This window comes from Mesocricetus auratus, unplaced genomic scaffold (genome assembly GCF_017639785.1).
Source record: "Mesocricetus auratus isolate SY011 unplaced genomic scaffold, BCM_Maur_2.0 Super-Scaffold_100041, whole genome shotgun sequence".
Lineage (NCBI taxonomy): Eukaryota > Metazoa > Chordata > Mammalia > Rodentia > Cricetidae > Mesocricetus > Mesocricetus auratus.
Window position 1 is genome coordinate 2,535,902 of NW_024429218.1, and position 576,716 is coordinate 3,112,617.

The following is a 576,716-nucleotide window of genomic DNA, read 5'->3' on the forward strand; positions in this document are numbered from 1 at the left end:
TTCATTGTTTAAATATACCACATTCCCTTTATCCATTCTTCTGTTGAGGGACATCTACATTGTTTCCAGGTTCTGGTTATAATGAACAAAGCTGCTATGCACATAGTTGTTGGAGTGTCGTTATGGTAAAATGAAGCATCCTTTGGATATATACCCAAGAGTGGTACTGAAGCAGAACTTGAGGTAGGGTCTTAAGATAGGGTCTTAAGGTAGATCAATTCCCAATTTTCTGAGGAACCACCATATTCATTTCCAAAGTGGCTGTACAAGTTCACACTTCCACCCTCCATGGAGGAGCGCTCCCCTTGCTCCATATTCTGGAGAGAGTGCACAGTCTTGTCTTATTGCTAATTTTAGTGGGATGGTTTTGAGTTTCTCTCCATTTAAGATGACATTGGCTATAGGCTTGTTTTATAAACTACCTTTATTATGTTTATGTATGTCCCTTGTACCCCTAATCACTCCAGAACTTTTTTCAGATTTTTTAAAAATTAAAATTAGAAACAAGCTTGTTTTACACATCAATGCCAGTTCCCTCTACCTTCCCTCCTCTCCTACCCCCCCCACCAACCCGCTATCTCATCTCCTTTTTGCTCTCCAGCGAGGGTGAGGCCTTGGATGATCCTCAAAGTCTGTCATATCATTTGGAGCATGGCCTAGGCTCTCCCCCATGTGTCTAGGCTGAGAGAGTATCCCTCTATGTAGAATGGGCTCCCAAAATCCATTCGTATACTAAGGATAAAGCCTGATCTACTGCCAGAGGACCCATAGACTGCTCAGATCTCCTAACTGACACCCAAGATCTGGAGGTCTGGGTAGGTCCTATACTGGTTTCCCACCTATCAGTCTGGCGTCCATGAGCTCCCTCTTGTTCAGGTCAGCTGTTTCTGTGGGTTTCTCCAGCCTGGTCTTGACCCCTTCGCTCATCACTCCTCCCTCTCTGCAACTTACTCCAGGACTTTTTATCATGAGTGCGGTGTTGGATTTTGTCAAAGAACTTTTCTGCATCTAATGAGATGGTCATATGGTTTTTGCCTCTGAATTTGTTCATATTATGACTATATTTATTCACTTAGGTATATGGAACCATTCCTGCATCTCTGGGATGAAGCCTACTTGATCATGGTGCATTATCTTTTTTATGTGTTGTTGGATTTGGTTCGTGACCATTTTTATTGAGTATTTTTGTATCTGTGTTCATAAGGGAAGTTAGTCTGTAATTCTTGTTCTTTGTTGAATCTTTGTGTGGTTTGGGTATTGGAGGTGACTGTGGCCTCATAAAAAAGAATTTGACAGTGTTCCTTCTGTTTCAATTTTGTGGAATAATTCAAGGAACATTGTTATTATTTCTTCTTTGAATGTCTGGTAAAATTCTGCAATAAAACAGTTTAGGGCCCTGGACCTTTTAATGACTGCTTAGGGTTATAAATCTATTTGAATTGTTTGTTTGAGCTTGATTTAACTTTGGTAAGTGGCATATATTGGCAAAATTATTCGTTTATATTTTCCAGTTTTGTGGAGTACAAGTTTTTAGACTGATTTGGGGGCTGGGGCATGGCAATGGAGGTGCTGGGGAGGGAAGTGATGGAGGTGGATCAGGTGTGTGGGAACTGAACTCAGGGAGTTGGAGAGTTCTGTGAACAAGGGACCTACTTGTTCTTCTGGCTGGAGTAGCCTCCACTTGAGCAGAGGATGTCTACCTGAGTTGGGAGTGGGACATGGCAATGGGGTGGCTGGTGGGGAAGGAAGGTGTATGGCGGAGGGTTGAGTTTGTGGAAACCAAACTGAGGGAATGTTTGCCCTTGATTTAACTTTAGTAAGTAGTATTTATCAAGAAAATTATCCACTTACTTTAGACTTTTCAGTTTGGTGAAGTAGAGGATTTACATTATGTACTTATGGTTGGGCAGTAGTGGAGCATACCTTTAGTTCCAGAAGTCGGGAGGCAGAGGCAGATCTCTGTGAGTTCAAGGCCAGCTTGGTCTACAGAGTGAGTGAGTTCTAGAATGAAAAGGAATACACACAGAGAAACCCTGTGTCAAAAAACCAACCAACCAACCAAATTATATATTTATGATTCTCTGGATTTCCCTGGTATCTCTTGTTAATTTGTGTATTCTCTCTCTGCCTTTTGGTCTATCTTGTTGATTTTCTCTAAGAACTCTTTGTTTCATTGAACCTTAAATAGGAAAAGAAGAAGTCAAACTTTCACTATTTGCAGATGATATGATAGTTTACATAAGTGACCCAAAAAACTCCGCAAAGTTACTCCTAGAGCTGATAAACACTTTCAGCAATGTGGCAGGATACAAGGTAAACTCAAAAAAATCAGTGGCCCTATTATATACAGATGATGAAGTGACTGAGAAAGAAATCAGAGAAACATCACCCTTTACAATAGCCAAAAACAGCATCAAATATCTGGGGATAATGTTAACCAAGGAAGTGAAAGACCTGTATATCAAGAACTTTGTGTCTTTAAAGAAAGAAATCAAAGAAGATACCAGAAAATGGAAAGATCTCCCATGCTCTTGGATTGGTAGGATCAACATAATAAAAATGGCAATCTTGCCAAAAGCAGTCTACAGATTCAATGCAATCCCTATCAAAATTCCATCACAATTCTTCAAGGACCTGGAAAGAACATTAATCAACTTTATATGGAAAAATAAAAGGCCCAGGATAGCCAAAACATCCCTATACAATAAAGGAACTTCAGGAGGCATAACCATACCTGACTTCAAGCTCTATTATAGAGCTATAGTCCTGAAAACAGCTTGGTATTGGCACAAAAATAGGCAGGTAGACCAATGGAACCGAATCGAAAGCCCTAATTTTAACCCACACACCTACGAACACTTTCTTTAGGTTAGGGAAGTTTTCTTCTATGATTTTGTTGAATATGTTTTCTGTACCTTTGAGTTGTATTTCTTCACCTTCTCCTATATCTATTATTCTCAGGTTTGGCTTCTTCACGGTGTCCCATATTTCCTGGATATGTTGTGTTAAGGATTTGTTGGTTTTGAGATTTTCTTTGGTTGATGACTGTATATCCTCCAATGAGTCTTCAACACCTGAGATTCTCTCTTCTATCTCTTGTATTCTATTGGTGATACTTGCATCTGTAATTCCTGATCATTTACCCAGCTTTTCTATTTCCAGCATCCCTTCATTCTGTGTTTTCTTTATCGTTTCGATTTCAGCTTTCAATCCTTCAACTGTTTGAGTTGTTTCCTTAATTTTTTTGGTTGTTTTTTCTTGGTGCTCTTTAGATTCTTTGAGGGATTTGTTTATTTCTTGAATTTTCCCCCATTTCATGGATTTTGTTTGTTTGTTTTTTCTTCTATTTCTTTAAGGGATTTCCTCATTTCTTCTTTGAGGGTCTCCATCATCTTCATGAAATAATTTCTAAGGTCTGTCTCCTCTTCTTCATTTATGTAGTGCTTTTCGGGTCTTGCTGGTGTTGGATCCCTAGATTCTGGTGGGGTCATGTTGGTGTTTCTATTGCTGAGTGAGCTCTTATTCTGTCTTCTTCCCATCTCTTCTTCCAGTGGGGGCTGGTGGGGTCTTTCTGTCTCCACTGGTCTCCTTCCTTCCTGCAGCTCTCTGCTGTGTGGGCGGGTCTCCTGAAGCTGAAGCTGGACTCGCTGGGGTTGGGGTCTTGGAAGGGCTGATGTCTTTCCTGTGTGGGGCGGTCTTCTGGATGCCAGGAGCAGCCTGGAAGATCAAGGGGATGGGTGTTGGGCGGGCGGTCTCCGCCGGAGACCCAATCTCACCTGAAGCTGGGCTCACTGGGGTTGGGGTCTTGGAAGGTCTCCCTGTTCATATTCTTTATCTCTGTGTTGATCCAGTTTTCAGTCAGTAGAGAGTTGTTCACATTCCATGAGTTTGTAATCTTTCTCTTGTTTCTGTTGTTGTTGAAATCCAGCTTTAATCTGTGGTGGTCTTATAGGATGCAGAGGGCTATTTCAATTTTCTTGTATCTGTTGAGACTTGCTTTGTGACTGTGTATACTGCCAATTTTGGCAAATATTCCATGAGGTGCAGAGAAGAAAGCATATTCTTTTGTGTTTGGGTAGAATGTTCTGTAAATGTCTTTTAGGTTCATTTGCTTTATAACATTAGTTAGCTTCAGTATTTCTCTGTTTAGTTTTAGTCTGGATGACCTGTCCTTTAACAAGAGTTGAGTACTGAAATCTCCCAAAATCGGTGTGTGAGGTCAATATGAGATTTAAGCTGCAGTAGTGTTTCTTTTTATAAACATGGGTGTCTTTGTTTTTAGGACATAGATAGTAGGAATTGAAACACCATCTTGGTGGATGTTTCCTTTGATGAATATGAAGTATCTTTTCCCATTTATTTTTTATTAATTTTGGTTTAAAGTTTATTTTATTAGATATTAAAATGAGTATACCAGCTTGATTTTTAGGTCCATTTTCTTGGAATATCATTTTCTAGCACTTTACTCTGAGATGATGCCTGTCTTTGATGTTGAGGTATGTTTTTTACTTGCAGCAGAAAGATGGATCCTGTTTTGCATCTGTTCTGTTAACCTGTGTCTTTTTATTGGAGAGTTGAGTTCACTGATATTGAGAAATATCAGTGACAAATGACTGGTAATTCCCATTATGCTGTTGTTGTTGTTGTTGTTGGTGGTGGTGGTGGTGTGTGTGTGTGTGTGTGTGTGTGTGTGTGTGTGTTTCCTTTCTTTAGGAGATTATCTCCTGTGTTTTCTTGGATGTAGTTAGCCTCTGTGGGTTGGAGTTTTCCTTCTAGCTCCTTTTGTAGGGCTGGATTTGTAGTGAGATATTGTTTAAATTTGACTTTATCATGGAATATTTTATTTTTTCCATCTATGGTGATTGAAAGTTTTGTTAGGTATAGTAGTCTCGGCTGGCATCTGTGGTCTCTTAGAGTTTATAGCACATCTGTTCAGGCCATTTTGGCTTTTAGAGTCTTCACTGAGAATTAAGGTATAATTCTAATTTGTTATTTGGTCTTTTCCACTTTCAGATGTTAATATTCTTTGTTCTGTATCTTTAGTATTGATTATTATGTGGTTAGGGAATTTTTTTTCTCGTCCAATCTGGTGTTCTGTAAGCTTCTTGTACCCTTATAGACATGTCCTTCTTTAGGTTAGGAAAATTTCCTTCTATGGTTTTGTTAAAAAAATATTTTCTGAGCTGGTATTCTTCTTCTTCCTCTATTCCTACTACTTTTAGGTTTGGTCTTTTCATAGTGTCCCAGATTCCCTGGATGTTCTGTGTGAGGAATTTTTTTTAGTTTCATTATCTTCCATGCCTGAGGTTCTTCCATATCTTGCATTGTGTTAGTGAAGTTTGCCTCCGTTGTTCCTGTTTGCATTCCTAAAATTTTCATTTGCAGAATTCCCTCATTATGTGATTTCTTTGCTTCTGTTTCCATTTTCCAGTCTGGAATAGCTTTATCCATTTCCTGCAATTTTTTTTGGGAGGGGGAGGGCTCTCTTTAATGGATTTATTCCTTTCCTGTAGTTGTTTGTGTTTTCCTGGATTTCCTCTTTAAGGACCTCTATCATCTTCATATATTTGTTCTTAAAGTCTTTTTATTGTGCTTCTGCTACATTGGAATGTTCAGAGCATGCTGTAGTAGGGTAGCTGAGCTCTGGTGGTGACATGTTGCCTTGGCTGTTCTTGATTGTGTTTTTAAACTGGTGTCTAGGTATCTAGATTTGGGGTGATCATGGGCATGATTTCTGGGTTTGTACTTGTTGGGTGGAAAGTATTGTTCCTTGGTTTCCTTTTCCTCTCTGGACTTTCAGAGGGTGTGTTAGTTGTGCGTTGCCTGTTTTACTGCTTGGCTGGTGTGTTCACAGGGAATGATTGCTAGTGGTGGAGGGTGGAGGAAATGGAGGCCAGGGAGAAATGGTCTGTTGTAGTGCTAGGAGGGACCCTGAGTGTTGGATCTGGAGAACAAAGAGAGTGGAGAATGTTGGTGGGCAGCCTGCCTGGTCATCTAACAGGTGTTGAGTAGCGGGTGTCTGCCTAGGTTGGGGCTTGGGATGCATCAGAAAGGCAGGGAGAGAACACCAGGTACTAAGCATTTGCTTTAAAGGATCAAAATGACACAAAAGGTTCTGGTCATTGGGAAGCAGAGCTTCTAAAGTTTGTCCTGAAAGCTAATGTAGCAGCAGAAGCACTGATATAAAAGATGGTAGAATTCTAACAAAGACTGGATTCTATGACCACCTGTCTTTGCATCCAGAGACTACTCTTACTTGTTCAGTGCTGAAATACAGTCACATAATGACTGGCCACATATAGAATGACAGTCCCATATGATTCTACTACATCATGATGTCATTGCCATCTTGGGTTGTGTAAGTACATTCCATCATGTTCACACAAATATGAAATTACCTAAAAATGTACTTTCCAGAACATATCCCTGGTATTAAACAAGGTTGTCCTTGGATATTGTGTGATTCTAATAAAAATGGAGCATATAGGCTCATATATGTGTATGCTTGGTCCCCAATTGATGAGTTATCAGGGAAGAATTAGGAGGTGCTGCTTTGTTGGTGTGGGTGTGGTCTTGTTTGAGGAGGTGTGTAATTGGGTGTGGACTTTTCAGCTTTCAGAAGCCCATACCAGGCCCAGGTTCTTTGAATCTCTGCTTAAGGATCAGGATGTAGCTCTCAGCTACTTCTCCAGCACCATGTCTGCTGAAGTCATGGTTTCTGCCATGCTGATAATGGGCTAAGTCTCAGAAACTGTAAGCAAGCCCCCAATTAAATGGTTTCTTTTATAAGAGTTGCCTTAGTCATGGTATCCTTCATAGAAATAAAACAGTGACTAAGACAGATACCTTTCATTTTGCTAGTATTTTTTCAAAACCAATTTTATTTATCTGAAACCAGGCTTTAAATTGTGCTCCTTACCAGCTTTGTAGCAGACTACTAGTCACAGATGATATTCATTTATATCCTTTATATATAAACCATTTCTGTTTTACAATGGGCATGAGGGAGTGAAATGAAGAGTTTCGGGAAATGTTATTTTCATCTGTGGGAAAGCTTAAGCTTTATAGTTGAAAAGGTCCAGAAATCCATCGACCTAAATACAAGTTTAATAAATTGGGAATAAATGGCTATTTAGAGACAGGAGACCCAGTTGACAAAATGTTAAATATAGTTGGACAGAATGTCATTTATTTTAAGTATTAGGCATTGTGATGTGGAGCTTGGAGTTTCAATGATGGACACTATAATGAGTGCATCTTTCTTGGTGGCTTTATGGGCAGTGGACATAGATCAATTAGAGTTAGAACAGTGACTCCAGTTGCAGAAAGAGTTAAAAAAAACAAAGGCAATAGCTTTTTGGTATATAAAATTACCAAAATCTGGCCTGTAAAGGTAAATAAGGCTTAGAAATGTTTTGATCACTTGTGGGAACTCTGTTTGGAAGGGTTTTTATATTTCTGGGTAGTGTATATCGTGTATATCTGCAGCCACTACATTGCTTATGGACAACATTCATTACATTTTAGCAGATTTTATCCTTAAAAGCATGTTGTGGGAGCTCTTCCACTCTGTGACTCCCTGACAGAGTCTCGGGAGAAGTAGGGTCTACAGTTACTTGTCTAGAACCCCTATTCTTCACAGTAGGCTAACATTTGGTCTCTTGGCACACTTTGAGTAGTCCAAGTTGCCTCTGGCTGTCTTCCACTGCCAGCATGGGCCTTCTGGTGGTTTGAAAGAAAATGGCCCCTATAGGGAGTGGTATTATTAGGAGGTGTGTCTTTGTTGGAATAGATGTATCCTTGTTCAAGGAAGTGTGGCCTGTAGGGATGGGCTCTGAGATTTCCTATGCTCAAGGAACACCTAGTGTGCAACACAGTTCACTTTTTGTTGCCTGTGGATTAAGACGTAGAACTTTCAGATCCTTCTCCCGTACCGTGTCTACCTACATGCTGCTATGATGATAGTAGACTAAACTCCTGAAATCATAAGCTAGTCCCAATTAAATGTTTTCCTTTATAAGAGTTGCCATTGTTATGGTGTCCCTTCACATCCATAGAAACCCTAACTGAGACAGAAGGTGATACCAGGGACTTGAGTATTGCTGTGATAGGCCTGACTCTGCTTTTGTTTGGAGGAATCTGGACTTTAGGGGTTAAGAAAGCAGTGGGATGGGTTAAGTACTGCTTATTGGGCCACATGAGTAGTGACGTGGAAGGCAGTGGTGCCAAAGGTTGTCTGAATTGTGGAGCCCTTGCTCAAGAAATGTCAGAGGGGAAGAATTTTAGTATATTGCCTAGAGATTGTTGTTGTGATATTTTGGTGAAGAATGTGGCTGCTTTTGGCCCCTGTCTGAAGAATCTTCCTGAGACTAAAGTGAAGAGATTTGGGTTAATTCTCTTGGCAGAGAAAAATCTCAAAGCAGCCTAGTGTAGACTCTGTAATGTGGTTTTATTATTTTTAAATCTAATGAAGATTTACAATGAATAAGAGCAAGCTGAGAAAGTAAAAATGCACAATTTGAGGACAAAAGGAGCACAAGAAAGCAGAATGGAGTTAAATCCTGTGTTCAAGGAGATGAACAAATTAAGAAATGGAATAAAGGTGACTTCAAGGCAAGACCCCACCCGGCTAAGCTTCAAACTTGTGAAAAGGAATTAAAGAAAAGCTTAGAGCCAGGTATGGTGGTACATGCCTTTAATCCCAATAATCAGAAAGCAAAGGATGGTAGATCTCTGAGTTTGAGCCAGTCTGGCCTACAAATAGAGTTCCAGGATATCTAATCTTAGGAGGTGAAGGACACCATTGAATCAGAAAACTGGTGAAGGTGTAATTGAATAAGGAGCCATGTTCCAGCCCCAGAAAGCAGCAGAACTTGACACCTTTGGCTACATGACTCTGAGTTTAAGAGTCAAGGACAGAAGAAAGGGGTTATGGAGTCTTCCTCTGTGACTAAGGAAAGTGCCTGGGGTCAGACATGTATAAGGGATGTCCTCGAATGGAGGTTTAGAGAGGCCATTGCATGAGGCTTGAAGTTGAAGCCTGGATTGCTTTGGAGATCCCAAAATGTCAGAGATGCCAGAGCCATGGGACACCTGCTGAGCAAAGTTGCTAATAGGAAGTGTAACCAGCCCAAGAGAAAGAGGTGTGTCGCAGTCAACAAAGCTGAATAAAGGTGGAGATCTAAACAGCACTTTGACATCAGACATGGAGATGTAGTTTGGAGATTGTCTCCTTGGATTTGGTCTTCCTTTGGTCCAGTATTTCCTTACTATGCTCCCTTTCCTCCCATTTAGAATGGTAATGTATATTCTGTGCCATTATATGTTGGAAATATGTGATCTGCTTCTCATTTTGATTTTACAGGGAATTACAGCTAAGAGATTACATGAACCTCAGAAGAGACTTTGAACTTTTGACTTTTAAATATGTTTGAGACTGTTAGAGACTATGGAGACTTTTGAAATTGGACTGAATGTAGTTTTGCATCATGATATTGTTACAGAGTGGCATGTGATAGTTTGAAAGAAAATGGCCTCCATGGGGAATGACAGTATTACGAGGTGCAGCTTTGTTGGAGTAGGTGTGGCCTGGTTTGAAGAAGTGTGTCCCTATGGGGATGGGTTCTGAGGTCTCCTATGCTCAAGCTACTTCCAGTGTGGAATATAGTTCACTTTCTGCTGCCTGTGGATCAAGATGTAGAACTTTCAGCATCTTCTCCAGCACCATGCTTACCTGCATGATGCCGTGCTGATAATGGACTAAACTTCTGAAAGTGTAAGTTAGCCCTAATTCTCTATGGAATGATACCTTGCTCAGCCTAGATACAGGGGGGAGGGCCTTGGTCCTGCCTCAATATGATGTGGCAGACTTTGTTGACTCCCCATGAGAGGCCTCATCCTCTCTGAGGAGTGGATGGGGGGTGGGATAGAGGATGGTGGGGGAATGGGAGAAAGGGAGGGAGAGGGAACTGAGTTGGTATATAAAATTAAAGAGATTGCTTAAAAAAACAAACAAAAAAGTTCATGACAGGGAAACTCACAGAGTCAGCTGACCTGAGCAGTTCACAGGAGTCTGCATGGAACCAAAGTAGGCCCTCTGCATGTGGGTGACAGTTTTGTGGCTTGGTCTGTTTGTAGGGCAACTAGCAGTGGGACCAGGATCTATCCCTGGTACATGAGCTGGGGTTTTGGAGCCCATTCCCTATGGTGGAATGCCTTGCTTAACCTTGATGCAGGGAGCAGTGTCTTAGTCCTTCCTCAACTTAATGTGCTCCCCATGGGAGGCCTTACCCTTTCTGATGAGTGGATAGGGGAATGGGGTAGAGGGGGTACTGGAGGAGGGGAGAGGGAACTGGGGTTGATATGTAAAACAAATTTAAAAATTTTAAAAAGTTTCCATGGTCATGGTGTCTCTTCACAGCATTAGAAACCCTAGCTAAGACAGGCCTCTGTTCCTTGGGTGTACCAATAAACACAATTATTCTGTGTGTGCTTCCCCATGGCCAAATGATGGAGTTATGAATGAAGCTTGGCCATTTTGAATGTGTACATGTATATGTTTGAATCTTATATTGCCAGCAGAACACTTCCCTTTCTGTCTCTTTTCACTTTACTTAAGAATAGAATAATTTTTGAATAATCTTCCAAACTCATCTTGTGTCTTTGATTTTAAATGTTAGAAGTAAAGTAGGATTGGAGTGAATATTTGTTTCATGCTCTTTCTAGCATAGTCTTTCTGAGGGCCAGTGTGAAAAGGTAAGGATGCAAAAATATGATTTCAGAACAAAAATTTTCAGGGCTTAAAGAGAGGGTATAGCCTGGCTATGGTGCTCAGGCCTTTAATCCCAGCTCTTGGGAGGTAGAGGCAGGCAGATCTCTGAGTGTAGCTAGCCTGGTCTAAAGAGTGAGTTCTAGGACAGTCAGAGCTACACAACAAAACCCTGTCTCAAATCCAAAACAAAAAAATAGAGTAACAAAACCAAAACAAAACATAGAGTATACAGTGAGAAGGATCGGATTAGGACAAATTAAACCACATTACATTTTTCTCCAGATAAAAATTGAAAGTAACAATTATGCAATTGGATTACTTGTTGAAAGCATTAGTCAGTACTACAGAGCTGGAGTAATATTGGAATAAATAGAAAAGCAATAATGTTCAAATGAAATTATAAATACAAAGATTTGGTAATCAACCAACAAGTACATCACAGATAGTTTGAAGATATGAGAAGGATTATATATCCTTCAACACAGCTGTATAGCCTTTTCATCTAACACAGTTGTGATTGTTTGGATCAACTCAGAGACAAGAACCAGATCTGTGTGATTTATATGTGCCTTAGCTTTGCACTTGGCACAAATGACCCTCTAGTAAAATATACCTGTTTAATTTACATGTGTTCTGTGCTTCCACAAGGCAGTAATGTTATTTTGGAATGTGTGAATGATCACAGCTTCAAGAGTTATCAAATTATATCCTATGAGTACTCTAAAGTATCTTTCCTTGTAATGCACATGACTTTTGAGGTTAGTCAACTGAACATAAGTCAAGAATATAGTTAATAAATATTCACACTTATTATACTCTCATGGTTTTATACAAAATAATCTACAACAGAATTCTAAATTAGCCTTGCTATTATAAATTGTTTTAATTTGGTAATTAAAATTTGTTAACACAAATGACAAAGCAATATCATAGTCTAGTTATATGCAAGGAATAATTGTGTATAAGGTACATGATGATCTTCCTTAATAGTTTTCTCTTTAAGTAAACAGTAAGATAGTGGAACACAGGAACAAGAAAGCTATGCTTTCATGTAAAGAAATTTCCTGCCTAATGGAGGTTAAAGGTCTCATAGCGAGAAACGGTATTTTATGTCCAGATGTATTGGGCTGGAATGACATCAGCTTATTGTGAGAGTAAAGAAAAGGACCAAGAAATCGATGCGTGTCCTCAAACGTACAAACAGAATTTGAACATGCATAAGCTCTATCGGATAAATTTGTCCACAGTTTCATGTTAACTACAGTTCAGGTGGCAACAGCGAAAAACCAGCTATATGTCCTTACTTGAATGATGAACTGAGGTTATCTCCCACAATGTTTTTGTAAAGTAGTCAGTTAATAAATAGTGGCTGCTTGAAAAATCGGGGAAAATGCTTTGATGGAAGAAAATTAGAGCATCTTTTTACTATTTTTAAAGAAATTCTTTTATAATTTAAAAAGTTTTGATGTTAATATAATTATATTATTTTCCCTCCCCTTTCCTCCTTGCTCTTTCTCAAAATCATGGCCTCTTTTTCTTTAATTGTCATTTTACACACATGAGTGCACGTGCGCGGCAACACACACACACATACACGCACACACGCACGCGCGCGCGCACACACACACACTCTTAAATGTAGCAAGTTTTCTCTTGTTATTATGAAAGCTTAGCCTTAGCTTAGGCTTGTTATTAACTGGCTCTTATAACTTAAATTAACCCATTTCTGTTAATCTATGTTCTGTCACATACTGTCTGACCATTCCTGCTTCCTCCATGTCTTCTCAGTCTCTCTCATGTGACTAGATTTCTCCTCCTCCCCTTTTCTCTCTCTCTACATGGAAGTCCTGCCTATACCTCCTGCCTACCTGTTGGCATTCCTTAATTTACAATACTTGGGTGGTAGAGACATGCAGATCTTTGCAAGGTCAACGCCAACCTTGTCTACATAGCTACACAGGAAGCTCCAGACCAGCCAAGTCTACATAGTGAAAGAGATCCTGTCAAAGAAGGAGACGGAGGAGGAGGAAGAAGAAGAAGAGCAGGAGGAGGAGGAAGGGGAAAAGAGAAGGCCTCTTTTGAGTTGTTGGTTAAGGTTGTCCAAGAGACTCCCAAACATTATAAAACATTACAATTGCCCTTGGTTGCCCTCCAGAGTTGGAAGGTAAGTCCTGATGCTGAAGACACAAAGCATTTGCATTCTGGACACAGGAACCAGAGTATTCAAGGTTGATATGACCTGAATGCCTCCTCCCTGAAGACTGGCTTTCATGATACCAGAAAGTGCCTCGAAACTTCCAAAGGAGGAAAGCAACCAGTAGTCCTTCTCAGATTTAGTCCTTATGAACTAAAGGCACTAAGGGTGCCCTAAGGGTGCAGCAGTGGTACACACACCTTGGCTGTAACCAACAGCTCTCTAATTGGAGACAGACCTGATCAACAGAGGAAAATCATACCTGGTGCTGGAAACTTCGTCAACTACCTGGGATCTGTGAAGTCATGCAGGGGAACCTATAACTTTACCAAACCAGTGTAATACCTATTTTTTCTAAATATTTATTCTCAAAAATTATTTCTTAAAAAGTAAAAGTAAATGCTATTTTGTGCTAAACTAAAATTTTGGTACCATAAAGGTTTGCTGGCTGCGGTCCTTGTGAATGAAAGTAAAATTCTGTACCATCGCTTTCCACTTACTACTGGGGAATATTCTCAACAAAACAAACAAGGTAGGTCAACCACATCTCAGTGAACATACCAGTGAGCATGTGGGTAGTACACATCATACTTAATGGGTTATAAAAAATAATGGCATGAGTTTGGGAGCGGAGACGTGGTGGGCGTAGCATCATGAAGAGGAGAGTGTGGGTGGACATGATCAAAGTACTCTGAATAGATGTAAGAAATTCTCAATATAAATGGTCTGTTATTTTTGTAAAAACTAGAAAACGTGACACACCCCCCCCCGGAGTAGAAATCGGTACGCAGCCTTCACACCACACCCTGCCATTGAAAACCCAAACCACAGAAGGTCCCTCAGAGCAGGAGGTCCTCTTCCACAATCATTGGCTATGACATGTAACTGGACTAGAACTGTTGGTTCTAGGCTAACTATGGAGCAGGAGAGAGAATTCACAGATCTGGTAACATGTGACGCCCCTCAACGTCACAGTGGGAAACATTCATATCTGAGGTAACCTTCTGGTGGTTGCCTGGGAGTCTTTCCAAACCTTGTAGCTCACCGTGCCAGGAGGCCTTGGCCTTCAGGAGTGCTACAGCAAGGGGTGTACAGCCCCTCCAGGAAAGCAGGCCTGTGAGTCCTCAGTGCTGTGAGGAGACAGGAGGGAGCACTAATGGAGCCCGGCAGGGCAACCTTAGCTGGGAGAGAGCTCTAGGGGTGGAGCTAGGGAGACAAGGAGAGGGGGTCAGCCTGAGTGGCTCCACAATCCTCACAGAGGTTTGAAGGTTCTGTAGAGCAGGAGGTGAGCCCGAGTCCGAAGCTAAGGTAAGAAGCATGGTCCTGGGGCTTTGGGCTTCTCTTGGGTGAGGGTAGGAGTGCAGTCGGGAAAAAGCATAGTTACAAATTTCCCAGATAATGACAGGTTACACAGTAGACCGTGCAGTAAGAAGTCAGGACTGCATTTCCACGTGATAGAAAATAGGACAATGTGGGCGTATTTCAGGGTTTTTCTCCTGTGCGCTCTGGTATGTACTAGCTAGACAGGTGGCCGCCCGCTGAGCTAGGTGCTCATACTCACACCCCACAGGTGGATGTGCTTGAAGCTGAGCTAGTAGGTTGTACGCTGCTGTCCCAGGGGATCTCACAGCTTCGTACCCTGCGTGACTGCACCATTGCTAACTGATTCTTAACACGCACTTCCACAGTGTTTCTGTATACAGGCCTGGTCTCCCCTAAGTCTGCAGTCAAGAAGTTTGAACATAGTGAAGAGAACTCTGACATAAAACCCTGTGTAAGGCAGGCAGGTGCGGGATGAGACTCTGTTGCTGTTTTTTTTCGACCAATATCGGTGATTTTTAGTGACCAGAAAGAGATTTTAAAGGGTTTCATCCTAAAACGATCTCATGCTGGCTGTGGAACTCCAGTTTGAGTGCTCTAGTTTCTATTTAGGGGGTTTAATGAGCATTTTTCTCATTTTCACTAAGGCATCTTTATCTCTGGTGTGCACAATAGTCAGCTTCTTGAGGTTACCAGCGCTTTTAGTGTCTAGTCTTCATGTGGTCCATGTGGGATGCCATAGTATAGGTATTATTGCTTCGATCTACCTTGAGCTTACCAGCGCTTTTAGTGTCTAGTCTTCATATGGTACATGTGGGGTGCCATAGTATAGATATTATTGCTTAGATCTACCTTGAGGTTACCAGTGCTTTTAGTGTCTAGTCTTCATATGGTACATGTGGGATGCCATAGTATAGATATTATTGCTTAGATCTACCTTGCAGGTTAGTAAACTGAAGTTCAGAGGTCACACAGCTGCTGATGGCAGAGCCCAGTCTCAATTTTAATTGACCTGTTTACAGTCCAGTGTTTTCCCTCTTAGCTACAACTCAATGTGGCTGCTCAAGAATGGTTTCAAAATAATTTTGTTAGATCTACAGAAGAATTAACGCCATGGCAGTGGCTTCCAATGGTAGCAACCCAGTATGTGAAGAACCATTCTTTCCCCACGACTGTGGGAGGCTTAGCTACTTTGTTTTCTTACCAGTTCACTGCATCCCCTTTAGAATCACAGCCGTGCAGGGAAACAAACCCCGTATTTATGTGGAAGGAACTTGTGCTGACAGTCATCCATGTATTGCCTTTCTTTTTTATCTAAGGCAACAGATCTTTAGAAACAGTGAAGGTATGGATAATAAGTTTTCTAGGCTTTGCAGCCATATGATTTCAGGCACAAGGACTCAACTTTGTTATTTTTGTATCTTTGTTTAGAGATGAACACTTTTTGAAGAAAGAGAGATTTATTTAGTTTAACTATAAATAAATCCATATAGCATGGAGTTGGGGTTTATAGTTAGGTCCTCTTGGCTATATCATAACATTGTAGCAAAGCAAAAAAAGAAAATCGCTAAAGGAACCATAGACATGGTTTGTTTGATGGAACAACACGCGATCTTTAAGTAACTGAGCCCTGTGAGAACTACATCATCCTCCCTTGGGGGCTGCACCCTATTATCTTTTGTGTCCCACCTCATTTCAATACTTGCTCCATCGGGTAGAAGGACTCCATCCTATGAGCCTGTTGGGGACAAGCCATGGCTAAACCATTGTTGACAACCCTAGACAATGAGTGAATGAATGGTGTGTGCCTGATTTGTGGGGGGGAAAAAAGCAAGTCGATTTCACTCATTAACTTGATGCTCATTTACCAATTTCCTGTTCTAGGAGTAATTTCTAGATAATTTTCTTAGTAATGGCCAGTATGTACTAAAGAGCATTCTCTGTGTTAGAGTCTTTGCAAACATAAGCAGACTGGGGCTTTGGAGATCTTGTTAGTAAGTATTATTTTCTACTAGTTGGTTGGAACTAGGTTTGAAGTACGTCTTCGCTATTTGTGTTCATTGCCCACTGAAACACATGGAAACTTATCTCTTACCAGCTCTGTTATCTACAATTGCTTTTTGAATCTTGAGTTTTTTGAAGACCCTATATGTTTAAATTTAAATATAAATCATGATTACTTACATTCCCTGTGATGCTAAGCATGCATAAACTTATATATGATCATAGTTTCTGCTGCCACATCTGTTTATATTAGGAACCCAAAAAGCCTAATGACCCCAAAGAGTACTCAGGAACAATATCCAAGAGTTCACAAGTTAAGGCCATTTTACTGAAAAGGATAAAGATGGCAGGCCACTCTGTGGCTCTAAGAAGCTTTCCATTTTTTCCTTTTCAAGCGTGCAGGTGCCAGCTGAAAGAAGCAGATCACAATGAGGGCTATAATTCCAGGCACACACTGACGTGCTTACAGGGTTCTTTGGTGATCCCTAAAAAGGTTGCTGGATCCAAGTCCTGGTGTTTCTAGTGATAATTATGAAGCAAATATTGGAGAGCATCAGGAGAAACCCTGTAAATAAGAAGATATATATTTTTTGAGTTAGTGTTTTAACTTAATCAGAAAACAAATTTAGCCACATTGTTTAAAAAGTAGCTAGAAGGGACAGTTTTATTATTAGGTTAAAGTTTTTTTTTACAGGATTCTCATAGGAAAGCTGGAATCGTAATTACATGTAAATAATCATTAGTTTGATCATTATGGCAGTTTTACTTTGAAATTTATACAAAATTGTTTTACTTTATTTTCTTTTTTTTTTATATTTTATTTTCCAGTTTAAATTTAGATAAGAAACGAGGTTGCTTCACAAGTCAGTTCCAGGTCCCTCTCCCATTCCCTCCCCTCCCCCGTGCCCTCCCCCAACTCCCCCCCCGTTATCCCCTCATTCCCCCAGGGAGGGTGAGGCCCTCCATGGGGGTGTCCATAGTCTGTCATTTCATATAGGGCAGGGCCTAGACCCTTCCCCAAGAGTTCAGGGTGAGAGTGCACCTCACATTTTTCTATGGGAGTCCAAAGTCCGTGTGTATACTTGGGATGGGTACTGATCTGCTCCCCAAGGCTCAATAGATTCTCTAGGCCTCCTCTCTGACACCCAGATTCAGGGGGTCTTGATCAGTCCCATGCTGGATTCCCAGGCTGATGCCTGGGATTCAAGAGTTAACCTTTGTCTGGTCAGCTGTTTCTGGGGGTTAAACTAGCCCAGTCTTAATCCCTTTGGTCATCAGTCCTCCCTCTCTGTTACTGGCTTTTTTGAGTTCAGCTCAGTACTTAACCGAGGGAGTCTGCCTCTTCTTCGATCAGCCACTAAATTAAGTTTCTGTTTCCCAGACCCTCTGGCCATAGGATTGTAGGCAAAAAGAGAAATATGGCATGTACTTTATTTTCTTATAGGTTGTGTAAGTATTAATGTAGAAGCTGATATTAAAGGAGCCGCTTTTGTGAACATTATTAGCTCACTAAGTTACCATACTTTCTTGTGATCCTAAAAGCATAGGAGCAGAGGATGCTAGAAATGAAGGGGACTTGAGATTATTGACAAGAGGGTTTCTCATCAGCAGCACTATTAATGCTTCCGTGGGAGGCGGTGACGCACGATGGTGATGATGCAGTGAGAGAGCAATCCCGTGTGCTGCAGGACCTTTAGCAGTATCTGTGATCCTTACACACGGAGTTCCGTCGTTGGCTGTCGCTTGCTTATATTGAAGTGTAGCCAATAATATAAATGTCTTTGTAGTTGGAAAAGTGCTACTCAAAGAGGTGGTGGTGGGGGTCACTTTTAGTTAGAAACCTCTGTCTTGTTGCAGCTCGCTTGCTATAAAAGACTGTTAATCCCTTACCTCTGTTTCCAGTAATAAGAAGCTTATTTTTCACTTGGTATCACAGTTAAGTCTAGTATGCTTGAAGTAGGAGAAGACAAAGAATCAAGTTATGAATATAATTCAAAGCTTTTTGCTTTATGGTCCTTTCTATTTTCTTTTTTTAAGACTTTCAGATTGTACCATAGATAAATGACACTAAGAAAAGGACTAAATGTATTGTTTAATTTGACTGACCACACACATACATGCACACCTGCACAAACACACATCACACACACACATTGAATCACACAATTAGATAGGGTCTTGCTGTATAACCAGGCTGGTCTCGAACTCTTGAACTCAAGTACTCTTGCTATATTACCCTGAAACTAAGACTATAGGTGTGTGCCACTCTCTCATGCTAGTTTGTTTACCAGACTTTCGCAATGAAGCAAACTCTGTTGATTCTGATAGAAGCACTTATCTTTCCAATGTCCTGTGACAGAGTTTACTGGTGAACATCACCATCTGGCCCCCTTTTGATACGCCAGTGTAGAGACAGGCTCAGTCTTTCTATGCTTGCTTCTCTACTAGGAACACATTTTCTCCAGGCTCTGTTTTCTATCTGGCATATTCACAAAGCAGGCTATATTACTCCCTTATTTAAATTCATTTTATGTATGTAATTGTATTCAAATGTCTCAAAGTGTATGTTTGGTTCTTTAAAAAATATCCTAGTGAAAAAGGTATTTTGAGACTACTTTTGATGGCAATATAATTCTAGCAGGAGATGATAAATTCCAAGTATTCATGTTGCATGACAGTTTTTCTGAGAGACACAACACATGCACACACTCACAGGTACACATGATGCATACGTACATGCAATGTAAACACACACACACACACACACACACGCACACACACACACCTTCTCACTCCAGAAAGAGATTCCATGACATATCAAAGTAACAATCTCACCAATGTCCGTTTTGGTTAATGAACTGCAATTCCACTGGTCAGCCTTCTCCCCCTGAAGTTGTTTATTCTTTTTCATATTGCTGAGGAGAGGAGCTCTCAAGAATCTTCCAAGTGTTTCTTCTCTCAAACGTGGACCTTTTTATTACCTCCTGAGTCACATGAGCTTCTCCTTCTCTCCTGGAATGAATATTTCAATTTTGGAGAAAATGTCATACAGCAACATGTGTGTGTGTGCGTGTGTGTGTGTGTGTGTGTGTATGTCTATCTATTGGGTAGGGATGGGGATACTTTTAGAGTGTTCGAACAAAGAGAAAGGTAGGCAAAAAAGAACTCCTACAGTGAAAAGAAATTCACTAATTTGGAAGATAGACTTCAGTGGAGAAATAAAGTTTTGGAAGGGTAAAGCAGATGGTGGACCACTGGTACATTAAACTAAGTAATTTTGATTTGTATGCCAAGGACAATTGGAAGCTAGGGTATAAACTTAGCAGACTTTATAGAAATTGCAACCAAGAATTCTATTTTCACAACTATATAGTGTCTACTTTTTTTGTTTCTTAACTGTTCTTCAAAGGGACACATGGTGTTGGTGGTGGGGATAGCATGACAAAAGTACACCAAAACCAAAATAAAAGTGACCTATGGGAGAAGAATTAACTAATAAGGACATCAAGGCATTGTTACTTTCTAAATGCGTTAGTGGAATTATGCTTTTCCAAACATACAGATCAATGTCAAGTGTTAATTTCATACAAGAGAATATTTTGTTGAGACACTTAACAGTCAGGAAGGAATGTAGGAGTATGACCAGATCTTTCAGGCAAGAGAGAAAAGAAAGCTTCTAAATTCAACTTAGCTGGTGACCAAATTAACTTCTATTAGCATTTGAATAAATAACCTTAGCCCTAACTAGATCATGCACATTTGGAAATCAGTCTCAGTTTGGAGAAAGCTGCTGCTGCTTCTGCTGATGGAACAATCTGTCCCTATTATGATGCTCTGCTACCTCGATGAAATAGAAAGATTGCAAGCTGTACGACCGGGAAACCAACCAAGTCGAGCTGTCCTGACTTGTCTAGCTTACTAGCCTTTGAATTGTCACTTACCCAGAAACTGGGATATGTTTGACACGGGAGGAGGTCTGTATTGCTACCCCCCCCCAAATGTAGGATGCTTATTACTTTTTCCAGATTTAATTAAACATATGATTGTTGTGTGCAATGTGAAGAGCTTGTGGCCAATGAATCAGAGGATGACTACAATAACACAGTGGTGTTCTTTGATGGAAAACCAGAGTTTACATGAAAGGGTGAGATCTGACAAGAGTGTCTGTCACTGTCTAACTTTTAGAAAGTAAGTCTTAAGGTTTGGCTTCTTTTCCTGCCCCTTCATACAGAAGAACACTAATTTCAGAAAAATTATTAATAGTAAAATAAACTTAGTACTTCCTGTGAAAATTGCATAAAATTTGTTTCATATTTTGAAGAAATAAAAATCTAGTATTTTGTTCATATTAACTCTCAGACTTTGAAAAATGGGCCATTTTATTGTCAGCTGGAAAATTATTCTTTTCAGAATTGTCTTTGGACATGTATATAGTTAAAGTGTTATTCAAAAGATTTAAAAATAAATGTTAAGTATTTGGCATAATATTTTGAGATGCTCAGTTAAACTCAAAGGACTTCTGTGAATTTCCACATTTAAATATCAAATTCTTTTCAAATGAGACTTTGGAGAAATTATCTTGCTCACATTGGCTTTGGTAATAATTCCTTTCATTCACTATGCTATATTATTTTAAGGTATTAATTTTGACTCTGAGAAAATTAAGAAAAGCAGTGTGGTAAAGGCAATTTTACTTTTATGCAAAAACCAAAGCCTTACTGTTTTTTTGCCTTCCAAGTGTGCTTTTTTTTCTCCCCAAACATTCATATTTTGTTTTCCTGTTTTAGAGAGGAAGGGGCACTCAGCTCACAATTGGAATTTTCAGCAATGTTAGTTCTTTCTACGCTATTTCTTAAAAATAATAGGGTAAATTTCTACATATGAAATAGACCAAAGTGATTGCAAGTATAAACATTGCAAAGAACTGCATTAAAATAAGAGTAGAATAATTGGTCATGGAAGAGGCATGTCTTCCAATGTTGACAAATGTCTAGGAAGACAATACTGAGCATGAAAAGGACTATTTTGGTTGACAGTGGGTGTTTAGAATGAACTGTGATCTTCAGAGAAAGGTATATTCATTGTAGATGAAGATCTCATTCATTGTTTATGCTTTGTCTTAAAAAATTTATACGGAGTAGTTCCTACAAGCTGTTCCTAAATTAAAAATTGCTCTACTTGTTATACACTATATATCATAATATTACATTTTATTATGTACATAAAAATCAAAGGATAGATTTCAGGAGTTGTTTCTTCCTTGCTACTATGTATGTTCCAGGGTTAAAACTCAGGTTTTTGGGCTTGGCAGTAGATGCCTGTACTTGATGAGCTGTTTCCCAGCTACAGTTGCTTGTTTATAAGAGAAAGATTTCCAGTGTTTTCCCCTCTCTATTGCCACCATGAACATTAAATATGAATAATTCAGCATACTAACAGTAGTTAGAGACTCCAGTAGCTTCCCAAACTGGAATATTTTAGTAGTCTTGTTTCTGCTGCCTAGTGGACTGGGATTGTTGATTCTCAGGCTCTATCATTAGTTAACCCTTTTCATATGGTCAGGTCTAAATGTTGCCTTTTTGTCATTCTCATCTGGCTATCTACCTCATGGGTACTTAGGATGTTCAACCACAAATGTCAGAATGGTTCATTCTTTATTTCCCCAACTTCTCACATTTTGTGTAGTGAGTGAGTATTTTGGACATGATTATTACCACTTTTGGGACCATCCTCACTCTTGTTGAATATGAAGGCATAGGAAAAGGAGTATGTCTTGTCGGAGATTGTCCTAGATTGAGTGCAGAAGTTTTACTGGCATGTGCTCACAGGGGACAGTTTTCTAATGACAGGAGAGCCTTCCTTCTGTCAACACAGCAGGAAGCTATGTGTCCAGGAAAGTCCTTCAGGATTGTCTCATTTTGAAGTATGTAAGCCAGGTGTCTGTATCAGCCAGATATCATCATACCTCCTTAGATCCTGGGCAAGACAGTTCTCCATGGCAGTCTTTAATCAGTGATATAACATTAAGCCATCAGTCAGCGATAGTCTCAGAAACTGTGTGAGCGCATTGGCCTTGGAAAGGGCATCTGGACACTGAAGCTGTTTGTTTATTTTTTTTTGAAATTTGTGGGTAACAATAGTATGCAGTGATCTCATCTTCTACCTACTAGGGCTGTCAAACACTGTAACAATTCTAAATAATCCTTTGGGACACTGGTTGAAAACCACTGGTGATCACTGGGTTAGAAGACTGCTTACAATATGCTATGACTTTAATGTTTGTGGACAAATGAATGTAATGTTGGTTAGAATACCACCTGCTTAATGTTTGGAAAGATCTAGTGAGCAAATCTGTTGTGACTCGAACAATACTGGCTGAATAGAAGTAGTTATTTGGAACGACTACTCCAAGGTGCATGAAGGATATTTAGAATGTTGCTATTCACTGCCCTGTAGAGCAGTTGGCAAGTTTATTTTCTCTTTAGCAATTTAACAACCATGTGCTAGGCCAGCATGGGACTGATCCTGACCCCCTGAATGTGAGAGTCAGTGAGGAGGCCTGGGTAACCTATGGGGCCCTGGGCAGTGATCAGTGTTTATCCCTGGAATACAAACAGACATCGTGTGTCCGTAACACAAAGAGGGATGCTCTCTCAGCCTGGACTCTTAGGGGAGTGCCTGGACCCTGCCCTGAGTGAAATGACAGACTCTAGATATCCCCTATGTGGAAGGAAGTGGTGATAGGGTGAGAGGCTGGGGGGGGATGGTGAGGGTGTGCGGGAGGAGGGGAAGGAGAGGGAACTGGGATTGACATGTGAAACAAGCTATTTAAAATTAAAATAATGAAATAATAAAAAAACATGTGCTTTTACTTTAACATCTACTAACTCGGATATCTGCATATTTCACTGATATTGTGGATGTGGCCCAGGAAGACAGGTAAAGAACTGGCCTTGTCTAACTTAGGCTGTGCTCCTGTGTCTGGTTTTAACTGGATTAAACTCTAATGCTTCTACAGAGTGACAACACATAAGCCATCTGGACACTTTATCTACAATTCTCCAAGAAAAACTAGAGCACTTAAAAGACAGAAATGATTATTGAGAAGAACACAGAAATATTTTAAGTTTTGACTGTGCATTTTAAACTCTCTTGAAGTCAACCCCATTATTCCAATGTAAAGAATCTAGATTAGTTCAACACAGTCCTTTTAATATCTACTAACAGTTCAAAATGGAATACCTACTGTTAGCTTAGCCCTGTTCTTCAGACCAGCTGGTATCCCAGGAGAAAGAGTGAGCATGGAAACTAAAATAGCAAACCATTTTTCAGGGTGTGTGCTTCCAGAACAGGATTGGAAATCTGAAAAATTAATTGTAAGGTACCCAGTTCTTCTGTATGCTCCCAAGAACCTGCTGTGGTCCACAGAACTTGTGCTTAATTTCAGGGTCTTTTACCTTGCTTTAGCTTTTTCTTTTATAAATATAATTTGTTCAGTAAATAATGTGTCATCATGTTTTGGTATTTGTAGATGCCATGATGCTTTCTACATTTTCAGAAATGGCTAGCTTAATAGCACATGTTAAATATTGACACTGAGCTACCCATATTTCTTCAAACAGAAATCAACCTATGTAATGATTCCTAATTTATGAGAACAAGGTCATGTATTTTGATAACTTTTGGAACAACAAATTTATTTTAAATATGAAAAAACAATGCTAAAAAGATTTTTGTAACATAAAAATAAAAATCAACATTATTTTATAAAAGACAGTTCCCTTATAGCTAATTTTATAAGATCATTAAAAAGATGGGCATTTTGTATTTTAATACACTGTCTTTTGCTGTTTCATGTGATTGAAACAGGGTTCACTGGCAAAAAACTACAGAAACAAAAGACAAAAAATACGTTAATTTTAATGTATTCTTCCAACTTCTCACTATTTATAAATGTATTTTATTTTCAGTTGTGTGTGGGTGTGTGCATGGGATTGCAGGTATCTCTGAAGGCCAGGGGACCTTAGATTGCCTGGGCTGTAGCTTCAGGCAGTTGTGAGCTATCTGCCCAAAGTGCGTCCTGAGAGAGGAACTCAGATGCTCTGTAAGAGCTGTGTGCACTCTTAACTGTTGAGCAATCTCTCCAACCTTTCTCATGGATTTTGGATGTAGCTCTCTGGTTTTTAAAGACAGCATTAGAAAAATGTGTAAATAAATTTTATTATAAAATTATTTTGTACTCCATTTCAATACAGCATTAATATAGCAAGAACAGTGTTCAAATACTGACAGCACTATTCTTCTAAGTAAGAGAATAGTACTTTATCATACTGAAAGAATACAATTTGATCAAATATAAGTTGCTTAAAACTTGTCATTATTTTAAACAATTTTGAGTAAATAACTACACACAACTCATCGAGTATCACCAAATTAGTTCTTTAGATACATCCCTTGTGCTGGAGTTGCTATGTTGAAAACACACATATTTTAACTTAACACAGATTGCCAGATTATTTTTCAGAAAATTTGTACCAATTTGGATTCCCTAAAAATAATGTGAATGTACCAACTACATCCTCTTAGCTAGGCATCCATCACTATGTTAATGCTTGACAAGCAGGTGAAAATCTGTGTTGCTTTATTATCTTTTGGTCATAAGTGAGATTGAAAATCTTTTAATTAGTGGGCATTATTCTGTAAATATGGGCCTTTGATAGTTTTAAAAACTAGACTGTTGCTTTTTAATAAAAATTGATTCAAAAGTATGTGGTAATGATTAAACATATTAACCTTTAGTCCTATTTATGACAAATAGATTTTCTTGACTTTTTTATTTTTTTAATTTAAATTATAAAAAAGCTTGTTTTACATGTCAAATCCAGTTCCCTCTTCCTCTCTTCCTCCCTTGCCCCCCACCAACTCCCTATCCCATCAACTTTCTGCTCCCCAGAGAGGGTGAGGCATTCCATGGGGGATCTTCAAAGTCTGTCATATCATTTGGAGCAGGGCCTAGGCCCTTGTTTAGGTCAAGAAAGTATTCCTCTATGTGGAGTAGGCTCCCAATGTCCATTCTTTTTTTTTTTTTTTTTTTTTGAGACAGGGTTTGTTTGTGGCTTTGGAGGCTGTCCTGGAACTCACTCTGTAGACCAGGCTGGCCTCGAACTCACAGAGATCCGCCTGCCTCTGCCTCCCGAGTGCTGGGATTAAAGGCGTGCGGCACCAATGCCCAGCCCCAATGTCCATTCTTATATTAGGAATAAACATTGATCCACAACCAGAGGCCCCATAGACTGCCCAGATATCCTAACTGACACCCATGTTTAGGAGGTCTGGATAAGTGTCTTCCTGGCGTCTCAGCCATCAGTCTGGGGTCCATGAGCTCCCTCCTGTTCAGGTCAGCTGTTCCTGTGGGTTTCTCCAGCCTGGTCTTGACCCCTTTGCTCATCACTTCTCCCTCTCTACAACTGGATTCCAGGAGTTCAGTTCAGTGTTTAGCTGGGTGTGTTTGCTTCTGCTTCTGTCAGCTACTAGATAAAGGCTCTAGGATGGCATATAAAGTACTCATCAATCTCATTATCAGGGAAGAGCATTTAAGGTAGCCAGCCTCTCCACTATTTCTTAGATTATTAGTTTCGGTCAACCTTTAGGGCCCTGGACAGTTCCCTAGTGCCAGATTTCTTGTTAAACCTATAATGGCTCCCTCTATTATGGTATCTCTTTTCTTGTTCTCCTTTATTCTTCCCCTGACTCAATCTTCCTGCTCCCTCATGTCCTCCTCTCCCCTCCTTTTCTCCCTTCTCTTTTTCCTAACTCCCTCCCCCACCCCCATGCTCTCAATTTGCTCAGGATATCTTGTCCCTTTCCCCTTCTCCTGGGAACCATGTATGTCTCTCTTAGAGTCCTCCTTGCTTCCTAGCTTCTCTGGCATTGTGGATTGTAGGCTGGTAATCCTTTGTTCTATATCTAAAATCCATATATGAATGACTACATACCATGTTTGTCTTTTTGTGATTGGGTTACCTCACTCAGGATGGTTCTTCTAGTTCCATCCATTTGCTTGTGTAAATGTACCACATTTTCTTTATTTTATTTTTAATTTTAAATAGCTTGTTTTACATGTCAATCCCAGTTCCCTCTCCCTCCCCTCCTCCCGCACTCCCCTTCCCCCCACCCTCCCACCCTATTGCCAAATCCTTCCACATAGGGGATATCTAGAGTCTGTCATTTTACTCTGGGTAGGGTCCAGGCACTCCCCCTAAGAGTCCAGGCTGAGAGAGCATCCCTCTTTGTGCTATAGGCACACGAAGACTGTTTGTATACCAGGGATAGACACTGATCCACAGCTCAGGGCCCCATAGGTTTCCCAGGCCTTCTCGCTGACACTCACATTTGGGGGGGTCCAGATCAGTCCCATGCTGGCCTCCCCACTGTCGGTCTGGGGTCCAAGAGCTCTCCCCTGTTCAGATCAGCTGTCTCTGATGGTTTTGCCAGCCCATTCTTTGCTAATTTGCTCATCACTCCTCTCTCTCTGTCACTGGGTTCCTTAGGTTCAGTTCAGTGATTAATTGTGTGTTTGCCTCTGCTTCCATCAGTCACAGGATGAAGGCTCCCGGATGGTTATAGACATCAAGTTCATTATCAGGAATGGGCATTCGAGGTGGTCTCTCCACTATTGTTAGCTTGCCAATTGGTGTTATCCCTTTAGATCACTCGAGGTCACTCTGGTGCCTGATCTGTATTCGATCCTATGATTCCCTCTTCCCCCTATTCTATCCCCACCTCCTCAACTTCCTGTTCCCCCATGACCAACTCTCTTCCTCTTCACCCCCTCTCTTCTTCCCAGCTCCCACTCCCCCCCACCCCTCGCCGTGTTCCAGATCCATTCAGAGGATCTTGCCTCAATCCTCTTCTCTTGGGTACTATGCATATATGCATATCTTTTAGGTTCTTTCCTGTTTCCCAGACTCTCTATCAGTGGAAGTACAGACTGGCACTATCCTGATCCATGTCTAAAATCCATATATGAGTGAGTACATACCATGTTTGTCTTTTTACGAATGGGTTACCTCACTCAGGATGGTTTCTTCCAGTGCTATCCATTTCCCTGCGAATTTCAAGATTCCATTGTTTTTTTCTGCTGAGTAATACTCCATTGTGTAAATGTACCACATTTTCTCTATCCACTCTTCAGTTGAGGGGCATCTAGGTTGCTTCCAGGTTCTGGCTATTACAAATAATGCTGCTATGAACATAGTGGAGCAGATGCCCTTGTTGTATGAACTTGCCTCATTTGGATATATGCCTAAGAGTGGAATTGCTGGGTCTAGTGGTAGATTTTCCCATTTTCCTGAGGAATCTGCATACTGATTTCCAAAGAGGCTGTATGAGTCAGCACTCCCACCAGCAGTGGAGGAGTCTTCCCCTCTCTCCACATCCTCTCCAGCATAAATTGTCTTCAGTGTTTTTGATTCTAGCCATTCTGACAGGAGTAAGATGGTATCTCAGAGTTATTTTGATTTGCATTTCCCTGATGGCTAAGGATGTTGAGCACTTTCTTAAGTGTCTCTTGGCCATTTTAGCCTCCTCTACTGAGAATTCTCTATTTAGCTCTGTACCTCACCTTTTAATTGGATCCTTTGGTGTTTTGGAGACTTGTTTTTTGAGTTCTTTGTAAATTTTGGAGATTAGCCCTCTGTCAGATGTAGGGTTAGTGAATATCTTTTCCCATTCTGTGGCCTGCCTTTTTGTCTTTTTGACTGTGTCCTTTGCCTTACAGAGGTTTTTAGTTTCAGAAGGTCCCATTTGTTAATTGTCGGTCTCAGTGCCTGTGCCACTGGTGTTATGTTTAGGAAGTGGTCTCCTGTACCAACTCGTTGAAGAGTATCTCCCACTTTCTCTCCTAAAAGTTTCAGTGTGGCTGGATTTATGTTGAGATCTTTGATCCATTTGGACTTAAGTTTTGTACAAGCCAATAAACATGGATCTATCTGCAGTCTTCTGCATACAAGTACCCAGTTATGCCAGCACCATTTGTTGAAGATGCTTTCTTTTTTCCATTGTACAGTTTTAGCTTCTTTGTCAAAAATCAAGTGTTCATAGGTGTGTGGGTTAAAATTAGGGCTTTCAATTCGGTTCCATTGGTCTACCTGCCTATTTTTGTGCCAATACCAAGCTGTTTTCAGGACTATAGCTCTATAATAGAGCTTGAAGTCAGGTATGGTGATGCCTCCTGAAGTTCCTTTATTGTATAGGGATGTTTTGGCTATCCTGGGCCTTTTGTTTTTCCATATAAAGTTTATTAATGTTCTTTCCAGGTCCTTGAAGAATTGTGATGGAATTTTGATAGGGATTGCATTGAATCTATAGACTGCTTTTGGCAAGATTGCCATTTTTATTATGTTGATCCTACCAATCCAAGAGCATGGGAGATCTTTCCATTTTCTGGTATCTTCTTTGATTTCTTTCTTTAAAGACACAAAGTTCTTGATATACAGGTCTTTAATTTCCTTGGTTAACATTATCCCCAGATATTTGATGCTGTTTTTGGCTATTGTAAAGGGTGATGTTTCTCTGATTTCTTTCTCAGTCACTTCATCATCTGTATATAATAGGGCCACTGATTTTTTTGAGTTTACCTTGTATCCTGCCACATTGCTGAAGGTGTTTATCAGCTCTAGGAGTAACCTTGCGGAGTTTTTTGGGTCACTTATGTAAACTATCGTATCATCTGCAAATAGTGAAAGTTTGACTTCTTCTTTTCCTATTTGTATCCCCTTTATCTCCTTTTGTTGTCTTATTGCTGTAGCTAGAACTTCAAGTACAATATTGAAGAGATATGGAGAGAGTGGACAGCCATGTCTTGTTCCTGATTTTAGAGGAATTGCTTTGAGTTTCTCTCCATTTAGTTTGATGTTAGCTGTTGGTTTACTGTATATTGCTTTTATTATATTCAGGTACGTTCCTGTTATCCCTGATCTCTCTAGGACCTTTATCATGAAGGGGCGCTGGGTTTTGTCAAAGGCTTTTTCAGCATCTAGTGAGATGATCATGTGGTTTTTCTTTCGCAGATTGTTAATATGGTGGATTACATTGATAGATTTTCTAATGTTGAACCATCCCTGCATTCCTGGGATGAAGCCTACTTGATCATGGTGGATGATTTTTCTGATGTGTTCTTGAATCCGGTTTGCGAGTATTCTATTGAGTATTTTTGCATCAATGTTCATGAGGGAAATTGGTCTATAGTTCTCTTTCTTAGCTGTGTCTTTGTGTGGCTTGGGTATCAAGGTAATTGTAGCCCCGTAGAAACAGTTTGGCAGTGAGCCTCCTGCTTCTATTGTGTACCACATTTTCTTAATCCATTCTTCAGTTGAGAGGCATCTAGGTTGCTTCCAGGTTCTGGCTATTACAAATAATGCTGCTATGAACATAGTTGAACAGATGTCCTTGTTGTATGAATGTGCTTCTTTTGGGTATATACCTAAGAATGGAATTACTGGATCTTGAGGTAGACTGTTTCTCATTTTCCTGAGGGCTGTATGAGTTGGCATTCCCACCAGCAGTGGAGGAGTGATCCCCTCTCGCCACATCCACTCTAGCATAAACTGTCATTGGTGTTTTTGATTTTAGTCATTCTGACAGGAGGAAGATGGTATTTCAGAGTTGTTTTGATTTGCATTTCCCTGATGGCTAAGGATGTTGAACACTTTCTTAAGTGTCTTTCAGCCATTTTAGACTTCTCTATTGAGAATTCTCTATTTAGTTCTGTACCCCACATTTTAATTGGATTATTTAGTGTCTTGGCGACTAGCTTCTTGAGTTCTTTGTGTATTTTGGAAATCAGCCCTTTGTCAGATGTGGAGTTGGTGAAGATCTTTTTCCATTCTGTGGGCTGTTGGTTTGTCTTGTTTACTGTGTCCTTTGCCTTACAAAAGTTCTTCAGTTTCAGCAGGACCCATTTATTAATTGTCAATCTCAGTGTCTGTGCTACTGGTGCTATGATCAGGAAGTGGTCTACTGTACCAATTCATTCGAGGGTACCTCCCACTTTCTCATCTAAGAGGTTCAGTGTCGCTGGATTTTTGTTGAGGTTTTTGATCCATTTGGACTTAAGTTTTGTGCATGGCAATAGATATGGATCTATCTGCAGTCTTCTACATATCAGTATTCAGCTATGCCAGCACCATTTATTGAAGATGCTTTATTTTTCCATTGTATAATTTTAGCTTTTGTCAAAAATCAGATGTCTGTAGGTGTGTGGGTTGATATCAGGATTTTCTATTTGATTCCATTGGTGTACCTGTCTATTTTTTGTCAATACCAAACTGTTTTCAGAACTATAGCTCTGTAATAGAGTATGAAGTCAGGAATGGTGATGCCTCTGGAAGTTCCTTTATTGTACAGGGTTGTTTTGGCTATCCTGGGTCTTTTGTTTTTCCGTATAATGTTGATTATTGTTTTTTCAGGGTCTGTGAAAAATTGTGCAGGTATTTTGATGGGGATTGTATTGAATCTGTAGATTGTTTTGGCAAGATTGCCATTTTTACTATGTTGATCCTACTTATCCAAGAGCATGGGAGATCTTTCCATTTTCTGGTATCTTCTTTAATTTCTTTCTATAAAGACTCAAAGTTCTTGCTATACAGGTCTTTCATTTGTTTGGTTAGAGTTTCCCCAAGATATTTTATGGTGTTTGTGGCTATTGTAAAGGTTGTTGTTTCTCTGATTTCATTCTCAGCCCATTTATCATCTGTATATAGTAGGGCTACTGATTTTTTTTTGAGTTAATCGTGTAGTCTACCAAATTGCAGAAGGTGTTTATCAGCCATAACAGTTCCCTGGTAGAGTTTTTTGGGTCACTTATGTAAACTATCATATCATCTGCAAATAGTGCAAGTTTGACTTCTTTTCCAATTTGTATCCTTGATCTACTTTTGTTGTTGAATCGCTCTAGCTAGAACTTCCAGTACAATATTGAAGAGATATGGAGAGAGTGGACAGCCTTATCTTGTTTCTGATTTCCTAAGAATCATGTTGAGTTTCTCTCCATTTAGTTTGATGTGGCTGTTGGTTTACTGTATTTTGCTTTTATTATGTTTATATATGTTCCTGTTGTCCCTTATCTCTCCAAGATCTTTATCATGAAGGGGTGTTGGATTCTGTCAAAGGCTTTTTCAGCATCTAGTAAGATGATCATGTGGTTTACTTTTTCAGTTTGTTTATATGGTGGATTATATTGATACATTTTCATATGCTGAACCATCCCTGCCTCACTGGGAGGAATCCTACTGGATCATGGTGGATGATATTTCTGATGCGTTTTTGGATTCTATTTGCCAGTTATTTATTGAGTATTTTTGCATCAGTGTTCATGAGTGATATTGATATGTTGTTGTCTTTCTTAGTTGTGTCTTTGTATGGTTTTGGTATCAAGGTAGTTTTAGCCTGGTAAAAAAGAGTTTGTGAATGACCTTTCTGCTTCTATTGTGTGGAACACTTTCAAGAGAATTGGTATTGGCTGTTATTTGAATTTCTGGTAGAATTCTGCACTGAAACCATCTGACCCTGGGCTTTTTTTTTGTTGGAAGACTTTTGATGACTTGTTCTATTTCATTAGAGGTATAGGTCTATTTAAATTGCTTATCTGTTCTTTATTTAATTTTGGTAATTTATATCTATCCAGAAAATTATTCATTTCCTTTTAATTTTCTAATTTCCTGGAGTACAGGTTTTCAAAGTATGACCTGAATATTATCTTGATTTCCTGAATGTTTTTTTATGTTCCCTGTTTTATTTCTGATTTTGTTAATTTGCATGTTCACTCTTTACCTTTTGGTTAGTTTGGATAAAGTTTTGTTTATGTTGATTTTCTCGAAGAACCATCTCTTTGTTACCTTGATTCTTTTTATTGTTTTCCTGGTTTCTAGTTCATTGATTTCATTCCTCAATTTGATTATTTCCTGCAGTCTACTCCTCCAGGGCGAGTTTGCTTCTTTTTGTTCTAGAGCTTTCAGTTGTGCTGTTAATTCTTTAATGTGAATATTCTATAGTTTATTCATGTAGGCACTTAATGCTATGAACTTTCCTCTTAGCACTGCTTTCAAAGTGTCCCATAAGTTTGGGTATGTTGTGTCTTCATTCTCATTGAATTCTAGGAAGTCTTTAATTACTCTTTTTATTTCTTCCTTGACCCAGGAAAGCTGCAATTGTACATTGTTCAATTTCCATGAGTTTGTAGGGTTTCTGAAATTCGTGTTGTTGTTGAATTCTAACTTTAAAGCCTGGTGTTCTGATAAGATGCAGGGGGTTATTCCAATTTTTTGTATCTATCCAGGTTTGCTATGTTGCTGATTATGTGGTCTAATTTAGAGAAGTTTCCATGTGGCACTGAAAAGAAGGTATATTCTTTTGTGTTTGGATGGAATGTTCTACAGATGTCTGTCAAATCCATTTGGGTCAGAGCTACTATTAGTTCCTTTGTTTCTTTGTTAAGTTTCTGTCTGGTAGTCCTGTCTAGTGGTGAGAGTGGAGTGTTGGAAGTCTCCAACTTTAAGTGTTTGAGGTTGTATGTGTGATTTGAGTTTTAGTAATGTTTCTTTTATGAATGTGGATGTCTTTGTATTTGGGGTATAGATGTTCAGAATTGAGACTTCATCTTGATTGATTTCTCCTGGGATAAATATGAAATGACCTTCTTCATCTCTTTTGATTGATTTTAGTTTAAAGTCTAATGTGTTAGATATTAGGATTGCTACACCAACTTGTGTCTTGGATCCATTTGATTGGAAAATCTTTTCTGATCCCTTAACTTTGAGGTAATGTCTGTCTTTGAAGTTGAGGTGTGTTTCTTGTATACAGCAGAAGGATGGATTCTGTCTTTGTATCCATTCTGTTAGCCTGTGTCTTTTTGTAGGCAAGTTAAGAACATTGATATTGAGGCATATTATTGACCACTGATTTTTAATTTTTGTTTTTGTTTTTTTGATTTGTTGTTGGTGATATTGCAAGTGGATTTTCACCACCCCCTTTTTTTGGCTGTTGGTAAAGTGGGATTATGTATTGCCTATAATTTTGTGGGTGTAGTTAACTTCCTTGGATAGGAGTGTTCCTTTCAAAACTTTCTGTCGGGCTGGATTAGTGAATCTGTATCATTTAAGCCTGGTTTCATCATGGAATGTCTTGTTTTGTCCATCTGTAGTGGTTGAAAGCTTTGCTGGGCATAGTAATCTGGGCTGTCATCCATAGTCTTTAGTGTTGGAAGAATATCTATGCAGGACCTTCTGGCTTTCAGAGTTTCCATGGAGAAATCAGGTGTGATTCTGATAGGATTGCCTTTGTATGCTACTTGCCCTTTATTCACTACTGCTCTTACCATTCTTTCTTTATTCTGTATGTTTTATGTTTTTATTATGTGGGGAAGTGAATTTTTTGTGGTTCACTCTATTTGGTAGTCTGTAAGCTTCTTGTACTTTCATTAGCATGTCTTTCTTTAGATTTGGGAAAGTTTTCTTCTATGATTTTTTAATATGTTTTCTGTACCTTTGAGGTGGGTTTCTTCACCTTCTATACCACTTATTCTTAGGTTTGTTCTTTTCACATTGTCCCATATTTCCTGAATATTTTATATTAGTGATTTGTTGTATTTAAGATTTTCTTTGGTCAATGAATCTGTTTCTCCTGGTGTATCTTTAACGCCTGAGATTCTCTCTTGTATCTCTTGTATTCTGTTGGTTATGCTTGCATCTGTATGATCATTTACCCAGCTTTTCTTTTGTCAGCATTTCCTCAGACTGTGTGGTTTTTGTTTTTTGTTTTTGTTTTTGTTTTATATTGTCTTTATTTCAGCTTTCAAACCTTGCAGTGTTTGAATTATTTCTTACAATTTTTGGTTTGTCTTTTCCTCCATTTCTTTAATTTTTCATTTGTTTTTTTCTTCCATTTCTTTTTTTTAAAAACTTTATTATATATTTAAATTAGAAACAAGTTTGCTTCCCATGTCAGTCCCAGCTCCCTCTTCCTTCCCTCAACACCCACCCCCCCACATCAGCCCCACTGCCCCCCACCCAATCCCCACTCCATTCCGCCAGGGAGGGTAAGGCCCTCCATGGGGGATCTCTAGAGTCTGTCATTTTGTTCTGGGGGAGGGCACAGTTCCTTCTCCAAATTTCCAGATTGAGACAGCATTCCTCATTGTGGGATGGGCACCCAAAGACCATTTGTGTTCCAGGGATAAATACTGATCTACTACCCAAAGCCCCATCAATTGCCTAGGTCTCCTCACTGACACCCACATTCAGGGGCTCTGGATCAGTACCATGATGGCCTCTAAGCCATCAGCCTGGGGTCCAAGATCTCCCCCTTGTTCAGGTCAGCTGTTTCTCTGGGTTACACCAGCCCAGCCTTGACCCCTTTCCTCATCACTCCTCACTCTCTGTCACTGAGTTCCATGAGTTCAGTTCAGTGTTTAGCTGTGGGTATCTGCCTCTGCTTCTGTCTGTCACTGGATGGAGGTTCTAGGATGGCATATAAAACAGTGGTCAAAATCATTGTCAGGGAGGGGTATTTAAGGTAGTCTCTCAACTATTGCTTGGTTTGCCAGTTGGTGCCATCCTTATAGATCTTTGGAAATCTCACTAGTGGCAGATCTCTCCTCAAACCTATAATGACTCCCTCTATTATGGTATCTCTCATCCTGCTCTTCTCTATTCATCCCCCAACACAACCTTTCTGCTCCGCCATGTCCTCCTCTCCTCTCCTCTTCTCCCCCTCTCTTTTTCCTGGCTCCCTCTCTCCTCCCCCAGATGCTCCCAATCGGCTCAGGAGATCTTGCCTCATCCTTCTTCTCTCGGGTATCATGCATATCTTTCTTAGGGTCCTTCCTGTTTCCCAGACTCTCTGGCAGTGGGATTGTAGGCTGGCATTCCCCTGATCTATGTCTAAAATCCACATACGAGTGAGTACATGCCATGTTTGTCTTTTTGCGACTGGGTTATGTCACTCAGGATGGTTTCTTCTAGTACCATCCATTTGCCTGCAAATTTCAGGATTCCATTTTTTTCCCGATGAGTAGTACTCCATTGTGTAAATGCACCACATTTTCTCTTCCACTCTTCAGGTGAGGGGTATCTAGATTGCTTCCAAGTTCTAGCTATTACTAATAATGCTGCTATGCACATAGTGGAACAGACATCCTTGTTGTATGAATGTGCATCTTTTGGGTATATGCCTAAGAGTGGAATTGCAGGGTCTTGTGGTAGACTGAGTCCCATTTTCCTGAGGACTCTTCATACTGATTTCCAAAGTGACTGTATAAGTTGGCACTCCCACCAGCACTCCCCTTTCTCCACATCCTCTGCAGCATAAACTGTGATTGGTATTTTTGATTTTAGCCATTCTGACAGGAGTAAGATGGTATCTAAGAGTTGTTTTGATTTGCATTTCCCTGATGGCTAAGGATGTTGAGCACTTTCTTAAGTGTCTCTCAGTCATTTAGATTCCTCTATTGAGAATTCTCTATTTAGTTCAGTACCCCACTGTTTAATTGGCTCCTTTGGTGGTTTGGAGACTTGCTTCTTGAGTTCTTTGCAAATTTTGGAGATCAGCCCTCTGTCAGATGTGGGGTTAGTGAATATATTTTCCCAATCTGTGGACTGCCTTTTTGTCTTGTTGACTGTGTCCTTTGCCTTACCAAAGCTTCTCAGTTTCAGGAGGTTTAATTTATTAATTGTCGATCTCAGTGTCTGTTCTAGTGGTGTTATGGTCAGGAAGCAGTTTTCTGTACCAATTTGTTCAAGGGTACCTCCCACTTTCTCTTCTAACAGGTTCAGTGTGGCTGATTTTATGTTGAGGTCTTTGATCCATTTGGACTTGAGTTTTGTGCATAACAATAGACATGGATTTTTCTGCAGTCTTCTACATGCCAATACTCAGTTATGCCAGCACCATTTGTTGAAGATGCTATCTTTCTTCCACTGTATCATTTTCGCTTCTTTGTCAAAAATCAGGTGTTCATAGGTTTGTGGATTAATCTCAGGTTTTTCAGTTTGATTCCATTGGTCTATCTGTCTATTTTTGTGCTGATACCAAACTGTTTTCAGGACTATAGCTCTATAATAGAGCTTGAAGTCAGGGATGGTGATGCCTCCAGATGTTGCTTTGTTGAGCAGGATTGTCTTGGCTATCCTGGGTTTTTTGTTTTTCCATATACAGTTGAGAATTATTCTTTGAAGGTCTGTGAAGAATTGTGCTGGGATTTTGATGGGGATTGCATTGAGTCTGTAGATTGCTTTTGGCAAGATTGCCATTTTTACTACATTGATCGTACCTATCCAAGAGCATGGGAGATTTTCCATTTTCTGGTGTCTTCCTTAATTTCTTTCTTTAAAGACTCAAAGTTCTTGCAATACAGGTCTTTCACTTGTTAGTTAGTGTTACCCTAAGGTATTTTATGTTATTTGTGGCAATTGTAAAGGGTGATGTTTCTCCGATTTCTTTCTCAGGCTTTTATTATCTGTATATAGTAAGGCTACTTATGTTTTTGAGTTGATCTTGTATCCTGACACTGTAGACAGCCTTGTCTTGTTCCTGATTTTAGAGGAATTGCTTTGAGTTTCTCCTACTTTAGTTTGATGTTGGCTGTTAGTTAGCTGTATATAGCTTTTGTTATGTTTAGGTATGTTCCTGTTATCCCTGATTTCTCCAAGACCTTTATCATGAAGGGATGTTGAATTTTGTCAGAGGCTTTTTCAGCATCCAGTGAGGAGATCATGTGATTTTTGTTTCTCAGCTGTTTTATATGGTGGATTACATTGATGGATTTTTGTTTGTTTAACCATCCCTGAATCCTTTGGATGAAACCTACTTCATCATGGTGGGTGATTTTTCTGATGTGTTCTTGGATCCAATTTGCAGTATTTTATTGACTATTTTTGCATCAATGTTCATGAGTGAAATTGGTCTGAATTCTCTTTCTTAATTGTGTCTTTGTGTGGCTTGGGTATCAAGGTTATTGAAGCCTAGTAAAAAATAGTTTGGCAAAGGCACTTCTTCTTCTACTGCATGGAATACTTTGAGGAGAACTGGACCTGGGCTTTTGTTTTTTTTGGTTGCGAGACTTTTGATGACTCTTTCTATATCTTTAGGGATTTCAAGTCTATTTAAATTGCTTATCTGCTCTTGATTTAATTTTGGCAGGTTATATCTATTCAGAAAATTTTCCATTTCCTTTAAATTTTCTAATTTTGTGGAGTACAGGTTTTCTTTTTTTTTATTTTCCAGTTTAAATTTAGATAAGAAACAAGGTTGCTTCACAAGTCAGTTCCAGGTCCCTCTCCCTTTCCCTCCTCTCCTCCCGTGCCCTCCCCCCCTTATCCCCTCATTCCCCCAGGGAGGGTGAGGCCCTCCATGGGGGTGTCCATAGTCTGTCATTTCATATAGGGCAGGGCCTAGACCCTTCCCCAAGAGTTCAGGGTGAGAGTGCACTTCACATTGTTGGAAGGGAACCAAAGTCCGTGTGTATACTCGGGATGGGTACTGATCTGCTACCCAAGGCTCAATAGATTCCCTAGGCCTCTTCACTGACACCCAGATTCAGGGGGTCTTGATCAGTCCCATGCTGGATTCCCAGGCTGATGCCTGGGATTCAAGAGTTAACCTTTGTCTGGTCAGCTGCTTCTGGGGGTTAAACCAGCCCAGTCTTAATCCCTTTGATCATCAGTCCTACCTCTCTGTTACTGGCTTTCTTGAGTTCAGCTCAGTACTTAACCAAGGGAGTCTGCCTCTTCTTCGATCAGCCACTAAATGAAGTTTCTGTTTCCCAGACCCTCTGGCCATAGGATTGTAGGCTGGCACTCCCCAGATCTATGTCTAAAATCCATATATGAGATAGTACATGCTATGTTTCTCTTTTTGTGACTGGGTTACCTCACTCAGGATGGTTTCTTCTAGTGTCATCCATTTGCCTGCGAATTTCATGATTCCATTGTTTTTTTCTGCTGAATAGTACTCCATTGTGTAAATGTACCACATTTTCTCTATCCACTCTTCGGTTGAGGGACATCTACGTTGCTTCCAAGTTCTGGCTATTACAAATAAAGCTGCTATGAACATAGTGGAATAGACATCTTTGTTGTATGAATGGGCATCTTTTGGATATATGCCTAAGAGTGGAGTTGCTGGGTCTTGTGGTAGGTTTATTCCCATTTTTCTGAGGAATCTCCATACTGATTTCCAAAGTGGCTGAACCAGTTGGCACTCCCACCAGCAATGGAGGAGTGTCCCCCTTTCACCACATCCTCTCCAGCATAAAGGAGTGAGATGGTATCTCAGAGTTGTTTTAATTTGCATTTCCCGGATGGCTAAGGATGTTGAACACTTTCTCAAGTGCCTCTCAGCCATTTTAGACTCCTCTATTGAAAACTCTCTATTTAGTTCTGCAGCCCACTTTTTAATTGGGTCCTTTGATGTTTTGGAGACTTGCTTCTTGAGTTCTTTGTAAATTTTGGAGCTCAACCCTCTGTCAGATGTGGGATTAGTGAATATTTTTTCCCATTCTGTGGGCTGTCATTTTGTCTTGCTGACTGTGTCCTTTGCCTTACAGAAGCTTCTCAGTTTCAGTAGGCCCCATTTATTAATTGTTGATCTCACTGTCTGTGCTACGGGTGTTATATTCAGGAAGCTGTCTCCTGTACCAATTCGTTCAAGGGTACCACCCACTTTCTCTTCTAAGAGGTTCAGTGTGGCTGGATTTATGTTGAGGTCTTTGATCCATTTGGACTTAAGTTTTGTGTATGGCGATAAACATGGATCGATCCGCATTCTTCTACATGCCAGTCTCCAGTTATACCAGCACCATTTGTTGAAGATGCTTTCTTTATTCCATTGTATATTTTTAGCTTCTTTGTCAAAGATCAGATGTTCGTACATGTGTGGGTGAATACCCGGGTTTTCAATTTGATTCCATTGGTCTACCTGTTTATTTTTGTGCCAATACCAAGCTGTTTTCAGGACTGTAGCTCTATAATAGAGCTTGAGGTCAGGGATGGTGATGCCTCTGGATGTTGCCTTGTTGAACAGGGTTGTTTTGGCTATCCTGGGTCTTTTGTTTTTCCATACAAAATTGATTATTGTTCTTTCAAGGTCTGTGAAGAATTGTGCTGGGATTTTAATGGGGATTGCATTGAATCTGTAGATTGCTTTTGGCAGGATTGCCATTTTTACTACATTGATCCTACCCATCCAAGAGCATGGGAGATCTTTCCATTTTCTGAGGGTTTCTTTAATTTCTTTTTTTAAAGATTCAAAGTCTTACGATACAGGTCTTTCACTTGTTTGGTTAGCGTTATGTTGTTTCTGGCAATTGTAAAGGGTGATGTTTCTCTGATTTCTTTTTCAGCCCTTTTAGCATCTGTATAAAGTAGGGCTACTGATTTTCTTGAGTTAATCTTGTAGCCTGCCACTTTGCTGAAGGTGTTAATCAGCTGTAAGAGTTCCCTGGTAGAGTTCTTTGGGTCATTGATGTAAACTATCATATTGTCTGCAAACAGTGAAAGTTTGACCTCTTCCTTCCCAATTTGTATCCCCTTGATCCCCCTTTGTTGTCGTATGGCAATAGCTAGAACTTCAAGTACTATGTTGAAAAGGTATGGTGAGAGTGGACAGCCTTGTTTTGTTCCTGATTTTAGAGGAATTGCGTTGACTTTCTGTCCATTTAGTTTGATGTTGGCTGTTGGTTTACTGTATATAGCTTTTATTATGTTTAAGTATGTCCCTGTTATCCCAGATCTCTCCAAGACCTTTATCATGAAGGGGTGTTGGATTTTGTCAAAGGCTTTTTCAGCATCTAGTAAGATGATCATGTGATTTTTGTTTTTCAGCTTGTTTATATGGTGGATTACGTTGATGGATTTTCGTATGTTGAACCATCCCTGCATCCCTGGGATGAAACCTACTTGATCGTGGTGAATGATTGTTTTGATGTGTTCTTGGATCTGATTTGCCAGTATTTTATTGAGTATTTTTGCATCAATGTTCATGAGGGATATTGGTCTGAAGTTCTCTTTCTTAGTTGTATCTTTGTGTGGCTTGGGGATCAAGGTTATTGAAGTCTCATAGAAAGAGTTTGGCAAAGACCCTTCTGCTTCTATTGTGTGGAACACTTTGAGAAGAATTGGTATAAGCTGTTCTTTGAATTTCTGGTAGAATTCTGCAGTGAGGCCATCTGGACCTGGACTTTTTATGGTTGGGAAACTTTTGATGACTGCTTCTATTTCCATAGGTTTTATAGGTCTATTTAAATTGCTTATCTGTTCTTGATTTAGTTTTGGCAAGTGATAGCTATCCAGGAAGTCATCCATTTCCTTTAAATTTTCGAATTTTGTGGAGTACAGGTTTTCAAAGTATGACCTAATGATTCTCTGGATTTCCTCAGAGTCTGTGTTATGTCCTCCTTTTCATTTCTGATTTTGTTAATTTATGTGTTCACTCTCTGCTGTTTGGTACGTTTGGACAAAGGTTTGTCTATCTTGTTGATTTTCTCAAAGAACCAACTCTTCGTTGCATTGATTCTTTGTATTGTTTTCCTGGTTTCTACTTTATTGATTTCAGCCCTCAATTTGATTATTTCCTGGCGTCTACTCCTCCTGGGGGAGTTTGCTTCTTTGTGTTCTAGAGCTTTCAGCTGTGATGTTAATTCTGTTCAATAGCTTTTCTCCTGTTTCTTCATGTGAGCACTTAGTGCTATGAACTTCCCCCATAGCACTGCTTTCAAAGTGTCCCATAGGTTTGGGTATGTTTTGTCTTCATTCTCATTGAATTTGAGGAAATCTTTAAGTTCTTTTTTTTATTTCCTCTTTGACCCAGGGATGGTGCAGTTGAGCATTATTCAATTTCCATGAGTTTGTAGGTTTTCTGCAATTTGTGTTGTTGTTGAATTCTAATTTTAAAGCATCTTGGTCTGATGAGATGCATGGAGTTATTCCAATTTTTTGTAGCTGCTGAGGTTTATATGTTGCCAAGTATGTGGTCGATTTTTTAGAAGGTTTCATGTGGTGCTGAGAAGAAGGTATATTCTTTTTTATGTGGATGAAATGTTCTATAGATATCTGTTAATCCAAGTTGGGTCATTACTTCTATTAGACCCTTTGCTTCTTTGTTGAATTTCTGTCTGGTATTCCTGTCTAGTGGTGAGAGTGGTGTGTTGAAATCTCCCACTATAACTGTGTGGGGCTTTAGATGAGATTTAAGTTCTAATAATGTTTCTTTAATGAATGTGGATGCCTTTGTATTTGGGGCATAGATGTTCAGGATAGACACTTCATCTTGGTGTGTTTCATCTGTGATGAGTATGTAATGACCTCCTTCATCTTTTTTGGTTGATTTTATTTTAAAGTCCAGTTTGTTAGATATTAGGATTGCTACCCCTGCTTGTTTCTTGGGTCCATTTGATTGAAAAATTTTTTCTCAACCTTTAACTCTCAGGTAATGTCTGTCTTTGAGGGTGAGGTGTGTTTCTTGTATGCAGCAGAAGGAAGGGTTCTGTCTTCGAATCCATTCTGCTAGTCTGTGTCTTTTTTTGGGGTGAGTTAAGGCCATTAATATTGAGGGATATTAATGACCATTGATTGCTCATCCTTCTTTGATTTGCAATGGTTGTTGTTGGTGGAATTATGTGTAGAATTTCACCCCTTTGTTCTTTTGGCTGTTGGTAGAGAGGGATTCTCTAATGCCTATGTTTTTCTGGTTGTAGTTAGCTTCCTGGGGTTGGAGTTTTCCTTCCAAAATTTTCTGTAGGGCTGGGTTAGTGGACACATATTGCTTGAATCTAGTTTTGTCATGGAATATCTTGTTTTCTCTGTCTATAGTGATTGAGAGCTTTGCCAGGTATAGTAGTCTGGGCTGGCATCCATGGTCTCTTAGTGTAGGTAGAATATCTATCCAGGACCTTCTGGCTTTCAGAGTTTCCATGGAGAAATCAGGTGTAATTCTGATAGGTCTGCCTTTATATGTTACTTGACCTTTTTCCTTAGCTGCTCTTAATATTCTTTCTTTATTCTGTATGTTTGGGGTCTTGATTATTATGTGGCGAGGGGATTTTTTTTTGTGGTCCACTCTATTTGGTGTTCTGTAGGCTTCTTGTACCTTCATTGGCATGTCTTTCTTAAGGTTGGGAAAGTTTTCTTCTATGATTTTGTTGAATATGCCTTCTGCCCCTTTGAGGTGGATTTCTTCTCCTTCTTCTATACCTATTATTCTTCGGTTTGGTCTTTTCATAGTGTCCCATATTTCCTGGATGTTTTGTGTTAAGGGTTTGTTGGATTTAAGGTTTTCTTTGGTTGATAAATCCATTTCTCCTAGTGTATCTTCAACACTTGAGATTCTCTCTTCCATCTCTTCTATTCTGTTGGTAATGCTTGTATCGGTAGTGCCTGACTGTTTGTCTAACTTTTCTATTTTCTGCCTTTCTTCAGATTGTGTTTCTTTTAATGTCTCTATTTCAGTTTTCAACCCTTGCAGTGTTTGCATTGCTTCTTTCAATTTTCTGTTTATCTTTTCGTTCATTTGACACCTTTTATGAATTTTTTGGTTTGTTCTTTCTTCCATTTCCTGCCTTTTTTGGTTTGTTTCTTCTTCCATTTTTTTCATTTTTTGCTTTGTTTTTTCTTCCATTTCTTGCATTTTTGCTTCGTTTCTTCTTCCATTTCCTGCCTTTTTTGGTTTGTTTTTTCTTCCAATTCTTGCATTTTTTGGTTTGTTTTTTCTTCCATTTCTTTGAGGGATTTTCCTATATCCTCTTTTAGGGCCTCTATCATTTTCATCAAAGTGCTTTTAAGGTCGTTCTCTTCTGCTTCGTTCGCATTGGAATGTTGGGGCCTTGCTGGTGTGGAGTCTCTAGAATCTGGCGGTGTCATATTTGTTTTTCTGTTGCTGAGTGTGTTTTTGTATTGTGTCTTTCCCATCTCTTCTTCTAGTGGGTGCAGAAAGAGCCCCTTACTGGTCTGGGGACCAGAGTTCCCTTTTGGTGGGTGCTAGCAAGTCTGATCATCTGGTGGTTCTTCTATTCCTTGTCCAAGTGCTGGTCCCGTGGGTGGAGAAGAAGAACAGGAATCTGGGGTGCTTAACCTCCTACCTGATCCCCTATACCCTATGCTGGGTCCTGTTGTACCTGATCCGGAACCGCTACTCCCCTGGTCTCCCTGGCTCCTCTGGTTTCCTGGTCTCGTTGGCGGGAGAGAAGACCTGGAATCTGGGGTGCTTGGCCCCCGCCAGGATTGGGAGCTCTGTGCAGTTCCCAGGCAATCTGCACGCACTGGACCACAGGACGGGAAGCAGGCCTGTTTACCTGATGCTGCTGGAGGAACAGCTGCTTCCCTGGACTCCCAGCCTCCTCTGGTTTCCTGGTCTCGTTGGTGGGAGATAAGACCTGGGGTCTGGGGTGCTTGGCTCCCGCCGGGATTGGGAGCTCTGTGCAGTTCCCAGGCAATCTGCAGTCACTGGAGCACAGGCCGGGAAGCCGGCCTGTTTACCTGATGCTGCCGGAGGAACAGCTGCTTTGGAGTACAGGTTTTCAAAGTATGACCTGTCGATTCTCTGTATTTCCTCAGTGTCCATTGTTATGTCCCTCTTTTCATTTCTGATTTTGTTAATTTTCGTGTTCACATTTTCCATATGGCGAGTTTGGATAAAGATTTTTCTATCTTGTTGATTTTCTCAAAGAACCAACTCTTCGTTACATTGATTATTTGTATTGTTTTCCTACTTTCTACTTTATTCAGTCAGCCCTCAATTGGTTATTTCCTGGGGTGTATTCTTCCGTGGTGAGTTTGCTTCTTTTTGTTCTAGAGCTTTTATTTGTGCAGTTAATTCTCTAGTGTGACTATTCTCCAATTTCTTCATGTGGACATTTAGTGCTATGAGCTTTCCTCTTAGCACTGCTTTCAAAGTGTCCCATAGGTTTGGCTATGTTGTGTCTTCATTCTCTTTGAATTGTAGGAAGTCTTTAACTTCGTTTTTGGTTTCTTTTTTGACCCATGAGTGATGCAATTGTTCATTATTCAATTTTCATGTGTTTGTAGGGTTTCTGCAATTTGTGTTGTTGTTGAATTCTAATTTTAAAGCATGGTAGTCTGATAAGATACATGGAGTTATTCCAATTTTTTGTACGTGTTGAGTTTTGTTATGTTGCCAAGTATGTGGTCGATTTTTGAGAAGGTTCCATGTGTCCCTGAGAAGAAGGTTTGTTCTTTTGTGTCTGGATGGTATTTTCTATCAAACCCATTTGGGTCATAACTTCTGTTAGCTCCTTTGTTAAGTTTCTCTCTGGTAGTCCTGTCTAGTGGTGAGAGTGGGGTGTTGTATTCTCCCATGATTAGTGTGTGAGGTTTTATGTGTTGTTTGAATTTTATTTATGTTTCTTTTATGAACGTGGGTGCCTTTGTATTTGTGGCATAGATGTTCAGAATCGAGACTTCATCTTGGTGGATTTCTCCTGTGATGAATATGAAATGACCTCCTTCATCTCTTTGGATTGATTTCAGTTTAAAGTCTAGTTTGTTAGATATTAGGATTGCTACCCCTGCTTGTTTCTTTGGTCCATTTAATTGGAAAATGTTTTCCCAACTCTGAGGTAACTTTTGTCTTTGAAGCTGAGGTATGATTCTTGTATGCATCAGAAGGATGGATTGTTTTTTGCATCCATTCTGTTAGCCTGTGTCTTTTTATGGGCAAGTTAAGACCATTAATATTGAGGTATATTAATGACCTTTGATTTCTCATTCTTGTTTGTTTTGGAATGGTTGTTGTTGTTGGAATTGTATGTGGATTTCCACCCCCTTTCTGTTTTGGCTGTTGGTTAAGTGGGATTATCTATTGCCTATGTTTTTTCTGATTGTAGTTAACTTCCTGGGACTGGAGTTTTCCTTCCAGAACTTTCTGTAGGACTGGGTTAGTGGGGATGTATTGTTTAAATCTGGTTTTGTCATGGAATATCTTGTTTTCTCCATCTACATTGATTGAAAGCTTTGCTGTGTAAAGTAATCTGGGCTGGCCTCCATAGTCTTTTAGAGTTGGTAGAATATCTATCCAGGAACTTCTGGCTTTCAGATTTTCCATGGAGAAGTCAGGTGTAATTCTGATAGGTTTGTCTTTATATGTTATTTGTTCTTTTTCCTTATTTCTAAGTGTTCTTTCTTTATTCTGTATGCTTGGGGTTTTGATTATTATGTAGCGAGGGGACTTTTTTTGTGATCCACTCTATTTGGTGTTCTGTAAGCTTCTTGCACCTTCATTGGCATGCCTTTCTTTAGATAAGGAAAGGTTTCTTCTATGATTTTGTTGAATATGTTTTCTGCCCTTTTGAGGTTGGTTTCTTCACCTTCTTCTATACCTATTATTTCTAGGTTTTGTCTTTTCCCAGTGTACCATATGTCCTGGATATTTTGTGTTAGTGATTTGTTGGACTTAAGATTTTCTTTGGTTGATGAATCTCTTTCTCCTAATGTGTCTTCAAGACCTGAGATTCTCTTTTCCATCTCTTATATTCTGTTGGTTAGGCTTGCATCTGTAATACCTGACCATTTCCCCAGTTTTTTTTATTTCCCTTATTCCTTCAACTGTGTTTTTTTAAATATCTTCACATCAGCTTTCAACGCTTGCACTGTTTGAATTGTTTCTTGTAATTTTTACTTTGTGTTTTCCTCCTTGTCTTGCATTTGTTGGATTTTTTGGTTTGTGTTTTCTTCCATTTTCTCATATCCTCTTTGAGGGCCTCTGCCATTTTCATGAAAGTGTTTTTAAGGTCATTCCCTTCTGCTTCATCTTCATTGGGGTGTTCAGGTCTTGCTGGTGTAGAATCTCTAGACTATTGTGGTGTCATATTTGTTTTTTTCTGTTGCTGAGTGTGTTCTTATATTGTAGAAAGAGCCTCTTCCTCTCCTGGTGGGTAGGTGACCAGGGTTCCCTTTCGGTGGGTGCAAGCAAATCCAATAGTCTCTGGACTCCGCTCTCTGTTCCAGGCCCTCTGCCCTGAGTGTGGGTGGGAGTAGATAGGCTCTCTCTACAGGCTCCTGGTTGCTTCGTTGTCTGGGGTCCAGTCGACCTGGTTTCAGTCCCCAGGACAGGAGATCCGAGAGCAGGCTAGCGGGAAGAATTTGGGTCTAACATGGGGACCCGGAGCTCACTGCTGCCTCTGCCCTGAGTGTGGACAGAAGTGGACTGGCTCTCTCTGCAGGCTCATGTTCGCTTGTTTTTCTTGGGGTGACTCGACCTGACTTCGGTCCCCAGGCCAGGATATCCGAGAGAGGGCAAGCTGGAGAAATTCCCCCGAATTGTCTGGTCCCGAATTGCTTGGTCCCGCACAGCGTGGAGAAGAAGACCAGGAATCTAGGGTGCGTAGGATCCCGCTCGGAGGGGATCCTCAGTGGTTGTCCCCAGGCACTGGAATGCAGGCCCAGAAACAGACCCCGAATTCCTGGTCCCATGAGTGGAAAAGAAGACCAAGAAATTTGGGTGTGTAGGCTCCTGCTGGGAGGGGAGGCTCAGTGGCAATCCCCAGGCACTGGAAAGCAGGACCAGATACAGACCCCGAATTGCCTGGTCCCTCGGATGGAAAAGAAGACTAGGAATCTGGGGTACATAGGCTCCTGCAGGGAGGGGAGACTCAGTGATGGTCCCCAGGCACTAGACCCTTCTTCCATTTCTTTAAGGGATTTTTCTCATTACCTCTTTGAGGATCTCTATCATATTTATTGTTTTTAGGGTCATTCCCTTCTGCTGCTTCTGTGTTGGGTTGTTCAGGTATTGCTGGTATGGAGTCCCTAGACTATGATGGTGTCAAACTGATCTTTCTCTTGTTGACTGTGTTCTTACACTCTCATCTTCCCACCCCTTCTAACAGTAGGTACCAGTGGGGCCTCTCCATCTCCTATTGGGTACAGTTCCAAGGTTCTCTTCTGGTCGATCCAAGCCATTTCAATACTCTGTTGGCTCTCTTCTTCTTGTGTGTGGAGGCGGGTCTAGTAGGGCAGCATTGGCAGAGTCTGTATGGGCTGTTCCACTAGGATGGGTTCCCCTGTGTGCATTCCCCAAGCCTCTGGTGGCTCCAAGCAGTGCACCGGAGGTTGGGTTGGAAACAAGTCCATGCTTACCTTCTCCCATGGGTGGAGGCGTGACTAGGATGCTGGCATACTCTGGATAGCCTGGTCTGCCTGGATAGGTTCCCCCATGCCTGTGCAGTCAACAGGCCTCATCAGGCTCCGAGCAGGGCACCAAGGTGGGCTGGAAACAGGCCTATGTTTACCTCCCGGACTAGCACCTTGATGCTGGCAGACTCTGGATGGGCTGGTTTGCTAGGACAAGTTCCCAGTGGTGCAGTCCCCAGGGTTCAGAAGATTCCAAGCAGAACTCTGGAAGGTTGGCTGGAAACAGACCCATGCCTACCTCTTCCCGTGGATGGATGCGAGACTAGTACCTCAGGACGCTACTAGCAGGGCACTGGAAGGCAGACCATTTTCCTGACTTTTATTTACTTTATTTCTGATATGTTTTCTAGAGTAAAAGTTGTAATTGAAAATATCAAAATTTTAAATATTTTCTTGTATGATTTCTGAGCTTTAGGTCAACCTTAGACTAATCCCAATAAAGAAATATTCTGATTAAAATTGCTATCTTTTTTTCTTTTCCTTTTCTCAAATAGGAAGTCTCTCATATGATGCTTTCTCTCTCTAACTCTCCCAAAGGGAAGAAGAACGATCGCCAATGGCAGAAGGTTGTTGCAGCATAGCCACAGGAAGAACTTGCTTCGTGCTCAGGAGAAAACAGCACACTTCAGCCTCCTGCTTTTAGGTACTCTACATGTTCATAGGAGCTTCTCTACTAGTGAACGATAGGGGTGGTCCCTCAAAGTACAGTCTTTGGAATCATAAATGGTACCATTTCTGTGGAGTGAGCTTCTTGTGCAGGATAATAGGAAAGCTGGTTTGTGTGTTGGCTAGTTTTTTCTACTTGATACCTGGCTACCTCAGTTGAGGAATTGCCTTTATGAAGTTGGTCTGTGGGGTGCTTTTTGTTTTGATTGATGATTGGTATGGTATTGCCTAGATCATTGTGGGTGGTGTCACCAACCAGTGCAGGCGGTGTCTTGAGTTTGTATAAGAAAGAAAACTGAACAAATCACGGGAAGCAAGCCAGTAAGCAGCATTCTTCCATTGGTCCCTGCTTCAAGTCCTACCTTGGCTTTCGTTAGTAATGGCTTATAGCCTGTAGACCAAATCAACCCATCACTATTCAGATTATTTTGGCACATGGTGCTTATCATAGCAAGAGGGGCTGGCCTGCTCTGACTCTCCTCTTCATCTTCTGATATGGAACCCTTATCTGTTTTACTAGAGAGTTAGCAACCAGTGCCATAATTTTTCTTGCATTATTATATGCATCTTGAATTCTTTTCACACATTAACACAAACCATAATCAGAAGGAAGATTTAAACACAAAACCAAAACAGGAACAAACAAGAACAAAACCAGAGACTTTGAGTCCTACAGCCAGCCTAAAGCTCTACACTCAGAGAGGCTCTTTTTGTTTGGATAGATTTGTTTCTCATATTTTTTTTGTGAGCCTAGCCTTTAATGGCTGAGCCGTCTCTCTAGCTCTAGATTTGTTTCTTAAAGGCAGGATATGAACTATGTAGCTCAGGCTAAACTTGAACTTTTGATTTTCCTGCCCTTTTAATCAATGTTGAGTATACAATTGTGTGTTACTCTTGTCCACTCTCCAGAAGAGATCAGGATTCCAAGTCAGGCATTTTATTTTATGTAACTTTTAAACTATTGAAAAATTTCAATTCTAATCTTCTATGTCATTGACCTTTTGTTCTAAGGAATATATATATATATATTTAAATATTTAAAAGGTAGTTTCTTTCCACTTTTATTCAAGTCTCAATAGCCGAGATACAAGTTTGGTAAATAGACCCTGACATCATTGGATCGCCTTACTAACTTTGTGTTCTTTGAGAGTTTGTAGTATTCCCGGTTCAGCTCTGAGATGTTTTCGCCATCTTGCATCACTTTTTCTCTCTTGGAAAGCTTTGTGGCAACCAGACATTTCCCCCTGGTGAGATCAATGCAGAAGTTAGGGGCATCTCTAGCTTCATTTCAACCTGATAACCTTCATTCTTGCTTTGTTACCTCTTTGACAAGGAGAATCCAGCAAGATTTAAGAGAGAAAGTAATTACTAAAAAGGAGAATAGCTGGGGGCTTCATTGGGATCCACCCAGATTTCTAGCCACTTTTCATGTCTAGAAAATCTCTAAGACTTCGAAACCCTGCATTCTTCAGTTTTCTTTCTACTAGTCTACTTTTGAGGCATTAGATGTTACAGCTTTTGTATCAAGTTCTAGTATCTAGAAAAACCATCAGATTTTACAGACAGACAGACAGACAGACAGACAGACAGACACACACACACACACACACACACACACACACACACACACACACACACACACACCACATATTCACAGGTCCAAGCTTCTGAAATCAGTTTCGAGGGTGATACAGTATTGAAAAGTTGCCTTGTAAGTATTGGTGAATTATGATTAAGGTCATGGAAAACACATTGCTTTTTCTTATCTTGTGATTTTGGTTTATTTGTCTTGCAACGGACAAGGTTGCCCATTTGTTAGTGTGTGTTTTCTACCTCAGTGTCTGGGAGCTTGTACATTGTTGGTACAAAGTTGGTTTAACTGTGTTATATTTCACAGGAAGTATCTGGTCAGAGATGTATTTTCTGACATTTCTATGTGACATTATATTGTCTTTAATATAGAGAAGATTCCTAGTTTTAATTTAAGAATACTTACCTTCATGAACAATGTTGTGGTTTCAAAGGACTCCCAGGAATACAATAGAAATATGAAAATTAATAGTGATCAATCAGCTTCATTTAGGGGAACAGAAGTTAAATAGTTTAGGTAAAGCGCAGTGGATAAATAGTGATTGAAAAGATGTACTCTGTTTACCTTCTTTTTGAGCTTTTTTTCAAGGTAAGCCAACGATTCTAATGAATTTTATTAAAAATTATTCTTAATTTTAATTATACAGAGGAATCCTTCAACATTTATCTGAATAGCACAAAGAAAATCCTTGAAAGACTCTAGCTAGAATGAGAGCCAAATGAACATGGGCTTCAAGTGCCGAGATTTAGAATAAATGCCAGGGTTAAGCTGACCACTGAAGTAGTCATGTGTTCACCCCAGCTGTCCTTTTTTTCTGTCTCAGAGTAACTGGAAACTTCATGCGTTAGTAGGGCCTCTGAGCTTGGGTCCTAGTAGCACTGTCTTCAGCTTCCACATCGTTGCCATCTTAGACTGGACAATTCTTGGCTATTCTGTGTGTTTTAGTGTGGTTATGGTCATCTCTGGCCTGTGTCCACTCTGTGATAGTTGTGCTACCCCAATTGGGAACTATTTCCAGGAGCTGGGGAGATGGTTCCTCAATTGTAATTGCTAACAACTATGCAAGCATGAGGACAGCTGTTTGTATTGCCAGAATTCGTGCAACAGTCAGATGGACACAGTGTCTGTAATGCTGGTATGCTGGAGGGTTTGCAGGGAATCCCTGGAACAAGACTGATTAATCAAACTAGCTGAAGTTCAAGCTTTCGGTTAACTAAGAGGCTCTACCCTAATATATAAGGAATAGAAGGATTGAGGAAGACACCAGTGCCTTCCTTGGATACATGAGTGTGCACACAGACAGACAGACAGACAGACACACACACACACATACTCACAGACACACAGATAGACACACACACATACACACACTAGTGTTTTCATACTGTAAGATATGAGAATGTTATCAATTGGTGTGGAGTTGTGTGCTTCACAAGAAAGGAATAAGCTCAGAGTGAAAACTCTTACAGTGCAGGATTCTAATATACTCCATTGTCTACATGAGTTAAAGGCTGCTGCCCTATTTTAAGTAGCATTGCATATTCATCACCCTGAATTATAACTACCTCCATGAAGTTTGGCAAGTTCATTTACTTATTTGAGCCTCTTAAAACTTTACTTCTAAAAGTTGAGGGCTTTTTCTGTATTCAAAACCTTCAATGTTTGTGCTGAACCATTATGACTGGTGTCAGCACAGATGAATCCTGCTTTGAGAGACATCTTCTAAAGAGAATAAATAAGCTCATATTAATTTCAAAGAACTAGACTTTTTCCTTTTAAAGTCAACTCTATTGTGCTTAAATACAGCTTTTTAGAGTTTCCTTAAACACAGAGATAGTAAATAACTTGAGATAGGACTGGAGGTTAAATATGCCATCAGAAAAAAACCCTTGATTTTAATTGTATGTGATTCACATTCCAGTATAATAATAGATAGGATCTTTGTCAGCATTATATATTTCTTACTCTTGATTACCTTTATTCTTTGGGTCAAATGCTAATTGTGGACTCAAGGGATAGATCAAATAAATTATTCTGTGAAATTATTCTTAAGGGTTTTTGGAATAGAGGTGAATGGTTACTTTTGGAATGATCACTCTAATCTAATCACCCTGGGAACCTGGTTGATATTTGCCATTTATTATGAAAAAAGCTGTTATGAATTCTAAAATCATACAAAAATGATCAGCTTATTGTTTTGGAATAATACAGTGTAAAGACAGCATTGTATCCACCTTAAGGTAACTGCCCTGCCCCTTAAATTGAGATAACTATCCTGGTATAAAGACTGGATTGTTTTTTTTCAGAACACACTGAAAACAGTTCTGGTGATGAGAGATCATTTTCTAGAGCTGCTTCTAACATAACATGACTAACTTCAAGGGGAGAATGTTAGCTACAGACTTCCAGCATGATTCTTAGTATGGCAATACCAGCATAAATTGTCATTTACAATGACATTATTTGACCAATATCTGATGGGAATCTGTGCTTTAATATTTTGTTTTGGAATGTCTTTAATTTTAAAACAAATTTCTTCATGTCTGACAAGTTTGGGTACTGAGCATAAAATTTTATTTTTATTAGTATCAAAGAACCTGGCTTTGAAAAATGTGGGTGATAGGAATTCACACGGAGGATCCTATGGTTCTGTGGCAAACAAGCACTTTGCCTGATGAATCATTTTCCCTGCTCAATAATAATTCATTCATTTATCCCTCCCTTCCTTCCTCCCTCCCTCCCTTCCTCCCTCCCTTCCTCCCTCCTTCCCTCCCTCGCTCCCTTCTTCCCCCCCCTTTCTGGGTTCATTTACAGAACCTACATGGCAACTTAAAACCATCTGTAACTCTGGTTCCTGGGGATCCTATGCCCTCCTCTGGCCTCTTCAGGCTCCTGCACACATGTGGTGAATGTACATACACTTACACACATACACATAAAAATAAATATATTAAAAATAAAGGCAAACAATAAATCACTTCTCATCTCCTTAATACATGATACCAGGCAGGGAAAATTACACAAAAAAGTAGTTGTAACTACTTCTAATCAATTTTACCAACAGTGCTATTTCAACCATTTAATTATAAACCTTATAAAATGTTTAGATGATATGTAGCTATGTTTTATGAAGACACTCTGAAAATATTTCAAGGAATAGGTGTTTTAGAAAAGAGAGAGGGGGAGGGGCAGTATCTCGAAGGCAGAATTGCTGAGAGACTGAATCCTAGTGTGACTCTTGTAGAGGTTCCTTTAAGTCTGTGTCTTATACGCATCTTCGAGATAGAGAACTATATCATGCATTTTTGGTGATCTTTCTCATGTTCCAATTGTTAAAAACATGTAGTTAATCTTAAAAGACTACCTGTACCACTTCGACGTGACAAAGGATTTAGCCCTGTCATAGTGATATTTGATGTGTAAGGGTGGCTCTTGGGAATTTGGCACCAAGTTAAAGGTGGCATTTGAATTTATCGGTTCACCCAGAGGAGTATTAAACCATACCCTGACTTCTGAAGTCTGCTTCAAAGTCGAACGCTTCCCTTTGAGATCACTTTGCTGCTCACTTACAAAACTGGAAAAGGGCATTCAGTCTCTGCTGTACTGTAGTACAGACTGCCAACAGGGATAATTTAAGGGCCCCTCAGAAGGACCTTCTATCAAAACATCTTCCTCAATGAAGCCTATATGTTTCTTTTTTCTTTCTTGAACTATTGAAATTCTGCCCATTGCACATTCACTTATATTAGTGTCCTCTTTAAAAATATGTATTCCAGGGAGGGTTAGTCCATTAATCAATCATTCACTGTCCAGTGTGACTTAGTTTAATTAAATTGCTTTTCTCCAGGTAATGGAAGTTCTGATGAGGGTCAAAATGAGAGAAAAGAGAAGTAATTCTGTCCCTGGGGCAAGCCTTAGCAGAGTGTCAAAGTGGCTTGCTTCAGTCATCTGAAGGGCAGTGTGAGGCCATCAGACACCTGGGGTCAGGAAGAGAAGATACAGAGCTACAAAAGAAAGGAATAAAAGGGGAGAATGTTCAGATTCAAGACTCCCTGTTAATATTACTGAACACTCTGCTTAAACAGTTTTTTAAATTTAGGTTATATTACTGACTCTGATCAATCTGCAGTAGCACTCAAAACTACATATAGATGTTTTCAGCTTGTATTCATGTGCTGCTTTGAGCATTTGTGGTGCACATTTGTTTTCTTTAAGATTGACTTCATTCTAATGGATGCTTTTGGCAACTGACCCCCATATGTGCACAAGTGCACACTCACAGACACACAGACACACACACACACGAGTGTGCACACACATGCACACACTCCCTCCTCGTACACACATGCGTGTGCATGCACTTGCACACACTCCCTCCTCCCCCACACACATATACACACGTGTGTGCATGCACTTGCACACATACATGCACACACTCCCTCCTCCTACATACACATACACACACGTGCTGCATGCACTCGCACACATACATGCACATACACTCCCCCCTCTCTCACACACACACACTCCTCTCACACACATACACACACATGCACACACATTCCCCCCTCACACACAGACATGAACACTCACTCCCCCTATTACACACACACACACACATGCACACACACTCCCCCCTCTCTACACACACACACACACACACACACATGCACAATACTCCCCCCTACACACACACATGCACACACACTTGGGGTATGGCTGTGGAGGAATATGTAACTTAAGATTAAATCTGTGTGCTCAGCTTAGTTTGTAAAGCTGATTTTGTGGAGGAACCCAAAACATAGTAAAGTGGTTGGTTACAATGTTCTCTTAAAGACAGGTTACATTTAAATATGCTGGCACAGAGCAAGACCCCAGATTTAGTACGTAAGTCCCACATGATCTCAAGGCATATTACTGTATTATTGACTAGACAGTGAGGTCCAGCAGAAGTTTAGGCTCTTTGAAGGCAGGAGGTATTTTCAAAAGAAGACATCACTACACTGTCCCCAACCCTCACCTGCCACTCCACATTGTCTGCTCCATCCACTTGCCGCTCCAGGTCCACTAGACACTTGAGAATGCTCATGGTTTCCTGGTCTTTTGTAGCTTATCCACTTTTTCAGTTCTGTGTTTTCTTTCTTTACCTTTAGGTCCAGTTGAGTGTGATTCGTGAGAGGGAAATGTAAGTGTGCTGATTCTGACATTCTCACCCAGGAATAGCATGCATTTAAAATGTTATATCACTGAAACTTATCCTTTGTTTTAAAGAAATTCTGGCGGCACAAATTTAGGTTTAAGTGTCTGATTAGTTTATTGTTTCTTCCTCATTATCCCTTATGGGGTCTGTCATGAGAGGAACACTAGACATATCCAGTAAATTCTTAAAGAAAATTCTTAATGAATGGGTAATTTTGAAGCCTACAAACATGAACCATAGCTGAATGTGGTACAGCTGAATGTGTGCAAGTTTTGTTGTGGCAGATTTGTGTTCTGGCAAAAGGAAAACAACTACAACCAAACCCATCCTTATTTAAAAGAAAGCATAGTGGTTTGAATAAAGCGGCCCTCATAGGCATGTAGGGAACGGCACTATTAATCAATGTGGCTTGTTGGAGGAAGTGTGTCATGAGAGGGGGAGCTTTGAGGTCTCAAATGCTTAAGCCACATCTAGTGCAGCGTTCACTTCCTGCTGCCTGCGGACTCAGTCGTAGAACTCGCAGCCTCTTCTCCAGAACCATGTCTGCCTGCATACCACCGTGTGTCCTGCCATGAAGATGATGGACTAAACTGAAACCATACGCCAGTCACAATTAAGTTTTCCTTTATAGAGTTGCTGTGGTCATGGTGTCTCTTCACAGCAATAGATACCCCAAATAAGACAGAAAGCATGTTTGAAATAAATATTCCTTAAAGCAGTCCTTGTTTCTTGCCTGATCTTGTAGTTACAAAGCAGGAAAGGACATAGGGAGTAAAGAGAAGCTGGTGACATTAGAAGAGGGGACAATAGATGGGGCAAACTAAAGACCTAACAAAAGGGGAGAAGAGTACCTAAGGATAGTCAAAAGCAAGCTTCCCCATCACCTTCCTCTTGCTGCCTTTAACAGAAGATCTGAGATGGATCTGACACTTAGAACTGCAGACTGACAAAGACAAACAAATCCCAGATCTTGTTTATACATTTGGTAGATGTCTTAGTTTCCTCTGTATAGATAATTCAAGAAGGTAGCTTGCATTATATTATCTAAACCAGTGGAATGTTATGTAAAGCAGCAAGTGAATGCACGCTTCTCTTAATATTTCTTAGTTAGGTAATCAAAAATATGCCACCAAGGGATTTGTGCTAACTCTGTATATATAATCACTGTGAAATTTGATGTTTTGATGTCGTTGATACCTAGTTGAGGACATAGGCAAGTTTTGCCTCTTTTCAAGGTCGTTTAGTGAGCGTGGTGTTGCTCCAGCACTGAAGCACATGGAGCTCTGGCATCAGGATGGAAAAGCCCTGAAAGCCTGTGGCTCCTCTACACACTTTGGACACCAGTTGGGAGCATCGTTCTAATGTTGCAGCATCACTTGTATCTTCCATGACTGCATTTGAGTGTTTATACAGTTATGGCCACTATGTATAAATACTCCAAGTAACAAAAAGATAGCTAGAGATGGGTCAAAGAGACAAGTATAGATCACTTATGTATTAAAATGTTCTGTTGTTTGAAGATTATCAGTAATGTACTTCAGGGAAAATTGAACAGAAAAATTATTTTTAAAAATCCACATCTTTTGCTCATGAATTGGTATCTAAATTTGTAGTGATGAGCTTGGCTAAACATGTGACTTTATGAATATTATAATTTTTAATTATAACGCCTTTCAAATTAACATCATATAATATGTGCTCCTGCCTGAAATATTTGTATTTGATTTTAATCATGCTGAATTGCACTGTAATTGTATAAATAGTCTAACACCATCAAAAATAGATTTCAAATGCATATTCCATTTATACATATGGTAAAATTTCTCAAGTGAAATAAAATGCTGCTAATCTTTTCATTGACTCTAAATATGGGCTCCCTTCTGATATAACTAATGTAACCCACACTGTTCAGTAGAGAACAGAAATGTTAAATCAAACATGAAAAAAAGTGGCTGAAAGTATTTCATTACCAAACCAGTTCTGCAATTTCCACAGACTTGTGGAAAATGTTATTCACCTCCCAGGAAAAGCTTTGGCAGAGAGCTGGGTTTTGCTTGGCACCCTCTCTGCCTGAGTTTGGTCCCTGGTTCTCTTGTTCTGTGTTGGCTGTGTCCCCCACACTTACTTCATGTGCTGAAGAAGAGCGATTAAATCTCCCAGCCCTGTGTATTTATTTGCTTACTGGCATTTGATCTCTGTGTTGGCTTAAATTTAGAATTCGTGTGTGATAGCTTAAATGTGTGCTGTTTGCTGTCGTATGGTATTTGGCGTTTTGCTGCTCATTCTGTGATAGGCTCTCCATCAGTGCTTCACTGTAGTACAAAATAAGGACATACGCACAGGAAGGTTATAGTTTTATACCGTGAACCTTTTAGAATTCTCAATCATTTACAAGTATAACTGTAGAATAATACATTAAAATAACTTCAGGTTAAGATGGTAAGGAGGTCCAGTGAAAGGAAGATGGAAAAAGCAGCAAAAGGGCATCATAAAATTTATCACTAAGCAGCATCACCTACAGTGATTTATTTGTCATGAAATATGAAGAATGCATGATGTTGTTGGCACTTATATTGGAATTTTGTACATAAATAAAATTAATTGCACTTTATATTACTTTTCTTCTTAGTGACTTAAGGTTTAAATTTTCTGAAATAAACATTGCTGTAAAATTAGGTCAATGATCTAATATATAACAGGGTATTTGTGTAAACTAATATTTGCTTTATGTTAATATTGAGGATAATATAAACACTAAAATTAAGTGATTGAATTAACTGCCTCAGCCCTAGACTTCATTTCCACAAATATAATCTATCTTAGGTGTCTATTAATTTGATACCAGATGGAAATGAGTTGCATGTGGGTGTATGTTTACCTTGATATGAGGCCTGACCCCAAGTTGTCTCCAAATAGAATTTAGAGTTAATGAGCAGTTCTATTTCATTATCACCTTTGTTATTAAGACTTTGGCTTATGTTCTAGGGAGAATTTCATCTTTAATTATGCAAGAATTCTCTGTTTAGCCTTTAACTCTTAATTTAAGGACCAGGTCATCATTGCTTAATTACCATCTCAAACTATCTCATAGAGTTGTTAAACTCACCAGGCACTTCAAGATTTTTTATATCAGAGAACATGTTATGAATTTGTCCTCTTATTGTACTGGATTCATGGTAGAAGTTGTATGTAAGTGATTTTATTGTTAAGACTGTAATTAAAGAAACATTTATTTTTTGTATTCTCTGGGTTTCTCAGGGAAACAGACCCAGTGAAACACCCACATATATGTACAGATATAAAACAGTTGTTCAGGAATTGATTTTCACTATTCTGGAGGTTAGCTAAAAGAAGAGACCTAAGAATGCCAAAGATGTAAGTGTCTTTTAATTTGAGGTCATGAGGACTGGGCAGGGGAACAGACTGTTGAAAACCTGAGAACTTAGGTGTGGGCAGACTCAGGGTGGTCCTTTTGGGCAAGGCAGATCCTCTCTAGGTACAAAAAATGCCAAGAGAGATGGAGCAATGGGGTGTAGAGAGTTGGGGCTCAGAGCAGGACCCCCACTCACCTTAAACACTGGGAAAGGACCAGAAAGCACTGAAGACTGAGGTGTGGGCAGACTCAGGATGCACCTGCCAGGATGGGCAGGTCCTCTCTAGGCACAGAAAACGCCCAGGGGGGGGGGGGAAAACATTCTGAGTCAGCCCACACCTCAGTCTTCAGTGCCTTCTGGTCCTTGCCCTGTGCTTAAGGTGAGTTGGGGCTCTGCTCTGAGCCCCAACTCCCTTCATCCCCCCTGCTTCTGTATCCCTGGGCATTTTCTGTGTCTAGAGAGGACTTGCCCCACCTGGAAGGATCACCCTGAGTCTGCCCACACCTCAGTCTTCAGTGCATTCCGGACCTTGCCCTGTGCTTAAGGAGAGGAAGAGACCCCACAAGCTCCCACTGAGAGAAAGGATGGAAAGAAGGCAATATAAAAACACAGCTGACAACAGAGGAACCAGTATGACACCACCAGAGTCTAGAAACTCTACACCAGCAAGACCTGAACATACTGACACAGATGAAACAGAAAAGAATGACTTTCAAAACAACCTCCTGAAAGTGATAGAGGCCCTCAAAGAGGATATGAGAAAATCCCTTAAAGAAATGAAAGAAAACACAAACCAAAAATGCAAGAAATCAACAAATCTCTTAAAGAAGCAAGGAAAGCCAAGAAAAATAATCAAACAGATGAAGGAAACAATTCAAACCTGAAAACTGAAATGGAGACAATAAAAAAACATAAACCGAGGTAACGCTAGAAATCAAAAGGCTGAATAAACAATCAGGAACTACAGATGCAAGCATAACTAACAGAATACAAGAGATGGAAGACGGAATCTCATGCACTGAAGATAAACTAGAGGAAATAGATTCATCGACAAAAGAAAGCCTTAAATCCAACAAATCCTTAATACAAAATATCCAGGAACTATGGATCACCATAAAAAGACCAAATCTAAACATAATAGGTATAGAAGAAGTTTAAGAAGCCCAGCTCAATGGTGCAGAAAACATATTAAATAAAATCATAGAAGAAAACTTTTTCAATCTGAAGAAGGAGATGCCTATGAAACTACAAGAAGCTTACCGAACACCAAATAGACTGGACCAAAAAAAGTTCCCTCATCACATAATAATCAAAACACCAAATATACAGAATATAGAACGAATATTAAAAGCAGCAAAGGAAAAAGGCCAAGTAACATATAAAGGCAAACCTATCAGAATTAAACACGACTTCTCCATGGAAACTATGGAAGCCAGAAGGTCCTGGATAGATGTTCTACAAGCACTAAGAGACCACAGATTCAGGCCCAGACTACTATTCCCAGCAAAACTTTTAATCACTATACATGGAGAAAACAAAGTATAACATGACAAAACCAGATTTGTGCAATATGTATCCACAAATCCAGCCCTACATAAAGTTCTAGAAGGAAAACTCTGCCCCAAGGAATTTAACTACACTCAAAATAACATGGGAAATAGATAATCTAACTTTATCAGAAATAAGAAATAGGAGGAAAAACTCACACACAAAACCACCACCAGAAACAGATCCAAAGCAAACAAGAATCAACAATCAATGGTCATTAATATCCCTGAATATCAATGGTCTTAACTCACCTATAAAAGACACAGGCTAACAGAATGGATACAAAGATAGAATCCATCCTTCTGCTGCATACAAGAAACATACCTCAATTTCAAAGACAGACGCTACCTCAAGGTTAAGGGTTGGGAAAAAACTTTCCAATCAAATGGACATAAGAAGCAAGTGGGTGTAGCTATCCAAGTATCTAACAAAATAGACTTCAAACTAAAATTAATCAAAAGAGATGAAGAAGGTCATTTCATATTTATCATAGGAAAAATCCATCAGGAAGAAGTCTCAATTCTGAACATATATGCCATAAATATAAAGGCACCCATGTTCATAAAAAACATTATTATAATACAAATCACACATTAAACCTCATACAATTATAGTGGGAGACTTCAACACCCCACTCTCACTACTGGACAGGTTCATCAGAACGAAACTTAACAAAGAAACAATGGAATAACAGAGATTATCACCCAATTGGGTTTAACAGATCTATAGAACATTCCACACATACAAAAAAGAACATACCTTCTTCTCAGCAACACACAGAACCTTCTCTAAAATCTACCACATACATGGCAGTAAAGCAAACCTCAACAGACACAAAAAGATTGGAATAACCCCCTGTATCCTTTCAAACCACCACGGATTAAAATTAGAATTCAGTGTCAACACAAATCACAGAAACCTCACAAACTCATTGAAATTGAACAATGCTCAATTGCATCACCACTGGGTAAAGGAAGAAATAAAGAAATAAAAGACTGCCCAGAATTCAATGAAAATGAAGGCACAACATACCCAAACCTTTGGGATACTTTGAAAGCAGTTCTAAGAGGAAAATTCACAGCACTAAATGCCCACATGAAGAAACTGGAGAATGGCCACTCTAGAGAATTTACAGAACACCTGAAAGCTCTAGAACAAAAAGAAGCAAACTCACCCAGGAGGAGTAGACTCCAGGAAATAATCAAATTGAGAGCTGGAATCAATAAAGTAGAAACAAAGAAAACAATTTAAAGAATCAATGAAACGAAGAGTTGGTTCTTTGAGAAAATAAAACAAGATAGACAAACCTTTATCAAACTTAACCAAAAGACAGAAAGAGAACATGCTTATTAACAAAATCAGAAATGCAAAAGGGGACATAACAACAGACACTGGGGAAATTCAAAGAATCATCAGGTCATACTTTGAAAATCTGTACTCCACTAAATTGGAAAATCTAAAGGAAATGGATGATTTTCTGGCTAGATATCACTTGCCAAAATTAAGTCAAGAAGAGATAAACAATTCAAACAGATCTATAACCCCTAAAGAAATAGAAACAGCCATAAAAAGTCTTCCAACCAAAAAAAGTCCAGGGCCAGATGGTTTCAGTGCGCAATTCTACCAAAAATTCAAGGAAGAGCTAATACCAATACTCTTCAAATTGTTCCACATAATAGAAGCAGAAGGATCACTGCCAAATTCTTTTTACGAGGCTACAATTACACTAGTACCCAAACCATACAAAGACACAACCAAGATAGGGAATTACAGACCAATCTCCCTCATGAACATTGATGCAAAAATACTCAATAAAATACTGGCAAATCAATTCCAAGAACACATCAGAAAAAACATACACTAAGGTCAAGTAGGCTTCATCCCAGGGATGTAGGGATGGTTCAACGTACGAAAATCCATCAGTGTAGTCCACCATATAAACAATCTGAGAAAGAAAAACCATATAATCATCTCACTAGATATTGAAAAAGCCTTTGACAAAATCCAACACCCCTTCATGATAAAGGTCTTGGAGAGATCAGTAATAACAGGAACATACCTAAATATCATAAAAGCTATATACAGCAAACCAACAGCCAGCATCAAACTAAATGGGTGTGAAACTAAAAGCAATTCCTTTAAAATCAGGAACAAGACAAGGATGTTAACTTTCTCCACATCTCTTCAATATTGTACTTGAAATTCTAGCTAGAACAGTAAGACAACAAAAGGAGATCAAGGGGATACAAATTGGACAGGAAGAAGTCAAGCTTTCACTATTTGCAGACCATATGATAGTCTACGTAAGCGACCCAAAGAATTCTACCAGGAAACTCCTACAGCTGATAAACACCTTCAGCAAAGTGGCAGGCTACAAAATTAACTAAAAAAATCAGTAGCCCTACTATATATAGACAATAAAGGGGATGAGAAAGAAATCAGAGAAACATCACCCTTTACAATAGCCACAAACACCACAAAATATCTTGGGGAAACTCTAACCAAACAAGTGAAAGACCTGTATAACAAGAACTTTGAGTCTTTAAAGAAAGAAATTAAAGAAGAAACCAGAAAATGGAAAGATCTCCCATACTCTTGGATAGGTAGGATCAACAGAGTAAAAATGGTCATCTTACCAAAAGCAATCTACAGATTCAATGCAATCCCTATCAAAGTACCAATGCAATTTTTAACAGACCTCGAAAGGACAATCCTCAACTTTATATGGAAAAACAAAAGACCCAGGATAGCCAAGGCAGCCCTGTACAATAAAGGAACTTCCGGAGGCATCACCATCCCTGACTTCAAGCTCTATTACAGAGCCATAGTCCTGAAAACAGCTTGGTACTGGCACAAAAACAGACAAGTAGACCAATGAAATTGAATCGAATACCCTGATATCAACCCACACACCTTTGAACACCTGATCTTTGACAAAGAAGCTAAATCTATACAATGGAAAAAAGAAAGCATCTTCAACAAATGGTGCTCGAGTAACTGGATGCTGGCATGTAAAAGACAGCAGATAGATCCATATCTATCATCATGCACAAAACTTAAGTCCAAATGGATCAAAGACCTCAACATAAATCAGCCACATTGAATCTCTTAGAGGACAAAGTGGGTGGTACCCTTGAACAAATTGGTACAGGAGACTGCTTCCTGAACATAACACCAGTAGCACAGACGCTGAGGTCGACAATAAATGGGACTTCCTGAAACTGACTAGCTTCTGCAGCACAAAGGACACAGTCAACAAGACAAAACCACAGCCCACAGAATGGGAAAAGATATTCACAAACCCCACATCTGCCAGATCCCTAAAGTTACAAAGAACTTAAGAAGCAAGTGGAGTACAGAACTAAATAGAGAATTCTCAATAGAGGAGTCCAAATGGCCAAGAGACACTTGAGAAATTGCTAACATCCTTAGCTGTCCCGCGCTACCGTCTCGCCAGCAAGAACGACGCAGAACACTCGGATCCTTCTGCAGTAAAGCTTTAATGCATCTTGAGAGATAGATGATCAGCTTCTTAGAGGGAGACCCCAAGCTAAGAAACCCAGCCCCTGACAGCAGATGTCAGCGCCATCTTCTAACGGTTAACTCCAACTGACAGCAGATGTCAGCGCCATCTTCTAACGGCAATAGCGATAGCGAGGGCGGCTCCTCACACTTAGCCACCAGGGAAATGCGAATCAAAACAACTCTGAGACATAATTTCACTCCCATCAGAATGCCTAAAATCAAAAACTCTAATGACAGTTTATGCTGGAGATGATGTGGAGAAAGGAGTACACTTCTCTACTGCTGTTGTGAGTGCCAACTTGTGAAGCTACTTTGGAGATCGGTATGAAGATTCCTCAGGAAAATGGAAATCCGTCTACCTCAAGATCCAGCAATTCCACTCTTAGGCATATACCCAAAAGATATACAATAAGGTCAACTTTTCAACTATGTTCATAGCAGCACTATTTGTAATAGCCAGAACCTGGAAAGGACCTAGATGCCCCTCACCTGAAGAGTGAATAGAGAAAATGTGGTACATTTACACAATGGAGTACTACTCAGCAGAAAAAAATGAAATCTTGACATTTGCAGGCAAATAGATGGCACTAGAAGAAACCATCCTGAGTGAGGTAACCCAGTTACAAAAAGACAAGTATTGTATGTACTCACTCATATATGGATTTTAGACATGGTGCAGAGCATTGCCAGCCCACAATCCCACACCAGTGAGTCTGGGGTACAGGGAGTACCCTAAAAGAGATATGCATTTTAACCTAGAGAAAGGTTACGGGATGAGATCTCCTAACTGGATTGGGGGGGAAGGGGAGGGCAGAAGGAGATGGGAGAAAGAGATGGAGAAAAGAGAAGGGGAGAGGAGAACATGAAGAGCAGGAAGGTTGAGCCTGGGTAAGAATAGAGGAGGAAAGGATGGGAGATACCATAAAAGAGGGAGTCAGTATAAGTTGGAGGAGAGATCTGGAACTAGTGAGATCTTCACAGATCTACAAGAATGACACCAACTGGCATTAAGGCTACCTTAAATGCCCTCCCATGATAATGAGAATGATGACAACCTTATATGCTATCCTAGAACTCTCATCCAGTGCTGATGGAGGGAGAGATGACACCCATAGCTGTGAATTGAATTTAACTTCTAGAACCCAGTTGCAAAGAGGAGTGATGACCAAAGGAATCAAGATCAGGCTGGTGAAACCCACAGCGGCAGCTGACCTAAACAAGGTGGAACACATGGACCTCGGACTGATGACTGAGTGTCCAGACATCCCTTCTACCAAACCTGGGTGACAGAGAGGAGGCCTTGGCAATCTGTGGTACCTTGGAGAGTAGAACATTATTTATTCCTAGCATACAGATGGACTCTGGGAACCCATTCCACGTTGAGGGATGCTCTCTCAGCCTGGACACATGGAGAAGAACCTAGGCCCCTCCCGGGATGATGTGACAGACTCTGAAAATCCCTCATAGAAGCCCTTGCCCTCCCTGGGGAGTGCTGGGTACTGGAGTGGGGTGAGGGGTTGGGAGGATTGGGAGGTGGAGGAGGAGGGGAGGAAGAGGGACCTGAGAGTGACATGTGTAAAAAGTTAAATAAAAATATGAAAAAAACCCCTGAGAACTTGCTAAGAGAGGGGCTGCTGTCGAAGTTCAGAGTCCACAGACCTATGAACTCAGAGGTCTGCTGTCTGAAGGCAGGAACAATGCATAGCCCTTTCAAGAAGAGGAGTAATGGAAAGGAACATGTATGAACAATGTATAGTGATGTGTATGAGAATGCCATAGTGATACTCATTTGAATGCTAAATTTAAAATGTTGAAAAATTAGGAAACAACATTGCTTTTCCTCCCCACCCTTTTTGTTCTATTTGAGCTCTCTACAGATCGAATAACACCTGCTTACTTTAATGAACACAGTCTTCTTTACTAGATTTATTGATCCACAGTCTCATGTCTTTTGGAAACACCCTATCCTACCATTTCATTGTATAACTTGCTTCCTGGAAGCCCTTTCAAGATGATGCATGTATTTAAATCATTGCACCTTCCTTCCAAATATAAAATATATTGGAGATGGTGGTAGACACTTGGAAAGGACTGTGTATTTGCATTTGACTTCTATGTGGTTTAAAAAATAACTACAGTTGCTTTATGGTCTGATTAGATCAATATTATTTTTATTGAAAAAACCTACAAATATTTAAAAGATTAGGTGATCAGTCTAAAATTATGAGTGGGAAAATGTAGAGACTAGATTTGAATATAAATATTTCTGATTCCAAATTCTTGCTGCTAGACTAGTAACATATACCAACTCTTTGAAAACTGGTGGATCCCAAGTTATTATAAATAAATAGTGCTTTGGTCTGTAGACTCAGTGATAACCAAAAACAAACACAGTTCCTCCTCTTGTTATATTTATAGCCACACTGGTGATAACTGATGGTTTAAAAATATTCAGAATACTGAAAATACAGCTATAGTAAATTCACTCAAGGATAGACTGTAGCTCTGTGTCCAAGTAATGTTAACTGAAGAAACCTCAATAGAGACAGGAAGGACATGCAGGAATTAACTAATGGGACATGATGGAAGAGTACTTCTGGGGGAAAAGCAAGAGCAAAGATCTTCTGGAAGGAGAAAGCATGATGTTTTGGAGATTAAAATTGAAGACAGTAGAAATGAAGTATAAATCAGAGAGATGAAGTATAAATCAAGCCAGTTTGAAGAGTTGGGAAGACATGTCATCTACAGCGGTGTAACACTATAATAATCAAATATTCATGATTGACCTTTCAAAGTTTTTGAAAGAACAGTGATAATATGAAAGGAGTTTAAACTTTGCCATGATTAAATTCATGATCAATAGAGATGTGACTTTTTAAAGGTACTTCATCTCTTGAATGGCCATCAAAGATGGCATAGATATTTTCATTATGGACTTCTGTTGAACATGCTTACCAAAGACCCACAGTTGGCTTGATTCTCCCCATAGTTGAAATTTGCTAAAACTTTTGTGATGTTTTCAGATTTGTAGCTGAAAAATGTGTGCAAATATCCTTTGTAGAACTGTAAAATGCTACAGGTTAGGTAGCTTTATCAGCTGTAGCTTACTATTTAGTGTCAACCCAATATAATTATTCTTAACACAGTCTTATGGAACACACACACACACACACACCATTTTTCTGACATCTCAAATTCTTCACTGACAAAGAACACATTACTTCTTGGTGGTTGAACCCAAAAGGTAATAATAATGAGGGCCATAAGCTTTGTAATAAAATAATGCCTTTTATTCTTTGATCATGGGATTAAGGCCTATGCCTGAAAGATTACGAAGATGTATGATTTACTAGAAAAAAGATGTGTAAATATAAGGAACATACTAGAGGAAGTAAGAAGCAACCGTGTTTTGCTAGTATTATTCAAAACTATCCCTGAAACTTTGGTTTGGACTACGGATTTAGTACAGGCTAAGGCCATTGGGTTGATAATCTTTGTTTTGGCTTGCCATGGAATGTTAGATTAGCAGTGCATGAATACATGCGTATTGATTTCTGTATGGATCCTATTCTAGTGCATAGGGATGACACAGACATGGGGTGTTGTTCTTGACTGCTGTTGATGTTTCCTATACCACTGATAAAGCAGGCCTTCGGGTGATGGGTGTCAGGAGGGATACCAGTAAGTCACTGTCATCCCAGTGTTCAATAAAGTATGTGGCTAAAAGAAGTTGGGGACAGACAGTAGCTGTAGTGATGGCATCCACCTCTATGATGCCTAGCACAATGTCTAGGTACAATAAACAGATATTTGAAGAACAAATGGATGATGATTCAGGGCCTAGGGTTATTGAAAAGAATTAAAATGCAAAGGAGGTTTATACCTGCAGTGCCAGTGGAGATTTTACTTTGTGGAATGCACCAAGAGTTTATTAGACTCCAGAGCAAAGTCAACAAGGGGCCAGTAGCCTGGTTGATTCAGTATAGAATTGCTGATCTGGGGTTCTTAGTTCTTCAAGGTTGGAAGTTGTTATTCAGGGGTGGACTTGTAGTTGGGTGATAAGTGGATGAGGGTTTAAGGATCAGAAGAGTCAAGAATTTTCTGACTGAATTAGTGCTTTGTTCCTCCCTCTTTTCCTTTTCTTCCTCTCCTTCCCCTCTTACCTCATCCACTTTAAGCTCTACTGGATGCTGATGGGGCAATGTCCTTCTGTATATATGTTTCTCTTATTGGTTGGTGAATAAAACACTGTTTAGCCAATAGAGGCAGAAAGATAGGTGGGGCTGGGAGGTGAGGAAAATTCTGGAAGAAAGGCACCACAAGGGGATGCCAAGTAGAGACCAGGAAGAGTTTTCCGGTAAGACGAGGTCATGTAGAAATACATATATTAGTAGTAATGGGTTGATAATTAAGACAGAGCTATCCAATAAGAAGCCCTAGCTATCGACCAACAATTTTATAATTAATATAGTATCTCTGTGTGTTCATTTGGGGATGAATTGGTGGGACCTGACAGGAAAGGAATTACAGCAACAGGGTGCAGTAAGTAGCATTGAGTCTAAGCAAAAGTTCTATCATTTTACTTGTGTTTTATTCACTTGATAGTGTGTTACATAGAATGTTAACACCTGTTGTTTGAGAGGGTGGTTTTTTCTTTCTGATAGGTTTTATCAGTGGGAAACAGTAGTTTCTAAAAGAAACAGGATGTATTTTGGACACATAGGATCCAGACAGTCCAACAGGAATTAATATTATTGCAGTGGCTTTGCGAAGCATATATCTTTGTATTTGTATTTGTACACAAATGTGGCTACCATTCTGGGGTGGTTTCTGATGAGCCATCTTGCATGCAATATTAGTGCTTATTGAATGATTCATGGCTTTCAAAGTGTCTTTCCATCTAACATGTATCCTTAAAAGTCTATCCTTACAAGTGATACAAGTCTATAATACTCACACTCAAGACACAGAAGAAGTAGGCTATGTTGTGAAACCTTGTCGCACAAGTCCAAAGTGGAGAAAAACAACTATGGGAAGTAGGTAGTATGGCTCACATTTGATAGCTAAGGAAAGTACGGCAGGAAGACCACAAATTTTGTACAAGCTGTAAGGAAGTTATCTAGAGTTTGATAACATAATTTTATAATATACTATCTTCTCTCATTAAAATATGTGCAGATTTTCATACGCTTTCCCAGAAGAAGTCTAAAACTCACATCCTACTGATGTGGGCTTACTTTTTCTTGTACTGAGTTTTCCTGATCAGCACCTGTCCTTATAATATACTGTCTGTAATACTAGATAAAGAATCACATGCCAACCACTTTTTAGTCCATGTGGTTTGGATATGTCTCCAGTGTGTGTGAAACCCAAGTATAATTAAGGAGAACATTCTTCTTTTTTTGTCCAAAGTGATTGGTTCATAGGTTTACTCTTCTCCAAGCCAAGGCTACCTGAGTTAATGTTTGTAGAGCTTTGTTAAAAGCAAAGCTATGAGAACAAACCCAGAAGTGTGGGAAGTCATCGTTCTATCATTCATAGGAATCTTCCAGGGTGATGGCAATGTAAAGGTAACAGGTGCTGACAGGGAAAAAGAGAAACTGATTGCTAATGAATTACTTAGGCCCTCAGATCTATATGCACTTGGAGCAAGTTGTACCATGAACTTTAAATTATGTGAGCCTATTAATCTTCCTGTTCATAAAACATCACATTTTGAGGCATGTTGTGGGGAGAGATCTCAGTGCAACAATATGGACTTAGTAAGTGGTGACTGTTAAACAGTAACAAAAGATGGGAGCTCAATGTCACCAACTGCCAAATCATGTATCTTCAGAATGATTGGAATGATTCTGACAGCATATGCGTAAGAGTGGTATAAAAATAACCAATACAATGGATTCATAAAGGTTTCTTTTGCAGGCAATGTGTTTGTTCATTCATTCCTTCCTTTCTCTCTCTCTTGTGGTAGTGTATTCTACTTTTTAATAAAAATACTTTCTAACATTTGCCTGTTGTGAGGCATAAATATAGTCTGAATTTTTATCCATTTCTGTGTCACATCATTGATAAATTATTTGAACAGATTGTTGCCTGAGACGTGTCAGTTATCCAAAAGCCATACATCTTGACAGACAGATGCTCATCACCACAGCTCATCCTTCCTTCCTTCCTTCTTTCCTTTTTACTTCTTCCTTCCTTCCTTTCTCTCTCTTCTTTCTTTCTTTCTTTCTTTCTTTCTTTCTTTCTTTCTCTCTCTCTCTCTCTCTCTCTCTCTCTCTCTCTTTCTTTCTTTTTCTTCCTTCCTCTCTCTCTTCCTCCCTCCCTCTCTCTCTCTCTTTTTTGAGAAGGGGTTTCTCTGTGTAGCCTTGGTTGTCCTGGAACCAGGCTGGTCTTGAACTCACAGATCTGCTTGCCTCTGCCTCCTGAGTGCTGGAATTAAAGGTGTGTGTGACACCACTGCCTGGCAAACGAATTCTTTAATGAGCAAGAGCTGAGAAGAAGGCAACATGCCTAATATCTGTTCTAAAATTTATTTCATTAAGCACACTGGCTGAGTGTACAGAGGACGCTCCTGCTGGGTGTGATAGGAGCCTGTGGGGTGCACAGAATGCTTGTCAGCAGCAGTTTAAAGGAGAGTTCCCAGATGTGTCTTCCATTTTCATTCCTTTCCCCACAGAGAAGCCGGAGAGACAAAAACTCCAAGCATTCAAATGGTCTTTCCTAACCAGCTCTTTCCTAACCATCTAGGTGGTGGTAGTCACTCTTTTCAAGTCATTTAATTATATTTGAAATCTTTGTGATAAACTCATTGAAGAGTACAGGGAGAGTTTTGTTTTCAGTCTGATCCACTGTGAAATGTCATCAGGAAGATGTCTTTCTACATATGTGCCCACAAGTCTAACGTCCAATATTTGAGCAGCTTTTTGCCTTTGACAACATGGGTTCCTTTTCTTTAGAGCTGTGCATAATTATGACATTTCTAGTTCTTTTATTTCTTGTGAGGAACACTATTTAACAACGGCTTTTTTCCCTTTAGTGTTTTATGCTGTCATATTTAATTTTGTCTCTTCCTTATCACTCTCACACAGAATTAATGTCTTAAAGCCAACAAATATCTTGTTCAAGATAAGGATTTTATATTTTGGATGCACAACGTTTTTCATCTCTCTCTCAAATTTATTTTGGTTTTTGTGTGTCTTATATCTCTTGCTGCCAGAAACAGCAATTACATTTTTTAATTTTTCCCTCATGTGCAGTAATGAGGTGAAATTAAATACAAATTCAATTATCCACACAAACAGCATACTGTAAAGGCTTGACCAAAACTGATCTGTTGTCTGATAGGTAGTTACAACTCAGTGCTGAAAAGTTACTATAAGTCAGTACACACGTGCAGCATGTTCAATATCAAATGCATATTTGGAAATTCTATACCAAGGCGTTTAAAAAACTATGAAGTATAGGTACTATAATTCATCTGTTCTTAAGTCAACCAATTGAATAGCTGTACAACTTCTTTCTCTGAGTGAGTTACCTGCTCATTTGTATTGGTTACACCTGATTCATTTCCTACTTGAGTTTCCAAACTATACTAATTTCATGTATAAATTCATTCATTTTAGTAACTTTCTGCAAAATTATTGAGGGACAATTGCTCTGTAGTTATTTAGTCATTTTAGCATGATTTTTGAAGAGGGTTGACATTTATTGAACTTACTTGTATTCTTGTCAAAACCGAGTTGCGAATATTTTTGTATTTCTGTGATATCCATTTTCTTCCATTGGTATTTATGTCTAGAGCAATACCATATAGTGATGGTCATAATAGCTATATAATATCTTGAAATTTGGGTAGATTCTTTCTTCAAATTTCTTCATGCAGTATATTTTTTCATATAGTGCATCCTGATTTTGGTTTCCTCTCCCCCTACTCCTCCCAGTCCCCCCACATCCAGATCCATCCCCTTTCTGTTTCTCTTTAGAAAACAAATAGGCATCTAAGGGATAACAATATCATCAGATACAACAAAATAAAATAAGATAAAACAAAACTAACACATTGGAATTGGACGAAACTCACACACAGAAGAGCCAGAGAAAAGGCACAAAAATAAGACAGATATAGACGCAGAGACTCATTGCACATTCAGGAATCCCATAAAAACACAAGACCAGGAGGCGTAATATTTAAGCAAGGAGTCAGTAGGATAAAGAGAAAAAAGAAAAAGCAAAAAATGCTAAAATGAAGGATACTCGAAGGATGCTGATGAGTTCGTTTTCTGTGACCATCTACCCTTAAGAGCGGTTTCTTTCCCCAGTGAGACTGCCTTGGAGAAAACAAAATTTTCATTTTCAAGTAGTGATCAATAGCAGCTAGCTTCTGGGATACACATGGGCCATGCGTTCACTTCCCCTTTCAGCTCTAGGACCCACCTAGGACAGACTGGGGCAGCCCCTGTGCATGCTGCCACAGTATCTGTGAGCTCAGTGTACTTTGGTCCTGTTGACTTAGAAGGCCTTGTTTCCTTGGTGTTCGCAATTTCCTCTGGCTTTTTTTGCTTTCTCTCCCCTGAACTCTGGGGGGAGGTATTTGGTGGTGACAACCCTTTTAGGGTTGAGTGTTCTGAGGCCTCTTACCTGCTGCATATAGTGTGGCTGCAGGAGGAAGCTTCTCTGATGATGGCTGAGCAAAGCATTGATCTATGAGTCTAGCAGACTGTCAATAAGAGTCATTTTATTGCTACCTACTTTTAGCAACAAAGTAGTATTTGGTTTTACCCTTCGTCCCTGGGCTGTATATTCTCAGGTTCTAGACCACTCAAACAGTGTTGGGTATGGGATGTTTTTTTGTGAAGTAGGCCTTCAGATACATCAGACATTAGTTGTTTGCTCCAACAGGCCTTGTGTTGCCATCCAACTAACGTGTATGGCAGGCAGGGCACCATTGTAGATTGAAGGATTTGTGGCTGTGTGGGTGTTTGTTTCTTCTTTGGTGTAGTATGCAAAATATCTTCTGGAATCGAAAACATTAGCCCATAGGGGCTGAAGGCTTTAGGTAGGCATCATCTTGACTTATTTATATTGTAATGGGCCCTTGCTGTTGTTTGTGGAGAGCAACCTATAGTCTTGGAAACAGCCTGGATTGTTCAGGGATTCCCATGGGATCCCTTTGACCAACAACTCAATTAGAGGTAACTCATTACCAGTACTGTAATCTTCATTTAGTTACAAGAGATTTATTGTTTAGGCTCTGTCTCCTCAGTTATTTGGCATTATTTTTAAGTCAACATAATATAAGTATATATTTTAGGAAGTTTGTGAAGTACTAGGTTTCCACAGTAGCCCTTAAATGCTTTCTAATTTTAGTTGTCTCTCTGTGTATTTCCTGTAGTATCCTTCTCTTCATTCTCCTACTCACTTTATATTCCTGTTCTAGCTTCCCTAGCCAATCTATTAGTAGCTATCTATTCTATTTTTTCCTTCCTAGGGAGATCTGTCTCCCCTAGTTCTTTACACTGTACCCAACATCTGTAATCCTATGGATTGTAGCTTGTTTATCATTGATTTAACAACTAGTATCCACATGTGAGTGAATACATACCATATTTATCTTTCTAGGTATGGGTTACCTCACTCAGAATGAATGATTTCTTTCTCTAGTTCCACCCATCCAACTGAAATTTTCATCATTTAATTTTTAATAATATTCTGAGTAATATTGTATTATGTACCACATTTTATTTATCTAGTCAGCTGTTGAGGTATATCTTTGTTGTTTCCAATTTCTTGCTATTATGAATAGAAAAGCAATGATCATGGCTGAATATGTCTGTTTGTGGTAGGATAGAGTGTCCTTTGTGTCTTTGTGATGGTTTGAATATAATTGACCCCAATAAGCTCATAGGGAGTGGCACTGTTGGGAAGTGTGGCCTTGTTGAAGTAGATGTGGCCTGCTTGAAGGATGTGTGTTGCCATGGGGCCAGGCTTTGAGGTCTCTTTTGTGTAAGCTGCACTCGGTATGATAGTCAACTTCCATTCTGCCTGCACAGTGCCATGCTCCCTGCCATAATGATAATGAACTGAACCTGTGAAATTGTGAGCCACCCCAATTAAAGTTCTCCTTTGTAAGAGTTGTCGTGGTCATGGTGTCTCTTCACAGCAATAGAAATCCTAAGATAATATATATCAAAGATTGATATAGCTGGCTCTTGAGGTAGACTGATTCCAACTTCCTGAGCAAACACCACACTTTCCATAGTAGATGTGCAAGTTTTTTGTCCCACTGACAATAGATAAGTGTCCCCCTTACTCCATATCCTTGTCAGCATGAGCCATCACTTGTTTAATTAATCTTAACTATTCTGGTAGGGATAAGGTGAAATATCAAATCAATTTTGGTTTGCATTTCCCTGATATATTTTCTTGATATCTAGCATTTTGAATTCTTTATATGTTTTGAATATTCACCCTCTATTGGATGTATAGTTGATAAAAATGTTTTCCCATTCTGTAGGTGGCCACCTTGTTCAAATGATGGTGTCCATTGACTTATTTATTTAAATAACATTTTTCTTTTATTTTAGAAACCAAACAGTTTCCCCTCCCTCCTTTCTTCTTATTCTCTCCCCTTTTCTGTCAGCCCCTCTCCTCATCTACTCCTCCATCTCCTTTCAGAAAGGGGCAGGCCTCCCATAGGCTTGCACAAAGAAAGGTACATCAAATTGAAGCAGGACCAAGCTCCTCTCCTTACACTGAAGCAGGGCCAGGTAATGTAGCATGGGGAACAGGTTACTAAAAGTCAAGCTTCTCGGTTTTACCAGGTTCTGTTTCATAATTGTTTGTCTTAGTGCCACTGTTAATGGTTTTCTGTTCAGAAAGTCATCTCATGTGCCAGTGAATTCTAGGCCATTCCCCTCTTTGTCTTCTATCACTTTTATTGTATCTTGCTTTATGTTAAACTTTTTGATCTATTTAGAGTTGAGTTTTGTGCAAGATGATAAGTATGGGTCTATTTGAATTCTTCTTCATGTAGGTATCCAGTTTGACCAGCACCATTTGTTGAAGATGTTGTCTTTGCCCCAATGTATGTTTCTGGCTTCTGTATAAAAAAATCATGTGTACATAATTGTGGGGATTTACGTCTTGGTCTTCAGTTTGATTCTGCTGATTGACATATCTTTTTGTGCCAATATCATGATGTTTTTATTACTCTCTCTCTCTGTGTAGTATAATTTGAAATTAGAGATGATGATATCTCTTGTAGGTTTTTACTTTTCTGGATTGTTTTAACTATTGTATTTAATTAATTAAATTTTTGGTGTGTATTTCCATATGAAGTTGAAAAGTGTTCTTCCAATATCTATGAAAAATTGTGTTTGGGAGTCTATCCAGACTCCACCCTCAAGTATCCCCAGTTTCAGCTTCAGGAGAGAAGGAGAACAGTGGAGACAGAAAGACCCCACCTGCACCCACTGGAAGAAGAGATGGGAAGAAGACAGAATAAGAGCTCACTCAGCAATAGAAAGACAAACATGACTCCAACTACATCAAGACTTGAAAAGTACAACATAGATGAAGCAGAAGAGACAGACCTTAAAAATTATTTTATGAAGATGATAGAGACCCTCAAAGAAGAGACAAGGAAATCACTTAAAGAAATAGAAGAAAAAACAAACAAAAATACATGAAATGGAGGAAAAGATGAACCAAAAATTTCAAGAAATAAACAAATTTCTTAAAGAATCTAAAGAGTACCAAGAAAAAACAACCAAGGAAATAAAGGAAACAACTCAAACAATTGAAGGATTGAAAGCTGAAACAATAAAGAAAACACAGAATGAGGGGATGTTGGAAATAGAAAAGCTGGGTAAATGATCAGGAACTACAGATGCAAGTATCACCAATAGATTAAAAGAGATAGAAGAGAGAATCTCAGGTATTGAAGACACATTAGAGGATGTATAGTCATCAACCAAAGGAGATCTCAAAACCAATAAATCCCTAACACAAAATATTCAGGAAATATGGGACACCATGAAGAAGTTAAACCTGAGAATAATAGGTATAGAAAAAGGCAAAGAAATACAGCTCAAAGGTATAGAAAGCATATTCAACAAAATCATAGAAGAAAACTTCCCTAACCTAAAGAAGGATATGCATATGAAGACACTCAGAGAACACCAAATAGACTGGACCAGAAAAAGAAGTTACCTTGCCATATAATAATCAAAACATGAAACCTACAGAATAACAGAAAATATTAAGAGCAGCTGAAGAAAAAGTCCAAGTAACATCTAAAGGCAGATCTATCCGAATTATACATGACTTAATGGAAACTGCGAAAGCCAGAAGATCCTGGACAGATGTCCTACAAACGTTAAGAGAACAAGGATGCCAGCCCAGACTACTATATCCAACAAAGATTTCAATTACCATAGATGGATAAAACAAAATATTCCATGACAAAGCCAGATTTAAACAATGTATATTCATGAATCCAGCTCTACAGAAAGTGCTGGAAAACCTACTCACAAAGACATAGGCAACAGATAATTCCACTTTACCAAACACTAAAAGAAAAAGGGAGAAGAAACTACACACAATAACACCACTACCAATAAATCAAACACAAACAAGAATCATCAATCAATGGTCATTAATATCCCTCAACATCAACGGTCTCAACTTGCCTGTACAAAGGCACAGACTAGCAGAATGGGTTCAAGGGCATAACCCATCCTTCTGCTGCATACAAGAAACACATCTCAACCTCAAAGAGAGACCTTACCTCAGAGTAAAGGGTTAGGAAAAGATTTTCCAATCAAACGGACCCAAGAAACAAGCTGGCATAGCAATCCTAATATCTAACAAATGAAACTTCAAATTAAAATCAATCAAAATGATGAAGAAGGACATTTCATATTCATTAAAGGAAAAGTGCATCAAGATGAAGTCTCAATTTTGAAAATCTATGCCCCAAATGCAAAGACACCCACATTCATGAAAGAAATACTACTAAAGCTCAAATCGGACATACAATCTCACACACCAGTAGTAGGAGACTTCAACACTTTGCTCTCACTGTTAGACAGTACCTCAAGACAGAAACTTAACAAAGAAACAAAAGAACTAAAAGAAGTTATTACCCAACTGAGTTTAACAGATATCTATACAACATTCTACCCAAACACAAAGGAATATACCTTCTTCTCGGCACCACATGGAACCTTCTCTAAAATCCACCACATAATAGGAAACATAGCAAACCTCCACAGATAAAAAAAATGGAATAACCCCCTGTATCTTATCAAACCACTATGCATTAAAATTAGAATTCAACAATAACACTAATCACAGAAACCCTACAAACTCATGGAAATTGAACAATGCACAATTGTTTCATCCCTGGGTAAAGCAAGAAATGAAACAAAAAAATTAAAGACTTCCTGGAATTCAATGAGAATGAAGACACAACATATCCAAACTTATGGGACACTCTGAAAGCCGTGCTGAGAAGAAAATTCATAGCACTAAGTGCCCACATGAAGAAACTGGAGAACAGTCACACTAGAGAATTAATAGCACAACTGAATGCTTTGGAACAAAATGAAGCAAACTCACCCAGGAGGAGTAGATGCCAGGAAATAATCAAATTGAGGTCTGAAATCAATCAAGTAGAAACCAGGAAAACATTGCAAAGAATCAATGAAACGAAGAGTTGGTTCTTTGCGAAAGTCAACAAGATAGATAAACCTTTGTCCAAACTAACCAAAAGACAGAGAGAGATCATGCTAATTAACAAAATAAGAAATGAAAAGGGGGACATAACAATGGACATCGAGGAAATCCAGAGAATCATCAGGGCATACTTTGAAAACCTGTACTCCACAAAATTTGAAAATTTAAAGGAAATGGACAATTTCCTGGATAGATATCACTTGCTAAAACTAAATCAAGAACAGATAAACAATCTAAACAGACCTGTAACTGTTAACGAAATAGAAGCAGTCATCAAAAGTCTCCCAACCAAAAAAAGTCCAGGCCCAGATGGCTTCAGTGCAGAATTCTACCAGAAATTCAAAGAAGATCTAATTCCAATACTCCTCATAAAATAGAAGCGGGAGTCTCACTGCCAAACTCTTTTTATGAGGCTACAATTACCTTGGTACCCAAGCCACACAAAGTCACAACTAAGAAAGAGAACTATCGACCAATTTCCCTCATGAACATTGATGCAAAAATACTCAATAAAATACTAGCAAATCAGATTCAAGAACACATCAGAAAAATCATCCACCATGATCAAGTAGGCTTCATCCCAGGAATGCAGGGATGGTTCAACATTAGAAAATCTATCAATGTAATCCACCATGATCATCTCACTAGATGCTGAAAAAACCTTTGACAAATTCCAGCATCCCTTCATGATAATGGTCCTAGAGAGATCAGGGATAACAGGAACATACCTGAAAATAATAAAAGCAATATACAATAAACCAACAGGTAACATCAAACTAAATGGAGAGAAACTCAACCCAATTCCACTAATATCAAGAACAAGACAAGGCTGTCCACTCTCTCCATATCTCTTCAATATTGAACTTGAAGTTCTAGCTAGAGCCATATGACAACAAAAGGAAATCAAGGATACAAATTGGAAAAGAAGTCAAACTTGCACTATTTGTAGATGATACGATAGTTTACATAAGTGACCCGAAAAACTCTGCAAGGGAACTCCTAGAGCTGATAAATGCCTTCAGCAAAGTTGCAGGAGACAAGTTTAACTCAAAAAAATCAGTAGTCCTATTATATACAGATTATAAAGTGGCTGAGAAAGAAATCAGAGAAACATCACCCTTTACATTAACCATGAACAGCATCAAATATCTGGGAATAATGTTAACCAAAGAAGTGAAAGATCTGTATATCAAGAACTTTGAGTCTCTAAAGAAAGAAATCAAAGAGTATACCAGAAAATGGAAAGATCTCCCATGCTCTTGGATTGGTAGGATCAACATAGTAAAAATGGCAATCATGCCAAAAGTAATCCCCATCAAAATGCTGGCACAATTCTTCCCAGACCTTGAAATAACAATAATCAACTTTATATGAAAAAAAAGACCCAGGATAGCCAAAACAACCCTATACAATAAAGGAACTTCAGGAGGCATCACCATACCTGACTTTAAGCTCTATTACAGAGCTATAGTCCTGAAAACAGCTTGGTATTGGTACAAAAATAGACAGGTAAACCAATGGAACCTAATTTAAAACTCTGATTTTAACCCACACACCTATGAACACTTGATTTTTGACAAAGAGGCTAAAATTATACAATAGAAAAAAGAAAGCATCTTCAACAAATGGTGCAGATAGATCCATGACTTAAGGTTGCACAAACCTTAAGTCCAAATGGATCAAAGACCTCAACTCAAATCCAACCACACTGAAACTCTTAAAAGAGAAAGTGGGAGATGCTCTTCAATGAATTGGTACAGGAGACAGCTTCCTCAACATAACATCAGTAGCACAGACACTGAACTCGACAATTAACAAATGGGACCTCCTGAAACTAAGAAACTTCTGTAAGGCAAAGGACACAGTCAACAAGACAAAAAGGCAGTCCACAGAATGGGAAAAGATATTCACTAACCCCACATCTGACAGAGGGCTGATCTCCAAAATTTACAAAGAACTCAAGAAGCAAATCTCCAAAACACCAAAGTATTCAATTAAAAATGGGGCTCAGTACTAAATAGTGAATTCTCAATAGGGGAGTCTAATAAAATGGCTGAAAGACACTTAAGAAAGTCCTGAACATTCTTAATCATCAGGGAAATGCAAATAAAAACAGCTCTGAGATACCATCTTACTCCTGTCAGAATGGCTAAAATCAAAAACACCGAAGACAATTTATGCTGGAAAGGATGTGGAGAGAGGGGAACACTCCTTCACCGCTGGTGGCAGTGCCAACTCTGTACAGCCACTTTGGAAATCAGTATGGAGATTCCTCAGGAAAATGGGAATCAGTCTACACAAGACCCAGCAATTCCACTCTAAGCATATATCCAAAAGATGCAAATTCGTTCAACAGGGTTATCTGTTCCACTATGTTCATAGCAGCATTATTTGTAATAGCCAGAACCTGGAAGCAACCTAGATGCCCCTCAACTGAAGATTGGATAGGGAAAATGTGGTACATTTACACAGTGGAGTACTACCCAGTGGAAAAAAAACAAAGGAATCTTGAAATTCGCAGGCAAATGGATGGCACTAGAAGAAACCATCTATCTGAATGAGATAACCCAGTCACAAAAAGACAAACATGGTATGTACTCACTCATATACGGATTTTAGACATGGATGAGGATAGTTCCAGTATGTAATTCCACTGACAGAGTGTCTTGGAAACAGGAAAGAACCTAAGAGAGAGATGCATGGTACCCCAGAGAAGAGGAATGAGGCAGGATCTCCTGAGCAGATTGGGAACATGGCAGGAGGTGTTTGTGGGGGGAGTGGGAGCTGGGAAGAAGAGGGGGAGAAGAGGAGGAGAGAGTAGGTCATTGGGGAACAGGAAGGTTAAGTGGGGGGTAGAATAGGGGGATAACAGGATGAGAAATACCTGAGGGAGTCATAGAAGAGAGATCTGGCACCAGTGAGACCTCAAGTGATCTAAAGGGATGACTCCAACTGGCAAGCTAAGCAATAGTGGAGAGACCACCTTGACTGCCCATTCCTAATAATGAACTTGATGTGTACCTTATATGCCATCCTAGAACCTTCATCCAGTGACTGATGGAAGCAGAGGCAAACACCCACAATTAAACACTGAACTGAACCCAAGGAACCCAGTGACACAGAGAGAGCAGCAATGAGCAAATTGGCAAAGAATGGGCTGGCAAAACCAGCAGAGACAGCTGATCTGAACAGGGGGGAAGCTCTTGGACCCCAGACCAGCAGCTGGGAGCCCAGCATGGGACTGATCCTGACCCCCTGAGTGTGAGAGTCAGTGAGGAGACCTGGGCAACCTATGGGGCCCTGGGCAGTAGATCAGTGTTTATCCCTGGTATACAAATGGACTTCGTGTGTCCATAACACAAAGAGGGATGCTCTCTCAGCCTGGACTCGTAGGGGAGTGTCTGGACCCTACCCTGAGCGAAATGACAGACTCTGGATATCCCCTATGTGGAAGGAAGTGTGGATAGAGTGGGAGGATGGCGGGATGGTGGGGGGGGTGCGGGAGGAGGGGAGGGAGAGGGAACTGGGATTGACATGTGAAGCAAGCTATTTAAAATTAAAATAATAATTTTTTAAAAAAAGATTAACTTCATTTATAGTTTCTGATTGTAAGGAGAATAAGAACGTGAAGAAATTCATAGATATTGTCTACATACACTTGAAAATCTCCTGTTTGGGACATAACAATAGACACTGAAGAAATCCAGAGAATTGTCAGGCCATACTTTAAAAACCTGTGCTTTACAAAATTGGAAAAATCTAAAAGAAATAGACAATTTTCTTGATAGGTACCACATACCAAAATTAAATCAAGGCCAGATAAACAACTTAAACCCATAAGGAAATAGAAGCATTCATTAAGTTTCCCCACCAAAAAAAAAAAAAAAAGGCCAGGGCCAGATTGCTTCAGACTGGGAAGATAGTTGATTGAGATGTGAGGAAGATAAGAGAGAACAAGGAGTGGGAGCTTCAAAGTACTTTATATACATTATGAAATTATCAATAATAAACTTAAAAACAATTTTTAAAACTTAAAAAAAAACCCAAAAAATTGTGTTGGGATTTTGATGGGTATTGCATTCAATCTGTAGATTCCTTTCTGGTAGCATCTCCATTTTTACTATATTAATCCTATCAATTCATGAGCATGGGTGATCTTTCCATCTTCTGATATCTTCTTCAATTTCTTTCTTGAAACTTGAAGTTTTTTTATCATACATGTCTTTCACTTGCTTGATTAGAGTTAAACCAAGATATTTTATATTCTTTGAGGCAATTGGGAAGGGTAGTGTTTCCCTGATTTCTTTCTAAGTCTGTCATTTGTATATAGGAGTAATTGTTTTAATCTGGTTGTTTTGCTGAAAGTATTTATCAGCTGAAGGAGTTTCCTGGTGGTATTTTTCAGGTTACATATATTATGCATATTATCATATCACCTACAAATACAGATATTTTGACTTCTTCTATTCCTACTTGTGTCCTCTTGATCTCTTTTAATTGTCTTATCCTCTAAGTAGGAATTCAAATACCATATCAAATAGATATGGGGAGAATGGACAACATTATCTTCTTCCTGATTTTAGTGGAATTGTTTTGAGGGTTTCTCGTTTCAGTTGATGTTTGCTATGGGCTTTCTCTAAATTGCATTTATTATGTTGAGGTAGATTCCTTGTTTTCATAACATCTCTAAAACTTTTAGCATGAAGGGGATTTGGGATTTTGTTAAAGATGATTGTGTTTTTTTTATTTTGTCTTTCAGTTTGTTTATATGGTGGATTACATTTATCTACTTACATATGTTGAACCATCCTTGAATTTCTGGGATAAAGGCTATTTAATCATGGTTGATAGATTTCTTTTTGATGTATTCTTGCATTTGGTTTGCAATTATTATTTGAAATTTTTTGCATTTGTGTTTACAAGGGAAATTTGTCTGCAATTTTCTTTTTTATTGGGTCTTTTTGTGGTTTGGGCATCAGAGTAACAGTAGTTTCAAAAATCAATTGTGCAATGTTCTGTTCCTTCTGTTTCTATTTTGTGGAATAATTTGAGGAGTATTGGTATTAACTTTTCTTTGAAATTCTGGTATAATTCTGCCCTAATATCATCTGATAATTTTTTTATTGGTAAGAGTTTCATTATTGCATCTATTTCAGTAGGGGTTCTAGGCCTGCTTAAATTGCTTATCTGGACTTGATTTAACTTAGCAAGTGGTATGTATAGAGAAAATTATCCATTTCTTCTAGATTTTCCAATTTGGTGGAACACAGGTTTTTAAAGTATGTCCTATGATTCTCTGGATTTCTTCAATGTCTCTAATTTTGTTAGTTTGAATCTTTTTCCTCACCTTTTAATTAGTTTGGATAGTAATTTGTCAATGTTATTGATTTTCTCAAAAAAAGCCAACTCTGTTTTGTTTATTCTTTTTATTGTTTCTTAATTACTATTTTATTCATAACAGCACTGAGTTTATTTCTTGTCATCTACTCCTTTGGGTGTTATTTCTTCTTTTAAAGAGCTTTCAGGTGTACTGTCAAGTTACTAGTGTGAGATCTCTAATTTTTATGTAGGCACTTAGAACTGTGAATTTACCTCTAGAATCATCCTTATTGTTTTGCCCAAGTTTAGGTATGTGTATTTGTTTTCATTGAAAAGTCTCTAATTTCTGTCTTGTCCCATTTTTCATTCAGTAGAGAGTTGTCAAGGTCCCATGAGTTTGTGAGCTCTCTGTTGTTGATATCCAGCTTCAATCAGTGGTGGTCAAATAGGATGCAGGGTGTTATTTCAATTTTCTTTTATTTGTTGAGACTTGCTTTGTGTCTGTGTATGTAGTAAATTTTGGAGTTGAGAAGAAAGTATACACTTTTTGTTTAGGTGAAATGTTCTGTAAATAACTGTTAAGACCATTTGGTTTATAACATCAGTTTGCTCCAGCATTTGTCTGTTTATTTTTGACAAGGTGACCTGTGTATTGGCAGCAGTTGGGTATTGAAGTCTCCCACTGTTACTGTGTGAGGATCAATATGTTATTGAAGCTTAGTAATGTTTCTTTTATGAACTTGGATGTCCCTGTGTTTGGTGCATAGATGTTAAGAATTGCAATGTCCTCTTGGTGAATTTTTTTCCTTTGATAAGTATACAGTATCTGTATTTATATCTTCTGATTAGTCTTGGTTTGAAGTCTATTTTGTCATATATTAAAATGGCTGCATCAGTTTGTTTCTTATGTCTATTTGATTAGAATATCTTTTTTCCTGCTTTATCCTGATGTGATGGCTATCCTTGCTGTTAAGATGTGTTTCTTGGATGCAGCAGAAGGACGGATCCTGTTTTCTCATCCATTCTGTTAGTCTGTGTCCTTTATTGGGTAATTGAGTCCATTGACGTGAGAGACATCAATGAGCAGTGTTCGTTGATTTTTGTTATTTTGTTGTTGTTGTGGTGTGTGTGTGTGTGTGTGTGTGTGTGTGTGTGTGTGTGCACTATTTTGATTTGCTGTTCTGGGATTATTTATTCACTGTATTTCCTATATATGATTAACCTCTCTAGCTTGGAATTTTCATTCCAGAAACTTCTGTGGAGCTGGATTTATAGATAGCATTGCTTAATTTGACTTTATCCTGGAATGTCATATTTTTGCTATCTATTTTGATTGATAGTTTTGTTGGGTATAGTAGTGTGGGCTGATATCTCTGGTCCTTTAGAGTCTGCAGGTGTTCTGTGCAGGCCCTTCTGGCTTTTGGAGTCTCTGTTGAGAAGTTGGGTATTATTCTGATATGTCTGCCTTTATATATTACTTGTTCTTTTTCCCTTGCAGCTTTTAATGTCTTATTTTGTTGTTGTTGCTGTTGCTCTGTACATTTAGTATTTTGATTATTTTGTACCAATGAGAATTTCTTTTCTGGTGTTTAAACACCATATGTGTTAAAACTCTTTGGTGTTTGAACACCACCCAGCTTTTGGTGTTCTCTATGCTTCCTGTACACTGATGAGCATGCCCTTCCACAGGTTAAGGACATTTTCTGTAATTTTGTTGATAATATGTTCAATACTTTTTGAGTTCAGCTTCTTCATGTATTCCCAATATTCTTAGATGTTGTCTTTTCACAGTGTGCCAATTTTCCTGGAAATTTTGTCCTAGGACTTTTTTAGATTTAAAGTTTCTTTGATCAAGATGCCCATTTCTTCGACTGTGTTTTCAATGTGTGAGAATCTCTCTTCCTTCTCTTGTATTCTGCTGATGAGGTTTGCCTCTGAGGTTCTTGTTCAAATTTCTAACTTTTTTATTTCTGGAAGGAGGGTTGGAGAACTGGAGATTGAGGCAGGGAGGGAGGGAGCCACAGCAAATAGTCTGCCACAGAACTGGTCATGAGATAGATGGGGTGACAGGTTGGATTTGGAGGAGCAGAAGAGCTTCTCCAATTTTCCACAAAATTTCCTTCAGTGATTCTAAAGTTTTTCTCTTTTCATGTAAATCTCAGCAGAATTTCATCTGTTCGTGCAGGAAACCTTAACAAGTAATTTCATAACAATTGGGCTAAGTTTGGGATGTACTAGTTTGAATAACATTTGCCCCCATAGGTTCATATATTTGAATCTTAATTATCAGGGAGTGTCACTCCTTGAGAAGGATTAGGAGATGTGGCTTTGCTGGAGTAGGCATGCCCTTGCTTGAGGAATTGTGTCACTGTGGTGGATAGGGATTTGAGGTTTTGAAAACCCAAGCTAGGCCTAGTACTGCTCTCTTCCTGTGGATCCAGATCTAGGTCAGCTACCTCTGCACACAATGTCTGCTTCTGTGTTATCATGCTTCCTGCTGTAGCGATAACAGACTGGCCCTCTGGAACTGAGCAAACCCCAATTAAGTGCTTTCTTTTATAAGAATTACCAGGGTCATGGTGTCTCACATTCCCTAGGACAGGTTTACTGCATCAACCTTCTACTACACGATGGTGGTCTGCCCCTCACTTCCTCAGATCCACCGTGTTTTCTTTCATTGACCCTGTGTAATCAGGTCTGTCTTTTGTTATATGTCTGTTTGTTTAGCTTGTCTTTTGGGTGATTATACATCTTGTTACATTTTAAGTTTCAGTGTTTGCAGTTTCCTCATTCTGTTACAGACAGATAATCATTTCTTCATCATGCATAATGTGATCTTCCCAGTTAAGTCCATAGCTTTAGGAAAGTTTTGTAGCTGTGTTAGCATAGTTCTCTGGACTTAGTTCTTCAGTTACAGGTAGTGAGTTTCATATCTTCCTTCTTTATTACATATTTTTCATATATGCCCTCTATCACATTTATAAATCTCCTCTATTCCTACATTTTTCATTTTTCTTTACTGTGGATATGTATTGAATTTTGTCATTTTTGTGCGTCACTTGATAAGAACATGGATTTTCTACTTTAGTTTGTAAATATAGTGAATCTAGTTGCTTGATTTTTGAATATTAATTCATCACTGGATATCTGGAGAAAGTCTCATTGGTCATGGCATACATATAGTCTGAAAATACTTCCTATAAATGGAGTTCTTAATTGGTCTAAATAATGAAAACCCAGACTCAGATATAGAGGAAAATGCTGAGAGATCAGAGAGAAGGAGCAAGCCAAAGCCACCTTTACCTCATTAGCTCCCCAGTGGAAAAGAGAGCGAGTTCCTGTTTCTTCTGGCTTACATGCTCACCCCCTAGACGTCTCACTTCCTGTCTGTCTGTACAGACCTCCTGACCTCTGTGTGTAGTCTATTTTGACATTGTTGTTTGTTATTACAGTTGACTGTTTTCTGATTTGGTAAAATAAATGTTACATACACATGCTAATTCTTCTTTGATTTGGTAAAATAAATGTTACATACTCATGCTAATTCTTCTTTAAGTACTCATTAGCATTTTTTCAATGAAACCATTGAGTCTGGTGATTTCTTCTCCCTGATAGTTATACAGATATTCAAGTGATTGGTTTATAGAGGAATATTCTTATAACTGATAATATCCTAGGAATTGTCTTTTTTGTTTATGATTTCATATCTCTGTATATAATTTTTATTTTATTATTTTTTTATTTGTTTTTATGAGACAGTGTTTCTCTGTGTAGCCCTAGCTGTCTTAAAACTCATTCTGTCAACCAGGCTAGCCTCAAACTCATAGTGGTCCACCTGCTTCTGCCTCCTAAACTGCTGGAATTAAAGGCATGCACCCCAACACTTGACTGTCCCTGTTTTGTTTTGGTATTAATAATATCCTCTCTCTTTTTAAGATAATGTTTTATACTTGTCAGTTGGATAAATCTTAGAGAACAAGCACTTTGCTTTTGACTTTGTTTTTTTCTAAAGTTTGTAGTAGAAAAACAAATTCTTATTACGTGTTGTTGGCTGTTTTTTCTCCTCACTTCCTTTGGGATGGATTCTAGTTTTGGGGGTCAGGTTCTGCTCCCTCCCTGGAGTGCTGGGACCATAGATAGGCAGCAGTAAGGAGGTCTTCTCCCTCCCAGGTTTCTCTCGTGAGTCAGATACAACTTCTTGGGGAGGGGGTTAAATATCTTAATTGTTTGATAATTTCAAAATAAATATAATATATTTTGGTCAAATCCTCCCACCATCCTCTCCATTCTGATTTTTCCCATATCCTCCCCTCTGATTTCCCACCCCCAACATCATGTACTCTTTTTAAAAACTCAGTGAGTACACCTTGTGCTATCAGTATGTACTTGAGTATAGGGCCATCCAAGGGAAGAGTTTGAAAAATTAATAACCTTACTATCCCTCCCAGCAACCATCAACTTCCTGTAATAGCTCTCCAGCTAGGGGTGGGGCTTTGTGATCCATTCCTGATTAGTGCTGTAGTTTTACCTGGTTGAAACTTGTCATGCAGTCGCAGTGACAGAGCTTGTGTGTGCAATGACACAGCAAGTCCAGAGAACACTACTCTGAAGTAGCCCTCTACAATCTTGGTTCTTACATTCTTTCTGTCCCCTCTCCTGTGATAATGATCCCTGAGCCTTGAGGGCAGTGGGTGTGATATGGATGGCCTATTTAGGGTTGAACAGTCTTCAGTCTCTTATTCTCTGCTCACTAGTTTCTGTGTTAATCTCCATCCCCTGTAAAAAGAAGCTTCTCTGCTGCAAGTTGAGAGATGCGCTAACCTATGGCTGTAAAGATCAGTATTTAAAAGGCAGTTTAATACTAGGCCCGTTTAGCAACCAGAAAGTGGTTAGCTGCTCCCATGATAATTCATCCCACTCTTAGCCTACTGGGTATATCTTGCCAGACTGGTTGTTACTGTGAAACATTTTTTTCTTAAATTCTTCCCTCATACATTACATCACAAGTGGAATTTCACTTCCCTCTGTGCCTTCCAGGCCCCCTCAAATCCTCTTCCATTTCCCTTCAAAATTAGACCAGGCCTCTCAGGGACATAAACTGAACTAGAAGCAGCTGGATACGAGATTGACTCAGAACTATCAGTAGCCCTCCTGATGAACAGAAAGAAAGCAGGGAAGACGCACCTTCCACAACACCCTCAAACCATGTCAGATATCCTGGGGTAACTCTAACCAAACAAGGGAAAGATTTGTATGGCAAAATTTCAGGTCTTTGAGGAAAGAAATTGAAGAAGATATCAGAAGACAGAAAGATCTTCCATGCTTATGGATTGGTAAGATTAACATAGTAAAAATGGCCATCATTCCAACACAAGTTACATATTCAATGCAATCCCCATCAAAATTCCCACACAATACTTTTCAGACCTTGAAAGGACAATACTCAGCTTCATATGGAAAAGTAAAGCAAAACAAAACAAAACCCAGTGTAGCTAAAACAATCCTGTACTGTAAAAGAACTTCTGGAGGTAGCACCATTCTTTATTTCAAACTCTACTACAGAGCTACAGTAATAAAAAAACACCTGGTATTAGCATAAACACAGACAGGTTCATCAGTGGAATCAAACTGGCAGGGGAACCAGTATTTATCCCTAGTGCATGAACTGGCTCTTTGTAGCCCATTCCCTATGGAAAGATACTCTCTCAGCCTAGATATAGGTGAGAGGGCCTCAGTTGTACCTCAAATGATGTTACAGACTTTAATGATCCCCCATGGGAGGCCTCACCCTCTCTGAGGAGTGAATGGGGGTTATTGGGAAGGTGGTGGGAGGAGTGGGAGGGTGGGAGAGATAGGAAACTGGGTATTGTATGTAAAATAAGATTATTTTTAATTTAAATTTTAAAATTAATCTAAAAATAGATGGTGCTAAGGGATTAAGTCTTTTGTTCTAATCAGGAATTGTACTACAAAATTTTGATTTAAAGGGAAAGACTGTACATCTTTAGCATGATGGATACTGTGTTTTTCATTTCGATTGCTTATATCTTTGTGCCTAGGAACCACATTCCATCTGTCTGAGCATTTGGTCTGTTTAAGTGTATGATTAAATATACAGTCTCCTGACCTTTTAAAGAGACATTCAGAGCCTTAGCAAATAATCATATCTTTTTATCCATTAACCTTTCAAGAAATGTATACAAGAATATAAGCACAGATTCAAATATGTATATTTGTATGGTAATACATCCATTATGAGTTTATTTATAATCATATGTCTATAAACATCTTAAATATAGTATTCAGCAGGAGTTGAATGTTTTTTTAAAAATGCTCAGTGTCTAGGGAATGTTGAAAACCTAATATTGATGGAAAAGGTAGCATTCTTGATAGTCTTTGCTAGTTCATATGTACATATATACATATCTACATCTGACCTGTAGGGCAGGGGATTCAGGTTCCTTAAAACTGTCCACACCTCTGGCTCTTACCATCTCTCCAGCCTCCTCTCCTGAAAAGGTCCCTGAGTCTTGAGAGAGGGTATGAAGAGGACATCCTATTCAGGGCTGGTCACTCCAAAGTCTCTCTTTGAACATTGTCCAGTTATAGGTCTCTATATTAATTACCATCTACTGAAAGAAGAAGCTGTCGATGGTTGAGTGATGCACTACTCAAGCTAGACGAAAACCCAACCCCAAACCAAGAAGCTATTCACAAATGATAGATTCCGGGAGAAGGAAGATTACTTTTCTTCATTGAGTAATACTGGGTATATCAATCACCCTTTAGGAAAGGCCTGAGTGCCCCTTTCTTTTGATGTTTGGTTTTTTGTTTTGTTTTATTATTATCATCTTTTTATTTAAATTAGAAACAAGCTTGCTTAATGTGTCAATCCCAGCTCCCACTTCCTCCCCTCCTCCCCCAGCCCCCCACCAGTTCTTCCAGCCCCCCACCCAATCACCACTCAGCTCCCCAGGGAGGGTGAGGCCCTCCAAGGGAGATTTCCTTGATTTTTTTAAGAGAAGAAAGAACATAAAGTTGGGTAGAGAGGGAGAGGAGAAGGATCTGGAAGGAGTTAGAGGACAGAAAAAATTATAATGAACATACTGCATGAAATTCTCAAAGGATAAATTTTTGAAGTAAAAGATAATAATACCCACAGATGGGAGGGGGAAGGATAACATACAAAATATGCTTATGTTTCTCTTCAATTTAATATATTTTGTATGCTAACATACACTCTTCATCCACACTCATCATTCTAAAGAAATACATATATGCAAAATAATGAAAACTATTTGTAGAGAGAAACCTTGCCACCAGCCTGGTTCCAGAGCCACATCAGTCCCAAATGAACACACAGGAGGCTATATTAATTATGAAGCTGTTGGCCTTGCTTGTTTCTTACTGGCTAGCTCTGACTTAAGTATTGACTCCATAATTGTTAATCTAAGCATTTCTCTTACTGGACAAAAGGGTCCGGACTTCTTACACCTATGGCAACTACATGATAACTCCCTGTGTTTCTCCTTCCCAGAATCCTGCTTGACTCCTAGTCCCACCTATCTTACTTCCCTATTGGCCAACAGTGCTTTATTCAACAACCAATAAGAGACAGATTTACAGAATGGCATCTCCCATCACTATTGCAAGGACATAAGAACAAAGCATAAGAAAAACGGGCTCTACCTCAGAATTTTGATAGGAGGGGGACAAAGCAAAGTCTGAGAAACAAAAAGGAAAAACCACATTGTTGGGGAAGTCCTGCGTATATGTCAATAAAGCACTGTTGGCCAATAGGGAAGCAAGATAGGTGAGACTAGGAGTCCAGGAGAATTCTGGGTAGGAGAAACACAGGGAGTCAAGATGTAGCTGTGATAGGGGTAAGAAGTTCAGAACTATTCTCTGGTGAGAGAAATACTTAGGTAAACAATTATGGGGTAAATACTTAAGTCAGAGCTAGCCAGTAAGAAACAAGCAAAGCCAACAGCTTCATAATTAATACAGCATCTTGTGTGTTATTTGGGGACTACAACCTGGCGGAGCCCAGGTGACTGGCGGGGCGGGGGGGGGACCAAAGGGGCAGACAAGGAAAGGCTTCTCTCAACACCACATAACATCAGTTAACATTGGTCTTTTTCTATGCTGTCATCTTATTTTAGTCACTATTTCAAACCAAATAATATCTAAAACTTATTCTTATATTCTGGGTGTTTGAAAAATAAACATCTTTCTTAATCAAACTTGCTTAAAGTACAACAGGTAAGATCTTCAAAAGACTTTTTAAATACATACTATATGGGGAACTAAGACACTGGGAATGTTTATCCTAAGAAGGGAAACTTTAAGTGGGTATAGGGTTTACAACCCCTGGTGGGAAAGTAGCTAGAGGGCATGGCTAAGTGAGAGTGACATGAGATGTCCCACAGGCAACAAGCTCACTCTTCAAACTGACTTCGCTAATGGCCCCTGCAAATCTGGCACAATGGGATGCTAATGTGACTGAGACCTAATCCCTGCCTTTCCTGCTATACCCATCTTAAGGATAAAACTGCTAGCCCATCATTTAATAGCCACTTAATGATTCTTCTCAGCTACTTCACTGATCATTAACACTCCCACCAGAGGTGGGAGGTGCAGAGAAGAGTTCCTTCAAATGGCTGAGGCTGGGCATATTAAAAGTTAGACTGATGATTCAGGCATAAGCTTAACATCACTGACCAACATAGCTAATTGGTACTACATGCACACTCCCTCAACCCTATTCCTGGTACCTATTTCCCTTTACATGGGGATTTTGCTAGTTATCTACCCATGTAATTAAGGATTTGGAATGCAGTTATCATCCCAACTTCCTTAAGTGTCAATTTGCAGCAATATTAATATGACAATCTGAGGTCACCAGCACTAACTCAGAATTCAGACTTTATCAAGACTGAACACATAATATACAAATACTGAATCATTCATTCCACTTTGCCGTGACTCCTAAAGTAAATGCTGTTCACTCTAACAAGCCTGCATATTAAGATCTGTAGACTTCATTATTCTAGAGTTCTGGCTAGGTTCCTCATTCAAATACTTTACCTTGCAGAACAGAAGATTTATACAAACTAAATAACAATTTTCTATTTTCTTTTGGCCTATGATTAATACCTGATAAATAATATTCTTTCTGTTTTTATGATTGTTTTCGGCGTGCCTTGCATTTTCAATTTTCTCATATTCTTAGTATGTGCTAAAAATAGGAAGAAATGCAAACTACTATCTCATCTCATGTTTTTTTAAAGTATCTAGTCCGTATTGAAAAGACCCCTCTAATGCCACAGTGCATGTTTTACTACAACCATGTGAGCAATGTAAACACAGACACCTGTTTCCCTTTTCCAGTGTTTTTGTTATTTTAAAAGGATTTCTAATGATTTATTCGTTTTTACTTTAGGTATATGAGTGTTTTCACCTGCATGCAGGTTTGTGCCTGACACCCATGGCAGCCAAAAGCGGGCTCCAGATCCCCTGGAACTGGAGTTAATGGGCCGTTGTGAGTCACCATGCAAGCACCAGTAACCAAATCTGTGTCCCCTGCAGGAGTGGGAAATGCTTTCGACTGCTGAACTGTTGCTCTGGTCCCTTTTTGTTTATGGGAAAACTATTCCACAGTGAGGTTCATTACTTTTTCCCTGATAATCTCACTATGGAATATTCAGACACACTTTGTACCTACTGACCCTCAATCTGCTGTTGCCTGTCCCCGTACTCCTCTCTCATGCCACATGGCCTGATTATCCTCTCCTCTCTCTCTCTCTCTGCCCTGAAACTCTCTTCTTCCCAATGGTCCCTTGCTCTGAGTTGTGCTCTGAGCATCTGGTAGCGGCTGGGCACTCAGCCACTTACTCTCGGCATTTGGAACAGTTCTGAGTCTCTGAATTGGCCACTCCCTCAGTGGTGATTCAGAACAGCACAGATCTATGTCTCCAGGCCACATAGGACAGTTCAAGGTCCTGGCAGGCAACTAATGGATCTTCAGGGTACCATATACATACATACATACACATATATACACATGCAGAGATACACACACATACACATGCAGAGATACACACAGACACACATATGCAAAATGTACTGTTAGAACGTGGAGGCTGTCTCAAATTTCCCAGTATACTTAGAAAAGTGACTGAAAAAAATACTATGAGATATTAAAGTAGGTTTTTTTCTCACTTTGTTCAAATATAGTCAGAACATAATTAGCTGAACAAGTTGGCTAACTGTATATGTCACCTCCTCAACTTTCAAACCTGAAGCAGTGACAAGCTTTGAAGTAAAATAAGAAGCTTTCACCTCCTTCAGAAAACTATGCTCAGAAAGATGAAGCAAAATGTTTGCAATTTTCTCTCTTTCCAAGGCAGAATGCATACATTTAAAGAGGTTCTGACACACACATATATGAGTATTTTTAATGAAGCAATTTAAGATGCTCTGACGAAAGAGGTTTGCATTGGCTTCATTGCCAGCCAATTGCTGTGGGAATGAACTGGAAAGTCTGGTTTGTGTTCTGACTCATGCAGTCACCCTTGGCAAAAGCTCGAGGCAGCTGCTCTCATGGCCTCCATTACCAGGAGGTAAAAAGAGATCAATACTGGTGATCAGCTCACTCTCTGTTTTTCATTCACTCCAGAACTTTATCCACTAAAATGACGCAACCCACGTGTAGGGTAAGTCCTCCTACTTTGATCAACTCCATCTAGAGACTTCATCAGGTATGCCCAGTCATTTGTTTCCATGTTGACTATAAAGCCATCAAACTGGCAATCAATATTAAGTACTACAGCTCCCGAATAACCAGAACAATCTTAAACAAAAAAAAAATCAAAGATGGAAACATCACCATAACTGACTTCAAAAATTCTACAAAGCTGTAAGAATAAAAGTAGCATGGCCTTGGCATTTAAAAAAATGGACACACAGACTAAAAGGACAACAAAGAGAACCCATAGGTAAGAGTGGCTATAATTAATAAAAACTAATTGCGTATTTCAATGAGCTAGGAGATTTTTGAATGTTCCCAGCACAAAACAAACAAAACAGTAAAAGTTTAAGGAACTAAGTGCAAATCATCTCAATTATCAACCCATATCCCACAAACATGTACAACTATCACGCACTAAGTTAGTTATAGATAATGCCAAATGCACATATTAAGATGCATGGGGTCTTTGATCCATTTGGACTTGAGTTCTGTGAAGGATGGTAGACATGGACCTATTTACAATTCTACATGTGACATCCCATTAGACCAGCACCATTTGTTGAAGATGCTATCTATTTTCCATTGTGGATTTCTGGTTTCTTTATCAAAAATCACGGGTGTGTAGATTTATGTCTGCTCAAGCCCCTAGCTGACACCCACATCCAGGGAGCCTGCTTTGGTCTTATGCAGGTTCCCCATCTGTCAGTCTGGAATCAGTAAGCTCTCACTTGCTGTGGTCAGCTTTTCTGTGGGTTTCCCCAATATGGTCTTGACTCCTTTGCTCATCACTTCTCCCTCTCTACAACTGGATTCCAGGAGTTCGGCTCAGTTCTTAGCTGTGAATCTCTGCTTTTGCTTCCATCAGCTGCTGGATGAAAGCTCTATAGTGGTGTTTAAGGTAGTCACCAACCTGATTATAAGGGAGGGGTATTCAAGGTAGCCTCTCCACTATTGCTTAGATTGTTAGTTGGGGTCATCCTTGTGGATTCCTTGGAATTTCCTTAGTTCAAGGATTCTTGTTAAACTGATAATGGCTCCCTCTATCAAGGTATCTCTTTCCTTGCTCTCCTTTTCTGTCCTTCCCTCAACTTGACCTTCCTGATCCCTCATGTTCTCCTCCCTCTCCCCTTTGCCCCTTAATTTTCTCCTCTCTCTCCTACCTCCCTCACCTCTTCCCCCATGCTCCCAATTTACTCAGGAGACCTAGTCCTTTTCCCATTCTCAGGGGAGGGGGACATGTATGTCTCTCCTAGGGTCCACCTTGTTTCCTGGCTTCTCTGGGGTTGTGGACAGTAGGATTGTGGATTATCTTTTGTTCTATGTCTAACATCCACTTATGAGTGAGTGCATTCCATGTGTCTGGGTTACCTTACTCAGAATAGTTTCTTATACTTCCATCCATTTGCCTGTGAATTTCAAGATGTTATTATTTTTTACTGCTGAGTAGTACTCCATTGTGTAAATGTACCATATTTTCTTTATCCTTTCTTTGGCGGAGGGACATCTAGATTGCTTCCAGGTTCTGGCTATTACAAATAATGCTGTTATGAACATAGTTGAACAGATGTCTTTGTGCTATGATTGTGCATCCTTCAAGTATGTGCCCAAGAGTGGAATTGCTGGGTCTTGAGGTAGACTGATTCCCATTTTCCTGAGAAATTGCCATACTGATTTCCAAAGTGGCTGTACAAGTTTGCACTCCCACCATCAGTGGAGGAGTGTTCCCCTTTCTCCACATCCTCTCCATCATAAAGTGTCATTGGTGTTTTTTATTTTAGCCATTCTGACAGGTGTATGATGGTATTTCAGAAGTTGTTTTGATTTGCATTTCCCTGACGACTAAGGATGTTGAGTAATTTCTTAGGTGCCTTTAAGCCTTTTGAGATTCCTCTATTGAGAATTCTCTATTTAGTTCTGTACCCCATTTTTTCTTACTGGATTATTTGATGTTTTGGTGGCTAGTTTCTTGACTTTCTTGTATATGTTGGAGATCAGCCTTCTGACAGATGTGGGGTTGCTGAAGATCTTTTCCCCATTCTGTAGGTTGCCATTTTTTCTTGTTGACTGCGTCCTTTGCCTTACAGAGGCTTCCCAGTTTCAGGAGGTCCCATTTATTAGTTGTAGATCTCAGTGTCTATGCTCAGGTGTTATGTTCAGGAAGTGGTCTCTTGTGACAATTTGTTCAAGGGTACTTCTCTCTTTCTCTTCTAGCAGGTTCAGTATAGCTGGATTTATGTTGAGATCTTTGATCCATTTGAACTTAGGCTTTGTGCATGGTGATAGATATGGATCTATCTGCAATTTGTCATGATCCAGTTAAGCCAGCACTATTTGCTGAAGATGATTTCTTTTTTCATTGTATAATTTTAGCCTCTTTGTCAAAGCTCAGGTGTTCATAGGTGCGTGGATTAATATCAGGGTCTTCGATTCCATTGACCAATATATTTTTGTGCCAATACCAAGATGTTTTCAGGACTATAGCTCTATAGTAGAGTTTGAGTTTGAAGTCAAGCATGGTGATGCTTCCAGAAGTTCCTTTATTGTACAGGATTATTTTAGATATCCTGGGTTTTTTGTTTTTCCATATAAAGTAAATTATTTTTCCTTCAAGGTCTGTGAAGAATTGTTCTGGGATTTTGGATGGGGATTGATTTGAATCTGTAGATTGCTTTTGGTAAGATTGCCATTTTTACTATGTTGATCCTACCTATCCAAAAGCATGAGAGATCTTTCAATTTTCTGATACCTTCTTAAAGACTTTCTTTAAAGACTTAAAGTTCTTGTCATACAGGTCTTTCACTTGTTTGGTTAGAGTTACCCCAAGATATTTTATGTTGTTTCTGATTATTATGAAGGGTAATGTTTCTCTGATTTCTTTCTCGACCCATTTATCATCTATATATAGCAGGGCTACTGATTTTTTTTAAGTTAATCTTGTATCCTGACACTTTAATGAAGGTGTTTATCATTTGAGGAGTTCCCATGTAGAGTTTTTGGGGTCATTTATGTATACTATCTTATCTGCAAATAGTGAAAGTTTGACTTCTTCCTTTCCAATCTGTATCTCCTTGATCTCCTTTTGTTGTCTTATTGCTCTACCTAGAATTTCAAGTACAATACTGTAGTGAGCCGGTAGTGGTCACAGCTACAGGGCTACAAGGATCCAAAGCAATGGGGTAAGGATGTAAATGAAGACAAAGATGGCGGCTCATTCTTACAAATGATGTTTATTTTAACAGAGATGGAGCCTTATATACCAAAGGCAGGCAGGAAAAACACCAAGGTCAGAAGCTTACATTCCCAGGGCCCTCCAGCAAAGGGTGGGCCAAAAACAGGAATTAGCATAAGAATGGACAGAAAACAGGAACTTGCACACAGGCCTTACTGGGAGAAGTGTTTTGCTAAAAGCTCCTAGTCACAAGCAGGTCAACAGACCCCTGTGGGGAAAGGGTACAACACAATATTTAAGAGATGTGGACAAAGTGGACAGCCTTGCCTTGTTCCTGAATTTAGAGGAATCACATTGAGTTTCTCTCCATTTGGTTTGATATTGGCTGTTGGCTTGCTGTATATTGTCTTTATTATGTTTAGGTATGTGCCTTTTATACCTCATCTCTCCAAGACCTTTATCATGAAGGGGTGTTGGATTTGTCAAAGGCTTTTTAAGCATTGTGTGGTTTTTCTTTTTTAGTTTGTTTATATGGTGGATTACATTGTCAGGTTTTCATGTGTTGAACCATTCTTGCATCTCTGAGATTAATCCTACTTGATCATGGTGATGTGTTCTTGGATTTGGTTTGTTAGTATTTTATTGAATATGGTTGCATCATTGTTCATGTGGGAGATTGGTATGTAATAGTCTTTCTCAGTTGTGTCTTTGTGTGGTATGCTTACCAAGGCAATTGTAGTCTGGTAAAAAGATTTTGGCAATGACCCTTCTGTTCCTATTGTGTGAAACATTTTGAGGAGTATTGGTATTAACTCTTCTTTGGATTTCTGGTAGAATGCTATACTAAAACCATCTGGCCCTAGACTGTTTTTGGTTGGGAGACTTTTGATGACTGCTATTTCATTGGGAATTATAGTTCTATTTATCTGTTTTTGATTAATTTTGGTATGTGACACTTATGCAGAAAATTGTCCATTTCCTTTAAATTTTCTAATTTTTCTAATTTAGTGGAGTTCAGGTTTTCAAAGTATGACCTGATGATTCTCTGGATTTCCTCAGTGTCCATTGATATGTCCCCATTTTCATTTCTGTTTTGTTAATTTGGATATTCTCTTCTGTCTTTTGGTTAGTTTGGATAAAGGTTTCTCTATCTTGTTGATTTTCTCAAAGAACCAACTCTTTGTTTCATTGATTCTCTTTGTTGTTTTCTTTGTTTCTACTTTATTGATTTCAGCCCTCAATTTGATTATTTATTGGCATCTACTTCTCCAGGGTGAGTTTGCTTCTTTTTGTTTTAGAGCTTTCAGGTGTGTTGATAATTAATTCTGTAGTATAACTTTATTCTCCAGTTTCTTTATCTAGGCACCTAGTGCTGTGAACTTCCCTCTTAGCACTGCTTTTAAAGTGTCCCATAAGTTTGGGTATTCTGTACTTTCACTTTCATTGAATTCTAGGAAGTCTTTAATTTCTTTTTTTATTTCTTCCTTGACCCAGGGGTGACACAACTGAGCATTGTTCAATTTCTATGAGTTTGTAGGTTTTCTGCAATTTGTGTTGTTGTTGAATTCTAACTTTAAACCATGGTGATCCAATAAGATGCAGGAGGTTATTCTAATTTTTTTGTATCTGTTGAGGTTTGCTTTGTTGCCTAGCATGTGGTCTATTTTAGAGAAGGTTCCAAGTGGCACTGAGAAGAAGGTATATTCTTTTGTGTTTGGGTCAAATGTTCGATAGATATCTGTTAAGCCCAATTGGATCATAACTTTATCTCTCTGTTGAGTTTCTGTCTGGTAGTCCTGTCTAGTGGTGAGAGTGGGGTGTTGAAGTCTCCAACTATAAGTGTATGGAGTGTTTGAGGTTTTTTTGTATGATTTAGCTTTTAGTAATGCTTCATTTACAAATGTGGTTGCCTTTGTATTTGGGGCATAGATGTTCAGGATGTAGACGTCATCTTAATGGATTTTTCCTGTCATGAATTTGAAATGCCCTTCTTCATCTCTTTTGATTAATTTTAGTTTGAAATCTAATTTGTTAGATGTTAGGATAGCTACACCAGCTTATTTCTTATGCCCATTTGATTGGAAATCCTTTTCCCAACCCTTTACTCCGAGGTAATATCTCTCTGTGAAGTTGAAGTGTGTTTCTTGTATGCAGTAGAAGGATGGATTCTGTCTTTGTATCCATTCTGTTAGCCTGTGTTTTTATATGTGAAATGTGATCATGGGTATCAAGAGATATTAATAACTGTTTATGTTAATCTTTTTATTTTGGAATTTGGTGGTAGTGGTGGTAGTGTGTGTATGTGTCTGTGTGTGTGTTTCTCTTTTGGGGAGGTTGGTAATGTGGGATTATCTATTGCCTTATTTTGTGAGTGTAGTTAACTTCCTTGGTTGGAGTTTTCCTTCCAGTACTTTATGTAGGACTGTTTTTGAGGATATATATTGTTTAAATCTGGTTTTGTCATGGAATATCTTGATTTATCCATCGATAGTGATTGAAACCTTTGCTAGGTAAAGTAGTTGGGATAACATCCATGGTTCCTCAGTGTCTGTAGAACATTTTTCTATGGCCTGCTGGCTTTCAGAGCTTCTATTGAGAAGTCAGTGTAATTCTGATAGGTCTGCCTTTATATGTTATTGGCCTTTTTCCTTTGAAGCTCTTAATATTCTTTCTTTATTCTGTATGCTTGGTGTTTTGATTATTATGTGGTGCTGCGCCCGCTGCATAGCCTGTATCTGAGAATGTGAGGAGGGTATCGGGATTGAAGACACAGAGACCAGGCGGTGGTGCAAAGAAAACTTTAAACAGGCCCCAAGAAGGCTCAAGAAAGGCTTCCCAAGAAAGGCTTCCCTCAAGAAAAGCTTCTGCTTCCTTTCTATCCCTGGCTGCTTATATGCCCTGACACCAGAGGCAGCAGTGGGGAGTCAGGAAGGGGCAGTTAGTCTTTGGAAAAGGTCGAGGTCAGGGAGTTCCTGTGGGGGAGACTTTATCAGGAACTTATTGTTCTGGTAAACATTTTTAGGGCACTGGAATGTTTTCAGTAAACATGCTTTTAGTAAACATGTTTTTAGTAAACATTGTCTTACAGCTGCCTGCTCCCAGGCTGATGGGGGAAGTGGGCCTCCAGCCAAGGTCTTTTGTTCCCACAATTTCCCCTTTTTTATTTTCTAATGAGGCACTGCTGTCTTAGGTCAAGTAGGGTCATCTGTCTTTGGGGGACCTGGCGACCCCTGTCTTAGGTGTGAGGTTTCTTCCCCACAGGTTGTCCGTCATCAGAGAACCTCATCCTTGAATCATCTGTAACCAGACTTCATGGATACCAGAATTGCCATGGGTTAAGCTGGTGATGGATCTGTTGCCTATGGAACAAGGCACGTTTGAACTTGGCATAAAGCCAGAATGCCTACCGCCACTGCCACCATTCCCAGGATCCCCCTTGATGTAGTGCCTCTCCATCACCGTACCCATCCCCTGATCTGGGTCATAGCATTCTACCAGCCTTCCTCTCTTACAAGGGTAATCCACATGTGATTTACAGTTACAATTTGATGGTCAAAACAGTGATAAAGTTTACAGTCATTCCAAGATCCACTCAGGAAAGTATTTAGAAAGTGCACTTGCACAGATACATTAGGTACACACATGTATCATGATAAAAAATATGAACAAGAGGCTTGTTGCACTATTCACAGAGCACCAATTTGTTCCTGTGGTGATGCAGTTTGTTGATTTATCATCAGCAGCCTCAACTGAATATGCGAATTGAGCCAAAGTCTCCTGTTTGTCACATTAGGACAAGTCGCATTTCTCCAGAAAAATACACTGGCATAGGCACGATTCCAGAAACAGGATACCCCAAGGCTGATAATTTAAGTGGCCGAGTCCTGTTCAAATACTGAAAAGGAGCTTTTGCCACTCATCACGGTCCATTCCAGTGTCCAATTGTTTTAAATGGGTCCCTTTTTCCCCAAAGGGAAAAACTGGCAACATGCATTCTGTTGTTTCAAGGTATGTCAAGGACAGACTTTTAATCTTCCAGTTCTCTGTTGGCTTCCGGATGAAAATTCACAGGTCCGGGAGGTTGATGCAGCAGGAGGCCTGTTGAGAAAATGGAAATCTCGAACCAACCATTTTCTTTCTTTCTTGGGCTATAGATTCAATGACATCAAGGGTCAGGAACACTGATTTAGGAGATCTCACTCAAACTGGCTTAGGTAGGCTCCCACAGTCTCAGGTCCAGTTTTTCTCTGCTCCATGCATCTCACCAAATGTTCTGACAGCTGCCGAATTTATTCTTTTCCTGCAAGAAAACACAAACACACTCTTCACCCAAATTAGGGCAGAATCAGGTCTTTTCCACTGTCTAGTGTATGGATGTCTCCATTTGACCTGAGCAATAGTCGCTCAAGTTCCATCATGCCAGAATCTGTCTGAAGCAGATTGCTCACTGACATTCACATTTAAAAAATTTTTAAATGATGAGTGTATTACTTGATGAGTCATGTAGGAACTGGGGACATTACAACCCCATTTTAATTTTGTTTAAACTGTTTGCAAACATCTGTTGATGCTGGACTATAACAGTAGAAGGATTGTCTACCCTCCTTAGTTAACTATCTAGGTGAATTGGGATCACTATGTAGATTATTAGTAGATGCCCTTTAAAAAGGACATATCCATTAGGTATTTCCCAAAAACTTCTGAAAATCACTCAAAGATTGTAAACTATACTGTGTCCCAAATAACTTTTGAAAATTATTTGAAGTCTGTGAGCAGTCTTTCCCAATCTAACCGGTAGAGCTCTCACTAGCTGACAAGGCCTCATTTGCATCTACACAGACACCTTTGGGGGGTGGGGCCTGACCAAGTGGCAGTTGCCTGAAAAAATCAACTGGCTCTGAAGACTTAAATCTTTTAACTTTTCTGTTAAGACATTAACCAACTGGCTGGATGTTGCTTTTGGCTGTATCTAAAGCAACTTACGTTGCTTTTTAACTATTTTTGAAGGGATTTAAGTATCCTTTTAATCATATAAGGAGTTCACATTCACACATTCATAATCACATTTCATATATACCAGTGTGGCCACCCCATACATTCAGAACATACATACATCTTTTGGTCATCCTTTTTCCCTAGGTCATGATTAGTCCGTTGAAATGAAACTTCCTTAATTGAAATCTCTGTAACAGAACAACTCCAGCCAATCCTTGAACTAAAAAGGTTAAAAAAAAAGTCCTGTATGCCCCTTACCATTCCTCCATTTGAGCTACAGTCAGGGGTTACAGCCATACCTATTCCTTGTAATGAAAGACCCCTACCCAGGGTCCCCTAGGAAAAGAAAAACAAGGCCAAGCTGTTGCCTAATGGAAAAACCCAGACCAGGTGCCTCGCCCAGCTGGCGCCTCAAACAGGATGTCAAACAGGATGTCTGTGGTCACCAGAGCAGTCATGGGACCTGGATAGTAATTGTTGAAGCATGCTGGGGTCTTTCATGTTTAAATATTGTGCTCCCTGCAAGCCCGGTATGCTCTGCACCCATGTTGCAGTAGCATCCGCAGGCGCCTGTGTACTTAATAAATCACCTCTTGCATTTGCATCCAGTGATCTGGCCCCAGTTCTTGGGCAGAGGGTTTGGTTCGGTGCCTGGCGCTTTGATGCCGAGGTCTTTCAGTAATTCTGTAGATGCAAGGTAGAGAGGCCAGGCTTTTGGCCAAAAGATTTTAGAGATGACTCACAAAATTGATGTTAAATGCAAACAAACTTTTTCCATTCCATATACCTTTGTCATTTCCTTTTCTTTACTTAATACCAGTACCTCGTTTACTGTTACCAATTGTTTTTTGATTCACCCATTTTCAATCCATCCTCCAACTGAGAATGTTCCCTCAGGCCTTAAGATTTATTCAATCCACCCTCCAACTGACGGCGACCTCTCAGGTTCCCCTTTCTTTCCTGATCTTGATCAGGTGAAGGCCTAGAGATTTAATCCAATCCACCCTCCAACTGAGGGTGACCTCTCATATTCCCTTTCTTTCCTGACCTTTGTCGGGTGAAGGCCTGGAGATTTAATCTGGTACCCCTAGCTTGGTACCCCTTTTTAATACACCCTCATAGCCTTACTTTCTGGCCAGCCTTTTAGGTCTCTCAGTTCCCCTTTACTTTCCTGACCTCAGTGGATCAGTGAAAGGCTGGAGATTTATTTTATTTTTTATTTTTATTTTAACTTTTTTTTTTGAGACAGGGTTTCTCTCTATCATTTTGGAGGCTGTCCTGGAACTTGCTCTATAGACCAGGATGGCCTCGATCCTACCTACCTCTGCCTCCTGAGTACTGGGATTAAAGGCATGTGCCACCAACACCTGACTCTCTGAAGATCATGGCGAACCTCCTCCCAATCTGGGACATTTAAACCTCCCCCAGTAATGAACCATGAACTTGCTCATTCAAACCATTTTAGAAAGCCTTCCATGGTTTTAGCCTTGACTGTAGTCCCCTGTTCTTCAAGTAACTTTTTTACTTGATACTGTAATGTAAACTTCCAGGGAGTACTCCCCATTGTTTCTTTTCCTTTTTTCCCCAATCCATCCCTGTCCGGCAAAAGGGACTACCCCGTCCACTTACCTCACTTTCACATCTCGGTGGGACCTCTAAATGCTGCACCCGCTGCGCAGCCTGTATCCGAGAATGTGAGGAGGGTGTCAGGATTGATAACACAGAGACCAGTCGGTGGTGCAAAGAAAACTTTAAACAAGCCCCAAGAAGGCTCAAGAAAGGCTTCCCAAGAAAGGCTTCCCTCAAGAAAATCTTCTGCTCCTTTCCTAACCCCTGGATGCTTATGCCCTGACACCAGAGGCAGCGGTGGGTGGGTCAGGAAGAGGCTGTTAGTCTTTGGAAAAGGTCGAGGTCAGGGTGTTCCTGTGGGCAAGACCTTATCAGGAACTTATTGCTCCGGTAAACATTTCTTAGGGCACCAGATTGTTTTCAGTGAACATGCTTTTAGTAAACATGTTTTTAGTAAACATCCCAGGCTGATGGGGAAGTGGGCCTCCGGCCAAGGTCTTTTGTTCCCACAATGTGGTAAGGGGGCTTTTTTTGTCCAGTTTATTTGGTGTTCTGTAAGCTTCTTGTACTTTCATATGCATGTCCTTTTTTAGGTTGGTACAGTTTTCTTCTATCATTTTTGTTGAATATATTTTCTGTGTCTTTGTCTGGACTTCTTTGCCTTCTTCTATACCTATTACTCTTAGGTTTGGTCTTCTCATGATGTCTCAGATTTTCTGGATATTTAGTGTTAAGAATTTGTTAAATTTAACATTTTCTTTGGTTTATATATATATTTCTTCTGTCATATCTTCAACACCTGATATGGTCCCTTCCATCTCTTGTATTCTGTTGGTTAAGCTTGCATTTGTAGTTCCTGATCATTTACCCAGATTTTTCCATTTCCAGGATATCCTCAGCTTGCCTTATTTAATTTTATTGCCTCTATTTAATTTTTCAAGTGTTGAAATGTTTGAATTGTTTACTTCATCTGTTTGATTGCTTTTTCTTGGATTTCCTGCTTTCTTGAAGATATTTGTTTATTTCTTGAATTTTTTTGGTTTGGTTTTTCCTCCATTTCTTTGTTTGTCTTTTCCTCCATTTCCTTAAATGGAGTTTCTCATTTCCTCTTTAAGGGCCTCTATCATCTTCATAAACATATTTTTAAGGTCATTTTCTTTCTGCTTCATCTGTGTTGGGATGTTCAGTGTTTCTGGCATAGAAGCCTTAGTCTCTGGTGGTATCATATTACCTTTTATGTTGTTGAATATGTTCTTATATAATTAGTGATGAGAAGATAGTCTTTAAGATGCATCCTTGAAATGGATCAAGATACAGGAATATCATCCCCTAGGGCTGGTGACCAGCAGCATCCACAGGTGAAATTTTCTATTTACAGTGTATTCTGGAATTGGATTTTTAGTAATGGGATGACTATGAGAAGGATAAGCCAAATAAAATGTACTCACATACTCCTACACACACACACACTCCTAGGTTTTGCAGATAAGGATTATATAACATACACTGATTAATTCTTAACCTTGGATCTCATCTCCAATATTTCTTATGTATTTACAAATCTTCCAGAATCTACAAAGAATCTAAAATTCTTTTTGTTCCAAACATTTGGGATGCCAGCTCCTCAGCCTATAAGAAGCAATACAGAGTCCAGAGTGCACAGTTAAACACTGAACTGAACTCCTGGACCTCATTGCAGAGAGGGAGGAGTGATGAGAAAAGGGATCAAGACTGTCCTGGTGAAACCCACAAAGACAGCTGACCTGAACAAAGTGGGAGCTCACGAACCCCAGACTGATGGCTGAGAGGCCAGTATGGGACTGATCCAGACTCCCTGAATGTCGGTGCCAATAAGGAGGCCTCAGCAATCTAGGGGCTTCAGCTAGTAGATCAGTATTTATCCCTGGCATACAAATGAACTTTGGGAGCCCATTCCACATGAAGGGAAGCTCTCTCAGCCTGGACACATGGGGAAGGGCCTAGGCCCTGCCCTGGATGAAATGACAGACTTTGGAGATCCCCCATGGAGGACCTCACCCTCCCTAGGGAGGGGAGAGGGTTGGGGTGGAGAGCTGGTGGGGCTGGTGGGGGTATGGGGGAGGAAGGGAGGGAGAGGGAGCTGGGATTGACATGTGAAGCAAGCTTGTTTCTAATTTAAATTAAAAAAGAAGCAATACAGATCTCGGTGCTTTCTTTCATCTCATCTTCAAAATGACTTCATTTCTGATTTAGTTTCACATAGACTCAATGTTGGTCTGTGTCTGCCTCCTGTCTCTTACCATCACTACTATTGCTTCTGGAGAATGCTTCATCCTAGAGCTGGACTATTCTAGAGGCTCTGGCCTTTGCACCTGCTCTTCTGTTCTAGGGTTACCTTGGCCATAAGATGCATGTGTGCTAGTCACATGTTAGATTTTGCAAAGATATCTCCTGAAGAAGTAGGGGTTTGGTATGTTTACTACATTTTAAGTGACTTTGACATGATTTCAGAGAAAACAAACTGTGTGTGCTGCAGCTGTAGTGCAGGTCTGTTCAGGGGTTTTGCTATTGCGGACCAACCCAAGTATTCCCTCTGGGCCTGCCTACCAATCCTTCCTGACTCTTGTCTTCTGCAACATTAGATTTGAAGTGAGTGTTGCAACAGTTTCTTTTGAGCTCACCAGTAGGTACAGTAATACAGACTTCAGTGAAATTTTTGAGGTAAACCAGTGTTTATCACTCATGTATGAATGGCTTTTTGGAGCTATTACACATGGAGGGATACTCTTTCAGCCTAGATACATGGGGGAGGGCCTCAGTCCTGCCTCAAATGATGTGACAGACTTTGATGAGCCACTATGGGAGACCTCACCCTCTCTGAGGAGTGGATTGGGGAGTGGGATATGGAGATGGTGGGACTGAGTGGGAGGTTGGGAGCGAAAGGGGAACTGGGATTGGTATGTAAAGTACGATTGTCTTTAATTCAAATAAAAAATTAATTAGAAACAAAACAAAAACCTTATTTTTCACTAAAATGAAAAATTCATACTAAGAAAAAATTAAAAAACAATCAAAATCATATATATGCATATATATGTGCGTGCGTGCGTGCGTGCGTGCGTGCGTGTGTGTGTGTGTGTGTGTGTGTGTATGATTTGACGTTTGTTATTCTGGGTTACAAAACCACTAACCAGTGTGATGCCTGTAGTTCAGGTTCCCATTATAGCGGATGTCACAGCATCCTAAACTCAATTCGAATTTATCATTTTGTGACTCCAGCCCTGGATTCCAACATTGTTTATATGGTAAATTTGACTATCAAATAACTTCCTATTCCCCTTGCATTTTAACCTCAGAAGATCCCTTATTTTTCAGGCACTTGTATCTTTCTGTGGTAATTTCTGTCCACTTGCCCTTTGATGAGAAGCAGAAGGCTCAGTGGTTATTTGAGGTTTGGTAAGAAGGCTCTGGGATGTTTCCTGCCAATGCCACATACGCTCTTTGGTTTGGGCAAATAAATCCTAATATTTTTGAAAAATTGAGATGATCCATTACTACAAAATGAGGAACTTCAATGGAAGAATAAAAGGTTTAGCACAGTGAGAGTCATACCCGAGGACTTCATAGTAACATATTCTTATTTTACACGCATTTATGAGTTTGTTTCTGATGGAATGGTGGAATGGTATAGAGCAGAACCCTAACCCTAATCCCAACTTCAGCAATTTGTACTTCTGCTAGCATCTTTGTCTCAGTTAGGAACCTGACTGAAAATTCTACTCTTTGCATATTTGTGTACATTTTCAACTTAGTATGCAAATTTAACAACCAAGTTATTTAGATGAATAGATAAAGAAAATATGACACATAAATATATACATATCAATGGCATATTTTCAGCCATAAAACTATGTCATTTGTAGGAAAATGAAACTAGAGAACAACATACTAAGTTAATCTAACCAGACTCAGATGACAAATAGCACACTTCTGATGAAGACAGTGATGATGGTGAAGTGTACAAACAAGAAGCCATATGTTTGTAGGATGAAGTCCAATATCAGATGGAATACATTTTGATTTTAATCACATTTGCTGCATATCTGCCTTAGCCTTTAACTTCTTCAGAGTCATAGAAGATAGTCTTGTTGTCTGAGTGCTTCATATATAAGCACATATTTAAGTGTAACTTGCTTTTGCCATTTCTGTTACTACAAAATGCTTGTGTAGAGGGACTGATGTCTCTAGAAACATCTATTGAGAGTGATTTAAGTAAGTATTTAGGGATTTTTTTCATTTAAGGTGGTAAAAGTCTGTGGAGAGCCCCATCCCTGATTTACGTGTACAGGAAGAGTTTTGAGTTGCGTCCTGTTACTATTTGGTTTGATACTTTATTTGCTTCACATTGTGGCCTAGATCACAGCAGTCCTAGGTCCAGAGAGTATGGACTAGTAGTAGTTCTCATACATTTTGGAAGTTTTAGGGACAGTATATTACTTTCCTGTTGCTATGATCAGAGAAGGACATATTTGACCCAGGGTGGAGAAGTCATGGCAACAGGCTGCTTTCTTCCATCTGGTTAGGTCAGGAAGCAGAGAAGAGAAACAATGTAGGCATTCAGTGGGCTCTCTGCTTTCTCAATTTTCATAAAGTTCTGGCATCCAAGTTATGAGTTGGTATTACCAACATTCAAGGCAGGCCTGGCTTCTGAGTTTATCCTGTGTGGTGATACTTTGTTTGTGATCTAACAAATAAAGCTTACCTGAAGATCAGAGTGTGGAGGTAGCCACACTAGTTAGCCATAGAGGCCAAGCAGTGTTGGCACACACCTTTAATCCCAGAACTCAGGAGGCAGAGGCAGGCAGATCTCTGTGAGTTCAAGGCCACTCTGGGCTAATGAGATTGATCCAATCTAAAACAGAAACAGAGCCAGGTGGTGGTAGCTCACACCTTTAATTCCAGTACTTGGGAGTCACACACTTTTAATCCCAGCACTAGGGAGGTGGAGACAGGAGTGATATGGCTGGGGGGAGAGATGAATATAAGATGGAGGAGACAGGAGCTAATGATATTCAGTCTGAGAATTCCTAGAGATAGGATCGCCCATTTGATTTGAGGATTCCATAGAAGAAGTCTTCTCTAGTGACTAGCTTCTTTGCTTCTCCAATCTTTCAGCATGTACCCTGAAATCTGACTGCACGTTTTTATTATTAAGACCTATCAGAACTCATGCTACAGTCCTATCTGGAAATGTCTTTAAAGCAACACTCAAAGTTTTACCTCTTTGATTTCTTAATCCAACTAAGGAATGTTGAGAGCAAGAGAAATACTCTTCTCTGGGTAAGAGCTCACCAATACCAGATGATCAGTCCTCAAAACATACATAAGTAACATATACAGACTGAGCAAGCTGTATTTATGTACATAAATTTATATCCATAGAATAGGTATATTTATAATAACAATTAGTGAAAAAAAGAGGCCATGACTTTGAGAGTAAGTAGGGTTATAAAGGGAGGGTTTGAAGAGAGCAAAGGTGAAAATACGTTGTTAATTATAATCTCAAAAAATTAAAATACTTAAAAACTTTGCTGATACATGTTCTTTTTGTACTGCATACTTTCATGTCTGTGTCAGTGTGTGTGTGCTCATTCTAATAAAACATGTCAATGTTGTGATATATTTTCCTTCATTAAAATATAAAATCACTGAACATAATTTGAAAGTCCTGTTGGAGAAGACAACTCTAAGGAAAAGTGTTGGGAAAAGACTAGACCCAAGTTGTTATTTATTTATTGAGTGCTCAGGTTCTCATGAATGCTGTGCACATACTCTGCCACTGAGCTATATTCCCAGTCCTTCAAATTGGCATTATTCATTATTTTTGTGCTGAGAATTGAACCCCAGTCCTGTGCATGCTATGCAAGTGCTCCTCCATTAAGCTACACTCACAGCTGTGCTAGGAATATATTTAAACTGATTTCACAGTATTTATTAATGTTTTGGCATATCTCAGAGATATGTCAAATTTCAGTAAGCATATGTATATAAAACATAAACTTACTAGATAGTTTATTGGTAGCTCTTATATACATCTATTTAGTAAAAATTAAATAAACTAACGCATAGTTCATTCCTGAAAATTGTCTCTTTCTAGTTGAAGCCAGGAACCAGGGTAGCTGGATGTAGGATTCTTCTCTGGAGGATGTCTGGGTCTGCTCTTTGAATGATTATCTTGATTTCTGTTAATGAGCTATTTAAATGTAAAAAGAACAATCAATCCACTCTCAGCCTTCTACTATATTATTTTAATTTATCGTAAGTTGATTTTCGTTGAGCTTTTTACTTAGGAAAATACTTGAAGAGCTAGCATACCTAATTGCCTTTTGCTGCTGTTCATTCGCCTCTCCCATGCTTTTTGTCCCCTCATTCTCTGTTATTTCTTCTTCCATGGAGGCCTCACAAAGCCTTCACGCTCTCTTTGGGTGTTGGGGCCTTCATCACTACCCAGCCTTACCTGTGTCTATTTGCATTCAACTTGCGGTTGCTTATTTGTTCCATCCCCTTTCTGTCCCTTCCTTCTTGTCTTCCTTCCTTTCTTTTAGCCCATAGAACTTAGAAGGCTGTGTTGCTTGTCACTATTGATGAAGAACCAGATTTTGCTTCTGTTACTGCCTCTGCTGTGCTATTTAATCGAGTTGTTTTCAACTCTGAGCAGTTTTGTTTATTAGGTTTTTTTCTATTTTCTCAGAATTAATAACTTTTTTTGCTTTGTACTCATCAGAGTTATTAGAGTTGTTTTTATAAATACACTCAAGGCAGTCAGTTTGCTGTTTGGTATTGCTTTTTGTGTATTCTACAGGTATGATGTCCTTATACATGTTTGCCTAACTCCCAGATCTAAATGTTTAAGATTTTCCATTATGGACTACATTGTTAAATTTAAATTTTATTCTTTTTAGAATTTTATACATAGTACTTACATTATCTCCACCTTTCTCTTTCCCTCCAATTCCTTATGTTCCCAACTCCCTTTCAAATCCATATCTATTTTTAATTCTTATTACACACAGAGACAGACAGACAGACAGACAGACAGACACACACACACACACGCAATATACACACATATTCATACATATGTGTCTTGCTGAATCCATTTAGTTGTATGTATTTAGGGCTAAACTTGTGGGTTGGATAAGCTATCAGGGGCTTCATCCATGGAGAAAACCAATCCCCCTCTCTTAGCAGTTTTTAATTGCTCAAGCTCTTCATCTAGAGTTGAGGCCTTAAGGGATTTCCCCATCCACACTGGCAGTGAAGCTGATATTGTCATTGTTCAGGTCTTATTTAAACTACCATATTGTTGAGATCTCGTGAGTGCAGCTTTCCTGTTATGTATAGAAGACACTCTCCCACAGCGGACATCTCGATCTCTGTTCCTACAGTCTCTCCACCCCTCTTCTACAGTGCTCCTTGAGCCTTAAATGTAGGGGTTGTGCTGTAGATGCATCAGCTGGGGTTGGATTCTCCACGATCTGTTGTTCACTGCAGTTTGACCAGTTGTGGGTTTCTAATGGTCTCATCCACTACAAAGAGAAGCCTCTGTGACGAGGGTAAGAGCTACATTAACTTTGGGTAAAGGACAGGTTTCAGAACGCAGTTAGAAATTGCACTGCTTTAGACACCATGGGTTATAGCTGGATATCAACAACAGAATCAACAGAAAGCTTACAAACTCATGGAAGATCAACAACTCACTAATGAATGAAAAGTGGAACAAGACAGAAATGAAGAAAGAAATTAAAGACTATAGAATTAAATGAAAACAAATACATGACATGTACAATTAAGGTAGTTCTAAGAGGCAAGTTCATAGTACTAAGTGCCTCCCTAAAAAAATTTGAAGAGATCTCATATTAGTAACTTAAGCATACCTGAAAGTTCTAGAACAAAAAGAAGAAATCATATGCAAAAAAGTAAATAGCAGGAAATACTCAAATTTAGGACTTAAACCAATAAAACAGAAACAAGCAAAGAATCAGTGAAACAAAGGGTTGGTTCTTTGAAAATATCAACAGGACTAATAAACTCTTATCCAAATTAAAAGACATAGCTATAAGAGCTAAACCAATAAAATCAGAAATAAAAAGGGGCATAACAACAGATACTCAGGAAATACAGAGAATTTTAAGGACATACTTTAAAACCCCCTACTCCACAAAATTGGAAAATCTGGAAGAAATTAAAAGTTTTTGTAAAACATACCACTTACCAAAGTTAAACCAAGGTCAGATAAATCAGTTTAAACAAGCATAACTATTAGTAAAATAAAAGTAGTCATTTAAAGTCTCCCATCACAAACAAAAACAACACACACACACACACACACACACACACACACACACACACACACAAAATAACCTCAGGGCCAGATGGTTTTAGTATAAAATTCTACCAGAATTTTCAAAAGAAGAGTTAATGCCAATACTCCTTAGATTATTCCACAAAATAGAAACAGAAAGAATATTACCCAATTCATTTCATGAGACCGCAGTCACCTTGATACCTAAACTGCATAAAGACCTAACAAAGAAGGAATTGCAGACCTATTTCCCTCATGAACAATTATGCAATCATTCTCAGCACTTGTACTGAAGAAGGTACGTTTCTTACATTTCATGTCTCTGAGCTCTGCCTACTAGCTCCTACCATCTTCTTACCTTGGCAGCCAATGATCTTTTTACTGTTGATAAACATTTACCTTTTCTAGACTGTTACACTATGGGGATTGTAATGGCCTTTCTAGACTGGCTTCTTAAATTGTTTGTATAATTTCATGTCTTGATAGTTTATTTCTCTTTAAAACCTAATATTCCATCATACGAGAGACATCTTGTTTGTTTCTATGCTAATAATCAAGAATGAAACTACTGTAAAGATTTTTGTGCAAGTTTTGGGGTAAATACTGGGTGTGTTCCTTGGACTATGTGCTAAGAGTATGTCTAGTTCTGTGAAAATCTGCACAACTGTCTTCCAAAGCATCTGTACCATTTTGCATTTGCAGCAGTTGCAAAAGGGTGTTGTCACCAGTCCATGTAGTTTCTCACTATTTGATGCCACCAAGGTTCTAGATTTTCACTATTCCAATAGATTCGTAGTAGGATTTTATCATATTAATTTGTACTTCCATGGTGACATTTGAATATGAAGCATCTTTTCATATGCCCATTTTTCATTTGTGTTCATTGAGATTAATGTTAAAAGTTACTCATCTTTAATTAAAATAAATTTATTTTTCATTTTGTTTACTGCCCCTGCCTGCGGGGTCAGTCAACGGGGACCCTAGGGGAGGGAGTGAGACTGGGGGACAAGAGACTAGAGAGATGGAGACAAGACAGGATTCTGATCAAGTCTCGTTTATTGAAAGTACCAACAGGGCTTAAGTAAGGCAGGTAGCAGAAGGGTGGGAGAGCAGAAGTTCTCCTTGGTAGGGTGTGTTCCAAGGACACAAGTCTGCAGCTGGGGGAGCCTGGAGTGCAGGCCAGGTGACAGAAGGGCATGAGAGCCTGGACTGCAGGCCTTGAAAGTTATGCTGTACAGGAAGATAAGCAGACACAGAGAAATAGGAACTTAACTAAGCGTTAGTCTCTAAGAATACAGTATGAATATTAAGATGGCTTCTACTATGCTATCCTTTTTAGGGCCCTCCACAGTTTACATGGGCATTTTGCCTATAGGTTCCATGTGTGTACACTACCCAGAAAGGTCAGAAGAGGGCGTTGGATCCCTGGAACTCCAGTTGTAGATGGTTTTGCGCTGCTAAGTGGTCAATGGGAATTAAACCTGGGTCCTCAGGAAGAGCAATCAGTGGTCTTAACCACTGAACCATCTCTCCAGCCTTCTCATCAATATTCAATTGACATGCTTTTTAAATATTGTTTTTTAATATTTTGCATGACAGACGTTTATCAGAGAGACATTTTGAAATATTTTTTTCAGTCTGTTCCTTGTCTCCTCATTCTCTTGAAAATGCTTTTTTTTTCCTACAGAAAAATTTAATTTTAATGAAGACCAGTTTCTTAGTTATTCCTTTTCATAGATAATGCTTTTGGTGTTATTATCCAGAAGATGTGATTTGGGTTTCATCTTATCCAGAAGGCATTTGGGATTTGCATACTGTGGATGCTGTAAAGTCTTTATGCAGACGCTTTTTCTTTTGCATCTGCCCAGTTGTGCAGCACACTTGTTGAAAGGCTGTTTTATTTTCCACTGTAATGATTTTCTTACATGGTTGAAATTAGTAGATTATATTCATGAGGACTGTTTTTCTATTGATATATATGCATATATTAATCAATGTATATTTAAGAAAGTATAATCTCATCTATATTATATATCCCTTGTGTTTATAAAACTGACTTTGCCAAATGCATCTTGTTGTGGATTGCCTTTCTCTTTTCCCTATGAGAATTCAAATCATTTATTTATTCATTATTCTTCAAAGACAGTGATTTCCAGTGATTGTCAAAGTATTGGAGATGTGTCAGTGAAAATGGAATCCCTAAATCCCAGAGTTTATAGATTTTATAATCTGTAGTGTGAGTATATAAGCTAAGATAAAAGTAGTAGTAAATTAAATCCCTAATTATCACTAACTTTCTATCTTGTGATTTTTATTCACTGAGCTGTCCCAATGAGACGGATTCTCTTCTAAATAATTATTAATTTTCATTTAACTAAGAAGTTAAATGTGTGTCTGTGTGTGGATATGTGTACATTAGCACATGTCTGTAGAGGTGAGAGAGGGTGTCTGTCCCCTGGGGACTGGAGTTAGAGGTGGTTTTGAACTGCTTGGTGTAGGTTTAGCAACAGAAACCATGTCCTCTGAAAGAACAATATGGACTCTTACCCGCTGAGTCATCTCTCTAGTCCCCCAAGCAATCACTAAGCAAACAAACAAACAAAACTTCTTTGTATCTCCACTATCTTCCATCCCCAGAGTCAGAGTCATCGTAGTGTCACCTGCATTTCTGCAGGCTAAGAAGGAAGGGAGCATAGAGTATTACCTGTATATTCATATGGACCATCTGGCACCTGATACTTTCTTTGACCCAAGATCTTATAGCTAGAAGAGTGTGATTCTGAAGAATGTCACAGCTGAAGGCTGTACATTGTGCATTTCCAGAAGCAGTGACCAGATTCTCTGGGACTTGTATCATGCTGCTCAGTGTCCACTAGGAGTGTAGACATTAGGTTTACACAAAGACAAAATCCCGAAATGAGAATGGCAAGCCAGTTCATGAGAGACAAGCAGCATCTGTGAGTTTCTCTTCATATCTGATGCTTACTTCCAAGTGTGGTATGGATTTGCTTTTTTATTCTTATTGCTTGGCATCTGGAGTGTCCTTTCAGCTTTTGATACTGACAGGCCAGCTATTGATTTTCTCCTATTTCTCCAGTTCCCAAAACTTCATTGGCTGTTGGTAACTCCTCAGTACTATCTTCTAATTCTTATTCCACTCCAATCTAGACTTTATTTTGTATATTGAGTTTATATTTTTCAAATAAAATCTGCCACTGGTGGTGATATTTGATTCTTAGGGATATACAGCTGGGATAACCAGATAACTAGGGAGGAAGTATCTTGACACAATTGGCTAGATATGTGGCAGAGAGTCAGGGGGTCTGTTGCAGATTTGGTGGAGAATTTCAAGGAAAGAAGATGCAGGTGAAGAGCTGTAGGAGGCTCCCTGCTTCTCTGACTGGAGTAGCCTGTGGGTTCTCAGGGAGCACCTGCTGGAGTTGAGGGTTGGAATAATAGAGTAGAGGAGGGCTGGTGGGGCTGGCAATTTAGAGGGGAAGAACTGTGTGATCCCCTGGGGTAGGGGCAGAGGGGAGGCTGAAGCAAGTGGTCTGCTCCAGAGCTGGGCATGAGAATGGGAAACTGGATTTGGAGGAGTGGCGGGAGAGGTGAAGATCTGTAGCTAGCCTACCTGCTTCCTTGGCTGGAATCCAATTTCTTTTAATGGTTTTAGTAAGGCATGGGCTAAAAAGGGATTATAATCTAATCAAACAGAATGCTGCAAATAATTATAAACTACAATGTGAGGGGTTTAAAAGTTCTCAGTATTTAACATCTCCTTTGAAATGCTTTCAGAACTTAAATAAAACCAATAATAATAATAAATAATAAATCACTTTCTTGTGTGCTTTAAAGATTTAAATACTTTGTATACAAATGGAAATAGTAGAAACATTTCAATGTGTTATTGCTTGACCATCATCAAAGTGACTACAACAACCATCTTATGAAAACAGTTTAGCTGAGCTTCTCTGGGCCTTGGAGCACTGTGGTAAGGGTAGAGGAGGTACATCCTGGGGAGGCTCCGGGCTCCTCTGGTATCAGAAGAGCCAGGCAATCATCTGTTGTCTCCATTGCCCTCTGAGGATTAACTTAAATATAGATGAAATCCCTGTTTGTCACATTGGTCTATTTAAAATCTTCTTTTTTTTTTATATGAGGAAGTAGAGCTCAGGTAGGCTAAGTGGCTTGGCAAAGTTCATATACTTTGGCGTTGGAAGGATGTGGTTGGGATAGGTAACCTAACTACCCAAACACTTTTCCTTCCTACCTCCTGGTTCTCCATAACCTACTCACCTGAGTTAGCAAATCAGAGAGCAATGTCTGCATCAGAAAATTAGTGTTATTCTATGTGTTTGCCATGTGGTACCTAGGCTGCTTGGGCTCCCATCCGACCTGACATGCGGGGTCAGAAGTTTATATAATATCTTCTTTCTGTGTCATTTTGATCCTCTGGCAAATTCGGCTCCTGGTGTTTAGTTCTCCTATCATCTAGTGTACTTTTGTCTACTTTATGAGCCTGATATTTGCCAGTAATATTGGCTCCATCTAGAAGTTGTCCAGCTTCCTTTGCTTGTCTTTTCTTTGCTTAGCCCTGTACTTTGTTGCTATCAGAGAGTTATTATTCAGATACTTGGCAGTGAACTCAGGGAACAACCTAAGGTTCTTTCTTGCCCTGGCCAGCAGGGTACAACGAAGGTCTAGCCCGCGGGAACCTGGAATGACAGGACAGGAGACAAGAGAAGCTGACAGCAAGACAACATGGCTGATCAAGCTGCATTTAATGAGAATTAAATAGGGGAAATGAGGGAAGGGGATGGGGCAGAGGAATGCAGGACAGTGAGGGAGGGGTCGTTGCCTAGTAACCAGGCCACTGAAGGTGAGCAGGTAACAGGGGTTGGCAAGGTTAAAGGGACACAGAAGGAGGGGTTAAGTGATCTAATTGTGGAATGTTTCCTTTTTGCCATTGCCTATTCCTATGAGCCCAAGTTCTATTCACTAGGAAGCTGGGAAGGGGACGGACTATTCTTAAAGACTGACTATACTTACAAGAGGTTCTAAATAACAATGACCTGGTATTAGTTACTGTTCTGTGTGTAGTGAGAAGATACTTGCCAGAGGCACTTAGGAAAGAAAGGGTTTATCTTTGCTTGCAGTCTAAGTCACAATTGCATAGAAGGAATACTGGAGATAATAATTCCAGCAGTGGCAGCTGGTCACACTGTACCCAGTCAGCAAGCACAGCGGTGACGGCTAGGTCTCCTTCATCCTTTCCGTTCTGTCTGGTGTCCCAGTCCATGGTATGGTGACACTGACATGCAGAGTGGATCTCACATCTCAAAATTCCCTTGTGAAGGTCTCAAAGACTTTCCCAGAAGTGTGTCCTCTGAGAAATTCCAGATCTAGTCCAGGGACAAGGAGGTTGGACCGCTACACTTGCTAATTTAGAAAAGAAAATGTAGCAGAGAATGGAAACAGTGGCCAGGACAGGTGGTGGGAGAGATTCCTCAGGGGCTATGGCAAGAGGTGTTGTGGGGAGGACTATGGGTAGGCGTAGGACTCAGGAGGCCTGGCCTGCTCTGCCTCCTTCATGTCACACTCCAGAGCTTCTGAGAACACTGGAAGTGTACAAGGAGAGCCAGGCATTCTTGGCCACACAGCTGATTTCTGGTATTTGGAGCCAACTGTTTATTTTTAATTCCAAAATACATAAAAGCAATGCACTAGTAGTTTTGGAATCTGAAGGGCCCTTAGAAGTATTCCACCCTGATAACTTATCACTTACATGAGGAAATAAAGCTGAAGCAAGTCAAAGTCTCACACTGACTTCGTTCCAGAGCTCTGGAGTTGTGGGCTTGCAGCCCCAAGCTTCTTTTATCCACATTTACTTAGTCTTATGAGATGAATAACAAGTCTCTAGTTGAAATCAGAGGCTGTGGCAAGGAGATCATCTGGGCCACATTTTGGAAGACGAACACTGCTATGTGAATCTGAGTTAGGAAGCTGTTGCAGGAGCAAAGTGCTTGTGTTTGAGACAGGGAAGATGATGGGATACAGCTGTCTTTTGAGGTTAGCCATATGCACGGCTTGATGCATTGAATGTAGCAAACAGAAACATAAGATGATATGGACGTATGATTCCAGGACACGTAGGCAAATTTCCTGAGAGCTAAGTGTCGAGGTGAAAGTGGGACTGAAGGTTTAGAGACTTGGGATGGAGGGACAGCGGGGAGAAAGTTAGGGCTGGAATGAAGATGTCTGCCATTTCTTCTTGTATCAATTGCTCAACTGCTTTCTTCAAGTTCCTCAAGTGTGATCCACATCCCTGCATCCTACTGCATACCTCACAGCAGTTCTTGGCCAAAATACATCCTAGTAAATGATACTTTTACTAGTTATCTTTCTATTGCCTTGCCAAGATTTCCAAGATACTAATGGTCAATTTGTAAAGAGGTTTATTTTAACTCATGGCTTCAAAGTTTTGTTACCATAGTTGCTTGACTCCATCTTTTTTGTCTGTGGTGTCACAGCACATTAAGCTAGGAATATATGATGTAGGATATGTTTGCTCGCTCATGGTAAGTGGGAGGAGGGTGCCTATTGTTCCAGTATTCTCTATGCCTCAGTGCCCAAATATCCTCCCACGTACATGTTTCCCTAAGGCCTATGTACTAAATGTTTGGTCTACAGCCTAGGAAAGTGCCAGAAGATTGTATTTTCTGTGCTGTGTCTTTCATGCAGCCATATTCACTGACTCTCTTGGGTTACATAGTCTGCCATCTCAGGACTAATTCCAGAGCAGGACTGTGCCAGCCCGTGCCCTAGTTTTATATGTATATATATATTTTCCCCCCCCAGGGAGGGTGAGGCCCTCCATGGGGGTGTCCATAGTCTATCATTTCATCCAGGGCAGGGCCTAGAACCTTCCCCAAGAGTTCAGGGTGAGAGTGAATCTCTCATTGTTGGGTGGGAGTCCATTTGTATACCCGGGATAAATACTGATCTACTATCCAGGGCTCAATAGATTACCTAGGCCTCCTCATTGACACCCACATTCAGGGGGTCTTGATCAGTCCCATGCTGGATTCCCAGGCATCAGTCTGGGATTTAAGAGCTAACCCTTGTCAGGTCAGCTGTTTCTGGGGGTTAAACCAGCCCAGTCTTAATCCCTTTGGTCATCATTCCTCCCTCTCTGTCACTGGATTCCTTGAGTTCAGCTCAGTGCTTAGCCGTGGGAGTCTGCCTCTGCCACCATCAGCCACTGAATGAAGGTTCTGTTTCCCAGACTCTCTGGCCATGGGATTGTAGGCTGGCACTCCCCAGATCTATGTCTAAAATCTATATAAGAGAGAGTACATGCCATGTTTCTCTTTTTGTGACTGTGTTACCTCACTCGGGATGGTTTCTTCTAGTGTCATCCATTTGCCTGCAAATCTCAGGATTCCATTGTTTTTTTCTGCTGAATAGTACTCCATTGTGTAAATGTACCACATTTTCTCTATCCACTCTTCGGTTGAGGGACATCTACGTTGCTTCCAAGTTCTGGCTATTACAAATAATGCTGCTATGAACATAGTGGAACAGACATCCTTGTTGTATAAATGGGCATCTTTTGAATATATGCCTAAGAGTGGAGTTGCTGGGTCTTGTGGTAGGATTATTCCCATTTTCCTGAGGAATCTCCATACTGATTTCCAAAGTGGCTGTACAAGTTGGCACTCCCACCAACAGTGGAGGAGTGTTCCCCTTTCACCACATCCTCTCCAGCATAAATTGTCATTGGTGTTTTTGATTTTAGCCATTCTGACAGGAGTGAGATGGTATCTCAGAGTTGCTTTGATTTGCATTTCCCGGATGGCTAAGGATTTTGAGCACTTTCTCAAGTGCCTCTCAGCCATTTTAGACTCCTTTATTGATAATTCTCTATTTAGTTCTGTAGCCCACTTTTTAATTGGATACTTTGGTGTTTAGAAGACTTGCTTCTTGAGTTCTTTGTAAATTTTGGAGATCAGCACTCTGTCAGATGTGGGGTTGGTGAATATTTTTTCCCATTCTGTGGGCTGCATTTTTGTCTTGTTGACTGTGTCCTTTGCCTTACAGAAACTTCTCAGTTTCAGGAGGTCCCATTTATTAATTGTTGATTTCACTGTCTGTGATACTGGTGTTATGTTCAGGAAGCTGTCTCCTGTACCAGTTCGTTCAAGGGTACCAGTGTGGCTGGATTTATGTTGAGGTCTTTGATCCATTTGGACTTAAGTTTTGTGCATGGCGATAGACATGGATTGATCCGCATTCTTCTACATGCCAGCATCCAGTTATGCCAGAACCATTTGTTGAAGATACTTTCTTTTTTCCATTGTATATTTTTAGCTTCTTTGTCAAAGATCAGACGTTCATACGTGTATGGGTTTTCAATTCAATTCCATTGGTCTACCTGTTTACTTCTGTGCCAATACCAAGCTATTTTCAGGACTATAACTCTATAATAAAGCTTGAAGTCAAAGGCTTCTAGTGAGATGATCATGTGATTTTTGTTTTTCAGCTTGTTTATATGGTGGATTACATTGATGAATTTTCGTATGTTGAACCATCCCTGCATTCCTGGGATGAAACCTACTTGATCTTGGTGAATGATAGTTTGATTGTTCTTGGATGTGATTTGCCAGTATTTTATTGAGTATTTTTGCATCAATGTTCATGAGGGATATTGGTCTGAAGTTCTCTTTCTTAGTTGTATCTTTGTGTTGCTTGGGTATCAAGGTTACTGAAGCCTGGTAGAAAGAGTGTGGCAAAGACCCTTCTGCTTCTGCGTGGAATACTTTGAGAAGAATTGGTATAAGCTATTCTTTGAATTTCTGGTAGAATTCTGCACTGAGGCCATCTGGACCTGGGCTTTTTTTGGTTGGGAGACTTTTGATGACTGCTTCTATTTCCATAGGGGTTATAGGTCTATTTAAATTGCTTATCTGTTATTGATTTAATTTTGATAAATGATAGCTATCCAGAAAGTCGTCCATTTCCTTTAAATTTTGGAATTTTGTGGAGTACAGGTTTTCAAAGTATGCCCTGATGATTCTCTGAATTTCCTCAGAGTCTGTTATGTCCCCCTTTTCATTTCTGATTTTCTTAATTTGCATGTTCACGCTCTGCTGTTTGGTAAGTTTGGACAAAGGTTTGTCTATCTTGTTGATCTTCTCAAAGAACCAACTCTTCGTTGCTTTGATTCTTTGTATTGTTTTCCTAGTTGCTACTTTATTGATTTCAGCCCTCAATTTGATTATTTCCTGGCGTCTACTCCTCCTGGGGGAGTTTGCTTCTTTGTGTTCTAGAGCTTTCAGCTGTGATGTTAATTCTCTAGTATAACTGTTCTCCAGTTTCTTCATGTGGACACTTAGTGCTATGAACTTCCCCTGTAGCACTGCTTTCAAAGTGCCCCATAGGTTTGAGTATGTTGTGTCTTCATTCTCATTGAATTCGAGGAAGTCTTTAATTTCTTTTTTTATTTCTTCTTTGACCCAGGAATGGTGCAGTTGTGCATTATTCAATTTCCATGAGTTTGTAGGGTTTCTGCAATTTGTGTTGTTGAATTCTAGTTTTAACACATGGTGGTCTGATAAGATGCATGGAGTTATTCCAAATTTTTGTAGTTGCTGAGGTTTGATAAGTTGCTAAGTATGTGGTCGATTTTTGAGAAGGTTCCATGTGGTGGTAAGAAGAAAGTATATTCTTTTTTATGTGGATGAAATGTTCTATAGATGTCTGTTAATCACAGTTGGGTCATTACTTCTATTAGACCCTTCGCTTCTTTGTTGAGTTTCTGTCTGGTATTCTGTCTAGTGCTGAGAGTGGGGTGTTGAAATCTCCCACTATAAGAGTGTGGGGCTTTATATGTGATTTAAGTTTTAGTAATGTTTCTTTTATGAACATGGATGCCTTTGTATTTGGGGCATAGATGTTCAGGATAGAAAATTCATCTTGGTGGATTTCGCCTGTGATGAGTATGTAATGACTTCCTTCATCTATTTTGATTGATTTTATTTTAAAGTCTATTTTGCTAGATAGTAGGATTGCTATGTCTGCTTGTTTCTTGGGTCCATTTGATTGGAAAATCTTTTCCCAACCTTTAACTCTCAGGTAATGTCTGTCTTTGAGGGTGAGGTGTGTTTCTTGTATGCAGCAGAAGGATGGGTTCTGTCTTCGAATCCATTCTGTTAGCCTGTGTCTTTTTATGGGTGAGTTAAGGTCATTAATATTGAGAGATATTAATGACCATTGATTGCTCATTCTTTGATTTGGAATGGTTGTTGTTAGTGGAATTATGTGTGTAATTCTACCCCTTTGTTCTTTTGGCTGTTGGTAAAGTGGGATTCTCTAATGCCTATGTTTTTTCTGGTTGTATTTCCTTGGGTTGGAGTTTTCCTTCCAGAACTTTCTGTAGTTTTGGGTTAGTGGATACATATTGCTTGAATCTACTTTTGTTATGGAATATCTTGTTCTCCATCTATATTGACTGAGAGCTTTGCCGGGTATAGTAGTCTGGGCTGGCATCCATGGTCTCTTAGTGTTGGTAGAAATCTATCCAGGACCTTCTGGCTTTCAGAGTTTCCATGGAGAAGTCAGATATAATTCTGATAGGTTTGCCTTTATATGTTACTTGGCCTTTTTCTTAGCTACTCAATATTCTTTCTTTGTTCTGTGTATTTGGGGTCTTGATTATAATGTGGCGAGGGGACTTTTTTGTGATCCATTCTATTTGGTAAGCTTCTTGTACCTTTATTGGCATGTCTTTCTTTAGGCTGGGAAAGTTTTCTTCTATGATTTTGTTGAATATGTTTTCTGCCCCTCTGAGGTGGTTTTCTTCACTTTCTTCTATACCTATTATTCTTAGGTTTGGTCTTTTCATGGTGCCATATTTCCTGGATGTTTTTGTTAGGGATTTGTTGGACTTAAGATTTTCTTTGGTTGATGAATCCATTTCTCCTGAGATTCTCTCTTCCATCTCTTGTATTCTGTTGGTAATGCTTGTATCTGTAGTACCTGAACGTTTGCCCAGCTTTTCTATTTCCAGCCTTTCTTCAGATTCTGTTTTTTTTATTGTCTCTACTTCATTTTTCAACCCTTGCACTGTTTGAATTGTTTCTTGCAATTTTCAGTTCATCTTTTCGTTCATTTGTTGCATTTTATGAATTTTTTGGTTTGTTCTTTCTTCCATTTCTTGCATTTTTTGGTTTGCTTTTTCTTCCATTTCTTGCATTTTTTGGTTTGCTTTTTCTTCCATTTCCTTCCTTTTTTGGTTTGTTTTTTTCTTCCATTTCTTGCATTTTTGGTTTGTTTTTTCTTCCATTTCTTTGAGGTATTTTCCTATATCTTCTTTTAGGGCCTCTATCCTTTTTAATGAAGTTGTTTTTAATGTCATTCTCTTCTGCTTCATTTGCATTGGAATGTTGGAGTCTTGCTGGTGTGCAGTCTCTAGTATCTGGCAGTGTCATATTTGTTTTTCTGTTGCTAAGTGTGTTTTTTTATTGTCTTTTTCCCATCTCTTCCTCTAGTGGGTGCAGAAAGAGCCCCTTACTGGACTGATGGTTAGGGGCCCAGAGTTGCCTTTCAGTGGGTGCTAGCAAGTCCAATACTCTGGTAGTTCTTCTCTTCTTTGTTCTAGTTCTGGTCCCATGGGTGGAGAAGAAGACCAGGAATCTGAGTTGCTTAGCCTCTCACCTGGTCCCCTGGTCCCTTTAGTGGAAGAGAAGACTTGGTATCTGGGGTGCTCCGACTGGGATGGGAAGCTCTGTGGCTGTTCCCAATCACTGGAAGGCATGCCCAGGATGTGAGGGCTTGTTTACCTGGATCTGCTGGTTCCCTGGTCTCGTTGGTGGAAGAGAAGACCTGGGATCTGGTGTGTTTGGCTCCCGCCGGGAATGGAAGCTCTGTGGCCATCCCTAGTCACTGGAAGTCATGCCAGGATGCGGCCTGTGCCCTGTTTTGATAGGCTATTCTACCATCCTGCCCTCAGAATGTCTCTTAAACCTTCCTCTTTCTCATCCTCAGTCCTTGATGCTGTCGTTTATTTTAAGGCTAACCGCCCTCTCAGGCTTATAGCACTGCTTCTTTATGACAAATGCTTCTGTGGGTTTCAATGTATTTTTTCATTTTCTTCCAAAACTGATGATAGCAAGCCTCATGCACAGGAAGGTAACAAATGCACACCTAGGGAATCTTGGATTCTCATAGCTATCTGGACTGTACTTCAAGTGGACAGGGATATGTTTCCTGTTGCGTTGTGCCATTGTGTGTGTCTCTCAAAAGTTCTGCCATCCGTGGCTTACTCCCACCCATCTCCTGCCTCAGTTCCTCCCATATTCTTTGGTTTTGTGGGGGCTTTGCCATGGAAGCACCCAGTGGAAAGCTTAGTGAGTTTCTGCACCAAAAGGACAGTGGCACATCTTGCTAGCCAGCCCATTTGGTATAGGATGGCATTCCTGACACACGGAATTAAGGAAGAGCACCAAGCAACACTAGAGAAGTCCATGTCTACAGAGGTAAAAATGAGGAAATGACCGAGATGTCCATTTCTCTAGAGATGATAGAAGTAAGGAAATCACAGAGCACAAACCAACTTAATTTTTCTCTTAAATTGAAATACAAGATGACAACAGTTGGTCAAAGAAGAAGACAAGTGCTGATGTTGATTGCTGAGGGCAGGACTCTCTTCTGTTCACTAAGTTTTGCTTTTAGACCTAGGCAGATCTGTAGCATGCTCTGTGCTCTTACCAGCAGTGTAATGCTGAGAAATTGAGAAACTCTTCCCCTAGATGTTTAGGATTTTAAAGATGCTATGGTTTCTTCCTCTGGGTAGAAGCGAAGGACAATTTTTATACCTCTTTATTTGAGAGCCATGACTTTCATAGGGCAAAGTTTATGCTTATTCCAATAATCGCTAAAGTGTTTAGCAAGTTTTGAGCACTTCTTCACAGCATGTTGGTTGTATCAGCCAACTGAACAATTATATTTAGAGTTTAGAACAACATCTCTGTGAGGCCCTGCAAAGCATTTAGTATTCTTGTTTATAATCATGAAGCCACTGAGTGCACAGTCATTTGCATCAGTGGAAGTGATTCTGCAGATGTAGAGACATTTGTTGCATTGTGCATAATGCTTCGGAAGAAACGTAATGCTAAATGTAGGAGGGAGGGCTCACACCTCAGTCCATGCATGGGTCAGTCTGTTCTTAAGCAGCTCCAGAATCTACAACACTGACTAGGAATTACTGGGTCAGGATTCAAGGCAGGGTCACTTCCAACTAACAAACATTTAGGCACAACTTCTAAAAGGAGTTCCTAGATTCTGTTCTAGACGGGCATGTATCTCTGCGAATTTTTAACAATATGACGAGAAGGTACAGTTTGACTGGCATGTTTTTTTATACCTTCCTAGGTGACTTTGACAGTCATTCAGAGTTGAAGACTAGCTGAGTAAAGTGTAATGTCCAGTATTTTGAGTATAGTTTTGCTTTTAGGGGCTGTGCAGTCTGTTTGATGATGTAGAACTTTTAGAAATACCACTCCTGTTTTTAATCCCCATGCACAGCAAAGACAGCATAAGTACCATAATGCAGAGGTAAGGGGCAGAGACTAGACAAATCATGAAGGAGAGGGGAAGAAAACAGGCATTTTAATTTGAAGATTAACAGAAATCTAGACTCAGAGCTGGGATATCTAAGGTATATGCCATGTAAGCATTGGTAGTAATAAGAAAGTACTGAAATTAGGTGAGCTCTCACAGGATCTTAGGCTCAGATATTTGAATTTGAACTCTTTTATATCACAAAACAGCTGTTTGCCTAGGCAATTTATTTCATTTCTCTGCATCTTTATTTTCTGATCTGCCAAATGTGGGACAGTAGTTCTAGCAGGGATGTAGTTCAGTTTTATTACTATAAATAAAATGTTTGAGGCAAGCTTAAGTAATAAAGAAAAGTAGTTCCTTTAACTCACAGTTTCAGAGATGCAAGATCTTGGTGCTAGCTTTGTCCCAGGCTTGGGGGGATACTCTTGGCTGAACTTCTCATGGGGAGAATGCACGAGAAAGTAAGATCATGTCTCAGAAGCAGGAAGTCAGTGAGGCAAGAGCAGTGCGGTGGTCTCTTCGGATTGCTTACTCCAGTTGACTCAAAGACTTGCTTCCCTTAAGTCTTTCACATGATCATTGCTTCCAACACAGGAACCTTTGGGAATAGATTTAAAGATGTCTAAACCCTTGAACATGTTGTTTGGAACCAGTAAGGTAGGATGTATACAGACACTCCATATATACCTACCCATCCAAGAGGGGACACGGAAAGTTCTAGATCAGAGTAATGAAATATCTAAGTGTTATGTATTGATTGTATTTATTTATGGGTGAGAGAAATAGCTAAAGTAAATAATCATCATGTCTTTATCATTCATGTAACAGCAGAATCCACCATTCATAGCGATCAACCTACCTGTCCATCATGTCAACTGTGGAAACCATAACTGAAGAAGCAGAAGGTGAGGACCCATGTCTCCCTACTTCATGTGTAGAGCAAGACACTTTTGATGTTTTGAAGAGTCTTTCCTTCTGATTTAATTACCCCCAGAAGAAGCCATGTGTTGGCATGACTTGTGACAATGCGCCCACTCTCCATCCACCAGAAAAGGCTCAACGTGTTATCCACTGGAGCTGTGAGGACATTTACTACTTGGAACATGTCTAGTGAAACTAAGTGTGCCATGACTAACAACTGATCATTTTTATCTATTTAGAAAGTGACTTTTTCTACATGTACATTGGTTTTTACCTATTAAATATATGTTTATTATAGCCAAAGATTATGTCTTTTAAAATAAAATTTAGCAGGAGCTTAAATGTAGAGAACCAGAGTTTGCACTACTCTGGCTGAAAGAGTTGGGGCTCCCATGACTCATGAAATAATGAAGTACAAATTTAAAGCCATTGCTTGAATTGGGATCCAGCTCATTGTGTTATTTCTCTGGAGACATTTCTGTTTTAAACTTTTTCTACAGCAATGCAATAGAAAGCTTTAACTCCTTGAAGGGAAATTTTTGCATGATAAGTTGATTAGTGGTAGTTTGTGCTGTTCACTACTATAGTATATTTTTTACTAGATGTCATGGAGTTTGTTTATAAATTCTTTATAGAAAAGGCCCCCTAAGTTCTATAGTAGCTAGAAAACAGGTATGGCTAGCATCCCATTTGAGCAATTTAGCACTGAACAGGGCATAGTACTTAGTAGATACTTTACAAGTATATGCAGAATCAAGTCTCATTGTGCCTAAGGGTTTTATACATTTTTGTTTTTTACTTTTTGAGACAGCATCTTGCTATGTAGTGCAGGCTGGCCTCAAACCTTTGTTTGCCTCAGCTTCCCAAATGCTGGGATTACAGTCATGTGACAACATGCTTAGCTTGAGAGTGCCTTTTCCAAATCCTGTATTTACTTGGAGTGTACATGCAGTTAATCTTTAATTAGCTTCTTAGCAAATTTTTGCAAAGCTTTTCTGGAAAAGGAAGTTTTTGACTGGGAAGGAATGAAACCTTCTGAATGCAGCAAGTTGCATTCTATGGTTTTGATAAATAAATGTTTGCAAGGCCCCAGGGCCTTTCAGATGCTTAAGAGGCTTATTCTGTGATTGTAATTGAGAGATTACATCCCTTCACAGTTTCCATGACTAGATTTTCTTCTTGTGGCTCAGTTTAGAGGCTTACTGGTGTAGCCCAGCAGAACCACTAAAGCAGTCAGAGAACCATCACACTTTAAGCATTCAACCCAGCCTATACGAAGAATGAGACTTTTTACAGACTGATGTATGAAACTGTTTTATGTGACTTCAAACCTTTGGAATTCAAAGTGTGCATATCTTCCTTTCTTTGGAAATACCATTTGCATTCATGTTCCATGTCAGCTTATTATGACCATTCCAACCTCCAAAACTTAGTTTATTATAAAATATTGTTATTGCTTTTAGTAATTTGTTATTTAGTTTTGAGTTTTTAGTAACAAAGAGGATCTCAAAGATGACATTTTAATGCCTGTGGACATATTAATGCATTAATTTTAGATGAAATATCTATCACCAAGCAGCTGATTTAAACTAAGTTAGAAGGTTGTTCATCTTTTTGCTATTGAAAAAAAAACAAGAATTGATTAATGAAATTAACTATGCAAACTTGGGCAGGAAAAAAATTAGTACAATGACAGCAATACAGTAATAACAGCAATAATAATCCCCCAATGGGAACACTTACATTCTAGCTAAACGTTCTGTGATAAGCTCTAAATCAACGCCCTTAACAGTTTTCTGGGACATCGTCTTGTTTTACCAATGAGAAAGCCAAGGCTTGAGAAAATAAGGTTCATGAGCAAAGTGAATTAAAACATAGCAGGATTGTGGCTTCTTCAGAATTACTCTGTATGTTATGGGTCTGTGTTTTCAGATGTGATTAATTATAGATGTCTGAATATAGAAGGAACAGCAGTGACAATGTCATGATATCAGTTATTATGTGCACTTAGATTCACAAGAACTTCATGTTTATACCCTCACCCTTTAGTGCCAAAGAAGTAGGAAGCTCAGACGTTAACTGGATAGACCCTTCCTATCAGAGTTGTTTAATTGTTCAAATCTTTAAACTCACTTGTTGAACATAGACCTACTTTTGGAGCCGATAAGAATAAAAAATAACTCTAGCGCAACCTTTCCCATTGTGTAGCACAGTCACATGGGGATCCGCGCAAAACTGGTCCGTCGTGGCTGCTTTAGGATCAGATGTAGGCCTTGCTCCATTCCGCTGTCTCAAGGCCTAACCATAAGGGTGTGCAGTGGCAGGACATCCGGGTCCAGATCTGCTTGCTCGCCCCAAGAGGCCATTAGGGTGGCCAGAGTGCACGGTTCAAGGGAGATATGTGGCACTATTGAGCATGGAACGATCAGGTATGTGGAGGTCAACAAAGGCACAGCTAGGAAGGAAAGGGCAGATGTGGCCCAGGAGGCCATGCAGGCCCCCAGCAGAGAGACCTTTGTGTTTTCAGCACCCCCAGGCCGCGGTAGCTCAGAGATTTCTCTGTGACTGGGTCACCTCTAGAGTGTTGGCTGAAACGAACATGTTATAGTTTATACAGGGCCATGTTTACAACAACAACAACAAAAGTGACTCATTTATGTTGTTTGTCATGCAACTGTCAGGTGACAGTTTTTATTATGAGTAGTTGTAAAGGAATACCACCATCTCGTGGGTCAGTTTCTCTGTCCTTTTATTGATACAAGTGTGGACCCTTACGGTTTGAGTAAGTTGCTAGGAACATTCTTATTCAAATCTCTATTGGAGATGTTCATCTTCAGTAAATGACTGGAAGTAAAATCTCCAGGTCACTAGGTAAATGTATTTTAATTTTACAGAAGTTTTCATCCTCTTGCATGTTGTTTATTCCACTTACCCATAGCTTTGGAAACTGTGGAAACGTAGCTAGACTGTGGTAGAATGACAAAAGGACACGCCTTGGAGCCACACAGCAGCCCAGTGCCATTCCCTCAGGAAGAAAGTGCTTGGCTGGAGACCCCAGCAAAGCAGAGTTTTATCTTAGCTGCAATCTCATGAAACTGACACATGCTCTGAAGTCGTTGTGAGGACAGCGCTCTTAGGACTCTGGATTGGGACATCAGCGTTTGCTGTGTCTGCACCAGACACACCTGGAACATGTGCACGAATCTCACCAAGTATCTTTCTCTCTTTAATTGAAAAGAGGATAATGCCACAAGCAATGGTCTTTAGATGCACACAGACACCCTTGGGTATGGGAGGAAGGGGTCTGAGCCTGGTCACTTCACAGCATCTCCACGTATAGCAGAGAGGGAGGAAGAATGGGAACAGGAAGCAGGTGGTGTTCCTAAGGATTGCAGGGACAGCTGTGCTGTTTACCCAACAGAAAAGCTTTAGTGTCTTCCTTTCCTAACCCAGTACTTTGAAGGGAAACTACTGTCTGCTTGTCCTTTCCTGTAGTTCTAAGGTCTCCCTGGGCTCCTCTCTTCGGAACTTGATTATAAGAGTTCTTGGTAGGCCATGACTGCATGTAATAATAGCATCACAGTGTTTGGGGCATGCATGCAAGGACAGTTTTGTCTTTTCTCTAACTCTAAACCCCATTGTTGTTAATGTAACATGTACATGCGATGAAATGCAGGAATCTTAGGTATACATTCATGAGTCAGCACATGAGGGTGTGAATGGTATAATCATCTCAGATATGTCTTTCAGCACATGAGGGTGTGAATGGTATAATCATCATCTCAGATGTCTTTCAGCACATGAGGGTGTGAATGGTATAATCATCATCTCAGATATGTCTTTCAGCACATGAGGGTGTGAATGGTTTAATCATCATCTCAGATGTCTTTCAGCACATGAGGGTGTGAATGGCATAATCATCTCAGATATGTCTTTCAGCACATGAGGGTGTGAATGGTATAATCATCTCAGATATGTCTTTCAGCACATGAGGGTGTGAATGGTATAATCATCTCAGATGTGTCTTTCAGCACATGAGGGTGTGAATGGTATAATCATCATCTCAGATATGTCTTTCAGCACATGAGGGTGTGAATGGTTTAATCATCATCTCAGATGTCTTTCAGCACATGAGGGTGTGAATGGTATAATCATCTCAGATATGTCTTTCAGCACATGAGGGTGTGAATGGCATAATCATCTCAGATATGTCTTTCAGCACATGAGGGTGTGAATGGCATAATCATCTCAGATATGTCTTTCAGCACATGATGGTGTGAATGGTATAATCATCTCAGATATGTCTTTAAGCACATGAGGGTGTGAATGGTATAATCATCTCAGATATGTCTTTCACATCCCCCTCAGGGTCCCCTCACTCAGTCTGCCCCAGCAGAAGATTCTTTGTTGTTTCGTTCCTACCATAGGTTATACTATCTGTCCTACACCTTATAGGGGAACCATGTGGTGTGTCCTTCCGAGTAGGTTACTCTAACTAGGCATGCTGTTTTTGAGACCCACCCCCATTGTTTTGTTTTTATGGCTAACAGCTTCATTGCATGAGTATAAGACAATTTGTTTCTCAGTTTTGTTATTGATACATATGTGGACCTTTTCCAAATTGACTTTGAGCAAGTTTCTGTAAGCAGTCTTATTAAGATCTCTTATGAAGATGTTTTCATTTTCTGTAGTGCATATTTGGAAGTAAAAGTTGCTAGATCTCATTTTTAATTTTATAAAAATTCCCATACCTTTTCTGAGCTGCTTATTCCTTTTTGTATTTGTGTTTCCACCAGCAGCAGGGGAGGGTCCCAGTGTTTTCACAGCCTCCCCGCCACTCCACGCTGCCAGTCTTCAATTTTACTAACTCAACTGGTGTGAAGGCATTTCATATGTTTTCATTTGGAATAGAGAAAATTCTTTAAAATGACTTAAAAATCTGAGTGTATGTGAAGAAGAGAGAGGAAACCTTGATTTTAAGCCACGTGAAGGTGCTGTGCCAGGTTCGTGGGGCCACAGACCAATCCTAGGAGCTGACACCTCAAATGTAAAAGTAAAGGTTTCTTTTTATTGTCCAAACTGTCCAGCTTGGATCTCACTCCATGGCGGGGAAATGAGATGCCAACCGGCCATAAAGAGAAGCTTTTAAAGGAGCAGACCATAAGGTTGAAGGCCACAAATTTCAGTTTCCATGGTAACTTAAGGTCATACAAAGTATAGAGCAAAGCAGTAACTATATATTTTAAGCAAGATACATTTGAGCAAGATAAGACAGGACATGAGGTTGCAGGGTTGCAGAGTCACAGGATCTGTCAGGTATCCCCTGGGCCGAGGGATCTTTACAACCTTACCACCAGCAATTAGCAGACATGGGAATTTTGACCCAAGATGTAGAGTGTCACCTCCCCTTCTCTGAGAGCGGGGCTTGGGTGCCAACCCTGGCATTCCCAGCTGTTAGAAGTTCCCTTTTAAGGGCCCAAGTTTTTAAACTTTTATTAATTTTAATTGTTGGTATTTCAAAGGAGATGGAATTATACACTGGACAGATGGAAAGCTAATTTGGATGGATACTACTTTTAAATTGTATGGAGTCCAGGCTAAGAGGAGGAAGCTGGGGAAATGCTTATTAATATCATAATCAGCTAATTTTAGAGGGTATACTTAAGAATGGACTCTTGGACTAGAATACATGAGATGGTGTACATGCCAGAGAGTTTGTATATATCTCTGGTTAAAGAAAATTATGAAATTTAGAAAAATGGAAATGGGAGAGGCCATTAGGTATGAATTTTTCCTATTCCCATGCTAGCCCTACATATTTATTGAGGCATTTTATTTTGTTACTTTATTGACAACTTATTATTTAAATACACTCAGAGAAATGTATAGTCATAAGCATTAGTCAACAGGTTAAAAGTTAATACACTTTATGCCACAAATATAATTTACTAATTTTTGTAAGATGATATTCAAGTAATTTTTAAGGCAGGTGAATAGTTCATTACCCTGACCAGTATAAGTTAGGTTTTCTTTTTAAATAGCAGATATTATATAAAAGGACATTATATTAATTTGTTTTGAATAAAATTGTGCAAACCACTTAAAACACTTATAGAGTCCTGCAAAACTCACAACTATGTAACCATCTTATTTACCTTCACCACCTTGATTAAAGAAGTATAAGTAATTACTTTAACCAGAGCCTGAGAGCCTGAGGCAGGAGGATTGCAAATTCCAAGCCTGCCTGAGACCTTGTTTCAGAAACCAAACAAATAAGACAAAGATTTCTATATAAAAATTTATTTTTGTTTCTATTTTAGGTCCTGCATTAGAAACTATCCAGCAAGACTTTTTGCAAGAAGCAAAATCTCTTATTGCCCAACATTACAAGAGAATAAATGAGGTAGTGCTTTGCATAACTTAACGTGTTTTATTAAGAAAAAAAATGAATAAGTACTTTTGAATACTGCACTGGCTGTCACAAAGGAGTTCATGGACACCAGTATGTGACAGGCTCTGAGTCAGGAAGAGAATGACACTTTCCTTTTGAAGTGGACTTTAACAGGTCACTCTTGGGAATGGCTTTAGAGTATGGGCTTAACTGATATCTGCCATGCATATTGCAGTAAATGTCTTCCACTGAAAACGTAATCAGTGAAGACAAGACTTTATCTTGACAGAATTTACTATGCAATTATATTAAATAATGAATATTAAAACTTTTTTGGTTTATTTCCAGAATAAGACTCAAGGTACGTCTATAAATGTTTTTAAAAATAAACACCAAAACCCGAAAACTCGCAAATTCATACCTTTTGAGATTAAGAGAAGTGAAATCCTTAATGTAGTTCAAGAGCATCGCAAGGTCTTGAGAAACATTAACTATCCCAAGGAGACTTCCAAATGCTCACCTTTAAAGGATGACTCACAGCTGACAGCCTTCATGGAGCCCTACGTTCCCAATATAAAAGAGAAGTACCAGCCTGTAGATTTTTTCAGTAAAGGTAAGCTTTCGATGGAGACAAGAAACTCAGAAACCAACACTGGAACTATTTACTTTTTGTGAACTTGAAATGAGAGTTCCTGGTTCAGATAATACCTAGAACTTTAAATTTTAGCAGTGAAAACAAAAGAGGATGACTGGTGGTGCTTCCAACCTCCCGTCCCCTGGAAACTGTGTCAGGAGCATCCTGATGGGGAAGGGGAACGTGGGATCCAGAACTGTCTCATGTGTTTTCTATCCAGCAGCAATTATTTTTCTAGTACGGATGGCCCAAATAATGTTTATTTCCCTGGTGCTAATCAGCTTGGGTTCCATTGAGAGAGATGCTAGGGCAGATAGCCTCTTCCGAAGGATGTCCCCCAGCTCCTAAACAGAATTCCCAGGTGGTAGAGGTTTTTATAAGGCAAACGTTAGTAAAGTTGTATTCTCTACGAGAGGCACAGTAGGGTGGAAGGCTCAGTTCCTTTTAAGCAACGTTAATATTGTTTTCTTCATAATAACAGTTTAAATTAATAACCTCACAACACATTTCTAATTGCAGGAGTGAAAGCCTGTTAACTTATTTCTAAACAATTTTCTAAGTCATTCATGTTTGTAGCTTTTTATTAAAAAATAGTCTTTTCTTTTTAAAAAATTGTTTATGTTTTATTTCTATATATTTTATTTTATTTAATAACTTTTTTCATTTATTGTACATACCGACCACCCAGATTCCCTTCCCTCCTTTCCTCTCACGGCCCCCCTCCCTTCCCATCTACCCTTTTTGGTTCCACTCCTCTCCTGTCTCCATTCAGAAAGGGACCTCTCACGGGCTTGAATAAAACATGACACATCAAATTGAGGCAGGACTGAGCCGCAAGCCTGGGGTAGGTAATCCAGCATGGAGAGCAGGTTCCTAAAAGCCAGTGGTGGTGTCTTTTCTTACCCCGATGCTTGATAATTGCAGCATGACAATTGCTGGACTGGAGCTAAAAGCAAAGTGTGTAGAGACACTAAGGAGTAACAAATTAAGGACAAAATGAAAGCTTACCCGTGGAGCCCTCCCTAGAAATAGGTTTTAAGGTGTTTCTTTAGAGGTTGATTGGGAACAGAGGGAAGCCACACTGAAGAATGTGGGGAAAATGTTATCAATCCCCAGGAGGGTGAAACATCATGATACATGTTAAAAATGAAGTTTTGAGGAGAGACGGGGCTATATTTTGAGATGCATAAGCAGCGTAGGGTTTGAACCTATGCTTCATAAAAGCTACTCGTGATTCTAAAGTCATGGTGACACATAGCTAGATGTATCTGTTAAAAAATAAAACTGGAAGCAGAAAACCTATGGAGAAAATGACAGCGGAGATGCCTGAGGAGGCTGCCTGAGAATTAGTCCTAGTATCAGACCTACATTAGGGCAGTGAAGCGTATTGTGTGCTAATGCTGCATCTAATTGTATTCTTACGAACATTATTCCTGAGTGATTTGCTGTAATAAAAGTGGTCTTTAGCAGATGAGAGCAGATGAAAACAAACTCTGTATATTACACTCCTTTCTTGGGTATTCATCAATCATTACTATATTAAAATCTCAGAAAAGCATTGCAGTAATCTGTTTATTTTTATTCTTAATTCAGCTGACCAAGAATATCCCCGTCTTAGTTCCTTTTCAATTGCTGGGGCAAACCACCATGACCAATGCAACGTGTAGAAGAAAGCATTTGATTTGGACATATGGTTTCAGAGACTTTGAGCCCATGACCATCATATCATATTGGAGAGCGTGGCAGCAGGCAGACAGGAATACTACTGAAATAGCTTATAACTTGATCTATAAACATGAGGGAGAGAGAGCGTGAGGCACTGGAAATGGATCTGGGCCTTTGAAATCTCAAACCTTACTCCCAGTGACATGTCTATTCCACCAGGGCACACTTCCTAATCCTTTCTGAACAGTTTAACCAGCTGGGAACCAAATATTCAACCACGTGAGCCTAATGCACCATTGTTCTCATGCAAACCACCACACCACTCACCTCTTTCCCATGTATAGTGCCTGTCAGTCCTTGAAGCTATTGTTTATTTAAATATATGCCAGTAAATTCAAATTAGAGGACTACAAGATGAATAAATAGTTTCTAAAAACTAGGGTAATGTGGAGACATGAAGATTTTAAGGTTTGTAAACCAGAAAACTGAGCAGATATCACTGAGTTGAGAAAAGAATTCAGAGTATTTTGTAATATGTTTCTGTTGCTATAGAAGAATACCTCTGCGTGTGTGTGTGTGTATGTATGATATAAATTTATTTCGTACAGTTATGAAGGCTTCAAAAACAGAAATATAATGTTTAATTAAGGCTTTAGCCCTGCTTCCTGGGTAGTAATCCAAATGTTGCATTATCTGGAGGGGATGAAAGCTATGTCCTCATGTGGTAGACGCCTGTAAGACATTGTCATGCCTCAAAAACCCTTTACCTTGAGAATTTCATATCAGGTTCAAATGTAAATTTTGGAGGGACACAAGCATTCAAAGCATATTAGGGGAAATTTAGATATTAGGCGGGTGAGGAAATAAATGGAGGAAGCTAAACACACTATATGTTTAGATCTGTTTAGTAGGCGTGCATAGTGAGATAGCCATTAGGAAGTTGGGAAAGGAAGTATGGTATTTAAGAGAGCAGTAGATGGAGACCGAATATTAAAAATCTCTCTCTCTCTTTGGGTCCTTAATGTATTGAAATTGTGTGATTCATGCATTTGTTCAAAACACCCATTTATTTATCATTTAAGGTAGAAGGAGGCAAAAGCTGTATTAGTTCTTATCTAGAACTTCATACTTGATGTATACAATTTGTATGATTTTCACTGAAGTTGGGTAAATAAAACATGTGGCTATAGTATGGATGATAGTATAAATATAAGCAGGCTCTGATGCTTTGAAATCAGTAGAAGAATAATTATCACATCAGATTGGACAGACAAGAATGCATTCCAAGAACTTTAAAGTATTTGGTAAACCTTGAAAGAAGGAACACTCTATTTAGTCAGAGGGCCTGATGTGGACCTGATGCTAGGTAGCATGCAAATGAGCCTTCAGTCTTCGAGGGGCTGGAATCCGATGATCAGGGCGTCTTAGAAATGGTGTCCCCAAGGTCAGACTGGAAGAGACTGGCAGGGGATATTGATGAACATTGAACCTTAACCTGAAAGTAGAGGAATAATTCAAACACATTTAAGAAAAACCACACTTGGAATGCTTACAGGGAGCAGAAAAGGGGATGAGGTGCGTTTTGTGGGCATGAAGACCAGTAAGGAGACATTACTCAGTTACGATAGGATGGCTTCAATTAAGATGGTGGCGCCTTAGAAATTCGAGGATGATGCTGCAACAATAAACGGCACACTTGTTGAGGGTATAGGTAAGTGTTTATTGTAGAAGTTACTCACAAGAGAAAAACGAGCAACCCAGATGAGTCAAGTAGTTTTCTGCCACCGAATTGGAAGCCGAAAGAGAGTGAGCGCTCTGCTGTTCAGTCTTTTATTCCTTCCTCCTGAGCCTGGCTAGTGGGGTAGTTCTGCCTGTCACTAGTCATGACCAAAGTGGGTGTGGTTAGTGGTGCGGTTCGGCCCTTTCATTACCACATCCCTGTGTGTCTTTAGAGCGCCACATGGCTAATGGCGGAGTCCTAAGTTTCCCCCTACAAGAGGGAAGATTCTTCAGCTATCAGGAGGTAGAGTGATCTATCATCAGTCAACAAAATAGTGAGAGAGAGGGCAAGTGCTGAGTCTCTTGTTATTTCTCCTAAGAAGCAACATGAAGCCATTTATGTAAGTGAAGTGTGTAGTAATTTAGAAGGCCAGGAGCACATCGTAAGCACGGTAGACCCACTACCAGGGATAAGTAGATCATGTACTACTGAGTGTTGTAGCTCCAGGTAAAGAAACTCAGAATAATTCAAATATGTTAGTGGTTCTAAGAAAAGTTTGAAGAAATATGAAATAAGAAATATGCTGCTTCATTTGCAATGAGAAATCAAAGGTTCGAGCCTTTTTTTTTATCTAAATCTCCAACAAGGATTATCATTGCAGCAAAAAAGTCTATTAAGGCCCTGTCTTTCACAACCTATCCTATTATGTTAGATAATTCCGGGGGGCAGTCACCACCAAGAGCCTAAAACAATGGGTAAAAAAGTGATGTACGCTTTAGAACTATGAATAGAAAGAGACTTTGAGTGTAGTTATTGGCATGTAGAATTAACTGGAAGCAAATAGATCAGAAATACCAGTTTTAAAAGAAAAGTCCTTCCTGAAGAAATTATGAGCCTAGGTTTAACTGAGTATTAAAAAGTAAAATACCCTGAAGGAAGTGAACTGAACAACTTGTGTAGCCTCCATCCAGGACAATAATAGCAAGAGGTGACTGGGGAGCCACTCAAAAACTTCCCAGGGAACAGTAAGAAGAGTGACCCCTAGAAAGAACTTCCCACCCACAGGCTAGAGGAGCCTGTGTGGCCACTCCACAGCAGGTTCCGAACCTTGTGTGGACCGGTGGCCACTGCGTCTTCTCTCCTCTTTTGCTGATGGAGGTTTCCCTGTGGTTCTGCTACCTGATGTGTGCTCTGTGGGGAAGAGGGTGATAACTTTTGCACTTGGCTCTTACATCACTAGACCACCGGGAGCCACAACTTGATCCGATAGAAACGATAAGGCATCAGACAGAGGTGGATTCAGAGCTGGATGGCACACCACAGAGAACTCCAGGTTGTTTCCTTGTGGAGAGAAAGTATTTTCTTTCAGGCACCAAGAATTAAGTGGATATTTGGTGTCCAGAAGGTCAGACTAGAAGAGACTGGCAGGCACTCACGAGATATTATCTTTTTCTTCCTTGATACTGGTCTGAAATAAATTTGTTCAATTTCTTGTAGTTAGATGGTGCTGTTTGACAGTTGGAATTGAAGGGAACTCAAGCTAGAGATGATGAATATTCATAAGATACTCTGTTCTCCCAGTGGGGCTCCCTACATTTTCAAGCATGAGAACTCCTTCTAAATTTTCTTACAATTGTTTGACTTCTGTGAGGATGGTAATTGGAATGTAAATATCTGTTGATTATCAACATTTTGTTCAGAGATTCAGCATATGTACAAAGGCAGAGACTATATAGGTGAGAAAAACTGGACCTGAATTACATTCTTATAACACAATTACACCAGGTAGATAATCAGTTAAATTATCACAGGTGCAGAGTGATAGAGTTCAATAATTGAGTTAGACTGGACAGAGGGTGACATTTGAGCTAAGGTGTCAGAAATGAGCACGAGCCAGGAGTTGGTGGTGCACGCCTTTCATCCCAGCACTCGAGAGGCAGAGGCAGGCGGATCTCTGTGAGTTAGAGGCCAGCCTGGTCTACAGAGCAAGTTCCCGGACAGCTTCCAAAACAATACAGAGAAACCTTGTCTCGAAAAACCAAAAAAAGAAAAAGAAAAAAGAAAGAAAGAAAAATAAAAATAAAAATAAATGAGCATGAATAATTCAGATCAGCAGTAGGATGTTCTAGGTAACGGAGCACAGACACGAGGGCTTTTGACACGGAAAACAAGACCGAGTCTAAACCAACCAACCCAAACTAGCAAAGCTACAGTTCCAACGGTGAGCTGGAGAAGTGAGCTGGCTTTTATTGACACCGGATCTTGCATCAGAGAGGAGCTGGCTTCAGCCTATCTCTGCACATAGGCTGTTGTGTCAAACACTTCAACACGCCACTTGAAGTCTGATTGCCCCACTTCTTACTCCAGTCATTCCAGATGCTGGTGTGGTGACTGGATTCTCTTCCAGGCTTCCAGAATCCTACCTGTCTTAGGATACCCATGAGCTCAGTTTAGCAACCACATTTGGCAACCAGGGAGGGGGACTGCTGTTGATGGGATAATGTTTTCTTCTTTCTTCTCTAGAGCAGAGGGATGCCACTAATATTCCACAAGCTTCTCAGATGCTAAGCACCATATTCTCTTGGGATGGCTAACTCATGAAAGACTCATAAACTCTCTCACTGAGCTTAATACCCCCTCTTTGTTCCTGTTTCTAAAGACCACTGCATTAAAATGTTGTCCTAAAATTATCTTAATGGCAGAGTTGTCAGTGATGTAGGTGTGTGAGGGAAAAAGACATTCAAGGATGAATTTTTGGCTTTTGTCATGGGGAACTGGAAGAAGAGAATTTCTGTTTTCTTGAGATACAGGTAGATGGGCATTTTTTAAAAAAAATTATGAGATTTTAATAAAATTGCATTATTTCTTCCTTCTCTTTCCTCCTTCCAAGGTTGACCATGTAAACCATTCTCTGTTTTCTTCAAATTCCTCTTTTCAAATTGTGGTTAAGTGCATACATGTGTGCTTGTGTGTGTGTGTGTATCCTGAAATATACAAATACAGTATGCTCTGTTATCTGTGTGTATGTTTTGGGGACTGACCATTCAGTATTAGATAACCAATTACTGTGCTTTTCCTTGGAGTCTACTTCCCCCACCCTCAGCATTCCTTAGTTGCCTTAGCTTTCTCCCTCCCATGTGAGCAAGTCTACTGCTGTCCTTCACATCATGTTCACACAGTCATGCTGGTGGGACTGTATGTGTACAGCTTCCAACATTACATGAAAACACAGTCATACAGAAAACTCCCTGTTCCTCTGGCTTTTCCAATCTTTCTGTCCATATTCTGCAATGATCACTAAGGCTAAGGTGTAGGAGTTGTGTTTCAGATGTATCAGCTGAGATTGGGCTACACAACTTGGTATTTTGATTGGTTATAGTTTTTCTGTAATGATCTCCTTCTGTTGTAAAGAGAAGTTTCCTCCACACATTTCTTGCAAAGAGCTATGGAGTATCTGGACAGCTAAGTAGCTGGATGGATCATCAAGGTGGCAGGTCTATTTAGTGGGTGCAAGATGGTACTTAGAATCTGGTGTTCTCTAATAGAAGTTATGAACCAACTGGGTTTAACAGACATCTATAGAACATTCCACCCAAATACAAAGGGATATACCTTCTTCTCAGCACCACATGGAACCTTCTCTAAAACTGACCACATAATAGGAAACATAGCAAATCTCCACAGATACAAAAAAAATTGGAATAACCCCCTGCATCTTATCAGACCACCATGCGTTAACATTAGAATTCAACAATACCACAAATCGCAGAAACCCTACAAACTCATGGAGATTGAACAATGCACAATTGCACCATCCCTGGGTAAAGGAACAAATAAAAAAAGAAATTAAAGACTTCCTCGATTTCAATGAGAATGAAGACACAACATACACAAACTTATGGGACACTTTGAAAGCAGTGCTGAGAGGAAAGTTTATAGCACTAAGTGCCCACATGAAAAAACTGGAGAACAGTCATACTAGAGAATTAATAGCACGGCTGAATGTTCTAGAACAAAAAGAAGCAAACTGCCCCAGGAGGAGCAGACGCCAGGAAATAATCAAATTGAGGGCTGAAATCAATCAAGTAGAAACCAGGAAAACACTGAGAAGAATCAATGAAACAAAGAGTTGGTTCTTTGAGAAAATCAATAAAATAGACAAACCTCTGTCCAAACTAACCAAAAGACAGAGAGAGAGCATGCTAATTAACAAAATCAGGGATGAAAAAGGGGATATAACAATGGACTCTGAGGAAATCCAGAGAATCATCAGGGCATACTTTGAAAATCTGTACTCCACAAAATTTGAAAATTTAAAGGAAATGGACAATTTCCTGGATAGATATCACTTGCCAAAACTAAACTAAATCAAGAACAGATAAACAATCTAAACAGACCTATAACCCCTAATGAAATAGAAGCAGTCATCAAAAGTCTCCCAAACAAAAAAAGCCCAGGCCCAGATGGCTTCAGTGCAGAATTCTACCAGAAATTTAAAGAAGAGGTAATTCCAATACTCCTCAAAGTATTCCACACAATAGAAGCAGGAGGCTCACTGCCAAAGTCTTTCTACGAGGCTACAGTTACCTTGATACCCAAGCCACACAAAGACACAACTAAGAAAGAGAACTATAGACCAATTTCCCTCATGAACATTGATGCAAAAATAATAAAATACTCGCAAACCGGATTCAAGAACACATCAGAAAAATCATCCACCATGATCAAGTAGGCTTCATCCCAGGAATGCAGGGAATGTTCAACATTAGAAAATCTATCAATGTAATCCACCATATTAACAAACTGCGAAAGAAAAACCACATGATCATCTCACTAGATGCTGAAAAAGCCTTTGACAAAATCCAGGACCCCTTCATGATAAAGATCCTAGAGAGATCAGGATAACAGGAATGTACCTGAATATAATAAAAGCAATATACAGTAAACCAACAGCTAACATCAAACTAAATGGAGAGAAACTCAAAGCAATTCCTAAAATCAGGAACAAGAAAAGGCTGTCCACTTTCTCCATATCTCTTCAATATTGTACTTGAAGTTCTAGCTACAGCAATAAGACAACAAAAGGAGATAAAGGGGATACAAATAGGAAAAGAAGTCAAACTTTCACTATTTGCAGATGATATGATAGTTTACATAAGTGACCCCAAAAACTCTGCAAGGTTACTCCTAGAGCTGATAAACACCTTCAGCAATGTGGCAGGATACAAGGTAAACTCAAAAAAAATCAGTGGCCCTATTATATACAGATGATGAAGTGACTGAGAAAGAAATCAGAGAAACTTCACCCTTTACAATAGCCAAAAACAGCATCAAATATCTGGGGATAATGTTAACCAAGGAAGTGAAAGACCTGTATATCAAGAACTTTGTGTCCTTAAAGAAATCAAAGAAGATACCAGAAAATGGAAAGATCTCCCATGCTCTTGGATTGGTAGGATCAACATAATAAAAATGGCAATCTTGCCAAAAGCAGTCTACAGATTCAATGCAATCCCTATCAAAATATCATCACAATTCTTCAAGGACCTGGAAAGAACATTAATCAACTTAATATGGAAAAACAAAAGGCCCAGGATAGCCAAAACAACCCTATACAATAAAGGAACTTCAGGAGGCATCACCATACCTGACTTCAAGATCTATTACAGAGCTATAGTCCTGGAAACAGCTTGGTATTGGCACAAAAATAGGCAGGAAGACCAATGGAACCGAATCGAAAACCCTGATTTTAACCCACACACCTATGAACACTTGATTTTTGACAAAGAAGCTAAAACTGTACAATGGAAAAAAGAAAGCATCTTCAACAAATGGTGCTGGCATAACTGGGTACTGGTATGCAGAAGACTGCACATAGATCCATGTTTATCGCCTTGTACAAAACTTAAGTCCAAATGGATCAAAGATCTCAACATAAATCCAGCCACACTGAAACTTTTAGAAGAGAAAGTGGGAGATACTCTTCAATGAGTTGGTACAGGAGACCACTTCCTAAACATAACACCAGTGGCACAGGCACTGAGATGGACAATTAACAAATGGGACCTTCTGAAACTAAAAAGCTTCTGTAAGGCAAAGGACACAGTCAAAAAGACAAAAAGGCAGGCCACAGAATGGGAAAAGATATTCACTAACCCTACATCTGACAGAGGGCTAATCTCCAAAATGTACAAAGAACTCAAGAAACAAGTCTCCAAAACACCAAAGGATCCAATTAAAAGGTGGGGTACAGAACTAAATAGAGAATTTATGCATATATGCATAGTACCCAAGAGAAGAGGATTGAGACAAGATCCTCTGAATGGATGGGGAACACGGCGAGGGGTGGGGAGGGGGAGTGGGAGCTGGGAATAAGAGAGGGGGTGAAGAGGAAGAGAGTTGGTCATGGGGGAACAGGAAGTTGAGTGGGTGGGGGTAGAATAGGGGGAAGAGGGAATCATAGGATAGAAGACAGATCAGGCACCAGAGTGACCTCGAGTGATCTAAATGGATAACACCAATTGGCAAGCTAAGCAATAGTGGAGAGACCACCTCGAATGCCCATTCCTGATAATGAACTTGATGTCTATAACCATCCGGGAGCCTTCATCCTGTGACTGATGGAAGCAGAGGCAAACACACAATCACTGAACTGAACCCAAGGAACCCAGTGACAGAGAGAGATGAGTGATGAGCAAATTGGCAAAGAATGGGCTGGCAAAACCAGCAGAGACAGCTGATCTGAACAGGGGAGAGCTCTTGGACCCCAGACCGACAGTGGGGAGGCCAGCATGGGACTGATCTGGACCCCCCAAATGTGAGTGTCAGCGAGAAGGCCTGGGAAACCTATGGGGCCCTGAGCTGTGGATCAGTGTCTATCCCAGGAATACAAACAGTCATCGTGTGCCTATAGCACAAAGAGGGATGCCCTCTCAGCCTGGACTCTTAGGGGAGTGCCTGGACCCTACCCAGAGTGAAATGACAGACCTAGATCTCCCCTATGTGGAAGGATTTGGCAATAGGGTGGGAGGGTGTGGGGGAAGGGGAGTGCGGGAGGAGGGGAGGGAGAGGGAACTGGGATTGACATGTAAAACAAGCTATTTAAAATTAAAATAAAAAATGATTAAAAAAAGAATCTGGTGTTCTCCATAGTGCTTGGGACTCAGATAGCCTTAGTTCAGGCAAAAGTCCTGCTTCAGATTTATTGCGCATGTGGTTTGATCCTGCTCAGCTACAATAGGCTTGAGGGGTATAAACTGTTTGCCAGCTCCTGACACACAGCTGTTGGCGGGCACCTCCCTGCAGAACCATGAGAGTGGAGAGTAATGAGTGGGGACAGGTATAACTGAGTGAAATGGAAGGTATACCAAGAGACCCATCTCAGCCTAGATGTCTGCTGTTGTTTGAAGTCTTCCTCCCAGTGCCATACATTTCAACTCCCCCATTAAAACTCCTGGTTAAATTTAACGACTCAATGGACAATAATTCATACCTTGCTCTCCTAAACTCTTTGTCAGCTCTTAGACCTTCTCAGATGTGGGGACAAGAGACCTTGGCCAGAGGCCCACTTCCCCATTAGCCTGGGAGCAAGGCAGCTGTAACATGTAGAAAACATGTTTACTAAAAATAATCTGGTGCCCATAAGAAATGTTTACCGGAGCAAGAAGTTCCTGATAAGGGCTCGCCCATGGGAACACCCTGATCTTGACCTTTTCCAATGACTAACCGCCTCTTCCTGACCCCCCCACTCTGACGCTGGTGTCAGGGCATATACCCAGCTGGGGTAAGAATAAAGTAGAGCTCTTCTTGAAGATTTCTTTCACCACTGACGGGTCTCTGTGTCATCAATACCGACACCCTCCGTAGATTCTCGGTCACAGGCTGCACAGCGGGTGCGGCACTCAGAAGTCCACCAGCAAGGCACGATCATGTTGGAATTTTGTTTATTGTAAAAGTTTACCAAAGGCAGTTTTCACAATGTAGTCCCTTGGGCAATTGTAGTATAGATAAACAAATATTCTTGAGACTGAGAAAAAAGATGTTGAGAGTGGCAGCAAGGGGCAAACGATGACACTAGTCATCCATTCGGCTATGAAGCTGAGTGGAAAGGTGAAGGAGGCCCTTGGGAAGCTCCATCTGTCCTTCAGTGGGCTGAAAATTCAGGAAGGGGGTGTGAGCAGGTGTGGAGCAACAGCTCAGATAAGTGTTTCTGAAAGGTCCATTCTGACATGAGATGGTCTGTTCTGGAATGTTCATAGGTCACTAGACCTCTTCTACACAGGAATCCAAGCTCATCTTTAAGATGTTATGTGAGTGGTTTCAACATGATCCTGGCAAAACCCATCCATAAGTTTATACTAGAGATAGATGCATTGGTCATATTTTAAGAGACGTCCTTGTTTAAAATACTTTTATCTGCTCAAAATCATTTTGGTTATGAATAAGCAGTTTTCTTTCTGACCTCAGGAAAATAAAACATAAAATAAAAGCAAGCAGCTGTTCTCACAGGACAAGTATATCTTCATCATGGCCATTAAGATCATGGTCCCTTGCTCAAATGCTAATCCCAGTTGTTACTTTCTCCCTGCTAATTTCCAACTACTGAAGCACTTGTTAGGTACCCCACATGTGAACTCTCTACATTTTGCACCCTTTCACATTGAGGGTCTCACCTTTGTACCAGAACATTCTAGAAAATGCTAGTAACTTCTAAGAGTAGGCTACTCACATAATACACACCTTCAATTTCTTCTTTCTTTTCACATTTTTGTTCCTTGGGAATTTCACATCATGAACCCCACTTCTCAGTCCCCCCTAGGTCTGCCTCCACCACCCTTGTGGCCTCCACTTTCTGTTTCTCACTCGTGCCTTATCTATTCTGATGAGTGGGTCATAGGCAATTGCTACAATACTGAGGTGGTCTCCCAGGTACAAGTTCATCCACTCTCATCTGTGGATGCCACCTTCCAGCTCTCTGCCTCTCACCATCACAATGGGGCACTGAGGAAGAGGGCTGGAATCCTATGCATCTCGAGACTTTGACATGCAAAGGTAGCAGGCGTGGGGAGTCAGCAAGGAGGATGCCAAGAGCCACCCTCATCCCTTATAATTTGCCTCTTCTACTTGTCTAGTGCATGATGGTTACCCAACAACCCATCTTTTTCTCAGTGGAAATCTGTTCTTCCCTTGGGACCCTGCTCAGGTGTCATGTCATTAAACCCCTGAGATGTGCTCCTTACCACACTTCCTTCTTAAGAAGCCTCTATTACACAATATCCAAGTGCAGTCTTAGGGGATAAAGCAAATGCTTTATCTAATTTTACCACCATCTGCCAGGGTACTTGGTACATCGTAGATTTCATGGTCACTAATATAATAGGATGCTGCCTGAGTGCCTGATGAGTCAAGGAGACAGGGGTGAAAATATTTTTTAAAATGGGAGCAGTTAGTCTGTCTGGGCCCACAGAGATGGCTCTGCTTCATCTTGACTTAAGCCCAGAGAGTTCAAACCCACAATTGCTCTCTCAAGGTTAAACAAGAGAATGTTTGACTTCAGGTGTGACTAAACTAATGGATGTCTTACTCTAACTACAGATATTAAGTATAAGGTGTGGCTATTGTCTGTCTTGAAAAGATACTTAGTTTAGGGTGTGGATATAGAGGAGGTAATTATGTTTGCTTGTTCTTTCTATCTTGGTAAGGAAGTCTTTGTCTTCCCCCACTTTTGATTGAGGTATATAAAGACTGTGTAGTAAACTTCGGGCATTTTCCCCAGTATTCACTGGAGTGCCATCCTGATTCTAAAAAATGACAGAGAGAAAGAGAGAGAGGGACAGAGGGAGAGAGGGAGGGAGGAAGGGGAGAAGTTTCCTCGATGAGGGTGAGAACTACACTTACCTGTGGGTATTAGGACACATATTTAGAGTGTAGTTAGGGACTGAGCTGATTATGATTATTGGTTAAGTGGTAATCGTAGGTTCTTCAAGATCCATAACTTCACTAGCCCTGAGTAGTTGTCTAGGTTTTCCAGTAGCAGGCATGGTTTCTCTCTTGTGGAACAGGTCTTAAGTCCAATTAGAGAGCTGTTGATTGCTGCCAAGTATTGTGTGGCACTACTGCACCCTTGCAGTTATTGTGCCATGCTGGTTGTTGTTGTGGATGGGTAGGAGTGTTGGTTGTCTCCCACCTTTAGAAGATTTCATGATGTCTTTTAGTATCATGAAAGTTCATCTTCACGGAGAAGTTTTTCAAGTCAGGTCTAAGTTGTGCTGGGTCCTGTGTTGAAAGCTGGCTAATCACAGGGACATTCGTAGTCTCCTCTTGACCGTGGATATAGTGTGACTGTTGATTTAAAGCCCGTATCTTTGACTTCCCCACTGTGATGGACTGTGCTCTCCAACTCTCCAACCTGAGCCAAAAGAAAACCTCCTGTCCTCAAGTTGCTTTTATTGTCAAATTATTTTATCACAACGCCAAGAAAATTAACTAAGACACCAATCATAAAGACTCATAGCATCACAAAATGGACTATAACAATTTTCAAAAAATATTTTATTTATAAATTTGACTAAACAGATTTTGGGTGGTCAATATCTAAATTTAGTGTTTACTTGTCAGACAGCCCAAAATATATAGGTTGTTGTAATCATAGCCTTTGAGAAGATCATGTAGGGAATAAATGAAGGTGGGAGAAAGTCTAAGGACTGAGCCCTGGGATTTCCAGGATTGAGAGCATAAGAAGAGAAGTTGCAAGCAAAGGGTTAGGAAATGACCATCTGTGAGTGACCTGAGAGGGTATGCTGTATATCATTCATGCTTCTACAAGGGACCCTGCCTTAGACAGGGTCGAGAACAGATGACCAAGTGTCCTAGGAAAGAGATAAAGGCTTGGGGAGTGATACGTGCAGATTGGCAGGCTAGGGGAAACGAGTGTCAAAATGAGTTCTTCACTCGAAGGTGGCATAGGATCAGAAGTAACAGAATTTAGAGGGAGCAGGAGGGGATCAGTCTGGTAGAGTGTGAAAGTGAATTGATTATGTTGAGTTTTGTTTTCACAGGAAAGAGACAGAGAAACAGAATGTGAACGTTTCTGTGAGGAGACTGACTTTACACAGCCAGGGCATGAGGGATGGATGGAAAGATTAAGTGAGAGTTTAGACAGCAGTGTCCCTAAGCGTTAGGAAGGAAGATGAGGGACACTGAAGGATATGGTGAGAACCAACTCACCCGATGCAGCGTCTGGAGATATTTAGGACATAGTGGTGAGTTTACGGCAGTGGTTTCAGGAAAGATGGTAGATCACTGATGTGTGGAGCTTGAGGTAAAATGTTAAGAGTGACAAAATTGTGTCTGGTAGAGAAGATGGGGAACTCATTAGAGCAATGGTCTCTTTGGGGAGATATTTCTCTCTGACTGCTCGTTTGTACACATGAGATTAGGAGTGGGGCACGTGACAAGGGAGTGAAGCATTTGTAAGATATGAACACAGTGCTCCTCCAGAGAATCTTATTACAGGCTCTGTGGAAGTCAGAGGCATTTGACTCGGAACCTTTGTATGTGCCCTGTCAGGTAGTACTGATCTTAGAACTGATTTAGAATTAAAATTGCACTTCATTTGTCAAGGTTCTTATCTCAAAATCATACATTAGGTCTGTACTTTGGATCTATTTCTTAAACATATTTCTGATCTTCATTTCAGGGTGACTGGAAATGTAATCTAAGATATCAGTAGCATTAGTTTCAGAACTTGATTAAAGTTTGTGTGATTAGAAAGAGAAAATCTGTTTTAGTACTTGTACTCTATTCAGGCTGACAAATTTGGTTGCGTTTTCTTCTGAAAATGGAATCGCTATGTGAGAACATGCTAAACATTTCCTTGAATTCAATCCAAAGATATCAACTTTTAAAAATGCTGTGACAATTATCATATCAAATAGCTTTAGCAAATATGTTCTTTATGCTTGGCTTTTTTCTTAATAGAGTAAAATAAGGAAAAATATGAACTGAATCTCTCTTCAAGTTTATAGATTCTACAGTACTGATTAATCAATTCTAATTGTCATTCTTCCAACAACTTATAACTCTGGATTATGGTAAATTAGAATTCTGAATGATGGATTATCAAATTAGTGAATGTTAGAAGTTAAAGATCACATGAAGAAATCAGTTTTGTAGTTCATATTAAATACCACTTTATAGTAATTGTGAAGCATATAGCTTATATGTCTTCATGCTTTTCTTTGGGAATAAAGGTATATAAGTTTACTTTTGGGTTCAATTTTACATCAGTCTTTAAGTGAACTTTGTGAGATTTAATATTTATGAACATAGCACATACATCTAGGGTAAATAGTAGTCTGAAAAGAAGTGAGAGAGAGAGGAGAGAGGAGAGAGAATTTGTGTTTTTTGAGCTGTGTAAGTGTGGGTAGCTGTAAATGTATAGACATGTGAGCATGTATGTATTCTTTGATTACCAGGTCACAAATCATTTCATATGCATATACATATACATGTACATGTACATATACATATACATATACATATACACTAGTAAACACTTATTGAAGTGATTTATATGTAGTCAAGAAGTCCATACTCATCCTGTCCTACTGTGGAATCCTGTCAGATACAACCATTAACACTTATGTTTCTTTAACCTCATACACAAATCTTATCATTAATGCTAACTGGTAAATCAAGCAATGTTAACTTAATTTTTGAGGATGACTGTATTAAGATTTTAGTTGTCTAAAAGAATAATACTCTAGTGAGAATTTTATATGTCTAAGTAAAAATAAGTAGGGCTAAAATAATTGACTTTTCTTTTTAACTAATCCATAAAGTTAGCATGGTATGTTAGCCAAATATCAAATAATAGATTATGATATCTTCATACATCCATGAAGTTTTCTGTTTCTACTAATTTTTATATGGGGTTCGAAAAAAGGAACACCCTGGATTCCTTCTTCTCCACAGTACAGAGTAATTAAATTTTCTCCCTTCCACGTAATCCCAACACATGGTCAGGCAATGGGTGCTGACAGTAAGATAAAGGATTGACCTTTTAGACACCTTTTAACAGAGCCTGCAGACAAGAGCGGCTTTGGGGGAATGTGTTGCCTGAGATACACAACCTCAAGTAAGCCATCTTCTTAGGTGATGGAGGATCAAATAGTTTAACAGAAGTATAAAACAGAAGTGTTCTTGACTTCATAAGAATATAGGATTTAGTTTATGTTTTTACATTTTAGGAAACATTCATAGAAAATAATGCTGTTATTAAATAATTATTTTTATAGTCATTATTATTGGCAAGCCTTGGCTAGCCAGTATGTATATACACTTCCTGCCCTTTCCTCCTCATGAGGCTGCTTATTTATACTCTGAGACACTTAGTTTGTAACAGAATGCACTAGAGCATATTGCTTTTTTCAGGCTGATGTACACTAAAAGGAAAAGAAAAAGCCTTCCTGATGGTGCTGTGTAAAAGAGTTGATGGCGCAAGCAGTGGAGGTTCTGCTTGAGAAGCAGCTTCATGTGCTGTCCATCAACTGTCTTTTAAAACAAATGGGTGAGGAAGGTTCTCAGGGCCATTTGGGAGTGGTGTTAGGAAACCTTGGTTATTTGTAGCTCCAAGGATTCTTCCACAAGATTAGTTTGCCTCCACTGAACCTGCATTTCCTGTTATAAAGTCATCCCTTTGGGCCCAGGAACCTTACCTATCTTATTTTCATTCATACTCCAGTGCCTAATTAGCAGAATGATCATTCCACTGAGAAGCTGATATTCTAGAAATTACCGAATAGAAGTAAAGGTCGTGTTGTTAATGATATGTTCACTGTCATAACAGAATGCCTTAAAATCAACTTAAAGCAGAGAAGACATATAGTTCAGAGGTTAACCCATGGTGGCTGGTTCAGAGGTTAACCCTTTGTGGCTGGCTCAGAGGTTAACTCTTGGTGGCTGGCTCCCTTGTTTGTCAGCCTTATGGTTAGTTAGGGACATGTGGAAGAAGGATTCATGAAACAGAGATGCTTGCTGCAAGGCTGTCAAACATGAAGGGTGATCGGAAGTAGCTGGGCAAAAATATACTTGACAAAGACCTCAGTGTACTGCCATCCTCCAACTGGAACCTCCCATCACCTCCCAGTGGTCCATTTGAATTTTGACTCTATCAGTGGATTAAAGCATTGATTAGACCAGAATACACATAATCTAATTAGGTTCCCATACACCCTCAAATACACACTAAAACATGTGCTTTACTAATCTTTTAGGCAATTCATAATTCAATCAAGACGGAACAATTGCTATCTACACACACACACACACACACACACACACACACACACAGATACCCCAGTGTTTCATGTTGAACTGTGTAAGACAGTTACTACACAGACTAAAGAGATGTATTCTAATCACTGTCTGGTATAAAACAACTGTTGTCTGATCTATTCAGCACCTAAGGTCATTCATTTCTCTGCCCTTCACAGATGCTTCCAAAATGATTCTATCACAGCACACATTTTCTGGCATTTCTTCTGAATACTGAGAACCAGGACTCAAGGACCTATTAGTGCCTGAAGTCTAGAATGTGAGACACTGACCGTCTCTTGTCTGAGCTGGCACTATCACGAAACAGCCTTAGGATCAAGGGAACGTGCCCACTATCAAATCCTTGGGTTTTGATTCCAGTGCTCTGAAAGAATCGCAACATTGATTTAGACATTTTATTGTTTTTTTTTTAACTTTTTCAGATGCCCAAGGAATGTTTTGACTTTGTTTAAAGATGATGGATCAGGAAAACATCTTACATAGTGACTGTCTTTAACACAGTGTTACACCACACTTTTGGCACTTCATGAGCACTTCTAATGTGACAGAGTTAATGGAACATTCTACCTACCAATTTTGTGGTTTTACAGCCTTACTTTGCCACTATGTATTTAAGCAATGTCCAAACATAGACTCAAATATTTGGTTACTAGACCTGCGCATGAATGACCTTTACTTTTGTATTTCTCCGCAAAAGCCTGAAAATATACTGATCAAATTAGAAAATGATTTTTATGTTTTTTATAAAACTGAAAAGCGCTTCCACTTTTTATTTGGTGCCGGGGTCCGGCCTGTATCAATCCTATGCTACAGGGGTCATCTCTTCTGGACTGATGTCTTGGGGCTGTGTTTGGAACCAGCCTAACAGGCCCGGGTCCGACCCTGAGAGGGTAGTGTGGATCAGGGAAGTCCAAGCTACCCAGCGGTGTTAAGGGCGAGGCACAGACATCTTGTCATTTTAGGAGGGCTCTCAGTCCATACTGGAGATACCGGTTTATTCAAACATCCTCTTAAATAGCTTTCTAAAAGCAGGGGTACTGGCAGAAGACATCTATTATCATGTAAATAGGGCTGACTAGGAAACACTTCCTTTAACCCTAGAGATGGTCCTAGAATGCATGTACACAAACCCTCAGACCTGTAAAGCAAGTCTCACTGAGTCTTCAGGTATGTCTCACTGGCCAACAGGCACCTTCCCCTAACCTCCATGATGGGGGTGGGGCCTAGGTCTATTGTTAAGCAAACTAGAAGTCATTCTCCACTGTGGCCAGGTCATCTGGAGGTAACCTGCCAGACATCTAAAAGACAATAGGAGATTCCAGCTCCTGGAATTGAACTGAGGCCTATATCGAAATATATTCGGGCCCTGACTATTTAGAAGCCAACTAATGGAGACTGAGGTAGATCAGCTGAGAAGTAGTTAGGTGATATTGGGCATCTGTTAATGATCTAGTAGTACATCAAGGCATGTGTCATAGTTAGCTATAGTTGTTAATTTGACTCACCTGGGAAGAAGGAACCTCGACTGAGGAAATGCCCCCATCATTTGGCCTCTGGGCATGTCTGGGGAGCATTTTCTTGATTGTTAATTAATGCAGTCAGACCCAGCTCACTGTGCTTGATAGGATCCCTGGACAGGCATGTTTGGGACCTGTAGAAATGACTCTGATTCATCTTGACTCAAGGTTGGAGAGTTCAAACTCACTATTGCTCTTTCAAGGTTAACCAACAGGATGTTTGGCCTAAGGTGTGGCTGTGTGTGTCTTGCCTAGGCAACAGGATATTTGGCTTAAGGTATAACTAATAGATGTCTTACCTTAACAACAGGATATGTGTAGAGTGTGGTTATCAAATGTTTTGAGTATTGAGAAGTAACTGGGCTTGCTTGTTCTTTGTATTTTGGTAAGGAAGTCTTTTGCCTTCCCCCCTTTTGATTGGGGTATATGAGAGCTTTGAGTAATAATTGTGGGGCTGATCCTGGTAATCACTGGGTGCCCTCCTGACTCTATCTCGTGTCTCTAGCCTGTTTCTTTCCTCAATCTGCACTCCCTTCCTCAGGTACAGACTGGACAGGTCTGCTGGACCTGACGGATGCCCCCGTAACATGGGTGACTACACAGTCAGACCTCACCTGTGTAAGAAAGATAGCAAGACAGTAGAGTAGTGCAGAGTAAGCCCCTCCTTCCGTCCCCGCCTCGATTTTCCTTGAACACAGACTGTAACTCATGAACTGACAGAAGCTTTCTCCCTATTTTGGTTATGGTACTTATAACTTCATCTAGGACATCTTGCACTATTCAAATCTTGCAAAATACGAATATTACTAGTTGAGATTTGTAGATAAGAAAGATGAGATGCTTCTTGAACATCAGAGAAATGTTCAAGCTCTCACTCATGGTGAAACACAGAATCAGAAGTTGAGGTCTTCCTGTGTCTAAAGGTTTCTGTGCTCCACCCTTGCCATGGGATTGAGTACTTGGGTGCTTGCACTGAGGGTCTTCCACGTGCCTTGGGAGTGGGTACGTGTCGAGGAGCTCTTTTCCTAAATTGTCATGTGATGTTGAGAACCTGTTTTTATTACACCTGAGTTTGCCCCAGAAAACTGACCTAATGCTTGCTGCTTGGAGTCTGTTTTATGCTTCATGAAGAAGATAAGTTACCAGAAGAGCTATGGCATTGAGAGCAAGGTCGTTCTTAGGTGACATGAAAGCTACGCATGCAATCCTCTGTGTGCACCAGCACTTGAACTCTCCTGGTTCTTCCAAGGGTGTTCTCCAGTGGCAGAGTCACTTTCAGTTGATCCTCACAGAGGGGACCTGTGCGTCTGGAGACAGCACAACAGGGAGTGCTGGTGGCTGGGAATATGCCAGCTTGGTAGAGAGGGTTGGACGCTGCTGCTGCTCCTAACTTAATAAAAAAAAGGATGAATTTACCAGAAAAGACATAAAAACGTCTGTCTGTGTGTCTATGTGTGTGTGTGGGCTGGGGGGGGCGACGCGAGTGTCGAAGATTGTGGGTTATGGTTTCATGGATTGGAGAGCTCGAGAAATCCCAGGAAACTCATTTATTTTTGCTAGTAAAAGTGAAAAAAGAGCTGGTGTTTTATGGCTGTTTTAAAGGGTAGAATATTAGCTTTGGGATGAACTCTGACAGACTGTTTTTCTCCTTGTGAAAATGATGGCTTTTTTTTTTTACCTGTATCGGGAGAGTCTTCTATCAGTTCAGCTCCTGGGAGCACGGACTGTTTCCTTGAAAGGGAGGAGCAGCAGGGATGTGGTAGACACTGACTTTCTGGAAAGGCAGTGAGGGTACAGTTTCCTTGCTAGCCATACGGTAATGACCTGCCCTAAGTGGCCATAAAGGTTGTTTCAGAGCTCCTGGTCGGGGTCTTAGATGGAACTGCTCTGAGTTACCAGAATTTAGGAAAGATGTCTACATTTAAAATTCTAGGGCTCACTGGTAGGCCTTGGGTTTATATTGCCTGGGGGCATTTCTTGCCTATCTTTAACTTTCAAATGGATCTTTTGTTTAAAGGCAAACTGGGAGGGCAGTGTCTGGGATCCAGGTTTGTTCAAATCCGTTGCCATGGATTTTATTTATTTGTGAGACTAACTGTGTCTAGATAGTTTCACGGCATTCACAATAAAATCAAGTACTTTTCTAGGCATTTATTTTCTTTAGAAATACAGTCTAGATCATTAGACTTTCTGGAATAAACTCTCAAATTATTGCTTTTTATTACAATATTTTTGTAGCAATTATAAGAATTTTTTTGTTTTTGTGGCTGGCCATTGATTTATTTTCTTAAATATAGAGTAAATTTCATAAAATACTCATTTTTGCATTTGTAGACATGAAATAAGCATTCATTTCAGGAAAAGAAAAAAAGAAAGGTTTCCCTCTGAGAGGAGGAGTAGCAATAAGCCCTGGAATGTGAGTGTTCAGACCAGGTGTCCTTCTATACCTGTGTGATAATTGAAGTGTAATGAACTGTGTGATACTTTGTAAAGTCTTTGCACCTGCTTGGAAGGAACCTGGGACTTAGGGACCAAATATCAAACATTAAGGTCTGTTTCCTTCTTGTGTGATTCTGGCCAAATTATTCAATATATTGGGTGTTCTGCTTCATAATTTTTAAAACTGCAGTGATAATTCAGTACATACTGATTATATTGATACAAGGACCAAGAGATCTGTGAGAAAACACAGTGCAATAATAAAATACTGGACATGTCACTTATGACTCCTTAGCACACATGTGCTGTGCAGAAAGGTCTGTAGGTTCTATCTATGTAGCATTGCTGTCTACCTGTGCCCACTGGGTGGAAAATCTAAAGATCAGTATAGAATGCTTACCCAGAACCTGTCTGAAAATGAATTGTGTGGTGTTTATGCAATCCGTATTTAGAATATGTGGGACCCAAGGATATCAGAGAACTCCAGCCTTTAATATAAACTTAACTACTTAATAAACTTCTTAGGGAACAACTGCAACAAATATTTTTGCCTTCAAGCTTCCTGGAAAATAGAACTTTTCCACAGAAGTATCGTAATTAAGAGTAGGACCAAGTTCTGGCCTCTATTTCAAAAACTTTGGTTCTGATCCTGCCAGGACTCAATGAACTGCTCAGCTTTCAGCCTGGAGTTTTGTCACAGGTAGCAAATGAGTCAAATTCCTGTTCTGTCTGGTGGTATCACCATTGGCAAGTCTGCGTGGAGACAGAGATGGAAAGAGTGCCAAATCCACTGGAGGACAAACTGCCTATCATGATTTGTTGAGCATCTTTTGTGGAGACTCATTTTAGGTGTGGAGAAATATCACTCCTAATGTGAGACAAGAAAGTGTGTCAAGATATTTGAGTTGTTTTACCTAAAATGAACAACAGTATGAAATGTGTGGAAGGTTGAATCGCTGAGAAAATGACAAGGAAATAATCATTACAAATAGCTGTTTACTTCACTTGAAAATGACACTAATAAAAAATTTGCATTTTAAAAATCCTTTTTGTTAGTGATAATAACCCTTTCCCTATTTCTTAAAAGGCAATTATCACATAAAATGCTTTATGATAGAAGTGTTACTGCTTGTCTGGCTTTCAGCATGCAAGGTTTTTATCGGCATACTTATCTTTTCCCCCTAATCACCTGACATTATATTTACATTGTAACAAAATCTAGTAGACACAACACTTAAAACTCCAAGTTGTTGTCTGTCTTAAGAAGCAATTTTCCAGTTTTTTTTCTCTACTTTTTTTCCATAACAATTTCAAATGCAGTATCTCAAAGAAGAAAATAACATGTGATTTTGGGGGCAGGCAGCCTTACAAAACTCACGCAGGATCAGAAGACCCTTGGTGAGACTAGCACCATCTTAGTTTGAGTAAGAGAAGCTCTGACTGTATGCAGGTAGACAAGAAAGCGTGGCGAGACAGCGACATTTGCCGTCTGTAAACGTCAATACTGAGTGCAGTGCAGTGGACTAACCCAGCAAATGACCATTTGTGAGAACCAGGAACAAGAAAGATTACAAGTGCAGTGAAGTGATTGTCCTGGTTCTAGATTAAAGCATGTATCTCTGGTATCATCTGCCAAGCAAGGCCAGTGAGCATGGATGTGGTTTCCCGGCTTTCATCTCTCCTACAATCATGTATTTGTTGAGCCCCCTCACAAGGTCTGTGCAGACACGAGGACTTCACCCTATTTACAAGATAAGAGGCAGCACTGCTGCTTCTATAGAAGATGACAAACAACTTGGACTCACGTAGAAAAGAACCTTATTAGCTGCCAATTATCCAAACCGAGCTCCACTTACCAAGGCCCTCAAAGTCCTTTGGAAGAGGTGGGAAGGACCCAAGCAGATTGTGTTACAGATGAGAGACCTGAGCTTGGATGATTGGAAAGCAAGCTTGCTTTCATCCAAAGAGAGATTATTATCCAATTTGGGGGTCACAGACACTGTACCTCAATGATCCAGGTTTGGTTATGCATCCTCAAGAAGCTAATTCAAACAGACAAGTTAACAGTAAAAAGCAGAAAAAGGAGATTTAGTCAATGGGAAGTGGCACAAAGAGATTGCTGACAGATTAGCCTCTCAGGTCCATCTTCGGTTAAAGTTTAAATAGAGGGCCATTTAGTGTCATCTAAGCAGTTCAGACCAAAGTATGAACCCATCCAAACTACCCTTGACCCTGCGTTGCCTAGGCTTAGGTCTCATGCTGTAAGGTGGTCTGACAAATTGTTCCGACTGTGAAAGCTCTTTCCAGGAGACACGCTGCCCTCTTGATGGCAGACCTTTTCTCCTTACAGCGTCAGGGTCCTGGGGGGCAGGGGGCTACCAATTTATTTGGGTCCATTACTTCACTAGGTTGATAGTCAGATGGAGAGACACAGGTGTCCCTTAGGACCTGCGAGGCCGGGTAATGTGGTGCCTCTTTTTTCAAGGTTGCTTGCTACTAACATAGCCCCAAGCAGAGCCCTGGGTACAGAGCAAAGGAACAGAACTTCCTCAGTTGGCATAGCAAGTATGACTGTCAGGGATAAGCATCATTCACGGTGGGCAGGCTCTTCTAATGTTAGGGAACTGGAGAAAATTGTAATAACCTTAAATTCTATGCGCAAATATATTTCTTCTCTTTGTAGAGAATGAGAAGTGAGGCTTCGTGGGGTTAGATAAATAGCTAAAATCACCAGTGTGTTACCCAGAAGACACCACAGTACAGTCTGTATTTCATGCTCTGATACCGTTTCCATTAGATAGCCTTGTTGGTAAAGAATTTTCAGGCCATGCTGGTTCCACATGCCATTGAGGGCTTTTTTTTCACTATTTAACTTACATCTGTCTGTATTTCAGGAAATGACTCTTTGTTCGTCTGTTGCTGCATTTCTGTTCTGTCAGCCTGTGATGTTCCTACATCTTTTCATTCTTTTGGTTAGAAAAATCTTTTTTATTTCCAATGGTCCATAGCTTGAACAAAATTCTAGGAAATAGAGTTAAAACAATGAAGTTGTTTGTTATCTCATATTTGCAGTTACAGGGAAAAAAGTGTACATTGGGCACAGTTCGTCTGCTTACTAATGAGAGAGCAGAAGTTCAGGGAAACTCAGAGAAGTGCCGTGCAGTTCTCCAAAACAAAAACAAAAACAAAAAAAAAAAACATGGGACTTTGGGGTGGACATGTGATCTTAGCCAAAAGACTGAGAAGAGATTTAGGGTTCCCCTTCTGTGTGATAATGTTTCTCAGTCTACTCATTTAAATGGTAATCTCTTCTGGAAATCACCTTATAGCTATATCCAGAAATAATGACCCTCCACAGGTTCAGGCCAGGTGGTTTAGCATACAGACTTTTGTGGGGGGTACTTCCAAAAAACAGTGTTTTGCTAACCCAGGTTCTAACTCAATGGTCACAACTGGAGGTGCTTATCCTGAGAGCTGGATGAGATGATACCTGATTAAATGTGAAGCTTCTGTTCGTGTTTCTGCTGTAGCTTTTGCTTATAGTGTGTATTTGTGCTCTTTTCAAAAGGTGTGACATTCATTTATAAGGTAAATAAATATAATTTCTAGCCAACTGTGTATGTGAGTGTATGTGTGTGTGTGTGTAACCTGCTCAAGGTTTTATGTAGTAATGACAGTGTATAAAATGCTTTTTCTAAAACCAGAAGCTTCTACTCTGTCTTTTTGGATTTTTCCTCTCTCTGCTCATGCCAGAGAAAGGCATTATGAAGATAGGAAAGCGAGTAGAGCAGTATCATACAGAAAAAACTCTAGGGAATGCCAAAGCCTTGTGAATTGTCTTCATATTTGAATGCTTTTGGAAACTTCCTGATACTCTAGAACTGATCATTAGTCCAGTTTCACTATTAACAGAAAGAAGTTTCTCTTTGCCATTCACAAATACATTCAGGACTCATAGAGTTGTGATCATTTTGATCTACTCTTCTACCCAGTCCCATCCAGTTGATTCCTAAATATGCCTCCATGAAAGTGTTGTTTTAATGTGAATTTACTTTGGGAAATTTCTGTTAATTTTATGAGGTTGTTTGATACAATTTCATTCCTTGAGGACTGCTGTAAATCTGAATCAGACTGTCTCATGTAAGTAGGCAAATTAAATCAGGCCATTCTTGACAGTATCACATTAATGCTTCGTGGTAATGTACTCCTATCATTAAAATAAATAAACTGAGTGATTTCTTTGTTGCTGCTAAGAATTTAATTCTGCATGCACTTAACGACAAAACTGCAAATAGAAAATGCAATAGAGACCATTTTTCCTTTTTGATATGATCTCAGCAAGCTAGAATTTAGATTATTAGGTAGAGAACACAGCATTCTATGTTAGCATTCTGTCTTGACTGGCATTTCTTAGGTTCACGTTGTGTCAGGAGAGTCCATCCCACCCAGGCCTTTTGGGATGACTCTGAATTCCTGTGTGCTATGTAAAAGCCGCAGAGGTCCTGTGAATCATCTCAGCTGGTGAGCTTACTGAGTCAGAATTTGCTTCTCTCTGAGTGCTAGACACTGTGGTGGGAACACACTCTTTTACTGTCCACTGATAATACCCAGCACTGAAAGCATGCCTTCCTGCTGCTGTGAAGGAGAAGTTCTTCTGAACTGTCAGAGGGAAACACTTTCAGACACTAGACTCTTACCCACAGCATGCTGGAAAATGCCACTGCTTGATTTTTATCTGCGTTTGCTTAGCCCCCTTTCTGCTGTGTTATCGTACTTTCTGAAACCTTTCATTTCCCATTTTTCATGAAACAAACCAGATGTTTGAACTTGAGGTGGCATGAAGTTGGAAAGTAAGGAGAGGAACAGGAGGAAATCTGTATAGGTGCTTGACTTACAACAGGTGTCTATCCTAGGTGTGCCTCTTACGTGAAAGCCTCCTTTTCAAGGACCCTAATACGTTTACTGTTAGTCATCTTATTCTGATGTTTGGCAGCTGGACAGAATGGTAGTGAGTGAGAAAGACGTGCAGAATTTAGGTGGTCAGATGCCAAATCGCTGTGGGAAAGCATTGGAGGTGTAAAGCTCAGGGCACACAGAGAGTGCGGGCCATCCTCAGGTGTGCTGTCGTCCTACAAGAACTCATGAGAAATGCCTGTGATTCCCAAGGGTGGGTGAAAATACCAGTTTCAATGAATGTTGTCTTGTAGATGTGTGCTATTGTTCAGTTAAATAAATTCACTTTAGCACAGTAAACTATAATGGTCATGGAGAGATGTATGTAGAAATCCAGTGTTATACCGGATCAAATCAGATGGTTAATTGTGCTGTGGGCTTTGTTGTGCAAGAACATATGGGTAAGTTGTAAGACTAGAAAAGAATCATGGCATTTCAGTTTCTTTTAATTTTAGAATCTCATCTACAGGGATAAAGGTTTATATTTAATGTTATAATAACTATATGTGTTAAGAAAAATAAATATATGCAATAATACATCTGTAAAATATAAATCAGAGTTTGATAAAACTGAATTGATTCATGACAAAGTTCTGAATGCTAATGTGACAGAAATACCCATCTATTTTATATTCTTGCAGTACTTTTTTAGTGATATAGGCTTCTTTTAAAAAAATTGGCACCCACATATAGCAAATAACTGTGAAATGTTTCAAACCTCAAAGTGACACTAAAACTGTGAAGTATGAAATGGAAGTGCCAGAGCGTGTGAGACACATCACGCAGCATTGCACAGTGATCCAACGTGTGCATGCAAGAGAAGCAGCAACCCCTTTGCAGGATGCAGCCTGATGAGTGCTACAGAGACTAAACAAAAACAGAGCTTGCAGTCTTTCCTCCAATCCCTTAAAGTTAACAGCCCCACCTTCTCCCCTCTGAATATCTGCTGTGGGAAATACAATTGTAAATAAGTATTTTCCTCCTATGTCAGTTAATGATGAAGGGTGGTGGCATCTTGGACTACCCACAGATGCCTTTGTTTCCTTCACACCGACATGATTGTAACTGGATCTGGTTGGCACCTTAACAAACAATCTATCACTCATGACTCAGTTTTGTTTTCCAGACACTATTCAACGGAGGCAGGATAGATTGTTTGATTTTTTGTAATTATTATTTATTTTTTCTTTTGTTGAAAGTAGTTTTTTTCATACAATATAATCTGATTATGGTTTTCACTCCCCCTACTCCTTCCAGTGTCTCCCCACTTGCCCTCCATCCAGATCTATGCCTTTTTGTCTCTTCTTAGAAAACAAATAGGATCTAAGCTATAATAATAAAATAAAATAGGATAAATCAAAACCAAACAAATCAGAATGTGACAAAGCAACCAAACAAGAAAAAGAACCAAGGAAAAAGCGCAAGAATCTCAAATAGATGCAGAGAAATACATGTTTGCACACACAGAAATTCTATAAAAGCCTAAAACCAGAAGCCATAATATATATTCAAAGAACCTGAATGGTTAAAACCCCAAACCCAAACCAGAAAACAAGAAACAAACAAACAAACAAAAACAAAATCTCCCAACTTAATATCATGAGAAAAATAACATACAAAGAGGACATTTAGTTTGTTTCCTGTTGGCCATCTGCTACTGCGCACGGGCCCTGTCCTTACGAGTGGCTTCTTTCCCCAGTGAGACGCCCTTGGAGACAGTGAATCATTCATTTGAAAGTGGCTGTCAGCTGAGGACAGCTTGTGGGTTGGGGATGGGAGCATGTGCACTTCTCCTTTCAGCGCTAGGATTCCATCTGGTGCAGACGCCCCTAGACCTTACGCATGCTACCTCAGTCAATGTGAATTCATGTGCCCCAACCCTGATGCATCTCAAAGGCCTGGATTCACTCGTGTCCTCCATCCCCTCTGGCTCTTATATGCTTCCTACCTCCAGTTCCGCTGGAAGGTATTTAATGGAGACACCCTTTTAAGGCTGAGTGCTTTGAAGTCTCTCACTCTCTGAATATTGTCTCTCTGTGGGTCTCTGTATCTGCTGCAGGATGAAGCATCTCTGGTGATGAGTGCAGAAGGCACGGATCGATAAACATAGCAGAATGTTGTCAGGAGTAACTTTATGGCTATTTTAGTAGAACAATGGTATTTGAATTTGTACTAGGTCCATGGCATATCTAGTTCTTGGTTACCCCAGCAGTGTTGGGTAAGCTTCATGGAGTGGGCCTTACGTCAAACCAGATCTTGGTTGGATACTCCCACAGGTTGTGCACCACAATTGCACCAAAGGACCTTGCAGGCAGGTCACTCTTGTAAACTGAAGGGTTTACAGCTAGGTGGGTGCCGCACCCTCTGCGCAGCCTGTGTCCGAGAATGTGCGGAGGGTGTCGGGATTGATGACACAGAGACCAGTCGGTGGTGCAAAGAAAACTTCAAGAAGACTTTTCAGAAGGCTCCTCAAGAAGGTTCTACTTTATTCTTACCCTGGCTGGTTATATATGCCCTGACACCAGAGGCAGTGGTGGGTGGGTCAGGAAGAAGTTGTTAGTCATTGGAAAGGTCAAGGTCAGGGTGTTCCAGTGGGCGAGCCCTTCCAAAATCATCAGAAACTTATTGTTCCAGTAAACATGTTTTTATGGACACTGGATTGTTTTTTGGTAAACATGTTTTCTACCAGTTACAGCTGCCTCTCCCAGGCTGATGGCGAAGTGGGCCTCCGGCCAAGGTCTGTTATTCCCACAGGTGGGTGTTTACCTTTGGTAGCATGCAGTACCATGAGGGTGAGGCTTTAATAGGCATGAGCTCAACTTCTCTGTTCAATGAGTTGTGTAGATGTTGTCTTCACCAACAGGGCCTGCTGTCATTATAGCCTTGGCAATAACCTGGCTTGTTTGGGGTTACTACAGGACCCCTTTGGGCAAGAACTTGGTTAGCTGTTATTCATTACTGGTACTGGAAGCTTCATTTGGTGATGAGAGCTTTCCATTTGGGGCTCTATCTTCCCCATTATTTTGTACTTAATTTAAATTGCCTTATGTATGTATATATTTTAGTAAGCTTCTATTATTGTAGGCTTCCTTATGATCTCCAAATGGCTCTTGGTTTTAGCTGTCCCTCCCTGTATTCACTCCCTTTCCCTGTTTGATTCTTCCATTCCAGTCACCTGCCCCTCCTTGTTCATTGCCAATCCATAAGTATCTGTTTTCTTTTGCCTTCCTAGGGAGATCCGTCCCTTCCCCCTAGTCCCACGATTTTGTTTTTTAAGTATTTTTTTACATTATCTCTTTTATTGAAATAGATTTTTTCTGACATAATGTATCTTCATTATGGTTGCCTTCCCTCTACTCCTCCCAGTTTCCCCAACCTTCCTTCCCATCCAGATCCATTCTCTTTCTGTTTCTAAATAGAAAACAAAAAGGCTTCTAAGGGGGGTAACAATAAAAGATAAGACAAAACAAAAACTACCACACTGAAGTTGAACAAAGCAAAAACAGAAGGAAAAGAACCCAAGAAAAGGCACAGCAATCCGTGACCCACCTGACTTACCTTCAGGAATCCCATAAAAACTCTAAACTGGTAGTTGTACTATATACACAGAGGATCTGTTGCAGATCCATGCTGGCCTACGCATGCTGCCGCAGTCTCTGTAATTTCATATTAGCTTTGTTCCCTTGGTGTCTGCTATCCCCTATTGTTCTTATCCTCTTTCTACCTCCTCTTCCGTGTTGTTCCCTGATCTCTGAGAAGAGGGATTTGATAAAGACATCACTTCCAGGGCTCAGTGTTCTAAGGTTTCTCACTCTCTGCATAATGTCCCTGTATTTGTTCCCATCTGTTGGAGGGGGGAGCTTCTCTGGTGATGGCTGAGCAGGGTATGCTCCATGAGTACAACAGAAATTGTTAGGAGTCATTTTATGGTTACACTTTTTTAAAATTTAGAATAGTAGTATGTGGTTTTACCACAGGTCTCTAGTCTATCTATTCCTTGTTCTTGCTCACCCAAGCCATGTTGGGTATTGTTCCATCTCATGGAATGGGCCTTAAGTCATTTGTCACCATTGTACTTGAGTCCCTGGCAGTCAGGACCTCCTTGTAGCTCTAAGCATTTGCAGCTGAGTTGGTATCTACCTTTTGCTAGTGTGCAGAGTGCCTTCTTTTACCAAAGATGCTGGATTGTAGGAATGAAGGCTCTATGTAGGCATCAGCTCTTAGGTGTTGTCTTCAATAGGGCCTTGTTGTCCATCTTGGCAACAGCCTGGGTTATTTCAGGATTCCTATGAGATCCCCTCTCTTGACTTCTTGAATGTAACTGTGGACTTATATTGGAGTGTTTCTCTAGTTTTTCTGGTTCTGAGATTGAATTGTATATGCTTTATTTGGGGAGATATATTAAGAGGGATTTGGGGTTATGAGTTAAGTATTCTATTTTCCTAAGTTCAAACACTATGGGAAGGAAATATGAATCCCTGCAGGGTGACCACAGTGATGTCCTTAGCAAATTTATAGGGGTACTGCCAGGTAGAACAAGGTCTGATAAATTTATTTTCTGAATCAGCAGAAAGCAAAAGCGATAAAATCACAGTAGGCTTCTGATTACCGAATGAATCATTTCACACACCACCATGGAATATGTAGTGCTCAGATGTATCAGCTATTAATTTTCAGAATATGAAGACTTGTACTCAGGGTGCTTGGAAAGGGCAAGTGGCTTCCAAACTTGGGGATCAAGCAACAGATTGTAGCTCTTTAGTGCTAAGGCTCCTTCCCTAAGTACCTCACATGCCAGGACTCTGTGCACTTACTGAGTTTTCAAACACTGTAGATCTGAGAGAAGTTCCAGCAAATGAGTTGGTACCAGAGGGACCACTGGGTACATAACAGTGAGTTAAGAAACTCATGCTGTTGTGTTCCACTGCAGTGCAAAGACACCATCCTAGTCAGTGTCCCATTACTGTGAAGAGACACTTTGGCCAAAGGAACTCTTAAAAAATAAAGTGTTTGATTGGGAGCTTCCATTACTGTGATGTTAGGAAGCATGCGGCAGGCAGTTGTGCTTGCGGGAGAAGCAGTTGAGAGCTATATCCTGATGCATAGAGAGACTGGGCCTGGTATGGACTTTTGAAACCTCAATGCCCACCCCAGTGACACAACCTCCAAAAGGGCCACACAACCTAATCTTTCCAATACTTTCAAATAGCACCACTCCCTGATGACTAAGTGTTCAAATAAATCAGTCTGTGGGGGATCACTTTTGATATTCAAACCACCACAGGTACAGAAGACATATTCCTTCCATAGTGGAAGGAAGCAGGGAGATAGGCATGGGAGGTGTTCTGATAGAGCATAACTTGAGCACCAAAAGGAATGAGAATTCAGGAGTGACTGGAGAAAGCAGCAAAAATTAAAATATGTTTAAACTGGAAAGAGCATGTTAACTGTGGGGTGAAGGAAGACTTAAATGTTCCGCAGTCACCCATGCACCTTCATGTATACCATCTGTGAAGGGAAGGCATGATTTGCTGATATTAAGATGTATGTCTTTTGTGTATACATGGGTATGTCTGTTTAACAAAAACATAATGTTTTGGGATTGGACTTTTAAATTATTTAGAGTCTCTATCAGTTTCCTCAGGTTTCCACCCTCCTTGAGGCGATGTATCATATCAGGTGGATCTTACTCACACATGCAATGGAGTCAATACCATAGGAGGAGACTCTGAAATCATGAATCTTGGAAATTATGGTGTTTGATATATTTGTTTCTCTTCAAATGACTGGGGTAAGGGATGAGCAAGTATTTAATAAACATAGACAATTCTAGTTTATGGAAGGAGATGTATTAAAGGGCACCATGTGTATTATTTGTGGAAAGCAGATAAATACCTTCTGAGAACAGAGCTATAAATCTGCCTTTAGTCTCTGTCCTTGACTTCCATGACTTGTCAATCATTTGGACGTCTTTAATCCGGATGCTAGAATTCCTTCCTCTGAAAACAATAATAATAATATATGACAACATGACACTCAAGGAAAACAGTCTTATAGACTGCTATCTTAATTTAATTGGAGAAAGCCATCAGGGATTGTGTACTAGGGGGGAACTCTATGGCACTTTCACCCGACAACCTCAGTAGTTGTGGGCAGAAGTTCATATTTGGGTAACTGTACTGTTGCCATATTTGTTGTTGTTGGAGAGGGTGGTCCTGGAAAGATCAATTTATGCTTATTTCCTCTGAGAAGTTGTGTTAAGCTTTTGACCGTGACACACACCTGATAAAGACCCAGCTCTCTCATGAGGGGATACTTGCTGGCTCAATTACAAAGTTAAAAGATACATTTCATTCTCTATCTTGTGTTCATGAGACAATGAAAATAGTTTCCCACCACATCAGTTGGAATCACTCAGTTTACATGTGATTAATTTCATTGAACAGAACAAAGCCCTTGAAACCTAAGGTTATTTTTTTTTATTCCTAGTACCTACCAGACTGCCTTTCATACTGTAGTCACTCAGCAACTATGTTGAATACTGACCGAATAATCTGAGATGTATGAAAACAATCACTGTCCTCAGGAAAGCAGCAAAGAGTTCACAATCTAGTGGGGGAATTGACATTCTGCATAACACACATGTGCTGGAATTTCTAACAGTAGAAAATCATATGACATCCACCCAGCCCACACACTAGAATGTGAAATGTCAGTAAATCACAATCTGTCATTCTTGACTAATGAATCTGTCTATAAAATTTATAACATTTTTAAGATCTAAATTTTATTATAATTACTTCATATAAAATGGAATACAATTTAAGTAGTGGGTCTTGAAAAAGAAAACCATGAAATATTACTTTGGTCTGTATATAAGGTCTCACTTTTAGACAAATAGATCCTATCTAACAAATATGAAACATTTTCAAAAATTCCTCTGAAGATACTTCAGAATTCTTGCAGCTCCCTCATTTTCATCACTTGACATCTCCTCTGTTAAAATGTCCTGAAAGGTGACACCTGAGATGGAAGACACAGTCTCATTCACTACAACCTGTTCCTAAGTCATTCAAACCGATTTTAGAAAACTACATCCCACTAACACATTGATTTATTTTAAACCTTTAGACTGTTTTCATAGTACAACCAGTAGTTCTTTTGCAGGGAGAAGGGGAGGAATACGTATTCTTTACAAAGGTCAGGGTAGAAATTTAAATTTCTATGAAATATGTAAATAATTCTCATTCTTAGGGAATATTTGATTGTAAAAAGTATCTATATGTATAGAATATGAATTTACAGTGTAAGAAGCTAAAACTCATAAGGAAGGAAACCACCAGGTGTGAGATTGAGTTACCTTTCCTGAGTAGAAGTAGATTCACAGAGACCAAAGATATATAAATTATCAGGAAAAGGATAGAAATAACTGAAATCGATAAAGTGGAGCACAGAGGCAGAGAAGAAACGGGAGACATGGAACCAGGAGAAAATATTGATTTGTTTTTAGTAGAAACGAGAAGCAGACTTCTCTAGCTAGTTTCTTAGCTAGAGAACGGGGGAAAGTATATTAGAAGAGGCAATGACCACTGTTCATGCCTGTCCCATTTCACGTCTGGAGCAGGGAAAACAAAATGAGGAGAAATAGTGCCGGGGCAGCAAGCCAGAACCGCGAGAGACCACAGAGGATGGGTAGCGTGCTGTGGGAGCCGGCTTGGCTCCGATCTGCCAATTCTGGTATTGTGAACCTAGAGAAGAATAGTGGTCCAAATAGCAAAAATGAATTCATATGTCCAGAGCAGTCTTCAAAATGAGAGGAAAGAGGAATGGCTTTTCTCTTTCCGAGGAAGCCAACTTACAAATGACCGCCTAGTAGAATCACAACACAATGTTCCTAGTGGGTGATTTGAGCAAGAGCTAATAGTAGATACTTAAATATCTTTTAAAAAGACATTTTTAGTACATTTCAGTGATCTAGAATTAGATAAACTGTTCTCTAGTTACTGTGAAATTATATTAGGAAACAACACAATGATAATTCAGAATTTCAGAATTTAGAAAGGAGATGTTGTAGAAGGTGTGGAGGGTAGATTAGATGGTATCATGGTTTTAGGTGGGAGCCCAACCGAGGAAGCTCTTATGGTTCCAGATAGCATGGTAAGGGCCTGTAGCAGGCAATATAAACTGGAAAGGGTGGGCAATGTTTAATGAATTATTGAATATGGGAAGGGATTGAAAGGGGAGTGATTTGAAATGCTTTCCCATGTAGACATTACTGTTGTTAATCAGAGAGGGCCATGTGGTTGAGGCAAAGATATTTGGTTACTCAAAATTGGAACTCAAGAATTGTGTAGGCAAGGTAAACAAAACAAAACAAAACCTATGAGCCAAACACACCTAGATGATAAATGTAGCCACAATAGTTGGAACAAACCATTGAAGTGGAGGGTTTGAAAGTCGTCAAGGAGAGAAAGAATGGGGGAGGATAACCAATGACTAAAGGTACTCAAGAGGAAACAGGGTCCTGAAAGCGACTGGTGAAAAGAAATCAGAATGAAGGACATTGACTGGGTAGGGGACTGACTTCAGGTAGCTTAATATTTGATTCCAGCTACTCCTGAGGGGAGCAGGGCAATTTTATTGTCCATTCTCATGTCCTATGTACCTTCTACCCAATTTTATTTTATATTCCCAAATGGTCCTCACTACACCTCCATTTTCATTTCTAGCATCCTCTTTTTTGCAACTATTTCAATCAGATGATTCATAATTCATGTTATAAACTGAAAGCATAAAGTCTTATAACATTGCTTTAAAGGGAAGATTTTAAATAAAGAGACGTTTACAAACTCAAAGTATTATGATCTGGCTGAAGTGACAGGGAAGCCCATTGCTAATTTCAAACCTTTGCAAATTTACGTGTTTTAATTGCCATCAGCTTCTTGTGTAATCTTTACTGAAATTTGGGGATACAACTGTTTGTGTTTTGTAGTTTGGAAGCAGTCCTACTTACATGATTGAGTACACAAATGTAATATACATACAGAGAGCTTAGATCAGTCCCATGCAGACTCTGGTTCTCAGTTCAGTCTCTGTGAGCCCCTATGAGCCCAAGTTAATTGATAATGTGCCCTTGAACCTGTTGTTGCCACCAACTCTTTTACAGGCCTTTGGGACTCTCCTTCTCATCCTGGGTCACCTTGCCCAGTCTTAATCCATGGGGAGATGCTTAGTCTTACTGCAGCTTGATAGGCCATGTTTTGTTGATATCCATGGGAGGACTGCCCTTTCCTGAGCAGAAACTAACAGGGGTGGATTGGGAAGTAAGAACAGAGGGGAATGTGGGAAGAGGGACTGGGAGGAAAAGAGGAAGGGGAAACCGCCTCCAGGATGTAAAATAAATAAACAAACAAACAGATTTATTTTTAAAAAGATGCTTCTTCAGTGGACTTTCACTTTAGAACTTACAGAGCTTATGCCCAGCAGTTCTCACAGTATCGGTCAATTCTAACTACGCAGTATTCCTAGAACCCTGTGTTTTCAGCGCCTGCTCAAATGTGCTACTCTGCGTCATACTAAACTGTGTAGTTCAGTTCAGTGTGCTCCATTCTGTGTTGACTCGAAGACTCCAGCTGGGTTGCAGCTTCTCTAAGGAGCAGGCTTTATGCTTGGGGCTTTTAGCTTATTCAGTGGGGAGATAAAAAGTGATGGTGTGCTTACCTTTAGTCTAACTCTATTAAATGAGGAGACTTTGTTTTCACTAACGACTTGCTAACTTATTTTAAAACAGCAGAGCTCCCCACATAAACTAATCTTTATGATAGGAAAGATAATGATGGTGACATGCACAGACGTCCTTTGTATTCACAGGAATGTGCTATGTTGTTGTGGGCGTTTTTCTGAGACGTCCTTTTTGATGTACGCTTTTCATTTATGGATTTCTTTTCAGCCCCAAACTTTAGTAATTACAAAAGATCAGAGTCAGATGAGTGTAAGGAAAAACTATTCAAATGTGATTTATCAGTAACTTTGTGTTGGCAATTTTTAAAAGAATACAGTATCACTTATTTAAAAAGCCTGTAATTTGTAGTTAAATTTGAGAAGTACATTTAGAACTTGGAAATTGTAGTAGTGTACAAAGTTTTTTTTTTTGTTAATTTCAGAAAAAATTAAACTGGGTAAAATAATGACTGACATTGAATCTGTGAGTAAGAAAATGGAGAAAGAAAAGCAGCTGTACTTCAAGAAATCCAGGTAATGTGGAATTATTTAACCTAGAAAACAAGGGAGAGAGAGAGAGACAGGGAACCAGAGATACAGCGAGAGAGGGAGGGAGAGAGGGAGAGAGACAGAGAGACAGAGACACAGAGAGAAATAGAGAGACAGAGACAAACAGAGAGAGAGAGAGGAGAGAGAGAGAAAGGAAAGAGATTTTCTTCTTTGCCAATATTCTCTCACCAACTGCAATGGTTTTTCATGCCCATTAACACCCCATGCACAAGGCTAATTTATCTTTCTACTCTAGTCCCAGAGCATATCAATTATCAAAATTTTAGTTTTCAGTTCAATTAACTTTTGAACTGGAGGATGTCTGAGTAGCTAAGCAAACCATCTGGGTTTTACAGTGCATAAGCTCAAATCCAATTTGTGTCTTTCTTGAGAAAAATGCCATATTTTATGATAATATTACATAAGTTTGGAATTTTAATAACTCCTTTGCAGCAATTATAGAGCAGAATAAGTTATAATTTTCCCTTTAAAATCTAATAATTAAAGGTTAGTCTTTCTCTAACAGAAGGTAAGGATGATTCCACAGAACATGGTTGGAATGCAGGGACTTGGAACATTGCTTCTGCTCTCCAAAGTATCTGGAGATGAGTCAGCTATTTTTCTGGATTAGTCTATATCTTCCAGATGATTTTACAAGGGTGTGCATGAGGGTTGGCCCTAAGGCTTTAGAGAAAACCTCCAACAGCCCCTAAACACATATTTTTGAGAACTTGTAGAATGTAAATACTCCTCTGTTAAAACAACTTTTGATGTCTTATTTTATAGGGGTTCATTGACACAATGTGTTAAGAAAAATTCAGTAATCGACACAATGTAAAAGTAATAGAAATTGGAGGAGATACTATTTTGCTTTAAAGAGTATCTTGGCTTCCAAAATTTGTGTCACAAATTAAGCTTAGCACTGGAAGATCCTTGTCCAGTGTAACAATTTTCTTTGATTAAATTTATTACAAGTCTCAGATTTGAACAAGTGGAAAGTGTGCACAATTCCAGGGCAACATGTTTGGTTTTATTCATGATAGGGGAAGAAATTATTAAATTGAAACATTAGTTAAATTTTCCCCCTTACTATCTTTACCCAATTTAACTTAAGATCCAGGCTAGCTTAACTAGGTCATGGCTGTGAAAAGACTACTTATAAAGCAGTTAAGCAGTTTAGATTATCCAGCGAGCTTTTAATAACTAGAAAAGATAACATTTAACAATACTTCTTTATTTATATGAAGCCTGTAATCCAAAGAACACTAATTGTGATTTAGGGACAAGTAGGGCACCCGTTAATGATAAATCTGGGCAGGAATAATGTCTTTCATTATGTTGTGTCTCTCAGTAGGGTTAACTGCTTCTCAGGGAATTGTTTCTCCTACAACTGATGGAAGATAAAGGTCTCCTAACACCTTTAGTTCCCATTTTTAATGAAAACATGTCCCGTTTAATGAGGAAGATCAAGCCTGTTTGAAATTAAGAGCAGGTATATGTACTTCAATGACAGCCTAGGGCACATAAAGCCTGAACTTCAATCCACTCGGGCTGCCTTGTCTTTATTTATAGCTAGTTTATGCTGGTAACTTGTCCCTGCCTTAGCAGTTAGCCTCATCTCATTAATGTTGGAGTGTAATGGGAACACAGAGGGAAAGGCAAGTAAGCATTGGGGATGTGGAGGTTCAGGTTCTTTGAAAACCTGTGTTTTAGTAGATTTAAAACAAAGGCATGAAGAGCCGGGCGGTGGTGTTGCACGCCTTTAATCCCAGCACTTGGGAGGCAGAGGCAGGCTGATCTCTGTGAGTTTGAGGCCATCCTGGTCTACCAGAGCTAGTTCCAAGACAGGCTCCAAAGTCACAGAGAAACCCTGCCTTGAAAACCAAAAAAAAAAAAAAAAAAAAAAAACCAACAACAAAAAAAACAAAAACAAAAAAATAACCAAAAAAAACAAAAAACAAAAAAAGCATCAGGTAGAGTTTTTTTTAATTTTAATTTTTAATTGAAATATGGTTCCCCATATAGTACAGAGAAAGAGGCTGTAGGCAGCCGAAAGGAGACAGTAGAATCAGCCAGTCAGTCAGGTAGAGGATTGCCAGCAGGCTTTCTCACAAGAGCCTGGGAGGGCTTCTGTCCGGGAGGCTTATGGAGAGCTTTTTTTCTGTCCTGTATTTTCTATCAAGGTTCCTTTGGAATCACTTATGGTTAAGGTGACACACAACATTTTTAGGTATACTATAAAAATATTGATTGAAGAAAAGAAAATAAATTGGCTACAAAACAAGAAATGTGAAACAATGTCCTAAATGTATGGTGTTTATCTTTGTCCACGCTTTCCTATTTTTGCATGCAAAGAGCAAAATAAAATGGAATGCTTCCATGTTTTCACATTTAAGCTTAAGAACGTGAAGTTCTTTACTGTATCTTCAAATTTAAATTAAAGGTTATCAGGCATAAGAATCCTGGTCCTAGGAGAGTAATGTGGATACCGTCTAAATGTTACTTTCCAATTCCAAAAAATTCACTTACCTGCCTATTTATTAGTGCTGATTTTTTTGTTGTTGTTAGTAATAGTTAGATGCATTTGAAGGAATGACTGCTGCATTTCTGTCAACACACTCCTGTAATTCAGGCAAGTGAGCGTGGTCTTAGTCCTCTAGTTTTTCATCGCTGTGCTTATTATGTTGTATTTGAAAACCTATGTTTAGGTCTTCTGATCACCCCTTTAACAGAACAAAGTTTTATCTCACCTCGAGAGTGCTAGGATATTGTCAAGCATTCCACTGTGTTGAAACATCTCAGAATTTTTACTTAATGGTTTTCAAATGTTTTGCTGAAAGGGCTCAATTGTCAATTTTTGTTACAGTTTTTCATTAGTAGGAGATTATTGAAAAAATATTTGTCCTAATTTTAAGATTAAGAAATACTTAGCCATGGTCCAAATACAAGAAAGTAAACTGTCCAATAAGCGCATTTTGCCTCAACTTTAGTAGGATATAAATGAATCCTAGAATTTCAAATGGAATCACCCCAATTCTTGACCAAATCAATGGATATATTTCAAATGCATGATGGAGATATGTGTTTATAACAACTTCTAACTTATTTACTCTTCATTGAGTGCCTATCTAATATCAACCTGTGATTAGAATGGTTGTAGCCTCTTCTCCCATTGATGCTAATGTTTTACTTAGGAAAACATTTTAATTAGTAAAAGCCATGTAACACTTACATAACACCCAGACAGCAATGCCATCTCTAGGCACTTACACCAAGCAGGTGATTAAACAGCAGCACAAATGAGAAGGCTCAAAGGTCTGAGAGCTTTTTTAAAAACAGTAAAATATGTGAGCAGCCCAAATATCCATTAGAAGACTGATAAAATATTGGTATATTTAATCCATACATTATTAAAAATGACAGTTCAATATAACAACATGCATGTATATATGTTAATGAAGATTTTCATAATATAAAAGTGAAAAAAACTATTTAGAAAGTTCATTTGTACATACATACCCAAGCATTGAAAAGGTATAGAATATATTATATAGCTAATCTTGTCAAATGAGGTTAGAATAAAGTAGTGTAATATAATTACTGAAGCTCCACTGCCTGACCTCAAATCACGGCTCCACCTATTTCTTGTTGGGACATTCTGACCTACATAACCCCTATGCATCTTAGTTCCCTCATGCATAAAATGGGTACACTAATAGTAAATCCAGTAGCAGATACTGCTGGGAGGGTGAAATCAGGCAAGACATACAGAAGACTCTGAATTTATACTATGAGAAAGTTTAGGTTTGCAAAAATTAGCAAAATATCCGAATGATGGGATTAGAGAACATTTTTCTTTTCATTTGGTGATTTATATATTCTAAACTGTTTATATGGCCCTTGACTCTTGGTCCAACAGATGAGCTTAAATCTCTATAAGCAACATTTGGAAAATGATATTATTTAAGATCTCTTGTGAAACAATGGAAAGTAAATACAATGCTTACTTTCCTGATTTTTGTTAGGTGGGGTTTGCTCAGAAAGGAGATGTTCCTCCTTTTGTGTCCACGTTTAAGAACCAGCAAATTTAGTATTATTCTTTCAGTAGTAGTCACTCTGCAGTACCTCCAGGATGCCACAGGTCTAGTCCTGTTGTCAGGAGTATCTCAGGTTAGCATTTAATCCTGTTTATTAGGCTTGGGGGCTCAATTACAAAACAGGGGAGACCGATTCACTCACGTTGTAACTCTGTGTTTTGGAAACAGAATGTTGGAACCCTTCCATTCCTATCTTGGCTTGCCTTTACAAAGTATGACCTCCTCTGTGGGACTTCTGAGAGAACTTGGTGAGTTTCACTAGGCTAATGCTAGGCACAGTAGTGGTTTTCATGATGTAAAGCAAAAGTTAGTATTGAACAAAGTCATTTGTTTATTATTTCATTTTAAAAACTATATCAAAATATAAAAGATTTGGGGGACAACTACTGAGAATTTCTGTTACTTTATTTAAACTTGAGAAGTTGGATCTTTTAAAAATGTGTGTAAATATAGAATGTTGTGGGAAATTATGAAAATGAATTCTTAGAATTTAAAGGGGTTTTTCAGTAATAATCATCCTAAGTTACTTATTCAAAATATATAAAATTTCTTCAAAAGAAGATACATATGTATTTTAAAGTCCCTTAAGTACAATCAGAAAGTTTGGAATTTAGAGACTATCTTGGAGATCCAGGAGGGATGTTGACCTAAGAAAACTATGTTGTAGTTTTCCTTTTTTGTAACTTGTTACTCATATTCTTTTTTTTCATTTTTTAAATTTAAATCAGAAACAAGCTTGCTTCACATGTCAATCCCAGCTCCCTCTTCCTCCCCTCCTTCCCTACCTCCCAGCCCCCCAAGTCCCCAATCCCCCACCCAATCCCAACTCCACTCTCCAGGGAGGGTGAGGCCCTTCATGGGGAATCCCCAAAGTCTGTCATATCCAATGTGTCCAGGCTGAGAGAACATCCCACCATGTGGAATAAGCTCCCAAAGTCCATTTGGATGCCAGGGATCTATTGCCCGAGGCCCCAAAGAATGCTGAGGCCTCCTCACTGATACCCACATTCAGGGGATCTGAATCAATCCCATGCTGGCCTTTTAGCTGTCAGTCTGGTGTCCATGAGCTGTTAGTCATATTCTTAACCTTCAGGCTGTTATGTTTTTCTTCTACTTATACAAAGACTATCTAGACAAAGGCTTAGCCATTGTCTGTTTAGCGTTGCACAAAAGATGGAAGACCTTTATAAATGTTTGCTGAGGGGCCTGGCGTTAGTGACACATGACTTTAATCCCAGCACTCGGGAGGCAGAGGCAGGCAGATCTCTGTGAGTTCGAGGCCAGACTGATCTACAGAGCGAGTTCCAGGACAGCCTCCAAAACAATACAGAGAAGCCCTGTCTCGAAAAACAAACAAACAAACAAAATGTTTGCTGAGGGACTGCCAGCCACAGATTATTGTGACACTGAATGGAAAAGAGCAGAATTGCAGCCACCACGTAATACTTTCAAGACTTGTTAAAAATTGCTCCAGTACAAAAATATTAAGATACCTAAATTTGTACCTAAAGGAACCACAGCTTCATGCCAGCAAAAGACCCTTCCACAGCCCTGCCATGAAATTATTTGCCTTAATACAATTTGGGGGACTAAAATACTTGATACTATTTTTAAATATTTTTTTTAAATATAATGACTGTTAGTGGACTGAAGTGATGGTATCATTAAGTTAACTAAAATGTGTTGGCAGTTTTATGCCTTACAACCAAACCCTCAGTAGATTATCCATGTTATCCCAGAGATCTCAACACTCATCTCACAGCATTCAGAACCAGAAAGCTGCATGTTCTGAAAGCATTAAAAATTGTAATAAATCCATAATTTCTGAATGTTATAGGTTTTCAGTTCCTTCCTCCTTTAAAATGAAATGTATCTCCAATATGGGCAGATATGTAACCAATGTTTCATCTTGTGAAGTTTTGTTGAATTTTCTTTTGTTTTTAGCTAAACCATTATTTTAATTGAAATAAAAAATTCTAAAACAACAAGCAGCTAAAACAGAAATGTCTAAAGGTTTGAAACCAGCAATTTATTTGTAAAATAAAATGCGAAAAATGTTAAATTTTGTTCTAAAATAATTTATATATACTCATAGCATTGCATCTTTTTTGAAAAACTAAATATTTTTTAGAATGACTTTTAAGTTCATTTTAATGATGTTTTCTAAAATATTTCTGACATGGGCATCTACTCCATTGTTATTTTAAGTCTGTTTGCTGAGACAGGTCTCCAGTTATCACAGGGAGCATTTACTGAAGTCGATTAAATAACAATGTCAAGTAGTCAAAGAATACAGGCATGCTTCCTCTGGAGTGCACAGCCATTTCCTATAATCTTAAACATTTCCAAAATACTAATAAATCATCATTTTCATTGTAGGAAAAAGGAAAGAAAACTAGATCATATGAATCAAGATTGATTCTGATTTCTATCCAGTTGATTGATATTTAAATGTATAATCTAGGGGGTTACAATGCCTTAAAGTCTCACTTTTTAAATTGGTGTAGCAGAGCACTTGGTAATGATGATATTGGGGTTCTGCTTCTTCTAGCTTCTAAGTGGAAGAAGCCTTACTGAATTACTGAATTACTTAGTTACTGATTCCTCATGGGAGATTCATAGAGGCTAATAATAACACCAAGCTGACAATGGTTAGTGCATGCTTGTGAGGTGTGTGACACAATCTGATGTTCACCAAAACTGAGCTGCAGTTACTAGTAACAGTTTCAAATGAATGAACTCAAAGGCACAGTAGGAGCAAACATCTGGTTTGCAAAGACCTGTCTCAACACCTACCCTACAAGAAGAGCCACCTTACAGTGTCACCCTCACAGTGTGAGCACTGTGGCCCTGAGACTCCTGTTTGGGCTATTGTCATGGTAGTCATCTTGCTCAAGACCTTCAATCTGCCCTTTTGCATTCCTACTTCAGTACTTTTGATAAGCCACTTCTAATTTGATATTCCAGCAAACACCCTTTCACCAGTGATTTCAAAGCTCTTTCTTTCCTTTCTGACTCAGAGAGTGGAACCATGGCATAAACTCTTATTTAGAAAGGTGTTCTGTAAATAAAAGAAAGTTTAAAACAAAATAGAAAGGCGTTCTTAACAGACCATTTCGAAAGAAACTCTGGAAGGAGGGAGTTGAACCAAAAAAACCCACATTGCCCTAAATAACAAATACTGTGACTTGATGATGATCCTTCAGCTCTGTGTGCTCTAAGTCTCTTATGTGTTGTCCTCAAGGAAAGGATGAAGTAGTTATTTAGGAAAGGAGTAGGTGGTTAGACAGTGTCTTTTATCTGTGTTTGGTTCTTAGTTTTTCTACACTGTTAACAGTAGAAGGACACTGATTTCCTCCAAATTCACAGTCTTGAGACCCTCAGGGAAAATAACTGAGTACAACTCTGATACAGCCTCTACCGGATGTGGGCTTGTAGTCACTGGTAAGTGCCAAAGCCTACTGTCAGGAACTCCATGTTTCTGGTGTGACATCACCATCACCTCCCCTATTCTGGAATCTGTTCCCTGTGCTGCCGGAAATCATATTAAATGACAAAAAAACCCTTTTATCATCTTAAAGTGTCCCCTACACACTTTAGGACTAACTGCAGACTGTCTTGAGAGCATTTATTCTGCAGCCCACTACTGTAGCGCTATTTCTCTCTCATCCTTAACACCTACATCTAGAGTTGGAGATGGAGGAGTGTCCCCTTGATCCTCATCACTGTTCCTTCCAGACCATTCCCTCCTCTTTTCTAAAATCCTCAGCTTTGGCTCTCGTGCCATCCAATGACATTCTCCATTAGCTTGTTTCTTGCAATAGTTACTGTTTTGTGCCATCTTCTCGTAGTCCCGGGACCCTTGTTAGTCTCTCTACTGCTTGTCATCATTCTCAGCTGCTTTGCTATCTAGGTAAATAAAATCTCTAATTCACCAGCTTCTCAATTCTTTTAGCTCTTTTCCTCTAGGGATTTTGCTTTCCATCCATCACCCCATATGTGTTCTTTCATGTTATCGTATAGGGAGCTAGATAGCACCTCCAGTATTCTACTTTGAAGAATGCTACTGATAATGCATGGCACCTCATAAAGTTCAACAACTCTTAAAAATTAGTTCCATGAGGAGTTTTGGTATTTAAAAAGATCAAGTTTTTAATTTCTTCTCTGTCTATACTTACTTCACCAGTAATCATACCCAGCTCATAATTTCATGCCCCCAGACTCCAGCTTATGTATTTTGTAAATCAGTTGTACCATTTATTATATCTTTGTAACCCAATTAGGGGATGTAATATAATTTATTAGAATAATTTTTACACACATGGAGCTCAAATATTTCCTTTCATTCTGAATGGAAAATACTGTTGCAAAGAATATAGCTTTCAAGGTTTTTATTTGTTTCTTTCTTTTTCTGAGAAAGTGGACACCACCTAAGGACTAAAAGCCCTGGTTAAATATTAAAGGATAACACAAAAGTATGTTAATAAACACAAGAAAGCCAGATTACACAGGGGTCTCATGCCCTTGAGAGGCTCTTGTTTTCATGGCTCACACTTCTTCCTGTTTGTCTAGAACTTCTGCTTACAAACTATGCCCAACCACACCTTTCCCATTCTTTCTCTATTTTTATGTATATGTTTGTAGGTTCTCACCTCTGTATGTTTGTATGTGCATATGTGTGATGCTTTCTAGATATGAATATGTATGGTATGATTGTCTTATCAATATGATGGAATTCTCTTCCAGTGAGATGAATGACATTTTTGTTAGGACAGTCAATAAAGAATACCTCATGATGAGTTATGTTGGCAGCAAAGGTAATTTCAAATAGTCAAGCTCTTTCATTATATTATGTTTATATTGCATTCAGATAAGTAACAATTTGCATATTTCATTTTTATAATACATACATACAGCCTTATTAAGAACACTCAGAGAAAAACATTCTCCTGTTAATGTTCTGCATTCTCTCTACCATGATTTCCAGCTTGTTTTTATTTCAAGATTTTGCTTCTTCATCTTTAAAAACCTGTAGCAACACAAGCTCATATGTTTCCTATAGTTAAGTCTACTATTATTTGATTAATTGCACAACATATCCATTTCATTTTCTCCAATGCTAATTACATTATCCCCCACCTACCCATATGTGCTGAAAGGCGTCCCTCATCTACCCCTTCTGAATGCCCATCTGGCGTGGTAGATGTCAGACAGGAGGAGTCACCTTCTTTGACTTGACTTTCCTGTAGGGTATAAAGACAACAAAGACAAAGAAGAGTGTCAGGGATTCTCTACTCATTTGAGAAGTATAAAATAGATAGCAACAACCATTTATTTATTTATTTATTTATTTATTTATCAGTTTAAATTTAGATAAGAAACGAGGTTGCTTCACAAGTCAGTTCCAGGTCCCTCTCCCTTTGCCTCCCCTCCTCCCGTGCCCTACCCCAAACCCCCCAATTATCCCCTCATTTCCCCAGGAAGGGTGAGGCCCTCCATGGGGGTGTCCATAGTCTGTCATTTCATCCGGGGCAAGGCCTAGACACTCCCCCAAGAGTTCAGGGTGAGAGTGCACCTTACATTGTTGGATGGGAGTCCAAAGTCCATGTGTATACTCGGGGTGAGTACTGATCTACTGCCCAAGGTCAATAGATTACCTAGGCCTCCTCACTGACACCCACATTCAGGGGGTCTTGATCAGTCCCATGCTGGATTCCCAGGCATCAGTTTGGGATTCAAGAGTTAACCTTTGTCAGGTCAGCTGTTTCTGGGGGTTAAACCAGCCCAGTCTTAATCCCTTTGGTCATCAGTCCTCCCTCTCTGTTCCTGGCTTTCATGAGTTCAGCTCAGTACTTAACCGAGGGAGTCTGCCTCTTCTTCCATCAGCTACTGAATGAAGTTTCTGTTTCCCAGACTCTCTGGCCATGGGATTGTAGGCTGGCACTCCCCAGATCTATGTCTAAAATCCATATATGAGAGAGTACATGCCATGTTTCTCTTTTTGTGACTGGGTTACCTCACTCAGGATGGTTTCTTCTAGTGTCATCCATTTGCCTGCAAATCTCAGGATTCCATTGTTTTTTTTCTGCTGAATAGTACTCCATTGTGTAAATGTACCACATTTTCTTTATCCACTCTTCGGTTGAGGGACATCTAGGTTGCTTCCAAGTTCTGGCTATTACAAATAATGCTTCTATGAACATAGTGGAACAGACATCTTTGTTGTATGAATGGGCATCTTTTGGATATATGCCTAAGAGTGGAGTTGCTGGGTGCAACAACCATTCTTGATACGTTTAATTTTATACTAGGGTCTACTATATAGCCACAAGTGGACTGAAAGATACATGAAGCTTATCTGAATACATTCAGTCATTGCTATAGCCCTGTTAATTATATGACCTCTCATCTCCAGAGTTTTGCTGTAACTATCAAATGTCTTCTTATTTTCACTCATTGGTATAATTTTAATTATTGCCATACCCTAAGATGTCTGACAAAAATAAAATTTAATGTATTTTAAATGCTTTGTTTTTCTTTGCTATAATGATTTTTCAAAATATTAACGAAAGAGTAGATGCTTATAACACAATAAATTTTATTTTTAATACAATGGTAGTATAATTTGTCAGATTGTTTTTATATATATATATATATATGCATGCACACACAAACACACACATACATAATTTGATTCTCAGATTTTATGCATGCTCAATCTTAACTTTCCCAATGTTTCTTACGAGGAACTAAGAATATGAAGCTTGTAACCAGCCTAAGCCATGTAAGTGTCAGCCTATGTTTAGTATATGAGAATGTGTGTATGTATATATGATGCTGTAGGTAAACTCCCAAGGCCTCACACATGCTGAACATCTACTCTATTACTGAAGTACACCCCAGCCCTAGTAGTATCATACTTCTGATTCCAATTTCCATATTTATTCCAGTTTACTATACAAATGTACATGCATTCATATTGTATGATATGTATTTATGACAGCTATGCCATTTGATTATTATGCAATCAGTATATAGTAAAACAAACTGATTCAGAATAGGAGGGGGCTGTAAGCTGAGCATTTTATAGAGCATGCAATATCATGAGCTAATAGGTAATATGCATCTGCCTACCTTTTTGACAGTTTTGGTCTTTGTACTATTAAGTATATTTCTCATTTCTTTGCATAATTTTTACAGTGAACTTTTTCAGTCAGTCTCACAAATATCAATATGGTTATTGTGTGTTACATACAGTTTTGCAATGTGATTTAGAAATTAGCATTGTTCTTTCAACATGTAATAATTTAATATGAGAAATGTTTTTCTGGTATGATTTCTCACGGCTCTCCTTAATAGGCACTTCATAAAAGTAAGAGTTTATTATCTGAAAAGAGATCTTTCCTCCTCCTCTCCAAGAAAATGTGAGAAAATATTCCTACTGTGCCAGAATCTGAACAATCAAGCATGCTCCTGCTGTGAGGGAAGCATTCTGCGACATTAAGGGCTCAGCAAGTCCCTCAGGGACAGGTGGGATGAAAGGAGACAGTCTTCAGACCGTTACAACAGTAGCCATGTCTTCAAGTCTGCTCTCTGCTTTTTACCTACACATAGTCTAATTTTCTGAAACTTTGAGGGAGACAGTACTTAGCCAATAATTACTATTGTTATTAAGAGTGGATTTCAGATGCTGATTACTTTAAATAGTTGTAGATAAAGTATTTTACAATTGTAGATAAAGAACTCATTGATACATCCTATGGCAACACCAAGAGAGAGCACCCTTAGGCCCTTGATGTACAATAAAAGTAACATTCAGAAAAGTTGTCATGTAGTAAACTCTAGCACATTAAAAAGTGGAGAGGAGGTAAAATAAAACTTTAGCACATTTTATTTAATATGGCCCAGTGTATCATTCCTATATATAAAATCAGTCTGAAAAAGTCATAAGCAATATATTTTATATACCCTTTTCTCACTAAGCTTTTGAGATCTTTGACTAGGGAAGCTTACCACACATTTTAGTTTTGGATACCCTTCATGTGTCCATAAAAATCCATGGCTTGTAGTTTCTTGAGCACAGCTTTTGACTGTGTGCTCCCAAGGATCTTGACCACTTATTTCTGTATTGATGACACTTGGCATATAGCAAATATACAACAGAATGAAGCACAGAGGGCAAAGAAAGGTCAAAGAACGTTGGAACGAAACTGCACACTCACCTGATGAGAGGTAGAACACCTGCTTACTTCATGTCTATCCTATCGTCTATCTGAACTCATGCGTTAGGTAACTTCATACATTTTTATTAGATTTTATAAATTAGCCTACCAAATGTAGTATTTTTTCCCCAGTCACAGCTTAGCAGAAAGAAACTAGAGTCAAAGAACGGGAGGCTATTGGCATCGAGATTATAGCCAAGGACGATTATGTTAAATTGCTTGGCACGCTGTGGAGTTAATTGCCCATGATCTTAAGCATAAACACTTAATTTATAAAACAGCCTCTAAACATGCAGGTCCATATTTAGATACATGGACATTTCGGTGAGTAAGTGGCGGTCGTATATCTAAACTGAAAACTTAATATCCCCATCACTTCAGGTTTCCTTGGCACCTCTCTGCTCAGGCCGATGCCCAAGGAACTGTCAAACACAAGGGTGCACAGTATGCTCTTCTGGTCCTAGACTTATGTTCGCACCTACACAGTATACTAAGCATGCAAGAATGTGAAATGTATCTACACACCCCCTCCCTCCCCTGCTCTACAGGGACAGGATCTTGACCCTCTGTGCTTTTGGGTTCTATCGATAAGAATCGTATCACTAACACTTTCCTAGTGTGGAGCCTGGGTGCTGAGGCCAGTGAGGTCTAGGACGATAGGTGTGGGGGTCTGAGCAGCTGTGCGAAACACGAGACGTGGGCACCTCTGAATCAGAATCTTTGCTCCATCCATTTGTTGTTTTCTTAAGTAATAATTTACCGTTTTAATTTTGTATACTGCAAGTTTTGTAGCTGGCCCGGGATGATGTGAGGAATGACGATGGTGTCAACCCTGCGTTAACACTGTACAGGTCACATTATAGAGCATTTCACGTGCAACTCAGCAGCCTCTCCACTCCTCTTCCCCATGACAGCCTTCTGCTGCATCCCTCAGAGATGACCGCCAACATTCGCGCTGTGATGGCTTTTCTTTCGACCTTCGTTAGTCACCAGGAGTAGTGGAGACACATCACTTTGCTTTGTGGCGTCTGCTTTTCTGTGCCACCCTGTGGTCTGCGGACCACACCCATGTCTGTACACGCTGCAGTTGCTGTGTGTCGTCACCGGTTCAGTGTGATGTTTCAGAAGCAGCGTGGGGTGGTCATCCTGTTCCTTTTGGACTGTCATACACATCATCCTCCTGGTGCTGGGTTTGTGGAAAGGCACTTTGCTCTGAGCCACATACAGAAGAGATTCTGTGACTCAGGAGTTGACGTTTTCAGCTCCTCAGCAGTGTCAAGCCGCCCCGCCAGGTTGTGCCGACTTGTGCTCCACTTGCAAGACAGTAAGTACATCCCTGTTGTGACTGCTTCTTGCAATGTTTAAACTCAAACCTCAGGCCTAGGAGTTGGGACACAGGCGTTTCTTTAAATTTTAGCTTAATTTTCACTTCCCTGTAAATGAAGTTTTCTTTCCTATACCGCTTGGCTATCTTACTAGTCAAAAAGAAAAATAAATCCTATTCGACTTTATCTACTTTTCTTTTTACTCTGTCCTGTTTCTGAATTGTAGTAGCTCTTTATAAAATATTCTCAGCTGTAGTCTGTCAATTGAAAAAAAATTCTTCAGTTCTTTATTATTAATCTTTACAGACATTTTATAAAGAGAAACATAATTTATCAGAGTTCTTTGTAGACCCATTTCTTTTTTAATGTTTGTAAAACATTAAAAATCATCAAGTCACAGAATTAATGTCCAGTATTCATTTTAAGCTGTTTGTTCTTTAGAATTGAATTTTTGGCAAAAAGTTTCATTCTTTCTTGTCCTTTCTTCCTTCTTAATAGTCATAGAAATCTTTGCTGACATGCCCTCATTCACTGAATTGACTTCAGAGCATCTCCATCACACGCTGGATTTCTGTAAATGCATGTGGTTTCTGTTCTTATATTGTTTTACTGTTGAGCTGTCTAGCCTGATGAGTGCAACATTACTCATTGCTATGTTATAATGAACCTTTTTCCGGTTTTCTAATTGTCTGAGACAAGATGCTGTCCCTGCATTCATGAATGGAAGACTTGCCTTCTTGTTTTTTTTTTTTTTTGAATATGTGTCATGTGCAATACTAGACTTTGTTTTTGTTGAGATAGGGTCTTGGAATGTAGCCCAATTTGGCCTTGAACTAAATCTTCCTGCTTCATGTTCCAAGCACCTGAGATAACCAGTGTGCTACCATAGCAGGCTAATAGAATTTGACTGTGTTCTTTCTTCCCATCTCCTTTATCTGCCACCAGTTTTCACTAGACATGTTATTTTTATATGTACCTTCATACTTTAAAAGCATGAACATGTTTTAATCTATATTACTTAATAATTACTGATGATTCAGCCATTGACACATTCATTAGTTTCTTTTCTTCTCTCAAAATTTTGGGTTAGTGGTTACTCAGAGCTCATGCTGACTGAAGTTTTCTATTACGCTCCTTCCTCTTATGAATCTTTTATGCTTTCTGAACCACCATAAGCTGGGCAGACTTTGCTCTTCATTTCTGAAGTTTGGTGTGTTTTCCGAGGAGTGCTTTAGTGAGCATCACAGAGTGTGGTCATTCGTCTGCTGAGAGATCCTTCAGTTTGAAGACTCTAATGTTTAGTATTTATTTTGTAACTGTCTTTAACTTGCTTTGTTATTTTTGTCTCTTTCTTGTTTGCTATCGTTTTTTTCTTCTAGTCTCTTACAATATTTTATCGTGTTTCAGGTTGTTCACATCCATCAATCCCATTTTCTATGTCTCCTCCTCTTTTTTCATTTCTGAAAGTGCTTTTATTGCCTGCTTTATTTCTCTCCTGAACTTACCAACTCAGATAATTATCTTTAATATTTCATTGTGTTTTACTTTTATTAAAATTTGTTTCTTTTCAGCTGACCTGAGAAAGTGGGAGTTCACGGACCCCAGTCTAACATCTGGGGAACCAACACAGGACCAAACCAGGCACACTGAACATGGGTGTTAGTTGGGAGGCCTGGGCAGTCTATGGGACCACTGACAGTGGAACCAGTATTTATCCCTAGTGCACTGATGGGCTTTGGGAGCCCATTCCCCATGGAGGGATACTCTCTCAGCTTAGATACACAGGGGAGAGTCTAGGTCCTGCCCCAAATAATGTGACAGACTTTGATGATCCTCCATGGGAGGCCTCACCCTCCCTGAGGAGTGGATGGAGGTTAGAATGGGGGGATTAGTGAAGGAATGGGAGGACAGGAGGGAGAAGGAACTGAGATTGATATGCAAAATAGGATTGTTTTTAATTTAAATAAAAATTAATTAAATTGTTTCTTTTTATGGTAGTAGTCAGCTTTTATCTCCCCTAACCTATTATATAATGTGATTGACCAGAATGTCTATTTTAGCTTATATTAGCAGTTTTCATCTTTGTTTTGTTCCTAGCAAAGATTTTTGCCTCATGACATATCTGCCATACATTGAGTCCTCTTTGAATGTTGTTTTTATGCAGTATTTTGTATATATTAAATATTAGTAAAATTTTAATTAATACTCAATTTGAATGTATTGGCTATTTCTCGGACAAGAAACTTGAGGAGAGGTTGGATGTGACCAGCCAGAGCAGTGCTAGTGGATCATGGGAAACTCCTTTACAGACACAGTTTGGGTATGTGCATGAGTTGTTTAGCCTTTATTTTCCCAGCTATTTTATTTCCACATTTCATTGTGTTGACTACCTGTCCTTCTTTCTACCTCATCTGGATGCTGAATGCTGAGAATTTGTGAAAACCTTTCAACATCACTTTTCAAAAAATTTAAGATTCCCTAACAAATATCAAGAGCGATGCTGTTGTCAAAATAAGAATCCTATCCTCATTTCCCCAGATAGATAGATCCTTCTGCTGTGGCCACGTATTCTCTCAGGATGGGCAACTGTGAACATCTGTGGCACCTTTTGCTCCTATTTTCAAATACATTCACATTCTCAGGTACAGGAATTAGAACTCAGCTCAGTCCATGAGATACAGCCTGCCTCTGTTTGGTGGAGAATGAATTAACTAATTGTTTTAACTTCATTGTTTTTTAAAATCAGATAAATAACTCTTGTGAAACAGCTTTTTGAAAGCCTAAACACTGCTCTTGTGATCACAGCTATCCTTGTTTTAATTTTGTTTAAATTTATACATTATTTAGGTTGAGGGAAAGTACTTGGAGACCTTTTGTTGAGCCTGTATCAGGGTGTTCAGATGCTCAGGATTCTGAATTTCCTGTTTGATGGGCAGTATAGCAGTTCTGCAAGCACATGCAAACTGTTGTCATGCAGCCCTGGAAATGGGGACACTGGAATGGCACTTTGAGTTAGTCTGTCAGTGAATAGAAGTTTATGCTCTCAGGATCTTGAAAATTATAATGGGATATTTATTTCTACATAACAAGAAGAAATATGATTTTGATAAATTGCCCTTTAAAAGTCAGAGTTTAAATACATTTTTAATTTATTTTTTGAGAATTTTATTTAAGAGTACTGCATTTTCACTCCTACCTCTCTTTCAAATCTTCTAGTGTCTCCTAATCCCCCTTAAATTTATGGCCTCCATTTATTTTTTAAGTGTTGTTGTCTTTTGTAATTTAAATTAGAAACAATCTTGTTTTACATATCAATCCCAGTTCCTTCTCCCTCCCATTCTTCCATATCCCCCATTAACTCCCTATCCCCCTTCTGCTGCCCAGGGAGGGTAAGGCATTCCATGGGGCATCATCAAGGTCTGTCACATCATTTGGGGCAGGACCTAGACCCTCCCCTACGTGTCTAGGCTGAGAGAGTATCCCTCTATGGGGAATGGACTCTCAAAGTTCATTCATACACTAGTGATAAATACTATTCCACTACCAGAGGCCCCATAGACTGCTCATTGCCTCCACTTCTACAGTTAATATTGTTACTTACATACATATGTATATAACTAAGTAGATTATATACCTGCCTACTTGCCTGCCTACATAAACACACATATATAACTCAATAAATATACCCATGTTGTATATACATGTTTTTAGGGCTGAGCACTTGAGGTTGGATAGTCTATCAGGGGTTCATCCCCAGAGAAAACCTATTTAAAATAAGTCACTAAGAAGTACAAAGACAGCTGGGCAGCTCCTGGCCAGATAAGCATCAAATCCAAATTGGGGTGCAGTGTCCTGAGCAAGCCTGCGGTTGAGGAGAAGAGGCTGAGGACCTACAGTGGTGAAGTTTGCAAAGGACTGTCCAGATTTAAGCTTGCACAGTCTTGAGGTAAGTTGATCCCTAATTTTCTGAGAAATCACCACAAGACTTCCAGTTTTGCAATCCCACCAGCAATGGAGGAATGCTCCCCTTTTTCCACATCCTCTCCAGCATAAGCTGTAATTAGTGTTTTTTTATTTTAGACATTAAGTATAAGATCAGTATAAGATGGAATCTCAGAGTGGTTTTGATTTGTATTCCCTGATGGCTAAGGATGTCGAGCATTTCCTTAAGTGTCTTTCTGCCATTTGAGATTCTTCTGCTGAGAATTCTCTATTTTCTATTTTGTTCTGTAACCCATTTTTAAATTGGATTATTTGGTAGTTTGATGTCTAGTTTTTTGAGTTCTTTGTATATTTTGGAAATAAGCCCTCTGTCAGATGTGGGGTTGGTGAAGATCTTTTCCCATTCTGTAGGGAGCCATTTGGTCTTGTTAACCATGTTCTTTGCTTTACAGAAGTGTCTCAATTTCAGGAGGTCCCATTTATTAATTATTGCTCTCAGTGTCTATGCTACTGGTGTTCTATTTAGGAAGTGGTCTCCTGTGTCTATGCATTCAAATGAATTTCCCACTTTCTCTTCTATGAGGTTCAGTGTGGATGGATTTATATTGAGGTCTTTGATCCATTTGGACTTAAGTTTTGTGCATGGCAATAAGTATAGATCTATTTGCATTCTTCTACATGTTGACAGTGTTATACAAGAACAATTTGTTAAATATATTTTCTTTTTTTCCATTTTACATTTTTTGCTTCTTTGTGTTCATAGGTGTGTGGGTTGATATCAGGGCCTTGAATCAATTCCATTTGTCCACCTGTCTGTTTTTATGCCAGTACCAAGCTGTTTTTATTACTTTAGCTCTAGCTCTATAGTAGTGCTTGAAGTCAGGGATGGTGATGCCCCCAGATGATCCTTTATTGTACAGGGTTGTTTTGACTATCCTGTGTTTTTTGTTTTTCCATATGAAGTTGAGTATTGATCTTTCAAGATCTTTGAAGAACTGTGCTGGGATTTTGATAGGAATTGCATTGAATCTGTAGATTACTTTTGGTAGGACTGCCATTTTTACTATGTAGATCCTACCTCTCCAAAATCATGGGAAATTTTTTTCATTTTCTGTTATCTTCTTTAACTTCTTTCTTTAAAGACTCAAAGTTCTTATTATACAGGTCTTTCACTTGTTTGGTTAGAGTCATCCCCAAGATATTTTATGTTATTTGTGGCTATTGTAAAGGGTGATGTTTCTCTGATTTCTTCTCAGGTGGCTGGGATTTCTAACCACTCTAATTTAGTATGTCAATTACTTATTATAAAGGTATGTGTATGGTTAACGAGCTGTAACCTTTCAGGAAGTGACTCAGCTTTGACTTGGCAACATAGCATGAGCAGCAAGCATGCTGTGCTTCTGTGAAGGTACCAACAGATGTTGAACAAAGTAACTTTTCTTTATTTGCTCATTAGAATATAATTTACAGTCACTGTCACACTGAGATGCCCAAATCTCAAGTCACCACCCAGTTTTGCAAATAGTTTTAATGACAGAGAACATTTCTGTTACCACGGAAAGCTCCTCTGTCCCTTCCCAGTCTCTCACTGCCTTCTACCGTTAATGGGTAATACTGGCTGATGTGATCATGATCACATATTCATATCATATTCAAGTGATGTACATTGTAATCCCTGACAGTTTGAGCATGCCATAGAAATGGAATCATACAATTTGTGTGTTAGTTTAATGTAATTGCTGGATTCTTCCATGTTCTTGACTGTATCCGTAATTTATTTATAATTGAATAGTAGTCTGTTGATTTGTACCACAGTGCTTAATTGCATTCTCTTGTTTATGTATATTTGTATTATTTTTAGTTCTTTGTTAATGTAAGTAAGTAAAGCTGCCAATGCCATTTGTACAAATTGTTATGTCATGATGGGAGATGTCCTTCTGTATGTTGTGAATATATGTTCTCTTATTGGTTGATGAATAAAGCTGTTTCAGTCAATGGACAGGCAGGATGTAGCCAGACGGGAAGTATAGGTGGGGCAATCAGACTAGGAGAATCTGAGGAAGCCAGAGTTCTGGGCATCACCGGTAAGCCAAGACCATGAGGAGATACATAGATGAAAAGAAATGGGTTAATAATTAAGAGAGAGAGCTAGCCAATAAGAAGCCTGAGTCGTTGGCCAAACGGTTTATGATTAATATAAGCTTCTGTGGGTTTATTAGGGGCTAAACAGCTGCAGGACCAGGCAGGACAGAAACTTCTGTTCTTACTGTCATATATTTTTGTTTGATCAGGTAAATACCTGGATGTAGCATTGATGAATTATAGCAAGGCATACATTTACTTAGGAAATAAAGTCTTTTCCAAGGCAACGGTCCCATGGTTGCTTTTATTAGCCATGTATGTGCATTACAATTCTCTGACTTTCTAATAGTCTGTCAGTCTTGCTCACTTTAATTGTTTCAGTGGGGTGATCCCATGGAGGTTTCACTTTCCAGTTTTCATGTAGTTATTATTATTATTTAAAAATGTATATATGTGTGTGCCTATGGGTGAGTATGGGCACATGTGTGCAGATGCCATGAGAATTAGAAGAGGACACTGTATTCCCTGGAGCTGGATTTACAGGCGTTGTTGTCCACTAGATCCATGTGCTTGAAACTAAATTCAAGTCCTCTACAAAAGCAGTAAGCATGTGCACTGATGAACCATCTCTCCAACTCCTCAATTTCCATTGTCATGACTGATATCCAATGGATACACTGGCTTACATGCATATATTATTTGAAAAAATTATACATTGTGTGGTATGTGTGTGTCGTGTGTGTGTGTGTGTTTGAAAGTGTGCACATTTTGGTGCGTGCATGCCCATGTGTGTGCAATGCATGCATGCTTGTGTATGTGCATATATGCATGCATGCATGTGTGTGCCTGTGTGATGTCATGTGTGTGTCTGTGATGGGGGAAGTCCTTCTGTATATATGTTTCTATTATTAGTTAATGAATAAAACACTGCTTGGCCAATTAAACAGGAAGATAGGTGGGACTAGGAGACAAGGAAAATTCTTGAGAAGGTAGGCAGAGAGGGCCCACAAGAACAGTTGTCATGTAGGCTGTCAAAGAGTAACAGGTCTGGACCTTGTCCAGTAAAATAACATCATGTGTAAATACTTAGATTAATAGAAATGGGTTAGTAATTAAGACATAACTAGCTAATAAGAAATCTGGCTTTTGGCCAACAGTTTAATAATTAATATAGCATCTGTGTGTTTATTTGGAGCTGAGAAGGGTGGTGGGACCAGGCTGGAAAGAGAAACCATTTAAAATATGTCTGCCTGTATTGTGTGTGTATTGTGCATGAATGTTGTGTGAGTGTGTGCAGTGTGCATGTATGTCTGCATGCATGCTTCCATGTGTGTGCCAGCATATGGGTGTGGTTCATGAATGCTGTGTGCATGTGTGTCTGCATGCATACATGCATGTGTGTGCCTGTGTGTGTATGTGGCACATGAATGCTTGTACAGAGGATGTCGGGTGTCCCTCTCTGCTTTCCTCTTTTGAGGTAGGCCTGTTCAGTGAATCTGCAGCAAGACTAGGGAGTGGGGGCCAGAAAGCTCCTTCTATACTTCTTTCTGCTCCTTACAGTGCAGGGCTGAGGCCTCCTGTATGTCCAGCATCTGGCTTTCTATGTGAGTGCTGGGAGTCATGTTCAGGGCTCCATGCTTGCGAGGCATGTGCTTTCACCCACTGAACAGCCTTCCAGTTGATGTCTTTTCTGTGGTGCTTGCCTTTTGTCAGCTTTTAAAATGGGATGATTTGCCGTCATGGTACAGAGTCCCAGGAACCTGCATATGTCCTAAAGTCCTTTGTCACGTTTTGTGTTTACGACAGCCAGGAGTTTCTACTCTTTTCTTGCCATTCCCAATGTGCAGGTTTTATTTTTGATGAAGTCCAATTTTTCAATTTTTTGTTTTATGGCTTATGCCTTCTGTGGCCTCTGTAAAAACCTTTGCCTGCCTGAGGATGTGAAAATTTCCTACATTTTTTCTAGTACCTTTGTTGGGTTAGCTTTCATAATTTTCTTTATGACACATGTTAAATCAACTTCTGTGTATGATTTAATATAACTTTGTCTTTGATATTACATGTGCAAGCTGAATTCAGGAATTTCTATCATGCTCCTACATCGGTTTGTCTGCATATCCTTTCCCTAATCCACATCATCTTAGCCTGTGTCTTTCACCATTTGAGGTCATGTGTGTCCTTTGATTTTCATCTCTCATGTTGTTTTCAGAATTTTTTCTTGTGTTTCTGTAAGTTTAAGTTATCACTCAATTGCTAGTTTAAAAGCCGGTTGCGATTCTTTTTTAAAAAATTTTAATTTAAATTAAAGCAATCTTATTTTACATTACAATCCCAGTTTCCTCTCTCTCCCATTCTCCCACTCCCCCCCACCATCTCCCCATCCCACCTCCATCCAGTCCTCAGGGTGAGGCCTCCCATGGAGGATCATCAAAATCTGTCACATCATTTAAGGCAGGACCGACGCTCTCCCCCATGTATCTGAACTGAGAAAATATCCCTCCATAGCAATGGGCTCCAAAAAGGCCATTCATCAGTGGTCCCATAGAGTGCCCAAGCTCCATCTGACACCCATGTTCAGGGGACCTGGTTTGGTCAATCTGTGGTCTGTGAGCTCCCACTTGTTCAGGTTAGCCTGCTTTGATTCTAACTGGGAATACCTTGAATCTATGAGGGAATAGAATAGCAACCTTAAGATTGCTTTCTGACATGAACTTGGTGTCCTTTTTGCAGTGTATGCAGAGGAAATCGACTTCTTTAGACTATTTTGACCGTCTTTGCCAGTAGTTAGGATCCACACACCTTCTCAGGAGTAATTTCCCTCAGGTCTCTTGTCAGTTTAAGAGGAAGAGACACTCCTTTTGTTGGTCTTCTAGCGATTCTGTATTGCCTGTTAGGTCACAATCGTCTTTCAATTTATCTTCATGTATTTGGGTCCTTTATAGTCGGTCAGCAATATTTTCTCTTTTGGTTGTAAAATTCTTACAAGTTATTTATTAAATTTATTTTCAATGCTTTAAGTTTTAAAATGACTGTAATCTATATTAGACAGGGTTATCTGTAGGAAGCAGAGGGGGAGAGGGGAAGAGGAGAGGGAGAGGAAGACATAAACACTCACACACACAGAAGGAGACAGAGAGAGAAAGAGAGAGAGAGAGAGAGAGAGAGAGAGAGAGAGAGAGAGAGAGAGAGAGAGAGAGAGAGAGAGAATACAGGTGAATCAGTTTTCTCCAGGGATGAGCCCCTGATAAATTATATAATCTCAAAAAAGTCATGCTCAACATGTGTACACACAAGCAGTATTAGATGGACTGAGTAGTGTGTGTGTGTGTGTGTGTGTGTTTGTGTGTGTGTGTGTGTGTGTGTCTAAATATGGAAGAAGGGATTGTGACATGGAGCAGGGAAGGGATGTGTGAAAATGATGTAAATTCAATACTCAAATATGATGTTCTCAAGAAAATGTATAAATGTGAAATATTTGTGAATGCTTCACATATTTGTTACATATATTAAAACATTTGAATATACCTATATAAAAGTTTACTTACTTGATTTACCCCACAGTCTGTTGAAATAGTAAACTACATGGACTACTTTTCCATGTTTAAAATCGATCTTGCTTCTCAGCCTACATAGATGTAATACTTATGCACTGGTGAACCCCCAGCTGCTCACTATGCTCACTAAGGCTTTCCTTTTTATGCATTGGTAGCCCCTTCCCAGCAGCTCACTGAGGCCTTTACTGTCTTGCCCATCTGTAACTTTCCTTTCTTGTCTTCTCTTATCTGACTTTGCTCTTGAGCTTATTGTAGCTTCATAAGCTGAGCTGGGTTTCTTATCGTTTCCCAAGTAGCGTGCAGATTTTGCCTGGAATTGGTGTAAAGATAAAGAATATTCCCTACACAGCCAACAACAGCTTTGCAGTTTGGAAATATCTATATTGGAAAAAGACTTCTAGATTTCTATATACATCCATCCTAGAAGTGAACTTTTTCAGGTCCAACTGCCCATTTCTTCATCAGCACCATTGTGAGCTCTGGAAAGTGGGAGAATCTGAACATGAGCTGCTAGTAGTGCAGTGTGGGAGTTCAGTGTGAGAGTGCAGTGAGGGCGTGCAGTTAGGGTGTGCAGTGAGGGAATGCTTTGAGAGTGCAGTGTAACAATGCAGTGTTCAGGGAAACAGTGCAGTTAGACATAAGTGTGGTGTGCAGTGCAGATGCAGTGAGGGAGTGCAGTGAGAAAGTACAGTGCATGGTGTGAGAGAGAGGAGGGAGTGCAGTGAGGGAACACATCGTGAGTGCAGTGAGGGAGTGCAATGAGATTGTAGTGTGTGAGTGTGGTGAAATAATGTGATGTGAAAGCACAGTATGCAGTGTGAGAGCACAGTGAGGAGGTGTGGTGTGAGAGTTCAGTGTGCAGTGTGAGAGTGCAGTGAGGGAGTGTAGTGTGCAGTGTGCAGTATGAGAGTGCAGTGAGGGAGCACAGTGTGAGAATGCAGTGTGAGGGTCCAGTTAAACAGTGCAGTGTGCAGTGTGAGTGCATTGTGAGAGTGCATTGTTAGTGCAGTTTGAGAGTGCACTGAGAGAGTGCAGTTAGAGTGCAGTGAGAGTGCAGCAAGGGCGTGCACGGAGAGAAGAGTGCAGTATGCAGTGAGAGTGCAATGTTACTGTGCAGTGTGAGAGTGCATTGTGAGAGTGCAGTGTGAAGTAGGAGAGCACAGTGAGAGTGCAGTGAGGGACTGCAGTGAGTGTACAGTGAGTGTGCAATGAGAGTGCAGTGTGCAGTGTGATAGTGCAGCGAGTGTGCAATATGAGTGTGCAGTGTGAGAGTGCAGTGTGAAGTATGAGAGCGCAGTGTGAGAGTGCAGTGTGAAGTATGATAGTGTAGTGAGAGTGCAGTGAGGGAGCGCAGTGAGTGTGCAGTGAGAGAGTACAGTATGCAGTGTGAGAGTGCTCCTGAAGTGTTTGCAACTCAGTCAAATCACATTGTTTTTTCTCCATTCTCAGATTTCACCTACTACCTTCTTCTTGACTTCTGTAGTAACATTTCTTTCTCTGTGGCCTGAACAATGTGAGAAATTTTAATATTCTTTCTTTGGATAATACAGAAATACCATGCAATTCAAAAAAGAATTTTAATGGAAAAATCTCGATATATCCAAGACTTAAGAAAGGAAAACACTAAATCCATATAATCTCACCATGCAGCCTCAATCACTATGATCTCTGAATCAGTTTTACTTATACCCAATTCCCTTCTCAGCTCAGATTACTTGGAGTAAATTCCTCAAAATCCCCCTTTAGATTTCTTTCAACTTGCATTATAAAAGATAAAGAATCTCTTTTGAAAATCTATCCAAAATACAATCAAATATTGATAGTAACTAATTGATATCAGTAATCGATATTCACTAGCTGTTGCCTTACTTGTAAGAGATCATTCAGGTAGGGATGACATTGATAAACTTAGTTTAATCTTTCAAAAGGTTGAGAACATTTTGCATAACAGATCTGAAGGCAAAGAAATGTTGGCTGGTCTTGTTTTGATTAGTTTGATGATGGCTGAGCATCAAGGTGCCAAGATGGGTCTGTACACATAATCTTATGCACGAGCTGTGCTTTAGAAAGAACTTAGAATTTGTGGCTGAATTATTGGACCTGCAAAGACAATTCCACAATTCAAAGCATAAATTGTCTTTTGTCTCAGTGGTGAAGACTTCAACCTCAGCCTCCATAGCCATGCCAATTAATGAATCATGATTAGTTCAATTACTACAAGATATACTTTTCTTAATATTGAAAAACTTTCAGTGTTAATATTTAATAATTAAGAATAGGCATCAGGAGACAGAACATCTGTGAAATATTTTAATAGTACAGTCAATGTTCAACTATCAGTAATAATGGAAGCAGAACCCACATCTACCTGAGTTCCATAGATAAATCCTGAAGTGTTAACGTATAGAGCTAACATTATGCTTTCAGAACTTGGCCTTCTATTTATAGTAAATAGGAATTCTGATATGTGTCTCACCTGTGATTTTTGACAAAAGCACCGAAGAAGGAGAACAGGCAGAAACGGCTTAATTCTGTAGCAAATAATTGTGAATGCTAATCTTGATAGAGTTTGTGACTTATCTCACTTAACTAATTTTGCTTGTGAGGTGTTTTCTACAGCTTTATAAACTTATAGTAATTTCAGAAAATTTTAATTGACTTTGGTATTATGGGATGATTACATAGACGAAAATAGGGCTAAAGTTCCATTCTGTGATTATTCTTTTATTTGTACCCCCTTTTTTCCTTCTTTAATGAATTCCTCTAGTGAGCTTTTAGTAAAGACAATAATATGACAATGATCTCCAGTCTTCTGACAAGCCAACTCTCAAAGGCAGATGGAAATTACAAGCTCAAGCTTCCTTAGGAAATTAGATTCTTATTTTTGTTTTCCAAATGGGGATCAGCCCATTCCAGAATTTGCACAATAATCCTGGCTTCTGCTTGTTCACTTAGCATTTAAATTGTTACAATACTAAGATGTGAACTTATCAGATTGTTTCCTTGTGGTATTGAGACCAGCCTGGGCAGAACTGGAGCCAAGCATGTCCAATGTCACTTCTCTCTTGTGTCTAACTCACAGATTATCTCAGGGCCATGGACTCTTTCCCAATTTGTTCTCTGAGAGCTCAGACTACAGGTACTAGTTTCATATGGTGTAGCTTGTATGGCTGCCAGTATGAAAAGACAATTATAACTTTCTCAGAAGATGGCTATATATGACACAGGTATTTAAGACCTCATCAGCCCATTTATAACAAAGAAGACAGTGGATTATAGAAAAATTTTTTGACTAAATCAATTGTCAGATATGTTAGCAACTCTTAATATGTGGCACATTTTGTCAATCTGTGTATGTGTGTGTGTATGTATGTGTGTGTATGTGTGTGCGTGTGTGTGTGTGTATGAGAGAGAGAGAGAGAGAAAAAGAGAAAGAGAGAAAGAGAGAAAGAGAGCTAGAGGTTAATGTTGGGATTTGAGATATTCTCTATAATCACTTTTTTACATTCTCTACCTTGTTTCTTGAGATGGAATCTCTCACTAAGCCCAGAGACAAAGTTTTGGTTAAACTGGCTCACTAGTGAGTTGCCAGTCTATGCTGGTCTCTGAATCCTAATACTCCAGTATCAGGATTCAGAGACCTCCTACGGAGGCCATTCCTATCTTATATGTAGGTGTTAGATATCTGAATTTAGGCACTCAGACTTTTTCTGGAAGCAGTTTGAATTGAACAACTGCCTGCCTAGTCTTCAGTTTTTTTGTCTATAATTGTTTTTTGTTCATAGTTTAAAAACAGTAAGGTTTTAATTTCACCATTGCACTATAAGTATAGTTTAGTCACTGACAAATACTCTAATCTATGATGTACTAAAATTTACTCAACAAGTCTACTTATTTTCAGTTTTTGTTTGTCTGTCATGTTTCTAAAGACTATGCTAGGTTGGGAAATTAGCTAGAAGTCAGGAGATTCAGTATATAGTTGTAGATCTGGCCACTATTTATTGCAATAGCAAATACAAAATGTAGGGGAAACACACTTTGGCTCTGCAATCAGAACCAAAGAAATGCACCCTGACCCTGAAAATAGTGCCAAAGAAACACACTTTGTCCTTGAAACCAGAGCCAGTGAAAGAAATAAACCATGGCCCTAAAACTAAAGCCAAAAGGCTAAAAAGGACCAGTGAAAGAAACACACTTTGGCGCTGAAACCAGAGCCAAATCTGACCCTAAAACTGTGCAGAAAACTAACAAATCTCTGTGCAGGAGAGCTGTGAGCTGGCATGCTTACTGTGACCTTTGGTATTCCTTGGCTCCCAATTGACAGAATACCTTTCCATTTTGAGCTGTAACACTCAGTATTCTGTGGCTCCCTGGTGTCAGAATATCTGCCCATCCCATCTGTGCTGTCCCAATTCTTACACAAAGGAAATCATATGTTGGATGAAGTCTAGAGAATTGAAGAACAAGATTCTAATGGATCTTTCCCTGTTAGGTCATATAAAATCCATTTAATTCCTCCAGCAATGAGTCATGGTAATATATGAAAGTACCTGTATTCTTGGGAATACACCAAAAGGTCAGTACATAAGATTTAAGAAAATATATTTTTATTCCATTCATCTATGCTTCAGTCCACTCTTCCATCCATCCATCCATCCATCCATCCATCCATCCATCCATCCATCCATCCATCCATGTCTGTACATATGGAATATAGATGATAGCTTTTGGGAGTCTGGACTCTGTTTCTGTTATGTGAGCTCATTCCTCAGGTTTGTTGGCAAGTATCTTTACATGCTGAGTCATCCTACCAGCCCTATATTTACCCAATGATTTTATTGGAATTTAATTACATAGGCCTCATCTTCCTAGAATGTACCAGTATTTCAGATCTCTGGAAAGAAAGTAGAGGTTCACCATAAATTCTATTATTTGCATACTAATCCGGGAGATGACCTAATCATTTGAGAGGTTTACAGTAGTGTAGCCAAGTGTTTATCTGCCAAATTTCCAGGCACCAGCCACAGGTTCACCTTATATAGATTTTGCTGAAAACTTCTCTCTCAGGCTAGTTTAGACTATGATTTTTTCTGTATAATCATTTAAAATAAACCCACCAGGGTGGTGCACACCTGTAATCCAAGTACATAGGAAGCTGTAGCAAGATGATTATTGTGAATTTGAGGTCAGACTAGGAGACAGTGTTAAGACCCTATTTTAAAAAACAAACAAATAGTAAAAGCAAATAATGCTGTAATAACCACTTCCAAAAACCTTTCTTCACATTTCAGGTGTGCTGTTTGAATAAGAATGTTCTCCATAGACTCAGAAGTTTGAATACTTAATTGCCAATTGGTGACCTTGTTTAAGTATGTTAAGAAGATGTGGACTTGCTGAAGAAAAAATATCCCTGGGGAAGGCAGGGGACTTTAAGATTTCAAAAGCGCTGTGTAATTCTCAATCCATTCTATGAATCATGGTTATGGGTCTGAGATGCAAGTTCTCCCTGTTCTTTCTGCCTTCTGACACAGTTCCCTGCCATGAGGACTCCCAACCCTCTGGAGCCAGGAGCCCCAACAAACCCTTCCTTCTGTCATGGTGTTTTATCACAGCAATAAATGTAGCTAATACATCAGGTTATCTATTCATTGAAATAATCCAACAAATGGCATTTTATTAAAATGTGAACATTTTAAAAAAGACTTTGGTTACTGGCAAATTACTTTCCTCAAAATCTATTTTTATTTTCATCTGATACACATAAAGTTGAAATCTGAATCTTGACTAAAGTACAACCAGGTCTAAATACCAATGTACAATGAATTTGGCAGAATTGAATTTATTATCAACATTGCTATGATTATTGTTATATGTGTATGTGTGTGTGCATGTATGATGTGTGTGTGTGTGCATGTATGATGTGTGTGTGTGCATGCACAAACACATGCACATGCCATTACATGCACATGGAAGTCAGAGGACAACTTCTTGGAGTCTCTTATCCCCTTCTCACTTTATGTGGGCTCTAGAGGTCAAACTCAGGTACTAAAACTTCAGTGTGAGGTATCTGTACCCACTAATCTATTTTACCAACCTAAATTAAGTTTTTAAAAAATTAAAATTGCATTAGGCTAACTAAAAAGTAGTCAATGTTGTTTCCAGAGTAATGAAGGGAACCGCTGAGGTTTAATTATTAATTATTATCCAAAGTTCAGTTTCCCCCAAGATCTATTTCTCTCTTACTGCTTTTTGTCTTAAAAAAAAAAAGAAAACAGTGACTTGACTTGTGTCTTGCATATGTCATCCAGCTCTGTAAAAGAAGTCTGATTAAACTGGGTGTGGTAGCACACAGTGGAAAATACAGCTTTTTGGCAGCTAAGGCAGGAGGAACATGGCTTTGAGACCAGGTTGTGTGTACAGATAGTAAGATGCTGTCTCAGTAAAGAAAAGTCAAAATAAAAACCATTTAAATATCTTTGCAAACCAGGCAGTGGTGGCACATGCCTTTAATCCCAGCACTCAGGAGGCAGAGGCAGGCGGATCTGTGTGAGTTCAAGGGCAGCCTGGTCTACAGAGAGAGTTCCAGGACAGCTTCCAAAGCCACAGAGAAAACCTGTCTCGAAAAAACTAACCAAAACAAAATCCATTTGCTAACAGATGAATAACTTAAGTGTCTCTTCTGCCTCAGGCATTGTAGTCCTGGGTAGCTACAGACACTGGTCACAGCTCTGGTTCTAGAGTGTGCTGCCAATGTGAGCTGTGTCGTAGTGACTCTTAGCAAGATGACAAATGAGGTGTTTGCAGATTGCAATGCAGATGGGTCTATGGGAGACTGGCCCCTGAGCACTTTCTTTCAGGAGTCCTGACTTTCTAAGCCATTCTGCCAGCAGGCTGTCCCCTCCTTCCTGGGGACTACAACTTCTGAGTCTTGAATGACTTTGTCCTAGTTTCAAACCCCCAAAGTTGTATCATTGATGGTAATTTTAAAGAAAGTGTTTATTTTTATGTTTACTTGTTCAAAGGAAGTTTAAACAAAATGAATTTACTGCTTTGTAAGTATAAACTATCCTTTTTAGAAAGAGAACAAAATTTAATTTTTACTGTAATGCTTCACAAGAAGCAAATGTTCCTCAAGTTCTGTGCTTCCTCCAGAGCCTGATTTCACCCCTAATTTTGACTTAACCCTGCTTCACATTATGTGGCTGTACTTTAAATGCATTTTTCTAAGCTTCCTATTAGATATGGTTTATTGCAGAAACTTGATATCGAACACTATCAACCCCACCGCCAAATAAATACTGACAGTTATGTGGCATTTCAGTACCCTGGAATAATTGCTGTTAACTTTGATATATTTTCTCCTGCCTTTTGTTTTCAAGCTATAATTTTTTTCTAGTGGGGACACTAAGAGCTTGCTCCATAGCATAGTGAGAGACTTTGTGGAGGGGAATGCTGTGCTTCGGCTGTTGCAGGACATTGTTACAAAGAAGACAAACCATTTTTAAGTTCTATGAAAATGAATAGCCATTTGCTGCTCTTGCCTAGTCTCATTTATTGAATTTCTGTGTGTGTGCAGACTCCTAATGAAGTTAGGTGCTCACCCACTGCAGTCCACTGGATTTGGGCTTTTGGTAAACGTAGCCCAAGGAGTGACCTGAGAGCTCCCAGATCTTTTATAGTGGGTTGGAGTCCAGCTTATGTTTTAGAATCGAATGATTGGGTTCCTGGGAAAGTCTAATATGCAAATGAGGCTGTTAACCACTAAATAAGCAGGGCCAGACTTTTTAAAGCCCACTTGTCCAATCTGTAGGGACACATGGTCCTGTAAGAATGAAATGCACTATCAGAAGAATTGCTGCTTCTCTTCTGCCAGGATATCAGATTCCTCCAGTCTTTGATTCATGTCTTGGTCTTCAGAGGATCTTGTGGGTATTCAAATAAAAAGCACGGTTTCCTTAGCTGATCTGAGAATGTTCCTTTGACCTTTGAATATTGAAGAAAATATACTTAAAAAGTTTCTGTTCTGCAACTTTTCCTTATTCAGAAAATTCTGTTGTTGGTTCGTTATTTATTGATTCTTTTGTGGATTCACTGAATGAACTTGAAAAGATCTGAGTTTAACACCTTTGCACATGTTTTCCTTTCTCAGATCTGTACCAAGTATTCTTTATTCCTATAATTTAAATTTTCATTCCTATGTTTTTATAGGATATAATGATAAACAAATGTATTTCAAGTATTTATCACCCTAAAGTTAAAAAAATTGCTAGAAGATTCTTATCATGTTTAATTCAGGAATGTATTGCATAGTTGCACTTATTTATGGTCGCCCTGATTTCATCTCCAGTCATGTGCGACTCTTTACAGAGGTAATTGTTTTTGTCTTCACTGCTCTGCAATGCCTCTGCTCTTTTCCGTCTTTAGATGCTTAGCATCTGCATTCCAGAAGTGCTTGCAAAGTCCAGTCATTTGGTACTCTATGCTGTCAAACACCTCACTGACTCTGAACTACATTTGAAGTCTCCTAGTTACATTTTTATTTCTTTGTATCTCTTGTCATACAAAAAAGTGCCCATTTCTAAACTTTCTAATAATTCTTACAAGATTTTATAGTCTTATTTTTATAACGTTTTTCTAAAAATTTGACCCTGGGTCTATCAGAATGTTTTTGGAGGAGGCCATAAAAACATTTCTGCAGTAAAGAGCATTGGCTGCTCTTCTATAGGACCCGGGTTCAGTTTCCAGCAACCACCTGACAACCCATAACCATCTATAACTCCAATTTCAGGGATTCTGATGTCCTCTTCTAGGTCCCAAAGGTATCAATTGTGCAAGTGGAACACAAACATATATGCAGGCAAAACAATAATATAGGTAAAATAATAAGACACAAGTTAAAATATTTTTTGGATTTAAGTTTCTTTCCTGGAATTTTAGACTTGAGGCCATATTTGTCTCCTGTGGCTACTGTAATGAGCTATAAAACATACTACATCTATCTATCTTAAACTCAGAGACAGCAGTAACACACTTGCTGTGTCAATTCTGTGCATAACTTTTCTGAATATAGTCCTCTTACATCTTAAGAGAAATGAAACCATTGTCGCTGGACTTAGAATGTGTGTAGTTCTGGTTCCTTCTTGAGACTCTAATGGTGAATCGATTTTGTTGTTTTTTATGGTTTGTGGATATCACCTGCATTTCTGCTGCCATCCCTGTCTCAGTCACTAATCTACTTGTGGCTTCCTTCACAGTCTGTTCCTCTTGTGCTCTCACACAACCCTTGACTTTGTAACAACAGCTGTAATTACATGTAAGGTCCACAAGGATAACCCCAGATACTCTTTCTGTCTCCAGATCCTTGGTATAACCACATCTGAGAAATCTCTTGTGACATAGAAGGGAACATTTACAGGGGTTGGGATGTCACCATCTTTGGAGCTAGTGTTGAGTCAGCCATTCATCTTTTTCTGTGTGTCAGTCAGGTAATTATCAAACTCACATTTTGGTTGACACAACATCTTATTAGTTGTCCACACTTGGGGATCTGAGTTAGTGTTTTCTGTAAAATGTGCACAGTATCAGTATCCGTGGCTCTTAGGGTTACTCTTTAGATTGGATCACGAAGTGTGTTGTGCATTGATTTACAGAATGAATTTTCAGCACAAGTCAAATCACATTACCATGGATATAGGCCTGCACAGAGAGGAGGAGCTTTCCAAGTGAGTGAGTGCAGTACAATATATGATTTTCTTCTCAGCTCCACTCCTTTATGTTGGGTGTGTCAATTACCCAATGCTAGTTCTGCAGTTGATGGGCTGCTCTTGTCTTATCCTCTGTTGTTCCCATCAATTTTCAGACATCCACCTAGAACACTCAGGCTTTGGTGAGGTAAGATATTTCTTATTCTATTTCTTAATTTCCGATTATTAGCTATTTAGGGCATGAGGAATTATAATCCTCATGCATTGCTAACAAACCTGTAAGTTCCAGCCTTTGCATTGAGCTTTCCCCTTACACTAGGGCTATAGCATACATTCTTCCAGAGTCAGGGTAGCTTTGTTAGACTTGTGGATTCAGGTAGATTTTGATGGATGTGAGCAGGAGAGAGAGGGAGAGAAAGAGACAGAGAGACAGAGAGAGAGGAGAGGAGAGTCGAGTCGAGAGAGAGGAGGGAGGGAAAGAAGGAGTGAAGGGGGGGAGAGAGAGGGGGGGGAAAGAGTGGGAAGAGAGAGAGGTTACAATTTCTTTCTTCATTTCTATTAGAAGGTATTAAACCTCTTCCCTTTCAGATTTAGAATGGTGATTATATTAATGCATATCCGAGTGACTTTCCTCAACTGAGAATGGGGATTATATTAATAAGTAAATGAATGATTATCCTTGATTTATTTCCATTTGTCATAATTAAAAGAAGGAGTATTTTCTGCCAATTGGTGGTGAATGGTTGGGTTTAATGTGTTGTGACCTTGAGAATGCCCAGCTTTTTCATTATCACTCTGGCATTTCACTGGTCTGTAAGGACTTGCCTCATGGATGACAGTAATAAGAAGATGGAACCAGAGGCCGTAATTCTTTCTGAATATTTGAGTTCTCGGTTACCTGGGATCTACTGCCAAACCCATTCGAATACCTGGGTCATGGGGGAGGTCCTTCGGTATGCTGTGAATATATGTTTCTCTTATTGGTTGACAATAAATGCTGATTGGCAAGTAGCAAGTCAGGAAGTATACTAGGAGAATTCTGTGAAGAGGAAGGCATAGAGGAGTCATCAGAGGATGCCATGTAGCTACCAGGAAGATAGGATACTGGGCATTCTCTGGTAAGATAAGGCCATGTAGAAATACATACATTAATAGTTATAGGTTAATAATAAAGAGAGAGCTAGCCAGTAAGAAGCCTAAGCCATGAACAGTTTATTGTCAATATAAGCCTCTGCATATTTATTTGGGACTAAATGGCTGTGGGACCAGGCAGAACAGGAACCTCCATTTACACCTGGGAATTCAGAAAGAGAGGCAATGAGATGCCACTGGTCTGCATTGTAACCTTTCATACTTAGAAGTGAGTTCCCATGTATTTTTCTAAATTGTGCTAGGCTTCAACATTTGCTTTCCATCTGTAAAACGATTATATTTTGAAATGCTCAGAGCTTAGAACATGATGACCCCTAAACATGGTGCCTTCAAGTGCTGAATTTTTTTGGCTAAAGAGGTTGTTGAAGAGGCAGAAAGGCCTTTCTGACCCTGCTCTGTGATCCCTTTTGTCCCCCTAGTACAGATTATAAAAACTGCAATTTCTCTCTTTCCAAGAACCCCATTAAAACTTAGGAGAGCGAAGAAACATACATGTGTAAGTACCCCCTCCAATTCTATGACCATTAGACCATGCTTCCATTGTTAATGTTAATTTTAAATAGTAAGAGATTTAGAATCCTAGGCCAATGTTACTATTCATGTGCCAAACTTACATTAATTAACTTTCCGATTGCTGTGATAAAATATTCTCATTGCTGTGATTAGAGGCAGCTGGAAGGAGATAGGCTAGTTTTTCCCTAAAGTGTGGAGATACAGACTGGGCTGGGGAAGGTATAGCAGTGAGGGCAGCTTCAGCTTTGGTGGCAGGAATATGATGTGATGGGAGATGCCATTCTGAAATCTGTCTCTTATTGGTTGTTGAGTAGAGCACTGTTGGCCAATAGGGAAGCAAGATAGGTGGGACTACGAGTCGAAGATGACTCTGGGAAGGAGAAACACAGAGAGTCATCACGTAGTTGCCATAGGAATAAGAGGTCTGGACCCTTTCTCCAGTAAAAGAAATACTTAGATTAACAATTGTGGAGTAAATACTTAAGTCAGAGATAGCCAGTAAGAAACAAGCAAATGGCCAACAGCTTCATAAGAAATATAGCCTCCTGTGTGTTTATTTGGGACTGATGCAGCTCTGGAACCAGGCTGGAGGGAAGGCTTCTCTCTACAATGATGCAGCTGGAGATGAATTCTGGTGCTTGGCTGATGTCTTCCTTATTCCTTTCTTATTCCCCCTGGAACCCCAGTCCATGGCATGACATCTCCCACATCCAGGATGAATCTTCTCTTCCCAGTTAAATCACTCTGGAGACACAGACACCTGAAGAGGTGTGTCTCCTGTGTAATACCAGGTTGTAGATGGTAAATGAGCCTGAGAAAGGGGGGGTCAAAAGATACTTTATTAGAAAGAGAGGAGTCACTTACATGAGAAGTCGAGAACTGAGCTCAGCGCTCTGGTGTCCAAACCTCGACTGGAATCCAAGAGAGAAAGTTACCTGATCTTCCTCCCTTTATCCCTGGCTTCTCCTACATACCTGTGACCACGCCCAAGTGGGCGTGGTCAGTGCTGTTGGTACATGAGATCTCCCCTATTCCAGGTCCTGTAGACACTCCCACAGACACCTGGAGAGATGTGTCTCAAGTTGAAAATCAGAATTAACCATTGCAAGACTGAAGTATAAACTGGGTGTTTTGAGGGTCTTAAGGTTTGTGTCATGTAAAGCTCTGATAAATACATAGGATTTTCTCCTCGTAATCAATTTTTACAGGTGTGTTGGCCATAAACTTCGTGTTAAGGAAACTATTGTTTTATTTATTCCACACGTGTCTTTATTTTTCTTGAATCTATTTGAGAACAGTTCATTTTAAGCAAAACAAAAAAAAAAGAAAAGAAAGCAGTTTTGATAATGTTAGAAAATACACATCGTTCATTTCATTTTACAAAATAATGCATATGATTAGTTTAAATGGACTTTCCAGGGCTTTATTCTAAAATTCAACTAACAGCAGATAAAACACAGCTATCCAAGCAACTTTTTTAGGTTGATTATTCAAATGATTAAGATGCTATTTGTCAACTCTAGCTTACCATCCCTTTTAATTATATAGATAATCAAACTAAGAACTGCTAATTCTCTCTCCTAACTATTAATTGTTTGTAATTACCTACAGATTAAAACTGCATGTGTAATTAACTCAAAGAATTAATTGATACAAAGGGATTGATAGAAGGAAACTGAATGAGCTTTTCCTTAAAGAGACCCTGGGGACCCAGGACCACTAAACCCATTTGGTTCTGCCAGTCCTAATAAAGACATATTGGTTTTTCATTGGGGCATCCTGCTCTGTCAGAGGCAGCTGCATGGGCTGTTTCCTCACAGCATTCAGTCCCTTAGTTGAGTGAACCCTTCTATATGAAGTTTGAATTGCTGTTGTCTTTGCCAGTACCCAGATGAACTGAACAAACCTATTGTGTGCAACGTGGGGGTGCTAGCTAATACTTTATTTTGCTCTCTGCTTTCTCCTGTCATTCCCTGATGCCTTAGTGACATCCCCAGGTACACAGCTTACCAGTTTTCTGTGACTTATTTGAGTAATTTAAATTTCTAAAATAACTATGCTTATTAGGTTTTAGAAATATCTCCCACCTGGGTAAATAATTGACTCAAGTTAAGTACATAAATTTGAATAAAAATAGAAAAATGAAATAAAAAGCCCCCTCCACCTGGAAGATATTTAGACATTATTACCATTATAAATATCAAGAGATTAGACACCGAGGAAAGAAGATCTGGTGGAAATACTTTGTTCCAAGAAAAGGTAGCACTTCAATATCCCATGTTACGGCATTTCTGTTCCCTGGTGGGTTTGCGTTCCATGGGGGACTTTCACGATTATGGTTTTGCTGGCTGACTTGTCAAGCTAGTACCAAATCAGTGCTGGAATTTAGGACGAATGCATGGAATTTTTAATTGTGCCTAGATATGGCAGTGAGATGTGCAGAGGACAGCGGAATAATGTGAACTTGTGGTATGATAACATCTTTTTAGGAAGAGAGCCTAAAATAAGAATCAAGGAAAAGCAAAACTAGGAACACATCAGTGTGAGGGATTCTTAAGCACTTGTCCTTGGTGTTCAGGAATTGCAGCTCTTTCTGAACTCTTTCCCATCATGTTTAAACCCCTGAGTGTTTTCTTCTGTCCTGTTGACTAACATCTGGGAATACTGTTAAAGATTATAATTACCCCACCTATTAGTGTGCAGCCTGCTCTTGTGGAGACTGCACAAACACACGTACACACACACACACATGCATACACACATGCACATACATACACACATGTGCACACACCCATGCATGTACACACATACAACATGCACACACACAAGTACACATGTGCACATAGGCATGCACACACACATGCATACCCATACACATGTGTGCATACATACATGCACATGCAGGCATGCACATATGCACACACACAGACACACATATGTGCACACACAAAGGCATGCACATATACAGACATGCATGTACACACATGCACACCCATATATACATGTGCACACACACATGCATGTACACACGCATACACAACGTGCATGCATCTGTGCACACACACACACACACACACACACACACACACTTAGACTCCAGAGTGGTCATTTCTCTATGACATCATCTCAGATGATTATTGACTCCGAGAAGAGTTTCTGATAATCTGGTATGATATATGACTTTGGTTTTCTTTGAACTGAATGCTTATAACTTTGGGCTGGCTTTGTGGAATAAACTGAAATTTGTTGCTTGTCACCTTGTGTGCTGGCTTCTGAGGGGGAGTCATTAGCATACATCAGTGTGTGAATGATTGCCTTGAAGACTTTAGTAGAGGCTTTATGGCTTCCTGGAGTGGAAAAGTTATAGCTATATTTTGTCGTGTGATACCTACACACTGGAAGAAATAATGCATGGCCTTCTCCACTGCACGAGTCTGTCTGGTGGGTAAACAGGATAAAATATTTGAAAATGCTCCGAATTCTCCTTTAGAAATAAGCTGTGTAGTGTTAGTTCCATGCGGTGCTTGATCCACTGGTGGTCAGGAAGATCTCCTGCTTTGCCGGTATAGTTTAATTTCTTGAGACCAATTCTATTTTCTTTTGAGTTTTCCTTTTATATTTTTTTGTTTTAGTATTAATTGTATATATTAGTGGATTTCACTAAAACCTTAACACACAGGCACACAGCATACACAACACACACACACACACACACACACACACACACACACACACACACACACACACCGGGCTTTGACCATGGTCAAACCCTCAATTATCCTTTCTTAGACCCCTCTCTCCAGCACTCCCCTCTTTCCCTTCTCTACTGGTACCTTTCTGCTTTCCACTCATGTCTGCCCTGACCCCAATACCGCAGATGAAAGGCGATACACGTTTTACTATAGCTTACTGTGTTTAACAGGATGATCTTCTGCTACACACTATTATTCTTAAATTGACACACTATTCTTCTTCTTCATGATTGATTAAAACCCAATTGTGCATACTCCACATTTTATTTGTCTGTACATGCATCTCTGTAGTAAGCTTATTTCTTTTCTTTAGGGAGTATACCAGACATATTATGGCTGTATCATCTAAAAATTCCATTTTAATTATTTGAGGAACTTCCACATTGAGTTCTGTTTTGACTAATTTACCTTCCTACCAGTAGTGCGTTGTCCTCATCCGATCTGGCATTTTTAGTTTTACTTTTTAGTTTTTGTTTTCTTCATATAGTCATTCTGACTGGAATGAGATGGAATCTCTATGTAATTTTGATTTTCATTTATCTTATGACTCAAGATTCTAGACCATTTTTTATTCATGTATCTATTGGCCCACTGCCCTTCCTTTGAAATGCCTTTTCAGATAATTTGTTCATTTATTGAGTTTATTATTATTATTATTTTGATGCTTATTTTACTTCTGTATACATTCTGGATATTAAATAAATAACTGGTGGATGAGCATTTAGCAAAGATTTCTCTGGCATTCTGTAGACTGTCACTTAACTCTGTTGTTTCTTAGCCTGCCCAGAACCTCTTAAGTTGTCCTTTGGTTGTTGTTAGTTTCTTAACTGTTAATGCGTAGTGTTCAGAAAATCCCAGCCTGTGCTGATATTTGGAGGTGGTTTGTAGTTTCTAACCTTACGGTAAGGTCTAGAAATGATTTGTGCGGGGGGGGGGGTCTGGTGGCATCTTGTGCAAGTGGGTGTGCGGTTTTCCAAGCACCATTTGCTAAAGAGGCTTTTATCCTATGTTTGTTTTTGGTATTTTTGTCAAGAGTCAGATAGATGAGGCCAAATTTTATTGCCCAGTGTTTAGATAGCTACTTTTCTCACATTGCTCGTGAGCCAGAATCAAGGGCCCAATCCAAATAAGACATCGTTCTGGCCTGAGAAAATTTCACGAACTTAAATCAGAGACTGGAAAGAGACGCGTGGTTCTCTGGAAAAAGGCTTCTTAAACTTTTTGACTTGCAATCTCCCTTTGCCTTAGAAATTGTATCTCCAAGTAAGGAGATACATAAAATAGGCATTCATATAAAACATTTGCTGATAAATCAAAAAGAAGGCTATTTTAAAACACTTCTTTGTTATACATTAACTTCACTATTAAAGATTAAGGCAAATTTGCACAATAATGACATAGATGTGCTTGTTTACATTTTGTAGAGAATTAAATCCTGGCTGGATATTTTGAAACTTCAACACATAGACACATAGAGTATCCTCTACTTTTTTTCAGAGTTGATCGATATTTTTGCACTCATCAGTGCTGAGGATGTTGTATCACATAAACCATGAAGCGAATGTTTAGGGCCATTCTAGAAATTGTTGGAAATCTTTTCTACTCCCAAGCTAAAATTTACTTAACGTATATAAGAAATGTGATGCTCAAGCCACAACTCAAACAATAATTTTAAAAATCAAATAATTCTTATACAAATACAATCTAAAGTAATTCATGGCTTTCACCCTGAAGTTCCTGCTTTTGTAATTAAAGGAAGAAAGTTTGTGTGTGTAGTAAAAGAACTACAGTTCATAGCACACAATTGTCTTGAGTCTGGCCCTTGAGGCAGCACCTGCTGGCATGGTCTGTCATGGAGACACGTGAAACTCAAGGCCCATGCGTGTGTGTACGAGGACGGAGCCGCAGTGGAGGTGCGCGGTGGAGGTGCGCGGTGGAGGTGCGCAGTGGAGGTGCGCGGTGCAGCATTGCAACATGGACATTGATTTTGAAGTAGTTTTAGGTTGTCACACTGAAACTTTTCACTCTTGCCATTTTATTTATTTATTTATTTATTTGTGGACATTAGTAAGGAAAGGAAGTAGAGTAGGAATTGCAAGGCACTGCTTTGAATGAGTTAAGGAAGTTTCAGAAGGAAGCTGGAGAGGCGACTCAGTGGTTAAGAGCACTTGCTGCTCTACCAGAAGATGTGGTGGTTTGATTTCCGGCACCCCAGGGGTGGCTGCCAACCCTCTGTATCTCCACTTCCTAGAAACCTGACACCTTCTTCTGGAATCCACGGGCAATGGATGCACATAACACTCAGGCATAGCATACATGAAAACAAAACACACAAATAAAATAAAATAAATATTCAAAAAAGAAAGCTTTACAAATAGTGTGAGGATTTGCCAAACCTCTGATACATCCTGTGCAATCCTGCATCTCTTGAGGGCTTATAAAAGTCTCCATTAAAGTAAAAGCTACATGATCTTTTCCTGGCAAACATCTTTGGTTGTTTTAATTTAACCAGTTCTCTGTAAGATGCTGCCTATTAAAATTTGCTTCTACTGAAAGAATCTCCTGTGTTCGTATTGAGTCAGGAGTGAAATACATGATTTATTGTGTTCCCTTTTTAAAGAGGTTTTAAACTTTTGATAGAGACTAGTGGCTCTTATGACCAAACAGACAATTATACAAAAAATGTGCATGTGTGTTATGAAATCTGTACAATAACATCTGCACTTTTCTGATTTAAATTTACATTTTTGCCTTTCTATAAGATATTCAGCCTATGATTTTATGAATGAATTGAAGCAACTTATGATTCTGTAAATAAAACAATTATTTCTGAAGTCTCAAAATGTAATACATCATAGATGACTATTGAACTGACATTTTCAAAAGAAAATAAATATATGAGTCAATATTAGGAAAGTTGGAAATATGAAACCATTTGGTTTATTTGAATGACGAGATTAAACTAGTTATTCTATTTTAAAAACAATAGGTAGTTTTGAGAAACAAATCTTCAGGTGAGTCTCCAATCTCCCCATCATTTATTAAAGACAAGATGACAGCAGAAATCCCATGGAAGAACGGACGGCCTCTGCTGGCTGGCCATTTCCTGTCTCAATAATATTTACCTTAGCACTGTTGACAACTTCATTACTTTTCAGTTTTAAGACATAGTCCTTAATAGTAATGTTTGGAATTTCTTTTAATGTACTTATGTTCCCTTTCTTTTTCTTTTTCTATGTGCCATTCACAAATAAGATTTCATTTCATTTTAAGTTCTTTCTCTCTCTCTCTCTCTCTCTCTCTCTCTCTCTCTCTCTCTCTCTCTCTCTCTCTCTCTCTCTCCAGTTTTTCGAGACAGGGTTTCTCTGTATTGCTTTGGAGGCTGTCCTGGAACTCACTCTGTATACCAGGAATGGCCTCGAACTCACAGATATTGGCCTACCTCTGCCTCCTGAATGCTGGGATTAAAGGTGTGCGCCACCAAAGCCCGGTTCTTAAGTTCTCTTTTTAATAAGGAAGCCAATGTTGTTGTGAAAAGAATGAACCCATCACCATTCTAATGGGCTCACTGCTTGCAACAGAGCTGAGAAGGAATCAGTTACTTCAGGTCTCTCTCTAGACAGTGCTGCTGCTTCTTCATCTCTGACGAGATGACAAGATGTGACTTTAACACAGAAAAGTGTGCCCATAAAAATGATTTGCTTTCCTGTTTGTGTCATTAAGGCATATGATCAGTGTGTGCTCTTCTTAGATAAATATTGTTTTAATCCCCCTCCATATTTCTAACAGACAGGACGCTTTATGATTGGAGGAGCATCGAAATGACAAGGTCTTCCCATTGGCCTCAGGAGTCTGCTGAGAGCTTTTCTGGGTCATCAGTGGTATTTAAGGATTACTATTTGGTAAGTATTTTTAAACACGGACATAGAATTGACTTGCTGTTTGTTTCTCAGCAAAATATTAGGGCAATTTTGATGAAAAACATGAAATCTTACTGTGGACCTATTTCATTCCTAAATTCTCCACGGAAATCCATCCTTTTAGCCAGGAGTGGAGGTTCATGCCTGCCATCCTGTCTCCTGTGAGGCTAAAACAGGAGAATGGCCAGGTGCTTGAGTCCAGGCTAGGCACCAGGTTTTAGATGCTGTCTCACAATCAAAACCAACCCCTCCCCCCACAATTTTTCCCCCAGAAGCAAAGCTTGAACACTTTTGTCATGTTTCGTGTAAAATTCACTAATCACCCGGACCCACAACATATGCACTATATTTTATTTGAAAAGCACTTAGTTAAAGGGTCATTGAACAGCTACTTTTTTTTAGTTGTATAAAGAAGTAGAGATGGAGGGTGAAGACGTCTATGTGAAGTATGATAATGGAAAGACTGAGAAAAGTCAAGTGCAATTTCATGACTACCCATTTACGGCTTTTAGAGAGAAGACTCTAATTCAGAGCATGTGAATCTCTGATCCAACAGTCAAGGGCTTTACTTCGGCTTCTTCTGTTAGAGCAAGTTCTCAGATGCTGCTGTGTGAATACCACAGGAAACTCATGTTTAAACATCTTTGTCACCAGTTCTTTAAAAGAGATCACAGAGCTACAACCCCATGTCTCAGAGAGTCAGTCTATATATCTTATGCCTCCTACAAGATTACCCTGTGTATGAATATGCATGGCCCATCTTTTATCCTTTGTTGTTTTGTTTTGTTTTCTTGAAACAGGGTTTCTCTGTGTAGCCCTGGCTGTCTTGGAACTCACTTTGTAGACCAGGCTGGCTCGAACTCAGAGATCCACCTGCCTTTGCCTCCCTAGTGCTGGGATTAAAGGTGTGAACCACTGCCTGGCTCCTTTATTTTTTTATGTCAATGATTTCTTTAGTTTTCTTGACTTTCATTTGCTGTCATAGCAAGATATGACAGTGAATGGTACTAGGTTGATTAAAGATCATAAGTCAGTTCTTCTCATAGTTCTCAGAAGTTGGCCATCAGGGAGCTGGCAGGCCTATTTCCTCTATGTTTCACTTTTGACTTAAAGGCAGCTGCCTTCCCCATGTGCCTTACCCTGGCCTCTCCTCTCTTTACGTGGATCCTGGGGTCTCCTGTCTTCTGATTTCATTTAACTTTAGTTATCTTCCTAAGAGCTGTGTATCCAAAGATTGTCACACTGAGATATTATGTTTGAAGAATATAATATAATTCATAATTTTGTTAGATTAAATCTATTTGAAGTGTTTCCTTATTGAATAGCTCTTTAACATTATCTATCTATCTATCATCTATCTATCTATCTATCTATCTATCTATCTATCTATCTATCCGGTAGGGGCACATGGACCATGCTCACAGAGGACAACCTACACGAGTTAGTTCTTTCCTATACTGTATGGGTTCTGGGGCTTGAACCTAAGTTATTAGGCTTAGCAGAAAGCACCTGTATTCATTCACCAGCCATAGTTATTTTTGCTTGCTTTTTTTGAGATAGGGTTTCTCTGTGTAGCCTTGGCTTCCTGGAACTTGCTCTGTAGACCAGACTGGCCTTGAACTCACAGAGATCTGCCTGGCTCTGCCACTCAAGCTCTGGAATTGAATGTGTGTGTGCTACCACCACCTGGACAGTCACAGTTCTTAACCTGTCATTTAAAAATGTTTTATTTATATTTTTCTTATAGCTGCAACTTTTAAGTTAAGTCATACTTATGGTAGTAATTATGTTACTAATTTTTGATGAATACTAAAATTAAATTTTACAACTGTGCTTTAGGTATAGAAATTAAACGAATGTTCTTTATATGTGAAATATATGAATGTAGACATGGAAATTATATAAGCACAATCTCCTGAAAAGAGCTAACAGTCTTTGTTAATATTGTTTATGGAAGATGTTCTTTACTTCACTACTGCTATAGTTAAGTAAATTTTTCCTACAGGCTCATGGGTTTGAATTCATTGTCTTGGTAGCTTGTTGACATTCAGGAAGCAGAAACCAGATGCACAGGTTGTAACCTGATTTTCATGACAGTCTCGGGTCCCTGTGCTTCCTGACTTGGTGAGATGATATAACCAGTTGCCTTGTACTCCTGTTTTCCAAGTGTGAGCCAATCCTGCCATAACATCATTCCTGACACAATAGACCGTACCCTACTAAACCATGAACAAAACAAATCCTTCCTCTCCTAAGTTGCTTCTATCAGTATTTGATCATGGTGATATGAAAATAACCAGTATAGAAAATCAGTACTGAAAAATGGAGTCACTGTTGCTGTAAACCTGACCATGTAGTTCATAAGCCCTTGGGAGAGGTTTTCAGTGGGAATGTGAAAGCATTTGGAGCTTCAGGCTAGAGAAGTGGCACCGTGCAATAAGCAGAGGCTAGTGGCCCGTTCTGGTAGAAGTTCAAAACTAAGCTGTTTTTAGAAACGTAGATGTGAAATCTTTGCATGAGGTTTCAAAGGGAAATGAGGACTATACTAGGGGCATTCCTGTTCTGACAATATGTCTGACTACATTCTGCCCTTGTGTTGAAAAGCTGATGCTGAATTAAAAATTAATGAACTTATTTTTTTGGCAAAGGAAATTTTGAAGCATTATAGCATTCAAGTTGCGTTGTGATTATTTCTCACTGCTTTTGGCAGGTTTACAGGGGGTCGAGCAGAAAGTGGAGCAGAAAGTTGTGAAAAAATGTTCACATTGGTAAGGAGAAGTGTGAACCTGGTTGGAGTTGTAGATAAATTAGGACCATGAGAAACACTTCAGTCTTTACTTCACTTGCCACATAAGAGTGAAGACCCCAGTTTGGACGCCCAACACCCACACAAAAACCAGACATGGTGGTATGCATCTGTAACCCCAGCTCTGGGGGTGGGGGTGGGAAGGTGGAGCCGTGGGCTAGCTACTCTAACAAGTCAGTGATCTCAGAAATAGATAGTGACCGAGAAAGACACCCAGTGTCAACTTGTGTCCTGTACACATGTGTGCATACGTGTGTACCTGGAAGTCCATATGGGCACAGGGACGTAGCACAAATAATAAAACCTTGAGGCAGATACTCATTCACGCTGAAGATCAGAGAAGCAAAGCAGCCACCAGAGAGCTCTCACCTCTACCACTGCTCAGGCTGAAGTGGCGATTCACTGAACCCCAGATTGCATCTCCAGATTGCACTGCTCTCCACCAGGCCTCAGAATGCTAAACTACAGTGCTCTGTCTTCAGTGTGACTGGAGACTAGTTGCCACATGAGACCCTTTGCTTCCTCCTTATTAAAGGCATGAGCTCTGTTCCTCTTTTTAGGCTGGTTCACTCTAGTGTGGCCCTGAGTGGCCTTGAACTCAGAGAGATTCATCTGCCTCTGTCTCCTGAGTCTTGTAATTAAAGGTGTGCCACCACTGTTCAGCTTCCATAGCTAACTTGTGTGGCTGGCTTTGCATTCTGATATTTCAGACAGTCTTTATTAAATCATAAACAATATATCAATGTACAGGAACATATACATCACCATTAATACACAAAGAAGTTAATGCCATTAAAGAGTAACTGTACAGTTAAAGCAAAAGCAAATGTGCCTTGAGGGTTCACAAGGCTGTAAAGCAGGAAACCCCAGATTAAAAAAAAAGCAATAAAACCATTCTTTTGAAAGGGAAGGGACTGAAGAAATAGTGACTCTACTGTAAAAATGGCCACTTAGAAAAGATTCTGCCCTGGCCACATATGGAAGCTACTGCAGAAGGCAGAACTGTGGGAACAGAGTCCCCCCAAGACCATTAAAGGACAGAGATGTGATCACTAGCCCCAGATGTTAGGCAAGGAGCATCTGGGTTTGATGTTTTCTCTTCTGGGTTTCCATTTGTTTTTGTCCAATAATTCTTTCCTATACCCCATCTACCCTGTGAAATTGGAATATTTATTCTACCACTATACATCGGAAGTGTATAACTTTGTTTTTGGTACTGCAGGGGCTCTCAGTTATGACTGCTCTTAGTCTCAGAACTTTTGAATAATATTGCTACTGTAAGACTTTGAAGTCGAATAGATGTACTTTTCAGTGTAGAAGCCATTAACCTATGAGGGGGAGGATATGAACACTATATGGATATTGAGAAGCCTCACAGTGGCTCAGATTTTTGAACTCTTAGTCCCTGTTGGAGACAATATTTCTGGAGATTATGGGACCATTAGGAGGGGAGCTTCATTGGAAAGTGACTACATAGGTTACACCTCAGCCTAGATTCCAGACCTAGTTTTCTCTACTTCTTCACTGCCAAGGCAATGTAGCCAGGGCCTCACATGCCTGTTGATGCCACTATGAGTCATTCTTACTGCCATGCTTTCCTGTCATAATGGACTGTACTGTCCGTGAACAGCTATAAATCTTTCTTCTTATTAGTGACTTCTTTCAGATTTTTTTATTATGGTCATGATAAAATTAGTCAACAGCCATTATTTTCAAAAATTAATTAATCATGTTTATACTATTCTTGTTAGCTAATAGGATATATATTCAATGCTTATATATCCTTAAAAATAATATCCCTAGAAAGCTGTTTTCGTTGTATTCTGTGAAAGATGAAAGGGTTGAGCTCCATTTCTTACTTCTCTGCCGCCGTATTTTAGCCACACTTTAGGTGTTGCTCTTAGCTGTATGAAGTGCACTAAGATTTCACGGTGCAGTGGAGAAACACTTCTGTCACGATTATATCATTCTTGATTGTAGAATACTTAGCCTGCCAAGCAGTGTTTATCCCTTACGGGGGAGCATGAAAGTATTGTGACCATGGCTGTGACATAATAGCTGGTGCTTCTGAATGATGTACCTGTTTGAGGTGGTGGAGGTCCAATGAACTAAAGACAGTGTGAGCAGTCATAAGCTTTTATATAAGTAATGAAGGTAACTATATCTTATCTTGGCAAGCAAACTACATGCTGTGTGTGTGTGTGTGTGTGTGTGTGTGTGTGTGTGTGCATGCGATTGAGACAGGAGTTTGAAGGAGAGAGAGCGAGAGAGAGGAGGGATAAAACAATTGAGAATATGGTTTGAGAGTTAAGCTTTGAGATTTGTTTTCATTTTTCATCATCAGAAGTCTAAATGCCTTCCATTTTGTGTAAGGATTCTCCTATCCTAAAAAACACCAACATTCCATGTACACATAAAAGAACAAGTTCTAAGTTTATTTCATGTTTTAAATAATTAAAATGATTACTGAATTGTTTCACTAATTAAAAAATGTATATCCTAAAGTTTCCTGTTGTAACTGTTCTTAAGACTTCGGCTGTATACTATTATACTCACTCTTCTGTATTACTGCTGCTCCTGCCCATCTTCAGGACACTTGTTATCTCAAACTATAAAATGTTTAACCCTGTTAAATGCTAATTCTCCCATAGCTCCTTCCCTAAACTCCCAGATGCCAACATCTTGCTTGCTGACTCTGTGACTCTGATGACTATAATCAGAGTTTTCCAGTATGGTTGTTTTCATTAGTGGCTGAATCATTTCATTAGCAGAACATCTTAAAAGATCGTTCTAGATTGTGCTGTGTATCAGAATGTATTTATTAGGACGAATAATATCCCATGTCATCATGGATATCCATCAATTGATACTTGAGTAGCTTTCACCCTTTGAATATTCTGAATAGTATCACTGGGCACGTGAGGATGCACATATTGCTGAATCTCTGCTTTTGTTCCTTTGAAGTACATGTCCAGAACAGGGACAGCTGACTCAGATTGCATTTCTACATTTAATTGTTTGGGGAATCATTCTATTGTCTTCCCAGAATGGCTGTACCTCTCTAGTTCTCACTAGTAATGTCGGTTGATTCCAACTTCTCCACAGTCTCACCACACTTCCTACATCTTCTGTTTCCCATCCTGACGCTGTTAAGTAGTAAACCATATTGATGTCAAATTGTTTCATCAGTTGAGAATCCAAAAGGGAACTGGAAAAACAGACTGAAGGTGGCTGCATTGTTAAGGGACATTACAACTCAGCTTTTCATTTTCTTGTGGGGAGAGGTGAACATAATACATTTTGCTTTGAAATATTCTGTAGAGCTATTCCAATCTTTTGGCATTTTGAACTGACATTGTCATCTTCAAATATGCTGGATCAAAATCATAGCCATCCTGGGATGTATGTGACACATGGACTGCAGATTAGGTGTGCTAGCTACAGATTACTGGCTTTCACTCAACCTCACCTGATTAAAATAAGAACGGATATACTCCTTTAGGTTTGAAGAGCACTATCCCTTTTAAAGGTGAAATGTTTCTGTAAAGCACACTTTGTATCCCTATACTTGTAATATAATAATTAGATAATGATTTACATCATCTGTACTTAATGGTTTACTGTATTAACAGTGTAGTAGAATATCTAGTTGTTTTAAACAATGGCACATGGCTTCCTAAAAATTCTTCATAAAGTGTAAATAAGACACTGTATCCTTGAGGTGTAGCTAGTTGGGTTACACATCTTATAACCTCTGAAAAATGGAGATATTTATGGCCTTAATTATCTGGAAAGATTTTACCTAAGTGAAACCTGTGGATAAACATAAAAATGTAAAATTACTTTATAATCATCTGTGTAAGACTATAGTCTCCAATTCCCCCTTAAATTTCATGTTATAACTCTGAGGATACATGGAGCAGTCTTAGAGAATACAGACATGGGTGTTGTAGTTACAATAGGCAAAGCAAAACAAACCATTGGTACTCATCAGTATTCAGAGGTGTAATATTTAATGTATGATTCTACAGCATTGTTTCTATTTTATGAGTGTTTGCATATATATATACCACTTGCATGACACGTGGCACTATAAAAATCTAGAAAATCTGGAACTGGAGTTACAGATGTTTGTAAGCTGAATGTTGAGTGTTGAGCATGGAGAGCTGAAATGGGTTCCTCTGCAAGAGCACTCCTAACCACTAAGGCATCTCTCCTTCCCCAAACTGTAGCATTCTTCAAAATGGTAAGAATTTAAATAAATATTGGCAGAAGTTTTCAGCCAATCATTGGAAAAAGAATACAGTGAGGGAACATAGTTATTCATTGTCAGTCATGCAAGACTTTCCTCTTGATCCCTTGATTCATGTTTTTGCAGTGACTCTGGGGAATCAGAAAGCTTTGTCCGAAAGAAATTGATTCCTTTGTGATCCCTTAGAATGATGGGATGTGAGTGACCCTTTGTGTATGTGCCTTAGGAGAAAGGTGTCAAGAAATGAAGATGAGATGAACATATGGCATTACAGAGCCATGAGGCCCTCCAGCACCTCCATGCACTAGCGGCAGGAAGAAAACCATTGTTGAAACCAAGATCCCTGACATTGATTTAGAAGTAGAGGATTATAGCAAATCAGACTTGATCTCAAAAATTGATTGCATTAGAATTTCCTATTTTTTATATTTTAATGTATGTATGTAGGTGCATATACACATGTGTACATGTATGTGTGGAGACTGAGATCAACGTTGTATCTAGACCTCACCATTTTGGATAAATCATCTGGGCAGCCAGCCCCAGGGATTCTCCTGGCTGTGCCTCCTCAGCACTGAGATTACGTGGTGCCACACTCATATTTTACATGGATATTGGGGTTGAATCAGGTTTTCATTCTTGCACAGCAAACATTTCACCCACTGAACCATCTTCCCAGCCCTCTGGTTTCTATTTTAGGAAGGCATCCTGTGCCTTCAGACTTGGATTTCCACCCATCCCATTCAACCTCCCAAGGGGAACATAGCCCATATGGAAGGGGAGAAATGAAAAAGCTTACTCCTCTTTTATTTTATTAAAATAATTCCATGCCTACTTCCCCTTCTTCATGCTGGGAATGCCTCTGGCTTTTGAGCATGTGCATGTCTGTACATGCAGTCACAATCACTGTCAGTTCATGTGGAGATCTACCCTATTGTGTCTGGAAACAGTATTGTCTTGAGGTCATCCACTACCTCTGGCTCTTATCACCTGTCTAACTCCTCTTCCCCATAGATTCCAGCGTGTGAGGAGATGGTTGTGGCAAAGACTTGCACACTTACGCCTGAGTGTTCCAAACTCATTTGACACATTGTTCAATTGTGGTCCTCTGTGTTAATTGCTGTCAACCAAGAATCTTCTCCATGAGCATTGAGCAAGGCACATTTCTATACATATAGCAATATGTCATAGAAGTTATTTAACCTCTGTGTCTACTTAGCACAATAATAGTAATAGGTTTACCCTTAGGACCCATGACATATCTATCCCCAGGTTCTTGACCTATTGATAATGTGAGGTATGGGTTCTATCTCATGGACTGGATCTTAAATCCAATAAAAATGTGTGACTGGTTACTCCTATAACATTCATACCACTATGTATTGGTAGGCATGTAATGCCAGAAATTGGTAGGTTTAAGAGAAAGCACTGCTGAGTTTAGGCCAGCCTGATTTGCAAGGCAGCCTGATCCAGTAAGTGAGATCCGTTATGGTATGAGCTGAACATCCAACTGAAAAGAAATAAATCTTGGTTTATGAGTCTTATTTTTTTCATTATAAAAGAACATTGGAGTTTCACTTTGTGGAGTCATTCCACACCAGCCTCTCTTCTGTGGAAACTAACATATGCAACTAAATTTCTTAATAACAATTGGCCTGTTGTTCTGAAGGACCCTCAGATTGGAAGGACTTTTGAGAAGCCTGAGGCTCTGGGGTGTCAGTAATGGCGCTGGCCATGCTTTCTACTTCTGTGGCTGCCAGTCAAGTTATGTCGTTGCTGTTAGTGTGTGGATGAGATAGAATGCGCTTGCTTCCAGCGCTGGGGTGAAGGCACTGGAAGTTGTGTACAGAGAACATTTGAACAGTTGTTAGGTGAAGAAAAGGAACAGGCTGTGCATGCCCTGGGGAGTCCCTGCCTTCCCCTACCTCCTGGGAAGCTAGGTACACTTGTTCTCCAGTAAAGGAACATTAACTAAATTTCTTAAAAAGTAATGAAAGAGAACAAATATAAAAAGGCAGCCAAAAAAGGGCAAACATCTGTTACTGAGCATGTCTCTCTTGACTTCCTTTTAATGTTCTTAGGAATAAATTCAGGAACTAGGGAAGGTTGAGCACTAATTAGGTTGTTTTCATCAAACAAAATGCACTAGACATGGATGTTGAATATGAATGAAAACTTCAGTAGTAATAGTAAGTAGCTAAAGTGTTGGTGGACAGGGTGAGAGCTGCAGGAAGGAGGACAGGGTGAGGGCTGCAGGAAGGAGAACGGGGTGAGGGCTGCAGGAAGGAGGCTGGGGTGAGGGCTACAGGAGGCCGGGGTGAGGGCTGCAGGAGGCCTGGGTGAGGGCTGCAGGAGGCCGGGGTGAGGGCTGCAGGAGGCTGGGTGAGGGCTGCAGGAGGCCAGGGTGAGGGCTGCGGGATTTTGGTTTATGGTTGTGAAGCTGTGTGTCAATTTAAATGGTTGTGACTTACTTTTTATAATGGTCAGAAAAAAATCTCTAAGAAGTTGTATATTCAACGAACAATGATTAGGAAAAGACCTTTCTTCAGGCATGCACTGGCAGGCTCCTTAGATGTTCTAGTGATTTGGGACTATAAAAGGGCTGAGGTTTTTAGCACAAATGGCAACAGCAGTAATAAACGTGCCTTTTCGTAGTTATACAGACACACGCAAGCCTGCATATAAAAAACTTCAGGCCAAACATTTTCAGGGACTCAGAAACTTTTGAGTTTTAGAAGGGGACAAAGTGAGTGGTGCAGAAAATCTGTATCAACTGTGCTCATGTTTACAGTATGGCTTGAGGATATTCTCAGTGCAGAGGGGCAGAGGCCAACACAGTGGCCTGGGGTGATTGGAGCAGATCCAGTAAGACACCAAAAATCAGATGGCCTAGGGTTTGTTCTCATATGTGATAACAAAAATGTGTTGGGTTTTCTGAGCTTTTCAAATTTCAATCTCAGATGAGAAAATGTTTAGTTGTTTATAGTAACAGTGGTAAAAGGATATTTTACCCTTCCCCCATGGGAGTCAGCTACCCCTGCTTATGACCAGGAGCTTCCAGCAAAATACCTCTTCTCCCCTCCTCCCAGTAAGGCCTGCATGCAAGTTCCTGTTTTCTGTAAATATTAATTCCTGTTATGCTTCCACCCTTTGCCGGAGGGCTTCTGGTGGTTTTTCACTCTACCTGACTGGTATATAAGGCTCCGCTCTTGTTAAAATAAACACCATTCTCCTTGTAAGAATGAGTCGCTGTCTTTGTCTTCATTTACATCCTAAGCCTTTTGCCTGGATAGTTGTGAAGTGTTGTAGTGCTGTAAAACCATGAACAACAGCTCGCTACAAAAGGAGTTGATGGAGGATGGGGAAAATAAGACATATCCCACACATGTACACTCATGTACACACACATACGCATATATACCCCTGCTTAAATGCACACACATGTACGCACATATATGCATTTTCCCTCTGCATATACACACACCTGTGCACACTCATACACATGAATATACATAAATACATACTCATAACCCTCACATATACACACATATATGTACACACACATATATTCCCTGCATATCTATACACATGTACACATGCATTATATATACATATACATGTGTAACTCCCACATACATACATATACACACATATACACATACAAACATGTATACACATACCATCTGCATATATATGCACATGTCCACATATATATACACACCTATATACATACACATACACGCAAACAACATACATATACACACATATAACAAGCATGTATGCATACATACACATGTATACACATATGTGCAAACCTCCACATATATACATATGTACTCACATCTGCATATATACACAATGACATATACACATACAGTCATATGCAGAAACACACATGTACACACACATATATATAAACATACACACACATATGTATATATGCACATAGACATGTAATAGCAACATAGAAAAGCACAGCTGTGATACTGTTACTAGGAAGAAGAAAATGGTAAGAGAAACTGGTTTAAGGACGTCACAGGTGTTTTGCTGAAAACATCTTTTTTTTCTATACTGGCTAAAAAGATGCATATGCCCCTGATGTCTGTCACCTGGAATGGACTCCCTCTCATTCCTGTTCTGTGGAGCCAGCACTCACTCTCCTTTTGCCAAGTGAGTCTCTCTTGGCCACACTTCCGGTTCCCTGACATCGTCTAGAACTCATGGGAGAATGTCTTGAGCTTACCATGGGGAATGCTCTTGGAATTCTCTGATCCAAGAGCACAAACCTAAAACCTTGAGTCTGAGAAAATCCTAATAGCAAGGAATAGGTCACAGTGAGACCTATCTGGAAGAAGGGGCCTGTACTCCATTTGTTACAGGGGTCTTCAAGCAGTGGGGGTAGTATTCAAAAGAAAGTACTGCTCTGGTTAAGGGATTCAGTCTCAGTGAGAGATTCACGTGTCATTTTTGTATCATTCATGAAGGATAACTGTTTTGTTTTTTTGAGACAGGGTTTCTGTGTGGAGCCCTGGCTGTCCTGGAACTCACTCTGTAGACCCGGCTGGCCTCGAACTCAGAGATCTGCCTGTCTCTGCCTCCTGAGTGCTGGGATTAAAGGCGTGCACCACCATACATGGTATGAGAGATAACATTTAACTGCAGATTAATTCAATGCTTTGTTTCATGTTCATTCCTACGCTTGTTGCCAAATATTTACCCATTTTTTTCTCTTTTTTTTAAATTTATTTTTCAGTTTAAATTTAGATAAGAAACAAGGTTGCTTCACAAGTCAGTTCCAAGTCTCCCCCCTTTCCCTCCCCTCCTCCCGTGTCCTCCCCCAACCCTCCCATTATCCCCTATCTTCCCCAGGGAGGGTGAGGCCCTCCATGGGGGTGTCCATAGTCTGTCATTTCATATAGGGCAGGGCCTAAACCCTCCGCCAAGAGTTCAGGGTGAAGTGCATCTTTTATTGATGGATGTGAGTCCGAAGTCCATGTGTATACTTGGGTTGGGTACTGATCTGCTGCCCAAGGCTCAATAGATTACCTAGGCCTCCTCACTGACACTCACATTCAGGGGGTCTTGATCAGTCCCATGCTGGATTCCCAGGCTGATGCCTGGGATGCAAGAGTTAACCTTTGTCAGGTCAGCTGTTTCTGGGGGTTAAACCAGCCCAGTCTTAATCCCTTTGGTCATCAGTCCTCCCTCTCTATTACTGGCTTTCTTGAGTTCAGCTCAGTACTTAACCGAGGGAGTCTGCCTCTTCTTCCATCAGCCACTGAATGAAGTTTCTGTTTCCCAGACTCTCTGGCCATGGGATTGTAGGCTGGCACTCCCCATATCTATGTCTAAAATCCATATATGAGAGAGTACATGCCATGTTTCTCTTTTTGTGACTGTGTTAGCTCACTCAGGATGATTTCCTCTAGTGTCATCCATTTGCCTGCGAATCTCAGGATTCCATTGTTTTTTTCTGCTGAATAGTACTCCATTGTGTAAATGTACCACATTTTCTCTATCCACTCTTCGGTCGAGGGACATCTAGGTTGCTTCCAAGTTCTGGCTATTACAAATAGAGCTGCTATGAACATAGTGAAACAGACATCTTTGTTGTATGAATGGGCATCTTTTGGATATATGCCTAAGAGTGGAGTTGCTGGGTCTTATGGTAGGTTTATTCCCATTTTTCTGAGGAATCTCCATACTGATTTCCAAAGTGGCTGAACCAGTTGGCACTCCCACCAGCAATGGAGGAGTGTCCCCCTTTCACCACATCCTCTCCAGCATGAATTGTCATTGGTGTTTTTGATTTTAGCCATTTTGACAGGAGTGAGATGGTATCTCAGAGTTGTTTTGATTTGCATTTCCCAAATGGCTAAGGATGTTAAGCACTTTCTCAAGTGCTTCTCAGCCATTTTAGACTCCTCTGTTGAAAATTCTCTATTTAGTTCTGCAGCCCACTTTTTAATTGGGTCCTTTGGTGTTTTGGAGACTTGCTTCTTGAGTTCTTTGTAAATTTTGGAGATCAACCCTCTTTCAGATGTGGGATTAGTGAATATTTTTTCCCATTCTGTGGGCTACCTTTTGTCTTGCTGACTGTGTCCTTTGCCTTAAAGAAGCTTCTCAGTTTCAGGAGGTCCCATTTATTAATTGTTGATCTCACTGTCTGTGCTAGTGGTGTTATGTTCAGGAAGCTGTCTCCTGTACCAATTCGTTCAAGGGTACCACCCACTTTCTCTTCTAAGAGGTTCAGTGTGGCTGGATTTATGTTGAGGTCTTTGATCCATTTGGACTTAAGGTTTGTGCATGGCGATAAACATGGATCGATCTGCATTCTTCTACATGCCAGTCTCCAGTTATGCCAGCACCATTTGTTGAAGATGCTTTCTTTATTCCATTGTATATTTTTAGTTTCTTTGTCAAAGATCACATGTTCATACGTGTGTTGGTTAATATCCGGGTTTTCAATTAGATTCCATTGGTCTACCTGTCTATTTTTGTGCCAATACCAAGCTGTTTTCAGGTCTATAGCTCTATAATAGAGCTTGAGGTCAGGGATGGTGATGCATCTGGACGTTGCCTTGTTGAACAGGGTTGTTTTGGCTATCCTGCGTCTTTTGTTTTTCCATACAAAATTGATTATTGTTCTTTCAAGGTCTGTGAAGAATTGTGCAGGGATTTTAATGGGGATTGCATTGAATCCCATTTTTTATAAAGCCTTCTGACACTTGCCTTTTATCATGTTAAGATAATTTTGTATATCATGCTTTCAATGCATATATTTTGAAGAAAATTCAAGTAAGACAAAAAATAAGGGTTGTGTTTATTATCTTAATGCTTTATAGCCTTATTTTCTTTCATAAGTACTCCCTGAATAATATCTTTCACAGGAATATGTTCTATTTCCTTATGGAAATCAACAGCAGCAGCAGTACTGAATTTATAGATGGAACTTACTAAAAATTTTTATCATTACAGCATTTTAATGGAATATGGCACACAATACTTAGGATTAAGTTTTAGTGATTTCTAGGTTTTTAGAAGAAGAAATCGGTGTACCCTGCTCTATTTTATATTTCCCTTAGTTATATACTATTGAGTCACTATTTAAAGAAGTATTGGTTTTAGATTTTTGAAGGTAATTATTGCTTCAGTTTAGAAACAAAATTGGAAAAGAAAAACAGATGAATAACCAACTAGAAGAAGACAATCATGTGTAAAATACCTGACAGTACTTTAGCTAGATTGCAGTAAGGACTTGATGAGTAATAGCCATTATTAATGTCATTAATTTGTTCAAGGATTTCTTAATTCCTTTTGTGGAGAATGTAGCATGGCATATAAAATATATAACACGATATATGTAAGTAAAGATATCAAAGTAATTGCGGAATTAATAGTTCATTAAATATACAAATTCACAATTTGATAAATTAAATGATGTTGTAACATTTACTCTTTCCTGCCAGCTGTGTAGGTTCTGCTGCTGTCTCAGTCCCCAAATAACAAACCAGACACTATGTTAATTATGAAGCTGTTGGCCTTTTGCTGTGGTTTCTCATTGGGTAGCTCTGACTTAATTATTAGCCCATAAGTGCTAATCTGAGTATTTCCACGTGGTCTTCTCTTACTGGAGAAAGGCTCCGAACCTCTTATTTCTCTCGCATCCTACATGGTGACGGACTGTACCTCCATTTCCCAGAATCCTCCACCTTTCCTAGTCCTACCTATCATGCTTCCCTATTGGCCAATAGTGCGTTATTTATCAACCAGTGAGATAAACATACACAGAAGGACTTCCCCCATCAAAATGTACCAGAAATTTAGCTTTTCATATGCATATTTTATCATCAAATAAGAGGCATTTTTTTTATTGGTCACTCATTTGAGTGATTACATAAAATGAGAGCAAATCAGTAGCTCCCTATGTAGCTGATAACGAAGGTCTTGTGATGTAATGTGTTGGGCAGTGTGCTCACAGCACACTTGTGATCCTACCTTATCATAAAGCAAGAGCACTTGCTGACAGAACTTTCTGTTCTGCCTGGTCCTGCAGCCATTTAGTACCAAATAAACACACAAGGACTTATATTGATTATAAACTGTTTGGCAGGTTTTTTATTGGCTAGTTCTCTCTTGATTATTAACGCATTTTGATTGATCTGTGTGTCCCCATGTGGTCTTTGCTTACTGGTGATGCCCAGGCCTCTTTCTTCCTCAGCAACTACATGGCTGCTGTCTCTCAACCCACTCGCTGTGTTCCTCTTCCCAACCATTTCCTAGTCTATTAGTCGTTCTTAATTGGTCTGAGTAATAGAACCTGGAGTCAGATATAGAGAAAAATGCTGGCAGATCAGAGAGAAGGATCAAAACATGGCCACACCTTACTTCCTTAGCATCTCAGTAGACAAGAGATTGAGTTCCTGTTTCTACCTGTTTTGTATCCTGTTTCTTCCCAGCTATCTCACTTCCTGTCTGTCTGTACAGACCTCCAGACCTCTATGGTTAGCTAGTGATAAGCTCCATTCTCTGACCTTCAGACAGGTTTTATTTGTACAAGCAAGATATCATTACATATGCCCCTTTTTGTCTAAAATTAAAAATAGGTAACTAATATAAGAAAAATATATACAGTAAGTATTGAAAATATATACAGGCAATAAGTATATTAACAATGTCTAGTCTATTAGCATTTGACAAATTCAGAGAAAATACTCCATAGTTATTCTTTCTTGACGAATCCAAAGTCTTGTGCCTAATTTTCTTTTTTATTTGAATTCACATTATCAAATTATCTTTTAATGTCATTCAAACCTATTATACTTAACACATCTTTAGTGAGTATCTTTAATGATTCTGGTAAGCAAGGAAATTATTACTATACTATCCAGTCTTCAACTCCCTCAGGGGCCCAAGAAGGAAATAATATTAACTGAGTAAACAGGAAGTTTGAACAAGCAACTTCCAAAAAAATGTGAGAAATGACAAGAACATCTGGCTGCCTGGGCAGTCACCCAAGGTTGCTCTGTAATGTTGGGGCATACATTTCCAGTTTGTCTGATAAACTTTTTAATTAAGTAGGTAGTTTGAGGATCTGCTCTGTCTTGTATTGGCAGTTTGTCAGTTGCTTTCTTCTGTAAAGCAGGAAACCTGAAGGACCATCCTGTCTCTAGGCAAGGCCAGCAGTCACTTTCCTTTGTAACATGCCTGACCAGTTTGGACACTGGGCTTACTGTCAGCAGTTGAGGTTAGGGCAGGTCTTTGCCCAATAGGCCAGTTTTGCCACATTGAAGGCAAACTCCATAATGAATTTCTTCCATGCCTGTCTTCCTCTCTGATGTAATTGATGTTATCAGGAGCAGTTGTGTCTCATTGTCAAGAAAGATCCTTCTTTTTATTTTAGATAATTCATTTTAGATGCCATATTCTGTAGGTCTTTGAAAGTTTTTGAAGAATACCTATACATTTTAAAATATATCTCTGTATATCTAGAAAAACTAAGTAACATGACTATAAGTTTTGACTATTCTAGATGACTATAATCTGTATTTAATTATATATTACATTTTTAAAAGATCTGTATAAACACAACACCTATACAAGAGTAGAAATCTACATAAAATAAAATTGACCTTAAATTTTTATCAGTAAACCAAAATCCATACCTATATAAAGTATTCATTTCTATATCATATTCTCTTTTTGTTCTTTAGAAAGAGATTGATTGTGATCATTAACTGTCTATTACCAACCCCATTGAAATGAAAACATTTATAAACAATAGTTGGGAATTTGGGTGTCATTCTCTCCAAACTGCTTCCTGCTGTTTGGGGGTGCTGTCAAAACCGTGGAATCCTGGGAAAACCCAGAACCCTGGCCAAATCCTAGCTATATTAGTCTGTGAGGCTGCATGGTCTCAGCAGTTTTGGATGTTGGTTCACCTGGGCCACTGCTTCAGAGGGTCTTGTTTGATCAAACCATATTTGTCTGGAAGAAATCCACAGCTTTTTATTTTCCGTGGAAACAAGAGCAGAACCTTTTCCTCAAAGTAACATGTCCTTAGACTTAGTAGTTTAGGCATTTTCAAAATATATAGGTAGGATTAATTCAGCAGTGTTTATAATCAAATGTCTTTTAGCAGCTGTTGCTCCTTCCTCAGTAGTCAAAAGATTCAAAGATAACACAATGATATGTCAGTATTCAAATGCTCTGTGTACTTTCCATATTAACATGTTTTTTCTGTTTCTTTTATTTTTAATTTTTTGGTTTTTTTTGAGAGAGAATTTCTTTGGCTGTCCTGGAACTCACCAGGCTGGTGTAGAAACCATAGAGACACATGCTTCCTGAGTGCTGGGATTAAAGGCATATGTCACTACACCCAGCTGCTCTATTGCTTTTGTATGGACTTTCCCTATCCCTTTTCTTTTCTTTCCCAAGCCTACATATATTTTTAAACACACTGTATACTATTTAGAGGTTTTGTTCTTCTGAACCTGTGTTTACTGTTTATCTCTATCTTTTTTCTGAACATATGTGTCTTTAATCTGCTAAACACTATGTTTAAGATTAAAGTGATGGTTGGCCCCACCCTATTCCTTGACTTTCTGAGAGTCTAGATTCATTTAGGAGGTATTGGTGGGAGTCATGCTTATTGCCAAAACTCAGTGGAGTTTCTATGTCCATGTCTTCACCAAGAATCATGCCTCTGGTTCCTCATAAACATCATTTAATTGTTTGGTGGCAGGGCCTCTTAAAAGAAATCAGGAAGCATCTCTGAAAGTAGCCATGCTTCTCTTTGCCTCTAGCAAACAGAGCCCACCAGAGAAAATTATGCTACCAAGAAGCCATGCTTGTCTCTGTTCCTTTGTGATGAGAATCCCTTTCCAAGCTCTCTCAGGATTTATGCGGATATAGTTGTTAAAAGTTGCGTGTCATTTGTGGATGGAAGTTTCTGTCCTGTCTGATCCCACAGCTGTTTATTCCCAAATAATCACAGAGGCTTATATAAACTGTTTGACCTATGGCTCAGGCTTCTTACTGGTTAGCTCTCTTTTAATTATTAACCCATTTGTATTAATCTGTGTATCTCCACATGGTCTTGGCTTACTGGTGATGCCTGATACTCTTGCTTTCTTGGCAGCTACATGGCATCTCCTCTCAACTCCTCTCTGTGCCCCTCTTCCAGCATCCTCACAGTCTGGTAGCCCCACCTATACTTCCTGAATAGCTACATCCTGTATGTCCATTGGTTGAAACAGCTGTATTCATCAACCAGCTTGAGAAATATATATTCACAGCATACAGAAGGGCATCCCTATCAAGACACTTTGGTATAGAGGCTGGGGTCATAGAACATGGTGGAGATGCTGCGAAAGCAGTATGTCCCCTGTACCCATCTTTCTGTGACTTGTCTTTAAATAAATACATTTTAGACTATCTTAAAGAATATAAAAATATCTTTCTCAGCACTTCTCCTCTCTTTGGGGCCCATGTGTCCCCAGCACTCTTAGCATATGGAAATTTATTAGCAATATAGATTCCCCATTCCCAACCCCAGATTTATTGAAGTATAACATCTGTAGATATTTATCAGCATCTTGGTGTGTGATGCTAGTTTTTGTCAGATTTTGAGATGGTGGTGATACATACAGGTTGCTTTCTGACAGACATTGAAATGTACTATTCTATTATGATTTAGTTGTGTGGTAGCAGAGGAATGGGGTTATCTCTCATCAAATGTGTCAAGCCCTATTATTAGATAATGACATTTAATTATATCATGTGTCATAGTTTGTCTGGAAAACATGCTAGTTGCTTTGATATAGTAGAGTTTTCACTTGTGTTATCCTGGACAGAGTCAGTAAGATGATGTATCCATCCAGTTAAGCATATCTTTGTTTTGAAAACAAATCCATAGTGATTTATAAGCATGTTAAAATTTGAAAAGTCCTCTTTCAGATCATTTGCTATCAGTGTCCTCCAAAATGATAGTTCAGTTCATATAATTTCCAGTTTGAAATTCCAGTGTGGCTAAATCTTGGAGACTTGTAAGTGAAGTAGGATGGAAAACAATAAAACTACTTAATACAGATAAATTTAAAATCTAACACAAACAATATCACTGCCCTTTTGAGTGATGATCTGACTTACTGTCATGAACTAAACTTAGGTTAGAAAGGAAAACTAAAGCTATTCCTTTTCTTAGATGACAGTATTCTAAAATCCTCACGGGATCCACCCCAAACCCTTGGCTCTGATAAATACTTGCAATAACATATGAAGATACAAAATTAACATATAAACATTGGTTGCTTTTATGTACAGCAAGAACAAACTTTCTGAGAAACAAAACAGGAAACATCCCATTCACAGTAGATTTCCCTGAACAAAAATCAATTTCAAACTGGATCCCTCACCTTAATTTAAAATTGGTATCACTGAAACTGCTAAGGGAAAACATAGGGGGAAAACGTTAGGACATAGCTACAGGCAACACATTTCTGAATAAAACCACAATAGGAAAGGAAACAGAATTGACAGATGGGATAGCATGAAATTAAAAACCTTCTGTACAGCAAAAGAAACTGCCAACCAAATCAACAGCCTACAGAATAGGAGAAAATCTTTTCCAGCAAGACCTCAGGCCAGAGGTTAATATTAATATCCATAATATACAGAGGGCTGCAGAATCTGTCAACCAATAAATGAGCCAATGATCCGGGGAGAGGCTGATCAGTAGGCGCTAGAATAGGATTCTGATATGTTACTGCTGCACAGCGTACCATACGTAGACGATGGGGATAAACTGTGTATTTGAAGATGCTAGCAGAAAGGATTTTGAATGTTATACAGTAAAATAATGATAGATGTGAGAGGAAGTAGAAACACTTCCTCTTAAAGACTAAATAGTATACCCAAGTGTCCAATCATCACGTTGCATCCCACAGATATATGCAATTCTTATACTTTATGTATCAGTTAAAATAACTACAATTGAGAAAAATTAAGAGAGTGACAAATTGCTTCAAGGTTTTAGAAAAATTAAAAGAGACTAGAAACAGGAAGACAAGACTCTAGGGGCCAGAGCAGCAGCAGTGACCTCAGGACGTCTGTATTAGTCACATTCCTTAGTGCTGTGACATGACTGAAGCAACTTTACGGAGGACGGCTTTACTTGGCTCACAGGTTCACAGGGTTCAGCCTCTTGTAACAGGGCAGGTACAGTAAAACACAATAGTTCACATCAGGGACTAGCAGACAGCCAAGAAAAGGTCAAGTCAGGACATAGGCTTGAGGAAGTCTTCAGCAACCCATGTCTTCCAACAATCTCCTCCTACCTTTACTGTTTCACTGATACCATCCAATTATGACTCTATCAAGGGGCTAACTCCTTTCATACATCAGAGCCATTCATATCATCTCTGGTTTCTGAAAGCCCATCATAGACAGACTCAGAAATACAACTCTTTAGTCTCCTAGGTATTTCTCAGTTCAGTCAGGCTTATGATCAAAATTAACTCACAAGCTTCAAAGAGACAGTCTCCAAACTCATAAATCACCATTTTGCTGCTTTTAACTAGAATGAAATTCTGTTGTTTTTCTATCAGCTCAGTCATACATTAAAAATATAATTCAGTTTTACGTTTTTGGAATTATCTTGTATGATGCTAGGGTTTACCATTACACACGTTCCTGAAATGGCAGTGTCCTTACCTTTTTACAGATAACTAAGGACTTAGTCGAGAAGCAGTCACTTCTCTTTCTCCCTTTCAGCCTAAGTGCTGTGTTTAAAACCTGTGCTAGGGAGATTACAAAACACTTTCCCGGTTGTGCAAGACCCTAGGTTCAGTCTCTACAAGGGCAAAATAAACAAGCAAAAATTCCATGTAAAGGAGTAGACTCCTAGTCTTGGTTCTTCAAGTTGGTTAAAGTGATACTTTGCTGAGTCATCTTGCATAATTTCCCATTCTGAAAGACAAATGACTCCTGCAGAATGATCTGCTTCCTCTTTGGCAACTGTGCTTCTCTGGAAAGATACAAAGAGGAAATGCTGAAATTGAGATCACCTTTTGTACAGATGCTGGGTGGGCTTTCTGGGCAGGTTTTCTATGGGAACATACCAGCTTGAGGACTACAGCCCCTTGAAGGTGCTTGTATGCTTTCAAAGCTCTTCTGTTGTTTGCATGCATTCTGAGACACTCCTAAATTCAAGAATTCAAGGAGAATGACATATAAAAATTCCCCAAAATACATTTGGTAACTTTTGATTCTGCATGTGTGTCAATGATTGGCATTTCTTGCTTACTGTCCTAGTCATTTCTCAGATCGGAAGTGGTAGTGGCATAAGAACTGTAGCTCACTGCTCCTCACAATGCTGGGGCATGGCTGACTTCCACAGAATGAGCCTGGCCTGGCAGAGAAGCTTTGCAGTTGATTTCATATGTTTTGATGTGCATGATGTCATATGTATCCTCTAGAAATGATCTCCTTTAACAGTTGCTTCTTCGAAGACTGATCATTTTACCTTGAATGATATGTTTATCCACCATGTTTTATAAGTACTCTGGCAGGGATGCAAAACTGTTTTAAAAACTATGAGAATTCTTTATGACATATAGAATAACCCCTTTAACCACATTTGGGGGTGCTAGGGAATAACATGTCAATTATAGAGTACCTTTTTATAGCAAATATATTTCAGAAATTCACAGCAGTAGAGTGAAATAGCAATCTGTCTAGCAGTAACATGCAAAATGAAAGGCTCAAGAAGTTCTGTAGTTAATCAGTGTAAGAGTTTAATTATTACACTATGAGGATCTGTCAGAGAGGAAAAAAACAAATTTGGAAAGAGGATGGGGATTGATGGGTTAGACAGCCGTTTTTCTAAAAAGAAGACTGAGGTGTAATAATATTGTGTAAATTCCAGAAGTGAGTCCCAGTTAATTCTGATATTTGAGAGAATATGTGGGGGAATGAGTCTGGGAGGTGAGGTGAGATAAAGCTATTCAGGTTGTTACAAAAAAAAAGAAAATGTGTCAGGAGAGTTTCATTAGTAGTTTACATATTCTTCAGCCAAATGTTTGGGGAACAGAAAAGCTGTTTCTGGGCAGAAAGAAGGAACTTGGGGAAGTTGGAAGAAGCAGGTGGCAGCTGTGCGAAGAAGAAACATTTTAGGACAAAATGGAGTTGAAATGTCAAGGCACAATGGACTTGAGAATTGAACACAGAAATCTGTAGAAGACCAAAGCTTGGGGGCGGGGGAACCCTTTAAACCTGGCATTCACTTTCCAAAATGCAAACCAAGACAAACAACAAATACACAGGAAAACCAAAGCAACACCCCAAATCTATTCTAGTATGTAAGGAAGGAAGGGAGGGAAGAAAGAAAGGAAGGAAGGAAGGAAGGAAGGAAGGAAGGAAGGAAGGAAGGAAGGAAGGAAGGAAGGAAAGGAAAGGGTACCAGTGGAGACAGGGACCCCAGTGAGTTTGCAGAAGAGGAAAGGAGAGAATGGGAAGACATGCTAGGAGGGGAGGTCCTAACATTGGGCTTTGTTACGGGGAGCTCACAATTTGGTTAGTCTGGCCAAGAGGGAAGACAGAGAATAAAACATGACAGCAGTAGAAGTAGTACCTTCACGTAAAGACAGGGCATCCCAAGCCCAGAACAGTTCCTGTAAAAGTATGGAGCACAAAGATTAAATATTAAGTTTTGTGAACCATTAGTAGTTTTGTAGCCATGAATGCCTATCTTGGAGCATCGTGAAGGCAACAGTGAAAAGCCTGGCTTTGTGGTTTAGCATCACTTATGTGTTGAACATAAATTTAAAAATTATAGTATTATTTTTGGAGCAGTTGTTTACTTTGAAAAAGAATGTGCAATCCAGAGATCCTGAAAGTACCAATCTGCTTTCAAGGTTCATGTTTTCTAATGTAATTGTAGAAAAAAATATTCTCAGAGATAAATGCCACGAGAGAGCACGAACATATACAGCTAAGATTGCATCTGAGAGAAATATATTACAAATGAAGCTCACCTTTGTAAGTGACAGCTATGATTTTAAATAAACAGCCTATGTCTAAAACTGAGTACTTTTTTTGCAGCACAAATGCAACATCTTTACATTTCATCTTTATTTTGCCTTTTATATTTTCAGAGAATTTATATAAGATATGTTTGGCTTCTGTAAGTGCTAAGAGAAAAGATACATTTTCCATGATGTGCGTATGCCATCTCATCACATACCACAAAAACCTCCATTGCCCGACTGCATAGAGTCTGAAGGAGACAACGGCCACTCACACTCCATTTTTTTCCCCTCAGTTATCAGAATGACTTCCAAGTCCTTATCCCAGTTTTTTCCCAAAGTTGTTTTGTACAAAGTGATCATCATGAAAGATTATAAAGTGGGTGAAACGCATCAGCTCCTCCTTTGACTCCCATTGCTCAGAGAGGCAACAGCCAGTTGTTCAGGTCTATTATGCCATTCTCTTCCCATACAGTCTCATCCTTGATTAGTACTAAGGGACTGTATAAGAAAACTCCCTATCAAACGCTGCTGTGTAATCCTGGAGAGCAGTGCAGCACTTTATACCAGGCTTGTTCTGAATGACATATGGAAGACATTTTTTCATGGGATGTAAGTTGGCTTCTCTTACTGAACTCTTTTCCTGGGTGTTTTTAAATCAGTCTTCTAGGGTTCTTGTATCAAAACACAGCCATGTATATGGCTTAACCAGCAGAGTTAATTATCTCAAAATTCTGGAGGCTCAAAGTCCTATCTTAAGCTGTCAGAAAGAGAATTTCTATCTCCTTAGTTTGAGATTCTTTGTCTTTTTGGCCTTGTGTCATCAGGGACCTTACTCTGGTGTATCTTCCTATTCATATGAGTGGCAGAATCCTGCTGGCCTGGCTCCCACTGACCTATACCTGGCCTTGCACCTCAGAGCTAGCACCTAGCCTTAATCCATCCTTTGTTAAGCAGATACCTTTTGTCCCCCATGTGAACCTTGTCTGGATACAAAGGCCTATGCAACACTTGGTTTGGGAAGCCCAAACTATGATACCCGATGATCAAGACTTTGCTCTTGGCATTGTGTTTTTGGAAGCCTCATTCAACTTGTTCTGAGCACATATGGTGATCAGGTAGTTGAAGTGTAAAAATGAAAATGCCCTGGACATAGAGAAAGCACTTCAGGCCATCAAGGCTGCAGCTGATAAAGGCTAAATTCAATCTTAAAAGTGTCTCTGAGTCTTCCTTTGAGGGACCCGTGTGAACCTGAACCGGTGGGAACCCATGCCTGAGCTGCAACATCGGTGACACATGAGAGCATCGGTCCTGTTGGATTAGGGCCTCACCTTTGAACCTCACACTTCTCTGTAAGCCTTTGCTAAAAATAAACACACTGGGAATTAGGCTTTGAGAATTTGGTGGGAGTATATTTTAGTTCGTAAGTCTTTGAAAGCTAGGAATTTGATAACCAATTCTGATAGACATACCAAGTAACATCGGGAAATACCCCACATCATTCTTCTTACATTTTCCCATTAAACCTGATTTAAAGTTATTTTCATTTTTTTATAGATGATGCCACTTTGTGAAATGTTACATCAGTTATTTTCCAAGGCACAGCCAAATAAATACATTCTTATCTATATTAAATTTATAAAAAAATTTAGTTCACTAGAATTATTACTAGGAGTTATATTTCTAGGTGCAAAAAGACACTGAAGAAGACTTAGTATTGAACATACCTACATATTCACATGGATATTTTGGTTTATGACATGGATTATGACTACAAATGTGTATTTGCCTTACAAAGATTTATTCTCCATTTGAAAATATAGTAGAACACGAATTAAAATTGTACAGGTAGTCATTATTTTCTTTTTGACACTTTCCAGAAACCAAGTAAGAAGAAAGAACTACAACGTACCAAGCCAGACCAGAAGTCAGGAAAAAGGTAGATCTTTAATTCAGCAGAAGAACATAAATCAGCATATTTGTTCTGTTGTTGGCAATATACTTGCTGACTTTCATACCGAAGTATAAAGAAGCATAGATTGTAGAGAACTCAAATGTGTGTGTTAAATGCATTTGAGTATGTGAGTCTGTATGCATGCATACTGAGGCCAGAGTAGAATGTTGGATGACCCTCTTGCTAGTTACCTTATTATTTTGAGACATTTCAGCTAGACTTGATGGGAGATGGACTTCTCTATATGTGTTTCTCTTATTGGTTGATGGACTAAAACACTGATTGGCCAGTAGCCAGACAGGGTGTACAGGTGGGGCTATCAAACGAGGAGAATTCTGGGGAGAGGACACAGAGAGAAGTGGCCAGACAGATGCCATGTAGTACCAGGAAGACAGGACACTGGGTATTCTATGGTAAGATAAGGCTATGTAGAAATACATAGATTAATAGTACTGACTTAATAATTAAGAGAAAACTAGCCATTAAGAAGCCTGAGCTGTTGGCCAAACAGTTTATAATTAATATAAATGTCAGTGTGTTTATTTGGGACTGAAGGGCTGTGGGACCAGGTGGAACAAGGAACTCCATCTACATAGACTGACTGGCCAGTGAGCTCTCATCTGTTTCTGTGTCACAATGCTGATGTGTGACTTTTTATATGGATACTGGAGATTTGAAATCAGGTTCTTTTGCTTGCAGAGCAAATTTTCTGAAAAGATCAGGTTTCATGTGTGTGTATGTATGTATGTATATATATATATATGTATATGTATATATTCATTTGTTAGCATTATTGGAGAATCTGGGCGGTGGAGTAAGTAACTGGGAACTGATTACAGAAGCCTACAGAAGAGAAGACTCCAGAAAGGGATTTCTGGGTCTGAATATAAACTCTTCTCAGATACCTAGTTGGCCTCTGAACTGTGCACACGCAGAACAAACCATTGAGTCCAGTCAAAAGCAACAACCTGTACACTTAATTTATAGTTGGTAATTTGTAGAGCTGAGGGATTGCTCAGTGACCATGATCATATACTGCTCTTGAGAGAATATTGGTTCAATTCCTAACACTCATGTCTGGTAGATCAGAGCTGCCTGTAACTCCAGCTCCAGGGCATCTGATGTCCTCTTCTGGCCTCCATGGGAAACAGCCCACATACGCACACACAACCCCTTCCCTATACACATATTTAAAGATAAAAAAATTTTAAAGAAATATTCTGTGTATTAAGATGTTTAGAAAGATGACTCTTCATTGTAAAAAGGGAAGTTATTAAAATAATGAACAAAATTCTAGATATAAAAGATTTAAAGACAAACCATCAATTAATTTGACCACTGGATATATATATGAGGCCATATCCAACAACAGTATAAAACACATTCTTTGTAAAAAACACAAGTAGCATGCATTATAAAAATCAAAAGGAAAAGATGAAATTTAAGATTACCAATAAAGCTAAAAAGAAATCCAAAGGTTAGTTCTTTGAAAAGACAAATGAAACCTATAAGCTACTATCACATTTCATTTATCAAAAAGAGAGAAGAAACAAATTAATGACATCAGGGATGAAAGAAAGGGTATCATTCTATATCATGTGGACATGAAAAGGAAAATAAGGCAATGTGCAAAAGACTATGACAACTACATTCGACTAAGAAACAAGAATTAGTTTTGTAAGAAAAAGTATGACAGAATCAACACAAGAAGAAATATAAAATCTAAAAACCCACATCTCTTAATTGAAAGCTATTTCAACTCCCCATGAACTTGTTTTAAAAATAATAAATTTTAACTGTCATAAGTTAGTTATTTCCCATGTATATGGTTGTGTTTTTCTCACAAATATTCTTGAGCTGGTTACTTTGATTGTGAAACCCCTTTTTCTTATAGGTGTTACTAAATTAAAATTGTTCTACCTCTGTTAATAATAAGGAACTGCACATTCTCAGATATCATTGTTGTAGCTGTTTGCTTAGCTAATATGAATTCTAAGCATTTCCTCATATCTGTTAGAGCAGTGGATCTCAACTTGGGGGGTTGTGACCCCACAGGGATCGCATATCAGAGATCCTGCATATCAGATATTCGTAACAATATCAAGTAAAACAGTTAAGAAGTAGCAATGAATTAGTTTGTAGTGGGGTTCACCACAATGTGAGGAACTGTATTAAAGGATCACAGTATTAGAAAGGTTGAGAACACATATGAAGAACAGTGACAGAATAGTGGGAAATTGACTGCTTCTTACTGGAATTTCTTACGTACTTTATAGGATGATGACAAAAAGGAATTTTGGGCATAAACTCCACCATTGTGTTTGCTAGTGGAAAAAAAAACAAGATTTAAAAAGCTTAGGGCCTTTTATAGGATCACAAAGGGAAGTAGTCTGTGAGAAGATAAGACTCTTAATGTTCCTGGGCTTGCTGTTGTTAAATGTCAACTGTACCTTAAATTTTAAGTCTTTCTGATAATTCTGAAAGCTATAAAATGGGAAAGTTTAATGACTGTGCTGTTTTAAAAAATATTGAACTGAGTCATAGAGATACACAGAAAGGTGAAAGAATGTACAACAAGCAAATGTGTGTCTGCATACATACGCACACACAATACATGCTCACAGAGACATGTACTAAATATATTAATTTAACCAATATCAAAGTCCTATAATTATTTCAAATTCATACTTTTATCTTAAAAATTCCAGGAAAATTTCAAATCCATATACCAGGACCCTTTATAACCAGGCTTAGAGGTTTTATTCTTCTTAGAAGTGTCCCTGTATTTTCAGTAAATGGTTTTCTTTCAGTGCACATGAGTTAGAGTGTATTATAGCCTTCTACCAGATGCCAATTAAGTTCAATAAAGTATTTGCCTTTCTATATTACTTTCGCATTTCAAGGGTAAAAATATGTCACACATGTATTACTACTGCCATCATCCAGTAAGTAGCGGAGCGCTGTTGACCTTAACTTCTTACTCATAGAGAAAAAGATATGTATAAATATCCACGAGCCCTCAGCAGTTGTCCCAGAGGACTGGTTTATGCACTTACTCTGATGTATTTTGTAGAGAGACAGTCACTTGGCTGTGAGGAATGGGAGTGGGGAAGCTAAGCAAGTAGACAGCAATGCTGCAGAACTTGGGTAGGAATACCTGCTAATGTGATACCCACTCCTGTCTAGCACAGTGGGTGGGATACTGTGCCTTATACGCTATGAAGGCAGCCCTATTTGTTATGTCCTGTCACTGATCAAAATCACAAAAGGCAAATCTCCACATTCATGTTGCTGCTGCTGTTCATATAACTGATTTTTTTCAACTTCAATAACTCCACTGTTCAGAAAGGAAAGGAAAAAAAGGTACTATATTGCATAGGAACATGTGTACAGTTGTGCAAAAATATTTATGGGCAGCTTCACCATCAGCATTGTTAAACACTGAAATCCCACACATTTATGGTGACTTTACTAGGCTGTAGATATTTGCACAGACTATTCACTTAACTGCACAGTAGATAATTGATTTATTTGATTTTGGCATTCATATATATTTATATGCACATGTGCATGCATATACATAAATACATATACTATTATATCCAATATTTATTTAAAATGCATCTCATAGATGCAGTTTTACAGGGTCAAAGTGCTTAATATGTAAACAGAAGTCTTTATTTCCTTTAATATGTATGTCTGCATGTACCTATGTATGAGTGTGCCTGAGTGTGAAGGTGCTTGTAGGAGCCGGAGGAGGGAATCAGATCCCATGAAGCTGTAGTTACAGGTGGTTATAAGTCACATGACATGGCTGCTGAGCACCCAACTGCAGTCCTTTGAAGGACAGCGATTTTTCTAAACTTCTGAGCCATTTATTTCCTCTTTTAAAATTAATAATTTTATATAATACATTTTCTTTATGTTTCCCATTCTCCTTTCCAGCTAGTTCATGCTCTTTCTCTCTCCTATGAAAACAAAACAAAAATCCAGAAAAATGAAAATCAAAGCAAACAAACAAAAATGCAGTAATGCAAAAAGTGCCTAAGCAAAATAAAATAAAAAAGACATGCATTTAAAAAAAAAAGAAAGAGGAGTTTGTTTTTGTATTGTTCAACTTCTGGACATGGGGTCTGCCCTCTACCTGCCAGTCTTGTTGATATAACTCGTGACACTGTATTAGAGAAAATTAGTTTTCCCTTTGTTAGCAGGTATCTAGTGCAGATAGCTTCTTGGTTGGGGTTGAACCCGATGTTCATTTCCCCAACTTAGTGCTGGGACCCAAGTGGAACTCCATGATCATTTCCTCAAATTAATTCTGGGACCCATGTGAACTCCATGCCCAACCCCACCTCAGTGCTGGGTCCCATCTTGCTTTGAACCTGTGTAGGTCTTCTGACGTGATCTCTGAGTTTGTATGTCCTGCCATACATATGGCTTCCTCCTCTTCCATAGTATTTGGGTGGGGTTTGATGAGGATGTCTTTATTTCTCTAATATTTCAATTTAAATTATAATCTTTCAAAGCTTGTAAGTTTTGTGTAAGTTTCAGAAGACTGCTGAGAATTTATAAGATTAAAATATGTTTGAGAAAGCCCAAACCATTTTTAAGGAAAAAGAAGAGACATTGTGAAGAAAACCAATCAGTGTCAGTTAAATAAGAATTGCCTAATTAACATTTTGGGGCTTTGTTTTATTTTTTGATGTGAAATAAGTAATGACAAATTTTTGAACCAGGAAGACTTGCACTTAAACAGGTGCATGGATTTCATGTATGCATGTGGGTCGGGGACTGAAACTGACATGAAATATTCTTTCTGAGGATACTATTTGGAATGTCTTGATTTCTGTAGGCTTAATCCTTTTTCTGCTTACTCTTATACTGAATACTATCAAACTGTGTGTGCTCTAGCTCTGCGTCCAGCATCAAAGGCTGAAATGGAGTCGGTCCTTCAGCTTTGCTGCCTGTGACATGTGTTGCTCTCAGCTTGTTTCACTCCCTGCTACAGTTCTCCTAGGCAGCTACCTCATGGTTCTGGCGTTTTTCTCACACCTTGGGCTCTGTAGCACAGCCCAGGCTTCACATAGTTCCACTCAATGGCCCCTCAGAGCCTCCTGCTTCTCATGGCCTTCACCTAGGGACTCCCTTGCCACGAAGTGCATAGACACAGTGGCTCTCTGAGACCACGGAAATGATGCCATGATCCTTTATCTTTCTAAATTCTGGTGCTAGCCCCACATGGGTGACACTGCCTGGATGACTTGCCAGCTTGACACTAACTTGAGCCCCTTGAACCACACACATTACTGTCAGCTTTTGATTGTGGTTGCTCCCAGGAGCAGAAAATGCCTTACGCTCTCTTTTGTAAATTGGAAACTCGATGGGTAAGATCTTACCTGGAGAACACACTTGCTTCCAATGCAGATAAGTCCTGTCCCTAGTGACACTAATCCCCTTAACAACTGTAGCCTTTCTTCTAGCATAAGCCTTGGCTGTCACATCCCACTTGCGGTGTCCTTTTTCTCTCCAGGCATTTTGTATTTTTTTTCTGTACCATTATACACCTACAAGGCCCCTGCAATCTGGATGGCTCTCTGCACTGTCTTCTGGGCACCTACAGAGTTTAACTGCTTTTCTAGTACAATTGCTTAAGCCTTCAACAGTCCTTTGAAACCCAGCACGGCCAGGCCTTTCACAGAAATAGCCCATTGGGGAAGGGCCTAGACCCTGCTGCGAATGATATGGCAGACTTTGAAGATCCACCATGGAAGGCCTCACCCTCCCTGGGAAGCAGAAAGGGAATGGGGTGGGGGTCAGTGGTGGGGGGCATGGGAAGATGGGAGGGAGAAGGAGTGGGATTGATATGTAAAATAAGATAGTTTCTAACTAGTCTAAATTTAAAAAAAAGAAATAGTCCATTCTCTTGTACCAGATTTTGCATTACTTACTTTTCTATTGCTGTGATTAAATACTATGACTAAGGCAACTTACAGAAGGAAAGGTTTGTTTGGGCTTATGGTTCCTAAAGGATAAACGTCCATCATCATCATGGAGGGGAAGCACGGCAGCAGGCAGGCACAGCTACTAGAGGAGGAAGATGAGAGTTCACATCTTAAGCTTCAAGCATGAAGCAGAAATAGCACATCAGAGATGGTGAGGGTCAAGTTTGCAAACACAGTGACAGTGTATGGTGAATCAGCAAGCTGTAACCTTGGTGATGGTGTGTGGTGAAGAAGCTGTAACCTTGGTGACAGTGTGTGGTGAAGAAGCTGTAACCTTGGTGACAGTGTGTGGTGAGGAAGCTGTAACCTTGGTGATGGTGTGTGGTGAGGAAGCTGTAACCTTGGTGACAGTGTGTGGTGAGGAAGCTGTAACCTTGGTGACGGTGTGTGGTGAGGAAGCTGTAACCTTGGTGACGGTGTGTGGTGAGGCAAGCCACAAGCTGTAGATGGAGTTTCTTTCAGGGCCAAATAAACACACAGAGGCTTATATTAATTATAAACTGGCCGATGGCTCAGACTTCTTGCGAGCTAACTCTCTCTTAATTATTGACCCATATCTATTTTTTTTATTTTATTTTCCAGTTTAAATTTAGATAAGAAACAAGGTTGCTTCACAAGTCAGTTCCAGGTCCCTCTCCCATTCCCTCCCTTCCTCCCGTGCCCTCCACCCCCACCCCGTTATCCCCTCATTTCTCCAGGGAGGGTGAGGCCCTCCATGGGGGTGTGCATAGTGTGTCATTTCATATAGGGCAGGGCCTAGACCCTTCCCCAAGAGTTCAGGGTGAGAGTGCACCTCACATTGTTCTATGGGAGTCCAAAGTCCGTGTGTATACTTGGGATGGGTACTGATCTGCTGCCCAATGCTCAATAGATTCCCTAGGCCTCTTCACTGACACCCAGATTCAGGGGACCCATATCTATTAATCTATGTATTTTCTCATTGTCTTGGGATTACCGGTGATGGCAGTCCCCTTTCTTCCTCGGCAGCTACATGGTGCCTCCTTGGAGGCTCCTCTCTGCATCCTCTCCCCAGAATTCTCCTTGCCTATACTTTTTGCCTGGCTGTTGGACAATCAGTGTTTCGTTCATCAACCAATAATGGAAACATATAATACAAAAGGCTGGGAGTCAGAAGCTTGGCAGGCTTCCAGAGGAAGAGAGAAGAGGGATTCGTTTCTCTTTCACTTCCGTTTATCTCCACCTCCTAAATGTCCTTATCCCCGCCCTTAGTGGGGATAGCTTTGCGGGGCTCACCCCTACAACATTCCCCATCAGTAAGCCTGATGGCTGTGGTGAAGCAAGTTGCAATTTGGTGGCTACCCGCCTCCTTGCAGCTAAGGATCAAAGGTCTAGAAAGAAGGCAAGGCTGTCACTGAAATCTCTTTAAGAGCACACCTCAAAATGACCAAAGCCTCACTAGATCTCTCCCCTGAAACTTCCCCTCATCTTCCCATTGCATGCAACTAGAGACTGAACCTCGCCTGCTTAGACTTCAGGGACATTCCAGTTAGGAGCTGTGGTGACAGTACAGAACCTACTTAGGACATATTTGAAATCTCCATGGATACAGCTCACTTGATTCAAAGACCACTCTGATTTTCAGGTGGCTTTCCGTATTAAATGGGGTACTTGTATTTCTTGGACCACACAGTCCTCCTTTTCCTTCTCCACGCTTTCTTTCTCTTCCTCCTCTTTGTATGTATCAATTGTATAAGCCTGATGGTCTTCATTGTGACTTTGAACTTCTTGATGTAACATGTTACCAATTTTCTCTTGTCAAATCCCTCACCAAGCTCAAATAATCACATATGTAAAAGAGTCTGTAACATTTTTTAATAGAATGATACCTCATACCATCTTAAAAAAACAAGACTAGATTTCCCCAATAGGAAATTATAAAACTTTGAGTTGTGTGGACATGGGTTCTTTGTCTCTGCTTGGTGAAGATCCGTGTGACTCAAATAGTAGCTTCAGGACGCTTTCTTCCTTACATTTTCAACCCTTGCAATTGTCTCTGCTAAGATTCAATACCTTTCTATTGTTTCTTTTCACGTGGCCAGAAAAGCAGTAGGCTTCCAAAATCTTTTATTCATTTCCTACTCTCACCACAAATCTGCTTATTTCTAAGAAAGAAAATAAAAATAACAATCCCACAGAAGAAACATCCCTTAAACAACAAAAATAAAATAACAAACGATGCTATAGATGACTCCACCGCTTTGGAAACATGGTCAGCCCTAGAGAGATCATGTAAGACTCCACATGACTGGAGCTGTAGAGGACTAGACCACCTCGACCCCACACAGAAAAGGGCAGCACCATACAGACAAGGAACAGATGTCCACCACGGTTAAAACAAATCTTGGAAAGTGTAAGGCTTCTGAAGCAGCACTGGGTTTCAGACATAATTTCACTAACTATAATACAGTAGAGTGAAGTGTGGTCTTACACTTTAGAGATCTGTTCACAAGGCTGGTATTTATGTTACCTTTAGGGGCCAACTTCTCAGGGGGAAGTAGCTTGTATTGATATAAATTCTGATATGAAAAAGGAAATAAACTTTGAGTGTTGTTTAAGTAGTTTATTCTTTTCTTCTTTTTTCTCCATTTCTGTTGTCTATTCCTTTACCTGTTGTACAAAGGAAAATAGTTGTCCTCAGTTTATCTGGGAGTAGAAGCAAGGTATACCTGGAGATAATGATAAGATAGTAATAATTATATAACTGCAATGGTGGGAGACAAGTACTTGTGATTAGCTTTAATTGTCAAAATGAATGAATCTAGAATTTTCTGGAAAGAGGCTTCTGGGCATACCTGTGTGGGATTGTATTGATTGCATTAGTGGAGGCTGGAAGACTCATCCATTGTGGGTGGTACCACTAGGATCCTGGAAAGTATGAGTGGAGACAGTGATCTGAGCAGCATGCATCTGTCTGATGTGGATACGACTTAACTAGGTCCTTCAAGCCTGCGCTACCTTAATTCCCCACCACGATGGACTGTACCTTCCACTGAGTTAAAGAAGCCCTTTCTCCCTTAAATCGCTTCTGTCAGAGTGTTTTTATCATGGCAGCAGGAAAGGAGAACCAGACAGCAGTGAGCATCTCACACGCCATCAGCATAGGAGCATGACACAGAGGGGATGCGCCCGTGTTCTGTTTGCACAATGTGGTTCTGAGCTCTTCTAACTTCCCGCCCCTCTTCTTTAATGATCCCTGAGCTGTAGGTAATGGCTCTGTTACATTTTTCTAAGTAAGTTGGGCACCCCACGGTTAGGGCTTCTCTGCATTTTGATCAGTGTGGATTTCTGTAATTGTCTCTATATGCTGCAAAAAGAATCTTCTTTTATGAGGTTCAAGAGCTACAATTACCCATGGGCATAAGAATAAGCATTAAAAATGCAGTTAGAGATTATACTGGTTGGGGAAAGTGTCAGTAATAGGTTTTCCTCTAGGTTCTATGGCCTGACCAGACCTGAGTAGTTGGGTAGGTTTACAGTGCCAGACATTAATTCCTTCCTATCAAGCTTGCCCTAAGTCTGTTAGACAACTATTCGTTAATGCCTAGACATAAATCGCCACTTTTATATTTTCAGAAATATCTTGTCCTGGTCATTGTTGTGGTTTATAGGTGTCATAGCTTGTAGGACTGTTGTTTACTTTTCTCCCTTAGTAGCATGGATATACAACTTTCTAGCATCATGAAAGCTAATCCTTTGGGAGGAGGCTTCCAGGTATAGCCAGTGTGATTCTTCCAAGTCTTGTGTCTAAATTTCATGGTATCTTCAGCAAAAGGTTCTCACCTTCAAATCCTGATAGGCAACCAAGGGCAGCATGCGTAGAAAGTAGAAACTACTTCTTGGCTACCTTCATGGGGATATTCAATAAATGTGTCTCAAATTTAAAATAGTTGCGCCTTGCTTCCCAGGCTTCTTTCCTATTCCCCTTCTCTTAGTTTATATTATCATCCATCTAGTTACCCCAAGCCCATCCAGCCACTCTACATTTCCCCACTGAAGTGCTTTGGTTGTCAAATTGATTAAAGAAATGCCTAGGGATTGTGAGGCACACCTGTGAGTGTACCTAGAACGATTAAGTGAAGGGGGGAACACTTTCCCTGAATGTGGTGGAGCCATACCATGGGCTAGGGCCAGGGTCTGACTGGATAGGGGGGAAGGAGAAAAGCAGCCGAACATCTATTTCCCTTCCTGTTTCTTGTTGTTTGAGATGTGAGGAGGCAACAACTCACAGCCACAGTTATTTCTGCTGCCGTGCCTTCCCCACATAGTGGACTGTGTGCTTAGTCTAGTTTCATTTCAGGTGCTGGGATAGAATGCCCAACCAAAAGCAACAGAAAAGAGAATGGGTTTGTTTCAGCTCACGGTTCCTGGTTTCAGTCCATCCTAGTGGAGACTTCATAGGCAAGAACCTTAAGTAGCTGTTCACATTACCATCACTGTCAAGAGCAGAAGGAAATGAAATACAGACAAACTCACCTGCTTATTTGCTTACTTGCTCTCAGCTTGCTTTCTCTCCACATATTCTTTTCAGGACTTCCTGTTTAGGGAATGGGGCCAACTATAATGGGTTGTCTTCCTCCATCAATTAGCAATCAAGATAGCCCCTGCAGGCATGTCCGAAGGTCATCCTTGTCTTGATACTTTCTCAGTTCAAGTTCTAAGTTTCTAAACTGTATTAAGTTGATAGTTAAAACTAAATAGCACAGAGTCAAAATTAATCCTTCCTTTTGTAAGTTGCTCATATTTGGTATTTGGCACAGTGATAAGAAAGTAACTAATACACCCACCTTGTTTCCAATGATTGTATGTGAAACTCAAAAATTGCTTTCCTGAAATTTAGACATGTTAAAAGTCATTTCCTGGTCCCCGAGTCCAGTAAATACATAACAAAAAATAATCGGGGTTCAATAAAGCAAATGAATTTAGGTTGACATTTCTTACTCCATTTTTGCTTGGCCTAACACTTGGCACCCTTGCTTTGCGTAAATCCTCACCCACTATCAGTCTGATAACAAACTTGGATAGTAAATTTACAGGACCATTCTTTGCAATTTTTAGTTTTCCATTTTTCTAAAGGGAAGACAACTGGTGTTCTTTGGAATTCTCACATCATATTCCTTATCCAGTTTCTCAAAGTAAACAAATCAACAGACAAATGTAGACAATTGCTTGCTAGACAAGAACATGCGAGTACTGAAGGGAAGCTTCAGTTTTCTTTAGTAGAACCATCCTTGACTCAAGTCTTGTTCTCTCCCTTTCAGTCTGCCAGCCTGTGGTAGTTTGAAAGAAAATGCCCCCCAAAGGGAGTGGCACTATTAGGAGGTGCGGCCTTTTTTAAATACCTGTGGTATTGTTGGAGGAAGTGTGTTAAGTTGGGGCTGGGCTTTGAGGCCTCTTTTGTTCAAGTGTTCCCTCAGTGTGACACCGAGACCATTTTCTGTTGCTTTCTGATCAAGACATAGCCAGCACCATGTCTGCCTGCATGCTACCATGCTCCCTGCATGGTGATAAAATGGGCTGAACCTTACTATAAGTGAGTCACCCCAATTAAATGCTTTCTTTATAAGAGTTGCTCTGGTCATGGTGTTCCCTCACAGCAATAAGCACCATAAGACACAGTAAAATCACAGACTGATCTAGCATGAGCTATTTCACTTCCAGTAAACTCCCAGACACAGAGTACTAAGCTAGAAGATACATCAACTGTATCTGGTACTTCCCTTCCTGCCCTCTCCCAGGCTAATCTGGGCTCTTAGTTCCTTATTCAATTTGACTGAACTTATCCAATGTTGTTATTCTGGTCAACATAAAGAACTAGAGTAAGCCACCTTGATGGCATCCCACTGACATGAGCTAGTACAGAGTAGCTAGAAGAAGGCTGCATCTTTCAGAAACACCTCTGTCTCCAAATTCACACTAACCCCCAAGCTTAGTTGCTCTGGTCTGCAACTTTAGTCTTCAAGGCACACAATACAATGGATTGTTAGGTGTTTCCAGCGTAAAGAGAATTTCCGTAAAGCAGGGCCTTGCACATAAAAAGAATCAATTTGAAATGAATAGACAGCAACCCCCTTTGGCTGTCTCCTGTGAGCTGCACAAAATTATCTCTGACTCTAATTCATAAGCTATGCTTCTCCAAACTGCGTCTCTGTGCTAAGGTGGAAGAAATGATCATAGTATTTGAAATAAATTTGAAATTCAAAAATTGCTATTGTATGTTGAGAAAAAACTGTTGGAAAGTCTAATGTGAGCAGCAGTAATAACAACAAACCCTAATGGAGAACAGGGAAGTTTTCTCCGACTTGTGTCTCCCACACATCTCCTTCTTTCTCTGGTTGCCTTCAGCCATTTACTGTCTGAACTGTACTAAAAATCTATTGAGGTTTTAAAAAAAGTACCTTGTGCAGAAATTCAGACACTCTTAAAGACTCTAAATAGGATATCAGCCTCCGTCTTTTAATATGGCCATGCTAAAACAGAGTATAGACCCACGAGTAGCCAAAAATAGATGAGCACTTTGGGGGAATCACAGGGAACAAGTTGGGACTCAGGGCAGCATTATGAATAGTAATGGAGAGAAGAAAGCTAAGAAGAAAACACACCTCATTCTGGTGTTTTAAAGTACTTGAAGATTGTGCCTAAATTAAAGTGACATTATCTTCTACTTCAGGAAGATTGCATCTCATTTTAGAAAGTCCCAGGAACCTTCTCTGATTTCTGAAGTGAGCAGGTTTTGATGGCATGAAGTATTCAACCCTTGGATAGATCTGGAAATGGATAATATGGAGACAGAATATTTTTCTCAAAGTCATGTTGAATTCAGTGCACTATTTTCCTACTAAGTAGACCTTATTTAGGGGATTCAAGTAGGACACTAACTTGTTTGGCTCATTCCCAGGTTGCTTTCAAATCCCACAATTAGAGTAGGAGGCATCACATGTCTGTGCTTCAAGACTGCACATTCAGGAAATGAAAGCCCTCAACACAGCTTGGTAGCAGAAGATCCAAATCAAAGTAAATTGTGTAAATTATAACTCAATTGCAAAGCATTTGGACAAAGCAGGCATGCTAGTCTAATCAAGAAACTTTTGATATTTGCTTTATGATAATGCAGGTTGGAAAGAGGAATTGGTGGGGATTGCATCATTAGTCTCTCAATGTATTTCTGAATTTGGCATCCTGGACTGGTTTTGTCATGTGTTTGAAGCTTAAATAGTATTTGACTTTAACACAGTCAAAATAAGTATTCTTTAATCATATTCAACCTATGAGCAGATGGGCAAACAGCACTTTTTCTAAATGGGGCATGCACAAGACTTGCATATCAGCCAAAACTGGTTAATAGTAATATTTAATCCAACCTCTAAAAATGATTTAGTGTTTAATAGTTTATCATATAAGCATTACTACTTGAAAGAAAACTCCCCATCCAATTGTTTGTCAGTCTCAGGGTCTATAATGTTTAGATAACATTAACTAACTAATTAATTTCTTGTATATTTTCTCACATGAAATTTTACCTAATTGTTTCTTCTCTCTCTGAAACCTATTTGATATGATACTTTGATTATATATTTGCCAACTTTAAGTGAAAAATCCAAATGCAGTCATGGCTCTTTGGTCTTCCTACTTTCTTAGAGTGAGGGTAGGTTATGGGGATATGCACAGAGAAACAAGGTAGCCTGCCACGATGAAATCGGGTTTTATATCTAGCCTCTATTGACTCCTATTTTTACTGTTGTTATAAGGATAGTTACAGAGACTCTTTGGTGGAAAGGATCTCCATGAAAAGTGACATTTCTCCCTTTACCAGTTTTGATGAGACATGGCAAAGAGAGATAAATTTCACAGTTTCATGAGGAGGGTAAACCAAGGCCATTTTCTGTGAATTCTTTAACTCAAAGGAGTCCTTTGACTTGCAAATATCTGATGGTCACAAGACAGTGCCCATATATCATCTACTCTTCTTCTAGGACCCTGAATGAACACTCTGTAACAGAGCACATAGGTGTGATGTGACTGCATCTTTTATCCACTATTAATACAAACAGTCAAATGAAAATTCATTGCTATTCTGTTGCCAAGCAGAGAGCTTTGTGTCCCTGTGATTTTTATCACACGGAGTAGGAGGACACTGAATTTTGCCTTTGGGAGGGTAAAACATCACTGGGATTCTCTGGGAAATCAGAATAGTAAGTTACCTCAAGATAACAATTTTTTAAAATTAATTTTTATATAAATTAAAAACAAACTTTTTTTATATTTTATTTTCCAGTTTAAATTTAGATAAGAAACGAGGTTGCTTCACAAGTCAGTTCCAGGTCCCTCTCCCATTTCCTCCCCTCCTCCCGTGTCCTCCCCCCAAACCCCCCCCGTTATCCCCTCATTCCCCCAGGGAGGGTGAGGCCCTCCATGGGGGTGTCCATAGTCTGTCATTTCATATAGGGTAGGGCCTGGACCCTTCCCCAAGAGTTCAGGGTGAGAGTGCACCTCACATTGTTCTATGGGAGTCCAAAGTCTGTGTGTATACTTGGGATGGGTACTGATCTGCTGCCCAAGGCTCAATAGATTACCTAGGCCTCCTCACTGACACCCAGATTCAGGGGGTCTTGATCAGTCCCATGCTGGATTCCCAGGCTGATGCCTGGGATTCAAGAGTTAACCTTTGTATGGTCAGCTGTTTCTGGGGGTTAAACCAGCCCAGTCTTAATCCCTTTGATCATCAGTCCTCCCTCTCTGTTACTGTCTTTCTTGAGTTCAGCTCAGTACTTAACCAAGGGCGTCTGCCTCTTCTTTGATCAGCCACTAAATGAAGTTTCTGTTTCCCAGACTCTCTGGCCATAGGATTGTAGGCTGGCACTCCCCAGATCTATGTCTAACATCCATATATGAGAGAGTACATGCCATGTTTCTCTTTTTGTGACTGGGTTACCTCACTCAGGATGGTTTCTTCTAGTGTCATCCATTTGCCTGCGAATCTCATGATTCCATTATTTTTTTCTGCTGAATAGTACTCCATTGTGTAGATGTACCACATTTTCTCTATCCACTCTTCGGGTGAGGGACATCTAGGTTGCTTCCAAGTTCTGGCTATTACAAATAAAGCTGCTATGAACATAGTGGAAGAGACATCTTTGTTGTATGAATGGGCATCTTTTGGATATATGCCTAAGAGTGGAGTTGCTGGGTCTTGTGGTAGGTTTATTCCCATTTTTCTGAGGAATCTCCATACTGATTTCCAAAGTGGCTGAATCAGTTGGCACTCCCACCAGCAATGGAGGAGTGTCCCCCTTTCGCCACATCCTCTCCAGCATAAATTGTCATTGGTGTTTTTGATTTTAGCCATTTTGACAGGAGTGAGATGGTATCTCAGAGTTGTTTTGATTTGCATTTCCCGGATGGCTAAGGATGTTGAGCACTTTCTCAAGTGCCTCTCAGCCATTTTAGACTCCTCTATTGAAAACTCTCTATTTAGTTCTGCAGCCCACTTTTTAATAGGGTCCTTTGGTGTTTTGGAGACTTGCTTCTTGAGTTCTTTGTAAATTTTGGAGATCAACCCTCTGTCAGATGTGGGATTAGTGAATATTTTTTTCCCATTCTGTGGGCTGCCTTTTTGTCTTGCTGACTGTGTCCTTTGCCTTACAGAAGCTTCTCAGTTTCAGTAGATCCCATTTATTAATTGTTGATCTCACTGTCTGTGCTACTGGTGTTATGTTCAGGAAGCTGTCTCCTGTACCAATTCGTTCAAGGGTACCACCCACTTTCTCTTCTAAGAGGTTCAGTGTGGCTAAATTTATTTTGAGGTCTTTGACCCATTTGGACTTAAGTTTTGTGCATGGTGATAGATATGGATCTATCTGTAATCTTCTACATATCAGCATCCAGTTATGCCAGCACTATTTGTTGAAGAAGTCTTCTTTTTTTCATTGTATAATTTTAGCTTCTTTATCAAAAATTAGTTATTCTTAGAATGTGTATTATATCAGGGTCTTTTATTCAATTCTATTGGTCTACCTGTCTGTTTTTGCGCCAGTATCAAGATGTTTGCATTACTATAACTCTGTAGTAGAGCTTGAAGTCAAGGATGGTGATGCCTCCAGAAGTTCCTTTATTGTAAAGTGTTGTTTTGGCTATCCCGGGGTTTTGTTTTTCCATATAAAGTTGAGTATTGTTCTTTTAAGTTCTGTAAAGAGTTTTGCTGAGATTTGAATAGGGATTGCATTGAATATGTTGATTATGTTTGGTAGGATTGTCATTTTTGTATTGATCCTACATACCCAAGAGTATGGGAAATCTTTCCATTTTCTGTTATCTTCTTTAATTTCATTCTTTAATACTTAAAGTTCTTGTCATTCAGGTCTTTCACTTGTTTAGTTATAGTTGGCCCCAAGATATTTTATGTTGTTTGTGGCTATTGTGAATGGTGATGTTTCTCTAATTTCTTCCTCAACCCATTTATTGTTTTGCATCCTGCCCTTTATCAGCTGTAGGAGTTCTCTGGTAGAATATTTGTGTCACTTATGTAAACTTATCATATCATCTGCAAATAGTGAAAGTTTGACAGCAAGCCAACAGCCAACATCAAACTAATTGGAGAGAAACTCAAAGTGATTCCTGTAAACTCAGGAACAAGACAAGGCTGTTTATTCTCTACATATGTCTTCAATATTGTACTTAAAGTTCTAGCTAGAGAAATAAGACAACAAAAGGAGATCAAGAGGATACAAATTGGAAAGAAAGAAGTTAAGATAAGTATTTTAATGGTTAAAGGAGAAATTTCAATGTTAAGGTTTAAAGGAAGTGACCATTGTCAATCCTGTCAAATATGTAACTAATTGTATTTGTGTTTGAAAATATGCATTGTATGCTGGCCTATCTCAAAAGATCTGAGAAAATAAAAAAACCCTAAAAACAAAAGATTTTCATTTACAACCCAATACTTTTTTTTTGCAGTCTTCAGATTAATGGGATATTTGCACCAGTTTTTGTAGACCATGAGTCAGAATTGTGCAAGTTGGGCTTTTCTTCTGCCCACAGAGTCCAATCCATCTTGGATTAGGAACACTGCTAATACACTGCAGTAACATTTTGGCATGCTGCTTCCTACTCTTATTTATATACATTTTAAACAAAAGATTACAAGCATTAATATGTGTAGTTTAATATCTTTATTCTTCAAGTTTTAAAGTTATAAGACTTTTATTATTATGTAATCATCATTGGTTTTGTGACTTCATCATTTATTGATTTAATCTAACAACTTACTTAGGTATTTATAAAATCATTCATTATAAATGAAGCCATGGTGGATATTTTCATGCATGCAGCTTTTACAGTAATTTTCAGAAAGGGTAGTGACTAGTTTTTATTCTCATAATAGCAAGTGATTTTCTTGAATAGTTTATACAGTCAAGAATAATGTTAAGAATAATGTTGACATTATTTCTTTAACAAAACCTTTTTCAAAATATTGAAAATAAATTCCTCTCTCATAGAATACAACCTGACCACAGTTTCTGCTCCCTCCAGTCCTCCAAATAACCTCCCACCCCCCTGTCCCCCAGATCCACTTCCCTACTGTTTGCCTTGAGAAAAAAGCAGGCCTCTGAGAGAAAATAACCGAACACCATAAACTGAAATACAAGACAAATAAAAGTTCTCATGTTGAGGCTAGACAAGGCAACCCAACAGTAGGAAGAGAATCTCAATAGCAGACAAAAGAGTCAGAGATAAACCCACTCCCACAGTTAAAAGCCATGACATATATTCAGAGGACCTATTGCAGATTGTCTCTGTGACCCGGGGGAGCTCTGCTTAGTTGATTTTGTGGCAATGTTCTTCTAATGTCCTTCATCCCCTCTGACTCCTACAGCCTTTCTGTCACCTCATCCACAAGATTTATCATATCTGAATGGGGGACCCAGTGGAGACCTCCAGTTTATACTCTCTCTCTGCACAATGTGTGTCTGTGGGTTCCTGCACCAGCTCCCAACTGCTGTCAGAAGAAGCCTCTTTGGTGATGACTGGACAAGGTGCAGATCTACGAGTATAGCAGAATACCATTAGAAGTCATTTTATTGATTTTTTTAAAAGTTTGGTTCTACCCTAGGTTTCTGGGCTGTGTAGTCTCTGGTTTTTGATATTCAGGTAGTGGAAAGCATGGGCTTCCGCTTGTTGGGTGATCCTCAAGTTAAAGCAAACACTGGGTGGCCACTCCCGCAAGTTCTGTGCCTCCATTGATCCAGCACCATCTTGCTCATAGGGCAGATTGTAGGTCAAGGGTTTTGTGACAGGATTGGTGGCTAGGTTTCTCTTTCTGTAGCCTGAAGAGTACCTTCCTACACCAAAGAGATTAAAATCCTTAATAAAACTTTTAATTAAACTTGTGTTGTATTTCCTGCACAATTTTGAAAATGAAAACAGTGGTGCCATATTATTTCTATTTTAATGAAGTTGTTGTTGAAACATTTTCCCTTTTGTTTCTCATAAAAATTTTAAGACCCATCTTTCTGTTTTAATTAATGACAATAAAACTTTCTTAGAGAACATGATAAGATCTTCAAGGCAGACTGTTATGTAATCACAAACCAGGCTTAGAAGTCATTATTCCTAAGTCGAGATACATAGTGAAACATGATGCAGTATGTTTGATTTTATGAAAATATGATATCACTTCTTAGAGGTATTTTTTTGGAATTGAGTTATACATACTTCTATGAAGACAGATTAGATACTAGAAACTAAAAAACTATTAATTTTTCATTCAGGAAATGAGTATAAATCTGAACTATGTGAAAGGAGGTAGCTAATTGCTTTTGCCTGTATGTACACTAGTTTTGTGTTAGGTGGACATCAGCTAAATGACTAGCTCAAGCTTGAATTTATATATGGGTTATAAAAATTAGCACTGAGTGAGTTAAAACAATTTTTTGATATGGATTCTGAGAAAGTTTACAGAAAAGAGTTTGGGTTCCAATTATTTTAGGGATATTTGTCTGCTTTTATAGATGAAGATTCATTTACCAGGCACAGTTTGAGGCATATAATCTTGTTCAGCAACCCACACTTTAATTCTGCTTTATTGGACCAATATTATCATATGAAGAACAAGGAATGTGGTAAACACAGAAATATATATTCTGAGGCATGTTACATCACATGACAACGACTGAGACATCAGTAACTTCCTTCTAGAAGATTGTTCCATCCTTTTGTGTCTCAGTTTTTTAGTCACATACTTTTTAGGGTAGCATACAAGGTGATGGAGTTCAGCATGTCACTTCATATGTATATGTCATTATCCTTTGTTCTCATTCACTCCTGCCTCCTGTCTTTCCCTTCACTCCCTCTCTCTCTAGCTGTTACCTCTTCTTCAGTTAATTCTAGTTCTCTTGTACCCTGGCCTCAAACTTGCTAGGCTAGCCTTGAAATTCTGCTTTTCCTACTTCCTAAATTCTAAGATTATAGGCAGTGACACCACACCCAGCTATGATTCTTACTTAAAATTTAGAAATACTAATACAATGAGCACAACAAAGGCATTTTTATGTGTTTACTTATTTCACAGATAAAGTAGATCAGCAGGTATTATTAATTTCTATTTATATATATCTGTTGAATTTATAACTTATAATACATACAAAATTTCATTAGGGATTTGTTTTCTTGAACACTGACAGTTTAGTTGGATAAATTTAAATTTATAGTACATTCAAGTTAAGGCAATTAATAAATTGTATGTAATCATTCAAAGGGTTTTGCCTCAAACTTTGCTAGAAAACAAATAGGAATTATAAATTAATGATCATTATGATGATGTGGGATTTAGGAGCTTCTGCTGCTGGATGAGAAGTCATCCTATCTTCCTGGTGAACCCCTTTGCCCCATCTAGCTCATGTGCAGTTGTGACAGCAGCTTTAGACTGTACCCATAAGTCCTTTCTTTCTTTGATAAATTTGCTTAGAAAACACAGTCTTCATAAAGCTCTCATACTTCCCATGTTCCCTTCAGAAAACACCTTACTTATCACAGGGCATCTGGGGAAATGAGAGGGGGAGGCAAGAATGGATTCTTGGTGACTAGAATGACTGGTATCAGGTATGTTCACCAGGAATTCCCAATAGCCACTGTTTCTTGACATTAATTCCATAGAGCAGTGACAAACTTCATGGCTTTATAATGTCATCCCATGAAGGGCTTGTAGCTTTTCTCAAAGTAAATTAAAAAGTAGTTTGGGCTTAAATGATGGTAAATATCAGGGATACCAAATTTTGCAAAAGTCAATTTTAAAAAGGAAGGAAATGATTTACAAGCACTAATAAAATGAATGTTATTTTAGTATCAGGAACTTTTGTATTATCTAGGTAAATTATATTAAAGGCATGAACTGTTCCTTCAATGTCAAATTATGAGCAGTCGGTACTTGAACATCAACTTGTTGGCATAACAGAAAGGATTTCACATTGAAATTTGCCTTTTTTATCCAGCCTGTGTTACACTTGTGATTGGTTTTTCAGTGCTGGGGACCACTTGCAGGGTCAAGTGCACGCCAGACAAGCACTCTTGCTGTAAATTGTCTGCCCCTCTATGTAACGTTTATAGCCATGGATTTGTAAGCTTTTGCCTGTTTTATTATTGTCCTCATCAAAATTCATCCATCATTTAAGTATATTTTGTAGTTTCTTTTCTAATTCTGTGTATATAGGAATAATTCAAGTTTTTTTTCTAGCAAGTCCTCTATAAATTATTCCATCTCCTCTTTCTCTGCTTTAAATGATAGTTATTATTCGTCAGTTACTGACTGATGTCTGTATGTTTAGACCCTAAAGTAAAACTTTTCTTTTTCAGTTGTTAAAAAAAACACTACCAATAAATTTTAAATGATTGCATTTCTTAAAAACTTGTTTTGAGAACATCATATGTGAGCTCAGCAGCCACATTACTACTGCCCCTCCCTCCCTGACTCTTACTGTGATCCACTGCTCCCTCCCAATTCATGATCTCTTCTTTAATTAACACTTTTGCATGCATACACCTATAAATATCTACATGTGAGTGCGCGCGCGCGTGTGTGTGTGTGTGTGTGTGTGTACCACTTTGATTGGATGACTTATGGAGTAGATTGTTCCTGGGGGACACTGCTTCTTCCTCTCTCAGTAGCCATTGACCAACTCTAACTCTTCATCTATTGCTGGGGTCTTGAGGAATATTCCCTGTTCACACAGGCAGGTCAGTTAGTATTGCCATTATGCTTATCTTGCTCAGGCATCCGTATTATTGGGAATTCATGAGTGTATTTTTCTTGTCATGTCTAGGAGACACTACCTAGCAGCAGGTATGACCTGGGCTTCTGGCTCTTAAATTCTTAGTCTCTTAGAATCTACTGACTGACTGGAGTTCTTCATCTAGGATTGATGTCTTGTGAAATTTCCCCCATTTCCATTGGCATGGCAGCTGATGTCATTATCCAGGTCTTGTTTTTTCAGTTGTATTGCTGATATTTCATGGGTGTAGTTCCCTGCCATAGGGAGAAGACACTATCCAGCAACTGGTGCCCTGGTCCTCTGGCTCTTAAAATCAAGGGATAATCTCCATTCTAATTTTTCTACAGAACTATCTGTGAATGAAGTTGAAACTCATATTCCAGAATGATGCAATGCTGGTATTCCTATGACATATAAGACAGTTCATATTAGAAGATAACACAGCCTTCAAGTCAAACTGTAGAAAAATACGAAACACAGATTTGAGATTCCTTGCTATCTGCTGACAACCAAACTTTCATGGCTATGTAGAAAATAAGACTCTCGAGTCTTCACATACCAAGAGAAATAATAACATGTATAAAACAAGAGATGTGCCTAATAACCCACTTAATACAGAGATAAAAATAGGCTAGAAGAAGATAAAAAAGCACAGTTAGTTTGAGATTTACTCTGCAAATTAAGAAAAGTGGGCATGAAATCCTGAGGCCTGAGTGCTGGAGAAGGGGCAGCTCTGGTGGGTGGGCTTCCTGTGGATCTCCTTTAGATATGTGCCCAGGAGGTAAATAATACTTCTGACTTTTAGTTTCTATATGCTAAGAATTCGCAAGAGAAGTAGACTGTACATACTCATACTACATACATGCTCATGGCAGAGAACTAGCAGTTTTCTTCTCTGCATATCATCAGTGTTGCTGGGTTATTCATGATTGTATTGAAGGCTGATCACAGTTTCCAGTAAGATCCCCCTGTGGCTTATCCTATAGCCCATGATCCTGTTTGCTGCACTGCTGCCCATCCCAGGTCCAGGATCAGAAGTATTTTTCAGATGATGCTAGGTTTGCATATAAGTGACAAATGACTGGGTATTTAGAATAGAATGGTAGGGACATGAAAATTATTTGGACTAACCTTTTCTCTTTTAATAGTTGTGGATACATTTGAAAGATTCGCTTCTTTTGGATTTCCTTCCTTTGGAAGTTTAGTGTTATACATGGTGTATTGATTCCAGCATTTTCAGCCTTCTTTTGGAACGTTATCGTTATAGTGAGGTGTTATCTTAATTTCTATGTTTTAAGTCATAGTACATTTCTTGTTTCAATATATTTGTCATTGAAGGTTGACCTAATAGTTATGGGCTGTAATTCCAACTTTGTTAGAGGCTGGGATATGAAGTTCATGAGTTCAATACCTGCAAAGGATACAATGAGTTCAAGGCTACTTTGAGCAACCTGGTAAGACTGTGTGTCAAATTAAAAAATTGCAAAAGAGATGGGGATGTAACTTAGCAGTATTGTGCTTATACAGGAGGCCCTGGCTTCAGTAGTTCTCAGTACAAAAGGTGTGTGTGTGTGTGTGTGTGTGTGTGTGTGTGTGTGTGTGTGTGTGTACATTTATCATCTAAAGAATTTAAGACTGTAGATATGTTTATTCTTCTAGTTATTTATAAAAAGTTTTTAATATTTTATTTTTAGCTTAAAGACTGTCACGAAGTCTGATAAGTTGGACAGTAAAGTTAAAAGAATTGGACCACACATAGAAATTTTCCAAGTGTTCCAGGGAGAAAACAAACTCGTGTTCACTAAAAGAATTGTTAAACTGATCACCATTACACAAGCATTTATCAGGGGATGGCTGGAGCGCAGAAGACTTCAAAGAATAAAGACTAAGGTAAGAGGCACTTCACAGACAAGATGGCTTTGCATTTTCTTACATACATTCAATCACAGAATCTGGAATAGTTTGCCTGGAAATGGCTGTGTAGTTTTTCCAACGAGGTTCTATCTACACATTTTTGATTAAGAAAACGAAATGAATAGTCTACACTGAGAAGAGTTTTGTTTTCTGAGAATTTGGACATTGAACAAAATATTAGACTGACCCATAGCTTGGCAGTTCTGGAACCAGAGCAAACTGTCTTTTTGATTTTTGCTGTAATACCTCTGAGTATTCTTGCAGTGTGTCAAATGTTTCCTTTTGTAAATTCCTTGCTCTGAAATTCACCTTGGCAACTTTTAGAAACAGCAACACAGAATAAACCACAAGGAAAAGCCCCAAAATATAGATCTTAGGAAAACTGTGAAAACATAAGAAATGTCCTCATCTTGAAGACTAAAGGTTGGGAAGCTATGAAGAATAAAGTGTATTATTTTGCCAAAGTGGCCCTCTGGAAGGGACTCGCAGTTGTGTCCATTGAACACCTATGTGTAAGAACACAGCTATCTGCTTATTCATAAGTATAAGTGTATCCATTATATTATCATTACATATGATAATATATCTTATATAATTATAATTGTGATATCATTATATTATCATCATATAAAATTCTGATATTAAATCTAATGTCTTATAAAAAGTAAACTAGCTGGACCGATAGCCTCCAAAACAATACAGAGAAACCCTGTCTCGTAAAAAACAAAAAAATAAATAAATAAAAAAGTAAACTCTTTTTATAATTAACCCATCACTAATTCTGTTTTGCAAATGAAGAAATTAAATCAAGAGCTCAGAGTCTAGTCAAACAGCTGATGAGTACCTGACACCAAAGACTATGCTTATTCTATATATTCTGTCATCTGCATGAACTTCATTGGGCAAGACTATTTCTGAATCCAATCAAAACAGTATCATAGACCTTTCTCTGTAGCTGAGATCCAGGCATTACATTGCCTACGTGAAATCTCCATAGTTAGATCATACTTCATATAGCATGAAATGAATTCATTTTCTTACTCTCCTAAGCACTTTATCTCTTGTTCTACCTATGTACAACATTAATTGTGCAGGGCGTCACCTAGAATTGTCTGCATTTTTGATATTTTTATTGCCATACCCAATGCTTTGAGTTTCACATGTTTTCTTTTTCTCTGCTCTGCCTTTCAGATTTTATTTTAATCTGCTCTCATATGAGTAAGCACACTGGATTTCCAGCTGACTTCCTTGACTGTGGGCTTAGTCTCACTTAGTCTCCGTCTGGGTACATTTATAAATATCGAAGTATCGTCCAATTATCTTAGCAGTCATAAATCAAAAGATAATCATGATTGCAATATTTAACTACTAGCATAATTTTACCATTCAGAAGTTATTTTCTTTTAAAAATCTGTTTGTTACTACATGATTTTGGTATGACAGTCTTAAAATTTTAATGACAAAACAGTAATTTCTTGAATATAATCTCTAAAATTTTGCTTAATATCAATATTTTATTTGTGATTTTAACTAAATAATTTTGGTCCTTGGGTAAATGTTGGTCAAATTTTTAGGGTTAAGTTAAGAAAGTGTTTTAAATCTTAAAAATCCAAATTTAAAAGTTACTTTAGCAATGTTCCACACATAGGTCAGTGCTATTTAATATTTTGGAGATTATAAAAATCCTTTGAAAGCTTAAAAGAACATTAATTATCTCTCATTGTCGTATGTCAAAATCCATAGCAACAATAAAGTCTCCAGCCTATTCAGAGCTCTCACATTGATTTTCTGTAGAACAGTTTGCTATATAAATGTGTAGAGGGAAGCCTTTTCATTGCCAGCCACTTTGGTTTTTCCCCAAACAACACATAAGACACTATATTAATTATGAAGCTGTTGGTCGCTTGCTTGGTTTCTTATTGGCTATCTCTGACTTAAGTATTTACTCCATAATTGTTAATCTAAGTATTTCTCTTACCAGAGAAAGTGTCCGGACTTCTTACCCCTATGGCAGCTACATCGTGACTCCCTTTGTTTCTCCTTCCCAGAGCCCTCCTAGACTCCTAGTTCCACTTATCTCGATTTTCTATTGGCCAACAGTGCTTTATTCAACAACCAATAAGAGACAGATTTACAGAATGGCATCTCCCTTCATAAATGTTTGGTTTTGTAGTGACCAGTCCCCCATTTTAGCAGCCATTACAGGATATCATGTGCTTGCATGGCCTTACACTTCTGTCCTGGTCACGAAGAGGTCAGATGCCCTCCTCATAGCAAGGAACCAATTAGAAGTTAGCTGGCGGGTCTGTGCTTTATGGACAGTGCACAATAGTGACGTGCAGAACATAGCAACTGCCCTGGGAGGGCCTATGGACCGTAACAACCAGTTGACCAATCAACACAGGGCAGGTAGTCCAAACCTGGAAGCACACCAATACTGAGACTGTTTCATACCCCTAGACACTCCCCTTATGCTGCCCTTTAATGTCCCTGCCTTGAAGTTGCTTGGGGTCTTTCTCCAGCCATTCGCCATTGTGGTGGGGTGAATGGCCTGAGCTAATGGGGTTAGCTCGTTAAACATCTACAATAAAAGACTCTTTGCTTTTGCATTGAAATGGGCCTCTTGGTGATTTTGGGATTCAGAATTTGGGCACAACAGTTTCTAGGTATCAGGAGAGCTTTCATTTACTAAACAATGTATCTTCTTTTATTTAATGTTTATAATTGAAGCAGAATTACATCAGTTCAGCAATATGTATTTTTAAATGTAATAATAGTAATTAAATCTTGGGTTTAATTTCCTAGTATGTGGCTTCATAGAGCACTAATGCCAGTTGGAAGTACAGATGACTTTGAAAGTCATTGGTACTGTGTTATCTTAACAAGATCAGTCACTTCATCCAAGCAGCTGTGTCTGGTATAGGGATTGGGCAGTGCCAATACACTGAGATGCAGAGAATTCTAAGTTGTCAAATGGCTGTGGAGGCACAGAGGCACCAGGAAAGACAATCTTGGGCAGTGGAATTGGAGGAAGCTAAAGATAAGAGGGTTCTTAAAAGTCATGTTGAAAACCATATTATCAATCAAGGCTTATAACATGTACTTGTATGCAGTTTATGACATTAAATAAATCAGTGACAAGAGTTTTAGATTAGAACATGGGCTGTTGTGAGTACTGTGTTGGGAGAAGACAGTGACAAAAGAGAGGAAGATGGCTCAGTATGTTTTTTCAATAGCCTGGTGCATGGTGAGGATGGCTTGAGAAAGCAAGAGTGTCAGTAGGTAAGACTTGGGGTTGACTGGATGAAGAAAATATTTCGGGAGTAATCAATAGATCACCACTTTTCTGCTTTGAGTATCCTGGTATGTGTTTGAACAGCACAGGATTTTTGATGTCTTCAAATAAGAGAGTAGGAAGGGAAGAAAATGAAGTAGAATAAAGATTTCAATACTGTCTTTATTAGGGCTTCTGTTGTTATGTAAAGATACCATGACTACAACGACCCTTATAAGTGAAATTATTGAATTGAGGTGGTGAGGTACAGTTCAAAGGTTCAATCCATTATCATCATGGTAGGAAGCATGGTGGCATGCTGGCAGCCATGGTGCTGGCTACATCTTGATTAGAAGGCAATAGCAACAGGAAGGACTGTGATACTAGGAAGTATCTTGATCAGAGGAACCTTCAAAGCCCACCCACAAAGTGACACACTTCTTCCAACAAGGCCATACCTACCCAAACAAAGGCACACATCCTCTCCACTCAATTGGGCTCCATATCCTGATGCAAACCATTAGATGAAGATTTTTGCATTACTAGGGGCCAGGGCTGATCAAGGGACCCCAGGTAATATGCAACTCAGTGCCTATTAACACTCCTTAAAGCTCACCCAGTCACCCCAGATTGCACTGCTTCCCCTGGGCTACACACTAGGGCCACAAACTCAGCAGTCTTAGCAGATTCCAGGCTGGTCCTAGGGATCTCTGGTAAGACATTGCCAACAAAACCCCTTTAACCCTGCCCCAAAATCCCAAACTACACAAACACACACACACACACACTGTGGTTCCAACATCAGAAGGAAACATACACATTATTAGAGGCCAGGCCAAATCTAGGGACCCCTACCCCACAAGCACCACGAGATACCCTGCTGGACCTGAAGACATGCTAGTCACCACAACCATTGGCCATTTAGGCCAGAAGACCAGAAAGAAAAGAGAAACCAAGGAACAAAATACACATCCAACAAAAACAAATGCAGGAATAAACACCTAGACTTATAATCATTCCAAATTCAGATGCCTAAATGCTAGCATAAAAATACAATCAATAACAGAAAGGGCAATATGGCATCGCCAAAGCCCAGCTATCCAACAGTTTAGACCTTAAAAATGACTTTATGACGATGATAGGGGTCCCTCAAGAGGATATTAACAAATCCCTTAAAGAAATTGAGAAGACAAACAAAAATGGAGGAAATCAGGAAGTTTTTTTTCAAGACCTGAAAATGTAAGTAGAAGCAATAAAGAAAAGACAAACTGAGGGAATCCTGGTAATAGAAAATCAGGGTAAACAAACAGGAGATACAGATCTACAGATACAAGCATTACTAACTAAATACAAGAGAAGAATCTCAGGCAATGAAGATACAATAAAGGAAATAGATTCATCAGTCCAAAAAATGTTAAATCTAAAAAATTCTTAACACAAAGGTTCCAGGAAATTTGGGACACCATGAAAACACCAAATACAAGAGTAATAGTCATAGAAGAAGAAGAAGACATAACTCAAAATACCAGAGAATATATTCAAGGAAATCATAGAAGAAAATTTTCCCAATCAAAAGAAGGACATGCCTATAAAGGTAGAAGAAGCTTACAGAACACCAAATAGATTGGATCAGAAAGAAAATACTCTGGCCACATAATAATCAAAACACTAAACATACAGAACAAAGGAAGAATGTTAAAAGCAGAAAGGGAAAAGGGAAAAGTAACATAAAGGCAGACGTATTAGAATCATTCCTGAATTCTCAACAAAGAGCCTAAAATCCAGAAGGACCTGGACTAATGTCTTACAGACTCTAAGATGCCAGTTTAGTTTATCATATCCCAGAAAACTGTCAATCACCATAGGTGGAAAAATATTTAATGAAAACTCAAATTTAAACACTATCTATCCACAAATCCAACCCTACAGAAGGTACTAGAAGGAAAACTCCAACCCAAGGAAATTAACTACACCCACAAAAACACGGGTGATAGATAATCAATCTCATATTAGTAAAACTCAAAGAAGGGAAACACAAATACAGACATGAACACACACACACACATACACACACACACACACACACACACACACACACACACACACACACAGAGCCACCAAAACCAAACAATGGGAATTAACAATCTTTGGTTATTAATAATCCTCAATATCAATGGATTCAATTTGCCATAAAAGGTCAAAGGGTAACAGATTGAACAGATTAGATATGAAAACCGAATAATCTCAAACATAGATATCACCTCAGAATAAAGGGTTGAAAAAAGATTTTCCAATCAAATGGACCTAAGAAGCAAGACATTTCGGACATCCTAATATCTAACAAAATAGATTTCCAACCAAAATTAATCAAAAGAGATAGAGAGGGCATCTCATATTCATCAAAGGAAAACTCCACTAAGATGTCTCAATTCTGAACATCTTTTCCCCAAATGTAAGGGTACCACATTTATAAAAGGAATCTTACTAAAGCTTAAATCACACATAGAACTCCACCTAGTAATGGTGAGAGATTTTAACATCCCACTCTCACCAATGGACAGGCCATCTAGATAGAAATTGAACAAGACCTAAAGGAACTAATAGATGCCATGACTCAAATGGATCTAACAGATATCTATAGAACATTTAACCCAAACACAAAAGAAAATACATTCTTCTCAGAATGACATGGAACCTTATCTAAGTTGACCATATAACTCTCAGCCACAAAGCAAATCTCAACAGATACAAAAAATTAAAATAAAAAATAACCCAGTTTTTTATTAGGCACCCCTGGATTAAAGCTGGATTTCCACAATGACAGAAAAAAAAGAAAGAACACAAACTCATGGAAACTGAACTGCTCTCTACTTAGTTACTATTTGATCAAGGAAGAAACAAAGAAAGAAGTCCAAGACTTCCTAGAATTTAATAAAAATGAGTGCACAAAATGCCCAAACTGGTAGGACACAATAAAAGCAGGGCCAAGTGCCTTCATGGAGAATTTGAAGCGATCTCATACTAGCAACTTAACCACACACCTGGAACTCTAGAACAAAAGGAAATAGACACACCTAAGAGGAGTAGATGGCAGAAAATAAATTGAGGACTGAGATTAAAAAAAGATGCAAAGAGAACAACACAAAGAATCAATGAAGCTAAGAGTTGGTTCTTTGAGAAAAATCAACAAAATATATAAACCCTTACCCAAACTAAAAGCCAGCGAGAGAATATCCAAACCAACAAAATCAGAAACAAAATGGTAGATATAACAACAGACTGTGAGCAAAGCCAGAGAATCAGAAACCTGTATTCTACAATGAAAATCTAAAAGAAATTGATAAATTTCTTAATAGATACAACTAACCAAAGTTAATCAAGATGAAATCAAAATTTAAATAGACTCCTAAGGAGATAGAGGCAATCAAAAAAGCCCAGGATCACATGGTTTTAATGCAGAATTCTACCAGATTTTCAAAGAAAAGCTATTACTATTACTCTTAAAATTATTCCGCAAAATAGATACCGAAGGAACATTGCCATATTTTTTTTCTATGAAACTACAGTTACCTTGATACCCAAACCATGCAAAGACACAATAAAGAAAGAGGATTACAGATCAATTTCACTCATGGACACTGATGCAGAAATACTCAATAAAATGCTGGAAAACTGAATCCAAGAACACATTAAAGAGATCATCCACCATGACCAAGTAGGCTTCATGCCAGAGATGCAGGGATGGTTCCACATATGAAAATCTGTCAAAGTAATTCAACTTATAAAGAGCAAATCTATCAACTTGTTTCTTTGAGTTTCTATGATCAAGCATGTTATTTTCTTACATCACTGGTTATTGCTTCAGTGTTTATGGAACAAATCTATTTCCCCTAGACAGGTATCTGTCTCAATCTTCCTTTTACAGGATTCTATTTTTACTGTACATAATTTCTGAAACAATGACATCTACTCCCATGACTCTAGTTACCATAAAAATATAATGATGCTAAAATTTGTGGGTGTGAGCAGGATATTCAGAAGATACACTTGACTAAGAGACTGATAAAGAATATTTAGGAAAAAATTCACTTGACCCCAATGTGCTATTATACATTTCACTTAGTTATTCAAGAATATGCATTAGGCTCCAAATGAGTCACAGGAATGTTCTGGATCTTGCAGACAATTTAATGGATATCTAAGATTCATATTATCAAGGAATTGCATTCTACTAGAAGGAAAATAACCTAATAAACAGTTATGAAGTAGATACCACATTGAGGAAGGAGACAGGCACAGTGTCTTCTTCATCTCTACATGGCTCAGAGTGTCAGTAACATTTTATTCGTTGGGGAAATGGGTATCCAAATCACAATTGATGTTTATTGTATTTGTCACTTGCATATTTAAATGAGTGTATGTGTATATGAACTTAAAGCAACTATTTAGAACATTCTTTTTTATTTCATTTTGTTATTTTGAATTTTATTTCACGGGCTTAGTCATTTGTTTTTCTTCCTACTTTATGAGGTTTTGTAATAAAGACCCTCTTCAATACTGAATATGTCAGTGCTTAGACAAGGTTCTTAGGGCCTGTCACATCATTTTCTAAGAGTTGAATGAAACCAACACAAAAACATTTATTGTGATAGATACCTGGGTTAAGAAACTATCGTAGCCTTTTACACTCTCTTATGAAGCCCTGAGCAATACAGAGAATAGTAAAATAGCAAAGAAGACAGTCGCTGGTACTCCACAGATGGAACAGAATAAACGGGCAGTAAACAGGGAAGGGGCTGCTCTTGCTAATAAGTAGAGGAAATCTCTCCTACTAAGTGTCACTGTGCTGAAAGAGACACATACCAGAATCAAATAGAAGACAGATTAAAATACATCCTGGAAGATAGTGTTGACAAAAAAGCAATGTATTCCTGAAGGATTTGCTTTGACTCATAGTTCAGAGGAGTTCAGTCTGCCACAGCAGGAAAGGCATCCTACTTTGCTTTCCTTAGCTTTGGTACTTGTGGGGGAGGTATTAACTTCTTTACATAGCCTCTGCCACTGAAGGAAGGAAGGGAGGAACTGAAGCAAAACCCTGGAGTAGTAATGCTTACTGACTTTTTCACCATGTCTTGTTCAGCTTGGTTTCTCATACCACCCAGCACCGCTTGCCCAGGGGTGGCACCTCTCCTAGTAGGCTGGACATTCCTGCTCAATATTTAACCAAGACAATGTCCTCAAAGACTTGCCCACAGGCAATGTAATGGGAGCATTTTCCCAATTGTGGCTTCCTTTTCCCAGATGAATCCAGCTTGTGTCACAACAGCAAAAAAACTGACCAGCATAAAAGGGAATTTGATGGGAGTGGCTCAGTGCTCAGAGAGTGGTGGAGTACACAGATGGCTGTGGTGGAGTGCATACTTCTATGCAGAAGACTTTCAAAACAGACCTTTACCTAACTGTTCACTATAGATGCCCAAGTAGGTATAAATAGCTACTTTATTTCTTTTCATAGTCTTCATATCATGGACCAAGTTTGAAAGCAGTAGTCAACATGTATCAGTGTTTAATCCACCGTATTAGACATCGACTTGGTCTTTGGAGGACAAGACAGATAATAAACTTTGGAGAGTTAGAGGAATGGATGGACAGGAAAAAATGTGAGTACTGCAGTCTTTTCTTGTTTGGTGCTCAGTTTAGAATAAATTTCTGGCTAATGAAAAGACCTTTTATCTACCCCTAGCAATGGAAGGGGGACTAAATTTTATATTTCTATCTGCATTTTAAGATGATATTCTGTGTACCTGGATTCATTCATTAGGTCTTCAGTTTATAAACAATAGAATTCTCATTTGGCTACACAAAGTGTAAAAGGATATATAAAGGGAAAGTGTTAGAAAGACAGGTGAAGAATCAGATTCTATAGAGGATATAAATCCAAACTGCTCCAGAAACCTAGGAATCATAAAATAAGGAAAAAGAGTCCATTATTTCCCTAAGAAGAGAAACATACCAGATCCAATACTTAGAGACTGATTTGTCTATCTGTGCCTGTCTGCCTATCTGATTTTTCATCCATCTGCCCATCTGCCCATCTGCCCATCCATCCATCCATCCATCCATCCATCCATCCACCCACCCATCCATGCATCTACCAACCTGTCTATCATCTATCTATCTAGAGATAGGGTCTCATTTGTCCAGGCTGACTTTGAACTGAACTCTCTATGTAGCTAGGAATGACATTGAACTCCAGCTCGTGGTCCCTCTACCTCTCATGTGCTGAGCTTACTTGTGTATATCACCATATTACCATGCCTGTTTTTACACAGTGTTGGAGAACTCAGCGTTTTATGCATGCTATGCAAGCACTTTACCAACCAAGTAACAAATTCAGCCTGAGACACTTTGCCTTTTTTAAAATTAAATTTCCAAGAGATGTCAAATGAATGATTTAGGCTGAGCTATAAGTCGGATAACTTGAAGTGGCCATAGAAGGTCTTGAGAGTTATGGTAGGGATCAGTGCACTTTTTTTTTTTTTTGGTTTTTACGTGACAGGGTTTCTCTGTATTGTTTTGGAGGCTTATCGGTCCAGCCCGGCCTCGAACTCACAGAGATCCGCCTGCCTCTGCCTCCCGAGTGCTGGGATTAAAGGCATGCGCCACCACCACCCGGCTGGGATCAGTGCTCTTTAGGGGAGAGATGGGTTGTTCCTGAAATGAGTATAAGATTGTAAAACTAAGTGAACGTTAATTCACACTCAGCAGATTAAGGTACACATTACTTCAAGTTGCTGGGGATTCTCATAAAACAAAGACAAAATTTTATCATTGGCTTTCTGTTTTTATTTGATCAGTTGAGTGTTTCTTAAGTAGTACATATTACTGGAACAATTTCTTGAAGAATGATAATGAATGATGCAAGTAAGATATTTAATTAGAATCATTTTATACTTGTATAGGGATCAATATGTAACATTTTGGTAGTTTGCACTAGATGCAAAATGTTTATTTTATATTTGGGACTTCACATTCACAAAAGCTCCATGAAGATGGAATCTACCTTTCAATGAACATTCACTATATAACATATGCCTAGTGTATTAGAATGGCAAAAAGTATTTGTTCAAAGGAAAATTTTCATTAAGTTTTATACCAAGAGTTATTTTTTAAATGAGTTATACTTGGTCTGTTTCTGTTGCTGATAACTAAAGAAAGAAGAAACCCAGTAGAGGTAGAGAAAGAGAAACAGAGATAACCCAGAGCTCAGTTTGAGCTCTCAGCTCTGGTGATCTAGTTCAACAGCCTGATTTTCAGAAAGACGGATAAGGCGCCCTCGAGGCCTCACCTAAATAGGCAGTAGAGCAAAAAGGCCAGGCAGACGGCAAGCTGCAAATGGGAGAGAAAGCAAGTAGGAGACAGGGGCAGGGACAGTGAGGACCAGTTTGCAGTGATGGAGCCTCTGGAGCTCAATTTAGATGCTTGAGGGAAGAATGGGGAAAGGGATCCCAACCACATGAACTCCAGTTTCACTACTGTTCATCACAAGTGGTCTATTCACTGGAAAAAGCTTTAGTAAGACACCACTAACAGTCTTCTGCAAATAGTAGTTTTATATTCCCATTATGCATTGAAGGACAGGTTTTCTGATATTTACCAAATTGTATACTAGCACTTTTGGTTACTGTACCAACTAGCTTTTCTCCCACTCATTTTATTTATTTTATTATCTTACATATTTTATTGTGCTTTTCAAGGTCTGATCATTTGTTCTTGTCTGGACCCAGCAGTAGAAACTCTCAGTGTGGACAGCCTACATCTTTGGGCAGTTTGTTCCTGGATTTTTTTCCTTTGGTTTCATTCATTCTCCTGGCTAAAATTCTAACATTTTTGCAGCCTCCTCCTTCCCTGTGTGTGTGGTCTCTTTGGAGGAGTACATACATCAGTGTTTGGGTTGCAGGGCACATGGAGTAAGAAGACGCTAAATTGCGGCTGCTTTGGTCCTGGGATTCTTTTTTTTTTTTTTTTTTTTTTGGTTTTTACGAGACAGGGTTTCTCTGTATTGTTTTGGAGGCTATTGGTCCAGCCCGGCCTCAAACTCACAGAGATCCGCCTGCCTCTGCCTCCTGAGTGCTGGAATTAAAGGCGTGCGCCACCACTGCCCGGCTGGTCCTGGGCTTCTTACCTTCTTTGTTTAAGGGCTTTCTGACAATGTATTGGGGACATCATTTCCTTCAGAAAGACTAAAAAGCTTTCCGATTCTGCTGGCTCTTTGGGGCCTTAACAATTGAAGAACAGTAGTACCGGTTAGTCCAGGAATGTACTTCTTTACCCTCTGCTCCATAACAACCAAGTTGAGAACACTCAGATTGGCACCCACAATGCATTTACAAAGAGAGTTAAACTTACTCTCTTTGGTCTATAATAATAATGACACTTCTCTAACAGCAGGTGCACTATGTTGTTGTCCCTGCCACTGGTTCAGAGCACGTAATTCTTCTGCTCTTTATGCAGCCCACCAACAGCCGCTTCTGTGGCCATTCCTAAGGAGTACCGTGAAGGAGACTATTTCAGAATTTCTCATCGACCAGAGGAGCCAGGGAGACCAGGGGACCAGCTGTTCTGACGGGTCCAGTGCCTGGGGATCTCCTGGGAACTGTGCAGAGCTTCCAATCCCGGCGGGAGCCAAACACCACAGACTCCAGGACTTCTCTCCCACCAACGAGACAACGAAACTAGCTGATCCAGGGAGCCCAGGGGACCAGCTGTTCCGGCGGGTCCAGGTAAAACAGACCCTGCATCTGGGCCTGTGTTCCAGTGCCTAGGGATCGACTGGGAACAGCACAGAGCTTCCAATCCCAGCAAGAGCCAGGCACCCCAGATTCCAGGTTTCCTCTCCCACCAACGAGACCAGGAAACTAGCTGATCCAGGGACACAGGGGACCAGATGTTCTGGCGGGTCCAGGGACCAGAACAAGGACAAGGAATAGAAGAACTACCAGATTATTGGACTTGCTAGCACCCACCAAAAGCAACTCTGGTCCAGTAACCACCAGACTAGTAAGGGGCTCTTTCTGCACCCACTAGAAGAAGAGATGGGAAAGAGACAATACAAAAACACACACAGCAGCAGAAAAACACCACCAGATTCTAGAGACTCCAGCAAGATTCCAACATTCCAATGCAAATGAAGCAGAAGAGAATGACCTTAAAACCACTTTCATGAAAATGATAGAGGCCCTAAAAGAGGATATAGGAAGATCCCTCAAAGAAATGGATGAAAAAACAAAGCAAAAAATGCAAGAAATGGAAGAAAAAACAAACCAAAAAATGCAAGAAATGGAAGAAAACACAAACAAAACAAGGCAGGAATGGAAGAAGAAACAAAGCAAAAAATGCAAGAAATGGAAGAAAAAACAAAGCAAAAAATGCAAGAAATGGAAGTAGACACAAAGTAAAAAATGCAAGAAATGGAAGAAAACACAAACCAAAAAAGGCAGGAAATGGAAGAAAAAACAAACCAAAAAATACAAGAACTGGAAGAAAAAGCAAACCAAAAATTGCAAGAAATAGCAACCAAAAATGCAAGAAATGGAAGAAAGAACAAACCAAAAAATTCATAAGATGCAACAAATGGATGAAAAGATAAACCGAAAATTACAAGAAACAATGAAAACAGTCCAAGGGTTGAAAACTGAAATAGAGACAATAAAAAAAAACACAATCTGAAGAAAGCTGGAAATAGAAAAGCTGGGCAAACGGTCAGGTACTATCGATACAAGCATTACCAATAGAATACAAGAGATGGAAGAGAGAATCTCAGGTGTTGAAGATACACTAGGAGAAATGGATTCATCAACCAAAGAAAATCTTAAGTCCAACAAATCCTTAACACAAAACATCCAGGAAATATGGGACACCATGAAAAGAACAAACCTAAGAATAATAGGTATAGAAGAAGGAGAAGAAAACCACCTCAAAGGGGCAGAAAACATATTCAACAAAATCATAGAAGAAAACATTCCCAACCTTAAGAAAGAATGAAGGTACAAGAAGCTTACAGAACACCAAATAGAGTGGATCACAAAAAAAGTCCCCTCGCCACAAAATAATCAAGACCACAAATATACAGAATAAAGAAAGAATATTAAGAGCAGCTAAGGAAAATGGCTAAGTAACATATAAAGGCAGACCTATCAGAATTACACCTGACTTTTCCATGGAAACTCTGAAAGCCAGAAGGTCCTGGATAGATATTCTACCAATACTAAGAGACCATGGATGCCAGCCCAGACTACTATACCTGGCAAAGCTCTCAATCAATATAGATGGAGAACAAGATATTCCATGAAAAAACTAGATTCAAGCAATACATATCCACTAACCCAGCCCTACAGAAAGTTTTGGAAGGAAAACTCCAATGAAAGGAAGTTAACTACAACCAGAAAAACATAGGCATTAGAGAATCCCTCTCTACCAAGAGCCAAAAGAACAAAGGGGTGAAATTCCACACATAATTCCACCACTAACAACCATTGCAAATCGAAGAAGAATGAGCAATCAGTGGTCATTAATATCCCTCAACATTAATGGCCTTAACTCACCCATAAAAAGACACAGGCTAGCAGAATGGATTTGAAGACAGAACCCATCCTTCTGTTGCATACAAGAAACACACCTCACCCTCAAAGACAGACATTACCTGAGATTTAAAGGTTGGGAAAATTTTTTCCAATCAAATGTACCCAAGAAACAAGCAGGGGTAGCAATCCTAATATCTAACCAATTAGACTTTAAAATAAAATTAATCAAAAGAGATGAAGGAAGTCATTACATACACATCACAGGCAAAATCCACCAAGATGAATTGTCTATCCTGAACATCTATGCCCCAAATACAAGGCATCCACATTTGTAAAATAAACATTACTAAAATTTATTCACATATAAAGCCCCACACACTTATAGTGGGAGATTTCAACATACCACTGTCAGCACTAGACAGGAATACCAGACAGAAACTCAACAAAGAAGTGCTACGGGGGAAGTTCATAGCACTAAGTGCCCACATGAAGAAACTGGAGAACACTTATACTAGAGAATTAACAGCACAGCTGAAAGCTCTAGAACATGAAGAAGCAAACTCCCCCAGGAGGAGTAGACACCAGGAAATAATCAAATTGAGGGCTGAAATCAGTGAGGTAGAAACTAGGAAAACAATACAAAGAATCAATGCAACGAAGAGTTGGTTCTTTGAGAAAATCAACAAGATAGACAAACCTTTGTCCAAACTTACCAAACAGCAGAGAGTGAACATGCAAATTAACAAAATCAGAAATGAAAAGGGGGACATAACAACGGACTCTGAGGAAATTCAGAGAATCATCAGGTCATACTTAGAAAACCTGTACTCTACAAAATTCAAAAATTTAAAGGAAATGGACGACTTTGTGGATAGCTACCACTTGCCAAAATTAAATCAAGAACAGATAAGCAATTTAAATAGACCTATAACCATGATGGAAATAGAAGCAGTCATCAAAAGTCTCCCAACCAAAAAAAAAGCCCAGGTCCAGATGGCCTCAGTGCAGAATTCTACCAGAAATTCAAAGAACAGCTTACACCAATTCTTCTCAAAGTATTCCACGCAATAGACGCAGAAGGGTCTTTGCCAAGCTCTTTCTATAAGTTTTCAATAACCTTGATCCCCAAACCACACAAAGACACAACTAAGAAAGAGAACTTCAGACCAATATCCCTCATGAACATTGATGCAAAAATACTCAATAAAATACTGGCAAATCGGATCCAAGAACACATCAAAACAATCATTTACCACGATCAAGTAGGTTTCATCCCAGGGATGCAGGGATGGTTCAACATACGAAAATCCATCAACGTAATCTACCATATAAACAAGCTGAAAAACAAAAATCACATGATCATCTCACTAGATGCTGAAAAAGCCTTTGACAAAATCCAACACCCCTTCATGATAAAGGTCTTGGAGAGATGTGGGATAACAGGATCATACTTAAACATAATAAAAGCTATATACAGTAAACCAACAGCCAACATCAAACTAAATGGACAGAAACTCAACGCAATTCCTCTAAAATCAGGAACAAGACAAGGATGTCCACTCTGTCCATACTTTTCAATATTGTACTTGAAGTTCTAGCCATTGCCATACGATAACAAAAGGGGATCAAGGTGATACAAATTGGGAAGGAAGAGGTCAAACTTTCACTGTTTGCAGATGATATGATAGTTTACATAAATGACCCAAAAAAGTGTACTAGGGAACTCTTACAGCTGAGTAACACCTTCAGCAAAGTGGCAGGCTACAAGATCAACTCAAGAAAATCAGTAGCCCTACTATATACATATGATAAAAGGGCTGAAAAAGAAATCAGAGAAACATCACCCTTTACAATTGCCACAAGCAACATTAAATACCTTGGGGTAACGCTAACCAAACAAGTGAAAGACCTGTATCGCAAGAACTTTGAATCTTTAAAGAAAGAAATTAAAGAAGCACTCAGAAAATGGAAAGATGCCCTTGGATAGGTAGGATCAATGTAGTAAAAATTGCAATCCTGCCAAAAGCAATCTACAGATTCAATGCAATCCCCATTAAAATCCCAGCACAATTCTTCACAGACCTTGAAAGACCAATAATCAATTTTGTATGGAAAAACAAAAGACCCAGGATAGCCAAAACAACCCTGTTCAACAAGGCAACGTCCGGATGCATCACCATCCATGACTTCAAGCTCTATTATGGACCTATAGTCCTGAAAACAGCTTGGTATTGGCAAAAAAATAGACATGTAGACCAATGGAATCGAATTGAAAACCCGGATATTAACCCACACATGTATGAACATCTGATCTTTGACAAAAAGCTAAAAATATGCAATGGAATAAAGAAAGCATCTTGCTGGCATAACTGGAGGCTGGTATGTAGACGACTGCGGATCGATCCATGTTTATCGCCATGCACAAAACTTAAATCCAAATGGATCAAAGACCTCAACATAAATCCAGCCACACTGAACCTCTTAGAAGAGAAAGTGTGTGATACCCTTGAACGAATTGGTACAGGAGACAGCTTCCTGAACATAACACCAGTAGCACAGACAGTGAGATCAACAATTAATAAATGGGACCTCCTGAAACTGAGAAGTTTCTCTAAGGTAAAGGATACAGTCAGTAAGACAAAAAGACAGCCCACAGAATGGGAAAAGTATTCACTAACCCCACATCTGACAGAGGGTTGATCTCCAAAATTTACAAAGAACTCAAGAAGCAAGTCTCTAAAACACCAAAGAATCCAATTAAAAAGTGGGCTGCAGAACTAAATAGAGAATTTTTAATAGAGGAGTCTAAAATGGCTGAGAGGCACTTGAGAAAGTGCTCAACATCCTTAGCCATCCAGGAAATGCAAATCAAAGCAACTCTGAGATACCATCTCACTCCTGTCAGAATGGCTTAAATCAAAAACACCAACGGCAATTTATGCTGGAGAGGATGTGGTGAAAGGGGGACACTCCTCCATTGCTGGTAGAAGTGCCAACTGATTCAGCCACTTTGGAAATCATTATGGAGATTCCTCAGAAAAATGGGAATATCCCTACCACAAGACCCAGCAATTCCACTCTTAGGCATATATCCAAAAGATGCCCATTCATACAACAAGGATGTCTGGTCCACTATGTTCATAGCAGCATTATTTGTAATAGCCAGAACTTGGAAGCAACCTAGATGCCCCTCAACTGAAGAGTGGATAGAGAAAATGTGGTACATTTACACAATGGAGTACTATTCAGCAGAAAAAAACACTGGAATCCTGAGATTTGCAGGCAAATGGATGACACTAGAAGAAACCATCCTGAGTGAGGCAACGCAGTCACAAAAAGACAAACATGGCATGTACTCTCTCATATGTGGATTTTAGACATAGATCTGGGGAGTGCCAGCCTACAGTCCCATGGCCAGAGAGTCTGGGAAACAGAAACTTCATTCAGTGGCTGATGGAAGAAGAAGCAGACTCCCATGGCTAAGTACTGAGCTGAACTCCAGAAAGCCAGTAACTGAGAGGGAGGACTGATGACCAAAGGAGTTAAGACTGGGCTGGTTTAACCCCAGAAACAGCTGACCTGATAAGGGTTAACTCTTGAATTCCAGGCTGATGCCTGGGAATCCAACATGGGACTGACCAAGACCCCCTGAATGGGGGTGTCAGTGAGGAGGTCTAGGTAATCTATTGAGCCTTGGGCAGTAGATCAGTATTCAACCCGGGTATACACATGGACTTTGGACTCCCATCCAACAATGTGAGATGCACTCTCACCCTGAACTCTTGGGGGGAGGGTCTAGGCCCTGCCCTGGTTGAAATGACAGTCTATGGACACCCCCATGGAGGGTCTCTCCCTCCCTGGGGAAATGAGGGGATAATGGGGGAGTTGGGGGGAGGGTTCGGGAGGAGGGGAGGGAAATGGAGAGGGACCTGGAACTGACTTGTGAACCAACCATGTTTCTAATTTAAATTTAAACTTAAAAATAAAAAAAATAATAAAAGAATTTCTCATCACGTGTATTTTCAACGTGTTCCCAATGTTTTACTAAGTCTTACCTTCATACCCCAAATTCAATTCTATCACTATGCCATTTTTTTTCAGTTTTATAGTAACTTATTTTAAGTTTTATCCCTACTCCCATGATTTCTCCTTTTGATTTGTAATTAGACTTCTATTTTTTTTGTATCTGATTTATTTTTATTTTGGAAGGTCACACAGATGGATGGTTGTGTATACACCCCAGCCCCTCCAATGAGGTATTTGTTTTTCCAGACTGGATTCTGGTGGTTTCTATTTGAAAAGGTTATTGAGTAAGAGTCTTAAAAGTTTCTGAATAACATGTATGTTTCTTGATTTGAATCTCAGTCAGGTTGTAAAGGCAATTAAAGATTCCACACAGAGAACCATGGTGCAGTTTATGAATACATATCACTGAGCTGTAGAGATGGCTCAGCCATTAAAGGCTAGGCTCACAACCAAAAATATGAATACATATCAATGTGGTTAGTCTGATATGAGAATAAAGGCATTAGGGTAAACAGATGGTACTCTGTCTAACATAGGATCTGAGCAGCAGAATAGAATTAGCTAAAGAAATAATTTGAAGAATTATGAACAGCATGCATTTACATTATTACTAGAGTAATATAATTTGCAAAATATTTTGTCATATTTCTTATAGAATTATTCTCTTTTCTATACAATGATTGCCAATTGTTTGATATTTGGCAAATATCTGTGTATCTTTTAAGATCTATTTCAATAATCTCAAACTGTATTTTCACAATTTCAGTTATGTTTCCACTGAAATTGGTTAGCTAACTTAGTTCATTAATTCTGCCAGTGTACTTCCCAACTTTTATATTGTACAGTAAGTATTGCATAGTCACAGAGATATGATATTATTATAAAAGATATCTAAAATGATTGTGGGAAAATTAGTAAAGGTGAATGATTTTATAAGGAAAATACATTTATCTAAAGAACAAAAGCATATTCTTTCCGTCTTAGTTTTAAGTTTCTCTAAAATCAAATCCTGAGAAAAGCATTCAAGTACAACTAAATTATTGGAAATAAATTCCCCAAAATATTGTTAATGGCATAGAGAAATGTAGCAGGGACCGGATAGAAGTTAGAAATTATACTGTCATGAGAATTCATAAAAATAATGGAGCCAACTTTCTCAAAAGCTTTATCTTCATACACTAGTTGCCCCTCCCTGCCCTCCAAGGCAAGGTTGGAGGGCCACTCCACAGGGGTCTTAAGATCCTGGGATTTATGACTTGTTTCCCAGGTGTGGGAAAGATTAAAGCCTTGTACTAGAAAGGGTGTTATGGCCATGAAATGCAGATGCTGGCATCTCTGAGGGCCTTGAGTTCTTCTCTACAAGGGAATGTGGATAGGCCCAGAATACAGCAGCTTTAATTTACAGATTTGAAAATATAGAAAAACACACACCTATGTAAAATAGTAATTTGTGTCTGTTTCTGATGGCTTTGATAAACACTGAGCTGAACTCCTGGAACCCAGTTGCAGAGAGGGAGGAGTGATGGGCAAAAGGGTCAAGACTAGGTTGGAGAAACAGAGACAGCTGACCTGAATAAGGGGCAGCTCCTAGAAACCAGCATAATAGGACTGATCTAGAACCCCTGTATGTGGGTGACAGTGAGGAGCCCTGGGCAGTCTATGGGGCCTCTAGTAGTGGATCAATATTTATCCATAGTATACGAATGGACCTTGGGAGCCCATTCCACATAGGATACTCTCTCAGTCTAGACACACAGGGGAGGGTCTAGGACCTGCCTTAAATGATATGACAGACTTTGAAGGTTCCCCATGGAAGGTCTCACCCTCCCTGGGAAGCAGAAAGGGAATGGAATGTGGGTTGGTGGGGGGGGCAAGGAAGAGGGGAGGGAGAAGCAACTGGGATTGACATGTAAAATAAGCGTGTTTCTAATTTACTTAAAAGAATGAAAAATGAGAAAAAGTATATTATGAATACATCTTAATAAAAACAAAACATTCCAAGTAATAGTTTATGATGAAGTTTGGATGTTGGTATATGAGTTCTGTGTGATCACTTATCATGAAAGAGATAGTGCCCCCACCTGGCCTGTGTTCTCCATGGGAAGCTAGACTGAATTTCAATGCTGTGGAAATGGGTAAGGAAGGGAAACCCTGCTTCCTGCCCTTAGCCAAAATGCTGATGCTACAGTCCCAGAGACTCACCCATAGGTGTGAAGTTAACCCTGATACTACAGTCCCAGAGACTCATCCATAGGTGTGAAGTTAACCCTGTTGCTACAGTCCCAGAGACTCATCCTTAGGTATGAAGTTAACCCTGATACTACAGTCTCAGAGACTCACCCATAGGTGTGAAGTTAACCCTGATACTACAGTCTCAGAGACTCACTCATAGGTGTGAAGTTAACCTTGTTGCTACAGTCCCAGAGACTCACCCATAGGTGTGAAGTTAACCCTGATGCTACAGTCCCAGAGACTCACCCATAGGTGTGAAGTTAACCCTGATGCTACAGTCCCAGAGACTCACCCATAGGTGTGAAGTTAACCTTGTTGCTATAGTCCCAGAGACTCACCCATAGGTGTGAAGTTAACACTGATGCTACAGTCCCAGAGACTCATCCATAGGTGTGAAGTTAACCCTGATGCTACAGTCCCAGACTCACCCATAGGTGTGAAGTTAACCTTGTTGCTATAGTCCCAGAGACTCACCCATAGGTGTGAAGTTAACACTGATGCTACAGTCCCAGAGACTCACCCTTAGGTGTGACGTTAACCCTGATGCTACAGTCTCAGAGACTCACCCATAGGTGTGAAGTTAACCCTGATGCTACAGTCCCAGACTCACCCATAGGTGTGAAGTTAACCTTGTTGCTATAGTCCTAGAGACTCACCCATAGGTGTGAAGTTAACCATGATGCTACAGTCCCAGAGACTCACCCGTAGGTGTGAAGGTAACCCTGATGCTACAGTCTCAGAGACTCACCCGTAGGTGTGAAGGTAACCTTGTTGCTATAGTCCTAGAAACTCACCCGTAGGTGTGAAGTTAACCCTGATGCTACAGTCCCAGACTCACCCATAGGTGTGAAGTTAACCTTGTTGCTATAGTCCCAGAGACTCACCCATAGGTGTGAAGTTAACCTTGTTGCTACAGTCCCAGAGACTCACCCTTAGGTGTGACGTTAACCCTGATGCTACAGTCTCAGAGACTCACCCATAGGTGTGAAGTTAACCCTGATGCTACAGTCCCAGACTCACCCATAGGTGTGAAGTTAACCTTGTTGCTATAGTCCTAGAGACTCACCCATAGGTGTGAAGTTAACCATGATGCTACAGTCCCAGAGACTCACCCGTAGGTGTGAAGGTAACCCTGATCCTACAGTCTCAGAGACTCACCCGTAGGTGTGAAGGTAACCTTGTTGCTATAGTCCTAGAAACTCACCCGTAGGTGTGAAGTTAACCCTGATGCTACAGTCTCGGAGACTCACCCATAGGTGTGAAGTTAACCCTGTTGCTATAGTCCCAGAGACTCATCCATAGGTGTGAAGTTAACCCTGTTGCTATAGTCCCAGACACTCATCCTTAGGTGTGAAGTTAACCCTGATACTACAGTCTCAGAGACTCACCCATAGGTGTGAAGTTAACCCTGATACTACAGTCTCAGAAAGTCACCCATAGGTGTGAAGTTAACCCTGATACTACAGTATCAGAGACTCATCCATAGGTGTGAAGTTAACCCTGATGCTACAGTCCCAGACTCACCCATAGGTGTGAAGTTAACCTTGTTGCTATAGTCCTAGAGACTCACCCATAGGTGTGAAGTTAACCCTGATGCTATAGTCCCAGAGACTCACACATAGGTGTGAAGATAAACCCGGAACTACAGTTGCTTCCAGGTGGGAAGCGTGACTTATCCTTGAAACATTATTTGTAAAAGAAACTATTATTTTACCCTTTTGGCTTCTAGTCTATGAAACCATGTTTGCCAAGAGAGAAGACTGGCAAGGGTTAGAAAGAAGCGAACTGCTGAAGTACTTCAACGATTGTGGTCATTTTCCTACACAGAGCCAGATCGACGAGTACTGGGACCTGTTCCACAGACGTGAGTGCTCTGGCTCTCATTTCCAGCACGCCTTCCTTTCTTCTCTCCTTGGTTTCCTCCGTGTTTCTTCTTTTGCCTTCTCGTTTTATTTATCATTTAATCGTGTATACTCATTACACATTGCATTTTATTAAATAAGGTCAGTTTCATGCACTCATAAATTTTATGCTGAGCACATTCACCCACGTAATTTACTGTCTGCTACACCATAAAGCCCTTTTCCTCAAATTTATTTTTATCTGAAGTTAATCCATATGAGGAAAGGCAGTCAAAAGAAATTAAAGTTGTTTCTAAATTGGAGATCATAAAGATAATTTCAGCTTTTACTTTAAAATATATATTTTGATATACCAAAAATTTACATCTAGATAAGTAGGTTAGTTACTTGTTCCATTGGTATGACAAATCCTTGAAAATAAAAGGAATTATTTTGACTCCTGGCATCAGAGTATTCAAACACATAATGGAAAGGAAGTGAGGATAAGAGGAAACAGGACAGAGTTCCACAGAAGGAAGCTGGAAACAAGGACATGCCTCAAGTGATGTATTTCTGCAAGTTTCCAGGACCTCCCAGAATAGCACTGTCTGCAAGGGCCAAAGCCTTTAACAACGAGACCATTGGGGACATTTCATTTATAATGAAACTATACAGAATATATTTAATAATCCACAAAATTAAAAAATTCTGCTAACATTTTTCTCCTGGATAGTCAGATTTGATAATATGAACACAGGCAAGTTTAGAGGGATAAACATAGTAAGCTAAAGCATTTTACAACTGGAAAATAAATTCTTGCTGGGTGTATAGATCAGTGATACAGAGATTGCCTAGCGTATACAAGGGCAGGGTACAGTCCTCAGCAATGCCAGGAAAGGAAAATAAATTTTTTCCAAACAGTAAGCAGATACAAGGATAAAACTGTCTGATAATATTTTATAATATATATGAAGCAACATCACTTTCTTCTCTAAAAACTAGTAAGAGGAAAATCATCACACGTGTGAGAAATCATAATGAATCAAAATATTTTTTGGCTTTTGGCTTTCCTAGGCATATTGAAGTCTAGTGGACAAAAATATTTCAGGTGTGCGATGTGCTGTGATATGCCACATGTTGATGGCCAAAATCATGGGCCAGCATACATGCCATTACCCACAGCTCCATTCTGGGTACATCTGTGTGGAGGGGAGAGTAAAGGTGTTCACTCACTTAGAGAGTCCGACGTGAGCCATGTAGCACTGTTTCCTTTTTCTTCTTGTTAAACCTGTTTGTAAATCACGTTGCTGTGTTTTGGATGGCTGATTCATCACGTCAGTATATGTCTTACCAGCGCCAATTTATCACTGCAACACTTCCAGAGCCAACAAGTGAGTGAGATGACGCAGTACCTTTCTTTCAGCATCTTGCTTGCTTCATTTAGCCCAAAGCCCTCCAGTTTCATGCAGGTTTCCAAAGTGACAAGGTTTCCTTTAACGATGAGTAGTGTTCCTTCGTTCATGTAGACTACATTTCTTTCTTCACACCTCTGCTGATGGACACTCAAGGTGATATCATGTCTTGACCAGCTACGTAGGATGTTTCCACAGTGAGCTTATAGGTGTTTCTTTACCCTGATGATTAATGACCTTCTTCAGAATTACAATAGTTCTGGCTGTAGCAACCTGCATCCCTACCCACGGTGCTCAAATACTCCTTCTTCCCACATCTTTACCACTTATCTCTTGTCTTGTTGGAAATAGTCATCAGCCATTACAGCACATGTAGCGGTGTGGTTTTGATTTGTGTTTCTCTGTCTGGTTATTAATAATGTTGCGTTTTTTTCTTACTGTTGATTATTGGGAGTTTGGAGGGGTTTTAAAAACTCATTTAAACAATGTTATAGTTCTTGTCCATTTTAAATTGAATTTTTTGTGTATGGGTTTTAGTTGACTGAGTTTTAGGATTTTTCATCAAGGTTTGTGTATTAACCTGTATCACAGGTATTTTATCAATATTCTCCCCTATTCTTCTGGCTGCCTTTCAGCCTGTTGGCTCTTGTTTTCCTGTGTGTCAGCTCTTTAATATGTTGCAGTCTCACAATTCATTTTGTGGTTTTGCTGTTTGCTTTTGTTGTGACGTTCAAAACGTCCTAGCCAATCTTATGCAAGAGTGCTTTGTCCCCATGTCATCTAGGAATTTCTTGGTTGGGGACTTTAGTGTAATCCTTTCCTAGTGGATGTTTTATAATTATAGAACACAGGTACAACTTTATTCTTTTACCTGTAGGTATCCAGTTTCCCCAGTTCTGCTTGTTGAAGATGCCACCATTCTCTAATTGTATTCTTAGCATTGTTGCTAAAGATCAGTTGCCTACACATGTGTAGGTTTGGTTCTGACTCTCTGTTCTGTCTTGTGAGTTTATATATCCTTTGCAGTTGTCCCACACTCGTTTGACATCTCCAGACTTATAATAATTTCAAAGTCTCCCAAAACGTGTCTTGTCCTGTTTTTATTTCTTAAAATTTTTGGTCACTAGGCATCTTTTGTATTCCCCTACAAATTTTAGTTATTTCATTCCTAAAATGTCATTTTAAGATTTAGATTAACTCAGGTAATGTCATATCGTCCCAATTCTATTTTGTGTCTGTTCTTCCCCAACAGCCATATTTGTCTTGGCAACACACTTGGCGTTGTCTGTGACTATGACCATGGGCCAGATGTATTAACCAAAATAATGTTTGTTCAAGCTAAACATAAGCCAAAATAACTGATACAGGTATAAATAAAAGGAATTGTCATGCTGTATCTGAAATAGTTACATGTTCTGCCAGAACGGATATTGCGAAGTTATTCTGATCCTCATTGAAGATTAGTACAATTGTGGTTTGCGTAGTCTTTGGCTTTAAAAATGCTGTGTCCAGCCGGGCGGTGGTGGCACACGCCTTTAATCCCAGCACTAGGGAGGCAGAGGCAGGCGGATCTCTGTGAGTTCGAGGCCGGGCTGGACTGACAGCCTCCAAAACAATACAGAGAAACCCTGTCTCGTAAAAAAACAAAACAAAACAAAACAAAACAAAAAAACAAAAAACAAAAAAAGCTGTGTCCATGCTGGAGGGATGATTCAGTGGCTGAGAGCATTAATTGTGGGTTCAATTTTCAGTGCCCACGTGGTAGTTCATAACTGTCTGTAACTCCTGTTCCTGGGGATCTGACATCCTCATACAGACAGACGTGCAGACAAAACATCAATGCACATAAAAAATGTTGTGATGACCTTTGGTAACCTAGCCCGCTCTTGGTTTCCTGCTTGAAAACATGACTCTAATTTGACCTATGTATTGTGGGCTATAATTTTCTAGCCTATACTGTAGCAGTTTAAAAAAAAAGATTTCACTGTATGTAAGGGTTTGGGGGGGTAATGTGAGTGTATTTGTATTAATTCTTTCAGTCTCTAAATGCAAGTGACTTTCCACTTATTTATGCTTTCATAAGTATCTTGTTGTTCTGAATGTAAAGATATTTCACTTTCTAGGTTCAACTTATTCCCAAGTGGATTTTTTCATTATACTATTATGAAGAGAATTATTTTCTTAATTTATTTTTTGATTTCTTTTCATGTATGTAAAGAATTTCAGCTTATGTTTTTGTATGTTAGCATTTCTGGAGTGCTAGCCTATTTTTGGTTACCTTCATAAAAATATGACATTTGGACATTTCAGTGCTCTGGCTTTCTGACATGCTTAATGACAGTGTATCCATACTTCAATCCTTGAAAAGCAATATTTTAGCATGTATATTTTGATACAGGAAAAATAGTCACAAAAATGGGATACTCTGAGTGTCAATACTGAATCATGATTTTATTTTTAAATGTTTCTTCCTTTGTTCTCCAAAGAGATTCACCCCGTTATCATACCTCTGGATTTGGGCCACTGCTGCCACTACACTTAGAATTATTTTCTCAGCCTCTATGACTATCTGCTCACCTGTTGTCAGATGCGTCTGAATCACTTTGAATTTCAGTGCCCATGATCATGTTAGTAGTTACAGTTTTTAAACATGACAAAATACTGACTATAGAAGATGTGGAAAATGCCACAATATATAAAACTTCCAACAAATCTATCTTTTTAGCCTCCACTGTGCACGAAACATTATTTTTGTGAAAATCTTTATTTTCTGTATAATATGTATGCCTCTGTTCTTTGACTCACAATACTTCTGTTTCTAAGCTATACATTTGTTCACGTTATTATGTCATATGAGTATTCTGAAATGTATTTACTGTTGTATATTTGTTTCGATTTTTCTTTAAAGTAATTTCATTTTAAAAATTAACTGCAGCAAGAGCTATTTCTGAAATGATCAACTGTTAGTACTGAAAACATCAGATTTCTAACTGAATAGATTTACAGGGTAGTTTTCTCTGATTATTTTGGGATATACTACGGTGGGGTGGGGTTAGAACTTGGCTCTGGTCTTCTCTATAAAAATCAGACAATATCCCTGCCATTGTATTGTTAAGATGCTTAAATGAAATTATTCGTGTGAAATATATTTACTATTTGTCAATAAATGCTCAATGAGTGTTTGCTATTACTATTTGTTAATTATAGTTGATTATTTTTTGCTTTGAAGATGTTTAGGTCTTGAACCTTATTTAATTGTATATTGACTCATTATAGAGATTTTTGCCAGTTGGCTTCCACACACACCATCTCTCTTGATATCAAAAGAGTTTTCTGTTCATCTGACAGATGAGGACAAGGGTTGAAAGAAACTTCTGAATTCACTGGGAAGACTGAAAGCTTACCTGAGTCTTCAATCTAAGTTCATGCTGACCTTGTTTTGTTTTGTGAAGATATTTCAAAATCCGTAGTGTGAAAACACAATTACATGAGTTAGAGAAATACTTCTGGACCTCGGACATAGATTGGTGGTAGAGTACTTGCCTAGCATATGTCGCATCCTGGGTTCTACATCAGAAGTGCAAAAATCAAATCAAATCAAAACAAAACAAAACAAATATTGCCCTGCCTGTAAGACTTACAGCTTAGATGGAAAGGTATCCTGGCAGTTGGGGTCCAAGGAATACCACAAGGTCCTACAGCCCCGCCCAGGGAAAGGTTTCTCCAATGTAATAGCTGGGTTATCCCAGCAAAATTGTGAACAGCTCTGCTCAGGTTCAGTGAAGTGTACCAACTCTGTTCTGCCAGCTGAGGTTTCCACAGCAGAAGCGTTACAGTTCAGATCCATTCTACTCCTCTCTGAAGATGGTAGAAGTTGTTCTTCTATGCTCTACTCCACTCTGGTGAAAGAAGGTAATCACCAAAACCTCACTCTAGAGATTTATTGGGAGAAAAGAATCCAGGAGAGTGGCTGCCTTTAGGGTGAGGCAGCAGCAAACTGAACATTGTGTGGAGCTTATACAGTGTTCCTGGGGGATAGGGCGGGGTTTTTCACAATAGCTTGGGATTAGTGGGTTTTCAGTCTCAGGGATTAGTGGGGATTTGTGCTCAGGGACCTCAGGATTGGTGGGATTTCAATTCTTGTTCCAAAGTCAGAGTCAGGGTGTTTTGCCTTGGCCCTTTACACCCTACATTGCCCTTCAACAGCTTTCAACAATGCCAACGGCTTTGCTTTTCTTTTCTATATACTAGCTTCAGTAAGTTTTGCAATAAGATAGTTTTTTTTTAAATAAATGGAAATTCTGTTAGAATTCTTATCAATTAGAATTTTCAGAGGAAAATGTAATTTGAAAAAAACATGTTTTATTTCAATTCTCAAGGATAGGAGACTCTCTTTTTTATGTGCATGCTTGCATCTTGGAGACGTACACAGAGGCCAGAGAAATTCTATTTTCTTGAGCTATCATCTCTCCCTGAACTTGAAGTTCACCATCTTTTTCTTAGGTTGTCTGACAAGGAAGTCCTTATGCTTCTCTTCTTCTGCCCTCCCCACCCCCGGTGCTGGGAGGATGGGTGCACACCTTTGATTTTTTGTATTACACCAGCTCAGGTCTTCATGTTTGTCTGGACATTATTATTACAAGATGGGTGAACTTTCTCATCTAAAAAACAATGTGATGATTTTACTTTAGTGACTAATGATATTGCTGTGTCTCACAAAAATTCTTTTGATGAACACAGTGCCTTTATTTTACGTGAAGTAAGTCCTGGTAACATTGGAAAGAAAACAAACTCTTGGAGAAGTAATAGACAATTTTTTTTGGTCACTGATTTCATTTTTAAGAGAATCTGATTGTATTCATTTTAGCTCATCAGTCATCTTCATTCATCCTGGCTCCTTTGATTTTGGATGGTAGCTCAATATATGAACCTACACGTCATTTGATCCAGGAGAGTATTTAATCCAATCACATGTAGTGAATTGGATTGATTTACTTCCAGCATGTGATACCAAGTAGGTCAGATGCCTGAAGCTCTTTGCATCTTTAGGTATTTTTAACTTTCTGTCATTCCCTACTTTATTACTATGGTAACAAAGGAACTGTAACAAACAGCATGGTTTTAGTCTGAAAAATTTCCTCTGGGAGAATGAAGTGTGCTTATGCTATATGTATTGTGCATATTGAAAGGCACAGACCATGCAAACATGGAACTCTTGACTCACTTACATCCCAACAAATGAACCAAAGGTCAGCAGAATGGTGAAAGAAAAAAGACTACTGTATGATTCTTTGTTCTCAGTCCTCCTGACAGCCTGGTCTCCAGGGGTTTGAACTTGGAAGGGCTTCTAGTGTCTTTCTACCATGTGTATAGAACCTTTATTTCATCTGTTAGACCAATGTTTTGCTCATAAAGTTAACCAGAAAACTTAACAGTAACATTAAGACCATATTTGATGGAGAGGTCTAGACAAACATTTAAATCAGAAATATGAAAGGTACTTATATGTTCTTTATCCTGAGGGTTTCTACCTGAAGAGACTGTACCCCGAGGCAGGATGTAAGCTATGATCATATTCCCTGGTTAGACAGAGGTGAATTATATCTGACTCCTGGCTTCCTGTCCTTCATCCAAAGCTGCTTAATCTGCATTTTCTGCTAGTTTTTGAAAATACTGCTTTATATTATAAAAAGGAAACATATGACGATTTAATTTCTCACTATTTACAAGAACAGGTCTTCTAACAATAAAGTTTTAATAATGTAGAAAGAGGAACTTTTTGTTTTTGTCTCTTTTTTTGCCTGCAGAGCCTTCTCTTCAGCCCCTAGACACGATTTTTTAATTGGTTCTGGAATATAGGAAATGCGAGACTAGCAAATACTAATGGTGAAAGAATGTAGAAGAATGTAGGTTAATGTAAGACAAAAGTATTATTAAAGGAACATTAGAATTGCAATGTGTGTGTGTGTGTGTGTGTGTGTGTGTGTGTGTGTGTGTGTGGCTGGCTTCCTAACAATGTTTGAGAGGTTCATTTATGCTTTAGCATGTATCTCCACTTCGTTTAAATTATTAGTAATTTCTAACAAATAATATCCTGGTATGTGACTCTGTCATATCTTATTTACTTAGCCATTGGGTTAATGGCTGCTTTTCCCTTTCTGCTATTAAGTACTATTAACATATTTTTGGCTTTTATCTGCATTTCTGTATGAATCCAACTGGTGTTATGTCTTTTCACTTTCTTGATTTTACATTTATTTTATTTTTTAAAATGTCATATATGAGTACATCATTTACATAATTTTCACCCTTCTCCATACCCCCTCCAACTTTTCCCATGTCTCCTCACTTCCTCTTAGTCATAACCAGTGCTTTAAATATTATCACACACTCTTATGTGTACATACAGTACACACATGTATATATAAATGTACATACTTACATACATATGCATATGCATACATACATACTTACATATATATGAGTCCATTTAGCGCTGCTGTGAAGAACAAAGTCTTAAAGTTTTCATTAATTCTAATCATTTCACCTCTCTATAATAGCTATTTGGCAGAATTCTTAATACATTTTGCCCACCATAAATAACAAATATTTTTCCTAAAAATGTAATTGTTCATGCTGAGTTTTCGGTTTGCGAGCAATTTTCTTTTAACCTATTTGCATATTTTAATATATTATTTCATATAAAGCATGTTTAGATTAAATTAGATTTTAGTTACATTTTATCCTTTATCTCTGTGTTGTTCCATTACTGCCTTTTTACCCTGAACATAAATAGTTCAGTGAATAATTACAGTTACACCCTAAACTTTAAAACATTATTTAAAAACACTCAGTATTTCAGTAGATTGCATCTTAATCTATAACAGTTATATTTATACTACAAATACCTATTAAAACTTAGAAACCTTGTTTCAATATAGTTCCATGTTATGTATATGCTACTATTATCACATGGACTGCATGTGTGAAAATATACCTAGCAATAATTTTACTAGTTCTTTTGTAACTATGTTTTCTGTGGAAGTTGAGAGAAAGAATGTGGCAGCATGTTTTATGGAGCTTATTTTTGTGAATGCACTTGCTGTTTCATTTTTCCTCATTCTTTCTCTGGATATGGGCTACCATCTGGGCTCTTTCCCTCAGCAGGGTTTCTACCATTGGGTTCTTTTAATCTCTGTAAGCCTGGAGATGTCTTTGTCATTTTTATCTTTGAAGAATAGTTTTTCTGTGTGTAGAATTATCGGATACCAATTTTACTAAGTGACTACTATTAGCACCTTCCAGCCCCCTTAATTCTGCTGGAAAATCAATTTGATTTCATGCCCTGTATACAAGAAAATGATAAGCTTCTCTTTCTCTTGTCACAATTGCCTTTCACCTCTGGCTTTCTGCACTTTGGTCACTGTATGTTCAAGTGTGGTATATGTCTACATGTTCTTTTGAGTTCAAATTTAAGATTAATTTCTATCTTACTATGTTTGGTAAATTTTCCACAGAAAAATATTTTGTCCCCGTTTTCTCCTGTGTATCTGCAGCTTTGATTGAGCTCCTCTTGGTACACTTAAGCATGGTACAAGGGCATGAGCTCCTTCTTTATTCTTATAATCATTTTTGTCTTCAAATTAGTTAATGCACATAGATCTATCTTCAAGCTCACTATTTCTTTGGCATGTCTTCTTAAAATTGTGGATGACCCCCTGTTGTGATCTTTTCATGTGCTTTTTGTGTCCTTCGTCTCTACCATGCATCTGAATACTTTCCCTCTGTTTACTTATCTTGATAATCACTGTTTGATCATCACCATATTTTCTTTATGGTGTATGTTAATAATTTGAATGTTTATAGCTTCTTTCAAGTCAGGAATAAACCTATCTTCTAAATCTAACAGTTAATATTAATCACAGCCGGCTACTTAGAGTATGAGGTATGTGTTCTTATTTCTCTGCACATCTTACTTTATGTTGTTGTTAATACGGGACATTTTAGATACAGTGTTATCATGGGCATGAATCCTTGTGTAGACCTGATAGGTGAAAATAGATCCAAAGGACTCCTCTGGTTATTATAAAGGTGTGTGTGTGTGTGTGTGTGTGTGTGTGTGTGTGTGCGTGCGTGCGTGCGTGCGTGCGTGTGTGTGTGTGTGTGTACATAAAGATGCCAAAGTATGGCATCAGATCTCCTGGAGCTGTAGTTACAGTTAATTATGTGCTAGCTGACATGGGTGCTGGGAACTGAATTCTGGTCTTCTGAAAGAGCAACAAGCATTCTTAATAAAGTAATAACGTCTTCAGCCCCTGATGCTACATTTTAATTCTTTTTTGGTTGTTTGTTTGCTTGATTTGTTTTGAGTGGCATTTCAAAGAGTCACTCTATCACGCCCAACCAATGGTTGGACAGAAAAGTCACTGAGATACTTTGAATCCACAAGGTTTCTGTCCTCTGATTTCAGATCTGTGTGAGGAGTGGGGCTCACATTCAATGGTCAGTTTGCAACGCAGCCCCATGTTTGACTTCGTGGTACTCTTGAGTACTTCTGAGTCATATGATTTCTCTGGTAGCTTTGGACGACTTTTTAAATAGGCTTTTCGTTTCCAGAGTTTTCCTCTTCATGACAGATTTCTGGTTGATCCGGGCTCAGGCTGCTCCTCAGGATAACAGAACTGTAGCTTTTCTGTGCACTTCTCACACTTTTTGTTATTTGTAGTGTCAGTGCCGATGACTGTCAGTTCTCGTCTCTTCAGATCAATTTAGCTTCATATGATAGCTGGTTAGGAAAGAATATCATTCTTGTTTTAGCATTTTAGTATCTGTTCGGGTATCTGTATACTTTCCAGAAACTACTTCAGCGGATCTACTTTTCTTTAAAAAGATAGAATGCTTAGAAGAGTGGAGGTGGCAGTGGAGTAGAATACTTAGCACAAAATCTGATGATCATGAATGAAGCCGCAAAGATGACTTAGACATGAGGCAACAGTTAATAAAATCTGTCACCTTTCCTAATAAACCATGAAAGTACTCCTTCTACTGTTATGCTCATGTCACCAGTAAATTGAGTCATGTGAATTGTTCTGATATTAGCTTATTTATAAGGATTTGAGATGTTTACATCATATAATACTGGAAAACTGTGGAACAGTCTGATGTTACCCCATCTACTGATAGGTCTATCCCAAAGACCTGCGGGTCTTTGTGTATCAGGATGCCAATTCTCTGGCCTTAAGTATTTGCTGATGCTTTCCACTCTAAGAGAATATAACAGTGAAAAGATATGCATGTGAATGCTAAGAAAATGTTTCCCTTGGTTATTTATGCACTCTGTGTGTGTGTGTGCAATTACACATTTGTATTATGTGTATGTGTTTGTGAAAGTGTACATAAGTAGGGGCCTGAGGTTGAAGTTAGATGTCTTCCTCTATTACTCTGCATCTTATATTTTGAGATTGTCCCACTGAACAGAGCTCACCATTTCAGGTAGACTAGCTGGACAGTAAGTCCACAGGATTTGCCTGCTCCATCCTTCCCATGTTGCACCTGACTTTACGCGGGAGCTGAAATCTGCACTTATAGCCTCATACTTGTGCAGCAAATAGTATATTATTTTTCCAGGGCTGTAGAATTTACTTTTTGATGAAATTGTTGTTTGTAAGTATATTCTATAAATTGTCTTTCAGCACTAGAGACACAGTCACATGTAACTGGACAAATGTGTCATGCTAAGTTTTATTCATAAATGTGCAGGATCTGAAGATGATATAGGTATTAATTATGGCTTCATCCTGGAAATCAGAGAAATTATAGAGTAGCTAAAGCTCAAGTTAATCATTGCAAGAGAGTTAACTAGATTGAAAACTAACAAAAAGGTCTGATAAACAGGAAGGACAATGCTATTTAGAATTCTCTTGGCAGCTGATACCTCTGAGTAGGAAATGTGTGTGTTTTCTGGGTGAGGAAGTGGAAAGGGCACAGTGTTACTGAAACTTCTGACTAAAAGAGAGTCTTAGTCATTTAATGGGACAAAATTGATGGTAGTTGCTTTTCTCTCTAGGGAGGAACGTTTGGAGTTGGTTATCCAACCCATCATCTGTATACTGAAAGAAAATAAATGCTTCTAAATATGTAATCCAAATAAAATTTCAGGTATAAATCAGTTATGTTCTAGGAGGAGCTATTTAAACACTTTCCCTTAAAGCTCTGTAACCCCAGAGACAGCAAACCCTTGGGAGAAAAGAAGATCCCTGGGGATGTCTGACATCAGGTTATTTTAGTTCCTAACTAGTGCAGCCATGAGAATTATTAAGAACAAAGAAAGACTTTTTCCTTTCTTCCCACTTCCCTGTCCTATCTTGCAGTCATGTGAATTGCTGCTCCAATTAATATGTTATCTTAATCAGCCACTCTGGATGAAGGCTCACTGATGACAGTTAAGGCAGTCACCAATCTGATTACAGGAAATGGCCAGTTCAGGTTACCTATCCACTATTCCTAGAAGTCTTAGGTCATCCTTGTAGATTTCCACTAGGTATCTACCTGACCCCCAAATTCTCCTCCCCTCATCAAGACAACTCTTTCATTATACTGTTTCTCCACTACCCTCCAACCCAATCCCTCATGTTCCCATCCAGGCCAGCCCTCATGCTACCCAGAAGATCTCTTCTATTTCCCCTCTCAGGAAAATCCATGTGCTCCTTTGGGCCCTCCTTGTTACATAGCCATGGATTGTAGCTAATTTATTTTATAGTTGATATTCATTTATGGGTGAGTACCTACCATATTTGTGTTTCTTGGTCTGATTTACTTCACTCAGGATGATTTTTTTCCAGTTATATCCATTTGCCTTCAAATTTTCCCATGTCCTTGTTTTAATAGCTGAGTAGTACTCCATTGTGTAAATGTACCACATTTTCTGTATTCATTCTTTGAGGGGCATCCATTCCTTGAGGTTGTTTCCAGGTTCCGGCTATTACAAATAAAGCTGCTATGACTATAGTTGAACAAGGGTCCTTGCAGTATGATTGAGCATCATTTGGGTATATGCCCAAGAGTGGAATATCTGGGTCTTCTTTTTTTTCCTTTTTTAAATTTAAATTAGAAACAAGCTTCTTTCACATGTCAATCTCAGTTCTCTCTCCCTCTCCTCCTCCCCTGTCCCCCCACTGACCCTCTATTCCATTCCCTTTCTGCTCCCCAGGGAAGGTGAGGCCTTCCATGGAGGATCTTCAAAGTCTGTCATATCAATTGGAGCATGGGCTAGACCCTCCCCCGTGTGTCTAGGCTGAGAGAGTATCCCTCTATGTGCAGTGGGCTCCCAAAGTTCATTCGTGTACTAGGGATAAATACTGATCCACTACCAGAGGCCCCCCAAATTAAGCAGACCTCCAAACTGACATCCTCATTCAGGGGGTCTGGGTCAGTCATATTCTGGTTTCCAAGCTATCAGTCTGGGGTCCATGAGCAACCTCTTTTTTAGGTAATATAGGTGGATCTTAAGGTAGATTGATGTCCTAATTTCTGAGAAAGCACCATACTGATTTCCAAAGAGAGTGTAAAAGCTTGCACTCCCACCAACAATGGGTGAGTATTCCCTTTGCTCCACATCCTCTCCAGCATAAACTGTCATTAGTGTTTTTGACCTTAACCATTTTGCCAGTTGTAAGATGGAATCTCAGAGTTGTTTTAATTTGCATTTCTCTGCTGGCTAAGGATGCTGAACAATTCTTTAAGTATGTTTTGGCCACTTGAGATTCTTATGCTGAGAATTCTCTGTTTATATCTGTACCCTATTGGGATTGATAAAGATTTCTTCTCTGTAGGCTGCTGTTTTTGCTTTTTACAATGCCCCTTACCTTACAAAGGCTTTTCAGTTTCATGAAGTCCTGTTTATTGATATTTTGATCTTAGTGTCTGTGCTATTGGTTTCTATTCAGGAAGTAGTCTCCTGTGCTGATGCATTCAAGGCTATTCCCCACTTTCTCTTCTATGAGGATCAGTGTAACTGGATTTATGTTGAGGTCTTTAATTCATTTGGACTTGAGTTTTGTGCGTGGTGATAGATATGGATCTATTTGCATTCTTCTATATGCTGACATTTGTTGTGCCAGCACCATTTGTTTCAGATGATTTCTTCGTCCATTGTATAAGTTTGGCTTTTTTGTTGAAATCGGGTATCCATAGGTATGCAGATTTATGTCTGTGTCCTTGATTCAATTCCCTTGATCTACCTGTCTGTTTTATGCCTATATCATGCTCTTTTTATCAATAAAGCTCTGTAGTAGAGCTTGAAATCAGGGATGGTGATGCCTCCAGAAGTTCCTTTACTGTACAGGGTTGTTTTATCTATCCTGAGCCTTTTTTTCCATATGAAGTTGAGTATTGTTCTTTACTCCTCAAATTGTTCCACACAATCAAAACAGAAGGAAGCCTTTTTAAGAGGCTACTGTCACCCTGATATGCAAACTATACAATGACTCAACAACAACAACAACAAAAATTACAGACCAATTTCACTTTTGAACATTGATGTTAAAGTACTGGCAAACCAAATCCAAGAACATATTCAAAAGATCAACCACCATGATCGAGTAGTATTCATTCTAGCTATTCAGGAATGGTTCAACATATGAAAATCTGTCAATGTAACCCAACATACATATAAACTGAAAGAAAAAATGATCATTTTCTTAGATGCTGAGAAAGCCTTTGACAAAATCCAACACCCATTCATGATAAAGGTCTTGGAGAGATCATGGTACAGGGAACATGCCTAAACATAAAAGCAGTATGTAGCAAGCAGATATCCAGCATCAAATTAAATAGAGAGGAATTCAAAGCAATTCCACTAAGATCAGGAACAAGACAAGGCTGTCTAGTCTCTCCATATCTATTCAGTATAGTACCTGAAGTTCTAGCTAGAGCATAAGACCACAAAAAGAGATCACAGCGGAAAGGAAGAACTCAAGTATCCTTATACATAGCAATCCCAAAAATTCCACCAAGGAACTCCTACAACTCATAAATACCTTTGAGCAAATGACTGCATGCAAGATTAACAACAACAAAAACAAAATCAGCATCCCTCCTATATACAAATGTTAAACAGTCTGAGAAAGAAATCAGGAAAACAACATCCTTCACAATAGCCACAAATAATATAAAACACTTGAGGTAACTCTAATCAAACATGTGAAAGACCTGTATGAAGGTATCAGAAGATGGGAAGATCTCCCATGCTTACGGATTGGTAGGATTAACATAGTAACAATAGGCATCTCACCAAAAGCAGTCTACAGATTCAATGCAATCCACATCAAAATTCCAACACAATTCTTTAAAGACCTCAATAGAACAGTGTTCAATTTTTTAAAGTCACAATAAATTTTGCATTTCTCATGCAGTCCGCTTTACCGTTGGCAATGAACATTTTCTGACTCAGGCTTTTAAAGGGCTGTCTGCTTTGCTCAGTAGAGCATCATGCACCTTCTTGGCTGTGAAGTGGAGGATGCGCTACACACATTATTAGTGGCGCTGAAATGAACACAACGCATCACATTTGTAAAACCCATGGGGATTGGCCAGTTCAGTGCCATACTGGTCAACTGCTAGTGAGACAAGTCTTGTTTTCTCCACATTTACTAGAATTATGGCAGGACCATAAGAATATCATTGTAGAATAATGATTTGCAACATTTAAAACTGTTTCCTCCTTGGAATCAACATGGGGATGCTTTTACAACATAATTTTTATGTCATACGTGCTTCTATAGACATGGGAAGCTTCTGTGGGACATAGAGTTTCAGGCATTAATATAAATCTCTCATGCTTCTATCCTAAAAATGTTGAGCTTTTATTCTTTAGAAATATTCTTGCAAATGATTCCCCCACCTACCAATTGTGATGTATTTTTAGTAGGAGCATGGAGCATTGTTTCAGCTGACAGTCTTCAATGACTAGATACAGAAGAATCCATTTTCACGTGTATCTGTCTTTTACTAAAATTAGCACAGGTAAACACATAAATGACTCCCATTTTAAAGACAGATCTCAGAACTTCTTCCATTTTTTGTGGGTAATTTACAATATTAATTTGAAAAGACATACTATTAGGTATATGCAAACCACTTAATGGGTATATTTTTTAGCATAGTGATATACATGCAATAATAAACACTTAGCAAGCATATCCTAGTATATTAGCTACTTTGAAAATCAGTTGTAAAGTGAATCCCAAAATATTTGATTGTAAGGAAGTTAAAATCTCTAGACTTTTTAAAGAAAGAAATAAATTTGAATCTATTAATAGCTATCCCCTATATTATCACTGTCTCTCATTATAATTCTAGGGAAAGCAATGCTGGAACCTTCTCTGCCAGGTATATGAACTTCTTGCCTTTTGAAATTCTATATAAATGCATGAACTTCTTGCCTTTTGAAATTCTATATAAATGCAAGGATTACTCTTTCCAGTTTCATTTAAAATGTAGGGAGTTGATTTATTTTGATATGAATCTTTGTACTTACTAGGTGACACCTGTGACTCTCCTTTTATACTTTAATAAGTTTTCTTAACCTCTTGTAACTAAGGATCTTCTAATATTTTGCTAGATTTATCTCTAATTACCTTAAGGTTGTGTTGCTGCAGAAGTACGAAAGAGGACCTGTTCTCCTGCAGTGTTTCTCTGGCAGGTGCTGGGTAGGCACAGATGTAAATGTAAAGTTTCGTTCTTGTATGGTACACATATGAAATCTTTTCATGAAGTTTTCCAATTCATTTCGTCACTTGTACAGTGCAGTCCAGGTACTCATGCAGAAGTCCCCCCTTCTCTGATGTCAGCTCCCCCTTCCTTCTTGCCTGCTCTACTCAAGCCAGGTTAACACCCTTTTAAAACAATTCTTTGCACTTTTGGGAGAGTTTGACTCACACTTTGACTTAAATACCAGTTGCTCCCAAGGGCCTTTTTGACTTTGTTGCTGAAACAGCCTATTATATACCCTTTGCCCTTGCTCCACCTTTTAAATATTTCCTTCACTACGATATAAGACATATTTACTTACTTGTTTAATGTCAGCCTTGTCCACTAGCTTGTTGATCACCATTCTGCAGAGGCCAGGCCTAGTCTCTGTTATGGATATGTTCATCTGAGTAGACTCTTGTATGTACTGGAGAGGAGAGACTGTCACCAAAGACAAGAGAGTGAAGGGCGTGTGACCGTTCTAAGACAAGAAGCATGGCAGGGTCTCTTTGCTGCTCCTCTCTTTCCCATGCCTCTCTCTCCCCTCTCTCTTTCCCGCTGTTTCCCTGGGGCAGACAGGACTTTTCCTGTCTCCACCTTCTCTCCTGTCCTCTCTGTCTCTGTGTCTCTTTGTCTGTTTTCTATTTCCTTCCCCCCTTCCCTTTCTAATAAAACTTCTCACTTAAAAAAAAGAAGCATGGCAGGAAACCCTTATTTATATTCCTTTAAAATTCATGGTGCAAGAAAAGTTTTAAAGTAGCTTATGCCTCTGTATAGTGAAGGTAAGGTTTAGATGATCTGGTTGTCTTTTTGTTTCCTTGTCTTGAGCCGTATGCTTATAACAAGCTTGAGGCATTTGAAGCCCTGATGCAGCATTCTCCAGGTGACACCTTCCTTCCAAGCATTCTGTTCCGTTATTGTGGGGAATTATTTCAGACAAGAAGATTATCAGAGATTTAGGTCCAGTTAGAAAAACACAAAAATAAAAGTCAATAAATTATTCAGTGATTATATATGTAGCTGTCATATCTCCTCTCTCTCCCTCCCTCCCTCTCTCTCTCTCTCACACACACAGATACACTCATTTGCAGTTAGAACCACTAACATCATAACCTATAATGTGTTTTAAGGTTTAAGAGTCTCCAAGTAATGGATATTGGTACCAGTTTCTCAACTCTGTGGGCTGCTTTGTTTCATGTTACATATTTAAATTTCACATTTCTATTCTGGGAAGTGGTATGCTCATATTTTGTGGAATGTATTTGCAAGGATCTTTCAGAAACCTCTTTTTAATATAAACTTTCACACTTGAAGCATGCAGTTAACATAATCTGACAGTATTAGAACTGTTGTGAAACAGTTGTACTCAAGAGCAGCAATGATGAAATAAGCTAGTTTTTGTAGCAACAAGATGAATTCACTGTATTTGTCATATGATAAGATTTCACAGAGAATTATTTTCTCTTTGTTTATGTGGAGTACCATGAACAATATCATGTCTTCAGAAGTAGCATAAGGTTTCCTCTCAAAGACCTGCCCAGTGTTTCAACTGTGTGCATCACAACTGGCTGGGAAAGATGGGAACAGGCAAAGCATTTAAGGAGAAGGCAACCTTTCTCGATTTCTCTAAACTACATATACATCAACATGAAGCCAAAAAAAAAGTTCTGCAATGCTTGTTACTTTTCTATTGCCCTGTCAAAATACCATGGCTGAGACTACTTATAGAGAATAACATTAATGTAAGGGTCCATTGTTCCACAGGGTTGGGGTTCATGGCTGTCACAGTGGGGGACACGGCAGCAGGAAGGCAGGCAAGCATGCATGGCATCAGCTAAGAGCTTACATCTTGAGACTACCATTAGGTAGGGAGATGGAGAGAGAATAGGAATAGTGTGAGTTTTGACCTCAAAATCCACCCCCAGTGACACACACACCTCTTTCAACAAGGGCACAGCTCCTAATTATTTCCAAAAGGTTCTACAAAGAGCATGAAATGTTCAGATACCAATCTATGGGGGCCATTCTCATCACACCGCCACAGCCACTGTCACCCTCTTTTCCTTCTTTCCCTCCTTCTCCCCCAACCCATCAAACAGCCTCCTTTTTTTTGCCTTTCATTTTTCGTTGAACAAATATTAATGTTAATTCCCACAGATACATAGGTGGACACTAAGAATGAACTAACTAAGTGTTTACAACTTACTCCATAAGGAAAGAATATATTTACCTGATGCAATGTTGAAGTAAATCTAGAATTTTACTTGCAAAGCATTGGACGGCATTGTGGTGATATATTATTTGTGAATCATTAAAAATTGCCCAAGGATACAGAAAGCAAAGTTATCCACAGGCCATAGAGACAGGCAGTGGTGAAACACACCATTAATCCCAGCAGCCATACTAGCTAGCCCATAGAGCTAGTCAATGATGGCATGCACCTTTAATCCCAGGACTCAGGAGACAAGCAGATGGATCTCCGTTAGTTCAAGGACACAATGAGCTACGTGAAATTGATCCAATCCTAAAGAGGAATAGCTCACACAAAGGTGATCTCAACATTTGGGATCATACGCCTTTAATCCTAGCACTAATCAAGACCCCCTGAATCTGGGTGTCAGTGAAGAGGCCTAGGGAATCTATTGAGCCTTGGGCAGCAGATCAGTACCCATCCCAAGTATACACACGGACTTTGGACTCCAATAGAACAATGTGAGGTGCACTCTCACCCTGAACTCTTGGGAAAGGGTCTAGGCCCTGCCCTATATGAAATGACACACTATGGACACCCCCGTGGAGGGCCTCACCCTCCCTGGAGAAATGAGGGGATAACGGGGGGGGGAGGGCACGGGAGGAAGGGAGGGAATGGGAGAGAGACCTGGAACTGACTTGTGAAGCAACCTTGATTCTTATCTAAATTTAAACTGGAAAATAAAATTTAAAAAAAAAAGGAAAAAGCAAAGGGCCTCAGAGGGAGATTTATTCTCCAGTCATGTGAGGAGAGGACACCCCTTTCAGCCTGAGGTAGAGGTAAGATTTAGTGGCCAGTTGCTTTGCTTTTGTGATATTTAGCTTGAAATTTGAATCCCAATATCAGTCTCTGGGTTTTTGTTATTTGTGTTACAGGGCATGGTGGGGGGTAATGTGGAAAACCAGTACGGTGGAAAATCCCTGGAATCTACAAGGGTGACCCTAGCAAGGACTCCCAGTAATGGAGGTTACAGTCTTAACTGGCCATCTTCTGTAACCAGGCCAGGCTTCCAGTGATGGGCCTGGGACTTTAACCAAGCCATAAAACCCTTGATCTACAGTCTGCCCTGCCTGTGAGATGTGCTGAGGCAATGCTAGCACAGAACTTTGGGAGAGGGCCAAGCCACAGGAGGGAGCCAATGCCTGACACTGCCTAAATGACCAGGAACTGAAGGCTGGATAGCCCAGAGACCTAGGGTAGAGCCAAACATAATTAGCTAAAACAAAATAAAACAAAAAGTCAATGAAATGCTCCCTAACGGATGTTCTGCTATCCTTAGAGATCGATGCCTAGTCCAGCCGCCATCAGAAGTTTCTTCAGCAGGTACAGAGACCCACAGCCAAACATTAGGCGGAGACAGAGCCCAGATTGGAGGCCTCCATAGGATTCCTTCCATCAGAGCTCCGGGAAACCCACAGAAGAGGGGAGGAAGAATTTTGGGAACTAGAGAGCATTCCCTCAAATCAAGCAAGCAGAGCTTATATGGGCTCACAGAGGCTGAAATGGGACTTACTGAGTCTGTGTGGCTCTGCACGAGACCCTCTGCCTACACGTTGTGGTTGTTTAACTTGGTGTTTGGGAGGATTCCTGGCAGTGTGAGTGGGGGTTGCCTCTGGTCTTTTGCCTGCTCTTGAAACCCCCTTTTCACCTATTGGGTTTCCTTGCACATCCTTAATGTGAGGGTTTGTGCCTGGTCTTATTGTATCTTGTGCTGTGTTTGGATGTCCATGGAGACCTGCTCTTTTATTGGTGGGGGAGACAAGGAAGCTATCTACATCTGGGGAAGAAGGTATGTACACAAGGGAACTGGGAGGAGAAGCTATGGTCAGGATGCCTTGTGCGATAGAAAAATAAATAAAAATGAAAAATGAAGTTTTAGTGAAAAAAAGAAACTTACAAATATTTTATTAAATATAAGCTGACAGCTGCCATTTATTAAAATTCATTATATGCAGTAGTAACAGGATTAGGCCACAGAAGAGACTACATACTGGTTACCATTCTGTCTTATTTTAATAATCAAATAGTACCTCATTTTAGGATATTCTCTTACTAAGTAGCTCATTCTTGTTAACTCATAACAGACACACCTGCTAATGTTTACTGACTTCCCTGTGAACCTGTTGTCTATACAAGATGCCCATTAACAAAAATGACCACTAAACACTATCTTATTTGGCCACATTGGAGAATGGCTTCACTTGGCAGCAGGGCTAATTCCTTTATTACCCTGTATATGAATCCTAATCTGATTTTATCTATCCCTCCAGCTATCTCTTTAGCTGGGTGAATCATGCCTCACTAGCTGAGCAAGTCTGACCTGTCACTGCAGAGTACTGTTTGAATATGTCTGTGAACACATATTCAGTGCAGAGAGAAGCTGTAGCCCCAAACCTTGAGAACCACAGTGAACTACTAACCACAAGAACAATTACATGTCTTTTGGGGGTTAACAGACAAAGTCAGTACTGCATGACATCTGAGGCCATCCTCAAGTACCTTGCTGTTACTGTATTTGTCTCAAGAAGAAAGAAGACAGGATCATCCAGTTTTCTGCGTCACTAGTGGGCAAAAGTACTTTTCTTGTGCCATTGATTTGAGAGGAAAGTCAGGGAATTTTCTGTTACCTTGCAACCTTGAGAATGTCTTGCTTATAGCCTTTGTGGCTGGGAAAGACTATTGAATATGTTTGTACTTTGGCAGCTTGCATAGGACCTTTGGATTATATGAGAACTAGTTCTCTGGGAGGATATTTATAGATCAGTTCGAACTTGATTCCTCCAAGATCTGGGTCTAAAGTGTGTTGTATCTTCAGCAATAAAGCATTATTTCCAAGTTCTGGGAGGCAACCAAGAGTGGTGGCAGTAGTTCATATTGTTTTTGGAGTCTTTTGTATTCCACAAATCAACAACTGGAGGGGATATTTCTATGTCTGGTACTATTTTTATTTTGTAAGCACAGGTATTTACATATGCTATATATGTATTTTTAAATGAATATAAAATAATATGATTCTCTGTGGCACTTAAAAACATGTTGAATGTTACTTATAATTCTTCTCTCCCTTTACCTTTCCTGTTAAGATCCCCTATCCATTGGACCCACTGAATTCTTCATAGCACAGGTGTTAGTAACCCCTTTCTTGAGTTCCTTCTTTACCCCTTCTTTGGTCCCTTATAGTTTCCCAAGTTTTGTGCTTACTACAGGTTGTACACGCACATCTAAAGGTTCACATATAACTGCACTCTAAGAACTTATCCTTATACTCACAAATAAATTTAATCATCATCTCTAATTAAAGATGCTTCTTTTTGCAGCAGATGGAGACTATTAGAGGAATTCTGGTCAAAATGCAGAAAACACTAGCACTGAGATTCCCAACTCCTATTGATGCATCTGCAACACAGTCCCTACACCTAGGGTTCAGAGAACATCACAGAAGATGGGATGAAGCAATTGTAGGAGACAGACAACCACTTTTCTCCTGAGAATAGTGTCTTCTGTATATGTCACAAAGTTGCATACATGAAATCTCAACAATATGTTGCCAAAACAAGATCTGTATAATGATAATACTAGTTGACATGCTAACTCAGATTAGAGAACTCTTACAAAGCTCATCCTCCTAGATGAAGAGCCACACAAAATTAATGGCTACTGAGAGATGAAGAATTTGTCTTTTTCAAAGACGATCCCTCAGTAGGTTATCCAATTTCAATTGCTCAAGCCTAAACATAAACACATATGAAAAACACTAAATGGAGTGATATATATGTATATATTAATATGTATATGAATATAATTATATATCATATATATTTGTGTATGCATGTGTGAGTGTATGTGTAACAATAATAACTAAAGAGAATGAGATCATGAATTTGAGGGAGTGGTGACATGAGAGGATGATTTGGAATGCAGAGATATGAATGATGTAAATATGGTTAGTATTCATATATGAAATTCCAAAAATAATTTAAAATATGCCAAAAGATTCATACAGGTGGGTAGCACCTAAAACAAATATAATGAAAATATAAAATGTTATCAGAGTCAATTATCATCTTTTGTATCCTATTAAAATCTTTTCCTCCATTGTTGTTTGATTGAAAAACATTGTTACAATGTGTTTGGGTTTCTAAGAGTTTACATAATACACTTGGCCTATCTTATTTTCTGTTTTAATATTATTTCTTTTTAATGTTGGTAGGTCCTCTGGAGGCCTCCTTTTGATAACCTATGTTCCTTTTGGCTGTGAAATCCATGTATTTTAACTGACTGTGATTATGTGTCAACCTAGTTCTCAGAGTCGTGATGCTAATATCCATTTTAACATCCCAAAAGGCTCTTAGTATTCATCAAATATTTGATTAACATGGTCTAATAAAGCTTATAGCATGCAGAAACATGGAGCTTAACACCACCATGATTTTTACTTCTATCTTTCTCATTAACTGTGTGAGTTGCTTCTCTAAAATAATTAAAACCTATAATTGAATACACTAGAATAACTTTAGAAAATTAGTTTAATTATTCCAGTACTTCCATTTGGAAATACTACATTGTTTATTACAACTTCATGCATAAATGTGCTCCCTCTGTCTTTCATTTTATTTCATACTTATTCTTTGAGAGTGGATATTTGTTTTGTATGCTTTTATTGGTCTTACAAGAGTTACTAATGACTTTAAAGCTGTGTTGACAAGAAGAATAGAAAGATGGCTTAGGCACTATAATAGGATGAACATACTAACTGTAGAAATCGCATTCACCTCCAAAATTTGAGTCATTATACTAGCAACCATTCAACTCTATCTTCTCAATGGATATGTTTGTCTATGTTTTAAATTAGTTTATAATTTTCATCAGCAAAATACAAGATTAGAATTCCTATTTCTAAAAACATTTCTCTTTGGATGAAAGGGAGTAATTTACTTCCTCCTCTAATTGTGAACTGTAGGGTTCACTGGTGAGTTAGAGTATATTTGGGACACACACAGCTCATTAACTGCATTAACTCTGGGCTGGGCATGACATCTAGAGCAAGGCTGAGCTATTTATACTGCAGAAAATAACTAGAGATCTTTTATGGACTGGGAAATGGAAACCTAAACAAGATTTGTTAAATGTATATTATATCTCCCTTGTTTATATTCACATAGGCACCCAAGCAATCATGATGTAGAAAATTTCATGCTGTCTTTATTAAATCCATTTTGGTTCAGCTTTATGAGATAAAAGTTATTCAGAACACCAGATGACTATGGTGACTTCATATTTTTTTGAAACACATATTTATGAGAATCAGCAAGGAGCTCATGGAAATTACACAATTAATATTGTAGGAGGTCTAGGGTTCACCCAGTCAGCAGTAATATGAGTTGGTTGGGTCATAAGTCACAAAAATACTTGGATTTCATAATTGGAAGCTTTACCTCCAACTTAGTAGAATGATTCTGTGGACAGTACAGAACCCAATGAAAATGCTCAAGTAATTTAAAATAGAAATAAATCTAATATGAAAGGTCAAGGGCTCTCCATTTGTGAATTGTCAAGTTAGACTAAATAAATATCTGTAATAAGGGGGTTTTAAAAAACACCACTACCATAATCCACAGAGTCAGATTATTATCTCAGCATCTGAACTAAAATCTGCATGACTAGCTGTTGAAATGGTATTCTATTTTGCTGAAATCTCCATTTTTCTAAGGCATTTCTCACCAAAGACTGCACTTCTACGCTTAGAAAGAGTAATCATAGAAAGTCGACAACTTGATTCGCTTTCTCACTAACAGGAGGAGCTCATGGTTCCCTGGAAACTAGGGGCTTGGCTTGTCAGTGCCGTACAGTATGTATACCTATCTTATTCTTGAAAATGTTCATGATTTTATGCGTTACATGACTGTAAAGTGATGGCAACAGGCAGCTGTTATCTGTCATTCTAAGCATCCTACAACCTCGGGCAAGCATATACCCGGCTCAAAGAAGATAGGCAATAAACACGGATTTAGTAAATGAATGACAGCCAAGAGTGCTGCATATGCTTTGAGAGATATTGTGATCAAACCGTGGTATTTCACAACACTATTTATTTTTTCATCAATTCTTTTTGAGTACATATTTGTATTTAGGCACTACATTAGCCCCGCAAAACTGAAAAAGAGAACCGACATTGCTTTTCATCTGCAAACTATGAGATCTATGACAGGGAAGGGTGTCATGTTGTGAGAACATAGAGAAGTGTCAACAGAGACTGGATAGCTCATAAAACGTACTTTTGAGTCAAAGTAGTCTGTGCAGTTGATATGTGAAGAATGGGATTTACCTTAGGTAAGTCAGAGTGGGCCAGAGAAATAAAGAAGTTCAGTTGACATGCCTGAATGAAGAAGGGGAAGAAACAAGGACTACCCTCTTCACGGTACCGTGGGTCGCGCTTGGAGGCTGGGCCTTTCCTATAAGCTATGAGGGAACATTTTAGGTATGGACCTAAAACTTTAAATTAAAATTATACTATTGTTTTAAACAAAGCATGGCTTTGGCAACTTGTTTTCAAGGAATAGACTATGTAAAGGTATTAGCATTTCATGAACCAAGACCCCCGGAAGCAGTGGACCAGGTGTTTCAACGACTGAGACAGCTAAGATGATACAGCTCTACAGACCATAAAAATAAGGACTTATACAGGCTTCTGGGTTTTGTCATGATCCCCATGGTATAAACAGCGCCCCCTTCCAGCAGGAAGCAGTTTGGAATGAGCGACGTCCCAATTCCCATCTTGTTTATAAATCTTTGTTTTCATTTAAATGGGATTGTTTATAATTGGCTAGTGATCACAGCCAATCTTTAATGGTAAAAAAGGGGAATTATGGTATGGGTATTGTTTTTCATTTATTGATACAAATTCAAGGTCAATTTTGTGATTTTTATATTTCTCCTCTTGATTAAGTATTGTGCTTATACTGATCTTTTAAAACGTAATGCATAATTGAATACAGACTATAGATAGTTACTTATAATAGAATTTATAGTTAGGTAAGTTAGGTTTTCTAGATATACAGAAATATATTTGAGATAGATAAACAGTCTTCAAACCTCTCAAAGACCTTCAGAAAATGGCATTTAATATGGTTTAGGGTTTTTCTTGACAATGAGAAATGTCTGCTCCTGGCAGCACCAATTACGTCTGAGAGGAAGATGGGCATCGAAGAAACTTGTTATGGAGTTTGCTTTCAACATGGCAAGATTAGGCATTTGGGCAAGAAACTGCTCTTGCCTAGACTGACTGTTGCTGTATAAACTGGACAGGCAGGACCCACAGGAAAGTGACTACTGAACTCAGTCTTACAGGGTTCCTGCTTCATGAAAGAGTCTACGAGACTTTCTACAGGACAAAGAAAAGTGAATAACAGACTGCCAATGCAGATGGACAGTTTGAAATTTCCTGCTTTGCTGAGAAGTGTTCCAGACACACTGTGGCCTATGGGCTGAGATGGATGCCCAGAGGAACTTCGGGTGACTGTCCAGATAGCAAGATGTCTCTGTCAATCCTAGTGTTTATATATTATCCTTCTGTGGTCTTTGATGGAGTTGAAGACAGATAGTTATAGTTTTCCTTAGTTATGATAAAAGATAAGTTACATATAGAACTTTGAACTCACAAGGATGGTATGGATGATATTTTCTTTAAATCTTGCTAAAATATTGTAACTATGTTCTTATTTGATAACTGTTCTGTTATATACAATTTGACTGTGTTAAAGTTAAGACCTTTCTTTTTGTTTAAACAGAAAAGAGGAGATGTTGGGGAAGTCTTATGCTAATAAAGCACTGTCTGGCCAATAGGAATCTAGATAGGTGGGGCTAGGAATCCAGGAGGATTCTGGGTAGGAGAAACACAGGAGAGTCAACATGTAACTGCCATGGGGGTAGGAGCCCAGAACTATTCTCCGGTAGGAGACATACTTAGATTAACAATTATGGGGTAATTACTTAAAGCAGAGCTAGCCAGTAAGAGACAAGCAAGGCCAACAGCTTCATAATGAATATAGCCTCTTGTGTGTTTATTTGGGATTGAAGCGGCTCTGGAACCAGGCTGGCGGGAAGGCTCCTCTCAAGGAAAGCTTCTCTTAACATAAAGGAACACATAATAATTTCATGGGGATGAAATTTGACAGATACTATTCAATTGATGATGTTTACTGTCATCCGTGATGCTGTATGAGACAGGTGCTGCCTGGCGTCATGTAATGAGGAAGAGGGGGCACTTCTGTGGTACTGTTCTAAAAGACCACAACTGTGGTTCTGCCATGAAGAAAAACACAAGACAAATAAAAACTCAGGGACATTCTAGAACATCATTAACCAACAACCCTTAACCCTGTCAGTCATGGAAACTACTTAAGTAAAGATTGAGAAGTCATTCCAAACAAGCAGATATAGAAAGATGGTTTGATTTAAAATGATTTATTACAGGTAGTCACTTTTGCTCCTAGAACAACAACAACAACAAAATCAATAGAAAAGTTGGCAAATTTTGAATAAAGTCTAGAAGTTAGATATTGAAATTTTGAATGTCATTTAGAATTGAGGCCTTGGTAAAACACTGATGATGGCATCTTAGTTTAATAAATGGAGGATGCTGCTGGAAGATTCGGAGTCAGGAAAAAGACTAGACTAAGGGGGATGTATGCAGCATCTGCGCTGTCTGTGCAAATGTTATATGACTCGAAGTAACTCTAAAGTAAAAACTGTTGTTTTCTCAGCCCCAAAATAATTCATGGCAATACCTACTAGACTTTTAATAATAATGTTAATATTAAAATTCAGTATTATACAGAAAGTCCTTTCTATTTTACATACTTTATATGTATGATTTTTTTGCCTGCATTCACACTGGATGCCCTGGAACTGTAGTCACACATGGTTGTTGGCTGCCATGTAGTTGCTATGGATCGATCACAGGTCCTCTGAAGGAGCAAAAAGTGTTCTTAACTGTTGAACCATTTCTTAAACTCCCTAAAGTCTGTCCTTTGTACTTTAAGAAGAAAGATAAATAACTGACTAGAATAATAGGTAAATTATAAGGAATTTATCCAAAAAGAGAATTCAGACAACTAATAAACATTCAAATATACCAGGAATCAGGTTATGTGGCTAAAGATGTAACTTAGCAGTTGAGTGCACACTGCTCTTAGAAAGGACCTGAGTTCAGTTCCCAATACCCATTTCAGATGGTTTAAAGCCACCTGTAACTCTAGATCCAGAAGATCTGAGAACATCTTTTGGCCTCCATGTACACCTGTATGCGCATGGTGTGAACACACACACATACACACACACCAACAATAGTAACAATATATGTGTTTTACTTACATTTTGGGGGTTTATTTTTTGAGACAGGGTTTCGCTGTGTAGTCCTGGCTGTCCTGGAATTCTCTTTGTGGATCAGGCTGACCTTGAACTCATGGAGATCTGCTTGCCTGTGCCTCTTGAGTGCTTAAAGGCATGCATCACCATCACCTGGCTAATTACTACCTTTTTAAAAATTAAAAATAATGGCAATATGTGGCTCTGGTGGGCATTCTAAGAATGTGACATTGTCATAGATTTCTGGTAGAAGTTTTGTTATGTTCTTACTGGAAATCATGTTGTAATATAATATGATGCACACATTTTCCTTGTGAGCAGACTCCTGAAAAATGATCCATAAAATGAAAAGTTAGTACAAAATAAGGATAGTTATTGTAACATTTTAGAGGGGCAAAATATTGATGCAGAATTCTATAAATATAAGAATGATGACAAAATGAGATATTATCAATACCAAGGTTTCAAAAGAAATCATATGAACAAATTAGAACTAAGGTTGGATATTTCCAGATACCACTAAAAATGAAAGGGAGATACAATGATGAGCATGATTGGATTTTGTGTATTGAATGATCATGTGTGTGTGTGTGTGTGTGTGTGTGTGTTTAGACATATTATAGTGACACTCTCTCAAGAGGATATGATGAGCACATATGTTTTACTTTTCTCTATTGGTGATCAGACTTTATCAGATCTTTCTTCTTTGTCTTTGAATTATATCTTTATCTTACATCTCTTTGCTTTTCCAGTAGTCTTCCTGTTAATAAAATGACCTAGAATAATCTAATATCAATCTATTAGTGAATTCAAATCTTTGTTTTAGGGAGACTCTGGGTGCTGTAGCTGCAGCCAGAATGAATATAAGGAAGAGGGCATGCAGAGGCTGAATGGCTGTTTGTTTACTGTCTTGCCTTCCTTCCTTGTAGTCTCATTGCTTTTGATTCTTCCAGTGTTACCACAGAGAAAATAGAGGAGAGATAGTCAGTCGATGGTGTGTGTGATCAGGAGCCTCCTCTTGGTTCTTGTATTCTGTGTCATGACATATATCTAATTGCTGTAGCGGCTTGTTTGGGGCAAGCTGTCTCCAGAGTCATCAATGGCACACCTATTCCCAGAACCTTTGTATTATGACTCTTTAGATTCAAAATTTGTAAGATGTGAGGATGCTTTTTGCTCAGAATTTTAAAGGTAATTTCACTTAAACACTTTGTGAAACATAAATCTTGGGTCATTTCTTTCTGCCAAGAACTCACAAAAGTGATCCTTTCAATGCTACCTCAGGTTACTTACCGTTAGTATCACTTAACTTGTGGAAACATTGCCCCGGAGTCCAGCATTTCAGAGCCATGCTTCCTTCTCCTGTTGTTGGATTGCTGAGAGGCTGCTACCTTCTTCCTCACCAGGAAGTGAAGCTGCTGATTCCTCTGCAGCATCTAAATTAGCTGTCGTGCTAGTTTAGCATGGGGGTGAGTAAGGGTAGGTCCAACTGTAGTTGATTCTCTCTAAGAAAGTCATATAAGGGTTGTATCCAGGGCCCCTCTTTAAACACCTTGGAATGTTTTGTCACTTTCATTAATTAAATTCTGCTTAGAACTTCTGTCTTCTTTCAAAATACAGGGATAATCTCATTTATCATGCTGTTATGAACATATACATACATGGTAGTATGACTGTAGAAAAAAGTAATTTTTGTTAGTGAAAAATGATGAAGGGTTAACAGAAAAGAGAAAACGAACAATTGCAACCACAATTAATGGCAGTAGAGTGTTCCCCTTTTGAATGTGTCATAATGTATAGATTGAGAAAGGAAGGGATGTCAGCAGCAAAATGTTTATGGTGAGAGGATGACTTACGTTGCTTCTTGGCATGATTCTTTTTTTTACTTTTTTAAAATTGTTTTTTAATTTAAATTTTAAAAAGCTTGCTTCACATGTCAATCCCAGCTCCCTCTCCCTTCCCTCCACTCCAGTCCCCTTCAAACCTCCCCCAACCTCCCCACCCAATCCTCACTTCACTCTTCACGGAGGGTAAGGCCCTTCATGGGGGATCTTGAAAGTCTGTCATATGATCTGGGGCACGTCCTAGGCCCTCCCCATGTGTCCAGGTGGAGACAGCATCCCTCAACTTGGAATGGGTTTCCTAAGTCCATCTTGATGACAGGGATAAATACTGATCTAGTATCTGAAGTCCCAAAGAATGCTGAGGCCTCCTCACTGATGCCCACATTCAGGGTGTCTATATCAGTCCCATGCTGGCCTCTCAGCCAGCAGTCTGGGGTTCATGAGCTCCCCTTTGTTCAGGTCAGCTGTGTCTGTGGGTTTCACCCACCGAGTCTTAAACCCTGTGCTCATCACTCCCTCTCTGCAGCTGGGTTCCAGGAGTTCAGTTCAGTGTTTAGCTGTGGGTGTCTGCCTCTGCTTCCTTCAGCCACTGGATGAAGGCTCTAGGATAGCATACAAGGAAGTCGTCAGTCACAATATCTGGGAAGGGCATTTAAGGAAGCCTCTCCACTAATGGTTAGATTGCCTGTTGGTGTTATCCTTGTAGGCCTCTGGATATCTCACTAGTGTCAGATCTCTCCTCAAACCTATAATGACTCATTCTATTATGGTATCTCTCATCCTGTTCTCCTCTAGTCTTCTCCCAACTCAACCTTCCTGCTCCCCCTTGTCCTGTTCTTCCCTCATCTTCACCCCTTCTCTTTCTTCCAGCTTCCTCTCTTCCCCATGATCCCAATCCCCCCAGAAGATTCTGTCCTGTTCCCCTTCTTTGGGGTACATGCATATCTCTCTTAGGTCTTCCCTGTTTCCCAGACTCCCTGGCTATGGGATTGTAGGCTGGCACTCCTCTGTTTCATGCCTAAAATCCATATATGAGTGAGTACATACCATGTTTGTCTTTTTCTGACGGGGTTACCTCACTCAGGATGGTTTCTTCTAGTGCCATGTGCCGGCAAATTCCAAGATTCAAAATTTTTTTTCCACCGAGTAGTACTCCATTGTGCAAATGTACCACATTTTCTCTATCCATTCTTAAGTTGAGGAGCATCTAGGTTGCTTCCAGGTTTTGGCTATTACAAATAATGCTGCTATGAACATAGTGGAAAAGATGTCCTTATGGTATGAATTTGCATCTTTTGGGCATATGCATGAGAATGGAATTGCTGGATCTTGTGGTAGACTGATTTCCATTTTCCTGAGGAATCCCCATACTGATTTCCAAAGTAGCTGTACAAGTTGGCACTCCCACCAGCAGAGGAGGAGTGTTCCCCTTTCTCCACATCCTCTCCAGCATAAACTGTAATTGGTGTTTATGATTTTAGCCATTCTGACAAGAGTAAGATAGTATCTTAGAGTTGTTATGATTTGCATTTCCCTGATGGCTAAGGATGTTGAGCACATTCTCAAGTGTCTCTCAGCCATTTTACACTCCTCTATTGAGAATTCTCTATTTGGTTCTGTAGCCCACTTTTCAATTGGCGTTCTTTGGTGTTTTGGAGACGTGCTTCTTAAGTTCTTTCTAAATTTTGGAGATCAGCCCTCTGTCAGATGTGGAGTTAGTAAATATCTTTTCCCATTCTGTGGGCTGCCTTTTTGTCTTGTTGACTGTGCCCTTTGCCTTACAGAAGCTTCTTAGTTTCAGGAGATCTCATTGTTGATTGTTGATCTCACTGTGTGTGCTACTGGTGTTATGTTCAGGAAGCAGTCTCCTATCTATTTTTGTGCCAATACCAAGCTGTTTTCAGTACTATAATAGAACTTGAAGTCAGGTATGGTGATGCTTCCAGAAGTTCCTTAATTGTACAGGTTGTTTTGGCTATCTTGGATCTTTTGTTTTTCCATATAAAGCTGAGTATTGTTCTTTCAAGGTCTGTGAAGAATTCTCCCTGTATTTTGATGGGGATTGTGTTGAATCTGTAGATTGCTTTTGACAAGATTGCCATTTTTACTATGTTGATCCTACCTATCCAAGAGCATGGGAGATCTTTCCATTTTCTGGTATCTTCTTTAGTCTCTTTCTTTAAACACTCAAATTTCTTGCTATACAGGTCTTTCACTTGTTTGGTTAGTGTTATCCTCAGATATTTTATTTTTATGTTGTTTAGGGCTATTGTATAGGGTGATATTTCTCTGATTTCTTTCTCAGCCCATCTATCATCTGTATATAATAGGGATACTGGTTTTTTTTTAGATAATCTTGTATCCTGCCAATTTGCTGAAGGTGTTTATCAGCTGTAGGAGTTCCCGTATAGAGTTTTTTGGGTCACTTATGTAAACTATCATATCATCAGCAAATAGTGAAAGCTTGACTTCTTCCTTTCCAATTTGTATCCCCTTGAACTCCTTTTCTTGTCTTATTGTTCTAGCTAGGACTTCAAGTACAATATTGAAGAGATATGGAGAGAGTGGACAGCCTTGTCTTTTCCTGATTTTAGAAGAATTACATTGAGTTTCTCTTCATTTAGTTTGATGTTAGCTGTTGGTTTACTGTATATTGCTGTTATTGTGTTCAGGTATGTTCCTGCTATCCTTGATCTCTCCAAGACATTTATCATGAAGGGGCGTTGGATTTTGTCAAAGGCTTTTTCCACATAGAGTGAGATGATCATGTAAATTTTCTTTTGTAGTTTGTTTATATGGTGAATTACATTGATAGATTTTCATATGTTGAACCAACCCTGCATCCATGTGATGAAACCTACCTGATTATGGTGGATGATTTTTCTGATGTGTTCTTGGATTTAATTTGCTAATATTTTATTAAGTATTTTTGCATCAAGATATTTGTCTGCAGTTCTCTTTCTTAGTTGTGTCTTTGTGTGGCTTGCATGTCAAGGTAATTGTAGCCTCCTAAACACATTTTGGTAATGAACCTCCTGCTTCTATTATGTGAAACACTTTGAGGAATTAGCTCCTCTTTACATTTCTGGTAGAATTCTGCACTGAAGTCATCTGGGCCTGGGTTTTTTTAATGGTTGGGAGATTTTGAGGACTGCTTCTATTTCATTAGGGGTTATAGGTCTGTTTAGATTGCTTATCTGCTCTTGATTTACTTTGGTAAGTGACATATATATCACTTACCAGAAAATTGTCCATTTCCTTTAAATTTTTGAATTTTGTGGAGTTCAGGTTTTCAAAGTATGACTTGAAGGTTCTCTGGATTTCCTCAGTGCCCCTTGTTATATTCCCCTTTTCATTCCTGATTTTGTTAATTTGCATGTTCTCGCTCTGCCTTTTGGTGAGTTTGGATAGAGCTTTGTCTATCTTGTTGATTTTCGTGAAGAACCAACTCTTCATTACATTGATTTTTTGTATTTTTTTCCTAGTTTGAACTTTATTGATTTCAGCCCTCAATTTGATTATTTCCTGATGTCTCCTCCTCCTGGGTGTGTTTGCTTCTTTTTGTTCTAGAGCTTTAAGTTGTGCTGTTAATTCTCTAGTGTGACTATTCTCCAGTTTCTTCATGTGGACACTTACTGCTATGCACTTTCCTCTTAGCACTGCTTTCAAAGTGTCCCATAAGTTTGGGTATGTTGAGTTTTCAATTTCATTGAATCCTAGGAGGTCTTTAATTTCTTTCTTTAATTCTTCCTTGACCCAGTATGGTGCAATTGCACATTGTTCAATTTCCATGAGTTTGTAGGGTTTCTGCAATTTGTGTTGTTGTTGAATTCTTACTGTAATGCATGGTGGTCTGATAAGATAAAGGGGGTTATTTCAATATTTTTGTACCTGTTGAGGTTTGCTATGTTGCCAAGTATGTGGTCAATTTTTGAGAAGGTTCCATGTGGTGCAGAGAAGAAGGTATATTCTTTTGTGTTTAGATGGAATTTTCTATAGATGTCTGTTAAAACCAATTCGGTCATAACTTCTATTAATTCTTTTGTTTCCTTTTTATGTTTCTGTCTGGTAGTCCTGTCTCATAGTGGTGAGAGTGGGGTGTTGAAGTCTCCCAATATTAATGTGTGAGGTTAAATATATGATTCGAGTTTTAGTAATGTTTCTTTTATGAATGTGGATGCCTTTGTATTTGTGGCATAGATGTTCAGAATTGAGACTTCATCTTGGTGGATTTCTCCTCTGATGAGTATGAAATGACCTCCTTCATCTCTTTTAGTTTAAAGTCTAATATGTTAGATATCAGGACTGCTACTGCTGCTTGTTTCTTGGGTCCATTTGATTGGAAAAATCTTTTCCCAACCCCTAACTCTGAAGTAATGTCTGTCTTTGAAGCTGAGATGGGTTTCTTGTACGTAGCAGAAGGATGGGTTCTGTCTTTGAATCCATTCTGTTAGACCGTGTCTTTTAATGGGTGAGTTAAGACCATTAATATTGAGGGATATGAATGACCATTGATTGCTCATTCTTGTTTATTTTGGAATGGTTGCTGTTGATGGAATTGTATGTGGATTTCCACCCCTTTTTTCTTTTGCCTGTTGGTAAAGTGAGCTTATCTATTGCCTATGTTTTTCTGGTTGTAGTTAACTTCCTTCAGTTGGAGTTTTCCTTCCAGAACATTCTGTAGGGCTGGGTTAGTGGATATGTATTGTTTAAATCTGGTTTTGGCATGGGATATCTTGTTTTCTCCATCTATAGTGATTGAAAGATTTGCTGGCATCCGTGATCTCTTATTGTTGGTAGAACATCTATCCAGGACCTTCTGGCTTTCAGAGTTTCCATGGAGAAGTCAGGTATGATTCTGATTGGTTTGCCTTTACATGTTACTTGACCTTTTTCCTTTGCTGCTCCTAATACTCTTTCTTTATTCTGCATGTTTGGGTTCTTTATTATTATGTGGCGAGGGGACGTCTTTTTGTGGTCCACTCTATTTGGTGTTCTGTAGGCTTCTTGTACTTTCATTGACATGTCTTTCTGTATGTTGGGAAAGTTTTCTTCTATGATTTTGTTGAATATGTTTTCGCTCCTTTGAACTGGGTTTCTTCACCTTCTTCTATACCTATTAATCTTATATTTGGCCTTCTCATGGTGTCCTATATTTCCTGAATATTTTGTGTTAGAGATTTGTTGCACTTAAAATTTTCTTTGGTTGATGAATTTATTTCACCTAGTGAATATTCAATGCCTGAGATTCTCTCTTCTAACTCCTGTGTTCTGTTGGATATGCTTGCATCTGTAGTTCCTGGTTGTTTACTCAACTTTTCTAATCTCTGCATTCCTTCAGACTGTGTTTTTGTTTTACTGTCTCTATTTCAGTGTTCAAAGCTTTGCACTGTTTGAATTGTTTCTTGTAAGTTTTGGTTTGTCTTTTCTTCCATTTCTTTAAAGGATTTTGCGATTTCTTCTTTTAGGGTCTCTATCCCCTTCATTAAGTTGTTTTTAAGGTCATTATCTTCTCTTTCATCTGTGTTGTGATGTTCAGATCTTGCTGGTGTGCAGTCCCTATACTCTGGTGGTGTCATATTGGTTTTTCTGTCATTGAATTTGTTCTTGTATTGTCATCTTCCCATTCTTTCTTTCTGTGGGTACATGTGGGGTCTCTTCCTTTCCAGGTGAGTACAGATCCAGGGTTCTCTTCTGGTGGGTGTACGCAGGTCCAATTCACTGAAGGGTTTCATGGAGGGTGCAGATGTGTCTGAAGCACTCCCTATCCTGGTGGCTCTGCCCTGTGCACTCTGCCCTTGATAGGGTCAGGAGTAGACCAACTCTCTAAGCAGGCTTCTGGTCGCTCAGTTTTCCAGGGGCGAGTCGTGCTTTCTGCAGTCCAGGAGATCCCAGAGAGGGTGAGCAGTAGGAAGTTTGGACCATGATGGGGGCCCAGAGCTCACTTTTGCCCTCTGTCCTCTGACCTGAGTGGGGGCAGGAGTAGCTCTGCTCTCTAAGCAGGCTCTTGGTAATTTGGTACTCCAGGGGCAAGTGGATAGCATGATTCTTTATGACAGAATTTCAGAAAGAATTTGAAGTGTATTTTTATGTGATTCAATAAAAAGGTCATACATCTCATTAATAAAATTTTTCCATTGGCCATTTCATAGATGTATATAATGCATTCTGATTGATCTCATTCCCACCAGTCTTATCCCTCTTCCTCCTCTATGTCCTTCTCCTCTTTCCTACTAATCTCTTCCTGAAATTCATTTTTTTTGTGTGTTGTACTGAGTTTAATAAGGGTTATCCCTGTCATCATGGGTTTAGAACTATACAGGAGAGTTTGGAATGTCACCAGTGGGTATACAGAATCAATCTATCAGTAGCGAATACTCAACAAGACATGTCTTGTACCAGCTGTATCTGCTGTGCGTTCATGGTTACAATGCCCTGCTTGTGGATGATAACATGTAGCTCTTCTTTTTACCCATGACTCATATTTTTTTCTATCCTTTCTCCCACAGTGCTCCCTGTACCTTTGAGTGAGTAGTATAAACATCTCATTTAAGGTTGAGCTCTCAACTATCTTATTTTTAGAATCTTGGGAAGCAATGGATATTTGCATTTAATACTTTTCACTGCAAGGAGAGTATTCTCTGATTATTGCTGATATTTGTCTATTGTTTTAAATGGGTATATTTAGAAGTTAATTTGCTTCTGTGTCTATGTAGCCAAATAATATCAGTAGTTAAGTTTTCCTTTTGGGTCTAGTGACCTCGCCAGGAATGGGTTTTGGACAGGTTTATAGTACCGCATTATTGGACCTTGAGTTCCCTCCTGTGCAGTAGGCCTAGAATCCATACTGGATGATGGTTGGGTACCCTTGCATCTAACAGTGATGCCACTATTACAAATATGGACACATCTTACTGTCAGTTGGTATTATAATTCTTGTAGTTTACAGAGTTCACAGAGTTCGTGGCATTCTGAATAGTACACCTGGCAATTTCAAAGATAGCAATTTCAAATGATTCATGCCTAGTTTCAACTTGATTTATGTGTATCTTTTAACCAAGCTGTGTAATATCTAAAGAAATAGATTCTTATCATCTAGTTGTAAAAAGCAATCGAGCAGAAAGGCAAGATGATTTGTTGTTTGGGGCCCCTTGGATCTCTCTGATCAATGCCTTTCATGGAGGTGCCCCACAGCCATGCTGAGGTTTTTGTTTCATGTCCTGTTTTAAGAAGCAGCATTATACATCCACCTTCAAATTCTTTTAAATACACTTATTGTTATCATCATTATTTTTATTTAAATTAGAAACAAGCTTGCTTCACATGTCAATCCTAGCTCCCTCTCCCTCCTCTCCTACCCTGTCCTCCACCAGCTCCCCAGCCCCCCACCTAATCCCCACTCTGCTCTCCAGGGAGGGTGAGGCCCTTCATGGGGATCTCCAAAGTCTGTCATATCATCTGGGGCAGGGCCTAGGCCCTCTCTCATAGGTCCAGGCTGAGACAGCATCCCTTCATGTGGAATGGGCTCCTCAAGTCCATTTGGATGCCAGAGATAAATACTGATCTAGTACCCTAGGCCCCAAAGATTGCTGAGGCCTCCTCACTGACACCCACATTCATGGAGTCTGGATCAGTCCCATGCTTGCCTTTCAGCCATCAGTCTGGGGTCCATGAGCTCCCCCTTGTTCAGGTCAGCTGTGTCTGTGGGTTCCACCCACCTAGTCTTAACCTCTTTGCTCATCACTCCTTCCTCTCTGAAACTGGGTTCGAGGAGTTCAGCTCAATGTTTAGCTGTGGGTGTCTGCCTCTGCTTCAATCAGCCACTGGATGAAGGCTCTAAGATGGCATACAATGTGGTCATCAGTCTCATTATCAGGGAAGGGCACTTAAGGTAGTCTCTCCACTATTGCTTAGATTGCCAGTTGGTGTCATCCTTGTGGATCTCTGGACATCTCACTAGTGCCAGATCTCTCCTCAAACCTTTGATGATTCCCTCTATCAAATGGGCAGGATTGTAGACTTTTTTGTACCCCCTTTGTTTTAGATGGTTAATCTACCTGAACTCCCACATTTCCTCCAGCCTCCTATCCCTCTCTTCATTTAACACTTTCCACTGCCAGTTTTCCTCTCTCTCATTTTTTCCTGTCTCCTACTGTACCCCTTCCTTACCATATTCTCCACCCTCCAATGGTCTCTTTATAGTTTCTTGGCTTCCCTAGTCACTCCAAGGTGAACTTAAGAAATGAGAGTCAATGCCAGGATCTGCAATGAGAGAGGCATTAAGCTGTACCTTCCTCTTGGTGCTTGGGTGACATCACGTGGTATAATTTTTACTGTTTCTGTGGGTTTGCCTGCAAGCCTTATTTCTCTCTGCAAAGCTTGATTAAATTACTTTGAGGTTGGTCCCATTCCCTTACTATTGTGAATAGAGCAGAGATGAATGAGGGTATTCAGGGTCTCTGGAGTAGGATGCATTCCTTTGACTATACGTCTAGGAGTGGACTATCTGGGTCATGTGCTAATTTAATGAATGTTTTTGAGCCTTCAGACTTATTTAAAAAAATGGCTGCATAAGTTTACACATCCACAGTAGTATGTAAGGGCTTCCCTTTCCCCACATCCAAGCCAGCATTTGTTGCCATTTGTATTCTGATTAGGGTGATATGTATTATCAAAGTAGTTTTGATCTCCTTTCCCTTGATGGTTAAGAATGGTGAACATAAATAGCCATTTATAGTGCTTCTTTTGGGAACTCTGTTTAGTACCATAGTTCATTGTTTGCTTTTGTATCTGGTTTTTTTTTTAAGATTCCATATATATATTGTAAGTGCTAAAAAGTTGGTAAAAAGTCCAAAATGTTATAAAATGTGGTATATTCAAAATTCACATATAAATAAATATAATAAATGGTAGAAAAATGACCTCCTATCCTGTGAACTGCTTTTTGATTCAATTATATATTTTCTTTGCTGTAGAGTAGCATTTAAGTTTCACAGTGTTCCATTTGTCAGTTTTTGTTCTTATTTCCTGTGGCCGTCAAAGTCCCATTCAGCAAGTATACTTCTCATTTTTCTTTGAGCAGTTTCAGAGAATCAGGTCTTATGCTGGGATTCTTGAGTCATTTGGAGTTGAGTTTTATGCAGGATTAGAGATGATAAGTATTGTTAATTATTAATTATTGTTGTTAGCCCCATTTTTAAACAACATTTTAAAAGGATTTATTTATTCTGTGTATATGTGCTCTGTCTGCATGTATACCTTTATGCCAGAAGAGGACACCAGGCCCCACCATAGATGGTTGTAAGTCACCATGTGGTTTCTAGGACTTGAAATCAGGACTTCTGGAATAACAGCTAGTGCTCTTAACCACGGAGCCCTTACTCAATCCCTGTTAGCTCCATTCTTAGAGGAGGGTTTTCAGTGGGGCATTTATTCTATATCATTATGTGTTAGAAGTAGGTACCTTGCTTTTAATTTATGATTAAATAACTTGAGGTTCTTAAAGTTTTGGAATATTTTGGAGACTTTAGGGATATTGGACTATATTTTGCATTATAAGATTCACATGAGATTGGGGAAGGTAGAAGGATATGGATTCAAATATTATTCATGTATTAAATTGACAAGGGGTAGAGTTGTAATGGTTGTCTTTAATTGTTGCCTCCCCTAATCTAGAATCTTCTACAAAGGAAATTTCAGTGATGGGTTATCTGTGTTATGTTAACCTGTGGACACATCTGTAGATTGTAATCTGATTAGATTAATTGAGGTGTGAAGGCATACCCACTGTGGATGGCACACATTACACACTCCTAGTATATAATGGTACAGGGTAAACATTTCCATGCCAAAGCCTAGGAGTAAGAATTTAATAAATTAACAGATACACTCAGAAAAACTAGGTCCTTATTGGTAGTTCTGAAAGACCCCGGCCCAGTCTACACAGGCTGGTGCAGCTGAATAGTCATTTTTTTATCAGAAAGGAGCTCAGCTCAAGGTCCTCATGGCTGAATGGCTGAATAGTCACTACTATCAGAAGGGAACTCTGCCCAGGGACACAGGTGTCTGCTGTAGCCAGCCCCAGCAAGGTTGGGCAAGCACAGAGACCTATTGTTCCTCAGATAGGGCCAAGGCCGAGACTTGAGTTCCAAGCAAACCCTCAATTGCCCTCGTTCTGAGCCCCAGCCTCATTTAAATTGCCCAATCAGGGTCCTGTAACTAGGCTTCTCGCTTCTGTACTGCGCTTTTTGCTATAAAAGAACCCCTGAGTCCCCAGCTCGGGGCTCTCAGTTCCCGAGACTGAGATGCCCCGGGTATCCGTGTATTATCAATAAAGCCTCTTGCTGTTGCATCCAAGCTCGTGGCCTCGTTGTTCCTTGGGTTCGGGTCTCCCTCCCGTGAAAGTCCCCCGCTTGGGGTCTTTCAGTTCTGCATGGAACTAAGCAAGGAGTTCTGAATTGTGTAAGAGGAGAAAGCAGGCTGAGTAAAAATCCAGAGTTGTCCGCCCTTGACTGTGTGTGTGATGGGATCATATCTATGAAACTGTTGCCATGACTTCCCTGGCTGATGGACTATAAACTATAACAGGAGTCTGAAGAAACCCTCTTCCCCTAAGGTTGCATTTATTATAGTGTCAGTGGAAAAAGTAACTAAGACAGCTGATGTTCCTTCAAATACTGTTTCTGGAAACATACCTCATATTCTGAATTCTTACCCTTTACAATCTTTTTTTTTTTACTAATATGTGGCCTACAGTTTCATAAAACTCTTGGACAAAAGTTCCTCTTTCTAAAAGCTTTGAAGATTTAATTTAATTTATCTTTCTTATTTCTTTTCTATATGAGGGAAAATTATGTAGTCATCTTTACTTTGATTTCCCTTACTCTTAAATTTCTTTGATTTAGATGGTTAGAAGAATTTTGCCTTTGAGAGGTAAGAATGTTCTTGTTATTTAAGCATTAATTTGCTTAGCTTTCATAAGAGCTTTGGGTAGTGGATTGAGCTATATGTCAGAAAATTTATTTTCATTATTCATTTAATTTTAATCCTTTTAGGAGGGTGTCTTTTGTATATTAATTTTATGGCTCTTTTGCTTATCTGCTTGGAATTTTTCTCATTTGTTCTCTAAATAAATTCTAATTTTCTGTCATGCTAGTTTTTCTATTCATTCCTCTGGGTGCATATAAAATGTTCATTTTGCAATTGTATTACTTTCATTTTCTTTACCTCAATATGAATTTTTTTCATTTTCTTTTCAATCTTTTATCACACAATTTCATTACTCATTTTTGGGCTTAAAATTTAATTTGTGAATTTTATTGTAAGTACAAAGTTGATACACTTACAATTCTATTTTTGTCTTAAATAGCAAATTATTTTGATGAAAACATCTTTACACACACACAATTTAATAATTGTTCATTATATGTGTAGAAACAAAGTAAAGGCTACTAATTGGACATAGATTTTAGGTGGAATATTGTCTAGATTGTTTCTATAAAAATACCTTACCAAATCTTGACATTTTTGACTGATGGACATAAATTTATATAATTGTGACCTGTCAGCCTAAGGTGAGCTGGCAGTGAGCTAAGGTTCTAGGAATACCAGGCAGGCATACTTTTTTGTAGAGAAGTTTCTTCCTCATTAATAAAACTGTTGTGTTGGGAATTGGCTTCTGGATAACGTGTCTTCTTTTTACTGTCAAACTTATGTCCCAGTCATCCTTCTTGGGACTTTTGACATTTCACTCACCAGTTGGTGCAGTCTCCCTGAGCCATTGATGCTGCAGTGGCAAACGAAAGTCTAGATATTAGTCCTTATTAGTCACTGCTGCCTTTGACTCCAGTGTTCATCCTCAAATGGTAAGTGTGTTTGTTTCTTTCTGGCTTACCTCTCCTCTTTCCTGGTGGTTCTGTAACAGGAGAATTAATAAATTGCCTTTTATCTCTTATCTTAAATGTGTATAATTTACTAAAACTTTTTTTTACATTGGTGAACCTTTACATTATTGATCAAATTTCTCTGCATTTTAACTGTATTTTTTCAGTATTGTATAGCTTATTCAGTAAGAATCCCCCCACAGTAAGGGCTGGGGGATGGCTCAGTGGAAACAGGCCCTTTGAGTTTAAAATGTGAGGACTGGATTTTGGATGCCCAGAACCCACGAAAAAGCCAGGCAAGTATGGTGACTGATTGTCATCCCAGCACATGGGAGATAAAGACTAGAAACCCCAGGGCAAGCTAGCTGCTTAGATAGACTGTTGGAATCTGAAAGTTCTGGTGTTCCTGGAGAGTGATTGAGCAGAACACCTGTTGTCAACTACAGGCCTCCAAATGTGTGTGTACATGTACTCCCTACCCATGTGTGCACCCATATATACACATGTGCTTGCAAACAGGTGACCATGTGTGCTTGTGTGCACTTGCGTGTACACACACACACACACACACACACACACATGTGCGCGTGCACAAAAATAAAGTAAAATAGAGCCACGAACAGGTAAGTAATATCTATTACTCGTTCTACCAGTACCTTTTTATTTCTATTATCTACATAGCTGCAATATCTCCTGCAATTTCTGATTACAGCATGTCACCCTCCTGATTAGGCTTTGCTATAATCATGTAAGTTGATTTTATTCATCAAACACTGAATATTTATCATGTTTTAGACACTGAGGAGACCAAGAACATTTTTCAAAAATCCTTTCTTCAGGACAGTTATAGTCTAGATGGTTGAAATGGTTTTTAACACAGGGAAATTAGATTGCTTGTTCACCACTGGGGAAAACATTTCTATAGATTGTAAAGGAAGACATCTCAGAGGACCTGATTGGAAGCAAGAAACAGGTCTAATGGAAACATCAAAGCTTTTCTGTTGGTCCAGTCAGGGAGGGCTGGGGAAAGTGACCAAAGGGGAAGTAACAGAATGGAAGGCAAAGCTTGAAAGTGAAACTTTATTCCATGCTAAGAAAATGAGAAGAGATTTTTGCCTTCCTAAAGTGGAAGATCAAGGCTTCTGCATCTTTGAGGATGCTAAGAAGCAGTGTTGATGAGGAAAAGAATCCAGAAAGAACTCTTGCACTTCCTTTAAGATTTTAGTCCACTGGTACTTGTGTATCTGGCTGTATTTTTCTACTCATCTTTCAGAGAAGCAATAGCACAAAAGGAACCGATATTGATTTGGTTTGAATTTTCTCTCTGACCTTTGCTGGGTTCCACTCTCTCTCCCTAAATAAACACAAGCCATCTGCTGAAAAACCTGTCCCAGAATTTTCTCTTGAGATCGATGTCAATGTTTCTATGGTTTCTGGAACTCAGACTTAAAACAAAGGGAATAGGTACCTTTTGCTTGCCTTACTCTTTTGGTATGTTTGGACGTTTGCATGGCTTCAAAGAGTTCTGTTTTTCTGCTCGTATTATGAGGAATATGTCAAAGACCACAGGTGGATACCTAAAATTTTAGAGTTCTAAACCCTAACTATAGGACTATGATTTTCTATTTTGTTCATTTGAGAATAGAAAATAAATTCCCAATTTGCAAGAAAAAAACCCTCAAATAAGGAATCAGGGTCTTATAAGTATGGCTTTTTGTCTTTTAGAAAAATCGCTTTACTTTATGAGAATTTCATGTACTTATACAATGAAAGATGATCATATTGGCCTCTCGATTCTGCCCTCAGACTTCTGCCCTAACCACCCCAACATGACACCTCCCAAGTTCATGTCTTCTTCTTTTTTATGGTCACCCAGTAAGTCAAGTTAGTACAGCCCATATATTGGTGGCTGTTGGGCCATACACTGAAAGAGATGCAGCTTGTCAGTGGCCACACCCTCAAAGAAAAATGGCATTTCCTCCTTGTGCTGGTTAGTTTTGTGTCACCTTAACACAAGCTAGAATCGTTTTGGTAAACGGTGGTGAGAAAATGCCCACCGGATTGGCTTCCGGAAGAGTCTGTGGTGCATATTCTTGGTGGTTCGGTTGACGTGAAAGGGCTGAGCTCACTTTATGCAGAGCCACACTGGGGCTGGTGGTTCTGGTTTTATAAGAACACAGACTGAACAAGCCATGATGGGCAAGCCAGTAAGCGGCCCTCCTCCACCGCTTCTGGTTCAGTTCCGACTTCCAGGTTCCTCTCCAGAGTTTCTACCCTACCTTCCTTGGATGATGAGCTACAACAGATACATAAATGCTTTCCTTCCCAAGTTTCCGGGGGTCACAGCATTTCATCAGAGCAGTAGAAACTAGCAGCTACCACTGCCTGTAGCTCCTCAGCAAGAGTGGTACCCAAGAATACCTCCCCTGTACATGCCGGAGATCCACAGTACCCCTCCCACTCTCTTTCTTTACTCTGTCTTCTCTTCCTTGTTCTCCAAGCTTTGAAAGGTTTGTGTGGAGTAATACAGATGTCTTGTTTAAGGATAAGCAGTCAGTCACAGGCTCTTGTTCTCAGCGTTTTGACTAGAGTCAGGTTTTACCTTGGGGCCTATGATGTCCCAGCCATGGGCTTTTGACCAGAGTGACAGTACCAGGCATGAAATTCACTATCATTGATCAGGCCTTAAGTTCAACCAGAAAGTGATTCATTGTCCCATAATAATCTTTCCACTATTGCACTGGTGGCCATACTTTCCTGGTAGGCAGATAAGGTGCAAGTAGGATCTAGTGCTGAATAAACCATTGTCACCTTTTCCCTCCAGCAGCACTGTGAGAGCAGCCAGCAGGGATTCAGTTTCTCCGTCAATTTGGGGTTGATTTCTCTATGTTCTGCAGACAATAGTTATGATATCTTCAGCAGATAGGGTCTTATTATGTAGTTATGGTGCATGACCAAGAGCAATGACAATAGCCTGCATTGTTTTGGAGACCTCTGGAGCCCCCTGTCCAAACACTCACAGGGAGGTCTCCCATGACTTGCACTGGGATTTTTGTGTGATCATCTATGTCTTCTGGGAGTGGTATTATTCATACACAGAGGGTACCTCTTTTTGAACTCTTATTTAAAGTTACATTTTGAAGTTGACTTACTAACTAGTGGGTTTCCATAGCGATTTTTCATATTTCTTAGATTTTTGTGAACCCAGAAACTATCTTTCCTCTTTACCATCGCCCAGCTCCCATTTCTGCTAAAAACTCAGGCACAGGAAGAGGTGAACAACAGAGGTAATAGAACACTTATAGAAATTTACTGCCACTTTTCTATTTCTGAGGTTACTTATATATAGATACAACCAAACAAACATGCCAAATTAGTTTGATTTGCAAGAAGCATATGCAAACATTTTTCCATTATTTTCTAAACAATATAGCAATTATTTATATAGTATTTATTTCATATTTGTTATTGTAAGTAGCTTAGAGATGATTTAAAGTATATAGTATACAGTAGGCTTTATGTAGTTATATACAAATATTTCACCATATAATACATGGGACTTGATCGTCTATAGATTTTGGTGTCTGAAGCAAGCAGGAAATCTGGAGCCATTTCCTCACAGTATCAAAGTGAAACAATGTCAGAACAATTATACTATAATAAAAGATACTGGAATGTGTCTGTCTACTTTCTCAAAACACCATATTTCACTGAAGTCATCTGCACTAACTGCTTTTGTTGTCGCTGTGACAAAATACCCAATAAGAAACAATGTCATGGGGGAACAGGAAGTTTGAGTGGGGGGTAGAATAGGGGGAAGAGGGAATCATAGGTTAGAAGACAGATCTGGCACCAGTGAGACCTCTAGTGATCTAAAGGGATGACACCAACTGGCAAGCTAAGCAATAGTGGAGAGACCACCTTGACTGCCCATTCCTGATAATGAACTTGATGTCTATAACCATCTTGGAGCCTTCCAGGGACTGATGGAAGCAGAGGCAAACACCCACAGTTAAACACTGAACTGAACCCATGGAACCCAGTGACACAGAGACAGGAGCGATGAGCAAATTGGCAAAGAATGGGCTGGCAAAACCAGCAGAAACAGCTGATCTGAACAGGGGAGAGCTCTTGGACCCCAGACCGACAGCTGGGAGGCCAGCATGGGACTGATCCAGACCCCTGAGTGTGAGAGTCAGTGAGGAGGCCTGGGCAACCTATGGGGCCCTGGGCAGTGTATTAGTGTTTATCCCTGGCATACAAACAGACTTCGTGTGTCCATACACAAAGAGGGATGCTCTCTCAGCCTGGACTCTTAGGTGAGTGCCTGGACCCTGCCCTGAGTGAAATAACAGACTATAGATATCCCCTATGTGGAAGGAAATGGCGATAAGGTGGGAGGCTGGAGGGAATGGTGGGAGGTGAGGAAGGAGGGGAGGGAGAGGGAACTGAGATTGACATGTGAAGCAAGTTATTTAAAATTAAAGTAATAAAATAAAAAAAATTAAAAAATTAAAAAAGAAAAAAAAGATACTGAGTGACACCCATGACCTCAAATGGGAATTGATGCTATCTGTATATGATTATTTTAGTACATTGGTATATGCTTTTGTTCATCACTGAATTTGACCTGAGCTGTAGGGATAAACTTCTTGTGAACAAAGCAAACAGCAATGAGTGGAGAAGATTGTTGGCTTTTAATCATCATCATCATCCACACAGAAGAAAGCTATTAGAGTTTTTAATAATCTTTGATTTTAATTCACATAAGATTTAAAACTATTAGCCTAATGAAGGATAGAGATAGCATAGACATGCATTGGTCAAATTAGTGGCTTTGTTTTATTCATTTTCCACAAATTTCTCTTACTTAAATTAAAAATAAAATAACCTTAAAAAAACAGTGTAAGAAAGGAACCATATTTATTGCTTGAGGGTATAGTTTATCATGGTGATGGAGTCATAGTGATAGGAGTATGAGGCAGCTTGCCACATTGCAGCCTTAGTCAGTCATAGTAAGCAGAAAGAGATGCTGCGGATGCTTAGCTCATTTTGTGTGGTTTTTTATTTTAATTTTTAAATAGCTTGTTTTACATGTCAATCCTAGTTCCCTCTCCCTCCCCTCCTCCCGCACTCCCCTCCCCCCCTACCTTCCCACCCTATTGCCAAATCCTTCCACATAGGGGATATCTAGAGTCTGTCATTTTACTCTGGGTAGGGTCCAGGCACTCCCCTAAGGGTCCAGGGTCCCTCTTTGTGCTATAGGCACACGAAAACTGTTTGTATACCAGGGATAGACACTGATCCACAGCTCAGGGCCCCATAGGTTGCCCAGGCCTTCTGGCTGACACTCACATTTTGGGGGTCCAGATCAGTCCCATGCTGGCCTCCCCACTGTCGGTCTGGGGTCCAAGAGCTCTCCCCTGTTCAGATCAGCTGTCTCTGCTGGTTTTGCCAGCCCATTCTTTGCCAATTTGCTCATCACTCCTCTCTCTCTGTCACTGGGTTCCTTGGGTTCAGTTCAGTGATTAATTGTGTGTATGCCTCTGCTTCCATCAGTCACAGGATGAAAGCTCCCGGATGGTTATAGACATCAAGTTCATTATCAGGAATGGGCATTCGAGGTGGTCTCTCCACTATTGCTTAGCTTGCCAATTGATGTTATACCTTTAGATCACTCGAGGTCACTCTGGTGCCTGATCTGTCTTCTATCCTATGATTCCCTCTTCCCCCTATTCTACCCCCACCCCCTCAACTTCTTGTTCCCCCATGACCAACTCTCTTCCTCTTAACCCCCTCTTTTCTTCCCAGGTCCCACTTCCCCCCACCCCTCGCCGTGTTCCCCATCCATTCAGAGGATCTTGTCTCAATCCTCTTCTCTTGGGTACTATGCATATATGCATATCTTTTAGGTTCTTTCCTGTTTCCCAGACTCTCTATCAGTGAAAGTGCAGACTGGCACTATCCTGATCCATGTCTAAAATCCATATATGAGTGAGTACATACCATGTTTGTCTTTTTGCGACTGGGTTACCTCACTCAGGATGGTTTCTTCCAGTGCTATCCATTTCCCTGCGAATTTCAAGATTCCATTGTTTTTTTCTGCTGAGTAATACTCCATTGTGTAAATGTACCACATTTTCTCTATCCACTCTTCAGTTGAGGGGCATCTAGGTTGCTTCCTGGTTCTGGCTATTAAAAATAATGCTGCTATGAACATAGTGGAGTAGATGCCCTTGTTGTATGAACTTGCCTCATTTGGATATATGCCTGAGTGGAATTGCTGGGTCTAGTGGTAGATTAATTCCCATTTTCCTGAGGAATCTCCATACTGATTTACAAAGAGGCTGTATGAGTCGGCACTCCCACCAGCAGTGGAGGAGTGTTCCCCTCTCTCCACATCCTCTCCAGCATAAATTGTCTTCGGTGTTTTTGATTCTAGCCATTCTGACAGGAGTAAGATGGTATCTCAGAGTTGTTTTGAGTTGCATTTCCCTGATGGCTAAGGATGTTGAACACTTTCTTAAGTGTCTCTTTGCCATTTTAGCCTCCTCTACTGAGAATTCTCTATTTAGCTCTGTACCCCACCTTTTAATTGGATCCTTTGGTGTTTTGGAGACTTGTTTCTTGAGTTCTTTGTAAATTTTGGAGATTAGCCCTCTGTCAAATGTAGGGTTAGTGAATATCTTTTCCCATTCTGTGGCCTGCCTTTTTTTCTTTTTGACTGTGTCCTTTGCCTTACAGAAGCTTTTTAGTTTCAGAAGGTCCCATTTGTTAATAGTCGATCTCAGTGCCTGTGCCACTGGTGTTATGTTTAGGAAGTGGTCTCCTGTACCAACTCGTTGAAGAGTATCTCCCACTTTCTCTTCTAAAAGTTTCAGTTTGGCTGGATTTATGTTGAGATCTTTGATCCATTTGGACTTAAGTTTTGTACAAGGCGATAAACATGGATCTATCTGCAGTCTTCTGCATACCAGTACCCAGTTATGCCAGCACCATTTGTTGAAGATTCTTTCTTTTTTCCATTGTACAGTTTTAGCTTCTTTGTCAAAAATCAAGTATTCATAGATGTGTGTGTTAAAATTAGGGCTTTCGATTCGGTTCCTTTGGTCTACCTGCCTATTTTTGTGCCAATACCAAGCTGTTTTCAGGACTATAGCTCTATAATAGAGCTTGAAGTCAGGTATGGTGATGCCTCCTGAAGTTCCTTTATTGTATAGGGATATTTTGGCTATCCTGGGCCTTTTGTTTTTCCATATAAAGTTGGTTAATGTTCTTTCCAGGCCCTTGAAGAATTGTGATGGAATTTTGATAGGGATTGCATTGAATCTGTAGACTGCTTTTGGCAAGATTGCCATTTTTATTATGTTGATCCTACCAATCCAAGGGCATGGGAGATCTTTCCATTTTCTGGTATCTTCTTTGATTTCTTTCTTTAAAGACACAAAGTTTTTGATATACAGGTCTTTAACTTCCTTGGTTAACATTATCCGCAGATATTTGATGCTGTTTTTGGCTATTGTAAAGGGTGATATTTCTCTGATTTCTTTCTCAGTCACTTCATCATCTGTATATAATAGGGCCACTGATTTTTTTGAGTTTACCTTGTATCCTGCCACATTGCTGAAGGTGTTTATCAGCTCTAGGAGTAACCTTGCGGAGTTTTTGGGGTCACTTATGTAAACTATCATATCATCTGCAAATAGTGAAAGTTTGACTTCTTCTTTTCCTATTTGTATCCCCTTTATCTCCTTTTGTTGTCTTATTGCTGTAGCTAGAACTTCAAGGACAATATTGAAGAGATATGGAGAGAGTGGACAGCCTTGTCTTGTTCCTGATTTTAGAGGAAATGCTTTGAGTTTCTCTCCATTTAGTTTGTTGTTAGCTGTTGGTTTACTGTATATTGCTGTTACTATGTTCAAATATGTTCCTGCTATCCCTGATCTCTCTAGGACCTTTATCATGAAGGGGTGCTGGATTTTGTCAAAGGCTTTTTTAGCATCTCGTGAGATGGTCATGTGGTTTTTCTTTCGCAGTTTGTTAATATGGTGGATTACATTGATAGATTTTCTAATGTTGAACCATCCCTGCATTCCTGGGATGAAGCCTACTTGATCATGGTGGATGATTTTTCTGATGTGTTCTTGAATCCGGTTTGCGAGTATTTTATTGAGTATTTTTGCATCAATGTTCATGAGGGAAATTGGTCTACAGTTCTCTTTCTTAGTTGTGTCTTTGTGTGGCTTGGGTATCAAGGTAATTGTAGCCTCGTAGAAAGAGTTTGGCAGTGAGCCTCCTGCTTCTATTGAGTGGAATACTTTGACGAGTATTGGAATTAGCTCTTCTTTGAATTTCTGGTAGAATTCTGCACTGAAGCCATCTGGGCCTGGGCTTTTTTTGTTTGGGAGACTTTTGATGACTGCTTCTATTTCATTAGGGGTTATAGGTCTGTTTAGATTGTTTATCTGTTCTTGATTTAGTTTTGGCAAGTGATGTCTATCCAGGAAATTTTCCATTTCCTTTAAATTTTCAAATTTTGTGGAGTACAGATTTTCAAAGTATGCCCTGATGATTCTCTGGATTTCCTCAGAGTCTGTTGTTATGTCCCCTTTTTCATCCCTGATTTTGTTAATTAGCATGCTCTCTCTCTGTCTTTTGGTTAGTTTGACAGAGGTTTATCTATTTTGTTGACTTTCTCAAAGAACCAACTCTTTGTTTCATTGATTCTTCTCAGTGTTTTCCTGGTTTCTACTTGATTGATTTCAGCCCTCAATTTGATTATTTCCTGGTGTGTGCTCCTCCTGGGGGAGTTTGTTACTTTTTGTTCTAGAACATTCAGCTGTGCTATTAATTCTCTAGTATGACTGTTCTTCAGTTTTTTCATGTGGGCACTTAGTGCTATAAACTTTCCTCTCAGCACTGCTTTCAAAGTGTCCCATAAGTTTGTGTATGTTGTGTCTTCATTCTCATTGAAATCGAGGAAGTCTTTAATTTCTTTTTTTATTTGTTCCTTTACCTAGGGATGGTGCAATTGTGCATTGTTCAATCTCCATGAGTTTGTAGGGTTTCTGCGATTTGTGTTATTGTTGAATTCTAATGTTAATGCATGGTGGTCTGATAAGATGCAGGGGGTTATTCCAATTTTTTGTATCTGTGGAGATTTGCTATGTTTCCTATTATGTGGTCAATTTTAGAGAAGGTTCCATGTGGTGCCGAGAAGAAGGTATATCCCTTTGTATTTGGGTGGAATGTTCTATAGATGTCTGTTAAACCCAGTTGGGTCATAACTTCTATTAGTTCTTTTGTTTCTTTGTTAAGTTTCTGTCTGGAGGTCCTGTCTAGCAGTGAGAGTGGAGTGTTGAAGTCTCCTACTATTAGTGTGTGAGATTTTATGTGCATTTTGAGCTTTAGTAAAGTTTCTTTCACGAATGTAGGTGCCTTTGTATTTGGGGCGTAGATGTTTAAAATTGAGACTTAGTCTTGATGTATTTTTCCTTTGATGAATATGAAGTGTCCTTCTTCATCTGTTTTGATTGATTTTAATTTGAAGTCTAAATTGTTAGATATTAGGATTGCTACACCCGCTTGTTTCTTGGGACCATTTGATTGGAAGATCTTTTCCCAACCCTTTACTCTGAGATAACATCTGTCCATGATGTTGAGATGTGTTTCTTGTATGCAGCAGAAGGAAGGGTTCTGTCTTCGTATCCATTCTGCTAGTCTGTGGCTTTTTATAGGCAAGTTGAGGCCGTTGACATTGAGGGGTATTAATGACCATTGATTGGTGATCCTTGTTTGTGCTTGATTTATTGTTAGTGACGTTATTTTGTGTAGTTTCTCCTCCCTTTTTCTTTTGGTGTTTTGTAAAGTGTGATTATATATTGCCTGTGTCTTTGTGAATGTAGTTATCTTCCTTGGCTCTAGGTTTTCCTTCTAGCATTTTCTGTAGAGCTGGATTCATGGATACGTATTGTTTAAATCTGGCTTTGTCATGGAATATTTTGTTTTCTCCATCTATGGTAATTGAGAGCTTTGCTGGATATAGTAGTCTGGGCTGGCATCCTTGTTCCCTTAGCGTTTGTAAGACGTCTGTCCAGGATCTTCTGGCTTTCATTATTTCCATTGAGAAGTCAGGTGTAATTCGGATAGGTCTGCCTTTGTATGTTACTTGGCCTTTTTTTTTAGCTGCTCTTAATATTTTCTCTTTACTCTGTAGGTTTGATGTTTTGATTATTATATGGCAAGGTGACTTCTTTTTCTGGTCGAGCCTATTTGGTGTTCTGTAAGATTCTTGTACTTTCATAGGCATATCTTTCTTTAGGTTAGGGAAGTTTTCTTCTATGATTTTGTTGAATATGTTTTCTGTACCTTAAGTTGAATTTCTTCACCTTCTTCTATACTTATTATTCTCAGGTTTGGCTTCTTCACGGTGTCCCATATTTCCTGGATATTTTGTTTAAGGATTTGTTGGTTTTGAGATTTTCTTTGGTTGACGACTCTATATCCTCTAATGAGTCTTCAACACCTGATATTATCTCTTCTATCTCTTGTATTCTATTGGTGATACTTGCATCTGTATTTCCTGATCGTTTACCCAGCTTTTCTATTTCCAGCATCCCTTCCTTCTGTGTTTTCTTTATCGTTTCTATTTCGGCTCTTAATCCTTCAACTGTTTGAGTTGTTTCCTTAATTTTTTTTGGTTGTTTTTCTTGGTGCTCTTTAGATTATTTGAGAGATTTGTTTATTTCTTGAATTTTCCCCCATTTCATGGATTTTTTTGTTTGTTTGTTTGTTCTATTTCTTTAAGGGATTTCCTCGTTTCTTCTTTGAGGGTCTCCATCATCTTCATGAAATAATTTTTAAGGTCTGTCTCCTCTTCTTCGTCTCTGTAGTGCTTTTCGGGTCTTGCTGGTGTTGGATCCCTGGATTCTGGTGGGGTCATGTTGGTGTTTCTATTGCTGAGTGATCTCTTATTCTGTGTTCTTCCCATCTCTTCTTCCAGTGGGTGCTGGTGGGGTATTTCCATCTCCACTGGTCTCCTTCCTTCCTGCAGCTGAAGCTGGGGATGCTGACACGGAGTTTGGGTCCTGGTAGGGCTGATGTCTTTCCTGAAGCTGGACTCGCTGGGGCTGGGGTCTTGGAAGGGCTGATGTCCGTCCTGTGTGGGCAGGTCTTCTGGATGCCAGGAGCGGCCCGGAAGATCAAGGGGATGGGTGATGGGCGGGCAGTCCCCGCCGGAGGCCCAATCTCACCTGAAGCTGGACTCGCTCTCATTTTGTGTTTTTAATTCAGTCTTCAACCCATTAAATGGTGCCATACACAAGCAGTGTGTCCCCTCCCCCTTTTTCTAGAAGCATCATCGCAGACACACCCAGACTTGTCCATAACCATTAACCATCACATCATCCTTTCTGTGGTGATTGGTGTAATAAAAATATGTGTGGTGAGATGAAGTGAGGTGAGAATATAGTGGTTGTGGCAAAGTGTTAGACATCTGCTGACCTTCTGGTGTTATTAGGAGGAGGATCATCTTCTCCAGGACATCCTGTCCCATTGGCTGGTGGAGTGTATCAATAGTTAAATGTCAGGAACAGAAATGTTGGTATTTAATTGGCAAGCTAAGCAATAGTGGAGAGACCACCTTGACTGCCCATTCCTGATAATGAACTTGATGTCTATAACCATCCAGGAGCCTTCTTCCTGTGACTGATGGAAGCAGAGGCAAACACACACAATTAGGCACTGAACTGAACCCAAGGAACCAGTGACAGAGAGAGAGAAGTGATGAGCAAATTGGCAAAGAATGGGCTGGCAAAACCAGCAGAGACAGCTGATCTGAACAGGGGAGAGCTCTTGGACCCCAGACCGACAGTGGGGAGGCCAGCATGGGACTGATCTGGACCTCCCAAATGTGAGTGTCAGCGAGAAGGCCTGGGCAACCTATGGGGCCCTGAGCAGTGGACCAGTGTCCATCCCTGGAATACAAACAGTTATCATGTGTCCATAGCACAAAGAGGGATGCTCTCTCAGCCTGGACTCTTAAGGGAGTGCCTGGACCCTACCCTGGGTGAAATGACAGACTCTAGATATCCCCTATGTGGAAGGAATTGGCAGTAGGTGGGAGGCTGAGGGGGATGGGGAGTGCGGGAGGAGGGGAAGGAGAGGGAACTGATATTGACATGCTAAACACGCTATTTAAAATTAAAATAAAAAAATTTAAAAAAAGAAATGTTGGTATATGAAGTTCCTTGATTTTTGAAGGATATGGTAGTTTTAATTTATTGACCCCTATGAACTCATAGCAAATGGTACTATTAGGAAGTATGGCTTTGTTGGAGTAGGTGTGGCCTTATTGGAGGGGGTATGTCAATGTGGATGTGGGCGCTGAAGTCCCCTTTGATCAGGCTTAGTATGACACTCAGTTTACTTTCTGTTGTCTATGGATGAAGACGTAGGTAGAACTCTCAGCTCCTCCTCCAACACCATGTCTGCCTACATGCTGCCAAGCCCCACTTTGATGATAATGGACTAAACCTCTGAAACTGTAAGCCAGCCCCAATTAAATGTTTTCCTTTATAAGAGTTGTCATAGTCATTATTTCTCTTCACAGCAATAGAAACCATAAATTAAACACCTAGATTGAAGAATCCCAACTTCAATGTCCAGGATGTTCAGTCTATTCACTTACAGGATATGTCAGAAGAAGGAATAAGGAATCCTACTAGAATGGACAGCAGAGGTTTTTCTCAGTCATAGAAGGATGCATTAAGTATTGATCAGATCAATGTAAATGATGGTTTATTCCAGAGTTAAGATGGGAAGAGTCTTGACACAGAAGAATTAATAAAATGGATTTTAAAATCCTTTTAAAATGAGCCAACTATTAAAATTCACACTATAAGAAGTACATATAGTTATCGGGGGCTGGAGAGATGTCTCAGAGGTTAAAAGTACTGACTGTTCTTCCAGAGGTCATGAGTTCAATTCCCAGCAACCACATGGTGGTTCACAACCATCTGTAATGAGATCTGGTGCCCTCTTCTGATGTGTAGACATACATGAAGGCAGGGTGTTGTATTTGTAGTAAATAAATAAATCTTAAAAAAGAAGTATATATAGTTATATATTTGCTCATGTATATCAGTATTGTTAAATAATAACAAATACAGTAATCAAAGAAAAAGTGGCTATCAATTCAAGAGTGGGAAGATCATAGGAAGGGCTAGAGGGAAGAAAAGGAAGGAGGAAGTGATGTAATTATATTTTAATGATAATGAATTAAAATGAATATATTCTTTTTCTAACATAGTTTTAATTTTTGGTTTTCTCCTTCCAAATATGACCACATTGCCCGAGAAAAGGCAGAAGAAACAGATATAGATTCAGAGACCCACTCATTTGCACACTTCCTTCAGCAAGGCCACACTGTCAAGTAACATCACTCCCTAATGACCAAGCAGTCAAATATATGAGCCATGAGGGCCATTCCTAATCAAACCACCACATTGCATTCTCTGGCTCCCATAAACTTGAAGCCAAACCATAATGCAGAAATGCATTCGGTTCAATTTTAAAGTCTCCATTAGTCTATCTCTCAACACTGTGTAAAAGTTCAAAATCTCCTCGGAGACTCAGGGCAACTTGTTAACTTATAATCCCTATAAAATCAAAATGAAAAGCAGGTCCCATACTTCCAACACACAATGGCACTGAATATAAGCATAGGGGGAAATACTAGACCAAAGCAAGACCAAAAGCCAGTTGGGCAAACTCCAAAATCTGCATTTCCACATTTGACATCAAAGGGCTCTTCAGATCCCCAAATCTTTCAGCTTTTTTGACTGCAATGCAATTCTTTCTCTTGGGTTGGTTCCACTCTGTGGTAGCAGCTTTTCTTAACGGGCATCCCACCACTCTGGCATCTCCAACATCTTGGGGTTTCCAAGGCAATCTTTCACAGCTTCCCACAATGGCCTTTCTAGGCCTCCATTAAGGGACACTCCTGACATATTCATAGCACTAGCAGCTTTCCTGATCCAGAGAGAAACTCCACAATCCTTTTCTTGTACCCTTGAATCTAAAGCCACATGGCTGAAGCTGCCAGGTTCTACTGCTTGCTGAGACTGGAAAGTGTCCCACTCATTCTTAACCACCTTTCTGTTTTCAATGGCTTCCACCACTGCGTAAGCTTGGCTGTCTTGGAACTTGGTCTGTAGACCAGGCTGGCCTCAACTTAGAGATTCACTTGCCTCTCTTTCCCAAGTGCAGAGATTAAAGGCCTGTGCCATCTCCTCTAGCCCTAAGTTTTCTTTAATTCCTTTTCACAAGTTGGAAGCTCAGCTGGGTGGGGTCTTACTCTAAAGTTAGCACTTTCTTTATTCCATTTAGTATCAGGCTTTTCATTTAACTTCTTGTCACCTTGAGCATTAGACTTAACTCCATTACACTTCCTGGTGCCCCCTTTCTCCTCAAACCATACATCCTGTGTTTTTCCTCTCTCAACTTGCTCCTTTTCATTATATATCCAAATAAGATTGGCCACTAATAACCACATGACCCAGTGAATACTCTTCTAGGTTCGAATTTTTTCCCACTTAACAGATCTGTGCAGCCTCCTTTTGCCTTGCAAGGTAGCATGTTACCATCTTTGAAGGATCATTTCTTGTCCACCATAGAGAGCCTTGCAGGGTTTGTAATGCCTAGTTGCAGCACATGTGCCACAAGCAACTCCAAGGTATCAGGAAAAGAAAGACCAGATGTCCATCTGTTTGTACTAAAAGAATGCATGTGCTGCCTTTATTACCAGAAGAGAGAGAGAGTGTGTGTGTGTGTGTATGTGTGTGTCTTTATTGCAAGTGCTAAGAGGTCCCTCTCTTGTAGGAGGGAGCAGTCTTATATATACAGGCTTACAGCACAGTGGAAAAACACCAGGTGAAAGAGAGTGTGTTTTCCTCATGCTAGGTGTTCATGTTAGTGGGGCAATGTGGGGGCAGTAAGCCAGGACTAGAAAACAGGATGCACCTGTAGCTATCAGCTGACAAACAACTCAGAGACCCTGTGGGTGCTAAGCCCCAACACCTAGTGTCTATCTCACAGCAAGTGTGTGGAAGATATTGGGCGACACTGCTATTATTCTGAGGGCCTACAATTTACCAGTGCTCCTGTCACCTCCCCTCCTCAACTTCACCATCTTCATTCTGCTCAGTCTGACTCTCCGCATTTTTCAAAGGTAGTCTCTTTATAAGAGCCTGTAGGTGCAAACTCCCCATGGGCAGGACTTCATGAATGCGCTTGATCTCAGGCAGCCAAGTGTCTTCTCTTTTCCTGATATGATGAATCTACCATAATCTGGGCTCATATTAATTATGAGCTATCAGTACCCTCTTATTGAAACAAATCAGGAAAGTCACTCTACCAAGTTAGAATAGACATACATTTTGACCAGTCGTGACGGGCAAAATTTTGTTTGAAGAGGTTATTTCTCAAGCTTTCTTTTAAATCTCTACCTGAGGTGCTTTTACCATTCCCAATTACCTTTCCTAACCACCCTTGTCTTGAAGTGTCATCCTTCAGAAGAAAGCTTATCCAGCCATTCTGTGTTCATTTTGTACCTTAGAGTAGCATTGCAATCTTCCCAGGTACTTAACATTGGAAGCAATCTTATTCTGTTATTTTATTGCACTTAGGTAGTTGAACACACACACACACACACACACACACACACACACACACACTCTGACTTCCTCTCCTTCCAGTCCTCCTACTCCTTTTCCATAATGTCTGGTTTTGTGTCAACTTGACACAAGCTAGAGTCATCAGAGAGGAGTGAGCCTCCAGTGAGGAAACGCCTCCCTGAGACCCAGCTGTAGGGCATTTTCTCAATCAGTGATTGCTGGGGAAGGGCCCAGCCCGATGTGGATGGAGCCATCCCTGGTCTGGAGGTTCTGTGCTCTATAAGAGAGAAGGTGGAGCAAGCCATGGTGAGTACACCAGTAAGCAGCATCTCTCCATGGCAGTACACCAGTCTTTGCCTCCAGGCTTGCCCTGCTTGAGTTCCTGTCCTGACTTCCTCCTGACTTACAAGACTATGATCTGTAAGTCTAAGCCAAATAAACCCCTTTCTCCCCAACTTGAATTTTGGTCATGGTGTTTTGTTGCAGCAATAGAATCCATAACTAATACACCCTCCCTCTCATCTCTCCCACTTTCCACTCAGGAGCAGATTTTTTAAAGTTCTGTGTTATACTTAGTTAATGTCATAAACTTCAGAATCAAATTGCCTCAACTTTAAATCCTGAGTAAGACATTTATCTACAGGATGACCTGGGCCTGTCTGACTTTCCTTCTCTAAACGCCAGCATTCTCTCCTACAAAATAGGTTTGTGAGAAGTTTAAATGAATTGGGTGTAAACTTAGATTGGTCCTTAACTTCACCTTTGATCTCTGTATTAGGTATTCTTTTCCAATAATTGTGTATGTGTCACTGTAGATCACAAGTCATTAAAAAAGCAATGGCAGATGTCTGGGATTCAAGCATGGGACTGATCAAGATCCCCTGAATGTGGGTGTCAGTGAGGAGGCCCAAGTAATCTATTGAGCCTTGGGTAGTAGATCAGTATTTATCTCAGATATAAAAATGGATTTTGGGCTCCCATCCAACAATGAGAGATGCACTCTCACCCTGAACTCTTGGGGGAGGGTCTAGGCCCTGCCATGGATAAAATGACAGACTATGGACTCCCCCATGGAGGGCCTCACCCTCCCTTTGGAGATTTGGGGATATTGGGGGGTTGGTGGGAGGGTACCAGAGGAGGGGAGGGAAAGGGAGTGGGACCTGGAATTGACATGTGAAGCAACCTTGTTTCTAATTTAAATTTAACAAAAAAGCAATCCCATATCTACACCAGCAGAGATTGCTTCTTGTAGATCAAATATTTAACAGTTGTGGACTGGGATTTTAAGATAACATTATTTTCATATCTCTGTATTCTTTCTGTGAATGGCACTATGAATTCTTTCTCCACTGATAGTTGTACTTTTAAACCATCTGCTCTTTCTGACATCATCTTTAGTCCTACCTCTAGAAAACAAAACTCTTAAAATAGACCATAGATACACTCTTTTTTTTTGACTATGTTCCAGTTAGATTGGGTCTGTAATGTAATGCCTCAGACATGTGTGGTGGTTTCAATGAGAATGATCCCCATAGACTCATATGTTTGAAAACTTGGACCTCAGTTGGTGGAACTGCTTGTAAAGATTAGGGTGTGTGACCTTGGGTGTGCCACTAGTGGCTTTGTGTGAGGTTTCAAAAGTCTGGTACCATTCCCAGAGTGCCTTCTCTTTGCTTTGAAGACTGAGATGCGAGCTTTCTGTTGGTGTTGCTGCCACACCTTCACTCTGCCATCAGGGACTCAGACCCTCAAACTGTAAGCCCAATTAAATGCTTTCTTTTATAAGTTGCCTAGCTCATGGTGTTTTGTCACAGCATTAGAAGAGTAACTGTATTTAGCACCTTCCCATGTTTACAGTATGCTTTACAATAACATGCATGCCCTGGTTCTTCATTGACAATGTGCCCGCTCCTGTTTGCCTCTTCCCCCAGTCCTTGACTTTCTTGCTACTCTTCCAATTTGCTGAGTTTCTTTTCTCATAAGGTCTACCTATCGGGTTTTGAGTGCAGGGCTAAAGGCTTCCCACTTTTGGCTCTGGAATGAGGTTTTATAGCTTTTCTATGTTACAGAAATGATGCCATCACCCAATGCCCAAGGACTCTGCTGGTGTCTTTGGAACAAACATGAAAATTGAAGTCTTAGTTTTTGTTTTTGTTCCTTAATCAGCATTCTCATTTTGGGGGGCGTTGAAAGTACAAGCTCATTAGTCACTTTAGGGTATTGAAATTACTAAAGGCAATAAAAGATCAGTACTTTAAATGACATTCATACCCTTGCAGTTGCATTGAGGTTCATTCCTGGCTTGCTGCTGGTTACTTTTCTTTATATTTCCTTATTTGTTGCAGAGACTTGTTGCAATTGTTGTAAATGTTTATATCTACTTATTAGAGTGATTGCTTTGCATTTATGTCTCAGTGGTGGGAACACTGTAACTCACACAAAAATGCTAGCTGTTAGAAACTACTGCTGTGCCCATGTTAATTAAAAATACAGAGGAGGTTGTATCTGACCGTGGGTGTAGTATCGATCTGTGTTTGGACAGAAGTTTCTATTTGTTGAAGTGAAAAGTGCAGAAAGAAAAATCCACTAAAAGCAAAGAAAAATAAAAACAAAACAAAATAAAGAAACAAGAAAACCAAAAGCAAAACAAAACACAATAAAACAAGTATAAAAAACATTGTATCTAGAAGAGGCCCCAGGCTTAAACCATGGCAGCTAGTTCTTACATCAGGAAGTTGTAGTGATATATTATTTATGACTTATTAAAGCTTGCCTGAGGGTACAGAAAGAAAACCAGCCATACGAGTTAGCTATAGAAATCAGGTGGTGGCATTACACACCTTCAGTCCCAAGACTCAGGAGAAAGGCAGATGGATCTCTGAGTCTAAGACCACCCTGGGCTACCACAGAGTGAATCAGAGCTCACACCTTTAATCCCAAGATTTGAGAGGCATTCAATATGAGAGTTAGTGTCTAGCCAAGTTGAGGAGAGCATGGCAGTCTGAGTAAAGCTGAGGAGCAGTGAAGTTGGGAGCAATTTGAAGATCGGCCCTTTGGTCTGAGCTGAGGTAGAGGTAAGAGTTAGAATCAGCATTGACATTTCTCAAAAGAAGGAATACAAATAATAGGTGTATGGAAAAATCTTCCAACTCTTCTCATCAAAGAAACCCAGGGTTGAAGAAGTGGGTCAAAGGTTAAGAGCTCTTGCTGCTGCTGAGGCCAGAGAGATGTTCTATACCTTTACCTACCCTAGGTTTGATTCCTAACAATGGCATGATGTTTCACAGCTTCCTGTGACTACAGTTCCAGGATATCTGATGCCTTTTTCTTATTTCTATGGGATCCAGGAATGTATATAGCACACATACATATGCAACATGTACAGAAATAAAATAGAAATAAGTATATACTTTAAAAAACAGGGAGAGGGAGCAGGGATTGACATGTGAAACATTCATGTTTCTAATTTAAATAAAAAAATAATAAGAGATAAACAGGGCTTGCAGGTCTTCCTATGATCTGAGTTCTGTTTTCAGCACACATGTTGGTTGTTTCACAATGTTTGAAACTCCTGCTTCAGGGGATCCACAAGCAGCTGCTCATATGTGGCATTCAGACACACACACACACACACACACACACACACACACACACACACACACACGTTACTTTAAATGAAACCTGTACTGAAATATCACTTCATCCACTTCATTAGAATCAGAGAAAACATGAAGAATTGGAAAGGGTGAACCTGAGTGTGGTGATTTGAATAAAAATGGACCCCACAGGAAGTGGCACCATTAGGAGGTGTGACCTCTTTAGAGTAGGTGTGGCCTTGTTCAGGAAGTGTTCCATGGCTGCGGGTTTCAAGGTCCCATGTGCTTCACAGTAATAAAACCTTAAGATAGAACTTGGTATCAGGGACTGGGGTATTGCCATTCTTGGTCTGACCATGCTTTTGTTTGGAGGAATGTGGGGTTGAAATTTTGGATTAGAAAAGCAGTTGAATGCTTTATGTGGGGCTTGATGGGCCATCTTGATGGGACCATGGAAGACAGTGGTACTGAGGGTGATTTGAACTGTGGGGATCTGGCTCAAGAGGCTTCAGAGAATCTTAGTATGCAACCTAGAGATTGTCATTATGTTATTTTGGTGAAAAATGGGGCTGGTTTCTGCCCTTGCCCTAAAACCTGCCCAAGCCTAGGTTGAAGAGTTATGTATTAACAGCATTAGAAGAAGACATTTAAAAACAGCCTGACCTTGACTATGTCAAGCACTCATTAGTTACTCATCTTATGAAGATTTATAAAGAAAAGGAGCGATCTGAGTAAAGAAAGTTACAAAGAGTACAATTCAGGGCAACAGAAAGTGAAATGGAGCTAATTCTTGTGATCATGTTGATAAACAGATTTTTAAAAAATCCTGATGTTTAAGTGTATTAAAGGAAGTAGTGACTTCAGGGCAAGATCCCACCAAGCTAAGCTTCCAACTTGTAAAAAGAAATTAAAGAAAAGCTAAGACTTGGGTGTAGTGGTGCACAACTTTAATCCCAGCTTTGGGGAGGCAGAGGAAGGCTGATCTTTGAGTTTGAGGATGCCTAGTATAGAGAGGGAAGTACAGGACAGCCAAGGAAACCAGCTGAGGCAAACGTCAGAAACAGAAGCTGGTGAATATGCAACCAAATGATGGGGCCATATTTCCAGTCCCAGCAAACAGTAGAATTTGGCAGCTTCAACCACATGATTCTGGCTTTAGAGTCAATGATAGAGGGAAAGGGGTTATGCAATCTCTCTCTGTGACGAAGAAAAGCATCTAAGGCCAGGCACGTGTCAGGGAGTTCCCTCAATGGAGGTCTAGAGAGGTGACTGTGTGAAACTGTGAAGGTGAAGTCTGCATCGCCTTGGCTAGAAATGTTGGAGATGCCACAGTCATGGGATATTGTCCAAGGAAAACTTCTCACACAGAGTGGAACCAGCCCGAGAGAATGAAGTGTGCTCTAATGAACAAAGCTGAAAGGAGCTGGGCATCTGAAGAGCCCTTTGGCATCAGATATGGAGACGAGTTTAGTTTGCCCAGTTGGTGTTTGGTCCAGTATTTCCTCATTATGTCCCCTTTCCTCCCTTTAAGAATGGTAACATTTATTCTTGCCATTATATGTTAGGAGTGTGTGATGCACATTTTCATTTTGACTATATAGGGGTTACAGTTAAGAGATTGCATTAGTCTCAGAAGAGGTTTTGAACTTTTTTTTTTTTTTTTTTTTTTTTTTGGTTTTGGTTCTTCGAGACAGGGTTTCCCTGTGACTTTGGAGGCTGTCCTGGAACTTGCTCTGTAGACCAGGCTGGTCTTAAACTCACACTAACGGAGATAGTCCTGCTTCTGCCTCCCGTGTGCTGGGACTAAAGTCATGCTGCACCACTGCCCAGCTGAGCCTTTGAACTTTTAAACAGTTTGAGATAGCTATAGACAATGAGAACTTTTGAAGTTGGACTAAATGCAGTTTTGCATTATGTTATAGCTACAAGCCTTTGGAGGCCAGAGAGTGGAATGTGGCTGCTTGAATAAAAATGGCCCCCAAAGGGAGTGATACTATCAAGAGGTGTGGCTTTACTGGAGTAAGTGTGATCTTGCTGGAGGAATTCTGTCACTGGGGGTGGGCTTTGAGGTCTCAAACACTCAAGCCATGCCCTTGTGGCATGCTTTTCCTGCTGCCTCTGGATCCAGATGTAGAACTCTCAGCTACCTCTCAAACACTGTGTGTACATGAATGCTACTATGCTTCCTGCCATGATGATAATGGACTAAACCTCTGGACTATAATCGAGTCCCAATGAAATGTTTTCCTTTATAAGTATTGCTGTGGTCATGGTGTCTCTTCTCAGCAAAAAAATCATAATTAAGAGTCTGAGCTAATATACCTTCTTAGTGTCTGTCACCCTTGCGTTTCCTTAAAAACTGTTACCATGTGGGTGTGATGGCCAGCACTCTATTTGTAACAGGTAACCAACCATTCACAGGATACTATGATGTGTATTTTAAGGACAATGACATCTCTTCTATGAATAATTACAAGGAGGTAATATTTCATTAAAGAATAGTGTTTCTCTGGATGACTGATTGAGGAAGGGAGGTACTTTCTATGTGTACTTCATAGAAGAAATAGTTTGAGTTCCAAAAGACTGTGTTAAACTATTGGAGAATGTATTGTAATGTAGGGACAAGACTGATGACTTTAAAAGTAGGAGATATATTTATTGAATTGGAACACAAGAATAAAAACATAAAGAGTAGCTGAGGACAAATAATGAATTGATTACAGAATATTTTCCTTGTTTTTACTGATTTGATTCATGGGGTGTTTCCAAATTTTCTCCTTAAGTTCTATTTTTTCTTTTCCTTCCTTCCTTCCTTCTTTTCTCCCTCTCTCCTTTCTTTCTTTCTTCTTTCTTTCTCTCCCTCCCTTCCTCCCATCTTTCTTTCTTTTCTCTTTCCTTCTCTCCTTCCCTCCTCCCCCTCCCTCCTTCCATTCTCTTTCTTTCTTTCTTTCTTTCTTTCTTTCTTTCTTTCTTTCTTTCTTTCTTTCTTTCTTTCTTTCTTTCTTTCTTGATACAGAAGCCTATTCTGGTTTCAAACTTGCTATGTATATGAGGATGTTTTTGAACATGTGATCCACTTGCCTGGACCTCCCAACTACTTGGATTTTTGAACATTTGTTGCCTATTCTGGCTAGAATTTTTAATCTTAAAGAGTTTACTATACTGTGAAATAGAGTACTACTATTGTAGACAATAAACCATATTTTATGTGCAAGCTATAAGGTGTTTTCAAAAAATATTTCTAAGCATATCTGATTGAATTTGTATAGTGATGGAAGTTTTTTGTTGTCATTTTGAAATTTGATACAATATGACACTTGGTTAATGCTTAACACCTATATATATCCATTATGTGTGCCTGTAAACATTTTACCTATGTGAATTTATTTGTATATAAGGTAATTAAAATTTAGACCATTTTAAAGTAATAGCTATTTTTCCAGAACTTTTAGGTTTGTATTTTAACTTCTTATTAATTATGCAACATATTTCCACTGTATACTATGATTTTACTTCATTTTCCATGCATACATATAATATTCACTGAACTAGTAGCAGTAAAATACAGAATTGGAAACATCTATTCTATCACTGGATTTTTAAAACCTAAATGTGGATATTTTATTTAACCAAGGGAAAAAAACTTTTAATCATCTTCAGCTTGTGTTTTGAATTTGAGACAATTCCCCTTCTTAATATATATTTTATATTTAATAGGTTTTCAATAGAATGAAGAGCCTTGTTGTAATATATGTTTATATGTATGCATATGTATCTATATACATATACATTTAATTACTGATGTATCCTTAACTCCTAAAGCATGACATGAAGGCAGGTCAATTTCTTAAACAACAGTATTTCATTCAGTACCTTGGTGGTTGTAATTAACGTTTCTGTTTAGTTCTAATTATAGTTTTTGTATCACAGCCATTATGCTAATGGTGTTATTCAGTATTATGTGAGATTGCATTCATTATCACTGGTGAATTAAACCTTTATTAAAGAAAAATTCCCGCAGGCCTCATTCTGGAGTTAAGTAATTATTCATTTGGTTTTATCCTAGCAATTAGCTTATATACTGTAGCACTCATTATTGAGTTTCTATACCTCACTGAATGAAATTAACCCACCGTGGTAAATAAATGCCTAACAGTTCCCAAGCTCACAATGTGCTGCTTCTTAAGCATATTATTATGTAACAAAATAAGGAATCAGAATGCATCGAAGCAGCATTCTGGCTTCCAACAAATAGTGTGCTTGCTGAGAAGACCATGTTGGACATTTTGTATTTAATTCAGAATTTGAAAAAAAAAATACAGTTGAAGTTCTCAAATGTTGAATTCACCTTTGGGTGTATGTTTTTCTTTGTTTAATTCAGTCCCTTTATTTGCTTGCTAGTTGAGTTATGAGGCTATGCCCATTTGGTTTGATAGCAGGCTATTTCAAAAGCATTGCCTCTAAATAGAACATCCAATTAAATCTCCATCCCAAATGTACAAGCATAGACAGCATCATGAGCCATTCATTATAATTCACTAAAATTTATTGATTTATAGCTTCAGTGGCTGTATTTGAGACTAATGTTTGTTTTTACAGGTATTTCATGTCAATAGAAGGTCTGTGTTCTCACTATCCTATGCACAAGGCCACTCACATTTTTAGGATTCCGTATTTGTTATATACTGATATATGTATATGTAACATCATATTTTGAGATAAAGGAACTATAATTGTCTTAGGGTTTTATTGCTGTGAAGAGACACTATGATCATAGCAAATCTTATAAAAGAAAACATATAATTGGAGCTGGCTTACAGTTTCAGAGGTTTAGTCCATTGTTATCCTGGTGGGAAGCATGGCAGCATGCAGGTATAGTGCTGGAGAAGGAGCTGAGAGTTCTACATATTGATTCACAGGTAACAGAGCAACTATGAGTCACACTGGGCACAGCTTGAGCATATGTGACCTCCAAGCCCCCTCCCACAGTGATACCCTTCCTCTAACAAGACCATACCTACCCCAACAAGGCAATACCTTTTAATAATACCACTTCCTATGGGTCAAGCATTCAAACACAGGAGACTAGGGGGCTATTCGTATTCAAACTATCACAATACTCAATATTTCTCTTCTTAGGCATCAACTTTACCTTACCTTTTATTGATTTTTTAAAAGGGTTGACATAGAATTTACTTAAAGTACAAAATGGAGACTTTGAGGTCATACCTATTCCATCTGAGGAGAACATTGCTACTTTGTTTAGTATGACTCGTAGTCTGTGGGTATGATCTCAAACACAACATCATAATAATTATTATTAATCAGTTTTAATTATTAATACCTAGAAAGATGGTAGTGCTAACATTATATAATATATTCATATCTGGACAAATTTATATGAGAACATACTTAGAAAATTCAAAATTGAGTTGTTTCAAATTCCTAGGTTATCTCAAATATATTTTTGGAGAATGAATATTATCTGTAGATAAATAATATTTATCTTTTCGTTTTAGACCCCAAGTGCAGTTTGCCCTTCATCCTCTCCTTCCCATCTCCTCTCAGGCCTCCTCGATCCATTCCTACTCTGTTTCTATTCAAAAAAGGCATGCCCCCATGGATATTGACAAATAATGGCATATAAAGTTGTAGTAAGACTCAGTACCTTGCCTTAATTAAGGCTGAGCAAGGAAATCCATTATGAGGAATAGGGTCTCAAAGCAAGCAAAAGAGTCAGAGACAGCATCTGTTCCCACTGTTAAGTGTTCCACAAGAAGTCCAAGCTACACAACTGTTAGCCACATGCAGAAGGCCAAGGTCAGTCCCTGGTTGTTGATTTAGTCTCTGAGCCCAGGTTAGTTGATTCTGTGGTTTTTTGTTTGTTTGTTTGTTTGTTTGTTTGTTTGTTTGTTTTGTGGTGTCCTTGACTCCTCTGGCTCCTACCATCCTGTCCTCCCTCCCTCTCTTCACCAGGATCCTCTGAGCTCAGCTAAATGTTTGACTGTGGTCTGCATACACCTGCTGGGTGAAGTCTCTCTAACTGTTGGGCTAGGCACCAATCTATGAGCTTAACAAAATATCCTTAGTCACCATTTTATTGACTTTATTTATTTATGTATTTTTTGTCTTTTATGCTTGGGTCTATCCTAGGTCTCTGGACCATCCAGCCTGTGGGCCCTAGTGCTCCAGGGAGTATCAGGGGAGAGATCCCTCTTGTGGCATGGGTCTCAGGGTGGACCAGTTATTGGTTGGCCACTTCCACAAGCATTGATTCATCCTTACCCCAGCATATTCCATAGGCAGGACAGACTGTAAGCCAAAGATTATGTGGTTAGTTTGTGTCCAATCCTTCCTCTGGTAGTATTGCCTGATCACAGGAAATGTTCAGTGCAGACTTGTATCCCTCGTTGCTAGGATTCTTAGCTGCAATTATCTTTATAAATTCCTGGGAGTTTCCCTTGTACCAAGATTCTACCTGACCCTGAACTAACCCCCCTTTTGTCTGTTCTTTCTGTACTCCCATGCTATCTAATCCCTCATGTTCCCATACCTACCTGCTCCAGTCCACTCATGAAATCTCTTTGATTTCTGCTTCTCAAGGAGATCCTAGTGTCCCTCTTGAGCCTTCCTTGTGACCTAGCTTCTTTGGGTCTGTGGATTGTAGCATGGTTAGCCTTTACTTTATAGCTAATATCCACTTACCGTGTTTGTCTTTCTGGGTCTGGGTACCTCACGTGGTATGATTTTCTAGTTCTATCCATTTGCTTTTGAATTTAATAACATCATTGTTTTTAACAGCAGAGTTATACTCTATTGTGTAAATATGCCACGTTTTCTTTATTTATTCTTCAGTTGATGGCATATAAGTTGTCTCCTAGTTCTGGCTATTATGAAAAAAGCTGCTATGAACATAGTTGAACAAGTATCCATGTGGTGTGATTGAGTATCCTTTGGGTAGAAGCCCACAAGTGATAATACCTGAGTCCTGAGGTAGATCAGTCCAAATGTTATTGATTTAAAAGTGAGCGTACAAGTTGGCACTCCCACCAGCAATGGAGAAGTGCTCCCTTTGCTCCATATCCTCTCCAGCATGAGCTTGTGTTTTTGATCTTAGCTAGTCTGACAGGTGTAGAGTGGAATCTCAGAGTCATTTTGATTTACATTTTCCTGATGGCTAAGGATGTTGAACATTTCTTGAAGTGTTTTGCAGTCATTTGAGATTCTTCTCTGAGAATTCTTTGTTTAAATCTGTACCCCATTTTGAAAACTTGAGTTGTTTGGTTTTCTGATGCGAGATATAAATATATATAAAATCAGCCCTCTATCGGATGTGGTGTGGATCTTTTCCCATTTCATAAACTGCTATTTTGTCAAATTGATGGTGCCCTTTGTCATACAGGTGTTTTTCAGTTTCATGAGGTCCCATTTATTAACAGTTGTTCTCAGTGTCTGCACTATTGGTGTTGTATAGGAAATTGTCTCTAGTCTCAAAGTGTTCAAGGCTATTCCCCACTTTCTCTTCTATCAAGTTCAGTGTATGTGGACATATGTTGGGGTCTTTGATCCATTTGGACTTCAGTTTTATGTAGGATGATAGATATGGATCTATTTGCATTCTTCTACATGCTGGCATCCATATATATATATGGAGAGAGAGAGGGGGGAGGGAGGGAGAGGAAGAGGGAGAGAGAGGACAACTTTGTCTTGTTCCTGATTTTAGTGGAATTGCTTTGAATTTCTCTACATTTAATTTGATCTAAGATATCAGCTTGCTATATATTACTTTCATTATTCTTAGGTCTGTCCTGCATATCCTTTATCTCTCCAAAACTTTTATCATGAAGGGGTATTAGATTTTTGTCAAACTATTTTCAGCATCTGATTAGATGGTCATGTGGTTTTTTCTTTCACTTTGGTTTATATAGTGGATTACGTTGAAAGATTTTTGTATGTTGAGCCATCCCTGCGTCTCTAGGATGAAGACCACTCTTGATCATCATGCATGATCTTTTGGATGTACTCTTCCATTTGGTTTGTTGGTATTTTATTGAGTCTTTTTATATTGATTTTCATGAGCGAAATTGGTCTGTAATTCTCTTTGTTGAGTCTTTGTGTGGTGTTTGGTGTGACCTCATAAAAAGAGTTTGGCATTATTCCTTCTGTTTCTATTCAATGGAATAATTTGAAGATTATTGGTAGTAGGTCTTCTTTGAAGGCCTGGTAGAATTCTGTGCTTTTTTCATTTCTCTTAGATTTTCAAATTGTGAGGAGTACAGTTTTTTGAAGTATGACCTATTGATTCTCTGGATTTACTCAGTGTCTATTATGTCCTGATTTTTGTTTCTGATTTTGTTAATTTTGATATTCTCTGTCTTTAGTTAGTTTGGATAAGGATTTATCCATCTTCTTTATTTTCACAAAAAAACCAGCTCTTTATTTCGTTGATTCTTTGAATTTTTCTCTTTGTTTCTATATCATTGATTTCAGTCCTGAGTTTGATTTGTTTCTGCCTTCTACTTCTCTTAGGTGAGTTTGCTTCTTTTTGTTCTAGAGCTTTTGGGTTTGCTGTTAAGTTGAAGTGTGAAATTTCTCCAAATTTTCTATGAATACATTTAGTGCTATGAAGCTTTTATCACAGCTTTCATTTTGTCCCATAAGTTTGAATATGTTGTACATTCATTTCATTGAGTTCTAGGAGCATTTAATTTCTTTATTTCTTCCTTGACCCAGGGGTAATTCAGTAGTGAGTTGTTCAGTATCCTTGGCTCACCTGGAAATCACTTTGTAAACCAGGCTTTTCTCATGCTCTGCCTTCTGAGTGCTGTGTTAAAGGGTTGTGCCACCACTGCCCAGCTATCCATCTCTTTTGATTAATTTTGGCTTGAAGTCTATTTTGTTAGAAATTGGATAGCTACACTACTTGTTTGTTAGGTCCATTTGATTGGGAATTTTTTTCAACCCTTTACCCTTAGGTAATATCTCTCTTTGATATTGGGTTTTGTTTCTTGTATTCAGCAGAATGTTGGGTGCTGCTTTCATATTCTTTGTTAGAATTTGTATTTTTTATTAGTTAATTGAATCCATTGATATTGAGAGATATTAATGAGAACTGACTGTTCTGTTTATTATGTTGTTGTTGATGGTTGTGTGTGTGTGTGAGTGATGAATTCTAATAGGTTTTAATAATAAAAGCTCAAAGTCAAATATAGGAGAAAATGTTGAGAGGTCAGAGAGATGAAGGAACAAAACCACAACCACATTACCAACTGAACTCCCCAGTCAAAAAGAGGCTGAGCTCCTGTCTCCTCCCATCTTACCATTTCCTCTCTCTGCCCAGCCATATCACTGCCTGTCTGTCTATACCTCCATACCTCTATCATTAATTAGTGCCTAACTCTACCCTCTGATATTCAGACAAGCTTTATTTATTACAGTATGAACAAGATACCACCATGTTTCCCCCTTGTGTCTAAAAATTAAAAGGTTATAACTAATATAAGAAAAACTGTATACAAAAACTATATACAATATATACAGGCAATAAATACATCAGCAAGTGTCTAGTCCATTGACAATTGACAAATTGAGAGAAAATACTCCATATCTATTCTATCTTAGTGAGTTCAAGAGGTTGTATCTGATTCACTTTCTAGTATCACTTGCATTACCAAAACTATCTCTTTATATCTCTCAACTTCATATACTTGGCATTTCTTTAATGAATTTCTTTTCTGAATCTGGTAACAAGGGATACTAGTAACTGTAACTATAAAGTCTTCAACTCCACTAGAGACTGGAGAAAGAAATAATAACACAAGTAAGCAGGGAGTGCAAGCAAATGACTTTCAAAAAATGTGAGAAATGACAGAAACACGTGGCTCCCTGGACATTCACCCATGGTTCCTCTGCATCATTGGGGACTCTGTCTCTGTCTACGGCCTGGCATCTCAGACAGACTCTTTTGTGAAGTCGGATATTCTGAAGGGCTGCTCTACATTGTACTTGTAAGGTTTGCAGTCACTTCTTTTGTGTCCTGCCTGTCCAGTTTGAACAGCATACTGTCAGCAGTTGAGGCAAGAGCACTTTCTCACCCAGTGGTTAACTTTTGCCACAAAGAGAGTAAATTCCTTGTGGAATTTCGTTGATGCCCTGCTACTGACAGGAGCAGACATGACTCATTGTCATAAAAGAAAGAAAAGAATCCATGTTATTAAAACATCTTAAATGCCATATTATGTAGATCTCTGAAGTGCTTAAAGACAACTTGTATATTTAATATTTATCTGTATGACCTTGAAAATATGTAATAAGTGACTAATTACTAACCTGCATTTCCTTATTATACTAAATAGTTGGAAATAATAACTTTCAAGGGCTAAAATTTGCATTACATTGTTAAATAAGTTGCATAGGTACAATACCTTAAACTAAATTAGTATAGTATGTTCTGACAAAAAAAAATCTCAGCTTTGAATCAACATATAAAAATCCAAGCCAATGTAAAATACTTAAACTTATTAGTTGTTTTTTAAGTAGATTCAATAGTGTACCTTTTATCCTATATCTATATCCCACCTTAGTTCTTTTCAGAGTAGATTTAATAATCTACCCCTTATATATATCCTATTTTCTTCTCCAAACAAGGACTCTTTTCAGCTTTATTCCTGACCATAACCTATAGCAACTTGTTACCAACTTCCCTAAACAATGACAATTATCCATAACCCACTGAATGATCAAAAAGTACATACCTTACCTCTTGGGAAAGTAGGTATCATATTCTTATATTTACTTTCTGCTGTCTGGTGGCAATGAAATCTTTAGGGGATCCTGATTTGAGTTAACAGTCAAGTCCTGGGAGAGGTAGCTGTGTCATTTGTTGCCCTGTCTCTATGTAATGGAAAAGTGTAGGACTTGTCTCAAAGTCCTGTCTAGAGTAGTCTGTGAGGTTGGATCATCTCAGCTAGCTACCTAGAAATTGTCCTGAGCAGTTTGTAGTTCAAATCCCATCTTTATGTGGTATTTTTCAGCTTAGTGGCATTGTCATAGTCCTGATAGAAGCATTGTTGTGGGCCCCATCATCCTTTTGGAGACTTCAAAGGTAACTGTTAGGCATAGTCATGGCTCACTGCAGAAAAATATCTTAAATGTCATAAGCAGCAGATCTCAAAGAAGTTAAGGTATCAACATTTGTTATTTACACCCAGAGTAAAAAATCTTAATTCCTAGTTACCAAAGGAGACTCAAACCCAAAATCATGTACAAAAAGCTCAATGATGTCTTTTTCTAGAATTAATTTATACTCTATATGACCATTAGTTTCATCACAAATGTTAATATATAAATACATATATGCATATATATTTTATAAATTTTGAGGCAATATTTATGAGATTAGTGTCAATAAAATGGTCCCTTAATTTTTGTTTATCTTCTGTCCCATATCAGGTGGATCTTCTGATGTGAAACAGAGATTTTGGATTTTTACATTAGTAAGCATGCTTGGGTTTAGAGAAGGAGTCACACTCCAAGTCCAAAGCCAGCTTTAATTTTTAATTGTAAAGGGACATATACATATTCATATATATTCCTATTCCTGACTGTTTCTTGTATCATTTAGTATAAATTCAGCAGTTTCAATATGTGAAACAACTCTGCATATTGAGAATCAGTAACAATGTGAGAGGTTCTGTAAAATCCATTAATACTATATAATTCTGACTTTTGATCCACTCTACTTAAATTTTCTGGTTTGTAACCTACCTTTCCTGGTTTATTTGCATCAGTATAGAATGTAGGGGCTCCAGATATTGGTGTTTCCCATATAATATGATGTAGGCATTAATTTATATGGAAAGGAGTTTCCTTCGTGGTTACAGAAAATGACTGAAGAGAGTTTGGCTTGGTGGTCTGCAAGAAGCCCCTTAAGGCATTTATTGATGCAAAGGGTTACCTTGACTGTCCCTTGTTGACCTACATTCATTTGTCCAGTACCTGTCTTGTTATACCAAAAAAATACATTGGTCGTAGGAATGCATTGCCTATAATCTCTTTTTATGTGACCTTGTTTGCCACATTTGGCATTTTGATTTTCATTAAATGTCGGAAATCTTCTATCCTATCCAAGAACCATCATGGGTCATGAGACTCAGTATTGATTGTATCTCAAATTCGTTTCTCCAAGGGTACTGATCTTGCCTTTAATTGTCAAATTACACTTTTGCAGTGTAGAGATTCAATTGGTATTTGTCTAGCTTCTGAATCTTGTATCATTCTATTTACTGCTGAAGTCAGTCTTTGTAAGAAGTCTATGAAAGCTTCATTTTGGGTCCTTTAGTAAATTACTCAATTTTTTACCTGCTTCTCCAATTCTGTCCCAAGCATGCAAATCTGTTGTAAAGCATAAATCCAGGGCGTGGCTATCATATAGAGATTTTTCTTTGTGTATCAGCACAATGTCCCTCTCCAAGAAGCTAGTCTTGGGAAGGTTTCTTACCTCTATCCTCACTCTTTTTTCAATGGTCTTAGCCTCATCTTTCAATCACATCTTCCACTGTAATTGAAGACCAGACTCTAAAACTGCTTTAACAAACTTTCTCCAATTTCTGGGGATAATTCTATTACAAGTTAATCTGTTTAGCATCTGTTTCCCAAAAGATGAATGCATGACATATGAGACTATCATTTAATTTAATTTCTTTAAATCTAGCATTTCCATGTGAATCCATTTACCTCTTGCACAGTCTTCGTGATGTCTGTCATTTGGAAGTTCCTGTAAGATGACAGGATAAATTAAAGTTTGTTGTTTGCAAACCATAGGCTGTTTCTGTGTAACCTTATAATGCAATGCTGAAATTGGTTCTCCATAAATTCCTCTGTCTGGGTTTGAATATCTTTATGATCTGTTTTATGAAGTTTTTCTAAAACTTATATTTAGCACTCATACCAACTACCTTTTTTTAGTGATAAAACAAAAATGATGGAACTGATAATATTTATAATTGGTATTACATAAGTCCTATCTAAATTGTCATCTCATTTAATTGTTCAATTTTCAAACTGTTCAGCATATTCTCATACAGAGAACTAAAGCCCTCCATTGTCATAATGTTTTCTATCTTTTAATGTGAGAAAAAACTCTCTCTTTTAACTAACTGCTACCTTTAAGAATTCCCAGTTGTCTTACCAAATCTGCCAACAATGTCAGTGAACCGAAAGGCACAGCACATATAATCAGAGAACTAGCATGCAGCCGTGAGCTGACAGTGGCAGCCCTAGGACAGGGTGTGTAAGCTTCTTGTACCTTTATAGGCATCACCTTCTTTAGATTCTGGAAATACTCTTCTAAGATTTTGTTAAATGTATTTTCTGGATTTTTGAGCTGGGATTCTTCTCCTTCTTATTTCTGTTATTCTTGGGTTTTGTGTTTTCATGGTATCCCAGATTTCCTAGATGTTTTGTGTTAGGAGTTCTTTTTTAGCTGTAACTTGTCTTTGGTTGATAAATCTGTTTCTTCTATTGTATCTTCAATACCTGATAGTCTCAATTCTCTTGAATTCTTTTCATGATTCATACCAAGATTTTCCATTTCCTGAGTTCCCCTAGTTTGTGTGTGTGTGTGTTTAATTGCTTCTATTTTGATTTTCATGTCTTGAATAGTTTCCTTCACCTGTTTGCTTTTACTTGACTTTCTTGACATTCTTTAAGGGATCTATTCCCCACTCCCGATTTTTTGAGGGAGTTTTTCCATCTCTTTTAGGATGTCTACCACCATCATATAGTTGGTTTTAAGACTAAACAATAATCAATTTTGTATGGAAAAACAAAAGACCCAGGATAGTCAAAACAACCCTGTTCAACAAGGCAACGTCCGGAGGCATCACCATCCCTGACCTCAATTATAGAGCTATAGTCCTGAAAACAGCTTGGTATTGGCACAAACATAGACAGGTAGACCAATGGAATTGAATTGAAAACCCGGATATTAACCCACACAAGTATGAACAGCTGATCTTTGACAAAGAAGCTAAAAATATACAATGGAATAAAGAAAGCATCTTCAACAAATGGTGCTGACACAACTGGAGGCTGGCATGTAGAAGAATGCAGATCGATCCTTGTTTATCGCCATGCACAAAACTTAAGTCCAAATGGATCAAAGGCCTCAACATAAATCCAGCAACACTGAACTTCTTAGAAGAGAAAGTGGGTGGTACCCTTGAACGAATTGGTACAGGAGACAGCTTCCTGAACATAACACCACTAGCACAGACAGTGAGATCAACAATTAATAAATGGGACCTCCTGAAACTGAGAAGCTTCTGTAAGGCAGAGGACACAGTCAGCAAGACAAAAAGGCAGCCCACAGAAAAAATATTCACTAATCCCACATCTGACAGAGGGTTGATCTCCAAAATTTACAATGAACTCAAGAAGCAAGTCTCCAAAACACCAAAGGATCCAATAAAGAAGTGGGCTGCAGAACTAAATAGAAAATTTTCAATAGAGGAGTCTAAAATGGCTGAGAGGCACGTGAGAAAGTGCTCAACATCCTTAGCCATCCGGGAAATGCAAATCAAAACAACTCTGAGATACCATCTCACTCCTGTCAGAATGGCTAAAATCAATAACACCAATGACAATTTATGCTGGAGAGGATGTGGTGAAAGGGGAACACTCCTCAATTGCTGGTGGGAGTGCCAACTTGTTCAGCCACTTTGGAAATCAGTATGGAGATTGCTCAGAAAAATGGGAATAAACCTACCACAAGACCCAGCAACTTAGGCATATATCCAAAAGATACCCATTCATACAACAAAGATGTCTGTTCCACTATGTTCATAGCAGCATTATTTGTAATAGCCAGAACTTGGAAGCAACCTAGATGCCCCTCAACTGAAGAGTGGATAGAGAAAATGTGGTACATTTACACAATGGAGTACTATTAAGCACAAAAAAACAATGGAATCCTGAGATTTGCAGGCAAATGGATGACACTAGAAGAAACCATCCTGAGTGAGGTAAACACAGTCACAAAAAGAGAAACATGGCATGTACTCTCTCATATATGGATTTTAGACATAGATCTGGGGAGTGCCAGCCTACAATCCCATGGCCAGAGAGTCTGGGAAACAGAAACTTCATGCAGTGGCTGATGGGAGAAGAGGCAGATTCCCATGGCTAAACACTGGGATAAACTCAAGAAAGCCAGTAACAGAGAGGGAGGACTGATGACCAAAGGGATTAAGACTGGGCTGATTTAACCCACAGAAACAGCTGACCTGACAAAGTTTACATTTTGAATCCCAGGCGTCAGCCTGGGAATCCAGAATTGGACTGATCAAGACCTCCTGAATGGGGGTGTCAGTGAGGAGGCCTAGGTAATTTATTGAGCCTTGGGCAGTAGATCAGTACTCATCCAGAATACACACATGGACCTTGGACTCCCATCCAACAATGTGAGATGCACTCTCACCCTGAACTTTTGGGGGAGGGTCTAGGCCCTGCCCTGGATGAAATGACAGACTATGGACACCCTCTTGGAGGGCCTCACCCTCCCTGGGGAAATGAGGGGATAATGGGGAATTTGGGGGAGGTCACGGGAGGAGGGGACGGAAAGGGAGAGGGACCTTGATCTGACTTGTGAAGCAACCTTGTTTCTAATCTAAATTAAAACTTAAAAATAAATAATAATAAAAAATAAAGTAAAAAGTGAAAAAGAAAAGATTGTTTTCTTGTGCTTCCACTGTGTTAAAATATTCAGGGCTTGTGGAAGTGGGATGGCTGAGCTCCGGTGGTGACATATTGCCTTTCCTGTTGTTGTTTGTGTGATTACATGTAGGCATTTAGATTAGGAGTGGCAATTTCTGGTTGTCTTTGTTGGGTAGGTGTTTTCTTCTTTAGTTTCTGTTTCCTCTCTGATTTTCTGGATCCCATGGGTAAAGGGTCTCTGCCCACACTGGGTCCTGGACTTCTGATGGCCTGGATGGCCACTGGTCCAGCAGGGTCTTGCTGCCCAAATTTGGGCCTGAATTACTGGGTATGTATGTGTGTGGCCTCTAATTGGGCTGGAGTCCTCTGGGATTCAGATGTGGCCTGGCTTCTGGTGGGGTGGCAGGCTTCTGCCTGATTTTCAGTGAGTTGTCCTAGTCTCTGGGGTTCAGGATTCTGTCCTTTTCTATGATGAGGTATAAAGCTTTCTACAGAGGTATGGGCCAGGGTCACATGGCAAAGAGAAAGGAGTTATGTTGGACAAGCCCAGGAAGGCATGGTGGAGGGCAGTATTACCTGGTGTGTTCAGGATGTTGGCCTGGCCTCTAAGGGTTGGTGGTGGTGGTGGGAGTCTCACTGATTCTTGGATCTGTAACTAAAAATTGGCATCACCTTGTGAATTTTATTCTAGCTGTTTCCCAGGGTCCTTTTCCTTATGTGGAAATAATAAATGGACCCATGTCTCTGAGTTCATAGAAGAATTAAATGATTTCATACGTGCCAAGCAATTAGAATAGTAAGTAAATAACCTAGTGGTAGTGCTTTATAATATTATTATTTAAAAGGTAGTGATGTGTCACAAATATAAGCTGATTTAAATATGACTTTTATTTCAGAAACAGCAAAAGTTTTCTACTTCTACCATGATATTTTATTTCTAGAAACACTTGCCCAGGTTCCAGAGCCTGCAGATCGCCTGGGAACTGCACAGAGCTCCCAATCCCGGCGGGAGCGTCGGGTGAACAGGCCAGCTTCCCGGCCTGTGTTCCGGAGCCTGCAGATCGCCTGGGAGCTGCACAGGGCTCCCAATCCCGGCGGGAGCATCAGGTAAACAGGCCAGCTTCCTGGCCTGTGTTCCAGAGCCTGCAGATCGCCTGGGAACTGCACAGAGCTCCCAATACCGGCGGGAGCAAAGCACCCCAGACTCCAGGTCTTCTCTCCCACCAACGATTCCAGGAAAGGAGAGGAGGCTGGGAGTGCAGGGGGGTGGCTGTCCCTCTGGCATCATCAGGTAAAAGGGCCAGCTTCCAGGCCTGAGTTCCAGAGCCTGCAGATCGCCTGGGGACTGCGCAGAGCTCCCAGTCCCGGCGGGAGCCAGGCACCCCAGACTCCAGATCTTCTCTCCCACCAAAGAGACCAGGAAACTACAGGAACCAGGGAGACCAGGGGAGTAGCTGTTCCGGATCAGGTACAACAGGACCCAGCATAGGGTCCAGGGGACCAGGTAGGAGGCTAAGCGCCCCAGATTCCTGTTCTTCTTCTCTACCCACGGACCAGCATTTGGACAAGGCATAGAAGAACCACCAGATTACTGGACTTACTAGCACCCACCAAAAGGGAACTCTGGTCCCCAGACCAGGAAGGGGCTCTTTCTGCACCCACTAAAAGAAGAGATGGGAAAGAGACAATACAAAAACACAGTCAGCAACAGAAAAACAAATATGACACCGCCAGATTCTAGAGACTCCACACCAGCAAGACCCCAATATTCAAACGCGAAGGAAGCAGAAGAGAACGATCTTAAAAGCACTTTCATGAAAATGATAGAGGCCCTAAAAGAGGATATTGGAAAATCCCTCAAAGAAATGGAAGAAAAAACAAACCAAAAAATGCAAGAAATGGAAGAAAAAACAAACCAAAAAATGCAAGAATTGGAAGAAAAAACAAACCAAAAACGGCACGAAATGGAAGAAGAAATGAAGCAAAAAATGCAAGAAATGGAAGAAAAAGCAAAGCAAAAAATGCAAGAATTAGAAGAAGAAACATACCAAATAAGGCAGGAAATGGAAGAAGCAACAAAGCAAAAAATGCAAGAAATGGTAGAAAAAACAAAGCAAAAAATGAAAAAAATGGAGGAAGAAACAAACCAAAAAAGGCAGGAAAGGGAAGAAGAAACAAAGCACAAAATCCAAGAAATGGAACAAAAAGCAAACCAAAAAATGCAAGAAATGGAAGAAAGAACAAACCAAAAAATTCATAAAAGGCAACAAACGGACGAACAGATAAACAGAAAATTGCAAGAAGCAATGCAAATGCTGCAAGGGTTGAAAACTGAAATAGAGACACTAAAAAAAACACAATCTGAAGAAAGGCAGAAAATAGAAAAGCTGGACAAACAGTCAGGCACTACCAATACAAGCATTACCAACAGAATAGAAGAGATGGAAGAGAGAATCTCAAGTGTTGAAGATACATTAGGAGAAATGGATTTATCAACCAAAGAAAACCTTAAATCCAACAAATCCTTAACACAAAACATCCAGGAATTATGGGACACCATGAAAAGACCAAACCTAAGAATAATAGGTATAGAAGAAGGAGAAGAAATCCACCTCAAAGGGGCAGAAGGCATATTCAACAAAATCATAGAAGAAAACTTTCCCAACCTTAAGAAAGACATGCCAATGAAGGTACAAGAAGCCTACAGAACACCAAATAGAGTGGACCACAAAAAAAATCCCCTCGCCACATAATAATCAAGACCCCAAACATACAGAATAAAGAAAGAATATTAAGAGCAGCTAAGGAAAAAGGTCAAGTAACATATAAAGGCAGACCTATCAGAATTACACCTGATTTCTCCATGGAAACTCTGAAAGCCAGAAGGTCCTGGATAGATATTCTACCTACACTAAGAGACCATGGATGCCAGCCCAGACTACTATACCCGGCAAAGCTCTCAATCACTATAGACGGAGAAAACAAGATATTCCATGACAAAACTAGATTCAACCAATATGTGTCCACTAACCCAGCCCTACAGAAAATTTTGGAAGGAAAACTCCAACCCAAGGAAGCTAACTACAACCAGAAAAACATAAGCATTAGAGAATCCTCTCTACCAACAGCCAAAAGAACAAAGGGGCGAAATTCCACCCATAATTCCACCAACAACAACCATCGCAAATCGAAGAAGGATGAGCAATCAATGGTCATTAATATCCCTCAATATTAATGGCCTTAACTCACCCATAAAAAGACACAGACTAGCAGAATGGATTCGAAGACAGAACCCTTCCTTCTGCTGCATACAAGAAACACACCTCACCCTCAAAGACAGACATTACTTGAGAGTTAAAGGTTGGGAAAAAATTTTTCAATCAAATGGACCCAAGAAACAAGCAGGGGTAGCAATCCTAATATCTAACAAACTAGACTTTAAAATAAAATCAATCAAAAGAGATGAAGGAGGTCATTACATACTCATCACAGGTGAAACCCACCAAGACGAAGTGTCTATCCTGAACATCTATGCCCCCAATACAAAGGCATCCACATTCGTTAAAGAAACATTATTAGAACTTAAATCTCATCTAAAGCCCCACACAGTTATAGTGGGAGATTTCAACACACCACTCTCACCACTAGACAAGAATACCAGACAGGAACTCAACAAAGAAGCAAAGGGTCTAATAGAAGTAATGACCCAACTGGGATTAACAGATATCTATAGAACATTTCATCCACATAAAAAAGAATATACCTTCTTCTCACCACCACATGGAACCTTCTCAAAAATCGACCACATACTTGGCAACATATCAAACCTCAGCAGCTACAAAAAAATTGGAATAACTCCATGCATCTTATCAGACCACCATGCCTTAAAATTAGAATTCAACAACAACACAAATTGCAGAAAACCTACAAACTCATGGAAATTGAATAATGCTCAACTGCACCATCCCTGGGTCAAAGAGGAAATAAAAAAGAAATTAAAGACTTCCTCGAACTCAATGAGAATGAAGACACAACATACCCAAACCTATGGGACACTTTGAAAGCAGTGCTACGGGGAAGTTCATAGCACTAAGTGCTCACATGAAGAAACAGGAAAACAGTTATACCAGAGAATTAACATCACAGCTAAAAGCTCTAGAACACAAAGAAGCAAACTCCCCCAGGAGGAGTAGACGCCAGGAAATAATCAAATTGAGGGCTGAAATCAACAAAGTAGAAACCAGGAAAACAATACAAAGAATCAATGCAACGAAGAGTTGGTTCTTTGAGAAAATCAACAAGATAGACAAACCTTTGTCCAAACTTACCAAACAGCAGAGAGTGAACACGCAAATTAACAAAATCAGAAATGAAAAGGGGGACATAACAACAGACTCTGAGGAAATCCAGAGAATCATTAGGTCATACTTTGAAAACCTGTACTCCACAAAATTCGAAAATTTAAAGGAAATGGATGACTTCCTGGACAGCTATCATTTGCCAAAACTAAATCAAGAACAGATAAGCAATTTAAATAGACCTATAACCCCTATGGAAATAGAAGCTGTCATCAAAAGTCTCCCAACCAAAAAAAGTCCAGGTCCAGATGGCCTCAGTGCAGAATTCTACCACAAATTCAAAGAACAGCTTATACCAATTCTTCTCAAAGTGTTCCACACAATAGAAGCAGAAGGGTCTTTGCCAAACTCTTTCTATGAGGCTTCAATAACCTTGATCCCCAAGCCACACAAAGATACAACCAAGAAAGAGAACTTCAGACCAATATCCCTCATGAACATTGATGCAAAAATACTCAATAAAATACTGGCAAATCGGATCCAAGAACACATCAAAACAATCATTCACCACGATCAAGTAGGTTTCATCCCAGGGATGCAGGGATGGTTCAACATACGAAAATCCATCAACGTAATCCACCATATAAACAAGCTGAAAAACAAAAATCACATGATCATCTCACTAGATGCTGAAAAAGCCTTTGACAAAATCCAACATCCCTTCATGATAAAGGTCTTGGAGAGATCTGGGATAACAGGGACATACTTAAACATAATAAAAGCCATATACAGTAAACCAACAGCCAACATCAAACTAAATGGACAGAAACTCAACGCAATTCCTCTAAAATCAGGAACAAAACAAGGCTGTCCACTCTCTCCATACCTTTTCAACATGGTACTTGAAGTTCTAGCTATAGCCATACGACAACAAAGGGGGATCAAGGGGATACAAATTGGGAAGGAAGAAGTCAAACTTTCACTGTTTGCAGACGATATGATAGTTTATATCAGTGACCCAAAGAACTCTACCAGGGAACTCTTACAGCTGATTAACACCTTCAGCAAAGTGGCAGGTTACAAGATCAACTCAAGAAAGTCAGTAGCCCTACTATATACAGATGATAAAAGGGCTGAAAGAGAAATCAGAGAAACATCACCCTTTACAATTGCCACAAACAACATAAAATACCTTGGGGTAACGCTAACCAAACAAGTGAAAGACCTGTATCGTAAGAACTTTGAATCTTTAAAGAAAGAAATTAAAGAAGCCCTCAGAAAATGGAAAGATCTCCCATGCTCTTGGATAGGTAGGATCAATGTAGTAAAAATGGCAATCCTGCCAAAAGCAATCTACAGATTCAATGCTATCCCCATTAAAATCCCAGCACAATTCTTCACAGACCTTGAAAGAACAATAATCAATTTTGTATGGAAAAACAAAAGACCCAGGATAGCCAAAACAACCCTGTTCAACAAGGCAACGTCCGGAGGCATCACTATCCCTGACCTCAAGCTCTATTATAGAGCTATAGTCCTGAAAACAGCTTGGTATTGGCACAAAAATAGACAGGCAGACCAATGGAATCGAATTGAAAATCCGGGTATTAACCCACACACGTACGAACATCTGATCTTCGACAAAGAAGCTAAAAATATACAATGGAATAAAGAAAGCATCTTCAACAAATGGTGCTGGCATAATTGGAGACTGGTATGTAGAAAAATGCGGATCGATCCATGTTTATCGCCATGCACAAAACTTAAGTCCAAATGGATCAAAGACCTCAACATAAATCCAGCCACACTGAACCTCTTAGAAGAGAAAGTGGGTGGTACCCTTGAAAGAATTGGTACAGGAGACAGCTTCCTGAATATAACACCAGTAGCACAGACAGTGAGATCAACAATTAATAAATGGGACCTACTGAAACTGAGAAGCTTCTGTAAGGCAAAGGACACAGTCAGCAAGACAAAAAGGCAGCCCACAGAATGGGAAAAAATATTCACTAATCCCACATCTGACAGAGGGTTGATCTCCAAAATTTACAAAGAACTCAAGAAGCAAGTCTCCAAAACAGCAAAGGACCCAATTAAGAAGTGGGCTGCAGAACTAAATAGAGAGTTTTCAATAGAGGAGTCTAAAATGGCTGAGAGGCACTTGAGAAAGTGCTCAACATCCTTAGCCATCCGGGAAATGCAAATCAAAGCAACTCTGAGATACCATCTCACTCCTGTCAGAATGGCTAAAATCAAAAACACCAATGACAATTTATGCTGGAGAGGATGTGGTGAAAGGGGGACACTCCTCCATTGCTGGTGGGAGTGCCAACTGGTTCAGCCACATTGGAAAGCAGTATGGAGATTCCTCAGAAAAATGGGAATAAACCTACCACAAGACCCAGCAACTGCACTCTTAGGCATATATCCAAAAGATGCCCATTCATATAACAAAGATGTCTGTTCCACTATGTTCATAGCAGCTTTATTTGTAATAGCCAGAACTTGGAAGCAACCTAGATGTCCCTCACCCGAAGAATGGATAGAGAAAATGTGGTACATCTACACAATGGAGTACTATTCAGCAGAAAAAAATAATGGAATCATGAGATTCGCAGGCAAATGGATGACACTAGAAGAAACCATCCTGAGTGAGGTAACCCAGTCACAAAAAGAGAAACATGGCATGTACTCTCTCATATATGGATTTTAGACATAGATCTGGGGAGTGCCAGCCTACAATCCTATTGCCAGAGAGTCTGGGAAACAGAAACTTCATTTACTGGCTGGTTAAGTACCGAGCTGAACTCAAGAAAGCCAGTATCAGAGAGGGAGGACTGATGATCAAAGGGATTAAGACTGGGCTGGTTGAACCCCCAGAAACAGCTGACCAGACAAAGGTTTACTCTTGAATCCCAGGCATCAGCCTGGGAATCCAGCATGGGACTGATCAAGACCCTCTGAATCTGGGTGTCAGTGAGGAGGCCTAGGTAATCTATTGAGCCTTGGACAGCAGATCAGTACCCATCCCAAGTATACACACGGTCTCTGGACTCCCATAGAACAATGTGAGGTGCACTCTCACCCTGAACTCTTGGGGAAGGGTCTAGGCCCTGCCCTATATGAAATGACAGACTATGGACACCCCCATGGAGGGCCTCACCCTCCCTGGGGGAATGAGGGGATAACGGGGGGGGATGGGGGGAGGGCACGGGAGGAGGGGAGGGAAAGGGAGAGTGACCTCGTACTGACTTGTGAAGCAACCTTGTTTCTTATCTAAATTTAAAATGGAATAATAAAAAAATATTAATAAAAAAAAAAAGAAAAAAAAAAAAAAGAAACACTTGCCCAATTATTGACCATTTGACCCTGTCAACATTTTCATTCTATTGATTCGTACCACCACTAATATTTATTAAATGCAAATTTTACCAGCAAACTGTAATTTAAAATTTATTAGGGAAGAAAAATTCCTTCATTTGAGGTGATTATACTTTATTTGAAAGGAAATTAACAAGCATAGCCAATTCAAGAGTTCTGAATCATCATTAATCTATAAATGCAAGTAAATCACATTAATGTTTATGTTAAATAGATTACCATTGCTGACAAAATACCTGAGGGAATCATCTAAAGAATGAAAAGTTTGCTTTAGCTATGGGCTTTATGGTACTGTTGGTGCTGATATTTTGGTTCCTCTGGTGAACAGAGTATTGTAGTGGATTGGAGCTTTCTTCATAGTGGCTAGGAAGCCACAAAGAGTGGGGGAGAAAGGGGCCAGGGGTCCTAAGGTTACTTTTTTCATGTTTTTCTTTTATTGAAAAAGCATTGTTTTCATATAAAAAACTCTGACTGTGGTTTCTTCTACACATACTCCTTTTAGTTCCTCCTCACTTCCCCTCCCAAGTTTTTCATAGAATATATTCTGATCACTGTTGCCCTTCCCTAACTTCTCCCAGATCCTCTAACCCACCTAACTCCATGTTCATCCTTCCTTCCTCCCTCCCTTCCTCCTTTCCTTCCTTCCTCCCTTCCTTCCTTCCTTCCTTGCTATATTTCTTTCTCTATCTGTCTTTAGAAATCAAACTAGAAATGAAAAAAATGCCACAAACCAGAATAAGACACTAAAAGAACAAAACAAAAACCAGAAAAAACTTACATTCCATGAAAATATAGAAAGTTGGAAAACAACATGCAAGCAAAGATACACACACACACACACACACACACACACACACAAAACAAAACAAACAAAAAAGCCCCCCCAAACCCCAAGCAAAGCATGCAATACAAGACAAAATGTCTACACAAATACCTATGAGTTCTTTTTGTGGAGGCCATCTATGGCTGAGCATGCTGTGAGCCCTTAAGTGTGGTTAATGTACCCAATGAGATTCCATTAGATAAAGTTAACTTTTCCTTGTAAAGTGGTGGTCAGTTTCAGATAGCTTCTTGGTTAGGGTTGGGACACTTGTCTACTTCCTTCTGTCATTACTAGGACCCTGTCTGGGTTAGACCCATGCAGACCCTGTGCATGCTGCCACAGTCGCTGTGAGTTTGTATTTGTGTCAGTCCTGTGGTGCCTGGAAGACACTGTTTCCTTGGTGCCGTACAGCCTCTCTAGTTCTTACAATCTTTCTGCCTCCTCTTCTGTATATTTGCCTGAGCACTGAGGAGTGGGATTTGATGAAAACATCCCATTTTGGACTGAGTGTTCCAAAACCTCTCGGTCTCTGAATATTATCCAATTACAAGTCTCTCTTCATTCCATTTTATTATAAGAGGAAGTTTCTCTGATGATGGCTGGGTGAGGCACAGAATGTTGTTAGGAGTCATTTTACTTCTATGTTCATTTAGTAGAGCAATAATATCTTGTATTCCCCTACGGCAATGGCTTATACAGCCTAATGTTCATGCCCATTCAAATAGCATCAGGAGTGGGTTCCATCTCATAGAATGGAACTTAAATCCATTCATATAGCAGTTGGTTATTACCATAGAATTTATGCTACTATTGCACCAGTATATCATACAGGCAGATTACTGTTGTAGATCACAAGGTTTGTAGCTGGGGTGGTTGTTACCTATCAATACTAGTGGCATACAGTGTACCTTCCAGTATCATGAACACTAGTTGGAAGGGGTGAAGGCACCAGCTTGAATTTTTTTCATGTTCATTTGAATATATAGGTTCAGTCTTCAGCATTAGGGCCTTACAATCAGTTTGTGGAATCAGGCAATAGCTGTGGCAATAGCCCAAGTTGTTTTGAAGTTTCCATAGGGCGCATTTGGTCAACAATTTGATTAGAAGTAACTTATTCCTGACACTGGAGATTTTACTTGGTGGTGAGTGATGTCTAGTTGGGGCTTTGTCTCCCCCATTATTTGGTGACTCCATTTTTGTATATTATATTCATACATTCATATATTTTAGGAAGCTTTTACAGTAGTAGGTTTCCATATAGGTCTCAAATGTCTATTAGCGTTATCTGTTCCTCCCCACATTCTTCCTTGCCCACCTCTCTCCCCCAGCTTCCCACTTAGCTCTCCTGTTCCAGTCTCATGCCTGTCTCCCTATAAGTCTTTATTGTTTTCCCTTCCTGTGGCGATCTTCCTATCCTCACCACTCTCTTACACAATAAGTAACCTCTGTGGTTATTCAGATGGTAGTATGCCTTATAGAAGGCTTAAAAGCTAACATCCATGTATAAGAGAAAACATGCAATGTTTGTCTTTTGTGATCTGGGTTATCTCACTCAGGATGAGAGTTTTATGGGTTTTATATCCATCCATTTATCTGAAATTTCATTTTAAAACATCTAGCTAGTACATATTGTATAAATTTAATGCATTTTCATTATCCATTCAACAGTCGATGGACATCTAGGCTATTTTCATTTTTTTGCTATTATGAACAGAACTGTAATGAACATGAATGAATAAGTATCTCTGTAGTAGGGTGTGGAATCCTTTAGGTATATGCTCAAGAGTGATATAGATGGATCTTGAGGTGGATGTATTCACACCTTCCTGAGGACAACTACACTGATTTCCATAGTGGTTGAAAAGATTACATTATCACCAATAATAGATACCCCTTTCTCTATATCCTTACCAGCATGACTATGCTCAATAATGAGTCTTCCTTGAACAGGCAATGCCTTCTAGATATTCCGTCAGTACCCAGCAGCGCCTGAGCTGGGACCAATCTTTTAGTAAGTTTTCCTATGGTAGAAATGTGGAATCCAAAGGATAATAACAGAAATATGTTATTTCTAGTGATGACCAGAACTGATTGACTGTAAGGATTTCTTCACTCTCAGCATCTTCCTAGGATTTTCTGCTATAGAGTGTCTTGGATAAGAGACTTGTGCCTCTGTTATATACTCAGATCCCATAAGGAGGCTCAGAACTGCTTCATTATTCTCTGCTATTTTGTTTACCATGGAATTCCTCAAAAATGTCTATTGGTAGTCTAAAATTGGCTAGAGGTATCATGCATGGTTTCTTCCCTCCAGGCCCCACAAAACCAGGACATGGCTGTGTCTAATGGGAGATCAATGGAGAGAAATTTCTTTTCTTTATGTATTATTATAACCTGTCACTTGGTACCCAGGCTGACAAGTTTTCCCATCTATCCTTAATAACTTACTGCTCTGTTTTTTGGAGAGGTACTATGCGAGAGAATGGGTTCAGATTTCTATAATTTGTAACAAGGTCCAGTGTCTTGTACCAGCCATTTCCCAGGCAATAGAGGAAGGTCTTATGGATACCAGCCAGGCTGGTTCCTATCTCTTATTAAAGACCTGTGAAGTTCTTGTTGACATATCTCCAGTGGCACAGCCATTGACTTTTCATGTGTTTGTCTCTGTACCTGAAATAATAATTATTATGAAATGTAGTGATTTTTTTACTCTTCCTCTTTGGAAGCCCACCACCCAACTCCCAAATAATCACATGAGACACTTTCTTGTGAATGCCTTGTCTTAGCTTGGCTTATTTCTAGCCAGCTTTTCTTAACTTAAATTATCCTATCTACCTTTTGCTTCTGTGTTTTTACCTTTATTTATTTCCGTATATTTTTTCTTTACTTCTTATTCTGTGCTTGGGTGTGTGTCTGGCCTCTGGCATCTTCCTCTCCTTCTTTATTCACTCCTCCTTCTCTCCTTCTATTTATTTATTCACTCTGCTTGGCAGCCCTGTCTGTCCCTCTGCTGCCTAGCTATTGGCTGTTTAGCTCTATATTAGACTAGTCAGGTGTTTTAGGCAGCAAAGAAACACAGCTTCACAGTATTAAACAAATGAAACATAAAAGAACACAACACATTTTTGCATCATTAAAAAATTACACAGCATAAATGAATGTAACACATCTTCAACTAATATGCCACAGCAGTGAATATTTGATCTTACTGTATATTAGGCACTATTCCAAGTAACTTATTAATGTACACTTGCCTAATAGTTCCCAAACAACACCCTAAGTGTTAACATTCTTCAAATGTAGAAGTTTTTAAATATTTATTTTAATATTTTTGTGTCTAAGTGGTTTCCTGAATACATGTCTATACACCATATGCATGCCTGGTACCCATGAAGACTGGAAAGTGTCAGATTCCTTGAAACTGGAGCTGTGAACTGTTGTGAACTGATATGTGTGTTCTTTGAATTAAACCCGTGTGCTCTGCAGAAGCAACCAACCATCTTAACCACTGAAGCATTTCTCTAGCCTTCCATTCTTGCCAATTTAGTCAATAGTGACACATGCTTAAGAAATTCACCAAGTCACATATTTGCAGGCTTCTGATCTCTCAGGTCCTGAGATGCCAAAGGCTCCATGTCTTTTCTCATACTAAGAAAATCCATCTTTTCAAGGACCTTCAGAGGTTTTCACTGCCTGACCATAAGATTCAATCCTCACCACAGAAATATGTTTGCTAATGTACCACTCTGTCAAAAGAGGAAAGCTAGACAGATCTGGCAATAGGGTTTAGAAGGTGAGTTGCAAGTCTAGAGAACTCAGCCAAGATCAACAGACCAATCCTAGATTGGACTAAAATATACAAAATACTCACTACATCAAATACTTTAATTTGGGGATAGGAAGGGTCTGGGTCCTAACATGAGGGTTGAGATGGAGGCTGTGGTTTGCATAGATGCACCTGGTACATTGGCCAGTCCTCTGAATCCCAGGATCACAGGATGAGCCTGGTGTTGGGAACAATAATATGGTCAGTAATACGGCCTAGAATAGCACCCTGGGGGAGGGCTAACTGAACTGTTTGTGGATGATGTTATAGGCAATCAGAAAGAAAAAAATGAATATCATGAAGATTTATGATTCTGCCTTTTACCTAAAAGGAAGTAAGCAAGTTTAACTTGTTATATGGAAAGCTATTCCTTTGAGAGTAAAACTTCTCCAAAGCCACGTGATTGAGGACTTCCTGACAGGTCCTATTTAGTGGGTCTCCTGGGGTAATTTTCACTTTTTATTTCTGAACTTTTGCAAAGAACTAAGTATGTTTATTTATCCAGATATGCTGAACATCTGGTGTGACAATTATAATCATTCTTTTATATTCAATATGTTTTTAATTTTGATAATCTTCTGTCATATTTCAAATACAGTATATGCTTTAATGTACCTAATCAAAATGTTATAGGAACCTTAAACAGAACAATGGGTTCTTTTTAAGGGGCGAAAAACTTATATGCTTAGTGTTGAGATTGTAGTTACAATAATGCAGTCTTTAGGGACTTGTTACTTAGCTATCATGATTTCATAACTGATATTTTTTTCAGTCCTCCAGGATTAAGAATGAGATTTCTATGCTAATTCTGGATTCTGAAAGTGCTCCTCTTTGCTGTAAATGGGTTGTAAATAGCTTGTTAGCTCAGATTATATCTCAGTGTTATAAGAAGGAGAAGCACACTACTTATTTAAAAATAGACTAGTTTCAGGGTACCACAATGTATTCAGAGTCTGTAGAACCACAACTTCTTGATTGTTAGTGTTAGCAAAAGCTTGTTTTTTAATTACCTCTATTGCACCCGGCTTCTGTTTCCTTCCAAAACCCAATTATGGCTAATAGCAGCAGTAAGATGTACTTGTTTATAGCAGCTCATTGTGGATTTCTCTATTTGATCATCCTTTGCCTTCATGATTTAAAGAATAAGGTTCAAATTGTTACTGGGCACTTTAAGCTTGGCAGTCTTCACATCGCATTTGTGTATAAGTGCATTTCTAACATGACTTGGATGTCTTTTTATTTTTCCTAATTAGAGGATAGTCTATAAATGATTGAAACCATGCTATTTCTGTAAGTACAAACAGCTTCTCAATGCAGTAATTCCTGCACCTCACACCAAAGGGATATTTAAAATCTGTAGCAGAGGGATGGAAGATTTTTATTTATCCCTTCTTCCTACAAATCCATTTTCTCCCAGTGTGGTGTTCATTGCCTAATCATTTCAGCAGCTCAGATTCGCAGATTCTCCTGCCGAGACAAGCAGGCTGCCTCCTAGAGTTGAATCCAGAATAATTCAGCAGTCTAATTCTGATTTAATTTTGCTGCTCTCCAACTGTGGTATAAAGCCAGTTCTGAGAATTGGATGCGTGGCACTTTGCCTCAATTGGAAATACTTAACGTCTCTATTCCCATTCTCACAAGTCATTGTTTCCATGATAACTAATGGGATCCTAGTGGAGAAAAGATGAAAAGGCACACGTGAAATGAAGAGGAGAAGACAGAAATTCAAGCAGTAGCAAGCATTCCTGTTGCTTTATTGAAGCTCAACTGCTTCACTGTTCTGTTCATGGGGATTGGAGCTGTAGATAAGAGAGGAAGAAAGAGAAGAAGGCAGGAAGGAAGGAAGGAAGGAAGGGAAAGAAAGGATGGTTTCCATTGGCATCTGCTCCTCCAACACTTCTCCTCTTGCCTATCATGTCTGGAAACACCTACCTCCAGTGGCCTGGAGACTGCCCTGCACAGTGATTGTTTTTATTAATCTGACTGAAGAAGGTCATTATTATGGTTTTTTTTTGTCTCTGAAAAAGATCCTTTCTTTCGATGGCCATGCATCCCATGAGAACCTTACCATTCAGCATGTGCTCTTATAGAACACTGATGTCATCGGGGCTCACGCTGGAATAACTGAATTCCAGACAGTACACCCGAGTTGGCAACTCATGAAACTTACTTAGCACAGATGTAAATTATTAACACGAGCATGATAATAATTCATCAATGATTTGATAGATACTACATGTTCAAATATTTAGAGATGCTGGAGCGGTGGTTCAGTGGATAGATGGTTTGCTGCACAGCATGACAATCTGAGGTTGCACCCCAAGCACCCACATGAAGCTGGATGGACATCTGTAGCCCTGGTGCTAGGAGGTAGAGAAGCAGACTCAGGATGCCCGATGGCCAGCCAATCCAGCTTCAGTTTCAGTGAGAGACCCTGTCTCTCGGCGAGATACCTGGTCTCAAATATAAGACGAAGACAGCCACATAATGTGCAGAGAGCCGGAGAACTTGGAAGACGTAGCCCTAAATGGTACGTCTCCACCAAATCTGAATCTCCCCCTCAGAACTCAGGAAACCCAGTGGAAAAGGAGCCAGAAAGAGTGTGAAATCTAGCGGGGATGGAGAACGCCAAGGAAACAGGCCTTCTATATACCACATTACCCATGTACATATAAACTAGCTGGTACTGAGGCAGCATGCATTGGGCCTGCCTGCACCGGTTCCCACTAGATGGGGTCCTAGAGCTAAAAGGAGAGGCAGACACATGCTCTCTCCAATAGATAAAAATTTCCAAATGAAAATTTAGTTTTCTCCAAGGGAGACTCTCTGGCAATCCAAACTACTCTTACAGGCAGGCTGCCTGCCCAGCAGTAGATGTTCAGCAGAGAATGAACTCAAGGTGTCTTTGGAGGTTTCTTTATCATAATGTCATGTGAGGGCTTTTCTTTTTTTTTTTCCTTTTTTTAAATTTCATCTTTTTTGCTATTTATTTATTTGTTTATGGGATTCCTGAGTGTGTGAATGAGTGGGTCTCTGTATCTATTTAGGTTTCTTGTGCATTTTCTTGCACTCTTTTACTTCAGGGTTTTAAAAAATCCTATTCAGTTGTTCCTTTATCTTATTAAATTTTATTATCACTTAGATACTTGTTCCTAACAAGATATATAAGGGATGTGGATCTGGATGGGAAGGGAGATGGGGAGGAAGTGGGAGGAATAGGGGAGGGGAAATGTAAGCAAGATGTACTGTATGAAAAAAATATATTTTCAGTAAAAGAAAAAAGTAAGATAAAGAAAAGTGAGGACAATTCTTGAAGTTAACTACTGACCTCCACAATACACACGCATGCAAGTACACAGTCTACTGTAAGTGTTCTTTACCAAAAGAGTTGATGATACATATGTAACAGATAAAGCCTATTAAATTACCTGATTTTTTAAGGAGTAGGACTATTTTTTCTACAACTTATGCTCCTTTTCTTAAAGAGAAGACTATGAAGTCTTAGCAGTTTACTTCTTCATGGTTCTTGGGTGTCTGCATTTTCGCTCTGGCTTAGATTTGGTCTGCTTTAAGTAGTTCTAAAGGAATTGGCACATATCTTTTTAACCCTCGCCATAAGCCATAATGTCGTTTATGTTTACTCCTACTCCTTCAGTCTTTAGTCTCCTATCACTTCTTTGACAGTGAAATGAGGAGCTAGTGTGGCATAAGCAAGACGAGATAGTTATTGCGTCTAATCCAAATCTTGATACAACTTGTCTTCTTTCATTGAAATTTCCTGTCTCAGAAATGTTGTACATTGCCACATGTATCTTTAGGCTGGATATATGTTTGTTACCTGTCTTTTTTGTTTTGGTTTATTTTTCTTTTAGACTTCACTTTGCTATTAATTAGAAACTTGTTATGCTGGAATCTTCCATTGTTTCCAGTTACTTTTAATTCTGAAAAGAAATCTAAGCTAACATATTATAGTATATTATGCTTCTTTTCTTGAACATTTTGATATAAACAAAGGCTCGGAAGTACAACAGATATTCTTTATTCTTGTCTTTGAGAAATGTTGCTCTCCCTTTATAACTTCTCCAAGATCCCACACCATACCTTCCAAACTTCCTGTCCTCTTTTTGTCCTGTAATCTACTGAGTACAATTAACGCTGCTCAGATAAAGCAAAACAGAATTATAGCATACAATCTAGAAACCCCATTTCTGAATATACATTCAAGAGAACTGAAAGCTGAGTCTTAGAGATATTAGAAAATTCTGTGTTCATAACAGTGTTTATAATAACTAAAACATGAAAGCAATCCAAGTTTACACTTATCCAATCTGACTTGTGCTATACCTTAGATGAATTTTGAGGAAAGCATATTAACTGAAAGGAGTCACTTACAAAAGACAAATATTGTAATCTCACTTATCTCAGTGCAAAGAGTAGACACAATCTTGGAGGTAGTATGTAGAATCATGGTTTTCCAGGAGTTGCTTCAAGATAGAAATGAAAGATCACTGCTTAATGAATATTCAGATTCAGTTTCACAAAATGAAGAGAATTCTGGACATGACCAGGGTTGCCAGCAACACCCCTGAACTGCATGGGTGCTTAAAGTGGTGAAAATAGTAAAAGGTATATCATATATTTTAAAAAGTGATTATGAAAATTTTGTTTGTAGTTACTCTTCATAGTACCTTTTCATTTGATATAACAATCAACAGTTACTGAGTTCCTCACTAAGAGGCAAGCATGGAATTACTACATCTGACCCAAAGAGGCTGATGTGGGAAGCAGAGAGCATCTTTTTATTTCTGTCCTATGTGTGCCTTATCCCAATGAATGGAGACACTCCTCAATTATCTTATTATTCTTGAATGTGTGATCTTCACAAAACCTTTTAGAACAGGAGGTATAATGCTGCTTAAGGTAGTTAGACTCCTTTTGTTGGTTTCACTACAGTCAGCGCTGCCCTATGAAACACATGGGAATACTCTGAAGGTACACGGCAAGGGTTGACACTTCTGCTGCACTAGTCTAGTCATGCTGAAAATAGAATAACAACAGAAGTACTCCATGCCCTTCATTGTTGTAACTTACATCAGCTGTCTACTAGACTGGATGACTGCCTAAGGCACCTGAAAAACAAGCCATTGAATCTATGGTAAAGCATAATCCCCAAGCCTAGTATCTCACACAGGAGACAAGGACAGCTAGTTTCTACAGGTTGCCTTTGTCTTTTTGAAACCTATAGATAAATTATTGAGTATTTTGCTACTAAAACATTACTGATTTAGCTTTCAAAATTTTGAAGAGACTCAGTTTGTCTCTAACAACATTTTGGATGACACTCACAGTCTTTGGTATCCTTTCTTTTCTCAGCCAACTAACATCTATTATAGCTTTTATTCTATCAGGTTGGCATACAAATACTAGCAAAATTTCCATTGCTTTCTTTGAGATTTCAGGTTTAGTATGATTTAAAAATGCTGTGAGCAGGTGAATGAAGCCGGCCTTGGAGAATCCGTGCAGGAAATGCATTTAGGAGGGACTCCTCATCTCATCTCTGCTGTTGCCGGGGACACTTAGCAAGACCCCACTCCTTTTCTAAGTGATAATGATCAGAGTATCTAACAGGAGGCTATAGAGAGCAACCACGGGAGATTCCCAGAGACCCTGTATTTGGATTCACAAACAAATAGGAAGCGGCATTTCCAGTAACAGTTATATAACAATGCCATTCAAAAACAAGGCAGAACACATTTATCCATGTTTCTATTTTCTGGCCACTCTGTAGATGAGTGGATGAACATTACCTGCCGTGATATTTTGTTTATGTGTTAACAAGTAAAGCTTTTAGGTAATTGTAAAAACAATTATAAAACAAAAACAAATAAAGCCTCAAGATTAGAGGGCAGAGCCAGCCACTAGTTAACCATTGAGGATAGTCAGTGGTGGTACACTCCTTTAATCCCAGCACTAGGGAGGTGGAGACAGGAAGTGATACAGCTGTCTGGGGAGAGGAATACAAGGCAGGAGGAGACAGGAGCTCACTCCTTCGGTTTGAGGATTTGGTAGATGTAAGGAGTCTCTCTAGAGCCTGGCACCTTTACTTCTCTATCTGATCTTCCAGCATTTACCCTTATATCTGACACTAGGTTTTTATTATTAAGACCATTTAAACTTCACACTAAAATTACCCTAAAACAAAACAGTTGTTGGTATGGTTTGTTTTCAGTGAAGCTAAGGGGGAGAAACGAAACCAGTCAAATCCACACTGGGGCTAAAAAATCAATCATTTATTTAGAGTTGTAGAGCATTGGGCAAATCTAGTCCTCAACGTTTCAAGAAAACAACAACAACAACAACAACTTAAATGCAGTAGCAATATAAAGGACTTTGTGATAGATGAGGTATCACATGTGACAATGCTTAGAACACCATTTGGCTCATCCCAAGGGTAGGCTGCTGACAAGGGATTTTGATAAGCTGTGTAGTTGGTTGGCAGTAGTGTCTAGGGACATGCTTCTGGCTGGCGTATTGTCTGGGGGCATGCTTCTGGTTGGGCCTAGAGTCTGGGGACATGCTGCTGGTTGGGCCTAGTGTATAGGGACATGCTGCTGGCTGGCGTAGTGTTTGGGGACATGCTGCTGGTTGGGCCTAGAGTCTGGGGACATGCTGCTGGTTGGGTGTAGAGTCTGTGGACATGTTGCTGGCTGGGGCTCGAAGAGAGATAATTGGATTTTAAGGCTGGCAGGGTGTAGTGACCACTCACTGACCCCTTGTCAGTTGTACACTAACAGTGACTTCCTTTTCATCGGGAAGCATAAGGTACTGGCATGCATCTGCCACTTTTCTGGGGACACTTAGTAGGTTGGCCCCAGAGAGCTTCCTAAGATGGGCTCACAGCCTGTGAAGGCTGCAGTAGTCTCTGAACAAAGACTGTGGTATGTATGGTGGTAGTGGAGAGGGCCCCTGGCGTTTCGTAATTACCCTTTTCTTTCATTGATTTCCTCCTGTTTCTAAGCCCATCTCAGCTGTGGGGAGATGGAGAAGCAGAGGCTCATTTTTTCCTTTCTTCTAGGAGACTATCCAGGCTTCTGTAGAATGCAGGATTTTGGCTCATTCTTTGCTGGATGCTGAGAGCTCTTGTTTATTTCAATTCAGCTGTATTTTTGTTGTGATTGGTGGAATGTGGGTATAGGTGTGAATATGTATACTAGTAGCTCTCAGTAGGACAACTTTTTTGACATGATGGATTTACTGAATTTTCAATTACTCTTTGTTAGAATCTTAGGGTCAATAGGTAAATGGAACTAGTATCTGTGGAATAAATCCGACATTCTCATCATGTATTATCCCATCTAATGTTATTATTGTGTTTAGTTTGGTGAATGTATATGGATTTTTGATGGCTATATTCATGAGCAACAATTGTTCTTGTTATCTTTTAATGCATTTGCCTTATTCTTATATTGGAAAAATCCCCAGTCATGTAACAAATTGGGAAGAGTTTTTATCCTGAGGAAATATCTGAAAATATTCCACAGAATCACATTATTTCCTCTTAAACATTAGGTGGAATTCATCAATGAATTTACAAGAGACTAGAATTTTTTTTGTGAACCCATGCTTACATATAAATTAAACTGTTTTTTATTGACACAATCTAGTTCTTTGGGCTGCTTTGATAAGTTGTGTCGTTATAGGAATTTACCAATTTCATCAGTACCACTGAATTCATTTGCAAAAAATATTAGTCAAATATTTGTGTGATTGTTTTAAAATCTGAAATGCTGTACTGGTATGTCACCCAACTCTCATTCTTGATTACAATTTTGTATTACTTTTTGTTCAGATTTTATCATTTCTAAGAATCAACTTTTTAAAAATAAATTTATTTATTTATTTTATATCCTGGCTGAAGTTTCTCCTCTCTCTTCACCTAGTCCTTCATAACTTCCCCTTCTATTCCCACCTCCTCCAATCCACACCTCCTCCCTTCATAATTGCTTTAATTGTACAGGATTGTTTCAGCAATCCTAGACTTTGTTTTTCCATATGAAGTTGAGTATTGTTCTTTCGAGCTCTGTAAAGAATTATGTTAGGATTTTAATGGGAATTTTGCATTGACTCTTGCTTTTGGCAAGATGGACAGCTTTATTATGTTTTTTTCTGTTTCTGCAACATTTTCTTTTTTATTATTTATTACATTTTTATTAAATTAGAAATAAGCTTGCTTCACATGTCAATCCCAGCTCCCTCTTCCTCCCCTTCTCCCACAGCTCCCAGCTCCCCCCCCCCAGCCTTCTACCCTATCCCCACTCACAAAAAGACAAATATGGTATGTACTCACACACATATGGCTTTTAGACATGGACCAGGAGATTGCCAGCCTACAATCCCACTTTGAGAGTGTCTGGGAAACAGGAAAGAACCTAAGAGAGATATGCATGGTACACCAGAGAAGGGGAATGAGGCAAGATCTTCTGGAGCTGGGAAAAAGAGAGGGGGAGAAGTGGAGGAGAGAGGAGGCCGGGGGAGAGCAAGAAGGTTAAGTTAGGGAAAAATAGGGGAGAACAGTATGAGCACAAAATGACATTTTTACAGTGTTAATCCTACTGATCCATTGAGCACGGGAGATCTTTTCTACCTTCTGATACCTTCTTCACTTTCTTTCTTCAAAGGCTTGAAGTTCTTGTCATACAGGTATTTCAACTGCTTCATTAGGGTTACTCCAAGATATTTTGTATTATTTGAGGCTATTGTAAAGGGTATCAGTTCTCTGATTTCTTTATCAGCTCATTTATAATTTGTATATAGAAGGGCTACTATATTTTTTTAGCTAGTCTTGCATGTAGCCACTTAAATAAAGGTGTTAATTAGTAGTAGGAATTCCCTGATAGAGTCTCTTATTTATACTATCATATCATCTGTGACTAATGATACTTTGACTTTCTTCCTTTCCAATTTGTATCCTCATGATTTCCTTTAGTTGTTTTATTGCTGTTGATAGAACATCAAATACTATATCAAATAGGTATGGATGGTGGCTGTACCCAATTTTAGAGGAATTGCTTTGAGTTTCTCTCCATTTAATTTGATGTTGGCTATTGGTTTGCTGTATATTGCTTTTATTATGTTTAGGTATGTCTCTTGTGTCCATGATCTCTCCAAGACTTTTATCATGAAGGGGTATTGAATTTTGTCAAAGGGTTTGTCAGCATCTAACAAGATGATCATGTGTTTTTTTTTCTTTCAGGTTGTTTAAATGGTAAATTACATTAACATATTTTGTTATGTTGAACCATCCCTGAATTTCTGGGATGAAGCCTTCTTGGTCATGGGGGATTTTTTTTATGTTCTTGGATTTGGTTTGACAGTATTTTATTAAGTATACATGCATCAGTATTCAAGAAAGAAAATGGTCTGTAATTCTCTTTCTTTCCTGAGTTTTTGTGTGGTTTGGGTATCAGAGTGACAGTGGCCTCATAGAAAGATTTTGGCAGTGTTCCTTCTGTTTCTATTTCATGGAATACTTTGAAGATTAATAGTATTAGCATTTCTTTGAAAGCTAAAATTCTGCTTAAAATCATGTGGGCCTGGGCTTTTTTGGTTGGGAGACTTTTATTGACTGCTTCTATTTTATTAGGGGCTATAAGTCTATTTAAATTTAATTTATTTTGACTTGATTTAACTTTGGTAAAGGGTGTCTGTCAATAAATTCTTCCATTTCTTTTAGATTTTCCAATTTTGTGCAGTACCGGTTTGTGAAGTATGACCTAATCATTCTCTGGATTTCCTTGGAGTCTGTTGTTATGTCCCCCTTTTTGCTCCTGATTTTATTAATTTTGGGTGTTCTCTCTCTGCCTTTTAGTTAGTTTGGGTAAGGGTTTGTCTACCTTGTTGATTTTTCTAAAGGAACCAACTCTTTGATTCTTTCTATTGTTGTTTTTGCTTCTATTTTTACTGATTTTAGCCTTCAGTTTGATTATTTCCTGTGGTCTAATCCTCTTAGGTGTGTCTGCTTCTTTTTGTTCTGGATCTTTCTGGTGTGCTGTGAAGTAGCTAGTATGGGATCTCTCCAAATTCTTCATGAAGGCACTTAGTGCTATGAACTTTCCTCTTAGCATTACTTTCATTGTGTCCTATATGTTTGGGTATAGTGTGCCTTCATTTTCATTCAATTCTAGAAAGTCTTTAATTTCTTTCTTTACTTCTTCCTTGACCTAGTAGTAACTCAGAAGAGGTTTATTCAGGTTCCATGGGTTTTGTAGACTTTCTGCTGTTTCTTTTTTGTTGAAATCCAGCTTTAATCCAGGGTGGAATGATAAAATACAGGAGATTATTTCAAGGTTTGTGTGTGTGTGTGTGTGTGTGTGTGTGTGTGTGTGTGTGTGTGTGTGTCTGGTGAGACTTGCTTTGTGGTCAAGAGAATATGCTTAATTTTGGATATGGTTCCATGTTATGTTGAGAAAAGGTATATTCTTTTTTGTTTGGGTGAAATTTTCTGTAGATGTCTGTTAGGTCCATTTGAGTCATAACATGTTACTTCCATATTTCTCTGTTTAGTATCAGTCTGGATGACCTGTCCACTGGTGAGAATGGAGTGTTGAAGTCTCCTACAATTATTGTGTGGGATCCCATGTGTATTTTAAGCTTTAGTAATATTTCTTTTACAAATGTGGATGCCCTTGAATTTGGGGGTATAGATGTTCAGAATTGAGACATTATCTTGATGAATTTTTGCTTTGATGAATATGAAATTCCCTTCTCCATCTCTTTTGATTAATTTTGGTTTGAAGTCTACTTTGTTGGGTATTAGGATAGCTGTACCAGCTTTCTCCTTAGGTCCATTTGATTAGAAAAAATTTTCTAACTCCTTATTCTGAAGTAATGTCTATTTTTGATATTGAGGTGTATTTCTTTCATGAAGTAGAATGATGCCTCCTGTTTTTGTATCCAACCCATTAGCCTGTGTCTTTTTATTGGTAAATTGAGTCCATTGATATTGAATGATATTAATGACCAATGATTGTTAATTTTTGTTATTTTATTATTATTGTTGGTTGTGTGTGTTTCTCTCTCTCTGTCTCTCTCTGTCTCTGTCTCTCTGTCTGTGTCTCTGTCTCTCTCTCTCTCTGTGTGTGTGTGTGTGTGTGTGTGTGTGTGTGTGTGTGTGTGTGTGTGTTTCCCTTCTTTGGGTTTTGCTGGTGTGGGATTATCTATTGCTTGTGATTTTGTGGGTATAGTTAACTTCTTGGGGTTGGAGTTTTGCTTCCAATACCTTCTGTATGGTTGGGTTTGTGGATAAATATTATTTAAATTGAAATTTGTAATGAAATACCTTGTTTTCTCCATCTATTGTGATGGATAGTTTTCTAGGGTATGATAGTCTGGGCTGGCATCCATGGTCTTTTACAGTCTTCTGGTTTTTAGGGTTTCCCTTGTAACGTCACGTATGAGTCTGATAGGTCTGTCTTTATATGTTACTTGGCCTTTTCCTCTTGTTGCCTTTAATATTCTTTCTCTTTTTGTTCTGTATGTTTAGTGTTTTCAATATTATGTGGTAAGAGTATTTTCTTTTCTGACCCAAATCTATTTGGTTTTCTGTAAACATTTGTAGGTATGTCCTTATTTCAGTTGGCCAATTTTTCTTCTATGATTTTATTAAATATATTCTTTTGGTTTTTGAGTGGGTTTCTTCTACTTTCTTTATTACTACTATTCTTATGTTTGGTTTTTTTCATAGTGTCCCTAATTTCCTAGAATTTTTGTGATAGCAGCTTTTTAGATTTAACCCTTGTGTTTTGACTGATGAATCTATTTCCTTTATTGCAATTTTAACTCCCGGGATTCTGTATTCCATCTCTTGTTTTCTGTTGGCGATGCTTGCATTTGTAATTCCTGTTTGCTTAACAGATTTTTCATTTCTAGGATTCCCTCAGTTTGTGTTTTCTTTATTGCTTCTATTTTCATTTTCAGTTAGCTTTCTTTTCTGTTTGTTTTGTTTTTCTTTGTTTTTTATGGATTTATTGTTTTTTTCCAATTTTCGTTTTGTTTGTCATTTCCTTAATTTCTTTAAGGGATTTTTTCATATCCCTTTAAGGACCTTTATCATCTTCATACACTAATTTTAAGGTAATTTTTATCTGTGTTGGATTGTTCAGGTCTTATCGTTATATGATTGCTGGACTCTGGTGATGCCATATTGCTTTTTTTGTTATTGATTTTATTCTTACACTAGTGTTTAAGCATCTGCATTTGGGGATGATTATAAGTATGGATGTCGATTTCTGTGTTCATTTTTGTTAGATGGGCTTTTTATTCCTTGGTTTCTCTTTTCTCTCTGGTCTTCTGGCCTAAATGTCCAATTATTCTGGTGACTAATATGGTTTCATTTCCAGTATGTGTACACTCTGGGATCTGGGGGCCTACATGTCCCTAAATCTGGCCTGGCCTCTGGTAAATTTGACATCTTCTTGCTAAGTTGTAGACCAGGAAGGATATGGAGCCAGGTGTGTGTGTGTGTGTGTGTGTGTGTGTGTGTGTGTGTGTGTGTGTGTGTGTGTGTGTATTTATTATGTTTTCATGGTATTTTTTTCTCTTTTTCTACCATCTTAAGGTTAAAAGGTTGTTTTGAAAAGTATTATATTCTGGAATTACATTTTTAAAATTGACATGTGTTACTATATAGTGTTTCTATTTTCGTTCAAAGGCAAAGTACTTTGTAATTTCTCTTTTGCCCCCCAGAGTTCTTTAGAAATGATTATACACTTTTCAAAGATGTGAAGATTTTCCAGGGATATAGTTTGATTGTTTACTTTATTTCTATTCTGCTTATGCAATTTATTATTCAGTAAAATGACACTTTACATCTTAAACTATTCTAAATAAGATATATCAATAATTGTAAGCTGTGAGCTGATTTTGTTTCATTTTGCTTTGTTTGGAAATATTTTGGTATTATTGGTCTTTCACTCATGTATTTTGATTTTGTATTAGTTCTTTTTGTATAAGAGACACTTTTTCCTCATTTTTCTCCTTCCTTGCAACCTTTCCCGTGTCCTCTCCTTCCAGCCCTTCCTGATATTCTTCACTTTGTGATATTGATCTGTCTAGTGTTTATGGGAATCAATACAGTGAATAATTTTGGTTTTCTTGCTATTTTGTTTGTTTTTGTTTTAAAGAAAGAGAGAGAAAGAAAAAATAAAGTTGGGTGGTACTGATGTTGGGAGGATCTGGGAGAAATTGGAGGGAGGGGAGATCCTAATAAAAATATATTGAATGAAATATTTTTTTACAAAATTGTGTCATTTATCCGTATTTCTATTTTTATTCAGAACTTTAAATATTCATCTTTGAGTCAGCCAGCCTTTGAATGAACATATAACACCATGAATTCAGCTATTCTCTTGGCTAGTTAACTTGCACAAAGAATCCATTCTGTTTCATTGCTGAATATGTTCCTTTTGAAGGAAACATGTGTGTCTATGTCTGTGTTTGCGCATTATCTATGAAAGTCTTTTTTGCTTTTAAAATCTTTAAAATCAGAAAATTGTTATAAACTTTTCCTCCTTCCCTCCCGTCCACTCCTCCCAATATTCTTTAGTTTGTGTTATCAATCTACTGCTTAGGGGAATAAGTTTAGGGAAAGATTTTGTTTTACCAGATATGCAGACGATCACATGTCAACATAGGTGACCAGACAGCTGCAGTGTGTGTGTGTGTGCAATAAAATATTCCCATTTTATTTCCAACAATGTAAATATGGTGATGCAACCTGAAATGTAAAACTTTTTTTTTAATTCTGGAGGAAGATTCCAGAGAAGCTGCATCAGAGAAGCAGCCTTTGTGTGTTTGCTTGCTTATTTATTTATTTATATTTTAATTTTAATTGTTTTGTGTTTTTGAGACAGGGTTTCTCTATGTAGCTATAGAGCCTGTCCTGGCAGTTCAGGTTTCCAGGCCAGTCAATGGTGCCACCCAAAGTGGATGGGTCTTCTTAGCAGAACCAACTTAGTCAGTCAAGACAATCCCTCTCAGGTGTATCTCATCAAGTTGACAATTGAGGTTAACTACTATATTCTGTCTCTGAAATAAAGAGTCATTTTCTTTTTCTAATACAAGGCATCCTACTTTTTAATGTAACTAACACCCATTTAAGAGGACCTGAACTACAATGAAAAGGAGGAAGTGAACTGAGCGCTGACACCCACCATTCTCTGCCTTCCCACTGTGAGTGCAAGGTGACCAGCCACTTCAAGCTCTTGCCACCTTGATTGCCCTACTGTGGGGACTGTGTCCTTGCACCCTCAGTCTGTGAACCCAATCAACCCATTCTCCTTTAAATTGCTTGCGTCATGATTTTTTTTTTAGTGACAACGGTGGACAAAGCAAGTTAAGACACAAGCATTCACACACACACCTAGACCATAAAGCACTCTCTCATGAGTCTTGCAGAACTCCCGATTCAGCTTGCTGAGGCTGCCTAGATGACAAGCAGGCACAGTGCCCTCCGCCATTTCTATCTAGTCGATGTCTATTTTATTAAGGATGGGACTTGCTATGTGGTCCTCACTAAAGCTTGAACTTGTATTAGCCTCTTCCTTCAGCCTCCCAGGTTCTGAGATTGCAGGCATGTGTTTGTCTGGAAAGTTGTGTTAATCCTTGAACTGAGCATTCTGCATCAATGTGTAGAAACTAAGCGGTCACAAAGGCCCATCTACCGCTTCAGGAGGAGAGGGAGAAGTTGCCAGTGCAAGATCTCAGGCATGGTTCATGGTTAAAGGAGAACAATGTTATGGGCAAGTCACAGTTTAGTACATATGATTTCCATTTTTGTAGCTTAAGTCTAGTTCTCTTTATTCAGTTTCCCACGGCGCTGCCACAGCCTTCCCGTTTACGAACTAAGTCTCTCCTGCTCTTGCAACTTGCCACTGTTGGCCCCGGGACTGTGTTCCCAGATAACTGTGAGTTGGTAAGTATTTCCTCCTTCAGCTGTTTCTGTGAGCCACTTTGTCGTCAAGGTGCAAATGTGATGCTTATAAAAGGTACTTCTAAGTCAGTTAAGGGGGGAAGGTGGCCAGTTAGTCACATTCATTTGGGGGAGCTAGGGCGGAGCACAGGACTTCACACCCACCTAGCCCACACTTGATTGTCTACCAAGCTACACCCACAGCCCTCAAGCCATTTGTTTGAATTTAGCGAAAACCATCCTTTTTTCTTTATTTTGTACTTTCTGAAGGTTTTTCTCGCAGCATTTCCTGAGCAACACTGTGTGAACTTTCCCCCTATTTCCTCAAGATAATACAATGTGTTGAGCTCATATTTGTTATCAATTTAACGATTTTCTCCTGTCAATTTGCCACGGACCACTAAAGACAATCTGTTTTTTTTTATTTCTGCCAATTCATTTTATCACAGTGCCCGATAATCTGTTTTTTCCTTTGGTTTCCACATAGCATTTTTGAAAAATCTTTAAAGTCTCATTAAAAAGGAAAGATAACAGGCCCCTAATTTTCCTTATGCTTTAAGCTTGTTATCCTCTGAAATAAATTAAATACAACACAGTGGCCCTCATACACATTTATAAATTATTTAAGCTTATATCATGCAATTAATCTTGCTCTTTTGGAAGAAACCCAATGGGAAATGCTTGAGTTACCCTAATATTTCTAAGAAATAATTTGTGGAATCAAAACTCTGAAATTCTAACATTTTCAGCAAATGTACAAGTATGTTATGGAGCTATTACTTTTCTCCCAGCCAGGCGAGATGACCCAGTTGGCAAACGTTTACTGACTCAGAATGCAGCTGACAGCGATAGTTTATCTTGTTATAGAAAAGGTATACTTCTAACACATTCATAAAAATTTTTTCATGGGGATTAAAGAGCATTTTTCTGTCCAATTGCTTTTCCTTTATCTGAACAATGAAGGAAGAGAGCATAAACACAGAGATGAGGCCTTTATCACTTCCACTGTTAATCAAGGTTCGCCACTGCTGGAGGTAGCAATGTCTGGCTAAACTATGACCCATTGAAAATTAAGCATTTTCATGGATTACCATGTATTTTTCTGGTCTTCAAGTTACAGTTTTAGAAGTTTAAATATTTGAATGTTCCTGGTTTGTGAAAATTCTTTATGTTCTATTTTTTAACACCTGCTTTCCTTTATCATTCTACCCAAGGATTCCCCAACCTATAAATGTCATATGATTCTTAAGAAACATTTTCAAGTATTCTAAAACTTGTACTTCTATAAGCTCTGCAGATGTTTGACATGCTGGTTCCGTGATTAACAGTTTCTGTCCTTAGTTTTATCATTCTTCAGGTATTTATTTGGATTCAACTTTGTTGGCTATGTTTTGGTAAAATATATTTTAATCTGTTGTGTTGTGTCCCTAGAAGAGATCATGGATGCTCTTTTTCCTTCCAAATGGGTTTTTTATTGCCATGTATGTAAAAGTTTTTTGTCATATTTTCTCAGAATTTCGTAGATGTTATTCAAGGGAGTCTAAAGTTGAGTAGTTATACATGTTAGAAGTGATTTGGGGGATGGGGAGATCACTCAGTGACACAAAATCAGATCAGCAGTTTGTACATTTGTGAGCCAACACTTTAACAATGAAATGAAAGGTAGAGATAGGAGAAACTAGGGAAGCTCGAGCTAGCCTGGTGTACATAGCTGTGAATAATAAGAAACAAGGTCTCAAACTAGGATCATTTGTGGACAGAGGTTTCTGTCCTGCCTGATCCCCCATCCATTTAGTCCCACATAAACATACAGAGGTTTGTATTAATTATAAACTGTTTGGCCAATGGTTCAGGCTTCTTATTGCCTAGCTTTCTTTAATTATTAATGCATTTCTATTAATATGTGTATATCCACATGGTCTTGGCTTACTGGTGATGTCTGGATCTTTTGCTCCCTCAGCAGCTACATGGCATCTCACTCACGACCCACTCTCTGCTTTCCTCTTCCCAGCCTTCTCCTGGTCTGGCAACCCTGCTAAGGATGATAGTCAATGCAATAGGGAAAACAATATATTTATTTACCAGAGAAAGAAAGAAGCACACAAGCTGGGAATCAGAAGCGCGGCCGGCTTCCAAAAGAGGAAATCCTTTTTTCCTTTCGCTTCCTTTTATCTCTACCTGTGGCAATTTCCTTATCCCTGCCCTCATGGGCAGATAGCTTTGTGAGGCTCACTCCTACACCCTGCCTGTTCTATCTGCATGGGTACATCCTGTTTGTCCATTGGCTGAAGCAGCTTTATTCATCAACCAATATGAGAAACATGTATTCACAGCATACATTGGGGCACCAGGCCCATATCTAACACACAAAGAGGCATACACTCACAGTCACATCTTGTACACACACAGTGATTTTATTTTTTTATAGTATTGTTTGTCACTTTAACACCTGTAAAATATAGAGATGGCATCATATAGTATGAGCAACCTAGGACTGCTTTACATTTTTTTCTTTTATTGAAAATGCTTTTCATATAATTTTATATAAATTTCCATATATTTTCTCATAGAATTTATCCTGAAAATAGTTCTTTTCCCTGTACTCCTCTCAACTTTCTCCAACTCCCTGCCTTTGCAGAACTGCCCACACCTCCCCTCTCCTTCAGATCTACCCCCTTTCTATTAGAAAAACAAGGCTTCTGAGGAATAAGAATAAAATGAAATAAGACAGAACAACGGCTAACCCATCTGAATAGGAAAAAAAAGAACCAAACAAATACGAGGAAAAGAGCCCAAGAAAAGACACAAGAAACAAATACAGAGGCAGTGACCCATTTGTTTACACTTCAGGAATCTCATAAAAACGTTAAAATGGAAGCCAAAATTTATATACACAAGGACCTGTAAAAGAGAGAAAAATATAAATAGAATAAAATAAAAAATGAAAAAAGTTTTTTTTCACCTCCTCTTCCACAGAGCTTCTCTGATGAGCAAGGCACCGATCTATGAGTATAGTAGGATGTCATTAGGAGTCATTTTATTGCTATGTTCTTTTAGGAGAATATCAGTATTTGGTTTTGTTCGAGGTTCATGGTCTATCTAGTCTCAGGTTCTTGGCCACTCAAGCAGTGTCAGGAATATGTACCATCTTGAGGTGTGGGCCTTAAGCCCAATTAGGTATTAGGTGGACACTTCCACAAGCTCTGGGCCACCATTGCACAAGTATGTCTTAAAGGCAGGACACCGGTGTAAATCAAAGGGTTTGTGGCTGCTTTGGTGTTCTTGTATCTGGTTTGGTAGCTTTCAGAGTACCTTCCAAACAAAGCAGAACATAGAATGAAGACTCTATGAAGGCACCAGCTTGAATTCTCCATATTCAACTAGTTGTATAGATGTTGTCTTCAGCAATGGGGACTTGCTGTCAGTTTTTGGACAGCAACTTATATTTTTTTGCAACAGCCTGGGCTACTTGGAGGTTCCCATGGAAGCCTTTTAGCCAACAACTCAATTAGATGTAACTTATTCCTGGTATTGGATGCTTCATTTGGTGACAGGAGATGGTCAGTTGAGGCGCTCTTTCCCCCATTATTTGCTGATATCATTTAGACTACCTTTATATATGCATACATTTTTTTTGGTTTTACGAGACAGGGTTTCTCTGTATTGTTTTGGAGGCTGTCGGTCCAGCCCGGCCTCGAACTCACAGAGATCCTCCTGCCTCTGACTCCCGAGTGCTGGGATTAAAGGCATGCGCCACCACTGCCCGGCCTATATATGCATATATTTTAAGAAATTTCTACTCTATTAGGTTTCCATGCTACCCCTCAAATGGCCCTTACTTTTATCTTTCCTTCCCATTATTCACTTCCCTACCCTTCCCTCCCTACTTTATCCTCCTATTCTTCTCCCACTCATAACTATCCTATCTTGTTTTACTAATGAGATCAATCTGTCTCCTCTAGTGTCTTACTCTTCCTCCTGGTTCCTTACTCTATACCTACCCTTTCTGGTTCTATGGATTGTAGCTTGGTTATCACTGACTTACCAGCAAATATTCATATATAAGCAAATGCATACCAAATTTTCCTTCCTGGGTCTGTGTTACTTTACTCAGGATGATTTTTTTCTTGTTCTTTTTATTTACCTGTCAATTTCCTGATTTCATTTTTAAATGGCCAAGTTTAGTTCACCTTGTAAATGTACCACATTTTCTTATCCATTGATGGGCATCTAGATTATTTCCAATTTCTAGCTGTTGTGAATATAAAATCAGAACATGGTTGAGCAAATGAATTTGTAGTAGGATGAAGCACCCTTTGGGTACAGGCGCAAAACTGATATAGTTGGATCATGAGGTAGATTGATTCCCATCTTCCTGAGCAACTGCTTATACCTACGTCCATAGTAGCTGTATTTTTTTTTGTAATCACACCATCAATGGATGAGTGTTCTTCCTACTCCATATCCTTGCCAGCATGAGCTATCATTTGTTTTATTCATCATTGTAATACCCACGGGCTTAAAATAAAAATCTCACAGAAATTGCCATTTCCCCAATGACTAAGAATGAACATTTCTTTAAGTGTTTCTCAGCCCTTTGAATTTTCTTTTTGAGAATTCTCTGTTTAGATCTGTATCCCATTTTAGTTGCATGTTTTCTTTATATCTAGTTTTTTGATTACTTTATATATTTTGGATATCAGGTCTCTATTGGTAAAAAATCTTTTCCCCTCCCTCTTCTCTTGCCTGTGGTTGGGATGTAACATTTGAGAGAAGAATAAATAAAAAAGAAAAAGAAAAAATTTCCCATTCTGTAGGAAGACAGTTTGTCTGTGCAAATGATAGTGTCTTTTACCATGTAGAAGCCTCCCATTTCACGAGGTTCATTTATTACGCATGCTACTTTGTTCTGTTCAGAAAACCCCTCCTATGCCAATGTGTTCAAGACTCCCATGTTCTCTTTTGTCAGAATCAGCTTATCTTCTTTTATGTTGAAGTCTTTTCATCAGTTTGGAGTTGAGTTTTGTGCAGGATGATAAGTATGGATCTGTTTGGATACCTTTACATGGAGCAGTACCATTTGTTGAAGATGCTATCTTTCTCTGTTTTTTTTTTCCACTGTGTGGTTTTTTTAATCAAAAATCAGCCATTCCCAGGTGTCCAAGGATTTATATCTGCGTCTTCAGTTTGATTCTGTTGATCAATGTGTCTGTTTGTGTGTGTGTGTGTGTGTGCCAATGTTGAGATGTTTTTATTACTGCAGCTGTTTTATAACTTTAGTTCATGGGTAATGATGCCTTCCACAGTTCTTTGATTCTTTAAGACTGTTTTATCCATCCTGTGTGTGTGTAAAATTGTGCTGGAATTTGATGGGGATTGCTATGACTCTGTAGATTAATTTTGGTAGGATGGCCACTTTTACTATATTAAGGATTAATATACATGTTTATAGGAGATCTTTCCATTTCCTGATATGTTCAATTTTTTTTCTTCAGAGACTGTAAGTTCTTGCTATACAGGCCTTTCATTTGTTTAGTTAGAATTATCCCAGTATATTTTTTATTGTTTGAGACTATTGTAAAGGAACTTGATTCTCTGACTTCTTTGTCAGCACGTTTATCATTTGTAATAGGAGGGCTACTGATTTTTTGAGTTTGTATCCTGCTATTTTGCTGAAAGTGTTTGTCAGTTTTAGGTCTAGTAGAATTTTTAGGTTCACTTATGTATAGTGCCATATTATTTACAAATAAAGATACTTTCATTTCTTTCTTTTTGATTTGTATCCCTTTGATCTCCTTCAATTGTATTATTGTCATAGCTAAGATCTCAAGTACTATATAGAATAGGTAAGAAGAGGGTGGACAACCCTTTCTTGTTCCTGCCTTTAGTGGAATTTCCTCGAGTTTCTCTCCATTTAAGGTGGCATTGGCTATAGGCTTGCTTTTTAAGCCGCCTTTATTATATCAAGGCATGTCTGTTTTATCCTTAGTCTCTGCAGGACTTTTATTATGAAGAGGTGTTGATTTTTGTCAAAGGCCTTTTCTGCATTTAAAGATGATCATGTTTTTTTTTAAAATTTGACTTTGTTTATATGATGACTACCTTTATCTATTTCTGTGTGTGAATCATCCCTGCAAGTCTAGGATGGAGCCTACTTGTTTTGTTGTGTTATCTTCTTTTTGCGTTCTTGGACTTAGTTTGCAAGTATTTCATTGAGTGTTTGCATCTATGTTAATAAAAGAAAATGGTGTGTAATTTTCTTTTCTAGGTCTTTATATAGTTTGGGTATCAGGGTAACCGTGGCCTTGGAAAACAAAGTGAACAATGTTCCCTCTGTTTCTGTTTTATGAAATAATTTGAGGAATATTGGCATTAACTTGCCTTTGAAAGTCTGGTAGAATGAATTCTGGATTAAAATGATCTAGCTTTGGGCTTTTTTGGTTAGGAGACTTAATTACTGATTCTATTTCACTAGGGATTATTAGTTTGTTTAATTTGATAATCTGATTTTGGTTTAAATTTGGTAAGTGACAATGATTGAGAAAATTATCCATTTATTTTGGAATTTCCAATGTAGTGCAGTACAGATTATGGTTCTTTTAATTTCTTCATTGTCTGTTGTTATAGCTGCCTTTTCATCTGTAATTTTGTTAATTTGTATTTTCTCTCTCTACCTTTTAATTTGCAGAAGTATCGATCTTATTGATTTTCTCAAAGAACCAACTTCCTTTTTCATTGGTTCTTTGGGTTTTGTTTGTTTCTATTTTACTGAGTTTGCTGGTTTCCTGTCATGTACTCCTTGTTGGTGTGATTTCTTCCTTTTGTTTCAGAGCTTTAAAGTGTTCTGCTATGTTACTAGTATGGTATCTCTCCAATCTTCTTAATGCAAGAACTTAGTGCTATGAACTTGCCTCTTAGACCCTCTGTCATGTGTTCCAATTCTAGAAATTCTTTAATTTGTTTCTTAATTTCTATCATATTTTTTATTTCGTAGGGTTTTTTTTTAGTTTCCAAGTTTGGAAGAGGGTATATGTTCAATTTGGAGTATACTCCATGAGATGTTGAGAAGAAGGTATATTCTCCTGGGCATGGCTGAATTGCTCTGTAAATGCCTGTTAGTTTCAGCATTTCTCTGTTTGGTTTTTGTCTGGATGAACTGTCTATTGTGAAAGTGGGGTATTGAAGTCTCCCACTATCAGTGTATGAGGGTCAATATGTGATTTAAATGTAATATTGTTTCCTTTACGAACTTGGGTGTTTTGTGTTTCATGTATAGTTGTTAAGAATTGCAATGTCCCTCTTGGATTTTTTTCCTTTGATGAGTGTGTAGAGTACTTCCCCATCTCTTCTATTTTGTTTCAGCTTGAAGTCTGTTTTGACAGATATTAAAATGGCTACACCTGTTTGCTTTATTTTGTCCATTTACTTTGACTATTTCTTTTCATCCCCTTACCATGAGATTATGTTTGTCATTGATGGTAAGATGTGTTCTTGGATACAGCAGAAATATGGATCCTGTTTTCACATCAATTTTGTTAGTCTGTGTCTTTTTATATTAGAGAGTTGAGACTATCGATGTTGAGAGTTATCAGTGATCAGTGTTTGCTGATTTCTGTTATTTTTGTTGTTCTGATTGTGGTGGTGAGCTGTGTGTGTCTTTCTACTTTTGATCTGCTGGTCTGAGATTATTTATTCCTGTGTTTTCTTGGGTGTGGCTAACCTCTTAGGGTTGAGTTTTCTTTCTAGTGCCTTCTGTAGGGCTAGATTTATAGTTAGATATATTGCTTAAATTTTCTTAATCATGGAATGTCTTGTTTTCCCCATCTATTCTGAATGAAAAATTTGCCAGTCTTGTCATCTGGGCTGGCATCTGTAGTCTCTTAGAGTCTGTGGAATATCTGTTCTGGTTTTTGGCATCTCCATACAGAATTTAGATTTATAATTCTAACAGATCATCCTTTATATGTTACTTAGTCTTTCTCTCTTGTAGTTTTTAATATTCTTTCTTTGTTATGTATGTTAGTGTCGTTTTTAGGGGCCTTTCTTTTCTGGCCCAGTCTATTTGGTGTTCTATATTCTTCTTGTACTTTGATAGGCATCTCCTTCTTTAGTTTAGGGACACTTACTTCTATGATTTTGTTGAAAAAATTTTCTGTTCCTTTGGTCTGTGTTCCTTTTCCCTCCTCTATTCCCATTATTCTTAAATTTGTTCTTTTCTGAGTGCCCCTATTTCCTGGACGTTTTGTTCCAGGAATTTTTTAGATTTAACATTTTTTTGGTCCAAGGTATCCCTTTTTTTCTCTTGTGTCTCCATTGCCTGAGTTTTTTCCATCTCTTCATGTATTCTCTTGGTAAGGCTTGCCTCTGAGGTTCTTGCTTGAGTTCCTAAACTTTTTATCTCCTGATTTCCCTGAAAAACTTTTTTTAATTGATTCTATTTCCACCTTCAGGTCTCAATCTCTTGAATTCATTTCTTTCCACTGTTGGTGTTTTGATAGACTTCTTTAAGGGATTTATTCATTTACTCTTTAAGGACCTCTAACATGTTCATAAAGGCTACATAAAGGTCTTTTTATTGTGCTTCAGCTATGCCAGAATACTCAGGGCTTCCTGTGGAGACATACCGTTCTGACTGTTTTTGTTGTGTTTTCATGCAAGTGTCTAGGCTTCTGAGTTTGGGAAGATTGTAAATCTAAGAGCTGATATCTGATCTTGTACATTTTGGGTGTAGGTTTTTCCCTTGGTTTCTGTTTGTTTTCTGGGTCTTAGGAGAGTATGAGAGCTGTTTTCCCTCTGATTCTGGGTAAAATTGTATTTCTTTTCTTTTCTTTTTTTTTGTGGTTTTATGAGACAGGGTTTCTCTGTGTTGTTTTGGAGGCTGTCGGTCCAGCCTGGCCTCGAACTCACAGAGATCCGCCTGCCTCTGCCTCCTGAATGCTGGGATTAAAGGCATGCGCCACCACCACCCGGTAAAATTGTATTTCTAAGTGTTGAGAATTAGCATTGAGATATGGTCTGGGGTCAGGGTCGAGTGTGTCCACAGGAGAAAGGAAAGCAGACTGTTACATCAGGATCTGCCGAGTCTCTGGGCTGGGGCTGAGAGTGAGGAGAGGCCACAGCAGAAGGCACCACAAAGCCAGGGGTGAGACTGGAGAATTAGATATGAAGCTCTCTTACCTGCTCTGTTGGTCTAGTTGCTTCTCTGGCGAGTTTAAGTGGTGGGTTCCCAGGGAATGTCTGCTGGAGTTGGGGGTTAGATAACAGGATGAATAAGAAAGGAAGGTTGGAGGGAAGGATTTGCATGATCAGCTAGAGGTGTGGATGGAGAGGAGTGGGAGGCCACAGCAGGTGGTTGGCTACAGAGTTGTTTTCCGATGATGTATTCCATGGAATCAAAGATTCCTCCGTCAATAAGCACAGCTGTGGGTATTACCAATGGCTTCAGTAAGATATCTATCTATCTATCTATCTATCTATCTATCTATCTATCTATCTATCATCTACCTGTCATCCATCTATCATCTATCTGTCCATCCTTTTGATAGGACACTGGCAGCATAGATTATCTAAAAATGTTTAACTTCTTAAGTAGATAGATGTGAGAAGACCAGGGAGACTGATAGACAAGAGGCCTTGACTGCTTCAGATGATTAGTAGAATTAAGAACATTATTGACTCTGTTAATAAAAAGTCAGAGAAAAATGAGGGGTGCAGGTAAATTGTATTAGAGAAATCTAAACCATAAAGAGAGTTGGGAGAAGTAGGGAACTTAAAGGCTCCTCTATGGAGGCTCCCAGGGGAGTGAGGAATGAGACTGGGCAGGGGTGGGGGTAGGGGAGAGGTTGGTGTGTAGAAAGAGCAGCTCCTTTACTGGAACTGGACCTTCCTTTCACTTGAGTGTGACCTTGAACACTCAGCTGAGGAGACTGCTAAGCAGAGAGCTTTAGTTTTGAGATAAGGTCTATGAATTCAGGCTGGCTTACCACTTGCCATGTATTCCAGGCTGATCTTTTTACTGCAGCCTCTTGAATTCTGGGATTCCAGACAAAGCTGAAAGTACAGATTACCTTCTTTTTCTTGCTTATAATAAAAACAAGAACAATGTTTGAGGAAAGCTGTAGAATCAGGACAAATGATTTGTGAAATGTTTAGCCTATCCAGACTGTTACAAATCTAAAAGAGAGTTACTCTTTGGAAAGAATGTCCAGAGGGAAAATGAAAGGCTGGTTGCATCACCTTTGCAAATACCCTGGACCAAAAAATTATTTTTTAAAAGGGAAATATTGTCAAAAAGGCTCAGTGAAGAGAATAACTGTGTGATTTATAGGTTTCTTTCCTCACCTGAGCAGAAGCAAGATAAGGAAAAGGATTATAAAATAGACATTGTGGAGTAATTTCTGAATGAATGGAGTGAGTTTCCATGGTGTACATTGGAAAAACATATGAGAATTTCAAACAAAACATTGCCAGCCAAGACCCAAATGCTAACAGAGCTTATGAAATAAAAACAGTAACCACTGGATATATGGAATACCCAGGCAGACTTGCATCTAGTATTTAAAAAAAAGGCTTAGAAGATAAAACTGAAAGCCATAGAAGAGAATTCCCAGCCTGGCATCTGAAATGTCTTGGCCTTGGGACACCAATTTCTCCCATTCTTCCCACTTCCCCCCCCCACCCGCCTGGATCCCAATACTTGTTATTCTGTCTTTTGTCTGTCATGACTCTGTTGTTAGGACCAGGTAGTTCACTCTTGAGCTGCACAGGTCCTGAGGTAAGAGAACCTATCTGAGGGTGGATTATCCTGAGGACTTCTTTCGCAGCCAATATAGATTCATTTCTAACTCTTCTTTTATTTAGGCCTGGATTATATTGTTTCTGTAATTTATTCTTCAAAATTATTGGAGAAGGTATGGACTTTAATAAAAATTATATTGCATTTTGACAGACAGATTTAGGGTTGTGACACACAGAGAAAAATGATTTTATCTATGTTGTCTTTAAATAAACTACATATCACTATCCACTAATGAATCAGAGCCACAAAATGGGACATTTGTGGGTGATTTTTACATTGTTGCCTTTGTTGGTGTGTGAATTTTAAGACAGAGCCTTTTCATATAACCAAAGTTGTCCTTGACCTTACTATGTACCCAAGAGCCTGACCTTGAAGCCATTGTCTTTCTCCCCCAACCCCTGATTACTCTCTGGAATGCCAGGCACACTATTCCTGGACACTGGGGCAGTATGCTTTTCTCTGGCTAATTGAAATGCACTCAACCTAGTTTTAGAAGTAATACAGTATTAGCATCTTTATGATCATTAAGCAGATTCAAGTTACAGACATTCAGTAACTTCAGCTTAGAGAAATGTAAAAAATAAAATTGAAAGTTAGAGGGTGACTCATTTCTGAAGATTGAGGTATATTATTGAAAAATAAACCAAATCTATTTTGTATTCAATTGGAGAAAGTTGCTATCTGAGATTCATTTTTTATTAGAATCAATAGAAATATTATTTTTTTCTTTTTTTAACCTAGAAAGAATCAGAAGCACATGAAAGGTAAGGTGAATTTTTTTACTCATAAGAACACACACATACAGAGTCACACACACACGCACTCACATACACACTCACATACATTCACACACCATACATTCACACCATATACACTCATTTTTTAAAAATAATTTTTATTTTTTATTTAGGTTAGAAACAATATTGTTTCACATGTCAATCCCCTCCCCTCCTCCCCTGCCCTCCCCACCAGGCCCCCCAGTCCCCCACCCAATCTCAATTGTGATCCCCAGGGAGGGTGAGGCCCTCCATGGTGGATGATGGGCAGGGCCTAGGCCCTCCCTCAAGAGTCCCAGCTGAGAGAGTCTCCCATATTGTGGCATGGGCACTCAAAGTCTATTTGTACGCCAGTGATAAATACTACCCAAGGCCCCATAGATTACCTAGGCCTCCTCACTGACACCCACATTCAGGGGTGCTGGGTCAGTCCCATGCTTTCCACACATCTGGGGTCCAAGAGCTCCCACTTGTTCAGGTCAACTGTTTTTGTGGGTTAAACCAGCCCAGTCTTAACTCCTTTGCCCAATATTAGTTCTCTCTTTCTGACACTGGATTCCAGGAGTTCAGGTCAGTGTTTATCTGTGGGTATCTGCCTCTGCTTTCATCAGCCCACACTCTCTGGCAGTAGGATTGTAGGCTGGCACTCTCCTGATCCATGTCTAAAATCCATATATGAGTGAGTATATACCATGTTTCTCTTTTTGTGACTAGGTTATCTCACTCAGGATTGTTTCTTCTAGTGCCATCCATTTACCTGCAAATTTTAAGATTCCATTGTTTTGTTTTGTTTTTTCCCACTGAGTAGGACTCCATTGTGTAAATGTACCTCATTTTCTCTATCCACTCTTCAGTTGAGGAACATTTGGGTTGTTTCCAGGTTATGACTATTACAAATATTGTTGCTATGAATATAGTGGAACAGACATCCTTGTTGAATGAATGTGCATCTTTTGGGTATATGCCTAAGAGTGGAATTGCTGTGTCTTGTGGTAGACTGATTCCCATTTTCCTGAGGAATCTCCATACTGATTTCCAAAGTGGCTGTATGCGTCGGCACTCCCACCAGCAATGGAGGAGTGTTCCCCTCTCCCCACATCCTCTCCAGCATAAATTGTCATTGGAGTTTTTGATTTTAGCCCTTCTAGCAGGAATGAGATGGTATCTCAGGGTTGTTTTGATTTGCTTTTCCTGGATGGCTAGGGATGTTGAGCACTTTCTCAAGTGTCTCTCAGCCATTTTAGTCTCCTCTGTTGAGAATTGTCTATTTAGTTCTATACCCCATTTTTAATTAGATCCTTTGGTATTTTGGAGACTTGCTTCTTGAGTTCTTTGTAAATTTTGGAGACGAGCCCTCTGTCAGATAACCATACACACTCATACCTCTCACAGAAACACACACACACACACACACACACACACACACACCACATTTATGTCACATATATCACACATTCAAACCACATATTCTCATACCCTCTCCCCCCCACAGAAACAGACACATACTTACATAATCACATACATATCCCAAACACTCATGGCACACACATAAACATACACAGTCACACATACCCTGCCCACCCCCACCCAAAGTCACACACTCAGACACAATTACACACACACACTCATACTTACAAACATACACCCCACACATTCATGCCCCCCACAACACACACACACTTTCATACACATAGTACCTCCTACCACATACCACCCCCACAACACACACACACACACACACACACACACCATACACAAAACACACTACAAGCACATACATTCTCTCAAATGATGTATATGTATTCTACTGTAAATTTAGACAAGGAAAATGGCAGTCCCATGCTGTGTACTATTGCTTAAATTTTAAATTTTAGTGTAACCTTTTTGTTTGCCTAAAACTTAAGCATTAACTTTTATGAAAAACGAAATGCTTTATTAATTATTAAGGGTAATCTTATCAAGTTTATAATGTATTATTATTTTATAATAGTATTTATTGGGCCCAGGGTTCCAGGCTGGTGTTGAGCTCACTCTGTGGCTGAGGCTGACTGACTTCAGGCCTGTGATAATGCCCCTTCCTCTACCCAAGTCCTGGGATTACAAAAGAGAACTGCTACACATAGATTTGGACAGAGTTTCAAGATGAAGGAATTAGAATGAAATAAATGTGGGAAAGGAAAAGGCTTATGTGCAATTTGATCCTTTTCTATTAGGCCGCTGAGATAATTTAGAGTCACTCGTACTTCCTTTATTTTTCTCTTTATGGATTTGAGGAGCAGCTACAGTTAATTCACTTCCTAATCTTGTGCACTATGGAGAGTCAGGGTGTGTGATTTAGCCAAAGTTTCCTGTGCTGCTATTCTTCACTCTTAGCCTCCTTCATGCATGAGAGCTCCTTGCTCAACTTTTTGAAGAAGTCTGACCCAAGCATGGCCAATGGGTTCCCCCCTCTGCTTTCCAGGAGTTCTCTCTTGTTTTTTTTCTGTTGACAGATGAAAAAGAGAGACAATCGTTTGGCTAGTGTGTATGAATACATGTCTACACACATAGGAAGATATTTTAAGTCTGGGATTTGGTTTGGTTAGGAAGGAATAATTTCTAACTTTATATTTTGAAAAGGAAGTATAACTGTACTTGTAGTTTGCTCACACTAACAAGATGAAATAATATTCTAAATCCTGGAGTCCTGGTACACACTGGCAATCCTGTGTGGGAGGTGGAAACAGTCAGATCCCTTGGACTTCTGGTCAACCACCCCGGACTACCGGACGATCTTCAAGTCAATAAGAAACACCGTCACTCAAAACAAGGTGGACAGTTCTAATTAATAACTGCCAAGCTTGACCTGTGGCCTACACACACACACACACACACACACACACACACACACACACACACACACACACACAAACCCCAAACAGAAAATAATCATAGAAGATGTACAGTGACATTTAAATGCTAAATCCTAACTCAGATTTCCTTATTATTGGAAAATCCTAACTGAAAACTACAAATGTACTCATTAAGTACTTAATAGATGTGGTGGTATAAAATGCTGTATAATTTAATCGGGTATTTTTAGGATATTAATGTCATCAATTGGGGTTTAATTGTTTTTAATTGTTTAATATTTCAAAGTCTATCTGAGTTAAGGGTCAGTCTGGAGGCAGAAACTACCCAGGAATTTGTGTAAGAAAAACCTAGCCTGAGGAGTCATTAACCCTTGATGGGAACGGGAGCCACCATACTTCTATTGAGGAGTAACAACTCTAAAGAACAGAGCGGAGCCCACATAGGGAGTGAGGTGGCTGCCAAGCCAACAAGGGAGGACGCTAAAGCAGACTCCTCACCCCAGATTGACATGGCCTCAGCGACGGTGCAGCTCCAGCTCATGGGGTGGTGGACACTACTGAGGTGGCATACGTGTGCATCCCATCTGAAGCCACTTTCTAGGGTTCCAGAAGAAACTGTGAGGTGACGCCACACTGTGAAGCCCTGAGGAGGGTGTGTTAAGGATGAGGATGGCGAGGAAACTGTCCTGCCTGGCTGGTGGCTCTGCATTAGGCACCAGTTGAGAGACACCCCAGAGCCTCCATTGACCTCTGCTGAGATCACACCACGTGGAGGTCCTGGCCTTGCAATAAAGACAATGAAGGCAGGCCTTGGAACTTGGCTCTCTGCCTACCAACAAAACCACATTCTTAACTATCCTGTGAAACTTTTTCCCTGCAAAGGGATTTTTAACAAAATAAAGAAAAATAATAGGAACAGAAAGAAGCAAAACACGGTAAGGCATTCCATGGAAGTTTTTGTGGGTGCCAGTTAGGAGGCATGGACAGTCTATGGGGCCTCTGACAGTGGAACAATATTTATCCCTAGAGCACAAATGGACTTTGGGAGTCCATTGTCCATGGAGGGATAATCTCTCAGCCTAGATACACAGCACAGGGGAGAGCCTAGCCCCTGCCCCAAATGATATGACAGACTTTGATGATGCCCCCATGGAAGGCCTCACCCTCCCAGGGGAGCAGATGGGGTGTGTGATGTGGGGGCTGGTGGGTGGTATGGAAGGATGGGAGGGAGATGGACCTGGGATTGACAGGTAAAATAAGATTGTTTCTAAATTAAGTAAAATTATATAATAAAAATCTAATGTTTTTCCAGAATATTAACTACCTTCAAAATAAAAAGTCTAATTAAAATCTAATTATGTCATTTCTCCCCCTCCTTTCCTAGCCCTCCCATGTCTCCCCACCCCAATTCTAAGCCTCCTGCTTCTAGCCATTGTTGTTGCATATACAAATGAATGAATGAATGCATAAATACAACTTGCTGGGTCTTCTCAGTGCTGCCTGCCCCTTTGTGTTTCTAGGGCTGACTGCCCAGAATTGGTTAACTATTCAAGGGGCCCATTACCCCTATATCGCCAAGCCAAGCACTGCTTCTCACTCTGTATCCTGTAGCTCTTTGTCTAGGGGTGGAGATCTGTGAGATTTTTTTGTCTAAATTGGGTTGTACACTGCTGCTGGACTTGTTCAGGTCTGTTTCAGATAGCCAAGTTCTTGAGACTTTATGGGTGTACCCATGCGAGCTAGAAGGTACAATCTTACAGCATGCCTTCTGGTTCTTACAATCTTTCTGCCTCCTCTTCTGCCTTGCTCCCTGAGCCTTGGGTATAGGAGTTGTGTTGTAGATTTCTCACTGGGGCCAGATACTCCACAATCAGTTGTTCCCAGAATTTTGATTAGTCATTGATTTAGGTAATGATCTTTTGCTGCTCCAGAAGAAAGCTTCTTCCATGAGGGTGAAATTTCACTACCTGTGTGTATACAGATAAGTAATTAGGATGTAGTTAGGAATAACAGTGGTTTAGAAAAGTGGCCATAGTGGGTCACCTTCTAAGATCCACGACTTCACTGCCTGTGTGTAGTTTTCTGGGCATAGTGTTCCTCCTATTGAGCGAGCCTTGAGCTCGTTAGAGCCGTTGGTTACTGCTAATGTGTAAGTACCCCTATTGTACCTTTAGTGATGTCAGGTCACTGCTGTGGTCCATAAGCATCAGCGATGAGAAGGACTGTTGTTTGCTTTCCTCCCCTCACAGCTTGCACACCACCTTCTGTAGTTTGAAAGCTAGTCCTTGAGGAGAGGGCTTTGAGGTCAGCTTCAGCTCAAACCCTCTGAATCCTATGCCGGAACTATGTGGTGTCTTCAGCAATAGGGACCTATCTTCAAGTTCTGGGAGGCAACCGAGGGCAACAGCATCAGACAGTATTGTTTTGGGAATTTCTTGGAGTCCCTTGACCAACTATTTGGGAAAAAAAGAGGTTTTTGTTAGATAATCTATGGCTCTTGGGGGAAGCATTTTCACCCCAAGTGGTATAATTTAATTTTTAAATTATATATACACATTCATATATGTACTACATGTAATTTTTAGATAAATATAAAATAAAGATTTCATATGTCTTTTTCAGGCATCTTTTAAAAAAAATCCCTTCTAATTCCTTTTCTATCTCTGTGTTATCCTTTCTCACCTCCTCCCAACTAAATACACACCCCCTTTTAGTTTCTCAGAAGTTGTTGAATTTTTTTTAGGATTCTGACTTACTAACCAAAGTCTGAAATGAAAAATGGGAAAGAAAACCCAAGGCCATAACCAGAGATTGTTTTGCTCTGCAATTCAGATAAGTTTTTGATTCATAGTTCCATTTCCTGGTGCACTTCTGAAGCCAAGCAATATTTAGCTGAAAAGTGTTCCTTTGCTGTAATATGATACCTGTGTGGAGTAAAATGTGGACAAGTTTTGAAATTTCTGGGAACCCATTTCTTCACATGTGTAGAAACAGGACCTCCCTTGGAGAGGTGTCTTGGTAATGCAATGTGGTACTATATTAAAGAACTTGGGGCAATTCTTTGTCCCCTACAAGTGGTATGCTTGAAGAAAAGGAAACTTGTGTATCTTTTTAAAAGTTATTTTAGCTATGCTAATTCTTTCTTTGTTGCCAGTTTATAAAACTTCATGTTGATTCAGAGTTTTGTCAGACTCTCTTGATTTACTCTTTGCTGGAAATTAAAAACTTAAATGTGTTCATTTGTGTTATGTAATGTTTAGTGTAATGAGGTTCATTACTTAAGTTTTGTGTAGCTTTGGCAATCCCTGCTTTAAAATGATAGCATCTGAGCACAACATTGGCAAGTCCTTTACTTTATTCATTTTGTCAGGACTGTATGAGCAATATGACTTTTGTTAATGTAACTCTGATTTAGAACAACCTAGGTTTTCAATACAATGCTTAGCACCAAAATTGTTAAGTAGTTTTTAGTTTTCATTTTTAGTAAATATGTAAGGCATAAAAAATGTGCAAAACCTTTTTAAAAACCCAGTTCTCTCTTCTTTTTTACAGACAGCCAAGGAAAATACTCTGATGTAATCAAAAAGGCCAATGCAATTGAACTGTTATTTACACTCTACCCTCCTCAAGGTGCCAAAGTGAACATTAGCACAAGACTTCGGTCCACGTGGCTGAGACCCATTGTGGATGGAGAAGAAGGCTATAAGTACATAGGTAAGGAGCTAGCTTTGTTTTCTAAGCACAAAGAAGAAACACTTCCTTATGCTGTGTAGCATCCTCTTTACTTCCTGTGCATTGTGTCTACAGGTCTAAAAGTATGCATTTTGTACCCTCACTAGTGTAGTGAAATCACAGTGTGCTAAACTATTTCTGGAAGATGGACAAGTATCCATCTTTCAATTGCTCATGTAAAGACATTATGGACATCCATGTCCTATGCACAGACATACACATGCTTTTCTCTTGGCCATAGTGTTCCTGTGGGGCATGTCATTCCATGTCCCCCATCAGTAGGGGTACGAAAATTGCTATTTTCCATAGATATATTACCGCTTGCTGTGATCCGTGTTCCTGTGTTTACCAAGTCCAACAAACATTAATCCAGTGGTATCTCTTTAAAGTTCTAATTTGCATTTTCAAAGTAACTAATCGTATTTGATATCTTTGTATTTGCAACCTTAACTTTTATTTGGTGAAGTCTACTCAAGTACTTTGACAACTTTTATATTGTTCTGATTACTATTAAGCTTTGGAACTCTGTTGATATTTCTGGATACAAATCTTGCCCTGCATACAAGTTTTGAAGAATGTTTCATCTTCTCTTAAATTGCATTTTTTGAAGAGACTTTTATTTGGTGAAGTCCAATGGACCATTGTATTTCTTTATGACTTATGCTTTTTTTTTTGTCATTTTGTGCTTTGTGGTCGCAAAAGTGTTCTTTTATAAAACGTTCAGCTTTAGGATTTATATTTCAGTATATAATTGATTTTGAGTAAATTTTTGTATGTGACTCAAAGTGTATATTAAAATTTTAAGTGCATTTTATGTCTAAATTTTCCAACAGTATTTACTGAAAAATCTGCCCTATGAATTAGCTTTACATATTGGTTCAAGCCAAATAAAATGTATAATTGTCAACCATGTGAAAGAAAATATTCTTAGTACCATTAGTGGCAAAAGAGATGGAAATTAGAGCTTTTGTAAGGTGATGCTGCTTATCTACTGAAAAGGACATATCAGTGTGAAGTTGGACAAGGATATGGAGTATATATTGCTGGTAAAAATGCAAGATGGCTGATTCACCTTGGAAATATTTTCAAACTTTCCTATTATGTTCCGTCCATTAAATTTAGCCATCTTCTCCTATGGGGTTACTGAAGATAAATGAAATAATTTTTATATGTAACTTAAAAGTAAAATTAAGATTTAAAAAATAGCTTCTTTATGTTTTGGATATTATAATTACATCATTTCACCCCCTCTTTCCTCCTCCAAACTGTCCCATGTCATGTATACACATGATACCTTGTCCTCTTTCAAATTAATAACATACCTTGTCCTCTTTCAAATTAATAACCTTTTGTTACATATATATATGTGTGAAATAAATTTTATACAAAGCCTATATGTATATAATAGCATCATCTTAATTTGTAAAATCTGCAAACAACATAAATGGAATTTAATTGGCAAAAGGGTAAACAAAATTAAAAGTCGCTGTATAAAAATACTCAGAAATAAATAGGAATAAACTGTGACTAAGCATAATGATGTGGATGAGTCTCAGATACATCGTGATAATCAAAGGAGCCAGATTCAGAGCCGTGTGTTGTGGGCTCTGCTGCTGTGACACTCGAAAGAAGGAGGAGCCATACAGCAGACCCACGGCTGAGACTTGTTGAGCTGAAGGTTTGTGCTTGAGCTCCAGTGTGAGGAAGCTTCACACAGGGCCCTCTCGGAGTCATGGGCCAGGTCTGCATCTTGATCACTACATTTGTTAAGCATGTATACAGATGTTGCACAGCTTTAAGTGAGTCAAATCCCATAAAACTAGACACTGTACTATATGCACATTTAAAAAAAGACATACAGCATAAAGATAATTTTTCCCAGTGGTTCACAGCTCTGTTAACAGCATTGGGGAATTGTATACCAGTCCAGAGTGGGGTACTAACACACCTTCCTTAATGACTAATATTAGATGGCTGGTCATCCCAAGTGTTAGCAATGATATGTAACTACTGGATAAACCACCATTTTCCTGGTGCAAAACTGAATTGTCATATAACCTTCAAAAAATTGTCATTCTCTTGAAATATGAAGCATATGTTGTATCATTCAGCATAACAGACATGGCTATTTACTTAAAAGGAGAGACTTGAATGACCAATTACAGGGGTGATACATTAATGCACAATATGTATAAATGCAAAGCAAAACCAAAAACTCTTAAAACTAGTAAAACACATGAGAATGTGTATACATGACATAATCCTGAGGAATGAAACAAGCCGGACAAAAGGGGCTGCATGCTGCGTAAGTCTGATTCTATTCAATCTGGGAAAATGTAGAGTAACTCATAACAACTGAAGGACATGGATAGCTTTGTAAGAAAGTAGTTAGTGTTAGGAGCAACAGTTAATGGATTAAACAGTTAAGGGTGAAGGAGATGCCTAGAATTTTGTTTGTGTAATATTTTCATGGGAAAACTGTCAAAACCGATGACATTGTACACTGTAAATGTGTGTCACTATTACTTACCATCTACACCCCAGTAAAGTTATCAAAGGAAATATGAAGACACATTTAAAGAATGAAAATATTAAACTTCTATTTTGGTAATGTTTTTAAAAAGATCCCTTTCTTTGTAAGTGTTCAAACTTGTGTACTAAACTTTTCATATAAAGTGAGTGTTGGTCCAGGGGTTGAGGCTCTCACTTTGTGTGCCTTAATTCCAACCTCTATCATGGCTAATAAATAAAAAGAGTCACAGAGTCACGTGTCACTGAAATGCCATTAGGCTGGTGTATAGGAATGCAAATTAATATGTTCAGTTCAGTGGTGCTCTAGTGGAAAAATTTAAGGAAAGAAATGATTTTTACTAAAAAGATGAAAAGGAGCATTTAATTTGAAGGTTTATGGTCCTGTAAATTAGTCAACACTCTGGTTGCTATCAATTTTTCTTGCACCTTTCTACCTAAGCATACTAGAACTTGACCTGTGTTAGGCTAAAGATTTGTTTTTAGTGTTTAGAGCCAATTTACTGAAGCTTTGTCATACTAAACACAAAGGAAATATGATAGTGGCTTATGTCCTATGTTGAGGATTCTTTCATTATGAGTTTCTAGGCTGATTTGACATTCCACCTTTTTGGGAAAATGACCAGAGCCTTGTGTCATTTTCATCATAGTTATTATGAAGTTGACTGACAAGAGAATTGAAGCATTTCCCTTGAAAGAAATCATTCTGTCTCAGAAGTGCTTTCTGAATCTCAGCAACTGTAAACACATTCCAGGAGCTAGTTTTTGTCGTGCTCCCACATTAACCCTCGATGGTGTAAGTACTCGTGTTTACTGGTTTCACTCTGGAGATTTGGTGACCAAGGACCAGTTAGGAGATATTCCAGCTCTTTATACAAGCCTTGAGTGGCTAACACATTGGTACGCCTTCTATGAGGATTTTCCTTTCACATTTGTATTTTTAACACCCCAATTCATAATTGAAGAGTGTGCAAGTGTAACAACCTCAGAATATGTCCTTCATAGTTATAATTTGCACACAGTTTCCTTTAATGGTAATTATGTAACCTTAGACTGTGTAGAAGACAGTCTTGAATTTTTCAAGGATATATATCTAACGACAAATTTACAAAGGCTGTTTGGAGAAGACTTTTAAAAAACATACCTCTGGTTATTTTTTTCCTTATATACCATCTGCCCTTCAACAATCTGACCTCCTGCCCCCCACCCTCTGCCTCACATACAAACATAGGTCAAAATTCTTGTCCTATATTAAGTGTATTTGGTGTGTGTCCTTGGTTAGCTTTCAATATGGAAGGTATAGACTTTATTGTAGAGTATCTTATCCCTATAATTCATGGAGTTTTCATGGGAGTTGCCTTAAAGGGATGCATGAGCCATTATATCTCCGGGAAACCATTTAGGGAATGCAAATGGATAATTATAAATATCTTTCTCAAGTCAATCACCATTCCAATGAAATCATATTATTGTATTGCTATATGTGTTATTTTTAATTAATTCAGACCATGGATAATGAACAAAAAAATTTTTTAATGAACAAATGTCTTAAGGTCTACTTCTTCAAGCATATAATTTGCAATGTTTCATACAATGAATTCTACTTACCATTATAACATACAGAATATTTAAATTAATGGCCAGTACTAAAATCTTTTTTTGTCACCCATTTTAAAAGCACATGTTGAGCTGGGCGGTGGTAGCATACCCCTCTATTCCCAGCACTTGGGAGGCAGAGGCAGATGCAGGCAGATTTCTGTGAGTTTAAGACCAGCCTGGACTACAAAAGCTATTCCAGGACAGCCTCCAAAGCCACAGAGAAACCCTGTCTTGAAAAACAAAGCAAAAAAACAAAAAAACAAAAAGGATATTTTGAGGAAGACTGAAGAAAGAATAGGATTGGGAAAATGCAGAATCAAAATACAAGGACACTGTTTTCTCTAGACGTCTACCTGCTGAATGTGGTAAAATATCTTTATGGTCACTGAGAAAATTGGAGATGAAGACCAAATCCTGGGAAGACCAAGCTACAACCTTTGTTGATCGATATCACCTGTAAAGTTTCAGACCAGGTCCATATCAACCTGGAACAAATTCACAGCCTCTTGTTTCCTGTGGAAATAAAAGCAAAACTGCTTCTCCAAAGTATTTTTGTTTACCATTTGACAAATACATTTTTTTTATTTTTTACTTTTTTAAAGTTAAGGCATTCCTAAAGTATATAGGCTGGTTTATTTTAACAATCCCTCTGTCAATTCCAGGTCTCTTATCAGCTGTCCATTGCTTTTCAGCACTGAAAAACTTTAAAATCAACACAATACTATACAGAACCCAGGCTCCCATTGTATTTCACATCTTTGTGTGACTTTTTTCTTTTACTCTTACTGTCTCTTTAAAGACTTTGTAATTTTTAATTGATTTATTTATTTTGTTACTGCCTATACTAATTTTATTTCTTGCCTAAGCCTATGAACATAGTAAAACACACTGGAACACATCTAGGGGCGTTTCCATACGGATCTCTATTACTACATATGTCTAGTCTTATTTGACTGCCTGAGCAGACATGAAACTGTTAAGCTACAACTGTGTCCTCTGGGTGCAACTCTATCAGCTGGCTCTGTCCACTCTCAGGTAGGGTCGTGAAAGGCAAGCCTAGAGCTCACAACCTGGTCAGAGATTTTTGCCTGAGAACCGCACTAAACCTTTCTAGCTATGGAAGCCAGTACCTATGCTGCCACAAGCAGTTTTTGCTTAGCTTGCCATTTCTAGTCTCTTTTGAGCACTGCCAGCTAAATAGCAGTGTGTCCTAAAGGAGTCGTATCCTTATCCGTTCTTTCTCAGCTTTCTCAGGCCCTACATGTAAATATGGACTCATGTTGGTGTGCTATAATGTTGTGATGTTTTTGATCTTTTGTCTTTTTTGGAGGGCCAGCCAACCAACTCCTGAATAAATCCCACATGGGATCAAATTATTAGTTATGAATGCCTGGCCTTAGCTTGGCTTGCTGCCAGCCAGGTTTTCCTAATTTAACCCATCTACCCTTTCCCTCTGGGCTTTTATCCTTCTCTAGACCTGCATACCTTTCTCTGCTTCCTACTCTTTGGCTGGCGGATGACTGGCCCCTGTAGTCCTCCTCTCCTTGTTCTCTTGCTTCTCCTCTACATTTCTCCTTCCGTTTATACCCTGTCTGCCAGCCCCACCTATCCTTGCTCCTGCTTCGCTATTGGCTGTTTAGCCCTTTATTAGGAGCACAGGGTGTTTTAGACACGCAAGTAATCACAGCTTCATAGAGTTAAACAAATGCACCACAAACAAAAGTCATACCTAAAAACAGTATTCTACCACAGCTCTGTGAGAAATTTATAAATATTCATGATTTTGTATATTCTTCTTATATTGCATGAATAATGGGCTGTGTTATCAACAGTTACCAACCTTTCCTGGCTGTGTTAACAACAGTTAGTTACCATCCTCTCATGACTATGTTACCAACAGACTACAGTAGGAGTGACCATCTATCTCTTCTGAAGATGAGTTCTAAGAGATGTTCCAGCCTCTGCTTTGCTCTCTCTTGGATACATTGCTCTGAGGAAAACATAGTTGCCCATTTGTGAGATTACTCCAGCAGTCCTGTTGAAGATGAACTAAATTACGGCTACAGATTATTAGACAATGCAGTCTATATACCCCCTGTCCTTTAGACCTGGAAGTTCTAGTGCAAGCATGGTTGTAACCTCCTGAGATTCTACATCGCAGTCCCAAACCATTCAGGATCCCCATTTCCCAGGAACTTCTACTTTGGGGCAATTTTCTGTGAGGCATTAATTAGCTAATGGTGAGGTGAAAGTCACTGAATGGGTCATTGATAAATGGCAAAATGAGTTTTGGACCGGCTCTTGTGCTGTTTGGATGCAGCAATCATGACTTGTTAAAGAGGTTTAAGAGTTTCTTCTGCCTCTACCAGAGCTGCAGGAGCCTTTAGATGTGGGAATTGGTTTTATGAAATTTTTCTTGTTTGTTCCTACTCCTGCATGAATTCTCTAGCACGGTACTCATCTTAAGACAGGAGTTTCAAAGTCACATGATAAATTTGTGCCATAGTGTATAATGATAGGCATGATTTTTAGGATGTGTATGCCCTTAGTCTATTTAGCCATTTAAAATACAACTTGTGGTTATATTTATAGTCATAAATATATATGGATATAGATATACATATAAGAGGTGTTTATAAATAATTAAAGTCTTTATATTTTATAATTTGGGCCACTGCTATGTGAAAAGTTACTTTATATAATAAATTTGGGCTTTTGCAAGTCCAGTAAAGAACTTCAAGACAGGTCACGCCCTCTCTGAGGAATGGATAGGGGGTAGGGTACAGAAATGGTGGCAGACATGGGAGGATGTGAAGGAGAGGGAACTTGGATTGGTATGTAAAATAAGAGTTTTAAAAGAATAATAGGAGATTTTCAACTTAGAAAAACAAGTTTCTTCAAGATTTTATAAAACGGGTCACAACAGACATAAGAATAAATTTGTTGAAGCCACAGGAGAGGGCCTCATTCATTGCCTAGTCACTTACTTCAGTTAATGGAGTGGATTCTTTTTCAAGACAAGTTTCTCATAAAGAAACGGCTCTCTAAGCTATTAGAGCCACAGTCTTCTTTATATAAAAATATTTTGTGTTTTATCTTTGGTTCTTAAAGAAAAAACATATAGGTAATACATTGAGATGAATCACTCAGACACATAATTTCATATATATGAAAAATATTTGTAAACAAACATTTGCATACTTATAATCTTCAGTGTTCATCATATGTAATTTATAATTAAAACAAACAATAAGATAAATATAACTTATAATTATGTATGCTAGATATAAATTCCTTATATTCCTATCCAGGGAAATTATATGTACTTAATATTAGATACTGGAACCTGTATAACTAAAATAAGTGGCATGTGAAAATATGAACTTTAATTATATAAATTTTAAAATGCTAATAGTTTAGAAAAGACAATGAAATGCCTGCATTTTAACCTAGTACGCAACATGTAAAACATGACATCAATGTGGCAGCTGCAGATACAGAACGTGAAGGTGCTGTGCATTTGACCACATACTTTGTAGAGTAATGCTTTGAAGTTCTAATTTTCAAAGCAATGGACAATTCATAATAGAGTTCAGAGTGAGAGTATGTGTAGATTTTGTTGTTGTTTGTCTAACATTGTGCTATGAACTGCCTGGGAAACTTGGTATTCCAAAAGTATTAAATAAAGCTTTCTGTACATGTGTAAAAGAAAATCTGTTCCTAAGTGAGTATAAACAAGATTTTATCACAAAAGAATGGAGTAGAACCTTTGAAATTTGTTTAGAATATAGATGCTTCTTGTCATATAGGGCCATTTTTTCCATTAAATGAACATTGTACCCTAGATCTCTATCTCAGAAACTTAATTATTGTGATCACAAAAAAAATGTATTTGAAGTTTTAATGTGACAGAGATACATTCTGGAGTGATCATTGTGCCTAAAATAAATAGGTAAATACAAGGGCTCCCCCTTGTTCAAGTAAAACTGTTTCTGAGGATTAAACCAGCCAAATCTTAACTCCTTTCTAACATTGGATTCCAGGAGTTCCAATTTGTATCCCCTTGATCTCCTTTTGTTGTCGTATTGCTCTAGCTAGAACTTCAAATACAATATTGAAGAGGTAAGGAGAGAATGGACATTCTTGTCTTGTTCCTGATATTAAAGGAATCTGGGATAACAGGAACTTACCTTAACATAATAAAAGCTATATACAGCAAATCAACAGCCAAAATAAAACTAAATGGACAGAAACTCAACATGATGTGTATGAAATGTCCTCCTTCATCTCATTTGACTGATTTTATTTTAAAAACTAATTTGTTAGACATTAGGATTGCTACCCCTGCTTATTTCTTGGGTCCACTTGATTGGAAAATCTTTTCACAACCCTTAACTCTGAGGTAATGTCTGTCTTTGAGGCTGAGGTATGTTTCTTGTATGCAGCAGAAGGATGGGTTCTGTCTTCAAATCTATTCTGTTAGCCTGTGTCTCTTTATGGGTGAGTTAAGACCATTAATATTGAGGGATGTTAATGATCATGGATTGCTCATTCTTGTTTGTTTTCAAATCGTTGGTGGTGGTGGAATTATAGGTGGATTTCCACTCTTTTTTTTTCTTTTGCCTGTTGGTAAGGTAGGATTGTCTATTGCCTATATTTTTCTGGTTGTAGCTCCCTCGGGTTGGAGTTTTCCTTTCAGAATTTCTGTAGGGCTGGGTTAGGGGATAAGTATTGTTTAAATCTGGTTTTGTCATGGAATAACTTGTTTTCTCCATCTATAGTGATTGAAAGCTTTGCTGGGTATAGCAGTCTGGGCTGGCATCCATGGTCCATTAGTGTTGATGGAATATCTATACAGGACCTTGTGGCTTTCAGCGTTTCCATGGAAAAGTCAGGTGTGATTCTGATATGTTTGCCTTTGTATATTACTTGGCCTTTTTCCTTAGCTGCTCTTAATATTCTTTCTTTATTCTCTATGTTCAGGGTTTTTACTATTATGTGGCAAGGGGACTTCCTTTTGTGTTATACTCTATTTGGTGTTCTGTAGGCTTCTTGTACTTTCATTAGCATGTCTTTCTTTAGTTTGGGAAAGTTTTCTTCTATGAATTTGTTGAATATGTTTTATGTACCTTTGAAATGGGTTTCTTCACCTTCTTCTATACCTATTATTCTTAGGTTTGGTCTTTTCTCAGTGTCCCATATTACCTGGATATTTTGTGTTAGGGATTTGTTGGACTTACGGTTTTCTTTGGTCAGTGAATCAAATTCCCCTAGTTTATCTTCAACACCTGAGATTCTGTCTTCTATCTCTTGTATTCTGTTAGTTATGCTTGTATCTGAAGTACCTGAACTTTTGCTCAGCTTTTCTATTCTAACATTTCTTCAGACTGTGTTTTTTATTGTCTCTATTTCAACCCTTGCACTGTTTCTTTTAATTTTTGCTTTGTCTTTTCCTATCTTTCTTGCATTTGTTGGATTTTTTTGGTTTGTCTTTTCTTCCATTTCTTGCATTTCTTGAATTTTTTTGCATTGCTTTTTCCTCCATTTCTTGCAATCCTTGCATTTTTTGGATTTTTTCTTCCATTTCTTGTATTTTTTGGTTTGATTTCTCTTCCATGTCTTTAATGGATTTTCTCATATCCTCTTTGAGGGTCTTTATCATTTTCATGAAGTTGTTTTTATGGTTTTTGTCATCTGCTTCCTCCACAATGGGCTGTTCAGGTCTTGTGGGTGGTGTAGATTCTCTAGTTTCTGGCAGTGTAATATTTGCTTTTCTGTTGGTGGGTATTTTTTATTGTCTCCTTCCCATCATTTCTTCCTTTGGGTACAGAAGGAGTCTCTTCCTCCCCTGGTAGGTATGTGTCCACAGTTTCTTTCCAGTCGTGGGAGCAGGGCCAATCTCCTAGTGGCTTTCCCCTTGTGTGGCTGGTGTCCGTTGTAGTATCGGGACCTTGGCAAACTCTGGGTAGACTGGACCCTCTCCTCACCTGTCCTGTTGGTGGAGAATGGGACTTGGAAGCTGGCAGTTTCTGGGCGGGCTGAATCCCGTCGGGGTCGTCTTCGACCTTTTTCAATGATGCTTTTCATTCTTGTGTCATTTGATTGGACCATAACTTACATAATCAATGACCCCTTTACTGACCTTTGATGCATACTAGGATATACACCATTGACTCCTATGTTTCTGAGATCATCAAGTATGGATTTAACAACTGGCTTTTCTACATCTTCAACCTACGGATGTATCACCTCTCACTCTCACTCTCTTCTATCTTTGCTTCTCTTTGTACCATCATCTCTCCATGCCATAAAAGGGATATATAAATATATAATAATAACATATAAATATTGTTTCTGTACCTCTTGAGAACATTTGTCAATTCAGTTGACATGGAGATATACTTAGATTTATACTTAAAGTGATATATTTAAAATTTACCCAATCACTTCCTACATGACTCAATTGTATTTTATGTACATTTTCCCATTTCATCTTTATTATGTATATGCTAGATGCTACTATCAAATTATTATTTTAATGAGGATGGCATTATATCATATTGAAGTTAAATCGCTTTAGACCATGTAGTTATTGGGTATGCAACAAGATTTCAGTTCAGACATTTGACTTTAGACCAAGGTTTGTCACTTCAAATTGCAAGAAATATAGGAATTTATTTTTGCTGAAATGGTCTTTAATCACCAAGGAACTAAATTCTGTTTCATTAACTTATTTAAAATTCTGTCAAGTTGCTAAGTAGCTGTGGAAGCGTGAATCTTAGTTCTTAGCAGACAGAGATGGGTAGGTTATGAAGTCAAGGCTAGCCTGAGCTACATAGCAAGACTTGAGCTGAGGCTATAGATTATGGAAAATGCTTACCTAGCATGTGGTAGAAGCTGCTTCAATCTCTATCAATAAAAATATGGGTGATGTGGTATGATGATTTGTTTTAGCATAATATATGAACATTTTATCTACTAGGTGAATCATTATTTCATAAACATTTTCTATTAAAATTATTTTGTTTGGTTTCCCTAAATTCCTTCTAAGATCACTGTACTATATGGCTATAATATAGGCTGGCACAGTTCTCTAGCAGTTAAGCTTTTTATTTAATAAGTGCAAGTTAACTACTATGGAAAGAAAAATTAAATTTATATATATAAGTATTATATTCACTCCATAGACATTTATTGAGTGACTATGTATAGTACCCCATGACAACCATGATATGGATTCTTTAGAAAATGGAAATATTTTCATCTATGTGTTTCTGGGATAGTGATAAATGGCATAATTAAGTACATTGAAAGATGCAAAGTGAAGATCGATACAAAACAACCACATACTAAATGATCTAAAGGCCTTGCAGGAGAGAGGAGCAGGGGCCATGATTTGTGGGCTGTGGACATCTTCAGTATCAAGCCCATCTATGCTCACAGGAAGAGAATGCCCTCTACTCAGACACATAACCAACATTTCTTTGAAAAATGCTAGTAGTTCAGAATGCTGTCTTTGTCTACTGAGGAGTAAGCCTACTGCATTATACAGTGACCCATCTAATTTCTTACACATTGATATTTTTATGTGTAAATATAATATAAATGAAGAGTATAGACATTTATTGCAAGTTTTAAGATGGAAAAATATAACTAGGATGTAAATTCAGTATTATGAGTGCCCCCTAATTTTTGGATTAGTTACTTCATCAATTTTATACAAGTATAGAATACTGAAGCTATTGAATGCTATTTTGTCCAATTCTCTATTTATCCTTACAGAAAGCTAGTTATCAGGCACTAGGAGTGTATTTAACTAAGGATCTCAAGGCACAGATGCTATGTGGCTAGTACAGGATTATGCCCTTAAATGTAACTAAGCTGATGGTTCAAGTTCAGCTCAGATAAGATGTTTTATGCCTATCCCTGTGGGTACCCAAACTTCTTCCTTTCATGCAGTGATTTCACTGGACAAACGATATGTATCGTTTGTGTATGGGTGAGCCTGTCTTTATCTTTTGGTTCTGATCAAGTACAAACGTTGGTGACTGCTTTTGTCCTTTGCATATTCTCTGAAGCAGAAATTGAAAGACTTTCCTGCTCCCTTCTATATTGGAAAATGGAGTGGGTCAAAAGCTGTGGGCTGAGGCATTTTAACACTGCAAAAGTCTCTTACTGCCTGTGGGCACAGTGGATTCCAATTTGGGGATGTCTCTGAACATGAATTTATTTATTTATTTGTCCTTCAAAATTTGCTTCATACATCTATTTTAAACTCATTTTCAACTATGGACATTACAAGAAGGAAATGGTATTTCTTCTTGGAATCTCACGTAAAATAAAACCTGATTCTTATTCCACATAATCTTTAGGCAGAAATAATTTCATATTGTTAGAAGAGAATGATGATGCCCTTCCCCCAAGATTGCAGCATAATAAAGAATGTTTTCACAATACTTAGAGGATTTTTTGTAATTGTCCTCCTTATTGTTTGACTGTCAGTTAAATTAGAACATTTGATAATTGCAGGGAGCTGATAAGACTTTTCTATTACAGGGATGTCATTATGTTAATCTCAGTTCAAATATAGTTTGCCTGTTTTGATTATATAATATGAGAATAAATTAACCTATTAAATAAGCTTACCTGGAGGACATAGATATTTTAAAGTTTTTTAAAGTTAACAGTAATTTAAACAAATTGACAGATCTTCTATTAGCTGCCTTTGCTACCTAAAGCCTTTAAAATTTAGAGCATAGACATTTAGATATATACTCATGCACTTTTACATCTAAAAATCAAAACTATATATGGGCTATTTAGATCTTATTGTTTGTTGAAAAGATAGTAATGAATTTTTAAGAATGCAGGGACTCCCAGCTTTCATTTCATATGCAAACACCTGGATACTGGAAATTTTGAATAAATCAACTGGCAGCTGCTTCTATAAAACACATTTTTCTTGAAAATATAAGCTCTTATTATCTTTTGTTTAAAATAATGAATGTCTACCAACAAGTGTAACTCTGCTCCCTTTACTTATGAGGGTAAAAGTTCATTAACCATGACCATCTCCTAATCAGTTTTCACATCACAGTTGTGTATGCTGTTTTTAAAGATATTGCCTGTATTCTATCTTTGGAATAAGTTTGGAAAATATCTGCAAGACATAATTATTGAATTGAGATTGAATCTAAACTTAATTATATGGAAGTTTAAAATCTTTATTCACTTAATATTCATTCTATAAATATCATGAAGTACATAGTATGAGAATAGATTATGGTCTACATATCAGCATCCTATAAGCCATTTAGAGACAAGAAAGAATTTAAAAAATCAACAAGATAGCAAATTAATTAGCCTATATGCAAGTTGACTTCCAGTATGCCTACACTAAAACAAATCTGACGTGTGTAATATTCTGGCAGTATCAAACTGCTACTTATGATTTTTCCATATTATCTTATATCTAACAATCAGTCTAATTGGCATCTACTAAAATTTTAAGGCAGAGGGAAAAGTATGAACATGATGAGAAGAGACCCTTTCCCAAGAAACTACACCATTAAGGGAAAGTTATGACGCCCATTTATCAGCTGGAAAATCCTGTAATAAGTCATTTAACTGGCTCCATTTAGGTGGCCCTATTTAAAATTTAGAAACCCAGTGTGTCAGGTGTCTCATTATAAAAAGACCAGGACATGGTGGCTTGTTTGGGTGATGATTCTTGGTTATGTTAAATAGGTATAAAATGTTTATTATTTATTTTACGCTATGGTGATTAATATTTTGGAAAAGAAGATAGGATTAGCTTTTTAAATTTTTTAACTTTTTAAAAAAATTTAAATTAGAAACAAGCTTGCTTCACATGTCAATACCAGCTCCCTCTCCCTCCCTCTTCCCCCACTGCCCCACCAGACCCCTCAGACCCCCCCACCCAACCCCACTCTGTTCTCCAGGGAGGGTGAGGTTCTCCATGGGGAAATCTCCAGAGTCTGTCATTTCATTCAGGGCAGAGACTAGACCCTACCCCAAGTGTCCAAGCTAAGAGAGCATTCCTCATTGAGGCGTGGGGACCTTAACTTCGTTTGTATACCAGGGATAAATACTGATCTACTACCCAAAGCCCCAAAGATTGCCTAGGCCTCCTCACTGACATCCACATTCAGGGGTCTAGATCAGTCCCATGCTGGCCTTTCAGCCATCAGTCCGTGGTCCATGATCTCCCCCTTGTTTAGGTCAGCTATTTCTGTGGGTTTCACCAGCCTGGTCTTGAACCCATTGCTCATCACTTCTCCTTCTCTGAAACTGGGTTCCAGGAGTTTAGTTCAGCGTTTAGCTCTGGGTGTCTGCTGCTGATTCCATCAGGCACTGGATGAAGGCTTTAGGATGGCATATAAGGTAGTTATCAATCTCATTATAGGGGAAGAGCTTTTAAGGTAGCCTCTCCACTTTTGCTTAGTTTGCCAATTGGTGTCATCCTTATAGATGTTTGGAAATCACATTAGTGCCAGATCTCTCCTCAAAACTATAATGCTTCCCTCCATGATAGTATCTCTCATCCTGTTCTCCGATTCAAATTCCTGCTCCCTCATGTCCTCTCCCATCCTCTTCTCCACCTCTCTGTTTCCCAGCTTCCTCTACCATCCCTACAAGCTCCCAGTCTGCTCAGGAGATCCTGTCCCATTCCCCTTCTCTGGGGTGCCATATATATCTCTCTTAGGGTCCTCCCTGTTTCCGAGACTCGATGGTGGTGGGATTGTAGACTGACATTCCCTTCATCCAGGTCTAAAATCCATATATGAGTGTGTACATACCATGTTTTTTTTTTGTTACTGGGTTTCCTCACTCTATTTGCCTACAAATTTCAACATTCCATTGATTTTTTTTCCTCTGAGTAGTATCACATTGTGTAAGTGTACCACATTTTCTCTATCCACTCTTCAGTTGAGGGGCATTTAGGGTTCTGGCTATTACAAATAATGATGCTATGAACATAGTGGAACAGACATCCTTATGGTATGAATGTACATGTTTTGTGTATATGCCTAAGAGCAAAATGGTTGGGACTTGTGGTAGGCTGAATCCCATTTTTCTGAGAAATATCCATACTGATTTCCAAAGTAGGAGTATGACTTGGCACTCCTACCAGCAGTGGAGGGAAAAGTATTCCCCTTTCTCCACATCCTCTCCAGCATAAACTGTCATTGAAGTTTTTTATTTTAGCCATTCTGACAGGAGTGAGATGGTATCTCAGATTTGTTTTGATTTGTATTTCCCTGATGGCTAGGGATGTTGAGCACTTTATTAAGTGTCTCTCAGCCATTTTAGACTCCTATTGAGAATTCTCTATTTAGTTCTATACCCCCACTTTTTGATTGGATCCTTTGGTGTTTTAGAGACTTGCTTCTTGAGTTCTTTGTAAATTTTGGAGATGAACCCTCTGTTGGGTGTGGAGTTAGCGAATATCTTTTCCCCTTCTGTGGGCTGCCTTTTTGTCTTGTTGACTGTGTCCTTTGCCTTACAGAGGCTTCTCAGTTTCAGGAGGTCCCATTTATTAATTATTGATTTCAGTGTCTGTGCTACTGGTGTTATGTTCAGAGAGTGGTCTCCTGTACCAATTCATTCAAGGGTACCTCCCACTTTCTCTTCTAAGAGGTTCCATGTGGCTGGATTTATGTTAAGGTCTTTGATCCATTTGGACTTAAGTTTTGTGCGTTGTGATAGACATGGATCTATATGCAGTCTTCTACTAGCCAGCCTCCAGTTATGCCAGCACCATTTGTTGAAGATGCTTTTTTTCCCGTTGCATAATTTTAGCTTCTTTGTCAAAGACCAGGTGTTTTATGTGTATGGGTTGATATTGGGATTCAATTCGATTCCATTGGTCTACCTGTCTATTTTTGTGCCAATACCAAGCTGTTTTCACAACTATAGCTCTACAATAGAACTTGAAGTCAGGGATGGTGATGCCTCCAGACATTGCTTTGTTGAACAGGAATGTTTTGGCTATCTTGGGTCTTTTGTTTTTCCATATATAGTTGAGATTTGTTCTTTCATGGTCTGTGAAGAATTGTGCTGGTATTTTCTTGGGGATTGCATTGAATCTAGATTGCTTTTGGCAAGATTGCCATGTTTACTATGTTGATCATACCTATTCAAGAGCATGGGATGTCTTTCCATTTTCTGATGTCTTCTTTAATTTCTTTCTTTAAATACTCAAAGTTTTTGTGATACAGGTCTTTCACTTGTTTATTTAGCATTACCCAAGATATTTTATGTTGTTTGTGGCGATTGTAAAGGGTGATGTTTCTCTGATTTCTTTTCAGACCTTTTGTCATCTGTATATAATAGGGCTACTGGTTTTCTTGAGTTGATCTTGTATCCTGTTACTTTGCTGAAGGTGTTTATCAGCTGTAGGAGTTCCGTGGTAGACTTTTGGGTCACTTATGTAAACTATATATCATCTGCAAATAGTGAAAGTGTGACCTCTTCCTTTCCAATTTGTATCACTTTGATCTCTTTTTGTTTTCCTATTGCTCTAGCTAGAATTAATTGAAGAGGTATGGAGAGCAGGGACAGCCTTGTTTTGTTCGTGATTTTAGAGGAATCACGTTGAGTTTCTGTCCATTTAGTTTGATGTTGGCTGTTGGTTTGCTGTATGTAGCTTTTATTATGTTTAGGTATGTTTCTGTATCCCAGATCCCTCCAAGACCTTTACTATGGAGTGGTGTTGGATTTTGTTAGAGGATTTTTCAGCATCTAGTGAGAGGAGCATGCTATTTTTGTTTCTCTGTTTGTTCATATGGTAGATGACATTGAAGGATTTTCATATGTTGAACCATCTCTGCATCCCTTGGTATGAAATCTACTTGATCTTGGTGGATAAGTGTTCTTGGATCCCATTTACCAGTATTTTACTGAGCATTTTTGTATCTATGTTCATGAGGTCTGAAGATCCCTTTCTTAGTTATGTCTTTGTGTAGCTTGGGTAGAGTTTAGCAATGACCCTTCTGTTTCTACTGCATGGATTATTTTGAGTAGAATTGGTATAAGCTGTTCTTTGAATTTCCAGTAGAATTCTGCACTGAGGCCATTTGGCCCTGGTTTTTTTTTTTTTTTTTTTTTGGGGGGTTGGGAGACTTTTGATGACTGCTTTTATTTCCTTAGGAGATATAGGTCTATTTCAATTGCTTATCTGTTCTTGATTTAATTTTGGTAAGAAATACCTATCCAGAAAATTGTCCATTTCCTTTAAATTTTCGAATTCTGTGGAGTGCAGGTTTTCAAAGTATGACCTGATGATTCTTTCGATTTCCTCTGTGTCTATTGTTATGGTTTGGGTATGTTGTGTCTTCATTCTCATTGAATTCTAGGAAGTCTTTAATTTCTTTTTTCATTTCTTGTTTGTCCAAGGAATGTTGCAATTGTACATTAGTCAAATTCCATGAGTTTGTAAGGTTTCTGCGATTTGTGTTGTTGTTGAATTCTAACTTTAAAGCATGGTAGTCTGATAAGATACATGGAGTTATTCCAATTTTTTTGTACCTGTTGATGTTTGCTATATTGCCAAGTATGTGGTTGATTTTTGAGAAGTTTCCATGTGGCGCTGAAAATATATTCTTTTCTGTTTGGATGGAATGTTCTATAGATGTCTGTTAAAACAAATTGGGTCATAACTTCTATTATATCCTTTGTTTCTTTGTTAAGTTTTTGTCTGGTATTCCTGTTGAGTGGTGAGAGTTGGGTGTTGAAGTCTCCCACTATAAGTGTGTGAGGTTTAATATATGATTGGAGTTTTAGTAATATTTCTTTTACGAACCTGAATGCTTTTGCATTTGGGGTGCTGATGTTCAGAATAGAAACTTCATTTTGGTGGATTCCTCCTGTGATAAGTAGGAAATTACTTCATCTCTTTTGATTGATTTTAGTTTAAAGTCTAATTTGTTAGATATTAGTATTATTACCCCTGCTTAGAAAATCTTTTCCCAACCCTTAACTCTGAGGTAATGTCTGTCTGTGAAGTTGAGGTGTGTCTCTCGTATACAGCATGATGGATTCTGTCTTCCAATCCATTCTGTTAGCCTCTGTCTTTTTATGGGTGAGTTAAGATCATTAATATTAAGGTATTAAAAACCATTGATTGCTCATTCTTGGTTGTTTTGTAATGGTTGTTGTTGTTGGAATTGAATGTGTATTTCTACCCCTTTTTTCTTTTGGCTGTTGGTAAAGTGTAATTATCTATCTATTGGCTATGTTTTTCTGGTTGCAGTTAACTTCCTTAGGTTGGAGTTTTCCTTCTAGAACTTTCTGTAGGGCTGGATTAGTAGTTATGTATTGTTTAAATCTGGTTTTCTCATGGAATATCTTATTTTCTCCATCTATAGTGATTGAAAGCTTTAGTGGATATAGTATTCTGGGCTGGTTTCTGTGGTCTCTTAGTGTCTGTAGAATATTCACCCAGGACCTTGTGGCTTTCAGAGTTTCCATGGAGAAGTCAGGTGTAATTCTGATAGGTTTACCTTTAAATGTTACTTGGCCTTTTTCCTTAGCTGCTCTTAATATTCTTTCTTTATTCTGTATTTTTGGGGTCTTGATTATTATGTGGTAAGTAGAGGTAAGGGGACTTTTTTGTGTTCCACTCTATTTGGTGTTCTGTAAGTTTCTTGTACCTTCATTGGTGTGTCTTTCTTTAGGTTAGGAAAGTTTTCTTCTGTTATTTTGTTGAATATGTTTTCTGCCCCTTTGAGATGGGTTTCTTCACCTTCTTCTATGCATATTATTCTTAGGTTTTGTCTTTTCACAGTGTCCCATATTTCTTGGACATTTTGTGTTAAGGGTTTGTTGGACTTAACATTTTCTTTGGTCGATGAATCTATTTCCTCTAGTTGATCTTCAGCTCATGAGACCCTTTCTTCCATCTCTTGTATTCTGTTGGTTATGGTTGCATCTGTAATACCTGACCATTTCCTCAGCTTTTCTGTTTCCAGGATTCCTTCAGACTGTGTGTTTTTTATTGTCTCTATTTCAGCTTTCAATCCTTACACTGTTTGAACTGTTCCTTGAAATTTTTTCTTTGTCTTTTCCTCCATTTCTTGCATTTTTTTGGTTTGTTTTTTCTTCTGTCTCTTTAAGGGATTTTCTCAAATCCTCTTCAGGGCCTATCATTTTCATAAAATTGCTTTTAAGGCCGATCTCTTTTTCTTCTTCATTTGCATTGGAATGGTTGTGTCTTGCTAGTGTAGAGTCCCTAGACTCTGGAGGTGTCATATTTGTTTTCCTGTTGCTCAGTGTGTTTTTGTATTTTCTCCTTCCCATCCCTTCTTCCAGTGGGTGCAGAAAGAGCCTCTTCCTCTCCTGGTGGGTAGGGCCCAGGGTTCCCTTCTCTTATGTGCATACACATCCCATACTCTGGTAGCTCTCCTCTTCCTGGTTGATAAATGGACTAGGATGCTGTGGTGCTTTGGCTCCCACTGGGCATTCCCCAGGCAGAGGAAGGCAGCCTCTAAACAGGCCCAGGTCTACCTAGTTCCGTGGGTAGAGAAGGAAACTAGGATGCTGCGGTGTGTTGGCTGCTGCTGGGATGGGACCCATGATTAGTATTTAAGACTAATAACAATGTCTAATTTTGTGGTTTTTACCAATTTTTCTTAAGAAAATAATTACTCTTTACAAAAAAAGTTAGGAATAAGAAGGAAAATCTACTCATTTGCTCATTTTTTGAGTATTTAAGATCCACAACGAAATGACCAATAACAGACAGCTACCCATGTTTTATTGCATTTTCATATATTTTTTTATACATAATCATCATCAGATGTAGACTTTAAAATGAGCTTTTCTGATTATAAAATAAGACATGGCCACTCTGACATAACTTTAAAAATTCAAAATACAAGTAAGTATAATTATAAAATTTTTAAATATCTACATTATAGAAATCTCATTTTGTGTATTTCATCGCTTATACAATGAAGTAATTTATTATATATATACCACCTAATTGTCTGATTGCTATCATAATTGATCTAGGAATATTTGTGTCAAATGGACCATGTTAATGAAGAAACAATGGACTCATCCTGTTAACTTTGGAAAGGCTTAGTAGTGTTTCTTGATTAAATTATTGAGCTATTTGGGTTATTCAGTATGACGTTAGCAAATTTAGAAGAGTATCACTCAAAGTTCTCTAATAGCAAAATGGCTAAAGTAACTCTCTACACCGTCTTGCTTTTGCTCAATGAAAACATCTAAGTATTTTGCAGCAGTGTCTCCAGTTATGTAAAAACAATCTCCAGAAGACAAGACTAATCTTTAAGCTACTATTTCTTTCTATGTCCATGTACCATAGTTGAAAAAATGAAGTAAATCATGAATGTTTTGTAGTATTTGTCACCTATACCTGAACCCATGAGCATGGAACAGTTTAGTAATAAGGAAAATCACTAGAGAGGGAACTGTGAAAATTATCTCTCACACAGAGAGGAGAACATTTGATTAAGTCCTTTAAATATGAATTTTCAGACTTGAATCTAGTGCATTTTATCTAACAAAATTAACTATACTTCTAATTTAGTCATAATAGAAGATCACTAAATTCCAATGGAGCAAAATGAGGTGACACCTAGAAATAACTTTGGAAAGACTAGTCCCAGAACAGCTAGGTGAATGGCATGTGAGCAAGCCATGGTTATGACTGACACAGGATCAAAGTCCATGTGCAACACAGTGAGCACTTAGACCTCCACAAAGTCCCTCCTCAAGTTATGGGGAGAGTCACACATATCTTAGGAATCATTACTTGGCAAAACATGATGAGGGACATAGCATAGAAGCAATTTTCTGAGACTAAGAACAAAGCTAAGGCCCCTAGTGAGGGGCAAATTCGTCAGGCTATGTAAATTCTTTAACAACCAGTTATCCAATGGGGTCCTTGAGTGTGGGCTCTAAGCTGAATTAAAAAAAATATATACATGCAACTTTTCCATACTTGAGTTTAGTTTTGATTAGGCTCTCCATCTGCTAAGTATATCTACAACTTGAAAATTATGTAAGTCCTCACATAGCCTTAAAAGTCTGTTCTTGTACAAAACCAGAAAGTATATGCAAAATCTTGGGTCAACCCCCTCTCACCCAAGCCTGTATAAATCTCTCAGCTTTATTATGGAGTTGTTTTCTTTAACTCTTTAATCTTTGAGTGAGCTGCCACCCAGCTCCAAAACCAATACATGTTCTTCTTCATGAATGCCCGACCTAACTTGACTTTTTTTAGTCAGCTTTTCTTAACTTGAATTATCAAGTCTACTTTTTGCCTCTGGGCTTTTATCTTTTATTTTTTAAATTTAGTTATTTAATTTAGAAACAATCTTATTTTACATATCATCCCAGTTCCCTCTCCCTGCCATCCTCCCATGCTCCCCACTGGGACCCCCACCCCCACCCCCACCCCATTCACTCCCCAGGAAGGGTGAGGCCTTCTATGGAGGATCATCAAAGTCTGTCACATCATTTGGGGAAGGGCCTAGTGTATCTAGGCTGAGGGAGTACCCCTCAATAGGGGTCCCAAAAGTCCATTTGTCCATTACGGATAAATACTGGTTCCACTGTCAGAGGTCTCATAGACTACCCAGGCCTCCTAACTGATACCCACATTCAGAGGGCATGGTTTGGTCCAATGCTGATTCCCCAGCTTTATGACTGGGGTTCGTGTACTCTCACTTGGTCAGGTCAGCTATTTCTGTGGGTTTTCTCCAGCATGGTCTTGACCCCTTTGTTCATCACTCCTCCCTCTCTATAACTGGCTTCCATGAGTTCAGCTCACTCCTTAGCTGTGAATCTCTGCTTCTGCTTCTATCAGCTACTGGATGAAGGTTCTAGGCTAGCATTTAAGCTAGTCATCAACCTCATTATAGGGGAATGGCAACAAAGGCTGCCTCTCCACTACTGCTTAGATTCTTAGTTGGAGTCATCTTTGTGGATCTCTGAACATCTCCCTAGTGCCAGATTTCTCTTTAAACCTGTAATGGCTCCCTCTGTTACAGTATCTCTTCTCTTGTTCTCCTCTATTATTCCCCCAACTCATTCTTCCCATTCCCCATGTTCTCCTCTTCTCTTTTTTCCTACCTGCCCCACCCCCATGCTCCCAATATGTCCAGGAGCTCTTGCCCTTGCTCTATGTCCAATATACATATATAAGTAAGTACATACCATGCTTGTCTTTCTGTTACCTCACTCAGGATGGTTTCTTCCACACACCTATGAACACCTGATTTTTGACAAAGAAGCTAGATTTATACAATGGAAAAAAGAAAGCATCTTCAACAAATGGTGCTGGCATAACTGGATGCTGGCATGTAGAAGATGGCAGATAGATCCTGTTCTATTTCCATGCATAAAACTTAAGTCCAAATGGATCAAAGACCTCACCATAAATCCAGTCACAATGAACCTCTTAGAAGAGAAAGTGGGAGGCATTCTTGAACAAATTGTTACAGGAGATCACTTCATGAACATAGCTCCAGCTGCACAGACACTGAGATTGACAATTAATAAATGTGACCTCCTGAAACTGAGAAGCTTCTGTAAGACAAAGGACACAGTTAACAAGACAAAACAGGAGCCCACAGAATGGGAAAAGATCTTTACCAACCCCAACATCTGATAGAAGACTGATTTCCAAAATATACAAAGAATTCAAGAAGCAAATCTCTAAAACACCAAACTATTCAATAAAAGGTGGAGTACAGAACTACATAGAGAAATGGCTGAAAGACACTTAAGAAATTGCTCAACATCCTTAGCAATCAGGGAAATGCAAATCAAACTCTGAGATAACATCTTACACCATCCAGAATGGCTAAAATAAAAAACACCAATGACAGCTTATGCTGGCGAGGATGTGGATAAAGGAGAAAACTCCTCCATTGCTGGTGGGAGTGCACACTTATACAGCCACTTTGGAAATCAGTATGGAGATTCCTCAGGAAAATGGTAATCAGTCTACCTCAAGATCCTGCAAATTCACACTTGGGCATATATCCAAAAGATGCATATTCATACACCAAGGACATCTGTCAACTATGTTCATAGCAGCGTTGTTTGTAATAACCAGATCCTGGAAGCAACCTAGATGCCCCTCAACTGAAGAATAGATGGCACATTTACACAATGGAGTATTGCTCAGTGGGAAAAAAAGCAATGAAATCTTGAAATTTGCATGCAAATGGATGGAATTGAAGGCTTTTTACCTTTTTCTATTTCTGCATATTCTTTTTTTCTTCTTATTCTGTGGCTGGCTGTGTGGCTGGGTGACTGGCCCCAGCATCCTCCTCTCCTTCTTCTTCTCCTCCTTCTATTTATTCTCTTTGTCTGCCAGTTCTGCCTATTTCTCTTTTCTGCCTAGCTATTGGTCATTCAACTCTTTATTAGACCATCAGGTGTTTTAGACAGGCAACACAGCATTATGAGTTAAACAAAATGCAACATCACATTAAACAGATGTTCAACAGCATAAACTAATGTGACACATCTTCAACTAATATTCCACAACATTATATGTTGGGGCCTAGCCCCCACAGGGTCTCTGAGTTGTTTGTCAGCTGACAGCCATGGGTGCATCCTGTTTTCTAGTCCTGGCTTACTGCCCCACATTGCCCCTCTGACATCAACATCTAGCACGAGGAAAACATGCTCTCTTCTACCTGGGGTTTTCCCACTGTGCTGCAAGCCTGTATATATAAGACTGCTCCCTCCTACAAGAGAGAGACCTCTTAGCACTTGCAATAAAGTCTCTCTCTCTCTCTCTCTCTCTCTCTCTCTCTCTCTCTCTCTCTCTCTCTCTCTCTGGCAATAAAGGCAACACATGCATTCTCTTAGTACAAACAGCTGGGCGTCTGGTCTTTCTTTTTCTGATACCTTGAACTTGCTTGTGGATCGGGTGCCGCAATTATATGCACATTTTATTATATTGGCTTTTAGTATAGTAGATTATAGAGATGGGTCAATAAGTAAGGCTACTTTCTGCAGGTGAATTAGGACATGAAGTAACATCGCCGTTACCAATGTCTGTGCATGGTCACATATGCCTGTAACACTAGTGCTATGATAGTAGATAGAATGATAGCTGAAGTCTGCTGGTCAGCCAGACTAGCCAAAAATGGATAACCCCTGATTTAATGAGAGACCCTGTCTCAAGTGAATAAAGTTTAGAGTGGCAGAGCAGGGTCTTGCTATGACTTCCACACAGGCACACACAAGTGTACATGGCTGCACACGTAGGGGCACACCTGCATACACAGGAACACACCTCCATACCTACACATACCACACACACACTCCAAACATGAAGGAAAGCTATCCTTGCAGTCTTTAGTATCACTTTATTTGTTTATACAAGCCAAAGTAGTATACACTATTAATATTTCTTAATTTAAAATAGTACAACTTTTTTTGTTTGTTTTTGAGACAGGGTTTCTCTGAGTAATAGCTCTGGATGTCCTGGAATTCACTTTGTAGAACAGGCTGGCCTCAAACTCACATAAATGCACCTGCCTCTGCCTTACAAGTGCTGGGATTAAAGGCATATATCATATATATATTAAAGGGTAAAATGTTTGCGTTTTAACTACAATATTTTTATTCTTTGAGAATTTCATATATGTGTGCCACGTATTTTGATCATATTAACTCACCATTCCCCCCACCTTCAACTCTTCCCAGATCGTGCACCACAACCCCTTCCTAATTCATGTAATTTTTTTCTTATTTCTTAATAGACCCCTGAGTCTAATTATATATGGCTTATGCCCATTGGTGTGGGGGAAATCCACTGAGTACATGCATAAAGAAATTAAAAACTTTCTTCCAAAACGTCTACCAAGTGCCGACAACAACTTAGTTGGGGTGAAGTGGCTCATGAGCCCCCTCTTCTGCCATGCTGAGATATTTACTGGTTTTATCTTGCGCGAGTCTAGTGCAGGCAACTGTAGCTGCTTTGAGTTAATGAGTGCAGAAAACTGCCCATATGCAGATGACACTGTTTGGAAAGTAGCCAATATAAATGAAAAGAAAAATTGTTAAGAATTTGTACATTCATGAATGTATGCAATGAAATATGACGACATTTCCCCCTCCCAACACTGTCCATTTTCCCCATTACATGCCCCCTTTCCAACTTCATGACACGGTGACATTCTAATTGGGGTGTACATTTTTCCCCATATGACTGACATCTTAGAAGGCATGTGAAAAAAGGATATTTTCAACTAAACAAATGCTGCAAGATATGAATGGAAAAAGTAACAATTCTAAAACACACCAATCTACATCCACCAAAACACACTCATGACTGACTCCTCATTAAACCCCACCTCCTTATAGTCCACTCATCTAAGAGCTAATCAACAGAATGATCTATTGGTAAATTAGCATGTTAATGATTCAGTCATCTTTCATTGGTGCCATCAGCTGTACACCAAGTCTTCAGCACATCAGCCCTTGGAAAAAACTATGAGTTTCAAGCATAAAAAATAAATTTCCTCCATGAAACACAGTGCAAAAGATTTCTTTTATTGCTCCAGAAATTCTGGAATTTCCATTTTCCTTTGTGTTTCATATTTCTCTGTGAGTCTATAACACTATTTCATTGAACTTAATATTTGATATGCTGATTATTTGAGAAAATTTTAGCATTATTGATATAGAAGCAGTTGTTTGTTCTAAGTGATTTGGGGACTGTCAATCTTTCATGTATGGAAAATAATAACAAAAATAATTGTGTAATGGAGCAGTGTTTATGAAATATAGGCAATTCTCATAGGATCTTTTAGGAAGGGAAACAGGAAAGATGAAATGGGTTTATTGGATTTTTGTACTAAGGGACATGATGGACATATGGCGAATGATTAATTGTAATTTCCTGTATAGGACTCTATACACTCCCCAGTCTTTGATCTCACCTTTCCAAAACCGCTCTTCCCTTATAGAAAGACTGAAGTGAATATGCCCTGAATCAGGGCTGAAATTCAGGCTCCTGTATTATTATGTAATTGAAAAGCTGTCATGGTAAAAAATAAATAATTTTCTTTTAAGCTTTTTGCAGCTACCAGTTTGGGCCAAAACTGTCCTTCATGAAGTACATCCAGTAGAGTCTGTCTACTGCTTTGACAACATTCAGAGTGCAATGGCTCCCCATATCTCTCAGCAACTGGTTAAAATAAGGAGAATATTGAATTTAATCATTGTTTTTCACCACCCTCTTACTAAAACTTTCATTATAAGTTAAGAGTAGATAAGATCAGACAGGGTTTTACATGTGAGAAAAATCAAAAGAATTATTTCTCATGGTATTTGTCATCTTAAATAAACATGCATATTTCAAACCACTGGCTCTCAAGCAAGAGATTGCAAGAATATGAGACCTAGACATGTTTTTATAACATGCCCGAAGGAAAATTCTTTGTTATGGCTTCACTGAACACTCATTAATTTTGTAACTGAAGGAGGGAGTTGATAGCAATTTTGCACCTTTCTGCAGATATATGAAATGTTTAGTCACTTGCAGGTAAGAAATTCTCACATGTCAACATTTCAGTGAATTTAACAAAACTGCTCAGCTACTGTAAGAAGATTTAATGTTTAATAATCACAAGAATCAAAATTCTCCATTAGTTAAAGAAATTACTTTAAAAATACAGCTATGAAAATAAACTGTTGTTTAGTTTAAGTATATCTGGAAACCTTAGAGGGATATGGAGGCTATTATATGTGCATTTACCTATTTGCTGTCCAAATAGGGCCTGTTTTATGTGCTGTTTCCCCCCTCCATTTTACTTCTTCATGCTTCTTCAAGAAGGTCTGAATAAACACATGTAGAAGATTCTTAGGAAATGCATAGAGTAGCCATGGCATGCAGGAGATAGGACCTCAGCAGATCCCTAGTCCCTACACTTTCCCAGCTGCTCAGCCACAGACCTGGTCTACACTGCAAGTTCAAACCTGGTCCCATTTCACTCGACCGGGTTTCCTTCTTCTATTGCTTATCATTTCTGTTTGGATTTTTCTCTTAAACGAAATGCCAAGTTGATTGGAACATTCACTCATCTTCACATCTCTTCTAAATTGACATGACCCAAATGAATGTTTTCTAAAGTTGCTAAAAGGGTTTACCATTGTGTAAAATAAAATCTTTGAACCTACTATTTGGTTTTATCTTTGCTCTTATATTTTGAAACTTCTACTTTAAAGGGTTTCTATAATTTGCTTAAATGTTCATCTACACGTGGATAAATACACGTAAGCAGGGGGGTTCATGTTAGTAGAGGTACACAACAAACATGCTAACGCACTCTGGGTTGGAGAACAGAGTAAGCTGCTTTAGAGTTATACCCTCCAGACTCACACGGTATCCCATTTTCTTCACCTACCCCTGTCCTTGCCACTCTGAACTTTGTCACTTAGGCTGATCTTGTCTCAATACAGGTTCTAGGATTTTGTTGTTGTTTTGTGTGTTGTTATTGTTGTTTGTTTTTTTCTCTGTAGCTTCCTGCATTACATTCTGAATGTCAATTTGTTCACAAATAGGAACTAAATCTAATAGCCCCAGAATATGAAGCATTATTGTTGCTTCAGTAGCCACTTTCTGTTCTTGTAATTCTTTTTCATATATTTTAGCATACTTAGCACAGTACATTGTAATTTAGGTGTATGAATGACTGCCTTCCATATTATACTATAATCTATAGGAAGTAGGAGCAGTTACTTGTTTTTTTTTTTGACATTTAAAGGATTTCAACCCCAGACTGATGACTAAGAGGCCAACAGGGGACTGATCCAGACTCCATGAACGTAGTCTCAATGAGGAGGCCTCAGAAATCTCTGGGGCCTTGGGTAGTAGATCAGTGTTCACTATGGCATACAAATGAAATTTGGGAGCCCATTCCACATGGAGGGATGCACTCTCAGCCTGGACACATGGAGAAGGGCCTAGGTCCTGACCTGGATGCAATGACAGACTCTGGAGATTCCTCCAAGGATCCTCCCTGGGGAATGATGTGGGGATTGGGCTGTGTGTGTGGGGTGGTGGGGCTGGTTGGTGGAGGGAGAAGGGGGGAGCCGGGATTAACATTGGAAGCATGCATGTTTCTAATTTAAATAAAAAACATACATAAAATAAAAAATAAAGGATTTCAATAGTTTATTTTCCATCGCTGGAGAGTCAAGGAGTCAGTACTTGGTCACTGTTGAAAGAGGGATGTCAGACTGGTGTTAGCATGTAGCAGAGCTCACGTCTGGGTTAGCACCTTTCTGCTCTCTCCTTTCAGACAGTTCTTGCTCTTTTTTGCCATCTATTTTTATTTAACCTTTTACGCATGTCACTTTCAGTTCCCTTTCCCTCCCCTCTGCCCCTACCCCACAAACCTCCCAACCCATCAACCCAACTCCATCCCCCCTCTGTTACCCAGGGAGGGCAAGGGCCTCCATGAGTGATTTTCAGGGTCTGTCACATCATCCGAGGAAGGGCCCAGGTTCTTCCTCATGTGTCCAGGCTGAGAGAGCATCCCTCCACGTGGAATGGGTTCCCAGAGTCCTTCTGTATGCCAGGAATAAATATTGCTCCACTCTACCAGGTCCGACAGATTGCCAAGGCCTCCTCTCTGCCACCCAGGTTCGGTGGGAGGGTTTCTGGATTAGACCCACGCTGGCTCCTCAGTCATCAGTCTGGGGTCCATGTGTCCCCCTTTTTTAGATCAGCTGCCTCTGTAGGTTTGCCAGCCCGATCTTGATTCCTTTCGTCATCACTCTTCTTTGCAACTGGGTTCCAGGAGTTCAGTTTGGTTCACAGCTGTGGGTGTCTGCCTCTGCCTCCATCAGCCATTGGATGAGAGTTCTAGGATGGCATATAAGGTAGTCATCATTCTCATTATCATGGGAGGGCATTTAAGGTAGCCTTAGTGCCAGTTGATGTCATTCTTGTAGATCTGTGAAGATCTCACTAGTGCCAGATCTCTCCTCCAACTTATACTGGCTCCCTCTTTTATGGTATCGCCCATTCTTTTCTTCTCTATTCTTACCCTGGCTCAACCTTCCTGCTCTCCCATGTCCTCCTCTCCCCTCCTCTTTTCTCTCTCTCTTTATCCCATCTCCTTATACCCTTCCTTTCTCAATCCAATTAGGAGATCACATCCCCTAACCCTTCTCTGGGTTACCATGCATATCTCTCTTAGGGTCCTCCCTGCACCCCAGACTCTCTGGCGGTGGGGTTGTGGGCTGGCAATACCCTGCTCCATGTCTATAATCCATAAATGAGTGAGTACATACCATGCTTGTCTTTTTGTGACTGGGTTACCACACTCAGGATGGTTTCTTCTAGTGCCATCCATTTGCCTGTAAATTTCAATATTCCATTTTTTTTCTACTGAGTAGTACTCCATTGTGTAAATGTATCACATTTTCTCTATCCACTCTTCAGTTTATGGGCATCTAGGTTCATTCCAGGTTCTGGCAATTAAAAATAATGCTGCTATGAACATAGTTGAGCAGATGTCCTTATTGCATGAATGCATATCTTTTGGGTATATACTTAAGAGTGGAATTCCTGGATCTTGTGGTAGACTGATTTCCATTTTTCTGAGGAATCTCCAAACCGATCTCCAAAGTAGTTACACTAGTTGGTATTCCCACCAGCGGTGGAGGGGTGTTCCCCTTTCTCCACATCCTCTCTAGCATAAACTGTCATTAGTGTTTTTGATTTAGCCATTCTGATGGGAGTGAGATGGTATCTCAGAGTTGTTTGTATTTGCATTTCCCTAATGGCTAAAGATGTTGAGCACTTTCTCAAGTGTCTCTTGGCCATTTTGGACTCCTCTATTGAGAATTCTCTATTTAGTTCTGTACCCCATTTTTTATTTGTATCCTTTGGTGTTCTGGAGTCTTGCTTCTTGAGTTCTTTGTAAATTTTGGAGATCAGCCCTCTGTCAGATATGGGGTTTGTGATTATCTTTTCCCATTCTGTGGACTGTTGTTTTGTCTTGTTGACTGTGTCCTTTGCCCTGCAGAAGCTCCTCAGTTTCAGGAGGTCCCATTTATTAATTGTTGATTTCACTGTCTTTGCTACGGTGCTATGTTCAGGAAGCAGTCTCCAGTACCAATTCATTCAAGGGTATTCCCCACTTTCTTCTCTAAGAGATTCAGTGTGGCTGGATTGATGTTGAGGTGTTTGATCCATTTTGACATAGGTTTTCTGCATGGTGATAGATATGGATCTATTTGTTGCCTTTTACATGCCAACATCCAGGTACTCCAGCACCATTTGCTGAAGATGCTTTCTTTTTTCCATTGTATAGTTTTAGCTTCTTTGTCAAAGATCAGGTGTTCAAAGGTGTGTGATCAGATATCAGGGTCTTTCATTTGATTCCATTGGCCTACCTGTCTGCTTTTGTGCCAATAACAAGCTGTTTTCAGGACTATAGTTCTATACTAGAGCTTGAAGTCAGGGATGGTGATGCCTCCAGAGGTTCCTTTATTATACAGGGTTGCCTTGGCTATCCTGGGTCTTTCGTTTTTCCATATAAGGATTGTCCTTTCAAGGTTGGTGAAAAATTGTGCTGGTATTTTGATAGGAATTGCATTGAATCTGTAGATTGCTTTTGGTAAGATTGTCATTTTATTACATTGATCCTACCTATCCAAGAGCATGGGAGATCTTTCCTTTTTTCTGGTATCTTCTTTAATTGCTTTTTTTAAGGATTCAAAATTCTTGTTACACAGGTCTTTCACTTGTTTGGTTAGAGTTACCCCAAGATATTATATGGTGTTTGTGGTTATTGCAAAGGGTGATGTTTCTCTGATTTCTTTCATGTCCTCTTTATTGTCTATATACAGAAGAGCTACTGATTTTCTCTTAGTTAATTTTGTATACTGCCACTTTGCTGAAGGTGTTTATCGGCTGTAGGAGTTTCCTGATAGAATTCTTTGGGTCGCTTACGTAGACTTATTGTCTGCAAATAGTGAAAGTTTGACTTCTTCCTTTCCAATTCGTATCCCCTTGATCTCCTTTTGTTGTCTTATTGCTCTAGCTAGAACTTCAAGTACAATATTGAAGAGATGTGGAGAGAGTGGACATCCTTGTCTTGTTCCTGATTTCAGAGGAATCGCCTTTAGTTTCTCTCCATTTAGTTGATGCTGGCTTTTGGTTTGCTGTATATAGCTTTTATTGTGTTTAGGTATGTTCCTGTTATCCCTGATCTCTCCAAGACCTTTATCATGAAGGGGAGTTGGATTTTGTCAAAGGCTTTTTCAGCATCTAGTGAGATAATCATGTGGTTTTTCTTTTTCAGATTGTTTATATGGTGGATTACTTTGATGGATTTTTGTATGTTGAACCATCCCTGCATCCCTGGGATGAAGCCTACTTGATCATGGTGTATGATTTTTCTGATGTGTTCTTGGATTCAATTTGCCAGTATTTTATTGAGTATTTTTTCATCAGTGTTCATGAGGGAGATTGGTCTGTAATTCCCTATCTTGGTTGTGTCTTTGTGTGGTTTGGCTACTAATGTAATTTTAGCCTCGGAAAAAGAATTTGGCAGTGATCCTTCTGCTTCTATTATGTGGAACAATTTGAAGAGTTTTGGTATTAACTCATCCTTGAATTTTTGGTAGAATTCCACACTGAAACTATCTGGCCCTGGAATTTTCTTGGTTGGAACAATTTTTTGGCTACTTCTATTTCTTTAGAGGATTTTGATCTGTTTAAATTGTTTATCTCTTCTTGATTTAATTTTGGTAAGTGATATCTATCCAGAAAATCATCCATATCCTTTAGATTTTCCAATTTAGTGGAGTACAGATTTTCAAAGTATGACCTGATGATTCTTTGTGTCTGTTGTTATGTCCCCTTTTTCATTTTTGATTTTGTTAATTAGCATCTCTCTATCTTTTGGTTAGGTTTGATGGAGGTTTGTCTATCTTGTTGATTTTCTCAAAGAACCAACTCTTCGTTTCATTGATTCTTTGTATTGTTTTCTTTGTTTCTACTTTATTGATTTCAGCTCTCAATATGATTATTTCCTGGCATGTACTACCCCTGGGTAAGTTTGTTTCTTTTTGTTCTAGAGCTTTAGGGTGTTTTCTTAATTCTTTAGTGTGTCAATTCTCTAGTTTCTTCATGTGGGTACTTAGTGTTCTGAGTTTTCTTCTGAGAACTGCTTTCAAAGTATCCCAAAGGTTTGGGTATATTGTCCCTTTGTTTTCATTGAATTCTAGGAAGTCTTTTATTTCTTTCTTTACCCAGGGGTGATGCAATTGAGTATTGTTCAATTTCCATGTGTTTGTGAGGTTTCTGCAATTTGTGTTGACATTGAGTTCTAATTTTAAGCCATGGTGGTCCGACAGGATACAGGGGGTTATTCCAATTTTTTTGTATCTGTTGAGGTTTGCTTTACTGCCAAGTATGTGGTCTATTTTAGAGCAGGTGCTGTATGGTGCTGAGAAGAAGGTATATTCTTTTTTGTTTGGGTGGAATGTTCTATAGATGTCTTTAAACACAATTGGATGATAACTTTTGTTATTTCCATTGTTTCTTTGTTAAGTTTCTGTCTGGTGGACCTGTCCAGTGGTGTGAGTGGGGTGTCGAAGTCTCCCACTATAAGTGTGTGGGGTTTAATGTGTGATTTGAGTTGTAGTAATGTTTCTTTTATGAATGTGGATGCCTGATGGATTTTTCCTATGATGAATATGAAGTGACCTTATTCATCTCTTTTGATTAATTTTAGTTTGAAGTCTATTTTGTTAGATATTAGGATAGCTACACCCGTTTGCTTCTTACGTCCATTTGATTGGAAATTCTTTTTCCAACCTTGAGGTAGCATCTGTCTTTGAAATTGTGGTGTGTTTCTTGTATGCAATAGAAGGAAAGATTCTTTCTTCATATCCATTCTGTTAGACTGTGTCTTTTTATACATGAGTTAAGACCATTGATGTTCAGGGATATTAATGTCCATTGATTGTTGAATCTTTTTTGCTTTGGATCCATTTTTGGTAGTGGTTTCATGCATGAGTTTTTCTCCTATTTCTGATTTTTGGTAAAGTTAGATTATCTATTGCCCTTGTTATTTTGAGTGTAGATAACTTCCTTGGGTCGGAGTTTTCCTTCTAGAACTTTCTGTAGGGTTGGATTTGTGGATACGTGTTGCATAAATCTGGTTTGTCATGGAATATCTTGTTTTCTCCATCTATAGTGATTGAGAGCTTTGCTGGGAATAGTAGTCTGGGCTGGAATCTGTGGTCTCGTAGTGTTATAGAACATCTATCCAGGACCTTCTGGCTTTCATAGTTTCCATGGAGAAGTCGGGAGTAATTGTGATAGGTTTGCCTTTATATGTTACATGGCCTTTTTCCTTTGCTGCTTCTAGTATTCATTCTTTGTTTTGTATGTTTGGTATTTTGATTATTATGTGGCGAGGGGATTTTATTTTTGGTCCAGTCTATTTGGTGTTTGGTAAGCTTCTTGTAGTTTCATAGGCATCTCCTACTTCAGGTTGGAAAAATTTTCTTCTATGCTTTTGTTGAATATGTTTTCTGCACCATTGAGCTGGGCTTCTTTGCATCCTTCTATACCTATTATACTTAGATTTGGTCTTTTCACAGTGTCCCATATTTTCTGGATATTTTGTGTTAAGGATTTGTTAGATTTAAGACTTTCTTTTGTTGATGAATCTATTTCCTCTAGTTTATCTTCAGTGCATGAGATTCTGTCTTCCATATCTTGTATTCTGTTAGTTATGCTTGCATCTGTAGTTCCTGATTGTTTTCGCAGCCTTTTGAATTCCAGTATTATCATTTGAGTTTTTCTTATTGTCTCCATTTGGTTTTTAGGTCTTGAACTATTTGAATTTTTTCCTTCATCTCTTTGATTGTTTTTTTCTTGGGTTTCCTTGCTTTCTTTAAGAGATTTGTTGATTTCTTGCATTTGTGTGTGTGTTTTCTTCAATTTCTTTAAGGGATTATCTCATATCCTGTTTGAGGGCCTCTATCACTTTCAGGAGCTTGTTTTGAAGGTCATTCTTTTCTGTTTCATCTGAGTTGGTATGTTCAGGTCTTGCTGGTGTAGTTTCTAGACCATGGTGGTGTCATACTTTTGTTGGCTCTGATTTTATATTGCCTTCTTCACATCGTTTCTTTCAGTGGGAGCTCATGGGGTTTCTTCCTTTACTTTAGCACCAGGAAAGGACCCGAAGACACAGGTGTCGGCAGACTCAGGTGATCCTTCCTGGAGGCACAGGTCTTCTCTAGGTGGAGAAAACGCCCAGGGAGACAGAACTGGGAATGTAGGGAGTTGGGGCCCCCACTCACCTTAGAGCTGCTACTTTTTAATCTTTGCATTTTCACTGATTCTTACACTGGTAGTGCATTATGGGTGTTTGGTAAATGCAAGTGAATGTGGATTTAAGTTAGATCTGAGTAGATGTATTAGGAAAAATATTTAGAACCCAAGTGTAAAATGTGAATGCTTATGGGGAGGTGCCTGGGTTTTTACTAATCAGCTTATCTATGGCCAAAAACTGCTTTAAAATATTGTATTATTGTATTCTAACATTTTAGTGGGAAAAAAATCGCCCTGATCTTAGCTTTTATCTTTTGAAGAATTTCTTAAACTCAAATTGGTGTGAGCTGTTATTTCCTTCTGCAGAGCTCAAACACACAAGCATTTCAAGATCATATGCACTTTAGAGCCTCCCGCATATTTTCTATAATTCAGGGCAGGACACTGAAGAATCTGAGCTATCCATACACCCAATAAGTTAGTTTTATATTAAGATATATAAATTATATAAATATAAAATAAGATGGTAGGGCTTAACACAACAGTTCCCATCTTTTGATAGAAGATTAATTACAAGACACAAAGTAAGTTCCTGAAGCTGCGGGTGTAATAAACTTTATATACAAGCAGTACAGGACTACTAATCTCATTACTATGCAGGCTTCTCATTGATCAGAGAGTGTGCAGCATACACAGATTGGGTATACACACAGACAAAGGATAATTCATGACTAGATGGAACCTAGAGAGAGTCTAAACGCCATTTGTCTTACCACTCTGACCAGCATGGAATGTAAAGTTTATAGATTGAATATTTCTGGAAAATTTCCATTATTTTGGGACAGTTGTTGACAAGGAGAAAGCAAAACAATAGAAAGTAAAGATGTGAGTAAGAATACTTTGTATTATATAGTTAGCTGAGACCTTAAAGCAAAGAAGTCTGGCTCAGCACCAGCTCTGCCACGAATAGTCATATGCCTCACACATCCTCTTTGCTTTCTTTTTTTTTTCAGATAAAACTTTAATACTTAAGATTAATATATTTATAATATAATTAAATAATATTTATATATACATATATTATTTTTAAATTTAAATTAGAAACAAGGTTGCTTCACATGTCAATTCCAGGTCCCTCTCCCTTTCCCTCCGCTCCTCCCATGCCCTCCCACAAAACCCTCCAATATCCCCTCATTTCCCGAGGAAGGGTGAGGCCCTCCATGGGGGTGGCCATAGTCTGTCATTTCAACCAGGGAAGGGCCTAGACCCTCTCCCAAGAGTTCAGGGTGAGAGTGCATCTCTCTTTGTTGGATGGGAGTCCAAAGTCCATTTGTATACCCTGGATAAATACTGATCTACTACCCAAGGCTCAATAGATTACCTAGGCCTCCTCACTGACACCCACATTCAGGGGGCCTTGATCAGTCTGATGCTGGATTCCCAGACATAATTCCCCATTCAAGAGCTAACCCTTGTCAGATCAGCTGTTTTTGGGGGTTAAACCAGCCCAGTCTTAATCCCTTTGGTCATCAGTCCTCCTCTCTGTTACTGGCTTACTTCAGTTCAGCTCAGTACTTAGCCATGAGAGTCTGCCTCTGCTTCCATCAGCCACTGAATGACGGTGCTGTTTCCCAGACTCACTGGCCATGGGATTGTAGGCTGGCACTCCCCAGATCTAAGTCTAAAATCCATATATGAGAGAGTACTTGCCATGTATCTTTTTGTGACTGTGTTACCTCACTCAGGATGGTTTCTTCTAGTGTCATCCATTTACCTGCAAGTTTTAGGATTCCATTGTTTTTTTTTTCTGCTGAATAGTACTCCATTGTGTAAATGTACCACAGTTTCTCTATTCACTCTTCAGTTGAAGGACATCTAGGTTGCTTCCAAGTTCTGGCTATTACAAATAATGCTGCTATGAACATAGTGGAACAGACGTCCTTGTTGTATGAATGGGCATCTTTTGGATATATGCCTAAGAGTGGAGGTGCTGGATCTTGTGGTGGGTTTATTCCCCTTTTTCTGAGGAATCTCCATACAGATTTCCAAAGTGGCTCTATGAGTTGGCACTCCCACCAGCAGTGGAGGAGTGTTCCCCTTTCTCCACATCCTCTCCAGCATAAATTGTCATTGGTGTTTTTGATTTTAGCCAATCTGACAGGAGTGAGATGGTATCTCAGAGTTGTTTTGATTTGCATTTCCTGGATGGCTAAAGATGTTGAGTACTTTCTCAAGTGCCTCTCAGCCATTTTAGATTCCTCTGTTGAAAATTCTCTATTTAGTTCTGTAGCCCACTTTTTAACTGGATCCTTTGGTGTTTTGGAGACTTGCTTCTTGAGTTCTTTGTAAATTTTGGAGATCAGCCCTCTGTCAGATGTGGGGTTAGTGAATATTTTTTCCCATTCTGTGGGCTGCCTTTTTGTCTTGCTGAATGTATCCTTTGCCTTTCTCAGTTTCAGGAGTTACCATTTATTAATTGTTGATCTCACTGTCTTTGCTACTGGTGTTATGTTCAGGAAGTGGTCCCCTGTACCGATTCATTCAAGGGTACCACCCACTTTCTCTTCTAAGAGGTTCAGTGTGGCTGGATTTATGTTGAGGTCTTTGATCCATTTGGGCTTACATTTTGTGCATGGTGATAGACATGGATCGATCTGCTTTCTGCTACATGGCAGCATCCAGTTGTGCCAGCACCATTTGTTAAAGATGCTTTCTTTTTTCCATTATATATTTTTAGCTTCTTTGTGAAAGATCAGATATTCATATGTGTGTGGGTTAATATCAGGGTTTTCAATTTGATTCCATTGGTCTACCTGTCTATTTTTGTGCCAATACCAAGCTGTTTTCAGGACTATAGCTCTATAATAGAGCTTGAGGTCAGGGAAGGTGATGCCTCCGGATGTTGCCTTGTTGAACAGGGTTGTTTTGGCTATCCTGGGTCTTTTGTTTTTCCATACAAAATTGATTATTATTCTTTCAAGGTCTGTGAAGAATTGTGCTGGTATTTTAACGGGGATTGCATCAAATCTGTAGATTTCTTTTGGCAGGATTGCCATTTTTACTACATTGATCCTACGTATCCAAGAGCATGGGAGACCTTTCTATTTTTTGAGGGCTTATTTAATTTCTTTCTTTAAAGACTCAAAGTTCTTGTGATACAGGTCTTTCACTTGTTTGGTTAGCGTTACCCCAAGGTATTTTATGTTGTTTGTGGCAATTGTAAAGGCTTATGTTTCTCTGATTTCTTTCTTGGTACTTTTATCATCTGTGTATAGTAGGGCCACTGCTTTTCTTGAGTTGATATTGTAGCCTGCCACTTTGCTGAAGGTGTTAATCAGCAATAAGAGTTCCCTGGTAGAGTTCTTTCGGTCATTTATGTAAACTATCATAACATCTGAAAATAGTGAAAGTTTGACCTCTTCGTTTCCAATTTGTATCTCCTTGGTTTCCTTTTGTTGTCGTATGGCTCTGGCTAGAACTTCAAGTACAATATTGAAAAGGTATGGAGAGAGTGGACAGCCTTGTCTTGTTCCTGATTTTAGCGGAATTGCGTTGAATTTCTGTCCATTTAGTTTGATGTTGGCTGTTAGTTGGCTATATATAGCTTTTATCATATTTAGGTATGTTCCTGTTATCCAAGATCTCTCCAAGACCTTTATCATGAAGGGGTGTTGGATTTTGTCAAAGGCTTTTTCAGCATCTAGTGAGATGATCATGTGATTTTTGTTTTTTAGCTTTTTTTATGGTGGATTACATTGATGGATTTTCGTATGTTGAACCATCCCTGCATCCCTGGGATGACACCTACTTGATCATGGTGAATAACTGTTTTGATGTGTTCTTGGATCCGATTTGCCAGTCTTTTACTGAGTATTTTTGCATCAGTGTTCATGAGGGATATTGGTCTGAAGTTCTCCCTCTTTGTTTTCTTTAGCATCATGGCTCTTGTGACCTCGGAAATGAAAATTTTGAGAAGGAAACCTGTATTTCCTAATGTAAGATGTCTGTGTAGCATAGCATAGGACTTTGTTTCAACATAGAAAATATGTGACAGATGTGATGTTCGATGCTGGTAGTCCTGGCTACTCAGATGACCTAGGAACTTCAGGCCACCCCTGACTACATAGTGAAACCGTATCTATCTTAACAAGGGGGTGAGGAAGAGGCAATGTAGTCATTAGATATCCATGTGATTTTCTTCCAAGTAACTACTATTTTAAATTTTTCATTGCAAAAGAATCTAAAATATGTTATTCTTTCTATATTCTTAAAATGTGTTTTGAAAGTCAGGCTTTCTCTTGAATCCCATTAACCATCAATTCAATAAAGAGCATAAATCACCAGTCACCAGGGAGTCATCACCATGACTCACTCAGAAGTGTAGAAGTGTTGTCTTTTTAAAAATTTGACTTTGGTGCTTAGGGTGCAGTGGCCATACTGTGTCAAATCATTGTATTTCAGAGTTATTTAATATAGAAGTTGTATTACTATATATAAAATAAAATATTTTAAAGAAGATTTAAAATTTTCTTATTAGCTTGCAGAGAATTAGTCCTCTTTATGGTTATTGTTTTTCAAACAAAATTTATTTTTGTTGTTTCTTTTCTCTACTTCTTCATCATCTCTCTGTCTTCTTATATCTTCTCATTCCCAGCTATCTCCTTCCCAGTTTCCTGTTACATGTCACTTCTAGTGCCCAACCTGCCTTTCTCGAGTCCTCTTGATCCTCTCTGGTGATCACCTATGGAGTTTCAAAATTAGTAAAATTGATCATAATGTAAATTAGTTGCAATAACCGAGTTAGTGGGATTAGATGATACCTCCAGTTTTCTTCACTTTCTCCAGATGGGATATCTGATTTTAGTTCTGTTATTTGCAACACAGACTTACTTCTGTCACTCTCTTTAAAAGTTGCCAGATAAATATCCATTCCCACACGTAGGTTAGTCAATATGAAATTCACCTAAGAAGGCTTGACATATAGTGTATGCCCAAAAAATTTAGGTGCAATTGGCTTTGTTTTTTTTACTGACAAAATTTTAACATTTATCCATTACAACAGTATGTGTAAAACTACAAACATACTTTGAACTATTAAACAATCATATTTTCTCTAACAGAACTGTAATGAAGACAAATCTGTATTTTGTTTTAAAATATTCTTAAATATGAAGCATTTTAAACTGGCATTTGAAAAACATTGCAGGAAAAACTGCTACTCAAGAATATTGAAAGTGAAATATTTAGGATATGTGAAATTTATAAAGTTAGTGGGATATTCCAAAAGAAGTTCTACTCTGATTCTAGTGAACTTCAGCTTCTTTGAAAAGACCATTATTGTAAACTGAAAGCCTGTATCCCTGCCAATAGGATACCTGTATCCATGACAACAGGGAAGATTGCTTTTGCTTTTAGTATTTGGAAATACACTACAATGTAATACACAGTACCACCCCCCATAATTCAGAGCACCAAAAATTAGACCTTTCCTCATTTTTTACAAGTATATTTTACAAAGTTCTAATATAACAATTAAAATCCAGTTAGATGAAAAAATATCCACATTGTCAAAGATTGGAAAGTGGTCCTTGGGTTGCATAAACTACTGGTCAGATGTAAGACAGTTTCCTTTAGATGATCGGTCGAAGCCATAACAGTTTGTCTGCATTAGACATCATTAGATAAAGATAGAAGTCTGACTTTTCACTAATTTTAACCTAAATGTCATTGAAAATAGCTCTCCTTAAGGTAAAGTTACATGAGCAATTTGCCTACTAAAAAGAAAATGACAGTATGATTGCCATTGTTAAGTTCTTTGGATGCCAGTACCTAAAATTGTGATTTTTTTCCTTTATAAAACTGTGGATTATTTATACATTGCAAAATGTAAAATATCACATGTAAACAAAGCATGATATGAAAAGTAAATGTGCATATGTAGCATATACATGTATATTATGTAGATATATGTGTATTTTTATTTTATAGAACAAGCTCCTATCAACAATATATTGGTGATGATAGCTAAAATTGTGATTTAAAGGACTTTCAAGGTCCTAGCATGCCACAGGATAAGTTGTGTGGAAGGTAGGGTGGGCAACAGGAGGGTGGAGTCACTTTCACCACCGCCCATCTCTCTGGTCCTGCTCACTATAGAACATAGACATGGGCAGTCTTAATACAAAGGGGACCGGGCACCTCAGCATCCTGGATTTTGGATTTAGACTGTCTCCAAAGTCTTTATTGACACTACCTATTCATTTTTGTTATGAGAGGGGTTGCATTGTTTGCCTCCACAAGCTTTTCTAGCTAATCTCAAACAGGGCATTGGTGAAAAAAAATATATATATATATTTGGCCATGTTGTCCCTCACAAAATAGAACAAAATCCCTCCATGACTTTTACGATGTGAAATGCCACAATGAAAATTGCTGGACCATTTACCATATCTTACAGCTCAGCCTGCAGCCTGAGTGGAGAATATGCTGCCTTGGAACATAGATTCCTGAGACTTGGTCAGATTGGACTGAAGGAGTCTGACCCCTGCCAGTGCTTCCCTGAACCTAGGTGTCAGTTTGGAGGCCTGGGTAATATATGGGACCTCTGGCAGTAGATCAGTATTTATCCCTAGTCTAAAATAGACTTTGGGAATCCATTCCACATAGTGGGATACTCTCTCAGCCTAGACACACTCAGGAGGGCCTAGGCCCTGCTCCAAATGATGTGACAGACTTTGCAGATCCCCCATGGAAGGTCTCACCCTCCCTGGGGAGCAGAAAGGGAATGGGATGGGGAGTAGCAGGGGGCAGGGGAAGAGGGAAGGGAGAGGGAACTGGGATTGACATGTAAAGCAATCATTTTTCTTATTTAAATACAAAAGAAAGAAATATCCGCATGGTTGCTATTTCTTAGTGCATTTTAAAAATAGATTTTTTTTTACATACTTAAAGTTTGGGAGCATCTTATCAATGTGTGCTTTGATCAAGGGTATTTTCATCATCATGCTAATTGAGTTTTGTGTTGATTAGATTAAAAGATGTGATGGGTGGTGGTATGGTTCCTTAGTGTGGCTTTCCACAGTATCTGTCCCCAGTGCTCTGCCTTTAAGTAGTGGTCATGTGTTTGAAATACCATGTACCTTCTTAGTGCTTTAGAATTGAGGCACTTCAGGGGACAAAAGTGGGTTTTCTCACCTTTGCTATATCTTTCTTTCCATTTTGCTTGACAGTGTCTAGCATATGTCAGTCACTTAGTAAAGGTCTTCAGAGTATTTGATAACTTAAGTAACTTCTTACCTAACTGTTTCTCCATACTCAAATTCCTCTCCTTTGACAGCACCATTTGCTTCCTTACTCATCTTTAATTCGGCTTCAGTGTTGTGGATACTTAAAAATGAAAAACGGAAAATGTTTAATTGCTTTTCTCTAATATGTTACCTATGACATCTGCTGCCTAATCGGTATTCTACCTCTAATTGAATTCACACGTGTGAAGACATTGGGAATGCTGCCTTATGCATTCGGCTTTGTCTGCTGCTTCCTTGAAGCTCCTCAGCTGTTCTCTACTGTCCCCACCGTGCTCCTGGTTTGATGATGACGCTACTGTCAGCAATGGTGTAGTTATTCATAGACCGAGTAGAAAGATCCACTCGGAGCTGGTCACTAATTAGCAATGAATTTCCCAGAGTGAAAAACTGGACTAAACTTTGAAGAAAACAAATAGATTTGCTGAGGCTGAAAATTAAACTGCCAATTCAGACCCTTGGCAAATTGTTATTGCTTTAAAACTTAGGATCCTCACAGCAGAAAATTGAAGATTCTTTTAACTAAAATATCAGGATGGTGTAACTATGATGATTCTATCTGGAATTCAGCCCTTGTTTTCAGGGATTCACTGTTTTGAAAAATGTTTGATAAATTTATAGCAGAAAAGAAAATACTTCTGCCAGCGACGTAAGTGCTTTGAACATAATTTGTATTCCTGCTGTTACATGCAAAAACTTGTGCCAGAGGGGAGAAAAGGAAAAAAGAAATTTTGTTTGGGAAGAAACTAGCAGTCTGAAAAGGTGGTTTTAATCTATAAATATCTCTCTTAGGAGAACTGAGCAACCAACTAAATTCAATCTCAAGAAATAAACTGCTTAAGATAATCATGGTACTTGCCTCACTTTGAATGCTTAACTGGATATATTTTTATGCGTTTTCAAGTAAAAGTGACATCTGAGGATTATTGGAAGTTATTTAATAAGTGAAATATATAAAGCCCAGTACTTTTTGTGTCATAAAATACAAATACTATATTGAAATGGAAATAGGGGACAAAGCTGAAAGACCTTAGTAACATACTTAATTATCCGTTTACTAGACATATGTCCTTGACTCTTTATAGAAAAGTAAACTATTCAGAATGTGTGAGACATAAGTAAGCTATTTTTGTGTGTTCATGTAAAAATGACTTATACATTGTCAAGTACCATGCAAATAAACACACAATTTCTTTAATGATGTAACATGGAATACTTCCAATAGGGAAAAATTAATTACCAAGTAACATGAATAGCTATAATTTTTATACAGAGCAAAACTTTATTAGACAACTCCTAGATTTAGTTTATGTTGCGTTGGTGGCAACGTGATTGTTCCATGATGCAAAGGACTGTTACCTACAGAGCCTGAATAAGTGCCTCTGAGTCAGTGGTTCTCATTCTGAAAGCAAAATCCATTTTGAAACAGTATGAAAACTCCTGAAAAATGATTAGAGCCACTCTGGGATCCAGCAGTTCTACCCCTGGGTACTTATCCAAAAACATTTCAATCAATGTTCCCCTACAAATAAAATGTTAGCATTTCCATGTTCATCACTGCGTAGGTCAGGGTAGTCAAGAGGCGGAGACAGCTTAGATATATGTCTATGGATAAATGGGTACAGAAAGTATGTGTGCAAACAGTGGGGTTGTATTCAGCCTCAATAAAGGAGTAAAATCTGCACTGCTGAACAGTATAAATGTAACTTAAGGACATGATGCTAATAGAAATAGAAAGACAAATACCTTATACTAATTTTGAAAATGATTAAATCTGTATGTCAAAGAAATAGAATGATGGCTTCTCAGGTGCAGAGGAAACTGAGTATTGGGGAATTGGCAATCCACAGGAGACCTAAAGGTGACCATATGAGAATACTAATCTCTAGAGACCTTGCTTTATACATTTAGCCAAGAGCGTAGATGGTAGTTTCCTTTTTATCTGGCCTCATAGCCAGTTAGCCTCAAATAAACACACAGAGGCTTACATTAATTATAAATAGCTTGGCCAATGGCTCACGCTTCTTACTGGCTAGCCCTCTCTTAATTATTAGCCCATAACTATTAATCTGTGTATTTCTACATGGCCTTATCTTACTGGAGAATGCCTGGCATCCAATCTTCCTGGCAGCTACATGGCGTTTCTCTAACAGCTCCTCTCTCCTTCCTCTTCCCAGAATTCTCCTAGTCTGTTATCTCTGCCTATACTTCCTGCCTGGCTACTGGCTAATCAGCATTTGTTCATCAACCAATAAGAGAAACATATATTCACAGCATACAGAAGGACACTCTCCATCGCAATAGTAGCAAAATATATACTTAAGAGTTTTTTTTCTCAAGGGTAAACTCCATGGAAAACATTCTTACCACAATATTAAAAGATGAAAAATTTCCTTATAAACAGATTGCAATTTTAAGTGATTCAACAGCCTCACTATGGGGTACTTACCCAAAGAATTAGAATCAATATTTTCTTATTAGCTTAATTAGCATTTCTGTAGTGTCTGCTTCCTTTTGTGGTCCTTTCATGGATGGATTGTAATATTTTATATGTATCACATATATAAACACATATAGTATATATATATATTCCATGAAATATGTATATATGTGTCGTATGTGTGTATTTTAGTGAGAATTAAAGTAGAAACTCATAATAATAATCCCTTATAAATTTTAAGAGATTTTTAGGGATAGCTATAGCACTTTAATTAAGCTAATAATTGTTAAACTAAATTGACCATGTAGTGATCCAGGTATTTGTTGTGGTATTTTAACTTTTCAGTAGTTCCAAAATATTCATAATTACACATTGTAAAAACATCTTTCCCTTCCTCCCTTCTATCCCTTCCTTCTCTCTCTTTCCCTTTTTTCTTTAGATATTTAGACATCGTCTTCTCTCACTAGCTCAGTACAGAGCCTTGAACCTGTGACAATCCTCCTGTCTTAGCCTTGTAAGGTCTGAAATTATAGGCATGGGTCACATTCTTGGTTTTAAAATTACTAACAACATAAAAATGTGACAAAGGTCAACATTTTTAAAGAACTTCCTCCATGTTTTAAATTTGTGGCATGGTAATCTGCTCTGTTGTAATATGAAATCAGATTGAGAAGTACAATTTGGAAAATTAAATTTTGAGTTTTATGTGTATAGAGAAGACTGAGGAAAAACATGTTATAGTTTCCAGAGACACCGGGAGTTTTAAAAAATGCAGCATGTCTAGTCATTTTCCTCTGCTGGGGATAGAGAACAGGTCTTAATACTAATTATAACAACTAGCATTTGCATAGCTCTTTATTGTTCCCAAAATACTTCCCTGTCTCCTGGTAGATATGGCTGGAGGTAATTGAAATGAGCTACTTAGAATAATTTAACATTCTCTCTCATTCTTTGGTGGAGAATAGACAACCCCATGACAGGTAGGTTGTATAATTCCCCAGGGGTTAAAGAGAAGTGATATATAACCCTTTGGGATTCCTTTAAGTTTGCACTTTTATATTTTCTATTCTTTGTTATACAAAACTAACTATGTTTAAAGAAAGCATTAAATCCAGAATAGTCATACATAACCATTCTCAGAAGAGCAGCACTTAATTACACCTAAAGTTGGTTAAACTACACTTTTTGCCTGGAAGCCATATTCAGAAAACTGTATTTGTATAATACAGTTTCCACTATTGCATTTGTGCAACGTGTCTTTGTCATGGTTTAAAAATACATGCAGCACCTCTAATATTCTGAATGTGCAACACCTAATGCTCTGGATACACAGTACCCCTAAAACTCTCTATACTCAGCACCCCTAATTCTCTCTATCTCAAGACAGGTTAGTCTTTTGTGGTGTCAGTGAAGACAGGAGTTTCTTCCTACTTGCTATGTGTTTCTGGCTGGAATGTGTGATGAAATCAAATGTTAGCTAGAGATATGTTTATTTGTGTTACTCTTCAATGTCTTTCCCCATTTGAGTTGACATCTTTCAGGTTCTCAGGCTTCAGCAGAACACTGTTAGATATCTATTTGTGGACATGTGTGCTTTCTACTTTCTTTTAGGTGGGTTTAGTTGGTAATTTTTCCTTCTAAAACGTTTTCTGTCTCAGTAAAATTGAACACGGTGACTTGGGCTTCTATACAGTATAACTTCATAACTACACTGTCAAGAGAATTTTCTACATGCAATTATTCAGATACAAATTAATAATTAGTTATTCAAATAAATACAATTTAAAAATGAGGTTACATAAACTATTTGTAGTCAATGTATCAGATTAACATTTCAGAATGTGTGCTGTAATTACAGCTGTGAAAGATAGATCATATAAGCATTGTGTCAATTCCCAAGTATGTATGGTTGGATTTGGCTGAATGGGACCTAGGCACCCATTTGTAGGGACTCCCAACCTTGGAAATTACCTTGAAGACATTGAATCTGACCTCCAACTCAAGAGAGATCCAGACATCTATTTATGCTAGAAAAGAAAATGAGGGAAAATTCCAGAACTCTCCATAGTTCAAATTTCCTGTAAATATCTGTGATTGAGAAAATGTTGAGAAGCCACCTGCACCAGGCCCAGTGCAACAGAGTGCCAGACATTGCCTAGAAACTGTTAGTATATCAAATACTAAAAGAAATGTTTGCAAGGTAAATATCTCTGAGTGAAAAAAAATGAAACAATCACAAAGCCAAAAGCAAGATACCAATGAAAGCAGAGATCCACAGAATATGAAGAGTGGGTTTAAATAACAAAGAGGACACAGCAAATGAAGTAAAGGATACTACAAAATGGAAAACAAAATAACAACAACAAACCATGTGAGCATTTACAATAGGACCAAATTGAAAGGTCTTCAGCTTTGCCCATCAAAATTAGTGCAGTAATGCGGTGCTTGAATTATGTCACTACATACATAATCTAAAACCTTACTAAGAGAAAGTCAAACATACAAAGAGGTTACACTGAACTTAGTTTAACAAATCTTGTATTGGCCATACGAGAAGAAATACATATTTCGAGAAGAGGGTAGAAAAATATATCTGTGATTCTCCCTCTTGTCTTGGAAACTGCTGGCTAGCAGTGCCAGCCTTGTCCTGACTGTATTCACTAAGCACTGGCACACAGGTGAGGAAGTTAGTAGAAGGGTCATGAGGGGGACTTTCAAGGGAGGGGAGAGACGATTCAGTTGTACAGGCGGTAAAGGGGAAATGTGGATCAGCGAGAGTTATTAGGGTTAGTGGTGGGATAGCTGGTTGCAGGAGGGAATGTGGGAATAGTACTGAGCACCTTTGAAACCTACCACTGCAGAAATCTCCTAAAATACATACATACACACCTATAATCAGGTGCCAGTGGTCTACTAGATACCAAATTAAAAACCAGTGGCAGGAGTTGTTGGTGAGGTACTATAGCCTTGTAAATATTTCAGGCTACTGTCAATGCTGTTTGTTCCCCTCCAGGACCGCGATGGCAAGACCCTAGTGCTGAAGTGAAGACACCACATACTTAAACATGGAGAAATGGGAAGGGTATTGACCTAGAAGCTCGATCCCTAGTGGGTAGCTTCATAGTGTGGGAAGGTTCTGTGTGTGCTCCTTGGGGGACAGAAGGCTTAATGGTCCCCATCTTGTACAGTTCTTTAATTATATCTGGCGCTTCCAGAGGGCAACAGCACATCACTCACAGGGGACTGGGCTCCACAACACCTTCCCCATCATGAAATGATGAATAATTGTCTTTCACATGACTGGTTTCTTCTTTCTAGAATAATGTTAAATAATATCTTTGATGAAAAATAAATCTGCCCTCTTCCTTTTATCTTCTTTTTAAATTTTTTATTTTATTTAACTAATATTTTTAAATTCATTTTACATGCAGAGCAGTTTTCTCCCCTCCTCCCCTCCTGTCCCCTCCCCCACATGCTGCCATCTACCCCCTTCCCCATACACTCCTCCACTGTCTCCATTCAGACAGGAGCAGATCTCCCAAGAACTTGAACAAAATATGACACATCAAGTTGAGGTAGGGCAGAGCTCCTCCCCCTGCCCCTCCCTCTCACCCCCCACAAAAAGGCTGGACTAGGTAATCCTGCCTGGGGAATAGGTTCCCAAAAGCCAGCTAGGTGCCCGGGATAGGTCCTGATCACAGTTCTAGGAACCACACAAACAGACTAAGCTACACACTGTCGCACACACTCAGAGAGCCGACATTGGTCTCATGCAAGCTCCCTAACTGTTGGTCCAGTTTCCATGTGCTCCCACAAGCTCAGGTAAATGGTCTGTGGGCTCCTCCAGCATCATGACCTTGACCCTCCTGGTTCATACACTCCCTGCTCCCATTCTTCAGTAGGACTCCTGGAGCTCGAGCCAGTGCTTGACTGTGGATCTCTGTATCAGCTTCCATCAGTTACTGGATAGTTAGGGTACACACTAATCTAATTATAGGGGAAGGCCAGTTCAGGCACCTTCTCCACTATTGCTACGAGTCTTAGCTGGGATCACCCTTATAGATTCCTGGGACTTTCCCAGGCACAAGGTTTCTCCCTAATCCCGAAATGCTCCCCAAATCTCTTTCATTACTCTTCCCCTCCATCACACCCCAACCCACCTCCAGGTCCCAGCCTGTCCAACCTGCTCCCTCAAATTCCCATCCCCCACCCTGCCACCCCCACCCCCAGTTTACCCAGGAGATCTCTTCTATTTCCTCTTCCCAGGGAAATCCATGCATCCCCATTTGGGCCTTCATGTTATCTAGCTTCTCTGGCACTGTGGATTGTAGGTTGGTTATCTTGTACTTTATTCCTAGTTTGTCTTTCTGTGTCTGGGTTACTTCATTCAAAATGGATTTTTTCTAGTTCCATCCATTTCCCTGAGAATTTTGTGAGGTCATTGTTCTTTACAGCTAAATAATACTTCTGTTTCATCTGTGTTGGTTTGTTCTGGTCTTGATTTTGTAGGACCACTGTGTTTAGGTGGTATCACTTTGTTGAATGTATTCTTACACTGGTGTTTACCCATCTATTCTTCTAATTGTTATAGGTGGTCCTTGTACTTCTAATTGATGTGGGTGGCTCTCATGCCTTTAGGGTCTGCTGATGTTGCCTAAGAGGACTGTCCATTGGGAGGATGCTGTGGAAGGTATGGCTGGGTGGAGGAATGGGTCTTGTGGGAACAGAGTTTGGTGGGCGGCAGAGGTGGTAGTGCATCCTGCCTGCAGATCTCTCACCTGCTAGCCTGCTTCTGGGGACTACTATACCAGTGTAGTGGAGTTTTACCAGGCCTGGTGACAGGGCCCAGCTGCCTTGCTGGGGCTGAGAAGAGAAGGGAAGTGACATGAGAAGTGCCTTAGGATTTAGGATCTTAGTTCAGTGTAGGTGTAGGTGGTGCTTGTGCCTATAGGAGATACTGATGTTGCAGGAGATGATTGGTCATGGGAAAAATGATGGGGTTGGTGAGTATAGGAAGAGGATCTGGTCTTGAGGGAACAGGGTTCAGTGGGTGGCAGTGGTGCTGGTATAGTCTACCTGTAAGTCTCTCACCTGCTGGGCTACTGCTGAGGACTCTTCTTCCAACTGGTGTGGATGTCCGGCATTTGGCTGTTCAAATGTACCTCTGTTTTTTTTTTTAAGAGTCCAAAATATTTAGTTTCTGTATTTGCGTATTTCTAAATCTTTGCTTATTTTCATCTTTCCTATGAAGTCCACCCTACTTCTTTCTTTCTGTTTATATCAGGATATGGGGGCTGTGTGTGTATGTAGGTTGTGGTGCTTGTTGGTACATATGTGTGTGTGTGAGGGGATGTATGTGCATGCATGTGTGTGAAAGCCAGAGGTCAGTTTGGGATTTACAAGATGCTGTCCACTTCCTTTTTTTAAGGCAGTCTGGCCAGCAAGCCCCAGCAGTCCAGCTGCCTCAGTCTCCCCAGTTCTGGGATGTCTTTCATGTACAACTAAGACTGTCTCTTTACATGGCTTCTGGGGATGGACTTTAGGGCCTCATACTTGAGTCTTCCTTTTTAAAGTTCCCAGTTGGGTTATTTTGGAAGTAGTCATTCTTATTCTCATAACTTATTTTCTATATTTACTATTTAATGTTTTTAATTTTTCATCAACTTCTTAGATTTTACTTATTCATCAATAATAACTTCCTATTAAGCAAAAGCTTATAATTTTATTCATTATATTTATGACCTCTAAAAATTCTACTTTGTTTACTCTTGATATTTTAGTAGGATCTTATTACTTGTTCATGTCTTTAATTTCATCATATTTCTTTGATGTTTACTTAAGTTTCATTGTAGCATGTGATTTAAAATTTAGAACATTATTTCTTGGACTGTCTTGAAGGTATCGTGATGCTTTCATTGATGGCTACTTCTTATCTGGGATAGGGTTAGGTCCATTTTGAATTGTGGTTTTGTAAGATGCTCAGAAAATAGTTGTGGATTTTCCAGGGATTTGATGTCTTTTTTAATGGAAAAATTATAAATTTGTCTTATGACACTTCTGGAACAATAAATATTCATCTATATCCTTGAGTTATAAACTATGCTATAGTTGTTGCTAGTCAGTAAAACTATATGAAGTGGCGGGCTGTCATTTTGCCTTGTATCCTGTTCATGTCAGATACATTTTTGTGTTGTTATTTCTCTTTCACAGGAAAGAAATATATTCATCTAGTTCATTTTCTCACTGAGATTAGGCTTTCAAAAACATGACAAGGAGATCATAGTTATAACCTCTGTAGGTTGGAGGTTTGTGTTCTGTCTTCCATTCAGAGGTGTTTATGTTGGTTAGAGATTATAGATTAACTCTAATTCCTGGGAACAGCAGCTGTACAGGTGACTAGAACTTTGTTTCAGCCTTTTGTTCCCATTAGTAATTTTTGTCCATATCCATTTTCATAACTTGAATAGAAGGCAATAGAGTCTGTAGATTTTTGACTGACATGTGTTTTTATTTCTGTTCTTGCCTTCCACATAAATTCAGTATTATAATAAGATACAAGGACAAATTATTCTTAGAGCCTGTCTTAGTTACTCATCTACTGTTGTGATGAGACAAGATGGACAAGCAAACTTATAAAAGAAAGTGTTTATGTTGGGATTTATAATTTCAGAGGCAGGTGGGACTGGTGCTGGGGCAGTAACTGATGGCTTGCATCTTGATCTACAAGCATGAAGGAGAGAGGGGGAAAAGAAGAAAGGAGGCTGGAGGGAAGGAGGGAAGTGGAGGGAGAAAGGGAGGGAGCTACCTGGAGATGGTTTGGAATCTTGAAACCTGGAAGCCCACCCTCAGTGACAAACCTCCTGAAACAAGACCACACCTCTTATTGTCAAACATTTCCATCACAGGGACCAAGCATTCAAGTATAGGAGCTTGAGTGGGGCATTCTCATTCAAACTATACAAAGACCACACTTAAATCAGTTATCTGATATGGACTGCTTTTAAAGACACTTGACCACACCTTTTGATGATTTATTTTTAACAGATTCTTTTTTTATTTAGTTAATCATGTATATATGTTATTTTGTGGGAATGCACATGAGAGTCATCCCTGGAGAAGCTAGCAGAAACATTGGATGCCCTGGAGCTGCAGTTACAGGGGTTGTGAGTCTCCTGGATGGCTGCTGGGACATGAACTGGGGTCCTCCACAAGACTAGCAAGTGTTCATAACTACTGGAACATCTCTCCAGCTCTCTGATGTGTCTATTCCAAAGTTTCTTTGTAGCTTATATGTTTTCACAATACCATTGACTGTATCATTCTTTTGTATCATAGAAATACTTCTTAACTTATGTGTCAAATTTATTGTTTTAAAGAGTCTGTTTTGAAAGAGAAAGGTTAAATTGAATTATGTCTAATTTTTAAAGAAATAACCATATTTGTAAACATAATCTAATGAAAAGTATTTTGCTAAATTTTTCACAAAAAGAAATATAGCACAAGTTGAAAATTATAAATGCTTTATGGCCACTTTCTAATAACATTTGCTTTTATATTTTATACATTTATTTGGCTAATTCAATAGCAATGAACTGTCACTGAAATTAGAAAAACATTCCAAGACAAATGGAATTTGTGTGCCATAGCTAAGCAGTGCTTAGAGAGAATGTTTTTAATATTTAATGTGCAAATATCTGTCTTATAAGTGACTAAGGAATATCATATAGCATAGACCTAACATCCTACATTAAATTTCAGTGTAAGAGAAAACTATACCAAAAGCAAGGAGAAGTAATATAATAGTAAACATCAGAGAAGTGAATAAAATAAAAATAGAAAAACAAGATAGACAGACTAACAAAAGTCTTCTGTTCTTTGAGCATATCAATGGAAGCTAGGAATCTAGAAGAATGAAATAAAGAATTGATGCAGAGATAAGATTGAATATGGGGCCATCATCACAGTCCTTACACAAACCAATCGTTAATAAGAGAATGCTCTCAACAGTGTATGGAAATAAACTTAAAGTTGGCTCAGATCTAAAAGCTCAAACCCTACCCACAGTGGTTTACTCCTCCAATAAGGCTCCACTCTACCATAGCATCAACAACCATTAAATAAATGAACCTGTATTAGGCATTTCACATCCAGACAACAGTAAGAGGTACGGGTCATAAATCTGCAAGAGAAATCATGGTGGGGAGTGGTTCTTCAGGAAGCAATTAAAAGGGAAAAAAAAGAGAGTGTGATGGAATGCATTTGACATGGCAGGAAGGGGAGGTTGAATGGGGGTGGGGAAGAAGGAAGAGTGTAAACAAAATTGTGTATGGACTGCCAAAATAACACTCCTTACTTTGTATGCTACTTAATAAAACCGGTGAGCATAATATTCTTATTTTATATGAGCAACATTTTAAGGTAAACAAAGTCCCTTAGACAGTAAAGGCATGTTTTTACAGAGGAATTTCAGAAAATATTAAAAAAATCTTCATCTTGCAACCTTTAAAAATGCATTCAGGTTGGGCAGTGGTGGCAGACACCTTTAATCACAGCACTTGGGAGGCAGAGGCAGGCAGATCATTGTGAGTTCCAGTACAGCCAGAGATGTTACACATAAAGACCCTGTCTCCAAAAAAACAAAAACCAAAGAAAATGCATTCAATCAAAGATCATTTTTTAAAAATATTGAGCCTGGTAGGCAAAAGACTGATTATTTTATAGTCACCACATACTATGTTGTGAATATTTGTGTTTCCCCAAAATTCATATGCTAAGGTCCTAAACCCAAGATGGTTACATAAAGCATTAGGCAATTTTGGACAGTGATTGGGTCATGAAGATGCAGTTTGATGAATGGTATGTTCCCAAGGGAACATGTTTGCTTCTGCCACTATATGTGGACTCAGTTAGAAGAAGCCACTAGGAAACTGAAGTCAGACCTCTTGAGATAATATGCTGGTGTTTTGACTATGGACTTCCAAACTCTAGAATGGAGAAATCTCTACTGTTGTTAAGTTGTACACTCTGTGGTATTATGCTAAAGCTCATGAGCAGACTAAACCACCACCCAAACCAACATCTGTTTAGAGTTATCAAAAGTTTAGCAAAAAGAACTATGTCCTTACTTCATATTCAGCATTCTCTTGGCACTCTTAGAGTTACATAAAAGGACATTAAACTTGAAACTCTTCGGGATTTTTCATGGAATAATTTGTGTTGGAAGCTAAACAAGTCAAATGAACCCACAGCATTATTTTTTTTTCTTGAAAGTCTGTATTATAGGCCATTCTACACTAGGACTAGCTCAGTTTCTTTGCATCAAAGGATGGCATTTTTGAAAGGTGGAGAGGTACGACATTGTTTTACATTAAGAGACTTAGGACACATAACCAAATATAGGTAGACTTTAATTGGATCCTAATTATCTCTTTGTTATTTTACTCTTATTGATTTGTGTGTGCATGTGTCAGTGTATGTGTCCACAGAGGTGTTAGATCCCTAGAATGGGTGTTAATAGGTGCTCACAAGCTGTCCTCATGGATGCTGGGAACCAGTATGGTCTTCTACAAGAGCAACAGTTACTCTTAACTGCTGAGAAATCTCTCTAGAAGCTTAGATACTAATCTTTCAAACACATAAGACTGATGAGCAAAGGAATCAAGACCAGGCTGGTGAAACCTACAGAGGCAGCTGAACCAAACAAGAGGGAACGCATGGACCCCAGACTGATGACTGTGAGACCAGCATGGGACTAATCCACCCCCCACCCCACCCCCTGACCCTGGGTGTCAGAGAAGAGGCCTCTGCAATTTATGGGACCTTGGAGAGTAGATCAGTATTTATTCCTGGCATATAGATGGACTCTGGGAGCCCATTCCACATGGAAGTGTGCTCTCTTCAGCCTGGACAAATGGGGGAGGACCTAGGCCCTACCCGGGATTATATGACAGACTCTGAAAATCCCTCTTGGAAGGCCTTACCCTCCCTGGGGAGCAGAAGGTAATGGAGTGGGATGGGTGGTTGGTAGGAATGGGGAGGATGAAGGGAAAGGGAACTGAGATTAATATGTATAGAAAGTTAAATCAAAAATATATATAAGAACTATGAATTTAAAGGAAAAAAGAAAACTTCAAATAATTAGAGAACATTAAAGTATGACTTTGGCAACAAATAACATCAAGGGGTATTTACGATTTTTTGCTATCTATGACTATGATATTTGTAGTGTATAGATATTAATATTTTATTAATGGTTTTATTTCATTGTCGTGTAGTATATCTGTGTGTGCTGCATGAGCGGCCCGATTGTATGGATCCATAAGGATGCTCATTGTCTTCCTTTGTTGTGTCCTGCATTAGTCCTTAATGAACTGGAGGCTCACAAATTCAGCCGGGCTAACTCCTAGAGTCCACCTCCAACCCAAAACACTGGAGTTAGGGGCACATAGAGCCATGATCAGCTTTTTCATAGAGGCCCTGGGCATTTTAATTCAGGTCCTCACGATTGTGCAGCGAGTGCTCTTTCTCTCTGAACCAGCTACAGAGTCCAACACGTGTTTTAAAATCACATTTGCATAGGCTGAAATGGGTGACACGGGGTTCAGGATCATTTCTAAAGTGCTTCAGCAGAAAAAAACTGTATGAGGAATATATGCAATTTGTTATAAAGTTTCCCTATTCCGTTTATGGAATTGTTTGTAGTTCAACTTCTATTTAAGGTGCATGCCCGTGAGCTCTCCCCGCTTTCATTTCTACTGTGTCTCCTCTTGTATCCACTGAAGGATGGCATATTTGGAGTTCCCAATTATTCAGTCTGGAGGTGACATCATAGTGATAATAAATTGCAAATGAACAGAGTAATATTTCTCATCTTATTTTGTACATGATGGCGCATTAACTAATCCATTCATGCAGGACATTCCAAGTCTTATTAATCTTTTCTTTAGAAGCCCGTGCAAGTTTTTAGTAAGAGTTGTTCATGTTTGAGACCTGAGAGTACACTCTTTTTCCCAAGAAAGTGAGTTATAAGAGCGTAAGCACACAGGACACAGGCAACCTACTGCAGTCCATAGTTTATTCATTCAAACGTATTCATTGAGCACTTAGCATGGTTTTAAGTAACACAGTTATGCAGCAGTTGGTGTGGCTGATCATTTGAATTATAGGTGTTGTGGAGAAAATGGAAAGGCTTGTATTCATTTGAAAGATATTTTAGGGTACAATTAAGAAGAAAAGACTTGACAATGATCAAATTTAACTTGGATTTCCAACTTGAAATATCTACAGTGACAAAGACAGAATTTGTATGGAAAAATCATTAGGTAGATTTTGAATACTAGGCTTGACACATTTACCAAGTCAACACATTGGATCTGCACCTTCACAGGAGTCTTGGTTTCATTCCTGACCGTGAGCTTTGCTGCCCCTGTTAATTATTATTATTATTATTATTATTATTATTATTATTATTATCTGACTCATCCTGTCACAGTTGTCTGATCTTTCCCACCTGTTATTCTAGTATACTTGAGTGGTGACCATCACCTCTTTATTAGGCTTGATTGATCTCTGTTTTCCCCGATGTCTATGAGGACTAGCATGCTAACTTACTCTACCTAGTTAGGCAGAGTCTGACTCTTGGCAGTTATTTGACTGTCGACACACTTAGAAGGAGGATTTGAGAGTCAGAGTAAGGTTGTTTCAGGAACAATCCCAGAAACACAGCTAGCGCTGCAGCCCTGGCCTCTCCTCTTACTCTCTCCAAACTTCTGTAGGAGGAGCAGCAGCAGCAGACCCAGTTTCTCACCCCTCCCTCCCTCAACTCATCCTTTTAAACAGAGGAGCTGAACTCAAGGTGAACACTGGAAACAATTTGTTCAAGTAAGGTGGTATAGTCAGCAGCGGTGGAGATACCACATACATATCTGACTCAGAGGAAGTCTTTAATGCCTGTTCTTAAGCTGACTGAAAATGGAGCATGTCCTGGAGAGAGAACATTTTCAGTCCCCCTGTGCTGAGAGTTGAGAGACTGAAAGTTAGGAATTTAGCCTCTCTTTGGTTTCATCCCATCAACAGAGCCAACCTTTCAAGGTGTATTTAATGTTAACGATTATAATCACAAATTTAGAGAGAAGTTGTTCTTTCAAACTTAACATTCAGTTTTGTAGCTGAATATACAACATCTCTAAAATGTTTGTTGTAAAGGGAAGCCTTCCCGCCAGCCTGGTTCCAGAGCCGCATCAGTCCCAAATAAACACACAGGAGGATTTATTAATTATGAAGCTGTTGGCCTTGCTTGTTTCTTACTGGCTAGCTCTGACTTAAGTAATTACCCCATAATTGTTAATCTAAGTATTTCTCTTACTGGAGAACTTTCCGGGCTTCCTACCCCATGGCAGTTACATCTTGACCTCCTGTGCTTCTCCTTCCCAGAGTCCTCCTGGACTCCTAGTCCCACCTATCTTGGTTCCTATTGGCCAACAGTGCTTTATTGACATATACACAGGACTTCCCCCATCAGTTTATGGTAGATTTAATAGTCATGTAAATTTTACTTGTTAAATATACCAGAACATTATACATCTGATTATAGCACCACTTTGTGTGACTTAAATTTTCCATGTCCCTGAATCTATCCTATCCTGGGAGAGGCACTAAAGTATCCACTATTCACATATAACTTCAAACTTTATTTAATTATCACTTGTTAGCATTGTTTTTGCTAAGATCAAGTACAGTAGCAAGCACTAGGTAATGGCTAGGTGTGTTTTAATGTTTCTAGATTTATGAGCAAGTCAAAATGTATTGACTAGCAATTTGTTCCAGTTCATTATCATGACATCATTATTCATTGTATCTTCATATAGAAAAAGAAAGTAATTGCTGATGTAAGGAGGCTTCTGTTTACTAGGGTATAACCATAGGGATTCAAGAAAACACATGCTAAATATTTATATCAGGCTTGGAAAGTTAGGGATTCCATCTACTTTTAATGCTGTTGGGGTATATTATGTTTTTAAGAATATTGAAGCTTCAGTAAAAATTTCTTCTCTCTACTCACGGATGTTATCACTAATGTCAAAATAAGACTAAAAATAAAACTCAAGTTGCAGTTTTTACATGGCTTCTCTAAACTGGATGCACTAACCATTAGTAAAACCAATGAATTTAAATCTGTTATTATTCTGATGTATTGAAGCCTGAGGGGGATTCTGCCTTTGGTATCACTGAAACTTAATGTGAACAATATCCCTAAAAACAATCACATAATAGGGCCTTTACTGTTGCTTCATTAGCACCCAGAGGCTGTTTTGAATGAAATTATCCCCCTCTATTCAGCAGGAGGCTTCTCTTTTCTTCTCCCTGACATTGTGTTTTCATCTGAGAAGATTGCTGTGAGCTATCAGATGCCAAATACAACATGAGCTTTTTATCTAAGTTCTGTAGGGGGATAATGATCTGGGAAAGTACCCATTCTACAACTAGAAAGACTTTAGGGGTGTAAGTTAGAATTATAATATGCCCTAGTGTCATATTAAAATACAGACCTGGCGCCAATTTCATTATAATTGGTTTACAGAATCAATGGAAACACTCACTCACCAAATTACTATACATTCCTAAATTTTGGAAGAGAGATCTACACAGATGCAAAATCTAAATAGAACTAAGCCAAATAAAGAGTTGGCAACATTTCAAGAGCTAGGACAGTGGCAGCAAATAGATTGTGCAATTCAACCATTTCCCCAACTGCACAGAAGAATGATTTTTATCATAAGAATTCACTCATTCATTTATTCAAGAGTTTATTGAGCTTCTACTCTATGGCATTCTCCATTCTAGAAACCTGAGGTTGTGATCTAAATAGTCCCAAATCCTTGTCAGCAATTAATTTATATTCTAATAAAACATATGTATATGTATTATAAAAATACTATATTTGTCTTTCTGGTTTTGGCTTACCTCACTTAGGATGTTTCTTTTTCAAATTCTATCTATTTGCCTACAAATTTTAGGATGCCATTGTTTCTTAGCGCTGAATAGTAGTCCATTCTGTAAATATATCACATTTTCTTTATCCATTTTCAGCTGAGGGGCATCTAGGTTGTTTCCAAGTTCTGGCTACTACAAATAGTGTTGCTATGAACATAGTTGAGCAAATGTTCTTGTGGTGTGAATGCCCAGCAGTGGTATTGCAGGGTCTTGAGGTAAGCTGATCCCTAATAATCTGATAAATCACTATACTGATTTCCATAGTGGCTGTACAAGTTTGCACTTCCACCAGCAATGGAGGAGTGTTCCTCTTTCTCTACATCCTCTCCAGCATAAGCTGTCATTGGTGCTTTTGATCTTAGCCATTATGATCAGTGTAAGATGGTATCTCAGAGTGGTTTTGATTTGCATTTCTCTGATGACTAAGGATGTTGAGCATTTCCTTAAGTGTCTTTCTGCTATTTGAGACTGTTCGGTTGAGAATTCTCTATTTAGATCTGTACCCTATTTTTAAATTGGATTATTTGGTAGTTTGATGTCTAGTTTCTTAAGTTCTTTTTATATTTTGGAGATCAGCCCTCTGTCAGATGTGGGGTTGGTGAAGATCTTTTCCTGTTTTATAGGGAGCCATTTTTGTCTTGTTGACTGTGTTCTTTGCTTTGCAAAAGCTTCTCAGTTTCAGGAGGTCCCATTTGTTGTTGCTCTCAGAGTCTGTGCTACTAGTGTTATGTTCAGGAAGTGTTCTCCTGTACCAGTTCGTTCAAGGGTAACTCCCACTTTCTCTTCTATGTGGTTCAATGTGGATGGATTTATATTGAGGTCTTTGATCCATTTGGGCTTGAGTTTTGTGCATGGCAATAGATATGGATCTATTTGCATTCTTCTACATGTTGACAGCCAGTAATTCCAGCACCATTTGTTGAATATGTTTTCTTTTTTCCATTTTATATTTTTAGCTTGTTTGTCACACATTAGGTGTTCATAGGTGTGTGGGTTGGTATTCGGGTCTTCGATTTGATTTTCTTGGTCCGCCTGTCTGTTTTTTTTTTTTTTGCCAATAGCTGTTTTCATTCAAAGTGCTTCAATTTAAATGGAACGATAAATTAGTCAGATTCTGTTCCTATAACAATGTACCTATGAAAAGTATTGTTTAAACGGTAAAGGTATGCTTTGGTTTAAATTCTTAGAGGTTAAAGTCGAAGATCAATCGCCTTTGGAATTCTAATGGTGTATGTAATAAAATAAAACTCACTTCATTGAACCTGGAAGCAAATGAAAGGTATAGGTCCCACAGTCTTTTTCAAATACACATTCCCAAAGACACAGGGATTGCACTAGGCACATCTGAAGTTCCACTTCCCTGTAACCCTTCCCTGGGGACTGAGCTTGTTGTTATATATGGGTCTGTGGGGACCAGTTGTCCAAACCATAGCAAATGACTAAGAGTGCTGCATTGTGGTGTGTGCTTGAATGGTAGAGCACTTGCTTGAACGAGCATGAGGCCCTAGGTTCCAGTTCTAGCATGGAGATAGGGAGGAAGAGAAGTGGAAGAAGAGGAAGAGAATGGACAAGAGGAGGAGAAAGTCAAGGAAAACAAAGAGTGAAAGAGGAAAGGAGGGACGGGGAAAGGAAGGGACCTTATCACTTGAAAGAACAGGTGCAGGGTAATGGAGAAGGATAATTGATAATTGAGGAGTTCTAAGGCTGAACAGCAAAGTCAGAAGTCTTTAGCAGAGCGTGTCTGTCTTGGGTGTTTCAGGGTCAGCAGGGGAGCCTGTGTAGTCAGGAAAAATGGATGAGGCACAAGAGTTAATGATGAGGTTGGGAAGTGACTGACCCGTGTCGGGGGACAGACGTGGTCAAGAGGTAACGTGTGTGTGTGTGTGTGTGTGTGTGTGTGTGTGTGTGTGTGTGTGGTATATTTTTAATGATATTGTGGTTGGGAAAGATGAAATTGGAATCTTAGTGGAGTGTCATGAGCTGGGTCACAATTCCAGCACTTGGAAGGTTGAGGCAGAAGGACGGGATTCTTGGCTAGCCTGAGGTACATAGCAAGTCTCTGCAAAAAATAAAAAAATAAAAGAGGTTTAAAGTAAATGCATGATTTATTCATGTTGTTTTATAGAAAATAAGTGAAAGGGAATGAGGTGAAGAGACAGAAATTGGGGTGATCAATGATATGATGGTGCCTGCTTCTCTGGTACATGCCTGAGGACTTAGCTATTTGGAAGACTGAGAATCAAGAGTACTTGGACAATGGGCCCTGGATAGTAGATCAGTATTTATCCCTAGCATACAAATGGACTTTGAGTGGCCATCCCACATTGAGGGATGCTCTCTCAGGGCCTAGGCCCTGCCCTGGCAGAAATGACAGACTCTGGAGATCCCCAATGGAGGGCCTCACCCTCCCTAGTGAGCGGAGTGAGGGTTGAGTGGGGGGCTGAGGGAGTTGGTGGGAGGAGGGGAGGGAGAAGGAGCTGGGATTGACATGTGAAGCAAGCTTGTTTCTAATTTAAATTAAAAAAAGATTAAAACGAGTGCTCAGAGCCAGTCTAAGACAGCCCAGTGAAACCCATGTTCAATCAATCAAACCAGCAAGTAATGAGATTATGCATTAGGGGATATACTTTGGCCTTCTTTCCCTCTCTTTGTTGGATCATAGGGTCTCTTAGAATTGTTTTCTGTGCATATTTTCTTGTTGTTTCTGATAACGTTCAGTTTTCTCTATCCAAGGACACACAGCAGCCATTTCACCAGAACGTAAAATCTAGTTGTTTAAACTTTGCCACCAACAGCTCATCCACCCTCTCTGCTTGAAATAGTCTGGTTGGCTAGTTTGTGGTACTTGGTCTCTCCTCCCTGATCTAAATATTGAACTGGATGAGAATTTGCAACATGGATATCACAGGATCTTTCGTCCAGTTGGTTGGATGCAAAGTAGATTTGTTTTCTTCCCAACACACAGCTCTGAAGTCTTGCCATTTCCATCTGAGTCAGTAGATTGAGTATCTCACAGCTACCAAAATAAGCTATTGATCTGGGCTTCAGGCTTTGCACTCATATATTAGCACTGGATAACTGAAGCACTTGCTGAAACAATTTTCCAACACACACAGTGAAGAGCATTTTTCATCACTCAGTACTTTGTTGGCTCATTTTCTGGGCCGCTCCAGACCCTTATCCTGAAGTCCTTATCTGCAGTCTGGTTCTGGAGGGACAGGTGGGGTTGTGTATATTTCTAATTTTTTATGGGCTGACTGCCTCTAGTATGGTGCTATTGGGTGTAGAATTGATAAAGAATGTATTAAAATATAAAATCTCCTTGATGAACATAGCACATCATTGGTGTGGTTCCCATTTTTCTAGTACCACAGTACATCCTAAGGCTCCTTTCCCTTGAACTCTAGTGTGCTCACAACTCAGCTTTCTAGTGATGAGATGCCAAGCATAAGCCATCCTGTCCAGATGAAATCGTGATTTTTAAAGAGACCCAACTGTATGTGGACAACACAGAAGCAGTGAGAACACATGAGTTCCCTCACCTCAGAATATGATTACAAGCCAGAGGAAAGAAGCCTAAATATCTTCACAGAATCACTTCAGGGAGAGGAGGATGCGGGTCTTGATTTGGCTAGACACCCTGTGATTATCATTCCATGTGAGATGGGAATGCACCAGGCCAGCCAAGTCTTTTAGGAACCTTACTGACAAATTGACAAAGTTCAGATGATTTTTGATTACCACAGCTAAGGGAGAGCCTTCTGCTTCCAATTGGATCTGTTATGTTGATACAAAGATCTTGATGTATCTTTAGTTCTAGCATGTGAATAAAATTTAATTTCTTTTTGAAGGTCAATTGATTTAATCTTATCACCTTGGCCAATGTGCTAAAATGTATGTTAAAAGGAAATTTTACTAAAATAATTAAAGCAATGATTTGTTTTTGCTGTAATATAAAATTTAATATATTCCGAGGAAAGAAGAGATTGTAAAATATTATCATAAACTTTAATTAGACCCAGAAGCTTAATGTGGCTGATTTGTGTGTTTAACAAGCAGGGATTGGAATAAACTCCTGTGATGGCAGCATTTTTATATCAGATTGCAAAGATTCACTTTCTTTTATTAAACCATTCTACTTTTACTTTGTTTAAAGTAAATACGCTTTGGGATTCTAAATGAAGACCTTAAACAAACATCAGATTTAGAACCTCAAAAAGCATAATTATCTGTTGTTTGTTTCTGTACATATTAGATCATATTATAAAACAGCAGTGGTAAACTCACCAAGTATTTTTAGTTGTTTTTTATTGCATAAAACATATTTTGCACTTACTCTATAAGTGCTAATCTGGCTTCAGGTTTGAGTCAGAGTAATCTGAAGCACTGAAGGGCCAGTGAGGCTATTTGTGAGCTGCACTGAGGGCTTTGGGCGGTGCCCATCATCTGTTACCACACATTGTCATCTCAGCTGGGCAGCCCTGGCTATATTGCAGCAAGCTATTGTTTGTGGAGAAAGCTGATATTAGGAGGAGATGTGATAAGAATGCCTTAAAAAAAGATAATTGAATACTATCTGGTTTTTGGCACTAGCATCTTGTATCTCGCTGTAGTTTATCACTTTAGAGTCCTTTATTCATTCTTTTTATAAAATCCCATTATTTAAAAATTGAGGGGCAGAGCGATGGCATGTAAGAAACTTAATATATTAATCCAGTGCTCAGTGATAAGCCTTTATGCTCCACTGCTCAACAAACCTGTATTGAAAATATGGTAAAACCTGCAGAAAATAATGAAATATAAATGATTATCTCAGGGTTCACTTAAAACACTTTTCAATTCATGCAGCGATTTTTACACAGGGTGAGGACATTTTAAATATATTTATTGTCAGTTATAAGGGAGTAGGCATGTTTGTATTAAGTCCTGATCTTTCTAATGTTGTTTAAATGGTTATAACACTTCCAAATCAAACAAATGGATGGAGAGATGCAGGACAATAACAAAGTAAAGTTTTAATTGTAGAATCTAGACCTTCATTCAAACTTCCACTATTTAAAAAACTTCATTGGAATGCTAGATGCTCAGATATTTCCACGCTGACCTGATCAGGGAATATGGAATACGTCTCTAAGTGATTATTGATAACATTTTGGTAATCTTATGGCATTAAATTCTGTTTTATTTGAGAAAATGCTCTATTTCCCATCTGAATTTGAGGAAACATGAACTTGGAAAAGGAGTGGATGGGTTAAGTTACAATATGTGGGGAGAAAATAACCTATGGCAGGGATGTAGTAATGGAAATATATTCACATTGTGTAAAAAGGCTGGAAAGAAACCAAGGAGCAAAAGCACCTGCTCTTATTTTCATGGGAATGCATAAAATCAACATGCAAAGCTCACTTAGTTTTAATTTTAGTTTTATAAAACTCTTTCTAGCCCCATGTCGTGGAGAGTCTCCTGTGTTAGGCTTCTCTTGTCTTACTGTGGTAGGGACTTGCACAGAGTTTGTGATCTCTCTGCTTCCTCCCCTCCTTCTGCAGGGAAGAGGAGGAAAGCAGAAGCATCAGATGGCTGCAGGCGCCCAGCTCTGTAGTAGCACAAATACCAGCTGAATGTATTTTTGGTCAGGTACAAAGAAACAAATGGCTGTTGCTTTTCCAAATGTTGTTTAGCCTCCTGATAGTCTTCCCCCAATCATCATGTATAAATATGTACTGTATTTACTTAAGTGCACAGCTGAACACAAACTAAGCAAGACTCTTGGGCACTGATGTTTATTCTTCTCTATGAAATTACTGAATGTTTTAACTCAATGATCTGAGATTACCTTACTGGCTACTTCTAGGGTAAATCTGGCTAAAAATAGATTATCTAGAAATAGAGTGGTTAGGGAGATGTGGGGAAAGAGAAAGGGGGGAGAGAGTAAATCTAGTTCTTTCCCTTGATAATGGCACCACTGTATTCATTAAGATAGTTTCTGTATGATCTAATTACCTCTTGACTAATATCAGCACTTACTAATACCAGCACAGATTTCAGCAGGACATTTTGGAACCCCAGAAAACTGAACGCATGAGAAAACAAAACTAATATTTAACAGTATCACACTCTCTAAAAGCCATCGGCTACCAGAACTTCTACCAGGAAGCATTGACACATCTTATACAACAAGTACATTATTAGTCAATGGTAAGGAAATGGGATTATTTTAAATGTGAGGAGATATTTGATATACAAGCCATTTGAAACAGTGGTGCAGGCCTGACTGAGCTGACTTCTGGGGTTTTTAGGAATGAGTTAGAACAGTGAAGGCCTAAACTCATGGCTGTTAAGAAGCAGAGATGGAGGGAAAGGAGGCATTCCCTTCAGAGGCCCAGTTACCTGCCTCTTCTAACTCAGAACCAGCACCTGTGTCCACCCCTTGCAATAATGTCACCAAACTATGGTTCCATCAAGGATTTAATCTGTTGATGAAATCAGAGCTGTGGCACACAATTCATTCAGTTCCTGATTATTTTCTAAAGAACTTCAGAGAACTAGAGTATAATTAAATTTGGAAAAATATGTGACTATGTGCTTGGTTTCATTAAAGTTGTGTTGTTGAGAAAAGAAGATAAAGTTGGGACTGGCAAACTTAAGGCAGAATATCTATTGTAACAGGAACTCACTTACATTCCTATCTCCTTTATGTCACCTAATGTCTGGGTGAGCATAACATGGTAATAACCTCTCTGTTCTATAGATCTTATTTATATTCATTTATGATATTGCCTTATAGAGTTCTTAGGAGATTATACTTAATATATATGTACCTGCATGCCCAGTAGTTTAATAAATAAGTCTGGAGTTCCTTTTATTCTAAAATTCAGGACATTTTATTTTAAACCTTTATGAAACTCACAAGTATCAGACTCTATGTATCTATAGCCAATAGAATGTTTAAGGTTATAAAACAAAATGCAAATTCAATCGATACAAAAATAATCAGAACACATTTATCTGAAAATATAAATAATATGCAGTACAGCGAGATGGTAAACCTGTTACCTTTAGCTTCCTCATTGGTTGAATAGCGAGTGCATTTTTCTCAATCTTAATAAATGTTAGCTATTATGGTTAGAATGATAGCCACAATCATTAACCATCTGATCATATTTCCAGCTCTGTGAGAGAGATCAACTAACCAAAAGTGGCAAACATGGTACTTAAGAGTCACAAAGGAAAGTTACCTCCATGTTCATTCTTTAGCAGTTAACTTAGATGAGCAACCCTCAATGAAAATGTAAGATTATTTTAAAAGTTATTTTTACCTGAAAGGCAATGCAATTCAGTATTCAGCAATTAATCAACTGCGTAGCAGTTAGTGTGTATACTGCATACATGCTTGTGTGCTGCATGAATTTTCAGCTCACATTGGATCATGTATAAAATGGTGGTTCCACAGGATTATAATGGACGTGAGAATTTCTGTAATCTAGTGACATCATAACACAAAACTCGTATTCCTAGTGATAGTGACGTAAACAAGGCTGCTTTACTTGTATGCATGTGAAAATATGGCACAAGGCAGCAGACAGCAAATAATCCTTAATAATGATGACAAACAATGGCATGAAAGATTTATGCAGTTATGGTTTTGTATTTTTATTGTCTTAGAGTGAATTCCTATTGATGAAATAACTTACTATATCTGTATTCTCTGTTAGACCATCAGCAGCCATTTACACATGTTCAAATTTACATGTGTATATTATAGAACCTCCTTGTTGTATCAAGAGGCCACAGTGGATGTTTGGTCTTTATCTAGGTTTGTGTAAGTTCACTCTGTGATGTTTCCACCAGGAGGCAATGAATACATATATATTCAATCATTGCAACTCTAAGTTGAAATCTGTTCATTTTCTCAACTTTACCCATTTAGAAACTGAAGAATGAGATTTAAGTATTGGAGTGACGTATAAATTTGAGCTGATGGGAAGATGTCATTCTGTAAATATGTCTCTCTTATTGGTTGATGAATAAAGCACTGTTGGCCAACTGGGAAGCAAAATAGATGGGACTAGGAGTTGAAGAGGATTCTGGTAAATGTAGTCAAAAGTAGCGAGTCACCATGTGATCTCCCCAGGAGGAGAGGATGCATCAGGAGGACGTCCTCAGAAAGATAAATCCTTATAAATATATAGATTAATAATTATGGGTTAATAATTAAGTCAGAGCTAGTCAATAAGAAACCATAGAAAATGGCCAACAGCTTCATAATTAATATAATGTCCTGTGTGTTCATTTGTGACTGACACGTCTCTGGGAGCAGGCTAGCGGGAAGATTGCTACATTGGGCAGTATGGATTGGAGTCAGTCTTTATAACAAACATGTAATATTAAGTCACTAACTCAAACTCTAGATTAATGATGACTTGGCTTTTCTTCTACCACTTCTATTACATTTGCATATGAAATTTATAGGAACAAAGTCAATGGCCAATAGTACATTTTAGGTTATAAAACAAGATGCAAATTCAATAGATAGATACAAACATAACAAATAATTAACACATTTTTCTGCAAATATAATTAATATTCAATAATAGTTTGATTAACAGTTATAGGTTTTATTATCTGTGGTCTTTCTAAACCTTGGTTCCCTTATATATACAAGAAAACCATCGAGTATGAGTAGATAGAACGTTGGGAATATTTAAACTCTAGGACTCAGGATGTGGGAGTAAATTGATATGCACCTAACAGCTAATCATGAAAGATGAAAAACGTCTTTCCAGAAGCTTGTGTGAAATTGGTGTTGAGGAGAGAAGGCTTCAGGGTTTTTACATTTTTCAATAACACCAAAGAATAGGAAAAGTCTATGACAATGGAGACAGTTTTGGCATTTGGATGAGACAGGTTTTTAGCAGATGGCATATGTGGATGAACTAGAGGAAAATGACAGGTTTCATGGACTTCATATTGTGAAGCACTGGGGAGTAAGAAATAAATGGAGAATGTTTTCAAAGAGGGATTCAACTAAGAATAAAAATATTGATCATCAACAAGATTGTTGAAGATAATTTTTAAAATATAGCTTTATCATTAATTTAGAACTGAGTAAAACTTAGCTTATACTATGATAAGGACATCACATGGATCTCCAATGTATATTTGAGTACATTATGATGACTATGGACATAAATCTATTTGTTTTTATTTAACTTGATGAACTCGGAATTGAAATACCTTTATCCTTGAGCCAAGAGTATATTTCTCCTTTATTTCATGGAAAAATAATGGTATCACAAAGAGGATTTTCTTAGTTTTGTTTCTGGTGCTATGTATAAAACACTCTGACAAAAAGCCTCGTGGGAGATAAAGGTTTTGTTTTTTGTTTTTTGTTTAAATAGCTTATAGTTCCAGGCTATAGTCCATCTTTGTGAGGAAGTCATGGTGGCAGTGACTGGGAAAAGCTGGTCACATTGCATCCATAGTTACAAAAGGCATGAGTGCAGGAGGGATACATTTATAAATATGTGTCATTCAGTCTTCTGTCTCTTCATTCAGTCCTGATTTGGGCCATGAAATAAATTTTAGTGTTCACAGGTTGATGAATAAATAAATGTCATATGGCGCATGATAGAATAGTATTCAGTTCCTAAGAAGGCTGACATGCTCTCATGTGCAACGGCTTTGGGAGTACACTGAGAGGGCATCACATGAAATAAGTCAAGCACAGAAAAACAAACATTGTGTAATCTCATTCATATGTGGATTCTAAAAATATTAATCTCATAGAATTTCAGAGTGGCTGACAAAGGTGTGAGGGAATGGAAATTGTGAAAAATATAGGACTTGATGGTATGACGATGTATAAACACATTAAAAGATTGCATTATAGCTCATAAATATATTCAGTAATTATTAGTCAATCAAATCTGGAAAGGAACGTCTTTGTTTTGAGAATGGCTGTCATCCATTTCAGCCTCCCAAGTGCTGGTGTAACAGAGTTCACCACTATATCCTGCTTGGAAAATTATTTTCTTTCACAGAATGTTTGACAAATACGTTGAAGTGAATCACCAGGGTTATGTTAGTTCTATAGATTTAAAGGCTCTAAAATATAACTAAGGAAACTAAACATGTGTTTGCTACTGGGCCCCCTTATGTAAATCTCATATATTTGTTTGGGATATTATGACTTATCTGAGTTCAGAGATATTTATCTTTTACACCGACTCTGAAGCCTTCCTTTTTTTTTTTTTTGGCTTGTATTTCTTTCTCATCCTCTTTAAGCCTCAAAAGATGAAATATGCTGAAAAATCATTTTAAATTGGGAACTTTGAAGCTGCTCTTGCATCTTCACCTCTCTTGTCCTTGCTTCAGAACCTCTCTACTCAGCCATGGCAGAGAATGAAATCCAGCTAATGGAAATGGCCTCCTGGATAAACCTTGGCCAAGAGTGCTCAATGAGAGTTGATTTCTTATAGTATGACCTGAAAGATCCAAAGAAAATCTCTACCAACATGGAATTGCTTAGAAATTCTTCGCCTTAATAGTTTGGAGAAAATTTTAAATCTAGAGTCACTTATCTATTAGAGGATATACTAAAGCCATGCCATTCTGCTCTAGAAATAAAAGAATACCACATGGGTATTTCTGTTGCATGGTTTATTATATCAACATATTTAATGAAACATATATTACTAATTACTATGGTAAGCAACTGATAAAATTCAACTAGTCTAAATAAATAAATAGAAAAGTAATAATCATTAACTTCATTTTAGAGAGTTACATACCACAGGAATGGGGAGATAATCAGAAGACAAAAATAATGTACAAAAGGCTTTATAAAGTTTTCTATGGAAACAACATGAATAAGATTGGATTGAGAGAGAATTTTATTTTTAAATGCAAGAGTTTAATGCCGTAAATGAGGTAGAATAGAAAATACTTGAATATTGTAATCACAAAATAGGTCATGATGTAGAGGAACCATTCACAAAATGAAAATTCAGTCACATTCCCATTCCTGCCAAGGTGTTAACAACCCTAGCATTGGAGGAAACACAGTGAGGTAAGAGTTCCCTGAGCAGCCAACATAAAATAAGGGGAAAGAAAACCAGTGTCAGGATATGAATAAAGTCCGGTCCACGTATCACAACTTTAGAAAACCAATGAGCAAAAATGTTTAAAGTTAAATATGTACTCATATGTTTGACTCTTATCATGCAAGTCTATGACATGAAAAGCAAACACTATCATTTCAGCACTAGTTCTTGCTGGAATACTTGGTGAGGGGCAAGGTAACTATTAATGTATAGGAGGGAATTATGGTCCATCCATACCACAGACTATTCATATGCAATGAAGTAATTAAAAAGAACTGTACTGGTTGGCTTTGGGAAGTTTTAAGAATTCTTCTTGAAGAATGGATACTATTCATTTTTTTGTCATTTCTTTTATTTCTATTGAGTTGAAAAATAGATTAGCACTTTTAAAGATCTTCATTTGTGAATATATAAAATTGTAAGAAAACAGAAAGCAAACTCCACATTCATGCATAATCTGAGCTCCCAAGTTAACCAGCATCAGTATTCTAGTTTATAGAATTGAGATATGCTGATGTCAAAGGGCGGAGGGATGACACAGAGCTTCATTCTAGCCTAGAACTTAGTATGCACTCTAGTGTAGCCTCAAATTAATGGTGATCTGCCTCAGCCTCCCAGTGCTGGGATTCCAGTTATGAACCACCTTGTCCATCCTGGCTCAGACTCTTAAAATATGGGCACAAAAAAAACAAATATTGTCATACAGAAAATTAATACATATATTATAATTTATAAATTGTTTTTCATGCAAATTTTAAAGGTATCTCCTTCATAAGAATGTAGGTGTCCAAATAAGTCTTGAAAAGTGACAACCCTGATAGACATGATAACACAGAAGGGGGGAATTTCACAGTGCCTCACTTCTAGAGAAAGAAGTATAGGCAACTTGCTGCTGGAGAAGAGTAAGTTAGTGAAGAATGAGCTCTCAACCGTGTGTGATGTATAGCATGTTCTCTTGTTAGTTACTGGTCTTCCCTCTTTATCTCAGCATCTCATTAGCTTTCCTGCTCCTATACTCTTGTTACTAACACCGATCCTGCCCTTTTTGCTGACAGTCCTTCCTAAGAAGCCTGCCCCCTCGCTTCCTCTAATCTACTGCGAGAGTAGTTATTGCTTCTGGGTCTTCTGGAGGCTACCCTGCTCTGTTTTGTAACCTGTCACCTGAGCTTCATAGCCATTAAGTTGCATTTTCTTCGAGGTCGCTGGAATTGAGTGCTATCATCTCTGTTTTCACATTTTTCTAACTTGAGTCGATTCTGGTCATCTAGTCCTCTCAGAATCACCAGGATTCATCCTGAGATTTCACAGTCATGTTTGACGTCCTCTTATGTGGGGATCAGTTTGTTCTGTAAACTGCAGAAGCCCAGCTGGATCATCCTAATCTCTCTTTCTCTCTCTCTCTCTCTCTCTCTCTCTCTCTCTCTCTCTCTCTCTCTCTCTCTCTCTCTCTCTCTCTCTCTCTCTCTCCCCCCCCACACACACACACACACACACACACTTTGTATCATTTACTTTCAGTTTTTCTTTCCCAGGCTAGGGAACAAGGGGAGAGGGAGTCTGGCATATTTTCAGGCCTCAGCAGTGTCTCTTTTGTTCATTACTGGTCTGCTCTTCGATTCTTGTTTCCTTTAAGTTGGACAGAGTTCCCATGTCATCACACTCTCTTCCTCACCATATGGCCCCATGTGCTAGTTCTTTAGACTCTCACTTCTTAGATCCCCAAATGTCACTCATTGTGAGTGAAGTTATGGCCTGCCCAGTCGAAAAATTACTTTTACAAGTTAGTTTTCCTTTGCCTTTTAAAACTTCTTGAAATAAACTTGTCTTTGTTCTTGGATTTTTCTGCTTGCCGGAAGTGCACATGTGGCTGTCATAGTATTATTCACCTCATTTCAAAAACATGAATTTAGGTTAAGTAGCTATATGGCTTTCATTTTTTTCAAATTTAAAATCTCAAGGCTAAAATATGTATTAGCTGCATCTAGTTTGTCTTTGTTAAAATTGGTAAACACCAGAAATAAGGTGATTTCTCTTAAGTCGTCCTTTAGGAAATATTTCACAATAATACACAATGACATGTGCACACATTTCTGTATAAGAATATAATATGCAAGAGCATGTATATGATCTACTTGGAAGCAATCCCTGTAACCTCAGTAATTCTCAAGGATTCCTGTAGACATTTCATTTTCACACATGCTGATGAAGGCATCACTCTAGAGTGCAGCACAGAACCCCAAATTCTCTGTACTCACCTACCCTATCCCTGTGTCCTGGAGGTCATGCTAAAGCTTAGAGAACCTGTGAGTGTGTTTTGCTGCCTCTGTTGCCATTTTCATCTGCCAAGGTCATGTTCTGTTGACTTACATGGACCAAAGTCAACCCAACGAAGGAAGATGCTGCTCTCCTGTCTTTGCACTACTGTCACTCACATTCAGATCACTGAGGTGCTTGTCTTCTGTGACACTGCATAGGAGCACAAACTTTTGCTCTTTCCACTCTCCCACTGAAGCACCCCCTAATAAAGTAGTGACCCAGATCTACCTGTATGTGGGATGAGAAGAAAATGGATATGAACATAGAGAACAAATCCAAAATGTGGAGACACCATTCAGAGTGCATTAGAGTCCCAACTAGCAAGTATTGTCTTCACTATTCCCTTACTGAATATATTTTTCCACCCAGAGAGGTTTCTTGGCATTTTGCATTTATGTTTCTTGAGGATCTGCTCCATCACTGCTCAATTCACCCTCTTTTCTGAAATATGAGGACACATACAGCTAAGTTAAACCCTGGACATTTGCTTCTTAAAATTTTAACACAATTAATTAAATAAGTCTTTATTGCCTAGATATTGATGTTGTTATTTATTTCTTGTGATCATCTTGATTTAGGAAGACTACATTGCTACATTAGGTACTGATTTCATTTGTTTTTGCTAAATATTGTGAAAACATGATTGTAAACTGTTACTTTCTGTTTGTCTTTGGTCTAGGAAACAACTAGGATCTATAAAGATCCCAGAAAAAAATCCCTTTCCATGGACTTTGAAAAGTCAGTCCCAATAGGTAGTCCATGATGTCATGTGTCTTGGACCATAAGCACTGGGTTACTTCTTTTCTTTTAAAGTCTAAAGATTTATAAAGTAGTAAAATGAAGTGCTCAATGGTGTAGAATAATATGTATTCTCAGATGGGTCAAGGAATTTTCACAAAGAAGATAGAATTGTGAATGTCTAACTTGTAGATGGTTTATTAAAAACAGAAGGCAGAGTAATTCTTAATTCTAGAGAAGAAAATAGTATCACATTTCTGAAGATACAGCTTAAAATATTACACATTGCAATACTATTTATCCTATTTAACTGTTTTCCAACTTGCAATCATTTAACTTATTGAAGTATAAACAAAATATCTAATTTCTGCTTTTTTCTTAATTGTACGCAGTGGGAATGATTTTTATATGTTTTAGTCTAGAAACTTAAAATTATCTGTATTTATTTTCATGTGAATAATAGTTTTGTTGAAAATATACATAAAAATATAAAGCTAAATTGTCATAATAAAGTTACTTTGGTATTACTCTTTTGCATTTTGCTATGTGTATGACTTTTTAAACACCGATGCTGTATTGAAGATACTGCCACGTATCCACTTTCTTCTTTGTAAATCCAGCAATGTCTCAGAGATTTCATGAAATATGCCTCAGTGAAATATTTCAGTGAGTTTGGTTGAAACTGCTTTCCTCATTTCTTCTTCAAGCCAAACGGATTTCAAGTGACTTGGACAGGGATATCATGCTAGGGGTTAGTTGTGGAGGTAGGGTATGTCTGCTTAGAAACGAGGAGACAGGGGTGTTCCCTTTGTCACCTGGTCTTGAAGTTTTCTTCCTCTGTTGTCCTCAGCCCCACTCCCCCATCCAATCATCCCTCCTCCCTCTTTCATTACAGGTGATATGGCCTTCAGTGATGCCCCTCTGGGGTGGTCTCAGAAATGGGAAACTGTGCCCATCCTCCTGTCCATGTTCCCCTCACCTACAGGAATTCAGATACCTAGGGCTTACCAGAAAAACCTGGGCTGGAAAACTAGCCTTACTCCTCAAACACCTGCTAATGTTACTGATCTCATTCTGGTTTTGGCTGGATTGTCTTTCCTACCTGCCAACTTAGCAATAGAATTAAAATGCACTTAATATTGTATCCACAACTTGACTCTTTTTAATCAAAGAGATTATTTTGTAAATCTCTTCTGCCATCTGATACAAATGAACGTCAAGACTGTTTACTTTGGAGGTTAACACTATGCCATGCGTGTTTCTATGTGTGTCTTTGCTAGAGGGTGATGCTGCTTTATTTAGTTTAAATGCTTATGAACAGCCCATTAACCAACTGTCAGTAAAATGTCTCTTGAAAACCTATGTTATAATATCATAGTACAGATAATAGTGATTAAATTGTATTTTGAATGCTTGCTAAGTGTGATTCATATCTTCTTTTTAATTTATAGACTCTGTAGGCATTGCTTGATTTATAGAAGCATCAAGGAAAAATATGATATCCCATATTCAAATGATGAGATGCATGTTTGACATTGCATATTGTTAAAAATTCCCAGTAGGAAATATTTTCTATTAAGATTTCATCTAAAATACATGCTCATGTCATGTAACCATATCAGATTAGAACCCTAATGGGTGTAGTAGTTTTTCCATGACTGCAGTGGGAATGATCACTAAAATTTTTCATTTTTATAAACTCTCCTAATGTGGTCTAACTTGTTTGTTTTGGGAATAAATTTTAGTATGTATATTTAAGGCACACACAATATAATGTTGTGGGGTACACATAGATGGTAAAACGGTAACTCTGGCAAGCAAATTAATATACCTGTCACCTCATAGACACGCTCATTTTTCACTTACTTTCTGTTTTTGACAGAACAGCTAAAATCTACTCATTTGGCAGGAATCCCAAATGCAGTGCAATTTTATTAATTACTGCTCTCATGCTGTACATTATCTCCACACAGTTCTCCATCGTTCATTTCTGCTGTTTGTAACCAGGGAGTTATACCCTCCTATTTCCCATGCCCACACTTCTTGTGTCCAGACTTAATTTCTATCTCTGTATACTTGAAACTAAAAGAGAAAACATTCCACATGTAAGTAAAGCTATTTCATGTAGTACAATGTCCTTCAGTTTCTGGCTTATTTCTTATAGCACGATGTGACAAATATCAGGGTCTCCTCGTCAAAGGCTTAACATTCCCCTGTAGAGATTGCTCATGTCTTAGTTATTATGAATAGTGCTGCAGTGAAGATGGATCCCTAGATTCTTTTATAATGAGGTAAATTCAGCCATTTATTGGTTATAGGCACAAAAGAGGGTTTGCTGCATCCTGAGACAGTTTTGCTTTTATTCCTTTTGGAACCCTATTTTGTTTTTGCAGCAAGTGGCTGCAGCAATCCACATTCCTGCCATGAGCATTCAAATGACCCCTTCACTGCATCCTCCTCAACAGCTTTCTCTTTTCGTCTTCTTAGACTTTTTGGTACTAGCTGTTTCTTTGTGGAGGATCAATGATCTCATAGCTTTGCTTCTCATCGCTGATGGTCAATGACCCTGACCATCTTTCCACATACGTGTGCTCCAGTTGTCTTTTATTTTTGTAGTGACACCTGTGTAGATCATTTGATGTCATTTTTTAATATCATTTTGCTTATGTAAGACCTAGCTCTTCGTCTAATGTCAGTGTTAGGCGTACATGAACACAACAACATATGTCAAGTTGTTCATAGCCTGTGTGTAATGTAGAATGCCCTCAAAACTAGTGGATTTATAGCAGGTTTTGTTTAACAATTACTGTAGTACCCAAATAAATAGACTATGTAAGTCTATCTGGGAATGATGGCTACGTGTAATGGTGTCTTCCATGAATATATGACTTTCATTGGTTTTTCAATCTGTCACCTTACAGATAAACATGGACCCAATACAGACACTGTGTGCAATACTGACTTATATTAAGTGTCTGAATTAATGTTACATTATCAGTTTTAACATCTTTGTTCTTGTGATTGAGCAAATATTACATCTAATCTATTTCAAGTATTCTGTGTATCAGTGAAACTCAGTTCCTGACATCATTTCTTTCAACTCATTTTTTTTCTTTTTGGTTTTTTGAGGCATGGTTTCTCTGTGGCTTTGGAGGCTGTCCTGGAACTAGCTCTTGTAGACCAGGCGGATCTAGAACTCACAGAGATCTGCCTGCCTCTGCCTCCCGAGTGCTGGGATTAAAGACGTGCAACAACACCACCCAGCTCAACTCATTTTTAAAAAGTTTATTTTATGTATGTTATGTGCAAATGTGTGATGCATCCCATATGTGTGAAGGCCAGTACAGAGGGCAGTGCATCCCTGGGAGCTGGGTTTACCAGCTATTGTTAGTCATGTGAGTTTGGTGCTGGTAAATGAACTCATGCCCTCTAGAAAAACAGCAGCACTCTCAACTCATCTTTCCAGCCCCTTCTCTTAACTCTTTGGTCCAGCAATGACCTTGGCCAAGTCAGTTGGGAAGACAAAAGGTGTTACAATAAAAAGAAGGAAATGTGCCCAATTCAGTTTTTTTGCACCCTTAGCAGAACCAAAATTCATTTTATATAATTTACTAGTATTTTAAAAACCGTAATGTATTTCCATTGTATTAATTGATTGAACATTTATTAATGTATTCATATATTTTGTATTATAGTGAGTGGACATCCAATACTCAAGAGAGCTAACATCCGGACTGCTGGCGAGTTGGTGGCTAGTTCCATAAGGGAAAGGAAAATGAGACAATTTTATAAATTATGAGAAGTGGGATAAAGTTTTCAACACAACACTCCTCCTTTACCTAGTTGAACTGATTGCCTAAGAAATGCATATTAGTAGTGACCACAGAATGATTTGTTATCAACAGGATAAAAGACAAACATCTTTGCATATGCAAAAGGGGATTTTGACAAGTTAGTTCATCATGATAAGAGTGTTTGGATAAGCAGGCATGCTTTGTCTTCTTCATTAAACATCTACTATTCAAATGAAGTGAGGCTGTACAGTGTCACTGCTTTCATTAGACAGAAATTGTTTTGCTACACTGTCAATAATTGTTACATACTTTAAAATTCTTATTTCAAAAATTCCTAGTTCTGATAGTTAAAAATTTTAATTCAACATTTTTATTCTTTTAAAATTGAATTGATGTGCTATTTTGCTGAAATAAACCATTTCAAAGAGTTTGTGTTTCAGAATATATCTCGTCACTTCAGTGTTTTAAACTGTTACTGAAAATTTTGTCTAAATCATATACCAGTTTTCCACACTCAGTATTCTTTGCATGTGCTCATTGCTCATGCTAAATGGAAGACCAGACATCCAATATGCTTTATGTATGATCCTTCTTACACTTTGTGCTGCAAGAATATCAGTCCCTTATGAATCTCAAATTTTGTTTTATCCCTATGTCTACCCTTAGATACATACTCAACTTAGTAAGTGGGGTTAAAGAAGCAATGTAGTTATAGCTATGGATCAGCAGAATCTACATGCAGCACAGATGAAGATATGAGTAATGACTGTGTGGCAGACATTTGGGGTTTTCAACATTCTTAACACTGACATTTTGCTTTTACAATATCCTATTTGCTCCCATAATGTAGTTTCCTGTAGGAATATACATGGAAGTCATGGGAATGAACTAAGAAAGTCTGTGTCTCACCTAAACTGGAGCCAAGGTAGCTTATAAACAGGAAGACTAAACAGAAAATTTTAGCTCTTACATCTGACAGGGAATTAAACACTGGTTACTAGCTAAAACATAGTATGAAATTAAACAACACATTCTTCTAACCATAGTGATGAAGTTTACTTTAGTAGAAAAGTTTTCATTATTTGTATACTAAAAACAGGAAAGCAAACAGAAGAAAAAAATGTAAACATGACTTAAATCTAAGTATTGCAAGTGCCCATAAACCTGATGCTGAATATGGAGTTGATAGATAGCACATTGGCAACTACTCCTAAATATTACGAGAAAGAAAATATACAATGATAATTAAAGGTTCTTTTGGACATGAAAAACAAGATATCCTAATAAGCATTATATAATCTCTTTAGTAAATAAGTGGAAATATGTATAGTAGGGGATTAATATAAAATAACATTAAAAGTACTTAACAGAAATAAAACAAATTCAATTATGATTATAACATTAGGGTAGAATATAGAAATACTTTTAAAAAGTGATATCTCTTGTTTCTCTCTCCTACTTTTGACTATCATTGGCTTATAGCAAACTAAAGTAGGGGTTCTGAATGTCTTTTAGAAGTGTGGGCCTACATTAAGTCTACTGACAATGTCTCTCTAGAACTGTGGAAGACAGTGTAAGGTCAGAGAAAGAAGCCTTCACTTTTCAATAGTCAGATTCTATATGAAAATTGGCACTTGATGCTCATCAAAGAACAAGAAATATTGGAGCTGTTCTAAATGTCCATTGTGTTTTGGAGCCAACTACCTGATGGAAGTCATCACTTAAATGCAAATGAGCTGTCAATGGCTTGCCACAGTTGGCAATCACTGGACTGTGAAGGGTATGTCTTAATAAGAGCTGAAGCTCTTCACATACTTTGATTTACTGGAAATAAAATGAAAAAGTCCTTTGAGACTACAAAGGACACTTGTTTCAGATAAAACGTCTAGACAGTAGCAATATATTTATGGCTTTTATTAAAGCAGAACTGCAAATTAGAATGGAGTGGTGAGAAAGTCCCTGTGACCCAGCTGAATTCTAAAGCACTGCTCTGGCTGGAGCAATATGGTCTTTAAAATAGTTAAGCCAACAAAACAAGAGTCTGTAAAGGAACAGGGGTCAGACATGCAAGGTCAATGCTTGGTTCCTTATATCTTTTGAAATCATTTACATCTTACTTTTTATATTTTTATATTTTCTGAAAAAAACTATCTTTCTTAATTAGTTCAGCTATTAAAACAGTTGAAGATTCTGCTCCTATGAACCTGAAACATGGATCACAACTCTAAAAATTCTAGTGTAAGAGAATTATTCATTTTCTTTCCAACTTTACCTCCAAAGCACAGATACAACTGAAATGCTTTATTCTCTGTAACTACTTACATTATACTGTTCATAGTAATGCTGGGTTCATAAAGTGTTTTCACCTATATTATGGAATATTGATGGATGAATCAACCTGTTATTGGTTCATCCATCGTTCAAGACATGGTAATTTTTTTAATCCTAAATATCCTGCTGCTTTAAGATAATATGTGGCTCATCTCATCATCCAGTGTGAATTAGTAGAAGCTTTGAGCCAAGCAGTCTCACTGGGTTCAGGCATATCTTTTCTACAATCATCCTTTAAAGCTACTGCTGCAGTCTTTGTGTCCAGGCTCAAAACAAAGGGAAGAATATGAGGAAAGCATCCCAATTTCTTAATCACTTCAACTGTACCTTGGAAACTAACCGGTCATCTGACTCCATCCACATTCAAGTATAGGAAGGGATGTTTTCTGTCTTTGCTTCCAGGAAGCATACTGTGCAGAATTCTAGATGTAGACAATAACAATGTAGGCAAAGGATGTAGGCAATCTGCATTCTTCCTTAACCTAGGGAACAAGAGATATTTCTAATGGTTTCACTTGAAATATTGCTGCTATTGTTATTTATAATATCACCATAAAATTATTTGAAGAATTTAATTATTTATACATTCTTCACATTTTTGTTAAATTTCTTATAGATCACCAAATCTTGAAATCATTAATTTTAAAGGAACTCACTTTTTATGTTATTGCTTGGGTAACTATTTGTAGAAATTGAAGAACTTTGATCTGTATTTTTATGTCTTTCATTTTTATTGTTCAATAAAATCATTACAAATAAACAATTTTAACTATATTTTGATAAGAACTTTCTTTTTAAATAAAAAAACTATCCAGTTTCATTTTGTCAACTAATATTTCTAGAGCAATGGAAGGGGACATGGAGTTGTATAATCTCCAAAATTTCCTGTATAAATAATCAAAAACAGATTGATTGAGGGGTATTCTAATGGAAAGAGTTCAAAGAAATTAAAACATTTCCCATATCCTGAGAAGTGGAAACTACAGATAATCAAAATTCAGATAGATTTGTTAATTTTTTAAACAAATGTTCTGGCTTCAGCCTGATTCTATCAAGCCTGCTGGCTTTCTGAAATAATTCCTTAAACTTGAAGTTGAGTAAATTTCATATTGGGATTAAAAAAAATAACAAAAGAACTTCTTAATTTTTTTCTGAGAAGTCTCTGCACATTTTGTTTGCTTTCCACATTGTTAAACATGTATTTTAAAAACAATACAATAGTATCAACAAACTACAGACTATATAGAGTATGTTGTAGCCACACTATAGTCTGTTCTGGAGATTAGCTCTGTGGGGATAGAGAGCGAGCAAGGCGTTTGTACTCCTGTGACCCCCACGGCCATATCGTGTCCTATGATCCTGAGGTTGATGGTTGTATTATGACTTTTTGATTGAGATTCCTGATATTGGTGAGACAATTCAAGGGTGACGTTCTGGTGCCCTATTTTGCAATTTTAACATTTTATTTGCCTGACATTATTCTTCAAATACACATTTTGTATCAACAGAGGTAGTGTCTTAGTGTTTCTGTTACTCTGAAGAGACACCACGGCCACACCAACTCTTATAAAGGAAAACATTTCTTTTGGGGCTGATTTACAGCTCAGAGTTTTAGTCCATCTTCATAATGACGGAAGTGTGGCGGTATGCAGGCAGACATGACACTGGAGAGGGAGCTAGAAGTTCTGCGCATCTTCATCCCTTCTCTTTTCCTTACTCCTTCCCTCCTCCCTTAATCTTGCCTTCATGTTTACTAAGTAACTCTAGTCATGGGAGACTCTAAGTATTAACACAAAAATATGTAAAAGTTAAGCTGTGCTTTCCAAATAATGCTCTTGATGTATACTGTAGGTATATGCGTCAGTTCTAAGATTGTAACACATACTCTTTCCGCCAGCTGCCTGGGTCCTGCACCTTTCTCTGACCCCAAATAACACACGAGACGCTATATTAATTATGAAACTTTTGGCCATTTGCTATGGTTTCTTAATGACTAGTTCTGACTTTAATTATTAACCCATAATTATTAATATATATTTTTATAGGGGCTTATCTTACCAAGAACGCAGACTTGCATCCTCTCTTCCAGGTAATCACATGGCGACTCTCTACTCTTGACAACATTTCCCAGAATCCTTCTCGACTCCTAGTCCCACCTATCTTACATCTCTATTGGCCAACAGTGCTTTATTCATCAACCAATAAGAGAGACAGATTTACAGAATGACATCTCCCATCATAAGATGCTCTGACAGCGATGAATACTGACACAGGGTCATCTACCAAGTCTAAGACCCTTATCATACAAGCGTATGCTGTGCCTGAGAAGGGAAAGAAATCATCCTGCAGCTGAGTGTCAGAGCTGGGATTTGGCAATAGAATTTCAGGTCTCAATCAAGCCTCCCTTGTCTTATGACATATCGTCTTCATGGAAGGACTTCCAATGCAGCCTCAAGCAACCACTCCGATTCTGGCAGAGGAAAGCCTCCCAATATCTTTCATGATCATCCTTCCCACAGGAAAAGATCTCTGCCATTTTCTTTTTCCTCCTCCTCTGCCTTAGATTTGTCAATTGACTCAGATAAGTAAGTTCAAGGTGTTAATGGACCCGAATGTCTTCATATATAACTTATTTGAATTTTTCAAATCTTGCTGTGTCATTATGTATAATGCCAGTACTTTCAGACATTGCCAGTACAGGTAACAAGTTTCCTCATTACCTATATGTATTGACTGCTAGATTTACAAACAAAAATTTTTGTTTTGTGTCTCTCCTCTGACTTTTGTTAGGTGACCCTTATAGAATGCATCTGAAGGTAATTCAGTAACTAATTATATATTATGTCGATGATTACATAAGAAAATACTGTCTAATATTTTATTCTAGCCTAGCTGATACAAAATATCTTATATGAACAATTACAAAGATATGTATATGTGTGTCAAAGCATTTTTTTTACATTTGATATTTTCAGAGAACTCAAACCAATGAAATACACAGTCCTTTATTCAACAAACAGCATTTACAACCTATATTCCTCACTGTTATACATTCTTGCCAAAATTTTACAACTTTCATTCATAGGAGAGAATATGTGTACCAGGTTTTTAAAATTTTCGACTACTTTACATAGCATCATATCCTTGAGTTACCATCTGATTTGCTACAATGGACATGATTTCATTCTCCTTCACAATTAATGCTCAAGTGGTTATGTACATTGAATTTGCTATCCAGGCATCTGCTGATGGGATTTTATTGATTCCAATTTTTAACTGCAGTAAGTGTGGACATCTTTTGGCCATGCTGGTTTTAGTTCCTTTTGCTGCATTTCTAGAATTGTGCTATTATGGTCTATATTTGTTTCAAGGGTAGTTTCATTAGTGTGATTCATGTGGGAGGAGGTACTGTACTGTCCTCCATATGATTGACTTACCTTACATTCCCACTCAGTTGTCTCATAACTCATTGAGAAAGAAGAAGGTGCCTGAGAGGAAAGGCTATAATACACACATGTCCAGCACACGTTTTTGAGGGGGTGCATTTTAATAGAGAGTATTTAAACCAGATTTATTGAGAAAGTAGTCTAGCAAGGATTTTATCAGGATTTGAAAGAATTTAGTTTTTACCATATAGTAAACATTGGAAAATCTATAAATGGTAGCAGGACATAAGCAACAGGCTCAAATTATGTTTTATCTAAGTTGAAACTATCACAGGAGGATAAGAATTAAAATTATGTGTTCATAGTACTGGTAGGCCTACAATAATCTGTAACATTTTAAATGTATTATAATCTATAAACATTTGAAATATAACATTTATGGGCTGTATAACACTATTTAAAATGTTTTATTGATACTTTAACATTAAACATAATGAAAGTCAAAATATTATTTCAGTGTTGTAGAGCAAGAATTTTGTTTTTCTCATCAATTGCAACAGACATAACTGACAGGAGGCAGATAAAAAGATATATATGCATTTAATGGATATATTTAAATATAAAATATTCATTTAATGGCTGTCTTAAATGACACTGATGCTTCAGTAATGGAGACACCCCAATGCCCAGGGACCCTGTATTTTACACTAAGCTGATGAGAAAAGGAGGTAGTTGTGAAAACTTGATTATACAAGTTGGTAAAACTAAATAGTAGTGGCCTGGGGAAATGCAGAGGGTTCTCTGTCCAGAGTCTTCCTAGTTTCTCTGAGCAGCATTTCTTCTCCCTCGTGTGTGGAAAGACCCCTAAGGAATGAAGACCTTATGACTCCATTTCAGGAGGGCATATCAGAGATGTCTGCTTTAACTGCTTTCCCTGATAGAGGATTGAACTTCTTGCTCTTGTAGATTTCCTATTTGCCAGAGGGCCGTATTTTGGGGCATTATGTTCTGAACCTGGGCAAAACAAATCTATATTTTAAGTTCACACACTTTAACAAATTAGCAAGTTATACTTATAGATGTTTAGTATAAAAGATTGAACCTAGGACTTTGTACATGTGAGGCTAGCAGGCAAGAATACATATCACTGTGTCTAAAACTATGGCTTTTTTAAAAAAAAGCTTCATTAATTATTTAAAATTGAGAATTCCATGCACGAGTACTGTTTATACATCACTCCTATTCTCCCCTTACCCCAACTGCTCGCATGCCCCCAGATTCATGATCTTATAAGGGATCATTATTTGTGCACACATATATGAATGTTCATATGTGTGTGTGCATGCATGTGTGTGCATGCATGTGTATACAACCTACGAAGCTCTTTTAGCATCATTCATACTGGGATTAAAGGCATGTGCCACCACCGCCTGGCTGGCCTTGTGTAATTTACTTTGTACACTGTCAATTGATGTTGTGTAGGGATTAACACTGTTGCATTCCTAGTTACAGTTTTTTATTTCAACATTTTGATGTTTCCCTGAAAGGTTATTTTTTCCATCAATTTTCTAATTTGCATTTTGCATCATATTTTTAAAATAGTGATACAACTAGACTTTTAAAATATATTACATTGTTGTGAATTGATAAACCACTGTGTGTGTGTGTGTCTGTGTGTGTGTGTGTGTGTGTGTGTGTGTGTGTGTGTGTGTGTAGAAGATGCTGGTGAACTCAGAACAAATTCTGTCATTTGAGGACATTTTTTATTGCATATTATTTTGTATATGGTTATATGTAATACTTTAACTCAAATAGTTTCAGATTTTAATGTAACTTCCATTTATAGCCCATTTTTTAAAGAAATAGAAATTTATTACTTATCATTTATTGGGGGGACAAAGGAAAGCTGGAAAGCTTGTATGTAGGATTGGTTCTCTCCTCCTACTATGTAAGTCCCAGGAATCAAACTCAGGTCATCATGTGTGGGGGAAAGTGCCCCTGTACACAGTCATTAGCTGGTCATTATGTAAGAGTATGCTAAATATACTCGGAATAGTTTGGATGAGTTTCCCCAGAGTCATATATAGGGAGGATCTCTGGACCTTTAGGGGGTAGGAACTAGCAGGATGTCTGCAAGCTTTACCACAAATGGGCTCTTGTTCTAGTGTTCTGTCTCAGGTGAGTGGTTGATTATAACACATGATCCTCCCATGATTTGTCACCATTAAAACAAGGTCCAAAGTAATGGGGAGCCCAATCTTGGACCTAACCCTTCTAAATTGAGGCAAAACAGGCTTTTCTCTTTACAAATAAGTTATCTTAGGTGTATCAATACAGCTCTGGATGTCCAGCCAGTATGCAGTAAATCTAGGTAGTATTAGAAATCTAATCACAATGTTGCTTCCAGACAATATACTCCAAAGCAAAGTGACAGAACTTCAGAATTAGATCTTGCATGATATATACAGCTGGACTTGTGTCTACAACCTTTGTGGTAGGCATACTTATTTGCTGATATCCTATCGAAAACTTTAGAAGTCCAGCTTCTAAAATTTTGGCTCTTTGTTTAAAAAAAAGAACTACAAATAAGCAAAGGAACTAAAATCTGAGGGAAAAGGGAATGGATCACACACAATTGCTCCTCTGCATGTTCTTTATTCTTCTTCTGCTCTCTTTCTCTCTCGCTGTTCTGTTTCTCTGTCTGTTTTCTGTCTCTGTTTCTTTGTTTCTGTATTCTGTCTCTATCTGTTTGTTTCTCCCCAGTTCTTGAGGATACAGGTTATACACATTTGCAACAGTTTCTGCTAGACGAAAGTTTCTGCTAGAAGAAACTTTTAGCATCAATTGCTTAGAGCTGTAGGTCAAAGAGAGGGTTTAAATTTAATTTGCAGAAAAAACAAAACCTGACACCTTCCAGTGCTCTGGTCTCAGTGGTGGCACAGGCCTTTCCCTGAGGACAAGCAAAGGGGATGATTACCTCTGTCTTTATCTTTTCAGAAGAAACAGGAGGGCACAGTAAATCTCTGAGCTAAAATCTTGAGTTAATAAAACAAGAAATTTGAGAATCTTTTAGTGCAGTGTTAGTTTAGGTTATTGCTTCTCTATCTACCAATGAGGTAAAGCTAAGGGCATGCTTATATTTTCTATCTGTTTAGGTAGCCATGAATCAACAACTTTGGGTGTGTAGTAATTGTATGTCCTTGGATATCTGGGGATGTCTTAGATGGGATGCTTTTGCCTGGGCCCTAAATACTGACCAAATGTCTGTCAATGGGATATTTGCAGGAAGACAGATCTCTGCAATTACAATGGAGAGGGGAACAAGGACCTGATGGTGGGAAACAGGGCTCACACATAGCTGAGGAATGTAATCAGTAAACTAGGACCTGTTAATGGAGAGCAGGTATTTACATATAGCTAGGGAGAGTGATCAGCAAAACTCCAAAAGCATGGGAGAAATTTGTTCCCAATAAATGATCAGATAGTGCTGAACTGTGGGAAGTAAATCCCAAGTTTGCTACAGAAAGGAATAAGCTACAGGAAGAATCTACAGTAAGAAACAGCCAATTCATTCGTGAGATTATAATGCCAAGTATAGGTTGTGCACTGGTTTCATCCAGCAGGAGAACACTTAATTAATTCTGAGTTATCTCATGATACATTGGCTGTATAATTACTGTGTGATCTTGTGGCTTGTAGCAATATCCTGCCAGCCCTAAAGGCATCTTATCAGTTGTATATAGTATCGTTTTTGTGCTCAGCTATCTCTTGGAATTTTTTTTCAGAGCTGAGGATAGAACCCAGGGCTTTGCACTTGCTAGGCAAGTAAACTACCACTGAGGTAAATCACCAACCCCTCTATTGGAAATTTTTAATGTTAGTTTTATTGATTTAAATCAGTATTTATTTTAACTGAATGTGGGTGCTGTTTCTAGACTTTATATATATTGAAAAGGGTCCCTTCAGAAATAAAAGGATATTTTTATGGTTTGTCTATGAAATTTCCTGAAAGGCTTGATTCATAGCTAGTAGAGTTTATCACTGAGAGGAGACTGGATTGTGGTTAGTGAGTGCATTAGTCTATTTCTGTATTTGTGATTCGATGGCATTATGTTAGGGCTGTAACTGGAGGAAGGTCGCTGAGAGTGTACCTCTGATGAGTCTATCACTGGAAACTTTCCATTCCTGGGTTCCATGATGGGAGCAGCTCTGCCCCACCATGCTTTCTCTGCCAGGAGGGCCCAGAACAGTGGAGCCAGCCAGCCATTGAAAAACATCATTGGAGACTAGAAACCAAACTAAACTTTGCCCCCTTTGTAAGAAGCTTTTTATCAGATATGCTGTTATAACTACAAAGGACAAGACCAGCAGTTCCCAAACGTGGAGTGATTTGCCAGTTCTGCAGCTACTCCGCACGAATACAGGCCTACACGCAGACATGAAAGCACTGCAGGGAATGAAAGCTACGCTTCTCACTTTCGCCAAGTGGGAATATAGAAACGAAGTCTAAAAATAGTACCTAATTTTAACCCAAAGGGGCACACTCCTCATAAGTCTATAATGATACGAATAATTCAATAACAAATGCAGAGAAGGGTACAACGATGTTAGCAAATACGTATTAATTATAAACCACTATGTAAGAACATCCAGATTATACATTACTGCTGCCTACTCCAGCCCTTACTCCCCAGGCATTTTTTCAACTTCAGATTTCCTATTGGTTCCAGAAATTTCATCAATTCTATGGGCTGTATGCATTTCACTAAGGAAGATGGGGTACATGCCCCAGCAGGGACAGCAACATCAAATACATCGCTCCCTGCACCTAGCCGGAAGCCAGCAGAAGTCTGCTTTCCTTATTGCAGTTGTTGGCATATATTTCATTTAATTAGTGAATGGCCTTCATGACAACTTCAAAAGGAAGGTGTTGCCTTGCATTCCAAAAGAAGTGTGAAAACAGAGATGGGCAGCTGAGGGTGAGTTTCTGTTAACCATTTATGTTGAGTGAAATTCTTCGTTGGGCAGACAGCCTATATTGGTACATGGACATGATAAAAAAAACTTGAAGGACATTGTGGATGGCTACCATCTAAATCTGGCTTATTTTTAATTCAGCTATTAAAATTAATACTTTGGTAAGCAGTGAGAAATCTGGGGTAGATACTGACCATATTGGTAGCTGGAACACTAGGTTTAAGCCAGCATTGCTTCAAGCACACCAGAATGTATTATCACCTAGCTAGGAATCGAAGGCTGAGTCAGTTCCCCAGATGAATTCCTTGTCCTTTTGAAAATGTTAATTCCTTTAGCAAGCAACATACCTTTCTGAATTTGTCATAATCCCTGCATGGCCTTCTTTTTTTATAAAGTGATTTTATTGAGGAATATCTTTGTACTATTCTTCTAAATAAGCAGAGGATATGCCATTATTTTTTTGATGCTAGATGCAGGAAAAGAGACTTTGATTACTGTCATCCGGTAACAAATCAATCATTCCTCTTCCATCTAAGATTTGAAGTGCTGCTTCCATGTTGTTCCATGATTAGCCCTTTGATTTTATTCATAAGTTTTAGATAAAATTAAGTTCTCAAATGAAGCTCGGTCCCCAACCAATCACTTCTTTCTGAGATCATTCACTGAGCAAACCCTTCCTCCTTGCCTCCCTTCCTCCTTCCCTCCTTCTCTTCCTCCCTCTCTCCCTCCCACCCTCCCTCCCTCCCTTAAGTATTCCCAAAATGACACAACCCCAGCCTTAATCAAAAATCTCTCATAGGACTAGCAAGAAGGCTCATTGAGTAAAGTGCTTGCTGTACAGGCTTGCTCACCTGAGATCAATCCTTGGAATCTACGTAAAGGTAGAAGAAGAGTCCCTGCTCCAAGATGTTATCCTCCGACCACTGCATGTGCATCATGGCACACTCATCATATACACAGAGTAATAAAGATTAAGAACCCATATGTACATATATGCCTTTTCTCACTGAGGTTTCTTAACCATGCTCTATGACATTCTTTTTCTCTTGCTGACTTGAGTATGTCAGTTTACAATTGACTGTAATTCTATCTGACAACAACTTGAGTTTTGAGCAGTGACTTTATTTGGGTCATTGCAGGCAGAATTATGTCCCCCCAAAATATGTTGACGTCTTATTTGGAAAGAGGGCCATTACATATGTAACTGGTTAAAATGAAGCGATATTGGAGTACATATCCCTTATTCTCACATGACAAGTGTCTTCATCAGAAGACCGTGGGAGGGCCAGGCACGAGACAAATGTCACGCCAAGATGGAAGCATGCTGAAGGGTGAATCCACAAGCTCTGAAGTAATCGGTGCTATCAAAAACTGGACGACATGAGGAGGGATCCTTCTGAGGGTTGTGAGGCAGTGTGGCCTGAGCACCCCTTAGTTTCAGACCCCACGTTTCCAGGCTTATGCTGGTTTAAAGCATCCACCTTCCGATGCTGTGCTAGTTTACCAAGGCACCCATAGCAGGTAGATAGAAGCCTTTCCTGTTTTATAGCTTCTTCTCCATGTAAACATTTTGCATTCAGATGTAAGCCTACAGTCTTGTTCAAGCTGGACAAGCACTCTACCACTAGCTGGACCTGGAAGCATTCTGAAGTTTTCTGTTTTGTTTGGCTATTTTTACTGAATTTAGCACACTAATCACACATAATGCTCTTGCTTGTTATATATTGACTTTGTCCCTTAACACACTATTGGGCTTTATTTTGAGCTTTGATTGTTTGCAGATGATTATATATAATTTTATCAACACAAATGGTGGTTCTCTTCTGTATCAATTGTTAGGCATTCACTTAATTTTTTGAAGTTGCCTGTGCAAGAACTTTAATAGCACGATGACTAGTAACTGTTGAGGAATAGTGGACCACACTGTTTTATTCATGAGTGATGAGTGATTGAAGTGTTTCTTATTTCATTGTACAAACATATTTTTTTCCTTTGGTAAAGTTTCAGTTTTCACTTTGTGAATTGCACCAGAGCATTTCTTTCTTTCTTTTTTTTTTTTTTTTTTTTTTTTTTTTGGTTTTACGAGACAGGGTTTCTCTGTATTGTTTTGGAGACTGTCGGTCCAGCCTGGCCTCGAACTCACAGAGATCCACCTGCCTCAGCCTCCCGAGTGCTGGGATTAAAGGCGTGCACCACCACCGCCCGGCACACCAGAGCATTTCTAATAGAGAGCCATTTCTGAGTTTTGTGATGAACCCTCATCGGAACGAAGCATTAGATTGCCTGGAGGTGTAGCTCAGTGGTAAAATGCTTGCTTCATTGCCATTTGATTCCCAACTCTGAAGTGAAGGAGAGCACTCATGCAGGCAAACCTATTTAAACACAAAGGGAAACACAGAGAGGGAGAAAGCAGGGGTGGGTAGAAAGGGGGAGGGAAGGAGAGGAGATTGGTGAGGGTAGAAGGTATGATAAGACAGGGAAATAGTGGGCAAAAAGGACTGAAATTCATTATAGACACCTATGAAGCTGTCAAAGAAGAAAAAAATGTAACCCCCCCCAAAATGCAACACTTTTGTGTGAATGTTATTACATGAGATTGTCTGTAATTCTATTTTCTTGAACTCTTTGTCAGGTATTATTTTCCAAATGACTGGCTTCTCAACATTGCTAACTGTGAAGCATCCTATAGAAGGCAGGATTTCATCATTAGTAAAAAAAAATATTCCACAAAATCACCCAGGTCATCTAGGTTTTAAAAAATGAGCATGTTTTGTGGGTGTTTTGTTGGTTTGTTTTGTGTTTTCTTAAGTTCCCTTTATTTGGTAGTTAATATTGACTTACTTTTTCAGTTCCTAGGAAAACGTTGTCTTCTGAACTAGCTATTGATATTGGAAGTCTCTATTATGGTCATTTTCTTCTTTCTATCTTAATATTTTGTTTGAGTCATCTGTTAAAAGCACCCATCACACAGAATTGTTGAGGGCTTATCAAATGAATGAAATATAAAATATCCACAGTAGTATAGTAGAATTAATCTATAAAATACTATTGCTTTGATAATTAAATTTCATTATTCTACTCTTTTCATTGTTCTACTCTTTTCATTTATTAATTTCGGCTTTATTTCAGTATCTGTTTTGATTTTAATGGCTTGTTATCTTCATTTTTCTTTCTAACCCCTTTTAAAAACCCACCTCTACTTATTTGGTGGTTTTTCCTGCAGTTACATCTTCCTCTGTTTCATGTAGTTACAAATCTGAACTAGCAGTGGTATCAAAATATAGATGATCTTTGAGTACTCATAGACCTTACATTTTGCCTAGAGGGTGGCTTGGTCCTAGATTGAGCTACTGAACTGTGTTCTTACTATCACATGCAGACTGTAGCTATCTTAAGTTTCATCTGGGACCCCAAGTATTTCATTTTCCTATTAGAACTGTATATCCTATTCTGGACTTCGCTGTCCCTCCAGAGTCAACTGTGACTTTTGTTTTAAATGAAGGATGAATATAGCTACAGCTTGTGATTTCTGAGTTCTTGTTCAATTTTTGGTTCATAGGACTTTTTTAAATTTAAGAGCAACTATTTCTTTTTAATTTTGTATTTATACAGTCATTATTATCCACATGTAAATAAATATTCTATAACTTCCTTGTGCTTCAACAAAGTGTGAACTTTATAGTGTGAAGTCATAGAAACACTTGGAATTTAACATATTTTTTCTAATGAAAGCTTAGGGTTAGTTTTGGGGGTTGAACATAAAGGATCTAAAGAGAACACATTTCGTTCTCTAAATCTCTTTGTAGAAAAGGATAGCTTAAACTTAAACTTCTTTTACTTTGTATCAGATATTTATAATAAAAGATGAAAGCCCAGCAACTAAAAATTTAAAAGAATCTGAAAAATTAGCTTTTAAGGTTTTAGAAGTTTTCAACAAAAATCTGTGACTTGTACCTTTCAGACGGCAATGGGCAAAGCCACACAGTAAGTGTTGGCAGGTATTTGGAGAAAAGTGGCCACTATCGTATCATGACTCTTAACTGTCCAGCTCTTACAGAAAGCAGCATGAAGCTGTCTTGAATAATAAAACAAGAGATACCCTGTGGCATAGAGATCCTAGCACTACATACATATTGAAAGGAAGTGAAGCCACCATCTCAAGAATTGCTCGCACTCCTGTATTCATACCAGCATTCTTCAGCAGCCATTGGCGAGCACAAGTGGGTGCTCAACTTGTAATGCACACACACACACACACACACACACACACACACACACACACACACACACATCACATATCATTACGGAAAAATATCCAGTTTTGTCACCCTGAGCGTGGATTAGCATTGCCAGAGAGCATTGTGCTAGGTGAAGGATGCCGAACACAGACAAGTACTGCATAGCCTTACTTATCCATGGAATCCTGAAAGCTGGTCAGAAACAAAGAGAAAAGTGGTGATCTGCAGTCGGAGGTGATGTTGCTAACAGGGTAGGTCTTCAATGTTTTCAGCACATGTGGTAACCATACAACATGTTACGTAAGTTAGCTAGAACATGGTAGTGTGTGTGTGTGTGTGTGTGTGTGTGTGTGAGAGAGAGAGAGAGAGAGAGTATATTTTAAATGTATATGTATTTTTGTCAATTAAACTCAAATAAAGCAAGAAGTAACAACAATACAAAATGATGACAAGGGATGGGAAAAAATGGATTACTTAAATGCTGCTGATGGGAATTTATGTCGGTATATCTGACATGGGAAATGATTCATATTCTCCTAAAAACTGAGCAAGCAGTATTCATAGTAGCTTTATTGCTGCTACTCCATAGGAATATTTACAGTGGCTTTACCAGTATTAACCCAGATATTATGTAGACAAGGTGGGATTAGTTTGAAGAAACTGCTGTATCCTTACAATGAAATACCACAAAGAGCAAACTATTGATATAACCCAAAACTAGATACACAGTGTGTGACTCTATTTGTGGATACCCGAGGAAACTGTATTAGTGATTTCAGGGATCAAGGAGAGAGTGAATGGGAAGGCTGGGAGAGTAACCATCAAAGAGCCCAACAATGGAGCCTGATGGTGACTACATCAATCTCATTATTGTGGTTGTGAAACTATGGTATAGTTTTACATGACACTACCATCATAGGAAACTGGGTCATGTTTCTATTGGATGACATTATGCCATAAATTTATAAAACTGTATGTTTTGCACACCTATAATTATCTAAAAATTAAAAATGTATCCTGGAAATAGTTTTCTTTGTTAGTGACACCATCATCCCTTCCCAAAAGAGAAAGAAACTTTCAAAATTAAAAAGAGCTGGAGAAACCCACAGAAACAAGGGGGAGCTCATGGAGCCCAGACTTATAGCTGGGAAACAAACATGGGACCGATCCAGATCCCCTGAATGAAGCCTGGGCAATCTATGGGGACTCTGTTAGTGGATCAGTATTTAACCCTGGTGTACGAATGAACTTTGGGAACCCATTCCACATAGAAGGGATACTCTCTCAGCCTAGATACACAGGGGAGGGCCTAGGCCCTGCTCCAAATGATATGACAGACTTTGAGGATCTGCCATGGAATGCCTCATCCTCCCTGGGGAGCAGAAAGGAGAAGGCATAGGGGATTAGTAGAGGGCAGAGGAAGTAGGGAGGAAGGGAGAGGGAACCGGGATTGACATGTAAAACAAGCTTGTTTCTAATTTAAATTTAAAAAAAAGAAGAAAAGGGGGCTATTAAAAGTATGATATTGATTGTTGTGTTGAATAATTGCTATCAAGTCCTGGAAGGTAGGAGTCTCAGTTCTCAAAATGTCCTTGTGAACATATATTGTTGACATGAATGAATAACATACTGGAGACACAGTCAGTCCAAGACTTAACCACAAGAGAAACCGAGGCATTCCTGACTGAGCAAAAGCATTTCCTTTACCAACAATCTTTGCCACATAGGGAAACATGATTCTGCATGTAGTACAAGCTAATGTTGGAAACAATGTTTAGCATCCATCCGGCTAAAATATTCTTCCATGGTAGCTTATCATCCTGCCTCCATTACTATTACCTCCTTTCCCCCCCTGGTTTCTCAAACTACTGAGAACATACATATCCTCCCTCAGGAAGCAGAACTTGTTCCCTGGCAAATTCAGAGTTCTGTGTAAACCAAACAAAAGTAAAATCCACAGAGAATCATGAGACCAAAAGTCTCAATTTGCTTTAGTCACACTTTTGGTTCTTTTTAGGTCTTTTAGCAGATGGACTTGGGTTTATTTGGGAGATCATTGAAATCCCAAAAAGATGGGTGCCATTGGGATAGAGTTATCCACAGGGACATAGCTTAGAGTAAAACAAATGTCTTACTTCCTAGGAACTGAAAATGTCAACAGGATAAGCTTAAAAATCAATCTGCTCTTTCACAGAAAGGATCAGAGGAAGTGTAAAGCGATCGCAGATGCTCAGTTTTCAGAGCAGACATGGTGTGGTATGAAAGAAGAAAGAACACTCCTACCAGCCACCAACATTCCTTCTTGCCTTAGTCTGGGAAAGCAGGTTTCTTCCCCCATCAGAAGACTAGGATATATTCCTCAAGGTGAAATGGGAAGAGATAAAAACAATACAACATTATTAACAGTAGCAATAGCAAACATATATGGAGTGCTTGCCACATCAGAAAGTGGGCTAAGTCATTTGTAAAACCTTTTCCTTATTTAACACTCACAGTGCTCTGTGGGTACCTGAGAGAGACATAGATGATAAGGCATAAAAAGGGTGCCAGAAGAGAAAATAATAACCAGACGCCATGTTATCAAATGTATGGTATTCCCGTCTTGTAGGTAAGGATTTGGAAGGTTAGTAAATGTGAGTATGAAGGTTAAGTATCTCTTGCTACATGTGCCTGTCTGAGTAACCATGATGCCCTAGTCCAGAGTTCGTCTCATTTAGTCCTGGTGACATTTCTGGTCAGATAAATTCTGTGGTTTACACCCAGAAATGTCTCCAAACATTGTTACATACCTTCTAGGGAGTGAAACAAGTCACCCCCACTGGAGAACTTGTTAGGATTAACCCCTTCTGGCAACTAGCATAAGTAGGTTAAAATTAAACATGTATGGCTCATGGTGTGCCACAGTTTGGTTGACTTAGAATGTACAGTGGATACCCCTCTTACACAACAGGAATCACCATGCACTTCCTGTCACCACATTCACGAAAGAAGTATACATTGGCCTTTTTCTGTTTGTTGTAACTTTAAAGATGGAGATCAATATTCTCATCAGATGGCAATCAACAGATTCTGAGTCAGAACTGCTGTAAAACAAGGGATATTACCCAAATCCTTCTAGATGACACGAGACAGCTAGCATCGTTCACCACAGACATGCATGGTGCTGTGAACAAAGGACAATAATGGGATGCCATGAACGGCTTGGGAAAGAGGCAGTTGGGTTAGTTCTGATAGTTAAAGTGAAATCTAAATGGATCAGACCACAGTTGGACAAAATCATGTTAAAGACCAAGCCACCAAGATGAAAATGATGCTCGGCTGATTATACAGGTTATTTGCTATGATCTGAGCATTTGTGTGTTTGAATACTTGTTTCCCAAGATGGTGATATGGTTTAGGGGTTGTGGGGGCTCTCAGGCGATAGGGTCTGGCTGGAGTAAGTTGGTCATAGGGTAGTGCTCCCTAGTTATATTCACTTCTGGGTCAAGCCAGAGATCTCTCCTTCCTGACCCATGTCATATGAAGACACATTAACACTCCCATCACCATGCCTTCCTTGCCCTACAATTGAAGCACCTCTGAAACGCTGAGCCAAGCTGCAGCCTCCCCCCTTTAAATTGCTTCTGTCAGATGTCTTGTCATATAGATTACCAACAAGAAACTGTCTAGAGGAACAATGTACCACGGCCTTCAGTGTAGTGTGGGAATTTGTGCACCACATAAGCATAAAAGAATAATAATGTTTGAAGTGTTAACCATCTTGAGAGAGAATGCTGGCCCTAGAAGAAAGGCCATTGGTTGCAAGCTTGTTAAATAAGCTGTTGCCAGAGAGTGATACATGAGGCATCCTAAGGTAATTCCATCTTGGGGTTCATTTATTCAATAAATATTTATGGGGTTTCCTACCATGTACCAGACACTCTTTGACACCAAAGAAATATGACATTAAATGATAAAAACACATACCTGCTTTCAGAGTTGACATTCCAGGGTGGAGGAGAGACATTTTTTAAATGACTGGGTAAGCAAATGTATCAGCTGATGAAGTGTTTAACAAAAAATAAAAATGAAATAAACAAAGGTATGCTATTCTAGATGAGTGATAACTTTCGAGTTCATCCTCCTTGAGAAAGCAGTATTTTGATTTGAGACCAGTAGGATGAGAAAGAGTAAACCAGGCTAACAGAAGAAAGCATGGAAAATGAGTCCCCAAGGCAAGGGCAGGCTTGGAAGATTGAGGATGACAAGAAGGAAGAAAGAGCATTGGATGTGGTTGACAAAGCATCTCCGGGTAAGCTTGCAGGAACTTGCAGGCTGGTTTTATGGTTTGGAATTTTAGTTTGAATGCACAGGGCATCAGGGAAGTGCCTGCCTGAAGAAAAGCCAGGATTTGAAAGGACCACTTGGATTGGACTTTGGAGATTTGGTTTGGAAGGAAGGGAAAACGGAGCATGTAGCACATTAAGCCGACATCACAGAACCCAAGAGAAGACAATGGCAAGTGGGTTCATTTAACAGCCATGACGCAGAACATAGGGAGGACAGTGGTCAGTGTATTTTTCTAGTAGCTATGGACCTGGTGTGGTACTAAGGGACAGATGCTAGAGCTGATTTCACATTTGAAGCTACTTGGCTTGCTGACAAATGAGATTCAGAGTATGAGGAAAAGAGGCACCAAGAAGGGCTCTGATTACAGGTATTGATTGTAAATTAACCAACTGGGATTTCAATGTCAGACATGCATGCATCTAAATATAGAAAAAATTATATACATACACACTATATATATATATATAATGTGTATGTTATATCCACAATTTTTCTGTTCATGTAGCATTTGTGGTGCAAACAGGGGCATATGTCTAATTTTGCAGAACTCTTCCAGCACTATTTCAAAACTCCCATAGGTACAGAAACCAGAAAGTCATTTTGACTTGTTCAGCAAGAGCATATAAACAATCAGTCAAGAAATAAAGCAAACCCCACTGCCTGCCATGAGAGGCCTTCAGTAGCTGTGACTCAAACCCTATAGCTGTGGTTCAGGAAATGTCCTCTGAGTTCTTGTCTTTGCAGAAAGCCTCTTCTCAGACTGTCTGTCCTCTCTGGTACTCCCTTAGGCAGTGCTAGTCCAACTTCCCCTTGAAGATAAACTTTCAGAATGAGTTCTCTGCTCTCTCCATGTGGTAACTCACATCTTATAAACTCACTTGACTATTTTAACAGAATCCTTAGTGTTTTGTGTTGCTTCAGGTGGCCACTAGAAACTTTCAACTATGCTATATTCCATTCTGCTTGTATAATGTTAACATCCTTAACATAGTGGATACCGAATAAATGACATCATTGATGCCATTTATAGAGAGTTGGGGGGTGCAATGATTGTTCTGGAAGCTTCTTGTATTCTACAGTAGCTTACAACAACCCATGAGAAATGTAGGTTACTGCCAGAACATTAGAAGAGGTGAGGCCACTGTGATCAACTTACCAGAACCACAGTGAGTCTGGGACTGAGGCTGGCTTGCCCAAAGCCTCTACACATGCTGCCCTCCTTAGTGTCACAAGATGAACACCCACAGCTTCATCTGATTGACATTATTCCTTGTAAATATCCAGTGTGACTCATATTCCAGGAGAGAGCCACCAAGATTCTGAAATCTCAAATGGTATTTTAGTTCACTCTGAAGAAACCCGAATCATTCAAAAGACCAGTGTGAGATGTTGTAAAAGAAAGTGGGAAGGAAGTTGGAATGACCATGTTGAGAAGTGTCTTCCAATGATCACTACCTTCCAGGGAATGATGACTTAGTGGCACTGTGCTGACTGAGCATTTATTTGCTGAATTTTGCTGATTCACTAGAGCCTTTATGTAATTAGAAGCTACCAGCAGTCTGCACAATTTGCCAAACACACCATATCCTAATGTACCTTCTCAAAAGGAAAATAAATATCTGGAAATGGGGTGACTAAAAATGGAAGGTAGCTTAGAATTATGTTCATTTCTCCTCTCGTTAAAAGTGCCTAGGCTCGGCCGGGCAGTGGTGGCGCACGCCTTTAATCCCAGCACTCGGGAGGCAGAGGCAGGTGCATCTCTGTGAGTTCGAGGCCAGGCTGGACTGACAGCCTCCAAAACAATACAGAGAAACCCTGTCCCATAAAACCAGAAAAAGAAAAGAAATGTGCCTAGCCTCCAGGTCATTATGCATCAATCAGGCACGTTCATCTTCCATGCTAGATTCATCAAAGGCTTGAAATTCTCTTTTTCAATTCACGAGTTTTGTATGTATAAACAGGAAATTGTTAGGGAATTTTCATCTTACAACTAACTTTTCCTAGAGGAGCACAAAGTCATTTCTAGATATCCATATGTGGTATTTTCATAAGTAATATTTTGTACTCAACAATATTTTTTAATGTGCTACTTTTTTCTATGGGAAGTACATAATTGTCTGACTATATAATGATGAAGAATAGAAGAAAATGCATTTTAATTGGAGTAAAGAAAGCACAAGTGAGCTAAAGTCATTTTATTATAGCGATGTATGCATTTCTCTTTATATCTGCCTATATCTCTTTCTGCTTTAACTCAGTGACAAAATGAATCTTGGGAATGAGGGTTTTATACAAAAATGCAAAAGTTTAATGATTGCTAGACAATGAAACATTTTCCAAATATAATATGTTTCTGTGTATTCAGGAGTGCAAGCCAATGTGTGTGTGTCTTCATGAGGAAGCCAGAGTTCACACTTGGGTGTCATTTCTCAGGAACCATCCAAGTTTTAATTGTTTGGTACAAGATCTCTCCCTGACATGGGGTTTAACAATTGGGCTGGGTCCAGAGCTCAATGTTGGGAAAAGAAATGAGCATGCAGCATTTTAGGTTCATATCCTCGGACTGAATGTGTCCTCAGCTCTCCAACTGACTGTGAAATCGCAAATAGGAAAAAGGAAGGCAGTTTTTCATGGCCAGTTTCAGACAATGCCTTTTTAAGTAAATTCAGGGTTTTTTTAAAACAGTTAAATTTATTTTGCATCCTGACTGAAGTTTCCCCTCATCTTCTTCTCCCATTCCCTCTCTCCACCTACCCTCTGCCCCATGGTCTCCCCCTGCCACATTCAATCCACTCTTCCTCTGCTTCTGTTCAGAAAGTGTCAGGTCTCCCTCCCATGGGTACCAACAAAACATGGCATATCAAGCTGCAGTAAAACTAAGCACCTCCTCTTGTATTAACCCCGGGAAAGGTGACCCAGTATGAGGAATAGGAATAAGATCTCAAGAGCCACCCAAAGCATTAGAGACAATCCCTGCCCCCATTGTTAGGAGACCCAAAAGTAGAACAAGCTACACAACCAACACATGTATGTAGAGGGCCTAGATTAGTTCCATGCAGGCTCCCTGAATGTTGGTTTGGACTCTGTGAGGCCCCATGAGTCAGGATATTTGTTTCTATGGGTTTTCTTAAGATGTCCTTGACCCCTCTGGCTCCTACAATCCTTCTCCCCTCTGTTCAACTGGTTTCCCAAAACATGGCATAATGTTTCCATCAGTTACTGGATGAAAGCTCTCAAATAACAGTTGGGACAGTCACCAGTATTATCACTGGAGTTGGTCAGTTCAGTTTACATATTCACTATTGCTAAGAGTCTTAGCGGGAGTCATCCTTATAGATTTATGGGAGTTTCCATTCCATCAGATTTTTACCTGACCCTGATATGGCCTTTATCCAATCATCTCTTTCAGTACGTCCCCCCTCCATCTAACTCCCGAATTGATCCCTCCCATCCCCACCCACCCCCAGCCCACCCAGGAGATACCCAAAGGATGTTAAGTCATACCACAAGGACACTTGCACAACTATGTTCATAGCAGCTTTATTCATAATAGATATAATCTAGAAACAACCTAAATACCACTCAACAAAGGAATCAATGAAGAAAATATGGTATATTTACACAATGGCATATTACTCAGTTGTTACAAAACAAGGACAACGGGATATTTGAAGGCAAATAGATGGAACTAGGAAAAAAACACCCCAAGTGAGGTAACTCTTTCAGTTTTTTAAACAGAACTTTAATCCTATATAGTATTATAGTTCCCGAAGAAGACTGCCTCATTAAAATACCAAAATTACAATTCCATAAGCATAAAAATTCCATAGAAACATGATTTCTCATTTTTATAATTTCCTTGATATAAAATCAAGATATTATTCATAATAATCAATATGGATGCAGTTATTGAAGATAATTTTAAAGTATAATATTCCATCTGCTCACCCAGGGGGTTCTACTCCCAGGGCAACAAGTGGACTGGAGATGGATCCACACCTATCCTTCTGTTCCTCCAGATCCAATGCCGCAAGTCTCATTCCCAGCTCTGCAGCAGAAAACCTGCTGGAGTCTCCCTTTCTTCTGACATCATCCCCAGGGGATCACAAAGATCTTCTCTAACCTTCTTTCCCCCAACTCATCCCATTATCCCAGCCTTCAACACAAGCAAACATACCCAGGCATTGAAGATATGATAGAAGAAATGGATGCATCAAAGAAAATGTTAAATCTAAAAAACTTCAGGCACAAAACATCCACAAAATCTGGGACACGGTGAAAAGACCAAATCCTAGACTAATAGGAATAGAGAAGGAGAAAAAACCCAGCTCAAAAACCATAGAATATATTTAACAAAATCATAGAAGAAAAATTTCCCAATCTGAATAAGAGCATGCCTTTAAAACTGCAAAAAGAACACAGAACACCAAATAGACTAGACCAGAAAAGAAAACCCCCTTACCACATAATAATCAAAACACCAAACATGTAGAATGTATGAATATTAGAAGCTGCCAGGGAAAAAACTAAATAACATATAAAGGCAGACCTACTAGAATTATACATCTGACTTCGCTACGGAGGTGCCAAATACCCGAAGGGCCTCAACAGATGTGATACAGACTAAGGGAGCACAAACGCCAGTCCAGGATACTGTATCCATCTCTCATCATACATGGAGAAAATAAAACATTATATGATGAAGCCAAATTTGAACAATGTCTATCCACAAATGCAGCCCAGCAGAAGGTGACGTAAGGAGCTTAGCCACACTCAAGAAAACACAGGGGATAAATAGCAAACAAAATCAAAAGAAGGGAAGCAAGCCCACTCCCACAAAAAATTACCAGAAATCAACAATTACTTGTTTTGATATTTCTCAGTATCAATGATCTTGATTCCCCAATAAAAAGATACAGATTAACAGAATGCATACAAAAACAGGATTCATCCTTCTGTTTCAAACAAGAAACATACCTGAACATCAAGTATAGACACCACCTCAGCGTAAAGTATTGAAAGATTTTCCAAGCAACTGGACATAATAAATAAGCTAGTGTAGTCATTCTAATATCTAACTAAATAGACTTCAAACCAAAATTAATCAAAAGAGATAGGGAAGGACACAACATACTAATAAAAAAAGTTCACCAAAATGACATTTTAATTCTTAACATGTATGCATTAAATGTAAGTGTATCCATATTTGTAAAAGAAACACTACTATATCTTAAATAACATACTGACCCTTATACACTGGTAGTGAGGGACTTTAATACCCTACTGTCATCAATGTTCAGGGCACACAGATAAAAACTAAACACAGAAATACTGAAGTTAACATAGTATAAAACAAGTAGCCCTAACAGACATTGACAGAACATTTCACCCAAGCCAAAATGAATATTCTTTCTTCTCAGCACCTCATGGAACTTTCTCCAAAATTGACCACATACTCAGTTACAAAGCAAACCTCAACAGATACAAGAAAATTGAAATAACACCCTGCATCCTATGAGAACACCATGGATTAAAGCTAGATGTCAACAACAGAAACAGAAAGCCTATGAACTTATGAAAAGTGAACAGCTCTCTACTGAATGAAAACTGGATCAAGACAGAAATACAGGAAAAAAACGAAAGACTATCTAGAATTGAAGGGAAATTAATACACATCATACCTAAGCTTATGGTGTTTGGTGCTAAGAGGTAAATGCTCTGTTTACTCAAACTTGTAGGAGCTCATGGAGTCTAGACAGACAGCTAGGGAGCTTACATGGGGCCAAACCACTCCCTCTGCATGTAGGCTACAGTTCTGTAGCATAGTCTGTTTGTGGGACCCCTGGCAGTCGGACCAGGATCTATCTCTAGTGCATGATCTATGCTGTATGGGGGGATGTCTTGCTCAACATTGATGTGACAGGGCAAAGGGGGAGGCTTGGTCCTGCCTCAACTGAATGTGCTAGGCTTTGTTGTCTCTCCATGGGAGGCCTTACTCTGCTTGAAGAGTGGATGGGTGTGTTGAGAGGAGGTGGGGGAAGAAGGGAGGGAGTACTGTGGTTGGTATGTAAAATGAATAAAAACTAAAATTGAATTTAATTTTTGAAATAAAAACGAAGCAATTTCATAGCACTAGAATCTACATAAAAAACTGGAGAGAGCTCATGCCAGCAATTTAGCAGAACACCCAAAAGTTATAGAACAAAAAGAAATAATCACACCCAAAGGAATAGATGGCAAGAAATCATCAAGCTCAGGGCTGAAAATGGAAATAAAGAGAACAATACAAAGAATCAATGAAACAAAAAGTTGGTTCTATGAGAAAACCAACAAGGCACACAAAACCTATCAAAACTAACTAAAAGACAGAGAGAGAATATCCATATTAACAAAATCAGAAATGAGAAGGGGAACATAGCAACAGACTCCAAGGGAATTCTGCGTATCATAACGACATAATTAAAAACATGTACTTCACTAAATTGTAAAATCTAAAAGAAATGGATAATTTTCTTGATAGATACTACTGACAAAAGTTAAACCAAGGGCAGATATATCATTTAAGTAGGCCTATAAATCATAGCGAATTAGGAGCCGTCACTAAAATTCTCCCACCTCCTCCATGCCCCCAAAAGACCCAGGACCAGATGTTTTCAGTGAATAATTCTATTAGATTTTCAAAGAGTTAATTCCAATACTCTTCAAACTATTCCACAAAATAGAAACAGAAAGAACATTGCTCAATTCATTTTATGAGACCACATTTGCACTCACACCAAAACCACATAAAGACCCAGAAAAGAAAGAAAAACACAACCAATTACTCTTATGAACATGGATGTAAACTTAACATATTTGCAATTGAATGCAAGAACACATCAGAAAAAATATCCACCATACAGGCTTCATCCCAGAGATTCAGGGACAGTTCCACATGTATACGTTGATAAATGTAGTCCACCATATAAAAAAAAGCTACCTGATCCTCTCATTAGGTACAGAAATGGCATTAAGAATTCAAAATCTTTTTAGGATAAATATATTGGAGGAATTAGGGATACAAGGAACATAATCTCACCAATAAAGGCAGTTTACTTCAAGTCAATAGACAACATAGCCATATATGGAGAGAAACTCAAAGCAATTCCACCAATATCAGGAATAAGACAAGGTTGTCTACTTTCTCCATACCTATTAATTAGTATTTGAAGTCTTAATGCCATGAGACAACTGAAGGAGATCCAGGGGATATAAATTGGAAAGGAAGAAGCCAAAACATCATTATTTGCATATGATATGATAGTATGTGTAAATAACTTTAAAAGTTCCACTGGGGAACTCCTACAGTTAACAAGCTCTTTTAGCAAAGTAGTTGGATACAAAACTCACTCCCAGAAATCAGTAGTTCTCCTATATACAAATGATAAATGGACTGAGAAAGAAATCAGGGAAACATCATCCTTCACAATAGCCTAAAATAATATATAATATCTTGGGGTAACTCTAAACAAGCAAATGAAAGATTTGTATGATAAAATGTTCAGGTCTTTGGAGAAAGAAATTGAAGAATATATAAGAAAATGGAAAGATATCCCATGCTCATTGATCAGTATAATAATATTGGAAAAATCGCCATCCTGCCTAAAGCAATGTACAGACTCAATGAAATCCCCATAAGAATTCCAACTCAATTGTTCAAAGACATGGGAATGACCCTCTTTAACTTCATATGGAAAAACAAAAAACATAGGACAGCTAAAACAATCTTGAACAAGAAAAGAACACTGGAGCTCTCACCATTTGTCATTGGTTAGCTGGATTGGTTACAAGTTGTTATAAGTAATTGGGAGGAAAAAGTTAAAGGGAATTAGGTTTAGAGTTCTTATTTAGAAAAAAATACAGGATACAAATATGATAGCATAAAAGGATAAATTATTGAATATACTCTGAAACCAAAAGGAAGGGTATAGATATAAGACCAAAAGATAGATTATTAAATCTACTCTTACAAAGCAACTACTAAGTTTTAAATGTTTTACATTGGATTGGACTTTTATATATTGTATATAAATATTGTCCATGGATACAAATTTGAAATTAATTGCTTAAAACATAATGTACATCCATTTCTAATCTTCTTCAAGGTATTGTACCTATATAGTTTATTTAACAATGTAATTCAAATATCTAGTCTTTGAAAGTTATTATTACCAACTATATAAGATAATAAGGAAATGTAGGCCAGTAATTAGTCAACTTTACAATCGAACTTATAGTTACATTATGTACGTTTTCAAGGTCAAACAGGTATATTTTAGAATAACAGGTTATCTTCAAATACTTCAGAGATCTACAGAAAATGTCATTTAAGATGTTCTAACCACTTGGGTTCTTTTTTATGACAATGTGACATGTCTGCTCCTAGTAGCACCAATCTACTTGAGAGAAGATGATGGTCATCGAAGAAACTCCACATGGAGTTTACCAGGTAAGCCACTGGGCAAGAAAGTGCCCTTGCATTGACTGCCGGTAATATGCTATTCAAATTGAACAAGGATACAAAAGACAGTGACTGCAAAAATCTTGCCAAGACAAGGCAGAATAGTCCTTCAAAAATCCTACTTCACAGAAAAGTCTATCAGATGATATACTAGGCCTATAAACCAAAGATGAAAGCCCCAATGTTGCAGAGGCTCCTGGGGTAGCTAACCAGCCAGCCAGCTGTTTTTGTCATTTCTTACATTTTTTTGGGAAGTCACTTGCTTGTACTTCTTGTTTACTCAGTTAATATTAATTTCTTCCTGGGTGTCTGAGGTAGCTGAGGACTGGATAGTTATAGCTATAGTTTTCCTGGTTTACCAGACTCAGAAAAGAAATTCACTAAAGTATATATGTGTATGTGTAAAGTACATAAGGTTGAGAGACATTAAAAGATAATTTGATAATGCAAATTAGAATAGAAAGAAAATTAGGTACAAGATTTTGGACATTGTTGACACACTTATTGCCTGTACATACTGTATAGAGTTAATGTACTTCTAATATATAGTTTTTATGTTATATATAACCTTCTTTTTGTATTAAATGAGAAAGGGAAATTGTGGCGATATATTATTCATGTTTTAATAATAATTGCCTGAAATATCAGAATGCAAAGTCAGCCACACTAATTAGCTACAGAAGCTAGTTGGTGGTGGTACATTCCTTTATTCTGAGAACTCAGGAGACAGAGGTAGACAGATCTCAGTCAGTTCAAAGCCACATTGAGATACATGAAATTAATCCAGTCTAAAAGAGAAAGAGCTCACACAAAGATCTTGGCACTTGGGGTCTAATGTAAGAATTAATCTTCAGCCACACTGAGTACAGGACGATCCTATCAGCCTGAGGTAGAGGTAAGAGCTACTGGTTTGGCTGCTTTGCTTCTCTGATCTTCAGCTTGAAGCTTGAACCTGAGTTTTTGTCTCTGGGCTTTTATTATTTGTGTTACAGTGCATCATCAAAGTGGTATTACTATAAATCTAATAATTCAGTAGAAAAAGACACAATGAAACTGTAACAACATCAAACATTATAGTACTTTAAAGTAATATACACAATAGAAAAAAAACTACCCTATATGTGGATTACAATGGTATTATGCCTCTGTTTCAAAGATGATACTGAGCATATTAGGGTATTTGATATGAGAACATTTTCTTTTTATATGTATGTAAATAGTATTATTTTAGTGAAGGAACTTAGTTGTTTTTTATTTTATATTTTTAAATTTATTTATTCTTTTTAATTTTATTTCACATTGCAACCATGGTTCTCCCTCCCACCACTCCTACTGCCCCTTTTTTGCCTCTTCTCCAGCCCACCCCCACTGCACTCCTCTTCGTGGGAAAACGTTCTCATGAGAAGTCAACAAAGTCTGACACAATAGGCTGGGGCGGGTCTGTGCCCCTCTCCCATGAATTAAGGCTGAGCATGACATCCTACCATAGGGAATAGGCTCCAGCAAGCTAGTTCATGTACTAGGTTTTCGTCATAGTGTGACTACCAGGAGCCCTTCTGATAGTCCAAGCTTCACAACTGTCTCCCACATATGGAGGGCCTAGTTTGGTACTCTGGAGTCTCCACCGTTGTCAGTATAGAGTTCATGAATTTCCATGAGCTTGGTTCTGCTGTCTCTGCAGATGTCTCCATCATGATCTTGACCTCCCTTGCTCTTGCATTCCCTCCACCCTCTCTTTGGCTGTATTGTCTGGCTCTTGGTTGTGGATCTCTGCATCTGGTTCCATCAATTGCTGAATGAAGACTCTATGATGACAGTTTGGGTTTTCACCAATCTGGTTACAGAGGAAGTATAGTTTGGGCACTCTCTCCACCATTGATAGGAGTCTTAGCTGGGGTCATCCTTGTGGATTCTTGGGAATTACCCCAGCACAACGTTTCTCCCTAAACCCACAATGGCTCTCTGTATTAATATATCTCTTTAATTGTTCTTCCACTATATCCCCCCACTCAATCATCCCATTCCCTATTGTTCTCATCCCCCTTAATCTCTCTCTTACTACCCTCTTTCCCAGGTTAACCAGTAGATCTCATCTAATTACCCTTCCCAGGGTGTTCCATGTGTCCCTGTTAGGATCCTCCTTGTTACATAGCCCTTCTAGCACTGTGGATTGTAGCCTGATTATACTTTGCTTTACATTTAATATCTACATATGCCAGGGTCCAGCCAGTATCAGTCCTAGGCTGCAAGAACCATCTATTCTGGACTGATGTCTTTGGGGCTGTGTTTGGAAGCAGCTGAACAGCCCCTGCGTGGGGCAATGTGGATCAGGGAAGTCCTAGATACCCAGTGGTGTTAAGGATGAGACAGAGACATCTTGTCATTTCAGGAGGGCTCTCAGTTAATACTGGAGACCACAGTTTATTCAAGCATCCTCCTAAATAACTTTCCAAAAGTGGGGATACTGGCAGAAGACATCTATTATCATGTATATAGGACTGACTAGGAAACACTTCCTTTAACCCTAGAGATGTTCCTAGAATGAACACACACAAGCCTTCAGACATTCTGTAAATGTAAGTCTCACTAACATCTCACCAGTCTTCAGACATATCCCACTAGTCCCCAGGCACATCCTACTAGCCCTCATGATGGGTTTGGAGCCTAGGTCTATTGTTACACAAACTAGAAACCATGCTACACTGTGGCCAGGCCATTTGGAGGTAACCAGCTGACATCTAAAAGACAATAGGAGATTCCAGCTCCTGGAATTGAGCTGAGGTCTATACCCAAAACCTCATATTAGGGCCCCGTCACACTTATGTGTGAATACATACTGTATTTGTCTTTTTGAGTCTGGGTTATCTCACTCAGGATGTTTGTAATCTAGTTCCATCCATTTGCCTGCAAATTTCATGAGATCATCATTTTTTTATAGCTGAGTAGTATTCCATTGTGTAAATGTACCACATTTTCCTATCAAATAAACATCACCATTTACAACAGCCACAAATACAATATATCTTGGGGTAACTGTAACCAAACAAGTGAAATACCAGTATGACAATAATTTTAAGTCCCTAAGAAAGAAATTGAAGATATCAGAAAACAGAAAGCATCTCCCATGCTTTTGGATAGGTAGGATCAACATAATAAAATTGTCAGGGCTACCAAAAGCAATCTACAGATTCAATGCAATCCCCATCAAAATTCCAAAACAATTCTTCACAGACCTTGAAAGAACAATACTCAACTTCATATGGAAAAACAAAAATTCCAGAATAACTAAAATAAGCTTGAACTTCTGGAGGCATCACCATCCCTGACTTCAAGCTTTAGTATAGAGCTGTAGTAATAAAAGAAGCTTGGTATTGGCATAAAAATAGACAGGTGGATCAATGGAATAGAATCAAAGATATTGACACTAACCCACACAATTATGAATACCTGATTTTTGACAAAGAATCCAAAATGGAAAAGGAAAAAACATCTTTAACAAATGGTGCTAGCATAACTGGATGTCAGCATATAGAAGATTGCAGATAGATCCATACCTACGGCCCTGTACAAAACTCAAACCCAAGAGGAATAACGACTTTAACAGAAATCCAGGTACATTGAACCTATAGAAGAGAAAGTTGGAAGTAGCCTTGAATGCACTGGCACTGGAGACCACTTCCTAAATATAACACCAATAGCACAGACACTGAAAGCAACAATCAATAAATGGGAACTTATGAAACTGAGAAGCTTCTGTAAGGCAAAGGACACTGTTAATAAGACAAAATGACAGCCTGCAGAATGGGAAAAGATCTTCACCAACCACAGATCTGAGAGAGGACTGATCTCAAAAATATATAAAGAACTCAAGAAACTAGACACCAAAACACAAAATAACCTAATTGAAAAATGGAGTACATCCACAATATAAACAAGCTGAAAAACAAAAATCACATGATCATCTCACTAGATGCTGAAAAAGCCTTTGAAAAAATCCAACACCCATTCATGATAAAGTCGTTGGAGAGATCTGAGATAACAAGAACATACGTAAACATAATAAAAGCTATATACAGCAAACCAACAGCCAACATCAAACTAAATGGACAGATACTCAACGCAATTCCCCTAAAATCAGTAACAAGATAAGGCTGTCCACTCTCTCCATACCTTTTCAATATTGTACTTGAAGTTCTAGCCAGAGCCATACTAGAAGAAAAGGAGATCAAGGGGATAAAAATTGGAAAGGAAGAGGTCAAACTTTCACGATTTGCAGATGATATGATAGTTTACATAAATGACACAAAGAACTCTACCAGGGAACTCCTACAGCTGATAAACACCTTCAGCAAATTGGTAGGCTACAAGATAACTCAAGAAAATACAGATGATGAAAGGGCTGAGAAAGAAGTGAGAGAAACATCACCTTTTACAATTGCCACAAACAACATAAAATACCTTGGGGTAATGCTAACCAAACAAGTGAAAGACCTGTATCGCAAGAACTTTGAGTTTTTAAAGAAAGACATTAAAGAAGCCCTCAGAAAATGGAAAGCTCTCCCATGCTCTTGGATAGGTAGACTTAATGTAGTAAAAATGGCAATCCTGCCAAAAGCAATCTACAGATTCAATGCAATCACCATTAAAATACCAGCACAGTTCTTCACAGACCTTGAAAGAACAATACTCCACTTTATATGGAAAAACAAAATACCCAGAATAGGCAAAAAAAAAACTTACTTAATAGTGCAACTTCTGGAGGCATCACCATCTCTGACCTCAAGCTCTATAATAGAGCTGTAGTCCTGAAAACAGTTTGATATTGGTATAAAAATAGACAGGTAGACCAATGGAATTGAGTTGAAAGCCCTGATATTAATGCACACATGTATGATCATCTGGTCTTTGACAAAGAAGCTAAAAATATACAATGGAAAAAAGAAAGCATCTTCAACAAATGGTGCTGGCATACTTGAATGCTGGTATGTAGAAGAATGCGGATAGATCCATGTCTATTGCCATGTACAAAACTTAAGTCCAAATGGATCAAAGACCTCAACATAAATCCAGCCACACTGAACCTCTTAGAAGAAAATTTGGGTGGTACCCTTGAACGAATTGGTACAGGAGTCAGCTTCCTGAACATAACACCAGTAGCACAGACAGTGAGATCAACAATTAATAAATGGGACCTCCTGAAACTGAGAAGCTTCTGTAAGACAAAGGACACATTCAGCAAGACAAAAAGGCAGCCCACAGAATGGGAAAAGATATTCACTAACCCCTCATCTGACAGAGGGCTGATCTCCAAAATTTACAAAGAACTCAAGAAGCAAGTCTCTAACACACCAAAGGATCCAATCAAAAACTGGGGTATAGAACTAAATAGAGAATTCTCAATAGAGGAGTCTAAAATGGCTGAGAGACACTTGAGAAAGTGCTCAACATCCTTAGCCATCCAGGAAATGCAAATTAAAACAACTCTGAGATACCATCTCATTCCTGTCTGAATGGCTAAAATCAAAAACACTAATGACAATTTATGCTGGAGAGGTTGTGGTGAAAGGGGAACACTCCTCCATTGCTGGTGGGAGTGCCAACTTGTGCAGCCACTTTGGAAATCAGTATGGAGATTCCTCAGAAAAATGGGAATAAACCTACCACAAGACCCAGCAACTCCACTCTTAGGCATATATACAAAAGATGCTCATTCATACAACAAGGATGTCTGTTCTACTATGTTCATAACAGCATTATTTGTAATATCCAGAACTTGGAAGCAACCTAGATGCCCCTCAACTGAAGAGCAGATAGAGAAAATGTGGTACATTTACACAAGGGAGTACTATTCAGAAAAAGAAAATGGAATCCTGAGATTTGCAGGCAAATGAATGGCACTAGAAGAAACCATCCTGAGTGAGGTAAACACAGTCACAAAAAGAGAAACATGGCATGTACTTTGTCATATATGGATTTTAGATATAGATCTGGGGAGTGCCAGCCAACAATACCATGGCCAGAGAGTCTCGGAAACAGAACATTCAGTGGCTGATGGAAGCAGAGGCAGAGTCCCACGGCTAAGCACTGAGCTGAACTCAAGAAATCCAGTAACTGAGAGGGAGAACTGATGACCAAAGGGATTAATACTGGGCTGATTTAACACCCAGAAACAGCTATCCTGACAAGAGTTAGCTCTTGAATCCCAGACTGATGCCTGGGAATTCAGCATGGCACTGATCAAGACCCCCTGAATCTGGGTGTCAGTGAGGAGGCCTAGGTAAGCTACTGAGCCTTGGGTGGTAGATTAGTATTTATCCAGGGTATACAAATGGACTCTGGGCTCCCATCCAACAATGAGAGATGCACTCTCACCCTGAACTCTTGGGGGAGGGCCTAGTCCCTGCCCTGGATGAACACCCTCATGTGTTCTACAGACTATGGACACCCCCATAGAAGGCCTCACCCTCCCTGGGGAAATGAGGGGATGTTGGGGGGGGGGTTGGTGGGAGGGCACAGGAGGAGGGGAGGGAAAGGGATAGGGGCCTGGAATTGACATGTGAAGCAACCTTGTTTCTAATTTATGTTTAAATTTAAAAATAAAATAAAAATACAAAAAAAGTATATAAAAAAGAAGAAAAATGGAGTACAGAGCTAAACAGAGAATTCTCACAAGAAGAATATCAAATGACCAAAACATATTTAAGGAAGTATTCAACATCATTAATCATCAGGGAATTGTAAATCCAAAGACTCTGAGATATCATTTTATACATGCCAGAATCGTTAAGATCAAAAATATTGAGGACAGTTTATGTTGGAGAGGATGTGGATTCAGGGGAACTCTCTTCCACTGTTGGTGGGAATACAACCCACCAATGTTGTACCATCACTTTGGAAATCAGTATCATCACTTCTAAGAAAAATTGGCAATCTATCTACCTCAAGACCCAAAGGACTGTCAGCCATATCAAACAAAGACACTTGTTCAACAATGTTCATAGCAGCATTATTCCTAAGAGCCAGAACCTGGAAGCAATCTAGATACCCCTCAACCAAAGAATGGATAAGATATGAGAACATTCTTACTGGTGGGAGTCCAGGTCAAACAACTTGAAAAGGCAAAAGCGTGCTAGTGAGTCTGGATGCACTGAGTAGCCCTGGAAAACCAGAACACACCACTGGGAGTCACACAAGGAGCGGGTAGCGAGAAAAGTGTGTGATGGGATGAAGACAGACCATGGAGTCTTTCCTGAGAATGGGATCCTACGCATGAGTGACATCATGACATTGCAGGATTTTGAGCAGGATGGAGGGGCCTGATACAACTTCCCGTTTTAGAGGAACACTGTGGGTGCTCAGTGGGGCATGGATTATGGGAACATAATGGAGAGCTGGGGTGATAAGGTAGACCGCCACCAGAGTAGTAGATGGAGGATGGCATGGCTTCATGGGAGTTTCTAATTATCATACTTAACAGTGAACACTGTGACACCATATGAGGGAAAGTTCACAAAGAGGTTAAATTTTATGCAAATAATGTATATACATAGGAAATAATTTTTAAAATAGTGTATAACAAAATAAAACATGAAATGAAACTAGTTTTATGAGATATGTGCGTGGTGGGTCTGGGAGTTAAATCAGTAGACATTTCATATTCACTGGTTTCATATCTCAGTTGTATCATTAACTGGTTGAATGCTTGGGGTCAATAACATTGCCTCTCTGGGTGTCACTTTCTTGATATATAAAATATTGAGTTTAACTCAGTTGATCTCTTAAATGCTTGTTGTATTAAATGTTCTACAATGCATGGTCTAAATTAATTTAAATAATTGATATTTATTGATTGTAGTCTATAAACAACACATGAAGTTTATGGTTTTTATTAAAAGTCTGTAGAAGCAATGGATATCTCAAGTATAAGAGTATTTGCTAGGGACATTTTCACACAGAAGGCATACACATCTAAGCAAATTTCACTAGCTCTTCAAATCACTGTATGGTTATATAAAATAACATTTTAGAATGTTACAGAGTTTTTCCAATATATTGGGTGATATCAATGTAATTCAAATGTGGCATGGGTTCCTTAGAATAGTACATCACAGACTTGGGACTTGGTTTTATATACACATATAAAAATCAGAAAAAATTCATTGAAACTAGAATAAAGTATGTTCATCTCAAAGCAACTTCATAGCTTTGTTGTTTTATGATTGATGTTTATATCTGTTTATATCACTAATCCATTGACTGCGTTTTGAAATTATATAATTTAAAAATTATTTCTAAAATTTTCCTTTGAAAGAAAGATGTCCTTTACTTCTAGATTTAGCATGTAACATGGTATAAAACACACAGCAGCTACATCTATAAAACAGCTTAACCATAGAGTAAGGATTTTATGTTCTATGGATAGAAAATGACTCAATTTTAGGGTATCTTGTTAGATACCAATATTAATATTCATTGGTCCCAAAAGTGATCACACCTCATTTTTGAGCTCTATTATAACTTCATTAGCATTGACTGGGTTTCATAACAAGATTCTCAGGATTCATACTACATGTGAATGTAAGAAGCACAGAGTCTCACATCTTTGTGAGATGGTGAGGAAATCCTCACTGGCTCAGTGTCACATGTGGATCCCTTGCATTTTGTTAGCTGCTTTTGTTTTGTAAGAAAGAGAGCCGCTGGAAAAATTGACTAATTTTGGTTTGTTCTTGATTTCTCCATATAAAGTTCTTAGAAAATGATAAATACCTAATCTGTACTTGGAAAGATGTTTCTTGTTAATGTTAACACATTTTTAATGAACATTTTAGACAATTTCTAATGAATGAAATTTAAATTTGTGATCTGGATTTTTAAAGTCTCTTCTGCTGGCCACCCACTGGGCAGCATGACCAGATAGCCAAGGACGAACATTCTAGCTATAGTCCCAGTGGTCCGGCATCATATCCAAAGGAACTTTGAATATCTGAATTAAAATACACAATGCTAGATGTTACTGCTCATGTTATAACACTAAATGGAGGCAGGAGGATAGTTAGGAGTTCTAGGTATGTACCATCTTTGGCTGTAAGTAATGCCATGTCTTAGAAAACAAACAGAAAATAAACAGGAAAATCAACTACTGAATAGCACATGTATTTATGCGGCTGTGTGCATATATATGCACAAATACGTATACTGAACACGCATGTTTTTAGGGTAGCACATGATGTTGCTTAGGGAAACTGTTCTGATATTTGACAGTGATTTAGTGTTTTATTGCAGTATTTTTTAAAATTGCTGTCTTTTATTTAGTAACTTAAAAAATCTCTGATTTTTTAAAAGTATGCCTTTTAAAATCATACATGTTTCATTTAACTAAAATGTAAAATACTAGTTATCATGTAAGTACATATGGAAGCTAATATATATTTGAACACTTAATGTCTTAGCTTGTTCATCCAGTTACTTTAGAGGTTGGTGATATATCATCAACAAACTCCCATTTTGTCTTACTGAAAATCTGATTTTTAATAAGAAATTGGCATATCTTTATAAATTATTAGCAAATAATTGTGTGTGTGTGTTGTATGCATGTACACCTGTGTCTACTGCTATACTTGCTTGTGATTGCATCAGTGAAGATGAAAGGCCAATGTCAGATGTTTTCCTCTGTTGCTCTGCACCCTGTGTTTTTAGACAGTTTCTCCTTGACTCTAGAGACTTCATCTAAGCTAGACTGAGTTTGCTTTTCATCCCTGCTACAAGTTCTGGGATCACAGACCTGCACCTTTGCCTCCTGTGAGGGCTGAGGACATGAACTCAGCTCTTTACCCACAGAGATGCTGTTGCTCGTGAAATACAGACTCTGGGTAGCTCCAGATGGTCTGTAGAGCAGGCTGACCACCAAATCATAACTCTCCTCATTCTTCCAACGTGCTACCGTGCTAGACAACAGTGTTTTTTTTAATTTACATGCATGTAAGCAGAATGAGAATATATGAAATAATAATTGAAGTTCGAAGCTAGAATAACAATCTCTTTGACTTGACTACAGAAAAACTAGAGAGACATCCCAAAGCTTTGCTAATAAAGAGGTGAATTCAGTTCTTTTCTCAAAATACCTGTTAAGTCTTTACTGGCACGATTTAAATTTTCTCCTCATTTCTCTTACACCTTTACTTTACATTTATTTAAAAAACAACGAGCTTGTCCCTCAGATGCCATTTCCCCAGAAGGACTGGGTTATTTGAGTGGCCTATCCAATGTTGGCTCTGTCTTACAGAAAATGGTTAGTGAGAGCACGGATCTCAACTTTACCATGCCTTTCACATCGAAATGGTAGGAAACCACGATGAGAGTCACTATAATTTAAGAGTATGGTTGTCCCTTTTTGGATGTAGCTCTTATCAGACCCTCAAATCCCTGATTTTCATTCATTTTCTTTACTGAAAACTTCTTAGGAATCTTTCAGTCTCAGTGTGCTGGAGGCTCCTTGGGACACTGCAATGCTTCCTCATCTAAGCATCAGAATTAGGACAGAGACAGGAAAGGGTCTCTTCTCTCTTCCTTTTAGCTTTTCTCTTGAGTTCACTCCAAATAAACACAGCTTCCTTCTCTGAAAGACCATCACATACCTGCCCTTTAGAGAAAGCCAAACTCATACTTTGTAGTGTGTTTTCTTGTACCTGTTCTGTGATTCTTGTCTTTTGTTGGAGTATTTTAATGCTCCATGATGTTCATTCACAAATTTCCTTCAGCTTCTTCCTAAAAACACCATGCAGGGATCAAGGAAGCAGCCTCACTGAAAAAAGAATGGCTCCATCAGAACTGCTTAATAGTCCTAGTCTGCTCTTCCCAAACACTGGTTACTAAGCAGCTGGATAGTAACTGTGTCCAGTACTGATCTCTCTTTATGGCATTTTCCCTGAGGGGACTGGGATAATGAGAAGAGAAATGACCCAGTTGTTCTCAACTCACCATGCTATTGTTTATTCTGTAAGAAAGGGTCTAGAGGTTTCTACCTATACTCTTCATTTTTTGTCCTCTGGTTTTAGGTTTACCAAACCAAGGCAAATTTCTGGATAAGGGAAGTGTTCCTTGGTTTTAAGACACCATGGATCATAAGCGAACACTAAGATAAGATTTATGTAAGGGCAAGAATTTATGTATAATTTTCAAGAAACTGATAGTAGGATAATTAAATTGGGCAAGAATGTGAAAATTTTGCCCTGGTGAAATAGTTTAGTTGGTAACAGCAGCAAGCTGAGGTAGAAATGGCTAATCAAGGAAATTCCTCAGCATTCTCAGTGAACCACTTCAGCATATTCCGGGGTGTGCCAGTGAACAGAAGATGAGTGCTGGCCGCATCTGCTGTGGTCAGTTGTGCAGATCACAACTCTACTTTTGTCCAAAACTAAGAGCACTCAATCTTGTTATTTCCTCTGTGTGAGGGTTTTTATATAATTTCTAATGCAAGGAATCTAGCAGGAGGATTAGCCCAGCTAGCTGTGACCCATCCTGTTCCACTTGGTCCTCGAATTCAAGTGGCATTCACCATTTTCTCCTTCACTGTACATTTCATCTCTTACTTGGTCATCATTTGAGCTAACACAAGTGGTTTGCTCAGGAGGGTAGCTCAGGCTCCTAGCTGTGAGGGTACAGAGCTTCATGAAAGCTCTAGGGATCAAGCTTTTAGTGCTTCAGTTAATTGTCCACAGGAATAAGACACATGAAAATACTAAGAAGGACAACTGTCCTCTAGACACCTGTAGAATATGCCTGCTAGCCAGAACTGATGCCACTGACAATCTGATGACACCTTTCTTCATTTGCTAGTCCATTGGGACATTGCGGTTAAAATAATTCAATAGCAGCTTTACAGGGATTTTCTGTAAGCATATCCAACCTCTAGGATCCAGACCCAATTTTTTTGAGTCTGCTCTTTGATTCCAGATCATGGATTTTACTTTTCAAAGATTTTACCAAGTAATGGCTGCATCAAAATACAATGAGATACAATGCACACCTTGAAGAACAGGGTCCCAGCCTTGCAGGACAACACATTTAACCTGACATCCCAGCTGCACCTTCAAGCAACTATTTTAGTTGCTTCTTGTTTGGACAGTTTCAGACAATGTGGTATGTTAGGAATGGACAATTGTTCACTGTCACACCTGTTCCACAGAATTAGTCCAAGGTGATGTTGCCTAGGGTCTCTGGAGGATAAATTTGACTCTTTGGAAATTCCTGTAGTGTGGTGCTGAGCAGACAATGAAAATAAGAAAGACGGATTAATACTTAGGTTAGTGTCGATATCATGAGTCTTTGCTCCTTCCAAGAAGAGCAATTCAGTGTCATCACCCTACCGTCTTTCATTCACTGGTTTCTGTTAGGTTTTGTTATTGTAAAAAGTAGTAGTGACAATCTGCTTATAAAGGGGGAGGGGTTCTCTTGCTTCACAGTGTGGGAAATTTCAACCCACGACCGCTGGCCCTATTGCTTTGGCGCTTGCAGCAGGGCAGACTGTCACGGTAGGAAGCACGACACTGAGCAAAACTGCTTGTCTCCAGGGAAGTAAGGAAAGATGAAGTGACCGTGACGCTAAAGTTCTCTGTAAGGGCATCTCCCAGTGATCTAAATCTTTCCACTAGACATTCACCCTCACAGAATCCAAAAACATCATGGTGAGCTGAGGTCCAAACCTGTAACACATGGGCCTTTGGGGGATAGTCCTCTTCTAACTATCACAGTCCTCTCAGGGAAGATGCTGCAAAAAGAGCTCGGTACTGATTGCGGTATGATAGGGTTTCTATTCAGTTGCTTAGTAACTAGGTTTGGGGAAAAGCAGACCATGTTGCCAGGACTATTCATGATACCCACTTCTGACAGAGCTACTATTTTCATGGCTTGTTATACAAATATTGAAGTGACCAGTCGCTGACATCCAAAAGAAATATCATCCTTCCCAACTGCTACCTTGAGCCTTCTCTTTATAGGGTTCTGTCCAGAAGTAATGTTTGAGAAAACCAGAGATCTTCAGATTGATGGTGGGTCCATCCATAGACGTCTTTAGACAGCTGTGTCTCTGAATTTCCATCATTCTTCATACAATTCCTTTAGCCAACCAGACAACCAGGCTGTTCAATACTATACAATCTCACAGAGTTGGTGAACAGGTCTATGAAGCTTTCCCACTGGAATAGTGTCTTTAACAGGTGTTATTCTAAGTAACCCTTAGGTGTGATTTATTGCTCTAGTGCATTTACAGTCATTTTTGTTTCCTACAGACATATGAATCTAACTCATTTGTAAACAATCCAGATTTTGTTCCTACTGTCTTGCCATAGGTGATTTTTCAGCAAGCCATATCTGTGACTAATAGGCCCCTGTTCATGTGACTCATATTTGCCTTTTGACTGGATTATAAACCATCCCAAATGTGCCATTTCTATTGTCTGACAAATTGCTCCTATGTCCATCAATGCTATGATCAGATAGGTCTGATGACAACTGGTTCATTATGGGAAATTTCATCAAATAGCCACTCTACTAAGGGATCTTGGCATGTTTAGGTCACTTCTCAAAAATAACAAAAAATCGTTGCCTTGCTCCCAAAATCAAGAAATATTTACAATTTTAATTCGATGGTTGGCTAGCAAGTGATAACCTTGTGTACCAAGAGTGCTCTTTTGAATAATGAAGAATCTTCCATGCCTTTTAGCCAGATAGCAGAGTTGTTGGTATTGCAGTCTGTGTCTGCGTCAGGACCCGCTTTCCCCCGAGTTCCATGTGCCTTGATAAATGGATTGATGAAAACTGTCAAACGTATGTGCTGTCTCAAAAATCTGAAGTGCAATAGTAAATACTAAACCTCTCAGTGGTAGAGTATATAAAGTTGGTTGAATGGCAGGAAGCAATTATTCCTATCCCTCAGGCAAACCCAAGAGTGTATACTCCTGCTGCCCATACCAGATGACTGAAGATCATCACTTCAGAACTTTTTCATGACGAAGCAAAAAACTATGCTTACCTGCTCAGTAGGCACGTGTTTCTAAATGCGGTATTGGCATTTCCAACACTTCTCTGAAGCTACACTTAGCTTCAAGCCTGCTGCTGACACACATTTTCAGGAGTTGACTATCGTCTGCCACCATTCATATAGTTTTCAAGTGAAAATTGGTGAACATGATCAAATTACGACCAGAACCACTTCTTACCCTGCTTCATTCTCAAACTTTGAAGTGGGCATCCTACTATAAATGTGTTTTGTTTTTACTTAATGACTCTGGTTCTGTCTAAAAGATTTATTTTCCTTTAGTTGTGCTTTCTTTCTCTCTCTCTCCCCCCCTCTCTTTCTCTCTCTCTCTCTCTGCCTATGGCTATGCTTGTCAGGGTACAGGTTAGAGCACTGATGTCTGTGATTTATAAGCTATTGATGATCACCAAACTATCTCATCTCTAAGCAGGTTTGTGAAATTTGTTTAACAGTAAGCTTCTAGTACATTTGAGTCATCTAGGTCAGGGATTTTAAACTATTCTCCACTCTGAATTTCTTCCTATTACTTAAACAATCCTGAGCATATGTGTATACAATGTAAGTATATAAATCAAACATTTACAGATAAAAATTTATAACTTTATTTTGAAAGTTTTGATATTTATATTTTACCCCTTTTATTTTATTTTATTTTATTTTGTTTTTACAAGACAGGGTTTCTCTGTATTGTTTTGGAGGCTATCAGTCCAGCCCAGCCTCGAACTCACAGAGATCGGCCTGCCTCTGCCTCCCAAGTGCTGGGATTAAAGGCGTGCACCACCACCACCTGGCTTTTTTAAATTTTTTTTTTAATTTTTCTTTTTGGTTTTTACGAGACAGGGTTTCTCTGTATTGTTTTGGAGGCTATCGGTCCAACCCGATTACCCCTTTTTAAAGACTAAAACAAATGTGCATTCTAACTTATTTTTTCTTTTCTTCTCTAAATTTTTTCATTTTACATATCAACCCCAATTTCTCCTACCTCCCCATCTCCCACCCCACCAAAAGGGTAGTTCATGCATCCAGGATAGATCCTGGTCGAACTGCCAGAGCCAACTCCAACAGATCAAGCAGCATAACTGTCTCTCCATGCAGAGGTCTAGTTCTGTTCCATGCGGTCAGTCTAGACTCCATGAGCTCCCACTAGCTCAGGACAGCTGTCCCTGTGGTTTCCCTCATCATGTTCTTGACCCCCTTGTTCACATGATCCCTCCTCCCTCTCTTCAACTGAACAACAGCAGCTCAGCCCAGTGCTTGACTATGGGTACTGCATCTGCTTCCCTCAGTTACTGAATCTTGGTTCTATGATGACAATTAGGGTGGTCACTGTAATCAGATACACTTAATTTTACAGAGAGTTAAATCTTGGATAAATGCTTGATATTGAAAAATGAGGAAGATATAACATTTTTTAGAGTTGCTTGGTACTTTGGTTTTTATACTCATTAATGCAAAGAATGCCTCTTCATGTAAATACATAGTACAAAACGGCATAACTATATTTAAGACCAGTTCAGATAGTGTTGGAGATAATCTTGTAATCCTAAACCAAAATTCACTGAAAGATTGTTAAATGAAAGTCTGTCAGCAACCCAAAGAGCAATTTTTAAAATGAAACATTCTAACCCAATCCAATACAAATCCATACCAACTTGACATATGCTGTGGAATGATGTAAGGAAATATTAAAAGTCTTAGTTTTTCATAATTAAACAATTATGCTGTGTACGAAAAATCTGTGTCTACAGCAAAACACTCTAATTTACCGCATACAGCATATAGTACTGTCAGATATGAGCTGGGAGGTTCCAAGCAGAATTTGCTGACTGGTGTGCTGTGGTGTGATGGCATGCATGACACAAAGTTAAGCCCCCAAATGGAGGCTGCAGTGAAGTCATGCTGGGCTGCACGGGCAAGGACTTCCAGAAACACCTCAGACAGATTACGTGTTTCGAGTTCATTTTTGTTCATTGGATAGTCAGAAAATTTTACTGTTGCTAAATATTTCCCAAACCACCACATTCAGTTCCATGATCCTGTATGGGATCGCTACCCAGTTAGCATCACTGGGCTTTGGGTATAAGCGTTGGTTACAACATTGTACAACAATCTTCCAGGTGTATTTTCTCTGGTAAATGCCTTCATGTCCCTTTGTAAGGAGGGGAGAGTTTATGTGTTTATTATGATACACACAGACTTTCCTCAATGGGCAGCCACCTTCTCCTTTAGTCAGTGACCTTTGGGTTCAGATCACTAATGTTTAAAGGCAGAAGCAGATGGGTATCCCAGGTCAGAGGGTGAGTTTATCATTTCTCCCCCTTTACTTCCCGCTCAGAACAGAGCATGTTTCGCTTGGCTGTTATTATTCAGCTTCCTTCTGTATAATATTATGGGAGGACAGCAATCATGTCTTTATTAGCTTACGTTTTCTGCAACTAGCTCCAGTTTCTGGGACACATAGGAAACTAATAAATATCTGTTTGTCACAGGTTATTATCTTTTAGCTCATTATAGGACATATTTTAAGAAACTTTTTTGATCACTCCTATTTCACCATCACATAGTGTTGTGTTTAATATGAAGAAGACACTTGATTAGTGTTGATTGACTTAAGGAATGAAGACCTTAAATTGAATGGCAATTACAGGAAACACTACATACTAATGGAAGGTATGCAATAAGGATAACTACTACATGCATGTTTTTGCTCAGGGCATGAAAGACATTTTCAAGTTACCAGTGTTATCTTTCTTCATAATTGCATGCTCAATTCAATAATGTTCAAGACAAATGTTGTCCATCACTGACTGCAAAATACAGAAATACTTGTTAAATAATACCTGTAGAGTTTGCTCTACTTAGTTGGGGTAAATAAATAATTCACATACTCAAAACTTGGGAAAAAATGACAAATCCCAATAAAAGCAATGAAACTCATTACCATCCTAAGGTTCAGCAGTATTTTAAAATAAGGATTGAGGAACCATCCTCGGGGGATTTTCTTCACAGGAAAGGCAAAGAATTCCCCCCATAAACCTTTCACTCCACAGAACTAAATGTTAAGCAGCTTCATGACTAGAAAATAAATTCTCCTTTCCACTAGCTAAATATTTCTCTATGGCTCAGATCCCCTTTTCTGAAACACATTATGACACCTTCCTCGGGATGCAGCTTGGTGGTGCCTCCATTCCTGCCTTCACCCTCATGAGGAATACCTGTCCCTCCTGCCAAGATGCTGGTGTCCTCTGAGATGCTTGTGTCTTTTAGTTTTCCGTAACGGGAAACATGGCCTGTTTCATCTAAAGGCCATTCTTGTCATTCAGTTGACAGACCAGAATAGCCTGCTTTGAATAGAGGTTATCTAGTGGGAAATGACACTTTGGTAAATATGAGTAAGTGTCTTGTTACGAGGCTATTCACTGATTTGAGGGGGAGGAAAAGAGCATGGTTGCTTAGGTTGGTTTTCAGGTTTTTGCCTTGCTGTATTCGTTTCATCAGAAAGCAAATGATTCTGAGGAAGTTTAAGAACAGTAACGCCAGCAACGTCAGAAACGGAAGCCTTTCAACATGACTGAAAAAGTACTAACACTTTCAGATTTGGTGACAGGAAGAAATGAGGGAACTGATATTCCTGAAGTCAATAAAATGGGAAATCCACTGGAAAGATGTGGATTCGTTCTTTCTTTTTACTATTCTTTGAATAACGCAAAGTCCCGACAGCATAAGTGAGCAGCGGTGCCTGCTGTTAGATACAGAGGAGTCCTTTTACTAATGTCACACTGATTCTGGAGTCAGTCCGAGTTTGATGGAGATCCACATGAAAACCTGATTCACAGTTGCTGCATTTTCCATGAATTTCTGAAAAGCTGCCAGGTCTAGTATCAATGGAGGGACTGGATGTTAAAAATAAAAAGCTCTCTTCCATAAACACTGGGCCAGCCAAATATTTGGGTATTTTTCCCAATTTTGTATTAAATGCTCAGAGAAAAAAATCAAATGGCATGTTTTTTGTGCTTAAACACTGTATAATTTCTTCATGAGAACTAAGAAAATCATGTAGAATGTCTCCAGTCTATACACAAGGCATTTTAAAATAAGATTCACCTTATCTATATATACTCAGAGTAAGCACTCATACACATAAATTAGAATGTTATAAATCTACAGAAAATATTAAATTTCAGTTTGATGTTTGTATTTATTTAAATAATTAAAGTTCAATATTACAATGATTAGTCTGTACTTTTTATTGAAAATAGATTACTCTTCCATGCAACACGTCACCGCCACCATGTCCCTCCTGTCAACTCCTCTCACTTCTTCCCACCAACCTCCCCGCTGGCCCAGACCCACTACTCTCCAGTTTCCCTTCAGGAAGGAGCACACCCCCAAGAGGTAACACACAAATACTACAAAACAAGATACAACAGGACAAGGAAAAAGCCCTCATGTTGAGGCTGTACCCGGTAACCCAATTTGAGGAGGTATCCCAAGAGCAGGCATGCTCTTTTATATACTCAGAATCTTTCTGCTTTCTAAAAGCACTTGGGCACAGGCCCTATAGCCTACGGTTTGCATGAAGTTTGCAAATTAATAATTTCAGAGAGTTAATCCACTTTTCTGTATAGAGTAGGGAAGTAGGTTGCTAATGAGAAATAATTTTAAAACACTGCTTCTATATATGCCTTTTGTTCTTTTACACACACACACACACACACACACACACACACACACACTGCCTTTGAAGACCCTCACTAGTTCCCTACTCTATTTTCCTTTTCCCCTGAAGTCATTTTGTGTACACTTACATACATGAATACTCATCATGATTCATTTATGTAGATATGAACAACAAAATCATAAGTTAAATTCCATGATTCTTCCTTCTTAGATACACTCCTTCAAACACACACACATAATTGCATTTTGTGCTAATGTGTTGTGATATGAGATGATGGCCTTTACAATTCTTTTCTTGCTCTAATTTTAGCCACAACACCTGCTCACATGTTTACAAATTTCTGGCACCCCATTTAATGTACATATTTGCAATATAGAATATGGAAGGAGGAAGGTGATGGTGAGTGGAGAGATAGTTTCTAATTTATTAAGAAAATCAGTAACTCTTTTCTCCTCCAATGTAAAACCATCATTAAATAAATAGCTTATTTGTCCTTCTAAGATACTTTCATTTTATTTAAACAATGCTTATGTTGTTTCATTTGCTGTTGGCTTATAGTACAAATAGAATCAGTCTAGTTAATTTAAAGTCTTACCTGATAAAGAGTTCTATTTTTAAATACATAATATACTTGCCATATAAAAATCTTCATCAACACAATGAATGAGTAGAGCCAAAACAGATTTAATTTAAAATATTTGCATGGCAACAAATCATATGCTATACTTAAGAGACTCGCTTGACGTGTTTGTATTATATTTAATAATTCATTGTCAATTTAAAATACTAAGCTTAAAGTATTTCCATTTATATAAAAATTATGCCTCAGAATTCTGTTAAAGGAAAATGCTATTACAGATGGTAACTCACAAACTATTTTTTTAATTTAAATTAGAAACAATTAGCAAACCATAGAACCAGACAGTGGTGGCACAAACTCAGGAGATTTCTCTTAGTTCAAGTACACACTGAGCTACATGAAATTGATCCAGTCTAAAAGAGAAACAGCTCACACAAAGGAGATCTCAGCACTTGGGATCCCATGCCTTTAATCCCAGGGTTTGAGAAGTATAAAAGGAAGATGCAAAGGGTCTCATGCAAGAATTAGTCTCCAATCAAGTTGACGAGAGCATAGCAGTCTAGGATTGCAGCCTGAGGCTTGGTGGAGAGCAGTGCAATCTGGATTGCACGCTGAGAATTTGTGGAGACAGGATTGCCATTTTAGTCTGAGGTAGACATAAGAGCCAGTGGCCAGCTGCTTTGCTTTTCAGATCTTTATCTTGAAGCTTAAAACTCAGTATTTGTCTCTGAGTCTTTATTATTCACATTACATAGAAGCTACAGTTCAAAGGACGAGTCCCATAAGGCTTTCTCTCAACTTTAGAGATCAATTGTAGGTCTCATGTTGTCCACTGAATCAGATTCATTAACTGTAAATAGAAGTTCCCATAATCCCCTTTTCAGGCTTTGTAATTTACTGTAGCAACAAGCAGAGCTCATGAAGTATGTTTCAATAGGCATATGGGTGAATCAAGAGGTGTGTAAGTTGAGACCCAAGTGTCCGAGGGCAACATCTATTCCTGTAATATTAGGTTATATTTATTTGCAGCTACGGATGTGGTCACCAGCCCACAGGTGATAAACTCAATCTCTAGTCCTTCTCTTATGCTAAGAAGTTAAGGATAGGCCTGAAAATGGCAAATGTCTCTCTATGCTTGTTTTGTTTTCTGATTACCAAAAGGTGCTCATCATCTTCCCTGTTTAAGACAGGAGCATCTGTTATGCTAGCCCCAGTATCCCTCCAAGTTTTCTTTAAATTGTTCTCACATCCTCCAAATGTAGAATAAATCCAAACTGACTCTTCGAAAAATAAAAATAAAAATAATATAATATAAGAAGACTGCCCGGCTTCTTGTAATAATCTTAAAACATTGTATAAATATTTGTATGTATATATTTATATATGAATGTAATTGGTAAACCTCATTTATAATACCATACAAGAATAAAAATACACTAGAATTAGTTCAAAGTATGAATCATGCTTTTGAAGGACTATACTTTGCTCAATTTATAATGAACTAATATGCCATATAAATCTATAGAGGCTTTTTGGGTAGAAATTATACAGATATCAGGTTTAGAAAAAACCTACCATTATATTGTATTACAGCAACAAAATTCTGTTGGATTTACCAGAACTTTTGTTTTCTGTAATAATGCATACCCTGCGTTACTATTGCATTGTTATGAATGTGGTATTTCTCTTCAATCAAAGACTAAGTAAAGTAACCTGGTCCCTAGAAAAGGCTTTTGTGTGTTGCAAACTCACCCTCACTCTTAATGTCATCTCCACCAATGGTTTTTGATTTACACAAAACATTAGTTAATAAAAAGTCAATTTCAAATTATGTACCAGTAGCTAATGTTAATTACATTAATTATTCACATTTGTACTATTGTGAATGATACCAAGTTCACCAAGAAAGTTTCATGAAGGCAACTTTGTGTCAGCCCTTAAACTCCCTTCTGGTTTTATCTTAAACTTTCAAAGAAATTACAATCTATGTAGTAAAGTTAAGTGATAAACAGTCATTATAGGATATTTCTTTAAATGTTTTAAGTATAGAAAACACATGATTGCTTGATCATGATCTTTAATAATATGCATCATATGTTTATACCAACAGGACTTATAAATATAAACATTTGTTGTCTAGAGAAGAAAAGTATGTTATTTAGTTGAAATTTGGTACAAATGGGAAAAGAAATGACTCTTGCAACATGGGAAAGTGAACTTCTAACTCCTTTGTCTGAGGTCAATAATTCTGATCCAAAAAAGTAACTGAAGACTAGTCTCACTTAGAAATATGAATGAACCTCCTAAATAAAGCATTAGAACATAGAAGTCAGCAGTATACTAGGAAGAATAATTCACTATGGCCAAGTGGGATTCCATCCAGGATCCAGAAACTGATTCAATATTTTAAAATGCATTAATAATATCTAGCATATTAATAAGTCAAAGGAGGAAAAAACAAATGATGTCTTCAACATATGTTGATGTGACATTTGAAAATTTAATTACCCATTGCTGATTCAAGAAGAAAACATCTTTGAAAATAAGAAGAGATAGAAGTTTCAGTTATACGAAAAATCCTCTATTTCAATTAAAAGTTTTAGGGTGATGAGGGAGACACAGGAGACATTACACATGAAGCCAGAAATACCCTTAATTACTGTTAGAAATGTAGTAATGAAATGTAGGAGGCATTAGGACAAAGGGCAGATGTCAGCTCTTCATCCATTAGTCCCACGGCGTAGATAAAGACCCTTCCGAGGAAGACCTACTTCTTATGACACAGCGACAAGAGGATGATTTGGCTATACTTCCGAGGTTTACACTCAAGTTGATCAATTGCAGATGGTGTTATGGCCACCTACCTGGAGGGGGAAAACACAGCGGAGCAGCAGTTGTCCTTTTAGAATGTAGCTGGGTGTCCGTGTTCGCGTCTCTCAGAGTTAGCCATCAGTTAGCAAAGACTATTGAATTAAAATCATTCGAGTGAAGGAAAGTTAAAAGTATCACATAAGAATATTCTTGATTAACATACACACCTTTTTCAAGGAAGTGATTATAATGTTTAATTTCTGTTGTCGATTGATTTGGGCTATCAGGGAGTTTCTGGAGAGAATTAACTGAAGAGGAAGCCCTGCCTCCTCTGGATCTGTGGGTAGCTCAGATCCAGAGGATGTGAAAGCAGATGGAATAAAAAGAGGAAAAGAAGATAGGAAACCAAGTGGCAGTCGGTGCAACTTTTTGAAAAATTTCTCAGTATTTTTCAAGCTTCTATATGCATGTACCGTATTTACATAATTTCTCATCCTAATCGTCCCCTCCCCCCATCTCCTCTCCCCTATTACATCCCGTGTCCCGTCTCAATCCTCAAATCCATGGCACTTTTTCTTCAATTATTATTGTTTTACACATGCACACAAAGAATAAGTATATAAATACAACCGGCTGAGTCTATTTACTGCTATTAACATATGTTTTCAGGACTGACCACTGGGCATTGGATAATCACTTTGGGGGTTGATCCCAGGGAAAGACTGATTTTCCCTCTCTTATCCATCACAGGTTGTCTGTAGTTCTAGATCTGCTTCCCAGCATATAGACATGCAAGCAAGCAGCCTTGTGTTCCTGATGACACAGTCAGAAAACAGCTCCCACCACCCTGACAGACTATATCCTGAAACTGTGCGCCTAAATAAGTCCTTCATCTCTTATGATGCTTCTTTGGGTTTGGGCAAAGGAAGGAGAAAAAAGTAACTAACAAAACAAGAGACACTTAGGAGAACAAATGTTTGAATTGGGGTAAACAGCCAGAGTTGTATTAGAAGTTCTAATATTGTCATTGTACACATTCTTAAATATTCCTACAGTAGGTAAAAATCCCCAAATAAATCAAAACATATTTCTTAAAAGATTTTGTAAATGTTATTTAGGTCTGTAAATATATGTGGCTAGGTTGAGGAAAAGGCTTACTAGAAAGAATAATCAGTAGAAAATCTTCACTTCAGATATACAGCAATTAAAATAATGTAGTACCAGGAGAGGCATATATAGTGGATGGAGAGACTGTTCAGCTGTTAAGAGTCCTCTTCAGAGGACCCATGTCAGAGACCAAGCATACAAGGAGAAGCTCACAGTAGTAACTCGAGTTCAAGGGACCCAGCACTCTGTACTGGCCTCCATGAGCACTGCAGTCATGTGGTACACATACACCTACAGGCAAACACTCATGCACATATAATCACTAAATACCAGCCAACAAAAATCCATTAAGCATGGATTATAGCAGCTCACAGAGACTGAAGTGGTAATCACAGAGTCTGCAAGGGTCTGCAGTAGGTCGACTGCAAAGATGTTACAGTTGTTTAACTTAGTGTTCCTGTTGGATTCCCAAAAGTGGAAGCTGGGATATCTCTTATTCTTTTGCCAGTTGTTAGGTCCCATTTCCTCCTACTGGGTTGTCTTGTCCAGTCTTGATGTGAGGGATCATACCTGGTCTTTTTGCATCCTGTCATTCCATGTTTGGTTGTTATCCATGGGATGGCTGCTTTTTTTTCTGAAGGGAAACAGGGAAGCAGTAGATCTGGGGAGGTGGGGTGGATGACTGGGAGGAATGGAAGGGGTTGGAATGTATTGTATGAAAGAAGAATACATAAAAAGAAAAAATTTAAAAAGTAAAAGGAGAGATAATCCAGTGATGAAGAACAACTAATAAGCACGTTAAAAGTTTTGCTGCATTTACTGTAAAATAAAGACAGTGTTTCAAAGTGCTGGGGAAATAATGATTATTCAGCCACTGATATTCATAAATAAAATCAGGATACTGATCAGATACTGACTTCAAGCTGAAAACTGTGATGAATCCAGGTGAAGATTTAAATGTTTTTAAAATCATTTTTAAAAAATTAGAAGTCTTCTCATTTATTTTCTTTTTTTAATTTTTTATTTTAAATAGCTTGTTTTACATGTCAATCCCAGTTCCCTCTCCCTCCCCTCCTCCCGCACTCCCCTTTCCCCCCCACCCTCCCACCCTATTGTCAAATCCTTCCACATAGGGGATATCAGAGTCTGTCATTTTACTCTGGGTAGGGTCCAGGCACTCCCCTAAGAGTCCAGGCTGAGAGAGCATCCCTCTTTGTGCTATAGGCACACGAAGACTGTTTGTATATCAGGGATAGACATTGATCCACAGCTCAGGGCCCCATAGGTTGCCCAGGCCTTCTCGCTGACACTCACATTTGGGGGGTCCAGATCAGTCCCATGCTGGCCTCCCCACTGTCAGTCTGGGATCCAAGAGCTCTCCCCTGTTCAGATCAGCTGTCTCTGCTTGTTTTGCCAGCCCATTCTTTGCCAATTTGCTCATCACTCCTCTCTCTCTGTCACTGGGTTCCTTAGGTTCAGTTCAGTGATTAATTGTGTGTTTGCCTCTGCTTCCATCATTTATTTTCTACTCCCTCCCCTCCTCCTGCTTTCCCCACCTTCTGCCCCCCATCCATCCTCTCCTCAGAGAGGGTGAGGCTTCCCATGGGGAGTCAATGAGGTCTGGCACTTCCCCTTGAGGCATCACCAAGGCCCTCCCACTCTATCTAGGCTGAGCAAGGTACCCCTCCATAGAGAAAGGGCTCCAAAACGTCGATTTAAATTTAAATTTTTTAAAATGCAACCACAGATGCCTTTGGGTGAAACTCATAAAATAAAATTTTCAACCTAGGAAACACCTTCTCCTAAACACCCAAGTCATAAAAAAAAAAGGAAAAACCACTTTATAAACTTTGAGGGCGTATTCTTTCATGTTATCTAAAATCTTTCTTAGCAGTTTCAAATTCACAATGCATTGGCATTGGCTGGACCCACAAAGTTGTACAAAAGACCTTTTGAACTTATTTCTCCTTTAGTAGTATCTGCCAGGTTCTCTTGCCAACTCTGGGAACAACTAACATATACTTTTCTTCTATGAGTTCAGCTGTTTCATATTTCACATGTAGGTGAGAGTACAGGTATTTGTCTCCCTGTATTTCACTTATTTAATGCCCTCCATCCTGTGGTAAATGACAGATTTTCTGTCCTTTAAAGGTAGTGATAGATTCCAGTAAAAGGATACGTTACATATTAAAATAATAAAGGAGGGAAAAGAACAAAGCATATAATTTACAAATACCTACTTCAAATAAAACATGTTGGATTTCACTAAACAAAAATTAAATGATCAAGAGTTGTAATTTCTTAGTCTTCCCTTTTGGAAAGAGTGAAAATGGTATTAATTATTATGAGTAATACAATTTGGGATTATTATATATACTTTTTTGTTATATGTAAGTTCAATATAAGCATCTGGATAAAACTGTCAACATATATGAATGTTAATTGCTGATACACTTTCAAATATCAACATATTATTCTTCTGAGTATGTGCCTCAATGCAGTGTATACATACTTGAATATAAAAATGTATAAATTTTCTTTTAAAACAAGATATTAAAACAAAATATTAAATTTTCATCATTAGGCATTGTGAATAAATTTTTGCTACAAGCAATAGTGTATAATAGTGTGTGATAGTTAAAAGTAATGAGGTAGGTCCTTACAGCCTGTTTCCTAAATTGTACACAATAAACTGTTGAATGAAGAGTGATAATTTTCTCTCTATTTGATGATTGCATTGTTAGCCAGAGGAAAGGGCATGTAGGGAGGACAGAGTATAAGTTTTCATTTATATTCATCTCTAATGAGTGGTGTTTTCCTAATTTCTTTGCCATTAAGTATGGTTAATTGATAAGTAAAATTGTAAAAATTATACATATCAATGTTAGGCTTTGGTTCATGTATATATTAAGTAATATCTAAATCATAATCTAATATCTCTAAAAAGGAATAAAATCCAGTCAATCCCATGTTATTATAATAAAAATACCTTAGAGACTTAATGGTTCTGTCTTGAGAATGAATCCAACTAATGAACTCTGTTTTCCAATTATCTTTGAGAAAAGGGTTTTTTACTTTTCCATATATATTGGTATGCTGAATTTCCAGCGAAAGTTAACTTTATGAAGAAGCTAATAATGCACATGTTGAATTATTTATACGCACCTGAAGCTTCAAGGCAGAGAGGGCAGCTCCATGTTTCTCTGCCTTTCAGAACAGAATCCTCCCTCTGACTGTGGTCTCCTCCATATTAATGAGGTGCACAGAGCAAAAAGGATACAGTTAGATTTCAGGTCTTGAGTGTGCTGGGTGCTCTTATCTGTCACCTTCCACAGGCGGATCAGAGAAGAAAAGTGGATTCAGCTGACCACAGCTTACTCAATCTTGGATGCAACCATGACCTAGCAGCGGAAAGGACACACTTAGGGACATTTGCAAGAAGAATTTTTGATTAAATATGTCTTAGGTGGAAAGACTCTTCTTACTATAACCCCACACCCTCATCCAAGTGGTAGAGGCAGTTTTGGTATTTTGGAAAAACCTGAGATTTAATTCTGAAGTCGATTTCTGGTCTTGGTTTCTGTTCTGTTTACAAGCTGTCACCTGAATAGTTCATTGCTGCAGCTTGGGTTGGACACGAGACGGGGCTATGAGGAAGAAGGGTGGGCTGAGGAGGCTCAGCATTTATTTTGTTGGGTTTCCACAAAGGGAGTGAACCTAGGTGAGCTCTGTAATAGGAGCAGCATTATTCTTCTGACCTGCCCTTGAGCCTCAGCTGGGCCTCATGGTAGACCAGAAAGGCACCCAGGTCAATCACAGGTTCTTACACACAATCTGCCTTCCCTTTGACTACCACTATGGATATGTGTGATAAGCTACTTGATGTCTTTTGTGTGAGCTGTGACTTAAATCCATGATATTGTGCTTTGTCTGTGTGCTGGGCAGCTGTCAGAATAAAAAATTTAAAAAATGTTTTCTAAATATTTAAATAGGTCAGTCATTGCCATTTTATCAACTACTTGGCACATTAGTTGACTCCTGTCTGGCAGGTGTACATGGCATTGACTTGAGTTACTTCCGTTCTAAACTTCTTGCCAGCACTTGGACGGTGCAAGAACCATTGCAGCATGTCTCATCAGTTTACTTATTTCAAAAACTCATTCTTCTCTGGGGAATGACCCTGTGTTGCACAGGCTGGAAGAAAAAGTGTACACTGTGCTTCAAATGTGGCCAAAATTTAGTAGAGACTGGCAGACAACAAGGCAGATAAAGGGACCTAGCATTTTGCTATGTAACTCCTTCTTGATTCTAGGTTGGGAAGCTAACCCACTGGTGGAATAATGTGTTTTTAGGATAAAAAAGAAAAACACAGGCCAGAAGGGAGAAATGCTATTTTGTAGTGCGTGTTGTTGTGGCCACACAGCACCCATGGAACTCTGGCTGAATACCTCTAGCTCCTGATAAACATTCAAATATTGTAAGGACTCCTTAGATTGTATCTTTGGTGGCCTGAGAACCTTAAGTGACAGAGATGTGATATGAAATAAGACTTTCTTGATCAAATTTCCTCTTTTCTTCCCATTTCCTTACCTGAAAAATTCACTGTTGTTTTAGCGCAGAGATCACTAGGTAGATAAATATCAAAGAAAGAATGATACGGCTTAGGCTCATATGTGCTTCGTTTCTGATTACTGAAGATTTCCCTAGAATATGAAACTTTTATATTGAAACAGAACCAACCAGGAAATGAGAATAGGCTCACTCCAAAGGAAACATAATGATATTGAAAGAGTAACAAGCGTGCCTACGTAATGGAGTTTAAGGTACATGTAGCTTTCTAGGGCTGTCATAATAGACTTTTACAAACTGAGCCACTGAAGCAACAACAAAAAATGTGACATCTAAAAGTCAGAATACCAAATTCAAGGTGGTAGAAGGTATGCTTTCTCCAGACCATTGACTCCTTGACTCATCTCTCCAAGTCACCTTGTGACATGTGTGTGTGTGTGTGTGTGTGTGTGTGTGTGTTATTCCTGGTATCTCGATCTGAATATCAGTCTTCTGCTTATGTCTCCCTCCATCCTAACATTTTCACTTTAATGCACCTGTCTCTTTAAAATACCTAATCCCCCGATATAGTTACATGTTGTGGGTTGTGACTTTAGCATATGAATCTGAGTACTGGAGCACTTCAAGAAAGAGCAGGCATAGAGAGGCCAGTACAAAGTATGTATCAATAAAGTGCATTTAAACACAACACAGGGAAGGTACATGAACATCCAGGGATACTAAAGAGATGAGAGCTGCTAAACTAAGAAGGAAGCTCCTTGGTTGGTAGTAATAATGGCTCCTCTGTTAGCTGTGAACCTGGGGAATCTCTCACCTTATTGAAATCATGGTAGTTTAGGATAAAAATGGACACAGAAACAAGCTACTATTGTGTGAAATCTAAAACCTATAGAAGTGGCTATTGTTTAAAAAGGTAATATAAAATTAAAGTATTTTTGTAGCTTAAACTTCTCTCAGAAAATTCCTTGGAGTAGGCAAAACTTAAAAAAATATTTTGTGGAGAGTATAAGTCATTAGAAGGAAAAACACATTGTCCATGGAGAATGGCCTGTATTTCTAGAGACTATAGATTCTGAATGAATGGAAGTTGAACTCTCATTATCTGGATTTGTTTTTCAGTACTAGGGATTGAACCCAGAGCATTAGCATGCCAGACAAACACTTTTGTCTCTAAATCCCCATCCCATGACATTATGATTTGGAATCAGCAGCATAAAACAAACAAACAAAACACAGAATTATATGGGACACTTACTATGTCTTTCATTTCTTTTAAAATAAATATCACAGTACAACACTGATATGAACTTAAGAAAGCATACAGAGAAAGAGGAATGTATCTGTCTATTAGTGTCTAGAAACCTTTACATTTCAACATAAATGATATCCCATTTTTGCTGAAGGCATTTAGAACTCATTTTTTGCTCATGTATCTCACATGAGAAGTGATGAGTTTTGTTGCTTATTTGTTGGTTGGGCTTTTCAAAAATTAAATGTATTTAGTGTGCGTATGTGTGTGACATGCCACGTACGTGGAAGTAAGAGAGCAGCCTGCTGGAGTCTCTCCTCTCCTTTCACTGTCCATGTGGGACCTGGGATCAAAACCAAGCAATAAGCCTTGGCAGCAGGTAGCCTTAATCACGAAGACGTGGTCGGCTCTATTTTTAATAATTCTCATGATGTAGTCTCAGCTGGCGTTGAAGTCACAATTTTACTAGCCCCACATTATAGGTGTATACCACCACATCAGTCTGAGAAGTGTTTCTCAGGAACAGGCTTCCTGTCTTTGGTCACAGTAGTCTTAGCTTGTCTTTTCCAAGTTTGAGTCTCTACTAAAGTATGGATTCGAGGTGAAAACAAACAAGCGTCCTGGATGGACAAGAGCCTCTTGTTCTCTGTCTTCTGGAACTTGCTTAACAGAAGCCTCTACAGAGCCATATCCACCGTGCCTGACGCTGCTGCTCATCTCGTTCCTTTTGTTGACTCTCTTAGGCAGTCAGCTAGCTTGTCACATGGCTTGGCCGCTCCCATGCATGCCCTTAAAGAGGGAGAAAACATCTGCTTAGTCAGCTCACAGAGTCCTAAAAAATTCTAGGCAAAGTTTTGGTTTTTTAAACAGTTAAAGAGAATCTGTGCATTTAAATAGCATAAGTAATTTGCATGCAGCATATGACAGGAACATAATAAATGGGCATTGACTCATAATGATAGTCTAACTAAAACAGTAAAAATTTTAAAGCCATGTAATTCCAAGTCGGTACTTCTATTATTTTCTTTTTAGAATTATGTAAGAGAACAAAATAACAATCATACTATGCCCATTGTGATTGTGATGTTGTTGTAATACACCAGGCATGATCCAACTAGGGGCAGGCCAATGACTGAAAAATAGAGGTAGAAGGATATAAGAGATTGAAAATTAGAGGTATCAGTAGATAAATATCAGGAGGAGGATCCAGCCTTACAGTGTGTGTGTGTGTGTTTGTGTGTGTGTGGTGTTCATAGGCCTTTCCCAAATGCTTAGGGAATGAAGTAATACATTACTTTGTCTGCAAGACTATTCTATGACTTTTCAGCCTTAGAACTTTTTGTGGACTTCTGCCCAAATTTCCTTTCTCTCAGTTTCAATCTCCATTACCCCTATTAAAACCCAGAAAACCCCATAACAGAGGTCACAGTAATTTATTCCCTACACTCAGCTTTTCCCATCTCTTCCTGTTACCGCTAACAGAAGGATAGTTCCTTGAATATTTTGATACTTTCCTTCATATTTCCTCTATTGTTTTCACTTCTGTATTTCTATGAATACTTCTTAGTGCTGGAAATGGGCTTAGAGTAGCTACAAAGATTTTATTATAAAACAGATGTTGTAGACTGTTAGAAAAGTCTGATTCTAGATTCTATGTTGAAATACCTTCACCACATTACAAAATTTCTCCCACCAGAGATAGACCCTACACCCGTATCCATGGAATTTGGGCTGGTCTTGGACATGCTCTGGTCTGTAAATATGAAGGAAATGGTAGTTTGAAAATCCCCTTTAGCTCAATAATTTCTTGCCAACTGTGGCTCGGATTTCAGACTAGTCAACACATGGGCAAACTCACACATGAACAGTGTTAGCTCACTGAAGACATGGACTAAATGAACCAGTCAGTTAAACAGAGAACATGTGACTAACTCACAGACTCACAAACCAAATGAAAACATGATGAGGTTATGTTTCAGTATGCATCAAAAGCTCAACAGAAATATGGGAAATTTGTGAAGTTAACTTCCCTCTATTTCCATGGCAGTGTGTAGAATTCTTTGAATCAAGTTTCGTATCAATGCATTCCTGCTTAAAGGATAGATGATACAGAAGTAACCTACAAGTGTCTCAACTCTTTATGAAAGTACACTCACATCTATATTCTTTATTAATGAACTATGTACAAGTCCAAAACAGAAAGTCTAGAAGGTGTGTTATTTTCATTTAACATCATGCTTCCTCTTATTTCCTGTGGGTTCAGATATGACAAGGGTCTGGCAGGGAACAGGATCTAGAAAAAAAATGTCCACTTTCTTGATGTTGTCAAGGAGAGAACACTGGCTTTGTGCCATTGCTATTTTGGGGTCACAGCCAACCTGGGAATGAACAGCTGTTGTTATTTAGAAAAATTCAGAAAATATTTTGGAAGACTTTATTCAGGGAAAATTAAGAATAAAATGAGGAAAAACAAACTAAATGAAAACAATTTTAGAGCATGAGAATGCTGTATGTTTTGGGACATGTTAAAAGTACCTTGTAATATAACCCAGAAGGGTAAATCACAATGTCCCTAGTAAGTCAGTAATAAGCCACAGTGATGTAACAAAAGAGTGTGGGATTTTATAGTCAAAAGAAGCAGATGTGGTGATGGCCAGGGCAGTAGCTCCCCAGTGCCTTACTGCGTATGGAAAGCAATGCCTTTCAGCTATCTGTGGCTATTCAACACACAACATTTTCAGACACATTTGTGCTTAGCAGATGCATATTTGCTCATGAGTGCAATGTCATGCATCTTAGTTTTTCGTTGTGCCCTCATATCCCTGAATCGGTTGTTCTCAAGGGACCATGTTCTGGTTTCAGGCATCCCAGAGAACAGAAGAAGGTAGAGGCATGCAGCTATCAACAATTAAGCTTGGCATGCAAGAGACTTGAACATATTTAAGGTAATTCTATATTTCTCACTATTTAATTTAGAATATTATATGTATTTAAATGGTATCCTGTGAACATCCAGTAGCTTCTTATTGTCAAAATGCCTTATGTATGTTTGCTAACTCAATGCTAGTTCCTACCATTTTAAGTTCTGAAAAGGATAGCTATAAGCAAACATTTTCTGGACTTCTCAATAGTTTTTAAGATGAAAATGAAACTGTATATTATGTTCACTTTGTAGACTGAGAATTAAAGTAATTAAAAATGAATTTGTTGATGGATGAGTACTTGTATACTGGTTTAGAATGAAGAAGGTTCCTTTTACATTTTAATTTAATTCATCCCCAATGAGCGATATGTTTTGAAGAATTATTGGTCAGGTTTAAAATACAATAAAACAATTTTTTATTATCACATATTAGTTGCACAAAATAATGGGTTTGTTATGAAAAATATTCATCCTAGTGTAGAGTTATTTGAATTTTAACAAGGTATTGATTCATGTAACAATTATCTAAATAAGAATAAAATAGTTTCATTACCTCAGAAAATGCCCCTATGATAATCTCAGTTATTTGTTTTGTGTATTTTGTGTTGAAGTGACAAAATAAAGGACACTGGATAATCTGTAAAGAAAAGGAGGTTTATTTTAGCTTACGATTTGGAAGCTGGGACACCCAAGCTGAAGAAACCGTATCTGGTAAGGACTTCTACTGTGTCATAGCATTCTGATCAGTGTCACATTGTGAGAGTGCTTTTTAGAGTGATGTGGTCTGTACTAGTGTTCAGGGGAGATGGTGTGCTTGCTTATAATAATCCATATAAATACCAACCTCATTCCAGGATATACAGAGCACTCCCAGGAAAGTACTGTGCTTCCCTTCTTAAGTGGTACTCTCAGTGAATTAATCACTTCAAAGAGGTCCCGTCTCTGAAAGGTTCTACTCAATACTGTGCTGTGAAATAATCCTTTTGTATACTGTGAGGATGTTTTGCTCTCTTTGGTTTAAGAAAGAGCCAACTTTCCAATAGCTGGGCAGAAAAGGTTAGGTAGGGTAGCCAGACTGAGAGAATTCTGGAAAGAAGGAAGGGAGAGTCACTGCCCAGACACACAGGAAGCAAGAGGTGAGCATGCTGTGCTGAAAAAGGTACCACCAAATGGTAGAGCATATATAAGAAATATGGGTTAATTAAAGTTGAAAGAGCTATTTAGTAATGTCTATGATATCAGCTATGTGGCTATCTGGGGATCCAGAAGTACCAACAAAAAACTCCAACTACAAATGCTACCCAATGTGGGTCAGTTACATTCACATAAGGCCTGAGAAAGCTTTAAAAATGTTTAAAAAACAAAGCCAAATGTAGCTTCCTAGTCTTGTGTCTTTTATGCTAGCCTAAGTACAGAGACACATCTCTCAGCCTCTTCCTGTGGGCTGGAGCTGCCAGTGTGAGTCTCACCAGTGCATCATGAGCTAAGTCACATGGTGAGTTTAAGGTTTTGTTCATGCAGACAGAAAAGGTTACAGATATGCAGTAAAGACAGATCCAGATGGAAAATAAAAACAAAAGGAATTCATTTAGGGTTACAGTGTACTTAAAAATATAAGGCATTCGAGAGAAAAGAGAAAGAGTATAGATAGTCATAGAAAAATAATTTGAAAAAAATAAAGTCTTTAAGGAAGGAATGAAATAATATAAATGTGAAAAGCCACGTAGAGATGAAAAACACATGGAGAGTCTGGATCCTGTTGATTATTGTGTTGTCTTTGAATTTTTTGATTGTTGATGAACAAACAATAGCACTAAGAGACATTGGATTGTGAAGACTGCTGGATTTAACCAACCTATGTATTTTAAGAATGTTTTGACTTAAAAATGGAATCAAAAGGTGTGTTGCTTTGGGAAAGAGATTATGCTTTTGATCCCACAGAAAACGAAAGGCTATGGGTTTGCTCAGGGTTTAATCAGATCAGGTTTGATCAAGGAAGACCCCCTGAAAATCCTGGTCACAGACATAAAGAAATAAACCCAGAAAACTATAAGACTTGTAACATATATTTTACCTTTCAAACATAAAGCAAAAAAAATCATTTTTGGCTTATTGGTATACAATATACAGTCTATATTTTTATTAATGCAAATATGTATGTTGTCTTTGAAAGGTCATGTATTTTCAGAGCAAGGTACCCCACACAATGGATGGTGCAGGTGATGCAATAACCCAGACACCTCTGTTTCAGTTTCCTTGGAGTTTTGCATTCACAACAGCTTCTAGGGTACTAGCTGAGATGGTCCAGTTTCACAGACTACTCCAGCAAGGACTTGATCATAATCTCTCAGGGTCTCACAAATATTCCAGTGACCCCAGACAACAGGGGTCCATCAATAACAATACCCACATTCCCAAACATGGGCTATGGATGTTTGTTATCATTTAAGAGGAGTTGGTTGTAAGTTGTTATTGGTCATGATCAAGAAAAAAGCTTAACAAAGGCTCTAAATCCAAACATCTCTTTCTGAAGGAAAAAGGGGATATAATATAGAAATGATGAGATATAAGGGTAGATTATTGAATCTACTTTAATCAAAAAGCAACTATTAGTCCCCAAATATCTTACATTGGTTTGAATTTTCATTTGTTGATACAAACTTAAGTTATTTTTGGTATAGTTTATGTATGTTTCTACTCTGGTTTGGGGTATTGTGCTTATGCAGATCATTTAAAAATGTAATGTATAATTAAGAAATATAGGTTAGTAGTTAGTCATCTATAATAATCAAACTTACAGTCATATTAGGTATGCTTTCAAGGTTAAAAAGATATATTTAGATAGGTGAACTTCAAATACTTAAAATGTTTTAATAGCATAAGGCTTTTCTTGATAGTGAGACACATTTATTCCTGACAGCATCAATTTACTTCAGAGAAGATGATGGGCATCAAAGAAACTCTATATGCAGTTTGATTTCTTTGTGGCAAAAGCTAGTGACTGGGCAAAGAAATTGCCCTTGCCTCAATTAATGACAGTACACTGTCCAAACTGGACCAGCAGGATGCAAAAGTAAGCAACTGTCACACTTTGTCAAGACAAGATAGGACAGTCCTTCAAAATTCCCTTCTTCTCAGAAAGGTCTGTTAGATATACTAGGCATGTAGGCCAAAGATACATGCCTCAACATTACAGAGGAGCTTTAGGTAACCATCCAGGTAGTCAGATGTCCCTGTCATTAGGTAATATTACCTCCTTCTAGAGTCTTTTGTTGCGGTAAAGACAAAATAGTCAAACTTAACAGTTTTCTTAGTTATGATCAGAAGTAAATTAGATATAAAACTTTAAACTCACAAAGATAAGATAGATAACAGAATATGTTCTCTAAATTTGCCAAATACAAATGGACTGGATATTGTAACTATAATTTTCACTTGATAAGTGTTTTTGTTGTAAATATTTTTATGGCACAGTTAAAACCTTTTTTAATTAGACGAAAGGGGGGAAATTTGTGGAACAACCTTTTAGTATGATGTATTTGTTGTTCTCATTAGTTTAATGGGGCTAAATGTCCAATAGCTAGACATGTAGTGGTTAGGCAGGACTTGCAGACAAGAAGAGAGCTGTGGAAATGAAGAGCAGAGTCATCAGCTAGAAACAGAGGAAGCGGGAGATTAACACGCTGTCCTGAAAAAAAGGTACCACCAAATGGTGGCACATAGATAAGAAATATGACTTAATTTAAGTGGAAAAACTAGTTATGACAAGCATAAGCTATCAGCTGAGCATTTATAATTGATAACAAGTCTCTGTGTGGTTCTGTGGGGAGTTGGCAAACCCAATGAATAGCTCTGCCTACAATACCCTTCTGTATTGCCACAGTGAAAACCAACCCATTAGCCCTACGACTCGTTGGGCCCAAGTTATATCAAAGTTATAGAAGTAGATCACATAGAATGCAACCTCTTAAACTGTTTGCCCAGCATACTGTAGCTAGTATCTAGGAAGTTTGTCTCCAGAGTCTATTCCCATTTATTGGGAGTACTATTCTATTCTGTGAATGTCCTCTTACATGTTTTCCCATTCACTGTTTGAAGGCAATTTTCTCTGTTTCCAATTTGAGCTCTTTACTCACAGCAAGTATATAAACATCTCTGTACAGACACACAAACAGCTGTAAGTTTCCAGTTAAGGGTAGATGTCTGAAAATGACGTTTCTGCATTCTGAAAAGCATTTTATAAAGCTCTCAATTCTCCTGTTTTCACCAGCTTCTGGTGGCAGCGGTACTTTATTCTAGAGCATAGCAGATGTGTGATCACATTTCAGCTTGGCTTTGCTTTGGGATATCCAAGATTCCGAACATAATCTTAGGTATCTGTTTCCTGTGAGCAACTTTCAGGAAAATCTTGAGTCACTTCTACCCATTTTCAAAACTGGGAGTTTTTATTGTTTAGATCTAAGATCTAAACAATAAATTAATTGCATACTCAGAATACAAATAATATGCCACACAAGTGATTTACAATTTTCTCAGTCTGTAGCTTGCCTTTTCATTCTCTCAAAAGTATGTCTGAATAAAAGTTTTGCAACTTGATAAAGTCTGTTCATTAGTTTTTTTCCCGGACTGCTTACCTGTGCACATGATTTTCTTCTAAAAATATTTTCACTTGGCCAGAGAGATAGCTCAGCCGAAGGTTTACAACCAGGATGTTAACAGTTAGGTTCCCAGAAACAGTGCCAAAGCCTGCCTTGCCAGCTTCCAAGTTAAAATTAAGTTAATAAGAATGAAAATATTTTCATGTTCTGCATTCACATCTGTGATCTACTTTATGTTCATTTTCATAAAAGGATAAGGTTGAAATCCACTTGTTTATCCTTTGACATACAACTCTTTTCAGTCACTCTTGTTGAAAAAGACGATTGTATCATCAACAGATTTCCCTTCTCTTCCACTGATCTGAGACCATCCACTTACGTTAATAGTGACTGAGTCTTTATCTAAGCCTGAAAATTGAGTAGTGTGATTTTACTAATTTTCTACAGCGTATTTCTATCAGAACAATCATTAAGTAAGAGAAGTTTTATGTCTTTAGTACACCTTTTGATTTTTCTCCTTTCTTATTGCATTATCTAAGACTTCTGGTTTAACGGGAATGTGACTTGTAAGAGCAGAACTCTTTTCCTCATGCTCTGCCTCAGGGGTGTAAGAATCAGAAAGTGGGACAGTATGTCCTATGCCCATCATCAAGTCATAAAAGTTCCCTTGAGTCCTAATTTTCTGAGAGATTACCATTGAAAACTTGGTAAACTGTGTTTTCTTAATCAGTGCTTATGATTTTTTCTTTCAGATAATGTGTTGGTTTTTTTTTAATGCTGAAACAGTTTTGCCGTGCTTGGCTTTGTCTACAGGTTTGTTATCCTAGGCTTTGTCTATTTTTTCCTTTTTAAGTATTTCTGAATTTTGTTTATATTTTAAAAAAATACTTGTTTATATTTTGTTTAAATTTTGTTCATTTCTGCCTTTTATTTCTTTGATGAGACATCTTTTATTCATTTTAATAGTATTTGGCTTTTCAGATAATTCTTATAATAGCTGCTTTAAAGTTGTGATTAAATGTCCCAAACTCTGTGGTACCTCAGTATTGGCATCTGTTTATTGTCTGCACAAATGGTTGTCTTCCTGCTGCTTTATAAGTGATGCGCTTTTGCAAAAGTGTCTGCTGTCATGCATACTATACTATGATTTTTCTGGATGCTGCTTATGTTGTGTCTTCTAGAGATGTTCATGTTTCCAATAGTCAATTGACCTCATTGGTTTCAAGTTGCAACCCTGACAGAGCTGATAGGAGTAGGGGGTTTTATGTGACATTCTCTTCATCTTGTTGTGCTAACTGTCTCTTTCCTATGTGTTTGTAGTCAATAGCATCGTCAATTCTAAGTGGCAGTGATCTCGTCATTTCTTAAAATTGATATTATGCTTCTTTCTTGAAGCCTAATATGTGCACTTTGCAGTTGATGATGGCTCTGGTCCCTTTCCTGACTGTTTCCTGTATGCCATCTCCTGGCTTCTTGGTGGCCTGGAGATCCACTCTTCAGTTAAGACAGGAAGATGGAGCTCTAGGGTCCTCTCTTGAATGTTTTTTTTTTTTGTTGTTGTTGTTGTTTGCATCTCTTCCCATTTGCTAAGCCACACTGCAATAAGAAAATAGGAAAGGAAACATAGAAGGAGTAGGTGCTCACCCACAAAGGCTAATCCCCTCTAAGTAGAAAGGAAGGCCCTGATCCACGCTAGGTTAGGTTATTGTGGGTCCCTTTACCACCATTGCTTCTGCTGCAATCACTTTCATAGCCACCACCACTGGGTTGACTTAAGAATGGGGAATAGCAGAGAGGAAGGAGAGGCAGAAGAAAGTTTAAGAGGTTTCTTCCATTGTGTGAGCGTGAGAATACCTCTTCCTATCTCCCTAGACCAAACCCGAGGCTGTGTCCTGGATGCCTACCCAGCTATGAAACTCACTACCTCTGAGACTGCTGCAGCAATCCAGGTAACAGAGGAAAAATTGGTGAAATTTGCTGGTCATTCAGTGACATTTAGACTTCTGCCCTTTTCTCATTTTCCTGCTGCAATGCTAGTAACACGCACTGTAGGTTTGAAAATACATTAAGTATGATCCTAGCACTGAGGAGCTTGAGGCAGGAGGATCATGAGTTCAAGCTTGGCTTGAAATACAAAGCAAGGCCTGTCTCCAAAATACAAAGACCAGAGAACAATAACAAAAATACAAACATTTTGTCCTTTTGAGGGCATAAATATTAAGTGTTGGGTCTTTGTTTTAGTTGAAAGTAAACTCCTCACAACGCATAATTTTGATCTAAATCTGTTCTCTTGAGTGGCATGAATCAATTCTAACAACTCTACATGACAGCATATCTGATCAGGAAACATCTTTTATTAATTCTTAAAGTCTTCCCTTTGGTAGGTAAATTTCCTCTTTGTGTTTATTAAAAAGAAGCCAAAATTCATATTAAGACAGAAATACCATCCTTTCTAGGTCATTTTGTAGCAGATGTTGTCTGAGAAGTACATCTGACTTGTTAGTATGTTTTCCAGAACATATTTTAGCATTATCCTTTACAAAAATTTAAAAATTTCACTAGTGTCAGAACCTGAGGGACACATTCCACTATAGATGTAATTTCTTCAAAATTTAAACTTTATTTCAACATTGGTAGGCTGGACATCAAAATCCTCACTTCCAGTTGATCCAATTTCACTGTTAATGTATGTGCTTTCTGGATATTTTTTTCTTGTGTGTATGTGTATTCGCATGTGTGTGGCCATGTATGCAGGTGCATGTGTACATGTGGGCATGTGTGTGTGGAGACTAGAGGTTGACATGGGGCGTCTTTATCAGCTGCTCTACATTGTATTTACTGAGTCAAGGCATCTCCTTCTTCAGAGTCAACCAAGTTAATTACTCTATCTCACCAGCTTTCCCTGAGGACCTGTCTTTGTCTCCAGAGCACTGCGATTTCAGCCAGGCCACTGTACCCACTGTTAAGGTTGATGCTGGGGACACAAATGTTGGTCCTCATTCTATGGATCAAGCACTTTCTTCACAGAACCATCACCCTAGAAACTTGGCTGCACCATGAAGATCTCGGCTACAGTCAAAATTCCTTAATTTTTTTATGAGCTGCTTTTGGTAGTTTTCCTGTGATCTATAAAATACGAGCATTTTCTCTGTAGAAAGATGCATACTGTAAAGTAGCAGCAAGTTTACAAGCATTCTTATCCATATTTCAAAAATGTTATCCACTAATATGAATATGAGACTGCTGTGGATCCAGAGGAAGAAGTCTTGCTATCCATAAATAAAATGTCAGTTTTAATTATTTCTTGCTGCTCATTTGTCATTATTGTTACTGCTTTCACAAAGTAGGTAAGTCTAAAAATCATGTTGCATTGTTGATTTAGTGAGACAAAAATTAATTTAGTGATTGAACGGCTACAAAAATGACAACTGGATCTGAATTAGAAAAAAAAATTCCATGTCAAGTAAAATTCTGTGCAGATCTAATCTGCAGGGCAACATCTGACAATTGCTCTCAAAAATCTTTTCATGAATTTTGTTGTAGCCTCTCAAAGTACATGGCTCTAAATGAATAAATTTTTCAGTGCTATAAATAATTCTTGAATATGTGAAATTTGATTTTGTGGCCCATTTCTCAAAGAGGAAATAAAAATTTGGTCATTAATTTGATGACAGGAAACAATGGATTTGAAATTCTCTTGTATTTTCATCCCATAACTTTCCTGAGATTTCCCTATTGCATATTCTTTTAACTGTGGTATATTTAAAGATAGGAATATGCATTACCAGTCTGGAAATCTAGAACAGATGGACTGTGTCCACTTTTCAATTAGGAAAAATCACCAGGTCATCTGTACTGTCTTCATGTTGTCATTGGCCAGACCTCATGATGAAACCCACAACTTGGTGGTCACTAAGGGCATGCAGAGCCTGTGTGTGTGTGTGTGTGTGAGAGAGAGAGAGAGAGAGAGAGAGAGAGAGAGAGAGAGAGAGAGAGAGAGAGAGAGAGAGAGAGAGAGAGAGAGAGAGAGAGAGAGACTTCTAAACTTAGATCTCCGGGGGAACCCTCACAACCTTGAGAGGCAGTGTTCCACAACAGTGTCTACAAAGGCAAATAGAATTGTGTGGAAAAATAAAGAGGATTATTTTATTATGGCATACTCAACTTTTTTCTTTAATGGGGTACAAAGCTAGAATCCCTTTACTCTCCCTAAGCTGCGTGCTTTCTTCCCTTACTTTACTTTTTACACGTGTATATACCTCATAGTTATACTTCTCACCATCACCATCCCGTCTTTCTCTGCCCTCTGCCACAACTTTCCTCCAACTGCCACCTCATCAATGATCACATATGTATATGGTTAGAGACAAGAATTAACCAGTGATATCACTATGGTAAAATCAGCAAGCTGTGTTGCTGGGGCTTCCTAGTCACCATCTTTTCTTTCAGGGGGGTATGTTCTTGTTTGAACTCATTGATCATCTACTTCTGATTATCCTTCTTCAGAATCATCTACCTTCCCAGTAATTATGCAACCATTGCATCCACCTGACTAAACTGTCTGGGGTGAACTTCAGTGTGAGAGGTGCAATAAATAAGATCTGATATTATCCATTTTAGGAATACCACTATTGCAATTTCACAGAAAGTGAATATCAAGCAATTGAAAGTGGAAAAAAGGAAGAAAAGGTTAGAAAGGCTTATTAAGTAAAGGAAGACTCTAAATAAGAAAAATTGTGCTTTCACAAAAATGGAATATGGTATATCAGATCCTCTTATGAAATATCAATTTCCTACTCTAAACCATGGGTTATTTGCTAGAGCAATAGTGTAAGTTCAAGTTTTCTTTGCAGGAAGCTATGGCTATCCTATGTGTTTCCCCAAGAGCACAGAGGAGAGAAATGTCTGTTTTGGTATATAAGTTACCTTACAGCTGTGTTTAATGATGAGGTGTTTAGGGTGTCTGATGTGATATGTGAGGTGAACCCAGGAGGGATTATTTAACTATGGGCCCTGGCCAGGGACAAAAGAGATAAACCAGTGGGAAATAATTGTTTGATGCAAGTGTCACGGTCTGTGGTAAAGGTTATGCTGAAGAAATTTATGTAAAATAAGGAATCTTTTAGTCACAAGTCAATGATTCTATCCCTTACCCATGTTTTCTTACTAACATGGCAGCATCTTTTTAAAACATTTTTTAAAATTTATTTTAGAAGCACTCTTATTTACATATCCATCTCCCCATTCCCTTGCCTTCCCATCCTCCCATGCTTTCCACCGACTCCACATACCACTCCCCACCCACTCCCCAAGGATAGTGAGACCCTCCACAGGGGATCATAAAAGTCTGTCACATCATTTGGGCAAGGGCCCAGGCCCTCCTTCCTGTATCTGGGCTGCAATAGTACCCCTCCATGGGGAATAGGCTCCCAAAGTCCATTTGTGATCTAGGGATAAACACTGGCTCCATTGTTAGAGGTCCCATAGACTGCCCTGGCCTCCTAGCTGACACCCACATACAGAGGGCTTGGTTTAGTCCAATACTGGTTCCCCAGCTTTACGACTAGGGTCTCTGTGCTCTCATTAAGTCAGGTCAACTGTTTCTGAGGGTTTCTCCAGTACCATATTTGCTCTTTGTTCATCCCTCATCCCTTTTCACAACTGGATTCTGGGAGTATGGCTCAGTGTTTAGTTGTGGGTGCCTGGGTGCCTGTTTCTGCTCCAATCAGCTACTGGGTGAGGGCTCTGGGAATGGCAACCAAGATAGTCATCAATCTCATTATAGGGTAAAGGCATCAAAGCCAGCCTCTTCACCACTGCCTAGATTGTTAGTTGGGCTCATCCCCGTGTATTCCCTACCATTTTCCCTGTACCAGACCTCTCTCCAAACTTGTACTGTCTCCCTCTATCAAGGCATCTCCTTTCTTGCCCTCCTCTATTCCTCCCCTGTCTCAGTCGTCCTGTTTTCTTTCTTCCCTTTCCTCTTCCCTCTTCCCTCCCCTCTCCCCTCATGCTCCCAATTTGCTCAGGGGTTCTTATTCCCCTCCCCTTGTTCGAGGAACCATGTGTTCTTCTCTTGGGGTCCTCCTTGTTTCCTAGCTCCTCTGGCGGTGTGGATTATAGGCTGATAATCCTTTGCTCTATGTCTAAAATCTAAATATGAGTGAGTACATACCATGCTTTTTTTGTGACTGGGCTACCTTGCTCAGGATGGTTTCTTCTAGTTCCATCCATTTGCCTGTGAATTTCAAGATTCTATTGTTTTTTTCTCCATTGTGTAAATGTACCACATTTTCTGTATCCATTCTTCAGTTGAGAGCATATAGGTTCCTTTCAGGTTCTGGCTATTACATATAATGCTCAAAGAAACATATTATATCTGCTTTTCACTCCTGGTCACCTACCCAGAGAACTCATGCTAGACCACAGAGATAAGCATCATATTTTTATTGCTGCTCTGTAACCACAAAAAGGAGCTAGAACAAATCTAGATATCCAGCTACAGTTGAGTGGGATAGTAAAAATCTGGTTCATAGGCTAAATTAAATGTTATCTAGTTCCAAAGAAAAATGAAATAACCAAATTTGTAGGAATCGTAGATTGATGTATAAGCAGTGTATAACATTAGTTGAAGTTGCCTAATCTCAGAGAGGAAGAAAAACCTACATATCCCTCCATTATGCAGATCCTACCCTATAATGTATTATGCATATAAGCAAACCAATGTACATGTGAGTAAAGTATAACATTTACAAAGAAGAGAAAAATGGCTAATAGGACAAAAGTTTACAGAAGAATTCACATATGAAGTGCAGTTTGGGTGGATGTTTTCAGTGGTCTCTCAAGAGAAAACACATTCTTTTTTTTGTTTTTTGTTTTTCGAGGCAGGGTTTCTCTGTATTGTTTTGAGCCTGTCCTGGAACTCGCTCCGTAGACCAGGCTTGGTCTTGAACTCACAGAGATCCACCTGCCTCTGCCTCCCGAGTGCTGGGATTAAAGGCGTGCACCACCACCGCCAAACACATTCTTAATGCAACAGAAACCCTTAGATGGAGAGTGTCTACATGGGATTCCATGGCAAGTTCTTATCTTAATGGGAGAACTGAATTTTAAATTATGTTTTCTTTCATTGGCTATTTCTGTAGCAAGTAGTTCTTTGTAGGTAATACTAAACTTGTGTATTTTATTCTTTAAACAAGAATTTTAGACATTCAAATCACAGAGTGTTAACATTGTTAGAAGTATGTTTAAAATATCATAACTTTGAGAATTCATGAGAATACAGATTTATTGTTCTTAAATCTCAAAGAGTGACATGTTAGGAATTTGAAAACACAGAGAAAGTTGTCTGTTACTTTTTCTACCGTATGTTATAATTCTAAACTGTGTCGTTGTTGATGAATAAATGTGCTGTTTCTAATATAAAAAATAAAACCTTAAACTTGCTGGAGCGAGATTCAGTATCTCAGAGAAAAAAGGGAAGACAAACAAAAGGGAAGAAATGCGGCAGAATGAAAAGGAAGCACGGGGAATGAATGAGTTATCCTTGAGACTGTTTCTTCATTTACCCAACGCGCAGGAGCACCTTGTATGTTGACAACAAAGGCAACAGAGCTCAGGCTGGGTCTGTGAGTATGGTTTGTAGAGCTTAATGTTAAAAAGCATTGGTCAAGTTGGATTAGAATAGTAACTTGAACTGAAAATTCTAAGATAATTATGAGCCATGTCCTCGTGTAATAATTAACAGCCATATCAATTGCTTATATGAAAGTACTACCTTCTAATTCCTTGTAAAGCCATTCCTTGGTTGTGGTTAGGATACTCTCCAAGCCAACACAATCTTCCTGTCTCTCCTGAAATCCCAAAATCAGATCAGCAAGTAAAGTCCTATCTGGTCTCAGTCAGTTACTGAGATTTTAAGCCCCACCTGGCACAGTTCCCTCTTCTGTTTCTCAATCACCTATGTGCTTAAGGGCAAAGCACTGGACCTTTCTCTTTTCAGTTCTTGCTCTCAGCTTTTCCTCTTTTTTTGTCAAGACATTTGGACTCCCATCCCTGCATTTGGTTCTGTGGGTATGGTATCAGCGTTGATTTACTCTCCTTTCCCCCTCTGTGTTCTAGCAGACATAATCTAATCTGTGTTATGTGACAAGACCAATTAGTCTCACCCACTCAGCAGCCTTCTGTCCCTCCCCCTCAGCTGCTCTCCTCTTGGCACTCCATCTCTTTTAGGAAGTAAAGCTGGGAGCCAAATTTCCAAGCAGAATTCATTAGATGAATATGCAGGTCCAGATTGCATAAATGTGCTTGCAACCTCCAGTGGAATTCAGACTCAATGCTTCTGACTTGTCTCATGTTTTACATTTCTCAGGAGATTTCCAGCTACAAAAATTTCTTCATCATCTAGAAAGATGTACAGACAAGATGAGGAGAAATGGAAGGTCCAGAACTGAGCTAAATAAAATAGTACCAAATGCAAGCAGGTACTGCCATCATTTTCTTGATTATGCTAAGGTATTGGCTACTTTGCAAAGAGAAACCTGCTGATGTGACAGGTGTAGGTGACCTGCAGGGTCCAGGTGACGGATGGACAAGGCAAATCTTTAACAATTACACCACGATCAAGTCAGTCACCCCAAATGAGAACAGGACCCCCAGGAAAAGCATAGAAGCATGGAACAGCAGGTGGTGTGTGGTTTTGATCAGTACTATTATTACATGCCAGATTGGAGCCACCAAAGCCTGGTAGAGAAGGTACCGGGAAAACCTGGCCCATGTAAGTATTGTGAGACCAAAGACAGACAACACTTAAGGTTGTTTAATTTAGTTTCTGCTATCAGGAACGACTTTATATTTACTTATATACATCATTATTTTTAATGTCATGACTTCAAAAGGAAAAATGAATGTTCTGTAGTAATTGATAGAGTAATTCATTGATGGCTGATAGGCTAAAAGTCAAAGCTAATACCTATACTTACAATTGTACATTATCTGACAGGAAGGTCAGAAGTAATTATCTATGCGGCAACAGCCAAATTAGACCATGAACTATTGTTTTTCAATGAACATTAATAAAACCAGTATCAACATAACCCCCCTATTTATCTGTATCCATGAGGGACAATGTTGACCCCTCCCACATTAAGATCCCAGGTAGACTGCCTTGAGGTAACTCCAAATTTTCATCTAAATTCATAAATACAAAACAAGGAAAAAAAGAGATAGAGGAACAAGCCAGGAATAAACACTTGTCTAATGAATATTTTTTAAATCTCTTGGATCTGAGCTCTCAAATAATATAATGATATTTCATGTGTGTCAGTTTTCTCTCACACTTTGAATTTGAACTGCAGAGTTCCTTGTCATCTGTTGCCAAGATACCGCTAACAGGAGACTCCAAGGTATTTAATGAGGCATCTCAGACCCCACCCTTATGACCTAAAACCCAACCCAATCACAATCTACAATGGTGTCCCATCTGCAAGACATGCTGGGGCCATGGTGACACAAAGCTTGTGGGAGTCATCAATCTATGTCTGATTTGACTTAATGCCCACTTCAAGACATGGAACCCATACCCAACAATGCTTGAGTGACCAGGAACCAGAGACTAGATAGCCCAGGGACCTAGAGCACAACCAGGTGATACTGGCCTTTAAAGGAACACAGCAATAAAATGACTCCTAAAACATCCTGCTGTACTCACAGATTAGAGCACTCCTCTCCCATCATCAGAGAAGCTTCCTGCTGCAGCCGACAAGAGCAAACAGAGGGACCCAGGGATGGACAGCACAGAGAGTGAGAGAGCTTGGGACACTCGGCCCTAAACAGGGTATAATCAACTCCTTCTCCACAGTGCTCCAGGAACCCTGCAGAAGAGGAGGTGGAAAAAATGAAGACCCAGAGGGGATGGAAGGCACCAGGGAAACAAGGCCCCCATGACAACACTATTAATGCACATTTGAGCTCATAGATACTGAGGCAGTATGAACAGAGCCTACGAGGGTCTGCACTAGATGGGGTCTTAGAGCTGCGAGACTTAGGCACATACCCCCATCCCAAAGTCAGAAGCAATCTTCAATTGATAACTACTTACAAACGAAGATTTAGTTTTCTTCAAGGGAGTCTCCCTAGGAAACAAACTACTCTCAAGGGTAGGCTGTATGTTCCAGCAGCAGCTGGCCAACAGAAAAGAACTCATTAGCATCTTTGGAGGATCTTTATCTCATAACATTGTGCCAGGGCTATTTTTAATTTTAAATCTATTTATATATCGTTTCTTTCCTTTTTACCTTATAGGTCTTTCACATACATATTGTGATTTCCAGTTTTAAGTTTTTATGGGACTCCTGAACGTGCAAATGAGTGGGTTTATGAATCTAGATCTATTATTTGTGCCTTTTTTGGCTCTTTTCCTTTTGTTTGTTTGTATTGTCCTAGTCCAATGTGTTAGCTGTTGTTTTATCTTATAATATTTTATTTTATTTTGTTTATTATCCATTAGAAGTCGGTTTGTTTCTAATAAAAGACGGAAAGGGGGTGGATGCAAATGGGAGCCGAGGTGGAACGGAACTGGGGGAGTAGAGGAAGGGGAAATTGTAATCAGAGTGTATCATACCAGGGAGAAATCTATTTCAAATAAAAGAAAAAAGGAAAGCAACAGATCCTTTATACACATGTATCCGTGTATGTAGGAAAATATAAAACGCGTCTGGTAGTATGACCAGCTTACCTCAGTTTCCTAAAACTTCTCTGGGCTGGAATTGGAAATGATGCGTCTTGGGATAGACACTGCTCTGCCCCAGACAAACCCAGGGTCACCTGGTTTGAGGAGGGCAAGCACTCAACTGAGAATGGTGTTTGGTTTTTGAAGGAAGGAAGTGACTGGAAACCAGATGTATTTGTCGTAAGTTTTTCTATGTAGGTGAAAGAATGCAGTGTGGTCAGTCTCAGAGTGAGGGAACTGAAAGAAAAAGACAAAATGTATTTAATTCTTTATAATTAAAATATAATTACATCACTTTCTCCTTCCTTTCCCTTCCTTTCCCTCCTCCCATGTTCTGCTCCTCATTCTCAAATCAACAACTTCTTTATCTTTGATTATACTTATTATTATTTAAAAATATTGACATACTACATATGAACAAGTTATAACTATATATAATTCTTGTAGTATAAACTTTAATACAATTGGATTATGTTAAAAGGATTTTAAAATCCATTTTATTAATTCATCTTGTGTCAAGAATCTTCCCATCTTAATTCTGGTATAAACCATCATTTACTTTGGTCCAGTCAATGCTTAATACATCCTTCTACTACTGAAAAAAATCTCTGTTGTCCATTGTGTTAGGATCTTTATTCCTTCCTCTGACACATCCTGTACATGAATAGACTGAACATCCTGGACATTAAAAATGGGATTCTTCAATCTAGATGTCTTAGTTAGAGTTTCTATTGATGTGAAGAGATGCCATGACTATGCTTTAGTTGGGACTGGTTTAAAGTTTCAGAAGTTCAGTCTATTATCTTCGTGGTGGTGTTCAGGCATACATGCTGCTGGAGAGGAGCTGAAAATTCTATATCCTGATGTGTAGGCAGCCAAAGGAGTCTGTGTCCCATACTGGGTATAGCTTTAGGGTGGAGACCTCAAAGCCCACCCCTACAGTGAGACATATCCTTCAACAAGGCCATACCTACTCCAAAATGGTCACACCTTCTAATAATGTCATTTCCTATGCAGTAAGCCCTCAAACACATGAGTAATGGGGGTCAATTACTAGTCAAACCACAACATTCTACTCCATGACCCCCCATAGGCTGGGAGTAGCTTGAAGCCTGGGAGACCTCAAAGTCTGCCCCCATAGTGACACACTTCCTCCAACAAGGCCACACCTCCTAATAGTGGCAGTCCCTATGTACCAGGCACTCAAACACATGTTGCAGGATATTTAATCACACTGTGTGAAAGGCAGTGCTTGACTCAACAAAGCCAATAGCTAGGCAGGAGATGATAGGCAGGACTTCAATAGAGAAATGGGAGCTCTGAGCGGAATCTGAAGTTCAGCAAATTCATCAGCAAGATGCAGAAGCAGTTGGATGTATAGTATGGAGGAGAAGTGACAAACCACATGACAGAATATATATTAACATAAACCAGTTAATTTAGGTTACAAGAGCTAGTTGGGAGCAAGCCTAAGCTAAGATCAAGCTTTCATCATTAATAAGAAGTCTCTCTTTCAAAGAGAGTCTGGCTGCAGTCTCTGGGGGTTACACTATGCAAACCACAATACTAAGTCAGCAAAAATTTCTTTTTCTGACCAGAAACTAGGGCCCCAAAAGCAACATATCAACAGGGGTCCTGTAGGGCAACCGCAGCTGATTAGAATCTGTGAGTCCCAGTAGGGCACTGAGAGCACTGTACCTGCTATAAGAAAGGCAACAAGGGGTACATCCGGGTTCCCGGAACTCCTGACACCAACTGTGGCTGCAACGATAAACCGCACACTTGTTGAAGGTATAGGTAACTGATTATTGTAGAAATTACTTACAAGAGAAAATGGGCAACCCATTTTGCTACCAAACCGGAAGCCAAAAAGAGGGCGAGAGGCTCTGCTGCTTCGACTTTTATTCCTTCCTCCATACATGCCTCTAGACACGCCCCAAAATGGACCTGGCTAGTGGTGTAGTTCACAGCCCTGTCTCTAGTCATGCCCAATGTGGGTGTGATTAGCGGCATGGTTCCGCCTTTTCCTTACCACATCCGTATGCGTCTCTAGAGTGCCATGTGGCTAATGGCAGAGTCCTAAGTTTCCCCCTACAAAGGGGCTATAGTAGAACACCTAATAGTGAAGATCTAATGCCAGGTCTGCTATTCTAGTCTCGACATCTTCTGTCTGATGACCTAAAACCTCTCCTGGGTGGGGAGCATTGCTTATAAGCGTGAAAAGTAACAGTATCGAGGCTACGGTGACTTAAATACAGCTTTCAAAGATGTGTATTTTAGTTACTGCGTGGTGGTGATGCTATATTCAGAGATTCCTTCACTGACATTTTTGGGGGGGGGGCAGAAAGAAGAAGGCAGAAATAATTAGTGATAAATCAAGGGAGGAGTGAAAGAAGGACACGACAGGGAGGAGAAGAGGGAAGGGAGCAGTTGAGAGTAAGAGTGGACCCTTGGGGAAAGGAACAGGGATGGCAGGAAGAGGAAAGATGATGTGTGGCCTGAGTGCAATCACTGTGAATATATACCACAAGCCATCGTCGGAGAATTCAGAAGATGATATAACACATAAAATAATGGAAGTAAGTGATAACCTAAGAAATAAAAAGTACACACTGCTGAGTCCCTGCTTCCATGTGAGTTTCAATGCCTTGGGGAGTTGGGGGAAACACCAACTTATCTTGTACTTGAGGACATAGCCAGCATGAATTCATAACCACTGAATCATTGTTGGACACTGAAGTCATTTGTAGTGTTTTTTTCTTATAAATAACACCGTGGTTAACACACACAGGAAGCCTTATAGACCATCAGACTTTTTCAGTTGAATAAATTGTAGTGGAATTTCTTAATGAGGTCCAAGTATCAGTTCATATTGAAGTATTTCTTCCATGAAGCTGTATGCCCTCTGAACTTTTGTCTTATGTTTATTCATACTCCTTTGGATCTTTATAATCTGATAGGAAAATTTGATTGTTTCGAGTTTCAATTTTTAAGCAATAACAATAAATATTTAATACCTTTATTTCCATTACATTTTATATGTATATTTTATCTTATGTCTATTGGCAATTTTCCTACCAGAACCTTTGTTTTGTTCCTACAGATTTGTGCATTTCTTGTAAATTTAATTTACTGGTCCTGTTCTTCGGATATGTTAAACATTTTCCTTTTTCCATCCTAATGGAATGACGTTTTTAAAGTGTTTTGGTACCAACACTATTTTTAACTTTTTAAGTAGTTTCTTTAGTAGTAACTGGTATGGTACTGTTATTTTCACTTCACTCTGAATGAAACTGAGGTTAAGTGATAAAAGAACATCCCCTAAATTATTCAGCACTTGAGGGCACGCCAAATTCATTATCTACAGTCAGATTCCTAAATCAGTCTCTTTACTTCAAATTTGTAAGTGGTACTCTGCATTACTTCCTATGACAGAATGCTGAGTAGCATGAAAAAATTACTGTCCACTTTTTGCGATTGCTGTTGACAACTGGAAATTTAAAATTATTAAGGTGACAGAAGCGCAATGTGGTGAAAGATTGAAGCTGCAGTCAATAGGATTGTTTGTCAGGGGTCTGGGGTCTTCGCTTGACAGATGAGACCAGTTCACAACAGCACTATGGAATACAAAGTAAATACTCTGACACCTCTTGTCTCTCTCGTCATTCTTAGGAGTTCCCATTGGCTGACACCAATAAAACCCAAGGCAGAAGAGAGCCCACTGATGGAGTGAATTGACTGACACAGTCATTGAGCAGGTAGAAAAAGGACTTGAAGGGTCAAGGAGAAGATTTCTAGAAGACTCCACTTCCTAGTCTTACCAGAAAAGGATACCCACCAGGGTCAGAGCAAGATGCAGATGATAGCTTTGAAAGACATAAACCACCCTGTGTTTTTCTAGTCTTCCTTACCTTCTGCAGTTGCCTGTGTACTTCACTATTCAGGTAGTTAAAATGAATTATCTGTAATCCCTCTTCCTTATTTTTCTTTTCAGACTGAGTGGTACTTACCAGGTGGCCCACAGTGGTGTAGAATGTCTTCGCATACACCATGGGAGGCATTATTCAACTGACAACAACTGAGGCTTCATAGTTGTTTTCCACAATTATAAATTGAGGTACAGATCCAAGAATTGTAGTTTCAGTTCTACATTGTAATATCTATGATACCTTGCAGTCAAATTAAATTTCAAGTCCACATGTTGGCAATATAAAATCTGTCTTGCTTCACAATGATATACTGGTTTCTCTAAAACAAATGAGAAAAAATTTAAGCCTGTTTCTCTTTGCTTAACTCCACCATTAACTTTTATAATAAGATAAAGCTTACAAATTTCCTTGAGGCATTTAAACCTGCCCTGGTCTGAGATCACTGTTTAACTAGCTTGACTTTGTCCTTTAAATCTCTCTCTCTCTCCCACTTTCTGTATGTGTGTGGGTCTGTCTGTCTGTCTGTCTGTCTGTCTGTTTCTCTCTCTCTCTCTCTCTTCACACACACACACACACACACACACACACACACACACACACACACACCCCTCTAGTGATTAAGACTGATCATTAGAAGCCAGGCAGTAGTGGTGCACACCTTTAATCCCAGCACTCAGGAGTCAGAGGTAGGCAGAGCTTTAATCTAGAGTGAGTTCCAGGACAGCCAGAACTACACAGAGAAATCCTGAATCAAAAGACAAAAAAATTGATCATTTAATTCTCAAACATATTGTAGAATTAAAATTTTGTTGGAGCTAGGATTTGAACCTGTGTTTTAGCAGTGAGCTATACCCCAAACAACTTTAGATTATTCTCTACCTCTTTGACTCATCATGGTTTTTCCCGAATGTTTAATCTTTAAATGTTAGTTTCTTTGATAGCTCAAATAGTGTATCCTTGTTGCTCTTTTCCTAAGTTTCTCCCCAAAAGAAAGAGATCTGTCCTTTGTGACACATATTTTTTGGTGTAGATACTATTAGTTTATTTTTTTAATTACAGAGTAATTACATGTGACACACCTTCTTTAACTCACAAATCCAACTAAGCCTGTTGCCATTAAGAATAATTTAGATAGTGGGGCAAAGGTGTTCCTTCATCTCTGGATATGCTCACGTTTGAAGTAGGCTATGGTTGTCTACAGTCAAAAGTAGTGTTGCTCTATTAGGCCGGTAGATGATGGCTATTTGAAAGTAGCCCAGGGACAAATGTTCTATTGAAGTAGATATTATTATTTCTAACAAAATGTGCATTATCTTATATTTTATATCTATAAACATAATACACACTGTTTCTTCCAAAAGTATGAAGTTAATTGTTGCAGAAAACATCTACTAGCATTAAGAAAAACAGAAATGTCAGAGAATACAGTCAGGACTTAGGAGCACAAGCTTCAACAGCAACAAAACAAAGCAAACGATGACAGCACGTAGTACTAAAACAAACCAAACATTCAGCTTTTAAACTTATGGAAAATGTCTATTTGTAAATTATATTTTAGTTTGATTCTGACTCTGGTTTAAACGCTTGACACAACCGTAAGCAACACACAGGCTTTAATGACACCTGTGATGGCTTATCATGAGCCTGCACACACTGAATCCTTACCGAGTACCTAGTTTCTTGAAGGTGCTAGGCCTCTGAGTACACACATTGAACACTGATACCAAAAGCAACAGTTTGTTTCTGAAGCTTGTAAAACTAGCAGAAAAGTAAATGTCTAGATAAAACACTATGTGTGAGTCCAATGAAGCGAGGTGCTTTCAGGAGAGTCTGGGAGCAGAGAAGGAGGGAGAACACTCAAGATTCAGGACCAAATAAGTCCAGAAACACTTACTTTAAAAATCTATATTTCTCTGCTATTTGATTTTGTTTTGATGTTTTCTCTTGGTGCATTAATATGAATTATGTAGTGTACTTAGAAAGATCCAGCATCGGTATCATATTGAAGTTTATATTTCAGATGGATTAAATGGTTAAATACTAAAATGTTAGATAGTGTTTTTAGCCAATAAATCACACATTGTATCAGCTTTATTATTTGTTGTACACATAAGTTTGATGACATCTAAGGTTTCATATGTAGTCTTTAAAGTCTTTCAATGTTATGTTTATTTTTCAGAAATTAATACTTTTATTTTTGCATCCACCTATATCACAGTTATCAGACTTTTAAAGAACATATTCAGTACACATGTCCAGTCAATGACACTATACTTTCTTTTTTGTAAATTTTTTATTTTAGAATTTTGAAGCCAGAGAGGGTTGAATTAAAATCTTGATGTGGTGACCATTTACTTTGTCTATTTCCTTGTTTAAGCAATCTTCCTTGTATAGGCAATCTCCCAAGGAGGCATACATTCTTGCACCATCTGTTTTCCTGGTGGGAAACTGTACTCCTGTGGTGTGAAAAGACTCACTGCTCACTGATTGTACTTTTGAGAACAGACTTCCTGTCTGGAAGAAAAGGTATCATGCGTACCCTGCTGTGTATGAACACCTACAACCTAGGTCAGACCTTTGAAGTGTCTCCCATTTGCCAAAGGAACTCCCTTTCCAACTTCCTACAATCTTCACCATCTTATCCTCCAATTCCAGATTAGGTGTTGTTTTAGGCATCTCAGATTCCACTTGGATTCTCTTGTCTCATAGAGAAATGTATTGCAATGAGTCCTCTTTATATACACTGCCATGATTTCTACTAGAAACCCTTGGGTACTCCACTATGATCATATATTTCCCCAAAGCAACATAGACAATTAAGACATATAATATTGCCTGATAATCATGACATGGTTCATATGAGTGACTGGAACAAATGAGCAGAAGAGACAGTGCTATCAGAGATCTAGAGTAAACTAAGCCAGCAGAGGAAGTCCTCTTAAGATTGTACCGATAAGGGTTGCATTTGGAATTCAAAAACAAGAAGTGTTTAGACTTTCCATTTAGAATATAACCATAGGAAGCCAATGGGTAGTCAAATCCCCAGTAGAGAGTGAATGAAAACAGATATGCCCTGATGGGGGAATGTCCTTCTGTATGTACATTTATCTTATTGTTTTATCAGTTAAACACTGCCTGGCCAGTAGCCAGGCAGGAAGAATAGGTGGGGCTATCAGATGAAGAGAAATCTGGGGAGAGGACTTGGAGAGTGAACCGCCAGAGAGACACCATGTAGCCACCAAAGGAATAACATGCTGCAGCATTCTCCAGTAAGCCAAAACCACATGGAGATACACAGATTAATAGAAATGGATTAATAATTAGCCAATAAGAAGCCTGAGCCATTGGACAAACCATTTATAATTAATATAAGTCTCCATTTGTTTTTGAGGGCCTAAACGGGAAGGTGGGACAGAAACTCCATTTACAGCGTCCCACCCAAGGAGGGTCTTGGGGAGAGGGTGGTGAGCTGTGTTCTCTACTGGGGTGATGCTTGGAGATCCTGGAGCTGGGGGAGGGGTGGCAAACACAGTGCATTTTGGTTTAAGGCTATTAAACAGAAAGCATGAATTAGCTGCTAACAACAAAAGTTTGGAGAACATTTAATGTAAAAATGATCTGAACAAAGTCAGTGGCCAGAAGAAATGTGGATGTACTAGTGAGGAACAGTCAGCAGTGTCTGTGGAATGTCAGATCATGGGAGTTAGAAAAACAGAGTTGAAGTTTCACTCTGTAGAACCCAGAGTGCCACAGATCCATGCCCTCACACCACGACGGGGAAGCAGCAGCTGAAAATGAGCACCTGACCCAGAGCCTCCAGAAGCACAGCAGCAGGGCTTCTGCTTATGTCCTAGTGCTCTCTGCTATCCTACACTCTACGTTCATGTAGAGTTTCTCGTAAGTTTCTAATATGGTGAAATGAAGATACAGAATTGACACCGTTGCTCATTTCCTATATCACTCCCAGGTAAGCTTGTCCTCTGGAGCGTTCCCCAGACTAACTCTGTTCTTCCAACATTGCCCATCACAATGTCTCGTCACATTTTCTACTTCCATGAATTAGAAACATTTAGATTAAAATTTATCTCAGCTGCATCTTGCAGAGCAATCAAAGTGCATTCTGGAAAAACATGTTTTGAAACATTTATTTAGATGTAATGTTTCAAACGTTGGGAGTTGGCAGGAGGCAGATTAGCCTCTTATGTCGGCATTGCTTATGAACACGAATGAAATGATACTTAGATTGTATTATTTTTTTCAAGTAAAGAGAATGGAGCTATGATACTCCCATAAGTCATCAACAGAGAAGATAGAGCTCTGTGAGAATTTGTGTTCCAGAATTTTCTAAGCACCCAGTGGTAGAAAGTGAAATATTTCCTCACCCCTCTCCAAACATATACTCTTCACAGACCAGTACTGTCTATGGGATATTATGACCAGCACAGTAATCTGTGGAATGTAGTGTATGGCTCCAAGTATAGACTTCTGAGCCTTTGTCCTAAAGGAATTTGGAGTTTATGTCTTTCTATTTACTAGGAAGGTCATAAAGGAGAAAAAAAAACCTATGATTTAAGAAGAAGATAAAAATGTGTCTTCCTATGAGCAGGTAACTTTGAGATTTCTTTTCCTTTTAGTCAAAGTCATGCTCATTCTTACAAGACTTTTAAAAAAGTGAACAAGGAAGGAAATACTTTATAGTACAGTAGTTGATGTCATCCTACCATTGAAACAAAACTACATCTGTGGTACCTCATCAGCATCTTATTTTCTAATAAATGAGGGCTAGGAGAACTCTGCCAGTTTCTTAAAGAAGGCTCTAGAACAATCCAAGGCAGTCATGGGAAATGGCAACCTGTAGCAGAGACACACTTGGTCCAGGTGCTGAAATTAAGAGATGTCTTTATTATTGAACTTCTCTTGTACATTTTCTTACATTTTCATGATAAGCTCTCACATGTACCTTTGTGCATACACACACACACACACACACACACACACACACACACACAGTTTGTGGGTTATGATCTCTAGCCTTCGTCATGTGAAGGAAAGCAGAAAAGGGTGGGCTTGTTGGGAAAGAAAAAAGCTGACGTGTTAAAACACACAGAAGCAAAATATGTAAGTGGTGAAAAATGAATTGGGCAGGGTGCAAAGACTCTTGGAACCTGTTTTGTGAGGCTTCAGGAAGCTCTCTCTAGATTCACAATGATGCTTATGCCTTGTCAGCATTTTTCCTTTATTTGTACAGGACTTTATGACATATCTAAGAATAATAAATAATTTATAAGTTGCAATGGTGGCCTGGAACATTTCTGGCAGATTTAAAAAATTATTTTCCAATAACTCATTTGATAAAGTCTTGAGTTCCCTTCTCTAGAACATTTCACACAACAATGCTTTGTTTTAAGGGTTGTCTATCAATGGGCAGCAAAGCATTCATTATGCATTCAAGCCTGCTTTTTGTGGATCTTTTCTTGCTTCCTTTTATTTTTTTTCCCCTTTAAGTATTTTTTTCCAGGAGTAATCTGATTCTCTGGGATGCAAAACAAAGTCATGCAAGAGAAAAATTAACACTTAAGCTTCTCAAGGGAAATGATAGTTTTTCATAGCAATATCACACTTGCACTGTAATTTAATACATGGTTTTATAAGTCACCTATATATTCCATTTATAAACACATGTAGTGGTTTGACTGCTATACTCTGAAAACTGAGACAGGGAGGGCACAACAGTGTATCCATACATATTCCTAAGGAACAATATTGTTCTTTTGTCTTATTGACAACTTCCTGAATACATATACTTAACCAGGCGTCCTGGTCATTTTCAAAAATTAATGCAGTGCGTGGTTTTTCTCCTTTGTTCCCTTTTTCAGATTTTATGGGTAATCCCAATGAGGAGCAGGTCTCAGAAATGACACTTTTTTCCTGAATTCTTAGCCTGCTGTCCTTAATTGATTAAGGTCATGTTCACATTGTGCCCTCATAACATCCAAGGCTGCCGCAGAACATGTTTCTAAAAGCAGAATGCAAGATGATTCATATTTTCTGTTCTTTCCTGAACCTCTTAGTAAATAAGGACTGATTTCACAAACTGGGAAGCTGCTGTTTGGCTACAGATCCAGGATTTTGCGTATGTACAGCAGCTATTCTTTTTTATGGATGAAAAGGTTGGGAAAACATGAAGGGAGACAAAAGTAATCCCAGTAATCACAGAGAGTTGGTAACACTCTAGGGGTAAAAAGCACACATCGCAAGTCGAACCTCTCTGGGAAGGAGAGGTGAGCACTCTTCTCTTCATTCTCAGCAGGCACTGTGTCTCTTCTGGACATTTTGAACCCTGAATCTGAATCTACAGGCACAACTTTGGACCTACAGTCTACTTCCTCAACTCAAAGAATGGCATCTATTGAAATAGTTGCTTTTCATACATGCAAACAAAGTCAGCACACTCTGTCTATTAACAAACTCTCAATCTCTTGGGAGCCACTAGCAATCAGGAGATGACAGTAATATCTGAGTGGTTGGCTGAAGTGACATAGAGGACATTTCAGTTGTTTATGGTCATGGGAAAATTACTGTAAACTTGCATTAATAGAATCAGGGAGACAAATGCCAAAAGGGAAGACTTATGAACTTAATACAAACTCTGTGATTTTTGTTTCTTCCTTTTTCTAAAGACACAAACATCAAAACAAAAATGAGATACACCTCAGCAAATACTCACTAAGTACCACCTTTAAGCAAAACAGTAAGCTTACTAGTCTGTTTTTAGTGGATAACTAATATTTATAAGCCAATTTATAAGCAACAAGGCTTGCTCTTGGGTGATACGTTTTCTACACTTTGGGATGACATTTCTCGGTTCCTGAGCAGATCTCATTAGCTTGGTGATTTTAATCTGCGTCTTTGAAAAATGAAGGTCTTCACTTCAGAGTTCCTTCTATTGATTTATGTCCCCTCAATTTTTTTTATCACATTCCTCTCTCTCCAGCATAGTGGTGTCTCACATGAAGCTTGATCGTTTGGGGCTTCCTTTTTACTTCTTAGTCAAATCTACCAGGATTAGTGATGAATGTTAAATTTCTGGCAAATTGTACTGTTACAAGATTCTCTTCAAACAAAATAAGAAATTGCTTATTAAGTAACTTTGACAGAGATGGAGGCTACTGAATCTTATGTCGTTTTAGGTGCTATCACTTGTGTTTGTCAGCTGTGACCATTACCCAAACACAGCTCAGGAAGGTTGGAAATGGAGTATAAATTCTTTTCTGTGCCCCACCCATCTAGTTCACAAACAAATAACTATTTATACTTATAAGCTATGGAGCACAAAGCTGGAGATAGGCTAATGCATCATCTTTAAGCCGCTACCTAAGTTTTAATCCAAACTTCTTCATTGCTGCAGTTGAGGATTGGAAGAATCAGAAAATGAAATTTGGGCAGGGAAGGTAGCATTATGACACCGGTAGGAAAGAAAGGGCACAGCATTTTCAGATTACTTTTCAATTGAAATATTTTAAATAGTTTTGATGGAGCAATAAAGATGGATGGTTACTGTGCATGTTTATTGTGTTTTTCCCAGAAGGCTACAAAAGGGAGGGATCTCAGTTTAGGTCATGGAATGCTTTTAGGATTCATTGTCCAAGTTTTTGAATACATGAATTGTGGACTGACAGCATAGGGGCATTGTCCATTTGTTTAGATAGATTGTAAAATGATGTCAAACTTCAATAATTTCACATAAGAGATGAAATATCGTAGGCAGGAAAATAAGAAACCTGGCCGATTCTGAGCAATGTAGACTTCTGCCCAGAGATCATGATGAAGACGAGACAAGCAGTGTCTGGTCTTCCATCTTCCATAGCACTGCAGTGGAGTACTGGTTAGCAAGGCTAAAACAGAATTCTGGAAGCTGTCCATCAGCCTCTGAAACATCATCATAATCAAGCCTCAAGGCTGTACTCTGTAGATCACTTGATCAAAGATTATGGTTGAAAAGGTCTCATTGATATGGATGGTATAAGTCATCCAGATGCTCCTCAAGGATGCCACCTTAAATATCACACTTTGATTAACTCTGAAAGAAATGTATCAACCAGTGAAGGGAGAAGTCCCCCTTGAAGGTCTGCTAAAAAGTAGGACAACATTCTGTTGAAAGGCACCTTCTTAAGAATAAGTCCAAAAACATAACAGTAGAGCAAAACAAAGACAAAACAAGGTTCTGAGCAAAGCAAGCAGGGTCAGCAGGAAAAACGAAGGTGGCAGAGAGAGCTCTTCCCATCATGCTTTGCTGCAGCCTCCTGCAGGCTGCTTGGGAAGCTTTACTCAAGTGCCATGTAATTCAAATCTTCAGGCTAGAGTGGACAGAGATGATCTAACCTCCTCACAGAAGGAGGCAATATCAGGAAGAAAACATTGGAAATAGAGCCTGAAATTTGCTTCAATAGTGTTTTCTTAAAACAAACATGCAGCAACAAAAAACAGGATTTTGATTCGTTTTTCTTACCTGAGCCCCAGTTTCTGTCTGTGGGAACGGTAAAATACCAATGCCCCATCTTGTGTGTTAATGAATACGACTCTGAAAGTCCAGTATAAAGGAAATTAAAAGTTTTTCTCTAGTGTTCTTCCGAAGGAATATAGCAACAAAATGACTCCTAATGACATGCTGTTCTAGGTATAGAGCAGTGCCTTGTTCAGCCACTGTCAAAGAAGCTTCCTCCTGCAGTAGATGGGAACAAGCACAGAGAGACACAGCTGGTCAGTGTGCACCGATTGAGAGACCTTGGAGTACTCAATTGGAAATCGGATTTCTCCATAAAATCTCTCTCCTCGGGGCTCGGGGAAATCCGCAGAGGGGGAGGAAGAAAGTTGTAAGAGGCAGAGGAGATGAATGGCACTAAGAAAGCAAGGCCTTCTAGAAACTACGACTGATTTCACAGATGAATTCACAGAGTCTGCGGCAGCTCGCCCAGGGAACGCACAGGTCTAAGCCAGGTGGGTCCCAGTGCTGAGAGGGGAAGTGGAGACAAATCCCCATGCCTAGCCCCCCAGCCATCTCCAGGTGATAGCGGCTCACAAGGGCTTCCAGCAGAGTCTCTCCGGGTGTACAAACACACTTAAGGGCAGACCCATGCCAGCCAGGGAATGTCAACACAAAAGGAACTCAGTCATATTTTTGCAGATTAGGTTTTTTTTTTTGTCTCATAATGTGTTGTCTGGGAATTTGTCTGTTTTGTTTTCTTTTTTGTAGTTTGTTTTTTGTTTGTTTTTTTAACCTCATGATGATTTGTTTCTGTATTATGGTTTCCTCTTTTGTTTCTATGGGTTTTCTCTGTGCAAAAAATGTGTGTGTGTGTTTCAGTGTCTATATGTATTTCTTAGGCTTTTCCTTTGGCTTTTCTGTTTCTGTTTTTTTTTTTCCATCCTATTCTGGCTTTCTTGGTTTTATTTTAGCTTACTTTGTTTCATCCTTATTTTAGATGCCTGTTTGTACTCTAATGAGACAGTAACAGGAAGAGCATGGATTTGAATGGCTGGAGCTAAGCAGAGGATCTTGAAAGGACTGGGAGAAGCAGAATATGTTGTATTAAAATTTTAAAAATAAAAGGAAAATAATAAATTATAAATAATTCAATTTGAAAAAAACAGTTTTATGCTAAGACTCATTTGATTCATAAAGCAGTTTCACTCTTATTTGTGTTATACTAACCACATGTTTGCGAGACTGCGAGAATTATTATCACACAACTTGACTTTCAGTCTTAAAACTTTCTCTTAAAATTAATCCTTTTTTTCATTTTACTTTGGGTTGTGTCTCTGGAGCACCGGGACTCCGTATCTGAAATTGCTAGCACCTGCCACCAGATGACAGTGTGCAGCAAGTAAACCCCAGGTGCTTTATGCTCAGGTGTGTGTGGTGCTTTTGTAACTTATGGAAAAATACTGCCGATGCTTGTACACATGTCTTTCTAAGTATTTCAAATAAATAACAAAAACAAAATAGTATTGAATCTAGCATGCAAGCAGTCAGCTCACTGCCTTATTTAAGTGCTTCTGTCAGTCACTTTGCTATTAGAGTGAGAGAGTGAATCTATGGTAATTCAGTTCACAGTACTGAGAGAACTCAAATTTTAGTAAAAACAACTGTCTGCCTTCAAGAGAGCAATGAGTGGTCATAAATGGGCTTTGTACTGCATAGGCTTTGTGGAGTTTTAAAATAGATTTTAGAGGAACCTTTTTCCCATGTCTTTTTCTAAATATGTGAACCTTTTGTCTATAACCAAGGCCTATTATCAACATTGTGTATGAATTAAGAGGATATGGTGTTATCCCAGCCGTCATCAGTAATGTCATAAATTTTCCATAAAATCTCCATGAATGTGGATTATCCACCATGGTGGAGCCTTCCCAAATTCATTCCAAGTTTTCCTCAACTCATCTATCCATTTTTATGTCCTTCTGAGGTGCCTTGCTCTCTTAGACAAATTCGAGTATTCTAGTCCTCCTTTCCAAGCTAAACACCAAAAGAAAAAATAAAAAAAGAAAAAGAAAACAACAACAACAACAAAAATACCAAAACAAAACCTCAAAACTCTAGCAGGTAAATGGCAACATAGGGTTCTCAGAGTTATACCTCCACCCCAGTCTCTAAGGGAAAGATAAGTAATTGCAAGAAACCCACAGACAGAAAGCCTAAGTTGTTGGAGCTTAAAGGTCAGGAAGTACCAATTGCATCTTAAGGTCATTGGAAATCCATTTTTTTTTCACATTGTGAAAATCCACCAATACTAATTGTTTGATGGACAGATGACTGAGCACTATCCCCCCACCCCATGACAGGCTACTCTGTGTGGCTTATTATCTTTTGATATGGCTTAGAGCACTTCCTTGCTCCTGTAGAGGAACTGAAGTTGGGTTCTCAGCACCCACATCTGTGTCTCACAACTGCCTGTGACCCCAGCTCCAGAAGACCTATACTCATGATACCCCACCCACACACACATGATGAAAGTACATTAAATGCTTTTAAAAGAGTGCATTCCCTGCAAGTACAGGGATGCTAGTTTAACTCGCCAAGACTTCAAATCCAGTTTGTATTTCTTTTTTTTAATTTCTCTTTTTTTAGAATTATTTTGTTTATTTTTTTATTTAAATTAGCAACAAACTTGCTTTACCTGTCAATCCCAGCTCCCTCTCCCTCCCCTTCTCCCCTGTCTCCCCACCTGTCTCCCCTAATCCCCCACCCAATCCCTACTCCATTTCCCAGGGAGGGTGAGGCCCTCCATGAGGATATCCAGAGTCTGTCATTTCGTTCAGGGCAGTGCCTAGGTCCTTCCCCAAGAGTCCAGGCTGAGAGAGCATCCCTCATTGTGGGAGGGGCACCCAAATTCCATTTGTATGCCAGGGTTAAATATTGATCTACTGCCCAAGGCCCCATATATTGGCCAGGCCTCCATGCTGACAACCACGTTCAGGGGGTGTGGGTCAGTCCCATGCTGGCCTCCCAGCCATTAGTCGGGAGTCCAAGAGCTCCCCTTTGTTCAGGTCAGCAGTTTCTGTGGGTTTCACCAGCCTGTTCTTGACCTCTCAGCTCATCATTCCTCCCTTTTTGTCACTGGATCCCAGGAGTTCAGTTCAATGTTTATCTGTGGGTGTCTAGCTCTGCTTCCATCAGTCACTGGATGAAGGTCCTAGGATGGCATATAAGGTAGTCATCAAACTCATTATCATGGATGGTCATTTAAGGAAGTCTCTTCCCTATTGCTTCGTTTGCCAGTTAGTGACATCCTTGTAGATCTCTGGTAATCTCACCAGTGCCAAAGTCTCCTAACCAAAGCCCAGGCCCAGATGGCTTTAGTGCAGAATTCTACCAGAAATTCAAAGAAGACCTAATTCCAATACTCCTCAAAGTGTTCCACACAATAGGAGAGGGAGTTCGTTGCCAAACTCTTTTTATGAGGCTAAAATTACGTTGGTACTGAAGCCACACAAAGACACAACTAAGAAAGAGAACTACAAACCAATTTCCCTCATGAACATTGATGCAAAAATACTCAGTAAAATAATAGCAAATCGAATCCAAGAACACATCAGAAAAATCATCCACCATAATCAAGTAGGCTTCATCCCAGAGATGCAGATATGGTTCAACATATGAAAATCAATCAATCAATGTAATTCACCACATAAAGAAACTGCAAAAGATAAACCACATGATCATCTCACTCAATGCTGAAAAACCCTTTGACAAAGTCCAACACCCCTTTACGATAAGGGTCCTGGAGAGATCAGGGATAAAAAGAACATACCTGAACATAATAAAAGCAATATACAGTAAACCAACAGCTAACACCAAACTAAACTGAGAGAAACTCAATGCAATTTCTCCAAAATCAGGAACAAGACAAGGCTGTCTATTCTCTCCATATCTCTTCAGTATTGTACTTGAAGTTCTAGCTAGAGCAATAAGACAGCAAAAGGAAAGGAAGAAGTCAAACTTCACTATTTGCAAATGATAGGATAGTTTATGCAAGTAACCCCAAAAACTGTACATGATAGATAAACACCTTCAGCAAAGTGGCAGGATACAAATTTAACTTAAAAAAATCAATAGCCCTATTATACACAGATGACAAATGGACTGAGAAAGAAATCAGAGAAACATCACCCTTTACAAAAGCCCTAAGCAACAGTAAATATCTAGGGATAACACTAATCAAGTAAGTAAAAGACCTGTATAACAAGAACTTTGAGTCTTTAAAGAAAGAAATTAAAGAAGATACCAGAAAATGGAAAGATCTCCCATGCTCTTGGATAGGCAGGTTCAATATAGTAAAAATGACTATCTTGCCAAAAGCAATCTACAGATTCAATGCAGTCCCCATCAAAATACTGGCACAATACTTCACAGACATTGAAAGAACAATAATCAACTTTATATGGAAAAACAAAAGGCCCAGGATAACCAAAACAACCCTGTACAATAAAGGAACTTCTGGAGGCATCACCATCCCTGACTTCAAGCTCTATTATAGAGCTATAGTTCTGAAAACAGCTTGGTATTGGCACAAAAATAGACAAGTGGACCAATGGAATGAATCAAAAACCCTGATATTAACCCACACACCTAAAAATACTTGATTTTTGATAAAGAATCTAAAATTATACAATGGAAAAAAGAAAGTATCTTCAACAAATGGTGCTGGCATAATTGGATAATGGCATGTAGAAGACTGCAGATAGATCCATGTCTATTGCCATGCACAAAACTTAAGTCCAAATGGGTCAAAGACCTCAACATAAATCCAGCCACACTGAACCTCTTAGAAGAGAAAGTGGGAGGTACCCTTGGAAGAATTGGTACAAGAGACTGCTTCCTGAACATAATTCCAGTAGCACAGACACTGAGATAGACAATTAACAAATGGGACCTCCTGAAACTGAGAAGCTTCTGTAAGGCTAAGCACACAGTCAACAATTCAAAAAGGCAGCCCATAGAATGGGAAAAGATATTCACTAACCCCATATCTGACAGAGGGCTGATCTTCAAAGTTTACAAGCAACTGTAGAAGCAAGTCTCCAAAACACCAAAGGACCCAATTAAAAAGTGGTCTACGGAACTAAATAGAGATTTCTCAATAGAGGAATATAAATTGGCTGAGAGACCCTTGAGAAAGTGTTCAACATCCTTAGCCACAAGGAATGATGTTGAAACAGGAAGGACCCTAGGAGAGATATGCATGGTACCTCAGAGAAGGGAAATGAGCCAAGATCTCCTGAGGGGATTGGGAGCATGTGGGGAGGGGAGAAAGAGTTGGGAAAGGAAAGGGGGATAAGAGGAGGAGAGAGAAGGATATGGGGGAGGAGGAAGGATGAATAGGGGAAGAATAGAGGAGAGCAGGATGAGAGATACCATAATAGAGGTAGTTACTGTAGGTTTGAGCAGCTTGTATTTCTTAAAATAACAGAGTGGGGGACATCATAGAAGCCCTTCTTTGGTTTTTCTGAAAAACTCAGTTTTTACAGCAAAATGTTTCCTCCAGTTCAAGCATAGGTCAAACCCCAACTCCCATTGGGAATGCTTTTTTTTTTCTTTTCAAAATCCCAGAATGATTTCTGTGGAAATTCTGTAGGTCTAAATCATGTGTCTACCCTGAGGATGGGTGTTGGGTTAAATAGTGGGGTGAATATCAAAGTCTTTATTAAAGTAGACAAGAACCAAGAGGCTAGGAAAGGACCAGGCTGGCCAGCAGTGTCTGCCAGATGACCTCTTCCACTTTAGAAAACCATTGAGGCTTTCAACTGAGCACATGGGTTCCCAGAATAAGAGCATTTCCAACTTCTGTAGCTCAGTTCCTGTAAGGACATAGACATTTAAGGAAATGTAGTATACATGTTAATTACATACATATTATTATATTAATTAAATGGATTTGTACATAGTCAGAAAATGCTGCACTACCCATCTTTTTACTTAAATCTGGCTCTTGCTTCTACTGTAGTTTTCCTTCTACTGTCTTAATCTGATGTGACTAGAAAAAATAACCTTGAATTACAATGTGGTAACCAAAAAGGAAGCTGCTTTTAGTGGGTCAACAAGAGGAGTCTGGGTTACTGACACAGTGCAGAGAATCAGATCATTCTATGACTATTTGCCAAAATTTTATATCACAGATAAATCAACTTCTATTTTGTGGAGTGGGTTGATTTGTGCTCCTTCCCATATCTCAATGCATGTAACAAATCACCTTATTTGCAAAGAGTCTTGGGAAATGTTATTTACATTAACCATCTTGGGATAAGAACATCCTGAATTTTTCGGGGGCAGGACCTCAATTCAATAACAACTATCCATATAGGAGACATATAGAGGGTAGTTACATGGGCAAATGGAGGACACTCAGAACACAGACAGGGCATGGAGTGATAGGAAAGGAGACAGAGACTGGGAAAAGTCCTCAGAAATTGTAGGGAGTCTGAAAGAAATCCCTGTGACTCTAAAGGGACAACTGGATTTTTATCTTTTCCTTTGTTTGTTTATATGGCAATAGTTCAGGCTGGCTTCAAGCTTATGATTAATCCTCTTACATTTGTTTGCTGAGTATAGAATGGCAAGCATGCACTAGCGTGCCCAGCTTAATACCAGGTTTATGACCCCTAAAACACAGGATGAACTCCCATGTTCACCAAATTTGTGATTACTTCATATAGCAGCATTAGAAGATACGCACTTGCTTATGGTGCTAGGTCTTTAAAAATGTTTTGCCACTCATAAAGAAACCTAAGTATCAGTTTCCCAATTGTATTACAATCTTTAAAGCAAAATTTCATCTTAAGATAACTTATGCACAAAACTGGACTAGATTCATATTGCTAGCAACTCATGAGGGAATTAGTATTTAACAGAGACTGTCTCAAATAAATCTTGGAAGAATTTCAAGAACTATTACTATCAGTTATCAATACCGCACTGCCCAGTATGGGTGCTGACGCAAGGATTGGGTGAAAGTAAAGGAAAACCTGCAGGGATGAATCCAAATGTTGGATATGCTAGTGGGCTGATGTCTATTGCCAGGGCTAGTTTATGCTATGAATGAAGCAGACACTTCCCTCTCTCTTGCTGCTACTAAGTAAAAACCCAGCAGGTCTTCTGCTTATTTACATTTCACCTGCCTTCTAAGTTAACTGTTTTTCCTCTAGTTTCAGGATCACGAAGACTGGTTTACTGCACTTGAATATTAATAGCAATTTTAGTTGTTGTTTTCATCAGATCAGTCAGTCAGGTATAGAAATATCCAAATTAAGTTGTCTGATTTTCTGCACAAATGAGAAATAGAGGGTTCTGCTGACTTGCTGATCTTTACGAAGGCCCCATTGATGATGAAAAATTGAAATAGTAATCTTTGATTGAATGCATATTTTGATGGTGCTTCAGGCACTCTGCAGCAGCTGAAGAGAGCCTGGGCGAATGGAAGTCCGGGTTAGTGAGCCCAAGCCAAGCATAACCTTTATCTCTGCTAAAATGGCCACTTTGTTAATGGGCTCATTAGGCAATGAAATGTATGGCTGGAGAAATAGGTTGACAGTCAATAAAACAGGTCATCCTATGTAATTGTTTAATTCCTTCCCTGAAGTCACCTTTTGATGAGCAGTTACAGGGGGCACAAATATCTTCACATCCTCCACCTATTTGGAGAGTTCTAGCCACATACTTCTCCAAATGGTCTTTTCACTGACTTTCCGATCACAGTCTTTCCAAGTCCCTGACCATTTTGCTAATCTATTGGCTACAGTCCATGAGTCAGTGTACAGTTGTACATCAGGCCATTTCTGCTGCCAAGAAAAGTATATGATCACTAAAGCAGCTGTCCATTTCTGAGTGGCACCTGCATAACATGCAGAATCTAGTATAAACTGGGCTCTAGTCTTCTCTTCCCCATGATTTCTAGAAATAGAGAAGAAGCCATGAGGCTGAGAAGGTGTTATGCTAACAATTATTTATGACTCCTTCCCTTGGGAACACATCTAGTGTTCATGTACTTCTTTGTGTTGGATGTCACACATGAGGTTCTGATAAAAGTCTGCAGCAACTTCTACATTGCAAAGGGATTTGAGTCTGGCCATTGGGATAAAGACTGGCATATACTATCCCTAAATTTAATATGAAAGGTCTTGTGGTTAAATATAGATAAACTTCTGTAAAAGAGGACACTAGAAAATATGCATTCAAGGAAAGAGAAATTGAAAGGGTTAAACCTATTAAGAAGTGGCGTGGAAACTAATAACAAATAAAAGTTTGTTTGACACTAGGCCAGTCTTCCAGGCCCAAGATGGCTTATTGGGTAGGCTGAAACTTGTCTCAGTCTTAACAGTCATTCTCTAGTGCCAAGTTGGTCCTAAGGAGGGCTCTTCAGGGGGCACATTCATTCTTGAAGGCATGGGAACTCATTTAATACTCTGAAACAGGCTCATTATTTCCCTAGAGCAATGCTGCCGCCCACCTAGAAGTCTTTCATAGAGAATCCCACAGTTTAGACTAATTAACTTCTGCATTATTTAGCTTAATGTACATCATTAAAGTCAGTTTTATTCTTTAGCGTTGTGGAGAATTCAAATAATAATGCCTTGTATTTGTAAAGAACTTAATTTACAAGCCCCCCTCCATTCATTATGTTGCTGAATTCTTTTTTTTTAAGTATATATATGAAGGTTCCAGTGTATGCAGTAATTATACAGCAAGTCTTACAAGAGCAAGGGCAGAATCTGTCAGACTTCTGTTACTCCCCATGTCTAGTGCAGAGCTAGGAACAGGAATGCAATCATTTCCAAGAGCTAACTCATTTAATCCACAAAGCAGGCTGAAGTGGCGTGCAACCGCTTCCCTCCCTTGACAGCCAAGCAAAGTCAGGCAGACAGGAGGTCAGCTGTGAGGCAACATACAAGGGGCCATTCCCCTCACATCACA

The 576,716-nt window shown here is 38.9% G+C and overlaps 1 protein-coding gene, 1 long non-coding RNA gene and 1 other non-coding gene across 4 annotated transcripts; 2 read left to right on the forward strand and 1 right to left on the reverse strand.

Annotated features, from left to right (window-relative positions):
• Positions 1-13,997: 13,997 nt before the first annotated feature.
• On the forward strand, positions 13,998-480,617 carry Iqcm (IQ motif containing M). 2 transcript variants are annotated; one of them, XM_040734846.1, is made up of 14 exons: positions 13,998-14,273; positions 48,023-48,128; positions 125,727-125,803; positions 132,140-132,222; positions 132,559-132,823; positions 169,639-169,729; positions 174,010-174,089; positions 211,877-211,989; positions 236,971-237,029; positions 260,022-260,217; positions 269,031-269,175; positions 282,086-282,220; positions 403,959-404,120; positions 480,179-480,617. In XM_040734846.1, exons 3-14 carry the CDS (start codon positions 125,767-125,769, stop codon positions 480,280-480,282), a joined length of 1,470 nt encoding a protein of 489 aa, XP_040590780.1. In that variant the 5' UTR covers positions 13,998-14,273; positions 48,023-48,128; positions 125,727-125,766; the 3' UTR covers positions 480,283-480,617. The 2 variants fall into 2 exon arrangements, with proteins under 2 accessions (XP_040590780.1, XP_040590781.1); XM_040734847.1 differs by having other exon boundaries at positions 125,730-125,803.
• LOC121135732 lies at positions 47,988-48,197 on the reverse strand. The gene has a single exon (XR_005872840.1). It is a non-coding gene; the product is annotated as a small nucleolar RNA U3 (small nucleolar RNA).
• Positions 480,618-557,009: 76,392 nt separating the features above from the next.
• Positions 557,010-559,556, forward strand: LOC121135712. Its single transcript, XR_005872810.1, has 3 exons — positions 557,010-557,111; positions 558,993-559,078; positions 559,315-559,556. It is a non-coding gene; the product is annotated as an uncharacterized LOC121135712 (long non-coding RNA).
• Positions 559,557-576,716: the final 17,160 nt, after the last annotated feature.

Coding starts and splice junctions, on each gene's coding strand:
- Iqcm (XM_040734846.1), top strand. CDS start 125,767: ATGTCAACTGTGGAAACCATAACTGAAGAAGCAGAAG. Junction 169,730..174,009: donor CTGTACTTCAAGAAATCCAG/GTAATGTGGAAT, acceptor TTTTGGAAACAG/AATGTTGGAACCCTTCCATT. Junction 237,030..260,021: donor GACCAGAAGTCAGGAAAAAG/GTAGATCTTTAA, acceptor TTTTATTTTTAG/CTTAAAGACTGTCACGAAGT.